At 39.1% G+C, this 559,028-nt stretch overlaps 12 protein-coding genes, 1 long non-coding RNA gene and 1 other non-coding gene across 32 annotated transcripts; 8 read left to right on the plus strand and 6 right to left on the minus strand.

Annotated features, from left to right (window-relative positions):
- Window positions 1–2,374: 2,374 nt before the first annotated feature.
- LOC121507858 lies at window positions 2,375–4,148 on the plus strand. The gene is made up of 3 exons (XR_005991764.1): window positions 2,375–2,494; window positions 3,852–3,916; window positions 4,054–4,148. It is a non-coding gene; the product is annotated as an uncharacterized LOC121507858 (long non-coding RNA).
- Window positions 4,149–6,858: 2,710 nt separating this feature from the next.
- lrpap1 (low density lipoprotein receptor-related protein associated protein 1) lies at window positions 6,859–51,051 on the plus strand. Its single transcript, XM_041785202.1, has 8 exons — window positions 6,859–7,168; window positions 7,724–7,868; window positions 12,402–12,532; window positions 13,941–14,061; window positions 43,644–43,799; window positions 44,896–44,978; window positions 49,519–49,695; window positions 50,815–51,051. Exons 1-8 carry the CDS (start codon window positions 7,007–7,009, stop codon window positions 50,881–50,883), a joined length of 1,044 nt encoding a protein of 347 aa, XP_041641136.1. The 5' UTR covers window positions 6,859–7,006; the 3' UTR covers window positions 50,884–51,051.
- Window positions 51,052–55,565: 4,514 nt separating this feature from the next.
- On the minus strand, window positions 55,566–97,677 carry LOC121509134 (protein Dok-7-like). 2 transcript variants are annotated; one of them, XM_041786369.1, is made up of 13 exons: window positions 97,591–97,677; window positions 97,437–97,482; window positions 96,649–96,737; window positions 95,404–95,554; window positions 82,307–82,507; window positions 70,997–71,116; window positions 69,625–69,735; window positions 68,330–69,213; window positions 66,992–67,063; window positions 66,354–66,399; window positions 62,802–62,948; window positions 62,476–62,664; window positions 55,566–57,446 (listed from the first exon to the last, which is right to left on the minus strand). In XM_041786369.1, the coding sequence occupies exons 1-13, from the start codon at window positions 97,642–97,644 to the stop codon at window positions 57,307–57,309; spliced, it is 2,250 nt and encodes a 749-aa protein (XP_041642303.1). In that variant the 5' UTR covers window positions 97,645–97,677; the 3' UTR covers window positions 55,566–57,306. The 2 variants fall into 2 exon arrangements, with proteins under 2 accessions (XP_041642303.1, XP_041642302.1); XM_041786368.1 differs by having other exon boundaries at window positions 69,625–69,738.
- Window positions 97,678–123,281: 25,604 nt separating this feature from the next.
- On the minus strand, window positions 123,282–255,109 carry rgs12b (regulator of G protein signaling 12b). 5 transcript variants are annotated; one of them, XM_041784925.1, is made up of 19 exons: window positions 254,933–255,109; window positions 252,500–253,816; window positions 251,601–251,840; window positions 249,788–250,771; window positions 244,744–244,863; window positions 182,074–182,095; window positions 153,276–153,445; window positions 151,131–151,223; window positions 150,848–150,991; window positions 145,190–145,372; window positions 144,826–144,976; window positions 140,719–140,813; window positions 140,299–140,508; window positions 130,231–130,304; window positions 129,961–130,087; window positions 129,776–129,872; window positions 129,626–129,693; window positions 125,388–125,559; window positions 123,282–125,017 (listed from the first exon to the last, which is right to left on the minus strand). In XM_041784925.1, exons 2-19 carry the CDS (start codon window positions 253,574–253,576, stop codon window positions 124,419–124,421), a joined length of 4,626 nt encoding a protein of 1,541 aa, XP_041640859.1. In that variant the 5' UTR covers window positions 253,577–253,816; window positions 254,933–255,109; the 3' UTR covers window positions 123,282–124,418. The 5 variants fall into 5 exon arrangements, with proteins under 5 accessions (XP_041640859.1, XP_041640862.1, XP_041640861.1 ...); XM_041784928.1 differs by lacking the exon at window positions 254,933–255,109 and adding an exon at window positions 254,431–254,496; XM_041784927.1 differs by lacking the exon at window positions 254,933–255,109 and adding an exon at window positions 254,409–254,485.
- A 2,166-nt stretch (window positions 255,110–257,275) lies between these two features.
- Window positions 257,276–336,868, minus strand: htt (huntingtin). Of its 4 annotated transcripts, none has more exons than XM_041785193.1 (67): window positions 336,488–336,868; window positions 331,599–331,682; window positions 331,241–331,361; window positions 331,035–331,094; window positions 329,750–329,829; window positions 329,399–329,537; window positions 328,845–328,986; window positions 323,531–323,709; window positions 323,235–323,439; window positions 322,869–322,913; window positions 322,511–322,588; window positions 322,009–322,400; window positions 320,382–320,508; window positions 320,141–320,256; window positions 319,929–320,040; window positions 319,369–319,506; window positions 316,405–316,563; window positions 316,228–316,325; window positions 315,499–315,638; window positions 315,285–315,348; window positions 312,183–312,283; window positions 311,876–312,022; window positions 311,612–311,732; window positions 311,358–311,503; window positions 310,858–311,024; window positions 309,478–309,701; window positions 309,268–309,394; window positions 309,056–309,180; window positions 308,835–308,945; window positions 308,573–308,650; window positions 303,592–303,815; window positions 303,165–303,243; window positions 301,962–302,123; window positions 301,774–301,829; window positions 299,665–299,813; window positions 299,241–299,377; window positions 299,039–299,155; window positions 288,363–288,485; window positions 287,960–288,219; window positions 287,683–287,825; window positions 287,321–287,549; window positions 286,778–286,919; window positions 286,479–286,658; window positions 285,481–285,657; window positions 284,704–284,780; window positions 283,724–283,859; window positions 283,494–283,616; window positions 281,884–282,091; window positions 276,580–276,725; window positions 271,259–271,436; window positions 271,030–271,131; window positions 270,690–270,874; window positions 270,488–270,614; window positions 270,251–270,354; window positions 269,209–269,363; window positions 268,984–269,123; window positions 268,813–268,898; window positions 268,568–268,698; window positions 268,319–268,451; window positions 268,026–268,181; window positions 267,712–267,902; window positions 262,921–263,035; window positions 262,578–262,791; window positions 261,297–261,516; window positions 260,913–261,075; window positions 259,405–259,565; window positions 257,276–259,271 (listed from the first exon to the last, which is right to left on the minus strand). In XM_041785193.1, the coding sequence occupies exons 1-67, from the start codon at window positions 336,583–336,585 to the stop codon at window positions 259,058–259,060; spliced, it is 9,567 nt and encodes a 3,188-aa protein (XP_041641127.1). In that variant the 5' UTR covers window positions 336,586–336,868; the 3' UTR covers window positions 257,276–259,057. The 4 variants fall into 4 exon arrangements, with proteins under 4 accessions (XP_041641127.1, XP_041641130.1, XP_041641126.1 ...); XM_041785196.1 differs by having other exon boundaries at window positions 261,297–261,405; window positions 310,858–311,027; XM_041785192.1 differs by having other exon boundaries at window positions 310,858–311,027.
- Window positions 308,384–308,512, minus strand: LOC121509180. Its single transcript, XR_005991857.1, has one exon.
- A 673-nt stretch (window positions 336,869–337,541) lies between the features above and the next one.
- Window positions 337,542–419,670, minus strand: grk4 (G protein-coupled receptor kinase 4). Of its 2 annotated transcripts, none has more exons than XM_041785959.1 (16): window positions 419,339–419,670; window positions 377,962–378,057; window positions 366,528–366,640; window positions 365,448–365,525; window positions 361,951–362,051; window positions 357,088–357,180; window positions 356,481–356,544; window positions 356,082–356,222; window positions 351,595–351,785; window positions 347,917–347,954; window positions 347,461–347,550; window positions 347,024–347,232; window positions 346,050–346,187; window positions 343,962–344,099; window positions 343,655–343,786; window positions 337,542–341,729 (listed from the first exon to the last, which is right to left on the minus strand). In XM_041785959.1, exons 1-16 carry the CDS (start codon window positions 419,388–419,390, stop codon window positions 341,673–341,675), a joined length of 1,731 nt encoding a protein of 576 aa, XP_041641893.1. In that variant the 5' UTR covers window positions 419,391–419,670; the 3' UTR covers window positions 337,542–341,672. The 2 variants fall into 2 exon arrangements, with proteins under 2 accessions (XP_041641893.1, XP_041641894.1); XM_041785960.1 differs by having other exon boundaries at window positions 343,609–343,786.
- Window positions 419,671–430,141: 10,471 nt separating this feature from the next.
- LOC121508993 (target of Myb protein 1-like) lies at window positions 430,142–440,719 on the plus strand. Of its 4 annotated transcripts, none has more exons than XM_041786152.1 (15): window positions 430,142–430,323; window positions 432,209–432,293; window positions 432,788–432,866; window positions 433,152–433,301; window positions 433,775–433,909; window positions 434,014–434,163; window positions 434,499–434,615; window positions 435,721–435,854; window positions 435,957–435,999; window positions 436,142–436,274; window positions 436,539–436,605; window positions 439,350–439,425; window positions 439,569–439,625; window positions 439,701–439,740; window positions 439,870–440,719. In XM_041786152.1, the coding sequence occupies exons 1-15, from the start codon at window positions 430,251–430,253 to the stop codon at window positions 440,016–440,018; spliced, it is 1,488 nt and encodes a 495-aa protein (XP_041642086.1). In that variant the 5' UTR covers window positions 430,142–430,250; the 3' UTR covers window positions 440,019–440,719. The 4 variants fall into 4 exon arrangements, with proteins under 4 accessions (XP_041642086.1, XP_041642085.1, XP_041642087.1 ...); XM_041786151.1 differs by having other exon boundaries at window positions 436,139–436,274; window positions 439,870–440,717; XM_041786154.1 differs by having other exon boundaries at window positions 430,299–430,323; window positions 432,209–432,310; window positions 436,139–436,274; window positions 439,870–440,718.
- A 138-nt stretch (window positions 440,720–440,857) lies between these two features.
- On the plus strand, window positions 440,858–443,968 carry LOC121508768. Its single transcript, XM_041785846.1, has 3 exons — window positions 440,858–440,869; window positions 440,980–441,394; window positions 443,790–443,968. Exons 1-3 carry the CDS (start codon window positions 440,858–440,860, stop codon window positions 443,966–443,968), a joined length of 606 nt encoding a protein of 201 aa, XP_041641780.1.
- Window positions 443,969–446,827: 2,859 nt separating this feature from the next.
- get3 (guided entry of tail-anchored proteins factor 3, ATPase) lies at window positions 446,828–457,125 on the plus strand. The gene is made up of 7 exons (XM_041785053.1): window positions 446,828–446,989; window positions 449,533–449,680; window positions 450,225–450,373; window positions 450,484–450,634; window positions 451,443–451,550; window positions 454,975–455,172; window positions 455,268–457,125. The coding sequence occupies exons 1-7, from the start codon at window positions 446,847–446,849 to the stop codon at window positions 455,394–455,396; spliced, it is 1,026 nt and encodes a 341-aa protein (XP_041640987.1). The 5' UTR covers window positions 446,828–446,846; the 3' UTR covers window positions 455,397–457,125.
- Window positions 457,126–457,247: 122 nt separating this feature from the next.
- On the plus strand, window positions 457,248–465,041 carry best2 (bestrophin 2). The gene is made up of 10 exons (XM_041785050.1): window positions 457,248–458,155; window positions 458,367–458,554; window positions 458,630–458,724; window positions 459,417–459,650; window positions 460,323–460,477; window positions 460,651–460,728; window positions 461,347–461,499; window positions 461,606–461,686; window positions 463,618–463,772; window positions 463,998–465,041. Exons 2-10 carry the CDS (start codon window positions 458,403–458,405, stop codon window positions 464,785–464,787), a joined length of 1,893 nt encoding a protein of 630 aa, XP_041640984.1. The 5' UTR covers window positions 457,248–458,155; window positions 458,367–458,402; the 3' UTR covers window positions 464,788–465,041.
- A 39,783-nt stretch (window positions 465,042–504,824) lies between these two features.
- Window positions 504,825–506,538, plus strand: LOC121508277 (transcription factor jun-B-like). Of its 3 annotated transcripts, none has more exons than XM_041785018.1 (2): window positions 504,825–505,061; window positions 505,306–506,538. In XM_041785018.1, exon 2 carries the CDS (start codon window positions 505,344–505,346, stop codon window positions 506,229–506,231), a length of 888 nt encoding a protein of 295 aa, XP_041640952.1. In that variant the 5' UTR covers window positions 504,825–505,061; window positions 505,306–505,343; the 3' UTR covers window positions 506,232–506,538. The 3 variants fall into 3 exon arrangements, with proteins under 3 accessions (XP_041640952.1, XP_041640951.1, XP_041640950.1); XM_041785017.1 differs by having other exon boundaries at window positions 504,828–505,043; XM_041785016.1 differs by having other exon boundaries at window positions 504,830–506,538.
- A 996-nt stretch (window positions 506,539–507,534) lies between these two features.
- prdx2 (peroxiredoxin 2) lies at window positions 507,535–511,898 on the minus strand. 2 transcript variants are annotated; one of them, XM_041785019.1, is made up of 6 exons: window positions 511,772–511,898; window positions 510,651–510,771; window positions 510,306–510,459; window positions 509,230–509,352; window positions 508,903–509,033; window positions 507,535–507,938 (listed from the first exon to the last, which is right to left on the minus strand). In XM_041785019.1, exons 2-6 carry the CDS (start codon window positions 510,751–510,753, stop codon window positions 507,856–507,858), a joined length of 594 nt encoding a protein of 197 aa, XP_041640953.1. In that variant the 5' UTR covers window positions 510,754–510,771; window positions 511,772–511,898; the 3' UTR covers window positions 507,535–507,855. The 2 variants fall into 2 exon arrangements, with proteins under 2 accessions (XP_041640953.1, XP_041640954.1); XM_041785020.1 differs by having other exon boundaries at window positions 511,776–511,866.
- A 2,439-nt stretch (window positions 511,899–514,337) lies between these two features.
- LOC121507727 (protein Wiz-like) lies at window positions 514,338–523,686 on the plus strand. Of its 4 annotated transcripts, none has more exons than XM_041784045.1 (9): window positions 514,338–514,426; window positions 514,911–514,972; window positions 516,052–516,486; window positions 516,690–517,472; window positions 517,681–518,031; window positions 520,862–521,076; window positions 521,181–521,370; window positions 521,839–521,998; window positions 523,240–523,686. In XM_041784045.1, exons 2-9 carry the CDS (start codon window positions 514,960–514,962, stop codon window positions 523,394–523,396), a joined length of 2,304 nt encoding a protein of 767 aa, XP_041639979.1. In that variant the 5' UTR covers window positions 514,338–514,426; window positions 514,911–514,959; the 3' UTR covers window positions 523,397–523,686. The 4 variants fall into 4 exon arrangements, with proteins under 4 accessions (XP_041639979.1, XP_041639980.1, XP_041639981.1 ...); XM_041784046.1 differs by having other exon boundaries at window positions 514,347–514,426; window positions 514,914–514,972; XM_041784047.1 differs by lacking the exon at window positions 514,338–514,426 and adding an exon at window positions 514,481–514,654.
- The last annotated feature ends 35,342 nt before the right edge of the window (window positions 523,687–559,028 follow it).

The following is a 559,028-nucleotide window of genomic DNA, read 5'->3' on the forward strand; positions in this document are numbered from 1 at the left end:
TCAGAAATTGCATTCTTTAGTATCTTTTGAAATCGTGTGTTGTAAGGAAGATAATCACAGCGGCATTTGGCTGACAGTCACCAGTCAACATGGTCACTACCCACTGAGTCAAAGACGTCTATTAGACGTCTTGTCTAAATTTAGACCGAAATTCGCCCGTCTATAATCGGTCTATATTTTAGCCTAAATCTACACAATAAAATTTTATCCATTAATAATTAATTATTAAATTAAAAAACAACTGTAAATTGTATGAATGATGGCATTTTTAACAGTCATTGATCAATGTACAGTGTAGTTTAGATTTAGACTCGATTTAGACGTCTAAATCAAGACCTCATATCAACGTCTCTTTTTAAACCAAATCTAGACGATTGAATTAAATACATTAAATAATGAATATTGACCAAAGAAAATAACTGTAAGTTGCACAACTGATTTCTAAATATTGTACTTAAATAATTTGAATGGCCATTGATCAATATACAGTAAAGTTTAGATTTAGCCTTGATTTAGACATTTAATCAACGTCTAGATTTAGACCAGGTTTAAATTTTTAAGTTATTTTTATTTTTAGGCATAAGATTATGCCAACAATGTTAAGAAATAATTTAGATATCACTATTAACCTATAGCTAAATAAAGGCAGTTTGCAATAAAGTTTATTGGGCAATAATGCAAATAATTCCTTTTAAATAAAAAAAATATATATTTGTGAAGAGTAAAATAAAATGGCAGTTGGCACTGATGGCGATCGGGGACAGTAGCCTAAATCTAAATAAACATGGACGAGATATGTACTGTCAGCCATGGATGAAATTTTGATTTCAGAGGTGGGGGGGACACAACTGGTTTGAGTATGGGGGTATGGTCAATAGACCTCATTTACATAAAATTATACCTAATTTTTGAGTAAAAATAAGCTATAATAAGATATAATAAGATATAAAAATAAGATTATCATCACCCTAACATTTGTCACAATGCTCAATCTCATGACTAACATATCTTTATTCTTTCAACCTCACCTGTGAGCCTCCAGCCTCTCCTCCTATATCTCCTCCTCCAGCTCCTCCTCCACCTCCTCCATCTCCCCCAGCCTCTCTTGCTCTACCTCCTCCTGTATCTTCTTCTGGATTTCTATTATCTGTCACCTGACAAAAATATATTGATGGATGACATATGAACAGTGGGACAATTTGGGATGCAGCAATCATTGATTTTGATGGTATAGTCTGAATAAAAAACTCAGTTTCTCAATTATTATGTCTAATTTATTCACAAACAATATGGATGTATAAAATCACATTTGTAACCCAATGTTTTATTTGATTTTTCCCACAAACTTTCATTGTTAGTGTTTTTAAACAGTGGCTGCCTTTCAAAACACAAATAATACATGAAAAAAATTCCAAAAGTGTATCTCTTTGGCTTTAAATATATGCTTTTTTAAAATCTCTGTGTTGTTGAGGCTCTACAGTAATAATAATAATAATAATATTCTATTTGTCAGCTCTTTCAATAAAACTCAGACACTTTACAAGAATAAAACAATAACATAATATGAACATATAAATTGCAATACATAAGTTTATCATAAAGTTAAATAATAGAATATAAAAAAATACAAGTAATACTATTACTACTACTACTACTACTAATAATAATAATAATAATAATAATAGGAGGGAAGAGAGTCTGAGTTTCTGATGAATGAGGGGAAGGAGTTTGTGGTGTAATGTGTTTCTCTGAGTAACTTACACTTTGACTTCTAAAGAAGTCTCTTATATCCAGTTTTCTTTTTTTCGACATCTTGCCACCTGGCTGCGCCTAATTACCAAACACACATACACACGCACGCACAGACACACGTTCAATGTTAATGTAAACGAAACCTCTGATACTAAAATCCGTCTAGCTGACGTGACCCAGGCAGAACAAATGCCCAACATGTTAACAACTTACAGTGGCAGATGAACGTGGACTCATGGCCAACTAGCTAAACACCGGTGTGCTCATGTGCTATAGTCCAGGCACTGTTTACAACCAGATGGAGGAACAGCGGGGACGGCCAATCACACGTTAGCAAGAAACGGCAGAGCCAATCGATGAGCTTGTGGGCCAGTGGGCGGTCTAAAGGGAAACAGTCTTCAGCTTGAGCAGCCGTTTTCCGCTTGGTCCTAGTGCTCAACCTGTCTCCATTTAAAATAGCGTAACATTGTTTTTGGATGTTAAAAACTGCAGGGGGACCAAAATTGCCTTTTAAAATCGTGCGGGGGACATCCCCCCCCCCCCCCCCCCCAAATTACGTCCTAGCTGTCAGCGGAATCCTCCCTTTATAACTCTATGATCCCTCCCCACTAGGAGGTAGCAACACGCTGAAAGTTCGGTCGTCAAAGGCGAACAGAGTCGGTCGGAGCTCTCTGAGAAATTGTTTTTATTTTCAAAGCGTCGACTAGAACTCGACAAAGACATCGAGAAGGGCTGCTTATAGGTGAGTGCTCAAGGGTACGTTGTTGAAATGTTATTTTGTCCTGCAATGTCTGTTCATTTAATCGTTATCAGTCCGTTTGCAGCAAACCGATTGCAAGCTAGCAGGCAAGCTATAGCTTGAAGAAAAGTGCATCTGACATAAACATTAAGGTTATATGTGTTGCATGAATGTGGGTGCGGGGAGAGTGGGGGTTAGCTTCTTTCCATTTCTTTTATCTTTTTAAAGCACTTAGTGTTACATGAAATGTATGAAAGGTGCTGTACAAATGAATAAAGTTTAAGTTTAATATCGATGCATGGTGTACCTAGGCTACATGAACGGTCATTTTCAACGCCGAAATAACATTCTTTGTTTAGTGGTGGCCATTTACTTGAGGGCCATTCCACCGAATGGGTGCCTTTTCCGTCCCCAGGAAATTATATGTATAAAAATGCATGAAAATTAATTGTAAAATACATTTTCTTATACAGGAAAGTGTCCTGCACAATAATCTAATTGCAAATTTAACATATATGATGGGAAGGATTAGTAAAAATGACCCTGAACACTGAAAAACTGCAATTTTGACCTGTCCAAACTCTGTAACATTACAGGGTACTCTGTACACTTTAGAATAAAATATAATTGATAAAATCCAAAATATATGTCAGGTTTTTTGTGTGTATTTCTATATCCCATCTATGCTTCACAATAATTTTTTCAAAACAAATTTATAACTTTTTTGTAAAAATACATATTTTAGTCATGTCCCTGGGTTCTCACTCAGTCCTGTTACCCTAACACATTATCCCATCTGGTTAATTTGGAACATTGCACAAGTCATATACACAACAAGAAGTTGCATCAGTTGGATCTTCTAAAGGCCATGGGAAGACCTAAACTTAGTTCTTTCATTCATTTTTCTGTATATTTGATAATATTTAAACTGTGACAGAGGACGTAAATCTCAACATACTTTCCTGTTACATAAATTATATCTTGGTAATCTTTTGTTTAAAAAAAAAAAAAAAACACACATTTATCAAGAATGCCATGTGGCTAGATTTAATGTATTTGCTAACTTTATGCCAAAAAATCTTAATCCTGTTACTTTCAGTCCTGTTACTTTTTATTACATTATTTCTCAAAGTTTTGGATGTTAGGGTCTCCCCTTTACTCTGACAGCTTACAAATGGAACCACATGGAACTGGTAGGGTCTATTTGGTTTCATTTATATACTATCAGAGTTACAGACATGTAAGGGTCACTTCGCCCTACCTAAAGGAACAAACTGAGTCCCTGAATTCAACTTTGAATAGCACTTCCTTAAGTAATTCCACGCTTTTGACACTGTTAATAATTTGTAATATCATACAGATTGCAAAGCTGTCTCATGCTGGGGGGGAGGATGTGAAGACGTGCACCAATAAGACCATGGACAGGTATGATTACACATAGAAGTTTAATATCTATACTGTAGAACAGACAACACCACAGTGGGTGGTTACAATGTGGTAGTGTAATACAAGTTATATAAGTTTACTGTTGACAATTGTCTTCATTTTTTTTTCTGTTACAGACTCTTCACAAATGACGTAATGGGAAAATTCAATATGCAAGGTGGTGGGCCACATGGAAAGAGGGCCTTCAAGAAGACTCCCTTCTACTCTGTTATCACTGGTAAATAGAAAACTGTCTGCTAGTTCTTTGGCGATTGCTTCTTCATGTTAGAAATGTGTGACTGACATGACATTCATTAACAAACAACAATTTGTCTGGACTGTACTAGGTAATCTCTGTAATACTGACAATTATGAAACTTAATAGGTGTAGTTTCTTGAAAGGGAACCATACTACAGTTCTAGTCAGACTTTATTTATTCATTATTCTTTACAGAGTAACCCCAAAGTCTCAAATGGGTGGTGCCCAGTGTCCACTGAGTCAAGTCCTTTGAAACCATGTACCTTTTCTTATTGGATAATATCTCTGTGACATCACAAATAACAACAGGCAACCACACTTGCAATTTTTCTTCATTTGTTCTATTGCTCTTTTTGCAGAAGCTGTTCGGAAAGAATAACCAACCAATGTTAAAAGAATAACCAAAAGTTTGTTTTATTTTGGTAATATTGTATATTTGAGTTTGAGCTTTTATTTCATTGCAATGTATGTTTACAAATGTGTTAAGAAATTAAAAATATGTATATTGTTTTCACATTCATATGTTTGTGATGGTTGGATAATGTTTGAAAAATGCATTGATTTAGATAACAGTAGGATAGTTTGGTTAATGTTAACATCAAGAGATGTATTTATACCCGGTGGTAAAATGAGATCACAGGCTAAATTTGATTCTAATGGCTGGATTTATTAGAATATCCTTATAATACGTTTAATAGACGTCTTTACGACGACTAGATTCTGTAATGGGGTTTAAATTTGGCATAAAAGTAAAAGTCTGGCAAACGTCTAAATTTAGACATGTATAAATAGACGTTCATTAGCAGTTATTTAAATGTCTACGATAAGACGAGGTGTATACATTTGGTATAAAAATAAACGTCTGGCAAACGTCTAAATTTAGACGTCTATAAATAGACGTATATTAGTGGTTGTTTAAATGTCTAGGATTAGACGAGGCGTATAGACGTAGTCATCTTTTAGACGTCTATTAGACGGTTAGTTTAAACTTAGACGGCTAAAAAACTTTCATTTTTAGACCAGTGGTAGACCGATTTAAGCCCAGACGTCTAAGGACCATTAGGCGTCTATTAGACATCTTTTAGACCAAAAAATGCTCGGTGGGTATTTAAACCATAACACCGGATGCTTTCAATACTTTACCACAGCTTGTTCAGTATAATTCAAAACTCAGCAAGCCCAAAATTCCATAATGATACAAAGTAAGCCCATAAATGTTTCCAAAAGACATCACTGATCCTCTCTTAAAGCTGTTTTTAATGTACCAACCAAAAATGAAAGCAGTCAGCAGATTTAACAAACATTTGTGGTGCAGAAATGATGCCCTGCTCTTATTTATTTTGAATTGATTTGTAATCGCAGTGCCTTTTGTAATCAGGTGATTAAAGCTGTTTTACTGTGAAATATTTAAAACTTAAGGAGCTTTACCTAATTTTCCATCAACATGGGGATGCTCATTTGATTGATTTTTATTTTTTATTCTTCTGAGGCTTAACCTTAATATTGAATGCTCTATGATGACAATTAATGTCTTATGTTTTCTGATTTCTGCCTGACCGAATTCTGACTTTTTTCTCAGAACTCTGACTTTAATCTCAGAATTCTGACTTTAATCTCAGAATTCTGACTTTTTTCCTCAGAATTCTGCCTTTCTTCTCAGAATTCAACCTTTAATCTCACAAGTAAAAAAAGAAAAAAAAAAAAATTCGTCTCAAATATTTTTTTCAGTGGCCCTAATACTCTTCCGTAGATGGGGGGCACGTCCCCCCATCCCCTCAGTTCCTACGCCTATGATGAAAACTTTGTCATTCACCTTATGATAGTTTAATTTCTTCTCATTTCCATTTTATTCAAAAAGTAAACTGATCAGTCAGTATTTTAAACTGTATTTGTTTTGCTATTTTGAAATATTTAAGCAAATGTGATAAGTTTGTAAATCACAACTAATTAAAGCGATAAAGTCGGCATTTTGCCATATTGTGAGTATTATATCTATCATTATAATTACGGAGGGAAGACGCGGATTATAGAGCTTTTCACATAATGAGCTGAAGGGAAGACGGAACCAGAGTAGACTCTGTAATAAAATTAACAGAGACGAGAAAATTAAAGAAAAATTGATAGGAAGGGATTAAAGCATAACAATCAAATACCGTTGTGAAATAAAAGGACTTGAACATTATTCATATAATCGTATTGACTTAGCAGAAGTTCAGATTAAGAGAAAAGTTGCTGCTGTTCTGGACGTTCACAGTCACAGTTCTTCTTACTGAAAAGACTTTGGCATATAAAAATCTAAACGAGCTTATATTTATCACCGAGGTTTTCACGTTTCATTCGCTGCTCATGACAACATAGAGAACGCACCGAGTGGTAGCATTGATGCGAATTTTGTAGTCCATTAACGTTAAATTGTAGTTTTTACACAAAAAATACGTCACGTCCGTAACATCCGCCTAGGAAAAGTGCAGTCGGATTCCTTAATCGCCACAGTTCTCCTTTCCTCTCCTCTTACTCCCACCTTTCCTTAACCCTGTGACGTTTTCGTCGGGGTTAAGGCAAAATTAATAGGAAAGGACTTAGGAGGTAATTTTTTGGACTTTTCGAACGCACCCCAGGGCTGTCATTAAACTACAAATCCAACAAAACTACAACTTCCATGACACAGTGCTTGTTCCTCCCACTTTAGCACATGACCTGCACCAACGCTATATGACCCAAAATTATAGCCTGTAACATAGCAATTGTATTTGTTTCAGCGTATTTCAAGCAATAGTTTGCTAGGACTTATTGTTTATCGCTTTTTACGTTGTGGTAAGTTAATTTGTTAAATGAAGCTACAGTTTTTCTTGGTTACCCTGTGCTTTGGCATTGGTGTAATGGCTGGGAAATATTCTCGTGAACTGAACGAGCAGAAGCCGATTGGTAGTGATGGACAGTCGGTGGAGTTCAGGATAGCTAAACTAAACCAGGTGTGGGAGAAAGCTAAACGGGTAAGTATAACGTCAAACTACAATGTGTGCGTGTGTTCCCGTCAAGCGAAATGAAATAGCGTTAGCTGCACAACCACACTAAGCTAAGAACGCTAACGCTAGTTGTGTGTCTGTGTCAGTTCTCGTTACAGTCTTATTTCCATTAGCTTTCAAGACGGGTTTTATGCAATTGCTAGCTTGCACCGCATCAATAGTATTTCTTCAGTGTAATGGTAATTAAAGAATTACAACCATAAGCTGGGGGGGGGGTCTTGTTTGGGTCATGTGACAACTGAACCACCAAATGCTACATCCGTATCCAGTGCTCCCGAGGAAGCACTGTTAAAGTCCAATATCTGAACTGCGCAACTCTCATACAGTGTATGAGGATTTGTGTTCACAAACATTTTTGCAACTTCATGACAAGCCTGGGGTGGCTCTACTTTTTCTGTCCCAAATGTGTTTGCTCCGTTACTCAGTATTCCTTTCTCCCCAGCGTCCTTGATTACTTAAACTATGTGCTAGAAACTTTAACCATTAATGTCACTGGAAATTGACTCGGTTGTTTTTTAATAGATGCAGTTGTCACCAGTTCGGCAAACAGAGTTGCACAGTGACCTGAAAATCCAGGAAAAAGATGAGCTGCAGTGGAAGAAGCTGAAGGTTGAGGGGCTGGATGAAAATGGAGAGAAAGAAGCACAGCTCAGACGCAGTTTCAATGGTGAGACACTGGTGCAGTCAGTGATGGTATGAACCTGTCCTCACTTTGTTGTGAATTTCTTAGAGGGACATTCTTTATGAAAATGCCATTACTAATCATGATGAACTATGATGTCCTCAAATATTTGAAGATCCTGAATAGCAATTATCTGAAATCAAGAACTTAAATAGTTTCAACCTGATATACCTTTGCTATTTACCAATCACAGCAATTGTTAATCACCTTGAGCTCAGCATTTTGCATGGTTGTGATGGTAAGGAAGACCTTCCCTTTATTGGTCAGTAACCTTGAGCAGTAGGGATGGGAATCACTTGTGGCCCCACGATACTTGGGCCATGATTCGATATTATTTCGATTTTAAATATTTTGGGATACAGTAAGTATTGCGATACCATATATTGCAATATATACCGATTTATAACTGTGTAGCTGATTTAGCATTAGTCTTGCCCTTATTTTTGTCTTATTTATGCATTATTGTATTTCCGTGTAGCACTTCATGCAAACCTTATGTGTCATGTCCATCTCATTCATGCCCTGCTTGCATTTCTAATGTCCTTCCCCTGGTGCTGCCTTGTTTGTTGTACTAACTTTCTCCTGCTCTATGACCGTCACCTCTGCCAACCTCACTGGACAAACAATTGTACAAACCATTGATTTTATTTTTCCATTATCATAGACTTCAGTTCATAATAGCAATTAATTTGAAAAAAATCGATACTTGGTGGATGAAACAATATGATATATCACCAGACAAAATATCGCAATACGATGCTGTATCGATTTTTTTCTCCCACTCCTATTGAGCAGAACAAGGCTCATGTTGAGCTATCTGTGTTGAGGTTGGAAAGGGGTGGGGGTGTAGGTGTAGGGAGAGCTGAAATGACTGTCAAATACTATCTGCTACCATTATGGTGGTACCGGTTATGCCTCGTGTGAGTACTACAACACAACTCATTAATTAAACTGGTGATGACCGTGTTGCAAAAATCCATTCCATAGCAGAAATTGTACCTGTGATGGTAGTGAGGCAAAATTAATTTCATTGCATTGACTGTACATTTTCCTTTTCAATACATGTGACAAATAACAATGAATCATTGATATTGGTTTACTACCCACCACTAGTTGCATTTTTTTTTCAGTATAGTATTTAAATGTAAGGACAGGATAGATTCCATCAATTGTAAAACTCCTAAATCCAGTTTCTGACAGTGACAGTTAATAAAACTGACATTGGAGCCAGCACATACAGTGTATTTCATACAGTGCAGGGCTGTACAGTGCGACATATATGTTGCAAACTCTACGAGAAAATTGGTCCCTGCTAAGAGGTTTTCACTCCTCATCGCACAGGTGCTATGACAAAGTGAGAGAGGTGTGTGCATGCCAGACACACTGATAAGACTTTAGGTTAGACTTGTTGCCCCAAAAACTTCACTCCACTTTGATTTGAGATTTGAATTTCATGCCCAGTTCATTTATTTCTTATTTCTGGTACATTTTAGACTCAAGCGATCGACCACGCTCCGCGATGGTGAGAGGGACCAGCTGCAGCTCTTACAGAAAGGGCAGGCTCAGGGCAGACGGAGTACAGGTGCCATTATGTTGAAGAGGAGCGCTGCTATAATCCCAAGTTTTATTTTAAGGCACGTAGGGTAGACGATGTCAAAAACGTGTATCTACTAGCTTACTTCTCCGTTAGCCTCGTCCTTTACAATTACGCACTGATGGTTGCAGTGAGTTGGCTGTCAGTGAGAGGACAGAGCTCTCAGTCTGCACTAACTTCTGATTAAAGATTAATTCATAAAACAATGCATTTTTTACTCCACTAATATTGTAGCAGCTGCTGTTTGGTTAACAAGTCAATATGCGTCTGAATTTAGCGTACAGGTCCGATATATGAGAGAGAGAGAGACAGACAGAGAGAGATGCACAGAGGAGAAGATCAGTACTGCCCCACACTGCGTAAACTTTGTGTTTATTGTCAGGGTAAAGAGCAATGTAGAGATAGAATTTTTTTAATTACTGTTGAATTCCAATAGTAGTGATGTTATGATTACACTGTTAGAGAGAAAAGAGCATCTGTTCATTGACATTAGCTCTATAAACATCAGACCCCAGTGTGATACTACAATATGGACCAAACTCTAACAGTGTTTAATTAATTTCTACTAATGTTAGGAATATTGTCCTATTACACTGAGTATCAGTAAATATATACGGGGTGTCCAAACTATGGGCTGTGGGCCAACTGTGGCCCTTAATCCTTTTGAATTGGCCTGCAAGAAATCCATTAAAAAAGACCCACATAAGAACATAAAACTTGACTATATTTCTTAGTTTGACTAGGAATGCACAATATTGGGGTTTATATTATATGGGGATATTTAAAAATTAAATTCAGCTGATATCAATACCAATATATAATTGTAGTTTAGACCTAACAGTTTAGTCCTTGAAACACAGTTTAAGGATGAGCAAAGAAACATACTTCTGTCTCTAGAGCTCACTAAAGTTCAAGTAATAAGGATGAACACAGAAAAAGATTTCAGCTGTCTGTTGGTCCTGCCTAAAGTAGAAAAAAAAATTGATGAATACAAACAAAAGGAATCCAGCAGCAAATGGCAGCACAAACTGAGCTCATTTGCTCCTCTGTCTGATCTCAAAGTCTGATTTCCAAATCATACTGTTCTAATCACCTTCAAGCACCAACAGTTCTATAAAGTTAGTCAGCTTCCGGCAGTTTGCTCTTGTTTTGTGTCCGAATGTGGAGATGAACCATCAGCGTCTCTCTTCTCTGTGATTGGCTGTTTGCTTTGGTAGATATTAATGAGAGCTGTATTTTAGGCTGTTTTGGTTTTGTTTTTCAAGTACATTCACTTACTAATCATACATTTTGATTACATGTTGGCTTTAGAGATGTAACGAACATTTTATATATTGTGCTACAGGTTTTTGTTCTGTGCTACAAGATTGTCAACCTCTGTAGCACCAGCGTTATGGGCAAAAAAAGTTAACGTACAGCCCTGCAGTACATAAAGTGAAATTGTTATTAATTGGACCAGATCTGAATCCCAATAGTTGCCCACCCATGGCAAATATGCATAGTAGCTTTATTCATACCACACACTGAAAATATACCAATAATTAATGGTAATCATACATGCTATAGAACTAAAACATCCTTTTATTCTCTGCATCCGTTGATTCCTTGAAGAATATTCATTGCTGTTTCACAATTATTATAATGGGAAATTTTGCACCCAATATTAACATATTTAGATGTGTAAATCCTCAGTCAGAAGCAAAGCTGTGCTGACGTATTTCAAAGTAATCTGGTAGTGCTCAGATTACTTTTTGTTGTAACAAATATGCGTTATTTTATTCATTTCAAGTAATCCATTATTGTTTACTTTTTTACTTTACTAATTGAATCTCTTAGATAAAAAAGGAACAATTCTGCTTTCCCTTGGTTTGCATAAGTAGTAGTGATGGCAAGATGAAGCTTCAATGAAGCATTAAAGCTTTCCATCCAGTTGCTTCACTGGGCTGAAACCATGGCTTTGGTATGTGAAGCTTTGCATTGAATAAATCATAAAAAGATGAATGAATGATGTTTGTAATGCCAATGCAGAAGTTATGAGCTTATCAATATAGTGTTTGTCTTTATAAAACACACAATAAAGACTCAAGTCCACAAAATGTGAGGGGTATCCATTGCGTTTCACTGCCCCTTACATTTTGAATCGCATGTCCGCAAACAAGTTTGTGATGTACTAAACAAATAGCTACACGTGGAGTGACGCTCCTACACAGACAGGAAAACAAAAGCACATCCACACTGTCCTTGCAACCACACAATCAGAGCAAACAACAGCACTAGCCTGAATATTCCCAGATAAAAGTCTCCTGTTTAGGGACCCTTTTGTTTCCCCTTGAAATACAACAGCAGAAAAAAGACAAAGAAAGACGGAACAGTGCAAACATCATTCTGCGGGTGCGCTGCTGCTCTGTTATAATCTTTTTGGTATTAGGGCTGAGTTTGAAAAGCAATGTGGCTGTTTAGCTGAGTAGTTTATATTGCTGACTTTAGTAAAGGAGGTAGGGGGTTCATATCTCTTGGTCAAGGCACAGTCAGTATCCAGTGTGGGCCCTTGGCTAGGTCCTTTATGCCATAAACACCTGTTTATGTTGCTTTGGACAAAATTGTCTGCTAAATGACAACAGATGAGAGTTTTAAAGAATCAATAGTCAGTTTGATGATCTCAGATTCTTCAACTCTACTCTTGTTTATTAGTCTGCCCGGCTTATTTCAACAGCTCATCAATTAAATGTGCAGCTCATTTTGCTCTTCCCTATTGAACAGAGTTGTTTTAAAAGACAGCCCAAAAAATAGAGAAACTTGTAATGTGTATCCGTGTCTTAAAAGCACTTGTCCATCAAATAGATATATTGTATTATGGTCTCAATTGTAACTTTTAACAGCCATATGTGTGAAAAAATAGCTGCATTTGTGTTAATTTATTACAGTGATCTTAACAAAGTATGGAATGGATGGGAAAAGAGACACTAGACCACTGGAAAGTAACCATCTGAAGGACCATGACACAAAGGACGAAGACACATTTGATGATCCTAGGCTGGACAAACTATGGAACAAGGTGTGTATTTGTACAAAATCTTTGAAATAAAAACAAAAACCCACACAACCAATTTTTTCTGTGCCCTTTTAAAACTTTCATGGCTTGTCAGTGTAATTACAGAATGAAGAATTACCTTATAAAATTGAAATATTAGAACTCTTTATTAATTTAGATTAAACTGTGTCTTAGTTTGATACCAAGAAAGATCAGTTGCATCAAATGTTTTATAGGGACATAAAACATTTAAGGGAGCTGGAGAAATAACAAAATGTTTACTTATACTCTCTCACAATTTCCCAATTTTTATGCTTGATATTTGACAATGGACCACAGCATAAGAGATTGTTGTTTTTCCAATAATTCTGCAGTAACTGTTATCATAGCTGTATCAATTTACAATTATAGAACCAAAATAAAGACAAAATGTAGTTACATATGCAAGCTATTAAATGAATTAAAACTGGTCTAATGCTGCCATACCCATTTTTTTTCATCTTCTCTCATCCCAAATGTAATTCTGTGTATGGTGAAGCCCTGGTGTAATTTGCCCTTTGTCTGAAAAATTGGAGGGAATTCAGCTGTTGAGACTGATTATCTTCTTTAGCATTAACTTAGTCATCAGCCATCAGTGACTGGTTGAATAATTTAATTGTGAAAGCAGAGGGAGCAGGGGAGTGACTACATTGCTTCTGCTCCCTTTTTTCAGTTTTACTCAAAGGCTCTAGCCACAGACTGCACACTTTGACCCATATAAAAACACTGTATTATGTGAGGCACACCTTTGTAATTCAGCCCGCAATGTTTTATTGTTCACTATATAACAGGCCAGTGTCCACTGACAATTGTTAACGTTTTAACAAACGTCGTCATAAGACACACATAGACAACACATTTTTTCTCCATTTGGAAATGTTGCTGCTTATGCTGGAACTTAGGCCATTTAAGTTGTAGTGCAGTATGGATTATCAAATTTCTAAGTTAAAAAAGTCTTTAACATGATAGGATGCTCATGAAATGCATTGTAATACTTAAAAAGGAAGTGCCCAGATCTGTTGGGTGGCTTAATCCTGCAATAGAAATGCAGATTAACTTCTTAAAACAGAAAATAGCACCTTCACGTTTAAATTAAAACCAAGCTGTGACCCTGAGTGTACTTATGTCTTTATAATTCTATTGAATGTTTATTTGTGAATGTTTATACTTACTAAAGCTGATGTAAAAGTAAATGTAGCTTCAAGATTTGTATCAAATTTGGTATTTGTTGTATACAAAATATTCCTTAGTCTATGTACACTTGAATCTTTATGAATCTGTTTTAAAATGATATACTGTTTCAAACCATTTGTCAGGGAATCTTACCATTTTTCATTTTCTCTGTCCACAATACATCTTGTTACCTATCTTCTGATGGCCATATTTCCACTAGGCCAAGAGCTCAGGGAAGTTTTCAAATGAAGAGTTGGTGAGCCTGAAGAGGGAATTCCAACATCACAAGGACAAGATACAGGAGTACAACATCCTGATGGACACTGTCAACAGGGCAGAGGGTAGGCTGCATGAATCACTTCCCCATCACCCTGATGAGTCCTCTGAAGCCCATTTCTTTATAGTGCTCACTACAAAATGTTTCTTTATACACTCAAAGTTATGACTATTTTTTTTAAATACAAACCCCTACCCTAAAACTATTAAATTGAAAATGTACTTATTCAAATAACACAGTCTGGAAAATAATTATAGATTTACATAGTTTAGCCATTCCTACAGTCCAAAACTTATAACTAGGCATCGGCAGAGCCAGCAGATGGCTACAGGTGCTTTAGCCACAGATGTTTTCTTAAAAGCCCCAAACATTTTGTCTCAGAGCAACTTGCTCCTCCGTTAAGTTATTGATTGTGCATGAATTGGGGATGAAGTGACACGTGATAGACAGCCAACACACAGCCAATGTCATGTCAAGCCATCTCAATGTAGCCTGACCCAACCGCTGGTTATTGTTGTGTGTCTGCTTGTTACTGTGCCGTTATAGGTCAGGGACTCACCGCTCTGATTAATATCTAAAAACACAGACACGCCCCTTTTAAGAATTAGTTGAATGACTGAGCTTTAGCTGAGAAAATAAGTGTGCATTCCCTATGTTACAGACAACACTTGTTTAAGTATTACTCTGAGTTCTGATCATGTTTGATGAACAGAGATCTGATCCTGTCAGCTGTGAGTCTGCTCAGTGACGCTGCAGACCCTGGGTAAGTTTGTCACACATGCATTGGATCCTCAAAAGTCAGGTCCTTTGGAGGTTAGGCTACAGTCCTCCCTGGCAACTCTTGAACACACAACTGGAAATGGCTAGCGAGTGTGCGTGATTACATCATAGGAAGCACAGAAATCAAAATGGGAGGGATACTAACAACAACTTTCACAAGTTTAACCCAGCACCATCTAATAAGCAATCATATCATTATATAATCATACTATATATAATAATAATATGACTTATGTAATCATATTGATCATTTAATATAATCATATAATGTAATTATATAATCATATTATATGGCGCTACTTTTACCCATTCAGCTTTACTTTGATGATAGGAAATAATGATGACAACATATTTTACGGTCAAAACAGGACATTTAAAAGTATATTGAGCACGCTAGGACCTGGCTAGGTATTATGCCAGATATTATGCAATTTTAGTTTTTAAGAGAAGGAAAACAATGCGCATTGGATTGTGGGTAATTCTTGCGAGCGGAGGATGCACATGTGCATCCTTGGAAATTCTTTGTCTCTGAAGGACTAAGTCCTTGGAAAATTTTTGAGAATCCTCGAGATTGGAACAGTCCTTCGGTGGCAGTTGATGACGTAGTATCCTTCACAAATGGCCGTTTGAGGATCCTTCCTTGGTTTTGAGAAACAGCTAGAGTCTCATTTGTTGTGCCCCTGGGTTGACTCATTAATGTGTTTCTGTTGAAGTGTAAGCTGACTATAGGCTTGAGTGTTTTATGATCTCTTCAACTCTTTTCAGATGGAAAACACAACCTTACTTACTCTTTAAAATATTGGCAATTATGAAAATCTCTAAGAATTTTGCTCTAAGGATGTGGTATTTATACTCTTGAAGATGGTTTGTTTTTGTTTTAGGATGATTTAGCTGGACCTTATTGACTTCAGTCATGTGGAAACAGCTAACTTGAGTTAGTTGTTAGTTTAGCCACTTAATTTTTAGTAAAAACTGTAGTGCAAAATGTATATAACCCCTTTTTTTAAGGATTGGAATGTAGGAAAAGTAATTTGTTTTTATTGTAATGTTTGATTTGTTATGGGCTTTTATTTTTGCCAGCGTCCGGTCTCATACCAGATGCAAACAAAGGCCGGTGTTACAGCTGACAGGTAACAGAGCATGGGGAAATCACCGTCTTCCTTGCTTCTCAACTTAGCATCCTGCTAGTAGGTGACCAAGGTATGAACCTTTATTTTTGATATCTGTATTGTTTTACTGCAGGGGTTGGTACCTTGTGTTGGCTTCAGTTTGAATGTGATGCAGTTGTGTCCTCGATAATTAGTTTCCTCTTTCTTGCTCGTAAACCTAGCGGTAGATTAGCAAGGCTCACTGCTAGTTAAAGCCTTTTATTCTTTGCTTGCAATGGGTTGTTTACTAGTCGATTCATTGCTTGCTTGTTGATAAGGGTTACTTTCCTGCTTTGTGAGGGTTTGTTGTTTTTAATGTCAGTGTGTTTTTGTATGGCTCTGGGTAGCATGTTTTATCAGGATAGCCCAATCTCACTGTGTTTTTTGTTTGTTTCATGGTTTGTTTGTTTTTGAAACTTGTGTTTTGAGTTATTAAGGGTAAATATCTATGTGCTTTTGTTTTGGGGGTTATTTTGCCTTTTATGTAAATGATATGGTTTGTAATGTTTGGTTTCTGTCTGCTTGGCACAGCTCTTGCGGTGCGTTAATGACAAAGGAAATGCATGGATCTAAGAAAATAAAAGGATCCCAAACTATCAGTGACAAAGAGTCATGCTCATTCTAGCTGGGAATGCTACACAAAAACACACCATGATATAGGAAATAAAGCTTTTAAAGTTTAAAGATTTGTGGGTGAGGACCCCCCAAACCCCCCACACATGTCTGAAGTAAATCCTACATGTAAATCCTACATGCCTTGTACCCATGGGTACAAAGTGGTTTGTTTTTTTTTATAGTTTTAAGTTAATGGAAGGATTAAAATAAATAAAGGTGCTAAGTGATGGACAGGTGTGAGAAAAAGATGAGGAAAGGACAGTGAAACCTTTTGTAGCTGGAGAAGAGGATGCTCTACACAAGGAGAGCTGATGAAGAGAGTGAGAAAGGAGATAAACAACATTAGTCAGAAAAAGAAAGGAGGAGGAAATGTGTGATGCGCCAAGAGAGTAGAAGATGAGAATTATTACAGAAAAGGCTTAGGTTGAATTCAGATTTGAGGATTCATTAAACATTTTTCTGGTACTTGAGGGGATTGTGGACAGGCAAGGGGCACATATTTTTCTTAGCAAAGCCTGAAAAAGTGATTTTAGCATAATATGTCCCTTTTAACACAAATTTTGCAAGATTGAAAATGCTGAGCCAGAGCCGGAGCTTGTCATGCTAGGACAACAACAAGCAGCAGATTTGTTGCTTTCTTACCAGTCTACTTCTCAACGGACCGATAGACTGGGACCTTTGATGCTAATGTAGGTTGATTTATCTTTACACCAATAACAATAATTAAAATGATTTAATAATAATAATAATTGTAATGATAATAATAATAGGTCATGGGTTAGGCCTGGGCGATATGGCCTAAAAGTCATATTGCAGCATTTTTCTTGCCTTTGACGATAACGGTATTATATCACGGGATTACAAAATTTAAAAAAAGATAATGCTTTTTGATTCAAGTGTTATTGACCCCCTTCTCCCCTTAAAACAAGCCTTTGATGGCCTGCTTAATTTATCTCTAAGTATAGGAACACAGAAGACATGTTTTTTTTTTTTTTAAGTCTCTCTAGGTTTACTTCTGTCTAACTGCACACTAAGTTTCGCATTTCATCTCTAACCTGATGAGGTGTGTTAAGCTGCTAATGACTTGAACACGTTTGCTAGTGAAGGCGTTCACAATAAAGCTTTTCAGAAAAATAACAGCCGCGGACTTTAATTTTGAAGAGCTTGACGGAAGCATTGTGTTTGGCATTGAGTTAGCTTAGCTTTGGCTGCCGTACCGGAGAATACGGCCAGTTTACCACAGCTTTTCTGACCTCATTTAACATCGCAGCCTGGATCTTTGACTCACTGTGGACTTAGGAAAGAAAGTCATAAGTTAAAATAGACTTATGCTGTTGTAAAAGGAAGAGCTGCAGCGCTGGGCTCTGAGACCAGCCAAAGCAGCACTTAGCTTGTGCTACAGCCCCAGGCAGGCTGACAGATACCCCTTTCCCACTGGCCGAAAAACCCGTTTAAACACGCTAACAATTGGCTCCTGTCGGCAGTGGGAAAGGCTCTAATTGGCATTCAGACCCGCATTGACTGACCCTGCAATGGGCATGGGTTTTTATCGGCTCGCCTCCGATTGACTCCAGTGGGAACATCACACCCGGGTGAACGCGGGACGACTTTGGCGTAACGTGCCCACAACATAATATCACGCCCTTAACTTGGGGCAACAAAAAAGACGCTGGCAGCTGAGGGACGAGCATTGTTGTTTTTCGGACTCAGCGTGTGAGATTTATATTTGCAAGATGGCACAGCACTGGCAAGACAGCGAGATCAGAGAGCTTCTTTTGATCCGTGGAGAAGAGGAGATTCGGCACCAGGGGCCCATTGCACAAAACTGTGATTCAGACATCCAGGATAAATGATTGAGCTTGGTTCAGTGAATCCAAAACAAGAATGTCGAGGCTTAAGTGGTTGCACAAAGACCAAGCCAGGATGAGCAGACACGGATTCATCAAGCCAGGTGAAACCTAACCTGGATTAGTGCGCACATGCGGCTTCCTCAACTAGACCCCGCCATTGATCACAGATTCACTGATTCACCATGACAACAAGAGTGGCATACTTTTCCCCGCCGGAGGCAGAAATCCTCATGGAGGCTTACGAGGAGGTAAAGGACCAAATAAAAAGACGGCAACACCACCACAGTTATAAAACAACAAGAGAAAGCAGCAGTTACAGAAGCAACAACAAAGCACACTGTAAGGCTGACCACAGGAGGTTGTTAAAAAATCAATTGTTTTAAACTAAAAATTCACAATAGCTATTTAAGCTCTATTTTTTCTGAGTTGTTGAACACATTTTAAGTTTTAGGTAAACAGTACTTAGCCATTGTAATTGTTTTTTGTCCCAGAATGTCTTTGAGCATTAGACACATTTGCACCATGAGTGAGGACCCTAACTCAGTGACAGTGGAGATAAGTTCCGCCTGTAGGGGCCAGGTAGGCTGTATGGTGAGTGGTAAACTGAAGGTGATGAAAAGAGAACATCATCATTCAAAGCGTTCTTTTCACTAATTGTGGTTTAAGGTCACACAAGTCAGACTATATTAGGAGGCAGTAATATTCAAGATTAATGTATGTGATAGAAAAAAGGGATGCTTGTAGTTGATGTAGAACACATAGCTTTATGAAAACTACCCAACATAAACCTACGAGAAATTATTACTCAAAAAATTTAATTCTACCACCTAAAAACTTTGAGTACATTTACTCAATTTAATTTGTTAATTCTTAATAAATAATAACTAAATTTATGTAGACATAATTGAAACTATGAGTTAGATTTACTCATTTTTGACAATTTGTGTAAGATATTTGTGATTTTTTTTGTAATATTTTTGCATTGATTTTATTAAGTAAAGACCAGTAATTTTTTAAAGTGTATGTATGAATTTTTTTCAGTGTGCAGACATGTGGGGTGTATTATATACAGACCTTTGAATGTGAATTTATTCTTATGTTCTATAATATGCTTTGAATTCGTTCTTTCTATCTTGTAGAGTCACTGTGACTTGCTTTGATTTATCCTTATTCAATAAAGGAACTTCATGTTACTCTTTGATGTGTATTTATATTCGTATGGCATATATAGTCTGTGGGAAACTGTAAATTATCTAATGATTGCAAAATCATCTAAAATAAGCATTCATCTAAAATTATTGAAATTTAATATCACAGATGTTTAGATAATCACAGTGGGTCTAGTTAAATGTGATAACATTGTGTAGTGGGCAGTGGAATAACTATTGGTTTCCATTTGTGGTGACTGCTGACTGAGATAAGGGATGGGATTAAATAGATCCTGGAACTTAGTCTGGTCTGGAGCAGGCTAGCTCCACAGAATAAATCTCCATGGTAACTTATGCCATAACATATCCTGCTTTCCACTATCCCGCTTTTGTGCAACCAAATCATGGATAAGTTGAGCCAGGATAACCAAGACATCCCGGCTTAATCCCTTATCCTGGTTTTGTGCAATGGGCCCCAAGTCACAGGGACTGTGCGAGACACAACTATATACAACAACATAGCTAAAATGTTGAGTCAGTGTGGCAACGACTCTCACAGTCTCACTTTAAAGAGATTTAAGTTGGAACGCGATAAGTCTGTCTCTTAAAGAGGGAAAGTACTGCAGATTCACTGTTTTATTGTTTTGTTTTTGTTGTCATGATCACGCCTTTATTTCATATGCGGGTGCATGAGAGTGATTAGTCCTCCTTGTCATCAACATCGTACAGCTGTGTAATTTTACGGCACATATGAATACTAAAATGCTTTGCTAGATCAGTCTTGTTATAATGAAGATATCCGCTGAGAAAAATATTTTATTCCTAGGACAGATTTAGTGCAGATGGCCTTTAATTTCTCCTGCCTATCTTATAAAGCTGTCCGTTCACAGCTGGAAAGAGAGGTCCTTTTTAAACGATATTATCTATTAACCTTTCATTTATTTATTTATTGCATTATTTTCCGCTTGGAAATGATCACACCGATCCTCTTTTTTTCTTTTCTTTTTTGTTATTACACAAAAACCAACGTGATGACATCAGCTTGTTGCACAAGGGGGAAAAAAAATACAGCCACACAGCTTGTCTGCTGGTGATCAGACCCGGGTCTGCTGGCAATGGGAAAGGAGTCACTTGCTGATTGTTAGCGGGTTTACCCGTGTTTAACTCTTTACCTACTGCCGGAGTGCCGGCACTGTGTTTAATTTGTCCGTAGTATTATTACCGTAACTCCATCAAATTTTGTCCAATCAAAAAACTTCCAACGGTGTTGGAAAGCTGAGAATTGTGGGCATGCGCACATTTATGGCCCATTATGGTACTTGCAACCATATGACGTGGGCATTCATAGCAAAACACCAGTTTTGTATTGTTCTTCTTTTAAACTGCTGACAATTCTATATTATGTGTAATAATCATTAACCAGATGTTGAAAAGTCAAGTTCAAGTACTCCTGCGACAAAAGGGAACAAAATTTTCAAACTTCCAACCATAATAACAAAATATGTCCAAATTGCCATTTTAAACTCAGTAGGTAAATGGTTTTAAAACCCGCTTTTAAATGCTAATTTTAGTGAGAAAGTGGTTAGAGACAGCCCACTGACTTTGTTGCGGTACAGCCACAGCGGATAGGAATATTTCCTGCTCGTTTGCCAGAAATCCATCCGAACCAGTCAGGAGAACTAGTCGGGTCAAAGTCGGGCTGTAGTATGCCCCTGTACACAGCATGACAAACGATGCCAGATCTTACTGAAAGTTGACCCAACTTTAAAGTGAGTTATGCAACTCAAAATTTGTGGCTGAATCAGGGGGAAATTCCACAGAGTAAAACCGGCTTTAGCGAATATACACTGTAAAATGACTGTGATATATAAATGACAAGCCAGTCTTGTGTATACTATCAAAAATTGTGCCACTTATTTCATACAGTCATGGACAAGTATTGGCATCCCTGGAATTTTTCCAGAAAATACACAATTTCTCCCAAAAATTGTTGCAATTACAAATGTATTTGGTATACACAATTATTTGGTATATACAATTTTACACAAAACTCAAAAAATGGGCCTCCTCAACTTAATATTTAGTTGCACACCCTTGGGGAAAAATAACTAAAATCAGTCGCTTTCTATAATCATCAACAAGCTTCTTACACCTCTCAACTGGAATTTTGGACCACTCTCCTTTTGCACACTGCTCCAGGTCTCTCAGATTTGAAGGGTGCTTTCTTGCAATAGCAATTCTGAAATCTCTCCATAGGTGTTCAATGGGATTTAGATCCAGACTCATTGCTGGCCACTTCCATTCTGTGCTCTTTGTTTTCAAGCCTGTGCCAGATTAAATAGAAAAATTGAATCTTGAAACTGTATTTTTGATCCAGCAAAAAATTCTGTAATCGGTTTATAGCCTTTTGCGCTAACTTCTTCTGCAAGCAGAATTTTTGTTTTTGCTTTTAATAACACGTCCATACGTCATCACTGTGAGCCAATTGTCAAAGTGGTGTCAAGCATCCACGGACATTAATTTGCTATTAATTGGATGAATTAAGAACTGTTTTTGGAACGAGAGACGATTCCCAGAGTCCATGGACAGGGATCCATCTTGCTGTGTGCTTCAGACCACCCTCTGAGCGACCCACCCGGCATCCTTGCAGACTGGCATGTAGCGGCAACCTCAGGCGTTCAAGAACTTGCCAGACAGCTCACCTCCTGCCGTCTTCCCTCTATGGCATTTTTCTTCAACGGCAAACACAAAAACAAAAACGGCAGGATCTTCTTCAACTCTCTGAACTGGTGTGGCGTCTCCAATCATTCCATTCAAAATCAGTCATTAATTCAAATCGATTTTCCTTCCAAACCAGCGAATCGTACTGCAAAGTAGAGCCCTGCACTGGAGCCCTAGGCCCGAGGGGCCTGACAGCCCGACAGCCCGAGGGCCGGACTTCAGGCCAATGATCATATCATTACCTCGGACACGGGCCGGCCTCGGGCTCTTTTGTTTTAAACCTGCCAATTAGAGCAATGTGTCGTGTTTGTGTTTAACCAATTTAAATGGCAACACTTGAACGCAGCAGCCACTCTGCCCCCTCCCTTCCCACTCGACGTGTCCCAGCCAGCGGTAGCAGCAGCGAGTGTGCTTTCAGCGCAGCTGGAAGAGTGATGGAAGAAAGGAGGACTGGACTTGCCCCTGAAACTGTGGATGCTATTCTTTTTCTGCATGATGCCAAGCAAACAGACTGTTCTTCTTGTGGTGTTTAAAGAACAGAGTTTGCCATGTTAAGCAGCTCACTGTTGTTGAATTGGACGTCGCCATGTTCAGAATTGATTAATAGTTCTACTATAGAATAGAATAGAAGTGTTTATTTGTTAATAGGCCTACAATTCCTGCGATATGCAGGTCAGCTGTTGCAGTGCGCTGCTGCATCGCGCGGGGCGCACAAAAAAAAAAAAAAAAAAAACTCGGGCCTGATAATTTTGAAAACCTGTCGGGCCGGGCCAGGCTAGGGCTCCACCTCCTTGGGCCCAGGCCGGACTTGGGATAATAGGCCCTTGCAGGGCACTACTGCAGAGTACAGAGCATTTCCACAGCCAGTGCTCCAAACCAGCAGTGTTGCGTGCCTGGACCAACACTTCGCTCTGCTTCATTCAAGATACGCTGCAGGTCTATTTTCAGTGCCGGCAGCTGCTAAACTGCGTCAATACCCATCGATCAGAAGGCTCCAGAAGAGGAAGTCGTAAGTGTAGAATATCCGGTTCTTTCAAAATACAACACAATGCACGGACTCCTGATCATAAATCATCACTATATCAACATTACGTCTTATCCTGCAGTGAGAGCAAAGGGTCACCGAGAGGTGAGTGGGTCACAGAGCTACAATAGCACCATTGATGTGGAAAAGTTAACTTTTTGGGATATTTAGCCAAAGAATTTTGCATAAAATCTCCTTTAAATATCCTTTAAGCAAACATTAACCTTTTAACTTCCTAATGTACCCACCCAATGGTGGAAGCAATATCATGGACTTATACCAGAAAGGATAATAAATGAATCTCCAAAGGTAAAATAGTCCGCTGTTGACTAGGGCTGCAGTAATAGATTCGTTTTGTAGTCGAGTACTCTATTGATTCTTCTGATGACTAATTGAGAACTCTGATAAGAAATATTGCGTTTTTTAATCAGTCACTTTGGCTTTTTCAAGAGAAGTAGTTCTAGACAAATGAGAAAAGAAACTGGGTCCCTTAAATGAACTACTTCTATATTAAAAATCTGTATTATTCTTTGAAGAAAATACATTTTACAAAGTGCAATGAAGTTCTGATGACAGTTTACATTTCTAAAGTTACAAGGAAAGGAAGTTAAATAATGACATTAGATTATGCCATATTTGGGGTTTTAGGGATCCTTTCCCAGGAAATTTTGGGTGCTAACTCTTTATTTCTTCTATTGTAGTTTATTTTTGTTTTCCAGTTTGTCATTAAATGAAAAGGGACACAATCATTTTAACATCCTCTACTTTATGCATGCGTGTAATATTTCACATTCTAGCAAGAATAGAGTTCCATCATTCACACAGAGGTCTGATGATGTCTGAGAGGTGAATTTTTAGATTACAGGAATATGGTCTATTTTTCAAAGCGTGTTCAACTTTAAATTTTTGCAAATTTTTGATTGTGAATTCATCCACCATAAAAATATGACCTTTAAAGACCATCCACTGAGATGGACAACACATTTTAAGGGATAAAAGCTGCTTCTGTGACCTGTTGAATCCTCTCTGTATGTTGATGAATTTTGACCTATTTAGTCTCAGTCAATGTCTGTGGCAATAGTATGTTTCTATTTAATTGGTGTCAATTATCACTGTAGGTCTTATAAAATTATTTGGGATGCTGACACCTTTTGAAAAATACGCTGAAATCAAGAAGTCAGTGCGCTGAGTTTTAAATAATTTAATAATAAATAAATGTATGATGTGCGCTCACAGAAGAGAGAGAGAGAGAGAGAGAGGGAAAGCCCCAAAACAGGACTTGAATCGTGATGCCTGACGGTGTTCTGTGAAACTGTCGGGCCAATTAACCAGAAGTTTATGAAAAAATTCCTAAAGTCTGCAGACACAAACTAAGGGTTGTCTCACCCCAGCCAGCATGTCCATGTGGGCCCCATATGGGTTATATGTGGGCTCCCATATGGGTTCCATGTGGGTTGGTCCATGGGTTCTGTGTGGGCCCCACCTGTGATTGCCCATGTGAACTGCAAGTGTGGATCAGCCCATATGAGACCCATATAGGCCCCATCTAGAGATTCTTTCAATTGCCCATGTTTACTACAAGTACACTGTAAAATCCAATTAGTTAATCTTACTTAAAAAATCATGCAAACAGATTGCCTTGAAAAAAAACAAGTAACTTGAACCTTATGACCCTAGTAGAGTAAAATAGAGATTTTTGTGTTGTACTTAAAAAGGCTTTTTAAGTAAAGAACAATTGCACTTCAGTTCAAATAACTATGCTGAACTATGAATACAGTCACATACAAACAGCGTGGTCTGCATGCATGAATAATTTTTATAATGTTCATGTTCATTGCAAAGTTGTTATTATGCACGTTTAGTCTGTTAGTTCATGTTTTTAGTGAGAAGTGTTTTTTGAAGTGTGACACAATGAGTGAGGGGGTCAATGTTGCAGACCACGCTGTTTGTATGCGACTGTATCTGTAGTTCAGCATACATAATAGCTGCTCATGCTTCCTGTGCAAGAGCTTGACAAAGTCAATTTGTCTGGGTGCCATTCCTCATCACTGCTTGCCACAATATGAAGCTAGAAAAGCACTCAGAAAACACAGACTTCCACTATTAGCCCTCTCTCCCAATAGTGAAGAGTCCTTTAAAAACATTACTGGATCCAGACGGTGATCTGGAAAAGCTGATTACTCTCTCCCCGGTGGGGTGGAGACACGGTGAGGCAAAGCATTGGCTTTGCCACGTGTGGAAGTTATGATGAAGCGCTGCCTGCCGGTGCCAACAGATGCATTGACAGTCTCACCCATGGTTTTTTGAAAATTTTGAAATAGCCCCTCCCCTTAAAGACCCTGTAAACTGAAATCCAAAGTTTTTGTCTTAACACTCTAGAAATGTTGGAATATGGTTGCTGTAAACATGTGAAAACTCTGAGATCTACATGAGACTGAATTCCGGATTTAGGCCATTTCATCTCTTTCCTGGCTTGGTTTCATATGGGCGGGGCCAATATGTGGGCTCACGATGTCATGAGCCCACAGTAGAGAATGACCCCGCCCCTCTAACACTACAATATTGTGGAAGGAAGCAGTCATCTGGAGCAGGGACTCCTGGTTCATTTTGTACAAAGGAATTCAGTCTTGTACTCTTTTACTGTTCTATAATGTTCATGTTTCATTGCAAAGTTATAGTTATGCATGTTTTGTTTATTGGTTCATGTTTTTAAGGGAAAATATTTTTGACACCATGAGTGAGGGGGTTAATGCTGCAGACTACCTGTGTCCTGAGTGGGCGTGGTTTCAGCTTATTCAACAGACACACCCACACCATCCTGGAGCAGATTTTACTGCCTCATTTTTCATGATTTGAAGCTTCATTTTATAAACTTGGAGATGCTTTATGTGACTGAAATTTGACCTGGAGTTCATCACACGGTGATCTATCATACAAAAAACCTAAATACAGATTTATTTTTACTTTACAGGGTCTTTAAAGAACTAAACATACTAAGTTATCTCAGCTTAACGTGATCATTCCATACCATCTTTCAGCTGAATAGTACAAACGACTAATTTGATTTAGTAATGTCAATGTTTTTAGACAAAACATAAAAGAATAAGTAATGATTGCTAGAAAGTTTAAGTAGAAACAAAATCCAGGTTTATAGTGTAGTCTGTACTAAACCTTCAGCACTAATTTCCTTATCTAAGTACTCTACACAAAGGAATTTTAGTTATATGAACTGAAGTGCAATTGTTCTTTACTTAAAAAGCCTTTTTAAGTACAACACAAAAATCTCTATTTTACTCTACTAGGGTCATAAAGTTCAAGTTGCCTGTTTTTTTTTCAAGGCAATCTGTTTGCATGATTTTTTAAGTAAGATTAACTAATTGGATTTTACAGTGTGCTTGTAGTAAACATGGGCAATTGAAAGAATCTCCAGATGGGGCCTATATGGGTCTCATATGGGCTGATCCACACTTGCAGTTCACATGGGCAATCACAGGTGGGGCCCACACAGAACCCATGGACAAACCCACATGGGACTCATATGGGTGCCCACATATAACCCATATGGGGCCCACATTGGAAATGCTGGCTGGAACTCTAGCGAGTCATGCAGGCAAGAACAACTCGTAGATCTGCATAGGTTAACCGGTGCCGGTGGCATAGTGCCATATCTGCCAGCCGCAGGCAGTGGCTGCGTAAAAACACAGGACGCGTATATGGCGTTAATTCAGTGCCAAAATCCACGCGCATAAAAACCATAATCAGAGTGCATAAAGACCACTCTCTGCGCGCGCGTGGTCTCTGTTTACATGCTCGCTGTCACTCTCCGCGCGCGCGTGGTCTCTTTCTGCGCGCTCGCCGTCACTCTCGTCGCGCGCGTGGTCTCTTTCTACGCGCTCGCCGTCACTTTCTGCACGCGCGTGGTCTCTTTCTACGCGCTCGCCGTCACTCTCTGAGCGTGCGTGGTCTCTGTGTGTAAGCTTGCTGTCCCTCTCTGTGCTTTCTACGCACTCGACTTTGTTGAGTTTTGGCTCTCTGGGGCGGGCATTGAAAAGACGGCCCCCACCAGCGCCCACAACCCCCCTCACTTCTGATTGGTCATTTTAAACGCCTACTGTCTTCAGGTCTGAGCCAGTCCGAGGCAGAGTAGGGCAGGTCATCATGGCGGCGCCCCCTACAAAACACGCTCCCTACAAAACACGCCCACTTGTGCTACGGCGGCCGAGGAAGCAATTTTTCTATGCAAACAATGCACTTCGCCATTAAAAAGTTTAAAATAGAGAAAAAAATAAAAGAAGATACATAAAATAGATAAAAGTGGGCTGAAATAAATGAAGATACCATAAAATAGATAAAACCAGCATAAAATAGAATAATACAGTTATGATTAATAAAACACAATGGCAAATAAAAAGGTCTTTAGTGTTGATCTAAAAATACTTAGAGATAAATCACTGTGACAGCCCTGCCAGAATTTTTTTTTTCTCATTAAGGGTATGTCATGTTGTAGATTTCAAAATTCATTGGAATCCAAAGGGATTTTAGTGCAGACGACAAGAAAAATAGGATTCCCAGTAGGACTATGTGAATCCAGAAAGAACCTAAATCAATCCCTACAGGCATTAAGAAATGTATCGGAATCAATAAGTATTTTATTGAAACCCTTGAATGAAAACTGATTTCCATTAGACCTGTAAAAATCCTAAAAGAATCAAATACATGTCTTGTGGAATCATTAGCATTCCATTTCCACTAAATCAGTCACTTCACAAAATTGCAAGGCCTATAATGGGACTTACACACACTCTGTTAGTGTTTTCTTACTTTCCAGAAAGATGTCAAGACTCAGGATCCTGGTCTTTTTGATTTGTACTTACTTGTGATGTAAACATCCAAATAGAGCGGCTGTGGCTCAGGAGGCAGGGCTTTCAGATTCCGGGCTCCTCCAGTCCACATGTTTAAATGTTCTTGGGCAAGACACTGAACCCCAAGTTCCCCCTGATGCTGTGCATCGTAGTGTGTAGTGTAAAAGCACTTTGAGTGGTTGAAAAGACTAGAAAAGCGCTATACAAGTACAGTCTATTTACCAAATTGAGACTTCAAAACTGAGACAATTTTAGGATCAAGTTGTTGAGATAACAGTCCATATCTATGTACTAATCTCATAAAATCTCTCACAGTGAACCAGATCGTTGAAACTCCCCCTAACTCCATCAAGTGAGGTGCCTAGATACACAATGTGAGATTACTTATAAATATTTTCTCATAAGACAAAAAAGGCATCAACCACAAACAACTATAAACTATACCAAATAAAATTGATAAGACTTGGAGTTAAAGCTTCTTCATATCCATCCTTGTTAATTCCCATGAGAACCCTGCAGTCTATACATTTATGCATGTGTATTTGACAATATATATATTTTTAAATACAACAATAAAACTCAAGTAAACAGTTACAGTTTAAATTTTATTTAAACACCCTGCAAACCCTAGAAACCCCAGAAATCCCAAATCTTAGAAACCCCCAACCCCCATGTACATTGATCATAACATTTTCACAAATGGTGCACAGTCCAGAGCTCTCCTGAAATTGTTCATGTGTCTTTGAAGTCTTTGTTGCCTCCTTGCTCAAAGTCTTTGTCATATGATGAGCCAACAGCTGTTTCTCACTGAGAAATAGAGGTAGAAAATAGCAATTGATAACTTAGGAAATTCACATCGATAGACTATCAAAAATAATGTACAAACATACGTATAGATATGCACATGTACAAATTGTATTTGCATTCTCCTTAGGTTTTTAGCATACCTCAAGTCATTACTGCACTCCACATTTATATATTTCGGTGGCTCTGTTGAGGGATCCCGTGTTGACAGCAGCGAGAGCATGGACTGTTGGCAGTGTCATAAGATGAAGGACATCCTTCATTTAGTCCATCATGTTGCAGGTAACAAGATGCTAACCATGAGTTAATGACTGACAATTATTATAATAATAATAATACAAAATATGTCAAATTTGTTATATGATTATCAAAAAAGTTTCATAATTTACCTCTGGCAGAAGCACATCCATAACAAGTTCCACCTGTTCTGGTAATGTCTGCCACTCAAGCATCTTTGTCAGGAAGCCAAGCACCATTTCTAGCTGCTCATCCTCTTCGAAGAAGATATTGACCATCCTTTGACGCTGCCCAAGGAGAAGAAATATATCCTGTGATGACCGCCTGTAAATATATACATTTTTGGGTTACTGCTCAAAGTAAATGCACAAACACTAGGTGAACAGAAAATGTTTCACTAATCTTCCTAGTCCCATAGTGCATTTTTTGATGTTTTGAGACTGTACTTTTTGTGGATAACTTTGGCTGTGTTGATGCAATTGGCATAAAAACTGCCCCATATGTGTGTTTCGGGCTGAAATTTAAAATTTCATGACTTTTTTTTTTACCCTTTCATTCAGTGCACAAAACTAAATTGTTACACCTGGTCTCAGTCACATTTTTGTGCCATCTACTCCCATATTAAACACATTTTTTTATTGCACTGCATTTGCAACATGAATTTATTTTTTGTTATTTTTTTCATGGATCCATTTTAGAAAGGGACTGGAATTTTTGTTTTTAATATTTTTTCACTAGGTGACGCTATCCATATATGGTAGGTAGCTCTCCAACATGAGCCAGAAAACCATGCATGGTTGCTTATATTTTTAGTCTCACTTTAAAATCAAGTTCTGATCATAAGAACTGGCATTTTAGGGGTTAAATTTCAGATAGACAAGGATTATTTTTTATGTATGGTGAGGACTAAAGTTACTAATGGTATTCTTAAAAAAAAACCATAATAATGATGTGTAATTAGTTAGGGGCTCTGGGCAACGCACAAGCCACTATTGTTCTTCCGTGCGTTTATTTATTTATTTTTTCTTCATCTTGCGGACAAAATTTCGCCATGCTACTCCTCCTAGGGCTTTCAGAAAACCCCTGCAAATTATACATCAAAACGTGTGGTTTGTTCCCGATCGGTGTGCTATGTCTTTTCTAAGCAATTCACCAATTTTTCGCAGTTATTTAGAAAAAACTGCAAAAAAAGTCCCATTTGAAATGAATGGGGAGAGGGACGAAGAAACAACAAAAATAGGGTTTTTCACCACCCCTACTGCTTTGCCATACTTTCACCTACAGAGATCATGCAAACTTTAAAATGCAGGTATTTTTGCCCTGTCTTCAGGAATGTCTTTGGTATGACGATGGGGTTTACGGTTTTCGATAGGCGAGTCTTCAAAACTCCTGTGCATTGAGTGAAAATCATGAAAAATCACCCTGCTAGAGTGGGTGATGTCATCACCCTAAAAGGCTTAGAGAGCTGACACATTGACTGACAATTTTGCAAACAACTCGCCCTCACGGCCAAACTAACATAGGAGGTGAATGATTTTTCTCAGAGAATGTGGTCACAGTTCCTGGGACTCATATGAACTAATTTTTGAAGCCCTACCTCTTTTTAAACTGAAATGGGAGCCAGCTGTTTAGGTGGTGGTCCCTGATTTTGTCCCATAACAGCCAATGTAAACTGTTTTTTTTTCTCCCGTTAAACTGACTGTTTTTACACTCTTAACTCAGTCATTTCTCACAGTATCTTAAAAAACATTACATCTTCACATTCCCCAGAACTGTCCAAAGCTCACGATAATTTTACTTTTCACCTAGTATTTACAGTTTGCCCGTAATTGACATTTGTTCAGGAGCCTCTCTGAGGCAGAAATCAGGTCTTTCAGACCAGTTTGTTGCTGGTGGGGCATATCCCCATGGCAACCTAAGCTATGGTCCTTTGATGATGTCATTGCTGATTAACACACATACAGCCCTCAATGAGCTCTGATCACACACACACACATGAGGCTGTTTCAATAATGCAGCCCATTTAAACAATGCTTTAACAGGATAGAGATAGACAGCCCACATATCTCATTTGAAGTGAAATGGGAGAGACTGTGCGTTTCTGTGTGTGTTGCCATGCTAAGGGCATGTGTGTGTTTGTGTGTTGGCGCGCAAAGAGCGCATGCGTGTGTATGTGTGTGTAACTGTGGTGTCTTTGGTGACGTCAATCAAAATAAGAGCCCACAATCCTTTCTCAATAAAAGTTTTTAATGTGTTCAAATGGAGCTGTTCCAATAAAGCTGTTATTACAACAGCAGCTGTGGTCTTTTGTTGATGTTATTGCTGATTAACACACATACAGCCCTCAATGAGCTCTGATCATGCACACACATGGAGCTGTTCCAATAAAGCAGCCCATTTAAACAATACTTTAATGCAGTGGTACTCAACCTGTGGCTCTGGAGCCACATGTAGGTCTTTTGTGAGTATTTGTAGCTCTTTTATATCTTAATTTAAATGTTATTTCCCCAGAAAACCTTAGAAAAAGGTAAACTTGTTTTTAGGGATGCACGATATTGGATTTTTGCCAATATTTTGAAACAAATTTTGTCCGATACCCATACGATATTTAATTACATTTTTTTCCACTGTTATAAACACCAATTCCATCATGGACTACATTTTTTTTAAAATATTGGTAGTCTATTTTTGTACAAAGTGACAAAACATTTGATTTTTGATTTTTATCAGAACTGAAGGATAAATTGTTTTTTTTCCTTTTCTTTTCAAATACAGCCATACACTAATGACAAACTTTCAGTAATGTCTTTGGGTTACATGTGTATTACATGCTTACATGTATTTTTAACAGTACAGCCAAAGTCATCTGCATTTTTGAGGGCAATAAGCAGGAGCAAAATAACTTGCTTACTCTAAGCTCCACAGTGCAAAAAAGAAATAGCTTATACATTTAGACTGATTCTCCTTATTACTCAGCCAATTTGCAGGATGGCTCCCTGAGATACTCCTGGCAAAGGGCTTTAAAAAACAACAACACAGATTCTTAAATGCAAAAAAAAAAAAAAAAAAAAACTAGCTATAGGTCAGAGCTTAATTATAATTCTAAATTTCTGAGACTGAAGATGAACAGAAATAAAACATCAACTAAAGTAGTTCTCCTGATTCTGCATTAAACAGCACAAACTAACTAAGCAACCAAGTTTAATGGGCATTTCACTGTAAACAGTGCTGTAACAACACAGTGACACCCACATCTCCAATGCTGGACACACCTTCGTGCACCTTCGAGTGTGCACAGGAGTCAGCACTCAGAAGTCCGTCATTGCTTTAGCCATGTTTTGCACATGTCCCGTAGGATGACATACACGTTCTTTTTATCTCTATCTAAACATGTTATCAAAAGCGGCTGCAACTGCGGCTGCTGAGTGAGCACTCCTGTAGGTGTAGGACAGACTTTTTAAGAGTAAAATCCTCATCTATCCACGGAGGCAGTGAGGCTAAACGTGATGATGTCTGTATATCCATGGTGGAGCTAATATGTTTAGCTTTAACAAGGAGCTTCTCTACATGACTGGAAACAAAGTTTTGCAGTTCAGGTAAGGCTATAAGCGCCTGCTAGGTATAACGTAGCGGGGCTTTAAATGCATATGTATACATATGCGTAAGACTGCAGGGTGAGCCTCCACATCTGTCACAAACATCTGCCACATTAGGGAAAATCTGTGCCAGCTTTGTCCTTTAATAGTGACACCTGAATACAACTTTAAACTGTATCAAGATCAGACGAGCACAAATAGAGGCTTTGTGAATAACTTTAAGTGCAGATTCCCACCAATATTCATCAAAAACCAATCCTAATTCACGCTCCCAAGTTTTTTTATGTTGATGGTTAAACAATCATCATATAACTGAATAGAGCCATAGATTTTTGAGATTAAAGACCTTTGTAAAGGATTCAGTTGCAAAAGTTCACTCCATGGTTGTTCAGGTGGGAGGTAAGGAAAGTTGGGGAGTAGGGATTTTGCACAGTTCCTCACCTGGAAATATCTGAATAGATGGGAGGGTGGAAGATTGAATTCAGCAGCCAGGTCTGTGAAAGAGTGAAATACCCCTCCCTTATAGAAATCCTTAAAACATTTCAGTCCCTTACCCTGCCATAAGGAGAAGGTGGGATCGGTAAATGTAGGTGTAAACACAGGATTTTTTTAACAGTGGGGTTAAAGCTGTGGAAACAGTGAATTTAAGCTGCTTCCTAAATTGAAACCATATCTTAAGGGTAGCGACAACCACAGGGTTGCAGGTAAGGCCAGAGGGGTTTGCAGTGACTGGACCAGTTAGTAAAGCAAAGAGAGAGACTGGGGGACACGATTGCACTTCCAGTAGGCACCAGGGTGTATTAATTGACTTAGACCAATATGTAATTTTAGTTATGTTTGTGGCCCAGTAGTAAAATTGAAAATTTGGCAAAGAGAGGCCTCCATAGAACTTACAGTTTTGAAGTACTTTTTGTCTGACTCTGGGTGTTTTACCACTCCACAAGAAATGACAAATAATTGAGTTTACTGTCTTAAAAATACTTTTTGGTGAAAATACAGGCAGACATTGAAACAAAAACAAAAACTTCGACAGTACATTCATCTTGACTGTATTTATTCTCCCAACGAAAGAGAGAGGGAGGAAGCCCCATTTTTGAAAATCTGCCTTAGTCTGCGCTAGAAGGGAGAGGAAATTTCCAAGTAAAGAGACTTAAAAGACCTAACTATGTTAACCCCAAGATACCTAAACCCTGAAGGGCTCAATTTGAAAGGAACGTCAGATTGGGAGAGCCGCATTGCTAGTTTATTGACAGGATAACATTCACTCTTGGCAATGTTAACTTTATACCCTGAGAACAGGCCGAATCTGCGAAAAAAAGAAACAATAGCAGGACGTGCTCTTACTGGATTTGCGACATAAAGCAACAAGTCATCGGCATATAACGATAGTTTGAATTCTGTATGAGTCCTAGTAATGCCATTAAAAGTGGGAGAGGTTCTCAAATAAATAGACAAGGGCTCTATTGCGAGTGCAAACAGGAGGGGAGACAGGGGGCAACCCTGCCTACAACCTCTATTTAAGAAAAAATTGCCGGATTGAATATTATTAGTGGTAATACTGGCACAAGGGGACATATAGAGAAGGCGTATTCATGATATAAAATTTTCTCCAAATCCAAATTTAGCTAAGACCGCAAATAGATAACTCCATTCGACTCGATCAAATGCCTTTTCGGCATCAATCAATATTACTACTTCAGGCGTGGCTGTAGTTTCTTTTGAGTAGATTACATTTAACAAGGTACGAACATTATAATAGAGCTGACGTCCCTTTATAAAGCCGGTCTGTTCCTCAGAAATTATTGTTGGAAGAACCTTTTCAAGTCGGCGAGCCAAGGCCTTTACAAGAATCTTTGTATCTACATTCATTAAAGAGATTGGTCTGTACAAGGAGCACAGATCAGGATCCTTGTCCTTCTTTAAAAGAACACTAATAGAGGCTTGTCTCGATGTAGGAGGGAGAGAACCGAGTGAGAGAGATTCGGCATAAACAGAATAAAGAAGTGGCATAAGTTTAGTATGAAATGCTTTAAAAAATTCAACCGGAAACCCATTGGGTCCCGGGGCTTTATTATTTTGCATGTTTTGTAAAGCTGAATTTAGTTCTAGAATAGTCAGTGCAGAGTCTAATTGATTAAAAAATTCTGGATTTATGGAGGGAAACTGAAGTTCATCTAAAAAGGTGAGCATATCAGCTAGATCTGGTGAGAGTTCAGACTTATACAGCGACTCATAAAAAGATGAAAAGACAGAGTTAATAATATCTGGGTCCTCCTGCAACGCTTCCGATCCGTCCTTAATACGAGGTATTAAACGTGAGGCTGCCTGACGACGCAGCTGGTGAGCTAGTAACCTACCAGACTTGTTGCCGTGTTCATAGTATCTAGAACGAGAGTGAAGTAACAAGCGCTCTGCCTCAGCAGTTGTAATAAGATCCAGCTCAGTTTGTAAGACCACACGACGCATTGAAAGATCATCAGATGGGGCGAACGCAAGCTGTCGGTCCACTGATTCTAAATCAGATGAGATCTTTTGAATATTTGACATCCTTAATTTTCATATGTGTGCAGAATATGAAATTATCTGACCTCGTAAATACGCTTTTAAGGACTCCCAGAGTAGTGCCTTAGAGATAGGTTCGGAATCAGATTGGTTAAAAACAAGAAAATCCTCTATTGCGCTTATAATAAATTTATGGAATTTGTCATCCGATAAGAGTGAGGTGTTAAATCGCCAGTGGGTAGGATAGCGAGGCCCAGGAGAAATCTGAACATCTAGAGACACAGGTGCATGATCTGACACAATAATTGGATGGTATGAAACATCTGTCACCTTTGGCATAATTCTAGCATCTACAAAGAAATAATCTATACGAGAAAAAGTCTGGTGTACATGGGAATAAAAAGAGTATTGCCTACTGCTCGGATTACGAAATCTCCAGGGGTCAACATAGCCATTACTAGACATGAAATTGCAAAGGGCTTTAGTCATTAGTGTTTGAGTTGAGCCAGGTTTTGAACGGTCCAATTGAGGATCAATAGCACAATTCATGTCCCCTCCAAAAATCATAAAACAGTCACTCAGAGAAGGTAGGCTTTCAAACAACTTGTTCATAAAGCAAGGATTATCAAAATTTGGTGCGTATACATTGACTAGTAGGATAGGCACACGAAATAAAGTACCTAAAACTATCAGATATCTGCCGTCTCTGTCAGAAATGGTGTTAGTCAGTGTAAATGAAACAGATTTACCAATCAGGATGGCAACCCCCCTGGCCTTAGAGTTGAAACTAGAATGGAATACTCCAGCGACCCACGGACATTTCAGTCTGACTTGATCTTTGTTCCTCATGTGGGTCTCCTGCAGAAAACAATGTCAGGCTTCAAGCGCTTTAAATGGGAGAGCACCCTACATCGCTTAACAGCACCCCCTAAACCTTTAATAGTCCAACTGATTAATCTTACACTTGAGCTTGTAACATTAGCCATGTAAGGTGTGAACTAAAATAGAAGAGGCAACCAGCTTCCCGACCCCACCTTCCAGGGATAAAGGAAAACAAAACAAAAAAAAAAAAAAAAGAAAAAAAAAGGGAAAAACAGAGAACTAACCTAACTAAATCACCCCAAATCCCACAACCTCCCCCCATAGCACTTACCACTACCCCATCCCCAAACGACAGGAAACCAGTGCTAGCTCCACAAGGAGCCATAAACCAAAAGACTAAACTCAAGGCTTTGGACCAAACAGTCATCTTCACCTCGCTCCAACCTGGCTGGAGCTCCTGCAAACATTAACAATATAACCATATATAGTTAAAGATAGGGCTGAAGTATTGAACAACACAAAACCCCAAAGTAACTAAGAAACTTGTGCAAACATAAGCATGGCTGCCTATTAGAACAGTGGGGGCTATGGTGCCATTTATATCAAAATCAGCAAAACATATCTACAATAATGAAATTATATTCAGATCTACTTTGTAGACAGTGTTGTTAAAAGTCATTTCAGCACAAACGTCTCAAAAAATAACAACTGTAGTGGCACCCACACTCAGATGTGTATTTCCATAACTTTCCTGTAACAAACCCGAGTCTATTTGAGTGTTCTCACAAAAACTGTGGCTTTGTCAGGCGATGTAAACTCCCTTGTGACATCCCCTCTTGTGACCCAGAAGCCAGCTGGATGTAACAGCCCAAACCTTCTGTCCGGAATATCCCTGAGCTGGCGTTGGACGTCACTGAAAGCTGCTTGGGCTTTTGCCGTCCGTGCAGTGAGATCTGGAAAAATGGAGATTGTTGAATTCTTGTTGAATCACTTTGATCCGCTGCTGGGCTCTGGCACGACGTAGAATATCATCACAGTCTGCATAATAATGTAAACGTGCTATTATGGGACGAGGACGTTCGCCGGCTTTCGGCCTGGGCTGCAGGGATCGGTGTGCGCGATCCACAACTGGGACTTTTTCTAAGGTGAAAGCGTCTTTAAGCAGTGTAGAAACTGTGGCCGTGTTGACTGGGCCGTGATCCTTGGGTAGTCCTATTATTCTGACATTATTACGGCGAGATCTCGCTTCCAAATCCTCACGTATATTGTCAAGAGTGACAAGTTGGGCTGAAAGTTTGTCCACTTGACTTTTGAGTGAAACCACATCGTCAGTGCATGTCGACAGCGGGCCCTCCATGTCCTTCACAGTCCCCCTCAGCACATCCACCTCCGATGTGATAGCCGCCATGCTAGCATTTAGCTCAATTTTCACGCTCTGCATTTCAGACTTTATCTGGGTCAAGTTGTTTGTCATTGCCGTCTTTAATTCAGTCTTATAAATGCCAACCATGTCTTCACGAAGAGCAGTGAGCAGTTCAGCCTTAAAGTCCGCAGAAGTCATGCTTGGGATGATGGTAGTTCCAAGTGGAGAAGGCGGTTTAGCACCCGCACTCCGCGGCGGGGTGGTCGCAACACTCTGAGGTGGGGGTGCAGCTGAGGGAGCAGGCCTCGTTAGCGTAGTCGTTGGGTTGCTCATATTTTTTGGCTTTGGAGGCATGTCAACATGTAATGGAGTCACAGCGAGCCCACGGAGTTAAACCGCAACAACAGAAAGTTCGTGAAGACGCCCTGGTGTTTTTTTTTTAAGAGATTTTTGCAGGAGCTCCCGTAGGCACGTCTCACTCCATTAGTCGCTAAGCCGGAAGTCCCCTTTTTTAGATGCAAAATTAAACTGGTGGTGTTAAAGGCATGTTGTCGAGCTCCTCCATGCATCTGATTTACTTTACAAGCAATGCAAACAGCTACTTTGCTGTCTTGTTCCCACACCTCAGACTTCTCCCACACAGCTGACAAGTTGTTTACTGTTGTTGTTTGCGCACGTCCAGCGTCATTGCATGTTTTTTTTTGTGCACTAGCGTACTAGCTGTAACAAATAATAAAGGGTAGTAGGAAGGTTAAATCATTCATTTATCATTTTCTGACCAAAATTAGTTATAGTATATGACTCAAATTTTGTTTGCAAACTCACTCCAAGATATAGCAGTAAGGCCTTTATCCTGGGTGATGAAATCAACAAGCATGTCACTGGTCACTCTTCTTTGGTATTGTGCTTGCTCAGCCCTTTCCTAAAATTTAATTAAACAGCATTTAGATGTTAAACGTAATTAGTTTGGTTAAGAATAGTAAATAAGATTTTTTTTCTTTGATCATTTTCATGTCCTCAGTGACCACAAGGCCTATCAAAAGACACATCTTCATTATCCAGGGTCACAACGTCTGTGTCAGTGGTGACCACATCATCTTGGTCCACAACGGCTACAAGACCTGGGGCCATGCTGACATTTTCCTTAATCAAGACACACAAAGACATGACTGAGTGCACAGCTTTAAACACTGGATATGTTCTGATACAATAAACTTTAATCATACTAACCTTGTCTTTGGGAGGAAAGCTGTAATGTCTCTTGCTGTACATGTGGTCAGGGTCACTGTCCTGTGGAATTTACAGAAAGCCAACCATAACAGTGTCATTTTGTTTTGCATGAGCTATGGGGTGGATTGCTGTTTGCACTCAAAATTATTTGCAAACTAGGCTTATTGACAAAATTCTCAAACGTTCTGCTTTTTGCAATAAACCAATCAAACAAAACTATTCGAAAAGCTCAACACAACTAATGGTAACGGTATTTTTTCTAAATTTGACACAAAATCCCACTTCTAATCACTACTGAAGTCTCAAAATTTTTCATTCCCCTCAATAGAATCCCTCATAAGAGCACACATTTGCAAAACTGGTGCTGCACACCTATGCATTTAATCAAGAGCTCCATTAGTTATATCAGGTGTGCTTCAGATATTACCGAAATACCTGGACTGACTAGAGGTTTATCAACAGTGACCAAGTGCATGTCAGACATGTGGCTAAGTCACACACAAATACATTTATTGAAAAACACATTCTGTAATGCGGGAGCAATAATTTTGAGTGCAACTGTATATTAACACAGTACCACCCTAAACATATTGCCTCATGTGCTATAACGTTTAATTTAACGGGTGTTTGAGTGGTGACCTATTCTTAAACGGGCAGGAGTAATAGATACAGTCTGTCTTCACTGACGTGGTGCTGCTTCTTTTTCGACTAATCCTAAATACAGGTGGGGGACAGTCTCGAAGAGTTGCTCTTCCTTCCTCTGTGAAGTGAGCAAACTTCCTTCCATACCTGCAATTAATGTATATTTTCATGCCCCAAAGCCAAGAGGTAAGTGCTACCATAAAGTCTTCTTAATATTAATAACAACATAAAAAATCAAATTAACTTTCAGGAAGCCCTGCAGCATGCCCTTCCAGCCCAAGGTTTTCCAACAGGACTATGCACCAACATCTTCTCAGGAAAGCCATGTCATCCTGATAAAGAGCAGTTACTTGATAAGGATACAGATTTTATATCATCAAAAAGTGTACTGGTATAATTTTTTTAGATTTTTAGGATAGTTACAATACTAAAGTCAAAGCTAGCTCCCATGGCAAAGTACCAGGCATACTGTAGTGATGATAAAATGTTATCAATCAATATGTGTAAGACATAGTGAACATTCAACAGTTGACAACTTAGTGAAAAAGTAGGCACCCATTTACACTGAAACGTGCAGTGTTGATAAAAAGGACATTGTTGTCTATCATAACAATACATTGTAAATTACAGATGACAATGACACACTGCAAAGATAGAAAACAGAACTGTCCACAATCCATGTATTTACTTTACAGTCACACTGGTTTAATTTTTGGCAAACAAAAAAAGTTACTGTATTGAAAACTGTTACTGAAAAATCATGTGCCACATCACTTTTTATGGAATTAACCTCATTCACCATTATCATGATGACACCACGATCATTTCCATGTGTCTGCTTCGGAACACCCTGTATGACGGACAGTTACAGTTAACATTAGTGATGCACCAATTAGGAAAATAAGGGCCGATGCCGACGTTTGCAATGACTGTTTGGCCGATGCCGATGCCAGTGTTTGTCCATTACTCTGAGGACGGTGTCATCATATATTCAAAGTTAATTAACTTCTGGTCCTGTAAATGTAGGCACGTATTTGTTATTTGCTCTGGAAGCCCCCTAATCTGCCTTTGTAGCTCTTACACAACCAGACTTTCCTGGGTTTTTAAGGGTTAAATCCACACCAGTAGTTCCGATATTGGACGTCTTTTTATCCCTTTAAAATAAATTTTTCGACCGTCACGGCAGTTAGCAGAAAGAGACAGGCTATAATTTGTCTGTCACTGCAAGCAGGAACTGCTTTAAATCATGACTCAAATTCACAACAGAACAGCCAGAAGACTTTTTTTTTATGTGAATATTTTGAGGACATTTTGTCACAGAAGGATTTTTTTTTTTTTTTTTTCACTTTTAAGTCTACAGGAGCTGGGAGAGGTTTATGCTAAGAACTATTTAGTTATTAATGTTTATTGTTTAATACATAAAAATCTTTGAGTTTCAAATCAATAAAGCTCTCCAGAGAACATCATAAATTTAAAGCTCTCACATTCAATTTAACACAGCACCCAGGATGTATGCGTACGTCGTGCTTAAAGTTAGATGAAAAGTTGATTTGAGCAAAAAGATTTCATATCAATCTTTATTACTTCAAAATAAACTAAAAACCCTAACTAAAATGCTAACCAAAAAAAACACAAACTAGTCCACATTCGAGCACTTTAAGTCTTTTTAAGCCCGTGACTCCACGCAAACGCATAAGTCTTTACTCCACAAGGCAATGAAGGAACAAAGCACGAGAACTCCTCTTGACAAAAGAACAAAAAAATGTGATTGCTAAACAACTGGTATACCAGGAAAAATATACAAAAAGAGACAATCTCACCCAAGTCCATGCAGCGTAATCCAAGAGGGAAAGTAATCACTTGTCCTCTCCTCCCGACGCAGGCTCCAACATCCGCATAAGGACACCCAGCCGATATAATGCTTAAAATCTTCACTCATAACTGCTCACCGTTTCATTTTTTCCATCTTTTTTACTTAGTAAACAGGTACAGCTTGTTACTTTTTGGCACTTTCCTGTTTCTTTGTCTCTTCCCCCACAACACATCCCCCTTATATTATCTCGTCTTTTCAGTTTATCCTTTATCCGCATATCAACAGGACAAGCACCTAGATACAATACAAATACAGTGAATGAACATAAAAAAATCTGTTTTCAATTATAAACACATTCTAGTTTATTTTTAGGTAACACTGTCACATAGTCCCTGAACGTTTCAAGAATTCCAGTGACATTACAGCAGGAAACATATTTTTTAAGTTTTCCTGAAGAAAATGTTTAGTTTGTTTGTGCAAGTGTGTTTAGTCCAAGCGAGACATTAAGGTAAAAAAAATAGCTGAGGGCTCAGAGGGTTAACTTTTACTTGTTTGATATTATGGTTGTTAACTTCCTCATCTAAGCTAGAGACCTTTTTTTTTTTTTAAATCACTGAATAATCACACAATCTCTAACCGTTATCAAATACTTTAAAGGGCACAAATTCAACCATACAAATCCACAATACAACTTTTGTTTCAACTCATTTGAAACAGAAAGACTTTTTGTGGAAAAATAACTGCTTCAAATGCCTTTTTGGTCTGAATCAAACTACTACTTAGAGTAGAAAACACTTTTTCAGGAATAACAGCATAACAAGCCTTAAAAACTAAATCTTTGGCAACATTAATCTCACTGCCAAATTGGTGAAAGCATAAATAAAATAAAAATAAACCATAAATAATTACAAACATAAATCCTGTTCTCTTTAGGTCTATTTTTCAACCAAAATACAGACTTTTAAGCCTGATTTAAAAAAAAAAAAAAATTTACAGTAGGCTACATTATCAGGCTGAACAATTGCCTATTTACTTCCAAAAGAATGTCAGCTTACAGCACACAAAATCACATCTAGAATCTTACTCATGGTAGAAATGAAAATTAGCTGGAACATTTAACCCCAAGTTAAACGGTAAAAAGCTGATTCTAAATAATTCCAAACATAAATACACCTACTGTATATACCAATAGTGTTTGTTTTCCGGACCTGCCATACCTCAAAGTCTATTTCTTAGTCAGATTAATGTTTTTCTTTGCAAAGAGTAGCATCTCTGCCTTTTCACAGTTCAGTCTGTTCCTCTTCTCATCCAGGATATTAGAAGCAGAGCTAAATAGACGCCCACTGTCGGTGCTCATGTATGGGGCGCACAGGTATTTTCGTGCCATTTGTGACAGTGCTGGAAAACGAAGCTGATTGTTTTGCCAATAACTGAGCGCCGTCTCACTTCTGGGAATCGTGGCCTCTGCAAAGTAAGCATCCAGTTGCTCTGATGCCCTTGTTCTTGGCCTTTGAGGTCCATTTTCCTCCAGAATCTCCTCAAACATGTCGTACAGAGTGCAATGTGTGTTGTCCATTTGTGCTCTTTTGTTCTCTCTGTGATCGGGTGGTGCAGGGTGTGCCCCACCTTCAGCGCAGGTTGCGGGCATCCCAGTCAGGTGCACGTCAAGCTGCGCTCATGCACTCTGTTTAAAGTCATCATCAAAATAGCGGTCCTTATACCGGGGATCTAATAAAGTGGCGATGAAGAACAGTGGGTCTGACTCCATGTGTTCGAATCTTTTGCTAAGCGCCTCTAATAAAGCAGCCTTTGTTGTTTTAACACCATGGTCAGAGGCTACCTCCTTGCTTAAAAGACGTTACACCCTCTTGACAATGAAAGCGAATAATAAACTGATTAGGGTGTGACACCATGACTTTCCAATAATGAACTTTTTCCACAATATTCTGATTTTCTGAGACACTGAATTTTGGGTTTTCATTATCTGTGAGCCATAATCATCAACATTTCAAGAAATAAAGGCTTGAAATATTTCACTCTATGTGTAATGAGTCTATATAATACATGGGTTTCACTTTCTGAAATGAGTGACAAAAAATACTGAACTTTTTCATGATATTCTAACTTTTTGAGATGCACCTGTAAATACTAAAATGTAGGAACTTTTTACGGACTAAAACTAGAGTAAAAGTGTTTGAGTTTTCCATTGACTAAAACTACACCAAAACTATAAAGGGTAGGAAATGACTTAAATTTGGCTAAAACTAAACAGCATTTAATCTTAAGACTAAGCCTAAGACTAAAATTGAAAACGGATGTCAAAATGATCACTGGCTACAACAAACACACTTAATCAAATTCTGCGGGGGTTTTTTTTGTGGTTTACTTTTCTGCTCTATTTTTCCCTTACGTGTGAACAACTTTCTTACTGTTATGCCATGTCATTTCCTCTCCCCCTCTTCTTTACCTACTTCTGTTTTCCTCATCAGAAGTGCACAAGAATGTGATTTCTCCCATGGAGGGTGATGCCAAAGAGCATGTGCTGCACCAGAAGCACAAAGACCTGAAGCACAAAATGAGAGACCTCAACCAAGGCTTTGAGCGCCTCCGTAGGCTCAGCCATGAGGGGTTCACTGAAGACAGTGGTAAGAGAACACATGTACACAAACACAGATTTCATCTTTTTTTTTTATCTTTGCAGCTATCTATCCATTTTAAATTATTTTTTGTCTCATTATTATTCCCATTTTAAAACACATTTCAATAAAGGTTGGAGGAAACAAGTTAGAAAAACAAGACTGGATAAACAAAACCATAAAATCTGGAAATTCTAAAATAAATCACTCATGGGAATCACTTTTAATAAGTTCAACTCATAGTGGGCTAGTAACATGAATTCATGGAATATGAATTGAAGATGGAAGGGATACACAACTCTCTGAAAGACTATGCCTGAAAATAGTGCAGTGTTTTAAAAAATCCTCAACTTCAAAAGAATCTTGGGATTTCATGACAAACAATACCATACATTTAAAAGATTTCAAAGATGTTGAAAATTCTCTGTACAAGGCAAGAAACAATGTTGGCTGACCAGTATCTTCAGGCCCTCACACATCACTGCATTTAATACAAAAAAACTCAAACACCAATGTATTTGGTGCAAAATGTAAAATAAGACAAAAGAGACAGCACTGTCTGACAACTGAAAGTCTGCATCCTGCAGTTTTTCACTGTTTTAAACTTTTGCTCAGTAATTATGTTTTCAATACTATAGATAATGCATTTATCACTGGGGAAGTACCAGTATCAAAATCTCACAGTACAGTAATACCTTGGTAACAAGTCCACAGTAAGGTATTTATCTTATTTTTAAAAAACGGCAATAAAGACTTGGGGGGCGGGGGGTGACAGGATTGGCATTTATTAAACAACAGTTTCACTTTGAATATTACTGTACTCCTGGTTCCATTGCCAATGGGCCTATATAATATCCTGACTTGTGCATGCTAGCTTAATTTTTTGGTAGTAGAACATCTTGGCCCACATTCTTAAACTTTTAAATGTTGCATTCACCAAGACACTATCGTAGGAAATGAGTTTTAATAGTCAGCCTTTTTTTTTTTTTTTTTTTTTTTTTTGAACCATTCTTGTTCAGTCAAGGAATCTTGTTGTTGTATGTCATATAATATTTGCTGGGGTGATTATCTCTTCATATCTCCCTAAGTAATTCCTCCTCTTTAGAGTTTCAGGAGCCCCGTGTGATTGAACTATGGGAGGCTGCCAGAAGAGCCAACCTCAGTGAAGATGAACTGGACTCTCTCAAGGTAGCACTTATACTATTTTTGACCATTTTTTGACAAAGTAGATTTTGTGCAACCTTATTTTAAGTTAGAGTTTATTTAGCCCTTTTCATTGTGGGATTGCACTGTAACAGTGTTATTGGAAGCCCAGTGTCATTACTCTTTTGTACATTTAGATTGAGTCTGCAATGGTGGGATATTGGTGTAATATCACAGTCTATTACAGCATTGCAAAAGCAGGAATGAGCATGGCATGTAAAAATACAGCAGAACTTTCACATATATGCTCATGAACAGTGCCCCGAAATGAGTCTCAAAGCAGTTTTTTAAGGCAATCTTAACTATAAATACATACAGATTGTATATTCAACTTTGTGACTTTAACCTGCCCAAATAAATATAAAATAAATAATCCCAATAAAATCCCAAATAAGTCATAAATAAGAATACAAAATACAAGTACTACTACAGGCTGGTACAGGGCAACCCTGTGCCCTCAAGACTGAAGTAAAGCATGCATGCATTAGCGTTACTCAGCCGCTCTTACGAAACCATCAAGCTGGCAAGCTAAGTACCTACTTGGTGTGGAAACCCTCCTACTTCCTGAGGATAGAAGCTGATTTGTTAACAATACTGTTTAAATTGTTTCTTATACTCATAACCTGAAAAATACTTTTCATTGTTTTGCATAAAAGGATCAGTGTTAATAAAATAGAGTTAACAATCAAATGAAATAGCGTACTCATTGAATAATTAATACATCATTTTACAACAAAGCATTGTGCCGGTAAAAAGAGTACCATTTTTATGTAATTGTTGGGTGACCACTGAGGTCAGCCCTAACATATGGCTCTGTCTGTATTTGACTGAGTGACTGACTCAGTGAGTAATGCTACTTTAAGCTAACCTGGCATGCAAAATGGATTTGTTTTACACATCCATCTGGTAAACCTATCATAGAAGGCGTTTGGGAAAGGGCAGAGCCTTTGAAAAAAAAAAAAAAAAAACTCAGAGGATGAATGGATGAAAGTTCTGTCCGTCACATCTTTACGGGCCAATCAGAGCAACAAAATGTGACATAGCCCAGAGATTCCACTAGACTTTTTTGTCCCTGGTCAAAATGACCTCAAGAATTCCGTCCATTTAGAACAACTACCAGACATTTGCTTTAACATTATAAATCTGAAATTCATTGATACATACAAGTCTGTGCTAAACAGGACTGAGGACACATTTTTATTTTCAAACCTAACCCAAAACTTAGACAGAAGGAACCAAGCCTAGTTTTTTTTTTTTTTTAATGAAACACAAGATACTTGTGCCCTATAAAGAGGATCAACGCTCAGTGAAGAAATCCATAATCCATTACTATTTGCCTCCACAAGTCAACTGTGCAGACTGATGGGTAGTAAGAAACCTGCACTTCACAGGGGTTGTCAAGTGGGAACCCTCCTTCATCAGTGTTTCGTCCAGTTAGTCCCACGACACCTCCAGAGGGCTGAACAGTGATCTCCAGCGTCCCAGAGCCACCCCCCTCCATGCCGGCTCTCACCACCCACCATGCCAACACGCAGACATCATCTTACCTATCTTACCACATGGCCCCCACAGCCTCAACAGCATGCCACCTTCAACAGACCCAGGCTCCGTACATGCAAGCTCCTGGTAGTGACGATGCTGATACTACCTTCCTTAACACCACTCATGATTACAGTGCAACAATTATTACCAATAACTAAGATTAAAAAAGAGGGGAAAATGAGACAGATTAGGGAGAGAGAGAGAGAGAGAGAGAGAGAGAGAGCAAGCTTCACAATAAGGTGGGGGAGTCATAGTTAAGGGTGTGGTACCCTGTCATGGGTTCTGTTGCAAATTCTGTCCCTGTACTCCAGGCGTTCTAAGTAATGAAACAGCTGACTTTGCTACAAACCCTCTACATCCCACAACTATCTCCTGTGGCACAACAAGTTTCCCTCCTAAATCTACCTGCATCTCCCAGTCCTTAGCATCCTTTAACTTGCCTAACTGGTGCTTACCTAATAACCTACCTCCTTTAACCTTCTCTCCCTCTCTGACAAACTGAACCGTCCTCGCTCCCTGATTACATCTTGCATTCACCTGTCGCCTTCTGTTTTCAATTCCTGCTGCTAGACTTTTCAAAACCCTGTCATGCCTCCATGTATATCTACCTTGTGACAGACTGATCTACATCCTGTCAAATTGTGCCTCAAGGTTGCTGTCTCGGAGCACAAAGGACACGATGGGTCCCCGTCAACCCAGCACTTTAGGTTCTGGGGTGATGGTAGGACGTCATAGGTAGACCCTAGCAGGAATTTGATCCGCCTATCTTACATACTCCATAGGTCTCTCCAACTCAGCTTCCTCTTCTCTACACTCTCCCAGTTCATCCACTGTCCCTGTTTAGCCTGAACCACAGCCTTAGTACACCTTACTACTTCCTCCTGTCTACATACATGTTCCACTACCAGTCTCCTTCTATCTTTAGGACCTGCTTTGTTCCACTCCGGTCTACCTGAGCCAAGCCCCAGGCCTCCCCGACCTATCTGGACATTGCCTACAATCTCGGCATGCCTAAGGGCTGCCTCTGCCTCCTCTACTGCCTGTCTTGGGTTCCATTTCCTTCCCCTGGTTGGATTTGGAACTACACTGCTAACTATTCTATCTTTGCTCCCTGCTAACAGCAACTCTGTTCTAACCTTTGAGCACTTGAACTCTTCGGTTAAGCTAGTGATCGGGAGTTGGAGTATCCCTTTGCCACACTGCTAAGGCACAGATGAACGCCCAACGACTTCCTTACATATGAGTTAATTACTCTCTCCAGCTTCTCTATCTTCGATATTGGGATCTCATAAACTGACATGGGCCACATCAGTCTAGGAAATAGCCCAAACTGCAAGCACCATAACTTCAACCTCCCTTGGAGCCCTGAGTTATCAATCCTCCCTAATCCCTCCACTACATCTTTTCTAAACTGCTTCACCTGTTCACTGTCATTCAGGTCTTCATTATACCACCTCCCTAAGCTTTTTACTGGCTTCTCCCTGATCGACGGTATCTCTTCCTCATCTACAAAAAACTTCCTGTCAACAATCTTCCCTCTGAATACTGAGATGCTCCTGGTCTTACTAGGCTTGATCTTCATGCTAGCCCACTTGAGATTCTTATTTAGTCTCTCCAGTAGCCTTCTCGTGCATGGCACTGTCGTGGTGACCAGCATCATGTCATCCATGTAAGCCCTGATTTGTGGGAAGCGCATCCCATCCTGCCATCTCTCTCCTCCTACCACCCACTTGGAAGCTCTAATAATGACTTCCATCGCCATTGTGAAGGCTAGAGTGGAAATCAGTAAACCTGAGTAATTATTACCCTGTTATCAAAACCTGGTAGACACATACACATTATTAGACCCTGGAAATGACTGCACAAAGACTTTCTCTTAGTTTTCTTTGTGTAAGTGGTTTAGAGTATCAAAATGAAAGCTGCAAGTTTTTTTCTTACACATGCAGTCAGTTACACAATATGCTCCCACATTAAACAACAACAGTTAGCTTAACATTAGCATGATTAGCCTGTTAGCACATTGGCCACTTCCATAACTTAGCAGCGTACAACAGCCAAATACCATCCTTCAGTGACAACAATGAAGCATCCATACATAACTCCCCAGTGCTCTGTTAACTGGACACCACATTAAAACTTTACATTTCTAATGAAAAATGAGTCTTACTGTCAGTTGTCAAATATCAGGCCTCATGATGATATAACTGTGACCTCCGCTAAAACAGTTAATCCAACCATCCTGGTTTATTTGGACTAGACCCGAAAATACAAAAGCTCCACAGCAGATAGTTCGGTCTAGTCATCCTCTCATTGATGGCTTATCCAAGATTGCTTCTGCTAATTAGCCAGGACACCCTGAGCAATAACTACCAGCTACGGGGATGAGAGATGGAGCCCTTGCTATGAGCTCCAAGAGGTCCATGCCATTCTGCACGATGTGATTCTGTGTTGACTATAATCCAACTTTATCTGGAGATTGGTCATAGGTAGATTTATCGAAGTCCACTACAACTTTGCTTGGCCTAGGCCTTTCTCTTTCAGCTTCTGCATCAGTGTTTAAGCTGCTATGCTATACAGTTACCTTTATTTCAGCCTCTTCATTACTTGCAGCAATGACTAACTCAGAATCCTTCCATACCGCTGATGAAACCGCATAGTTTCCCTGCAGCGCTAAGCTCCCTCAGAGATAGGCTTGGTTTGACGTCATTTACGTTATCTTGCATACATACGCAACTTAATTAGCCATGTGATTGCTGTCTGAGGAGATAAACAACCCCCAGCGCCACATGACAGTAGGATTCTCGCAACATCTTCAAAGTTACACAAAATATAATGTGAATGTATTCAGGATGTGATGTGCTAAATTTTACCTACAACTGTTGTAACATTTCCACTCTAATCACTACTTACGATTTTTATCCGCACCCTTGGCAGTTTTGTTTGCAATTACATCCCTAATATCCTCCTTTCCTGTTTCACTTAGGAGGAACTGCATCACTTTGAGACCAAGGTGGAGAAGCACAGCCATTACAAGGAGCAGCTGGAGCTATCCCATCAGAAGTTGCGTCATGTGGAGACTTTAGGAGATAAGGAGCACATCAAGAGAACCCAGGAAAAGTATAACACTCTTGCTGAGAAGACCAGGGAGATTGGCTACAAAGTAAGGGAAGATCCAGTTCATAATCAAATAGCACAAAGCTTCATATAGCAAAATTATGGGGAGAAAAACGTAACAGTAGTTATGGTTGCTTTTCACCTTTTTCCTTTAAGATAGCAATACAAGTTCCATTATATGACTCAATGATAGGGACATAAAGAATGAAAAAGAAAGATTAACTAAAGACTTTCACTAAAAGGTAATCTTAATTCCATGTTTTTCAGCGACTCCAACAACCACAGACCCACCTTGAACTGCAGCTTTACAGCTATAAAATCTAACAGTAAAATGCCAGCAGCAGGACAATCCTTTTACATGAATATGTTTGATTAATGACAGTGAACACAATGGCTTACAGACTCCAAAGCAAAATAAATAACCTTTACTTGGGCAGTTAAGTATTAAATCTAGGTTATGAGTCATAACCTAGATTTTAATTGGAAAGCTGATTTTTTAAATTATCTAGATAGAGCATAAAAACGTAAATGCCAGTGACCATATTCGCAGTGCATGGATAGTTATGAAATGTTACAGGGATTTTTTTTTTTTTTTTTCAAATTTCAGAAAATTTGTGTATTAAACAATAAATGAGAAAATAAGATTTATCATAGAATATGACTGAAAGATGTTGCAACTGTGCTCAGAAATTAAAGAAGAAAGAAATGTAGCAACAAAAAGTTAACAGTTCCTGAATTACCATTGCAACAGAAATAGATCTTTGAGGTCAATAGTTTTGATTAACCTAATACAAGAGAGTGAATGTCATTTAGCAAACACATTTTTTATTTTAAAAGGCCTTGTTTTAAAAGATCAAACAGATGATTATATACAGTATAGTGCTAGAGTAATTTAAGACTATGGTTATATATTTTATATGGGTTCCAGGGGAATGCAAAAATCCCTTTATGTAACTTTAACATTCCAAATGATTGACCAGTCCAGAATCTAATTCAAATCAAAGCTGAAAGAAACTTAATGTTAATTACTAGTTGCATAATTACATGTCCAACATGATGGTACAGTTTATTTTTTGTTTTACTTTTTTGCTACCTTAATCTGACCTGCCAATCTGCCAAAATGTTGTAGGGTTAACAGTAACATGCTTGTCTTGTTTAATTTCAGATGAAGAAGCACTTGCAGGACCTGTCCAACAAGATATCTCGTGCTGGACTCGAGCATAATGAGCTCTGAGATCTCATGGTCAGTTTGAATGGAAACTGATGGCTGAATTGAAATGAAAAAGAAAAAAAAACACCTACATAAACATCACAGCCTTCTTAACTACAGAAAAAAATGTGTTTTTTAATTTATGTAAAATCATTTGTTTTTGGTTTAAAAATAAATTGCCATGAAAATAAATTGAGTAACCTCAGCAAGCAATGCTCATAATGCAAGATGTACAGATAAAATAAATGCAGAAGATGAAATGCAAGATGTTTATCAGCCAAAAAAAATTGCAGCTAATCAGAGTAAATCTGTATACACTTACTGGCCACTTTACTAGGTACACCTTGCTAGTACCAGGTTGACCTCATTTTTTTTAGAACCGTCTTAATTCTTGGTAGCATAGTTTCAACAGGGTGTTGGAAACATTCCTCAGAGATTTTGGTCTATATTGGTATTATAGCATCACGCAGTTGCTGAAGATTTGTTAGCTGCACATCTGTGATGTGAATCTCATGTTCCACCACATCCCAAAGGAGCTCTATTGGATCAAGATCTGGTGACTATGGAGACAATTGGAGTACAGTGAACTCACTGTTATTTTCAAGAAGCCAGTTTGAGATGATTTGAGCATTGTGACATGGTGCTGGAAGTAGCAATCAGAAGATGGGCACACTGTGGTCATAAAGGGATGGGACATGGTCAGCAACAATACTCAGTTACACTGTGGCATTTAAATGATGCTCAATTGGGACCCAAAGTGTTCCAAGTAAATATCCCCACACCACTACACCACCACCAGCCTGAACCGTTGATAGGAGGCAGGATGGATCCATGCTTTCATGTTGTTTACACCATTTTCTGACCCTACCATCTGAATGTTGCAGCTGAAACCAAGACTCATCAAACTAGGCAATGTTTCAAGTCATCTATTGTCCAATTTTGGTGAGCCTGTGTGAATTGTAGCTTCAGTTTTCTGTTCTTAGCTGACAGAAGGGGCACCAGATGAGGTTTTCTGCTGCTGTAGCCATCTGCTTCAATGTGTTGTGCGTTGTGATGGTATTCTGCATATGTGGCGCCCTGGTTATTTGCATCAGTAGGACAATGCCCAGGATTGTTGTTCATCAGTTCTTGTTTTCATATTGCCCCTTCTGTCAGCTAAGAACAGAAAACTGAAGCTAAGTGGGAGAACACAGTCTTGTTGCGTGTTTAATTATTTTACGGAAATATATGTGTCTTTTTCGGACGTCACCGCTTCAAGGAGTGAGTTTATGGAGTCCAAGTCTAAGTTTTAAGTGAAAAATTTCCGTTAAAGAAATATGTAGGTGGCTGGACAAAGACCTGTGCAAAATAACTCAAACAACAGAGCGTCATGTTGAAAACGTATGTTCTCCTAAGTCGATTATTTCCACCCAGTATCACTGTCTTGGAGAATATGCTGCTTTAGTGAGAGCTTTTACTTTCATCTGTTCTCAAACCTGCACATTTAGTCAGCGGTGTGTTCATACAAAAGATTGGTAAGCCATGCTCGCTGTGTTAACTTGTGATGCAGTCGTTAGCATACTTGCTCACCTTCAACCATTGTATGTAAACAATCACGTAAGCGATATAGGCCACTGTATATTTACGTTTGGTCGATATGTCATCACTTCATTTGACGTGCACAAGATGGGAAAGCAATAGTAGCTTTTGGGAATATTTATATGGTGATGACTGTCATGAGAAGTGACAGCATAGCTGTGCCAAACCCATCTTAAGCAATGCAAACTTCAGTAAACTATTAAAACGTTGGCTTTGTTCTTATATCATCTGTCTGTTGTATGTTTGTATATATGCTACATACAGTTTACAAATAAAAACTGTGGGATACGTTGGTGCAGGGCCTTTCTGGGCATAGGTGATATAAGCAGTTCCCTAGGGTGCCACGGTGAGGGGGGGTGAGATCATCAACTCCTGCACTCCTCTAACCTCTGCGCCCCTCGTTCGTGAAACAGTCCAGGCTCACCTCGCCGTTCTCTGTCTCTCTCCCCATGCGCGCCCCTGGCATACGCACACTGGGAGCCTAGCAAGACAAAAAGTTTTCTTTTTCCTTGTTCACACGGCACTGAACGGGCAGGATGTTGAGATAGAGCCCTGCGTCAGACAGTTAACGCCCTACCAGGGGGAATGCCCCCTGATTTCCTGATCATTAATACCTTCCTGCACGCTGTGTGTCCTCTCCCACCTGTACCCGCAGCATGCACGTCCAATTCCTCCTAAAGTCTGACCATCCATGTAAAACACGGAATGACAGAAGCTGCGTTCAGGTTAAGAAATTATAATACTGCGTTCACTTGACAAATAATGTTTTTCACTGTTCTAGTCAAAGTTTGCTTACTGAATGGAGCATGAAAGAAAACACTCACATCCTTGTCAGGCATAATGCTCCAAAAACATCAGCTATAACAGCTGACGGACTGGACTAATTTAACCCTGATTACATTAATAAGAGTTATGTCAGTATCATATTTACAGACTTTACGTAAACATCCTTTGTTTTTTAAGCTGTAGGTGGAATTATATTCCTGATCATCATTCGCGAGTGCCAAAAAGTGCAGCGCACTTCAGTCAGCTTCTACAGGGAGTTTGTTTTTACTGATTGTCCCTTTCTGTCCCTGTCCTTGTCTGTAAATTAAACGCTTTGTGAAAAGAGGCCAATTTTTAAGGACAGAAGGGCTTTCCCCTTAAATAACAGAATGTTGGCTCAGTGTCTCTGTGCCAGTCCCTTCCTGTGCGTCATGAGGCACATCAGAGCAGTGGAGATGGTCATACTTTATGTCTGCAGCGCTATGAAGACTGTTAAAGCCTCTGTGCACTTTTAAGGAATTAGACTGGGCCTTGTTTACGAACTTAAACAGTTTTATTGCAAATAAAAGTTAAATTCAGACCTGATCCCAACGCAGCTCTGTATGGTTCTTTTAGTGGAGCTAACAGGATAATTCTTGTTAAAAACTGCTGCAGGTGCTCTTAAAATATGTCTGTAATTAATTATGTCACAATGTGTTTATAACCCTTTGTTTCTGGCATTATGATATGTAAACCTTGTGTGGTGGATAAGTTCATCAGTCAGAGGTGGAGCCATGGGGGGGCTTGTGGGGTCTATGCCCCTAATATTTTCCTCAAAAGCCCTGAATCTTTACAATGGTGAAAGTACGTTATCTCTGATTATTGGTGAACGTAAAAAGAAATATCTTGTGTTATGATAAACAGATTGACAGCAATGATCACAACATGGAAATTTCATTCTTGTTGCCAAACTGAAAGAAAAAAAAAAAACCAGATGTTTGTTTTGAAAAGCTTAAAAACACATGCTACATAATAAATAAAAACCTTACTATTAATATTTCTGTGGGGGGGGGGGGGTTCATCTTTGATCCGAATGAATTTAATCTGATCACAAAAAAAAGGCTCATGTCATTCAGAAAGCACCAAGTCTCAAGTGTAGAACATCCAGTTCTTTCAAAATAAAACACAATGCACGGACTCCCGATTCTAAATCATCACTATACCAACATTACATCTCATCCTGCAGCGAGAGCAAAGGGTCACTGAGAGGTGAGTGGGTCACAGAGCTATAACAGTGCCATTGACAAGGAAAAGTTAACTTTTGGGGATATTTAGCCAAAGAATTTTGCATAAAACCACAGATCCTTTAAGCAAACATTAACCTTTTAACTTCCTAATGTACTCAATGGCGGAAGCGATAATATCATGGACTTATACCGGAAAGGATGATAGATTAACCCAGAAATGTAAAATTATCTGCTGTTGACATACTATTCCTGCATGAACTCAGCAGCTCTCCCGTGATCTCTTCCTGCCAATCAGGACTGCGGGCTGTGCTCTAGACTCGCTTCTAGTGGGCAGGGTTGCTCTCCTTCAGTTAGAGCAAACCTGCAGCACATCGGTGCGCAGCGTGCACACTGTATATGCAAATTGGAGGTTAGACCGGGGTGTCAAACTCAAGGCCCAGGGGCCAAATCTGGCCCATGGTAGAGCTATACCCAGCCCGCCAGATCCTATCATATTTTTTTACCGGCCCACTGGTTTGAGGTCTGCAGATTTCCCCCAGTTTAAAAATGTAAACTTAACCCTGATGATTTAAAATATGCTGTTTCTGTCATACAAATAGGAAAAGGTAAAAAGTTAAAATAATTAGAATAAAAGTCAGGAATGTGGGAAAATACATTTCCGTTTTCATTTCACATTCTGAATTTTGCATCTCCATTATCATACAAAGTTATGGTTTTGACTTTTTATTTCATATTTTGACCTTTTCAATTCACATTTTTGACCTTAATCTTTACCTTTTTTGATCCTCAATTTTAAAATTTTAAGTTTTATTTTGACCTTTTAAACTCACCATTTTATTTTTTTCTCACATTTTGATTTTTTCAGCTCTAACTCTTATCTCATAATTTGGCCTTTTGTATCCTCAATTTAAAATTTTGAGTAAAACTCCAATTTTTTTTTTTCAGGCTTTGGCATTTTTAACAGGTGATTTTGAAATTTATCTCATATTTTGACCTTTAAAACTCATGATTTCAATTTTTTAAATCATATTTAGACCATTAAAAATCATGATTTAAACTTTTTTTCTTATATATTTGCCCTTCAAAAACATGATTTTGACTTTAAATGCTTGTTGAGCTTATAAGTTTTAATTTTTATCTCAGATTTTGAGCCTTTAAATGTACCATTTTTACTTTTTTAAATTTCAAAATCATTTATCATCAATGCTATGTTTTTGTTTCTCCTCATAATTCATTGCTGGTGAAAATGAGGTTGACATTCCTGCAGTAGACAGTCTGCAAAGAAGCATCAGATGCCAGTTCTCAAACAAGACTGTCTTTCTGTTGTTCGCAGTTACCAAGGCAGTGAATAATGACCACATTTTCTTATGGAACCACATTGCCATTATTCAGTGTGCATGACACATACCTTAGTTGTAGCGAGTGGTTATTTGAGTCCATCATCTCAAACCAGTTTGCCCATTTGCCTCTGACATCAACAAGGCATTTTCATCCACATGGCTGCTACTTATTTTATATTTTTCCTTTTTTGTCTTTAAACTGTAGAGATGGTTGTGTGTGAAAATCCCCTTAGATTAGCAGTTTCTGAAATACTCAGACCAGCTCATCTGGCACCAACAACCAGGTCACATTAAGGCCACTTAAATCTCCTTTTTTACCCCTCCTGTTTGAACTTCATGCCTAAACACGTCACAAACACTGAAAAGGTATATTTAATAAAGTGGCTGGTGAGTCTATAAGGAATTACATGTTAGAAATATCTATATGACATTCATGTACAGCATAACAATAATAAAATAAGCAATAAGTGAAAAAAAAACAAGAAACATGAAAATGTCACAACCTTTAATAATTAGCATGAAGGCAGTACAAACATCATACAGTAAGTACTTTTTAATATTTTCATATGCTAGTGCCAAAAACTAACACTAATGTAAAATTTACTTGACTATCACTGCAATAAATACGGCATGAATAATGGAACTTCATATTTCCAAGTACTCTCTTGTCTTTCAGTGTTTGCTCGTCCAACAACAAAAAATAAACTGGCATTAAACACTGGACAATTTGATATGATGCTACCTAAAAAGAAGTGACAAATGAGCACACATTGTGACATTACCTTTCATCAGCTGTAGCCCTCTTACAAAGTTGAAATGGAGATGACTGTGTTGAATAATGCTAGCTGATAAATTGGTTGTCTCCTGTTTGGACCACATGGGTCTGGATTAGTGTGCATTGGGTGTAATCTACTAGGCTGCTGATTTAAATGAAATACCTTTGTGCAGTAATTTGGAATAATAGCAAGCAGGACTTCAGCTGATTCTATTGTGTAAGTGTAATCAATGAGACTTAATCCCATTTAAGAATCATACCCTCCTTTATCACTTTTGGCCTCTTGGTATGAGAATGACAAAAATGGATCCACACCCAAGGCAAGTAAATCGAGCTGTGTTTTAAGAGAATGGAAACTACTGTTTCAGACTAAGCAAAGCTGATGTCTTTGTCTTCTATATGTAAAGCTGTTCACAATTTAGTACATTTTTCAAAATACTTGAACAATATTTAAAAGAAACAGACTTTAAACTTTTCATATAAATTTAGCAGATATTTGGGCAACTCAGACAACAAATTAACAACTCTAAAAGTCATCACAAATGCAGGAGAGCACCAATTTGATAACAGGCCCGTAAGACATGAAAACAAACTAAACACAAAGCACATGCAGTAAAGGACGTTTAATTTTTCGTTCTCAGTATGAATGGAATGGATGTTGGTGAGATCATCTGTTCACAAAAGCAGGTGCATTTTCGTACCCCAAGTTAAGCTTTTTAAGTGAGAGATAGAGTTAGCACTGGAAACTAGTTTTAGGTGCCAGTCAGGGGTTGCAGAGTTTGGTGGCGTTCACCACCTTCACTCTAGCTGAGTCGGTCTGTCTTTCCTGCCCTGCTCCATCCTTACTCTTCAATCTGTTTCCATGGCAATAATGTTCAAGGGAGCATACTTCTTGGGAGGAAACTGTAAAGGGGGTGGCAGGCAGAGAAAAATGTGTTGATTGTTCTTTACTTTGCTGAACTTCACATTATTTGTTGTTACCTTTAACCTTGATTGAATGAACCAATCTCATCAGATGTGAAAGTGAATAGAAAAACTTACATATGTTCTATACCTTGCAAATTTGTCCATAAGAATTAGTACCACAGAAAATTGCTTAGTATCACTGTAATTCCAGTCAGCTTGAACCCCTCAATTTCAGATGTGAAACTGAATTCATATCAAATGCACATGAATAAATGGCTTCTTTCCACACATATTGTCTACTCAGTTCAATTGCTTGATATTGCACATACAGTCATGGACAAATGTATTGGCACCCCTGCAATTTTTCCAGAAAATACATCATTTCTCACAGAAATTGTTGCAATTACAGAAGTTTTTGGTGTACACGTCTTTATTTAATTTATGTGCATTGGTACAACACAAAAAGACAGAAGAAAAAAAACTGCCTGATGTGAACCATGCCTAGCACAAAAGAGCTCTCAGAAGACCTACAATCACAAATTGTTGACTTGCATGAAGCTGGAAAGGGTTACAGAAGTATCTCTAAAAGCCTTGATGTTAATGTGTCCACAGTAAGACAGACTGCCTACAAATGGAGAAAGTTCAGTAATGTTGCTACTCTCCCTAGGCGTGGTCGTCCTGTAAAGATGACTGCATGAGCACAGCGCAGAATGCTCAATGAGGTGAATGAGAATTGTGTTGACAAATCTACAATAAGTAAAACATTAAACAAGAATGGAGTTCAGGGGAGGACACCACTGCTGTCCAAAAAAAACATTGCTGCATGTTCGAAGTTTGCAAAAGAACACCTGGATGTTCCACAGTACTGCCGGTAAAATATTCTGTGGACAGATGAAACCAAAATTGAGTTGTTTGGAAGGAACACACAACGCTATGTGTGGAGAAAAAAAAGGCACAGCACACCAACATCAAAACCTCATCCCAACTGTGAAATATGGTGGAGGGGCCATCATGGTTTGGGGCTGCTTTGCAACCTCAGGGTCTGGACGGATTGCTGTCAACTTGTCAACTTGTCAATGGAATTTACAAGTTGGGTTAACTTGGAATTCCCAAGTTTATCAAGACATTTTGCAGGAAAACTTAAGACCATTTGTCTGCCAACTGAAGCTCGACAAAGGATGGGTGAGCAACAGGACAACCACCCAAAGCATATAAGTAAAAAAACAACAAAATGGCTTCAACAGAAGAAAATACGCCTTCTGGAGTGGCCCAGTCAGAGTCCTGACCTCAACCCGACTGAGATGCTGTGGCATGACCTCAAGAGAGCGATTCACACCAGACATCCCAAGAATATTGCTGAACCGAAACAGTTTTGTAAAGAGGAACAGTCCAAAATTCCTCCAAAGGTTCAGGGTGCAAAGGTATCAGTTCGGACCACACGACGTCATCTGAATGAGATGAAGTGCTATGGTAGGAGACCGAGGAGAACCCCACTGCTGACAAAGAGACATAAAAAGCCAGACTGGAGTTTGCAAAAATGTACCTGAGTAAGCCTCAATCCTTCTGGAAAACATTTAATGGACAGATGAGCTTTTTGGAAAAGCAAGTCATTCTACTGTTTACAGAAAACAGAATGAGGCCTACAAAGAAAAGAACACAGTACCTACAGTCCAACGTGGTGGATGTTCAAAGATGTTTTGGGGTTGTTTTGCTGCCTCTGGAACTGGGTGCCTTGACTGTGTGCAAGGAATCATGAAGACTATCAAAAAATTTTTGGGCCGCAATGTAGGGCCTAGTGTCAGAAAGCTGGGTCTGCGTCAGAGGTCATGGGTGTTCCAGCAGGACAATGACCCAAAACATACCTCAAACAGCACCAAGAAATGGTTGGAGACAAAGCGCTGGAGAGTTCTGAAGTGGCCAGCAATGAGTCTGGATCTAAATCCCATTGAACACCTATGGAGAGATCTCAAAATTTCTGTTGCAAGAAGGCACCCTTCAAATCTGAGAGACCTGGAGCAGTTTGCAAAAGAAGAGTGGTCCAAAACTTCAGTAAAGAGGTGTACGAAGCTTGTTGGTGGCTATAGAAAGCAATTGGTTTCAGTTACTTTTTCCCAAGGGTGTAGTGCCCTGCACGGGCCTATTATCTGGGCCCGAGTCCGGCCCGGGCCCGAGGGGGTGGAGCCCTAGCCCAGCCTGGCCCGACAGGTTTTCAGAATTATCAGGCCCAAACCCGTATGAAGCCCGACTTTGTTTTTGGGTTTTTTTGTTTTTTGTTTTGCACGCACGCTCAATGCAGCAGCGCACAGTAACAGCTGACCTGCATATCGCAGCAATTGTAGGCCTATTAACAAATAAACACTTCTATTCTATTCTATAGTAGAACTATCAATCAATTCTGAACATGGCGACGTCCAATTCAACAACGGTGAGCTGCTTAACATGGCAAACTGTTCTTTAAACACCACAAGAAGAACAGTCTGTTTACTTGGCATCATGCAGAAAAAGAATAGCATCCACAGTTTCAGGGGCAAGTCCAATCCTCCTTGCTTCCATCACTCTTCCAGCTGTGCTGAAAGCACACTCACTGCTGCTACCGCTGGCTGGGACACGTAGAGCGGGAAGGGAGGGGGCAGAGCGGCTGCTGCGTTCAAGTGCTGCCATTTAAATTGGTTAAACAGAAACACGACACATTGCTCTAATTGGCAGGTGTAAAACAAAAGAGCCCGAGCCCGGCCCGTATCCGAGGTAATGATATGATCATTGGCCCGAAGTCCAGCCCTTAGGCTGTCGGGCTGTCGGGCCCCTTGGGCCTAGGGCTCCAGTGCAGGGCTCTACAAGGGTGTGCAACCAAATATTAAGTTGAGGGTGCCAACAATTTTGTCCAGCCCATTTTTTGAGTTTTGTGAAACATTATGTCAATTTTGGCTTTTCTTATTTGGATTTTTTGTGTTGTTCCAATGCACATAAAGGAAATAAATATGTATACTAAAAACATTTGTAATTGCAACAATTTCTGGGAGAAATAGTGTATTTTCTGAAAAAAATTCCAGGGGTGCCAATACTTTCGTCCATGACTGTATATCCTCAAATATAGAGGCAGAATGAAGTAGAGACTAGTGGGCTGCATAAGGCAGAATGCTCTAAAAACACCCACACATTTGAAAAAGTCCTTTGTCAGCCTGTCTTCCCTTTCCCGTACCTTGCATCTAAGTAAGAAGTGTTAAAAAAAAAAAAAAACTTTAAAACAGTAAATGAAATAAACTTTACATGGTTTGATCATATATACAGTACATTGTTTCATTGAAAGCATACAACCTCATACAACTGCCCTCAAAATGCCTTTCATTCCCAGACAGAATTCTGAAAGGTACACACGTGGACAAAATTGTTGGTACCCCTCTGTTAATGAAAGAAAAACCCACAATGGTCACAGAAATGACTTGAATCTGACAAAAGTTATAATAAATAAAAATTCAATGAAAATTAACCAATGAAAATCAGATATTGCTTTTGAATTGTGGTTCAACAGAATTATTTTTAAAAAACAAACTCATGAAACAGGCCTGGACAAAAATGATGGTACCCCTAGAAAAGATTGAAAATAATCTGACCATAGGGACATGTTCAACCAGGGTGTGTCCTCTATTTAGCATCACAGGTGTCTACAAACTTGTAATCAGTCAGTCGGCCTATTTAAAGGGTGACAAGTAGTCACTGTGCTGTTTGGTGACATGGTGTGTACCACACTAAACAGAGGAAGCGAAGGAGAGAGTTGTCTCAGGAGATTAGAAAGAAAATTATAGACAAGCATGTTAAAGGTAAAGGCTATAAGACCATCTCCAAGCAGCTTGATGTTCCTGTGACTACAGTTGCACATATTATTCAGAAATGTAAGATCCATAGGACTGTAGCCAACCTCCCTGGACGTGGCCGCAGGAGGAAAATTGATGACAAATGGAAGAGACGGATAATACGAATGGTAACAAAATAGCCCAGAACAACCTCCAAAGACATTAAAGGTGAACTCCAAGGTCAAGGTACATCAGTGTCAGTTCGCACCATCCGTCGTTGTTTGAGCCAAAGTGGACTTCATGGGAGACGACCAAGGAGGACACCACTGTTGAAAACAAATCATAAGAAAGCCAGACTGGGAGTTGCCAAACTGCATGTTGACAAGCCACAAAGCTTCTGGGAGAACGTCCTATGGACAGACGAGACAAAACTGGAACTTTTTGGCAAGGCACATCAGCTCTATGTTCACAGATGCAAAAATGAAGCATACCAAGAAAACAACACTGTCCCTACTGTGAAACATGGAGGAGGCTCTGTTATGTTCTGGGGCTGCTTTGCTGCATCTGGCACAGGGTGTCTTGAATCTGTGCAGGGTACAATGAAATCTCAAGACTATTAAGGTATTCTAGAGAGAAATGTGCTGCCCAGCGCAGAAAGCTTGGTCTCAGTCACAGGTCATGGGTCTTGCAACAGGATAATGACCCAAATCACACAGCTAAAAACACCCAAGAATGGCTAAGAGCAAAACATTGGACTATTCTGAAGTGGCCTTCTATGAGCCCTGATCTAAATCCTATTGAACATCTGTGGAAGGAGCTGAAACATGCCATCTGGAGAAGGCCCCGTCAAACCTGAGACAACTGGAGCAGTTTGCTCATGAGGAGTGGGCCAAAATACCTGCTGAGAGGTGCAGAAGTCTCATTGAAAGTTAGAGAAATCGTTTGATTGCAGTGATTGCCTCAAAAGGTTGTGCAACAAGATATTAAGTTAAGGGTACCATCATTTTTGTCCAGGCCTGTTTCATGAGTTTGTTTTTTAAAATAATTCTGTTGAACCACAGTTCAAAAGCAATGTCTGATTTTCATTGGTTAATTTTCATTGAATTTTTATTTATTATCACTTTTGTCGGATTCAAGTTATTTCTGTGACCAATGTGGGTTTTTCTTTCATTAACAGAGGGGTACCAACAATTTTGTCCATGTGTGTATTTTTCTGAAGTCTGAAAAAAACTTACCTCTGACAGCACTGAAGTCTGATGCTGAGCCAAGCCCCTGCAGATCCCACTCTGTGTAGTGGGGCTCTTTGTAAGTTTCAGTGAACAGAGGGCTAACAGGGATGTTAATGTTATTAACTGTGCTGTTGCTTTGAAGCTCAGTGTCCAGAGACACCGATGGAGAAGCCTCACAGGAAGACTGAAGTACACCTATAAGAACAAATTGAAAAGGAAAGCTGTTTACCATTTGATGAAGAACTAGCAGGTAAATTGTTCATACTGTAGGCAGTAAGCCACTCTCAAAGAAAATGATTCATACTTACTGGAAAACCTTAAAAATAACTCACCAAATGCTGTCTTTGGACTATGCATACTGGATGCTAGGGGCATAGGAGGAAGGGAAGAAGGTGGTTGAAAGGGTGGCAACCCATTCAGAACTGTTAACTTATCAACAGCTTCCTCAATATGTTCCTGCCTTTGGTAAAGAGAAGGGTCTGGAAAAAATATTTCACAAATTACTGTGTTGTCAAACTTGCAAGTAAAAAGCAACAGTGACTGTAATATGAATGGTTGTAACATTTGGATAACTTGTTTTCACAAGTCACACAGAAAGTTAAAATACTTACAGTCACGGACTTAAGTATTGGCACCCCTGGAATTTTTCCAGAAAATACACAATTTCTCCTAGAAATTGTTGCAATTACAAATGTTTTTGGTATACATATGTTTATTACCTTTATGTGCATTGGAACAACACAAAAAAATCAGAAGAAAAAAGCCAAAATTGACATAACTTTACACAAAACTCAAAAAATGGGCAGGAAAAAATTATTGGCACCCTCAACTTAATATTTGGTTGCACACCCTTGGAAAAAAATAACTGAAACCAATCACTTCCTATAACCATCAACAAGCTTCTTACACCTCTCAACTAGGAATGTCCCGATTACAGATTTTCTAGGTGTCATTATTGTCAGAGAAATCATTGCTATTTTTACAATTATCACAATTATTTTTGCATTAATTAATTTCACTACCATGAATAAGTAAAATCACATTAACACTCATATGTCTTGTATTTTAATTTATTTCCATCCTAGGATGCTCTCATAACAAAATAATATATCAACAATGTAAAGTAACCAATAATTACAAGAAAAATGATAATAATCCCATTTGGATGGACCAGTTGAGTGGTCTTAGCTGAGTAGTGTTTGAGTTAAAAAGCTATAATTCAGTCAGTCATGTCTATTTCATATTCCTCACATATAAACACATTCTTCATATTCACAATTGTATTTGTTAAAGTTTCTTGTCAAAAATTAAATTTTCCCATTTTTATGTGGTAATTGAACACATCTTAACATATATAATACAGTCGTCTAATTTACTGAGGTTACCTGAATGCACCATATTTTCTGTCTTCAGCTTGTAAAGTTTACTAACTAACTTCAGTTCTGCCAATTCCACTGTAGATTTCTACACTGGATTAATATTGTTAACAAACAGGACTTGTTCAAAGTTTTGGAGCATTTATTAGCATTTAACTGAGCAGCTGAAGAAGAAAACTGTACTGAAGCAGCTGAAGTGAGGGATATGTGAGCCTGCCTGCCTCACAGGTAGCGTATTTTTTCCTCAAGCTGACAGTTTAAGGTACATTATTGTTTTTGTTGTGATGCATGACACTTTTAGTTTATGTTCCCCTTGAAAGAACTGATGTATGTTTTTACACCAGTCTTATCTTAAAATGACGTTACGTCACAGAGCCTGTGAGACTCAATAGCAGTATGGATAAGCTGAAACGTTATTGATTCCGGGTATTTCAAAAACACAGAACCGGGTCCTTTTGGACCAGGTTTTGATCCCCATCCCTAACATTGACATGACTTAACACAGTACTATTTACCTTTGCTTTGGCGTACAACGCCAGGAGGTTATCCCAGAGGTGCTGACGTATTGCCAGATTTCACAGCAACTTTTCTGTGGCATGTTGTACATTTAGGCTGGCCGTCTTCCACAATGACACCCTGGAGATTTTTTTTTTTAATCCAAAAAAATTCCACACGGCTTACTTCAACCATTTATTCGGAGGGAACAGCTCCTCCTCTTCCATGCTGTAGCTTGTTTAGGACTGTGACACGCAACTGCAACTGCAGGAAGCAACAGGAGACGGTGACACGCAGTTGTTGTGTAACTTTGTTTTCGTTCCGGGCGAGTTGTGCCGTCGTACCAATATGGTTCCCGGCATATTGTTTTCTAGGAAGTGGAAATGTCTATTTAGGAAATGTTACAATTAACTAATCGTAAAGTTTAATACCGCAATTAATCGTGAAAACGGGTAATCGTACCATCCCTACTCTCAACTGGATTTTTGGAGCACTCTTCTTTTGCAAACTGCTCCAGGTCGCTCAGATTTGAAGGGTGCCTTCTTGCAACAGAAATTTTGAGATCCCAGTGGGATTTAGATCCGGACTCATTGCTGGCCCCTTCAGAACTCTCCAGCGCTTTGTCTCCAACCATTTCTTGGGGCTTTTTGAGGTATGTTTGGGGTCATTGTCCTGCTGGAACACCCATGACCTCTGACGCAGACCCAGCTTTCTGACAATAGGCCCTACATTGCGGCCCAAAAATGTTTTGATAGTCTCCAGATTTCATGATTCCTTGCACACAGTGAAGGCACCCAGTGCCAGAGGCAACAAATTAACCCCAAAACATCCTTAAACCTCCACCATGTTTGACTGTAGGTACCGTCTTCTTTTCTTTGTAGGCCTCATTCTGTTTTCTGTAAACAGTAGAAAGACATCCTTTTCCATAATGCTCTACCTTAGTCTCATCTGTCCACAAAATGTTCTCCCGGAAGGATTGAGGCTTACTCAGGTACATTTTTGCAAACTCCAGTCTGGCTTTTTCATGTCTCTTTGTCAGCAGTGGGGTTCTCCTCGGTCTCCTGCCATAGCGCTTCATCTCATTCAGATGACTATGTATGGTCAGAGCTGACACTTTTGCACCCTGAGGCTGCAGGACAGCCTGAATTTGTGTGGAAGTTGACTGAGGATGTTTATCCACCATTCCAACTATCCTGCATTGCATTCTTTTGTCAGTTGTTCTCTTCTGTCCATGTCCAGGGAGATTAGCCACAGTTCCATGGGTTATAAACTTCTTGATTATATTATGCAGAGTGGACATAGGAATTTCAAGATCTCTGGAGATGGTCTTGAAACCTTGAGATTATTCATATTTTTCCACAATTTTGCTTCCCAAGTCCTCAGACGATTCTGGGGTCTTCTCTCTCTTCTTCATGCTTGGTGTGACACAGACAGGCACACAACACAAAGGTTGAGTCAACTTTTATACATTCTAACTGGCTTCAGGTGTGATTTCTAGATTGCTAACACCTGTTACTGCCCCAGGTGAGTTTAAATGAGCATCACATGCTTGAAATAAACTGATTTACCCACGGTTTTAAAAGGGTGCCAATAATTTTGTCTGGCCCATTTTTTGAGTTTTGTGTAAAATCATGTCAATTTTGTCTTATTTCTTCAGATTTTTTTGTGTTGTTCCAATGCGCATAAAGGAAATAAGTATGTGGATACCAAAACATTTGTAATTGCAACAGTTTCTGGGAGAAATGGTGTATTTTCTGGAAAAATTCCAGGGGTGCCAATACTTTCATCCATGACTGTAATTTTAAAAATCTTATTTGGGTAAAGGCATTTCTGAAGCTATTAATGGCTCAGAAGTTGAAATAATTCTACATTTTTTAAGTGATTCTCATATTGACTATTAACTCACCATGCAAAGTAGGTTAAAGAGAAATACTCAAGAAGTATAGAGTACTGGATAATGGAAATACTCATCCCTTTAACGTTCATTGGTTGAGGGAATCTTTGTTTACAAACCTTGTGTAACTGCAGAAGGTGACTGGCCTTTTGGTGAGTTGTCAATCTGGAAAATAAATCACATATGACAAAGAAAGTATTCTCAAGCACTCTTATATCAGCTAAAATAGCTAATATGGCACTCGTATATTAGCTTAAATTGTTTTATATTACAAAACTACTTCAATTACCAACTATCAGTGTAATCCATATTCCAGCAGAAATTAATTGCAATTTTGGCACACAAAATTGGTCCTAATCAGCTTGCAAGATTAAGACCACTAATGTGGTAGTTTTGGTATTGACAGTGTAGTGGAAAACTCAATGCAATAACACTCAATTAAGAAAGCCACACAAAGACAGGAAATGACCAAGAAAGCCTGGTGGAAAAATGTAATCAGAACTTGATTTAATGCAACTGAAGCTCTCAGATTTGTATCTACATTTTATGTTGTATTGCCACAGTTGAAATCTTTAAAATAATCATATTTATGTATAAATGAACCATTTTCTGAGATTTTTGAAACATCCAGATGTGCAGAGTTAAATTAAAAAAATATTTGGAACCAGAGGGCAACCAAAATTCCATGTCTCTTTCCAGGCTTCATTGAAAACCTCTACAGAAGACCAAGAAATAAAACAGGCATGTAAAATCTCACCTGAGTCACGCATTTGGTCCTCCCTGATCGCCACTGCTCTGGTGTAATGTAGTTTTCTAAACTATGACTGCACTGAGCGGGGAGAGAAGAATGCTTAATGAGGAAGCAGGGTTATTAGATTTAGCAGTCAAGTTCAATGTAATTACTGACTGACAGGAAAAAAACAACAGGTGTGAGATGAGATGTGGAGAGGGGTAAGGTAAAGAGAAGAATGTGATAGACAATAAGAAATAGCTGACCATTTTGATAATTAGATGAGACAAAGGAAATTGTTCGCACAATGTCTCAGTGTATGATTTTCTTCATCCGACATCAATCATTAACAGCAGGCTTTTATCTTCCTCCCTCTTCAGCTTAAACATGATACAGAATAATCACACACGCCAGAAACCCAGAGGCATGCTTCTACATCTGCTATTGCCATTGAAAAAGGAAAGACTTTTTGAAAAAAGACATTCATAAAAAAAGAGATTTGCAGATTCTAGACTGATTCTAGACTTGGGTATCAAACAAAAAGAAAAGGAGCTCTCTCTCTCTCTCTCTCTCTCTCTCTCTCTCTCTCTCTATATATATATATATATATATATAAAGACTTATATTGCTTCTATTGCTCTTCTGTGCATATGTCACCTTAACACTCTATTTGAATCTTGTCTGTTAATAGATTTTTGGACAGAAGTCTTCCAAAAACCTGTTTGCTTTTCAAGCAAGTATTACAAACAAAAATGTTTTGTTTATTCATTCCTCTTGTGTTTTGGCAATGGTTTTCATGTTAATCATGAGGCACAGAGTAGGAATTAATATTTATACAGATTTTTTTTCCAATCATATTTGTTTTTGCACTATTGCACTTTGTGTTTCAGTTTTTCCATAATCCATAAAACTTTTTGTTAGTTACAATTACAAAGGCAGCAAGTGAGTCACTAATCCCAGTGAAGAGTAACAAGCAGGTGAGATGAGGCAACAATTGTAGCTTAAACTGCTGACTGTGAAAATTACACAAGATCAAAGCTAAAAACCGTTATAAAAAACATCAGCCTCCATACATACCAATCTAGTAATCGGAAAATAATAGAGCCAGATTCTGAATTTTACAATCCTTTTTCCTTATGATTAACTAATGGTAAAGTTAAATACCACTGTATAATACTGTGGGTTTGTGCAGGAGCCAGTCTCAAAATAATATACAGCTCCTCTATAGTTAAATCCCATCCCATTAAGTCAACTGGCAAGACATGTTATGAAAGTGGAAATAATTACAGGAATGATATTTTCTGCAAAGTTTGCATATTGGTTTGCGCAGCTTTAATGATGCTTTAAAGGTGAAATTGCAAGTACCTGCAAATCTCTACAAAACAGGTCTCCGGGAATCAGCTGATGTCTTGGTGTGTGCTTCCCTTCACTGTCCACAGAAGGTGCCCTCTCACTGTCCCAGGAGTATAAGTGCTGAATTGTTGCCTGATGCTGAACCTTGAATCCCTTGGGACTGTTGGTCATCTTTTGTCCCTGTCTACCCCCTCCACCTACACTGCTCCTGCTGTCCCTGCCCAGCTCAAGTTTTTCCTCTTTGGAGGTGTTTCTCAGGGAAGGGGCTTGGAATAGATTCCTGGGAGTATCATACCACAGACCAATCAGGCTGGGGATTTGATTTTCCACAGTGTGCCTACAGGATGTGCATGAGCTAGATCTGGATGCGCATGGGCAGAGGGAGGTAGTTGAACTGTTTTTTGAGGAAAGTTGAGAAGAATGACCTGGTGGAGAGAAGGCAGGCGGGGGAGGTGGAGGTAGAAGAGGAGGAGGAGAAGCTTGTAGGTTTTTCAAGAAACCAAACTCCTCTCCCTCCCCTGGGTAAGCTGTGTCCAGACTTCCTGTAAGCAAAGAGGAGCTTCCTGAATAATAGGACTGGCTGCCTGTTGATATCCCAATCCCACTGTCTAATGAGCTCTGTCTTCCACTGTCATGGAGACCACGAGGATGGAGATGGGCCGAGGATGGATCAGCTCTGGAGCTTTCTATTACAGCAGCATAAAGCTGGTCATCAGAACCAGACAAAGACTTCGCCGTGGAGGAGTTTGATGCTGTCTCTGAGAGGTGTGGTCTAGCTGACAACCCCATCCAAAATGGCAGTCTGCTTCCATAACTTGCATCTGATTGGCTAGAGGAGGAGCTGGATATGCTACTTTGGTCATCAGCAGCAGATGTGCTGCAGCTGTAAGTTGAAGCTGAAAGGGTGAAAGTTGTATCTTACAAAACTATTTATTAACCAACATAAAGTTACACACACAGTTTTTTGCAAGCAATATTATTCATCAATCATCAAGTTTTTTTCCTCCAGTTTTCTTTGAGCTTGAGTGGTTGGCAAAAATGATTAGGATCATTGACCCCATTTAAGTTCACATTCCTGACTTAAAAAGAACCACATAACTGTAACAAAATCCTGCCCTACTAAGATAAAATACTGTAGATGGAGAACAGTGACTTAGCATATGTGATAACAGGGTCACCCATACAAGGTGCATACTACTATTATTCTAATACACAACTACATGCTAATATATGAATGGACACACTGACTTAAGTAGCATCAAATACTATTGTAATACAGCATTTGATTAAAAAAAAAGAACATGTACCTGTGCTGCTTGCTAGGCTGCAGTTAGACAACATGCTGAGTCTTTTCTCCAGCTCTGATGTCTCCTGAAGGATCTGTTTCTCAGCCAACTCTGGGCCATCAGCACTGGGACCTGCTGTCAACAGCACAAACCCATGAAACTATGCAGTAATGATTGGCTTTTTACACAAAGTTGATATTGTTTCAATAATTCCAATACTTTTTACAGTAAGTTTGTCAGAAGAATATGGTCTAAATGAACAGCTCTGTGTGAAGATAGAAGGTTGTTTAAGGTGCTTTATAAATATAAAGCACCTTAAAGTCTGACACCTTTATTTTACGTAACTTGGCTAGGCTGTTTTTCAAAGTTAGCTTTGTTAGCACTAGTTTTCTGAGTGCTACTGTATACATTAGCTTCTTTAAAAGAAGCCATGACACCAGCTGTTAGCCCAACTTGTAAATTTAACATCTCCCAAGGGTGCCCAGACTGTCTGATAGAAAATAATTCAGTGTAAAACCCTGCCAATTACACACTTGATGCTATATATACTTACAGTGTATGTGTTTGCTAAATGCATTCACAGTGTGTCTCTGTGTATAGATATTACTGTCAACAACCTAACCCCAAACATATGGATGCCAAGTTTCTTCACTATGCCATGTGAGGTGTCAGCTAGCATAAACTAGCTTCTATGTTAATTATAGCTGCTTACAGCATTAGATATTGTGGGGTTACAGTTGGCCTCACAGCAGACGATCAGAGGTGTACATAGCCTAAATGTTGCTGGAACTCTTAAGCTTAATTCTGCTGTAGATATTTCCAATTGTACTAATATTTTTTCATCTATTTAATGTAAAGAATTAACAAAATACATAAGACAAAAAAAGAACCCTGGATTATGTGTATGCACACTTGATCACAGTGATTAAAGTACAGCTGTTTAAATTCAAAGTTTCAGGGTTGCTGAATCTTTTCTTTCTGTTGAACACAAATCATCTCCTCCCAATTTTCACTAAACTCCCTCTTTCCATATCTGTGGCCCTCATATATGACTATGGAATAAGCAGAACAAAAGTCACACACAAAGTCATGACTCCCAAGCCACACAGGGGACCTTCTGGGCCCTAAGCATTAACTGGAGCTTGACACATATGCTTAACATGCACTTTCAAGCAGGCAATAAACCTTTATAATATTAAATACCAAAGTCCAGTTACAAACAGTCAAGCAGTGGGTCTCTTTTGTGTCTATTCCATCAAAATAACTACTAAATACAAAATTCATCCTGATGTATGTTTGCCAATTTAGTCTGTAGAGCTACCTTTAAAAATGGTTAAATGTATGCATGTGCCTTTTAGTGTGACAGCTTGTGTGCAAATGCATTTATCTTCACCTTGCAGGACATGTCGCAGGCAATGAAGGCCCTTGCTGGGGGTTATGCCTCTGACAATGCAGTCAAATAAGAAACTTATATGTTCTCCATCTGAACAGGACAGGAAGAAAATGCCAGCCCCTGAAAGATGGAAGGAAATAAAGACAAATGTTACAGTCGTGACTGATAAAAGCATGGAGTTGATGTACAGTGTTGTGAAAAACTCTTTGGCCCCTTTCTGATTCCTGATTTTTTGCATACTTATCACACTTAAATGTTTCAGATCATCAAACCAATTTTAATATCTCAGAAAGACAACCCAGGTAAATACAAAATGCTTTTTCGAAATGATGATTTTATTTATTAAGGGAAAAAGCAATTGCCCCCCACCCCCCATTAAATCATGAGTTAATTGTGAACCACAGTTCTTGGAAAGCTGAATCCAATTTCACTGGCCACACCTAGGCCAGACTACTGCCCGATCTTTATTTTATCAAGAAATCACATTAGTAGAAGCTGTCAGACAAGTGAAGTAGGCTATAAGATCTCAAAAAGAAATGAACCGAGGCGCGCCGGTAGTCGAGTGGTTAAGGCGCATGCCATATACGCAGGTGATCCGGGTTCGAATCCGGCCCATGGCACCATTTCCTGCATGTCTCTCCCCGCTCTCTCCCCTGTTTCCGACTCTATCCCCTGTCCTATACTATCAAATAAAGGCAAAAAGGCCAAAAATAAATCTTAAAAAAAAAAAAAAGAAATGAACCGTGCCACGATCCAACGTAATTCAAGAACATATTAGATACAAAGTGATTGAAATCTATCAGCCTGGAAAAGGTTATCTAGCCATGTCCAAGGCTTTGGGACTCCAGTGAACCATGGTCAGAGCCATTACCCACAAATGGAGAAAACTGGGAACAGTGGTGAACCATCCCAGGAGTGGTTGGCCGACCAAAATTACTCCAATAGTGCAACGACAACTCATCTAACAGGTCACAAAAGAACCCAGAATGACACCCAAAGAACTGTAGGCCTCACTGGCCTACAGTTCAGTGTCAGTGTCAGTGTTGGTCAGTGTTCATGACTTAACTATAAGAAAGACACTGAGCAAAAATAGCATCCATGGGAGAGTTCCAAGGCCAAACCACTGCTGACAAAAACACAAAGACTCATCTCACATTTGCCAAGAAACATCTTGATGACACCAAGACTTATGGAAAATTATTCTGTTGGCTGATGAGACAAAAGTTGAACCTTTTGGAAGGTTTGTGGCCCGTTACATCTGGCGTAAAAATAACAGCATTTGATAAAAAGGAACATCTTGCCAACAGTCAAACATGGTGGTGGCAGTGTGATTGTGGGGCTGCTTTGCTGCTTCAGGATATAAACGACCTGTATGCTTGTACAAGTACTTGTACTTGTATTCTTGTACTCTCATACTGGTATTTTCCAGCCCTTACACTACACCTCTTTATCTTCTACACCTTTCTTTTGCAATTATAATGATGCAGATTAGAAGGGTATTGACTCAAAGGCAGGGGCCTATAGCACAAAGCAGGATTAATGTCTTAGCAAGCTAACTTCAGGGTTAACCCGGGGTTATCGATAGCACAAAGCCGGTTCATTTCTTATCGGGGTAGATCACCATAGTGACTTACTCTGAACGGCTAACCTGCTCCGGAGCAGGGTAAGCTGGAGGTTGAATCTGATCCTTTAAAATGCCCATCCCACTGGCCAATCAACTTCTTCGAAACGATGGCCTGCCCTTTTCTCCTGAACCCGGTAGACAGAGGAGCACAACTAGTGAGGAGAGCATTAAGACGCGAAAGAGTGTTCTGAGACCATTTAAACCCACTGGATCAACCCGATAATCCGCTTTATGAGAGGTACCAGTTCTCGCGGCCCGGACTCATCTATCTGTGCGAAATCTTGGAGCCGTTTATTGCCCGTGCGACCCGCAGGAGAGGTGTGATTGTCCAATATGATATGAAATCATACGTAACCATACAGCTAGAGGTAATATACTAGGAAGGGATAATCAAACTTCATTTATATAGCCCCTTTCACACATTCAAATGCAACACAAAGTGCTTGACAAATAAAAGGGATGTAATGCTAATGTGAAACAGCACATTATTCCATCATGTCATTCCTACACTTCATTCATTGTGTTTGAGGGCTTTCTTTCTATAAAGAGGGAGAGTGTATTTGAGTCCAGCTGCTGATTTGTAATTTGTTAATTTAGGTCAGACATCAACTCGGTATGCATGATTTCAGTGTGGCGACAACTTTAAGCTTAATTGTAGCATGATGTTAAGACATGAAACAGACCAACTTACCAGACGCAATGATGTTTTTATACTTATTTTTAATCTGTCCCCATGTTCTTTTCACTCCAGAAGGATTACATCTGGAGAATGAGATGATAATTGTAATGCACACAGTTCATTTGCAGAGTATATTGTTTCATGAGATTCATGAGTGTGATCAGTGTCAGACTGAGCCATTGATGAGTAACTTACGCATTTACACAGTCCGCTATGCGCTGCCACGCATTTTGCCTGCGATTGGCAGCCGCCACGGTGTTTCCTTTTTCCAGGATTCAGACTTTTTCCTCCTTGTACTTCATCATTATTAATCTTTGCTCCTCACATGTGAAGTAGGGTGCCCTGTCACTTGCTTCCTTGTGATTCTCCATCTGTTTAGCGCTCATGATTGCGATTGGTCAGCTGCCTCTGAGCCCTCCCTTTATACGTGTGCGTTCACGGCTCTTGATGAGACAAACCTGGGTTGAGTTACCGTGTGGATAACCCGCGTCGTGCTATCGATTATCCTGATTGCCATTGTTGGGGTTAGTCAACCCTGGATAGATGTGAGTTACCCAGGGTAAGTTGACCACGCTTCGTGCTATAGGCCCCTGGTGGACAGCCTTCTCTCTTATTTGTTTTGTTTATTTTTTCTTTTTAAGTGTCATACTTGAAATCTTTTGAATTTTAACCTGAGCTCAGTTGTGAATGAAGATGACAAATGGTAAGAAGTTGCTGTAATAGTTGCTGTATATCAAATGGAGGGGACAGGATAGAAGCCTCCATTTTAAGGTTGAACAAGATCCTAGAACCTAGTATATGGCTGACCACAACTATCTCAGATGCCTGTTGAAATGCCTGACTGAAATGTGTGGTCTGGCAGAGTGATTTTGTCATGAATGTTCGTAGTTTATTATTTTTAGCCAAAGCTATTCCCCCCCATCTGTCTCCTTCTGTGTGTGTGATGAAGCCCTGAGCAGCATCATACCCCCTCTCCTCTTGCTTTTCTCACCCGCATCTGATTGGTTAAACACACAGACAGACACACACAGTGACTCAGCTGCAGTTAGAGAACAGAGGGGAAAATACGCTCTCTGTATTCTGCACAAAGGGGTATCATCACCAGAGAAACAGGCAAAAACCTCTCCTCTGCACAAGACAAGCTGTCGGCATGGCTCTCTGCTTAACAAGAACAGCGGTCCAGTTTGGAGTAATCTGCAGTGGCCCTACAGCGACATCCAAGCTAACAGCTAACACCGGACAGACAACGCTTTTAGTGTTGCTGTCTTTGCTTGTTACCTCCGCCAAGGAGGTTATGTGGTGGGTTTGTTTGTTAGTTAGTTAGTTAGTTTGTTTGTTTGTTAGTTTGTTTGTTAGTTTGTTAGCAACATAACTCAAAAACTCATGGACGGATTTTCATGAAACTATCAGGAAATGTCAGAAATGACACAACTGATTCGATTTTGGGACTGGTCCGGATCACTGTCTGGATCCAGGAATTTTTTAAGAGATTCTGTACTTTTGGGAGATAGCACTGTGCTGTTACCACTTTACTCCAGGAGATGGTGATGGAGAGTAACTTATCCAAAGTTTTGGAGTTTATAGAGTTCGAAAGATGCACACCCAGTCAAGGAGACGAGTCAGAGTGTAACAGAGAGAAAGACAGCGAATTGTAGCGAGAATACTCACAATGCTGTGAGGAATTGAGGAATATTCACCCTCTGCCATGACTTTCACATGTAGCGAAGCCAATGCTTTGCTTCACTGTATCTTCACCCCACCGGGGAGAGAGTAATCAGCAAATTAGATTTTGGGAGTGATCCGGATCACCGTCTGAATCCAGGAATGTTTTTTAAAGGATTCTTCACTATTTGGAGATAGGGCTAATGGTGGAGGTCTGCACTCTTTGAGTGCTTTTCTAGTTTTAATGAAGCAATGTCCAGTTTTGACAAAGTATTGTACACAAGCATTCACACAAGAAGTTACCCTTTCCCCCTCAACTATCACATAGTCATGCCAAAGTAGGTTGGCAGAAGAGTGAAAACATCTTTTCCAATATGAAAAGCATATAGCTTATAGGGTTGTTTTTATTTTTCGTCATACAGGAATGTGCCCAGTTCTGGTGAAACAGAGGCTTAAGCTACTATATCTGAGGTATTTAGAGCAGTGGAGACAGCCATTAGAGGGCGTTCAGGCCAACTAAACCCCGCCCATAGTGCATCTTTGTATGTATGGCTCTAGTTACCACAGTGGAGGCAGCCATTGGCGACAGCATTCAGTCCAAGCAAACCCAACTTTGTCATGTTAGGGCCCTCAAAGTAGCATCACTCACTCAGTAAGTCAGTCAATCAGAAAAGGACAGAGCCATCTGTAGGGCTGCCCTCAGCGGTCAGCAAAAAACTAGCAAAATGTGAAAAACAAGAGTTTGAGCTCAACACTGTGCCTACAGTCTCATCTTCTATAGGAACTTACCAAGAAACAATGAATTAAGAGCACACTCACACTAGGTCATCCATACCGTGCTGTATTCTAACAATGCTAATGCCCATTTGACCCCCTCCCCTGTCCCCCCTTTGGCCCACGCTCACACTGCTCACACATCCAGGCTGGAGCATAGATATGGATACGTCACATGCCGACGTCATCACACGAGGCATCCATAGTTGATGAATTTATATGTGGTGTTGATGACTCAGTATACACTCAGTACTGTTTTTGGGCTGTAAAATAGCAACAGATTTAGATGATATCTGATCTCACACCAGGGTTATGTGACCTGACTTGGGATCAAGGTCAGGATCAGGATCCCTAACAGATCAGGATCATTTAACCATACAAGAGAGGAGAGACAGAGAGAGGTTCATTGTGGCGAGTAATCCCTCACAGCATATAATCTTGAGCCTGATCAGAGTTCCAAGCACTTCTCCTGCTGAATGAAACCCTGACTTTTGAAATCATATGAGCCCCTACAACTGATCTTTTGTGTGTCTGTAAGTATACAGACACGCAAACTGGTGCATACTGGCATTCCTGTATGCTCCATGAACTGTGCCATCTTTGCATAATTTTTGATGCCTTGCACCAAACAAGCTGTCATAGGACAGCCTGTGCCAAGAGCAGGATTAAATGTTCAACTAAGGGTGTACTCACACTAAGCCATCCATACTGTGCCTGGGCCCGTTTCAGCCTACAGTCTAGTATGTTTGGCCAGTGTGAGTGCAATCGTTCCATGCTTCGGCGCGGCACGCTTCGTGGCCCCGGCATGGATGGACGAGGTGATGGAGGAGGAGGAGGAGGAGATGGACAAATGAAGGAGCACAAGCGCGGGAATGTGACATAGCGTGAAGTGTGAAGTGAAGTGGGGCTGTGAAGTGAGCCCAAGCACGGAACAATTGCACTGAAGCTGGTCAAACATAGTGGATTTTAGGCTCAAATGGGCCCAGGCATGGTACAGATGGACTAATGTGAGTGCGCCCTTAGTCTTAAAAACAGTCAACTCTCAGAAGCAAAGTTCTTAACTGCAACTGTGATACATTTCCTCAAAATAATTTAACATCAAAGAAACATCACAAGTAAGTGAGATTCTCAAATTGCTTTAAAAAGAACATTTCTTTGATAGTAAAATACACCCCTCTGCCACACTTGGTGCCTTCCAACCAGGAAACAGCCCTACTTGTTGATAAAGTGGAGTGAGTGCAAGATGGAAGTGCAGAAACAGGTGACCAAACAAATGTATTTTTCATATGTTTATCAATGAACAAAAATGTTTGTAAGCTAAAACTCTTCATGCATGTTTCTTTAATTTAATGCAGTTCCTTACCGAGTTTTTCATATTTTTGTTTGTTAGAGGGCTTTTTATCCAAGTAGCTTCATGTAACGCTTCAGATGAAAGGTGCATATTTGTATTCTTATTTTTCTTATTTAATTTGATCTTGTCACAGTCTTAATTTTGTTTCTTTGTGATTTTCTTCCCTGTATGAGAACTCTAGTTTTCTTCCTGCCCATACCTGAGTCTAATCAGTGCTCTATTTATCTTCTCCTTTTTTTCAGTGAGGTTTATTGGCGTGGAGTGTGGATCACTTCCACCTTTGTTTAGTTTCTGTATGACTCTCTGTCTTTGTCTGTTCATCTTCTGCCTCCCTTGTGGTTTTCTCAGTGGACTTTGATTTTTTTATAAAGTAGTTCTGTTTGGACTTTTTAACCTCATGTTTATTTAACTTTTGTGTTTGCTGAATTTGGGTCCTGGTTTGTTTTTAATTGTCTAGCAAACTTTACTGATTTTTTAATTTATATATTTGTGTTCATGAAATGGAGCATGATTCAGAAATTGGTGTTCTTTCTAATGTGTGGCTCATGGAAAGTTAGTCAAAATAACATATTTAACTTTAAGTCATAAAGTAAAATGAACATATTTATTTAAAAAAATCTAATCACTGGTACTGAACTTCAACAATAATTTAAGCTTTGGATCATATTTGGCCTCTCATTCACTTTGGGCCAGATCAAAGGATTGAGGTTGGGTTCAGGAAATAAATATGTAGTTTGGTCTATCAGTCACATGTAGGCTGTATGAGGGCCACAATTAATTACAAAATCTCCCTCATACATCTGAGCCATAAAGACTTTTAATTGGTAGAGGTCTGGCTTTGTTATGGTTCAGGCACTGTTGTCACACACTTGGGCCAGATTAAAGCACGTTTCAGACTGGAATTCTTCTCAACCGTGGCACAGCATGATTTTCAGTTTGTCACCGCCGTGCGTCACACCTGTGAGTATTTATAGAGAATCAAGGTCTTGTCTATTTTTTCTATGTGCAGTTGTGGATAGACAGGAAAATGATAAATGGAAAGCTGTGTTTACCTTGAAGCAAATATGTATGTCCACTTCGGAAGAATATGTTTACAATTGTGACCCTTATGAAGGCCAGGTTTTACAGGTTGTAAAACCTGGGGAAAGCAGAGTTTTAGGCATGTAAATACAAGCACATTTCAGGCATGTCATCTTAAAATTGTATTTTTCTCAAGATAAATACAATTCACAAGGTCTGACAGCCATCTAAATTCTGCAGAGGATTACTGTGTCTGCATGAGTGTTTGTGTGGGCTGTGTGTTCGGGTGTGCATGAGTGCATGAGTGTGTGTACACAGCCTGTATGACCAGATATCTGGTCATCTGGGGCACAGCTGACTTTTAAAATGCAGATGCAAAATCTTTATATAGAATCATTAGATGACCAAGACACCCAATTACTGTTTGGCTTAAGTAACCAGAGGACCAACAGCAATGATCTTGGCCAGACAGTCCATTGTAGTCCAATATTTTGACATCCTACAATAAAGACCTTGTGTTTTTAAAGATATATATTTGTGGTTTTTTCATGTGGATCAAATGTATATCTATACATTAATCACTATGTCTTTTTTTTTTTTTTGAGAAACTACTCTCATGATCAAAACATGATAACTGAGAAACTTACCATTCCCTCTCGGGACAGATGGAGCAGATTATGCCAACAAAATTCCTCATCACAGCTTTGGCTTACTCGCTCCCAACTCATAAAACACTGCACTTCAACATAAGATTCTAGTTTCAAAGGAGCATGGGGTTGGTACATGATGAGCCTGAAACCTTCAAAGCTAATCTGACCTTCTGTGGGGTAACAGATGGAGGATTCGGTTTTTTGTTGTTTTTTTTTTGTTTTGTTTTTTTAACAAAAAACATTAATCTTTATTCTTTCAAAGTGCATACTGTGTCAAATCGTGTTTGATGTAAGCTACACAAAGTTTGAGACAAGTATGAATGAAACCATACAACACTCATCAAATCCAAATAAACATGCAAAAATGTGATCTAATAATCTGCTCTTTATTTCACTCATCCAAGGAATCCCACCAGCCAACTTGTTTCTAAAGTTCTACTCCTTCTTTTGCAGCCATGAAAAGGGGACCTTAAGACAGAAACTGTCATATGAAGTTTGCACACAGGCCTGACTGGATTGGCTGAATGACTATTACAAGGAAGGGCTGGTATTTATAGATGTGGCTCATCAACACTGAAACCAGAGCCTGTAGGCCTCATGGTTATTTCTGTTAGAGCTACAAGACTGTTTAAATATGTATGTGTTAAAACACATACTCACACACAGTCTGACTGTGAGGAGATAGCTCTCTGGCAAAAACCAAAAACACCAACCAAAGTCAAGGTGTCCCAATCAAACATCAAACCAGGGAATAGAAGCTGTTGCAGCGGCAAGATAAACTAATTCCAGTGTTCTAAGTATACATACTTAGGAGTTACAGCAATATAGCTTTTATTTGTTCCAAAATATTTTGGATTTGAACTGTTGTGCCCTTCATTTCCATTTGTTTGCTTTTTTATTAATCATACAAAAACAACAACAACAACAACAAAATTTGAGTTCTTTGAGTACTTAAGACAAAAGCAGCTCTTGGGTTCTTTGGGGTGACATCAAAATGGAATTAGACGATTTCCTCAAGCGGAAATTGCGAGAGGGGCTCGGGGGGCGGTGCCAGTTTCATCACAAGGTTGTTTATGACAGTAGCTCGACTTGTCGTTAGAAAAGGTCATGTGCAAGTCCAGGCTGAAGCAGCATGTAGCTGGACAATGACATGGTGAAATGGTTGAGAAACACTGTACATGATAGGAGACTTTATTTATGTGTAGCCTGATTAACTGATGCTGATCACCTGGCACCTTAGCTTCAGCTGTCTTCTTGATATACCTGGTGGTGTTGGCCCTCCCTGTGAGCTCAGGTAACATTATGACTACAAATGGACGTGGCTGTGATACAAAGAACCAATGAAATCAATCTAATGAAACAGTGTGTCTGTCTCTCTTACTCACGCGGCCTGGTCATTGTAGTTTAATAGCAGTTACTGGAACATGGGGCTGAGAAGTTTGTGTAGCTTCACACATGCATGTAACTTTTGCAAATGGATGCTCAATGAAACAAATGAAGACAATGAATGAGTTGAACTGAAGTCATCAATCATTCAAGTATCAATTAAGAAGTTGAGTCATGATCAAGTGAAATCAAGTCATTAGTAAATAAAAGTTAGACAAGTTTTAAACAGATGGAAAGTAGTTTGGAAAAAGTAAATAAAAATATACCTTTAAAGCAGCTGAAAATATTTTTTAAAGGCCCAGGGCCTTTTTCTCATTTATGACAACAGACCTGACTTGTCATTACAAGGTCATGTCCAAGTCCAGGCTGAAGCAACATGTGACATGACAATGACATAGTGAAATGGTTGAGAAACACTGTACATGACAGGAGACTTCATTCATGTGTTTTAGTCATTGTGTGGCCTGATGAGCTGATGCTGATCACCTGGCACCTGAGCTTCATCTACCTGTGTGGTGTTGGCCCTCCCTATGAAAAGAGTCCTTTGATTGAATTTTATACAGACATGTAGTTCCTGTCAAGAGTCTTGACAAGAGCAGGTGCAGAAGAGATGAATTCTATCGTTTCCAGCTCCATTTGAACACATTAAAAACTTTAATTGAGAAAGGACTGTGGGTTCTTATTTTGATTGACGTCACCAAAGTCAAGAGAACATACAAACACACGAATGCGCGCTTAGCGCACTAACACACATATATGGTATATATGTGTGGCTGTCTTTGGCAACTGACATCGCCAAAGACTGTGTGGGGGACTGTATGTGATTGGGGAGCCAACCACAGTCCCACCATCCTGTTACAGCATTGTTTAAATGTGCTGCTTTATTGGAACAGCTCCATGTGTGTGTGTGATCAGAGCTCATTGAGGGCTGTATGTGTGTCAAGCAGCAATGACATCATCAAAGCACCAGAGCTGCTGTTGCCATGGTTATTAATGCCTGCACGGTTACGCATCACTGATCACAGATCAGTTACACCTGAGGCAGCAGAGAGTAGTTTTGAGTGATTTTGCTTGTGAACACAGTCTCTTTCTCCTCTCCATGTGCGAAAACCGTAAATGGTATCATCAAAAGGATTTCGGCGTGAGCATCTGCAGGCCTTGAACTATCAGTGATGTTATTTTGGTGTTGGTGATTGTGTTTGGATTTGGTGATTGTGCAAGAAATGAGGCCAGGGTGGCGAGCTTAAAACGGGCATCTTTCTGACTTTGAAGACAGATTCATCAGATTCGATACTATTGCAGCAGATGAGAGAGGTGTCAATGTACTTGGGACAGTTGGTCCTCTCATGCCAAAACCATGCATGATATGGCTTTGGTTCTTGGTTTGACAGTAGCGGGACAAGATTTCTTCCGTTTTGATATATTTTTTATGTGTGTGGTGTTAGATTTGTGGCCGTAGTCACTAGTTGTTCGCAAAGGTCTCAGTTGATGTGTCGGCTCTCTCAGCCTCTAGGGTGATTACATCACCCACTCTAGCAGGGTGATTTTTAAGCATTTTCAGTCAAAGCACAGGAGTTTTGAAGACTCACCTGTTGAAAACCGTAAACCCCATTGTTATACCAAAGACATTCCTGAAGACAGGACAAAAATAACTGCGTTTTAAAGTTTGAATGATCTCTGTAGGTGAAAGTATGGTGAAGCAGTAGGGGTGGTGATAAACCGTATTTTTGTGGTTTCTTCATCCCATTCATTTTAAATGGGACTTTTTCGCAGTTTTTTGTGAATAGCTTCGCGAAAAATTGGAAAAGACATAGCACACTGATTGGGAACAAACCACATGTTTTGATGTATAATTTGCAGGGGTTTTCTCAAAGCCCCAGGAGGAGTAGCACGGCGAAATTTTGTCCGCAAGATGAAGAATAAAGAAGAAACGAACGGAAGAACAATAGTGGCTTGTGTCGTTGCCCCGAAATTTGACTGATTTCTAGCTGCCGCTAAAAATCACAGCTGCACTTGTCAAATAAACTCTCACCTCACAATATTTGTTTGGCTAGATACCCAAAAATCAGAAAACAGTACCCTGACTAAAACATTAAATCTAGGGAGGCCAAAGCATCTTAATTCATGAGACTGAAAAAATATTTTCTGCCTAAGAGGTACTTACAGATTCCACAGCGAGTTCCTCCCTCAAACACAAAGCCACTGGGCACAGCCCCATATCGACGTAGTGCTGACAACTTCCAGTGGCCAATGATAGCAGGAGGGATGCCTCTGGTGAGGACCAATAAGTTGTTGCATAGGTGGAGAGAGGCAGGGCCACTTGTAAGTTTGGTACCTGGCTCCACATTGACACTTAACCTGTGGACTGTGTAAGGGAGAGAGAGAGAAGTAGAAAGAAAGGTTCTGAATCAGGAGTGTGTGTTTTCAGTTGCCACACAGACTTAGTTGCAAACTGAAAAATCATAGCACAAATAAGGTGGTGCATAAAATCATCAAACATGGCAAATATCACACACAAGAACAAAGGCATGTCATACCATTTCTCTCTATGTACTGAGGCACTTTTAACAACATAGCTTTCCCTCTTAAACATATGCAGAATGTATACATGTATACATAAAATATGAGTTCATGTAACTGTTTACTTTAAGTAAGTAAATACTAGGGGCATGACGAGATGCTTATCTCACAAGACAAGACCTGATTTGGGTCCCCGAGACAGGAGACAAGACAAGATTTTACACTTTTTCTATTCTTGGAAAAATTGAGTGGAAATATATCCTTTATATGGCTGAAAGTCATAATTGCAAAGCATTCAGGTCTATTAAGAAATGTTTAAACTCCTCTTGTACTAAATAGGCACAGTGCTTACACACAGTTTGTCTTGTCTAACCCGGCCTTAAACTGTACTTTTAAATGCTCTTCAAATCAAACCTTTGATCACATTTTACTACACTATGCACTCATTGCTACAATTATAAAATAATAATAATAAAAGCATTTAGATTATTTTGAAAGTAATTTAAAAACTATTTAAAACAGACTGAAATATAAAGAGTTGCATCAGTAAAATCAAAATATTTCTCATCCTCTTTATGTGCATCCATTTTTAAAACACTCAAAAGAAACACGTTTGTTTTTTATAGTAAACTACAGAAATAGCTTATTTTCTAATTTTGTGGTCTTTTTTCTCATGAGTTTTGAAAGGGTTGGACATGACGCACAGATGAGTGTGTGTCATGTGTTTGCATTGGCGTTGGTGTGTCTCTGCTCTGTCTGCTGTCAGACAATAAAAACAGCGCATTTAACTGGGGCTAGAACTTTGGTTTTTGGAGATAACTGGACTCTATGATACTCAGGCTGAGTTTTTTTTTTTTTTGTTAAGTTTACCACTGCAGTGTACAACAGCCCGTTGTGCTACTCTGCTTCTGATTGATGATATGCACAGCCAAAAGCTAATGGATGTGTGACTGACAGGCGGTGAGACAAGAGGCAGCAACTGAATCAAAGTTACAAAGTCACATATACCGGTTCTATGAGCGAGTCTGCGCACATACACAAACTCCCAGAGCCTGCACAGGTTTCCAGCAGCAACATTTAATCATTTCACACCATTATGATGAACTTATTTTGCATTTGCGGATCATAAGCGGCCCGAGTAGCGCACGCACAGAAGGGGGTGGGGGATGAAGCGGTGACTGAATGGGTCATGGATCAGTTCTGTTTCTTCATTAACTAATGAAGAAATGGAGTTATGCTTGACAACTGTCAAACCAACAATTTTCAAGTGTCCAGGGCATCTTTGTGATCTTTTATAACTTCTAGTTAGGTACTGTTTTTTGTCAATAGAGCTACTGCTCCTGGTGTCTGGGCAATACTGATCTTGCGAGATGATTTTCACCTCGACGAGACATCTCGTGATGTTTTGAAAATACCAAATAGATAACACTTTCACTAAAAGCTAAGCAACTTAATGTTTTTTCTCAAACATGAAAAAAATGAAGATAGCTCTCAGTTGAGAAATGAACTGTTCATCTCTTATTTCAGCAGCCTTCACAGGCTGATTACCCACAATTTATGCCAATTCTCTGATAATTGAAACAGTGAGGAATTTGATTTGACTATTTATCTAGGACAAATTCTATTTTTTATTTTCATGAAACAAGCAATAGGCCAGATCATTTAATTGAATGGCTTTGTAACCCAGGTAGTATTTGAAATATGTGTATGTACATGGGTAATGGGTATCTATTCATATTCATGTATGCATATTCTCCATGTGTTGTATACTGTATAAGATTGTGTACTGGAATATTACAATTAACTGATGTACACTTTAAGTATAGTATTTATATCATCATTTCCCAACCTGAGGTCTGAACTCCCTTGGGCAGGGCACCAGTGGGTCCAAGGGGCTTTGTCTGCACTCAGAGATGTTGAGATTAGATCTGCACAAGTTTACTGAAATCATGGTGGGGAATTTGGTGAAGGGTCAAGACAAAGGTTTTTGGATAATATGTAGACCTGTTTTCATGGTTGTAAAAATGACTGAAATTGGTGTGGATTTTTAATGGCAATGCAGCCCTTTTTAATTTTTTTTTTCCTAGGGGTCTGAGAGCTCAGCTTTCCTTAAATGCTGGAAAGAGCCCCAGCTTGGGAACCAAGGATTTATTTATATATTTATTTGTGGAATATGCTGTAGGAAATTGTATAGCTTGTACAATATATGTTGTTTGTATTTTATATCCATTCCATAAGCCTGTTTTCCTTTTCTTTTATCTAATATATGTACAGTACTTAACAAATTTAACCCAAATGATATTTTTAATGCTAAAATATAACTATTATTGATATCCATGAACTTTCAAATTTACTGATTTACAAAAAAAACGAAAAAATAGTAAAGCAAATTATTATTTCTTGATTAATATGTCAAATTATAGTTATTTACTTGCATTCCTGAACAGAAAAATTAGTTTTAGTGGTTGAATGTTATTCTTGATCAATTTCTGACATCTCAGAGAAGCCCAGTGAGCCAGCTCAAATTTGGGTATAAAAAGGTGGATTCAGTTTGAAATTCCTCATTCCTGTTCAAAATGGTGAAACGTCGAGAGCTCACTGAAAATGAAAGTGTCTGCATTAAAGCACTTCATGATGCTGGATGGTCTCTGAGACAAATAGGGAAAGACGTAAAGTGTTCTCACAGTGTGGTCAAGTATGCTTTGGAGTCAATTGCCGAGACTGGTACTTACAAAATGTGCCAAGGAAGAGGCAGGAAACCAAAGTTAACTGAAGCAGATGTCAGACACCTCAAGATTTGAAGTACTAGAGACAGAAGAAAAACCACTGCTGATCTTCAGGCAGAGATGAATGCTTCTAGATCAGAGTCTGAGAAAGTCTCCAGAATGACCATAAGCAGACGACTGATGGAATAAGGCTGAAAGGGAAGAATAGCTGCTAAGTAGCCATTATTGAGGCCTGCAAATATCCACAAACTCCTCAGATTTGCCAGGGAGCACAAACACTGGACTGTTGATGACTGAAAGAAGGTCCTCTGGACGGACGAGTCAAAGTTTGAACTCTTGGGTCAGCATCGTCGTGTTTATGTCCGCAGAAAAGCTGGAGAATGTTTTGATGCCAGATGCATTGCACCCACAGTGAAACACGGGGGAGATTCCCTTATGGATACGGTGTGGGCAAATTAGTGAAAATCAACAGTATCATGAACAAGAACATCTACCACAACATTTTAGTGCATCATGGAATCCCTTCTGGACTGAATCTAATTGGTCATGGGTTCATATACCAACAAGACAATGAGCCCAAGCATACTTCAAAGCTGTGCAGAGACTATTTGACCAAGAAAAAGGAATCTGGAGTACTGGAACTGAACTGAAGTCAAAGTCCAGATTTGAATCCTATTGACCAAATTTGGGATTTAGTAGATTCAAAGATTGATTGCACAAAAGTTTTCATCTAATGCAAGTCTGTGGGAAAAGCTAGAAACTATTTGGAACTCAATAACAAAAGAGTCTGTGAAAAAGTACATAAAAACAATGCCAGCAAGAATGCAAGCTGTTATAAAGGCCAATGGAGGCCATACAAAATGTTGCATTTTTTGGTTATGTGTGAAAAAGGACTCTTTAGTTGGTAACAAAATGAAAAGTTTGTTATTTGCCAAAAAAATAAAAATAACATTTTTAGTTTTAAAGAAGTTTTTGAAAGATTTCTAAAATATTTATGTTTTCTCGTTTTTATTACAGGTGGTCTAAAAAATTTGTTAAGCACTGTATATGTATGCATGTATATCTATGTGTATATCTATAAGTTATATGTTTATATATGTATATATACTATTCCAACTTTTCCAAGTCCAGTTGAGTCCAATTTTCAGCTTTGCCCAACACCTGGCCGTCTAATGGTTAGACGGAGGCCTGGAGAGGCCTACAAGTCACAGTGTCTCACACCCACTGTGAAATTTGGTGAAGGGTCAGTGATGAATGTCAGCTAGGCTGGAATTAGGCAGACTTGTCTTTGTAAAAGACGCATGAATCAAGCCACATACAAGGTTATCCTGGAAGAAAACTCTGCTCTGACAATGTTTTCCAGTTCTGAGAATTGGTTGTTCCAGCAGGACAATGCTCCATGCCACATAGTTAAGTCAATCAAGGTGTGGATGAAGGACCACCAGATCAAGACCCTGGCATGGCCAGCCCAATCTCCAGATCTGAACCCCATTGAAAACCTCTGGAATGGGATCAAGAGGAAGATGAGTACCGTATGTTCTGGACTATAAGTCACTCCGGAGTATAAGTCACATCAGTCAAAAAATGCGTCATGAAAAGGAAAAACATATATAAGTTGCACTGGACTATAAGTCACATTCATTTAGAAACTAACATGCTCTGATACAGAGGCGGTTGCGTTGTGTGAAGTGGTAACACCAAGAAGGCCAGCCTGCAAAGTCATTTATATTCTTCTCCTTGGTAACTACCAGGGCGTTGAGACGTAACTGCACCATTGACAAGCCTCTCCTGGCAGCACGTTGTTCAAGCACCCATCTGTGTACTCGTTCCTCCAGCTCTGGCCATCTTCCTTACAGCCCACGATTAGCTTTCTTTGTTTTCTTCATTGCAATAAGAGTAACCTCTGCTTTTTGCCAGTCCCTCACAAGTTTCTCACTCACTCTAAACTTTCTTTCTGTGGCTCCATTACCGTTTTCGTTCATTTTTTCAGTGGTACAGGAGCATATAGCATATAGTTGTCACCATGGTTGTCACAAGCCTAGAGCGCCCTCTCGCGGCTGTAGACAGTAATGTTTACTTTGTGCATGTCAGTCAGTATGAATTAACATTTAAAAACATGTTAAATTATGTATATTTTGATATATAAGTCGCACCTGACTATAAGTCACAGGACCAGCCAAACTATGAAAAAAGTGCGACTTATAGTCCGGAAAATACAGTATATATATATCAGGGCTGCATCAACGCAACTGATTAATCATGAAACCTAAACACGTTAAAAAAAAAAAACTATGATGCAATATCATTATCATATAATCACATGACCAAGTTTGACCACAACTTTCTCCCATAGTCCTTCAAGCACAGATGTTTACGCGCCTACAGGTGATAGGGAGGTCAAAAGCAGCCAGCAAGGATGAGTGAGGGGACGGACCCAGGTCTGCTTAAAGGGCAAGTTTCTTTTTAAAAAGCTGGCAAATGGATGTTATCATAAAACCAAAGTTGTGTGTACATATTGTAGTGATGAACTGTCTTTTCACTGAAGCACAGCAGGTCTGAAGTTCCATCTTCAGGCAAAGCCTATCTTTGCTAATGTTAGCATAGACACTAACAACAACACATGATCAAGCCATAATTGTCTACACCAGCGGAGCCCAGCAGACCTGGATTTGTCAACAAAACAACAACATCTAACCTAATGGGTGGCCAAAGACTGCAAACCATCAACCTTGTTGATGACGAGGGCCTTAAAGACATTTTCCAGATCGCCTCAGGTGACCTGTCCTATTGTCACAAGAACCCATAAACTGTATGGAAGCGAAAAAGGCAATGAAAGTGGAGCAGCTGGCCCATGCTACATTTAATGCACTGACAGGACATTGGTCACTGGACATCAGTCAGCAACCATAACTAACTAATCCTTCATTTTGCAGCAGAAGTTATTTTGTGCCTGATGTGTTTGTCTGCTAGTCTTGTTTGCAGATTATAAATATTTTTCCTCACTGAATTTAGACATTCTGTTTTACAAACCATTTCAACTTGAAGCTGAGATGTGAAAAGATGAGATGTAAAAAAAAGAAAAGAAAATTAAAACCACTGTTTATTTATGCTTCTTTATTCAAACACCATACTTGTACTTATTTTATCTCAAAAAAAAAATGCAAGTAAATTGTATTATTTTAAATTCATGGTTGATAAATAATAATGACAATAATAATAATGCCACAGAGACTACTGATTGCTGCCTATAAAGATAGCATGGGGCGGCGCATACAAACACAGCGGCCCCATGGTCCATCACTAGCAGCAAAACAAAGCCCTACACTTACACCAGCACTGACTGCGTGCCAATGGAGCTTACATCTTTCCTGGTGGAGATTATCTGGAGAACGGGGCCCTCGGAGACTGAAAGGAGGAGGAGGAGGAGGAGCAACACGACACCTACAGCTGGTGGGGAGGAGGCATTGTGCAAGAAGGGGGAAGGGGGAAGCAGGGCAAACAAGCCAGGCTGCAGGCTAGGCCAAGAGCGGCCCCACACAAACCTGCCATACCAAGCATCTTTCTCCTGGGTGCCTGTTCCCATGCCAGCAGGATGGACGACATGAGGCTGTGGATTTCTGACCACCGCTTGGACAGCTGTGTTTGCTGCTACAGATAATTTCGTTGTGTTTTTAATAAACGACTATCTATCTATCTATCTATCTATCTATCTATCTATCTATCTAATAATGATAATACATTTTATCTATGAAGTGCTGTCAACCGCTGTACATAGAATTAAAAGAATGTTAAACACTTGACAACAAAATAATCTAGGAACATCTAGAAACATGCAGTGCTTAACAAATTTATTAGACCACCACCCAAAGTAAGGTTTATGCCACTGCTGCCCTAAATTAACAGCATTGGTAATTACCAAAATAATTTTTTATGTTTCTGAAATGGTCGCACCTGACTATAACTTCTACACCAATATGTAGAAGCTCTTTAACCCAAATGATATTTTTAATACTAAAATATAATTATTATTGTTATCCATGAATTTTCAAATTTACTGATTTACAAAAAAAAAACTGAAAAAATAATAAAGTACATTATTATTTCTTGATTAACATGTCAAATTATAGTTATTTACTTGCATTCCTGAACAGAAAATTCAGTTTCAGTGGTTGAAGGTTATGCTTGATTAATTTCTGACTTCTCAGAGAAGCCCAGTGAAATAATTGATGGCTGCGAAAATAAAAAAGCTCATGTTAGGGCACAGCGGCCAAATTTATAATTTAAACATGGTCCTACCTTAATATAGCAATATGTGACACGTTCACATAGTTGAACCGCTGCCTTCTTTCTCTCAGGTCTGTCCCATTAGTCCTACTGTGATTCGGGTACCCAGTGATAGCAGCCTGCTAGCGGATGTTGCTAACTCCTCATCCCAGCCCTCAGATGACTGTACAGGTGACCGGAAACTCAGTGTCTGCAGGTGCATCAGCTGTTGTTTCAGAGTCGTAACTGCTGCTGATGACTTCTGAGTCACAGCTGTTTTTTATCTATTGCCTTCAAAAATGTCCATTTGTCCATTTTGTTAGCTGAAATTAACTATCGCTGTTAATGTTAACTTTGAAAGTAGCGCTTGATTGTCTGTGATTGGTGGGGTGTTTACCGATATGATGCTTTTGCACACAAGTCAGGATGTGATAGGCTACGTGGAAATGACGCTTTTTTGTTTAGCCTGCCTACGAATAGCTGCAAAATACAGTCACAGTCAGTAGCCTATTAATCTACACAGTAGAAAACTATAACACAATTTTACTTTTACACACATTTGCTGGCAGTGTCATGACATTTGTCAGAGTGCAACTCATGAACAGGAAGAGGAGAGATACTGAATTAGACTAGCATCAGCTGTTGTCACACCTGTATTTTCATTAAAAATATGTATATACTGGCTTAAAAATGTACGCACATTAGCACATTAGTATTAATTAGTAGTCCTATAAATGTTAAAGATACACATTTGAACTGCAGCTTTGTTGTGGGCAGCACATTACAAATCTGGAAACAGATAAAATTGTTGGTTAGTGCTCCAAGAATTTATGTGGATACCCGATTTACAATAACCATAGGGGTGCGCGATAAGACAATCTCAGATAGTGAAGAAATACAATGTATGGGCTCTAAATCGAGCAGCAGTTGGTACATCCCTTTTCTATCGAGACATTCCTTTCACAGACAGACAGGCCGGCTATAATTAAAAATTCCGTGCTAGTCTTTGCAAGAGAATCTTGGCAAAGGGCACACCAAATAACAAAATCTGATCCATCATTAACAGTTAGATCCTCCTTATGGTATAATAAAAAGCTCTTAATAGATAAAAAGAGTATTGTTTGGCATAAATGGATCAGAGCTGGCATTCACACTATTAAAGATGTGATGGATGAGGCAGGATTCAGCTCATTTGATGAAATTAAAAACAAATATAAGTTGGATAACTCTGAATTTTGGAATTTTTTACAAATTAGACATTCCATCCTTGCAAATAAAAAATATATGCTCCAAGGTAACACAGGCATTCAGGAGATTTCACTTAAGATAGAACAGAAAACTAAGGGTGCATCAAAATTTTATGAATATGTTAGAAGCACAGAAGTGCCAAAACTGGATGGATTAAAGAAGTGTTGGGAGAGGGACCTGGATCAGGAGATCTCAGATGATAACTGGAAACAAATATTTGCTTCATGGTTTTGCCATTCATGTGGAGCACAGTCACAACTAATTTTTTAAGATTTTAAACAGATCCTGTTGGTCTCCCTCTAAATTAGCATGACTTAAACTCAGGAACAGTGACACATGCTGGAGATGTGAAAAAGAGGTGGGAACCCTGGTGCACATGCTATATCACTGTGATAGGACAGAAACAATGTGGGTTAAAATAATTTCTTTCTTCACTAAGTTGTTTAATATTCATTTGATAAAAAATCCTACTTCATGCCTTTTCGGAATACTACAGATAATGTTGAAATATCAAAACAATAAAAATTGTGGTGCTGTCTAGCCCTGATGACTAGCTGTAGGATTATCTTGCGCCATTGGAAATCATCCAATATGTCTACTTTTAAAGAATGGCTAGAGCTGTTGAGCACAATGGCAAGCTATGATAGGGTAATTCATAGAGTGGCTGGGAAGGAGGACCCCTTTCTTGATGTGTGGGGCCCTTTTCTAATGCATTTGATGGATACTAAGGAATGAAGCTGTTTAATATCCAAATATTGTCTGCTTGTATTTCCTAGGGTTTACTTTTTGTTCATGTTTTTGTTTCTTTCTCCATTCTGGCTTAAGTTGAGTATTATTGCTTGAAAATGCACTTTCTTTTGCATTAGTAAAAAAAAAAAAAGGAAAAGACACATAACTCAGCAAGATGTGAAGTAATGTATATTTCATGAGAAGCTGTAATGTGATAACTGATGTCTTTCTATAAATGTGTTTCCAAAAAAACAATTAAAAAAAAAAAAGAAAAAAAAAAAGAGAATGTATGGCTCTATGCATGAACTGCTTCCGCATTTGGCATTAGACCGCTCCCACACTCCCAGTCAGGAGAAGAGAAAAGCGTTTGATGGCAAATTCGTTGCAGTTTGCTCGCTGTTTGCATGAGTTACCTGAGCTGACTGTCAATGATGAGTTAAATTTAGCTGAAGATGTACATAGCAGCACGCAGCAACGATGTCCAGAGGTGCTTTAACCTGTTTTTAAAACATCATTTTAGCATGTTTGGATGCCAAGCGATGATGATAGAGTACACACAAACAACAATGGGAACAAAAAACAAACAATGAAACTTTCAAATTAAGGCAGTATAGGAGGGTTTAGATTCCATTTTGACTTAGCACGTATCGATGGGCGGAAGTTGTGAAGTGGCCTTATGCTGCGTTCCAGGCAACCCGTAACTCGGAAATTTCCCAGTTGAAATCTCCGAGTTCCAACCTGAAAGCGGCCCAGGCAAATTACGACTTCGGTTTGAGCGCAAGGAATTCTGGTATGTAAACAAACCAACATGGCAGACGTTATAAGATTTATGCTTAATTATTTCAATCACCAAAGGAGCCTGCAACTTGCTCATTTGAGTGAAACGGAGGAGGGGAAATGGCGCATAAGGTAACAGAAGCTTATACTTTGTATTTTATGGTATTTGTCTTTATTTTGAAACGCTGCCATATTGTATAGGCAGTGATGTGACGTCACAAGTCGTAACTCGGAGTACATCGATCTGGTACAAGTTCACGGGTGGGAAGTTATAAATAACGCATTATTTTCCACCGGAAATACGCCACCCTCTGCTGTGCATAGAGCCCATTGGTGATCTGCTTAATGTGTTTTATCGTAGGATTGGCTCTCCTATTTCTTGCTCTTTGCCCCCCCCCCCCCGCTCCCTGACGCAGCAGAGACTCACACTGGAAGTGACAGTTAAACTTAAGATTTAGTTCTCATGACAATTTCTAACTCTTGTACAAAAAAAAAACATTTATTTTCACAATCTGCACAAAGCTTATCAACGTTTCTTTGATGAACTCTAAACACAGCGTCCTCCGGTCTGCCGTGGTTCAAACAGGGAAGAAAGATGAAGCACCGCGGTTCAGCGGAGTAAAGTGTGTCTGAGGCAGAAAGCCTACTGTTGTAACTGTTACAGCCAACATTTTTTTGCTTTCAATTATTATTTTCCAAGTTATTTACAAGCCTTTGCCACCTGGCAAGTAAACATCAGGATAACACAGTCACAGGTGAAATATTATAACATCAGCGTCTTTTTACGGAGGGAGGCAATGATGTCCGCGAGGTTCAGACATGGATCATTATTAGAAAACATTTTAAACAGTAAAATCATTGATTTACATGCATTTCTTTGGCCTACATTCATACTGCTGTAGCACATAATCCTGCCTTTCCTCCTCTTCTCTCCTTTAAGCAGCAGACAGGTGCCAGTGTAACACGTTTATGTCACTGCTTATCACATCCTTATTCAATGTATACACTACCTTTTTAAAATAAAAATCAAAATTGTGGTAAAATAACATATAGTCACTACTTAACTGCATAACCACGTCTCAAAAATTCATCAAATTTATGTCATATTTATATGTTCTTTATTTGGCAGTCTGTAAACAAGGCTGAAGTAAATGTGATGTTACATTGCATACTGTATGAACAGGCTACTTGTTTAAAGCTTCAGCTGCAGGAATTCTTTTTATAGACCATATACTTCAAAATGCAAATCAAAGTGTCAAAATGTGCTTAATAGACAGTAAAGTAGATTTTAAAACACAGACAAAGACACACATAATAATTCTAAAGTGGTGAAAAAAATTTAAGAAATTGGTTCCAGAAGACAGAATATATCAGAATGCAGGAAAACAAATGTTTGGACTTTAAATATATTGTGGGATAAGACCTCTACATATACACAAATATATATATATACATACCCCCCCCCCCCCCACACACACACACATACATAATGCATTGGCAAACAGGATGGTGCAGAAGAAATAGAGAAAAATCAGAGAAAAGGTTGTTTTTTTCTGGTCACTAACTTGCAAATTTGTCTTAGAAATTTAATGGAAAAAAAGGTGATAAAATCGAGATCGTCATCTGGCCATAAAAAAATTGTGATATGATTTTTTTTTTCCATATCGCCCACCCCTAACCAAGCATTTTTACACTGTCTAAATGATGAAATTTTTCTCACTTAGAATCAGAAAGGGATCTGTGAGGTGAGGGATCTGTATATCAATGGGAATTTGGGATCATTTGCGCAATTATGAGTCGTGTATGAAATTACTACATCCATTTTTTTCAGATACCTACAAATCCATGACTTCATCAGAAAACACTGATCCAATTTTGAGACTCTGTATAAGAAAGAATGAATCTTTGGTAGCAATTAATCCATTTGATCCAGTTAACCCAGGAGCAGTTTCCTCTTTTTATCGGATCCTGTACCACACAATTCCAGAGAGAACTTCTCCACTGAAGCAGGCTTGGGCAGATGAACTGAGTATTGAACTTAATGAGAAGACCTGGGAAGAATGTTTGAGGAGTATACATGCTTGTTCAGTAAATGTAAGACATAATCTTATACAGTTAAAACACTTCATAGGATTTACTACTCCAGGGAAAAACTGCATAGATTTTTTGGTGATGTTCCACCTCTTTGTAGTAGATGTAAATCTACAATCAGTAACCTATCACATGCCTTGCAGTAAATTGTCTTCATAGTGGGAAAGTTTTAGCATTGTTTTTCTGAGGCATTTGGGAAATTTTGGAAACCAGATCCTCTTGTAGCCTTAGCTATAGGGTCCCTAATTTCTGCCAATAAGCATGAAAAGAAAGCAGTTTTATTTGGTATGGTAGTTGCAAAGAAACTAATTCTGAGAATATGGAAGATGGACTTTGTACTGACCTATGATTTGTGGATGGGGAAATGGCTAACACCTTGCACTTTGAAAGACTGAGATTTTACAATGAGGACAGAAGAGCTGAGTTTGAGAAGATCTGGGACCTTTGCTGAGGTTTCTTAATTGAGGAAAATAGCATGTGTTGGTTGTAAAACATTTGCTTCTTTTAATGAAGGTATAATTATGTATGTATGTATATGTGTGTAAATATGCATATATTGTTATCATTATTATCATGCTTTTTTGACAAGGAGAATTTGCTGTGTATGTTGCCATTAGATTTGGTTGATATTTTCTGGGGGGGTGGGGGGAGGTAAAGGTACTTTTTTCCATTGGTTAATTTTTTCTTCTGTATCTGTTTATAAAAAAACTATGGAAAAAAAAGGTTCATGGTCAAAAGCTTTTCAATGAGACTTAAGACTCAGACTCAGTAAACCCATGAATGAAAAACAGTAATGACTGGCCAACCCACTGAGCCAAGTTTGTGCTTTTCATACTCTTTTTTTACCCATCACATCCCTAAACAAAGTGTCAAGGGTGTGACACCCACACAAGGCCTACAAACTTACCTTCTCCCAGGCTGAAGCAGACCTGGGAATCCCATGCCAGCAAGGCATCTCGACTGTTGAAGCCCAGGACCACGGTATGTGCCAGGCAGAGGATAGAGAGAGTGTAGGACACTCCATCATAACCAGTCCCTGGTTCCACACCACAGATCCCCTAAAGGGTCAGAGAAATGTTCACTGAGGATTGTATTGTCAATAGTTCGATAGTTTTGATCAAAAATAGCATTATTTAATTAATTTACCATTAAAGAAACAGTTAAAAAGTCTAAATAAATACTTAGATAATACCCAATAATACATTATTTTATGTTCAGGTTCATGGGGGAATGTTGACATTAGACTTCAATTCATGTTTTTCATTACAATCATCCAAAAGAAATTACTTGAATGCACCAGCTCCATTTGTAAATATATAAAGAAACAACATAAACCTACTGAATTAAGCAAAGATTTAGGCAACTGAAATGGAAACAGCAAAAAATCATCTTTATGGACCAAGGCATTTGCCAGGCAGAGGACAAAGAGATTAAAACTATGTAGTAGAGTAGTAGCGTATGGCTGCCCTGCTCTGTTGTGATTCCAGCAGCAAGGTAGCTGTGACAGGAAAGGAAAGGTCTTCATTACCATCCCACCGAAAATCTTTTCTCAGCTCTAGCATTGGCCTCTGGGTGTTTCAATAAGCTGACTGTTGCTTTGGATAACACACGGGAATAGCTAATGCTTAATTGAAAACCTGGGAAAGTGTGTTCAATAAAAAGTACGGTATTTGGATACTGTTGCTTTCTTTATTGCATCTTAATGAGTGTGGCAGTGTTTTTTATTCATTTATCTGATGAAATGCCAAAAAGATCTCCAGCACTTTAGATTTGGGATCATGTCACTCTCATTAGCAGGAGTTAGGGGATAGAGCTGAAATTTAGATACAACTCTGAAATTTTTTTTTTGAAAATGTCCTTGATAGCAAACAATGGTTTCTTTCAAACACTCACGCAGCCCAAGCCTTATTGCTATTTTAAATGAGTTCTTGTTCTCATGTTTGTCTTATTTAAAACTGTTTTTCTGAGTATGTCTTATAGTCTTTCTAACTAATGCTCTAATGATTTGAACACAAGTCCCTGTGACTCCAGCTGTAGATGTGACAAAGCTTGACTGTGACGTCATTTTAAACTGTAAATTGCCTCTAGTGCTTTCACACTGGACTTGAGGTCAGAGGAAAAGGGCCTTTGGTTTTGCTGTAACTGAACTTACCTCCAGTGTCAGACTGAGCCTCTCCTTGTGGCTGCTTCCTTTCTCCTTCCCCCTCTTCTTCTCTTTGTACACCAGAAGATAGAGACAGTCTGATTGCAAAACAGATGAGGAGTTTTCAAAACTGATGTAGACTTAAACATAAATGTATAGGTTGATAGATTTCAGATCGCATGTCATGCTTTGATTACTTCACTTCCTTTGTGCATTCATTGCACAGTTGACGAAACAAAACAAAAATCCACTGATTCACTGGCATAACTGGCACAATGATGATGAAAGTCGACACAAAATTGCAAATAGCTTACATTATTAGCTAGCCTAAAGAGATTATAAAGCAACAATTATTTACACCTCTTCAACCGTTTTTGAAGGAAACGGTAGAGTTCAGTCATATCCTACATTTAGCCATAGGGAACGATAGATTATCATCATCATCATTATTCTTCTTATTATTATTATTAAACACAACATCTAATAATATCAGGCTCTCGATTTAAAAGTGTGATTTTCAAAAATTAGCCACCATCGCCAAACAAATACAAACAGAAAAAAAACATATATCTACTATCCTGGTGTATTTAAAACCCCAAGTCCGACGCGGATATGTCACATACACGCTCTGTGGCACACGGCAGGAAAACGATTCACAAATAAGCCTATGTATCTGCAAATTAAAGATCGCATCGTGGCAGAATGATACCAATGAATGAACCTAAAGTGTTGTCGACGTGAAGTCGGAATAGTTTGGGACCTCTATGTCGAAAAGAAAAAAGTGGTTTGCCACATACCTGCGACTGGAGACGGTTTCCGAAGGACGACCCACCGAGTTTTCCACTGTGGAGAGATTAGCGAATGTCAGTCAGTGACAAAAGAAAATGCATGTTAGCTCTAATTTATGAGAATAAAAATCTCAGAAACAAGAGGAATGTTGAATGCATGAACCTTGTTTCCATCTCGAAACTTAACCTGCCCCTCCGCGACAACTGAATCCGTCATCTTCTGTCATGGTTCCGAGCAGCTGTGTGAAAGAACGCGTGCGTGCGTGTGCGCGTGATTTGAACCTCCTCCCCTTCTCTCTTACACTGAGGGAAAAAGAGAGAGCGAGAGAGAGGGGACGTCACATTTTTCGAAATGGCCTCCTTGGCCTGGCCCTGACCGGCTCTCTGTATTCTCTCCCCGGAGGAGCAAGGCTATTAACCTCTCCATAGTGTCAAGTGAGACGTCTGCAGTTGTCGTTGCGCGTCAAGTCCTTATTGTTTACAATGGAACGAACTAAATTACAACGGCATAGCTCGCGCACCATTCACATTCTTGGCTGGGTGTTAGACAGGGATTAAAGTAGCATTATTGTTAATCAGTGTGTCTGTGGAAAAACTCTTTAATCTATACTAGCTGTCATGTTGAGAATAATAAGAGAAGTTAAACGGACAAAGCCATATCAGTAAATAATTAATCTCAGCCTAAATACAAGTCAGGAATTTTTTAAAAATTATGTGGACATAACCTGGCCAGGTCCACTATTAAGTCGCAAATTCTGAGAGCAAAATTTGCATAGACATCAAGTCCAATTGATATACTGCCACCTACCCTGCAAAAAAGGCAACAAACTTCAACAAAATCCTAAGTTTTGCAAATAAACTTAACCTTTGCTCTTGAGTTGGCTCAACTTTCAGTTATATCTTTTGTTAACTTGATTGTAAGTTGCAGAAATGTATCATTTGAATTTGCAATAACCTTCTTCTATTAACTAACTGAAAGTTGCATTTTTGTTGAAACTGATTATGTCAAAGTTTTTGAATAGTGGAATTTTTTTTTTTTTTTCATCATTTAAGTTAAAGTCACTGCATAAACTTTTCTACACTTTGAGTTTAAATCCAGCTTTGGTTCTTCTTCTTCTTGTATTCTAGGCAGTTTCGACGCAACTCTCTAGTCTGACCTGCCTTCCACTGGTCAGACTAGAAGCCACACTCTCTTCTCATATCCTCACATACAGTCCTGTATCGTGCAGGAACTGTAGAACTACTTTCATGATATGGTGGTTGTCATGAAGGCCAAAAAAAGATTTAACAGAAAATTAAACTAATCTGACAGTGTTTTAAACAAATCTCTCCTTTCAGTGTTGTAGTTACTACATTAAAAAAGAATATGTTTCACTGTTTCAGGGTGGCCACACCCACAGAGCCCCCTGTACTGTTTCCCAATAACATACAAATTATTATTTAATCCACAATGTCCCAGTCTTGATCTGCATATTTTAACAGAATCTTTCTGATTTCCTTGATAATAAATGGATTTTTTAAACTTTTTGGTCAAAAGAGAAATAGTGTCTTCTATCAGGGGCTGTGCAAGACATAATTCATTCTGGACCTTTCACATACATGCCATTCTTCTCTCACATTTATACAGTCTTCCCTCACATACATATATATTCTTCTTTCACACACATACATATATACTTCTCATACATACATATATTCTCCTTGCACATACATATATTCTTCTCTCACATACATATATTCTCCTCTCATGTATATACTCTATACTGCCAAAGTATTCGCTCACCTGCCTTGAATCGCATATGAACTTAAGGGACATCCCATTCTTAATCCATAGGGTTCAATATGACGTGGGTCCACCCTTTGCAGCTGTAACAGCTTCAACTCTTCTGGGAAGGCTTTCCAAAAAGTTTAGGACTGTGTTTAAGGGAATTTTTGACCATTCTTCCAGAAGTGCATTTGTGAGGTCACACACTGATGTTGAACGAGAAGGCCCGACTCTCAGTCTCTGGTCTAGTTCATCCCAAAGGTGTTCTGTCGGGTTGAGATGAGGACTCTGTGCAGGCCAGTCAAGTTCATCCACACCAAACTATATATACAATACTATATATCCATAAAGACTTGGAAGAGAGCATCCATGTCTTTATGGACCTTGCTTTGTGCACTGGTGCACAGTCATGTCAGAACAGGAAGGGGCCATCCCCAAATTCTTCCCACAACTTTGGAATTGTCCAGAATCTTTTGATATGCTGAAGCATTTAGAGTTCCTGTCACTGGTTTACACAACAACATTTTGCTTGATTTTCTGTTTTCGTTTCCAAAAAGTTTCATGTTTACACCACGGCAACGTTTAGAAAACAATGTCCATCTATAGAAGAATGCAGGAAACAGAGAAACAATGTAGTAAGGTGATTTACTGCAAAATAAAACTGTCTCTACAACAAGGACAGTGTTTTTCATTGTGTGTTTTTGAGAATATGTAACATTTTTATCATACACGTGTGCATGAGAGTAATTCATCACTAAATCCTCCTCCTCATCACCATCGTAGCGGCAGCGAAATCTTACAGCACATATAAACCAGCTGGCGAATAGAGGGCGCTAGGACACACCCCCCCTGAGCCAGACACACATTAAACATTAGAGTATGAATTAGAAAATAAAATCCTTTTAAATAAAAAAGATCAATATATGTATGTGTTGAAGACATGATACAGACACAGCAATATGTGATTAAGATGTAATACAAATCATCTACAGAAAGAAATCTGCATTTATTCAGTGTTTTTTTCTCTTTTCTGTATGCTTTTGCTCCTCTGGTGCTATTTTCAAGTAGCCCAGAGGAGGCGGGTTTAAGGTGCGATTTCACCAATGACTGATTTACTATAAAAATGAGCTACATACAGATGAGCCAAATGGCACACACAAACTAAATCCTTTAGGGGCTACTTTCAAGTAGCCCATTGCTCAGTCACTGGTTAAAGTCAAGACTAGTCTCTTATCGCGTAATTTAACAGGAGCTGGATGGTAGTCACTACCGTATTCATTTTCCAGTAGTGGCTGACTGAAACTTCTTCAAGATTGCTGTGAATGGAGACCTGATGGAGAAACTACAGAAAGCAGAGATGGGTCCGGATCAACATTGTTGTCACTGAACAGGAGGCAGGTGGAAAAAGAGAGCGCTATCTGCAGGGCTTCAGTAACAGATTCACCTGCTATGAGGCTTGGTTAGCGGGCTAATGTGGCTAATGCTAATGTTTTCATGTTTGCTGAGTCAATGCAGTCATATTTGCCTGTTAGAAACAGGACTGGGAATACGAAGCACTCCTAAGAAAGTGAAGAAACGGAACACACACAGATAAGTCTGTGAAGCCAGCTGATAAAGAGAAACACCGTGCCTGTCTCCATTGAGCAGCCGTCTGGATAAGGTAAATGAATATTCATCCACATGTTTACAGCATAATGTTTTTTGATAAATGAGCTACGTCAGTTATGACAGTGTCTTAAAGCTTTACTGAGTCCTCAGGAATGTGAGTCGGCTACAGCCCATCCTCCCCGCAGGCCCATGCAGCAGAAGGTTCAGCAACTCTAAGGTCAACCCTGTCTATAAATGGAACCATCGACATCCACCAGGTAAGATCTAGGTGCAACCTCGCCAAGGCAGGTCCCGGCCCTCCAGATACGTGTATTGTCACAAGGCAGGGGTTTCATCCTGACAGTCTTGCCCACCTCCAGTTCTGGCAAGACCTGTGTAGATCTGTCATAGAAGGACTTGGCAAGCTGCCTCCTGTGCCGCAGCTTTTCTGTGATCCCCTTCACCACAGCAGGTTCCAGGAGTTTGTTAGTTACAGGAATGGATGTCTTCAGCCGACGTGACAGGAGCCGCTGTGCTGGGCTGCTGTCCATGTACTCAGTTGGCGTATTCCTCCAGTGCAGTATTGCCTTCCAAGGGTCATTGTGATTATGCATGGCCTTGTGCAGCAGATTTTTTGCAATCTTGACAGCCGACTCTGCCTTACCATTTGCCTTGGGGTGTCTTGGAGAAGAGGTCACATGCTCAAACTCCCATTCAGAGGTGAAACGAGCAAATTGAGATGTGAACTGAGGGAACTGCGGCAAGGTCAGGGAGGAGCTCAATCTCCCAAAAATCAGAGTAATGATCGACAATGAGCAAGTAGTCCTTCCTCCCATGATTGAAAATGTCCATGCTGACAATCTGCCATGGCCTGGTTGGCAGTTCGTGGGAGAGCATGGTCTCTTTCTGCTGGTTATAAGCATACTTGTTGCAGGTTGTGCATCCACTTACATAGTCTTTAATCTCTGCCTGCATGTTTGGCCAGTATAAGGTTTCACGAGCTTGGTGGTAGCATGCCTTACGCCCTATGTGGCTGGAGTGTATGCATGTAAGCATCTCCGGGCGCAGTGTTTTTGGAATGATAACCCTCTGCCCTCAGAACAAAATGCCATTTTGAGTACTAATTTCATCCCAATAGGGCCAGTACCTTCTGATGATAAGAGGCGTCTCCTGTTTGACGTCTGGCCATCCTGTGAAAACAGTGGACCTCAGTGTCTGAAGACTTTCATCCCGGTCAGTGTGCTGCCTTATTTGTTCCAGACGTTGGTCAGATACATTAAGGTAGTCAGCCTGGTTGACATGTTGCATGTCCTCTTGCACTTCTTGTAGCAAGCAGACAGTGTGCTTATGGTAGGTCGTCCCCTTGCCCGTGCATGGTGCTGTTGCCCTGCTGAGCGTGTCGCTGAGAAACATCTCCTGACCAGGTTTGTAGACAAGTCTCAGACTGTAGTTCTGCAGGGTCATGAGCATGCCTTGAAGCCTCTTAGGAGCACTGAGGAGAGGCTTGCTGACGATTGAAATCAAAGGCTTGTGGTCCGTCTCTGCTGTGATAATACCACGGCCGTACAAATAACAGTGGAATCTCTGACAAGCAAAAACAATGCTGAGGCATTTTTTTTCAATTTGTGCATAATTTCTTTCCGTAGCAGTAAGAGCTCTTAAAGCAAATGCGATAGGCTGACCCTCCTGCACGATGCAGCAGCCAAGTCCACTTTGGCTGGCGTCGCTCTGGATTGTAACAGGCTTTGTTACATCGTAATAACGCAGCACTGGCATGGCTGTGGCCAGCGACTTGAGTTCCTGCATGGCGGCATCATGTTTGGGCAGCCAGTGCCAGGGAGTGTCTTTGTCCAGTAAACGTCGTAATGGTTCGCAAACACTTGACAGGCGGGGCATAAATTTGGCAAAGTAGTTGGCAAAGCCAACTAGACATTGCAAATTTTTGGCATCTGTCGGATCTGGCATGTCCACAATGGCTCTCACCTTTTCTGGATCGGGCTTTAGCCCAGCAGATGAGAGGATGTGGCCATGAAACCGGACTTCTGCTACCTTGAACTGCAGCTTTTTTAAACCTAAAATCAGCTTCACCCCCCGGCAGCGCTCTAGCAGTGCCAGAAGCTTGGTGTCATGGTCGCATTCTGCTTCCTCATCGGTATCACCGCAGCCCACCACCAGTATGTTGTCAGCGATGGGCTCAATGCCTCTCAGACCTGCCAGCAGCTCATGCTGCTTTCTTTGATACACCTCAGGTGCTACCGACACTCCAAATGGTAGTTTGAGCCAACGTTTTCTCCCCCAAGGGGTCCAGAATGTGGTCATGAGACTGCTCTCTGTGTCCAGTTTGCATTGCAGAAAGGCATCTCTGGCATCCACCAAGGTAAAAACTCTTGCTTTTGGTAGCTTATAAAGGACATCCTCTAGTGTTGGCATGATGTAGTGAGAGCGCTTCAGTGCTTTGTTCAGAAATTTAGGATCAAGGCAAATTCTCAGCTTCTCTGGCCTGCTCACTATGACCATGTTACTGATCCAGTCTGTCGGTTCTGTGACGGGTGCAAGGTGGCCCTCAGCCTCATACTTGTCTAGCTGAGCCTTAACAGCAGCCCTCATAGCAATGGGGACATTGTGAGGAGCACACTGGGCTGCTGGAACATCAAGATCCAGGTCAAAATGTACCTCGTCTGGCACAGTCTCAACCGGTGACGTGAACACATCTCTGTACTTTCCAACCACCTTTTCCTTGCTCAGTGGTCCTGGCAGCTGTGCCCGACCCACAGTGAGCACTTCATCAGGGATGGTAAAGTGCATGAATCCTAGGCGTTCGCTGGTGTCTCCTGAAAACAGAGGATGCTGTCCTTTTTTCACTATCTCAAATGAGAGCTTGTGTTTGCGTCCTCGTACTGTGCATTCAGTGTCAAAAATGCCTAAGGATTCCACTAACTCTCCAGAATACAGCCTAAGCTGGGCGTGGCTTGGGCGAAGCTTTACATTGGGTGCGAGCTTTTCTTTATCTTTGAGAGTCATTATATCACAAGTGGCCCCTGAGTCCAACTGACATCTCTTTGGCTTATTGTGGAATCGTAATGTGACAAACCATTTCTTTCCTTTAGTCTGTCCGACTGCACTGACTGACTCAATCATGTATATATTCGGCTCTTCATCACTGCTCTGCTCTGAAGCCTCTGCCTCCTCATCCATGCAGTGCACTTTCCTTGTAGTGCTTCTCAGTTTGCTTTTTTGACACACTTTTGCAAAGTGATTATTAGTCCCACACAATTTGCACTTTCTCCCATAGGCTGGGCAGTGTTCTCTACCCCTAGAATGAGAATTGCCACAGTATTTGCACTTATAGGCAGTGTCAGCCGTCTTGGGTGAATGGCTCTGTCTCGATTTGCTATGCCTATCGGGTTGCCTAGCAACAGAGTGGACAGCGTCAGTGTTTGGAGTGTGTGACAACGCGGCGTCCATCACTCGCATTCTAATGTCAGTCTGTTCTGCTGCTCGACACATTTCAATGGCCGTGACCAGAGTGAGCTCTTTTTCTCTCAACAGTCTGCGCCTAGTGCTCTCGTTTGCAATCCCCAGCACCATTTTGTCACGAATCATTTCATCCTTCAACTGTCCGTACTCACATGTTGCTGCTTTCTCCCTCAGCCTGGTCACAAAGGCGTCTATGGCCTCGCCTTCTTCCTGTTTGCAGCATCCGAACAGGTATCTTTCATAAATAATGTTCTTAGCTGGTTTAAAGTACTTTTCCAATGCATCCAGTATCGCTGTCGGGTCTCCCCGCCCCTCCTCCGAGAGGTTCAGGTTGTGACGATATACATGCCTGCACTTATTCCCCATCACACTCCGCAGGGTCGCTGCTTGAATCTTCTTGTCTTTCTCTGCAATTCCGGTAACAAGACTATAGTCTGTGAACTCTGCTTGGAAGATATCCCAGTTCGTGCTCCAGTCACCCATGAAGCACATAGGCGAAGGCGGGGGAATGTTAGCCGCCATGCTAACTCCTTGGGCGATATCAGTGCACTCTAGCTTGAGAAGCCCGACAACTGATGTTAGTCGCGTCCAACCGCCCACTTAGCTTTGTTACACAGACCGAGCCGCCACTTCTGACACCATGTTTGTGGTATAACTCTATAAAGAATGACAGACGCCCGTATTGGGCTTAGGCTCCGTATTCAACTGTGTGCATGAAAAAACTGCAGCCAGGGAACAACAACATCCGGGTCACAGACCAGGTCAAGTCCGCTTAGCCAATAACTGATGACATCGATCTAACTAGACCCCGTAACACTGCTCTCCTGTCACACACCAGCCTCTGCTGCTCTGTCTTCTCCTCCTCCTCATGATGCAGCTGTGCAGTCACCATGCATCAGACAATCTCCTGCAGAGGCTTTGACGGTTTTGCAGCATCTTGATTGACCGTTTTTTAAATTTGGCGTTATTTACAGTTCCAGACGATCTTTTTAGTAAGTTTCGTTTTTTTCCGAATACGTTCACTTTCAAGCAGGAGCTGCGTAGGGATGAGAGCGGACCTTTAGGAGACGTGATCGGACCAGTCAACAGTCAAAAGCACAGTTGTGGTTCCAGTTCATGACAGATATAATAGCCTAAATAAATGAATAAATCATACAGGCCCAAAAGTGCGTCGGCACACCGGGAAATGCCCGGTATGCAGGATAGCAAGTCCATCCCTGCAGTGTTGTCTGAGTGTCTCCATTGTAAACAAATCCAGCATGGCGAGGGGGGCGGCTCTCTGCAGTAGCGGTGTGCATGGCCAGCGAGTGGTGCGGACTATATAAGACTCTACAAACTTCCTGTCACTCCGTTCATGTCGACAGTAGGAGAAAATAACTTCAGTCTTATCTGACATGATCTGAAAGCTGAACCTGTCATTCAAAAGTCTCTGTCCTTTATCCATTTCTGCTCGCTTGTACCACATCACGACGGCGCAATTTCCTGGTCTGGCAAACTATGGGATGGGTCGAGGGCCATACAGAACGCGCATGCGCTAATCGTGCAACAAAAAAATTAGCGGCGTTAAAAGTAATTTGAGTTAACGCGATATTAATGCGTTAACTTTGACAGCCCTAATTGTCACATTAGAATTGAGTAAACCCCAGGAAGAATTGCTGCTATAATGCAAACATTAATGAGGATCTAATCCAACACACAAAAAAATGATTATTTTTGAACAACAGTATGTGTTAATTAAAGCTGCAAGCAGCATTGGTCGGGTCCTCGGTCTGTCGCACGTCCCTCATGCCCGTTAGACCTCCACTTTGAGGGTTTCATCCCTCTTTGACCCTTTGACCTGCTCAAAGTTAGACTGAGGTGTGTACCTGCAGCTCTGTCAGGAGCCTCAGACTTTATAATGGGTGGGTATTAGACATTCCATTTTCCCGCCCTTGGTGAGTCACATGACCAGCTGCACGGTAAGCTTATTGTAATGTTCAAAAAACCTGCATCTGTAAGACACACAAACACACTAATGCGCGCTTCGAGCGCTAACACACACGCAAATGCACCATCTCTCCTATTCACCTCATATGGGATATATGTGTGGCTGTCTTTGGTGACTGACCTCGCCAAAGACTTTATGGGGGACTGTATGTGGATGAGAAGCCACCCTGAGTCCCAGAATCCCATTACAGCATTGCTTAAATGGGCTGCTTTATTGGAACAGCTCCATGTGTGTGCGTGATCAGAACTCATTAAGGGGCTTCCCCTGGTTGCCATGGTAACTAAAATACCTGCATTCCAGGTGCTTTCATCTGTCAATCAGTGGATGACATCATCACTAACTGCCCTCTTGATCAGGAGTGAAATTGACTGAAATCTTTTTGAATCTCACCTCACAGATGCCACAATTTTGACCAAATCTCTCTAAAAAATAAGATATTTTTGTAGTAAATTTTGTCAGGAATCCATCCATGTCATTTTTAAAGCTGTAGGACCTTTGGCTTTTTGTGTAGAGGCCCAACTGCCACAGGTTGTGTGGAGCTTTATTTTATGCCCCCCCATTCATTTGAATGGGAGCAGCAGGGAGGGCTTCTTTGGGGTTGACCAACTTTGAGGGCTTGGTTTTCGGAAACAGTTTGAGAAACAACAAATTCCCGAATAACTTTTGATCAGCAAGGCCTAGTGTCTTCTCTGCGAGTTTCAAGCTGATTCGATTTACGGCCTATGAGCCTTTACATTTTGTTCGGAGCCCTTTTTTCCTGGAAAATTTTATTTTGAAAGGCAAATTGCCGGCTCCTGTTTGAGATAGGTTAGGGGTGTCAGCACATGATTTGTGGGTCTCGATGAGACGAATGTTTCAACGTTGGTTTGATCTCTCTACGACATTCCTACTGGCCGTGAGGGCTGTTTTAGTGTGCCTAGGTGGCGCTAGAGAGCACATTTTGGCATGTTTTTTTTTTTTTTTTTTTTTTTTTTTTCATTTTATCAAATTTTCTCGCCGATTCTGAGGTGTGTGCCTATTTTGGTGAGTTTTTGAGCATGTTTAGGGGGTCAAATTAAGGATTAAAGCGCTTGTGGAATAATAAGAAGAAGAAGAAAGAAACGGACGAAATACAACAGGGTCCTTGCCCTTCCTTCTAGCAGGAGCTAGAAGGGGTCCTTGGACCCTAAATATTAGGGTAAATTTTGGTGCCCATCAGATCCACTTGTGAATAGGGACTAGTTGTTTGCAGGTTATCTGCAGTTTGTTTGCATTCATTTTCACCCAAAATAAAAGGCTAGCTACAATTTAGATTAGTGTAGTTATAAAATCTTTCTTTTAAGTTAAAGATAAATAATAATTCTTATGTCTTTTACAGGCATGTGGTACCATCTTCATCCATACCAAGATGCTGTTCTCCTTCACACATCCCCTCATCAGCACACCTCTGCTGTAGGGAGAAAACATCCTTTCAATACCCCGGATGCTGCAGCTCCTAAAACTCCTGTAGCAGTGCACTCTGTATTATACCATGGCAAACTTTAAGCTGAACCCTTCTTTTATGGACAGTAGCCTTCAGAGCACTCTGACAGAAACGGTGAGTCTTCCTCATCACAATACTGATGAAAACAGCTGAATCTGTGGTCACAGAGACACACAGTTATCTAAACCGTTGAAGACCTGCCATGTCAATTATTTCAGTTTTTCCCCTTGTAATTCTCTTTCTACTAATGCACCACCCCCTTAAAAACAAACTACTGGCTGTTTAGTCACATGAGAGGAAGCCAGGTGTCGCAGGGCATGTAGCCTGCTGGAATTACAAGAGAAGAAGTACTAGTCATGTGACACCATCCCATCCAGTCCACTAAAACTCAAACACGGAGCCGACTATGCAGCAAGTGCATCAAAGTTGTTTTCTACTTTTTATACAACAGTATAAAAACTAGAAAAGCACTCAGAGAGCGCAGACCTCCGCCATTAGCCCTATCTCCCAATAGTACAGAATCCTTTAAAAAAAACACCTTTGATTTCTCGTGGTTTTTCTCAAAAAGTGCAGCGCCTTCTGCTTTTAGCGCAGCAAAAGAATGAGAGCTGATAGTGCGGCTCCGTCTCATTTCTGAAAGGCCCTCTGTGATGACAAACCCGAACATGTAGTTGACGTGTGTTTCCAGAATAAAACGCCACAGTCCGTGATCTTCCTTTTGAGGACTTTATTGGAAGGTTTTGTAGCATAACAAACAAACTTACTGTTCAGTAAATAAAACAAAACCTCAGTTAAACACTGTGTAAACATGGTCAAAAACTACTGTGCTCTCCGGGTTCCATAGCTGTGCAAAGAACAAGTTGACAACGCATGCATGTCACATTACATGTCTCGTCCAATAGGAGAGCTGCAGCGATTATCAGCTACAAATAAACATTTAGAATAACATTATAGGACTGTTTAAAGTCTCCAAATTCTAATCAGGTAAGATCGAACAAAACATTCTGTAGTGCACAAATGGCTCTAACAAGAGCCTTTTCAGAACAATATTCCTACTTCCCCTTTTTCAATTTTACCTGCTTCTTGGAAGTGATTAACTATCTTTTTTAATCTTAACACAGCTTTAATCCTGTCTCCTCCATCAGCTGTGCACTGATATGTAGACATTCTGACTAATCGAAAGTCATTGTTTTTGGAAACTTGGATGGAAAAAGGAATATGGGCCGTTACACTCCTAATGAATGAATCAGGTGAAGCCATAGAGCCATAGAGAATTTTGTAACAAATACAATATTCAGTGTCCTACTAAAGAATATGAAAAGGTGATCAAAGCCATCCCACTTCCTATTAAAACAATGATTTCTCAAATTATAATACATTCAGGTAGTACATTTGAATTGAGACCACTCTCTATTCAAGGTGTTAACTTGTAGTTTGGTAGCAGTTTACAAATAAGTTCACTAGAACTACTCTATTAGCACATTATTATCCAACTCAGCTAAAGAGCAAAAAATGTTCTACAAGAATTCACGGATGAAGAACAAAAGAAAATAAGGAAAATATTTTTATAATTTTCAATTCTACCCAAAGCCAAAGAAGTCATGTTCAAAGTTCTTAAATAACATTTACCCATCTAACCTCTTCCTACATATGAAATTTAATTTCAGAAACAACTCGTAGATTTTTCGAAAGGGATATTGAAACTGTAGAACATCTTTTCTTTAAGTGTGAAATTGTCTATGATTTTTGGCTTGCATTTCAGGAGTTGCTAGGCTCAGAGGATATTATTTTACAACCTTTAACTGTGATGTCAGTTAAAACAGGAGTGTTTATGAAAGAGAAAAATGTAGAGTTTCTAGGAAATAACTTGATGTTGTTGGGAAAGCATTTCATTCACAGATGTAAATATGTAAAGACAAAACCCCATATTAAAGGATGGAAAAATGAACTGAAACAGTTTGCAAAGTCTCTTCAATGCATTAAGGAGAAGAATGCTCAAAGACTCTGTACCTTGTTGGACTTATATTTGTTACTGGAATAAGACTCACAATGTGTTCTGTTTTTGTTTTGTATTTAAATCTGTATCAGCACATGAATGACATTTTCAAAGGAATCCATGCCTCGATGTTTGTAATGAAATATTGTCAATAAAATAATTTAAAAAAAAGTTGTGTCCACATGTGATGACATAAATTCAGTCGACCATGTTGTAGTTCGATAAAGCATGACATTAGCTTTTTACTTTCAATGGTTAGATTAACCAACTGGATACGATTCTTATGTTATCAGTTTATGAAGATTATCTTTATGAACAAAACGTGTAAGCTGTATTAACTTTTATTGGAAAAAGAGCTTATTTTCAGCAATAATACAAAAACCCATTGAAAAATCCCATAGGCTCGACCATAGACATATATATAGAAGAGTAGATACGGCATGCCCCTTTGAGCTGCGTGCCTACGGCAAGGCTAAGCTAATGGGGGCAAAAGTGTTGGGGCATTCCATGGTTGTAGATGGCACGAAAACTAAAACAACAACGGATGTTTGCACATTGTGCTGCATACGGTTGCACACTACACCATACGGTTGAAACAAGGAAACTGGAAATAACCTTTCTGTGATGTAAGGTGGTTGTTTGACCCAGAATGCAGAAACGGATGACAGGTTTAAACACTTTATTGAAGGAGCAGGGGGGCAGGAGGGGAGTCCAAGGTCCAGAGTGCAGCGAGTCTTCGTGGGAGAGAGTGCTAAGCAGGGCGGCAGGTGAGTGAAGAGTGAGGCACTGGAAGGCAAAAAAAAAAAACACAGGTAAGTAAAAGGTCCACAAAAACACTGGAAATATTCACTAGAGGATACTTAGAATCAAAGGAGTCAAGCGCAGGAGTTACCACTGGTGAGTGGTCTGCAAAACTCTGACACTGTGGAGTGGGAGAGGCAGCCTCTTGAAGCAGGCGCTGATTAGAAACTCATTACACTCTCCACAGTGCCGTGGGGGGATGGTGGAACCTCGGGAGAACACAGATAAGTTGACCGCAAACACAAGGGACCAGCGGAAGCCGGACACCGGAAATTACCAAAATCAAATAGAATTTTGACACTTACACCACACTTTTGTAGGTAAAAATAGTTTTTGGCTCTTTTTTCATTATTAAATCTTGTTAAGAGCTTCAGTGACTACCTGGCTACTAGCAAAACACTAACGCGAGCTAGCAGCTTGACAGCCAAATACCAGACGATTAATAGTAGCTGTAGTATAGTTGCACAAGCAGCAGTAGTAGTATAAATAGCCTTTAAAGTCATAAAAGTAGTATCAGCATTTGTAACAGTATTACCAGTTGTAGTAGCAGTGCCAATATCAGCAGTAGTAGTTGGTCCAGCAGCGCCGAGATCTCAAAGTGGCTTTTGGCAGCACAACTATTTCAATGTACCTGTTTCTAACTTGTACAAATGGCAATAAACTCTTTTCTATTCTATCTCCACAGTGTGTTTGTTTCTATAAATATATATATGTATATATATATTTATATATATATGTATATATATATATATATAAAGAGAGAGAGAGAGAGACAAAGAAATTAATATTTATGATTATTTGATTACCTTTACAATTAAATCTTTCGATCTAAAAACATATTTTCTCTATATGTTGTTCTGTATTAATAGCACATATTTTGATGTTGACAATAAAGCAAACCGCATGAAAATCAGTTGAGAAATGAGCAAGTTATGATTTATTTTCAATGTACATGCATTGTGTTTAATGAGAACGTCGCCCCTGCCAAGATGGCCGCCAGGTAGGCACGTCGCTTAGCGGGCTGCTACAGCGCGCTGGCGTATCTAGTGTTTTATAGATATCTATGGGCTCGACATCGAGCTCAACAAACCTCTGATGTAATTAATCTCAATTATCAAAGTATTATAATTAATTTCAATCACCAAAACAAACAATTTGAATTTATCATAAATCTATTTATCGTACTGGGAAAATACCACATTCACAAAAATTGAAATTTACCGATAATAGCCACCCCCTCTTCAAAGTTTTTTTTTTTTTTTTTTTTTTGAATTAAATAACTACATCAAATCAATGAACCACCTGGAACAGAAAATGCGTGACCCAAACCCTGAACCCAAAACCTACAAGAAAGAAACACTTTTCAAAAGCTTTACCATTTTATGAACAAAGTGAGAACGTTGAAAGACATCCGACCATGACTACAATCTGACTGCTCTCCAGGAGGCGTGTGGGGACAGCGACATTGAAGACATTGAGGAAGATAAAAACTCTCCCAAAGACAGCAGGATTATCTGTCCCATACTCCTACAAATAGTCCAAATCCTAAAAAAAAAAAAATGAAAGGAAAGGACGTCAGTAAGGGAGAGGAGAATATCAGCACTGCCATTCTCCACGCAGGTGCTGACTGGGAAAGTGGATGAACAAACTGAATTGCTGAAAAGTTTTGAGAAGCATACTGAAGCAAATGCGGTGGCTACAAGTGAGAACCAGAAATAAATTGGTCTGCTTCAGATAAAAACAGTTAAAGAGCTCCAGGAAATAAATGTCACGCTTAAGAATGCATGTGAAGAACAGGCTCGGAACAAGAGGAGGTGGAACCTACGGCTGACTGGTCTCCCAGAAAAGGATGGCGAAAATACGAGGGAAATTATCATCGGGATACTCACTAGAGTTGTGTGTGTCTTTCTGTGGAACGTCTACGGGACACTGTGGACACAGTCCACCGCCTGGTTAAGAAGAACAACGCTGCTACACCAAACATGCCAAGACCAATCAGCATCCAGTTTGGAATGAGGACCATGCGGGATGCGTTCTTGAAGGAAGTCTATGCTCTGATTGACAATCACTGTGTGGACCCCGAATAAATAACTTTATGGGGCTTACCTTGCTCCATCACAGGTACACTGTCTGACTTACACTGACTTACAATGATAAAAATATTAAGAGGGTTGTTGCAACAAATGTTGAAGATGAATTGTTACATGGATATATTTGTTATTCATTCCTGCACATCATGTTCTTCGTGCATACTTTATATCTAGCGAATGCTATCTTTTATTTCCTTAAATACCAGGGGGTTAAAGAATAATGTGAAGTGTAAGGGAACATTTCTTTTTTGTAAGGAGCAGCAGTGCAGTTTTATTTTCTTATAGGAGACTCATTCAGTGGAGGCTGACACAAATTTTTGGAAACAACAATGGGGAGACACTGCCTTATTTAGTCATTGGAATCACACTCAGCTGGAGTTATGATCCTACTCAACAGGTTCTCTGCGAAGGTAATTAACCACACAAGTGACATTAATGGACACTGGCTAATGGTGGCGATTGAGTTTTAATGGTGTCAATTATATTCTGTTATGTGTACATGGTTATAACAAAAGAGCACAGAACAAAATTTTATTTTCTTCCTTGAGTAAGCTGCTGGAGTAATGGAAAGTTACTTATACTACTGATAAAGTCATAGTGAGGAAATCAGTGTCAATTTTATTTCTAAGGGAAGCTTAATTGACAGTTGGAGAATGAGAAATACCAATACAAGCATTAATCATTTATCTTGTTATCTTAGGACAAGGCTGTTTTTCCTGCTGTGTTTAGTCCTCTATATCACAGGGATTCCCAAACTTTGACCCTCGTGTAGCATTAATAATGGGGACCCATCCTCTTGCAACATTCCTTGTACACTACCATAAAATGGAGTGTACAGCCTTTTGAAATGTCCTTATTTCTTTTTTAGATTGACATGAAATAATTATGTTATTCATGTATTGTTGTAAATAGTAATCAAACAGTATTTATATACAATTTCTATCTCTCTTGATATTTATTCATCATAATAAACATGACACATTACGGTCATTCTTGCTTGCTGCAGTAAGGCAATACTTTATTTGTGCAGGCTTATGTCAGCTTTTGGATGCCCAGATGGTATTCTGTGGTTAAGCCCTTTATACAGCATTTATTCATTTTTCAATCTCTTCTCTCCAAATTTCTGCCACCCTCCCCAGGGGGCCAGTACTCCCTTTTAAAAGAATGTTTTCTAGAGGATAACAAAAATGTACACAACAGAACACAAATTTACACAACATATAACGCAACAGAGTACAATCAAATGTGTTATATAACTATGCACTTTAAAAAACATTGTATTTGTTCTGTATCTTTGTTCCATTTCTATGTTTTGTTGTATTTAAGGTCCTAACTGCAAAATTTTTCATTAAGTAAATCCAAGTGGTTTGACATTTTTGGAAATTTGGGTTGTGATTTCTCTTTAAGGGGGGTGATGGTGGGTCCTATTAAGAACCACTGTTGTATTAGGAGAATTATGCACTTACACAGCTTGAGGACCCAAAGTCTGAAAATGTCCCTTGTTCACATGTTTTTTTTTAACTCCACCTTCAAGACAGAAAGGATTCAAATTCCTAGTTTTGAATCCTAAGACACCCTGCCTATGCAAATGCCATTGTCTAAAAATTCTGGACTCATATCCCACAGGCTGATGAGGTCCTTGGGTTAAGAAGTGAGACCTCCTTAAGAACTTGAAGTCAGGTTGTCTTTGGATTACCAGTACTCTATGTAGTAACCTAACAGGTCAGATGGATGTGTGAAACATCCATTTGGAAAGCCTCTCTTACACAGTATTTGGGAAAAGGCAGAGGCTTTGAAAAAAAAAAAAAAAAAAAAAAACCCGGAGGGTAATTGAATTGGATGGACATTCTGTCTGTCGCATCTTTATGGGGCCGATCAGAGCAACAAACCATGTGACGTAGCCACTACTGAGGTGTGCCACTACCGAGGAGTAAACTTCATAGAGAACTGCATAACTCGAACCATGTTGACTGTAGACATGTCAGTACACGACCTTTGTGTTCAATGCTGTTCTTTGTTCTTCTTTTAAAGAAGAAATGTCATCGAGTTCTGATAAAACTGGTGTTTTAGCAGCATCCATGCTAATGTCTTCCGCCATGATTGCTGCTTGCTTACATCACGAATCCGAAAGTACTGTCCTTGTCACTGATTGGTCCTGTCACTTTCTAACCAAGCCCAAACTGTTCAGACAGGAGCTTTGCAAGATGGATTTGCCAGTTAGAAACATGGAAATGGGCGTATCCATCTGCTTTGCAAGGTTATGTATGTAGTAGACTTCGCTACAGTTTTTTTCTGCAACACCTTAAATTACCCTTTTCTCCTAGTAATGTCATGGAAAATGGCTGAAAGTTCTTTAAAGGGAAACATGCAGCTTCTATAGACCTTCAGCTTACATATGATGTACAGAGTAAATGTTACTGCTTATGGTTGATAAAGATTTAATATATAGTGCAATATGGTTTGTAAGTTAGCAGGACTAGTGTTCTTTTCATTATGTTAAATACTTACAACAGTAATGAAAAATTATAAAGGATGAAAGAGTCAGTAAGATAACATTAACCAAAGCCTCTTTTTCCACTGTGTGGGGTTGATTAAAAGAACAGGCACTTGACTGCACAAAATTTTCCTTGATCTAGGAAAGCAAAGCTTTGGCTTAATTTTTTTCTTTCTTTTTTTTTTTTTTTACATCACAGCTCTTTTTTCTTTGGCTCTGAGGCCCAATAAAGGTTTTAAGCTAAGCGCAGCAGCAGAAATTCCACTAACAACAACGATGGCACAGAGTCATTATAGAGGCAGTACCTTCTAAAAGCAGCCAAAACCAAAATCTGTAATGACTCTATAACAAGTTGAAGGGTAATTATTTTCAGTGGCTGACACTGCACTGCACTTTATTGGTAAACTATAATGAAGGCATTCCCATGCATGAACAGTTTTGTAGCATGCTGCAGCTGGCTCAGCTGGATTTCCATTCCAAATGACAACACACTTATGTTTTGTTTGACTTTTTGTTCAGTAGCAATGAATAATAGATGTTGGACAAGTGTGCAAAATGTGGTTGAGTAGGAGAACAAGTATTAACAGTAAAAGTCAAAGTAAAAGTCCTTGAAATAATCCAGTAAGCTTAAATACACACGTGGACAAAATTGTTGGTACCCCTCTGTTAATGAAAGAAAAACCCACAATGGTCACAGAAATAACTTGAATCTGACAAAAGTGATAATAAATAAAAATTCAGTAAAAAATTAACCAATGAAAATCAGACATTGCTTTTGAACTGTGGTTCAACAGAATTATTTTTAAAAACAAACTCATGAAACAGGCCTGGAAAAAAAAGATGATACCCCAAGAAAAGATTGAAAATAATGGGACCATAGGGACATGTTCAACCAGGGTGTGTCCTCTAATTAGCATCACAGGTGTCTACAAACTTGTAATCAGTCAGTCGGCCTATTTAAAGGGTGACAAGTAGTCACCAGGGCATGTGAGCGGAGTGGAGCGATAAGATTTCCTGCCCCTCGCTCACAGAGCTGTTCCTTGCGCCCGCTTGTCCTCTCAGAGGGGATTCACGCCGCTCATTATCGCTCCACCTTCCACTCAAGTTTCTTCCCGCTCCACTCAAATCACTCACCTCTCACTCAACAAAAACACGGAAGCGCATTACCATTACCATCTTCTTGGTTTCAGACACTGGGAAATACTGATGTTTTTAAAAAATGATGATGGTGTTAATAGTAGTATATCAACACTGTGCAGGCATCTCAAGTCTCTCGGATTATTCCGGCGGAAATCCCAGTCTGACGTGCTGGATGTCGCTGTCTCTCTGCAGGAGCAGTGACACCAACATGGGATGCTTCACGGATACAAATTCTTGCAGATGCATTCTGGGTGAGACATGCTTCAGACGCATGGTGTGAGTGGTACCGGAGTGAAATTGGAGCGGGATGGAGCGCAAGATAAGGTGCCGGTCCAGCTTTTTTGAAAAAACCACACGGTGACATGGTGTGTACCACACTAAACATGGACCAGAGGAAGCGAAGGAGAGAGTTGTCTCAGGAGATTAGAAAGAAAATTATAGACAAGCATGTTAAAGGTAAAGGCTATAAGACCATCTCCAAGCAGCTTGATGTTCCTGTGACTACAGTTGCACATATTATTCAGAAATGTAAGATCCACGGGACTGTAGCCAACCTCCCTGGATGTGGCCGCAGGAGGAAAATTGATCACAAATTGAAGAGACGGATAAGACGAATGGTAACAAAAGAGCCCAGAACAACCTCCAAAGACATTAAAGGTGAACTCCAAGGTCAAGGTTCATCAGTGTCAGATCCCACCATCCGTCGTTGTTAGAGCCAAAGTGAACTTCATGGGAGACGACCAAGGAGGACACCACTGTTGACAACAAATCATAAAAAAGCGAGACTGGAATTTGCCAAACTGCATGTTGACAAGCCACAAAGCTTCTGGGAGAATGTCCTATGGACAGACAAGACAATACTGGAACTTTTTGGCAAGGCACATCAGCTCTATGTTCACAGACGCAAAAATGAAGCATACCAAGAAAACAACACTGTCCCTACTGTGAAACTATTATGTTCTGGGGCTGCTTTGCTGCATCTGGCACAGGGTGTCTTGAATCTGTGCAGGGTGCAATGAAATCTCAAGACTGTCAAGGTATTCTAGAGAGAAATGTGCTGCCCAGTGTCACAAAGCTTGGTCTCAGTTGCAGGTCATGGGTCTTGCAACAGGATAATGACCCAAAACACACAGCTAAAAACACCCAAGAATGGCTAAGAGAAAAACATTGGACTATTCTGAAGTGGCCCTCTATGAGCCCTGGTCTAAATCCTATTGAACATCTGTGGAAGGAGCTGAAACATGGCGTCTGGAGAAGGCACCCTTCAAACCTGAGACAACTGGAGCAGTTTGCTCATGAGGATTGGGCCAAAATACCTGCTGAGAGGTGCAGAAGTCTGGTGGAAAGTTACAGAAATCGTTTGATTGCAGTGATTGCCTCAAAAGATTGTGCAACAAAATATTAAGTTAAGGGTACCATCATTTTTGTCGAGGCCTGTTTCATGAGTTTGTTTTTTAAAATAATTCTGTTGAACCACAGTTCAAAAGCAATGTCTGATTTTCATTGGTTAATTTTCATTGAATTTTTATTTATTATTACTTTTGTCAGATTCAAGTTATTTCTGTGACCATTGTGGGTCTTTGATTGATTAACAGAGGGGTACCAACAATTTTGTCCGTGTGTGTAAAACACCCTCAGAGTTTCCTTCAGTACAGGATTTGAATGAATGTATTTAGTTCCTTCCCATCACTGTATTACAAATACTGAGAATTGCATTTGGAATTAGAACATCGAATTTATTTCATACCCGCCCACCCACTGTCTAATAGCAGTCCTTGATGGAGTCGAGGAGCAGCTGCAGTTATTGACTCTGGCCCTTTCATCTGTATCTGATATGACTCATCAGATACATACATTTTTTAGCAGCTGCAGGGTCACAGAGTCACTGTGACAATGTTAGATTTCAATATGCCAGTTGAACATCAGGCTTGTCAAACAAAAGTTGCCTTCAATTTATTCCGGTCTAACTGCCCTTTGTTATCACTTTGCTCCAGTTGTCTCTTTGTCCTGACCATTGAGGGTATGTCTGAAGTTTGATACACTGTTGACCTCATCCTGCTGCCATAGCCGTGCAGCTCCAGGGCCACACCCTCCCACTTCCTGTCCAGCCCTGAGCCCTGAGAGCTCCTGAGATCCCGAGACCATCTGAAGGTTTGCCTCCTGTCTTCTGGTTCATGAGTGGCAGTGATTTTGTCCAAATCCAAGGCTTGTTTTGGTGTTGAGTGTTTGGTAATGGTTGAAGGTGACTTGGATTTACAACGTGAGAGAAGAGTAGGTTGTGGTGGAGGAGGAAGAGAAGAGGTGAGTTTTGGGTTGGAAGAAATTGTTCTTCTGCTGGGCATTTTTAAGCCTCTCTCCCTCCTTCTGCATCTGTCTTTGTCTTTTCCTAAAGAAGAAGATGCTTTTAAAATGAGATGACAAGTCCAAACAAAGGAAATTCAATTTAAAAAAGCACTCACTAGCACTGCAAACCATCCACATGCCGATCACATACAGAAAGAACAGTGTTCTTTATTTTCTGGTACAATATAAAATGGTGTTTGTGTGTAGCAAATAATATCAAATCAAATAATTTGAACTACTGTTTTTAAAGAAACAAAGTAAGCATGATGGCTTTTTGTAGTGGGTGCATTTAATCTGTATTATTTGTTTTCCTTTTTTTTTCCTTTTTTTTTTTTTTACATTAACTATTGCAGCACAAAAAACCCCTGTAAATTCTACCCAAAACATTATACTGCAAGAAGTGCAATGCATCATTGCTTGTTCTTTTTCCTGAGGCAGTTGTTGGATTAATTGGTGTGACATTCTCCCAGTTCTTCTGCTGGGTCTCTCTAACTAAACCAGAGCTCCACATCTCAAGAAAGATCCCTCCTGTTTTTTTAGACTATGGAGGCATGTTGTTACTTTTTTAATAATCTTATTACTTCTGTCAAGAATGAAAATCAAATGTATGACTAATTGAGACATAAAATAAATACCTTCTTGTTCTTTATGTCAGAAAAAACTCTAATTTATACTGTAAAACCATTGCAACATTTTTTTTACACCAGTTCTTCTAAATTTGCACAGGATTTTGTTTTGTTTGGAAGGGTTGGACAAAATTTTAAACATTTCAAACTGGCCACCCCAAGAACACTACTGAAGTTTAATCAGTTCATCTGCACACTATTTAGCTTGTGTTTATGGGTCAAACAATCTCTAAATAAAATGATACCTTAGAGATATTTTATCTTCTATTTCAAACTGCTATTATAATAAAATAAAGAGTGAAAAACAGTCAAGAGGAACTGATTGAAAGTTTAATTTAGAGAATGGTCTGAAACACATTTTTTTCACAACAGAAGTGACGATTAAGTACTGTATTTACATGTGGCATCTTTGACCTTTTCAGTATCACCTTAAAAACTCCATCCTAGAAAAAAAAGATGACATACTATTTTATTCTCTATTTGCTCTTGAAAAGGTTTCAGATGCTGAGGACATTAACACAAAGGAGATGATGGTTGGTATTGTGATGATGAAAGAAGAAGACATTGATGATGGGTTACAATGTAACTGTAAGAGCTTAAAGGCTCATTACATGCCAGTGCTAGCAGCTGTGAGCTCGGAAGAGCAGATGTTTATGTCTGTCTGCAGTGTTGAAAGGTTTAGGCAGCTAATTCTATGAAAACTGTTGAATTGTAAAAGCAGTCTTATGTGTTCATATGCTGGACTCACTGTTTCCTGTACCTTCAGCTGGTTTAAAAATCAGACTTCAATAATTCTATTTATGTATTTTTTATTTTTTATTGAAATGGCAGATGATGTAAACAAAAGGAAATGACATGTCATTTCAAAATTTGTGATTTTTTTCTGCTTACCCAATTTTTTTCTCCTTTTTTGGGTAAAGATTTGTTAAATTGTCAATCAATAGCATGATTAAACTTTGATACAATCTGTATCCTTCAAAAAATTGCATCCTTATTGGCTCACAAATAAGAAACTGAGATTTTCTCCTTCAATACTAGCATTACAGTGGCTGTATTATTGACATACTACTGAGTCATGCTGTGTTGAAGAAGTAGCTCTCACAGTTTATTTGTGAGCCAATAAGGATAAAGTGTGCTTCTAGCAAAGTCTTTTCATGCTTATGATTGACTATTTAGTACAATTTTACCAAAATTAAAAGATAAATACATTGGCCATCTACATTTGCAACAAATGTGAAATGAAATGTGTATGCACCTCACCAAAGCATTCATCATAATGATGTGTCTAAGACATGTAGTATTCTATTTTTATTTCGGACAGAGTGAGTGGTGACTTAATGTTGGATGCCAACAATTGTCTTGTTTTTTTCCTCCAAACAAACTTAATGCTTGATATTTTGGTTACAGTAATGCATATCTTAAGTTTGTTTTTTAATAAGATTTATATAATTATGGGATGGTACATTGCCAATGTTGTAAAGTTTAGATTTAGATGTGAACTTAAAACACGTAAACTGTAACGTATTCGTAAATTCAAATAAAGTGCTTAGGAACTTAAATACTCTAACTTTCTTTAATGAAGTGACTTGACATTCCTTGTCATTTTGAAACAGATTTCAAGGTTCAAAAAGCTTCATTTGATAGCTCATTTAGGTTTTAAACTTGTGCAAGCTAAACTTAAGATGAGAGTTTTACAACTGATTTTTATTTTACCTTAGCTGAAATAGATTCTCAATTTGAAGCAAACAAACAAACAAACAAACAAACAAAACAAACAAACAAACAAACAAAAAACAATAAGAAAAAAACTGCACTGGATTAAAAAATGGGCATATTTTCCCCAGCATTTCCTTGGGTTCCTTCCTTTTGGTCTAAAAGTTAAAAATACTTTTTAAATGTGCTCTGATGTTTGTTTTGCAGTAATCACTGAAGATTCTTTTGCACATGTTGCTGGTGTTAAGAGTTGCTTTTGTGGTAGACACTTATGCACCATGAGTGAAGTTACCTACACAGTAAGTTAAATTCTGCTTGTGGAAATGGGTATAACTTCCACATGACAGGTGTCCTAAGCTCAATTAAGGAGCCCGTCCTAATTCCCATGTAAGTCGTTTTCTCACAATGAGCTGCTCAGGCTTACCACAATACCATGGCTGCACCTCACTGGAGAGTGAAAGACATACAAATTATTATTGTGTGAAGCTAAAGATTTACAAAAACAGATCCATCACGTTTCAAAAACAAAACAAAACAAAAAAACCCTGTAAATATTACTCATTTTTATTGAGATATAAGTCATAAAATCTGTTTAGAAGTTTTAAGGAGATATTCATATATTATAGCTATCAATCTTAGGTATTATGTGCACCAAATATTGGTTAAAATTTATTCAGTTAAACTGAGTTCCAACTCTTACCTCAATTCTATTGAGTAGATTCAATAAGCTGTTTTTATAGTGTAGAAATTCGTGGTTCCACCAGAAATAAAATCAAAAACAAGAACACATCAACTTTAAGAGGCCCCATAGTGTTTTGAATGTGTTAAATATCCTGCTGCCATCTACTGGCTGAGAGTTAAAAAAAAAAATTTGAGATTTCTTGGTATTGTGTTTGACAAAAACAAAACACACAAAAGAAGGTACAAAAATAAATAAATAGAGGCTTAACCTACTGGTCCCATCTGTGCTATGACACGTTGAAAAGGAATGAATTGAGAAACTAAAGGAATGATGGAAACAGAGGGCAATATCTGTTCTCTTTTCTCTCTCGTCTTCTTAATGTCCAAGTGAACTGAAAGACGGTGCCAGGAGAGTATGGTAGCTTCTAAAAATGATCTCAACAACAAAATAGGTCTTTTGTTGACTCTTATATACTTGAATTAAAAACAGCATGAGAATTGGCTGTCCTAAAGTAAAGAGACCCCTTTCTCTGTACTTGTAACCTATTTTCTAGCCATTGCTACTGACATTTACTTATCAGAGTTTTTAATTTCCTATGCAAGAACTTTTTACTGCACTTTGCCTCAGCATTGATTTGTTTTGCCTATTTATGCAGGACACTGTGAAACATAAAACATAGTTGCTGTTGTGGCTGTCACATGCCATTCCTGAAGGGAAAACAACTGGACAACTGCTAAAACTTATTTAAAAGGAAAATGGCTGAATAAGAAGATAAGTCTGTGTGAAAAAACCCCCAGCACTTTCTTTTTGGCCACTAAAGAGCCCAGATTTACAAAGCCTGCCAAACTAGGCGCTGAGGAGAAGAGAACTCATGCATAGCCGATGGGACAGTCTCCCCCCCAAAAGCCTTTGTAACCCATTAACAAAAGGCCTGGTCTCCAACATTGCACAAGGAAGGAGAGGCAACAAATATAAGACAGGAATACCAAGCAAGATAAAGAGGAGAGGTTTTAGAGGAAATACACTGAAGAAACATAAAACTCTTAGCTACTGTAAAATGATTTTCCAACAGTTTTCTACTTAAGGAGCAGAAACTGTGAGAATAACTTAAGTTTATGCATATTTTTATGGAAGAGTTACTCTAGAATCTTTTATCAGTCTAAATTATTTTGATCCTGTGCCTATAAAGCTGAAATATGACTTATAAAACAAATAATTTAATTTTAGTGAAATGTTTTTGTAAAATGTAGTACAATTAAATCTGCACTGAGTTGAATTAACTGAGTTTTTATTAACAGACTTGTTAGAACTAAAACAAATGACTAACAACTACTGCTGTCTGATAAAATTAATGGAGATAAATGCATGACTTTCCATGTGAAAATCAGTTAGGCTAAGTACACAGTGTGGTTGTCAGTGGAAATGCAGCAGTGACAAAATTTTGTTGAGGATATCATGTCAAACATTTGTGTCTATTTGTGTCTGAGTATGCAAATTGAAACTTAACCTTTGATGACATACTACACTTAAACATAAATCACAATTCAGAACTCCACATATTGAACTTAAGGGCAGTGTGAAACCCTTACTCATAATAAATGAAGTGAGGAGAAATTGATAATACAGATATGGTTGAAATTCTAAAAGAAAAGAGGCCAATCACACAAGGCTTTAAAGAGAGAGTTAAACCTTTTAAACATTTATTTGATCTATTTACAGACAAAATAGTTAACTGAACAAGACAGAGGAGAAATTAGATAAGTAATTTCACAAAGATGGCTATATACACAATACTTTTGACTGACAGATCTTAATGTGGAAAAAGTGTTTAGATAAATTACTGGTAGAGGATGAAGTAAAGGCCTTTAGATAGTACAACCGTTAGACTTGTCCAATTATTCTAGCTTAAATCCAGTATCAAACAATAGCTCAAAACACTGTAGAACTGCTATTCTGTGAATGGGCAAAAAAGAGCAAGGTTGTATATGTGCCACTCAATAAATTCTGTTTTCATGAGATGAGAAAAGCCTGAGATGAAAGAATAGAGCTGGAAACACAGAATATACTCTGTGAGAGTCAACAGTAGAGAATGCGTTTGTCTATGAATTTATGTAAAGGAAGAATGAAATGCAGTGTTTTCAAAAGTCTGTTAGGAGTTGTGAAAAAACATGGCCAACCTAAAGATGTGCAATGTATAAAGCATATTCATATGGGTTTGCAGAAATGATTTTGAGAAAAGTGTGTTATTCTACCTGCTCAAACTTGGAAATGTGAAGTAGAAATTTTGAAATGTTAATTTGGAAAAAGAAAATAAAAAATGTGGATGTTTCTTAGTCGTAATTTTGTTTGAATTTGGCTAAAGTGCATTTTTACATTCTGTACACTGATGAACAGAGGGGGTTTGGTGGTCTTGGCTGATGGCATGTGTCATCAACAATGTATACTATACTCATCCTAAGTTCATGTTTTCAGAAGAAAGTCCACAGCAAGCCACTCAAAAAATCACAGATACATACCATGCAGCTAAATAACTGGAACAAGTTAGACACAGACATGTGTAAAATGCATCAGTCTTTCTTCTCTTCATGTGTTCAAGTTGTTGTTTTTTTCATCTGTTGCTGGCCACAGGCTAGTGCATTCTCCACTCTATCAAATCATGAATTTTTCATCTCATCCCTTTACATCATTTGTAGTAAGTACACTTTTATCTGTAATTAAAATTTCCATACTTTTATTTTAATGGTACTGAAATCAAGAAGAGAAAGCTAGATGCATTCTGGTCTAAAAACCTACGAGAAACTTCAAGGTGACCTTTCTGGGTCAAAAGTTCACACTGGAGAAGTACCTGAGCTTGGATGATCATCTTGTGCTTCTTGGTGGGGTTGGGGTTTGAACTGTATAGCTGAGGGAGCGACATAATTTAGGCTGGGGCAGTTAATGTCCCCCTCTCCAACAAGAGTCAGATCAGACAGAGAGTCATCCTCCAGCATCTGTACGGATTCTCTTCTGACAGAATCTTGGTGGAAACCACACTGGGCACCCTGGGGTGGATGAATGGGAGAGATGCTGTCAGAAAACTGAGGAGGAGGCCTGGTTTTCCTCCCTCCTCCCTCCTTTCCACTGCCCAGTGCAGAGTCCAAACTCTGGGAATGATGGCTTGCATTGAGCAAATGGGTGCTGCCTCCTCTCCTGTCATTGCTGTTTGCCATGGTTCTCTGGCAACTGCTGCTAGGGAACCTGCCATTGTTGGGGTTACGGGAAAATGGAGTGGAGCATCCTGGCTCAAATTCATAAAGAGGACAAGTCTGGCTGGCTGCCGCTGGTGACAGGCGCAGAAAGTCTGGGAGCTGCAGGTCACTTTTGTTTAGCAGGCCTCGTTGGTCGTTTGCTCGGTTGCTTTGAGCTTTGGATATGAGGTCGAAGAACTCTGTAGACCCACACACACAACATACAGAAATAGGTGTACAGACATAGATAACCACATGCACACAGGTGTGTGCAGGTGCACACACAACACACAAGCAAATAAAATATATTATCATCCAAAAAATCTTCAAAAACAGCCAAACACATTCTATGTAGTTAAGAAAACATGCAGAAGACAGGGTGTATTAATCAGTTACACAAGTCATGGCTACATTCAAAGTGTGCAAACAGATTGAGCTTCATGTAGCTAGCTAGCTTTCAAAGCATTTGATGCTGCTTCTGCAACATGGCTGGCAGCCAAAGGGTTAGTATAACTGCAAAAACAAAGCTACAGAAACAAAAGGATAGAGAGCAGGTCATAGTGTCTTTACCTTCAGCTTCATCTATATTAATCTTTTTCTGCTTTCTTTTCTCCATAGCCTTATGGAGAGAGACAGTGTGGTTGGGTAAGAGCTGGTGGCTTGTGTCAGGGCTGGGCACAGTCTTGCCATTTTCCCCATGGGGGCGGGCTGCACCAGCTTTCGCTGACGGCCTGTCCTTCCCCTGAGGGCAGGAGGGAAGGAGAGCGAGTGGGGCATTAAAGCCCTGGTAAGAATTAATGGTTAACTAAGGATACAATTAATAACAGCACATGGGGACTTGTGACAATTTTAAAATAAGAAAAATTTAATGAAGTTAGGGAAAAGTGCTGTAAGACTAAAATGGAAAGTTTTGGTGTTATGCTATTACCAATGACACTGGCTAAAACTAATTACAATTAAACAACTAAAATGCTTATTCAATAAACAGGAAAGTTTATTTGATCAGTGCAGTCCAACAGCGGCAGGATACTACAACATCAAAGAAATCCACTTTCTAACTAACAAACCTCACTACTTCCCTTGCAGTGGGAAAAAGCCTATCTTTTTTTTTTTTTCCAAAGATTTATTTTTGGCCTTTTTGCCTTTATTTGATAGGACAGTGGACAGAGTCGGAAACAGGGGAGAGAGCGGGGAAAGACATGCAGGAAATAGTGCCACGGGCCGGAATCAAACCCGGGTCACCTGCGTACATGGCATGCGCCCCAACCACTTGACTCCTGGTGCGCCGGAAAAAGCCTATCTTAACGCAGGCTCAGACTACATGATTATTTTGGTCATTCACAACAGAACCATGTCAACAACACAATACAACAAAAATCTTGCCCCGTCTTGGCTGACAACCTGGCCACACTACAAGAGTGATCCTGACTGATTGCCGTATGCTGACGTCACCACTGTCTCCCCGACTGTGTGTGCGTTCACAGGTTGATGGGGGGGCGGGTCAAAGAGTGTCTTTCACTCTAGGACAGAAGCGCTCTATGTGATAGTAGCCGTCTTTTGCTCGTTAAAAAGGGAAACAAGAAACAAATATGGATTGGATTATGAGTAATAAGTATGGATGTATCAAGAGAAAGCCAATATGGACTGGCTCTCTTTCAGATAGGACTTAAGGTATGCATGTGATAAAGTAAATAAAATAAAATAAAACTTACACCTTAGTTTTAGGGAATAAAAGGGGGTAAAAAGTAGTTAATCTTGCAAATAATGATGCAGAGATAAGGAGCAAATGTTCTCCTGTTATTAGACGTTAGGATTCACATTGTTGATATCAGGTCAGGGTGTCAAACTAGACGACAATGTAAGAAAAATTCTGACATGCTAGTCTTGGTAAATCGTGGTCATGGGGCATCTTGGACATGTTGGGAATTATGTCACACTACGGGTGCGCCGGTAGTCGAGTAGTTAAGGCGCGCACCATGTACGCGGGCAGCCTGGGTTCGAATCCAGCCTGAGGCCCTTTGCTGCATGTCTCTCCCCCACTCTCGTCCCTGTTTCCAAGTCTATCCACTGTCCTCTTTAAAAAATTAATTAATTATTTAGAAATTATGTCACACTACAAGCAGTGTTAATTTCGTCGACAGCCTTGTCTTCCATGACAAAAACTAGACTAAAACTAACAAAAATAGATCTGTGATGACTAAAACTGACAAAAACTAAGGCTTCTAACTAAGGATGCAATGTATCTACAGTTGAAACCAGAAGTTTACATACACTATATAAAAAGGCACATAAACTTTTTTTTTCTCACCGTCTAACATGAAATCAGATTAAACTTTTCCTGTTTTTGTCAATTAGGATTACCAAAATTATTTCTATTTGCTAAATGCCAGAATAATGAGAGAGATCATTTTTAAGACATTTTTTTTAGTATTTTCTTAAGAGTCAGAAGTTTACATACATTTCATTAGTATTTAGTAGCATTGCCTTTAAACTGTATGACTTGGGGCAAATGTTTTGGATATGCTTCCACAAGCTTCTCACAGTAGTTTGCAGGAATTTTGGCCCCTTCCTCCTGGCAGAGCTGGTGTAACTGAGCCAAGTTTTTAGGCCACCTTGCTCGCACATGCCTTTTCAGCTCTACCCATAAATTTTCAGTGGGATTGAGATCAGGGCTTTGTGATGGCCACTCCAAAACATTGACTTTGTTATCCTTAAGCCACTTTGTAACCAGTTTGGCAGTATGCTTAGGGTCATTGTCCATTTGGAAAACCCATTTGCACCCAAGCTTGAACTTCCTGGCTGATGTCTTGAGATGTTGCTTCAGTATTTCCACATAATGTTCTTTCCTAATGATGCCATCTATTTTGTGAAGTGCACCAGTCCCTCCTGCAGCAAAACAACCCCACAACATGATGCTGCCACCCCCATGTTTCACAGTTGGGATGGTGTTCTCAGGCTTGCAAGCTTCCCCCTTTTTTCTCCGAGTGTAACGATGATCATTATGGCCAAAAAGTTCAATTTTAGTTTCGTCAGACCACAGAACCTGTCTCCAAAAATTAAGGTCTTTGTCCCTGTGTGCATTTGCAAACTGTAATCTGGCTTTTTTATGTTTCTATTGGAGTAATGGCTTCTTCCTGGGAGAGTGGCCTTTCAGCCCATGTCGGTACAGGACTCATTTGACTGTTGATAATGACACACTCTTACCAGCTTCAGCCAGCATCTTCACAAGGTCTTTTGCTTTTGTTCTTGGGTTGAGATGCACTTTTCGGACCAAAGCACGTTCATCTCTGACACAGAACCCGTCTCCTTCCTGAGCGGTATGATGGCTGGACATTCCCATGGTGTTTATACTTGCGTATAATTGTTTGAGCAGATGAACGTGGCACCTTCAGGCATCTGGAAATTGCACCCAAGGATGAACCAGACTTGTGCAAGTCCACAATTCTCTTCCTGATATCTTGGCTGATTTCTTTTGATTTTCCCATGATGTTACACAAAGAAGCAGTGTGTTTCAGGTGTGCCTTAAAATACATCCACAGGTGTGCCTCTAATTAACTCAAATGTTGTCAATAAACCTATCAGAGGCTTCCAATGACATGACATCATCATCTGGGCTTTCCCAAATTGTTTAAAGGCATAGTAATCTTAGTGTATGTAAACTTCTGACTCTCAAGAAAATACTAAAAAAATGTCTTAAAAATTATCTCTCTCATTATTCTGGCATTTAGTAAATAGAAATAATTTTGGTAATCGTAATTGACCAAAAACAGGAAAAGTTTAATCTGATTTCATGTTAGATGGTGAGAAAAAAAAGTTTATGTGCCTTTTTATATAGTGTATGTAAACTTCTGGTTTCAACTGTATAGCTATTTTGCCTCCCAGCTGTACAAAGCAGGGACCCCAGGTTTGGCAGAGTGCAGAGAACACACCACCATGACTTGGTACCAGATTTAGGCAAGAGAATAAATGCTTGGACTAAAATTAAAGACTGAAATGTGAGGACTTTTTATGGACTAAAACTAGACTAAAATGTTTTGAGTTTTTGTTGACTAAAATTAGACTAAAACTTAAAAAAAGGTAGAAATGACTAAAATGTGATTAAAATTAATTTCATTTAAAGACTAAAACTAAAACTGAAATTAAAAATAGCTGCCAAAATTAACACTGACTGCAAGACTGTTTGTTGTTCCTGAAGCTCTATAAATCGGGACTGAGTTTTGACGATGAGCTGAGATGTTGCAGTTGGGCTTAAATCTGGCTGAATTCATGTAGTCTGAGCCGGCCTTCAAAGAAATGGATTTTCTAGAATCCAAAAAAGCCTTTTATGGGGTCATCAATCAGATTCAACACCAATAACAACAGAACATAGGTTGCTTTGGAATCACTAAAATTTAATTTTTTGGGTACACTGGCGAAGTTTTTGAGGTTCAGCAAAAGCTCTGTGAGGCTGGGCTACTTTCTTCTAGTCATTGGGTTTGTTACAGAAGAAAGACAACCAAGAAAATCAGATAGAAAAGTTGATAAAGCACATAGCCACGGACAGACAATAAGTTTGTTGTGGTCCTAGACTCCACATAAACAGTGCACATAAATACAGCCTGAATGCCACTTGAGACACATTTCAGTCAACTGGACATAGTTTGCTTTTCTTTAACATATTGCAAAGTGACACAGACAATTGAAAAAAGGAAAATGATGCACTTAGTAGCGTGATCTCATCAACCAGAAGGTGGAGACAGTCAGTGAGTTATAGAACATTCCAGTGCAAGAAGAAAATGCAAAAAAAACGGAGGTAGAAGAGATCTTACTGATGATGATTGGTTTCTACTTGCTGGGGCTGGAATATGGCTCTTAGATGAAGCTATTTTCTGTTTCTCTAAATGAAAGAAGAGGGAGCACATGTAGAGATGCAGCTGTAAAAATATTAATTGTGGTTACCATGTTTGTGTGCTTCTTACCTTTTTCAAGAGTGCGTTCATCAATATCTAGTACTACTCGCAGCCCATCCAAGTTAGATATAGGAAGACCCAGATCTAATGGCTCCAAGTCCCCGCTCTATATCACATACACATGTGAGTTAGACATAAGCTGATACTGTATGTTTCTCGGTCTATCTGGCAGCCATTTTTAAAATGCTACTTACAATGCGTGCCACCAAGTCATTGAGGTGCAGGCCATACTTGGCTACAACAGGCCTAAGTACCTCCGTCACTGGCTTGGTAGGCTTTGCTTTCAGGCCCACTGAGCGGTTTATGGGAACCAAATCGAGTCTGAAAAAGAGATACAGAGTTAATATCTGTAGGAATCACTAAAACAGAGTAATAAAAACTGTGGTTTAAAGACCTGCTTTTTCCCTCAGTTTCACTTGTGGTACAGGTTTTAAAATTTTGGTGATTATTGCTTGTAACTTTACCTGAAGAGAGTGCGTTTTTCTAGCCGGAGATCGCGAGAGCACAATGTCATACAATCCTGGTCCAGAACAAGGGGCTGAGCGAGTAAGAAAAAAAGAGAATAGCTGTCATGAAAGTTGACCATCCCTAAAGTTCAATGACAGACTGCTTAAGGAAAAAGTGGGAAAAAAAATCTGTCACAAACACTGCTCACTGAACCCCTTACTAGTAAAGCCGGGAATTCACTGTGCAATTTCAAGCCAACCATACAACAGTTGTGGCAGAATGTAAACTCATGCTGTCCGTCTGAATTGTTTATGGCACACGACCCATCATGCATCATGATGTGCTCACACTTTATGGTCTGATAGTCGTGCCCAACACACTGTGCGAGTGAAGTCAGGATGGGCTGCGACAGAAATCCGTGGAGTTTCCTTTTTAAGAAGTCTCACACACTGAGGGTGAAGTGTTTCCAGTCTCTCTCTCACTATTTCTCTCCTTCCAACACACACAAACAGCATCCCCTCCATGTCGGCTGCTGGTCTGTGGGTAGGAATATTTCCTGTTCGTTTCTTTCCTTTATCATAGCATGGCTGTGGGGGCATCAGAAAGTCTTTCCAGCTGTTGTCAATGGTGATTTAGTACGTTGTCTGACAGTTTAAAAGGAAAAAAATCCCCCAACGTTGTTCATTCTGCTCGCGTTTCTGCTCTGACTCTGTGAGTGTCTGAAGTCATACAACCAAAATACTAAACATGTCAGAAATCCATCCAACCAATCGGGAGCATCTCATCGAGCCATAGTCAGGCCGTGGTCGTCCATAGTCGCTGCACACAGCACGTCAATCAAAGCCTGATCCAATTGAAAGCTGTCCCGACTTCAAAGTGAGTAATAGAACTCAAATTCATGGCTGAATCGGAAGAAAATCGCACAGTGTATGCCTGGCTTAAGAATTAGGGATTGGCAAATCCAATCCAAAACCTGGGAATCAGATTGGTTTGAAGTTCAAAAAGTTGGATCAGAGAATCACTAGTTGCAATGGCATCTTGATCTGTGGTTTTAGTCACAATTTAGAAAAACAGCATTTCTATATTTCTAAAATGCAGGCATAACTCCACAGTACAATGTTACTTATTAAGTACCATCTTAATAGCTTTTAACAATCAATCTTTTTTTACTGGTGAGACTGACAAAAACGTTAATTTTAGCTAGCCAAATCAGAAACTTGGTGGTTGTAAACTGCCCCAAAGAACTCACATGACAATAACATATTGTAGGTAACAAATGGGGGGATATACATAAAATAATCTTGTAACTTTTGCAGTTTACTTACATAAAAACTGAGGTGAAAGTAACGGTTCAAAGCACACACATGAAGAAAAACGCACCTAAAAATATTGACAGTGTCTCTTTGCTTGGGCGCTGTTTGCTTTTATTTAAATCTGCTATTATGCATACAATTAGGGTGACGAGCCACCAGTGAAGGACAACAGAGATTTCATCATGACTGCAGCACAGTACTTATAAAGTGTATCATCCTAAGATTTTATTTATTAGGGCCTGAGCACTGACAGTGCAAGAGCCCTAGTGGAATTGTAGGTGTTTTTTTTTTTTTTCATTCCCACTCTCGCCCATTTCTGGGGCATTAGACATGCACCAATATACGTGAAAACTGGAACACACCTAGAACTCTAAAAAAATGAGAGGTTGATACAGGTTTCAACAAGACTAGGTTAAAGCCTATAACACAGCTGACCACAACTATCTGGGATCTGTTGGGGTGTGTAATTGTGCTGTCCCTAATGTCGGTGGGTTGAGAATTGAAGGATCTCAAAATTTAAAATATAAAGCCCTGTCAGCAGGAAATAGCAAACCTAACACGCCAGGCTCCCATAGAAAATGTTTGGGATTTAGAATCTTCAGAGGGTGAACAGAGGAACGTTCTGTCTGTCACACTTATTATGGGCCAATCAGAGTGACAAATTGCATTGTGCCCATGCGCTACTCTTGTGCAGGCCACTGATGCCATAGATTGTTAATGGCGGAGCTTCATCTAAAATTGATGCCAAGGCTGGTCAGGAGACTAGTGGCTGTTTTCAGAGATCCAGTTTATTTGGCTCAGTTCAGCAAGAAGAGCCAGCTCTTTTACCTCACAAACAGCTGTTCATTCAGTACCACTCTGGCTTCTGAATTAAACAAATCAAGCATTTTTGTTGGTCCCATGATTGAATAACTGCACATTTTTTTCCCCCAAAACTGTTGAACTAAATCCTTTAATTTTCAGAATAGCAAAAATTGTACATAATGCTTGATCTAAAACTATATTCTTTAAGACAATCATGCACCAGTTCTATAACTTTTTTAATATGTTGAATACTGTAAGTTTTTTTACATTAAACATAAAACACAGTGTGAGTGGTCTTCTGTGATTGCCATTAAGAATATAAATCATAATAATCATAATAATACAAATAAAATAAATAACACTGTTTTGTCAAAATATATCCCAAATAAATCAAACCCTAAATGGAGCATGGGGAGAATAAATAAAACATGAAACTCAAAGAAGGACTAAGTTTTACATAATGTTTTGTATAAAAGCTATGTTACACAACTAGATACCAGTCATTATTCATAAGGAATTTATTGTTACTGGTTACTTAAATTTATATAGTTAAATTTTCCCATCTCTTTCCCACCTCTCCCTCTCCCCCTCTGTGAATGTAGACTGAATGGAGATGGAACCCTAAGCAATGTCATCCCCCCTGCCCTTCAGCTATTCTTTTATCGCATGTGATCACATGCACCGACACAGACACATCGAGTCAACCACAATGCTAAAGGTGTTCGCTGTGGCAAGACGGTGAGGAGAAAATATCCTTTCTTTATTCTGTGCTCTTTTGTGTGGGGAGGGGACACATCACTATAGAAGACACACAAGAACATTTTCTCTGCCAAGACAAGCTTTGGGTGTTGCTCTTTGCTCTGGTTTTAACTGGAAAAGTGGTCCAGTGCTGATTAAAACACTACAGCAACACCTGAGCTAACAGCTACCGTGACAGCACGCCCTTGATAAACAGACAGGTAGAGCAAAAACATCTCACTTTAAGTGTTGGTCTCTTTGCTTGTCTAATAAAGACATGGCGTCCAGTTAGGACAAAACTGCCACTGCGGCTTAGTCCGAGCTAATTCCTCCACTGGCAGGCCTTGTATGCAACAACTCGCAACAACTAACCCTGTCCCTGTAACTATCACACACCCATGCTGAAGCAGGTCAGCAGAAGAGGGGAAACACCTTTTCTATCACAAAAAGCTTTCAGGACCATCTAAATCAGTGCTCACTGGACACATGGGACCTCAGGTGTAGGCCATTCTCAGGTGGAGCAGCATCATGTTTGGTAGCACTTGCTTTAATGAAAAAATGCCGTCCAGTTCCAACAGAAGTAAAGCTGTGGCTAAGTCTGAGCAAATCACTCTCCTAGCAGCCATTGTATATAAGAACTCACACAACAAGTAACCCTTTCCCCCTTAATTATCACATAATCATGTGGAAACAGGTTGGCAGAGGAGCAAAAACATCTTTCACAACATGAAAAGCTGTAACTAAGTTTTCATTTTTTATTTCATACAGAAACGTGGCCCAGCTGTAGTAAAATGGATGCAATGCTAAAGCTATAACTGAGGTATTTAGAACAGTGGAGGCAGCCATTACTGAGGGCTTTCAGTACAACTAAACCCAGGCCATAGTGCAACTCTGTATGCATGGCTCTATTTACCACAGTGGAGGCAGCCATTAACGATGGCTTTCAGTAGAACCAAACCCAGCTCTGTATGATGGGACTCTGAAAGTAGCATCAAACACCTACTCAGTCAGTCACACACAGACAGAGCCATCTGTAAGGCTGACCTCAGCGGTCAGTCAAAAATAGAACCCAGGAATTGCCTCAATAGCACCACCTTTAGTGCTCTATTGGAACACTGTCAAAAGGCAGTTTTACTAAGATTTATAAATTTTGGTGCTTCTTGGGAGAGCTACAGAAAACCCAGTGGGACAATGTTTTTTTTTTTTAATCTTCAACAGGATATCTGCCATTTTGAATAAATGAGCCAAAATTGGAGTGTTTTGGGCTTGTTCCAGGGGTCATACTTGATCTAACTAGTCAGTAAGATTTTATCCTATTGAGTTGTTCTCTGGCACAGAGCAAGAGGAGACAAGGCTGATAAAAAGTTCCTTGGGACATTTTCATAAGACAAAAGGTGTGGTCAGCTCTCAAACTTGCATATATTTGGACAAACAGGAACTTGTTTAACTCAGCTGTGCATAGTCCAATCAGACTCTAACTACCTGTGTTTATGAAGGGCCCATCCCTGCATACATTTATGTGGTCAGCTTTAGCATACATCATAGCGCCTCCTAGTGGATAGGAAATGTTAGGGTTTACGGTACAAGCTGCTGTTTCAAGACAATCCAAAATATTCACATCAAATTAGAGTCAGGAAAGCCTAAAGAAGTTGATTCATGTCTGCAAAAAATCTGTGACTTTTCATCAGAGGGTGTAGCCTCGGCGGGGCCACAAACATAAATGTTGCCATTTTGTCTTGCCACATATATTTGAACAGTCATTAATCAGGTATACATCATCTCATGTGAGTGACAAATTGTATGTACTTCATAGCTGTCCTTTCAGAACACATTCGTATTTGAAATTTTGATAAATTGCATAGCACCACTCTTTAGCCAAGAGGAAGTCACTCTCCTAAATTTCTTGTTACATGTCCTAAAATGTTGGCCAAGTCATGCTGCAGCTTGCTCAGTCAGTTCCCAAGGAGTTAACCTTATGCATATTCAAAGGTAAAAAGTTTACATAAAAGGGTGTGGCCATTATGTTTTTCTTCCCCATGAAACAGGAAGTAGAATTTTCAGGGGGCAGAATTTTTTTTTTTTAAATCAGCCCCCCACAGGTTCAACCTAGGATTTCAAACATTTGTGGTCAGATGTGTCATGTCAGGATGTACAAAAAAGCCTCTTGGACCCATATTGTGAATCAAACTGGAAGTCTGCCATTTCGATTTTCTGGGTAAAATAGCATATTTCATTGGCCGTATTTGAATTAACTCGTCTGAGAGTGTTGGTGTAAAGGGTGTAAAGCATGGGTCTCAAACTCGTGGCCCGCAGGCCAATTGTTGCCTACGGGAAGATATTTTGTGGCCCCCAACTTGACATCAAAGTGTAGTGTTAGTGCGGCCGCGCCTTTTCCGCACACAGGCTCAGCCTCAGTTACAAAAATCAACCAGTTTCTGCTGCCAGTTATCAACACTGCAGCTTTAAAGCCAACAAAAGGCTTATGTTATATTCACAATATGAATAAGCATTAAGACATAAGAACAAGAATTCAAAATAGGGGCCTTAACCCCCAAATGCGTTTAATTAACACACTGCAGCCGAAAAAACACGCTCCTTTGATGTCTTCATAATAAACAATCTTCCGGTTGTTATGGTTGAAGGTAAAGGCATCAATGATTTTTGCTTGGTCCAGGGCTCAGGTTCTGTCTGAGTTTATTGCCAGCAGTAGGCTACCAGGTTGCTGGTCTGAGAGTCTCCGCTGCTGTTCCTCAACTCATTCTTTAAACGACGCAGACATGAGAAAGTGTGATCACAGATCATTGATGTGACAGGAAGGGTCAGAGATATGGATAGGAGTTTGAATACGTCTATAAAGGCATCCAAAGGTTTTTGGCTAGTGTTACGGATAGGTTTGGGATCTTTCTCTTTCTCACTTTTCTTTTCCCCTGAAACTATAAGCTGGCATTAAACAGAGATGCAGCAGCTGTGTTGTAAATATATTGTCTGGTAAAGCCTGGGAAATAAGGACTACAAATCCCAGCGACACAGGTTAGTGTTGGTAGACATCACTTCCTGTCTATGTGTATGAAGACCTGTTGATTGGGGAATTGGGGACACCTGTACAGAGAGCGGGGATTCACAACAGCTGCAGAGCCATGCCGTAAAGAACTCCTTTTCACTCTTACATCTGATGGACTTCGTCCTTACCAAAATATGAAGTTGTACAATTCGGCCCGCACAGTGCTCACCTAGCTGTATGAGTTTAACCTGCGCACTTTAAACCGACACCACCATTTCCACCATCTCTCCACCACAACACAAACACCTGAATGAAACCAACCAGACGGGGCTGGCAGCTCGTGGAAGCCAATGACTGTGCTCGTCGAGCAACAGAGGAAGGACACTGTGCTCGAGGTCCAGACTTCATGCCAGGTACGCACAGCTGCCATTTATTTGCCTATGGTTTGTTGCTCAGCTCAAAGTTGTGTAGTTTTCTCATGTGTGGGTGCAGTGACCAGAATTTCATTTATTGGGGTTGTCTAAATTGCATTCATAACACTTGTCAAACCAAACTTCCCCTGAGTGGGATTACAACAGCTGCGCTCAGGATGACAAATGTTTTCTCTGCGTAATTGTCCGTCAGCCATAAACACAGACATCATATCTCGCTTTGGTGAGTGACTCAGTTCAATTTCCCAACTGATTTAATCCCTCATTTTTAAAATCTGTAATGCCAAACTAATATCAACTAATTTTATTTACATACAATTTAATTTTATGTCAACAAGAAGTGAAATCGTGGTCTTGATCACTTAAGTTTAAGGGTCTTTACAGGTCTTGTCAAATGGTAAAAATTCCTCTCATAACGACAAAACAATACTTTATAATTGAACATTTAATCCTAATCTGTACACAGCCTGTCCAATGACATGAGAGGTTGGCATGTTTAGTCTTGATGCAGTGCTAAAATACGCACAGAGATGGCCCAGTTCATCACACATGCAGTGATGTCAGAGGGATTCAGATAGAGTGGACCTGCAGAAGAACAGCTGTAGAGCTCATACATGTGTTTAAAGTCAAGTTTTCACTCAGCAGGTGAGGGTTTGCAGCAGTGCGGAGAATCTCCGCAGGATCCTGTCTCACTCTCATTCTCCTCTTTGGACTCTGTGCACTGATTACAGGTCAGGTAAAATAGGGCTTTTGTGTGCAACAATGCAGCACTCATTAAATGCTATCTGCATCTAATTTTGGATTATTTCTCTTTATCAGCATTACAGCAGCCTTTATATCAGTCGTTGGTCATATTGGTATTGCTAAAAAAATGTCCACCCCACAGAATGTCTCGGAGGGAATCCGGCCCCCGACCCTAAATGAGTTTGAGACCCCTGGTGTAAAGCAAGAAGAGATGCCCCAGGTCAAAAGTTACGCTGAAGTTTCTTATTAGTTAGAAAGGCCTGGCCATGGCAGCTCCTTGAAGTTGGCTATCTTTCTAAGGCATAGGATTTTCCTGTCATGGAAACAAACTTTGGCAAAACAGATCTAAATCTATCAATCTTGGTTTAGGTCATAGACTGTAGGAAGAATTATACAAACCCTGTGTGACGTCAGTCGTCTGCTTACAATAGGCGGACTCAAACGGCTCTTGAAGCCAATCCGTGGAGGCTTCCATGTTGAAATTGCGGTCTCAACCGAACTTTGGATCAACCTAACAGCCCGCCCACTAAGCGCGACTTCCTGTCTAGCCTGCTAGCTAGCACTCCAGTTGACAGAAACGGAGCCTCTGCCTGCCGAGCTATCTGTCAGTCAAATGAGACGCGCCAGTCAGCTTTTATCCTAAATATAATCCAAACGATCATAGTACAAAAAAATTCACCCCCCCCCCACAGTAAGACATTAGCTAATGAGACACGTTTGGTGTTTTGAACCAGGCTGTAAATCAGTTTATTTCTAGTGTCAAAACCGACTGTTTAACATGTGTGCAGATGGGACTTCTCGTGTTCCTGCAGCCAGCCTCAAGTGGACACTCGCGGTAAAGCAATTTTTTGCACTTCCACATTGGCTTTATTTTTCAGGACCGAAGGTTGCTGCTTGGTTTAGGTGCATGTTTGAACATATCAACACGCCAGCACTCTAATACCTGTGAAGATTTTATTGAACTGGGGGAAGTGGCATGATGTTAAATTACGATTTTAGCAGTGCTGTCCCACCAGAAACAATTCAAACTCTTAGAACTTACCTGTACATCACTGTAACTGAACTAGATTTTGTGTGCTTATTGGAAATGTGTGCCAGAACAAGTGGCAGCAGCACATTTTTCTCTGAAACATAGCGCCTGCAACTAACAGCATGAAGAAATGTTTTTCCCAAACCACCTATAAATCCTTCAAGAAATGAAAAAAATCACACAACTTTTGAATCAAATTTGTGTTAAAATATTAGGGTAATCATTTCTGCCATATTTAACAATCTGCCTGTGGTATGGTTGCAATGGCGATTTGTTGCCACAGTGAAACAGGAAGTAATATTTTCAGGGCTTAAAAAACACTTGTAGAGTTATAAAACTTAGTAGAAAACATTCCTTTGGTTAAAGGAGAGGACTCATATTGGTTTTGTAACTGGTTGTGGCTTTTGGGCTCAGTGGTGCCCCTACAATATTTTTAAAAATCAGCCTAAGCACTAACCTTGCAGAGCAGATGGATACGCCCGTTTCCGTGTTTCTCACTGGCGAATCCATCTTGCAAAGCTCTCATCTGAACTGTTTAGGCCCAGTTAGAAAGTGACAGGACCAATCAGCAACGAGGGGCAGTACTTTTGGGCGCGTTGGAGTCGTGACGTAAGCAAGCAGCAACAAGAAGCCGGAGCAAGAGCTGGTGCAGTTATGGCAGAAGACATTAGTGTAGATGCTGCTAAAGCACCAGTTTTATCAGAGCTTAACGACATTTCTTCATTAAGAGAAGAACAGAGGACAGCACTGAGTTGTTTTCTATTCAAAAATGACAAAAGTCAGTTACTGACATGTCTATAGTCACCATGGTTTGCGTTACACTGTTCTATATGGGGTTTATTCCTTGGTAGTGGCGCATGCGCACCTCGGTAGTGGCTACAACGTCAAGTGTTTTGTTGCTCTGACTGGCCTGTAAAGATGTGACAGAACATTCACCCAATCACCCTCTGAGTTTTTTTTCAAAGGCTCTGCCCTTTCCCAAATGCTGGCTATCAGAGGTTGTCCAGATGGATGTGTGAAACAAATCCATCTGGCATGTCAGGTTACCCCCGCACCTCTTTAACCTAGGATTTAAGAGTTTGGTAAAGATATTCAGCACAGCTAACCTGACATGCCAGATGGATTTGTTACATACACCCATCTGGGAAAGCTTCAATAGGAAACGTCTGAGAAAAGGCAGAGGCTTTGAAAAACTCAGAGTATGATTGGGTGAACGTTCTGTCTGTCACATCTCTACGGGGCAATCAGAGCGACAAAACACATGACGTAGCTGCTATCGAGCTGCGCGTGTGCAGCTACTGAGAAATAACGCGATACATGGCGACTGTAGACATGTCAGTACTCGACTTTTGTCGTTTTTGAGAAGAAAACAACTCACTGCTGTTCTTTGTTCTTTTTTTAACAAAGAAATGTAGTTAAGTTCTGATAAAACTGGCGCTTTAGCAGAATCCACGCTAATGTCTTTCTCCATAACTGCACCAGCTCTTGCTGCTGCTTGTTTATGTCACGACTCTGCTGCGCCTGAAATTACTGCCCCTCGTCACTGATTAGTCCTGTCACTTTCTAACCGGGCCCAAACAATTCAGATGGGAGCTTTGCAAGATGGATTCACCAGTGAAAAAAACAAGGAAATGGGCGTATTCATCTGCTTTGCAAGATGCCTCTTGGACCAATATGCCAAATCAACAAGACATGCTGCAACTCTCAGGTGCATGAAGGTGTGAGGATACGTTCAGTGCTGCTTGCAGCCCTAGTTCTTTTTTTTTTTTCCAAAAGGACAGAGTACATAAATGAACACAAGCACAAAATACACACATGAACAAAATTGTCGGTACCTTTACATTAAAGACAGAAAACCCCACAATGGTCACTGAAATAACTTGAAACTGACAAAAGTCATAATAAGTAAAAAATTTACCTAAAATTAACTAATGAAAATCAGACATTGTTTTTGAATTGTGATTCAACAGAATCATTTTAAAAAAAACAAACTAATGAAACTGGCTTGAGACATATAGACTTACCTTTTCCCCTCCAACCAGGAAGAGGTCTACAGCTGCAAGGTTGATGCAGAGCTTCTCACAGATTCCCTGCAGTAAGTCTCTGATAGACACACCAGCCCTCAGTGGCACAGAACAGTATGAGCCGTCAGGCAAGCTTATGTTACATTGCCTGGAGGGGGCGATACTTCCTCGCTCTGTTGACATTGATACCCCACCACGGGAAACTTCACCCTGACAAGAAAATAGAGACAGAAAGTAGAAAGGAGATAAGGAGATGATAGAAATCAAGGTTGAAGTCTGACAGTATTTCAGCATTCTCTTTTTGTCAGGGCTGTTTGACACGTTGTTTTTTTACAATGAATAATGAACGATGAAAAAGCAATGACTGCATTACTGCAATATCCTGAATAATTATTTGGGAATGCCTTTTTCCAGACTGACCTCGTTCCTCCCCAACCCTGATGTTGCTAGTTCCAGACTTGCTCCTGATGACAACGATCCCTGGGATTCACGGCGACCATTGCTACCAGAAAAATCTGAAAAATAAAATATGCAGTGCTTTGAAGATAAACTTGTTTTTGTATCCAGCCTACTAAATTAAATTCTCTGTATGCCAATAATAAAAAGTCATGTTATAGTTTACATCCACATCTGTCACCACTTTAATCACAGCGTAAATTAAGAATAATAAAAAAAATAGCGTGACAATGGAAGTTGTTACAACACTGATACAAATTATTCTAGTGACTAATATCTAGTTAACATCACTTTCTTCTTTTTTTTCTATCAAGAAGCCAGCTTTAATGGGAAAAAGATATAGAATGAAAACCTTTCACCCTCAAAATATCAGTTCTACCCCTTGCCTCATGAGGATGTTAAGGAAAACTTGCCATAGTGTTCCTGAGAAACTGCATAAAAAATGGGATGACTGATTTTAAGCTGACTACAGCTATCACCCAAACAGAACCACTGAAATAAACAGTTAATTTGAAAGTGCTCATTTTACATAAAAGGAACCACTCCTGGTGGGAAATATAGACTTTATAGACTCACTGATTGCTGAATGGTGCTACTGAACTATCCCTACAATGGCTTCATTCTCAAGGCATAAACCATGTTGGTTTTGGATCTAAACAACATTAGGTTCAAACCTAGTATATGCCTGACCGCATCTGTCTGGGATGCCTACTGAAATGCCTGACTAAATTGTGTGTTCTGGCAGAGTGACTTTTTGCTGGGGTGTGTAATGGTGCTTTCCCTAATGTCTGTGGATTGAGAATCGAACGATCCAAATTCCTGCTCTCTTCAGAGATCCGGATCATATGGTCATATCAGCAAAAAAAAAAAAAGCCAGCTCTTTTGGCTCCCAAAGGGCTCTTCATTTGGTACCACTTTGGCTTAGACATAGTAAGATTAAGAATTTTTTTGACCCATGATTGATACAGCTGCATGTAATTTGTTTTCAAAAAACTGTTGGACTAAATTCTTTTATTCTCAGAATATCAGTAAAAACAAAAACAACAAAAAAAAAATTACATAATGCTTAATATAAAACTATATTTTTTGGCTGACAATCAAGCTCCATTTTTATAACTTTTAATATGTTGAACTTTTTTTTTTTTTTTTACACAAAAACATAAAAGACAGAGTGAGTAGTCTTCTGTGATTTCCATCCAAATAAAAATAATAATAAAGTAAATAGCCCTTCTTTGTCCAAATTTGTCACAAATAAATCAAACTGTAACTGGAGCATAGGAAATATAAATAAATCATAAAACTGAAAAAATAACTACATTTTACATAATGTTACACAACCAGGTAGGGGAGAGTGGGGGGATCTGTGCCAGGGGGAAGTAGTGCTACCCCAATTTTCTAGAAAAACACAAAAGAAATTGGTCATGTGACCACATATTTTGAAGAGCCATCCATTTTACTCATCCTGCATAAAAGAGAGACACATAGCATGAGAGGTAAGCACATTTTAGCTCAAAAAACTGTTTTTTGCCTTTCAAAGTAAAATTTCTATGATCAAGGTCTTTTGATTCTTGTGTCTGAACAATTACAGACAAGTTTGAAAACATTTCACGCATGTTTTAGTGCTTCAGTAGGCTACACAATAAGTTAGCATTATGTTCGCTCTAAAATGCTGGATCATGCTAGTTTGTCAAAATAGTGGGCCTGGGGTGATTTGTGCCAAAGGGCCTGGGTTAAGTTGTGCCAGTGGCACACCCACAAACCCAGACACCCACACAACCAGACACAAATACCCACAAATCCAGACCCCCACACCCAGAGACAGAAATCACAGACCAACACGACCTAGACCCTAACCCACACAGCCTCTCACCCAGACCCACACACCCAGTCCCACACACCGATACACCCACCCTAACAAATCCACACAACCACACAACGAAACCTACACACCTAGAACCCAACAAAGAAGGGCCAAGAACGGTTCGAGGAGTGAGGAGGTGGGCGTGCCTCATCAGTGTTTGATTTACTTGCCATTTGTTTAATTTAGCTAACACTGATTTCAGTTTTGACTTCGCACTGTTATTAAAGAGCAGTTTTATTCAGTTTTTAAGTGGCCTAAGTCACAATGAGATGTTCAGAAATTGGCCTAAATCACTTTATTCGTATACATTATATAAATGACAGACGGCGTTCTATGTATGTCAATAGGCATCTATTGCCAAAGCCTTTTTGCCTGAAATGATTCACAAATATCATATAATGTGTTTTAAGTTTTTTTGTGTTTTCCCAAAAAATAGATAATATGACTTATGCCATTAGTTTAATAGGGTGGCGATATCTAAATAAACCCTGAATGAGTAATTTGGTATTGAATTTGTCTTGCTTTTATATAGCATTACAGTTTATGAGATTAAAATGTTATGTTATACTTCAATAATCTTCATTAATCACTGGCACAATTTACCCCAACGTATCCTCCCCAAAGGCACAACTTACCCCGCACCAGGGCAAGTTGTACCACGAGACCACTTTTTTTCCGAAAGCTATATTTCTTAAACAGTTTATTTCAGATCCAAAGTTATTGTTCCCAGGGATGCACCACATCCTGAAATATAGGCGCATACTTAAGTTGGAGGCATTACTGTCATGGCCTCACTTTAAAGTCACTTTGAGTAAAAACTGGCACAACTCACCCCACTCTCCCCTACTTTCCTTATTTATGTAGTTATTGTTACTGGCTGCTTAATTGTATATGGCTACATTTTCTTCTTTCTCTCCCTCTCCCTGACTCTCTCTGTGGAGACTGAATGGTACACAGAGCCCTGAGCACCCCACACACACACACAGTGGCAGAACAGTGAGGAGGAAATATCCTCCCTTTATTCTGTTTTGTGCGTTTCCCCTAAACGTCACTACAGGAGATGTGCAAAACATCTTGTCTGCCAAGACAAGCCTTCGGTGTGGCTCTCTGCTCTGGTTTTTAAAAGAGAAGTGGTCAAGGCGATCCTACAGCAACATCCAAGCTAACTGCTATCATGCTAGCAGGCCCTGGATGTGCTGGGCAAGCCCATCATGATAATGGGAAACCCATACCAAAGCAGACTGGGAGAAGAGTGAAAACATCTTTTCTTTAATGGAAAGCTTTCAGTGTTGCTCTCTGCACATGTTTAATAAAGAGATGTTGTCAAGTTTAGACAAAACCGCTGCTGCAGCTAAATCCAAGCTAATTACTCCACTAGCAGGCCTTGTACACATCCACTCGCTACAACAACCCTTTACCCATAACTATTACATACTCATGCCGAAGCAGGTTGGCAGAAGAGCGACATCGTTTTCTGTTACCAAAAGCGTTCTGTGTTACTCTCTGTGCTTGCAGTTCATTTCTGACAAAAATGCCACTGTGGCTAATTTTGACCTAATTGCTCCATTAGCAGGTCTCTTAACTATGACATACTTATGCCGAAGCAGGTCAGCAGAAGAGCGATAACACCTTTTCTATCATGGAAAGCTTTCAGTGTGCCTCTCTGTACTTGCTTTTATCAAGAAACGTCCAGTTTTGATAAAAGTGCAGCTGCTGCTAATTTTGAGCTAATCGCTCCACTAGCAGCCATTGTATAAAAGCATTCACACAACAAGTAACCCTTTCCCCCTAACACATAGTCATGACGAAGCAGGTCAGCAGAAAAGTGAAAACATCTTTCCCAACATGAAAAGCTAATAGGGTTGAAAAACGACGCAATACTGAAGCTATATCTGAGATATTTCCAATAGTGGAGACAGCTGTTTATAGGGCTTTTAGTATAACTAAACCCAGCCCACAGTGCAACTCTGTATGTATGCCTCTATTTACCACAATGGAGGCAGACACTACTGAGGGCTTTCAGTACAAGCAAACCCAACTCTGTATGGTATGACACTGAAAGTAGGATCCGTCAGTCAGCCAGTCAGTCAGTCAGTCAGTCAGTCAGTCAGCCAGTCAGACACAGACAGAGCCATCTGTAGGGCTGACCTCAGTGGTCAGCCAAAAATGTTTATGTAAAAAATTTGATTAAAATGCTCAGAACTAATTACTGTAGTTGAAGTCTGCCAGCTCTCGTTTCTTGGGGCCTTTCCCAAAGCTCCTGTTGCGAGACCAGGAGAAAAACATGCCTTTCTTCCGGTCTCCAGACTCATCCCGACAGTCCTCATTTAAAGATCTGCCTGACTTGCTTTTCTTCTCCTCCTATAAGAAACAAAGTAAATAAAGCAGGGTTTACATAAAGAATAGGACAACCAGGTCTTTCCAAATTATGTAAATATGAATTTTTCAACTGTGACCTAATTGGTTTGACAGTTTCTGAATAATTTCACCACCTACAATAAATTTCTGCATATTAAGACACTAATACTTCGGAAAAATATAGTACAAAGTCAAGTGGTAGCCTTTCAATTTTACCTTCTTGGGTGTTGAAATGTTGGAACGTTCCGAACCAGTGGTGCTGTGTTTGGAGGTTGGGCTGCTTGGGATATGGTAAGGATCAGGCAGGGGCCTCTCCTCCACCTCTGCCAGCATACACTCTTGGTACAGCAGAGATTTGAGAAAACGGGTGTAGCTGTCAAACTTCATCAGGTTGAATATCTAATGAGAAGTCGATGAGAGAAATTAGTCACCATTTTGCAATGTAAACTGTGGAAAAGACTGAAGCAGATATAAGACGAAGATGTAAAAAAGCAAAACAAGAAAGACAAGAGGTGTTCAAGAAAAGAAAAAAGAGCAGAAACACAAGCAGTGGCAAACTGACTGAGCAAGGAGGGAGAAAGAAATAAGAATGACACAGAATGCAAAGAGCAAAAGACAAAGAAAGACAGTGGTAGAGGATGGTACATTTAAATGGTAAATGACTTCAGCTTGTATAGCGCTCTCCTAGTCGTCTTACTACTCAAAGCGCTTTTACATTGCAGGTCACACAAACCCATTCACACCCTTTCACGCCATTCACCCCACATTCACACACTGATGGCAGAGGTTGCTATGGAGAATTGGCCATGAGTATTAGCCAATCCCATTCATATGCATCCATACCTATTTACATGCAACCAACATGGGCGCAAACTGGGGCTAAGTGTCTTGCCCAAGGACATATTGACATGTGACAGTAGGAGCTGGGGATCGAACCCACAAATTTCCAATTGCAGGACAACCCACAAAGTCAAATATCACAAAAGTGATATCATAAAACTCCGTAAACCATTCTTATTTATAGATGGCAACTAGAATCCAAAATATTTTATTTCATGGAAGTCCTAAAATCTAACAAAGTACTCAACTTTAGTACTTGAGTCAAATAATTGAATATGCATTTTAACATTCTATAATTTTTTTACTAAAGGGATATACTATAGATTCAAGGGACAACTAGCTTTGTATTTGTTACATTAGCACGTGAGGAATTCTCTGTTTGCTCTTCCGTAGCCATCATTATGAACTAAAACTACCTCATCAGAGTTGCATGTCATTTGCTCTGCATTTGCTCTAGGCTCTGGCTCTGCTCTGGAAATGTGTGATGAAATACAGGTGCGGCAATTCCATGTAGACAAACCACAACGGCAGAGATTGTATGCTGGCTTTAGAGCCTGCCATCGCATCCCTTATTGTGTCTCCTGAGGAGGCACTGTGGCCAGCGGTCAGGTGCCCTCAACCCCAGTGTCAGGTCACGGATGACCTTCTCACCAGGGCTTATAATGCCGGAGCATGTGCCGGTCATATCGGCAACTCCTTGGCTCATCTCATGTTTGCCCTCTCTGCCTCCCTTCAGGAGGGCAGAGTCGAGACCTCCTCAATTAGTCTCAGTGATGCGTCATTGCAGGCCTTTGCACTGATGTCAAGGGAACTTGGAAGGATGATGTCCTTCCTGGTTCAAACTCGCTGCCAGGTATGGCTTGCACAATCACCCCTGACAGAGGCATGTAGGAGGACCCTCAGGAGCATTCCAGTGACACCAGGGAAGCTGTTTGGCTCAGCGGCACTGAAGCGAACTGTTCAAGCTCGGCAGACTCGGCAGCAGCTGTCAAGTCTCAGCAGAAGCATGCCTCCCCCCAGTAGGCCCAGGGGCCCCTCAACTGGCCCTCGAACCCACCCACCACCACAGACTCACTCCACCGGCTGGCGTGGGCCTCCACATCCCGCCCAGAGGCTGGCCAGGGACTTTCGTGCCGGGGACTTTCGTGGCATTGCCCACTCGTCCTACAGACCACCTTGAGCCCCGGATCCTACCCACTGCCCCTCCAGGGCCCCTAGGGGCGGGGGGCCCAAGACTGAGGTCTCGGGGCCGGCTGTCAGGTACTTTTCACACCAGCAGCTCAAATATTGGGCTGCACACACTTCGGACTCCTGGGTGGTTTCCACCTTAACCCACGGGTACAAGTTACACTTCCGACGCCGGCCCCCTTCCTCTGGCCGGGTCAAAACCGCCATCATCAGTGAACCGGCGAAAGCCCTGGCACTGGACCAGGAGTTATCCGCTTTTCTGGCGAAGAACACAATCCAGGCTGTGGATCCTCTGTCGCACCACAGAGGCTTCTACTCAATCTACTTCAATCGGATTCCGTCCGATTCTGGACTTGAGGGGACTGAACAGGTATATAAAAATGTTACTGTTCCATATGATAACCACTGCAGAGGTCTTATGAACTGTTGCTCAGGGGGAATGATATACGTCCTTAGACCTCAAGGACGCCTACTTTCATATCCCAATTGCACCACAACACAGGCAGTTTCTGTGCTTTGCATTTCGAGTCTGCCATTGGCAGTTCAGGGTGCTTCCATTTGGACTTTCCGAGAGTGTTCACCAGATGCATGATGGCAGCTCTTGCACCTCTGCAGTCTCAAGGCATGAAAATTCTGGCGTATCTGGATGGCTGGTTAATCTGTGCCCCATCCCGGGCTCAGGTGGTCCAGGACACAGCTCACCTTCTCTCCCATGTGGCCCAGCTGGGCCTCAAGGTAAACCTGGAGAAAAGCTGTCTAATCCCCTCCCAGACCACAACCTTCATTGGTGTCACTCTGGACACAGCAATCATGAGGGCAATTCCGTCCTCTCACCGTGTGGACAACATTCTGCGCCTCCTTCTCCTTTTTCAGAGCGGCAGGCTACTGCCCTACGTCATTTTCCTCCGTCTCTTGGGCAAACTAACATCGGTCTCTGCCGTTGTTCTGCTGGGCTTGCTATCGCTGCGCCCTCTGCAGAGATGGCTGAACAGCTTACACTTGGATGCCAAACAGCACAGACACCGGAAGCTCCAAGTGTCACAGCAGTGCATCCTTGCCCTGGTGCCGTGGAGGGACAGGTCTTACATGTCCAGGGGTGTCCCTATGGGCTCAGGCCCATCCCGACGAGAGGTTGTCACCACAGATGCCTGCCCCTCAGATGGGGTGCAGTGTGGCAGAACAGGACAACTCAGGGACAGTGGTCAGGGCGAAATCGCACCGAAAACATGAATGTGCTAGAGCTACGAGCTGTGCATCTTGCTCTCCAGCACTTCCTGCCATATCTGAGAGGAAGGCATGTGCTCATTCGGTCGAACAACACCTCAACCGTCTTCCATTTAAACCATAAGGGTGGCACCAAGTCTGCACAGCTGCTGCAGGTGTCCCAGGACCTCCTGATTTGGGCAGCTCCACGTCTGGCCAGCTTGCGGGCAATGTATTTACCAGGAAGGCAGAGCAGCTTGCCAATTCCCTTTCCCGTCCCAAGCCCCCATCGGGGGAGTGGCGTCTTCACCCAGAGGTGGTGCACATAATCTGGGGCCTCTTCGGCCGAGCAGAGATAGATCTCTTTGCCTCAGAAATGTCGACCCACTGCCCCCTCTGGTTCTTCCTGACAGAGACAACCAGCCCTCTGGGCCAGGACACACCGGCCCACCCTTGGCCAGAAGGTCTTCTGTATGCCTTTCCGCCGCTTCCTCTGATTTGGCCAACACTTCAGAGAGTGCTTCAAAAGGTCACAGGTTGTTACTGGTGGCCCCCTTCTGGCCAGCAAGGTCATGGTTTCCTCTGCTGCACAGACTCTGTCACGGTACGCCATGGCGCCTCCCCGAACGGACAGACCTACTGTCTCAGCTGGGGGGGTCGGATCTGGCATCCCAATCCTCAGCGCCTCAAACTGTGGGTTTGGCCACTGGAGGGCCCGACCCGCTGCTGAGCAGCTGCGCAGACCCTGTCAGGTGGACCATCATGAATGCCAGAGCACCATCCATCCGCCTGCAGTACAACAACAGGTGGAAGCTTTTCTCCAATTGGTGCATTGCCCGGGGGGAAGACCCAGTGCGTTGCACTGTGCCCACTGTCCTGGAGTTCCTACAGTCCCTTTCAGGAAGATGGCAGGTCGCCTTCTACCCTGAGAGTGTATGCGGCGGCAATATCATTTCGACATGCTAGAATTGACAATGGCACGGTAGGGAGTCACAATCTAGTGTCCCTCTTTCTTAAGGGGGCTCAGAGGTTGCATCCCCAAGAGCCCTGAGAACTCCACCATGGGATCTACCTCTGGTGTTGGACGCCCTATGCCAGCCTCCCTTTGAACCCTTGGCACGGGCAGAGCTGAAGTGGGTGTTATGTAAGACCGCATTCCTACTAGCCATTATTTCAGCTAAGTGCGTCAGTGAGCTACACACCCTGTCAGTAAGCGCCTTTTGCCTGAGGTGGAATCCAGACGACTCAGGCGTCACTCTATGGCCAAACACAGCATTCCTCCTGAAAGTGCTGACACGTTCGCACCTCAACCAGCCTTTAAGGCTTGCACAGTTTAACCCCCCACCAGGGGAGGGTGGGGGCAAGCCAGAACTGTTGTGCTCAGTACGGTCCCTGACAGCCTACATTGCAGCTACTGCTGACGTTCAGCGGTCAGAACAGCTCTTTCTCTGCCACAGCGGCCCTAATAAGGGTCACACTCTCTCAAGGCAGCACCTCTCCCACTGGATTGTGGACGCCATCGGGCAGGCATATAGGACTAGTAACCGTGCCCTGCCATCCGGCGTGAACTGTCACTCTACTAGGAGCGTCTCCACGTCATGGGCTGCCCTGAGGGGAGTACCCTTGGAGGACATATGTGCCGCTGCCTCATGGGCATCGCCAAACACATTCGCCAGGTTCTACAGGGTGAATGTGGCCACTCCCCATCCCCTGAGGGTGTCCCTCCTGCTGGAGTCCTCCAATTCTACCCAATAAGGTAGGATGGCAGGATTCCTCGTGACTTTGCTGGTATAAGTCATTCAGTGCTTTAAGCACTGCCTCTGGCGGTCAGCAGGGATGAAATAGAACGAAAGTACTCAGAATCCTTGTGATCCGCAAGAAGATTCTGTAGGAACAGAACCCTGGCTGACGCCGGAAGATATAACCTCTCTCCGCCCATCCAGGGGTCACAAGTGACGTTGTTGGTATACATACTCGAACTACGCATGCACAAAGGGAATATTCAGTGCTTTAAGCACCGCCTCTGGCAGTCATTTGGGATTCATAGAACCGTAGTTACATTCATAACTTTCGTTTTAAAGTCCTTAACAATTTAGAAAGTTACATGAGCAGAAACTTTACACGCTGTATATTTGCATGTATACATGAATACATCACAGGATTACTCATACAACCTTCAAAATGAAAAATTCATCCAAATGAATACAAAACTCAAAAAGTCATGGTGTTTAAAAAGAAGGAAAAAAAAAACTAGAAAATTTTCTTAGTAGGAACAGAATACCCAAAGTTTTCAACAGACCCAGTGTTCTCATGCAGAGAAATTTTCAGACATTTAACAGTTTTTTTCTGGAAAAAAGACATTTGAAAACTGATTGTAAAAATATAAAAGGTGATGATAAGGATCTGTCTTGCCTTGTGACTCCTACCAAATTTGAACATCTGATCATAGCTGCTGAAATCAATACAGATTTTTTGCAATTATCCCCCTATTCATCACAAGCACATCTTTGAAACAATTAATTATTTAATGCTATAATGTAGGAAGAAAAATAATAATTAACCATATGCTTCCTATTTGCATAAGCTGTTGTCAATCACAATAAGTCTTAAATAGAGTAACGAGTTTCTCAGTGTATACACCACCTGCAGTTGCTGTTCCCTGAACATGTCTGGCCGGGGGGCATTCAAAATGTCGTCAGCAAGTTGAGCTTGACTGTCTATGTTCACTGGTGTTGTGGCCTTACTGGACAGGAAGCTGTTGTAGATCTCCCTGGCATGCTGAGAGAGCTGTGACAGGAGAAAAAAGGAACACCCACACACAAAAAAAATTAAAACAAAACAAAACAAACAACAAAACACATCTGGCATCTGAATTTGATTTTCCTTCATTTTTGTAGATCCCTTCAAAATCTTGTATGTCACTTACCTGCTTCTTGTCATTTTCAGGGATGTTGCTGAAAAACTCACAAGCCTGCCAGAACAGGATATTCTCTTCACTGAACTCTTTCTTAAGAAACTCCTGTAAAGTCAGAGGTTAAAATATATTTTACAGTGATAGAGCAGGGTATGGCAGGCTGACATCAATATTCAAAAGCTTTAAAACTAATTTGTAAACACTGAAATATTTTGCCTTGCATGACTAACCTGACAGAATATTGCTTAGCCTATGTACTATAAATTGTTTATACACCCCTGTTGAAATGCCACATTTTGATGGTGCAAAATTGAGGCAAAAATATATAATTTTAGAACTTTTTCCAACTTAAAAAAAAACATACAAAATACATTCGTAAAGTATTAAGCCCCCCTTCTCTTTTTTCAATTATGTTATATTGCAGCCTGATGCTACAATGAAAAAATAGGTTTTATTCTCATTAATCTACACTCAGTACCCCATCATGACAAAGTGAAAACAGAATTCTATAAATTATAGCAAATTTATGAAATAATGAAGTATTACATTTATGTAAGTATTCAGACCCTAAGCAAAAACCCTACTTTGTTAAGGTTCCTCTCATTTCTCTGGATTGTTACTGAGATGCTACACCTGAATTGTTTGGACATGATTTAGAAAGGCACAGACCTCTATAGAAGGCCCCACAGCTGACAGTGCATATCAGAGCAAAAAACAAGCCATAAGCTCAAAGGAACTGCTTGCACAGCTCACAGAGTAAGGATTGTTGCAAGGCACAAATGTGGGGCAAGCTATAAAAAAATTCTGCTGCACTGAAGGTTCCCCAGAGCACCGTGGCCTCTGTGATTCTCAAATGAAAGAAGTTTGGTACAGCCAGGGGTCACTCTTCCGAAAGCTGACCGCCTGCTGGGGCAAGAGAAGAGGAGCTGGGGAGAAGGGCTTTAGTAAGATAAGTGACCAATAACTGATGGTCACTGATTGAAATTTCAAGTGTTTTTGCAAAGGGTCAAAATAAGTATGTCAATGTGATAAATCAGTTTGCAAAAATGTATAAACTTCTGTTCCCACTTGCTCATTATGGGGTACTGAGTGTAGATTAATGAGAATAAAAATGATTTTTTTTCGACTGTAGCATTTGGATGTGACAAAACAAAAAGTTAAAAAAGTGAGGGGGTCTGAAAACTTGAATGCAACCACTGTTTAATATATTTCAGTTTTTTTTATTTTTCGTAAATTTGCTGTGTTTTTTATTCTGTTTTCCCTTTTTCATGACGGGGTTCTAAGTACTGATTAATGAGAATAAAAATGACCCTGAATGCACTGCATTTGGGTGACATTTCAACCTATTTTTTTTTTTAGACATCAAATTTGAGACAAAGCTTCTTTGATTGTGTTGCACTGAATCTTAATTTCCCTGAAACATTTGTAGGATTCCAAATTTTCCTTTTTTTTTTCTTTTAAGTTATTAACTAATTTGTAACTTGAGAGCCCAAAATTGCCATGAGTATTTTACAATTTACAATTCTTATTTGATTAATTTTTGTCAAAATTACTTACCATTCCATTCTTTAAATACAGCATTACTCTGAACGTAGTTTCCTGCATTCAGCACCCCGAACGCTCTCATGATTTAATACTAGCACACCCAACACAGAGCTACATACTGTAGTATGAAAAATCATACTACTTCAATAATAATTAACCATATCATTACTACTTGCCACTATCCATCCACTTGTCGGAGTTTTGGGGATGTTGGTGCACTTTTGGGATAACACAAAGCTCTCTTCCCAAAATTCCAAAATATATGATATTATTTTAGGGGTCACCTTAGGTTTGTCCAGTTACAGTTTATACCGCTTGATATTAAGCAAAAGGTCCATGATTTTATTTGCTGACTCACTAAAGAACAGCTGTCTAGACAGCTATTACGGCCATGTAGACCATCCCTATTTCTATATCTCCTCTTATTTTTCCTTAGGAAGCTTTGTGCAACATTAGAGAAACCACAGACTATCTGCTATGTGAATGTGCTGGCCAATACCAGTCACGTGGTCCTGTCTTGGCCAGGACATTCTTATAAATGAGATTCTTAATCTCAAAGAGGTTTTCCTGGTTAAATAAATCTAAATAAATAAATAATATGCGTTATGGTACCGAGAAGTAGCGGACTCCCACAGGGTCCTGCAGCAGTCTCTCAAAGCACACAGCCCAGCTGGCCACTCTCCTCTCTGTGTGGCGTCGATGGCTCTGAACACTAGGGAGGCTGGCATTGCTGTTCAGACTGTTGTCAGAGCTGCAGCCCTGAAGCTCTACGCTGTTGAGTTCTGTTCAAACACACAAATAACACATCAATTAGTTTTTAGTGGTAGTGTCACTAGAGGGGGTTAAAATCTTTGTGTAAGTCCTTATTTAAATAAATAAAGGATTTAATTATAAAGCTTTTTAGAATGTCAATATTGATTTCTAAATGTTTTGCTCATTGTGAACAGCTCAGCAGTGCAATCAATGTGTGGTTGGTCAACACAAGCCTCATGCATTGCTTTTTCATCACTTTTAAGCAAAATACCTCTATGCATTCTCACTCTTGTATTTTAAATTTCAAAGGGACATTAAAATTTTAACAACCCATCAAATTATACAAATTTTGATCAAGTGGTTCTCAACTTCCAGTGGGTTGCGAAACTGTGCCAGGGAAAGCACCAAGTGAACATACAACCCATCAACACATTTTTAAGGTTTTCCTGTGATGGCAAGCTAATTTTGGTCCTTTTCTCCAGATTGCAACTTATTATTCTCCTTTCCCCCAAATAAAAAAGCTGGGTTTTTTTTTCATTCTGTGGAGCATTTATGAGCTCAGGAACTAATCTAATGTTGGATAAGAGGGCCTGGCTTGCAATCTCTGCTCAAGCACATCCCAAAGGTGCTCGATGGGGTTTAGGTCAGGGCTGTGGGCCAGTCAAGTTCTTCAACACCAAACTCATCAAACCATATCTTTATAGTCCTTGCTTTGTGTACTGGGGCATAATGTGCAATGTTTACAAAATCAGATCTCAGAGACTTAACATATTGCACCCACTTTGCCCAATGTAATCTTATTTTTCTAGTGTTAAACTGACAGAGAGAGACCTTTCCATTTTGTAAAACTCAATTGTCACATACATCCAGTTATTTATTGCAGGTTTAACCAGTGACATCCATCTTTTGCTTACCTGCTGTCAACATTTTTTTATGCAAACACAAAGATACTTGTGCTCAACAGCAACAGGGCAGCAAGCAGTGTTTTGTTCTATTAGTCCCACAACACCTCCAGAGGCCTGAACAGTGATCTCCAGCGCCCCAGAGCCACCTGCCCACCAGGCCAACACAGAGACATTCTCTCTGTAGAGAGATTCAGTAGAAAAAGCTTAGCAAGAGGATGGGGGGAGGGAGAGAGGTATCTAAAGAAATCTTATTCCAGAGAAAAAGTCTCCTCTTATGTCTGAAAACAAATAATTTCTTCTTTCTGTACCATGTTACATAGGGATGTTATCTTATCCAATATAGTATCCATTTTGTTGGGTGTGAAGTCAAAATCTTAAGACCAGCTTGTGATTTTAACGTCTTTGTTACGACCGCGGTCGTAATCTGTTTTGTTGTGGTATATTGTATCTATTTCCTTTAATGTGGTTGTGCCTGGAGTGTGTATGCTGAATGTGTGAGACAACTATCTGGTCAATTAGGTACACCATCGCTGGTTGATGATTGGCTGATCTGGGTCCCGTGCGGACAGCTGGTAGGATGCTGTGGAGCTCGTCTTCGATTTAAGGAGGAGAAGTGATGTCACTGCGGTGCAGGGGGAGCCCCATCTCATTCATCTTTCAACCGGCCACGCCACAGCATCATTGTAGCCAAGCTCCGTAAATTGTTAACTTAAATAGTCTTGATGTAATATGGTAAGGTAGGGGTGAAATTTATTAGTTCATCTTTGTGTAGTAGTTAACCAGGGAAATTGATTTACGTTGTTGGTGGTTTAATTTAAACGTCTCTCCATTCCTTAGTTCTCTCAATTTCACCCTGAGGTATTCAGAGTCCTTTGTTATTGTGAACCTTTTAAGTTTGTGAAAATAAATTATAACTTCGTTAAAGTTGTTGTGGCAACTTGAGAGATGAGTGATTTGGGTCATCTTCATGTTGTGTCCTGGCCACCCCTAAATGGGGCATAACAGTCTTCCTCTTATTTACTTTATTTAAGCATTTCTAACCACAGTAGAAATGCGAAAATAAGTATAAGCTAAGTAGATTTTTCCCACAGATTTTCTAGTCTGTCTATATAACTTGCAGGTTTTTATCAGGTAGTGTCAGAGGTGGAAATGGTACATGACTATTTTACTCAAGTGGTAAAATTTAATTAAGTACAAGTACTGGTCTTTAAAAATACTCAACTAAAAGTAAAAAGCATTTTATTCAAAGTTTACTCTAAGTACTGAGTAGGTACTGAGGAGCTGTACTCAAAAAAGTATGTTAAAAAAACTACTCAATTACAGTAGTACAATTTGTTACTTTCCACCCCTGAGTAGTACTGCCTGTAAATGAATATTAGAAACTAATTTATATTCCTTATTTTTCCACTGTGCATCATAAGAGGGGTTGCACCAACACAGTAGTGCTCTAATCTGATCTGAGATGTAGTAGCGTTTGAGAGATGGTGGGCCCCAATGTCATCTCTCTTTTGGTAATTGCAATGCTCTATATTGTACTCTGGGCCTTTGTCCTAGCCATATGAATCTTAACATAGTTTTATCCAATTCAGTAAAATGATGTTTTACTTAATGTTAGTGGAAGGGATTGAAAAAGATATCAAATTCTTTGCAGAATATTGATTTTGACTTTCAATTCTTGAACTAAAACTTAAAAAAGGGTTGAGGTCAGTGTTAATTTCCTTGACTAATCTATGACTAAAAATGTTTGTTGACAGCCTTTCTTCTATGACAAAAACTAGACTAAGACTAACAAAATAGACCTGTTATGACTAAAACTGACAAAAACTAAGTTTAGTTTTCGTCAAGATGAGTAAAATTAGACTAAAATGTAATGTAGTTTTTGTCGGACATTCTAAATTTGTGATATTTCTCCACTGTGGGTTAATCTAAAAAAAAAAAAAAAAAATGCATCTGTAGCTATTCTGCCTCTCAGCTGTACAAAGCAGGGATCCCAGTTTTGGCAGGGTGCATAGAACACAGTACCATGACTTGGTACCATATTAAGGCAAGAGAATACATGCTTGGACTAAAAGTAAATACTTAAATTTGAGGACGTTTAATGGACTAAAACTAGACTAAAATGTTTTGAGTTTTCATCATCTAAATCTAGATCAAAACTAAAAGAAGTAGAAATGACTAATTGTAGCTAAAACTAAAATGCATTTCATTTAAAGACTAAAACTAAGACTAAAATTAAAAATAGCTGCCAAAATTAACACTGGTTGAGGTATCATCTTGCAAGATTTTTTGATCTTATCATACAGAGAGTTATAGTTTTTGGCTGGCCACTGAGGCCAGCCCTCCACATGGGTCTGCATGTGACTGATTGACTGAGTGAATGCCTCTACTTTCAGAGCCAAATACAGAATTGTGCTATGGGCAGGGTTTAGTTGTACCGAAAGCTGTTGCTAATGGCTGCCTCCAGTGCAGTGATTACCTTGGAAAAAGCTTTAGGCTCTTGGACCGATTTTATAAAACCAACAGGAAGTCCACATATCCAATTTTTGTTATAAAAAAAAGGCTAAAATTAGGCATTTTCAAGACTCTCACTTGGAAAAATTCCTCCTTTTAGTGAATCCATCCCACTTCAAATTTTATGTAGGTGTGAAAAAAGGCCTTATAAAAAAAGACATTTCCATAGCTCTTGTAGAGAACTCAAAAGGCATGGATGTGACTTGTCAAATTTTGATGACTTGCCATTTTGTGGAAGTGTACCATTACCTAAATATACGGGATCCCAGCTGCCTGTACTTGTTTGACTGCAGACCTCAAATAAAGACCAGGGCCTTAATTTACTAAAAGGCAGAAGGTACCTGGCCTTTATATGAAAAAGGTTTGTATTTGGAATCAGGCATTTAACTCTAATTCTCTCAGAGAACTTTTGTTCGTGTCTTTGAGCAAAACAAATGTAGTGTAACATCAATAGTAAAAGCCTACAACAGGGGTGTCAAACTCATTTTGGGACGGGGGCCGGATTTGCTCTAATTTAATGTCCTGCTGGCTGGACTTCTTTATAGGGAAGTCATCAGGCCCAGAGTGGCTAATCTGGACAACCAGGAGAGTTCCCTGTGGGCTGGGTTGCTTTCAGGGCCAGTAGGGCTGCCATACAGCAGCATTAAACAGGCTGCATTAGCAAGGATGGACACAGGCAGGAGCAGTTATTGTTTGAGTTACGTTTCCCCTCACAAAACTCTCTCTCTCTCTCTCTCTCTCTCTCTCTCTCTCCATGTGGTTGGTTGAGGGGAGTGGGCCATCCGTGTCCATCTGACAGGAAACAAAACCATTACATTGGTTCCACGTTTACCATGCCAGTGGTAGATTCCTCCAGCCTAAGACAGTTAAGGTAATAAACAAGCGAGAAAGATGGATAACTAGAAAAGCACTCGGAGAGTGCAGACCTCTGCCATTAGCCCTATCTCCCAATAGAAAAGAATCCTTTAAAAAATGTCTGGATCCAGACGGTGATCTGGATCACCACCAAAATCGAATCAGTTCTTCCTTATGCCATTTCTGACATTTCCTGAAATTTTCATCAAAATCCATCCAGAAATTTTTGAGTTATGTTGCTAACAAACTAACAAACAAACCCTGTCGATCACATAACCTCCTTGGCGGAGGTAATAACTAGAGTGAAGATGGCGAAAGAGTTAGACTAAAAAATGGAGAGCTTTAGAAGCTCACGTGACTAAATATGCACATTTATTTATTTAGTTATTTTTGTAAATGTTATTAATTTTCAGAAACATTAACAGCAGCAGAGGACAACCAAACAACATAGAACCAATACAAAACATGAATAATATAAAAAAAACATGACTAATACACAACCTGACAAAAAAACATGACAAATACAAAACCTGACAATCACAAAACATAACAAATACAGAACAGAACAAGTCTCAAACTTAACAATGACATTATGACAAGACAGCACCAAGATCAAGACTCAGCCATGGAACATCAAATAATGTGTAGTTATCAGAAGTAGTGTAACACGCCCATGCTAAAAAAAGAAATCTGCAGTATTGTAATATACCGCATTAATAAATAAAAATGGAAAATAGGAGCAAGAAAAGTCATTTCAGTCAGTACGCCTCATTCTTTCTCTGTTACATGATAACTTTTAGGAGCTGGGATTCCAACCAAAAGTTAATCCGCCCCACCTCAGTAAATCTGTAATTTCAAACGGTAAGTGAACTAAAACAGGTTGCCAGATTTTGAAAAAATCTTTCAATTTAGCAGAAAAGCTTTCCATTGGTATAACTTTGTATAGCTCTCTGTACCACTGTGTTACTTTTGGGGGTTTCTCTTTTGGTCCACTGAAAAAGAAAACAACGTCTAGCTAGTTGCAACAGTTTCATAAGAAGAGTGTGTTGTGAGGGGTTGATAATAAAACCTTGTGGTGGGAATCCCAGCAGGAACAATGCCGGTTCAGCTTTAATTTTTATATGTAAAATTGTGCTAAGCACTTTTTAAATATTTTTCCAAAAACGTGCAATCATAGGACATTGCCACATTAGGTGAAAATAAGTCCGTACTTCCTTCTGACATTTTTTACATAGGGGAGATATGTTGGAGCTGCATTTATTAAGAAACTCTGGTGTACGTTGTATCCTATGAAGTATTCGATACTGACTTTCCTTAAACCGGTTACATGTAAAGATTTTATTAGATGATGAAAATATCTTTGACCAGGCCCTGGTGATTTTCCTCCTTGTAAATTCCCAATAGCCTCACGTATTTCTGGTTCAGTGATCGGAGCACATAAAGTTGTCCTTGCTGCATCAGACAAAGTTGGTAATGCTATTTTGTTAAAAAAAAAAGACAAAAAAAAAAAAAAACGTCACTTAGGGTGTTTACATTCAGATGAATAGAGGTCCTCATAAAAATCCTTCAAAATTTTAACAATGTTTTAGTCTCATAGTGTCTTATTCCATTTTTGGCTTTAAGTGAAGATATTATGTTGTTTGCCTTTCGGCCGTTAGCTATGGGGTGCTAGTAGCCTTCCTGGTTTGTTGCCATACTCAAAAAAAATGGTGTTTTGTGAAGAAAATAGCTTTTTCTGCCTTTCAGTTAAAAGCTGGTCAAGGAAGGAACGCGCTGTTTCAAGTTTTTCTTGTGTTTTCTTTGTAGGGGAAGATTTAAATTCAACTTCTAGTTTGTTTATTATATCCCCTAGTTCTAACTGTGCCTTTAATCTGTTTTTCCTTTTGGCGATGTGTATGAGATAATTGCTCCTCTCATAAAAGCTTTGGCTGTTTCCCATAATATTGATGCAGATGTGTCTGGAGTGCGGTTTGCAGATAAAAAAATGTTTAACTGATCGTTCATGTATGATATAAAAGAAGAATCACTGAGCAAAACAGGGTTAAAATGCCAATGCCTAAACTGAGGGTCATAATATGGACGATCTAATTCCAGAACAACTGAGGAATGATCCAAAACAACACATGAATTAATCCTACACAGTTGTGTACAATCCAGAACAGCTCTTGACATAAAAACATGTAATCAATGTTTGAAAAACTTTTAAATGGATGTGAGAAGAATGTATAATCCCTTTCTTTTGGGTTTATTATCCTCCAAGCATCAAGCAGTCCTAGTTCAGAGCATAATTCCTTAGTTGCTTTTGACATTTTTGATGATGGTAATTGTTTAGAAGGATTGTAATCCATTACCATATCCAGTCTACAGTTGAAATCACCTCCCATAATTACTTTAGTACTGGAAATTGATGAGACATCTGAAAGAAGTCTAGAATAAAATTCTCTGTCAAATGTGTTTGGGGCATAAATAGAACCAATTAACACATATTCCCCAAAGAGAACACCTGCTATCAAGATATACTTCCATTTTTATCTGAAATAGCTTTATCAATGTGAAGTTAAGTTTTCTTATGAATTATTATTGCTCCTCCCCTACTCCTAGAGTTATACGATGAATACAAGACCTGTCCGGCCCATTCCCTCTTTTTAGATGCTCAATCAGTGAGATGAGTCTCTTGTAGCAGTGCTATTCCAATATTATTTTTCTTAAATTCAGATAGAATCTTTCGCCTTTCAACTACACTGTTGATGCCCTTAATATTTACTGTGGTTATTTTGATAACACTCATTTAGTGCAATCCATAGTATCTGTGTCTGTGCTTTTTGAACTACTGGTAACAATGTGTACCAGACTTTTGATGAAAGAGGTGCTGTCAAAAGAAAAAAAGTGACAATAACTGACTACACATAAATACAAACACTTATCTAAAAAAAGAACTTCCAACCAGTGAGATATAATATGTGCTGTTTTTAATGCCATAACAGTGCATTTGACAAATACTCTGCATGTCAATGCAATACACTATGGAAGCGTGTGCTGCCATAACCTCAATATCCCTCACTATCAGACTTACCCCCCTACACAGCTCATCCAATTGTGAACAAAAATTTTCTCAAAAATGAACCCTTCAAAATTGTATGACACAATTGCCACTTTAGACTATGAACAATGGACTTGCCTGTGCTTCACAAAAAGGGGGATCAAAATAAGAACTGTCATTTTCATGTCAGTTGCATTTCATCATAACTCACATCTAAACAGGGCAAAAACATCATATATTTAATCTATTCTGCGTATTTCATATATTCTGGGTTTATGAAGAAAAAAGAAGAAAAAAGGGTCGCCAACACAAAAAACGTCTCTTCAGGATACAAAATGTCTACCATAGACCACCCGGGAGCCACCCTGGAACTTGAATAAGGTATTTGTTAAAAGTTTGCCCTGTAACATGATTAAACAATAACTAAAACATTGCACACATGGCTACATCCATGGGTTATGTTAGAAATCAGAGGAGTAACATCATAGTATGATTCTTTTAAAACCCACCGTGTTCATCCAAGGGACTGGAGAAATGTCTCTGCTTCTTCTGCTGTTCGGAACCTGCGCTCTGTACCCGTCCTGCAGTGTTTCTTTTCTAACAGCAGCGGAGAGATCTTGTTGTATGAAGAAGGACTGTCCATCATGTTGGAGGTTCTGTTTCGCCTCAACAGCTGCCATAATTTTGACTTTATCTCTGGAATTACGGAGTTTAATTATTACTGGGCGATTCCACTGCTCCCTCGACGCCAGGCTTCTATGGGGTCTGTCGATCTTTATGCAGCTTTTCTCCAACTTCAGTCCAAGGATTCTAGGAAGCCATGTGTTGTGTTCTAAGAGCTAATCCTCCCCAGGCCAGTAGGTGGCACTGTGTTACTGTGTGTTACTCCTGTTACTCAAGTGAAGAAGTGAAGGAGTGTTATGTTTTTGAGAATGTACACAGTAAAGTGAAGATGAGAATGTGGTTCTCTGTCCAGTGGTTCTTTTACATAAGTTAATCCAAATACATAACAAAATTGGGGACGAGGATGGCCGTGGCTACTACTCCTTTGCCTCCTGTGTTCCTACAGTGTCCTGAAGAACCTGCAATGCCCTTTTGAAACATGGCTAAAGATGTTTGAGAAGTACAAGCTTGCAATCGGCGTGGAAGGAGCTAAGTGGCACGACGCCCATAAGCGAGCTGTTCTGCTGCAAAGCAATGGAACCGAGGCCCAGAGGATTTTCTACACCTTAACCAGCACAGGAACTACTTATGACCATGCTGTGGTGGCTCCCCAAGATCACAAGCTGAGAGACAGAGTTGCAAAGAAACAACTACACCTGAAAATATACACGGATGCCATAAGACATGCCAAGATACCTAAACTGCACACAGGAAGCCTAGTGCGTGTGAGAAACCCCTTGCACGCCAAGAAAGGAAAGTCTAAGTTCAGTAAGCCTCTTCAAGTAATAATACAGAAAGGACCTCACAGCTATACACTGACTGATGGGAAGATTTGGGATACTTTGCGGCTGTCTGTGCTACCAGAGACCTTCACTCCTCCAACAGAGGAATCACAACCTACAGAGCCAGAGAAATAGAAAACAACCTGCTTGGATAAAAGATTATGTCACTTAAAAGTAAACTTGCAAAGCAGATGGATATGCCCGTTTCCTTGTTTTTCACTGGCGAATCCATCTTGCAAAGCTCCCATCTGAACCGTTTGGGCCCGGTTAGAAATTGACAGGACCAATCAGTGATGAGGAGCAGTAATTTCAGGCGCAGCAGCGTCGTGACGTAAACAAGCAGCAGCAAGAGCTGGTGCAGTTATGGTGGAAAAGATTAGCGTGGATTTTGCTAAAGCGCCAGTTTTATCAGAATTTGACCACATTTCTTTGTTAAAAGAAGAACAAAGAACAGCAGTTAGTTGTTTACTTTTCAAAAATGACAAAAGTCAAGTACTTAGATGTCTATAGTCACCATGTTTTGCGCTATTCCTCAGTAGCTGCGTATGCGCAGCTTGCTAGCGGCTACGTCATGTGCTTTGTTGCCCTGATTGGCCCATAGAGATGTGACGGACAGAACGTTCACCCAATCATACTCAAGTGAAGAAGTGAAGGAGTGTTATGTTTTTGAGAATGTATACAGTAAAGTGAAGATGAGGATGTGGTGCTCTGTCCGGTGGTTCTTTTGCATAGGTTAATCCAAATACCTAACACCTTGTTTCAAAGAATTGTATGGGTTGTTACGGTGAGTACTTGCACTTGTGTGTTTGAGATTGTTTGAGCTGTTTATCTAAGCTCGCCACTTTGTCCTCCATGGTAGAAACTCTTTCTTCAGCCTCAATGATACGTTTTGCTTGGATATCGAGTTTGTTGTTTATGCTATTCAGAGTAGCATTTAGAGGCACAAGTTTCTTTTCCATGACTTTGCTGATGTTTTTGGTCACTTCACTGATTAGCATAGCCATGTCTAGGTTGTTGGAGTCCATTGTGCTTGGCTCACCGCTGTTTGTTGCTTCATCAGCCTCCACTGAAGTTGTATCTTCTTGAGATTAAGACTTGTCTTGTGAACCGAGGCATCTTCAAATTGTCGACATTCAATTGTGTTTTAGACATGTTAATTTCTTGTTAGCGTGGTAAAGAAGAGTCAGTTGTTAACAATATGGCAGGAGCTCAGCTGACACACGTCTATCTGGCAGCCATCTTCGAAAAAAAAAAAATCTATATATTTTTGTTATGATGAGCTCACAGCTTGATGTAAATGTGCTAAGTGGAGATCACACAGGCAAGCCAGCAGACCCAGGTGTTCAACACATTACTCAGCATAGACCGTGCAAACCAATTTCAAGTTTCTAAATCAAATCAATGAAATGTCCAATTTCATAGCGTATACAACAACGTATAAGTAGCTACACAACACAAATAAGCTCTAAGCAAATAGCAACTGTGTTACAAGAACTCTACCTTTGCAGCTGCTGCCCCTCCCCCAGTATAAGAATGGAAAGATAAGATTCAGTCAATGTTGATGTAGAAAAGAGTACAGTATTGACATGATATGTGAATAATACTAACTTGACTAACAAATGATTGGAAAAAAGGGTTTTATGAAGGAAAAACTTAAAACGACCATAAAACCTGTAACTCAGAAACTGAGTGGCATAGAAGGACATAGTAATGGAAAAAGTCAAAATTCTGAAATAAAAATATTGATTTTTATTCTTTTCTAGTTGTGGGAACAGGAGTAGCAGGCCCCAGTATAGAGCTCAGTATAGTATAGAGCTGATTGTTGCTGTCAGGAACACACAAGGCCCAGGCTAGCTGTTGTCCTACAGTGTGAACATAAATACATGGCTAAACTGGTTCCTGAATATCACAACCTATGCAACAGAGCATTGTATAGAGCTCAGTCTTCTTTTGTTTTCACATTTTTACCTCTTTTGCAAGTTTTTATCATTATTTTTCTTCAGGTCTGCACTGTAAATACCACTGCACATTTTTTCACTGTAAATAAATTCACCTGGACTGCATTTTTTGGAAGCTTTGACTCCATTTTGAGCCTAACCCACTAGGCCATCCTTTCAATAATTAATATATTTAATCTGCAATTTAATAACTTTGGTGAAAGGTTTTGAACTAAAGTGGGTTGGTCTGAGCCATGAAACTCCAGGGCTAAAAATGTATCCTACTCTGGCCCTGGACGACAATATGACCAAATATTGATTAATCGGCTTCTGGAATATTTCTAAATATAAATGATCCAATATTAGATGCATGTGCCCTTTAATGAGTGCTGAATATTTACACAAAAAATGTTAAGTACATATGAGGACAAAATTATTAGCCCCCTAATTAAATTTTCATTGATTTAAACTAGCGCTGTTAATGTTAACGTGTTAACGCTCATGATTAATCTTGAAACCTTAACGCGTTAAAAAAAATAATAATGTAATTTAATCATATGAACAAGTTTGACCACAATTTCCTCCCGTAGTCCTCCAACGCAGATGTTTATGTGCTTGCGGGTGAAGAGGTGAGAGGCGGGTCAGACACAGCCAGCGGTAATGAGTGAGGAGACAGACCCTGGTCTGCTTAAGGGCAATTTTCTTTTTAAAAAGCTGGCAAATGGAAGTTGAGATAAAACCAAAGTTGTACATACTGCAGTGATGAACTGTCTTTACACTGAAGCACAAGTCATAAGTACCATCTTTGGGCAAAGCACATCTTTGCTAATGTTAGCAAAGATGCTAACAACAACACGGGATCAAGCCATGGTCATCAAGCTACACTGGCAGAGTCCAGCAGACCTGGATTTGTCCACACAACTACAACGTCTAACCAACTAATGCAATCGGTAATGGATCGTAAAAGACTGAAAACCATCACCATCACTGATGACAAGGGGCTTAGAGACTACAGATGGAGATCGATACAGGGTTCTGTGTTTTTGAAATACCGGAAAATCAATAACATTTTAGCTTATCAATACTACTATCGAGCCTCACAGGCTCTATGACGTAACGTCATTTTAAGATATAACTGGTTCAAAAAAACACATCAGTTCTTGCAAGGGGAACATAATAGCACATCAATATTGTACATCGCATTAAACCAAAATGCGGTACCTTCAAATCATACCACTCTCTTCGGCTGCTTCAGGACAGTTTTCTTCTTCAGCTACTCAGATATATGATAAAAAATGTTTCAAAACATTGTAACATGTCCTGTTTGATAAAAATAACAATCCAGTGTTGACATATGTGGTGGAATTGGCAAAATTTAAGTTGATTAGCAAACTTTACGACCTGAAAGATGAAAAATATGAGGCATTCAGGTAACCTCAGTAAATTAGACAATTATATTTTATATGGTATGATGCATTCAAATGTAACATAAAAATGGGAAAATTTAGTCGAGAGACCACTGGACATCAGTCTAGACCAGTGGTTCTCAATTGATCCAGACATGGGACCAACCGCCTGCTGTAATGTGTAGTAGGGACCCACATTTTTGGGGGGATTTTTATGGAATTAATTCGACAAAAATGTGGAAATTTGGTACTTGGTAGGGACACAACAAAAGGCTGAACAAAGAGTGGATGAAACTTTGGCAGGACATGCACGCAAACATTTAATTTCACTATGTTTTACCATTATCTCACTTTTTTATTGAAAGGTGACAAGACATTTTGACATTAACATGGGAATACTAACTTTCTTGAAAATATTTCCATCTAAAATAACAGGATACATAAGTGAAAATCTAAAATAAAAAATCTAAATTTACTATCTTTCCTGAAAAATAACGTTTATGGAGAGATGTTTGCCAAGGGATGCAATATCAGAGATACTTTGTCTTTTTGTTTTTTCCTGAAACCAGTTCCCAACCGACTGAAAACAGCCCCCCGACCCACTTTTGGGTCCCAAACCCCCAGTTGAGAACCACTGGTCTAGACTGCCTTGGGGTAACAGCACACCTGATCATTCACTTTACAGCAGAAGTTATTTTGTACCTGATGTGTTTGTCTGCTGTGCTTGTTTGCCGTTTATAAATATTCCTGCTCATAGAATTAAGACATTCTGATTTACAAACCATTGCAACTAAGCTGACATGTTAAAGTTTAAAAACTATAGTTAATATTTCTTTATTTAAATACCATACTTTAACTTATTTTATCTCAAACTAAAATAAAAATAAATGCTAGTATTTTCAATGTATGATTTACAAATAATATTTTTTTCATAAAGCATTTTCAATGTGCTGTACATAGAATTAAAAGAATAAAAATAAAACACTTAATGATAAAAACCTTTAGAAATCTAAAATAACATAAAAATATACTTAAACTATAAGAACAGATATGCTGTGATCTGTAATCATGATTAATCACAGCATATTGCTGTGATTAACTTGATACATTTTTTAATCGAGTAACAGCACTAAAAACAGGTCAAAAATGCCTTAGGCCATTATTTCAAGAAGGTGACGATACTTATGGTCGGGTATTCACGCACAACTGTGGTAAGTTTCCAATAAGTTACATCTTCAGTTCACTGCTATTTAGTGATTATAGTGCACATATTTTTGCTAAGGCGGAAAAAAAATGATTAGCTTAAAAGTTGTGCAATGCATTTACTTGAAATTTTTGGTAAAATTGAACAAAACAGCAGCCAAATCTTTTTGTGCATCAACTAAGGTATATGGGGAATACTGCATGTAACATGGACGTTTTTGTGGAGGCAGAGAGCATGTCAAAGGTGATGAATGTTCTGGGCACTCATGCAAATCTAAAATGTTCAAACTAATTGAAAAAATTATTTGAAATGATCGATGACTCAGTACAAGAATGACGGCAGAAATGGCCTCTACTGATAAAGAAACAGTTCGGCAAATTTGCATAAACATTTGAACATGACAAAAGTATGAACCAAAGTTGTCAAAAACTTCTGACTCCTGATCAAAAGTTAAAAAAAAACAAAACATTTTGAAACAAACTGAAGGTAAACAACGTTTTTCAGAAAGAGTGATTACATGCGATGAAACTTGGATCTTCAAATATGATCCTGAGACAAAACAGCACTCAGTGCATTGAAAACACCATCGCCACCAAGAATGAAGAAAACATAACAAAGCAAATCCAAATTCAAAACCATGTTGATTGTTTTCTTTTTTGGATTAGTGGGTTCCAGAAGGGTCAGTGGATAATCAATTCTATAACATACAGGTTCTAGACAACTGTCTGAAGAAAGAGACCATGGTTGTAGAAAAATGATTTCATTCTTCACCAAGACAATGTGTCAGCTCACACTGAGATCTTGGTAATCAGTTTCTGGCCAAAAAAAAACCCAAAACAAATCACAGTGCTCTCTATTCACCTGACCTACCACCATGTGACTTTTTATGTTTTTCCTAAAACCACTTCTGAGATCAAAGAAACACATTTTGAGTCTAGTGTTAGGATTTAAGAAAAGACCAACAGAGACTCTAGGACAGCCGTCTGAAGAAAACCTACTGCACACTTTTGATCAGTGGAAGACCGGAATACAGCAGTGTGTTGATGCAGAAGGGGAGTATATTGAAGGAGAAAGAAACTGAAAAATGTTTATGTTCCATAAAAATGTATTACAGCATTAGTCATGTTTTATAATAGCCATACCTGGTATCACTTTTTTTGAGTGGGTCATGGGGGCCTAAACTCTTCTTAGATATGATTAGGAGGGGCTCAGTAGAAAAAAGGTTCCACAGAGGGTTTTGGTGGTTTGTTTTTCTTGTTGTTTTTGAGTTATATATAAAATCTAAAAACTTGAGACAAACATGCCAAAAGTTGCCAAAAAAATCCAGTTTTAGTTCAAAAAGGTGGAGTCACGTACTTAATGAAAACAGAACATTTTCTTGCATCATTATTTAGTCAAAATGATATTATACTTTGGTTTTCTACGATCTGTCACTCAAATCTGATAAAATGTACCCATAGTACAAATGCAGTTGACTGAGTTATCGATGGTAATTTTATTGACATTGTAGCCATAAGTCAGTATTATTGGTTGTTTCTGTCCATATCACTACTTCTCATTCTCCTTCTATCCCACTTTCTTGGCCCACCTAGTCACAGATGGTAGCTGACAGTCACCCAGAGCCTTCGTCCAAAACAGCCTATCCATTTCCTTTATCCAGGATCTACTGATATACTGCTTATCCTGGACAGGGTTACAGGGGTCATAAGCCAATAACAGCTGTCATTAGACAGGAGGCAGGGTCTAACCTGACTTGCACAAAACACAGCTCCAACATATAGGGTCACTGACACATCAATCTAATCAAAATAATCAAAAAGATTGGCAGCAACTCACATATCCACAGTGAGAATATGCAAACTCCAAACAGATAGCTGATAAGCTGGGATTTGGAACCTGAAGCTTTCTTCCTGTGATGTGACAGCTTTAACCACTACACAACTATGCTATATGAGTGCAAATTAAGTTTACAAAACACACAGGGGAACTGGATTATTTCAATTCAGTTTCTAACAACTTTTTTAACAAAATGTAATAAGCTAAACAATGATATTAAATCCATGACCTGTGAGGGAAAGGTAAAAAAAAAGTCATTATAGCTAAATCTTGTACAAATATGTGGAACTTGAACATACACATTGCTCTGGAAACCACTGGACTTTGTGGTAAGATCCACTTTGATGATACAAACTTAAATTGGAACAGTATCCATCTACATAAGAAATAGTCAGTTATGTTCCTTAACATCGTTGCATGTTTCCATTAAAAAATCTTTAATTCCTATAAACTACATTTCTGCATTTTATATGTGATGTCTGATATACAGTTAGTCTTGGTGGTTTTTTATACCCATCTATGCGTCTTCTGGGTGTGGTTTTCATATATGACACATATGGCCCTTTTCTACACCCACAAGCATACTTAGTTTTTAGTCTCCATAGAGCACACCCACTTCTAAATAGAGAGGATGCCCAAAAAAGAATATCCTCCAATTGATTCTTCGTGACTCTTAAAGAATCAATGGAAGAAGAATCACATGAATTATTCATGAAGGTACTTGAGGATTTTGGTGCAATATTAATAAAGAATATGTACATTAAGAATGTACCACTTCTGCACACACCACTACACCACTGTGCACATTTAAGGTGGAATCAGCTTAAAAGATAGATAGTTGGACTGAAGGTCCAATTGAGCTCAGTCAGCAAACTTTAACTTCCATATTTGCAGAGCATAAAACACAAGAAAAAAAAACTTGTTATTGTAGAATCAAGAGCAGAAAACCTACCTGTTTCTGTATTCTCATAATAGCCATAATCCCTCTGACTTTTATCCCATAATGGGAGGAAAGAAGTGAAGACCCAGAGCGATTATACTGTTTGGATCAACAGCTACATAGTACAAAAAAATTAAAAAAATAACAGTGTAGTCTTGCAAACTCCCACTGTGATCAATTTTTTTTCCAATGCTTGTAATGAAACTTAAAAGAAAAACATCTTTTGACGAACATAAAGTAAAGGTAATACTCAACATAAAAGCTTTTTTCACACTGTACTGCAGCAACTGTCTTCTCACCTGGGTACAGCTGGTAGGAGCCTGTATGATGCCAGCGGGGCATGTAGCGAATCCTAAGGGGCAACCAACCCCCTCCATCCATATTCACCCTATCAGGGCTCCTGGCTGAGTCACTTACACTGGGTTGCATACATAGTACAAGACAGGGTACAAACAAACACACGTGTGCACACCCATATATACACACACACCAGACAAAATTACTGGAAGGAGGCAAGCAAGAGATTAAAAAAGGAGGACAAGGTGAAAGAGACTGAATCTAAGGGAGACTGTTGGTCATAAGCTACCTGGATGAAAACCTGAGAGACCAAAGAGAGTCAGGTCACAACACACACGCACACACCATTCATACACATACACACACACAAACCTTTTACAGGTTGGTAAGTGATACAAGCACTTGCAGGCCTAGAAAAGATAAATAATTCAATGCCAGGAACACACAGGGAACTAAAAACGCAGACATGCAAATACATGAACTCACACAGTACACACACACACATACACCCAAACATACACTAAGAAAACCTGCAGTATTCAAGCAGCAATAGTGCTACAAACATACCCATGCACACACAAAATAAATGCACAGTATGTAAATACTGCCACCAGGGGGCTCTTGATTGAAACAATAACTATAAACATAGAGAGAGGTTTGAACTATTAAGCTCCCCCCAACCTCTACACCTTACTGTCATGAAGGTAGGATTCCACTCAAGAAATCCATAAGGGGAACTTTCTGTACAGAAAGCCACAATTTTTATTTTGTGGATGTTTTTCACATTTTGTAGAAGAAAAGCTGTTAAAAGTAGCCTTCCTGTGAAAATCACTTAACATTTTAGAGTAGCTTGCAGCATGAACCAGAACCAGAACCAAGAACCTGGCTTACACCTTCTGGTCCATCGGTCAATTCATTGGTCAATGAGCTCTCATCTATCCAAATTCTTGTTGACTGGGGTGGCAGCAGAAGAAGTGAGAAACAGGAAATTTGCAGAACGCAGGGGTAGGCAACCAAGGTAGAAGGGAACAAGCATGGCAGTGATGCAGAATATTATAACTTCTAATTGTTTCAAAGCAGTAAAATCTAAAGAACTCAGAAACAACACACCTTCAGCTCGAGTGAAGATGCAGGACTATGCAGGATTTTGTCACTGCTCTATCCTCCATCTTCTGCCTGTTTATTCTATTTTTACAGTAATGTATCTCTTTTGTTAAGTTGGTCCTGAGGTTGGGCTCAGCTTTTCTGAGATACAGTGGGAGGGGCTCCAAGGAGAAAGGCTGGGAACCACTGCTCTTCACAAAAACACTGTAATTATATATTTGAAGGACCCTCTTGAAATCCTTAAGATTAATATGCTGTTCCAAGTTTTTTGCTACTTTGAAGGCCTTGACATCACCCCACCACCACCATTACCACTCCCTTGCTCTTGTTATGAAGCTGCTTTGCTCCAAGTATAACCTTCCCTTTCTCAAAATCAAGACTGCAATAAATCAACAAGACTAGGTAAAAACCTAGCATATGGCTGACAGCATCTATCTTGGATGCTTGTTGAAATGCCTGACTGAAATGTGTGTTCTGGCAGAGTGATGTTGTCATGATTGTTAGTAGGTTATTATTGCTAGCCAAAGGTATAGTAAGTGGTTACTGAAATGTAAAAAGCTACATGTTGCCCTCTCTCTCTGTCTGTCTCCTTCTGTGTATGAGGAGATGAAACCTCATCCCCCCTCCCCTCCTGCTTTCTTCTACCGCATCTGATTGGTTAAACACAGACATACATCGAGTCAGCTGCAGGGAGAAAACGGAGGGGGGAAATATGGTCTCTGTATTCTCTGCTATTACTGCATGAATGGAAGACAACGCAACAGAAAAAGAGCAAAAAGCTGTCCTCTGCACAAGACAAGCTGTCAGTGTGGCTTTGTGCCCTGATTTCAACAAAAACAGCGCCTAGGTTGGATTAAACAGCAGCGGTCCTACTGCGACATCCAAGCTAACAGCTAACGCTGGAGTAAAACGGGGCAAGCTCACCGCCATGATCAGAAAAACATACCAAAACAGACAGGAAGTGGAGAGAGAACATTTTTTTCTGTCACAGAAAGCTTTCCGTGTTGCTCTCACTGCTAACTGTGTGAAGAAATGTGTTGTTCTGGCTAAGGCCAAGCTAACGTTCGGCTAGTCCACAAGCATTCACACAAGGTTACCCTTTTCCCCTCAGCCATCACATAGTCATGCCAAAGCAGTTCAGCAGAGGAATAAAAACATATTTCCCAACATGAAAAGCTTAAAGGGTTGTTTTATTCTTTGTTATAAAAAAATGTGGCCCAGTTGTGGTGAAACAGAGGTTAAAGCTATATCTGTTTATTAAGAGCAGTGGAGGCAGCCATTACAGGGCTTTCAGCACAAGTAAACCCCGCCTATAGAGCAACTCTGTATGGATGAGCCATACATGATGTTAACTCGAGCCTAGTTAACACAGTGGAGGCAGCCATTACTGACAGCATTCAGTCCAAGCAAACGCAACTCTGTAGTGTATATCTAATACAAAAGCGTCACTCACTCAGGTACCGACAGACAGACATACTCACTCAGACACAGGCATTGCCATGTGTAGGGCTGACCTCAGCGGTCAGCCAAAATAATGTAAATTCATCACAATAGAATTATATGCCACAGACTTAACCTAATTTAAATCTCATTATGTACAACAAAACTACAGATGAAGTATCTGCAACATTGATAAGCCCATATGTCAAGTACAAAGGGCTGACTTAGAGCAGAAATATCTATTTAAGTCCACATGTGTGTAAATAAGGTCAAGAAGAAAATGATCTAAAATAGGAAACCAGGCCAAAAATTTTTTTATCATAATTATGAAAGGTTGCAGATAAAGGCCATATTGGGGCATTAGAGTGATCTGAGGACATAAGAAAATATAAATGTTTGGTTCAGAAAATGTTTGCGGTTTTAAAATTGCAACTCCACAACCAGGGTGATCATAATCAGACAAAAGTTTTTCGACCAAACAATCAACCAACCAAATGGAAGCTGTCAGCCCTAGCAGATACCGAAGTTTAAAATAACAATTTGTCCGATGCTTATGTTTTTTCATTAACAGTTGTTATTTGTTCAATTTTTGTGACTGTTAACTCCTTATCCAGACCAAGGACCAAAATAAACCTTTTTCTGTTGAACACCAGTATCATTGTAGCCCTTTTCCCCTTTAGAGGGGACCAATCCAACAATAAAAAAATCCACAGTAGAACTTCTTATTTGAACCTATGTCACAATGAAAGACAATCTAAAAAATAATAACAACCAGTATAACCTAATTAGCCTGACTTCTTCCTCACTTCTTTCATTCTTCAAATCAACCTTAACATAAACTATAATGTTATAAACAATCATATTTAATCCTATACCTTGTTTAAAAATAAAGTGATATAATCAATTAATATATTACCCAGCCCTACCTTATAGCCTAATTCTTGGTAAAATGCAGATATAGTGCCAAGCCCTACCTCTGAGTCTACTTCTTGGTTAGATGCATGTTTTTTTCATTCTTTCATTCTTTTTTCAAAAGCGCCACATGTGGCTCCAGAGCTGCAGGCCACTGTCCCTGTGCCTAGGTCCTGTCTTGTGATATCACTTTCTGTGTTGGTATCAGTCACGTATCCTTTACTGCATTAAATAGTGCAATTACATTTCATTACATTAATGTGGGAATGTGTACGGTTTTTATCGGCAGTTTTATTGGCAATTAAGTAACAGAAAGTCTCAAGTGACACAGAGTAATCAGAATATAATGTAACTAGTAGTGCAACTAGGTACTTTTTGCTGTGAGTAACCAAGTAATGTAACTAGTAAAATTTTTTAAAAAGTAACTAGTAATATGTAATGGATTACTTTTTTTGAGTAACTAGCCAACACTGCTGAGGGGATTCGTCAGCTGCCTCATTCCCAAGTGCAGATGATGAATCGGATAGGCTGGCTTCTCCTTCAACTAACTACTGTGCAGTTAAAGTAGACAATGGGAGATTTGTCTATTTTCCACTCTTGACAAATATCAGCAGCTGTTCTCAGCGCGTGTCAGATTTTTTGCAGATGTGCTGATGAGGGTTCACAAGGCCAATGATGTAAATCATTAGTAGAAATCAATTGTAGAACTCGTCTTATGACAAGGTTCATGTGTGGTTTATGAAATGCAGATCAGGCCAAAAAAAGTGTGCAGGGGCAGGTGCAGACAAATAAGGTGGCTGAAAACAATCCTCATTTTAATAACATGCCCCGGCCTTGCCTTCAGGGTTTACAACACTGAAGGTACAGAATATGGGAATTTTAACATGCGCCCTTTGTCATGGTTTCAGTCTTGAAATCAGAGAAGTAAAAGAAAATTAAAAATGTGTTTATTCTTTAGCCTGAAAAGTGGAATTAAAGGGAATCAGAGACACCTTGTGTGGAAGGAAATCACTGCTGAGTTTAACAGTGATGTTGCAGACAACCAAGCTGTAGCTGGTATTAGAATATTAATCAATGAGCCATCCTAAAACTGCTCCGGACTGAGAAGAAAGTGGATCTGATAACTCAGGTGTTATTATTACTCTAAATAGAGACTATTTATAAGTGTGGAGGGCAGACAGTGACATATCTGTTCATGGCAGAGATAAATTGCTCTCTTCTGACTGTTGATCAAACTTGAAAAGAGATCTAAGAAAGGTGAAATTGCTTGTAGCCAACAAAACAAATGAAGTGTTTGTTAAAATTAATTTTCCCTCCATGTGAGGTTGAAATTCGCTGCTTTAAGTGTGATGGATCCAGGAATGATCTTTAAGTAATTTAAAACTTGACTGACCATATACGTTATGTGCGTGTGTGATGCATGAGATCCATTGTTATGTGCTTAGCTGCTAAGAACAACAGAGGACTTAACTTCTTCTTCTTGTTTTTTTTTTTTTTTAAAGATTTATTTTTGGCCTTTTTGCCTTTATTAGATAGGACAGTGGATAAAGTTGGAAATAGGGAAGAGAGCGGGGAGAGACATGCAGGAAATAGTGCCACGGGCCGGATTCAAACCCAGGTCGCCTGCGTACATGGCATGCGCCTTAACCACTCGACTACCAATGCGCCAGAAGTTAACTTCAAGACATAGACATTATCTGTCATTGTTTCGGGTTGTTGCCATGAACAAACATTTGCATTATAAAAGCAACCACTCGTGTTGTTAAGGGTATTTAAAGCTTAAGAAATATTCCTGTATATCTAGAAAAGATAAAAATGTCACAATTATTTTTTGATTAATAGCATGTTAACTATGAAAGTTATGAGATTAATCACAATTAAAAATTTTAGTGTCTTGACAGTGCTAGTTTTTACACATAAATGCCCATATTATGCTCCTAATTTATAGGCAATCAGAGGCCATCCATTTTAAGAAATCAGACAACATTTACAACATTTAAAAAAAAGTTACTGTAGCAAAAATGTAGGTTTTTGTTCTTTTTATCAAAAGACATTTTTTCTTATTAAATACAGAGATATGCAAGTAATTCAATTGCAGAAATGCTTTTTTTCTTTAAATGTGTAAATTTGTGCATAAATCACCTGACACAACATAGGCCCCTGTATTGAATCGAATCAAAATCATATCATTGTCCAAAGTATCGGTATTGATATTATATCGTAATGAAACTGTGGATTTACACTCATAGAAATTTGGTACACATCGAGCCTCCCAAGGCACACAAAATAGGCTATTATTGTTATGGTTAAATCCCAGCAGTTCACCATTTTGAAACAAAGTATGTTTTTTGTGTGTCATTTTCAAGGGTCATCTCCTCTTAGGGGGTTAATCTGACCCATCTAAATTTTGGTTTACTGCTAAAAGAGACCTTAATTAGGGCTAAATAATTTAGTTTGGGAAACTAATCTTCTTGTGAGTTGTTTTCTTCCAACATTGCAATTCGGTATTGACATGAGATTATTTTTTAAGTTCCTCATCTTACGTATTTTTCAACAAACACAAGTGACAAATCATTCTATATTGTAACCAACACAATATTAGGTGGATTAAACTCGGCCTGAACAATTTTGAAAAATATTTTACAGTGATTATTTGACTTGTATTGCAAATTCAATATGAATTGTAGGAGAGGGAATAATCATTTTTATGTCATTTTCAATTTGATTCAGAGAAATATACACAAAAATAAGGAACGTGAAAGTTTTTGTAAACCACTCCATGATTGCATGATATGCAGGGCACAACATCTCAGCTGCAAAAAAACTTTGAACTTGTATTTACGAAAAAAATATTGCACCTTCTGTGATTGAAAATTGCAGAAAATTTTGATTAATTGCACAGCCCTAACCTGAATGATTAAAAGTTGTGCAGCTTGTATACGGAAATCAAAGCAAACGGCCATATAGACACTCAAGTTTGCATATGCTTCAACAAATAGGATGTTGTACATATCTCTGCTCCACATTTATATGGTAATATTTTGCACGGATCATAGCGCCTCCTCGTGATGACTGGGAATATCTTGGTTTCCAGCACAAACCACTGTTTCATGTTGATCCATTATAATAATGCCAGTTTTGTCATAAAAGCATAAAAGTCTTTAGTCAGTACTGTGGCAGAACATAAAAACAAACAAAAAAAAACCCATTTTGTTTCACCTCTGAACCTTGAATATTTATAACGCAGTGATACTTCATCATATTAGAGCAAGATTACATGTACTTGATAAGAGTACTGATCCAAATGCATCTGCATTTGACAGTTTCCCTTAAAATGTACAATGCCTTTTTTTTGGCAAGTGAAAGTAACTGCTGCTGAATAATCACTTACGGATCCACTTGTTGACTGAATCACAGTCAAATTTGACGAGGCAGAGCCTTTGGCATTCACTTCACTCCTGTATGAAAAATAAAAGTCTATCAACCAATCTTAAATAATCATTATAGCCATGGGGATTTTTTGCCCCCACCCATTATATTTTGACTCTGCTCCTGCAGCATGATTAACATAGAACTTAATATGTGATAGGAATTTCTATCACGCAAGGACCAACAAAAAGCCTTGTAGACCTATACTGCCAATCAAACAGGAGGTTGGTCCTTTAAAATTTTTGGGGGGAAAAAGGGGGCAGAGTAGTAATTTCCAGAGGCCCTTCTTGGATTAAGTCCTCAAAGGATGTTCATCAGACCAAATCAAAGTTTTACCTCGGGGAAAAAAATAGATTTGACTTGTGCAAAACCTAAAGGCTGTGGCCATGGCAGCTGGTCACACTTTGATGTTTCAAAAGGGCACAGAAATGGACTGAAACAGTCCCGGATTCACTCGTGCACTGATGTCCCTTTCAGGGCGTCAGACGACTGCTTCTCTGGGCTGAGTGGCAAAAAGGCTGTCTGAACAAAGGGGAACGGTTGAAAATGGGAGAAAAAAAGACTATATTTTTTTAAATTAGGGATATTTGGACTTGACAAAGATATGTACTGTTTCCTAAAGACACAATGAACTGCTGACAATAATATGTGGTCATGAATCAAGTTTTTTGACATTGTATGGACTTAATTTTAAGAACAAAAAGCAGAGCCTTAAGGAACACATCAGCCTAGTCCATCAGTGATGGATGTTAAACTGAATTAATGTTGAATAGTAGTGTTATTATGAAGGTATGGATATGCTGTATCTCCATATTTCAGTGTGTTGTTTCCTCCTTCTTACTAAAGTAAGAAGGTAATCTGTAAAAAAACAAAACAAAAAAAACCCTGTTAAATATGTTTACAAAAAACTGCCTACCTACCTATTTTTTTATTTTCAACGAGAGAAAGCCATTCATGATATCATTGCACTGTGTTTATAATGACCTGCAGAGAGAACTGCAGAGACTTGGACTGCCTGTTGCATCACATGCATACCTTAACTGGATGCACTTGAGCACAAAATTAAATTCTCAAGCAAATTTCAAATATCTGGAAATTGTACTTACATACAGTTATTAGAAAATGAACTTAGTTGCAATCTACCTCTTTAAGTGGGTTGAAAAACAGTGAAGTTGTGAGTATCACAAATTGCCATGAAGAGCAAAACCAGAGTTCAATGAAAGGTTGTCAACAAACTGGCACTTACATTTCTGACCTCTTGTCTTCTTGTCCAGCACTCCATTTGGTCAATTTCAGCCAAAAAAATATTTTCAGCAAAGTTAAGATGCATCATAAAGTGGAGTTGGGCTCCATGTTACCCATCTAATAAACTCAAAAATGCAACAGCTTTCTATTCGCACCCTTCTATTGGATACCCATTCAAAACAAGGGCCTCACAAACAGTTATCATTTACCATTTGTGACTGAAGCCAGATAAAGTTCCTGCAAGTCGGCATTCCGATGGTTGAGAAAAATGGATACAAAGTGGTTTTCTTCAAAATCATAATTTTTCGTTTTTTCTCATTTTATGCAAGCCCGACATTTAAAGGTGCAGAGTGTAATATTTAGCCTAGTAGCATTTAGCTGAACAAACTTGGTAAAATAAAGCAAAACATTTCTAAGACGGTCTATCTAAATAAGTGTTTCGTCATCTAAATACAAAAATAGCTATTTTGAAAAGAAACAACTCAGAATAAACCTTTAATTCATACATAGGGAGGGTCCCCTCCATTGATGCCGCCATCTTGGATTTTTACATGTTTCCATGGTAACATAGAGGAAAAAAGGATAAATAAAGTTATTGTATTGTATTGTTTTGTATTGTATTTACATTACAGATACACATTAAATTCAACTGGTTGCCACAGTTTCCAGCAGAGAAATGCAATCTAGAACCCACCTCTAGATGTTGATAATCAGTTTTACACACTGCACCTTTAAACTACTCATTCGATGAAAAAAGTAACACAAATGTGACATTTAAAAGCGTTAATACTGTGTTTTAAAATGCCCTGTTTTCAGAGATGCTGCGGGGAGACTGAGGGGAGGGGAAAGCGAAACTGCGTTGTTTCAGTTTCGCCCACTGAGATGGACAATAACAAACACCACACAGCTCAAATGCCACCCCCCCAAATAAACGTGCATACCAAAAACATTTGAAATTGCAACAATTTTTGTGAGAAATGGTGTATTTTCTGGAAAAATTCCAAGGGTGCCAATACTTTCGTCCATGACTGTATAGTGATGTACCAATGCATCGGTGGAACATCAGCAGTGACAAAAGGTGGTCTTGTGAAACCTCATCAGCCAATCAGCAAAAAATGCTATATTCGATGATGACAGTAGCAGATGGTGTCTGGAAAACACACAAACCTAAAGTGCATGCTGCTGTCAGAGAAAATGCTAAAATATGACAAAAGCAATGACTGACAGTGGTCTGCAAGTTTTCCTTCGCACACCCTCTAGGATCAGTCAAGCTTGCAGCATGAAGTGTTTCAGATGTTGTCGAAATTAGCCAAAAAATAGTGGGACACTTTAAACATTCTTGGGTTGTCTACCCGCACCAGCAGGCTGTTCAGATTCATTTGGGAATCAGGCCATTAAGACTGCAGCAGGACGTCTTGACCCAGTGGAAAAGCACATTTAAAACATGATGCAAAATCTCTTAGAACAAAAACAAACTCGTCACATATGCTGCAGACTTTGATCTCCCTGTAACTTAAACTGCACAGCAGTTGTTTTGAACATTTTATCACATCTTTTCCTCTATTCGAACAACTGACAAGAGTAGGCAGTGTTTGGATTCATCAGCTGCTGATGTGATCCTCTCAGTTAGAGAGAGGAATTTCATTTTACTCATGGAGGTCAACTCTAAAAACAGAGTAAAAATTATACCAAACCATTACTGAAGACAAATTTATTGGAGTTGTTCACAAAAGATTCAAACAAAAAGAAGACAACCCACTTTACTGCATTGCTACCTTATTAGATCCCGGTACATATTTTGATGAGAAAGTTAAACAAAGCACACAAGAGCAGCTTTATGCAACTGATTGGCATCCCAGCCAAAGCTGCTTCTCAAAACCCGGAAAAAAGGAGAAACAGACTGAGCTGCAACAAGGAAGAAAGGATAACCTTTGAAGAGAAAAACATGACTCTTACCAAGATGTAGATTTTGAGTTAGGGCTGGGTAATATATTCATTTTATATTGCTTTAATTTTAAAGGAAATTTAGTATTAATCATGATTGTTTATAACAATAAAGTTTATGTTAAGGTTGATTTTAAAAAAGAAACAAGTGATTTATTTCAGGCTAATGGGGCTATGCTGCAGTTATTTCTTTTAAAGTATCTTTCATGTGAAATAAGTTTAAATAAGAAGTTCTGTGGATTTCTATCAGTGGTCAACTGATAGAAATCCACAGAACTTCCACAGAACCGGTCAGTATGAGGTGCCATGTGAAGATGCTGCTGCACAAAAAGGAAGTTTATTTTTAATGTGAACACTTTGCACAGGCTATAACAATTACTGTGACAACAATGGTACACATGATTGCAGCAACATAATCATGAATTAGAATTAATGTAATTAGGTCTGACAGCCTTTAGGTCTATGCTATGGGGTGGTTTTTGTATCTCTAAAATGTTTATCATTCAGTTTATCTTTGAGTCAGAGCATAGACAGCTCGTTCTGAGCAGGGCTGAAACAGAGGGGTTTTTAGACATGTGAAAACCCAACACTGGAGTGTTTTTTTAACCAACAAACTTCACAGGCATGTTTTGGGGACCTCTGGGACCAATATAAACTTGTCTCAAAGGGGCAAAATATGTGACCTTTAGGCAACCTGACACAGAAACAATTTCTTCCCCCAGGCTGTCACTCTGATGACCACTCAACAGTCACACAGAATGTCAGAAAATAGAACTTGTATTTCACAAGCAACTTAGCTCTGTTTAATGTTAAAATTTGATGATAAATATCCTGCACCATCTCTCTACTATTTCACTTAAATAATGTAAAAAAAACTGTCTGTTGTAAAATGTCTCATCTCATATGCATATTGCACTAATCAAAGTAAATCATGTTAAGTCATTTAATCTACCTCATGTAACTATGCCATATTATTGCATGTTTTCATAATCTTGACCGTTATCTATTCAGCATTTTTGCACCCTTTGCACACCTTGCAACCATACTATCATTGCACATGGGCTTGTATATACTGGTTAAAATATCTAACAAGAGTTTGTACATATCTAAATCTTAATTTTTCACTTTAGATTAATCTTATTTATTTATGTTCAAACACACTTTAATAAACAAGTAAAGTAAATGTATACCAGTTTATACTGGTCCATTTTAAATGGCAACATGCTCTAAATGTTGTGCTGTAAGTACCCTCTTTATGGCAAGTCATTGTGTTTTAAGCTCATGTTCACAAATTAGGGACTATTTAATACATTCTGACATCTTCAGTAGAACAGGTAAAGGTGGGGCAGGAGCTAAGCAGGTCAAACTAGACTGACATGTGTTTAGGTGAATTTAGTGAAAGATGTCAGAAGCTAATGAGGTGTTCACATAACCTTGCAAAGCAGATGGTTATGCCCGTTTCCTCGTTTTTCACTAGCGAATCCATCTTGCAAAGCTCCCATCTGAACCGTTTGGGCCCGATTAGAAAGTGACAGGACCAACCAGTTACGAGGGGCAGTACTTTCAGGCGCAGCAGAGTGGTGACGTAAACAAGCAGCAGCAAGAGCTGGTGCAGTTATGGAGGAAGAGATTAGGGTGGATGCTGCTAAAGCGCCAGTTTTATCAGAACTTAACTACATTTTTTTGTTAAAAGAAGAACAAAGAACAGCAGTGACAAAAGTCGAGTACTTATATGTCTATAGTCACCATGTTCGCATTATTCCTCAGTAGCTGCACACACGCAGCTTGCTAGCGGCTATGTCACATGCTTTGTTGCTCTGATTGGCCCGTAGAGATTTGACGGACAGAACATTCACCCACTAATACTCCGAGGATTTTTCAAAGCCTCTGCCTTTTCTCAAACGTTTCCTATTGAAGCTTTCCCAGATGGATGTGTGAAACAAATCCATCTGGCGTGTCAGGTTAGTGTTCACAGTGAGTAAGACCATAACGCTACACAACAAAACACTACAGAGAAAAAGTGACCCAACACATGGATCACATGATCTCATCCCATTAAAAACTTCTTTAAGTAGATCATAACAACTGAAGCATGAGAAAGGTTGATTCAATAGTTAAGGCTATGTCAAAAGAGCAAGAACATTTGAAATATTTACAAGATAAATATTCTGTTGTGTGTTAAGATGTTGAAAAGCATTCCTACTCACCTCCATCGGAGACTGCAGTAGACTGTAAGGAAACACAGAGAGACATGGATAAGGATATGAAATATACTAACTCACACAGTCCATGAGTGCCAACAGACAGCTGTCCAGGCATGCACTTAAGGCCACATGGAAAACACTGACACAGACTGCCTGAATTTCTCACAGGGCCTGAGCCTTCAACTCTCACGTAACACAGTGAAGTTGGTGCCCACACTTATTGTCTTGTTTGTCATTGGAATCTTCTGTGAACTGGCTGTGCTTGATTTGCAAGAAAAGCTCCTCAGAGAGGTGGAGCTTGCTGTGTGTGAAGATAGGAACAACAGACATCCATTCCACTGATGCCACAGTAGTGTCATGTTTGCCTTTATATGACACAATTATCAACCATAAATGCTATAAACAACACAGAATTTATCTAAATTTCAGCAAAACATTTCTCCTCTACCACAAACATAAATAGTATATAATTTTAATTATAATTTTTTACATAGACAATCACACACGGCATACAATTATTTTTTTCTTCTCAGACATACTGAGTGGGGGATAAGATTAATCTACAGAGACACCAATAATGAAGCTAACTCATAGTTGAAACACTCCTACTCCAAAAGTGTAAAAGCAGGCAAGAAGACAAGCAAGACAAATAAGAGAGGGGAAAAAGTAGGGAAATGGAACAAGCCAATGAAGAATGAGTGTGTGATCTTATGGTCAGACATGAGCTCAGTATGCCATCTCAGGCTCGTGTTAGGGGGAGAAGGGGTCTTCTCACACGTAAATATGCTTTTAAATGTGTTATGGCTTTTTAGTTTTGTAATACCGTGATATGATGCTGTTACCATAAAGTGCAAGAAAATGTCATAGTATGATATTTAGGCCATATCATTGGACTCGAGCGCTGATGACTCGGACTCAAACTTCAACTGCGTCAGGACTCGAGGATGCAGAGGATGACTCGAACCTTTTTCTTAAGACTATTTTTTTCTGTAATATCTGTTGTTTTTGTGTAAGAACACCCCTAATAACCGATCAGTGTTCATGCAGGGACCGTGCGTACACCTGCATACGTGTTCACATGTCTAGCCTGCTGTCTGTTAAAATAACCAGAGGAGAGAGAGCAGGAGGAGCTGGCAAAGTTTAGACATTTCTATGATGTGTTCAGATGTCCCATGGAGAAAACTGGAATTTTAGTTTTTAGTGAGAAATCAGAATAGATCCAGTCGTTTTGAAGGAGGAATATTTAGTATAACATAGATGTAAAGTATGAGTTCAGTCAAAGGCATTTCTCATTTTTCCATCCTAAATACACAAATAATCCTGACAATATTATTGATGAAGAGTGTGATCATTAAGGAATATTAATAAGAGTATCAATATCAATGAAAAATCAATGACCCTCATCCTGGACTGGGAAGTTTTTCAGTTTTCACTGACTAAAACTAGACTAAAACTATGAAGGGTGATCAGGACAAAAATGTTACTAAAACTAAATGTAATTTTTTCTAAAGACTAAAAAATAAAAACGGTTGCCAAAATTGACACCAAGCTGGAATGGCTTGAAAATGATTAATAATTTAATTTCATTTAATTTGGCTCTAAGTTTTAGGTACTGGGGATTCGTCTAGGCCCATAGCATGGGTATTTTGCACCTCTGTAAAGGCACCATTGATGTGGAGAGGTACACACAGGTTTTTGAGCAATATATGTTTCCGTCCAGATCTCTTTTTCAGAAACATCAATGTTATTTTAGCAATACAACCCTAATGGACATTCACAAATTACAACAACGTGGCTTTAAAGTAAGGAATTATGTCTCCCACTGAAAATGTGTGGCACATTATCAAGTGCAAAATACTACACTGGAAGCCACACTGTTGAGCAACAAGATGTACACAATGTACAGATTGTAAAGAATTCCACTGCCAGTACTATGCCAACAATACCGTCAGTCACCAGATGCTTGTGAAGTGGTGTGACAAAAAAAAAGTGAAAAAAACAACAACAACAACAAAAAAAACATGCTTCTGTCCCAATTTTTTGGAATGTGTTACATCCAGAAATTTCCAAATGTGTTTGTATTATTATTATTTTTCACAACTTTTTACATCAAATATCTTGATTTTTGTAAATCCTTTTACTCTGTTTTTAAATTTATATTTTACACAATTTCTTAACCTATTTGGAGTCGAGGTTTGTCCATGGGTGGGTTCAACTAATCAGAGTGTCAGCTCCCATTCCTTTTATAGTCCAGGGGCACCTCCAAGCTGGCATGTAACAGGAGATTTCAGTCTTTACTCTTAGCAAGACATCTCTTCATTTAAGTTGTCCTGAAATCATCATCAGAAGCCAGAAAACTGATCACTGTGCATAAGAGTCTGTGTGTCTTCTTCTGCATGGATGTCAGGCTACAGGTGACACTGCTGCCATCACTCCACCAGTATGACGCTTCAGGCAGACACTCAGTTATGCAAGGCTCATCCTTGGTAAGTGTATTCCTGCTATAAATGACACTTCGTTCCAGTGCTCACTAATAAACCATTCATGCCAATTGTTTGTTTTACAGCTTCATTGTGTAGCTGCAGAGTGACAGCCACAGCAACTCAACCCTGTAAGCATTTGTTTAATCATCCTTTCCTCTCATGGGCCTGGTCTGCTAAACGCAACTTTGCATGTCATTAGAAATGGTCGATGACATTTAAGGAACACAGTGGCCAGTTTATATTTAAAGTTCACGAAGAAACAAGTCACTCAGTCTACCTGCTCTGTCTCTTCTTTTCTCTCCTCTGTGTGTATGCGTACGTGTGCCAGAGCCACAGTCAGAGGGCAGCACAGTGTGATACCTAAAATCCGCAAATGACATAAAGACCAAGTAAGAAAAAAAATGTGTAATTGTTGATTTAAATTGAATAAATATACATAAGAGGCACTTAATTTATCTGATTCAACTTCCTTTCTTTTGAACAAAAAATCACAATATCCCAGAGAGAAAAACTATCACAATGTCTATTTCTCTCTTACACTTCAGCCCTAATGCGTGCTGAATGTCATTTCTTCTCATCATGCATAACCCTCCGCATGTGAAGCCTGACCAGTCACGCTCCTCAGATGGCATCAAGCTTGAGCATGCTATCTGCAGCTGCTTATAGACAGGTCTGGCTCAAGGCACACTATACAGATAATCCCCTGGTGTGCTCAAGAAAAGCACTGCCTAAAACCCTGAATGTTTTGTAGAAGCTCCTTATGTAAAGTTACATACAGAATACCATTAACCATTTCCCATTTCCCTTCATTTCACTGCTCCCTCTCCTCCACATATTACATATGGCCAGTCACAGATTACAGCAGGTAAAATGACACAGAAAGAAATGGAACTCTGATTATTTTGAAAGGTAGAGTAATAACTCAGCATCTATAGTAAGTTCCCAAAAAGCAGGGATGTATTATAATATCAGCATATTCACATAGGCAGATATAAGCTTTAAAAGTTCATTATAAGCATTGACAAATATACACATTTCTGCTGTTCACAACCAAATTTTTGGCTGCAAAATTCTTCCTTTGTAAGCTGTAAATATCAGCTGTACCAATTTTGGTACTGATTAAAATCTCTTTGTAAATATTGGCATATCAAATATTGGCAAAAATCCAATATCATGATCCCTACAAAAAGTTTGATTTATTGTATAATGCATACGCTTCTTCATTGATATTGTAGGCTCTGTCATGAACAACAAGCAAATATGCAGGACATAGGCACCTGGTATGATACAGACAAAAGTTTATTATGGAGAATGGAAGGGGTGTGGAAGTGTCTAATTTGACTGACAGACATGATGAGACACAAACAGTCATTGCAGCTGGTGTGATATCACTGGAAGGATGGGTGGCTGGGCAAGACTACACCCGCAAAGATGATCAGAAACAAATAAACAGTATTTACTGCACTGTGTTTGTCTATCAAAATATCATGATAACTTACAGGTTAGCTTGATGCTAATGCTCACAGCAGTTACACACCTGGTTTCTGGAGTGTGTCAGTTTTTTGTTCCCAAAATTTCTCTTTTTCAGTCAGCTGTAAGCCTAGAACCCCCTGACAATGCATCATAAAAGCAGGGATATTGATGTCAGAGTGTGGAAAGCATTTCTTCTTTCTCATATGTCCATGTCACAGCACTAACCCTAACCCTCTTCTTTTACTTGCCTCTTGTTTTGTTTACATCTGTGACTACTGCATGTGCAGAGCACTTTGTGCTCAAATCAAAACAAATTGAGGAACAGAATGATTTGGGCTTGGTGTGAGCTGAAACTGATCAGTTCAGACAGCTGCATCTGTTTCCATCAACATTTTAAAATTGTGGTGTTGTGTTGCAAATATTTGGTCTGAACAGGGATTATTAAAATTGCCATCAGAGCTTGGGACCAAGATAAATAAATACATGGCATGTGTATATATGTATGAGTATCTTATTAGTCCTGAGCAGATAGTGGGTCAACAATAAATGCTTACTTAAATGCTCAAACCAATCAATCAATCAATAAATAAAAAAGTACAGCCATCTATAAATTCAGAAAATGTTGATAGATGGTAATCTAAATTATTTCAGGGTTTGTTTGTTTATTTGGATCCACCATTAGATAGAGCAAATATGCAGTAGCTATTCTTCCTGGGGCTGTCGTATTACATTTTCAAGCAATATTTTCATCTTAAATATATACTTACAGACAATACACTTCCATAACATTCATACTAACAATCCTTTCATACAGCAGCTCTATTATTTACTTCTTGATTGCAGATAAATAAACCAATAAATAAATAAAAATACAGAAAGAAAAGTGGGGAGACTAAAGACAGAACCCTCCTTACCTTTTGGTAAGGAGATAACTCAAATCCCCAGTGAGAGGCACTTAACAATATTGTCTTCAAGGTATCCCATATGTAAACAAATACATTTTACATTTTTTGTTAAAGCAACTTCTGTTACTATTTGAAATTTTAAAGCTTGGTAATAAATTCCATGCTACCATTGCTCTGTAGTGAACTGTTCCTTTTATCACATTTGCACAGAGGCAGCCGAAATCTACCCTCTGATGCCTGCCGAGTACAGTACTAATGTTCATCAGAAAATAATGTTAATCTATTATAGAGAACTTCTGGGATTTTATTTATAACAATATTTTTTATGAAAGATACAAGTGAGTAATGTTGATTATGATTATGCACTGATGTGCCACTCTTTCTATATGGACAATTCAGAGCTATACGAGCTGCTTTATTTTGGGCTACTTGTAGCTTGTGCAAATTACTTTGTGTTGTATTTGACTAGATGACTGCACCGTAATCTAAATGTTATAGAACTTGTGCCTGAATTAGTTGTTTGATCAGGAACATTGGCATAAATTTCTTATGTCTTACTACTGCCATGCCTCTGCCCATCTTTATCACCCTCTGATCAATGTAACTATTCCACCACATTCTGTCATCAGTAATTAATCCTAATAACTCTGCCTCTGTCTTTTGTTCTATATGTTTTTCTCCTATACTTAGGTTCAAGGTTGGTGCAGATTTCAGCCTGTATTTTGAGCCTAAAACCATTGATTTCGTTTTTTCAATATTAAGAGCTAATCTATTTCCTGTAACCCACTCCTTAATGAGCTTTAGTTCTTTATTTAACACCTCATCCAGCTCTTCTACTGTGCTTGCTGAAGCATATACCGTGGAGTCGTCAGTGTACATAACTATTGTGGCAGAATTCAACACCAAAGGCAAGTTGTTTGTGAAAATAGAAAACAAAAGTGGCCCCAGACAGCTTCCCTGCAGCACCCCACAACCCACCGCTCTCATTTCAGATTAACTATCATTAAAGTAAACTAAAAAAAAATTCCTGTTTGTTAGATAACTCTTAATCCATTTATTTGCAGAATCTTTAAATCCATAACAACTTACCTTATTCAATAAGAGGGAATAATCCAGTATGTCAAAGGCTGAACTAAAACCTAATAATATAGTGCCAATTATTTTCTGCAATTATTTTTTATATGCATGTTGAAATACAGTGTTTAAGTTGTTATTACAAAAGTACCCTTGGATTTGTTCATATACGATTCTCTCCACGATTTTACTCAATGCGGGCAGTAAGCTAATTGTCTACTGTTTTTTTCCAGAGAATATTTCTTTACTAGCTTTGGGTAATGGGATAATCTTGGCAATTTTCCACTCTGAGGGACAAATACATCTTTTAAAACTTAAATTAATAATAAAACCAATAGGCAGGCAATCAGATCTGCTACAGGTTTAAGTAACTTTACATCCAGGTTATCAATACCTGAGGGCAGTGTTGGGAAAGTTAATTTTCTACATGAACTAGTTCAAAGTTCAGTTCACAGATTTTAAAATGAATTAAAGCTGCAAGCAGCGATGACAGGCCCTTGCAACCTGTTGCACGTCGGGATGTGCTGTGATCACGGGTGTATGGCAACCGTTGAGTGCCAGCAACAGAGCGTGCTGCCCCATGGGGTATGAGGGTTTACAACACTCATAGTTTAACAGAAACAGAAGGTGATCCCCCTCATTAATTTCCAGAGCTTGCCATCACTTTGGCAGTAAAACCAAACGAGCATGAGGCATGAGCCCTGAAAGTTTGGAAAGCAGCTCCAAAAAATTAACAAATCACTGGATTGTCAGCTCACAGCTCCTCTTTCTGCTCTGCTTGGCTCAGTTACTCTCTCTCTTTCTCTTTTGCATGCTTGCAGCCTCGCTCTCTTTTCCTCTTGTTCACGCTCACTCCACAGGAGAAAAATGACTGAGTGGCTGAAAGCATTAACTGTTCTCAGATTGTTGCAATCATCAGTGTGGAAGACAGAGGAGAAAATACAAAGATACAGATGTGTACAAGTTTGTTTCATTATTATCTTCAGTGCTTTGATATCTCCTCTCAGATTTTTTTACCATGTATTTATGGATAAACAGACAGATACAAACAGTACTTTACTGCAAATCAAGCACCCTCAGTATTCTATATTTCATGCCTGCAACATAAGCTGAGACTCCTCAGATTCCAACAGTATCCTTCTTGTCACTCTATGATCAAAACTCAAGGAGTATACAGCAGACAACCAGACCAAGCAAAAATCCCATCTGATAATCCGAACAATAAATTTCATCCTAAGTATAAAGTTTTTTTTAAGTAAAGGTTGTCCCAGTCAAAGAAAATCCACCTGTAGCTGAAACCCCAATGTCTTCCCATCACTTTGACCCTTCAGAGCCTCACAGCTACAAAAACATGGTCTTTGCTGCCATCTGGTGTGTCAGTGAAGGTTTTGACCTTTATATTATACAGTCCTGTAGCTGTAAAAAGAGGGTTTGGATTGACATGATGACACGATTGAAACGCAGGATTCAGAATTGTCTATGCATACATGGAACTATTGATCACAGTCTAAAAGATCTTGATTACAGACACTTTATAATAAACCTAATTCTTTTATATCCAGACTGTTGCTCTTTCTAAATTCTTCTAAAATCTTCTCATTTCCTTATTTGGTATTTTTCTGCCAAGTCTCATGGCTTCATAAGTTTTGTAAGCCTAGGATAATTCTACTTCCTTTTCATGGGGAAGATTCTCCATGGCCACTCCCCTTTGAGTAATGAAAAATTTCTAATGAAATTTTCAACTTTGACATGTCTTCTTACAATATCCCTAACATGATGGTGTTTGGATGAATTCCTCATGAGGAATTTTGAAAATTGTGAAGTCTACAAAGTGCTGCTTTTTGACCACAAAAATCAAAATGGCGGACTTCCTGTTTGTTTTGTGGCATGGGTCCAAGAGCCTTTTTTGTAGAACTTTAAATGATGTTTAAGCTCAAGAATTTTCAAAATCCTAGGTTAAACCTGCCGCAGGGGCTGAATTTTCAAAAAATTGTAGGGGGTGCCACTGAGCCAAAAAGCCACGCCCACCAACAATTATATTATCAATCATCTTGTGTTGCTACTGAGTTTTTTCCTGTCAAGTTTCATGGCTTTACAAGTTTTGTAAGCACTAGACAATTCTACTTCCTGTTACATGGCGAATGAAAAATTGTCACCGCCACACCATTTTAGGTAAGGACTCTTGATCTTCAAATTTCAATAATAACAACCTTGAGGGATGTCCCTGGGCTAATTTCAGCAGGATTTGACCAGTCTTGTAATAAATGGAAATTTTTTAGTGAGCACTAGCCACTTTTATCACATGATGAGGCATTTCAATTTAAGGGGCTGCCATGGCCATGCCTTTTGACTAATGAGAAAACCCCAAATAACTTTTGACCTAAGACGTCTCTTCTTGCTCTCCACCAAAGATGAAGTAGTTTGGATGAACGCCCTAGGATGAGTTCATTCAACTACGACTCCTAAAATATGGCTAGTTTTACCAAAAAATTCAAAATGGCTGACTTCCTGTTTGTCTTATGATATGGGTCCAAGAGGTTTTTTTGTGCATCCTGACATGACACATCTACCCACACGTTTCAAAATCCTAGGTCAAACCTGATGGGGGGCTGAATTTTTGAAATGTTCTAGGGGGCGCTTTGAGCCAATAGGCCACACCCATCTAAAAATATCACATAAATTATCTCAGCATGCTAATGAGAATGTTTTTGCCAAATTTTGTTGCTCTACACATATCACAAGCCCCTGAAAATTCTACTTCCTCTTTCATCCAGTGAAGCTAGTAGACTTCCTGTTGAGATTTCGGCATGGGTCCAACTAGCTTTTTTGTAGGTCTGATGATGGCCTGATATGAACACCAAAATTCATAAGCCTGGGTTAAACCTGCTGGGGGGGGAGGCAAATTTTTGAAATGTTCTAGGGGGCGCCATTGAGCCAATAGGCCACGCCCACCTACAAAATGAATATCAATCATCTCAAAATGCCAATGAGATTTTTTTTTGTCAAGTTTCATTGCTCTAGGTGTCTTATAACCATTTGAAAAATCTACTTCCTCTTTCATGGCGAACAAAAAATCGCCATGGCCCCACCCTTTAACGTAACTCTTTGACCATTGTATATGTGTAAGGCCAATGCCTTGGGAACAGCCTGAGTGAATTTTCAGAATGATCTGCCCAACCATGTAGGTTCTGCAATGTGAAATTCAGGAGTAGTGACTTTCTGTTGCCAGAGGGTGGCGCTGTACAATTTTTCAAAATTTCAAGTATGGATGTGTTCTGGCCTGGACTGTTATCAAGCACATGAAATCTGTCTCAAATATGATCATGTATACTAGAGTTATGACTGTTTAAATATTTTTGATGAGACAAAATGGCGACTCTTGATTTTGTTGCCCTATAGAGGCCACGCCCTCTCAAAAAAAGTCAATTTTATTTTCACAAAGCTAAATGCACTTCTTTAGTCCTTCCTGACACACATTCGAAGTGGATATCTTGGATAGTTTTTTAACTGTAGCTTGCACCATAAACCTTGACATTTCCTGTCACCACTAGGTGGTGCATTGATCTGTATAAAATCTGACCATATGAATGGGTGCAGGCTATGACCGTCAATATACCTGAGCAATATGAGTCCAATCGGGCAATGCACGGCTGAGTAATAAACTACTTCCTGTTTACCAGAATCTTATGTAAATTTGAGGGCTTACCATGGCCACACCTTTCGACTAATGAAAAAACCTCGAATAGCTTTTCATCAGCCATGTCTCATGTAGCTCTGTGCCAAAGTACAAGTCGATCTGATGAAATCCCTTGAACGAGTTCGTTCAGTTATGACCCCTGGAAGAGGCCAAAAATAGCCCCTTTTTTGCTTATTTATTCAAAATGGCAGATTTCCTGTTGGAGATAGAGTGTCGGCCCAAGAGGCTTTTTTGTAGATCTCCCCAAGCCACACCTGTGCACAAAATTTGATGAATCTACGACAAAGTCAAAGGAGGGGGCTTTAACTTTGAAAACTGTTAGGGGGCGCTTTTTTGCAATTCTGAATTTTCATGTTGGAGACCCAAAAAATATCAAAATTTTCGCAAGAACAGATGTACATGCAAAGTTTCCTGCGAATTCATAAATGTTAAGGGCCTCAAAATGCCATGCAATGAAGGCAAATGATATGTTGAATAATCCTAGCAGATAAAATTAGGTCCTTGCACCACTTGGGGCTCGGGCCCTAACTAGTTCAGTTCATAGTTCATAATTCAAAATTTTGAACTTAGTTCACAGTTCCAAAAATGAACTAGTTCATAGTTTTGTTTTGTTTTTTTCAATATGTTGCTGAGAGCTATTACTCTTAGAATACTGGCATTTCCCCATTGTAGCCACCCATTCAGTCACTTGCACACACAGACATACACATACAGAGTCTGATCAAATTGCAATTTAGCCTGAGTTAGTTAAATATAAAAGAGGCCATTCTTAGTTGTAAGTGAGTCATCACCAAGGAAATCATACCAAAAACTACCACGGACCTGTGTCTTTCGGCAAAACTAACTTTTATCTAAAAAAAGATCATTGCTTTGATCATTGCATTTAATGATCATATTCCTTGTTGCAATAATAAAGATAATATTTGTAATGTTTATCTGATTTTTTTTAAGAGTTATTTTCATAACATTAATCCCACATTTTTTAGCTCTGTTTTATTGGGGTTTTCCCCTCAGAATTAAACTAGCATAAACCAGTGATCTTGCCCCCCTCACCCCCCTCAAACACACCCCTGCACCCCTCCCCTTCCCTCACACAGCAGCTCATCCGTTTTTCTTATGTTTCTATTTCTGTGCCATTATCAGTAGGCTTTATTTTATTATATCGCCTTGAAATATACGTTTTCTTTATTTGTTTTCACCCGCGATCTGATTTTAAAACAGCTGATCAGCGCGAGGAACTTCTATGACGTCACTTAGAACCAGCACGGGAGCTTTACGGAGTTTTACCATAAATTCACAAACTAAAGGATAGTAGGAGCTGACTTTTGACAAGAGAGGTTGCAGAATAACAGGTGTATATACAGGCCACACGTGATTAGTTTCTGTGCCGCAAGCTCAGGAGAGCGAGCACACATGGCGCGCACCTCACTGATCAAAGGATGGCACTGATTTCCAAAAATAGATAGGGTGAGGGCTGATTTACTAACGTAACGACCAGGTAAAGTTTTTGTTTGATCAACATTGTATATACATTACCTCGATCGTATTTATCATACAAACACCGGACTGACGTGCAGAGAGAGAGAGAAGATGACGCAAGCGGTGGCGCGACTCTGTGGTGGCTGGTGTTTCCAGATTTGGTGTTTACCCCCTACTTATTAAAGCCCGTTTACTGTGTGTTTTAGCCAGGTTTTCGCCTGAAAGGCTCTATGGAATCTGGCACTCTCTTGAACAAAGTTAAACTGTGAGAGAGCGCCGTTCACAAACGCCAGAATGAACGCGCTCACAATGACGTTGATCAGGCAGAAATACAGTACGTTCAGTTCACGTTCGCCCAAAATATAAACTAGTTAATGAACGTTCCTTCACTGAACTCGCTCAGGAACAACATTGCCTAAGGGGGTTTCTCTTGCTGCTCGCAGAAGTTTCTCCACTGTATCTGCCGTAATGTTCTCAAATTGAAAGCTACACAATTTATCATTCATTACTTTGTCTTTTATTCATTTACTTGAGATGCAATCTTTCTCTTTTCTAGTATCCCTACCGTCCCGCAGTTTCAGAATTTTGTCATTAAAAAAATAACTTAAATAGTTAGCTATTTCTACTGGTTTAGTGAGAATATTTTCATCAGCTTCCAAAAAGGATGGAGTTGGTCTATTTCTTTTCCCCATTAATCCATTTAGTATATTCCAAATTTTCTTACTGTCCATTCTCGCATTATTGTATTTTGATAGTACATCTTTTTAAAATTTTATTCAATTTTGTTACATTTTTCCTTAATTTTCTACAAACATTCCATTGTGACACATCAGCCGATTTGATTGTTTCTGCCTTTGCTTAATTCCTCTGCTCCATAAGCTCTTTAAGTTCTTGGTCTAACCATGGAGACCTTACATTCCTTACAGTTTTTTTTTTTTTTTTTTTTACAGGTGCATGTTTGTCTATAATTGGTCCAAACAAGTCATTAAAAGCATGCAATACCAAATGTGGCTCTTCCTTGCTTAGAACTGTTGACAGTTAATATTTCTTACACCCTCATAATAGTAAGTTTCATTAAAATTTGTAAACATTCTTTTTAATACTATTTTCTGACCAGTTTTTGGAACTTTGGTTTTCCTCCCAGTTGCCACTGGGTTATGGTGCAGCCCACTGGAACTCATATCATTTTTGAGCACAGCTCAGCAGCATTTGTAAAAATTAAGTCTTTGCAAGTAGATCATTTTAGACCATCCACTCTGCAACATATCCTAGTTGCCTTTGTAATACAAATCGATACAGTACACTTTATTGTCCCCTTAGGGAAATTTGTCTTGGACTCCAAGAGCTGCACAGATGAAGCTGCCAATTAGTAACACAATCAATAGACTAGAACAAAGATACAACTGCATAACCCACACATATTGCAGATACTCATATTGCACAAGACTCTCATATAAATAGTTAAAAAGAGCACCATGACATTATTGCACAATCCGGCTACATCCTCATGAAACATTATTCAGAACCCTAATTGAGGTGGGCACAAATGAGTTTTTAAAACCATTCAGTTTACATCTAGGGACTCTGTGTCTCCTACCAGACGGAAGGAGTTCATACTCAGGGTGAAGGATGTGAGAAGGATCAGATAAAGCTTGCTGCGCTTGCCTGAGAACAGACTATTCATATAAGGACTGCAGGGAAGAGTATTCAGTCCTCCCTACAACCTTCATGGTGGTCTGCACCAGACGAGCAAGTTTAGATTTTAACTGGACAGAGAGATTACCGTACCAGACTGACATCCCATACGGAATATTGCTCTCTAAAACAGCCTGATAAAACAAAAACATGATCCTCTGATCAACACCAAACACCCTGAGTCGGCGCAAAAAATAAAGCCTTTGCTGTAAATGAGAACACAAACCGGTAACCTGTATTTTCCAGCTAAATTGGTTATCTAAGTAAATGCCTAGATACCTGTAAGAGCTGACCTGGTTGATATTTTCATCATGGATTAGCAGTGGGGTTTGATCACCAATTGAACGAGGGTCGAGTACCATCTCCTCTGTTTTATTTACATTTATGGTGAGATAGTTAGCATTACACCAGCGGACAAAAGACTGCACCTCATTAAAGTACAGTGAGAGATCTGAATCTTTGAACAGGAGGCTGAGGATGGCAGTATCATCCAAGAACTTAAAAACATGGTTTCCATGGAAGCTGCTGGTGCAATCATTGGTGTAGATGGTAAAAAGGACAGGTGAGCTCACACAGCCCTGAGGTACACCTGTGCTAATGCTTTTTGAGTCAGAGATGGTGTCAGTAACTCTGACGTTTTGAGTTCTATTAGTTAAAAATAGAATAGCGACCAATAATGACTTGTTGTAGATTACGTGTCTGCAAAAGAGAGCAGCTTACTTCTGAGAGCACATTTTTTGGAATTCCAGTCAATATTCAGATCTTGAAGAAAGTGTATTTCATTATTAGAATCACAAACCTTGTCTAACATTTCACACACTTGATCTAAATACATTGATGTAGCCTTCGGGGGTCTATAACAGCATCCCATGAGTACTGGCTTGAGATAGGGGAGTTGAACTTGTAGCCAGATTACCTCTATCTCTTTGCTTCCTAGGTCCTCCCTCACTTTCACTAGTATATGACTCTGTATAAAAAATGCTACTCCACCATCCCATGCATTCCTATCTTTTCTGTAGATGCTGTACACCTCAACAAGGCGCTATCTGTAACTGGATCCAAATGTGTTTCAGAGATAGCTAATACACCGCTTTCCACAACCTTTAAAATCTTTTATAAAACTCTGTTTTGCATAATAATGTGGAATGGTGTATTTTGAGGTTTTTAAAAAGTAATGGTTATCATTATGAAGTTTGTTCAAAAAAATTTCATTTACGCTCTAACGGCTGATGACTTGAAAAATATTCTGTTATTTGCATTAATATTTAGGAAAATAAGAGAAAAATGTCATTTGCATAATAATGTGAAAAACAGTGTATATGTAATCTTTGCTCCATAAGAATATCTGAAATGTCATGTATCTTATTCCTCAAACTACAGATGTTTAAATGAGCTATCCTTAATCCCTTCTTCAGTAGTGTAACTTTGTCATCACTTTTATTTAATTCTTTCATTACTCAACATCCGATTTGTATTCAAAGCTACAACACACACACACGCACACACACACACAGTGCAATACTGCACTCTGACTTGGTACAAACACCATCTCCTGTTATATTTACTATTTATCATGTGGTTTCTAATAGCATAACTTCCACAATGACTATCATCATTGTCATTATTAATTCATAACTTTTTTCCCCTGATAGTCATTATTATAGTCATACAACATGCACATAGTTTTAGTTCTATCATCCTTTGTCTTTACTTCATACCTGCTGGTGGTCTTCTTTTATCAAGGTTCAGTCAGGTTTGGGGAACCACATTCCTGGTTTGATCACCGACTCCCAACAGCCCTCTGCTTCCCACTGATCCGTGAACTTCTTTGAATGTCCAGCCTTGACAGTTATGATTAATGTAGCTGGGTGAATAATTCCATGCCTCACGCCCGCTCTCCTCAGGTTTTCCCTCTCTGCTTAGCCAATTCCGAGGTCAGGTCAGGGAAGATTTGAAGTTTCATTTCTCCATGCTTCAGCATGTGCTCCTTCTTCGCTACTTTCAGGATCTCCTCTCTCACCATGTAGCGCTGCATCCTCACGATCACTGGCCTGTTTCTATTCTTGACCTGGGGTCCAACTCGGCGCGCAACTTCTACAACAGGCTCTGTCTGGAGTTTGACTTCAAACAGCTCCTTAAAGACAGTGTTCATGTCGCTTGTAGGATTATCTTTCTCGGCATCCTTTGACAGGCCAAACACACACAGGTTATATTTACCTCCGACAAGAAGGTATGTGATCGGGTGGGTTTGTTCGTTTGTTTGTTAGTTAGTTTGTTAGCAAGATAACTCAAAAAATCATGGATGGATTTTGATGAAATTTTCAGGAAATGTCATGGCGTAAGGAAGAACTGATTAGATTTTGGGAGTGATCCGGATCACCGTCTGGATCAAGGATTTTTTTTAAAGGATTCTGTACTATTGGGAGATAGATCTGCGCTGTTACCACTTTACTCCAGGAGATGGCGGACATGAGTAACTTATTCAAAGTTTTGGAGTGTATAGACTTTGTAAGACACATGTCCGGTCGAGGAGACGTGTCGGAGCGTAACACAGAGAAAGACAGTGAATTGTAGTGATGGGAGGAATAGAGGAATATTCACCCTCTGCCATGACTTCCAGTCGTCCGGTGAGACCATGGGTGCTTCTGCTATGACAGTCCACATGTAGCGAAGCCAATGCTTTTGTCTCTACCCCACCAGGGAGGGAGTAATCGGCAAATTAGATTTTGGGATTCATCTGGATCACCGTCTGAATCCAGGGATGTTTTTAAAGGTTTCTTCACTATTGGGAGATAGGGCTGTGGCTTTCCAGGCACTCTGCCTTCTCTTTCAGTTTGCTGTTCACTTTGCGAAGCAGCTCATTAGCTGCCTCCAGCGCTGTCACACAGCCGTCCAAGTCAGACAGTACTTCTTCTATATTTCTGGCTTTGCGACTGCACTCGGAGATATCCTTTTTGAGACCATCCAACTGTGGTTGCAGTTTGTTTAACACCACACCAATTTCTTCTCTCATTATCGTGTGAATCAAATCAGATTGTTGTTGATTTGCAGCACCTGTCATGTTTGAAGCCGCTCCTGTTTCCTCCTCCACAATTTCACTCGTAGTTTCTGACCTTGTTTTTCCGTCTTTGTCTTTCCTCCTCGGAGGCATAACACCTTGCCTTAAGTTTCAGCACAACTTCTACTCTTAATAGCTTTTAAAGTCCGCTTTTTATCTTTTTATCCACATTTCAGGTACTCTTTTCAGGAGCTTGGCGTCCCTTGTGCTCACACCCCGCGCATGCCCATTCTATATGTGTACCAACTCTACCCTCACCACAACACCTCAACATAAGACAGTTTTCATACTTTAACACTTTACAGGTGATATGTCTCCTCAAAACCTTTCACATTTTTAAAGATGAAGTTGAAAATGTGTGACAGTGGCAGCATGGATGCATCATGATTCTGAAGATTAGCCGTAGCCACTTAATTACATGTTTGAAAACAGGATATTGGTAAATACTGGTAAAATGTAAATGGACTTGAGTTTGTCTAGAGCTTTTCTAGTTGTCTGACAACTAAGGGTGCTTTTATACCTATCCATTCATACCCTTTCACATCATTCACTCCTCATTCACACACTGATGACAGAGGTTGCTATGGAGGTAGGCCATCAGTATCAGCTAATCCCATTTGAACACATCCATACTCAGTTATTGCCTGTCTTCAATGAGTTTTACTGAGACCACATGTTTCTATACTCCCTTACCTTTAGCTCCCAAATTAAATGCAACCTTTAAGCCAAATGCCAGTCTAGTTTATTCAAGGTTTATATGTATGTCTATGTGTGGTGGTCACTGTGTATAGTGTGCTTTATTAGCTGTTAACAGTTTGAGAGGGGTGGTTTACATAATCTGTTACCAGGCCTGGTTAAGTTTCCAGAAATGTCCCCTGTCTGTGTATGTGTGCAAATGGGTAAAGGATGGCTCCAAAAGACTTTCTTTAAGATTATGAAACATAGAGAAGCCATTGATTGCAAACAGGCTAAAAATAATGCCTATCTGTGGTAGATTCTGTCAGCAATAAAGTATGCATTCACACACCTACACACACACACCCACACACACACACACACACAAAGAAAATGCCGTTTTCTACTACAGGAACCTTATTCTTCCATCACTGGAGCAATAACTGCCAGCTTTAGTAAGGTGAGATTGAGCTCTAATACATTTAAAGAAAAGATGACTGAACAGGCTTAGATATGTAGAAAACAGTGAACAAGTCTTGCAAGTCTGCTTCTGTGCCTGTAAACACAAGCTTAACTGGAGAAGACCACACCTATAACTGAACAACTGACTCACACAGGGGTGACTTTTAATGCACAACACAAATTTTTTGACTGCACACATGCACACAAATTCACAACAACACACAGTTTCAGTTGAGGAGGAAGCTGCTGGGCCAACAGCCTCAATGTGTGCATGCCAGGGTGTTTACTTTTGAATATGAGGTGAATAGTAGCTGCCATTGAGAAGACCAGCCACCCTGCCAGAATTTGGTTACCATAACAACGTTCGGCTTTAGTTTAATTCAAAGTGCATGTGATGAGGGGAGTTAGTTGATTAAATTCAGTGATCCAAATGCAGGCCAAATGAGGCTCCATTTCAGTTTAAACACTGATAGCAATGCACAAAATGTAATCCTGAAATGAAGACAGGTTTGGATGCAGTTCATCACTTCCGAGAAAGATATAAAGTAAAGTTGTACTTCATTCATCCCTGCAGGGAAATTCATAGTTTACACTGTTTTGTTGCTTTTTACATATTACACACATATACAGTGATAACCTTGCTGCTCATTGCTAAGCGCTGCCATGAGCTGTGGGGGGTTCAGTGCCTTGCTAAAGGGCACTTCGGAAGTGCTCAGGATGTGATGGCACCTCTCCAGTTACCAGACCAAGGTCAGGCTCTGCTCCCACCGGGACTCGAACTAGCGACCTCCTGCTCTCCAGCCCAATTCCTTCCAGCCAAACTCATATATCTTTGGGAAATGTTTAAAAAAATGTCACTAAGTTATTGGCCAAACTTCCATTTAGTGACCAGAAAAATCAGTGTATTTGGACTCTGCAAACATATTTACAAATTATAAACATCCAAAAAAAATGTGTCAGGAGATGCCAAGAAGCCAACAGGTTTATGAAAGGGACCTCACCTTTCTACGACAGAAAAGATGCTGTTTCTAATGATCATTTTTTTTATTAAAGGAAAAAAAAAACTCCAAACCTATATGGCCCTATGAGGAAGAAGTAAATGCCCCCTGAACCTAATAACTGGTTGTGCCACCCTTGGCAGCAATAACTGAACTCAAGTGTTTGCGATTACTGGTGATGAGTCTTTTGCATTGCTATTGAGGAATTTTGGCCCACTCTTCTTCATAGAATTGTTTAAACTGAGCCATACTGGGGGGTTTTCAAGCATGAACTGTCCGTTTAAGGTCACACCAAAGCATCTCATCTCTCATGGATTTAAGTTTGGACTTGGCCATTCCAAAATCCTAATTTTTTTTTGTTTTTTAGCCATTCAGAGGTGGACTTGCTTGTATGTTTCAGGTTGTTGTCCTGCTGCAAAACCAAATAGTGCTTGAGCTTGAGGGCACATACTGATGGACAGACATCTGGCTTCAGGATTTTCTGGTAGACAGCAGAATTCATTGTTCCATTACTTACAGCAAGTCATCCAGGTCCTGAAGCAGCAAAGCAGCCCCAGGCCATCACACTGCCACCACCGTATTTGACTGTTGGCATGATGTTCTTTTTATCAAATGCTGTGTTATTTATCAGAGGTGGGAGAAAGTCATTGTTTTGCAAGTCTCAAGTCTTTAATCCCAAGTCTCGAGTCCAGCCTCAATTAAAGACGTGCAAGTCCAAGTCAAGTCTCAAGTAAAGACAAGTTGAGTCCAGTCCAAAGTCATAGGCTTGAAATTTTCGAGTCCTTACAAGTCATAAGCACTGTTTACCAAATAAAATGCCATTTTAACAATGTAACAATCTATTAAATTTTACAAATACAAAGAATGCATTTTGAATTGTTTTATTTTTTTTTTATAAAATAAGACTGGTGTGACAGAACTTAATCATATAGAAAAAGAGTGCTAACATAGCATTCAGGATATAATCAGTGCTAAGCGCTGCAACAACAAACGAACTTCTGAAGACGTAGTCATTTTAACCCAACTAATGTGAGTGTGTGTGTCTGTGTGGTGAGTGTGTATATATAGATGTGTGAGTGGATATATAGGGTTTGTGTGTGTTTGTAAGTGAACATGTTTGACTGGTCATCATTAGGTTTAAGGTGTTATAATCAGTTCTTAACCTCAACTTATGTGTTATGTGTTAAGCTATAAGACCTCGAGTTATGTGAACACAATGACTGCCTCCTAGTGATGAAAAACAAACAAAAAAAAGAGCTGATGAATCATGGGTGTCTGTTTGGGTATTTATATTTAATATTTTGACAATTACTGTAGTTATGGGGCTCTGTTAACTTAAAGTTATGCTTTCTATTTTTTTCCTCTGATTATTATTGCTTTTAGCTAAAGGGGGAGGGTCCTCATATTGGTCTTTGCCCTGGGACTCCAAATGGCTAAAACCGGCCCTGCCTCACACCTGCAGCTCCCCTCACAAATCGTTCTGTCCTGCCAGTTTGTTGCTTTAATTTTTCTGTTTCTGCCATTTTGACAGTATCATTACCACATTTAAGATCAAATAAAACACCAACGTTTGGACAAGTTTACTCAATTTTACATTATTTCAAAATGTGATCCATGTGTGTTTGGCTCGTTGATGATGATGATGCACATCGTATAAGTCATCATCAAATATGAGTGTGGGAGAGCATCAGCAGGGAGAGACTGAAGAAATGTGTCAAACGAGGGCATTAGAAGCTTATCTTGGAACAAAAGACAGCACACCTCTATGAATTAACTTAATGAAGACACGCGCCACCAGCGGACTTCCTCTGCTCTCTTTTACGCACGTTCCTCCATCCAACAGTAATAATACACAAGTTTTCATTTGAATTTGGGAGTTAAAGTCTGTCTTCTTTGTGTTGACTTATATTTATGGAGGATTTGGGGAGGATTTTTTTAAAAGTGAGCCTTAAAAGTGTGGCAACTAGTCATGAAAGAGTCACATGCGCTCGAGAGCCACGGGTTGAGTATCACTGCGTTAGTTGAATACTTTGAATGGGGGCATATTTTACTCAACACACTCACTGAAGATCTCAAGTATTTTCTAGTCATTGGACTAAAGTCCGAGTCAAGTCATTGATGTCAAAATCCAAGTTGAGTTGCAAGTCTTTGATGATATTGTCAAGTCGAGTCCAAAGTCATCAAAATTGTGACTCGAGTCCAAGTCGTGTGACTTGAGTCCACACCTCTGTTATTTATACTCCAGATGTAACAGGCTGCACACCTTCCAAAAAGTTCAACTTTTGTCTTGTCATTCCACAGAATAATTCTCCTAAAGTCTTGGGGATCATCAAGATGTATCTTGGCAAATGTGAGACGAGCCTTTGTGTTCTTTTTTGTCAGCAGCGGTTTTAGCCTTGGAACTCTCCCATGAATGCCATTTTTGCCCAGTGTCTTTCTTATGGTTGAGCCATGAACACTGACCTTAACTGCGGCCAGTGAGGCCTGCAGTTCTTTGGATGTCGTTCTGGGTACTTTTCTGCCCTCCTGGATGAGTAGTCTTTGCACTCTTTGAGTAATATTGGTGTGCCGACCACTCCTGGGAAGGTTCACCACTGTTCCCAGTTTTCTCCATCCATGGATAGTGGCTCTGACCGTGGTTCGCTGGAGTCCCAAAGCCTTGGAAATGGCTTTGTAGACTGGCAGATTTCAGTCACTTTGTTTCTCAGTTGTTCTTGAATTTCGTCGGATCGTGGCATGGTTCATTTGTTTTTTTGTAGCCTCTTTCACTTTGTGAGGGTTCTATTTAAGCGATTTCTTGATTAAACCAATCTAACGGTTATCAGGCATGGGTGTGGCCAGTAAAACTAAACTCAGCTTTTAAAGAACTGTGGTTAATCACGGGTTACTCATGATTTAACAAGGGGGGCAATTACTTTTTCACTCGGGGCCAGATAGGTTTGGATTTACTTTTTCCTCTTAATAAAAACATCATCATTTAGCAACTGCATTTTATATTTACTTGGGTTGTCATTAAAGTGTGATAAATATGCAAAAAAAAAATCAGGAATCAGAAAGGGGGAAAATACTTAACTTCATGGCACTGTATATATGTTCACCTGTACACATACACGTGCATATATAGAACTACACAGAATTCTTGAAACTATGAAAGAAACAAAAAAAAATTAAATCATAAAAAATCAAGTTTCATTAACTAAATGTGATGACTGTTTTCTTTAAGTTTGTCAAGATGACAAGCTCGCAGCTACATGTATTGTAGCATTCCATATTTGTTCACCATAGTATCTAATAGAAAAAAGACAATGTTGAGTTTTGTAGAAAGGAAGATGAAGATGATCAACCTGTCTGGTATTATATGGATGAATCTGTGTATTTAATTGAAAGAAGTTTCAAAATGATCATGGTAAAGGTAAAGGTAAAGGTAAAGGTAAGAACATCTATTCATCCAATCATTTTCTTCTGCTCATCTGAGGTCGGGTCATGGAGGCAGCAGACTAACCAAGTCAACCCAGACATCTCTCTCCCCAGCAACATTTTCCAACTCCTCCTGGGAAATTCCAAGGCGTTCCCAGGCCAGATGAGATATATAATCCTTCCAGTGAGTTCTGGATCTACCCCAAGGTCTTCCTCCAGTTGGACATGCCTGGAAGACCTCAACAGGGAGGAGACCAGGAGGCATCCTAATCAGATGCCCAAACCACCTCAACTGGCTCCTTGCGATGCGAAGGAGTAGTGGCCATACTTCGAGATCTTTCCGGATGTCTGAGCTCCTCATCCTATCTCTAAGGCTGAGCCCAGCCACCCTTCTGAGGAATCTCATTTCGATCGCTTGAACCTACAATCTTGTTCTTTTGGCCACTACCCAGAGATCATGACCAGAGGTGAGGGATGGGACAAAGATTAACCAGTAAATTGATAGTTTTGCCCCCTTACTCAGCTCCCTCTTCACCATGATGATGCAGTACGTCTGCTATACCGCAGATGCTGCATCAATCCGCCTGTTGATCTCACAGCCCCTTCTACCCCCACTGGTGAACAAGACCCCGAGGTACCTGAACTCCTTCACTTGGGGCAAAGACACCTTCCCCACCCAGAGGGAGCAACCCACCGTTTGGAGGGCTCCAGCTGAAGAGTCCAACAGGAACCACATCATCTGCAAAAAGCAGAGATGGAATTCTGAGGTCACACAACCGAAAACCCTCCTGTCTCTTGCTGCGCTTTGAGATCCTGTCCATGAAAATAACAAACAGAATCGGAGACAAGGGGTAGCAGTGGCAGAGGCCAACACGCACTGGGAATTTGTCCAACTGTGTGCCTAGGATATGGACTAGAGCGCGACCGATGTGGGATTTTGGGGCCGATGCCGATATCGATATTGGGGGCTAAAAAAAAGCTGATATCCAATATTGGCCGATATCCGATATACTGGCCAAAACCGATATTTTGGCCGATATATAAAACAAGAACATTGATATACACAACATTTATCTTTGTTTAGTTCACAAAGATGCAACTTACACAACATTAAAACACTGTGTAATAGTCTTATAGTGGGGCTGGTGACCATATTAGACAGGAAAATGATAAATGGAGAGCCATATTTATATCTTTGTGGCAAATATTCACATACAATATGTTTACAATATGTTTCTTGATAGCCCTGAGGAAGGCCACAAGCTTAAATGTGCCTGTTTTATAAAGCTGTTCTCTAAAGATCTACTATTAGTGAAACTGTCTGTCTCCACACTGTTAGAATATGTCAAAGGAAAGATAAACACCGTATGAATGCTTTTCTGGTTTGTGCTTTTCAAAGTAAAAGCCCGGTTTAGCATTTCTATAGAGAAACTCCGTTCACTTGTACAGAATGCTTTTATTTTGAATAGTTCCCGACACATTTTCTCTATACACTGGATCAAGTAGCTTTGAGGACAGGGGTTTGAGAGCACGGCTTTGAGAGCAGGGAGATGCGGCTGACACGCAGAAAAGTCATGCCCTGTGTGAAAGCCGCACTGGCAGGAACCGGAGCTGACATGTGCAGCATACACAAACATTAAAACACGATCCCAGTCTGAAACGAGCGTTAGTCCTATACTCTGCTGCAGTCGAACTGCAGAGGACGGGGCTGCTTGTGAGTGCTTATAATAGTAATAATAATATCTTGAATTTATATAGCGCCTTTCAAGAAACCCAAGGACGCTTTACAGGAACACATATACATGGACAAACTATGTGAGGGGTAGGATGAGTGTAAGGGGTGGTTTAGTGAAGACTGTAGGCTGTGGTGAACAGGTGGTGCTTGAGACGTTTTTTGAAAATGTCCAGAGATGGAGCGCTACGAATGTCGGCAGGAAGAGTGTTCCAGAGGGTGGGAGCTGCAGCACTGAAGGCTCTGTCTCCATAGGTTCAGAGTTTGGTTTTGGGCATGGAAAGTAGGCCGGTGTCTGAAGATCGAAGGTTGCGGGATGGTGTGTATGGATGGAGGAGATCAGAACGGTACTGGGGAGCCAGAGCATGGAGAGATTTGTATGTGAGGAGAAGGACTTTGTAGTTGATATGGGACTTGATAGGGAGCCAGTGGAGGTGGATGAGGGTTGGAGTGATGTGTTGCCAGGGTCTAGTGCGGGTGAGAACTCTAGCCGCAGCCTGTCCAGGGTTTTGCTGGGAACTCCAGACAGGACTCCATTACAGTAGTCCAGGCGGGAGGTTATGAAAGCATGAATGAGTGTTTCAGCCACAGAATCAGGGAGTGATGGTTGGAGTCTGGAGATGTTCTTGAGATGACAGAAGGCAGATTTGGTGATAGACTTTATGTGGGACTGGAAGGAGAGGGTAGAGTCCAGGATGACGCCCAGGTTTCGGACCTCGGAGGACGGACAGATGGAGGTCCCGTCCACACTGAGCATGAGATCTCCAACCTTCTGCAGCAGCGCTTTGGGGGCCACAACCATGAGCTCTGTTTTATTGCTGTTGAGTTTGAGTTGGTTAGAGGTCATCCAGGCTTTGATGTCATGGAGGCAGTTTACCAGGGAGTGGGGAGGGAGCTGGGTGGATGGTTTGGTGCTGAGATAGAGTTGGGTGTCGTCTGCATAAGAGTGGAAGCTGAGACCGCGTTTGTGAATAATCTGTCCAAGGGGAAGCATGTAGATGGTGAAAAGGAGAGGTCCAAGAACAGAGCCTTGAGGCACGCCCTGGTTAACTGGGGCGGGGGATGAGTGAGAGATGCCGATAGTAACAAACTGTTTTCTTTGTGAGAGATGTGAGTGAAACCAGGAGAGAGCTGTACCAGTGATGCCAAGATGGTGAGACAGGCGGTCAAGGAGGATGGTGTGGGATATTGTGTCGAAGGCAGCGGTTAGGTCAAGGAGAATGAGGAGGCTGATGTGTCCAGAATCTGCAGCTGTGAGGAGGTCATTGGTTATGTTGATAAGGGCGGTCTCAATGCTGTGGTAAGTGCGAAATCCTGATTGAAGAGGTTCATGGAGCTCATGGTTGGACATGTGTTGCTGGAGTTGGGTAGCGACTGCTTTTTCGAGAATTTTGCTGATGAAGGGAAGGTTGGAGATCGGTCGATAGTTGGAGAGGTCCTCCGGGTCTGACCCAGGCTTCTTGATGATGGGGGTTACTGAGGCAGTTTTGAAGGATGAGGGGACAATTCCAGATGATAATGAGGTATTGATGATGTCTACCATGATGGGGCACAGAACAGACAGAGATGCTTTTACCAGTGGTGTGGGCATGGGGTCGAGGGAGCAGGTGGATGCCTTGGCCTTCTTGACCCATTCGGCCACTTGGAGAGTGTCCACGGGTGTGAAGCAGGAAAGACGGCAATGAGGCAGAGGAGCAGTGTCCTGATGTGAAGTGAAATCCTGAGTTGGAGGTCCAGATGAATGTTGCTGCTGGATGGAGGCAACTTTATCCTGGAAAAATTGCAGGTGCCTAGTGCAGTGGTCGAAGTTGGCTGGGGGATGAAGGTTGTCAATGGGGCGGAGAAGGCGATTTATTGTGGAGAAGAGCATCCGGGGATGATTTTGCTGGTCACCGATGAGGGATGAATAGTAGCTGGACTTTGCTCTGGAGAGAGCTTCTTTGTAGGAGCGCACATGCTCTTTATAGGCCTCCAGATGGATGGTGAGGCCAGATTTTTTAGAAAGTCTCTCCAGCTGTTGGCCAGAAGCAAAAAAGTTAACATATCGGCTACATATTGGCCAATGTTGATTAATCTATGAAACTCTATAATCGGCCCAATTAATCGGCCGCCAATAAATACATCAGGATCTAATACAGAGACAACTCTCACTTTGGTTACACAGAGACCTGATGGCTCGCAGCAGCAGCCCCATATTCCTGCAGTACCTCCTACATTTGTCCCCATGGGACAGTCGTAAGCCTTCTCCAAATCCACATAACACATGTAGACTGGATGAGCGAACTCCCATGCCCTGTAGCACCCTATAATGTAATAATTTCCTGATAATGTAATAACGCCTGATAATGTAATAAAAATCTGCACTTAACTCAATCGAAAATGTAATAAAACCCAATAATGTAATAACTTTACCAATAATGTAATAAAATATCCTGACTGATAGTGTAATAACATTTTTACTGATAATGTAATACCTTTTTTCCAAACCTGATAATGTAATACTTGACAGATAATGTAATAAATATGTTCATTACAAAACAACTTTCAGTAACACTTTATTTAAAGAGGGTATACATAAGCATAGTCAGCTCTTTCGTTCAGCTTCTATGTGGTCAACGCTGTAACAACTGTTTATTATGATACTACATACTGGTAAACAACATTATGATGAGTAGCTTACAAAATGAAAGAGAACTGCTCATGAACATTAAAAGGGTATTAAGTGAGCTTAAATATGAAGACTAGTAGTATAAATGTTTGTGGAAGCATCAGACTAGTTAACAATGGTTTATTTAACTTATTGTAAACCAAATATAAATTCTAGAGGTTGGACATCTCACCAATAACAATTAATAACATAACCAGTTAGTCCAACAGTTTCAAAAGTAACATATGCAAGGTAGCAGATAGCTTTTCAGAAATGATGTCACGTCAATAAAACAGGATTTAAATGGGCATAAGACCTTAAGATAATTACTTTCAACACTAAAAAATTATATACTTTCATAGAGACAAATACAACTTCAGAAACCCTGTATAAACCCCAAAAAAGGAGTTTGAAAAATGACCATGTCAGTTGTCATCAAGTTCTGTCATTTTGATGCTGACATTTTTATTTAACCTTTATTTATACAGGTAAACCTCAAAATATACTATGTAGAATGACAGTATGTCAGCTGACCACTGTGTCACTTGACATAGAGTATGATGTCAATTTGACATTGAAAGTGATATAATAAGCATTTATGAGTGGATATATAGGCCTATGTTAATGTCAGGTGTCATGTAATGTGTATGTAGGTGCTATGAACGCTTATGTATACCCTCTTTAAATGAAGTGTTACTGAAAGTTGTTTTGTTGGTTTGTGGTTGTTTCATGAGGTAGTGATTTGTTGGAAATCTGTGAAGTGAAGTGAAGAGGTACGTTTAGGGAAGCATTATCTGGGGTCTCCAGTGCTGCTCAGAAGTTTATCTGAGCTGGAATTCTGGTCTCCCAAGGAAGTAAGTCCATCACCCACTCAGTAAGACCAGGATGTAGTTGCATGTCCCTGATTATTTGCATATGTGCAGATGGCTGGATGGTATTCATGGTCTGCAATTTAACCCAATAGTCATTCTATTGTTTCAAATCCAGTATATATAACATTCTTAGATTCTTAAACCACAAAATTTAGAACTCTGGACTGAAAATGAACATATTTATTACATTATCTGTCAAGTATTACATTATCGGGTTTGAAAAAAAAAGGTATTACATTATCAGTAAAAATGTTATTACACTATCAGTCAGGATATTTTATTACATTATTGGTGAAGTTATTACATTATTAGGTTTTATTACATTTTCGACTGAGTTAAGGGCAAATTTTATTACATTATCAGTCGTTATTACATTATCAGGAAATTATTACATTATAGGGTGCTACATGCCCTCTCATCTCATCACTCCAGAGAACGCATCTCCACTGCTCTAGAGTCCAGTGGGCATGCTTTACACCACTGCATCCAACGCTGAGCATTGCACTTGGTGATGTACGGCTTGGATGCAGCTGCTCGACCATGGAAACCCATTCCATGATGCTCTCTATGCACTGTTCTTGAGCTAATCTGAAGGCCACATTAAGTTTGGAGGTCTGTAGCGATTGACTCTGCAGAAAGTTGGCAACCTCTGCGCACTATGTGCCTCAGCATCCGCTGACCCCTCCCTGTCATTTTACGTGGCCTACCACTTCGTGGCTGAGTTGCTGTGGTTCCCAATCGCTTCCACTTTGTTATAATACCACTGACAGTTGACTTTGGAATACTTAGGAGCGAGGAAATTTCACGACTGGACTTGTTGCACAGGTGGCATCCTATCACAGTACCACGCTGGAATTCACTGAGCTCCTGAGAGCGACCCATTCTTTCACAAATGTTTCTAGAATCAGTCTGGTCACCTAGGTGCTTGATTTTATACACCTGTGTCCATGGAAGTGATTGGAACACCTGAATTCAATTATTTGGACAGGTGAGTGAATACTTTTGGCAATATAGTTTATCATAAACTGAAAGGATGTTCAGTTTCTTGAAATCTGCTATGGGTTGCACCAGCTGTGCATAAGCGCAAACGTAGCCTCATTTGAATGCAAGTTATTACTTATGACGGAGTTTATGCTCTCCTAACATTTAAGGTGTCGCACCAGCTGTGATAGTTTCAATGTAGGCTTAAGTTCTAACTTTAGCCTTACATCTAACCCCTACAAGGTGTAAAGTCCTCCGTAGAATATGGCTGTCATAGTGGTATAGCAATAGCTCTAAAAGACTTTAGGATTTTACTGGAAATATGAAGTCAGCACTGCGTTCTCCATGTTTTTTTCTATGAATGGAGATCATTTTTGCCATCCGCTGTTATATTATCTCATGTTATTAGCAATTTCACCACTCAATATTAGTATTGTTATTTTATACTGGCTCTTGGTTTAGGCTGTAGCCTTCACAATCACATAGGCAAAATGCCTTGTCATATTTTTCATTCACACTGATGCTGTTTGATGATTAACAGCAGTTAGCAAACGTTATTTTTAGCCATTAGCATCTGTTGCAAACACAGGGTTAAAAAAAGCTTTTCAGTGATTGGTTAAAGAAAGAGAATACATCATATCTGTGACAATATTATGGCTAGTTTGGACATAAATCTCTATTAATTTAGTTAAGATCAGCCTTACGTCTCTGTGGTGCAACTGAACAATGATACAACTTAAGTTACAACTTAACTAGTTTCTACGTAGGGTTTAGTGTGGACTTCACACCATAACTTAAGGCAGAACTTCTGCATAGCTGGTACAACACACTGCTGAGCACTACTACAAATATTTTAAAACTTAATTTTTATGCAAAAGTTAAATTCTGGGTGATAACATCCCAATGCTCTGCAATGCATTCAGGAATTGATCTCCATTGTCTTTGACAGGAAGAGTGCAGATAATGTTTGTTTCCCTACAATAGGGCCACACGGGAGATGTGACTCACAGGCTAAGCTGGTGATAAGTGTTTGACTTGGCTTCTTGCCTATAACACACAGACAGTAGAGGGAACATGATGCATACACAATTAAATCTGATCAAATACCTTTGTCATAACAGATTCACAGTTGCCAATGGACACTGATTTAAGTTACATTTCTGGAAATTTTTAAACGCATGGCAACACATTAGTGTGAATGAATTTCATTCTGAATAAACTGTTCTGGTACACTTCAATCAGACCAGACTAGACTAGGCATTCTGCACATGCAGCACAGTCAGAGGGCTAACCCAGAAGTAAATAAACACAAATGTTATGCATAGTATAAGTCCTGTTGTTGTCTGCTTTTGTATATTACCATGAGCCAGAGGGATAGCATCCCATTTGTACCAAAAGTAAAGTATAGAGCAGTGGTACTCAACCTTATAATAATGATAAATTTTATTTATAACACACTTGAGTGACTTTGCATAGACTTTTTGATGATCCTGAAAAGCTATTCTATGAACAAGGAGACCAGATGTTTTAGCACACCACTCCAGGGCACGGTCCGCAGTCTTGAGTTTCCGCAGCTCACAGATGTACCAGGGTGCTGAGCGTGAGAAAGACACAGTTCTGGTTTTAAGAGGGGCATAAAGATCCAGGAGATTACTGACAGATTTGTTGTAGTAGTCCACTGACTCAGTGATTGAGGAGAAGCTGGCAGAGGCTAGATGCAGGAGATGTGAGGACAGGACATCAGGGTTGATGTTTTTAATGTTGCGAAAATGGATTTGGCATTTTACTCGGAGATAGGAGACAGAAGTGGAACCTTGAAAGAAATGACTTTATGGTCTGAGACACCAAGGTCATACACCTGAAGGTTTTTTTTTTATGGAGGTAGGATCTGAGATAACCAGGTCAAGGATGTGTCTCTTAGTGTGGGTAGGGGAGTTAACATGCTGATTTAGATTTAGGCAGTCCAGTACTTGTAGAAATTCAGCAGCTTGACGGCAGGAGGGGATGTCGATGTGGACGTTCAGATCACCAAGACTGATAGTATTTGCAGATGTTGAACAAAAGTTGAGAGGAGGTCTTGTATCTCTGGGATAAAAGCTGAGTTCAGTTTAGGTGGTCGGTAGATAAGCAGTATTGTTGTAGGGAAGGGGGGCTGACATTTGAAAGCAAGACATTCAAATGAGGAAAATGCAGGAAGGGCCAGAGGAGACAGTTTAAGTTCATTCCAGTGGATTACCAACAGGCCTCCACCACGGCCAGTGCTGCGTGCTTTCTGCAGGTAACTGTAGCCAGGAGGACAGGCTTCATTCAGGGTAGAATACACATAAGGCTGGTGCCAAGTTTCAGTAATGCAAATCAAGTCAAGCCCCTTGTTCAGGATGTGGTCATTGTTGAGGCATGATTTATTCGTCAGTGATTGTGCATTAAACAGTTCCATTTTGATATGTGAGATGCTGGCGGATCTTTGTAAAGGTCTTAGCAGACTGGAATCCACTCCACGTTTTCCGACCCACTTAGGGCTCGCGCTGCTTCCAGGTCCACTAGTTCCAAAAGTGGCAGCTCTGATGACGTTTTGGAGGTGCGACAGTGCAACCGGCAGACCAGATGGACAGGATGGAGTTTTGGCTCCCGTGCTGCAGGTAAACAAACTTGCGGTGGGAGCTTCTGTGGGCATATTGTGGTCCGTGAGTCCAAGCTGCTTGATATTCTCAATACACTCTGGGATGGAGCAGTTGTTGCATTTCATCAGCTGTGTGGTGGAATATGTCAGCATGGTGGCAGCCACAGAGAATGTTATCCTGGTGCTAGCCTCTAGCCCCAAACAAGATGACCAGAGATAGAGAGCCGAGCAGAAAGGGAGGATCCGCAGCATGGCAGAAGGGGACGACACTGGAAGGGAGGATTGAAGCACAGTTGGTGGACTGACCAAGGGTTGTTGAGTAGCATTGTTACCGCCATGCTGTTCTACTGGCGCCCAGAATGGAGGACCATGAGAGTACCACACAGGTCGGCAAAAATCAGGTAAGATCAGTTAAAAACGTTGTCGAGTGTCCAGAGTATGGCAGCGCTGGTGAATATCTTGCTGGCAAACAAAAATATCACAAGAAGAAATCACTTTAAGGGATACTTCAACATTTTGGCAAATTCACCCATTGCCATAATTCCTATAGTCTTAGTGATAGGTTTGTTTCCTTTAGTTGTTGGTACAAGCTGTTTTTAGATCTGGGGGGACCGATAAACCAGCTGCACAGCTAACGCTATGGAAGAAGACGGTATTTTCTGCTTTCCCTCATCAAACTCATCAAATACACAATCCAACAACTCCAAAACGCTCTCGTGGACAAGTTGTGACCTGCACATTCACCACGCTATGAAATAATAACGCATAATTATGTAACATTACGACACATGAAGCAAATACTCTGAACTATTTCTTGAGTAAACCACTGGGCAGAGTGACACAGTGCAGCAGCCATGTCTAGAGTGTAGTTCTGGCTTTGCATTTAACTTTAAAACATCTCTGTCTCGTAATGTTCCATGATTATTTCATAGATCTGAAAACACATTGTTTCACCCTGCCTTGTTTTGGAGCTTTGGTTTTATATTTCTGCTCCTTTTACCATATTTATGATCATTCGTGCCTTAAAGATCAAATAAAACACCCATGTTTGGACAACTTTCACTAGATATTAAATATTACATTATCTCCACATGTGATCGATGTGTTATGCTCGTTGATGATGACGCGCATTGGCATGATTGTCATAAGATAAGAGTGTGAGAGAGCATCGGCAGGATGGGGCTGAAGAAAAAGTTAAAACGAGGAAATGGGAAGCTTCAATTTGAACATAACACAGCACACGTCAATGAATGAGCTTACTGAAGAGGCGCACCACCGGCGGACTTCCTCTGCTCTCTCCCCTTACACACGCTCCTCCGTCGAGCGCATCCGACGGTAATAACATACAGATTTAAAATAGGCCTAATAAACGTTTAAATTTGAAAGTTGATGTGACCTACCTTGAATCTTTACTGATGACAGTGTTTACCTTCATAAAAGTTTTAGGTGTTTTTTTTTTTTTTTTTTTTTTCCAAGTAAGCCTTCAAAGAGCCGCAACTGGTCACTAAAGAGCCACATGCAGCTCAAGAGCTGCAGGTTGAGTATCACTGGTATAGAGTGTACAAAATGTGGCAATGACAACAGCAAGAAGGTCTAATAGTACCTAGCTGAAAGGGGCATATTGCCACTAGCTTTGCAGAATCAAATATTCTCTGGTCAATAAATCTATTCTCTGTGCACGTACAGGGACAAGGATAGTAGCCCAGTTAAACTGCCTTAATGAGCTACAACTGTAGCATGACTTTTTTGCAAGTGTACTGAATGTCTTTAGAAGACAGGACAAAAACTTAAATTGCACAAACCCTACGACTCACAAAGGCAGTTTGAGTAAACATCTCTATTCCTTCTCTCTGAACCTCTGATTTTTCCTCCTTTCTTTTTGTTTCCATCTCTAGCTTTGATTAAGAACATATCTAAACAGACCAAAGCCCCCAACATGTCCCACTTCAGCTTGGTGTGCATTTTCAATCAGCAACCCCTCTCCCCTTGATTTGATCAGGCTATGATGTATTCATTTCAACTTTTGTACAGTGTCTTTTCCAAGAGCCCTAGTCCTCTTACTTATTTTGTCTCACACACATACGCAAACACCTACACACATGTCTGGGTTTTTTTTTTTTTGTTGCTTTTCTCTGGCCTGAATATAATGGATTCCTTCTGTAGGCAACAGTTCCCTGTTTTCTCAAAATAAACCTGACCAACTTAGTGCGGAACACAACAATACCAGTATGCACTGTTGCTCTACCGAATGACAGTCAGTTATTTCTCACTAGGTTTGTTTCTCTTTCTTCCCCATTCCATTCTACACTGACATAGATCCATAACTAAAACCAGGTTCTGAAATGTATGAGCAAACTTTATAAAATGTACTTCTCATCTGGAGGTAACTTTCATACAAACTAAAGTTGTTTAAACGAAAAACTACTCTCCAAAGTGTGCATTTTCTCTATGGGCTTCTTGGAAATCTGTTAAAGTATATGTTTGCATACTACTTACTGTATTGAAGTTCCAGACCCGCTTGAAAGAGAGCCTCTTCCTTAGGCTCATCCTGTTCTCCTCTCTCATAAGAGGAAACCTACTGTTTGCTTAATCTACATATTTAAACCACACAAGCATACTTCAAAACTGTCACACATTCATACAGTAGTGCTGATGCTGGCAGAGTAACTTCAGGAGCAGTCTACAGCAGGACACTCATACAGATGGCTGGCTTGCATTATGCATTGCCTCAGCATGCCATAAAAAATACACTCCAAGAAAACACACATCACATACACACAAACTTGCACTTAAAATCAAGCATAAAATGCATTGTGTAAATATACCCAATGCCACTTTTTAACTCTATTTCTAACTTAATGCAACTCTCTCTCAGTCTCACACACTCCTTCACAGTTAGCTGACTAGGAAGTTCAATTCTCTGGCAGACACACACAGAGCTCAGTTTCCATAGTGACACGCCCCCATCAGGCAGTGGTTATGAAGAAGGGGTGGGAACAAAGGTAAGTCTGCCAGTCAGACTGGAGCAAAAATCTTACTCCTTCCCACAGTTCAGAATTATTCTGTTTTCTAAATACATAAACACATTTTTTTATTTTTAATGTATTTAAGTCTATCAATAAAAATGTGTTTTCCATTTACAAACTAAAACAATTTTAAAGACTTAAAATATGCATAGCCATCATGATCTCAAGATGTACTGAATCTTAATGTTTTTTCAGAATACATTTAAACAGCTCACTTATTGAAAATGCCCATGCACAGAAAAACCTTACCATCTAACTCTAGGACAGGAAAATACCCATTGGAAACAATAACAACCACACACACTAAACAATATTTAAAACCTCAATGGATATTTTCAATGTGAAAGATCCCACACATGGCAACAGTTGTATAATTAGTTGTTTTGTTTCCATGAATCAATGAGTTGCTCCTCCATTTCTGACATCCATCAGAGTCACATTTACTGTCATTGCTATTGCAGTGTTTGCTGTGCTTCCTCCTTTGGTTAGCTTGCTTCCTGATCGGCTATTGATTGTACACAACAATTCTGCTAGTGCTTGCTCTGCTGTCCTCTGTGTCCTCCCTACACAACAGTATTTCTGAATGTAAATTATGTGGAATATGTCTAATATTTATGACCTAGATTCGGAGTGGCTAAGACCACTTCTGAGCAGATCGGAGAGGGAAAAAATCCCTCTTAATACACCACAGGAACATCTGGTAAGAAAATCTTTAGAATCATCTGATAATAGAGCCTTTGCTAACTTTTGTAGAAAGGGTGGAATCAGGCCGACAAACTACAGTTATCTTGTAGTTTGTGCACAGATTTTTGAATGGACAGGACATTTTAACTTACCCTTTACCACAACATGCAAAATGCTGGGTCTTCAAACAAGGGTCCTTTATGCTAAAGCTAGTGTTAACTTTGCACAGTCACATGCAAAATTTTGATCAGGGATAATTGTTACCAAATACAGAAACAGCTGGGTTGATGTCATGGCCAAAAGCCTATTGGTAGAGGTCTTAATGCTTTAGAGGCCCCTCAGTGGACTCAATTTTTTGAACATTTAACTGGGCTTTCTTGATTGATGTGTTTTGGTTCAGGCAAAATATAGCTGTCAACTAAAGGCAAGATACAAATATTTATTACCAAAAGAGGTATGCAACAAAGTTGAAACAATAATAACCCACTTCTGGATGAAGGGAGTTTTTAGAGAAAGAAAAAATTAAGATGATATTAAGTGAACAATTTTAACAAATCCAATATTGTGAAAAAAAAAGACCACTGAGGGCTGAAAGTAGAAGGCTATTTTAAATGCATGCTCAGTTTGATGGAAATAACCATGTCCTCTTTTTCCAATATGATATATCAATCTGTTGATTAACATCATTTCAGTTTCAACACAATTCACACCAAAACAATGTCCCATGTCATCCACATGCAAAATGATAAAAATAAAATGTTCACTTCATTTAGTTTAATCATAGGCCCGAAAACAATATGTTTATATCCATACGTGGAGCCTTGGGTTTATTTACAAGAGTCATGGCTCCCCCTAGTGATCATTCATGAAATAAAAATACATACAAGTAATAAAAACAAATAATCTTGGCTACAAAAGAAAATATTTTTTAACGTTTTCTCCTCTTAAAGCTAATTTCTGTTGTACAGCCAAACACCTCTTTTTCATTGTGCACTCTTAGAAAAAAGGGTTGCAAAGAGTTCTTCCTAAGGGGCTTAAATATGAATTCTGTCAAGGAAACCCCTTTAATTGTTCATGAACCTGTATGTAAAGTAGAATTTTGATGCAGAATTGTCTAGAATATTAAACTTACTCATTCATTTCTCATTTAGCCATAGCCAATATCAATACTATCATTTCAAGTTAAATAAGTGGGCAGAGCTGATAGAGACACTGTTTGTGTTTATTCTTCTTTATTACTGTAATTCTAACCATTTGTGCGGTAGCTAATGGTCTGAAAATGCTCTAAAAAGACCAACTGTGCTTCCCTTACATTTCTTGGGGGAAGGAGGGCCAAATTTGGAGGAATAAAACACGGGGAAAAGGGCTTTATTATGGTAATTATCCCTTTTATTGCAGGTCTCTCTTCTTGACAACACTGACTTTATACGAGGATTGATCTTTCTTATACCAGCTATTGGTTATGCACTACTTTATGGAATATGATAACAAGTCATAAGCACTTTTGCTAAGAAATAGACCCTTTTTGCCAATCTGCTCAGTGTAAGAATACTATCAGGTCTCATCTTGGACTGATCCAGTGGGACTTCACACCAATATGGGCATGAGATTGCTTTAACAGCTAGTGCTGAGAGCTGTATTACCCTTTGTTAGACAGGCAGGTTTGGACACTTTACATTTTATGGAACTATATAATAAACAAACAAGATGAAAGATGACAACATATTTATATGTTAAAAACATTTTCCTTGTAAATGATTGGCTGAATTGGTATAATAATCCACCTAGAAAAAATACTGCATTTATTTAGTGTGAGAAATCTCATACAATAACCAATATCTGGCTGAAAGATTTATACATATCAGTTAATTATTTTCTATAGAAATCCTGTTTATTGAAGTTAAAATGTTAGTCATAATAAAAAGGGTCCTGGAACAAAGGTATAAATGAAGAACAATTAGGGATGCACGATGGCAGGTTTTTGCCTATGTCCCATACACCGATGTTTACAAGTTAATTATAACTTGTAACCTATCCTTACAGGTATTCAAATGTAGCTTAGACCTAAAATGTTGACCCTTATAACACACAATATAAAGTTTAAGGATAAAAAATAACAAATTTTAGTCCTCAAAACATACTTTAAAGTGTAAGGAATGATTATGAACAAGGAAAGAAATTTCAGCTGATGCAAATTTGCTAGTCCATCCTTAAATTCCACTAACTTACTGTTTTCACAGCCAATATTTACTGCCATTGACAGCAATTTTCATATTTGCTTGTATGATATTCAACTTCTTTAGCACTTATCATGACGATAATAATGTCTATAATATTGTGCATCTGCAGCAGCAATGCTGGAAGAATTAACAAGCAGTTCTCTATCATGAATCATGTGTGAATTCACTTTCAAACTCTCCTTTAAAGAAAAAAACAAACAGATTAAATCAACCATTTTTCTTTTTCATTGCAAGCACACAGAACTCAAGAGGCATAGAGGCAAAGCTCTCTAGCAGGAAAATTATTTTCTTTCACAGCTACTTTACCTCTATTCAATGTAAGTGCCAGTGAAGGGTTACTTTGTTGATTAGTCTCTCACACTGATCTAAAGTGTTTGTTGGCATACTAGTCAAGTTGGGGTACACTGGCCTCAGCTTACAGCAGATGATGCTGGCACTTTTAATTTGCTGGACAACATAAGAACACATCATACCAAATCACAGTCTTTGTTCTTAGTGTAGGATCAAAGCGGTCAGTTTATCTGGCCACTTGTGGTTGTTTGTTTTACAAACCTGTTGAAATAATAACTCCCAACCACTGATTATTAGAACTTCAAAAAGGATGACCCATACATGGTATGATGCTACTTGGTATTCATTCAAGGCCATTACATGGGTTAGTAGTGCCTTTTAAACTTTGCCGTTCAAAAGCAGCTGCTGATTTAAATTCAAGATGACTCAAAGCAGATACACTCCAACAGAGGGAAAAGTGGTTGCAAGAAGACTTACACACATTAAGAAATAAAATTAAAGGCTGTTTTTAAATAAAGTGCAGCTTTTTTTCCTGGAAGTCTTTATCTGGTTTGTCTTCACTTTTTAAGTGAGTAAAAACCCTCATTTTAAAGATCACACTAAAGTGTTTGTTCTGAGGCATATGTGGTGAATTGCACCCAGTTGGCAATGGATTAAAATAAAAAGAGGCTTTTATTTTAAACTGCTGCTAAATCTGATGTGACTCCTCTCCTGAGGTATTTCATGTTCGGGGGCGTGTTGATCCTGTGTTATCATCTGATTTTCCTTTCCTAACACACTCTGCCCCAAGGGGATATCACGAGGATCACACACCACTCATACACAAACACAAAAGAAAAAGATTTCTGTGGATTTTATCTTTAAGTATGTGAATGTTTTTCTTCCTCTTAGCCTGTGTGCATGTGTGTGTTTGTGTGTCCTGGGGTCAGAGGGCTGGGGGGCTTGCAGGCCTTTCTTTTCTCACTACTATGTTTAGTGGAATATTGTCCTATGCTGCTTTCCACCAAAGTGTCAAACCCCCTTGTCACTTCTTTAAATAAATTGTATTAAAATCTGGTGTTTCAGACATCAACAATGATAATAGACATAGTTCAACTACTGAACAAATGACGTGATGATAAAAGATCACATGAATACATTAGACAAACATCGTGTCCTCATCATGTTTTTAAAGACCTATGCAGCAAAACCAACAGAATCAACAGGTTAGCTTGTAATCCAGTAGCACCATTAAGTCCCAGATGATTGGTTTGTGCAGGTCACATGATTTATAATATTTAAGATAGGCCCTAGGCAAATAAAGTTTTACATTTTTCTTCATAAAATAATACAAATGAGAAAAGACTGCACTGACATTAAAAAGATTTAGAATTTAAATCAAGAAGAAACAGGAGCCTTTTTTTTTTTTAATTTTCAATTAATCTGTAGTGCTCAATTTATGTTATGTCTAATCTGGTGATGTTTCAAAAGCAGACCTATTTTGTAAAATAGCCTGCTTGCTGTATTCTACAGAGGACAGGAAATCTTTGAGGGATTTCATAGATGAAAATACTCTGAAACAAACAGAATATAACACAATAATGATCACATAACAAACTAATCAAACACCAATCCTCAGCTCATTGACTCACTGGATCAGTAGATGTTTGAGAATCCACGATCAAAGTTTGCTGCTCCATGAAGAGACAAGTAATCCTCAGAACTGCATGAGAGACCTTCCACCAGTGCACATTGCCATCAGCTACTGAATGTGTATGTGTGGGTGTCCTCACAGTGCCTCAAAGGAGCAAAACTTGAAGGCTTTCAAATGTCCAAAGAGCCCCTGTGTCACTGCTGGTGGATTCCTCTTCCCTCTCTGTCATCCCCCATCCTCCTACCCCTGCATCATTTCCCTTGCCCTGCCTCTCTGCTCTCCCCCTCCTCTTTCTCTTCTCTTAAACCCACCCTCCTGTGATTTCTATTCCACCCACACCTCTGTGGGCTGAGAGACACTATAAAAACACTCAGACAAATGCGTATGTACTGCCTCTGAGGGAGACCCCTTGCCGTTAAGGAACACATATTCACACATGAAATCTGCACTGGGTTGAATTTGTTACCCCTGAGTTCTCCTCAGTCATCTGTTTAGTATGCCCCATGCATGTCTCCATCAAGGAGAGTAAAGTGACATTCCTGATGAGGGGGAGGAGGTAGAGCTGAAAAAACAGAGTGAAACTGAAAAACAGATGAAGAAAACAAAGTGATCTTACAGCCGACAGAAGTGATTGATAGACAGGGATGATTAGGCTGTGTTCAGCTCAGCTTAGTAGAAGCTGCATTTTTAATATGTCTTTAAACTAGGGGTGTAAAGGTACGTGTATTCGTACACAACCAAATCGGTATGGGCCTCTCGGTACGGTACAGACGTGTACACACGAATACATGTGGAGCCAAGCTCATACACAGAGGGAAAACCAGAAAACAACTCACTGTCACACTGTCCTGACAACCACACAACCACAGCAAACAACAGCAACAGCCTTAAAAAGTACCAGATAAAAGTGTCCTGTTTAGGAGCACTTTGTTTCCCAGGACCATACAACAGTGGACAAAGACAACAACAATAGCGCTTATATTATTCTGCAGCTGTGTCACTAAAAGCACATCATCCAGGTAGTATGATGATGCATTCAAGTTGGCTGGGAAATTATTCCGTTTAAAGAATGGGTATAAATATGTCAATATATCAATGAAAATAACCTAGTACTCAAAAATATATTTTTTAGTAATATTTTTAATCATTGAAGAACTTTTGGAAGGAGGTTACAGCATTATTAATAATATAAATGTAATTTATTCAGCCTATTTATTTTAACACAATTTAATTTAAAAATTAAAATTACATTTTTTCTATTTGCTTCAATTACCGTATCGAAAACGTACCAAACCATGACTTCAAAACCAAGGTACGTACCAAACTGAAATTTTTCTGTACCGTCACACCCCTACTTTACACACACTGGAGGTGTAATTATACATAGCTAGGAGATGTTGATTTTTTTAAACTGAAAAATGTTAAGTTATTCAATGTCAGCTAAGGTACTCAGGTTCAGGACCAGGGTTACACTGACTAGAGCCCCAATTAATCATAGTTAGAAGCTGTGTGCAAACATAAAACTTTGTTGAAAGAATTTGATCTAATATAATTATCAATTCATGTCAAGAATAAAGTTACCCTGTCTGCTAAAACAACTGTAGAGTTCTCCTTGGTGGCCAGAAAGATAAGCCAAAATGTAATGCCTTTTTGATGTGACACATACATTTCTCTTTATGTTTTTGAGGATCAAAAACACAACACAAAAACATAACACAAACATAAACTGTGAACCCATGCCTACAAACGTAGAGCTACTATTGTCACGAATAGGACTTCACAACACTCCATTAGGGCATTTCTGATTGAGGATAGTGGCTCACAGTTGCCTATAGTCTGCATCCCTCTTCATCCAGAGTTCCCTGCCTTTCTGAACACCTTGTTTTACAGACCTTCTTTAACTTTCCAGAGATAAAGTGGTAAAACCATCCCCAACCAGAAGAGCTGAATGAAATGTTGTCATACAAATAAGTTTATGGCTGTTGCATTATTCTTCTAATGGCTAATGACTAGACAAGCTACAGCTGTCGCAATATATAATAAGTATAAGTATATAATAAGTATTGATACTCATGGTCAAATCTTACTCAAGTACAAGTAAAAATTGCTTGGTGAAATTTTACTCAAGTTAAAGTACTAAAGTACTTACTTTTAAAAGTACTTAAGTATTCAAAAGTACATTCATTTAAAAATACTTAAGTATTCAAAAGTACAAAGTACATTTTCTAATATCAGTACATTGCTGTATTGTTTTCTCAGTGCTTTTACAGAACCTTGTAACTCTCTGAAACCACCTAATGATGTAGGCTACTGACTTAAATGTAGAACCACTCTGCTACAAAAAGTCTATGAAAACACCTGTAAAAACTTCACCATAAAAATGCAATCAAAAACAACAATGACAACTACTGTCATTTAATTTTTGATGAATCATTCCTCATTTCTGAAATCTCAAACATCGAGCTGAGATTTGGCCATGAGTGCACTGGTTTTTCAGCTTGAGTTTCTCCTGCCATTTCCATTGCCGAGTTTTGTTTGAATGAAGGCGGGAGAGCTTACTACACAGAGCTAGGATGACGTAGCCTATTTCCAAAATCCATTCCAGGATTGGTTCACTTGAGTGAGGAGCACAGAGTGTGGCCAATTGCATTTTAGAAAAGAAAAACACAAACATCTGACTACAAAGCTATGCTGGACCTAAAAGGAATGAGTAACGACAAGCTTTCTAGATATGTAGTGGAGTCGAAAGTACAATATTTGTCTTCAAAATGTAGTGGAGTGAAAGTCATAAGTTTTCAAAAAACAAATACTCAAGTAAAGTACAAATACTGAAAAAATGTACTTAACTACAGTACTCAAGTAAATGTACTCTGTTACTGTCTACCACTGGTGCTCAGTGTCCACTTGCTCTTTCTCCCTCTCTCTCTCCTGACGCTTGCAGCACAGAAACTCCCATCACGTCTGTCCTGTATATCTACCTGTTATTCTGCAGAGATTTCTCTAGATTCTCTCATTGTTTTGATAATATTGTGACCTGCAAATTGTCAAGTTTCTGAATCTTGCCATTGCACATTAAGATTGTTTAAAAACTGTTGGACTATTTTCTGATACAGTCTTTCACAAAGTGGAGAACCTTGTGCTATTGTGAATTGTGAATGACAGAGTCTTTCAGGAGTGCTCTTTTGGTACCCAGCCATAGTTCCATCACACACTACCAATTAGCCTATTTACCTGTGGAATGTTCCAGGTAGTTTTTGAGCATTCAATGACTATCTCAGTCTCTTTTTTTCCTCTGTTCCAACTTTTTTGGAATGTGCTGCATGCATCAAGTTCAGATTGTGCATATTTATATAAAAAAAAACAATTGCTTATCATTTTGAACATTAAAAATATTTTCTTTGTGTTGCACTTTTGAATTAAATGATCCCAAATCACTGTATTCTGTTGTATTCGTGTATTACACAATGTCCTGAATTGTGGGGTGCAGATGGAGTAGCATTTAGGTTGCACCCCATGTACATGGGCAAACCAGTTTCAAGTCCTTTCCTGCATACTATTCCCCACTGTCTTATCCCTGTTTCCAATTCTATCCACTGTCCTCCTTTAAAGAGGCATAAACCCCAAAATAAATCTAAAAAAACGTCAACTATTGCTTAAGTTCAACGAAACCTGCGCCTTTAAAGTACATGTAAACATGTTAGTCTGACTGAAATTTCACTAAATAGAATTTCTCAGTCTGACTAACACACCAACAGTGGTTGGAGATTGTTTTTCACTTGCATATGTAATTGCTGAAAGGGGTCATACTGAGACATAGTATAGAAAAGGAGGACATGTTCACATCACCAGGGTGTTCACAGACCTACTCATCAGAACTTGTTGCATTTAACATTGTGATAATTTAGCTGTATTCCCAGAAAATCATCTTCTATCAGATCATTCTTTAAGTACTTTTGACATCATCTTATGAAAGTTAAACACATGTAACAAAATTACAGCTGATTTAAATTTGGTACCACATCATGACCCATTTGAGATCACTTATGTTAACATGAGTCCTTCTAAGCTTGATCAGTTTGCAGATTCATTAAGAATTAATGAGAATTCCGCCCCCCCCCCCCCCCCCCAAAACCGAGAAGAGATGAGAAACTTGTTCTAAAGCACAATAACATCAATGTACAACAAGGCCCTGCAACATTTTCAAGCTGCCTACTATTCCACACTAATGAAAACATTAAAACAGTCCAAGATATCTTTTCAGGACTGTAGACTGACAGAGTATCACAACTTTAGTGAGCCCTTCATTTCTTGAATCTTAGATGCAATGATTTCATGAGCTCCCTAATGATAAAATTATCAAAATAAGGCACAAAATTAGTAACGTACTGTCAGTTCCAGATGCTGATTCATCATTGATCAACGATACAGTAAGCACAGCTTTAAAACTTAATATTAATCTTTACTGTTTCTCTAAGATAAACTAAATTTAATTATCTCTTCTCCTAAATCATTGACCAGTCTTTTAGATCCAGTTCAAACCAAGCTACTTAAGGAAATCTTTGAAAGTGGCTTCAATTAAACCTCTCCTTAGAAAGCTCATAACCAATTCATGCACCTACATTCAATCATCCCTTTGTAGTAAACTACAAAGGTACAATGGTACAGTGAATATAGTTTTGGTACAGTGAACATAGCCATTGTAGCATCGTAGTACAGTGTGCTACAAAAGGATAGTTATGGTATGGATGGGATCCTCTAAATAACAGGCTAATTTGAGTATTTTCAGTCAGGAATTAAAGTTGACCACAAGACTACAGTGGTTAAAATGAAATTATCTACCATTAACTTAAGACAGCAAGCTTCTCTTTCCACTTATCTTAACAGATTGTAATCCTGTGTTTGATACAATAGACCATAATATCCTGTTGCAGAGACCAGAGCAGTTATTCTGTATACAGGAACAGCTTTAGATGGTTATATCTATCTGATACAGCTCAGTTTGTACATGTTAATGATAAGTAACACATACACTACAAAGCTGGTTACAGAATTTCACAGGGCTCTGTGCTTGAGACATTTTTACACCTTAAATATGCTTTATCTAAGTAACATTATGAGAAACCACTCCATTGATTTAAATTGCAATTCATATGATACACATTTATGTATCAATGAAGCATGATGTCAGAAATCAGTTATGTAAACTAGAAGCACATTGGTACCAATGCTTGGTCCCAAACACCTCAGAAGAACATTTTCTAATGGTATAACTTTTCCAGATGGCATCAGCCTGGCATCTTGCGCCAGCTGTGACATTGCACCCCCATTTTCTCTCTTTCTACATTTCTCTCTATCCTAATAGAACCTCAACATGACTTTGGTGGATGGCTTTTTAACATGACTGGTTCTACTCAAGGTTTTTGCCCCATAAAGAGAAGTTATGAACTGAATTCATGGTGGATTAATATCTGGATTAATCTATATTGATAAAAGAGAACATGGTCTAGACCTGACCTCTTTGTTAAGTGTCTTGAGGTAATTTTAGTTATGAATTGGCGCTACAAAAACAAAGACTGATTGATTAGTACATTGATAAATGATTCACTCTGTGCATGTATACTGGACAAAGACACTAGTACAGTTAAATATCCCAACTGAGCTAAAAATACATCTCTACCTAAATGTGCATGCAAATTATGATAACCAGTCAACAATTTGATTCATTACAAAGATGCATTGTGATAGGTTGCATCCTAAATTATTTTTATAAGCACATGGCTGCTTTTTCATCAATGAATACAAGCAGTCAAATAAATCTAAATTGAATCTAAATATAAAATTTCTTTTTGTTCTGTCACTGCATCAACGCTTAACCATTTGTATCCACTTAGGGGGTATATTTAGAAATGGTTTATTTTAACACCCCTAGTGAACAGTAAACTTGGTTATCAAGTGCCGATTCCAATGTGGAATTTTATTCTAAGATTCACGCATTGAATTAGGCATGTGAATTTTGGTTCTGCTTTTCAGTTCCTAGCAGGATCATAAATCATTTAGGATTAAAAACCCAGTTAGAAGTTTTTTCCTTCCACACAAGTTGTACGGCCATCAATATGAGCTAATTCCATATGCATTCATCTGCCACTAATGCAGCAGTGGGAGAGTGGTAGAAAATTGGGGTTAAGTGTCTTGCCCATGGACACATCAACAAATCAGTTTAGGAGTGACTGTGGGATTGAACCCACAACTGTAGTTGACAAAATCAAAACAGTATTAACCCTTCTGAATAAGTGTGACATATGGTGTAAAAAGCGCCTTGGGTTTTTAGAAGACTATATAAATGTGCTAAAAGCTGAAGCTGATTTACGTTCCTTCAAGGACCATATGATAACTGTTTGTATCCTTTGAGATGATTAAGTCAATGAGCCATTTTAGGCTTAAAAAAATCTTTTTTATTGATGGTTGCCCTTATAAAAAGCCCTTTTTGAATTTTAAACATTAGTACTTAAAAACAGATACACAAGTATCTTTACATAAGTACTACAAAATACAAAAGAAAAAAATGACAGAAGAAAACTTTATCAGATAATTAATAAACACACACATACTCTGGTAGCAGAGCTGATGTACACATTACATATATCAAAAAAAGGTTATAGTTCACAGCATATCCTCTGTTGAATGCATAAACACACCACTACTGAATAAAGTCATAAACTGCTGGAGAGGCTTGGCTCTCAAATGCCACTGCAGGCCAAGCAGTGTGTGTCCAATTATACTGCAAATGCAATGGGTATTCGTGCTGTGTAATATACTGTATGTGCTTTTGTGTTGAGTCCCACTAACGAGGGGAATGTCAGCTCGTTGCTCATTAGAACTCATTAGAAGTGCAGGCACTTCAATCCCTGCCCCCATCCTCACCATCATCTCCACGCGCACACCCACACACCAATCTCTGTCCTTCCCCCTGCTACCACACAAAGACCTCTCTGTTTGTGGACATTATTGAATGTGCAGTGAGAGAAAAAGGCCTAACAACCGGAAGAAAAATGTTGAAGAGAGGGTGGCGGAAGGTTTTGAGTAATAAGGAGGAGTCAAGAGAGAAATCCGATCATGGGATAGCATGGCAGAGACTAAGTATGTTTACATGCTTTTAGAAAAAGTACAAATATTCTGTTAGTCCAAGTGAAGTGGCGCTAAACTGAATTCCTCAAAGTCTGACTAACACACCTATATGATGTTTTTTAGATCACTTTTCTATTGTGTGTATAGTAGGGATGTAACAATAGAGTTTGCCCACGGTCCAATCAGTACCACAGTTTTTTTGGTCATGTTTTTTCATGTGGTTCTGATGGCCCGGGAGGTTTTCGTTTTCTGTTTTTTTTTTTTGTTTGTTTGTTTGTTTGTTTTTTTGTCTTTCCATTCTTTGCAATTTAGGTAATTTAAGGAGCACCAAGGTATTGACGTGAAAATGAATTAACTTACTGTGGGGTATGTCTGTCGTATACATTTTCTGTGAGCGTGTCACTGGCTGATCTTGCATCATCTGCTGTGTTATGAAATTAACTTTACATATATGCACTTACTGTTACTTTTATTAAATTGACATCTGCACAGGGATTATTGGTAGTAAATTTATTTAACACCCCCATGATACATTGGTGTATGGTTTGGTTGGTTTCACCTCAAGAGTAGTGTTTGAGAGATTATAGGTCTCCACACTTGTGTGAACAGAGGGCAAAGAGCAGAGACGGAGCTGCATTAAGCATGATTTAAACTCAATGTAGTATTTTTATATGTGACTAATTGGTACACACATTAACCAGTAATGTGGCACATAGTCCTCTGAAATTTACTCACCAAACACATAATCTAACTTCACATGGCTCTTTGCTGATTTAAACTTCCGACTTTTGATATAAGTGCAGGGTCCAACATTAAGGTTTTTGCCTACTTGCCCTTCGGGGCAAGTGCTTCCCAAATCTACTTGCCCCATCTAAATTCCTACTTGCCCTGTCTAGGAGGTACTTTTCTGGCTGTCAAGTGCATACATTTTGCTCACACCATACTTGGAGCTAAAATCCATTGCCTGTCAACTGTGGAAAGCAATACACAACACTTCTTCCTTAAGAAAACTGTATTTATTAGCTATGTGTTAGCCCACTGAAAATTATATTAACTTTGTACAGATCAGTGCAATGTGAAAGCTGCACCAGTCTGTAACATCTATTGCATTATCGAGCTACAGTCATGGACGAAAGTATTGGCACCCCTGGAATTTTTCCACAAAATACACCATTTCTCCCAGAAATTGTTGCAATTACAAATGATTTGGTATACACATGATTATTTCCTTTATGTGCATTGGAAAAACACAAAAAAGCAAAAGGAAAAAAGCTAAAATTGACATCATTTTACACAAAACTCAAAAAATGGTCCGGAAAAAGTTATTGGCACCCTCAACTTAATATTTGGTTGCCCCCCTTGGGAAAAAATAACTGAAACCAATCACTTCCTATAACCATCAACAAGCTTTTTACACTTCTCAACTGGAATTTTGGACCACTCTTGTTTTGCAAACTTCTCCAGGTCTCTCAGATTTGAAGGGTGCTTCTTGCAACAGCAGTTTTAAGATCTCTTCATAGGTGTTCAGTGGGATTTAGATCCGGACTCATTGCTGGCCACGTCAGAACTCTCCAGCACTTTGTCTCCAACCATTTCTTGGTGCTTTTTGAGGTATGTTTCGGGTCACTGTCTTGCTGGAACACCCATGACCTCTGACGCAGACCCAGCTTTCTGACACTAGGCCCTACATTGCGGCCCAAAATCTTTTGATAGTCTCCAGATTTCATGATTCCTTGCACATAGTCAAGGCACCCAGTGCCAGAGGCAGCAAAACAAGCCCAAAACATCTTTGAACCTCCACCATGTTTGACTGTAAGTATTGTGTTCTTTTCTTTGTAGGCCTCATTCCGTTTTCTGTAAACAGTAGAACGACGTGTTTTTCCAAAAAGCTCCACCTTAGTCTCATCTGTCCACAAAATGTTCTACCAGAAGGATTGAGGTTTACTCAGGTATATTTTTGCAAACTCCAGTCTGACTTTTTTATGTCTCTTTGTCAGCAGTAGAGTTCTCCTCGGTCTCCTGCTATAGCACTTCATCTCATTCACATGACGATGTATGGTCTAAGCTGACACTTTTGCTCCCTGAGTCTGCAGGAAAGCCTGAATATGTGTGGAAGTTGACTGAAGACGTTTATCCACTATTTCAACTATCCTGCGTTTTATTCTTTTGTCAGTTTTTCTCTTCCATCCACGTCCAGGGAGATTAGCCACAGTTCCGTGGGTTATTAACTTCTTGATTATATTACGTACAGTGGACAAAGGAATTTCAAGATCTCTGGAGATGGTCTTGTAACCTTGAGATTGTTCATATTTTTCCACAATTTTGCTTCTTAAATCCTCAGACAGTTCTGGGCTCTTCATTCTCTTCTACATGTTTGGTGTGACACACACAGGCACACAACACAAAGGCTGAGTCAACTTTTAAACATTCTAACTGACTTCAGGTGTGATTTCCATACTGTCAACACCTGTTACTGCCACAGGTGAGTTTAAATGAGCATCACATAATTGAAATAAAATGATTTACAGGGGTGCCAATACTTTCGTCCATGACTGTATTATTGTTGCAAAAGTATTTGCAAATGCGTCCAAAGATCTATGCACAAATCTGCAAATGCGTGCACAAATCCACAAATGCATGTACAGATCTGCAAATCTGTGCAAAGTTTTGCAAATTTGTACAAAGATCGACAAATGCGTGCACTAATCTGCATACATGTATACCATCTTGTAATTGCAGACTTCGTTAATTTTGGTTCAGAATCTGCCTCTCAATTGGCTGTCATACACACGTGACTTTTGCAACACTTGTACCGCGCACGATTTGTACTCAGATCCATAAGCGTTTACTTAGATCTGTAAGCATGAAGGCTGGGTCTGTTGCCCTCAGCACAGGCTCACAGGCAAGGCTGCATTTCTCATCACATCAGCATCACACAGGAGGCAGCAGTTAAGACTTAGTAACGGCTCTATATAACGTCAATGTGAAAGGAGAAACGTTATTATATTACACAGTTATTGTTATTATTATTTATATTTTCATTGAAAGAGTGAAGAAAATAATGACTTCCTTATCTCCTAAATTGTATCACAGTAGTGGGTGAATTGCCATCTCTACAAGACAGGGGTTCATTGTGTTGTATTTAACAGAAATCCCCATTATGACGCTGTATGAGCCAGGTGATGTTAGCAATAAGATCGATAGAGTGGTCTGTAACATTTGTATTTATATAAATAACAGGGGAAGGGAAAGATTGTCGTTTTCGCACGGATATGCGAAATGGCACTGACCACTGTTGACATTTAAATCATATTACGACGTTTTTAGTGGTTGTGTTTTTGTGGTGGCTGAGTGGCAGTGTCGTGGTCTTCCAATCATGGAGTTCAGGGTTTGAATCTTACAATGTCCTGAAAATGTATTTCTTATTACCTGTTTGTTTTTTGCTGGTAACTCTTATGCACTGCTTATAAATTTAATCACTCAGGCCAGGAGATATTTAGGACTTGAAAAACGAAACTACTGGCGTGATGTCAGAGCAAATAATCAAAATATTAAAACGACTGTTTAGTGCGAACTGTAATGGACTGAAAATGAAAATTTCGTCAGGCCGGTCGTTTTGATCACACATTGAAGCAAATTTTCGAGTCCTATTTAAGCTGAAATGTTATTGATTTTCAGGTATTTCATCCCCATCCCTACTCCGTACTAACAGAAACAGAGGAAAATAAAATAAAATAAATTAAATTAAAGAATAGAAAAGCTCAGAGTCATGCTTGCCCAATCGGGCGTGTTCTTAAAAGTTTTGCTTGCCCGTCGGCTTTTAGCAGTTGCCCCGGGCATTCGGGCAACCATTAATGTTGGACCCTGAAGTGTTTTCACGCTGATAGGTTTCCTCATCCCAGCGTGTGGACTCACAAGCACACAAAAACAGAGCCAACTCAAAGAAAATTTCTTTACATTCAATGTATAGTATGTTGAAAGAAGTTCTATGACAGTAATCTCTACACCTCCGACCGTCAACCCAGCCAATCAGAAATAGACTCCTTTTTAAATGAACTTGACCTCCTAATGTTACCAACAGAACTAGCCTTTTTAGATGAACCACTGACCTTAGAAAAATTACATAGCACCTTCAATGAAATGCCAAACAATAAATCACCCGGACCTGACAGATTCTCCACTTAATTTTACAAACACTTCTGGACCATATTTATCACCATTATTCCATAGAGCAACTACAGAAATCAAAACCACCGTACCCACACACATGAACACAGTTGTAATGATACTTTGCTTCACACATCCTTATGGAAAAACTCCCATAGACCAAGGGCAAGGGTAGAGACTTTGAAAAAAAAAAAAAAAAAACTCGGAGGGTGATTGGATGAATGTTCTGTCTGTCGGGCCAATTAGAGGATCCACCAATGAGAAACAAAGAAACGGGCGAATCCATCTGCTTTGCAAGGTTAAACTTCATCATGGAAATTATTTCAGTTATTCCAAAGGATGGCAGAAACAAATAACATTGTGAGTTATAGAATCCTATCTAAGTTCTAAATATTGACTAAAAATATTTACTTCATTTAATGCTAGGAGGTGGAAAACTACATATCAAATTTAGAGTCCCTGTAACTTGAAAACAAATCTGTATTTTAGGTTTGTTTTATGACAGGCCACTGTGTTATGAACCACCAGGCTGAATTTTAGTCATGAAAGACGTCTCTAAGTTTTCAAAATTAACCTTGAAAATAATGAAAGATTAGGCAGTAAAATCTGTTCTAGGATGGAGTGGGTATGTCGGTTGAATGAGCTGAGGCCGCACCCACCCTTGAGAAATTAATAAGAGCAACCCATCCAGAAACTGTTTCCCAACGATGCCAGCCCCTCCCCTTTTTGATTGATAACGTTTCATAAAAATGAATAGCTGTAAATGGAAAAGATTGGGCCATTATGTAACCTTGCAAAGCAGATGGATATGCCTGTTTCCTTGTTTCTCACTGGTGAATCCATCTTGCAAAGCTCCCATCTGAACCGTTTGTGCCCGGTTAGAAAGTGACAGGACCAATCAGCAATGAGGGGCAGTACTTTCAGGCGTGGCAGAGTCGTGATGTAAACAAGCAGCAGCAAGATGCCTGTGCATCTATGGCGGAAGAGCTTTGCGTGGATCCTGCTAAAGCACCAGTTTTATCAGAACTTGACGATATTTCTTCATTAAAAGAAGAACAAAGAACAGCAGCGAGTTGTTTTCTATTCAAAAACAACAAAAGTCGAGTACTTACATGTCTATAGTCACCATGTTTCGCATTATTCCTCGGTAGCTGTGCACATGCAGCTCGATAGCGGCTACGTCACGTGTTTTGTTGGTCTGATTGGCCCGTAGAGATGTGACAGACAGAACGTTCATCCAATCACCCTCAGAGTTGTTTTTCAAAGGCTCTGTCCTTTCCCAAACATTTCCTGTTGAAGCTTTCCCAGATGGATGTGTGAAACACATCCATCTGGCATGTCAGGTTATCTGTGCTGAATATCTGTACCAAACTCTAAAATCCTAGGTTAAAGAGGTGCGGGGGTAACCTGACATGCCAGATAGATTTGTTCAGGTTAGTCATTAGGGATTTAAAGCTTACAATGGGAAAATCAAATGGTTAAATCATTATTATAACAGCCAAAATCCAAGGGCCATTGAGATAAACATATAACGTAGGACATTTATGGAAAAAATATTTGCATTGTAACATGAAATAAATTACATTATAGATGTACAAGAGTGTCTGTTCAGACTCTCAGCCGAACTGGACAAACAGTCCCATCTTTTGATTGGAAATGTCATAAATAACATTTGTGCTGGACCTTAACACTTTAATGTGTTAGTGAATGTGTGAAAAAGCTGTTAATTAGTGGTGGGAGTATTGATACTAAAGGACTGATATATCGATATTTACCAAGTACTCTTTTGGTATCGATCCCTTTAGCAAAGTATCGATACCAAATGAGTGCTATAAAATATGTCTCACCACCGCTTCTCTGCCGAGTGCCTCCCAAGCGGCAACCTCTGGTCCTGAAAAATGACGCCAATGCGGAAGTGCAAAATATTGTTATACTGCGAGTGCCCACTTGAGGCTGGCTGCAGGAACCCCAGAAGTCTCATCTGGACACGTTAAACAGCCGGTTTTAACACTAGAAATAAACTGGTTTACAGCCTGGTTCAAAACACCAAATGCGTCTCATTAGCTAGTGTCTTATTGTGCTCCCACTGTACTGGGAATGAATTATTTTGTACCTCAATCGTTTGGATTATATTTAGGATAAAAGCTGATTGGCGCGTCTCATTTGATTGACAGATAGCTCGGCAGGCAGGGGTTCCGTTTCTGTCAACTGGAATGCTAGCTAGCAGGCTGACAGGAAGTCGCGCTTAGTGGGCAGGCTGTTAGGTCGATCCAATGTTCGGTTGAGACCGTGATTTCAATATGGAAGCCTCCACGGATTGGCTTCAAAAGCTGTTTGAGTCCGCCTATTGTTAGCAGACATCTGACGTCACACGGGGTTTGTCCAATTCTTTCTACAGTCTATGGTGCCTCCCTGCCTCTATCTATTCCAGACTGTTTTGGCTGTACTGCCAGTCCATGGCACGTGAATTTAGAGACCAATCAAACATGCCTTACCTGCTTGTCCATGTCACATGGCTTTAAGGACCAGTCCGACATGTCAATCCTGCCGTACCATGTGACTTTGAGGACCAATCATTAATGAGTAACAGATTTCAGCAACTCCACTTGCTCGCATATGAAGTCATTTTATAGTCTGTGATGTGAACCTGGCTGTCTTTCTCACTCAGTGTAGTCCCTAAGTAAATTCAAAATTGTAAGAAAACATAAAAAAAATACTGAGACCACATGCCAATACCATAAAATGTATAAAGACCAAATTGTAGAAACATAACAAGATAAATATTTCTATGAAAATCTTTGATGACTTGTATTTCTTACATTTTGGTTCAAATTAGTGGGTATAGATGGCTAACCCTTCAATCTGAATTTAAAAAAAGAAAAGAAATTGGTTATGTTGTGGATATTTTAATTCTATATACAAGTTTGTGCTATGATTATAGTTTATTTATTTTATTTTTTACCTGCTTAAACATTGTAATTTAATTGAACTTTCTCCCTAAATGAATTTCTCAATGACCTGCATATGCCTTTTTAACTGCCTGAAATGTGTAACTTTTGAAAGTTTGCAAAAGCCCAATATTTTATTCTTTCTTCAAAAGTATCGGTATCAGTATCAGTATCAGTATTGATAAAATTACATCAAAAAGTATCGGTATCGTATCAATTAAAAAACATTGGTATCACCCAAATCTACTGTTAACAGGCAGACAGAGTACAGCCCTTGCTGTCACAGAGTGATCGATAGTTCAAAGTCATTAAACATACAACACCTGGACTTTGAACTAGCGATCACTCTGTGACAGCAAGGGCTGTACTCTGTCTGCCTGTTAACAGTAGCAATACCAATGTTTTTTAATTGAACGATACTGATACTTTTTGATGTAATTTTATCGGTGCTGATACTGATACCGATACTTTTGAAGAAATAATAAGCTAAGTTAATAGGATGGTAGAGGTATTATTCTTTGACTCCTTAGCCTCCTTAAACACTGGGCCCTCTCTTAGTGAGAGGTTTTGCCCCCGACTTCCCAACGTGGTTACAGGTGAGGAGGAACGAGAGCATCCTTCTCTTGTAGAGGTCTGTTCAGTTTGGTGTTTAGTTTTTCCTACTCTTGTTCTTTTATTGTTTTGAGGAGCTACTATCTCTGTTAGCAACTTTACTGTCTTTAATGGGGTCACATAATTTGAAAATTGTTTCTTTAAATCTGAATGGCCTTAAAAATCCAGTTAAGAGGAGTAAGGTGTTATCAAAAATGAAAAAAGAAAAGAAACAGGTCATATTTTTACAAGGGACGTGTATGTCTAAACAGGAACATGACAAATTAATTAACTTCTTTTACAGCTCGTGCAAAAATAGTCAAAAAAGAGGAGTGGCAACACTAATTTCCAACTCCATTTCATTTGATCTTATCAAAGAAAACAGAGCCAAAGGTGTAGGGCTGGGTGATACGGCTTAAAATTTACATTGCGATATATTTTTTCTATATCCCGATACACGATATATATCGCAATATTTAGAAATGACCTCTAAGTAGCTGTATAATGTTTATTTCAGCCCTAAATGACACCATTTTGGTGATTAAAACAGACTGTTCTATTGGATTTTTAATAAAAATGTATGCAGAAAGGTTAAAAATCTAACTTGACACCTTCGATAGACAGCATTTGGTAAAGGGCAGGGCCTTTGCAAAACAACTCGGAGGGTGACTGGATGAGTGTTCCCTCTGTAACATCTTTACGGGCCAATCAGCGCAACAAAACACGTGACATCGTAGCTGCTACCCAGGTGCACATGCGTCGCATAACCTGAACAGAACAGAATTGCAATATCTAGAACTTAGAACTGCACAACGTGAAACATGGTGACTATAGACATGTCAGTACACGACTTATGTCATTTTTGATAAGAAAACAACTCAATGCTGTTCTTTGTTCTTCTTTTAACAAAGAAATTTCGCCAAGTTCTGATAAAACTGGCGCTTTAGCAGCATCAATGCTAATCTCTTCCACCATAGATGCACTGGCCTCTTGTTGCTGCTTGCTTACGTCATGACTCTGCCAGGCCCAAAAGTACTGCCCCTCAACGCCGATTGGTTCTGTCACTTTCTAACTGGGCACAAATGGTTCAGATGGGAGATTAGCAAGATGGATTCACCATTTAAACACACAGAAACAGGTGGATCTATCTGCCTTGCAAGGTTATCAAAAATCAATATCAAGTCAAATTAAGCAGTTTTATTTTGAAAAGGACTTCAATCAATCTTTTACCAATAAATCAAACATACATAAATAGTGAACTACTCTGTCTTTTATAGTGTATGGAAAGTTCTGACATGTTTTCTGTATTATGTTTACTATTGCTGATTATAAAATAATTATTTTCCTCATTAAGGGTGAAACAAACTGACACAAAAGTCACCAATCCTGCATGAAGGCCAAAACCCTGCAGTCTAGTCCACCATTCAGGCCAAAACCCTGCAGTCTAGTCCTCCATTCAGGCTTAAACCCTGCAGTCTAGTCCGCCATCCAGGCCAAAACCCTGCACTGTAGTCCACCATTCAGGCCAAAATCCTGCAGGCTCACAGCTGTGATTACATTATCTAGTTATCTGTGCTGATGAACCAATTTCTGACAAGTTCATGACATGAGAGCATCTTTAGACCTTATACAAGAAACTCATGGGGGATAAAAGCTCATTTTGAGGCACAAAAATTTTAACTCCAAGTTGTCTGTGTGTTGAACTTTTAGGCTGAGATAAGGCTCCATAGTTGTGGAGAAGTGGATCACATCTGTCCGCTGCTGGGTCATCTTCTCACTGACATGTATGACTCTGGCAGGGAGTCTTCAGCAAAATGTTGGCTCCCAGGCAAATCACGTATTCTAGGTCGAGTGTCTTTTTGAGCTTTTTCAATTCTGTTTTTTCAAAAACTCTGGGCTCATGTCTTTAGCGATGTGTTATGTTACTGCTGCCATTATCTCAGCATCATATTGCAGCATATTTTAACGAATATCCGCGTTTAGTTAGACCTCTTCCTTTCTAAATCTGAACTACTGCCAGATGACAGCTCCAGCGCGGTTTCTCGTTGTCCATCTCCAAACTAAGCTAACTCACTGCTAACTCGCCTAGCCACTAGGTTTACTTTTCCTTCACTCTCCTATGCTTCTCTCACACCCGCTGATACAAAAACGCACATGCGTGGAGGAGAGTTCTCTGGATGGGTGGGAGAATGAGCACTTTGCTGTGAGAGATGCAATTATGGACAATGGGAGAAGACAAACTCCAGCGAGAAATGCATGGTGATGGCTAATAACTTCCACACAATTTATACTCGATGTTCGCTATATATATTCATTTTACACATCGTGCGTGGCATCAGCCGCGATACATTGAGTATGCTCGATATATCACCCAGCCCTACAAAGATGGTCAGTATATAATTACTAAAGGAAGAATAGATAACACTCTGCTCACATTTGTTAATGTATACATACCTCCAGAGAGCAACAGGAAATTTCTTAGGAACCTCTTTGACATAGTATCTAAAAGAGGAGGAATTTTAGTCTGTGACTGGAAAATAGTTTTAAATTCTTCTGTTGACACAAGTATCAAAAGGCAGAAATCTCTCAAAACTAAAGATCTCGACATGTTGATTAAAGAGGCAGGGATGTGTGATGTCTGGAGGAGCCTCCATCCATTTGAAAAAGATTTCACCCAATATTCTGTTACCCATCAAGTGTACTCCAGAATAGATTACTTTTTCATGAACAACATAGATCGGCATAAAGTAGAGGAATGCTCAATTGGAACTTCTGACATGTCAGACCATAATGCCATATACTTGACAGTTAATTTGAGTAACAGACCAAAACAGATGCTGTGGAGACTAAACATTGGTGTTCTGGATAATAAAACTATTGCAAAAGAGATCAAGAAAGAAATTCAAAAATGTGTTAAAGATAACAATGTTGGCTAAGTAGACCCAACCATAGTATGGGACACTATCAAAGCAATAAAGAGAGGGAAACTAATTTCAAGAACATCATATTTAAAAATGATGAAGAGGGAAAAATATGTAAAGTTGGAGGAAACACTGAGAGAATTAGAGAAATTCAATCAACAAAACAGGGATAAAAGATTGATTAACCAGATAAAAGAACTAAAGAGAGAAATAGGACCACTTCTCAGTGATGAGCTAAAAAGAAATTGTTGTTTGCAAAACAAAATTTCTGAGTCAGGCTCGAAAGCTACAAAAATCTTAGCAAGATGTCTCAAATCACAACAAATGAAACAGTGCACAAAGTTAGAGACCCTGTAACCAATAAAATAACCTATGATCCAGAAGAAAATTAATGAAATCTTTAGAAATCACTACAAAACTCTGTATTCACAGTCAGAGATTGTGGAAGAGGAGAAGATTAGACAATATTTGTACTCTTTAGAGCTTCTCTCAATAGGAAAAATACAAAATGATAATTTAACTGCTCCCATAACAAAAAAGGAATTGGACATAACAATAAGTAAACTGAAAAAAAGTTAGTGTCCTGGGAGTGACGGCTTCCCTAATGAGTGGTACAAAATTTTCAAAGAGGACCTTGCTTCCGTGATGCTCGATTCTTTTCACTGGACACTTGAAAAAGCAGTGTTACCACCCTCATGGAAACGGGCTGTGATATCTGTCATCCCAAAAGAAGGTAAAAATAAAGAATGCCATGGATCTTATTGCCCAATCTCCATACTAAATGTAGATTACAAACTATTCACATCTATAATATCTAGACGAATTGAACAATTTTAACCAGAATTAACAAATGAGGACCAGACTGGGTTTATAAAAGGAAGACAAACACAGGATGATATATTAGACGAACCCTTCACATTATTGAACAGGCAAACAAGATGCGAAGGCTTTTGATAGGGTCAGTTGGCCTTCTCTTTACCGTGTACTTGTAAAGTTAGGATTTAATAACAAATTCGTTAGATGTAGTCAATCTTTGTACAAAAATCCAACAGCTAGAATAAAAATTAAGGGCCATCTGACCAACAGGTTTCAGTTATTTAGGGGTACACGCCAGGGCTGTTGCCTTAGCCCCTCCGTATTTGCAATGTTCATATTGCATTTGGCCCTATCTATTAGACAGAAGAAAGAACTAAAAGGACTAGATATCGCAAACGAGGAGCATGTAATTTGACTTTTTGTGGATGATATCTACCTCCAAAACCTAAATACCTATCCCCAACACCTAAATACAACTCTTCCAATACTTATGACAGTTCTGGATGACTATGCTAAGATTTGTTTTTTTTTTTTTTTTTTTTAAAGATTTATTTTTGGCCTTTATTAGATAGGACAGTGGATAGAGTCGGAAACAGGAAAGAGAGCGGGGAGAGACATGCAGGAAATAGTGTCACGGGCCGGATTCAAACCCGGGTCGCCTGCGTACATGGCTCGCGCCTTGACCACTTGACTACCGGCGCGCCCCTATGCTAAGATTTTAGGCTACAAAGTGAACATCATGAAAACACAGGTACTCTGTTTGAACTATAAACCAAACAAGGAAATCAGGCAGAAATATAAACTGAAATGGGAAGCAAAAACAGTGAAATAGATAGGTGTACTATTAACTCAGTTTCTGAATAATTTGTATGAATCAAATTACAACATAATAAACGATAAATTACAGAAAGACAAGTCAAAATGGTCAACTGTTTTTCAGTTCGAGAATTGAAATTGTGAAAATGATTGTTGTATCTCTTCTTGTCTCTACCAGCCAGAATACCAGAATCTCAATTTACAGCATGGGATAAACAAATATCCCAACTGCTCTGGGCAGGAGCAAGACCTAGAATAAAGTACAAGACACTCCAAATTGACAAAGAAAACGGAGGACTCGCTCTTCCAAATCTTATACAGTACTACTTTGCTGCACAGATAAGAAATATTGTCTACTGGTGCCCCCCAGAGTACCAAGCCAGGTGGGCACATGTTGAACATGTTGAACATGTTTGCCACAACTTCAACCTCAGACCAGACTGGGAGGAAAAGAAACTATACAAGATTCACTCAGGACATGGTACGAAGTTGTTAAAAAATATAGACTAGAAGGAGACAGTAAACTTCTTATTTCGCCTTCACAAACTACCAGATTCAAACCTGGGAAGATGGATTTTGCATTTACCAGATGGAGCAAAAAAGGGATAACAGCTATGTGTACACTCATAGAGAAAATACATTTAAACCCTTTGATAAATTCAAAGAAGAATTTGATCTAAATAATAAGGATTTACTGAGATACTTACAGTTTAGACATTTCTATGATACAGAAATCAAAGAAGGTATCTCAGCAGAAGGTAATAAGGTAATTGGGGTTCTGGTTGGTGCATACAACCATACTCCTTCAAAGATAGTCTCAAAACGGTACAAAGATTTACAAAAATTAAATGGTTGTAATACGTTGTATGTAAAAGTCAAATGGGAACAAGAAATGAATATTACTGTGTCAGAGAGAGACTGGCATTCTATGTGTACAACACACCAACATCCACTAGCTCTAGAGGATGGAGGGAATTTGGGTGGAAACACCTGATGAGATTCTTTGTTACACCTCAAATCAAAAATAAATAAATAAATAAAAATAAATAAATACACACCAGTATTGTTGGAGACATTGTGGACAGGTGAATGCCAGCCACTCACATATATTTTGGTTCTGTGTAAAATTAAAAGTATACTGGGATGCTGTGACTCAGACTCTTATGATATTCAGCGCTAAAATACAAAATAAAGATATTTATCTCTTCAAAATCTTAATACTTGCCTGTAAAAAGGCCATTACAACAAATTGGTGTAGAAGGGACCCCCCAATGGCTTTTTCTAATATGATGCTTTAAATGACCTATAGTCATGACTGACTAAGGAACAGTCTGCATTGGAGAAAGTGTGTGACCTTTTGTACAATCATTCTGAAAATAAAAAAAAAACAAAAACAGCTTTGGTACTCTCCATACCAAAATATCCCTCATTTTTAGTTTTACAGGCTGATTGCCTTACCTTCACAGAGGTGGTTTCAATTATACAGGTTATAGGCACCCACTTTTTATGAAAAGATCTACTTTACACTAAAATTGACATGTACAGGAGGAGAACCTATGTTGCATGAATATAAACAATAGAGAACAAGAAGGAGATGACATATGAATTATATCTCTCATAATGTGATGTTTTTCAATCATTGAAATAAAGTAGAGGAGTAGTGAATATAAAGCATAGATGCAGAAGAAAACCAAAGCAACTTTGCAAGTTACTGCAATGACCAAATAACTATCATGGACAATTTTCAGAATAAACCATCACATGAAAATGAGGGTGGTCTAACCACAGAAACAAAGCAATCAGACTTTTATTTTGAAAAACAAACCAGAAGAGTACCATACCGGCCATGTCAACCTGAAATGAACTGACAGAGGACACAAAGTTGTGCAGAGAGACATAATTGCAGTGCAGGCAACTTAATGCATCTCTTCTGGTTTTGAATGGACGTTCATCAGCTTCAGACTGAGCTTTTGTTCATCTTTTAAGGTTGAAACAAGTAACCAGCCTGTTCTGACAATGTAAGGAGTACAAAGCACAGATAATTGTGTTCAAATGAAAGTAGTAAAAGTAAAAAGAGATCAGAAAAATAAATACATGGGTAAATTACAGATACCTAAAAAATCGACTTAAGTATAGTAACAAAGTGTTTGTACTGCACTACTTCCCACACTGGATGTTGGTCAGCCTTGAAGTAAATGTACCTGACTTGTATAGAGCTTTGCTGGTCATCTGAGAACTCAAAGTGCTTTTACAATACAAGTCACGCTTACCAATTCATACCCATTCACTCCACATTCATACACTGATGCCATCACTGATGGCATAGACTACTATGTAGATTGGCCATCAAACCCAGTACCTTCTGTATGCAGAGCCACAAATGACCACAACCCATTTCTTAAATCATAATAATGAGTTTGTTACCAAGAAAGTTGTTCTCATTTCTAGGGATGTGTAATATTATTGGCATGATATCAGTTTTGGCAGATACTTGTTTCACAAGTGAGTTATGGTGCTGGCAAATTTGAAAATTTCTGCCAGTATTTACAACCGATATTTTGGCCATAAAAATCACCCTGAATGAGCTGTAAAGATTGTAGTAAGAACAAATATTTGAGAGGAGTTTTAGGCTGGGCCAACAGGCCTACTTCAGCTGAAGCCTTTTTCTTTGTTCATCTCATTTATCACACATTAAAATGTGCTTTAAGGAATGAAATTTAGGAAATTTGTTATTTGTTCCTCAAACTTTAAATTGTGTGATTTAAGGACTGAAATCTTAGCTCTAAGCTACATTTAAATACCCATATCAATATCTATATTGGTATAAACTAACATTCTTTTGTAAATAAAAGCATATTGGATATCGGCAAAAATCCAATATCATGCATCCCAAATTCTTTCAATATATTCCACATGTTATCCCAGAATTTCAAGTTAGATCCTGGGACAGATAAATATCCAGATTTGTTTTGGTCTTTATGAGACCGTGGGTTAACTATAAAACACTTGTATTAATACAGAAGGTGGAATCTCTCTCTACTTACCTACTCTCTATCTACAGTAACTTAAGGCAATATTTTTATGCAGAGCAAGTGTGATTCCTTGTTTGTGGATGCTTGCCCTTTCAAAGCCAGACAAGATAGAAAGACATAAAAACTGATATTGAAACTTTCCAAACGTAACTATTTTGGGGACACAACTTGAGCAAGCTAAACCAAACAACAAAAATTGAAATCAACAAAATCCCACAACATCTAGGGCAAAATCATAAAGAATATAACAAAAAGGAAGACCTCAAAATACTAACTTGGGGGACCAGTGTTTCTGGTTATAAACAGTGGTGGGAGAAAGGTATCATTAAGTACTTTTACTCAGGGAAGAGTTCAAAATGATGGCAAAGTGCAGAAGTAATTCAAATTCAGACTTAAAAGTAGTGATTTCTTCAGAAATTACTATGAACGATAGATACAACCAGAAATACCTGAGAAGGGTAATGCAGTGATAAAACTGTTGATTACAGCATACACTACAGGCTAAAAGTTCTGAGGAAAGATCAGATTTGTACAAAAAAGATCATAGTTACATTGGTATACTTTGCAACAAAGTAAACACGATAAATATAATTATCAGGCCATTAGGTTTTTATTGCTTAGACATTGCTTTCTTCAAAGTAACCTTTGGTTTTAACAACAACATGGCATATATGGGGGATTTGTTCCACAAGTGTTGTTAAGTATGCACAAGGAATTGCAGTCCAATCTCTCAAGTTCTTCAATGAGAGACTGTGGATTCATGGAATGCACTTTTCTGACTGACTGACATTTATGCAAGCTCTCAAAAGCTAAAGAGCTAAAGTGAAAAATGCAAACTGTGACTTGTTTTTTTACTTTTCAAGAAGTTGTGACTCTTGCAAATCTTCTCAACCCTAAAACTCTTTTCTTTTTTTAAAAACGTGTACTCAGCAATAGTCTGGTAACATCAATCAACCAACCTTAAGTTAAATTGTTGAAAATGATGCATATCAATGAAAGCAGTCTGATCATGCAGTAAACACACCCCAAAATCCATAGAATTCATACTAGTTTGAAAGAAAGGCATTGTAAACAGGAACTTAAAGTTGCTTCCAAATGTTTGGCTTGCACTGGCCTTGCTTCCAGTGTACAAAAACAACAATATAAACAATTATTTTAAAATTTTGGCTTGGTTTCCAGATGCTCAAAAAACAATAATGAATAAAAGAATCACATTAAGTAAAAGACTTTAGAAACATCACTGGAGGATTGGTTTTTACTGTAAAGCATACGACACTCATCCACAAGCTCTAAGAACTTCAGACCTAAAACTTTAGTCCTTAAATCCCACTTCTAAGACCAAGGATTAACAAAAGAAAAAACCCTCTGTCCTTAAAATACACTTTAAAGTTTACGAAATGAATGTGAACAAGAAAAAAACTTAAAATGATGTTGGTCCTACCTAAAAATCCACAAATGCATATACATACAACTGATATTTACATCTAATTGAGCTTGTATACAGGTTGTAAATATTGGCACAAATTTTCATATCTGCACATACAGATATTAAACTTTTGTGGCTAATATCTGCCAATATTGATATCATGCTGATATCTCGCATCCTTTTTAAGAATAACAGCAGCTGATTGTGTTGTCCTTGCCTGAGTACAACAACAGTGGCAGCAAACAGGAAAATTTGTGGAGTAGCACTAAATAGGCATGTTGTTAGAAAAACCTTATGCTTCTCAAATGACTCGATTTGAAGTATTATTTTGGCATCTAAAATGAGTGGGGAGAAAAACTTGAAACACTGTAGGCAATCTGACTGGGTTTCAAGATGAACACATCTTATATGTCTGCATAAGTAGATCAGAAAATCAGCTAAAATGACATAATTCCATACCTTCAAAAAGTTTTGTTTGTGTCACGTGAGGATGTGTGATGCCAATGAAGTGCAATAATTAGAGAAGGGTGATACACATGCAGGTTCTATGTGACAATAAAACAGGGGTAAAACTGACCTTAAGCACTGCAATGACACCATAGTTGTTAGTTAACGGGTTCTGTTACTGTGCACACAAGACAAATATTTTGTGTCTGTATGTCTGTCTGTGTTCATATGTACATTCCTACCTCCAGGTCATCCAGAGATCGAGCCAGGCTAAGACGTTTGGAGCGTCCAAAAGAACGTCTGGCTGATGAGCGCTGGGGGAGAGGAGGGAAGCCCATGGTCAGACCACGGAACCGACCACCCTGAGGAGAGAAAAATATCAATGTTTAGACCACATGTCAGGATAAGGATGATTCGGATAAGGCTGGCTGGTTGTTAGGTTGGATTTATAATCCCAAGAATGAAAAACGTTGAAGGCATAGTCAAGGTCTTCCCTTAACTTTCGGCATCTTCTACAGAGTCTCACTTTAACAGAGGACTTCATTCCAAATGCTGCCACCAACAACAAAAACCCATCCCACTCTACCACGTATGACATGTGAAACTTTTTAAACAGTAAGCAATACTTTGAAATGAAATATGCCAATAAAAGAGAGGATGTATAATGGTTACAAAAACTTTAGTGTTAATCTATAAAAGATTGGCTATTATTTTCATCATTGATTTTCACTAACATGCATTCACTACCATGTGTTTTTATTTGCTCTCTCTATTGAGATTTGAAGGCAAAATCAATAATATATTATTATTTTAAATAAAAGCAAACTGTTTACTGGCACCATACATGAAAATTATACCCCTATTTTTGCTCACTGTGTTGTGGTGGATAGGTGTTGTAGAAATGTCTAATAGTCAAGTTTGATAAAACCATAACATTAAAAAAATGAAAATACAAAAAGACACTATGAAATTCTGACATTCTTAGATGACAGCTAAAATGAGGAGATTAGTGAAGGTCTGCCTGAAGCATGTGCATGTCTGTTGAAGATAGGTTTTGCTCTTCCACTTTAACGTTAAATTCCACATGTCAGACATGGGTATGTACAGTCCTGTGATTGTGCCTGCAGTAGGCCTGGGCGGTATGGCTTCAACATCATATCACAGTATTTTTCTTGCCCTTGACGACAACAGTATTATATCACAGTATTACAAAATTAAAAAGAGATAATGCTTTTTAATCCAAATTCAAGTTTTGTTAACCCCCTTCTCCTCTTAAAACAAGCATACTCAATTTGATGGCATACTCAATTTATCTCTAAGTATAGGAACACAGAAAACATGTTTTATTTTTTTTTTAAAGTCTCTCTATGTTTAGCCTACTTCTATCTTCACTCCCTGATGAGGTGTGTTAAGCTGCTAATGACTTGAACACGTTTCCTAGTGAAGGTGTTCACAATAAAAGCGTTTCAGAAAAATAACAGCCGTGGACATTTATTTTAAAGAGCTTGACGGAAGAATTGTGTTTAGCATTGAGTTAGCTTAGCTTACCGGAGAATATGGCTAGTTTAAAGGAGCTTTTCTGACCTCCTTTAACATCGCAGCCTGGATCTTTGACTTACTGTGGACTAAGAAAATAAAGTTAAAAGTTAAAATAGGCCTTTAAACGGTTGTTTAAGCCGTTGTAAGTTAAAGAGCTGCAGCGCTGAGCTCTCAAAAAGCTGAGACCAGCCAAAGCAGCACTTAGCTTGTGTTAAAACCCCAGGCAGGCTCACAGAGATGGCAGGTGACTTTGTTGCGGACAGCCGTTAAACTTTGAGAGGATAAAAACAAGTGTTTTTGCCTGCTAACTGTGCCTAATTACAGCGGCATGAGTCTTTCACATTCGGTTAGTTACCTTAATACACGTAATGCTAGAGCTAAACGTGCTATTGACTAGAATCAGCCTGTGCTGTGTCACAAATCACTCTCTCCGCCAGCTGTAGGAGCGCATATGACTGGCGCATACATCACAGCACAATGTAGGCTTTTAAACCGGTGATGACGGTGTTGCAGAAATCCATTCCGTCGCAAAAAATTTACCGGTTACGGTATTAATACCGGTTAACCGCCCACCTCTAGCCTGCAGTGCTAGGTAGACTTTAGTCAACCCCACTGTCACACATACATACACAGAGACGCACTCTGAACCACTGACAGAGTATACATTGTAACATCAAAACTTTATTAATTGATTCCACATTATGATAATTTAATAAAAGAACAATATGAACACTGTCATAAAGCAGCAGATCCTCACGCTAGAATACCCTGACATTTGCCAAGCAGTTAGAAACTACAGAGCGTAAGAAAATGAGTAATCGTGCAGTACCATAGACTAGAGGTGTACTGCAAAAGGAGAATAATTTAAAAAATGTACAATTTAACAAAGAATTCCCCAAGTGGTATGAATAATTTCAGAGAAGAGCAGAAATATTTTAATTCTTTCACTTCCCTCGCAAATTTCATTTGCAAATCTCCTTATACAATAGGAGAGAAGAAAAATAAGTAGACCCAAGGAGACAAATGACTGATTTATCAATGCAGTCAGGCTCTAGAGGACTAACTGTAGCATGTGTTGAATGACTGACTAATTAGGAGCAGGTCATGTCGGCATTTCATCAGGAGATGACCAGCTGAGTTGCCTGTATACAGAATTCACCCTCTATCTGTATGTTGTGGGTTTGTGATTATGTGTATGCGTATGTATGTGATTGCTGGATCTTGATCACTTTATTGCATATGTAAAACATTCTCATACGATCACATATCTAAGTCCTTCCTATTGGCAATGAAGCAGGAGTGAAACCAAGGGTTTAGTGAATGAAGATGAGATTTGGATTAAAACGGAAAAGATATGTGTTGATCAGACTCTGTGGTGCCAGGATGGTATTGAGTGTGGCTGAAGAAGAACTCTTTATAAATGAATATCTGAGACATCATTAAAGTGGAGAAGTGGAACATAAAGACAGCATATTAGTGGAAAACCCTCAACTTTAACACTCTCAATCTCTCATCTCCCTCTCCCTGCCTCTCACACACACATATGCAAACACACCCACACACTTGGATGTCACAATGCCACAAAGAGGCATCCTTCCTGTTTACAACAACACAGATGCTGATATAGAAACCAAGCATGCATACCACTTGAGCCTTGTATAATTAATACAGAACAATAAAACAAGATATTTAGTTGACAAATACTTACAGATACAGTTCCCAAAAGGAAACTGTAATGTCATTGATTCTATAATACTAATACACTAAAAATGATAGTGACAACTTAATCAGATTTCAAAATTCAGAAAATGGGAATTACCTGATGGGTTTCCATTAAGTAATACCAAGACTCTCATTTCACAATTAGTTTTGAAATCATAAATTCAGGTTTCAGGCAATTAATGACATAGATTCTGTGCACATATGAACTTTAAGTATAATTCGTTTCCAAATTAACGGAGTGGAAGTTGCAGGATAACGTGAAAGTCTACAATTTAGACAGTGAAACAGGGCCACCATGTGGCAAATACTCTAATTCAAATCAAAAATACTGTAGTACATGGCATATTGATAGGTAGCAAAATAACGGTTCTACTTTTTTAATATCTGTTCAAGTTTACCATATAAATTTAGCAAATGTATACAAAAGATATAGAAAACAACAAAATTAAAGTGCAGCAAAGCTATGTTCAACATCCAAAACAATCACTGTATTTAAACTCTGGTCATCCTGTCATTACCATTACCATAACAGCTACAACCTTCAAAGCTGTATGTCACCAATTGGCAAACATTGTTTGGAGATATTAACCTCCAACTTCCAAACATCAGTGTCTATCCTGGTTATTGCCGAGTGAATCCTTTATTTCCTCTTCTCTAAGCCCATGTCCACCACAAGTTTTACTGAGGGAAGCAAAAGCCTAAACAACAACAACAAAAAAACAACGTATATTCCAAGTATGAACTATAGAGAAGATTGTAGGCAGTATGCAGTCTTGATTTAACTATTGCTCCCTGTATCTTGCCATTTTATTCTCTGAAACTAATGAAGAGACAAGTCAGTGCACGGTATCTGAATTAAATAAAGGAAATACACAGTATGCAGTCATGAGTATAAGGTTTAGGCATGAACTAAGGATTCATGATGGGGCTTGATGGGGTAACAGTGCAGGGCTGGGGAAGGGGGAGAGGGCAGCTAGAGTTAAGCTCGACACATCGACACCTAGGTGTTGCTCGGCAGCCAAGGTCAAGCTTGACGGTGTCTCTTTTGTCTGTGCCTTTCCCCCCCTTGTAGTTACACCAGGAGACCACCAGCACTTTTGCCCTTGGGGCATCCACAGCATGACCAGAGGCTCGTGGCTACCCTCTATCCTGCCCGGATGGTACCCTAGGCTGTGCTTCCTCGCCATATTGTACCCTTACTTACTACACTCTAAAGATGTAGGATTTGTTGTATTTTCAAAAGATTAGTTTCCCCATGCCCCTGGATAAATATGCAAGGACATCCAGAACACAACCTGGCTTGTGTCAATCCTCCCGAGGGTGTCCTCAGGTGGGCTTATTCACTATTATATGCCTTACTTTAGCCTCAATATTTCTAAAAGTTGGGCACAGTACTATATATATAGGTGTCAAAATAATCCACTCACAGTTATAAAGTGTAGTACTGCAATGAATCTCATTGTAGTGGCAAACAGGTGGTTTTCATGGGAAAGCAGATGCCTGGCTGCTGCATAATACATGATCTGATATTGGAGTAGTAGGGATAAATAACCTACCCAACCTTGCACTGAGTCTGGGGAGAAAGCCAGCTAGGGTGTTATCATTCAGTGTAGTAAAGGGATGTTTGGTGGGGTGAGCAAGGTCCACTGCATCTTTCAAAGCCACTAAAAAAATTTAACATCTATGTGACAGAAGTTTAATGCTAGGCACTGAACAGAAGAGGTTGAGAGTCTGATGGGGAGCACTGGGATGAACACAGAGGGATTTATAGCCTCAATAAACTGTCAGAGTAAATTTCCATGGCAGGGGTGCTGTCCAGGCTTCTCATCTCATGGTCACTTTTAACACAATCCTTCCAAAAGTCCACTGCCCACAAACTTGGATGGTATAACACATTACTTAATGCAGTATAACAGAAATAAAACATACCATCTCACAGGATACAATTACGACATAAAAGTACTACAATTCAGACTGATAGTAAAATGCAAATTATATCTAATAAACATAAAATGTCAAACTAACCTTTTTCTCTCCCTCCTTTGTATTCCCGCGTTTCTTCTCTCTGTTGTTTTTTTCTGTACCAGGTCTCTCTTTGTCCCCAGCACTAAATAGCTTTTTAGCCCACACATCTTTCTGAACAGTCAGCCGATGACTGTGAGAGTGAGGATGTGAGGGAGGAGGAAGAGGCTGACTCCCTCCTGGTGGTGGCAGGTGTTCTCCAGGTGCCAGTGGGGCCCTGTAGCGGTCTGCAGGGATCTTGTTCATGGGTGGGGGTAGTGTGCTGCAGTTAGCTGAAGACCATCCATCCGTGGATTCTGCGTAGGACTCCTGATCACTGCTCACACCCTGGAGGTGGCTGTGGTGGTGCTGCTGATGCCAGTCCCTCAGCACATGGACTGGCAGCCACCGCTGCTGCTCAAACCCTACTCCTACCCCTCTTTTCTCCCCACCCACTACAGCCCCTCCCCGCTTTCCTTGTGAGTAGTGTTGTGGGTGGATCCCTCGAGAAAGCCTGCCAGGAGCATCGGGGTGAGCCAATGGGAGAGGGTGAGGGAGGTCAGCCAGGTGTGATTCGTGACGGAAGTGGCCATTCCTGAGAACAGGCTGAGCAGGAGGAGGTGATTGAGGAGCTGCAGCTCCTACAGTGGAACTCCAGGCCTGCTGAGATGAAGATGGGCTGTCTAAGTAGCGCAGCCCAGGGATGTGGTTGTGGTTAGGAGGACCTCCAAGGTCTACTAAGAGCATCCTGTTGTTCCTCTCTTCTGGTAAAAAGTTGCAGATACCACTATCACTGTTGCTGCTGGTGCTGTGGTTCTGGTGAGCATCGTTGTCTGGATCATGGAATGCACGAGCCCTCACACCCTCAATATTGTCTCCCATGTCCCGGTAAAGGACAGATACAAACTGAAGGAGAGGCTGAGAGCTAGTTGGGAATTCCAAGCAGCCTCCAGTGTCAGGGTCAGGGGTGCACTCAAAGCCAAACCTCCTTGCTATTCCTAAATGGACCTGGGCAACAAAAACAAAACAAAACAAAACAAAACAAAACAAAACAAAACAAAACAAAACAAAACAAAACAAAAAACAGTCACTGGTAGAGTTACAGTTGATGGAAGAGTTTGCAATGTGTAGTTTGATCAATAATAGGCCGCTAATTTATTTGTTGCTAGCATCTGTTTTTAATTGAATTCATATACAAATTGCGGCCATTTGGAAGCAATATTTCTCAAGCTTATTAACATTATTGAAACTGACTTCAGATTTTTTGTAAAACATCCAGATTATGTAAAAAATGTGTTTAGCCTTTCTTTAATTTTTATTTTGCTCTTTATTCTAACATATATGACTTAGCTTAATTCTTAATTTCAGAGCATGGTATTTTAAAAAAACGGCTTCCTAGATGACATGCTAAAGAAAAACACAAGATGATTTCCAATGATAGTTAAATGAAAGTCTAATTCCCTATTCAGATATAATTATGCATGACAAAGGCAAGGTTTTATATTGGCACTACTTCTGAAAAATAAAAGATTTTTTTTGCCCTGGTTGAAATCAGTTATTAGAATGTAAAAATCCATTAGCCTGGATAAATCAAGGCTTTTGTATACCATTTTTTTACCCTCACAAGAAAAACATCTGTTATCTATAAATTAACCTTACATCTTGAAAAGCACATGGCAGAGAAATGTATGTACTAGACTCATGTGTTTTGTTAGGACCTGAGCCAGCACTAAACTATTTCAGGAAATAAAATTACCCCATAACTACTTTTATGGAATATCCAAGTTTATACTAAGCTATATGATTTATTTTGCATTCACTGTTTCCATAATTATACCTGGTGGTGACAGAGGTCTGGGTCCACGATGAACACGTGACAGGAAGTCCTCAAACTGCTCTCTTCATCTCGTCCATTGATACAGTAACAATCTTCCTGGTCATCAGTAGCCTGCATTGTGACCAGTCCAAAGAGTCGGCGGTCATCTGGGCAACAAGCACTGAAGGCAAGTTTTTCTGCGGGGTATGTGGCCAGAGCTTGGCCCCTGTCACTGCACAGACGCACACTGTCATGCATGACCTGGTGGGAGACAATGTATAGACATAACACACAATACTAGGCAAAAGATTGCAACACTCACAAACTGGTATGGGAAGAATATCTGCTAGTAACTTTTAAGAGTAGGCTAAAGCTTTCCTTATTTATAAAGTATTTAGATAGGGCTGCCTCTGGCTTGCTTTTGAGTCTGTGGATAATTCTTTATAGAACCCTGTTGCTGTAAACAATTACGGCATTTTACAATGCATATTGGTCTTCCTTTTCATCAATTTACTTATCTTCTTTCTTCCAGTTTCTTTTAGCTCCACTGGTGATGACAGAATATTAGCTATCCAGAGCAAGCCTCTAATTTTGGTTTATGATTGAAAAATTAACATTTTTTCTTGCTATTCTCATCACATGCTTGCTCACATTTAATATCCAAGTCTCTTTATAAGCATGAGGCTTTTCTTTTTTCATTTATCAAGTCAAGTAGGTTTTATGTAGCGCAGAACCATGACAAGGTCATCTGGCATTTCATTTATTAAAGCACTACTGAAATGATATTATCAGTGATCAAAAATAAAATGTATTGATGCTTTCAATGCAATTGCACTGCATGTGTATAGTACTAGTCATTCAAGCAAACTCTTTAGTAATAACAAGAATTTCTGTTTAGACGGATAAACAATTTACCACACCTTCATCAGAACCAATGAGTGGATCTTTTGCTCTGCCCGAAGACGCCTCATGCTGCATCTTATTGCTTGCAGGTTGTCATTCTCTAAACTCATACCTGTGGATGCCAGCTCAATGGAGCCCAAATAGCCAACAATCATGCCCACATTTAGGATGCCCTCACTGGGCTCAAGGACCAAGTCACCCCCATCTCCTACATCCAAGTCTTGCTCTTCATGATGAAGGTGAAGCTGACAAAAGTCAGAGTCCAGAAAGACTGAGTCATCATTCAGAACTTGGGCCATTTCCTCTTCAGAGAGAAGGTTGGGATTGCTTTGGAAACAACAGGAGTTCTGATACAGAGGACACTCCGTGTCAGATAGCGGATGTGGCTTTGATGATGAGCTAACCCTTGGTCTGTCCTTGTCTGAACTGCTAGAAGAATGGCTGGAATTTTCAAATATCATGTTAAAAATCCCACCCGACTGCAGCTCTGCCACAACCTTCTCTGCTCTGTTGATGCCCAACTGTTTAGAATCCAGTTTGGGTTTATACCAGCCCCCTCGTACTCCGCAGCTTGACCTACTGTTATTGTTGTTGTTAACACTTTTGTCACAGAAACCATCTAACTCATCCTCACTTGAGCAGGAGTCTAGATAAGGTGCTGCCATTGCATTGCTGCTATTGTGATGACCTCCAGTAGAGTGTTGGTGATGATGATGCCGCCTGCGTCGTTCTGCCTCTGCAATAACAAGTCTCAAGACACCAGAACACCGTCCAATAAGTTTGACCACATCTTCATGGGATGCCTTGGAGACATTAATATCATTGACGGAGAGAATGCAGTCTCCCGAGCGCATACCTACATACTCTGCAGGGCTCCCTTTTAAAATGCTGCTGAGGACACATGGACTTTGGCCTGACAGTGTAAAGCCATACCCTGTTCTTCCTCTTGCCACCTCAACAGCCCGGATACGACCTTGCTGGATAGAGGAGGAGGGTGGTAGAGACTGGTTGAGCCCACTTCCACCACAGGGGCGTCTTTTTGATGTTGCATCCCCTTGCCTTAACATTGTGCCAGGGGACTTCCTCTTGTCCATTGATTAATTAAGTTTTAATCAGTCATCATTTGTCTCTTGGCTCTGCCTAAGCACAAAACGCAAAACCGTTACAATTTCTATTGCGTTGTCAAGCTTATATTTAGCCAAGCTGTTTGATAAAAGGTGCCTGTTGAAATGCAGCAGAGGGGTGAAAGTTTGGCCTTAGTTCTGCCTCAATCTTCTTACTGTAGCACTTCCATCAGTGTACCACTCTCTTTCCCAATTTTTGAGATATTTTACCTGCAGAACAGAACACAGCAAAGTTAGTGAAAACAGCAATTATACTTTACCATACTTTGGCTGTGTCTACATTGACTAGGAGACCTGTGATACATTGTTATATTCATAGAGCAAGTCTGTCGAATCCCTGTTTTGCAAATGTAATAACTCACTGTAGATCAAACTTGGCCCAAAACCTCAAAAAAGGCAAACATTGAGCTATTTTCGATACCGATAATAAGCCCACGTTAAAGACAAAGACTTCGAAACGGCCACAAAGTGAGAATAGGTTTCCAAGGTGTAGAATTTATCACACCTGACAATCATGTAGGTTAAACAGCACCCACAAACAACAAATAGCATGGATTTTTTAATCTTTAACCTTTCATTAACCTATAATTATTGACACCACACTGTATTGCTTCCGTTTGTGATGATGGCTGCAGAAGGAGAATACAGGCAACGTTGACGTTAGCTGAGATTAGCTGACCCGTTATAGTTAGCTTGAGTGGCTAAACATACAGCAACCTTACAGGTTAGTCCCGATTGCAATGGTCGACGAACGAAAAACACGACTACGTGTTTCGCACTTAAATGAAAGGGTATGCCTTACTTTCTGACAGTTTTTAAGTTACCAAAAGTTTCTTGCTGTAAATTGCTGTTTAAAAGTGCATTCATCCTTGCTTTAACAGTTGTCCCGCCCCCACGATTTCCAGGTCCTTGGAATGTCGGTCGGTAACTATGGCAATGTCAGTGTACACAGACTTTTACATCCCGTTATTGGTGTCCTGAGTTGTCAGTCAGACAGGGGACAGTTATGCTGATAATCGGCAAAAGTTAGTATGAGAAATCACAAATAAAAACTTTACCAGTAACATTTCTCCGGTGTCAAAACTTAGTATCACTACGATGGCAGCCAGCTGTTTAAAATAGTCTTAAGAACTACTGAAAATAATGTACACGTATCGTAAGATCTTACATCGACACTAAAAGGACAGTAAACGACAAAAGTTGGTTACAATAAATCATGGTTGTAAAGAAGTGAAAGATCAGTTAAAGGTAGACGTATGTCTTCGTTTAATGTTGTTACAACACAATTTGGTCAAACAGTTTCATTTCGATCTCTGAATAACTTACTCTTCGCTGTCTGGCGGTGGTGTTGCATGTGCAGCGTCCATACTTAAGTATCCAGGGTAAATTAGAGAAACGCAGGGACTTTGGTAAACAAAAGAAAAGACTGCACCATCTGGCGAAGTAGCTTTAAGAGGCGGAGGACTTGAAGAGAGGGAGGTGTGGTAGAACAGACAACGGGGGTGGAAATATAGGGTTAAAAGTTCAAGCCTTTGCTGTTGCTATTTAACATCTCACACTTGTTTAGCGGTCGATACAAAACATTATAGTACTTATAAAGACCTCAGAGGTAAAGGCCCGTCAACTTAACGCTACCACAACTACAAGCTCAAAGGAGAGCCGTCCAAACGGGTAGCCTAACTTCAAACTGGAATTATTTTAGCCCAGCGCTGCTGACCATCTAAAAGAATAAGACATCTTTTTGACTGTCGTAATATGTGTAGTGCAGGAGTAGTTATAATTCCGTACCCAAAACTATGTGACAGTTCCGAGAAATACTGATTTCAGCATTGTACATGCATGTATACTTGTTCTTTGTTTGCTTGTTTTTTTGTTTTTTTTTTTTAGAATCTAAGAGATAGGGAACATGCTTTATAGAAGTAACTTAATTGATTTGGGAGTGACTTCGCTGTCTTCTCAGTGTTCTGCAACCTGCTCTGCCTAATTCAGATTTTTTCTATGGTGGCATCAAAGTTAAACATGTTAGGTGTTTTGTTAAGTGTAAATCATTTGAATGGCAATGTTGACCCGCTGTAAAATTCTGCCATATCATTTCCGAGTGGTTTATATGGTCCATCACGATTTAAGACTGTTTCATGAACCATATGCCAGTAGTCTACAAAGCCTCTTAATACCTTTAAATCATGAACCACCCACCCTAATAGATGCTGTAACACACGAACAAACAGTGTCACAAAGAGGGAAATACAGCCTAGAAGAGAAAACTAAATTAGATACAATTTTCATGACCTTAATGTGTTGGGGGTCAACATGAGTTAGAGGTCCATTGACATGATTTGAATTCTTTACTAGAACTTTATTTAATGTAAATATAAATTTTGACAAATTGTGCATTTTTTCTCAGTTTGATTACCTAAGCAGTGAAGAGAGGGCAACCATTAAAATGTTCTGCTACACTTTGGTTTGTTTTCTCAGTAGAATTTGTTTGTGTAGAGTGATTTTGTTTGTTGGTCTTCTCAACAAACTATTAATTCAAAGGCTCAGCAGTTTCACTGGATTTACTATTTAAAAGTCAAAGATGAAACATCACAATAATTTTAACATCTTTAGATAATTTATTCATTTCTACTACAAACCATATGCAGGTTGTAATCTCAAATTATTTAAATTAAGTGAAATACACAACTAATATTATTATTGGACAATAAAGGTTGTAAAAAAAAAAAAAAGAGGCTCTACAGTCCTGCTGCCAATCCTGTAAATTATTCCCTGTCTATGCTTCTATTGTCTTCAGAGAATTCTTGGGTAAATAATTGAAAACATGCTCATTGCAAAGAGAAGTGTTTGACCCATCTAAAAACTGACAAAAATGGAACTGGTTCTTCTTAGCCTTAAAGCAGGGAGAACAGAGACTTCATGGTTTTCTGAGCAGCCAGACCTTCAGATGAAAGGAAATAAAAGTCTTAGAAGAAAGCATGTCAATTAGTTGAATCGGTCCTTTGTCAATAACCTAAAAGCTCATCTCCACACACACACACAAAGTTTCCAGTTGACTGCATTTACCTCTTCAAGGGGGTCCCATCCACTCATTCCTGGCTCTTCCTATGCTTTAAATAAAAAGAACAAATATTTGCCCTTTTAGAAAAAAAAAACCTTGACAGCCAATACATTTCAGCTTCTTTCTTCTTTTCTTTGATTCACTGTCTCAACATACAAATCTAATCTATAGACAGTTTATTTAAGACAACCATGACTCTTTTAGTCTTTTTAAATCTGCTGTAGGGAATTTCAACAAAATCTCATCAGGACTTGAACAAAAATGCATTTATACATTTTCATCATGATCAAAATGGGGCCTTTTGGGGCGCAGGTGGCCTAGTGGTTTAAGGCATGCCCCATGTACACGGTCGGTCCAGCTTTGAATCCAGCTTGTGCCACTTTCCCGCATGTCTCTCTCCATCACTCTCATCCCTGTTTTTGATTCTGTCCACTGTCCTCCTCTGTCAAAAAAGGCATAAAAAAAGCCTAAAAATAAATCTTAAAAAAGGAGCCTGTTGTTCAGTTTTGAAATTGCTAACATATTTTGCATACAATTCAACATTTTTTTTTACTTATGAGCCACAGGACTCGCTGCATATCAAGAAAGCCTCTTTGAGTAGACACGAGACAAAAGTTTTTAAGTGCTGGGGTGTATTTAGAAATTCTGCACAATGACAATGAGTGATGAAATATTAAAAATCTATTATAGAGAAAAAAAAACTAAAGCTACAAATAAAAAAAATCTCCATTAGTTGACATGCAGTCCCCATGCTACACTTCTTTATCTGTTGATTTGTCAAAGCTGCTGTTGGTTGCTAAGGTCACAAGGCTCCCTTTGGATTGTGTTGCATCTCCTCTGCACAATGGTCATAGCAACCATGCCCACAGAAATACTTACAATATTAAAGACTATGCAATTGCAGTGATACATAGCATGCTTGCAAGGTTTTAGTGTACAGGACATACATATATTCAGTCTTTATCTAAGGCAAGTAAATATGTACAGGGTAACAACACCTGGCACACTCCCAGGCAACTCAAGGTCAAGTCTTCCTTAAAATGCTATAAGCCTGTCCATTTCAGCATTCTGCTTATTTACTGTTTTGTTCATTTATCATTATGTGTTGTTTTTGTGTTAAGACAGAAAATGAAACACCACATTATATACCATCTATTTTAAGATCTTTCTTCTTTACACAGTTCTTATTTTATCATGCACAATGGCTTTTATATTACTATACAATTACTTTTTACAAAATATGAAGATAACTTCATTTTAAAGATTGACTGCAAATTACTTACAGCTTTGTTACAGCAACTAAATCACTTCTTACATCCTGAGAATTAAAAAGTACAAGAAACTGGTGGAATAGTCCAGGTACACTGGATGGCTTACAAGACTTGAATATGATTAAAATAAAATGACTTGGCATATAAGTAATGTGATAAAGTCACAAAGAGAAATGCTCTCTCCCCCGTTACTGGATTAATAAAGTGAAGACGAACCCTCTAAAGTGTTGGTATATGGGAGCTTAAACAGTTGTAACCAAATGTAAAATACAAGACTTATCTGTATAGTTCCAAGTAAGTGTCCATCCTGGTCTCTGCCTCTCAAAACAACATTCATAGCTGGCTACAGAACAAACAGAAATTGTAGCCATTCATTGAAATGGATGTATACAAATAAGTTTGTGCTGTGACAAGTAAAATTTCATCATCCATCCCCTGCTTCTTGGAAAGAAAAAAATAATAATATGACTGTAACTGATTGTTCTGAAACAATATTTACTATTAATTTTTTTGTGTCTGACCAAACCATCTTAAGCAGACATTTGTGGTTCTCATGTCAGCCTACTGTCAAAATTAACTTTCTTAGATAACAGTGAAAACAGCAGCACTTTGGTAACTATAATATGGTGAATAATTTTTATTTTCTGATTTGTTTCCTCTGTCTTACCTACATGAAATCACAATACTGAAGCCATTACTAAAAATAAATTCAGTTTTGTGTGTATTTTTAGTTTTTGATGTCAATCAAATTGCTGTGTAAGAAAAGTGGGTTGTCATTCAAGGAATGGTCAGTGGGGGTATGTAGGAAGGACCGCTGTTTAGAGCCTGTGTCCTTCACATAAAAAACTGACCCTGATTCAGGAATCACCTTTTGTGTTTCCTTATGGTCACTCCACCAAACTCATTTTGGTGACTACCATAGTTCAACTCATTCACGTCTTTGTTATAGTAGGGAAAGGGGTGAGAGTACCAGATTTTTCTTAAATAAAAAAAAATCTTTGCTTTGACCATAACTCACAATGGGAACTTCCTTTTCCTTTCTACCTCATATAACTCTGAATCCTCTTTTCAACCCATTTCTACCACTCTCTGTGCTTTTAACACCATCTCAATCTGTTGCACTCAGAGCGTTGTGTCATGGTGGATTGACTCCAGGCAGCCCAGCAGCTGATAATATGGACTGCCTGGTGATGCCACAGTCTCAAAGACAGAGTGGAAAGCCCTGCGGTCAAGCTCCTCATCAATCTGGTGCCGGTAGAAATCCATTGCTACCAGACAAAACAGGTTGACATCGACCACCTCACTGGAACCCATTCTACTGATCACATGTGGCAATCTGGTTGAGAGCAGGAGGATTAAGGACAATATAGTTCATGTACTGGTCAACTATGTAGCTATACTTTGCTGTTATGTACAAAGGCATTATATTGTATGGTCCCATGTATGCATATTCTGTCAGGGAAGGATACAGAGCTGAAATCCACTGGGAGGTAGAAGCAGAGACAAAGAAACAAGAAAGACTCCACATGGCCATGGCCACTGGTGTCCTCTGAGTGAAGTTGGACAAGGACAGCAGCACCCAGTCTCGTACCATAGAAGACTGGCCAGTGGCATGAAGAGTCTGGAAAACCTGGAGGTGGGAGCAGAGCAGGGCGAGAAGCAGAAAAAAAAATAAAATTACACAGACAAGTGGACTGACCACTTTACATAAAAAACATGAGTTAGTCAAATCTATCAAGTCAAATATGCTGATGCTTTAATTTTCAAATGATTTAAAAATCTATTCTTACTTCAAGAAGTAAAGTTTTAGTAGAATAAAATATTTTTTATGGCAGTATGTTTTTAACTTGTCATCATAAATAAATACCCTAATAAATAAATAATTAATAATCACTTCTTATTTAGTTTGATCTAATACATGAACACTTAGCAAGGGTCACTTATTTTCAGCACAATGTGCTGTTTCTCAGTAAATTCATACAATACAGCTTTATTTTAAGTTTGTTTTGTATTCAAAATGTAAGCATTTTTTTTCCCTTAAAAATGTTTTTCAGTTTCCTTTGTATTTGAGCTGTCAGCTGTTTTAAGTAGCTGTGCATTTTTTAAGACATCATGACAAAGGCCAACAATTCCCATTAAGCCTAATGCTTGAATACGTTTCAGACATATTCATTATCCAAATGGTAACCTTTTTAAGTGTGTTGTCATTCATCTGTTGTGTTTGTAGGTTCAAATGAGTTGGATCTTACTTTTTGAATACAGCAAAATATAAAGTTGTTTCTACCTCCACAAGTACAGATATATACACAGACCTATGCTGCACTGTCCAAGCAGAGCTCTTTAAATCTAACTGTGGCTGTATTTTTCTTTTGTGCTTATCAGCTTTGTGTTGAATTTCATTAAAGGTTGGACAACAAAAAACTTAAAATTCAAAAAAGATGTCTTTTCCAAATATTACTTACTTTTTAAATCTCATTTTTCCTTAATTTCTTTTCTAAACCTTCCCTAAACGAGAAGAGTTAACTAATATTACTAGATTTCCATTTAATTTCACTGTAAAAAGCAAACAATAAGGAAACAAAGCATTTAGCCTAGACTTATAGTTGTGCTTAAATAATCCGGTTTTCCATTGCATACAATTAAATAACAAAGATTCAGATCTATACTTACCTTGTGAGCCCAGTGCGAAGATTATTGTAGAAAAAAGTGCCTAATATTTAAATGAGTTTTTCCCTTCATTTGCAAATGTTTCAGTCTTACTGGTCACTAAAGTTATAATAGTTAACTTAAACTAACTTATATAACTAAAACTAAAATTTAAAAAATAATTTAAGTTAAATGAAACTACATAAAAACTAAGCTTTGTCTAAAAAAAACTGAAACAAACAAACTGTGTAGTGCGCTTACAAAACTAATTAAAATAAGAATAATAAATTAAAATAAAAAAATCCAAAACTATTAGAACCTTACTGCTCACCTTGTAGACAACAGTGGCCATGAACTGTGGGTAAGGTTGTTGATTGGATAAGAACTCTCCAATGACCTTGTTCATGACATCCTGTGGTGGGAAGAAGTCATCCAAAAACTGAGGCAAAATCCTTGACACCACCCGAGCCTCACTTGGTAATCCTTTCCGGATCCTACAAACAGAAACCCCAGAAGTGCACATTGTGATAGACCATAACATTTAAAAATTACCATCAGCTGTCCCTAAAAATATTTTGGACATTGCAAACACACAGCTTAATTTTTTTTTAGGATATCTGCCATTTTAATTGTTATTAGGTGTCAGGATGCCCTTTGGTAATTCTAAAAATGTGTGCATTTTTGTATTGTGGACTTTATTTGAATGTTTTTGTACCTGTCAAAGAGCACTGAGACCCTCTCCATGGCAACGATGATGGATTCGTTGTCTGGGGCCTGAGGGTCAGAGTGGGTGGGGCGACTGGCAGGGCTCGCTTTTTCCTTTCCTAAGGAGAAACCAACATGACCCGACGTGATGCCCATCGCCTCTGCTACGGCAGAGCCAGAGTCACCCTGACCTCTAACCCCTGTCACGTCTGAACCTGACGCAAGCACCGCTAAGAGAACAGGGGGGGGGGGGGGGGGGTACGGGTTAAACCAGTGGGAGAAAGGTAAGAGTGGGTAGTAGGGACATCGATTATACAAGAATCAGATCAGAATTTGGTTACTTTCAATTAATTCACATTTTTTAGATGTAAGAGACTGGTGCTTAAATAGTTACAGAGATTTACAATGCCATGTTTCGTTTTTTTACAAGATTGTTCCCTTGAGAGACCTGATTGAGCATCAGCTAGTTTTAGTTTAAAGCAGAAGGAGAAGTACACAGAGGGCTAGAAGTTGGTTAACATTTGAAAAAGGGAGTTTACTTTGAAGAATTTGTGGTCTACCTCTTGGCAAGAGGTGTTATATACCTGGTCACCAAATGGACTACAGCTTGCCAGAAGTTGGAAGCATTAGTAGAGGGTGACGTAGGGGTTTGAGGTAGGGGATATATCATAGGTGTGTACAAAATATACATATCACATGCAAGAAGCAAGCAGGGGTTTTGTTTTTTGATAAATGCTATGACAGGCTTCATTACAAGGTTGGTTGAAACTTGAACATCTCTTGAATGTTAACCAGTGTAGTAATAATATAAAAAGTAGGAAGGGTTACTATACTTAATTTGAAGACCACTCTGCACTTTCATTATATTAATAGAATACCTTGCTATGAACATTTATAAAAGGTGTATCTACACACAGGCTTAAAATTACTACATGAAAAAAAAGAAACTATCCACATGCAGTGACATATGAAGATATGTAAGAGCAATCAAGGCTGCCACACAGTCAGGCATACATGCAGGTAAGGGGCTTTGGGCCTTATTAAGGAGCCCTCTGCAGTCCCCACACTGTACTGACAATACCTTTCTATTCTTAGGCTAACTCACCCCAAACTAAGCTATAGCAGAGGATTCAGTTTGACTCTCAGCTGTACAACAGTTAACTTGAGAATGTGGAAAGTTAAGGACAGGGATAATAGTTGCAAAAAAGCACATCTTTGATGTACAGTACATGCTGGGGATTTAACAGGAATGCAGAATACTATGTAGCAGCCCCTTTAGCACCTGCCTTACCAGTGTACATGCAGGTAAGCATGAGGCCCAGCGCAGCCATGGCTCTGTGTGGTGAAGGCATGTTGACTCGGTCCACACTTAGTTTGACCAGTGCTTCTCCATCCACACGTGATAGTTGCTCTGATAGCAGAAGTCGCTCCAGACCACGAAGCACACAGTGATAGATAACTGAGGGAGTGGAGTCTTCGCTAGCTGACACCATCACACTACACAACTAGAAGTAAATGGGTAACAATTAGTACTAAACCAACTTTTATCAAATCATAAAACAAATAAAATACAACCTTAAATTGTTTTTTGTTAAACACATCACATCAGCACACAATAGCATGATGCAAAATACCTGTATAACTCCAGCCATAAACTCAGCTCCAACATCCAGAGGGTAGTTCTCCATCATGTAAAAAGCCACTGCGCACATTACCAGCACATGCTGCTGGTTGTGTAGGTTCACACAGCTGCAAAATACAAACAAGAGACAAGTAAAAGTCAGATTCAGATCATCTTTATTGTCCCACGAAGGGAAATTAGTTTTGCAGCAGGATCACACAAAAAGACAATACACACAAAGACGTCAGCAGTGAGATAAGACGCAGTTAAAAAGCACACAAGTTAGACATAATAAAAAACAGCAGAATATAAAAAATATACACAAAAGTAGTAATAAAATTTTGTGTATGATGTTCTTATATTGTGTTAATTTTTATAACATCTGAATTTTAGGCTTAATAACTGGGTCTTGGCTGACTGCTGATGTCTTTGTGTGCATTGTCTTTTTGTGTAAGGTCAGTTAATCTTGCAAAGCAGATGGATATGCCCATTTCCTTGTTTCTCACTGGTGAATACATCTTGCAAAGCTCCCATCTGAACCGTTAGAAAGTGACAGGACCAATAAGCGATGAGGGGCAGTATTTTCAGGCACGTCAGAGTTGTGACGTACACAAGCAGCAACAAGGGGCCGGTGCTATTATGGAAGAAGAGCTTAGCGTGGATGCTGCTAAAGTGCCAGTTTTATCAGAACTTGACAACATTTCTTCATTAAAAGAAGAAAAAAGAACAGTAATGAGTTGTTTTCTTTTCAAAAACGACAAAAGTCGTGTACTGACATGTCTACATGTCTGACATGTCTTGTTCACGTTATTGCTTGGTAGCTGTACACACGTACCTCCGTCGTGGCTACGTCACGTTTTGTTGCTCTGATTGGCTGGTAAAGATGTGACAGAACGTTCATCCAATCACACTCTGAGTTTTTTTCAAAGCCTCTGCCCTTTCCCAAATGCTTAGTATTGAAGGTTTCTCAGATGGATGTGTGAAATACATCCATCTGATGTGTCAGGTTAAAGATCAGTAGTAATTAGGGGTGTAACGGTACAGACCTTGGTTTTGAAGTCACAGTTCGGTACGTTTTCGGTACGGTAATTGAAGTGAATAAATAAAATATATTTATTTATTAATTTTTTAAAATTAAATTGTATGAAAATAAATAGGCTGAATAAATAACACTTAAATTATAAATAATGCTTCAAAAAGTTCTTCAATGATTAAAAATATTAATAAATAAGTGTATTTTTAAATTACAAGGTTTTTTTAATTGATATATTGAGATAGTTATACCCATTCTTTAAACAGAAAAAATTCCCAGCCAACTTGAACACATCATCATACAACCTTGCGTTAGCTTGTTAAGTATGCAAATTAACATCTTTCCTGCCGATTTTAACATGGACTTCAGCACTGGATTACTTTTTTAATCAATGGGACCTACTACAAAGTTTGGGAGGACTTTTCTCCGCCCATCTAGGTGGATAAAGAGGTTAGAGCTGTGTGAAATCTAAAAAGATAACTTTACCTATATTGCTGCTGCAGACATGAAGGAGTCCTCTCTCCCCCCTCCTCCGACACTGATAGTTGAAGGTAAAATTAATTTGTTTTACAGAGCCAGAGCACCATTGTTATAATAAAAATGATCTTAAAGAATAGGAAATTCATAACTGGCTGGTGAGACTGTGTTGTTCCTCTTTGTTACAGTGATGTTCTTGTTCGAGTGGAGCTTTTTCAAATGCTTTAAATGATCCGCTGGACGATGTGTTGTCAGCGACATAGCTGCTGAATAATGTCAGCGATATTTTTGTTGTCTTTGTCCACTGTTGTATTTTACTGAGAAACAAAGTGTTCCTGAACAGGACACTTCTAGGTGGGCTGGGAATATTCAGGCTGTTGCTGTCATTTGCTGTGGTTGTGTGGTTGCCAGGACAGTGTGACAGCGAGTTGTGCTCTGGTTTTTTGTCTGTATGTGAGCTTCATTCCACATGTATTCGTTCGGTACACATCTGTACCGTACTGAGAGGCCTGTACCGAATCGGTACGGTACGAATACACGTACCTTTACACCCCTAGTAGTATTGGTCTAAAATATTAAGGGTGTCACTTTGTGGCCAATAGTTGCATTGAAGTTTCAGTGTGCTTCATGGCACCTAAGGCCCAGTTCAGACCAAAGATTCACAATGAGACCAAACCATTGTAGAACATTGCCAGCAACAGTAGCAGCTGTCTGAATCGAGCTGTCATAGCTCAAATCAAGCTGTCTGATGATGCCTATGATTCAGTTTGTCAAGTCAACAACAGCTGGCTAAAGGACACTGCCTTTCCTGTTTTGAAAGGCTATAAACGGCAAAAAATACTTGTTCAAAGTAGAATATTTTTTTAGATAAAACTGTGCTGTGAATCTAGCAAATTATAATATCTTTTTTTTAGTGCTGTTAATCACATCATTATGCTGTGATTAATCATGACTAATCAGCATTTTTAAAAATAGTTTGAGTTTGTTTTTTTGTTTGTAGATCTTCAAAGGTTGTTATTGTCAAGTGTTTAACTTTTATTCTTTTAATTCTATGTACAGCACATTTAAGTGCTGATCTGAGTCCTTATTGATACCACTATCGATACTTTCTATAGTATGGTGAAAAGAAAAAATATGGGCAAATATTTAAACTACAAGTGGTCTTAGTGGTCTCATCTATTGTATATCCCTCAAATTTAAACACATAGTCACATTGTATTGAAGTTGCTCGTCAAAAACTAAATGTTACCATTTTTATGTGATATTTGAACACATCATAACATATAATACATTTGTCTAATTTACTGAGGTTACCTGTATGCATGATATTTTCCTCTTCAGCTCGTACAGTTTGCTAAATAACTTAAATTTCACCAATTCCACCATGGATTTCTAGACTGGATTAATATTGTTAACAAACAGGACTTGCTCAAAGTTCTGGAGCACTTTTCAGCATTTATCTAAGCAGCTGAAGAAGAAAACTGTCCTGAAGCAGCTGAAGAAGGTGGTATGACCATGGCTTGACCCCGTGTTGTTGTTAGGTTCTTTGCTAATATTAGCAAAGATGTGCTTTGCCTGAAGGTAGTACTTAAGACTCGTTGTGCTTCGGTGTAAAGACAGTAAAGACATCACTGCAGTATGTACCCACAATTTTGGTTTTATCTTAACTAACATTCGCCAGCTCTAAAAAAGAAAAATTGCCATTTAGCAGACCTGGGTCTGTCTCCTCACTCATCACTGCTGGCTGTGTCCCACCCGCCTCTCACCTCTTCACCCCCAAGCATGTAAAAATCTGCGCTTGAGGACTACAGGAGCAAGTTGTGGTCAAACTTAGTCATATGATTAAATTGCGTTATTTTTTTCAATGGGTTAAGGGTTTAAGATTAGTCACAAGCGTTAATGCATTAATGTTAACAGCCCTACTTTTTTAAAATTTTCATGTGGAAAAGTTAGCCTGATAATCATTCCCGTCCCCTCCAGAAGCTGTGCATGTAAGCAGGAAATGCAACACTTTACGCATACATGAGAAATTCAAGGTTGTGGTAGCTAAATTTGCTGGTGGAAATTAATTACTTTCATCTTAGTTACAACAAGACTTAAGCCAGCAAAGCATTTGTGTTTAAATGTGCTGTGAAATTTCACTGCCATCCTACAATGGTCAGGTCAGATCAGGTATGGGAGCATCAACTTTGGTCCCTTACTGCTCTGGGCTCCTGATAGCCATCCTCCAAGCCTGCACCAGGCCCATGCCCAATCTCTCCAGGTATCCTCCCAACTGCCCTCTCCGCGATGCACACTGTCACCCCTGGCATCTGGACCAGACCACTGGGTCCTGGGCATCCAGTATGCAGTGAGCTTAATCAGGCCGGGGACAGCACACGAGGTGCTCATAAAAGCACAGGTGCTGTTCCTGTATCAGGCAGCTGGCCCTTCCCATCCTTGCTCTACTCGTTATGTCAGAAGTAACAAACTTTTGTGTATGTTATTCTTTATACTGTTCTATACTGTTTTTTGATTATGTCTGACTTTTAGTCTTTTTAACTAGAAAAAAAAGGCTGCTGTTCCCTTATCAGGCACCTGGCCCTTCCCATCCTCACTCTCCTGAGTGTGTCAGCATTAGAAGTACACTTCAGGGCTGGGTTGCCATTTCTAACATCCAGTTTTTTTGGTTTGTAGTCCAACAAGATGTCTACTAAATCCTTACAAATGTTAAACATCAATGAAGCCATTTAAATGTGAATTTAGCAAATGTTCATTTTGTTTAATAGCAAAACACTTAGAACCTAGGCAGCTATCTTGGTTGTTCTCAACAGAATAAGGTAGGCAATCCTGCCCCATATCAAATAAAGAGATTTGAAAAGCCAGAGAGAAACACCAGAAAAGATATACTAGAGCTAGTAAAATGCATTGCTCAAAAAAAAAAAAAAATTAACAGAACTCTCAAATCACATATCAGATTTGATAACTGAATTATCTGAGTGGAAAATCTTTACTGATGTACATGAATAACTGATTCAGAACACAATCAACAACAGTCAACATAAACCAAAACCAACTACCCATTGAAGGCTGGATTCCAAAATACAGTGTAAGTCAAAGCAAAACTATAAAAGCACGGGTAGATCCATTGTGTAACACACTGAGTGTGCGGTTACTTTCACTGGCACCACAGCTGATGCAGCTGATCCATAACTACTTGTGTTTCCCAAATGGACAGACTGATAACCCTGAGGTTTACGTGGCTTGGTGTTATACTGTGAAAATTATAAGACTGAGGATGAGAATGATACTCACTGTGCAATAGCCCTGAGATTTGACAGCAGATAATCAGAGACAGCTGGGATAAGCTGTTTGGCTGTGTCATCCAACAAGTCACACTCCAACACATACAGCACTCCATGCAGTGCCCCCATACGGCTTGGCAGGTGGGTGCTACGCAAGGTTAATTCCAACAGTCGGCACACAGGCTCAGCTATTGCTTTGTCCTGTGAATATATTTACAGTTAGCACAGATTTTCAAGTCCTTCACTTTATTGGTAAATTGCTGCAAAAATTTGTAACCAATTTTACGATCAAAAATGTGATAACCAACACAAAGCCATACTCACCATGCCCAGTACAGCAGCAGCCTTACAGATGGCAGGCACCAGGTACTGATTAAGAATCTCATCTTCTGGAGGATGGAGCTTGTGCAGTTCCATCAGGGTAGAAAACATCATGTCAAACTGGTTCCTCTCAGTGAAGAGGTCTGACACTGCCAGCAGCTACAGGGACAGAGAGAAAAGACAATGAAGAGGTTGAGCAGATATGGAATTTGTTCATGTCCAATTCCTACAGGATAAAATGTTTTTTTCCCTTTTAGATACAGGTATTGATTATAGATGTGTGTATAGACACTCACCGATCGGACCACTTCACTGATGAGTATGGTTGGGGTCCTCCTGTTACTTGGGGAACCAGGGATAAGCCACTGGCTGTAGAGCTCCAGGAGAAATTGGGAACATGAATGAATGTCCACACCTGCACGATGCTTCCTGAAAGCAAAGAAAGATGGATGCTGATAACTTTTCTAATGCTCTCTTATTTCAGGGCAATCTGTGTTAAAAGTAAGGTACCATTTATGAGCTATGTGTCTGTATTTATACCACACCTAGAGTTGATGGGAGAAACTGGGGGAGAGGTGGGGGCTGGTGTGTCTGTTTCATCTTCTTCATCCTCACCCCATTCTTCCTCTCTCAGTGGAGTGATGTTGTTCCCTAGCCACACTGAATGTATAGAAACCTAGGAGGAAAGGAAATAATTAAATATGTGATACAGATAGTTAGTTAACCTAAAATGACATACAGTTGTTCAACATGTTAGCCACTATGTTCTCTATTTTCATGCCTCTCTTACTTGTCCCAGTTTGTAGTCCATGTTGCCCATCTCCCTCTCAGTATTAATCTGCAGCAGCAACTTCTCATGGCTGATCAATGTGCCAGCTGACACACAAAAAATTAAATCTTAATAAATGGGCGACAAGTAGCAGAAGAGGAAAAAGACGACAAGTTTGGAATTTGTATTTACCAGCTGAGGCTGACGACAGTGAGGGTACAGGGTCCCAGGCGTGGTATGGGTGGTGTGTATGGACATTGTCTCTCTTTGATACAAGGGCCTGAATCTCTCTTTCCACCTCACCCCTGATTACTGCAAGTTTCCTTCCAAACCTGAGGGCATATGGATGCAAAGAACATCTGAAAAGGTGCCAAAAATAAAATTCAGCTATACTAAGAGCAAATTCAAAATAGCTACCTTGTCTCTAGGGCTTTCAGGCTTTTGTTGCGGGGCTGCTGTTCCAGACAGCTGACCGCAGGGTTACCAGCTGTAGGCAGGGTCATGGCACTCAGTACCAGGCCGGTGATGGCCTGCACTGCTAACACATTTAACTGGGTACGCTCGAAGTCCTCCTTTGGAATACAAAAACAAAGCAAAAGTTAAAAGGAAACTTCATCTGATTGACAGAGGGTTAAAGAACAGCTTCCCCAAATTTACTGCAATGTGTTAAGATTTTTTATAATACAGGGATTTTGTATTTCTTCAGCACTCACTTTGAATAAGCAGTCATTTAGTATGTTTACCCTTCAAGTAGACAATGACAGAGGTGCTCATGTGGGCATATTTGGGTTGCTATCAAGGGGTTTGGGAAGGGCAGGATTTTTTTTAAATTTCAGATGATTAGATGAACATTCTGTCCGTGACAAATAATGTGACACAGTAGCATGCATGCGCAGCTCTGATGTGGATTAAACACAGTGGCCAGTCGGAAAAAGAGCAAAAATGTCTTCTTGGCCAAGAGGAGCTTTCAGTGTAGCTCTTTGCCCTTGTTTTAAGAAAGAAATGTGGTCCAGTATTGATTAAACTTCCGCTGTACCAATGCTTCAGCTTAGCTAACCTTTCTATTAGCTCCCATTGTATATAGAGACCCACACCACAACCCCCCAAGGTCAGTAGAAGGGCACAAATATCGTTCCAACACAAAAAGCTTTCAATGCCTTTTTTTGCTCTTTACTGTATAAAGAAATGTAGTCCAGCTGTGATAAAACTGCCGCTATAATCCTCAGAGCTAACCACGAGTAACACGGAAGTTGCTGTCGGCTCACAGGACAACTAAACCCTGCCCACAGCCACTGCCTCAAATGATGCTGATTTGAACAGTGTCTGGTTCACCACAAACACTGCGGACAAGAGCTTTGCAAGATAGCTCTGCCTGATAACTGACACGGAGTCTGGCCAATCCATCAGCTTTGCAAGGTTAGCATGTTTCAGAATGTGAGAAATAGTCTTTTGTACATACTTCATGCTGTGTCTCCTCCTCCTGGTCCATAGTAATAGGTTGGGTGACCAGCACCCCCAACAGAGTGGCCCACGTTTCTTCAAACTGAGTCCTGCTGCTCCAGCCTGAGCATACAGCAGTAAAATATATCAGATGACATCCAAGACAGCATCATCAGTATATTTGAGTATGGTATTCACCAATGAATCCAGATCTTGATTTTCAATTTGCATTTCATGACTGAGTGTATTTCAGTACCCAATGTGTTGATGCGGTAAAGGAACTCTCTGAAGACATCCTTTTCCTGCAGGAAGTCCACAGGTATCTCAGGCAGCATTGTGCCAAACTCACCTCCTGGCTGAGGGGACCAGCCTAGTTTCCAGACCTAAACAAATGTAGCATTATAGACCAGAAAATGTAGGCACACAAAAATGAGGCATAATGTCTTAGTCAGGCTGACCAGTGGAGGTACTCGGGTGTAGCTGTTGACCAGAGGAAGTCGGGAAAGACTGATGACAATACTGCGCAATGTTGGTGTGAGAAAGGCAGGGAATGCAGCATTTCTATTGTGACATAGAGCAAGGATGCTCTGCAGACCTTCCACCAACTCTGCCATGACTTCACATGCTTGCCACTGTAACATGTCTGCAACATACAGGGGAAATTTGACATTATATATAACTAGCAGTTCTTACTAAGTTTAGACTCAAAGGGAAAAACACTTTAGACATCAAACAGAAGGCAAAACAAAGCAAGACATAAAACATCCCAACAGTTTTACTGAATCTCTGAGTGCTCACTGTCAGCATTTGCAGAGTCCACTTGGTCATCTTCAGCATCTTTCTCTGCCTTCACCTTTTTCTTCTCTGGATAAAGAAGCTGATCACCAGGACTCACAGCCACTGGGATGGAAAGACAAAGAGGGGGGCCAGCATTGCCATGGAAATGGCATGTATAAATTTTAGTCTAAGGACAATCATGGCACCTGATCATAGTGACTACACAATTATACCTTGGTTGTCTACTCACCTGCAACAATGATAAGACGTAGACAGTAGATAAGAGAGCAGGTGTGTGTTCTGTACTCAAGGGAGGAGAGTTTGTTCCAGACGCATGGCTGCTGAAGAGCCAGACAAAGGCAGGACAGAGCCCACTGAAGGTCCACACTGAGGGGCAGCTGATCTCGGAGGAGTTGCCATACAATAACCTGGACAAAAGGGGAAAACAGTGGTGAGACATGAATATGGTAAGCAGTGGTTGTTTAGACTATCAGTCTAAAATAGAGTCTATAGACATGTAAAAACATTAAATAAAAAATCGTGATCCAGAGGATCTGGATTCCTGTGCCTGTCATGAATTGTATTTGATAATGACATACAACCAGAGTGAATTCTTTTTACATTAGCATTAATGCATCAATACACATTTGTAACACACCCATACATGAGAACATTCCCCATGCATCCTCAGAGTATTTGGTCCCCTTTTATTTTGTCAATTTTGTTACATTGCAGCCTGATGCTACAAGCATTTAATTTAGTTTTTTTCCTCATTAATATACAGCTCCCCATAATGCCAAAGTAAAAGCAGAATTTTACAATTGTTTGCAAATTTATGAAAAATAAAAAACCCTGAAATATCACATTTACACCAGTCCTCTAGTGGCAAATTTAATTGATTGGACATAATTTTGAAAGGCACACACCTCTACATAGAAGGCCAGTTGATAATGCATTTAAGAGCAATGACCAAGACATGAGGTCAAAGAAATTGCCTGCAAAGCTCAGAGACTGGATTATTGCAAGGCACAGAAGGCTACAAAATCACAGTGACCTCCATAATTCTGAAATGAACGAAATTAGGCACAGCCACAACTCTTCCAAGAGCTAGTCGTCCAGACAAACTAAGCAATCAGGGGTGAAGGGCCTTAGTAAGAGAGGTGACCAGAATTCCCATTGTCACTCTGACTGAGCTTCAGAGATCCTGTGTGGAGATGGGACAAAGTTCCAGAAGGACAGCCATCAATGCAGCTTCTGCCAATCTGAGGTTATGGCAGAGTGGCGAGATGAAATAGATCAATTTTTATTTGTACAGCACTTTTCATACAAAACAATGTAGCAAAAAGTGCTTTACACACAATCAGAGAAGAAGAAAGAAAAATACATGTCTTAAAATTTTGCATGTTTATATGGTACCATAGAAGGAACAAAATAACAGAAACTGTACACATTTTTTTTGAAAATTCCACTGGTTGCCACAGTTATCAACAGAGAAATGAGCATCAAATTCCAGAATTGACTATTAGATGGTGATAACCCCAATTCTACACACTACACCTTTAAGTAAGACATATTCTGATTAATGTTTTGAGCTTATTGTGTATTAATATGTTTTTGGGAACTATGAACCAGTTAGTACTTATAACACAGTAAACACTGTTTCATTACCTATGCACAACGTAAAACATGTTTCCACAGGGTTTTTCCTTCACTGGGGTTGCCCTATGCCAGAGATTCTGGTCCTGATTTTCAAGGGCAGTTTCTTCAGGTACAGCCATAGAGGAAAGAGTACTGTTTACATGTTTTTTGTTTTTTTTGGCTACATCAAACAAAGTAAAGCCCCCCAAAGAGAACCAATAATCCCCTGAGAGATAATAAACATTATCTGATCTAGGAACATCATTGGATGACCAAGGAGGCACTGGAAAACGTTGTTTAGTAGGGTACATCAGGGCCACAGATGAGCATAATAAAAAAAGATGAATGGACATCGAGGTTCTTTCACCATCAAGCAAACATACCTAATTTCTTCTGGATAGTTAGCTTTTATAATGGGTTTGGATTGAGAAAATTACTGACCAGGTTCTACAAGGATTTAGTTCTGTGCTGCTGAAACAAAGTACATTACAGAGGCTCAGTAGGTAGACTTGGTTCATTTCACAACCTAAGAGTAGTGCGTTTGCCTGTATGAAGCAGGTTATTGCTTGCTTATTGCTTAAGTATGACTGGGATTAGGTAACACTGATAGCCAATCTCCATTGCAAACTCTGCAAATCCATATCATCCCCATGGAATACTATTCTGGAGTAAAAGCTATCTCATGTCCCTTGACACATCTGTGTTGGCAGAAGAGTATCCATGTGGCCAGGATCGAATAAGAAGTTTAATCCCTCATTTTGTCTTTTAAAGTATGATTCATAAACCACCAATTAATTCACATTAGCTTTAGCTGTTTGCAACAAGTTTCTCATGGGTTTAAAATAAATCTAAGATTTTTATCACTATATTCACTACAGTAACTCTGAGTAGCTGCTGGCTAACTCAAGACACTAGTTTGAATCTCATCTGGCTGAACGATAATGCTGTGAGATTGTGAAAAATATGTAAACAAGCCAAGAGAAAGCAGTGCTTGTTGGCATAAAATATATATTTAGGGCCCGAGCACCGACCTCAGTCGGCAAGGACCCTGCTGAAACTGTAGGCATCCGTTATTATTTTTCTCTCAAAACAAATGCCATTTTGTAGGCCTTAACATGCTCAAAAACTCAACAATTTTGAAGGCCTGTTAGATCCTGGTGAAAAAAATTCTTATTCTGGTGGTTGCATTCATCTCACTCAAAAAATGGCCCCTCAGGGGCCCCGAAACCTGCTATTTAGGAGCCCCGCCCACAAGTTTGTGCCACATGCATGAAAATAGGTACACATGTGTATCATGACTAGATGAGCAAAAAATCCTCTTAGGACCATCCTCTAAAATGCACAGGAAGTGACATCATCAAAGAAAAGTGTCCAATTTTGGCCCATTTTCAGTCCATTTACAGTCCTCACATTTGAACGAACTCGTCCGAGGGGAATTATCCGAATCACTCCAGTGTGGTTTCTCCTGAAACTAGACAAGATGGACTTCTTAAGTTATCAAAATCTTGAGTTTTCACCAGGGGGGAGGGTCGCTATGTGGCCCCAAACTTTGACGAGCAACAATTATTGTCCATATCTTTTCAGTGCTTACACCAATTACCTCAAACTTCTCACAGATGATCACACATGGACCCTCCATCAAATCAAGCACTTACATCAGAAATCAATAACTCTGCCCCTTCTGACAAAACAAATTTATTTATTTTGCCAATTTTCCCACTTTTGTCAATTTAAAACTTCAGCCCCCGACACCGTAGAACTTAGGCAGATGATCTTTGGGCAGGACATGAAACATGACCACACCTACAAAAAAGCCTCTTGGACCCATGCCAAAATCCCAACAGGAAGTCCACCTTCTCCGCCCTAATTCCAATATACCTTAATTTTTTGGACAATTATACACTGAAAACTGATGTAACCGGTGGAGATCATTCTATGGTCTTCAAAATGTTATGACAACACATCAGTATCACACTGAACACGCCCACATGAAAACGGCTCATCATGGCGCCCCCTACTGCCAACAGAAAGTGATGCAAATGGGTCATTTCTGCATTTGTCCTAGTGTGTTTAACCTATTACGCTCTGATTTTGAACTGAAGTCCTCAATATCTGTCCCTACATTGACATGTTTCATTAACAGACACCCCGGTAGTCATGTCAGCTATTTTGATCCTTCACCACTGGACAGGAAGTGGGTCATTTTTGTGTTGTTCTTACTGTGTTCAACCTATAATGCTCTTATTTTGACCTGAATTCCTCAATATCTGTCCCAACAATGACATGTTTCATTAACAGACACCCCAGTGGCCATTTTTGGTCCTTGCCATTTGACAGGAAGTGGGTGTAACTCTCAAATGAAGGACCCGATTGCCTTCAAATTTCACATGTATGATCAGGGTCTGCCTCTCTACGAATTCCAATGTTAATTTCATGGATTTGCTATAGCGCCCCCTACTGTGAGATGCCATTAGCACCTCCATTAGTCCTCAGAGGAAACATTTCTCCTGGACTCCAGAGTGATATTTCCTGAAACTAGACAAGATGGAGATCTCAGCTTGTGCTCTGCAGGAGACACCCCAGTGGCCATGGCTGCCATTTTGATCCTTAGCCATTGGACAGGAAGTAGGTGTAACTCTCAAATGAAACACCCAATTGCCTTTAAATTTCACATGTATGATCAGGGTCTGCCTCTCTACAAATTCCAATGTTAATTTCAGGGTTTAGCTGTAGCACCCCCTACTGTGAGATGCAATTACACTTCAACAATAACAATTCCAATCTTTTTTCAATTTTACAAGATAAATAGTCCGTCCCTCATCACTTCTACATATCAACATTAGAAATCTATGTTGCCATGTCGGCCATTTTGATCCTTCACCTACTCACAGGAAGTGGGTGTAACTCTCAAATGAAACATCAGATTGCCTTCAAATTTCACATGTATGATCAGGGTCTGTCTCTCTATAAAGTTCAGTGTTAATATCATGGTTTCGCTCAAGCGCCCTTTACTGTAAGATGCCATTACCACCTCCTAAATAAACATTCCGATATTTTTAGGATTTTACATGATAAATAGTCCTTCCCTCATCATCTCTACATATCAACATCTACCTCTGACATACTGCCAACTACTGTTGAGGGGCAGTACTACCTCATAAACAAAGTGCAACGTGCTCTTTTTTTTTTTTTTTTTTTTTAACATAATTACGCTCAAAGAAGGATTGCCCTGGTCTCCTTGCCGTGCAGCAGCACACTGCAGGGGTTTGCATACACCCCGCTGTTGCAACAGACTGGCAGTTGCGTGACGCCCCAACATGCGCCAGGGTGCAAGGGCCCTTCAGTGCTGCTTGCAGCCCTAATTTTTATTTATTGTGATAAATTGTGACTTTTGAGACATGTGTATTCTTAAAGATCTTCTTGATTGCATCATTAGCAATCTTGCCATTTATTGTGCAGCCCCAGTTCGAATAGATACTACCCTTTGAAAATGTTGCTCCACTTATTCAACTACCTTGCTGGGATAAGTTTTCACATGTTTACACCACAAAAAGGTTCACTTAACATCCTTTATCCGACTTAAAACCTTAGTCATATTTGTATATTTTTCACAAAGAGTGTAACTAATATTTGAACAAATTAACAGAGTAGTGTGTAGTATCAACTCTAATTTTAAAAAGCTAACAGAAAGGTCCATACACTCTGAAATGTTAATATCTTTATCTTCTTTTGCTATAAAATTACTACAAGACTGATTGGTACCAGTGAGATTAGATACAATATGAAATACTCTTTCTCATTATCTCACAATTAAAAACAGAAGACTACTAGTCTTTGAAATTGCATCGATTAATGAAAATTGTTTTATCCAAAAAAAATCTAAGCAAGAATTTTAAAAAGGACAAAAAATCATGTTTGATCATGAATTGTTACCTCAGTAGCAGTGCAGGTGAAAGTGGTGATAAGGTGCTCCTTTTCAGAAGGGATTTGTAGTGAGGAAGGCAGCTGGCTTACACTCAGTAGGTATTGGGACAGAGCTCGGCAGAGGGACAAAACCCTTGTGTAGAAACCTGGCTCACCTGAAAAACGAGTAGGAAGGTTTAATTACCTCCGCCAAGGAGGTTATGTAATCGGCAGGGTTTGTTAGTTAGTTAGTCAGTTTGTTTGTTAGCAACATAACTCAAAAATTTCTGGACGGATTTTGATTACATTCTCAGGAAATGTCAGAAATGGCATAAGGAAGAACCATTTAGATTTTGGGAGTGATCCGGATCACTGTCTGGATCCAGGAGTTTTTTGAAGGATTCTTTACTATTGGTAGATAGGGCTAATGGCGGAGGTCTGCGCTCTCCGACTGCTTTTTTAGCCGTAACTTTTAACGGTGAATTCATATATTTTCCTGCTCATCACACACAGTCCATTCTAAGGTACTGACCAATTTTTTATATTAAAAATTCATTGTTTCAGGAAAACCTAGTTTGCAAGTAATTTCAGCTTTCACTATTCAACATAAATGAAATATCATATGCTTTAAGACAGGGTCAGAAACCTTTTAGGTTGAAATAGCAATTTTTGGTCACACCCCCTTCCAGAAAATTTTTGAAGAGCTGCAAAACACATTTGAACCTTCCAATGAAGGAAGTCAGTTAGCCTAAGTCTTTGGCTATCGACAAAGCTGACTGAGCAAAGGTATGTGGCCATCCATAGACATGATTGATCTCACTGATAGCTTTCCACTTAATTATTTTATTCTTACTTGGCATTTTAATCATAATTTTCATTTTGATGCATTTAGATTTAGAACTACAATGGAAACAACTGTGCACATTTCTATTTGTATCTGTAAGTGCTATTATCAGCAAGTGATTATTTTTATCCTTAATGATACTGATACTAATCATTATCATTACTTCTTTATTCATCTGCACACTCATTAAACCTGCTGTCAGACAGAGGTAATGCAGGATATTGTAGTAGCCTACTGCTCACCTACAGATGAAACCTCCACTTCATCTCCTCTCTCTATGCTGCTGTCTTTTTGTCTACGTCACATACAGGAATGCAGTAGGAAATACTGTTTTGGCCTGATCAATAAACAATACCATCCATGATCACTGGGTCACAGACTTCATCAGTCAGAAGGACAGACCAGAGCATTCATGATAATCACTCCAAATATCCATGAGAGAGTAGAATCAGCTGTTTACAGCCTTTCTCCCTCTCTGTGAGCAACACATGTCAGCACTTTGGACAGTGCTACATTAACGCATGTGACATTTTCAGCTCAAACATCAACAATCTTATCTTTTACAGCACAAATGCACACTTGTACACTGAAGCCTACATTTATTACAGGCCAAAAATATTTAAATCAAATGTATCAATCTTCTGAATGATAATATCGACGTCACAGCAGCAGAGTAGAGAATGACAATAAAATGTGAGCTTACGTGTTTATTTTGCTCAAGCAGCCCTCTATTGATCCCTTAGTCTCCTTTCTCTTTTTCTTCACCTGACTGATGCTGCTAAGTGTGAACTTGTATTAGTTTTTTATGCTGTTTTTCACGTTATCACCGTTCAAATTCTCTGCTGACACTACTTAAGTCCAACGGATGCACCGGCTTAGTGTGAAACGTATCAAAATTGATCGTCATTGTCACATGACGACCTTCCCTCTAGCTGTGCTAAACCAGATTTCAGATATTCAAAACTTAACTTGTGGGATGAGCACAAAACTCCTGCTTCAGGAGTCATTTGTGACAAGACTGCATCCAGACCTTTGTTTCCAAGACAGGAAAGTGGCAGTATATGCTGCACTATAGAGGCATGATATGACGCATATTTAAGTTGATAAAATAGGCCTATTTGTAAAAATAAAGTTAGAATTGAATGAAAGAGCTACACGTTTTATGGATAAAATATATAAAACTATCTCAATATAGCATTACAAAAAATTATTTGTTTAGTGTTAAAAAAGTTTCCTTTATTTCAAATTTGGCACAGCTGCTGAGAACCACTTGGGAGGGGCAAAAAAGACATATGTGGCTCTGGAGCCGCGGGTTCCCGACCCCTGCTTTAAGAGAAAAACCTGGAAAATTAAAAAGATTTCATGCTTTTCACTGCAAACTATCAGAAAGCCAAACTGAACTGCTTTAAAGGCCCTGTAAAGTGAAAATGAATCTTTATTTAGGTTTGTTGTATTACAGGTGACTGTGTTATGAACCCCTAAATCAAGTTCAGTCAAATAAAACATTTCTGAGTTTATAAAATTAAGCTTCAAAATCATAAAAAATTAGGCAGTAAAATCTGCTCCAGGATGGTGTGGTGTCTGTTGAATAAGCTGAAGCCATGCCCACTCAGGAGAAATACGATCTTCTCAGATTTAAAAACTGTTGCAATCTGAATGTTAACATTATGATCAGAATGCAGCTGCCTGGCTCTGAGCCAGAGAAGAGACAAAGCCCATTTTCTGGCATAAATCTCTGTTATGATGCTTCCATAGGCCACTGTGGCTGATAGATTTGGCAATTTTATCCTTAACAATGAACAAAAACAGCATTAAAGTGTAAGTGAACCCCCGTGTCAGAGCTAACTCTGCCCACCTCCGTAATTAAAAAAATGCACAGAAAGTGAGCAGTTTGGTACTGAGAGGAGGGAGGGGGAAAGGACGGGGTTTTCCAGATGAGGCGGGAGTGATAGTGACGTCCCCTTGTCAGAGAGAGAGACAGATAGAGTCCCACAGCCCTGCTGCCTCATAGCGATCTTTTGAGGTGGAGGAGTTTTTCTCTCCAGAGTCCCCTGAAGCAGGCTGTGGAGTGGTGGCGAACCGTGGTGGTTCTGAGCAGGATCTGTTCAGTCCACTGGCTCCAGCAGCGGAATTACTATTGCCAGAACTTTCAGAGCCGAAGCAGTGCAGGTGCAGGCAGGAGAGGATGAGAGTGGTCTCTGAATGGGAAAGTCAGTTAGAGTGGTAACATTCTACCTTTTATATAGAGTTTGTGACATAGGAACCTACTGATGGTAGGTTTCTACGTCACATAAGCCCCGCCTTTTCAGAAAAGATTTTTCAAGGCAGATGTCCATTTAAACTAATTAAAAGCCATAAAATCCAGATTTTTATCAGTTTGGTGCAAATTTCAGCTATAACACCAACACTGATGTGTTTAATCATAGTTCAGTCAGATACCTCAGTGTACAGATGAAAAAAAATGTTAGAGTGTTCACTACCTCTTTAAACTAACTGTTAACTTTCAATTAAGGCAGTGACATCAGCTAACAACAGACTGTACTGAGATGAACTGCTCTGTGATTTTATATTGTAGTGTTAGAGGGGCAGAGTCATTCCCTTCTGCGGGCTAATGACATCACCAGTCCACATATTTGCCCTGTCCAAAATGAACCAAGCCAGGAAAAGAGGTGAAAAAATTTCTAAAAATCTAAATCCAAAATTCAGTCACATGTAGATCTTAGTGTTTTCAGAAGTTTACAGCAACCATATTCCAACATATCTAGTGTGTTAAAGACACAAAATTTTGGATTTCACTTTACAGGGTCTTTAATTAAAGAAGCCACTAGTAATTCATCTGGGACATTGTCAAATCTCAAGTTGACATGGGTTACCTAAAATATGGTGAAATTTAAATTAATTACTGCAATGCTGCAAAACACGGTAACATGAAATGTCACATTGGCCGAGTTAGGAGTTAAAATCTTTATACAGTAATGCTGAGAAAGCACTTCTGAAAGTTACAGAGCAAAATGCATTTCTGATACATATAATTTGAGAGTGAATTCTCACAGCAAAGAGGTATTTCAAAGCATTTCTAGAAATGAATATAAGTGAAGTAAACTGCAAGAAAAATTCTAAAGCCCAAAAGTACCTTACTACTTAACAGTAAATACTAACAGCTGAAGATATAGTTGGGTTTGAATCACTAGCAGAGTGTTTATTTAGTGTGTGTGCAGTCCAGTAATTTCCAGTCATGTAAATGATGTGAAAATTGCTTTCACACCACTAATTGGTCGTTTCCACCGAGCGGTCCGGCTCAGTTCGGTGCGGTACAGCACGCTTTTTTGGCGTTTCCATAGAGAAAGGATCCCAAAAAACGACCTGTACCGTCCCACTTTTCAGCACCCTTCCATAGGAGTGCCAATCTTACCTAACTGTACCAAAAGGTGGAGCTATACACAACAACAGGGGCTGCACTGACGTCACATCAGCACGCGACTCAGCTGCTTGCCTCCGGGCTTCAAACATGGAAGTCTGCACTGTGAGAAGTGGGTGAAAACGGAAGAAAAATGGACCAATATCTGCCTAAATGGGAAATATTTTGACTCGACGGAGATCCAAACTGTTTCCTAGTCTGTGGATATTGGTATCTGGCCACAAATCAAGTTTCCTGACGGTTATCTGGATGATTTTAAGAACACAAAGCAGATCCCAAAGGCTCACATCAGCCTGATTCATCCGCAATGGATGAGAAACTAAATTAATGCAGAAGTTTTGTGAATACGAAGCCTTTGAATAGTTCATTCTTATCTGTAACTAGTTATTAATCTACTTCTTACATTACGTAACCTGCGAAAACATCGCTCTGTGGTTGTTGAACAGGCTCATAAAACTTTAGGCTGCAGACTATTTTAAAACGAGATCAGCACACCCCGGATTTCCGACTTAATCTAGCTTGATTTTAACACCAGCTGAACTTTTACTTTATTTTTAATGCGGCAAATTCTCACAAAACAGCTCTAAACTTTCATATTTCTTCATATAAACTGTTCTAGACTAGATATATTTACATATTAACGTAGCGTTACAACTCAAACCGTATCTGTACACGTATTCTATCAGCTGAGGATCTTTACTGACAGCGGTTAACATCATTAAAATGTAGTTGTTTTTTTTTTTAAACGCACTTTCAGCTGAAATAAAGCTGTTTACTGCTTATTCTCGTCTGATTTCTGTCACTCATCCCTTCTATAACTCTGCAGCTGGAACAGCTGACTCTCGCTTGTCTGTGACTTCACATGCATGCTTTTACAGCCCCGCCCACCCAAGCGAGAGCACGGGTGTCTGTGGAAACACAAACTATTTTTGGGTTTAGCGTACCAAACCATACCAAACCGAACTGAATCAAACCGGATCCCCTGATGGAAACACGGCTTATATGTCATTAATAACCAATAAACGTGTGGTTTAAAACTGTTTTGACTTTTTTTTTACAGATTCACTCTTACCATACACATCAGCTAGTTGCTCCCAGTAGGGCTGTGGCTTGGAGGGTGGCAGTAAGGGCTGGTGTGGGGCAGGAACTGATCCAGTGACTGCTGTAAGATGCTCCAGGGTGGACTGCAAGGCGGTCTCAAACAAGAGTGACCCCTGACCCCTGGCTAACCGCTGCAACCCAATACTCAGACTTGGACACAGCAGGCTTAGGTTGAACTCCTTAGGAAATAGAGCAGGTTCAGATGCAATAAATTTCTGTTTGTCTCATTTAATCTATTCAAGAATAATTCATTTTCATATCTGTTATCTTAGTAATCTGTAGTAATGGTCCAGGACTCTGACTCAAGTCTGACTCCAGTCCTGATTTGGAGGACTTGTGACTCGACTTAGACTTGAGCGCTGATGACTTGGACTCAAGCTTTAACTGCAGGACTAGAGGATGAAGAGGAGGACTCAAACCTTTTTTTCTTAAGACTATTTTTTGATGTAATATTTGTTGATTTTGTGTGAGAAAACCCCTCATAACTGATCAGTGCCTGGCATGCATTCACCTGTATGTGCGTTCACGTGTCTAGCCTGCTGTCTGTTAAAATAACCAGAGGAGCTAAAGCAGGAGAAGCGGCATGCCTGGGTGTGTGAAGCAGCGTGACAGAGAGGAGCTGATAGGTTCATAGGTAGCTAAAACCTGTGGGTCTTCTCTGTATTCTAACCGTAATCTTGACAAGAAATTAAACTGAAATGCAGTTGGCCTATCTTTGAATTGCTAAAAATCTCCATCAGCTGCTCATTAGCTTAGGCTGATCATAGCTTAGCTGCTGTTGCTGCTGTAGGAGTAATCCTCCTTAGTCTTTAACAAAGTAATAAAAACTTTTAAACATTGTAGTCAGTCCCATTAGTATAAATACCAATCCAATGTTGAAATCTGCGTTAACATTGGCAAAATAATGCTGATTAGGGATCTACACAGGGTTGGCAAAAATGGGGGGGGGGTGTAAAGTTAAGACCTTTTTATGATGTGTTTAAATGTCACATGGAAAAAATTGGAATTTTAGTTTTTAGGCAGAAATGTGAATAAATCGAGTCCTTTTGAAGGAGAATCATTTAATTAATTAGCAGTAAAGGATAGATGTAAAGCATGAGTTCAGTTAAAAACATGTAGTCTTATTTTTACACCCTAAATACACATATAGTCCTATTAATATAACTAATATCATAGATGAAGAGTGAGATCATTAGAGTATTAATAAGAGCATCAATATATATATATAAAAAATTAATGACCCTCATCCTGGACTGGAATATTTTTCTGTTCTCATTGACTAAAACTATGAAGGGTACACAATACTAAAATGTAACTAAAACTAAAGAAATTTTTGTCTAAAGACTGAAACTGCAAGTCATTGCCAAGATTAACACTGTCTCTAAGGCTATTTCAGTCGTAGATGTCTGGCTTTGTTCATGCACAACTGCTGTAAACAGCTCCTCTAGTCCTTAAAAAAAACTCGGACTCAGGTAATGGGGACTCGGCTCGGGCTTGAACACTAGGGACTTGGGATGCAACTAGGACTCGAGGTTTGGTGACTCGACCACAACACTGCTTAGCACCACAAGTTTGTCTCACCTTACAGCTCATGATGCTTAAGAGATCTGTGGGAGGTAGTTTGGTAAGGAGTTCTGTCGTCTCCAATAGGGCAACATCTCCACGAAGGCAACACTGAGACCTCACGAGAGCAACATACCACTCCTAAAAGTGAAATTTAAATTAACGAAATATATTTCCTCTGTTTGTAAGATGAAAAAACTGTGAAAATATGTTATAAAGACTAAGAGCCATTTTTCCTAATTCCTAACCTTATCTGCAATGATCAGTTCAGGGGCAGGTGGTGGATCTCCATCCAGCGGATGTGATGTGACAGGAGGTGTTGGGCTTCTGGTGTCTGTAACAGTGGCTCTGAACCTGTCCAGCAGGGAGTAGAACCTCTGATGCCTGAGACAACAAAAAGTAGAGGATAAAACAAGTTTTATTTATTTGAGAAAAAGTTGTCCTGCTAGTGCCTAACTTCAAAAACCCCCATTTATTCTGAGTGGACTAACTGCCAGAGGTAACAGAGGAGATCAAGGGAAAACACCCTATTAATTAATTGTATATTTTTAAAATGTTTTTAGTACAAAGTCATAAATAGTTAACCTGACACACCAGATGGATGTGTTTCACACATCCATCTGGGAAAGCTTCAATAGGAAACGTTTGAGAAAAGGCAGAGGATTTGAAAAAAACTTGGAGTGTGATTGGATGAACAGTCTGTCTGTCACATCTCTACGGGCCAATAAGAACAACAAACCACGTGATGTAGCTGCTATTGAGCTCCACGTACGCAGCTAGTGAGGAATAACGCAAAACATGGCGACTGAAGACATGTAAGTACTCGACTTATGTTGTTTTTGAAAAGTAAACAACTCACTGCTGTTCTTTGTTCTTCTTTTTATGAAGACATGTCATCAAGTTCTGATAAAACTGGCACTTAAGCAGCATCCTCGCTAATCTCTTCCTCCATAACTGCACCAGCTCCTGCTGCTGTTTGTTTACATAACGACACTGCCGTGCCTGAAAGTACTGCCCCTCGTCGCTGATTGGTCCTATCACTGTCTAACCGGGCCCAAACAGTTCAGACTGGAGCTTTGCAAGATGGATTTGCCAGTGAAAAACAAGGAAACGGGCGTATCCATCTGCTTTGCAAGGTTAATAAATAATAGAACTAACAGCATACTAGCAATAATAATAATAATAATAACAGTAATAACAAACTTGTAGTTGAACACAAGAGGGTCACCTTTGAGCCAATCCACTGGTCTGGAGGTATTCCTGGATTCTGTCCAGTTCTTCCACAGGGAGCTGAGCTATACTGTTCTACAAGCAAGATGAAAAAAAAACCACAAGATCAACCTGAGAGAGACACAGTGGACTGATCAACATGAAAAACCCACCCATGCATCCATTCTTCAACCATCTTCTGCTTATCTAGGATCCACTTGCCAAGCAACATATTCTAGATGCCCTTTTCCCCAGCTACCTTTTTCAGCTTCCCAGTTTCCTCCTCCCTGTTAAAATTTTTAGGCAAATTTCCTGTAGTAATCTTTAATAAATTGGCCAACTTGACCTAACTCTGGTACAATACATTATTTGTGTCTGATATTGTACATGATCCCTTTCCAAATAAATTTTTAAAAAATTAAACCATTTCTCACAAGCTAACCCTGCCACTGAACAAAGTATGTATGCCCAGTTCATACCTCTGAATTGGAACATTATTAACAAAGAATGTTGGCTGGGAAAACAGCTTCCAAGGCAACAGAAACAAGTAAATACCTTTGGCACTTCAAAGTATTAATCTTGGGGGTTAACATTTTCTAAAAACAGAAATTTACAGCTTGTCTGTAGCTTTGAAAAGAAAAGCTTGCATCCGAGCATCATGCTCATTCATCTATCAATTTATCTTACAGGCCTGTGAAAGGTTCCTTCATATATTCCTCTAACTAAAACTAATGATATACTATCTTCTAGCATCAAACCTGTGGTTAAAAATGTTTACCTATACATCAAGTTGTACCTGCAAGGTCTCAGCCAGCAGCATCTCCACTCTGCGACATGCCAATGTATCCACCATTCTAGCCAGAACCCTGAATGGTGTACTTAGCAGCTTGTCAACATACAACATCAGCAGAGAGCCAGACTGACTCAGGTGGATGCCTTCCAAACACTGCAGCGTCTTTTTTAACATGGTGGGCTGTAAAGGAGAATATTAAGCTAGTGAGGCAGGCAAGAGTTTGCAGAAAGTAAGGCAATGACAAAGGGAAGGAAAGAAGTTTGAGCTAAATTTAGACCCATGGTGAAAAACTTGTTGACCAAAACCAAAACCAAAAGTATAGACTAGGAATGGGCAATAATAAGGTAATACTGTATACAGGGGTATTTAAAAAGTAGCCACACTATTGCTTTAACCCTTAGAGGTCCATGTCTATTTTGCCATTCGTCAACACTTTCCTTTTTTAGAATATAAACCACTCAGAAAATGTATACTATGCTCATGTTTGGTATCATTTTTTTCTGCACTACCTCAACTTTATGAACAAAAAACTTTTTTTAAGTTTAATTCATTTTATTAGATATAGAACCTCCAAAAAACACAACTCAAAATATTTTTTAAGGAACTGCTGAAAAGGATTGTGCTGTGCTTGATTGTGCTGTGCTTGTGCATGCACGTCATCAGAGCTTGGTCTAGCCTGCTCCGTGTACAATGTGGTTTTCAAACACCTGGCAGTATTACTGTATACTGCAGGAGAATTCTGGGAAGGTATCACAGTATCAAAAAGTGAACACTGTCCAGTCCTAGTAAAGACTGAAAAGAAAGGCTAAATATTCAATAATGAGGGATACTGGACCTCGAGCACAGAATGGATAAGAAGGGTAAAGCCGAACAGCTTGAGGTCAGAGGGGAAAAGTAATCTATAAAGCATTTTGTTTTCATAATTCCTCATAATTTAAGTCACTTAATAAAAGAGTAAAGTAAAAACATCCCTAAACAAGCAGAAAACAATGTTATCTCACAGTGGTGAGGTTGTCACAGCGGGACTGGATTGCCTGAATAAAAAGGCCACTGGCAGCTGAGTTGCGGTGCACAGCACTGATGAAATCCTGCACTGGAGGCTCATGAGAAAGGTTGATGAGGTCACGCACGTGGTTAACAATCAGCCAGGTCAGATGTTCTGAATCATGGAGATTCTGACACTGTTGAAGTTAAATTTAAAAAATGATTAATGTCTTCATATTCGTACCAACTACTCATGATTTCTTTTTCAGCTTGTTTTTATTGATATATGTTTTTCATAAATTCTTGAGAGTCTCACCACATAGTCACAGAAGAGGATGAGGGCTCCCCTGCAGACAATCTCTCTGTTGACCATGGCTGAACGAGTCTCAGGCTTGTTCTCTTCACCTTCCCCTGAGGAGTGAGGGCTTAGCAGCTTTGTACGTGACAGGCTATGTCTCCTGATTACAAAAGGAGATAGATATAGGGTAGTATGTCATATCATTCAATGCAATGCAAAAGTGAACAGGAACTTTAATTTAAAATTCAAATAAAGCTCTTTGCAATGCATTGACTTCATGTTACACTGTTCTTAGTAGTGTTTTTTGGCAAAAAGGGCTCATTTTCACTATTCCCCAAGCAACTTACAAGACTTTGTATTACACCTAAAAATAATGCATATTGTGTGAAGGGTTGAACGGATCCATTTGATGTTGTGTTATGTTTCTGTTTGACTTTCAACATTGCTGTGACATGGATTTTACTGTCTGCTCCTAAGTTTGTGCCTTTAAGAAGAACTGGCCAGTCCAATGTTGGCTGAATGATTTAGATTGACACAAATAGATTTCAAATCTGATGGTACCTCGGTGTCTGGTGCACCTCTGCCCACCAAGAGTAGTTAGTGTAGTTGATGATGAGGAGGACCTGGCACCACAGCAGAACCAGGGAGGGGTGGGTGGTGATCAAGCACTGCACCATACTGTTGAGACCCTCTAAAGGATAAAAAAGGCTGCCCTCAGTGCTAGGCTGTCCACCTCCACTCTCACCTTTTAGGAGACGGCTGGCTGCAGCTGTGATTCTGCGAAACATTCCTGGAATAACGAGGCAGGGAACAATAAAGGAAAAGGACTTTTACATTTGACAGAAGAGATGGCAAAAGCTCTTTACACAACTAGGTCACACATTTACAACAATATTAAAACAAAAAAAGACTGATAAGCTCACCACTTTTGAAGACATGTATGAGACACATAAGTAGTGTACCCAGCTGCTGGCAATAAAAGGTGTGCTGCTGCTCTGTGATGTCCACTTTAACTTGTCTGGAGGCAATATCATCCAGCAACACTCCTACCAGCTGGAGAAGGAATCTTGAAGGAGGGCGATAGGGGATATTTTCATTCAAGCAAGAAACAGACACATGGAGGCAAAAGACTGGCTGCATAGAAACCAGGTAAAGCCCCTTGGTGAATTCAAACATAAGAAAGGAAGGACTCACACTAACCTGGCAAATGTTTCTTCGGGTGGGGCTTTTTGTGCCTCACCATTAGGCTCCTGGTTACAGAGCATATCAGTAGCGGGTTGTTCGTTTGGGCATGGACTCTGCTGATGGAGCAGACGGATAGTGTGGCAAGAGAGGAGATGTGGTGAGAGGGAAAGTTCATGGATCCGGGACAGGACAATGTCCTCAGTGGACTGGGAGATGAGTACTCTGAGCACTGCCAGGATACCGGACACCCATAGTTGGACTGTAGCTACTGATGACTGGAGGAGTAAAGATTTGATTTCAAGTCAGACTGCCATATTTTGTAATCATTTAACAGCTAATCTGCTTTCTAAGAACGTGCATCAAATAGGGAAGTCACAAATTGCTTGTCCACATTGTGGCACCAAAGAAGATGTCTCACCATGTTGGCTGGGGTAGTGAACATACTCTTGAGCAGCATGTCCACAGGTCTCAGAGAGGAGGGGGCCACTGTCTCAAACAGAGTGTTTAACACTCCCAATGCCTCTGGAGAGTCCAGGTGCATCTAAAGAAAAACATAAAATTTAGGGTTCTACCTAGTTAATCCCATGATATTTGTTGGGAGTCCATACCATCTTCTGTCATTGACTGAAAATCTGGAGCCTGATACAAAAAATGTGAATGAATGAGAGTGAGAGGAATAATGGGGTTAGGTTGCTGAGATGGCAATTTTATGTGATATTTGTGAGGCAAAGAGGTTCATGTAGGGTACAATAAGATGTGACAAAGGAAACAGGATTGGTCACAAAGCAGGCAAATCCCTATCAAGGTCGTCACAATAACAAAATTTAAACTTCATAAAAATACGAGTAAAAATTTCCTATTCAATAGCTGCTTCAATACCGCAGCAAAAAATAAGTAATACCAGAAGGGTCATTCTGTCCTTTTTTAATTAAAAACCTGAAGTCCTGATACAGGAAAGGTAACAGAACATAGACAAACCCTTTTTTAAGGAAAAAGTACTTGTAGCTATTCTTTTAATCTTCCTTGTATTGTAATCCAACACGTTCTTTGTTGTTATTATTATTGTTGTGAATGGCTAGATTTGTTTAAAAGTTGGTGATTATCCCACACAAAAACATGGTAACAATTCACTCTGATAGTTGGAAAACTTGGTGCACATGTGATGGCTACTCAAAGCTGTTGGCTATTTCTAATCAGCTGGTCTGGGAGGCTATAGATCAGAGCAGTACACACTTTCCAACACGACTGTGCCCCAATTTGGGGGAAACAAGCCCGCAGATTGAATGGCGGTAGGTTAGAAAACGTTGTTAACAATGCAGTTTAAAGCAATGTTGTTGTGGTTTGTGCCTTCATCAAGCAAAAAAGCCATAATTTACAGCAGGCTTTGTTATGCTTTAAATTATGGTTGTTGTCTCAAATGACGAAAGAGTGTCAAAGAAGAGTTCTGTGTCTTTTTGCTGAAACTAGAGAAGAAGAAAGCAGGCTAATGTTGGACCAGTGATGTGTTTTTAATGACTTTAAGCTAGCGTTCGCTCTGTGACAGCAGGAGTTGTAGTCCGTCTGCCTGTAAACAGCTTTTTCACACATTAACTAACTTACTAACCACATTCAAGTGTTAAGATCCAACACATGTAAGGTATGTGATGTTGGATTATGACATCTCCAGCCACAAGATGGGACTGGTTGTCCAGTTTGATGAAGGGAGCCTGAACAGACCCTCATGTACATCAATAATTTTGTTTATTAGGGCCCGAGCCCCGAGTGGTACGAGGACCTAATTGTAATCGCTAGGATTATTAGGGCCCAAGCACGGAGTGGTGCGAGGACCTAATTGTTTTTGCTCGAGACGTGAAATTTCCGTCATTGCATGGACTTCTGAGGCCCTTAACATAGTCAAAAACGCAAGAAACTTGGCAGGTGCATCCGGTCTTGCAAAAATTTTGATATTTTTTGGATCTCCAACATGAAAATTCAGAATTGCAAAAATAGCGCCCCCTAACAGTTTATAAAGTTGAAACTCCCTCCTTTGACTTTGTTGTAGATTCATGAAATTTTGTGTGCAGGTACAGCTTGGGGAGATCTACACTCTATCTCCAACAGGAAATCTGCCATTTTAAATAAATGAATGAAAACTGGGGTACTTTTGCCCCTATTCTGAATTAACTCCTCTGAGGGATTTGAGCTGATCAACTTGTACTTCGGCACAGAGGTAGATGAGACATGGATGATGAAAAGTTATTCGGGGTTTTCTCATTAATGGCCATGGTAAACCCTCAAATTTGCATATTTTTTGAAAAACAGGAAGTTGTTTATAACTCAGCCATGCATTGTCCTATCTGACTCAACCTTCCTGGATTTATGGACCATCCATGTCAGCACGTGTTTATATGGTTATATTTTTTTTCTGTCTTAGCGCCACCAAGTGGTGATAGGGAGTATCAAGGCTAATTGCAGAAGCCGCTTTTTAAAGTCCTTTGAAGATATTTACATGAAATTTGTGTCAGAACAGCCTAGAGAAGAGGATTTATGTCTGTACAAAAATCTGTGACTTTTCGTCAGAGGCCGTGGCCTCTACGGGGCGAGTTGCTTTTTTGTCTCGCCATCAATTTTTAAATAGCCATAACTATGGCATACATCCTCACCTAGTCTCACCTAGAACAAATTCATATTTGAAATTTAAAAAAATTGTGCAGCGCCACCCTCTGGCAACAGAAAGTCACTATGCCTGAATTCTGCTTTACGATACCAACATGGTTGGTCAAGTCATGCTGAAATTTGCTCAGGCACTATCCAAGGTGTTGACCTTACACATAATTGAAGGTCAAAGATCTATGTCAAAAAGTGTGGCCATGCCCATTTTTTGTTTGCCATGCAACAGGAAGTAGAATTTTCAAGTTCTTATGACACTTTTAGAGCAATGAAACTTGCCAAAAGAAAAAAATCTCATTAACACGCTGAGATGATTGATATTCATTTTGTAGGTGGGCGTGGCCTATTGGCTCAATGGCACCCCCTACAACATTTCAAAAATTTAGCCCCCCCAGCAGGTTTGACCTAGGATTTCAAACATGTGTGGGCAGATGCGTCATGTCAGGATGCAAAAAAAAATCCTCTTGGACCTATATCGTAAGTCAAACAGGAAGTCGGCCATTTTGAATTTTTTGGTAAAACAAGGCATATTTTAGGGGTCGTATTTGAACTAACTCATCCTAGGGCGTTCATCCAAACTACTTGATCTTTGGTGTAGAGCAAGAAGAGATGTCTTAGGTCAAAAGTTATTCAGGAATTTTTCATTAGGTGAAAGGCGTGGCCATGGCGGCCCCTTAAATTGAAATGCTTCATCATGCGATAAAAGTTGCTGATGCTCATAAAAAAATTTCTATTTATTACAAGATTGGCCAAATCCTGCTGAAATTAGCCCAGGCACATCCCTCAAGGTTGGTAATACTCACATTTGAAGATCAAGAGTCCTTACCTAAAATGGTGTGGTCGTGACAATTTTTCATTCGTCATGTAACAGGAAGTAGAATTATCTAGTGCTTACAAAACTTGTAAAGCCATGAAACTTGGCAGAAAAATACTCAGTAGCAAAACCAGATGATTGATAGGATGAGTGTTGGATGGGCGTGGCTTTTTGACTCAGTGGCATCCCCTTCATTTTTTTGAAAAATTCAGCCCCTGCAGCAGGTTTAACCTAGGATTTTGAAAATTCTTGAGCTTTTACACCATTTTAAGTTCTACAAAAAAGCCTCTTAGACCCATGCCGTAAAACAAACAGGAAATCTGCCATTTTGATTTTTTTGGTCAAAAAGCAGCACATTTTCAATTTTCAAAATTCCTCTTGGGCAATTCATCAAAACACCTTCATGCTAAGGATATTGTAAGAAGACATCCCATGGTTGAAAATTTCATTAGAAATTTTTCATTAATAAAAGGAGCACTACACGCCATAACGGCAACGGCCTCTTGTTGCTGCTTACTCTGCCATGCCCGAAAGTACTGCCCCTCATCACTGATTGGTCCTGTCACTTTCTAACCGATTTTTGAGGCTATGACGCGATTTGGAGCAGTAAAACAATCGTGTTGACACCACACACAGGGATTATTCAGGCAAACAGTCGTTTGTGACGAGGCTCCTCTCAGGATACACCCCCGGGATCGTCTGGAGAGGAAAATCTTGCCCCAAATCGGGCTTAAAATCCTGCGGTGTGTAGCCGGCTTTAGTTTGCAGTTGGGTTGTGTGTGCCAGAGATTCAACACCATCAGTTGGCTCTCTTTCAGGTGGGGTTGAAAATAATATTAGTTTTTGAGTACATGTTTCTGAATGTGTGGGGGGTATCAAAACTAGTGACTCCCACCTGTTTTTATTTTAGTTAGTTGATTTTTAGTTAAGTTGATCTATATTTTTGATAGAATTAGTGGGTGGCAGCATGGAACTATAATCCCTTCCAAACTTTTAGAAATAAATGACACATTGTGTCTTTAACTCCATTTGGTCTTTGTGTAGATTTGTTAGTTTTCTTTTGTTATAGGTTTGTGTTTCGGGGGGAAACATAACATTATATACTTGTAATGCTTGACAATAGTTTATTTTTTCACTTGTGTATTTGGTAAACACAGTATAGTAGAGCACATGCAATGCTTTTTAGAGTGATAAGGATTGAATTTATTCACATGATAGAATGACTTGATAAGACTGTCAGTTGATCAGTTATATAGAGTGACATTTTTAAAATGTAGCTAAACCACACAAGTGCTACACTCCTTAAATATAATCCTGTGCTGGTAAGTGGGTTCACGTTAGCAACACAAAACCACCACAGATCATGTGGAAGAAGACAGTGCCCACCCTCAAAATCATTCACTTCCTGGTCAGCTTCAGGTGTTAATTTCAAACCAGGCCTCATTTGCACAGCAGCATTAGTGAACTGATAAGTGGCCTGCACTCCTACTTCTGAATTCATCCAGGCCTGAGCATGGATATGTCACATCATCACACAGACCATCCACTGATGATGAATTTATAAGTCTTGATGACTCACCATAAGTGTACATTAAGTATTTCTATTTAAGGGCTGTAAAAAAGCAATCCATTTATACAATATCTGGTCTAACACTGGGGTATTTCACCTGACCTGGGATCAGTGCAATTACTATACAGTCCACTGAGGAGAGGAAGAAATGGATATGCAGAGATTTATCCCTCACCAGAGCGCCTAATCTGGAGCTCTGCAGTTCATAGTTAAAAGCCCTTCCCCTGCTGAATGTGACCCTGACTTTTGAACTCGTATGAATCCTACAGTTCTTCTTGGGAATGTCTATGTACTTTGAATCCTACTGACATCTCCCTGCATGCGCCATGAACTGGGCCATGAACTGGGCCATCTCTCTGTGTGTTATTTCGGAGCCCTTTGGGGCTGATCTCCGACCAAACAAGCCTCTCATGACATAGGACAGCCTGTGTCTGGATTAAGTTTTATTTTTAAAAGTGACATATTTTACCCTTTTAAGACAAGTTTATATTGGTCTCAGAGGTCCCCAAAACATGCCTGTGAAGTTTAGTCAAGAGAATCAGTAGAGGGGGGCAAAACTTTCCTCCAAGTGGGGGAGGGCCAACCAAACATGGGGGCGGCTGCTTAGGCCCCTGGTGAGGTCACTAAATGTAAAATCTGAGAATGGCTTGTTTCAGCACACATTTTCTGAAAGGTGGAGAAAGAGAGGGGGAGAGGGAATGGATTTTTTTGGTACTGAGGGGGTTGTGGACAGGCCAGGGACACATATTTGTGTTAGAAAAGCCTGAAAAAGTTATTTTTGCATAATATGTCCCCTTTAAGTTCTACATAAATTTTGATGATGGCGAGAGCAATAATAACCATCTGATAAGAGCTGGAGGTAAATACACCAAAGGATTTATAAATGTCCTGTTTAAACACAAGCAATCAAGCCAACATTCTCGCTTCTTGTTGCCATGAAATGAAACCATATACAATTAAAATAATTTCATATTAGTTTGGCATCACAATTTGGTAACAATGAGGGGTTAAATCAATCAGGACATTAGCAAACACTTGACTGCATACATGGCAGACTTTCTGGTGTGCATGAAGGATGAGTGTGTTTTTATCCAGAGAGCAGCTGTTTGTGGCTGACTCAGGTGAAGAAGCTTTTTTACAAGGCAAAAATCTTTCCAATTCATTAAGACATGACCATGACAGAAACAGGCTGAAATACGGATAGAATTGGGCTCCATCAGGATAAGAGGTGGTAGTGGAGCTGTGTGCAGATAAAGTTCTTCTATGCTAAAATCTTTGTAACTTGTCAAAATCAAATAAAAAAAAAAAACACAGTTCTCTCTCCATCTGTCAAGAAAAATTCCTGCCACCTCTATCAGCCTTTCTCTATAGGACAGTGTGTGCTGAGATGGCAGCTGCTGTTTGGTGTTTGTGCCTTCGTAGAACGTCCTTTTAACTGCATTACTCTTTGCCATAAAAACTGTTGAATATGGCTCATTTACTGCATCATATTAACTTTCTCCTTTTTGCTTTAATTACAAATAGTGAATAAAAGATGAGTGAAAATGTGTATTATAGATTTTTTGATTTGTAAATATTGCAAAACAGTATTTTAAAAAATTATCTCTAGTGTATGTCATATACACTGTATTGCCAAAAGTATTTGCTCACCTGCCTTGACTAGCATGTGAACTTAGGGTTTAATATGATGACGGTCCACCCATTGCAGCTATAACGGCTTCAACTCTTCTGGGAAGGCTTTCCACAAGGTTTAGGAGTGTGTTTATGGGAACTTTTCACCATTCTTCCAGAAGCGCATTTGTGAGAGCACACACTGATGTTGGACAAGAAGGCCTGGCTCTCAGTCTCCACTCTAATTCATCCCAAAGGTGTTCTTTCAGGTTGAGGTCAGGACTCTTTGTAGACCAGCCAAGTTAATCCACACCAAACTCTCTCATCCATGTCTTTATGGACCTTGCTTCGTGCACTGGTGCACAGTCATGTTGGAACAGGAAGAGGCCATCCCCAAGCTGTTCCCACAAAGTTGGGAGCATGAAATTGTCCAAAATCTCTTAGTATGCTGAAGCACTCAGAGTTCCTTTCACTGAAACTAAGGGGGCCAAGCCCAGCCCTGAAAAACAACTCTACACCATAATCCCCCCTCCACCAAACATTACACTTGGCACAATGCAGTCAGACAAGTACCGTTCTCCTGGCAACCGCCAAACCCAGACTTGTCCATCAGACTGCCAGATAGAGAAGCATGATTCGTCACTTCAGAGAACGCATCTTCACTGCTTAGAGTCCAGTGGTGCTGTGCTTTACACCACTGCATCCAAAGCTTTGCATTGCACTTGGTGATGTATGGCTTGGATGCAGATGGTCGGCCATGGAAATCCATTCCATTAAGCTCTCTACACACTGTTCTTGAGCTAATCTGAAGGCAACATGAAGTTCAAAGGTCTGTAGCGATTGACTCTGCAGAAAGTTGGCGACCTCTGTGCACTACGCACCTCAGCATCCACTGACCACGCTCCGTCTTTTTACGTGGTCTACCACTTAATGGCTGAGTAGCTGTGGTTCCCAATCACTTCCACTTTGTTATAACACCACTGACAGTTAACTGTGGAATATTTAGGAGCGAGGAAATTTCACTACTGGACTTGTTGCACAGATGGCAACATATCCTAAGAGAGTGACCCATTCTTTCACAAATATTTGTAGAAGCTGTCTGCATGCCTAGGTGCTTGATTTTATACACCTGTGGTCATGGAAGTGATTGGAACAACTGATTTTAATTCATTGGACAGGTGAGTGAATACTTTTGGCAATATAGTTTATATACACATACAGTCATGGACAAAAGTATTGGCACCCCTGCAATTTTTCAAGAACATACACCATTTCTCCCAGAAATTGGTGCAATTACAAATGTGTTTGGTATACACATGTTTATTTCCTTTATGTGCACTGCAACAACACAAAAAATCAGAAGAATAAGCCAAAATTGACATAATTTTTAACAAAACTCAAAAATGGGCTTGACAAAATTGTTGGCACCCTTTTAAAACGGTGGGTTAATAATTTTATTTCAAGCATGTGATGCTCATTTGAAATCACCTGTGGCAGTAACAGGTGCTGGCAATCTAGAAATCACACCTGAAGCCAGTTAGAATGTATAAAAGTTGACTCAACCTTTGTGTTGTGTGCCTGTGTGTGTCACACAAAGCATGGAGAAGAGAAAGAAGAGCCGAGAATTGTCTGTGGACTGAAGAAGCAAACTTGTGGAAAATTTATGAACAATCTCAAGGTTACAAGACCATCTCCAGAGATCTTGAAATTCCTATGTCCACTGTGCATAATATAATCCAATAGTTTATAACCCATGCAACTGTGGCTAATCTCCCTGGATGTGGACGGAAGAGAAATATTGAAAAAAGAATGCAACACAGGATAGTTGGAATGGTGGATAGACATCCTCAGTCAACTTCCACACAAATTCAGGCTGTCCTGCAGACTCAGGGTGCAAAAGTGTCGGCTCGGACGATACATTGTCATCTAAATGAGATGAAGCACTATGGCGGGAGACCAAGGAGAACCCCACTGCTGACAAAGAGACATAAAAAAGCCAGACTGGAGTTTGCAAAATTGTATCTGAGTAAGCCTTAATCCTTCTGGGAGAACATTCTGTGGACAGATGAGAATAAGGTAGAGCTTTTTGGAAAAGCACGTCATTCTACTGTTTACAGAAAATGGAATGAGGCCTACAAAGAAAAGAACACAGTACCTACAGTCAAACATGGTGGAGGCTCAAAGATGTTTGGGGTTGTTTTGCTGCCTCTGGCACTGGGTGCCTTGAGTGTGTGCAAGGAATCATGAAATCTGGAGACTATCAAAAGATTTTGGGCCGCAATGTAGCACCTAGTGTCGAAAGCTGGGTCTGCGTCAGAGGTCATGGGTGTTCCAGCAGGACAATGACCTGGAAAATACCTCAAAAAGCACCAAGAAATGGTTGGAGACAAAGCGCTGCAGAGTTTTGAAGTGGCCAGCATTGAGTCTGGATCTAAATCCCATTGAACACCTATGGAGAGACCTCAAAATTTCCGTTATAAGAAGGCACCCTTCAAATCTGAGAGACCTGGAGCAGTTTACAAAGGAAGAGTGGTCCAAAATTCCAGTTGAGAGGTTTAAGAAGCTTGTTAATGGTTATAGGAAGCAATTTGTTTCAGTCATTTTTATCTCCAAGGGTGTGCAACCAAATATTAAGTTGAGGGTGCTAACAATTTTGTCCAGCTCAGTTTTAAATTTTGAGTGAAATTATATCAATTTTGGCTTTTTTCTTCTTTTTTGTGTTGTTCCAATGTTCATAATTGCAACAATTTCTGGGAGAAATGGTTTATTAAAAAATTCCAGGGGTGCCAATACTTTCGTCCATGACTGTATCTTATTCAAATGCATCCATACCCATTTACACACCACCAACAAAGCAGAGGGAGCCAACTGGGATTAAGTGACGTGCCCAAGGACACATCAACATGTGACTGCAGGAGCTGGGGACTGAAACCAAAACCTTCTGATGTGAGACGATCGACTCTACGTACTGAGCCACAGTCGCCCTTTTCCAGATTTTGACTGCAAACAAACATCTAAAGCAGGGGTCACAAACTGGCGGACAGCGGTCCGGGTCCGGACCTAGACACCATCCGACCCGGACCTACAATCATTAGAAAGACAAAGAGAGTAGACGAAAAGACAAGTGAGCTGAGACAAGGAGTCTAGGGCCCTATGATTTCCTCATTAACGGAATTGTGGAATTGGCCAATAAAAACGGGATCTACTATTTAACGCAATATCGCGAAAATTTGAATTAATTTGACTGAAATGCTGTGTCTTTTAGAGAGAGGAACGTATATCTAAGAAATGTGTTCTGGGGAACACTAAAGCGTTTTACAACTTGTGCCTCACTTCACAAACATTCAGCCCGCCCTCTCCTAAACAATACAAAGCTGCATGAACACTGCCAACATCAGGTAGCTCAACACGGGGCAGTACCATGTGACATAATGTTGCACCTTCAAGAAACTAATCCATGCTAGGAGTTATTTTACCTCACCACACCAGAAGGTCACGGAGAGAGAGAGAGGTGTGTGAAGTCACAATTTAAAGACCTGCTCACCCCTCGGAGGCTTCAAACTCAGGTTGGATGGACCCGAAGTCCCGCGTATAAAAGATGTTGCATTAAGTTATTAAGTTAGCTTAATAATTCCTCCTGTAGATACTGTAGTTCCCTTTGGTTGCTTAACGAGCCAATACATGTCTGCATTAACGTAGTGGACAGACAGCAATATATGGCGAGAGATGAGTAGAGACCGTTACAGTCAGGAGTAAAAACACAATGCAGCATCAAACTGCATGGACTGTTATATACTGTGAGAGTAAAGAAAAGTTTAGGAAACAGGTTAACTTTTAACCATTTAACTTTAATGTGACCTTCTTTTTAAGTAACTAACACTCTGTGTTTGAGTTAACAGAAGGATTTCTTCATTTACATTATAAACATCAATAAGGATGCGATTATACATGTGAATGTGTCTTAAAATGTTGGAATTTTCTGACTGTTACACTGGTTATAATCATTTTATATCAAAATTATCCAAACTGTGGCTCTTGGGCCAGCTGTGGCCCTTTTTCAATAAGTTTAAGGTTATTTCTTTTTAATTAGTGAACATTTTATTCATTTACATAAACAGGACACTCTCTTATATGGTAAAATTAGTGGAAAGGTTAAAAACCAAAATTCCAAATTCCAAAAAAATTCAAAGGGAATTTAGCAAAACAGAAAATGGATTTCATAGGGCCCTGAAGGAGAGACTCACATACTGAGAAACAGGTGAGCTGTAGACAAAGAAAATTTTCATATTTTATCAGCGCAACAAGTCCCTGAAATCACACCCTGATCCACATATCACACTAACTCAAGTTAGACATTATGATGTTCCGGACCTTTGGTTTAATACATTTTCTCTGACTGGACCTCTTTGAATTTTAGTTGATTACCCCTGATTTAAATGCATGTTCCTACCTGCTGCTTAGCAATCATTGGAAGTATCACATCAGCAATCTGCCTGGACAATCGCTTCCACTTGTCTTCATTCTCTTTGTGACACTGCTGCAGCACAAGGATAAACATCTCCAACACCTGTAACACACACCAAGGAAAATGTCAGGAAGAGAGAACAATGGTGGGATTTGCATGCTGTATCTGTCTAAATCTGCAACCTTACCTGATGGTATTGTACAAGCCTAAGCAGCATGGAGACCACCACTTCTTTCTGTGTTTCAAGCTCTTTGCCTGCATCTGCTTTGTTTGAGCCCCTCAAAACAAACAGGTCGTGCACAATTGGCTGCAAAGCCGGGATGGCTGGGGGTTAGAAGAAAGGAAAATATAAAAAGATGTATGTATTTTTTTTGTACGTTAGTTTCAGCATCCCTGACTGAAAAACAAAACAAAGAAACAAGCATTCTGGTCCAGTAGAAACTTCAGACACCCTTTTGGACTAATGTGTTAGTTTGAAACCATGTTTAGGATTGTAATGAAGAGTTGAGTAGATTTAAGGAGGGTTACAGATACAGGATGTTACTGTATTATTATTCTTATCATCATCATTATTATTACTGTTATGTGAATGTTATTTGTGTCCCACTCACCATGTGTAACAGCCTTCCTGCCACTCGCCATAATGCCATCACATAGCTGGATAATCTTGGGGATGCTGATAATCTGCTTAGAATGGTAACGCTCATAAGACAGCAGCACCAGGAAGAAAAATATGTTGGGAATGATGGCCTCCGAATCCCTGCCACAAGTACCAAAGAGTTCAATTTGTAGATAAAAGAAAATTTTAATATTTAAATATATCTACAGTTGATCAAGGAATAATTATTGTATTAACAGGCCTCAAACAGGTTTAAAACAGTAAATGGTTAATTGACTTGAGCTTGTATAGGGCTTTTCTGATAATATGAATACTCTTAAGTGCTTTCACACCACAGGGCACAATCATGCATTCACACCACATTTAAACACAGACGAAGGCTGCTATGAAAAGTGTCCAACAGTATTAAGTTATCTCATTCTTACACATTCATAGACAACTGAATATGTAGAAGCTGAGCCCCAAATAGGTGCTATTTGGGACTCAGTGTCTTGCCTAAAGACTAGGGATACACGATGTTGGATTTTTGCCATCATGTCAATATTGTAAGTTATTGAAGCTGATAACAGCACTCATTGCAAAACCTATCTATACTTCTTTCAAAAGAAAAAAAAAAGTTTCTCTTGTACAAGAGGTAACTGGTAAATTTTCATTTTGCATTAAAGATGCATTTTGGGAGGTGCAGATGATCAAGTAGGCAGGCTGTGCCCCAGTTACAGTAGCTATGGGCTTCTCCTTTGCATGGCACGACTCCGTTTGACTTGGTTTGACTCAGCGGGGGATTTGTTTTTCCACCACAGCCATTTGAGGGCTGATGACAGTGTTTTGAGCCCTCCTGGATCTATCTACACTGTCTGATCTGACTTACTTTCCATTGTTGTAAAGCAAAAATCAAACTGTAGACTGCATGCCGCTCTTTTCACATTCACTCCCTCCAGGATCAATAAACAAACAATTTATGCGTTTCATCAAAAGGAGAGAATTTTCTGCATACAAGTTAAAGAACAGTTTTCTGATGATTGATTTGTGGGTCTCTAGAGAGCAGGAAATAAACACATTCATATTTTTGGATTGGGCAGTGAGAGCGGCATGCTTTACTAGAGCCACTTAATAAATTAAAAACTGACTCTGCTGGTAGGGGAAACACTGAGGTTAAAGTGTAAGTGAACCCCCAGCTCAGAGCTAACTCCGCCCACTTCAATATTTCAAAAAATGCACAGAAAATTAGCAGTTTGGTACTGAGAAGAGGGAGGGGAACAGGACTTTTTTTTTTTTTTTAATGGACAGGGTTTTCCAGATGAGGCGGGAGAGACGGTGGCATCCCCTTCCCAGAAAGCGACACAGAGTCCCACAGCACTGCTGCCTCAGAGTGATCTTTTGAGGTGGAGGATTTTACCCCTCCAGAGTCCCCTGAAGAGAGCTCTCGGAGCTGAAGCAGTGCAGGTGCAGGCAGGAGAGGATGGAAGTGGTCTCTGAAGGATAAAGTCAGTTGGAGGCAGTAACGTTTTACCTTTGATTTAGAGTTTGTGATGTAGAAACCTTCCAATAGTTTCTATGTCACATAAGCCACGCCTTTTCAGAAAAGATTTTTTCAAAGCAGATGTCCATTTGAGCTAATTAAAAGTCGGAAAATGTAGATTTTCATCAGTCTGGTGCAAATGTCAGAAATAACACCAGCATTAATGTGTTTTATCATAGTTCAGACAGATACTTCACTGTACAGCTGAAAAAAAAATGTTGAAGTGTTCACTAGTTCTTTAATAAATGAGGGTAAAACTAAAAAGAAAATCAGCTGAGGTAGGTCCAAGTGGTTCTGCTTTGAACTCCACAAAACTTTTAGCAGATATAATGGCTGTAAATATAAGCAGAAATTTTCATATCTGCTGATACTCATAATTTACTCTGAGCTTTTATCTTCCAATACCAATGATCATGCAAGTAATATCGCACATCCCTACCAAAGACACTTTAACACAGCCGACTATACCATCACAGCTATGAGCTGACCACTGCCTGAAAGATTCATGGGATCCTGAAGAACCCACAATACACACAATTTTTACTGTAGTACAAGAAAAAGTACAGGAAAAGGAAAACCTACCTGAACTGCCCTACTTCAATGTACTCAAACTGCTTCAGAACAAACCCTATGAACACCTGAAACACACAAAACACATACTTTAAGTGAGCTAAATCATACAGGTAAAAAATAAGCACAGGCAAAATTAACAGAATTTGCTTTTGTTTGTTTTTTGGGATTGTTGGCATATTTAAGTTTGTTCATTTTACCTGATCTGAGTCCAGCAGGCAGTAGTTAACTCTGAGCTGCACAAGCTGGGCAAGCAGGTCCAGTACCTGTCTCTGCAGGGTCACAGAGGTGCTAGTGGTGTACTGCTTCAAAGCTTTGATCACCAGTGGCTCAAACAGGCGAATGTGATTGTGGATGGCATTCTGGAGAAACAAACACTAGCTTTCACAATAACAGCACCATAAACAAATGAGTAACCAAATTATGATTCAAAAAATAATGGAAGTCTTGCTCTACAATCACCTTGAACTTAAGACCAAATCCCAGTGTAAAATCTAAAAGTAGTCCGATGCCCACCCATTTATTATCTTGCATAACTCTGATCAATATTTGAGGCAGAGATTCAGTATTTCATTGTAGATTTCAGAAACCAAACAGAGTATGCTAAGGACAATTAAATGAAAAGGAATTCTCCATCCACAAACAGATAGCAATACTATCAGACACAAAACTCATGTAAATAGTACTTTGTATATCTCAAAAATAAAATAAATGTAGTAGGAATGGGGGGTAATACGGTAGTACCATATGCTGGGGTATTAAATAGCCAAGGTATTGCTACAATTACCAACATGAATATGATGTTGTGTAATGAGTCCACTTTTATAACAACTGCCTTTAAAGTATGTGTCCATTTTCACTTACAGCACCTCTGCCTGTATGTGAAGATGCTTTAAAAGTGATTAAAGAACTTTTGATAATGATGCGGGGCTAATTTAGCAAATGACAACTCATGACAACACTCGCACCCCATGGCTGTCATGGGGTTGGCACCATGGTATGGTCTTCTCTGTCAAACTGTTAAAAGTCAAACTGTTAAAAATGCACCAGTGGCTTTAATGTGATCCATAAGTGAGTTTAAAAACACTTAAATTCTTCTGTCTGGGTATAGATAGGTGATGAGGAATGATCAGGTTTATTAATAGCCACAGGTACTTAAAGCATCAAGGATTAAATAGGCGTGCACACCAACACATGCCTGCATAGAGTAATTTTGTGACTGCATAATGTGAACACTGTGAATACTGTATACCCCGGTAAAATCCTTGGAGGGTATGACGGTATTAAAAATTGAATACTGCCTAATCCTAAAATGTAGTATTGTAATGAGCATCTTAACTTTGGGAATCATAGATCTACAACAATAACTTATCTTGGGAAGAAGCAGAAAAATCCAAGTTTACCTTGTCTCCTCTGTGGCGTGTTGCATTTGCAATATTGGACCGAAGCTGGTTTGAAGCTTTTTGCATTACATCAAACCATCTAGAAGTGAGAAAGGAAGTCAGGGTTAGATATACTCGACTGCTTCTATGTTTTTGAGCATTGATTTGGAAGCAAATTAGCATTATCATCTGACTCAGTTCTGTTAGTTAGAAACACATACATGGGGGAACAAGTTGATAAACTGTTGGGTTGGATAAATAGTTGGATAAATAAGTGACCACAAGTACAAATTTCTTGATCACACTGTCAAATTAGACCACAAAAACTGCTTCTAATTCAGATCAGTCGAACTCTACGTTTACCTGTTCCATGGGTAGTTAACACCCACTTGTCTTATCTGTCTGCAGACTGCAGTACTTATTAAACCTGCGAGTTGCTATTACTCACCCAGAGGTGTCTTGCTCCTGTTCAGCCTGCACCATGTTGCGCAGACTTGCATCAGCAAGAGCCTGAGTGAAGTGAGTGTAAGGTGCCATGAAGCAGTAGTGGTAGAGGCCTGGTCGCAGGCTGGATGAACCTAGACGGAGAGCCTTGCCCTGGGATCGGTTTGGTCCACTTAGGACACCCTCATACTGGGAAGCCAAGTTGGTGCCAAACAGAGTCTTCAACAGCTAAAGAAAGAGGTCATTAATTGTTGAAAAATAAGAATAGTTTAGACTGCATGCTTGGACTCATGCATTATATTCTAATATATTAAACTTTCTTTGACTACATTTAAACAGGAAGAAGAAACCACTGTTCAAGAAATGTTGGGGCAAATATTGATACTGCTTAAATGTTTTCAAGTTGTTCCTGGGGGGGTGCTCTCATGTCTTAAAACAAGCTTTTACATGATCCATGATTAAAAGAAAACGGAATGGACAAACAGAATGCAGATTACATGAACACTGGGGTGGGGTTTATATCTGATCAATATTAAGAGCAGCAGCAAGCTATTGAACATCTAACAGCCTTGATGCTGTTAGAGGAAGTCTCAAATCCTGATGGACTATGGTTCAATAAATATTTGGTTTAAACAATGTAAAAAACTACAGGATAGAAATGAATGGTTGTAGATAGGGTGGCATACAATAGAGACTTGAACCGTGCTCAGCTTGATTTCTTGCTTTAAACAGTGGAGTTGGCAAGCCATTTCATGAAGTTGCTTAATTTGAACTCATACAGGTTCAAAACACCTCAAACATTTTAACATCTATAGTCTCAAACAAGACTAAGTTAAAACCTAGAATATAGCTGACTGCTACTATCTGGGATGCCTGTTGAAATTCCTGACTGAATTGTGTGTTCTGGCAGAGTGATTGGTTTTTTGGGTGTGTAACTGTGCTGTCCCTTATGTCTGTGGGTTGAGAGTTGAAGGATCCCAAAAGTTTAAAACATAAAGCCCTGTCAGCAATGAACAACTGACCCGACACACAAGATAGGCCATTTCATATATGCACTGCATAAATGTATTTCACATTCATCTGGGAAAGCTCCCATGGAAAGCATTTGGGAAGGGCAGGACTTTTAAAAAATTCTCCAAAGGTAATTGGAGGAATGTTCCATCTGTCACATTCATGATGTGCCAAACAGAGCAACAAGTGACAGTATCTATAGAGTGACAGACCAGGGTGGCGGTTCCTATTTTTAAAAAGGGGGACCGGCTCAAGTTATCATGGTATCACACTACTCAGCCTCCCTGGTAAAGTCTACTCTAGGGTGCTGAAAAAGAGGCTCCGGCCGACTGTCGAACCTTAGACACAGGAGGAACAACGAGGATTCTGTCCTGGCCAGGGGACATTGGACCAGCTCTTTAGTCTTGCCAGGCTCTTTGAGGGAGCATGGGAGTTTGCACATCCAGTCTACAAGAAATCTGATTAGGTTCATTAGGTCTTCTGATTAGATTATACTGAAGTTTCATATGAACAGACCTCTATTGTTTTCGTACCTTGACAGTTTTGGCTGTACTCTGCTGCCTTCCTCAGAAGTGTGACGTGATGTTGCAGTGACATGTCTGGTCAGCTGATTTATACAGGTTTTCTTGGTGCTGTTGTAGTGGAATCAAAGGCCTGAGTCCACTGCTGCCCCACAAAGCTATCTTGTAACCTGCATCTGGGGATCGCTTCAGGAATGTTACAGAAAGGGAGGGGATTCTCTCCCCCATGCCTGTCAATCATCCATCGTCTTTTTAGGAACCATGTCCCTGCCAAAAGAGTTCCTCAGAATTTAAGACACTGGACCTGACACTGCTGATGACACAATGATATGTTTTATGGCTTTCTCGAACTCTGGGTGGTTCCAGGAATTAATTTTGATGTTTTTCCATAGCTGATATCCACAGACTGAAAGTATATGGAACCACAGTGACATCTCCTGGTCGTTTCGGTTATTACAGCTTTGTCCAACACAAGCGCCTGTAAAGATGAAATGTTCGGTTTTAATATTGTACACGATCTCTCACCATGTCGTGTCATGTTTACTTTGTGGCAGTTTACTGGTGCCGTTATGCTAGAAATGTTATAACCATTGATGTTATACATGTTCTTATGGAATTAATAACTTGAAGAAGAGTAGCATGTGTTTGATTCCTAGGAGGGAATTTAGAGAAAGAGACTCCTCCCTCTCGGTTAGAACTGACGTCAGGATCGGAGTCAGGCTAGTTCAGTGCAGCAGTTCACTTCTGCTTCTGCCATTCTGTGCTCTATGTTTTCAAGCCTATGCCAGATTCAATAGAGAAATTGAATCCTGAAACTGAATTTTTGATCCAGCACAAAATTCTTGAATTGGTTTATAGCCTTTTACACTATCTTCTTCTGCAAGCAGATTTTTTTTCCTTTATCTAACACGTCCATAGGTCATTACTGTGAGCCAATTGTCAAAGTGGTGTTGACCATCCACGGACATTAATTCGATATTAATTGTATAATTTAAGAACTGTTTTTGGAACGAGAGACGATTCCCAGGGACCGTGGACAGGGATCCATCTTGCCATGTGCTTCAGACCATCCTCTGAGTGACCCACCTGGCACTGTTGCTAACCAGCCGAACCCAACTGGGTCGAAACCTCGACCAAGCTAACACTTAACGGTAAGCCCTGGTGCTCCAGAACCTGCTCAGATGGCTCATCTCCAGCCATCCTCCCTCCATGGCATCTTTTTTCAATGGCAAACACAGTAGGATCTTCTTCAACTCTCTGAACTGGTGTGGCATCTCCAAAAGTTCCAATAAAAATTAGTGACTAATTCAGATCTATTTCCCTTCCAAATTTACAACTGTAACTGAAAAAATACGAGCCATGAACAAACATAACATCAGTACTCCGGTCAAACCAGACACAAAACTACAATAGCTGCTAGTGCACCCCAAGGACAAAATAGACCAAGACCACAAATGCAATGTAATATATGAAATTCCTTGTTTGTCCTGCAACATGACATACATAGGCGAAACAGGCAGAGCTTTCAACACACAGAAAAAGTAACACAAAACTGAATGTGAAAAAGAAACAGCAAAAACATGCAACCGAGCTACGAAGAGACAATCCCAACAGGAACTGCTTAAGTCCGCAATCTCAGACCACTGCAAGAGGGAGAACCATCTCATGGATTGGGACAAGGCAAAGGTCATAGGCACAGAAAGCAACAAATACCATCGTTGGATCAGGGAGGCCATCAAGATCCGGAAACGCGCCCACCAGACTATAAATCGGAATGAGGGGACGTACCAACTTTCTCACACCTGGGATACAGTTCTGAAGAAGTCGGACTGCAGATGGCGCTGTCATCCTACTGCTCCAAGTAGGAAGACAGCACCAAGAAAACCTGTATAAATCAGCTGACCAGACATGTCACTGCAACATCACGTGACACTTCTGAGGAATGCAGCACAGCGCAGCCGAAACTGTCAAGGTACAAAAATAATAGAGGTCTGTTCATATGAAACTTCAGTATAATCCAGTCTACAAGTGTTTTGTGGGTTTGGAGAAGGCTTCTGACCATGTCCCACGGGGGGCCATGTGCTGGCCTCCGCCAGGACTGCTCCTTGTCTCTGATTCTGTTTGTGATATTCATGGATGGGATCTTGAGGCAAAGCCAAGGGGAGGAAGGTTTTCATTTGGATGACGTCAGAATTCCATCTCTGCTTTTTGCAGATGATGTGGTTCTGTTGGCATCTTCAGCCGAGGACCTCCAGCAAGCACTGGGATGGTTTGTGGCAGAGTGCAAAGCAGTCAAGATGAGGGTCAGCACCTCCAATTCCAAGGCCATGGTCCTCTGCTGGAAAACAGTGGATTGCTCCCTCCAGGTGTCCTTGGCCCAAGTGAAGGAGTTCAAGTATCTCAGGATCTTATTCACGAGTGAAGTTAGAATGCAACCATGAGATCAACAGGTGGATTGGTGCAGCATCTGCGGTATTGCAGACATTGTACTGCACCGCTGTGATGTAGAGGAAGCCGAGCCGGAAGGCAAAACTCTCAATCTACCAGTCCATCTTCATCCCAATCCTCACCTATGGTCATGAACTCTGGGTAATGACCGAAAGAATAAGATCAGTGGTTCAAGCAGTCTAAATGAGATACCTCAGGATGAGGATAGGGCTGTCCTTGGTGAACTTGCTTAGCCTGCTGCCACCTCTACCAGACCACAGATATGCAGAAGAAAATGAATGGCTTGTTGGAATATAATCAAGTTTTTCATTACCGTCAAAAGAAAATATTTACAAAAGAGCAGACCAGAATCTGTTCACTGCTGGACCTGATGGCTGATCACTGTCACACTGGAACTGTCAAGTAACTCCGCTGTATTGGTGAGAAATAATAACTAGGAATAATTAGGAAATATAGTGCACACACCTCATGCCAGAGATAAATACCTTTTTACAGTACTACTGCTGGCTAGAAAAAAAATATCAAGCAGCTCAACAAGGAACCACCTACAAAGGGGTAATGGATAGCCATGGTGAAAGAATTATGACATGGAAAAAACTGACCTTTGCCTTAAAAATCTGTTATGATAAATTCTGTAGTTGTTGGTCTTAAAGGATAACATACATGAACAAAGAAGGAAAATACAAATAATGTAAACTACACTTGTACAAAAAGAAAAACATCTATTTCGATTTATCTTACCAGAATTAAGTTTAGTTTCTTTCTACCATCAGAGATAAAAAAATACATGCACGTGTTTCTGTGCTTGTGTATAGAGATGTATGGAACCATCGCACAGGAAACCAATGCCTTTACAGGCCCTGTCGGCAGGAACCAGCCTCAATCTGTGTGGAGCTGAACTGGTCGCAACACACTTCTCAGTGCTGGAACCTTAAAGACTACCACACAATAAATATGACATTGTAAAACACAAATCTAGATTAATTGCAAACATTAATAACTGACCTGTTGTACACAAACTGTCGCCATTGTTGGTTCTCTTGAGAAACAGGACTTGAGGTAGCCCAAGATTTCCTCAACACACTGTAAAAACATAGTAATTGCATTCATAAATTTGTCTTGTTATCTGATTATGGGACGGAAAAAAAAAGAGTGCTCTATACCAATCATCAAGTAACTCCCATTCCTCTCTCAGCCTTAAGCAGTGTCTGATTTAACAAAGTTTTACATTTTTCTAATTTTGAAATATAGATATTGTCACACTGACCTTGCTGATGTCATGTAATGTAGCCAGCTCAAGGAGCTGAGATAAAACATCTAAAGCAGAACGCAAGAAACTCCCAAACTTCTCCTGGGTATTGTGGAGGTCCAGTGTTACCTGGATGATACACAAACAGTTATAAGTTAACAGATGGCATGTAGACAGACACACAGATATGACCCTATTGTCTCTAAAAGGAATTATTTAATACTTTTGCATGCACTGACCTTGAAATTGGCATGAGTAGCTTTGAGGACATCATACAGCTTGAGGTAGGGTGGCAGGTGGTAGAAGTTACCAAGAGTGGTTGATTTGTTTACAGCGGTTGATCCAGTGTTGTCTGCTGGTCTGCCTGCTCACAATAAGCACAGTTGCATGTTTTAAGCATTTAAGACACATCCGTTTTAATCTTTACCTTCACTTGGGCTTGGTCAAATACCTGTGTTGACTTCATTGCTTTTCTTTGGGCTCATGGGGGCAGCGCTAGGCTCAGCAGTCTCCTTCTCCTTGCCCTTTCTCCGAATGGGACTGAGGGAGGGAGTGTTGCTCAGGGAGGGAAGGGTGGCCTTAGAGACGGTCACAAAAAGTAAAACTAAAAACAGAGGTCAACTTGTGCCAGTCAAACCAAATAATGACTTTGAACTGTTACCTTGACAGCTGGTCCAGGTGGTGTGTCATCCAGCACATGGGCACAGATGTTGAGGACCTTCAGTAGGTGGGAAAAGAGCTGTTCCACCATGACTACCAAGGAGCGCTCTGACAGCCCTGCCCAGGGTTCCTCCATCTTATTTGGGCCCCCACTGGCATTCGTGCCACCACTGCTGCCTTCGTCCTCTCCAGCCCAGGGGTTGCGCATGCATTTAAGAGCCACAGCTAGGAACAAAATCAAATAACTGGTTAATCTATAACAGTGTACCAACTTTATTTAAATATAAATTCAAGCGACATGAAGAGTAAGGTCATATAAAATTACTATGCATAGATCTGCTATGACTGCAAATAAGATTCCGCTGCACAGTCCTCTTGCAACACATCCACTATACAAAACAATATCTACCTTCAAAGGTACTAAAGGACTAGTTTCTAGAATTTATAGTGTTCTTTCTCAGCATGCTTATAGGTCCCTGATATGAATCCCACTCTCGATTGGGACAAAGTTTGGCTAGATCTTGCCTCTAGGAACCCCAACCACCAACATATTCACTACAACTTTATACAGAGGCTGTATTTAACACCCAGAAAATTGCACAAAATGAAAATAGTTACTGACCCTTGGTGCTTTTTCTGCTCTTTAAAAGCAGTTGGATCGTTTATACATGTTTTGGGAATGTCCCCCTGTGGCAGCGTTCTGGAAGTCAATTGCATGTAACCTCTCCACAATATTTGGTTTGGTGCTGCCTTGTTCACCTGCAGCTCTGATATTAAATGACCTCCCACTGGCTGGTATTACGGTTTGCAAAAAATGGGCTTTACTGGCCGGGCTTACGGCAGCAAAAAAGTTGGTGGATACACGCTGGAAACCCTCTCACTCTCTTTCTGTTCGGACTTGGCTTCTTATTTATTTTGACATGGCTTATTTAAAGATATTTATAGCCCGCATTCATGGAGTGAAAGATTGTTATTGAGATGTGGTCTATGGTAATGAATGGCCTCCAAAAGTGCTTTAATAAATAGATATTCCAAGGGTTTTTTTATTTGGCTAGGGGCCTGGGTTGGGGTGGGTTTTTGTTTTTGTTAATTTTATTTCTTCATTATTATTGTTTTTCTCTTTGTTTGTTTGTTTTCCATATGGATGTATGATTCAACATGTTTGCGTATGGGTAAGGGACTACAGACAGTGCTTGTCCGATAAATTTATGCACTAGTATCCAAAACAATTCTGTGGTGGACTTATGCATACGTATGTTGGTACACAGACTTTTATGTCCCCCAAACTCTGCAATATTCAATGTGTGCACATTTGTTAAATTGTTACAATGGAAATAAAAAGCTGATCACAACAAAAAAAAATTACATGCATAATGCCCACCAGCAAGCAGATTGCCGGAAAGAATAAGTGCATCCTGGTGTGCAGAGAGATCTAATGGAAACCAGGCAGAAGACAGTAGGGAGAGGGCCATGTTGGCCATTCCAACTGTTAGAGTTCTTCGCTCAGTGTCTGCAGCAGATGGAACTGTGGTTGACAAGGCTGGCACACTGCTGAGTTCAGAAGGAAAGACAATAATTTAGTAATGGCAAATGGATTTAAGCTTGTTTTTCTAGTCATCTGACAACTCAACATGCTTTACATACTGTAGGTAATACTTAGCTATTAACACCTATTCACACTAGATTAACATACTGATGGTGGAGGCTGTATGTATGTGTCCATCAGTATTAGCTCATCCAATTCATTCATTCACAATTTAAATGGATTTAAATGGATAGTAGGAGAAGTCTTTTTTTCTGGCACAAAATATTTGTGGCAGGTTATGTAAGTAAGATACCACTAATGGTAAAAAAGAGAAAAAACTCCGAGAGTTAGCACACCTGAGAGCTCTTCCTCTGCTGCGCGTGAGACTAGAGCGAGATGAAAAACTGCTACTGGAGTTAACATAGCCACAGTGCCAGCCTGTGCTCCAGCTGCAGACTGGAAAGTTTAAAGTCAAGAGGCTCAGTGCCTCACAGCAGCCAAACTGCAGGGAAACAGACAAAACATTTTCAACAAATTCTGAAGAAAATGCATAAACAGACAGTCAACATTCTTTTAAGTGTGTAAAAAAATGTTTTGAAAGCAAGCTCACAGTAAGAGCTCTTGAGGTTGAGGAGGTAAAAGCATGGGAGACGGCAGTAACAACTCTGGACAAGTTGTTCTCCAATGTGACATCAGCCACACTGTTGGACAAATTGAAGCCTCTGTATGTCCTGCAAATCAAAGAACAGAGCAGCACTGAGTACCTCAAAGATATTTTTTTGATTTTGTCTTTTAAATAAAATCTTTAAAAACAAAAATCCAAACATAAACAGTTTCTGTAAGTGGTGATATCAAGTGACAATGTGAACAGTACCTTGTGATTGTGCTAACTGTCAACTGGGAAGGGGGTTGAGTCTCATGCATAAGCAGTTGCAGGTAGACTGAACTTTGGTCCCGTGCAATAGCCACCACTGGATCTACTTGACCCTGGTCACAGTCAAAGAACAACCTTGGAACCAGCCTGGTGAGAGGCACAGACACATGTGGGGTGGTGGGTAGGAAGGGGGGCTTACAAGTACAACTAAAACTGCTTTAATACACCACAGAAATATAAACCATACTATCTGTATACATGATGCATGTCTTACATAAATTAGTATGAATAAAGGATTTAAGTGTACCTGCTGACAGCAGAGGCTGCCACGTGCCGGACTCTTGGGTCATCATCTCCCAACAAATGGATGACCACATCATTTAAGACTCGTTCCTGAAGCCTCAACCGCTAGATGAAGAGAAAAAAAAACTCAAATAAGTGACCTGAAAGCTTTGCCTTCTAACTTAGCTCCTTCTTCACACAACAGCTCCTGACTATGTATGCTGACTCCATACTAAGCCTAATGTCAGAGTCAATGCAATTTAACCCTGACTTGTTTGTAAGACACCAAAAAAAAAAAAAAAAACTTCTTCTACACTAACAGCATTGATTCACAGCATTTTAATGAAACCAACAGAAACACATCAACAAAAGCAGCTGCAGCAACTTGTGTTTATTGGCATGCAAAAACTGGACATCCCAAAAAAGGTAGTTTAGGACAGGATAGACTAAAGATCTTAGAATTATTGTTGGCCCAAATGGAAACAAAAAAAAAGACTAGTCAGCACACCAAGAAGCTATACCATCAATAGATGAAAGTGAGTGGGTTTCAAGATCATGTCCAATGAATACCCAACAAAACACTAAAGCCGCATTTCCATCAGATGGTCCAGTTTGACTGAGTACATTCGGTATGGTTCAGTATACTAAACCCCAAAATAGTCTGTGCTTCCACAGACACTGTAACCTCACTTGGTGAGTGGACTGTCACAGCTATGCATGTGATGCAGTGCAAGTCTGCTGTTCCAGCTGCTGAGTTGAAGAAAGGATGAGTGACAGAAATAAGCAGAAAACAGCTTTTTATCGGTGCATTAATAAACACACAAGAAGCTGGGCTGTACAGTAGAAACCACAAGCATTTACTTTGTGATGAATAAAATCTGAACCGAACTCTATACCCCTTCCTCTTATCTTGAAGGAAATTAAGACCTTAAATTAAAGCAGATGAACCATACAGTAAAATAATATCTAAGCTGACAAGGCATCTAATGACAACAGATCATGTTTTATACCTGTATAATCCTGTGATGACTGATTTAACAGGGATGATTTTATTGGGGTAAGTTGAAAAAGTCCATCTATATTTATCACAGATAAAATAAAGCAGCTTTTTTAAATTTACGTGATTTATATGTGGTTAAATACTCAAGTTATTTCCGTGAATACTTCATAAAGTGAGCGTATCGAACGCTTATATATCTAAACATCTATACATAATATAGATGTTGCAAGCTGTACCATGAGAATTTGTGTGCTCTCACGCTAGGCAAACTGTACTTGTACTGTGCTAAAGTCATCTGAGAGAGAGAGAGAGAGAGAGAGAGAGATAGATTTCACTTCTTGATGACATGAAATACAATCATAGGTAAATTAATTAAGTGTATAATAATTTGGCATTATTATTTCATAAAAATGGGAGGTTAAATCAGACGTGAGATTAACCCCGACACACACTTGCCTTGAGTATTTGGTAGACTCCTTTGGTCACAGAGGATGAAAGGTATTTGTTTTCGTCTTTGAGGCTCAATCGAGGGATGAGGCTTTATTTCACAAAGCAAAAAATCTCACATTCATTAAGGCCTGACTTTGCAAGAAACTGGTCAGAAATAGGGACTGGACTGGGATCCATTAGGAGGAGAGGTTGTAGTGGAGCTGTACAAGTTGGTTAAATTCTTCAGCTCTGATAAAATCTTTGTAACTTGTTTAAATTCAATGAGACAAAATAAAGTCCTCGCTCCATCGCTCTAGAAAAATCCTGCAATCTCTATCAGCCTCTCTCTTTAGGAAAGTGTGTCTATTGAGCATGCAGCTGCCGCTTGGTACGCACTGTGCGGGTCCTTTAAAAGTTGTTACCTCATGTTAGGTCACATTCTTGTGCTAGGGCTCCTTCATTTGTATTTGCACTGTACCTAGGCCCACCTCATCCTTCTGTGCCGGGGCCATGAAGTGTGCTGCGCCCAACCAGAACGAACGTATACACACACACTGGTCAAACATACTGGACTTTAGGTTCCGAACCCAGGCATGGTTTGGATGGCTAAGTGTGAGTGCACCCTCAGTCATATTTAAAAACTAGAAAAGCACTCAGAGAGCGCAGACCTCCGCCATTAGCCCTATCTCCCAATAGTGAAGAATCCTCTAAAAACATTCCTGGATCCAGATGGTGATCTGGATCACTCCCAAAATCTAATTCGCCAATTACTCCCTTCCCGGTGGGGTGGAGACATGGTGAGGCAAAGCATTGGCTTTGCTACATGTCAAAGTCATGGCAGAGGGTGAATATTCCCCTATTCCTTCCAGCATTGTGAGTATTCTCGCTACAATTCGCTGTCTTTCTCTCTGTTACGCTCAGACTCGTCTCCACGACTGGGCGTGCATCTTTCAAACTCTATAAACTCCAAAACTTTGGATAAGTTCATGTCCTGGTGTAAAGTGGTAACAGCGCAGCCCTATCTCCCAATAGTACAGAATCCTTTTAAAAAATCCTGGATCCAGACGGTGAGCCAGATCAGTCCCAAAATCTAATCAGTTCTTCCTTATGCCATTTCTGACATTTCCTGAAAATTTCATCAAAATCCGTCCATGACTTTTTGAGTTATGTTGCTAATAAACTAACAAACAAAGAAACTAACAAACGAACAAACAAACAAACCCACCCGATCACATAATCTCCTTGGCGGAGGTAATAAACTAAAGGTTTAACTGGTGTTAGAACTGAACTAGATTAAGTAACAAATCCTTGGTATGGATTTCTGCCGAGCCCACATATCCCTAATTACAGGTGGTATTAGTCTGTTTTTCTCTTGTTTTCACCCACTCCTCACAGAGCAGACAGTGTTTTATTTTGCTGAGCAGTAGTCTGAAAGGGACATCAGTGCAAACCCCTATTGTTGTGTGTAGCTCCACCTTTTTGAGACGGATAGGCAAGCTTTGGGCCCCTATGGAAGGGTCCCAAAAAATATGTGACAGTACAGGTTGTTTTCTTTCAGGACTCCTTTTGATATATGGAAATGCAAAAAAATGCATGTCGTGCCATACTGAACTGAACCGGACCGCTTGGTAGAAACAACCTATAAAAGGGCCCCCATTTCCACTGCAGTACTACAAGAAAGGAACAATGACAAATTACCCCAGTGAAGTGATGATCCCCTTTGTGTAAAGTATCCGTTTTCCTTTCCAAGAAATTTAGCAACCTTGAAGAGAAAAAGTCAATATGTTTATATGGCATCACTGTTTTTACAGACATTCATGGACAGAAAATTTGTTGAAAGAAAGTACAGTCATCTTTGGTGAATATAAGGAAAAGCGTATAACTAGAGTAACACACACAAAAAATTGTGTACCGAAAGTCCATCTCAGCCAGGGTCTCCAAGAGCTCAGTGCGGACAAGCCAATATGCAGAGTCCCTCAGAGCAAGTAGGTCTATCACCAACTGCAGACCAAGCTCACTCAGAGTACTGCTACACATTGTCATGATACATTGCTGAAACACAAAAAGACAAATTAAAAATAAGGCTGTTAGCGTTCATGCATTAACTGCTGTGAAAATTAGGTCCATAATTGGTGTGTTAATTTATTGTTATAGTATTAATGGTATGCTTACTGTCCCCCTTTAGCACACTTTGGTTAAGCCACTGCAACATCTTCTACATGTCTATGTAGACGACTCAGTGGAAAAGTCAAAAGCCATCTACACTTTGTAATATCAAACATTTCATTTTTACTGTTCCCTTGTTTTCAATTCAATCCATAGCAAATTTCTTTTCCATTGTTAAGTTAATGTCATAATGTTTGATCTATAATTGCCACTTATTTTCTTTGAAAATAAAAACAGTTCTGTATCCAAAGAGGAACTTAAAAATCCTCTGTTCACAACAGTACAAAAATCTAAAAGGAAACCAAAAAAGGTCTTGAATGCAAAATAGTGGAATTTAAAAATGAAGCAAAAAAAGATTAATAGCAATTGACAACAGAAATTCAGAGATTGTGGTTGAACATTTAATTGTTTCACAGCCCTTAATCGAACAAAAATGAGTACAGACCACTGACACACTTATGCAGATCTGTCTTACCCTGACTGCAGAGCAGGCCATCTTGCAGGTGACGGAGGATTCATCTTTAAGGGTTTTCTGGAGCAAAGGCACCAAGTCCATCAAAGACAAAGGGTTTCCTGAAAAGCAATGGGACAAAAAGGTTAAAAAAAAAAAAAAGCATTAAAACTTTCCCAGCCATGTTTTACACAAACCTACCTGTTGCTCTATGCACACTGGCCAGCCAGGAGTGTATATTGAAACGAGTTTTGGTGAGAGCTGCCTGAACTATGGCTGCACAGAGGATAGCTGTAGCCCCTCTGATCTGGGGGTCCCCATGGTCAATGAAGCCCAGAATGTCACTGACAAACTGTTGCTCTGCAAGGTAACAAAAAATGAAAACAATGTCAGAGAAAGAACTCAAGCCAAATGGGAAGTCAGTGATGAATGCATTTTATGAATTCAAATATCTAAGGCCTTTTTTTTTCCAAATACAAGGTAATTTGGCATGTCATAATGGGAAGGCACAGGTGTAAATTAAAAATTCTGCCTGCCTTCCATAAAGTCTGGATACTTTCAGCATCCTTGTATTGTGCATTGTGCAATTGTCATATCCTAATGAGAAACTTTATAGCAGAGCACTCGTAAAAGCATCACTAATTTCTAATAGCAATACAATTCAGCAGGGGACACACTACACAACTTTCAGTCATCACAGATTTTGAAAAGGTTAGTAGTACACACTAACAGACTAGTTTCAGCAGATTTTTGTAGGACAATTGAAAGTCTGGGGACCACACACTTAACTGCGCCTGATGAGGATCACAGACTATATGATGTGTCAAACCAACTTAAGCACACTGAACACATCAATCTCTCCTGTTGTCATACACTGCACTTTCAAGCCAATTCACCTGATGATTTTTGAGTCATGCAAATAGTTTGCAGTGCATAGTTTGTGGGGAAAACACAGACAACCTTGGCTAAATTAGCTACTCTTCACATGGATGGATTTCTGTATGTTTTGGGTTATGTTTGGTTATCCATCTTCACTGTAAGTACCAGCCTACCAGTTTATAGTCTTTGGACTTAATGTGAGCAAAGTAAATAGCCCTATATAATTCAAAATTCATCTTGCTTCTTCTGTCAGGAGTCACATCATCCATAAACAGCAGTGAGCTTCTTCCATTGGCACCCATACATGCCCGTGCCATAACGATGACTTAAACATGTTTGACAGATGATGTGATAAGCTTTGGATCAAGAACGGTTCCTTTATCTTGTCTAAACTTGTCTCTTTCTGATCTTAAAAGTTACAAGTAGTTTTCACCTTGCTACAAAGCCTCTGTATTCACATTCATGAGGGTGTCTATTGATTGTAGACTTTGACAATAATACACTGGTTGCTTCAAGAGTATTCTTAACTTGTCTAGAATATTTTAAGGGATTTTTCTTCACCAAGAAAATAATTCTGTGACCATCCACTTGAGCCGTCATCTGTGATATTCCAGGCCTTTTGATGTTGCTGGGCATGCCAGTGCATGTTTCAGGGTATATGCAGGAATCTTGAAGTTAATTTTAATACCTTTTTAAGACTTTTTCAAGACTTTCTCAATATTTTTTAATACCTCACCGCTACTTCAAGCTGTAACCATTTACATCAGTGATATACCTTGCTCTGGCGCTCTCAGAGACAATTTACGAACGCACCCACAATAGCCTAGTTTTTTATGTACCTGTTCATCTTTGTTTTTTAATAAAAATGAATAAATTCACACACTTTTACAATGTTTTTGGGACTCAAACTCTTGGACAGCTAATTCAGAAAAAATACTTTCAAAATTTAAGACTTTATAAAGTCATGATAAGACTTTTTAATACTTTTTAAGGGTCTTAATTTTTCCAAAATTGATTTATCACCTTTTAATACTTTTCAAGACCCCGCGGATACCCTGATGTTTTCTTTTTCAAGACTGTATGTCATGCCACTTGAAAATGTGTTTTCTACTTTGTTTCAGCAGTTCAGTGTGGTTTGTTTATCTTTGTAACCATGGTAATGCAGTACCAGTGCATGTTGGGAAACAGGAAGTAAAAATTGCCATGCGGTAATCAGCTACAGGCATGTGTGAGCTCCACCAGTCGTCAGTCAGTCTGTAAGTATCTCATCATATAATGTTAAGTTATTACTTATCTCGAATTTTACAAGATTACTGAGAGAGCTAAGACGTTAATTTAGTTTGTGCTATGCTAGGTTAGCTTAATGGTTATTGCTGCTGGTTGATTTTCATGGCTTGTTTGTGTTTTATCATATATGCTATAGAGATAAGGTAGCTGAGCTGTATTATTTTTTCAGATGCTGTGTGTTTGGTTTGATTAATGATACAGACATCTCACTGTACTATATTGCAGTTTCACAAAATTCCCAGTAAACTTCATGGAAGTGAATCAGCTGTGTCCTGGAGTTTCTTGGGAGTGCTTAAGCTGAATGGAACATAGCCCATGACAATGTACCAAATTGTTTATTTAGCCATTTGTAAAATGTTTGTCATCTCTCTGATAGTTTTATTTATTTTCAGCATAACTAAAACCTCCTTGGACTAAATATTGATAGTTCTGCTCAAACAGCTACAAAATACCAAATTAACACTTGAAATCATCTGACCTCTTATCTGCTTTGTATTTAAGTAACAAGGGAACTGGGTCATGAAACAGCTTGTCGGTTAACTTTTCAAATACTTTTAAGTCCCTGATAATGGAGGTAATGTGAACAAAATGGTCATAATAAATGCCATATTTTTGTAAAAACACCTGAATAAAACTAAAAGTTTACATTCTGTTACATTATGAGTGTTTTATTTCAGATCCATGGTGGTAACCAGAAACAAAATGATGAAAAAAATATGTAGTTGTCCAAATACTTATGGACCTAACTGTAAAGCTGCTTCAAAGGATATAGAGAATCAGAGTTCAACCAAAAATCAAGCACTACTTGAAATAAGATATTCACATTCATAATCAGCATTGTGGTTAAAAAGGGCCTTGAAATTGGCATACATGCTCCAGTAACCTAGGTATGAATTTCTTCACTTATATATTGATTTCATAAGCTCAGCTTCAAATAAAGGCAATTTAAAGGACCATTACTCATCTTAATGGGGTTGTTTTAATTTCTTATACATTTACCTTCCTCTGGAATGCCGTCCAGCGGCTCCAGATATAGGGAATTAAAGAAGGCTTCTGGATGCAGTGCCACTGCTGCCCCAACACAGCTGACAGCCAGAGCCTTTACGCTCACACGCACCTCCTTGTCAGGAGTCAGACCTGGAAAAATAAAGAACAGCATTTATTGATCAACTCACAACCAGGTACACTCAAAGATGTTAAATAAAAGTCTATTTAGGTTTATTTTGGGCATTTCTGTGCCTTTATTTGATAGAGGAGGATAGTGGACAGAGTCAGAAACAGGGATGAGAGCGGGGGAGAGACATGCGGTCAAGGGCCTCAGGCCGGATTCGAACCCGGGCTGTCCACGTACATGGGGGATGCCTTAACCACTCGGCCACCTGCGACCCAATAATAACCTATTTAGCAAGGTAAATTGTTAACACTGTTCAGTGGTCCTAGTTTGGTTTGACTTTGAGCACAGAAACAGCTTGGTTAGGTCATAGCAATAAGAAACAGTTGCTTCAGCTTGATCATGAAAATGCCACTGTTATCTATTGAGAAATTCTGATAGCACTTGCCATTTTTTTGTCCTGTCAGCAAGAAGGAAGCAGCAAGAAGTCGTACACAGTGCACCAATGGCTCCACTCTCAGGTCTGTATAATGCCCAATTGGACCCTTTATACGTGAAGGCTATGATGAAGACAGATGAGTTAGAGACAGACACACAGAAAACATATTTAGCTTCTTTTACCTTTAGGTGGCACAGACTTTTCTTGTGTGGGCATGTTACCTTGTTGTCAGGTTCAGGTTCTGCAGGTTCATCCTTTAATATGAGGCGATCCACACTGCTGTCTGAACCCTGTCTGTTGTGCCCTCTGCCTTCAAAGAGATGAGGCTTGCTGAGAGCTGGATATAAACACACGTGGAGACAACAAGCATAATAAAAGTTTTAAATTAATAAACAGAACATATCTTAAGTGCAAACTAGTTTCTCTGTTGATGTCAGTTCACATGTGACTATACAAACACACCCAGTGCTGACTGCAGGAATGGTTCTGATGGTTCTTCTTGGGAGGAAGGTGCTACTCCTTCATCTTCTTCATCCTGTAGTGTTCCAATCTGCATTCCAGAGTACTGGCTTTCACTGCCATCCAATACCTTTATACAGACACATGGAAAAATCATCCCCAGAGGGCTCTTGAAACTTATTTAATCAAAACAACTAATACAACAATTTTGAAATACAACTGCATGCAAAGAATATCTAAAAAGTACTGTCTCATTAATCACTGAGTTAGACTTGCTGGATCAAGGGGGCAAGACAATTCATACCAAACAATGGGTAAATTCCAGGTTAACCAAAGTCAAACAAACAGTTAACTCAACGGTTTACACAGTTAACTCAATTTATCGCAAATCAACTTCAAACAGTAAGCACAGCAAGAACAGTGCAATTGTGACTGCCTGTATCCACCAGAGGAACATCAGCTTTCAAACCAAAATTTAGTCAAAAATCACTCTTTGATCAACCAAACTTGTAGGGGGTACATAAATGCTGTTTTGCAGGGAAATTGTTGTTCCAAGCTACATGTATCATGAATGGAGATAACAGTTAGGTCTATCATCCAAGGTCTTTCAACTTTCGAAAGGAACTCGCAAGAGAAACAAAAGAGAAAGTGGAATGGTCTATCACAAATGACAAGAAGAGAGGAAAAGTAACACTCAGCAGGGCAAATTCAGTATGGGTATGAGTATGGGCCATCATGAACAAGTGAAGGAAAGAAGAAATGAAGTAAGAAGAAGAAATGAAGAAAGCAAAGTTCAAGCAAGCCACTCCAGCTAAGTTCAAAATGTCTGACTGTCTGACCTTGTCACCAGTGCTAGAAGAGGAAGTGGCATAGAAGGAGGAAGAGGAGGAGATAGAGAAAGATGATGATGAAGATGAAGCTGTGTTGGCAGAAGAGTCACTGTCTGTGGCATCAGGACCATCAGTGGAGGGTGGCGAGGGAGGGAATGGCTCAATCACCCGAGGCAAAAGAGTTTGTGACTATGACAAGGTCAGAGAGCCACAAAGCAAAGGGTCAGGCCCATTGAGGCAGAACTGTTATAATGGCACTAAGGAACTTAAGGGCCTCTGATTGGGAGCATGTTAACATTAACTGATTTAGTGTTTCTGGGTACCAACAAACAACACCCAGAGACATACCAAGTCCACTGAACAGGGGATTTAATTCTATGATCAATTATCCTTTAACCTTAATTTTAGAACCTGATATAAACTATGCAATTCAGTACTCAATCTGGAATTTTTGTGCAACATTCATAATTTTATATCATAAAGCATTAACCAACAAGTGCCTATAAGGAAGGATGTTGACTACACAGGTGTAGAATGATTTGGGCAACGTTTACAGTAAGTTTAAGCAATGCAATTTGAAGGTAAAGAACTTCCATGAAATTCACCATTAGGGTTATTAGGGTTCATAAAACAATAATATTTAATGAAAAGTTATCTCTTAGTTTTTTCAGTTTTAAGGCAGGTATACTGTCCCCAAAATTTTATGAACACACATAAAAACACCAGTAACAACTGTTCATTCAAACTCTATTCTCCAGCTTTATTTATTCTAATGTGCATAGCCACACAGTCACACTGACCAGTTCTGCAACATCTGAAGGAGTGACAGCTGAATCTGGTCCCTCTGTGGTGGTCTGGGAGGAGTCACTTGGTGGAAGTGATCGGTCGTTAGTACCCAGCAAAGTGCCGCCAGCTCCTAAGGGCCCTCCCTCAGGGGTAGCATTTTCTGGTGTTGTATAGTCAGCTGTCTCTGGAGTGATGTTGGCCCCACCACTGGAGCTCCGACTCAGTATTTCCTCCTCATTGTCATTGGGTGATTCAGGAGTGTCTGATGCAGATGTCCCACCTCCCTGCTCAGAGGATGCACTGAGGTCCACTGAGTCGCCAGGCTGCAGGGTATGCTGGGAGCGTGGCTGCTCAGTGATAATGTCAACCTGCACTGCAGAAGAGCTGTCGGCACCAACAACTGATGCTGGAGAAAAACATAAAGAGCAAGTTTTTACTCCTTCATAATTGAATAATGGTAGGTAAAAATGTCAGATAACAAATCAATATTATTCATCAGAAGTGGATGCTTCTTACCTGTGAAGGCACCAGTAGTGACCTCTGTTTTCTCTGTATCATCTTCCAATCCATCCTCTTCTCCAGAAAGCATTTTACCTGGACATACAGGGTTTAATGTGAATAGAACATCAAAAGTAACAAAACCTGGATGGCACAAATTCATCTTTGACTGACTGCACTGAAGAAAAAGCATACATTTCCTTAGAATGCCCTTACTATAAAATTAGAAAGACAATTTTGTGAATCCTCAGCAAATTATTGTAAACCTGAACAAAATAAAGGGTCTTCAGTTAATCAGTCAGAGGAACATTTGCCCAAACCCTGTACATCAGGATTCTAAACTGCGGTGACCAGAAAGGATGAATAGACAAGTCACCTCTCTGTTTCCTGAGTAGGAGTGGACTGCAGGAGGACCCTCCCGCTGGCAATGACAGGAAACAGGAAGTAGAAACAGGAGGTGAGCAAGTGAAAAGCCGCAAAAGCTTGAATCAACTTATAGTAAAGAGTGCAGTTATTTGGAGAGAAGAGGAAAGTACTAGGCAAGCAAAAAAGAAAGCAAACAACAGAAATCGAAGCAGAAACAGTAGCACAATGATGCAAATTAAATGTAGTTAGTCAGTTTGGGTTCATTAATAAATAGTTAGCTACAACAGTTACACTGGAAGATGAGTACCAGGTGACTGCACAGCCCACATAATGGTGTAAAAGAAGACACATTCTGTAAAGATTTTTTTTAATTTACCAATGAGCTCAAGGATGCTGCCAGAGCGTGCACGACTCTCAATGTCCTGGCGAAAAACAGTGGCATGTGAAATGCTGCCTGGGGTAATGAGCATGTGCAAAAGCTCTGGTGAGGGAGTCCTGAACATCTGCTGCAAGAGCTCCAGAGCTGCTGTGACCACATTGTGATCCCAATGCTGTGTGTAGTGCAGGGTCAGTTCGTAAACCTTAAAGAACACACAGAAAATGACTTTAACACTGTGATTACCGTATACTCTGTGATCACAGAAAATATCACAAACTTTTACTTCTTTTCACCTGAAGAAGTTGTTCAGGTGTTGGCTGCACATCAGCTTCCTTCCTCATGACTCCAAAGCTTCCTTTGAGGCTGGCTGTATTGACTTGTTGCTGCAGCAAAGGCATCAGATAACGCAGGGTTAACAACACCCCCAGAATTAGATGGCTGGGGCGCTCCTCATCCACTGGAACAAGCAGACCTGGAATAGAGGAGAAGGTCAAAGCCAGTCTTTGTTTTAAGCAGGCCACACACTACTACATGATAAATGTGTCAACTGTTGGGTTTAGTTCTTCCTTCTGCCCAAAGTCAGCAAAGGCCGATTATTAAATGGTTTTTAAGATTATCCTGCCTGATTATCCTGTGGTGTTGGTGCCTTTTCCCTTTCTGACTTGATTAGAGGCACTCTAACTCGAGATCGTAAATATCAAAAATGTTCAATATTTAGAACCAGAATTCCTGTATGTGGTGAGCACCGAGGACAGCCACACAGACCAATCAGATTTACGATGTGATGCTGGCTGAAGGAGGAAGTAAAATGAAATCACATGACAACAATAGTAAACAGGAGGCATAAAGTTTAGATGAACATTTAAAATGAAGGAGCAAATTGTTGATTTTTAGAACAAAACAAGTGTTCAACAATGTGTACAGTAAAACACATCACAGACAAACTGACAAAGGAGAGGAGCTGGAGTGAAATTGCAACCACAATAGACTAGGCAGGTAGCTAACAGCTAACCACAGTAGATTCTTCACTCTGAACACCTGTTAGACAGTGCAAGATTTGTTGTTTCGAGAGACATGACCAAGCCAAGACTCTTGTAGTCGGTGAACAGAATCTTTTAGTTTGTGGTGTGCTGAGTTGATCTTCTCATTCTATACCACACTCTAGAGAGGGTATGCATGTGACGTCACAGGCAGCACAAGTCAGTGCAAGTCCAGTTGCTGAGTGGCAGAAAGCATGAACTGGTGACAGAAATCAGTAGTTAGTGAAGGGTAAGCAGTGTTACTCCAACTGAAGAGTGCTGTCTTTTTAATAGTTACACCTGATGGTGTTCACTGTGTCCAGTACAGATCCTCAGCTGATGGTGTATATTAACAGAAATGTTTCAAGCCGTGACGGTACGTTAATAAAAATACAAGATGAAGCTGGGCTAGAACAGTAGGTACAACAAGCATTCAGTGATGAACATAAGCTTAACCTCACTCCATTCTCCTTCCCCTTACATTAAAGGAAAATTAAGACCTTAAATTTCAGCAATGACCACACAGATAAATATCTAAGATTACAAGGCATCTAATGACAACAGATTATGTTTAATAGCTTAAAAAATAGTCCCGCTCTGTCTGATTAAAACAGCTGGTTTTATAGGGGAAAGACCTACATTAGTTTACATAGCTGTTGTAAACTAAAGTTTTGAAATTGGTTAAATACTGACATTATTTCCATGACTGTTCATGAAGTGAACATATAACTGTAACAGTTCCGACATAATACGAAAGGTGTACAGTGTGATTTTATCACATTAAAAGTAAAATCAAGGTTTAACTGGGGATAATTTTGAACTAGATTAAGAACAACACACATCGTAGGCTCAGTGATCTCACTCTAAGTAGGCTATATCCCAAGTTTTAGCAAACAGATACAACAACCACAAAGTGATCTTTTTGAAGATTAGCTAAGTAGGACGAAGCAAGCAAAGCACTGAATAGGACTGCTGAGACACAACTGATTCAAAGCCTCATATTAACAAAACTGTTCCATGTTGATTCAGTTCACATCCATCACTGATGGACCAGGCTGATGTGTGCCTGAAGACTCTGCTTTGTTTACTTAAAATGAAGTCCATTATAAATGTCAGGAAAGTTGATATATGACCCCTTATGAATGACAACGATCCGTAGTGTCTTTAGGAAACAGTATGTATCTCTCCAGTCCAAATATCCCTAATTTAAACAGATATTAGTCTGTTTTCTCCCATTTTCATCTGTTCCCCATAGACAGCTGTTTTGCCACTCAGCCCCCTGAGCAGTTGTCACAAGCTGAATGTGACGCAATGCATACTCTCTATGAGAACAAAATGATCAAATCAGTGATTTATTGCTATGTGTGGTCGCTTACATTGAAAAAAATCAGTTACGATTTTTAAAATTATGTGTGTGGCAGGCTTTAGATGCTCCAGTTTAAAGCAGTTTTAGTGTGATCTAGCCTGCAAACTGTAGTTAGGCAAAGTGTATTATCTAAGAAAACCTTAGGGCCAATCCCATTTCTACCTCTTAACCCTTCCCTTTTGTCTACCCCCTTCTTCCTCTTCCTCATCACACATTGCCAATAAACAGTGCGTCATCGGAGATGACAATAAAACTTTGACTATCTCGTTCATCTCTGTGTTGATCTTCTCTATATATTTATAAATAGCCCTCGTTTGCACGTGTACATATTGAAATTAGTGCTGTCAAACATTTAAAATTTTTAATCAGATTAATCACAGGATTGCTGTGGATTAATTTCGATCAATCATGATTAGATATCATTCATTTTTAATCTATATTTATCATGTTTCATTTTGCATAAGCAAGCAGACTCAAGAAAGAAGGTAATATACTAATGCATCTCAAAAAATTATAATATCATGAAAAAGTTCAACATTGTTTGTCACTCTTTTCTGAAAGTGAAACCCATATATTTAATGCTGATTTCATTTTCCAGCGGGACTTGGCACCCACCCACACTGCAAAAAGTATTAAAAGCTGCTTCAATGACCATGGTGTTACTGTGCTTCATTGGCCAGCGAACTGGCCTGACCTAAACCTCATAGAGGATCTATGGGGTATTGTCAAGAGGAAGATGAGAGACACCAGACCCAACAATGCAGATGACCTGAAGGCCGCTATCAAAGCAACCTGGTATTTTAAGCTGGAAGTGCTTCAGTGTAGGGCTGAAATGATTACTCGAATTATTCGGGTGATTCGAATCAAAAAATTCCTCGAGGCAAATTATCTGCCTCGAGGCTTCACTTAAATCGGTCATGTATCCATATACGCCCGTACTGTAGCCTGGACATCGTGCCGCGTGTTGCACAGCAAGCTGTATTTCACACGGATGGCTATTTGTGCAGCACAATGTACTTGTTTTTGCTGTTACTGTAACGCAACATGCATGATACTAGCCGTGAAAATCACAAAGGAAGAGAAGTTGATGCAGTGATGCTTACAGGCATGTGTCCTGCGTTTTTACGCAGCCACTGCCTATGGCTGGCAAATACGGCACTATGCTGGCACTGGTGAACCTATGCAGACCTCCGAGTTGATCTTGCCTGCATGACTCGCTGGAGTGAGACAGCGCTTTCTTTCTCATAAACTTCTGGTTTATTGGCCCGACGGTTTCAGAGAACACTGTCAGGCGTCACGATTCAAGTCCTGTTTTGGGTCTCTCTCTCTCTCTCTCTCTCTCTCTCTCTCCCGCGAGCGCATGTCATACATTTAACTATAAATTATTTAAAACTCAGCACACTGACATCTTGATTTCAGCGTATATTTCAAAAAGTGTCAGCATCCCAAATAATTTTACAAGACTTGCATTGATAATAAATTGACACCAATTAAATAGAAACACGCTATTGCCACAGATATTGACTGAGACTAAATAGGTCAAAGTTCATCATCATACAGTCAGGATTCAACAGGTCACAGAAGCAGCTTTATCCCTTAAAATGTGTTCTCCATGTCAGTGGATGGTCTTAAACGGTCATATTATTATGGTGGATGAATTCACAAACAAAAATGTGCAAAAATTACAAGTGAACACGCTTTGAAAAATCGTCCATATTCCTGTAATCTAAAGGTTCTATTTTCAGACATCATCAGACCACTGTGTGAATAATGGAGCTTTATTCTTGCTTTAATGTGAAATATTACATGCATGTATAAAGTAAAGGATGTTAAAATGATTGTGTCCCTTCAATTTAATAACAAACTGGAAAATAAAAATAAACTACAATAGAAGAAATAAAGAGTTAGCACCCAAAATTTCCTGAGAGAGGATCCCTAAAACCCCAAATATGACATAATCTAATGTCATTATTTAACTTCCTTTCCTTGTAACGTTAAGAAATGTAAACTGTCATCAGAACTTCATTGCACTTTGTAAAATATATTCTCTTTAAAGAATAATACCAATTTTTAATATAGAAGTAGTTCATTTATGGCGCGCCGGTAGTCGAGTGGTTAAGGCGCATGCCATATACGCAGGCGACCCGGGTTTGAATCCGGCCCGTGGCCGCTACTTCCTGCATGTCTCTACCCGCTCTCTCCCCTGTTTCCAACTCTATCCACTGTCCTATCAAATAAAGGCAAAAAGGCCAAAAATAAATCTTAAAAAAAAAAAAAAAAAAAAAAAAAAAAGAAGTAGTTCATTTAAGGGACCCAGCTTCTTTTCTCATTTCTCTAGTACTACTTCTCTTGAAAAAAAGCCAAAGTAACTGATTAAAGAATGCAATATTTCTTATTAGAGTACCCGATTAATCGTCAGAGGAATCGATAGAGTACTCAACTACGAAAAGAATCTATTGCTATAGCCCTACTTCGGTGAAAAGAAAATTCCTTCCTGAAAAATGTGCATAATACTTTATGTCGGTCAACTGTTCCGTCTTGGGTTTTTTTGTACTCAAATTTCCCATCGAGAGGAGCAATGTGCTGTTTAGCATCTTCCATATCAAGTTGGTTGGTCACTACCTGAACAACGGCCCATTTGCGCATGCTCGACGATAACCCTACTTGGACAAACTGCCTGAAATGCATTGCCAGAGACCTTACAGGGATTTTGAGTCATTCTGCGCTGTAGATGGGTTAATTGCATTAAAATTTTTAATCAGATTAATCATGATGATGGATCAATCTGCATGAATGCATCAATTTTGACAGCCCTAATTGAAATACAATTTACTCCCATCCCTAGTAGCTAATAATTGAATATATGAGAAAACACAAAAGTTGTATTTTCTATAATCAATGCTGAGAATATTTACATTTATGCGCCTCCTTCGCAGTCTATTGTGCCATTTTCAAGTGAATGCAGTGCATGGTGGGAAGTTCATCATACCTCTCGGGTTAAGTGTGGTCCTGAAAAATCTTCGTTTCAAGGGCTATGTAGCCTTTGGCCTTTAGCCCTAGCCCTCGATTCAAAAGAAAATTGGGATACCCCTTCACCTGGCGTGAACACGCAAAACCAAGGGGACAGGTTAAGATAAGGGCTAAGGGGTTGAAATGGGATCGACCCTTATATCAGTGAATGTAAAAAGTTTGTGTGTATGTTCCAGCTTTTGTGTGTCCTACCCAGAAGCACATTAAGAAGCCAGGTGTAGAAGTAGCTTGCACGTCTGGAGTGTTGGCACACACTGACTGCTGAGCTAGCAGCTGTCCGTCTGATGGTGGGGGAACTGGATTTCAGGTTAGCAACAAATGACTTCAGCAGCACCTGAGACAAAAAAGGGTGAGCTTCAAAGAAGGGAAGCTATTAAAAATCAAAGTTAAAATAATCAGTTGAGTGTTTTCCATTTTTTGTTACTTTTGACCAGATTTTTAGGGACATCGTTTGATTAAAAAAAATTGCAAGAAATTAAAATGTCAATATTTGGATAATGATAACTGGTGTGATTCTTAGAAGTAGCTAAAAAAGAGAAAGCTTTGAAAGTGTAATGATTATGAAACAGGGTTTGGAAATGTATTTTGAATACAAGGGATCTCTCTTTTGTTTGACAGTTGAACAGCAGTAAGTAAAGCAATTTTTGACTCACAGAAGTGAAAAAAACTTTAAAAAAACACTCAACTTGATGAGACAAAAGCCTACATCTCTGTTTCCATCCTACTTGTGTGTTTTCTTTATATACCTTGACCTCGCCATCATTGGCAAAGTGTCCCAGGGCTGACATGATCTTTGGTATTGCAGCGGCCAGTGTCTCCTGTACTGTCTCCTCCTGCCTCTTTGTAATTCTACTGAGGCATGGCAACAGGTTGACCAGGTAAGGTCTGGCCCATGAGAAGTAGAGGGAGGAAAAACAGAAAAAAGTGTAAGACATTTTTTGTTTTTTTTTACAATAGACAGTCAGCATATCTTATCAGAGGCATGTGAACATAGAATCTTGTAGAAAGGATTTTCCCCATTCAGTCTGCTATTCTACAACATTAATATTTTTGTCTTGTTAACTAGTTAAACAAATCTAAGGCATCTATGTATGTACCTGCATTTTTGTGGTCTGATGAGATGGGCAAGTTCAGCAAACCTCCACAAAGCCGCCCTAAGACTCCGGGAGGCACCATTCTGGGAAGATACATTAACATTCATAAACATCTATGCTTTCACGGCAGACGAGTTTCTATAAAGACATCTAGCAATTTTACTTTTGACACCGTGACACTCGGAAAGCAGTTATTAAGGCTGAGTTTGAGAAACAACAGTGGTGCTTCCCCTACCATTCATCTGGGGAGGTAGCTGCCACAACACAAGTCCCTGCTGCTCCAAATGACAGGTGCAGAATATTTAACATTTAATGTGTTTTATTTAAACAGAATGAATGTCTTTAACTTGCATAGCTGTCCCAAAAACAATCTCTCCTCCCCGCTGCTCTGCACGTCTGTTCAGAGGGTGAGCTTCTGCATTCAATTTAATCATTCTCACTGACACTTAACCTTTATAGTTTGTATCTGACACAGCATCAGGATATGGAGTTTGACTCACTCTTGCCCTCTAGTCATAGCCTGAAGTGAAAATGCTGGCATTTTGGGTATTACACTAAAGGAAGTATTGTAAAAAAAAAAATGCCATCAGTATCAGCCAAACTGGTATTCTAAACACTGGGATCAGCATCACTCCTGATTTTCACATTTGGTGCATCTAGTATGTATTTATAGTGGCAGGATAAAGAATCATTAATAAGAGATCTACTTTTTAATGAGAGACGGAATGACACTGCACTGTCTCAATTAGCTTTTCTCATCGATGAAGGAAAATTGGTTTTAATCCTTGAGAAGTTTTTTGAGTCCCTGACTTCCTTCTTTCTACACCTTACTACCATCAACAGTCATTTGCCTTCTGCTAGTGAAAGTAACACAACATGCCTGCCAACATGTTAGTTTAACAAACAGGGTCAGATCCAGACTTTTTGACAGGGATGCCCAACTAGGGTCCTGACTTATGCAGGGGTGGCATGTGGTTTGTGTGCACACATATCAAGGGTCATCATTTATTTATGCCTGGGCTACTGTCTCCCCTAATTATATCACCATTAAACCAAAGTATCTAAAGAATGTTAGGATTTAGCTTAATTTTAAATTTTGTAGCCTAAATTTTCTTACAAAACTGAAACACTGAAAATAAAAGTCTTCATTTTGTTAAAGTTAAGCAAATGTAAAGTGCCTCCCACCCGACAGTAACAGGCCTCCACCCATAACAGACACACCTAGGGGAAACACTGAGTAGTCTTGAAAGATGAGCAGGACTTGTGACATAAGCACATCTCCCATTACCTTTTTAATTTCTTTGTATAGCTCTAGCTGCAGTCTAGGAAGGTTAGAGTCCATCAGTGCCTGGAGATAAAAATCAGAGTCATAATTCTGCACAGTCCGTTTCACCTGATTTAAAATTAATTTAATGGAGTTATACTTTATGTATACCATACTGATTAATTGAAAAAAAATTGTTTTTTAAAATTAAAATAGAGGGTCTTGCTCACTTTGATTATCTTGTTTAGGCACTCATCAGCTACCATCCGAACATCAGATTCACTGTCATCACTACAGAGCAGGAACATTTCCATGGCAATGCCCAGCAGTTTCTGGAATTCCGGGGAGGTTCTGTTCCCAGGACCATAAAGAAGTGAATCAAGGGAAATTTTATTATTCATATGCAATCCAAATAATATATTGAAAGAAACAGCAGACCTAACATGACTGTACTAGACTAAATGAGACAGTTGTAAATCTGTAAGTAGTCAATCATCCTTTCCTCTGGGAATCATTAGTCTTAGATTACTGTTTTTATACCCACAGTAAGATGACAGTAAGATGTCTTTATTTAACCAGCAGGCCTACCTCAAAGACTGAGCCACGATGTTTTCACATATTGTCAAGCAGTGGGTGACTCTGTCCTTCTTTGTGGCAGCCTGTTCCTTTTTCCTAGAAAAGAGGAAAGATGGACTTGGTTAGACTAAGAAGAGATGAAAGACAAAAGCCATTAAAAACTGAGGTGGTCTGGAGTAGCAGTTTTTAATGTTGCTATGGACAATAGAAAATACTACAGCTTGTGCATACACCCTGTACATTGCCTCTGTGAGGTACATGTCAGTTCCAAGGTGTTTTTTTCATCCTGTCTCTTTGCTTGTGTTGTATGTACTCTCAAAAATATGTCTCTTTGGACAAAAGCATCTGCCAAACAAAACACTAAAATTGAAACATCTTGCTAATTGTCAATCCACATTATGATTAACCATAAATACTGAGAGTCAGAAAAACCCCATTAATACCTGATGTGCAGGTTACATTGTGACATCGCTGAGAAGAACAGTGGTAACAACATTGGGGTAACCTTTATACTACAAATTATGTCTACTTAAAATATGTAATCCATTTAATAACGTTTTTATATGCATATGTTTATGTATATATTATGTATGTATGCATGTATGTGAGATATGTATATATGTACAGTCCTGCTCACCATTATTGGCACCACTTCACTTTTTGCATAACCTCTACAATATCTTCAGAAATAAATGGAAATGTACCAAATTTATATCATCAGGATCTTTTAATTGGAGTTCCAATGTACTTTAACAAAGAAAATTGTTTTGTTTTCAACGTACATACTTTTCAACCTTCTGTTTCAAAGGAGAAACAGAAAAAAAGCATGTGCAGCAATAATGGCACCCCTCTTTAATATTTGGTTGCACACCCTTTGGCAGTGATGACAGCCTCCAAATGTTTCTTGTAGCCATCTATAAGCTGCTTGCTCTTCTCAGCTGGTATTTTCTCCCACTCTCTCATTGCAAATTATTCAAGCTCTTGAATGTTTCAAGTTTATTTTCCCATATGGCAGATTTCAGCTCATACCAAAGATTTTCAATCGGATTGAGATCAGGACTCAATCCTGGCCATTTTAAAACAGTCAATTTTTTCCTTTTCAACCATTCCTGTGTGCTTTTGGATGTGTGCTTTGGGTCATTGTCTTTGAGGACCCATGATCTTCGACTCAAACCAAGTTTTCTTACACTGGGTATGACATTTCACTCTAAAATCTCTTGATAATTCTCTGATTTCATGATTGCTGTGGTACACTCAGGGCCTCCAGTACCGAATGTAGCAAAGCAGCCCCACAGCTTATGGATCCTCCACCATGCTTAACTGTTGGTAGGGTGTTCTTTTCCTTGTAGGCTTCATTGCGCCGTCTGTAAACAAACTGTTGGTGTGCATTGCCAAAAAGTTCTATTTTTGTTTCATCTGTCCACAAAACGTTTTCACAGAAGGATTGTGGTTTGTCCAGGTACTCTTTGGCAAAGATAAGTCATTCCTTTTTATGTCTTTTCCTCAGCAATGGTGTCTTCCTTGGCCTTCGCCCATAAAGCCCTGTTTGGTTTAGTGTGCGGCGTATGGTACTTGTTGAAACCATGACCCCAGACTGTTCCAGATTGGCCTTCAGTTCTTTGGATGTTTGACGTGGTGTTTTTTCCACTGTTCGCACCAACCTTTGAAAACTTCTCTCATCAATTTTTCTCTTCTCCCCACGTCCAGGGAGGTTCTTGACAGTTCCACGCTTGGCAAATTTCTTAATAACATTACGGCACTGTTAAAACGGGGAAACCAAGGTCGTTGAAGATGGCCTTATACCCTTTGGAGGTCTTGTGTTTGCTAATTATAGCACTTCCAATGTCCTCAGGTAGCTCCTTTTTCTTCACCAGGACAAAGGAACAGGGGACAAAAGATGGCTTTTAAAACACGAAAGTCATCATTCATTGGCTAATTCAAGTCACATCGGCACAGAAAAATTGTCACAGGTGATTCTCATTTGTGATTTACCACAGGTGAGTCACAATGTGTTTCCATACTGATTTGCAGCAAAGGTGCCAATACCAGTGACACAGCAAGCTTGAAGTTTTTCTATTTCTTTCCTCCCATTGTTTATTGTTTTAAATTGTTGTTTATCATTTGCTCTTTTGTATCAAACACAAGTTCTCTATAGAAAAAAAATGTTTCACTTGATTCATTTTTTTTTCCAGAAGATATTCCACATTATGTACTTAAACTTCATGGGTGCCAATAATGGTGAGCAGGACTATACATATTTTATAAGGAACGCTAAAAGATCAGTCCTTATGCAAAATCAAAGATTTTGCTAATTGGCATGAATTCATGCGCAAATACAAGTGAGTAGCTCCGTTTCTTTGGCAAATTGACCAAAGATGTTGATGTCCAAGTACAAACCTCATTTTTTGGAACAAAGCAGTACAGTTCAAGCCCATGCATCACTTTAATCCATTGAGAGAAATCAAAAGAGCACTTTGGCTATTTTTGGTTGGTCTTACTAACTTTACAAGTTTTATTCTACAGTACTGTGGCTTCTGTTACGTCCTTCTCAAGAACCATTGTAATGTTTGCAGTAGGACTGGCCTGCTCCATAGCTGTGTGTCACATAATGTTGAACCGGCAGAAAAAGACAGCAGTGACAGGTGTACTTCTGAGACAGAGTCACATCTTCATAAATATCTACCCACCTGATTTGTCTGGAAAATACCTTTTTAAGACACTAAACCCTATGCTGTGTCAGTGGCATACTTCAGTACCCCTATTAGAGTAAAGAGACCCAGGAGCTTCTTGATTCCTGAAGGAATGGGGCACTTGGGAAAGCCCCTGACAGACACAGGACTTATATCACCATGGCAAGTGCAATCTACTAAATTATTTGAAGCACCTTCAGTAAAGAGACACAGAACAACTGTTAGAGCCAGAGCTGCTGTACTCTAGCAGTAAAGCTGCCATATAACATTTAATTTGCCTGAGCAGCCATTTAGAGTCCCAATAGGTTGGGACAAAATTTTTACCAGGTTACTGAAAGAGAAAAATAATGTTCATTTGGAAATTGTAGAGAAAATTACTGATGTGGTTGCTAGTCCTCTGGGCATTTAGGCCTACAACATTTATTTCACAAACCTGTGTGCTTGACACATCTGTTAAATTACAGTCTTACAGATTCAACATTTCCCATAAAGCTACGAAGCAATATGCTCTCAAGCAAGTTCTCAAGCAACAAAACCTGACTCAGTACCCTCCAAGTGAACTCAGTCTCTGGGACTGGCAAGCTTCAGGTTTAAATAGGAAATACCGAAAGTGTGTGTAAGTGTGAAATCTTGTTTATAGGAACCAAGGGCCTTCAAAGTTGGGCGCTTATAGTGTAAGTGAACCGCCCGGGTCAGAGCTAACGCCGCCCACCTCGGTAATTCAAAAAATGCCCAGAAAATGAGCAGTTTGGTACTGAGAAGAGGGAGGGGTAAAGGATGGGGTTTTCCAGATGAGGCGAGAGTGACAGTGACGTCCCCTTGTCAGAGAGAGACACAGAGTCCCACAGCACTGCTGCCTCACAGCGATCTTTTAAAGTGGAGGAGTGTTTCCCTCCAGAGTCCCTTGAGGCTATAGTGGCTATAGTGTGGTGGCGGACCGTGGTGGTTCTGAGCACTACCTGTTCGGGTCGTTTGTCACCAGCAGCGGCGTTACTATAGCTGGAGCTCTCAGAGCCAAAGCAGTGCAGGAGAGGATAGGAGTGGTCTCTGAATGGTAAAGTCAGTTAGAGAAGGTAATGCTCTACCGTTTATATAGAGTTTGTGACATACAAACCAACCATCTCACATAAGCCCCACCTTTACAGAAAAAGATTTTTCAAGGCAGATGTCCATTTGAGCTAATTAAAAGCCGTAAAATCCAGATTTTTTTCAGTTTGGTGCAAATTTCAGCTATAACACCAACATTGATGTGTTTTATTATAGTTCGGTAAATTACCTCAGTGTACAGATGAAAAAAAATGTAAAAGTGTTCACTATCTCTTTAAGGATACCTACTTCCAAGTGAGTCATACAACTCAAAATGTGTTTGAATAGTCAGAAAATCGCAGTGTTCATGGTTCAAGGTTCAAGGTTCATGACCCCCTGTGCTCTCGTCGTTACCTGTAAAATTCATCTGTAAATCACCTTGGTAATGTTTAACATCTGCTAGACAGACGATATGGAGCTTTTCCTATCCTTTCCACCAGATGAAAATTGTCTCAGCTCGGATTTCATCCTGCTTTGCCGATATTTCTGAATGGAGAACATTATGCACTGAGCTAGACTATTCTCCAGTGTTGTCCCCAGTGGTAGAATGAGTCTCCTAACTACAGCTGGCTCGCACCATCCTGCTCTACTTCTGGGATTTTTTTGCCCAGCTCCTTGCGAGTGACCCAGCACTTGGTACTTTGGTCATTAGTTTTTGAGAAGAAAAATTAATGGTAGTTGATGGTGAGGGATCTCACAGTTTGGTTTTTTCGTTGTTGATGTTTATTAAAAAAAAACAACAACAAAAAAACTTGTATACATTGTGTGCTTTGCCTTTAACACAGCATGGCAGCACCTGCGTCCACCATCATGTCTTCCTCATAACATACAAATTATACATTCTGACTAAATTTTTTCCAACCTCCTAATCTAAATAATGCTAGTATTGGGCGAAGAAGCAACATCGATCAGCAGTTAATTGTTGGACACAAAACAGGTTAAATAGTTGATAAGTTTAAGCAAAAGATTTGGACCATTTTGACTTAAGAAATTGCTAGCTTAACGTTAGCTTGGCGAGCTTCAAACCAGCTACCAAACCTTGGTCTTCCGCGGGCACTAAGGTGGAAAGGGAGCCAAATAAACGTCTAACCCCGAGCCGATTCCGTATGGCAATGATTCACTTACTGTCTCTGAACAAGCTCCTCTGCGGTTGGTGGCCCCTGCTGCTGCTGAAATGACTTTAGAGACTCAAAGGCCTTCATCAGTTTCTCCATGGTGGCCATTTTATCAATCAACAGTGAACAGGGTAGCTTTGCTAGCTAATATTTACTCTGTGAGCTAACTAGCTAGCACAGTGGAAACCAGCAGAGAGCAAGTGGTGCGTAGTGCGACGAGAGTGGTAACACTACTCGTGACTGCTACCCCGCCTCTCCGCCGTTTGTTCGTGCAAGATAGCTCTTATAATTTCCAAATGGTATTCCGAGATGGAAAAAATATTGCTTGATAATAAGCCATATTTCTTGCAGTGTTACGGTCCACGGACAAATCCTACCAGGAAGTCGAACATCCAAGAGGTTGGCAGATAGGAAAGGATGCAAACTCTGCGGCCAATAAGACTGGACTTTGGAGTTGAATGACGTGAGAAAGAACCAATGAGTGAGATTTTTTTTCTCTGTTATTGTTTTCTGTCACGGGACCCTAGATTGCAAGAATATGCTTGGCCAATGCATCCGTGTCTCAGGAAATATGCAATGAAAGATTAAACTTGGATGAATGAGAATTTACTGACACTGACATAATTGAGGAACATACACCCGTCTTATTTGTCTCTCAGTTAAACATGGGCCATTACTGTAAATTGGAGCTTTCTTTACACATCGCCTGAAACTGTAGGAGGGGCCGAGAATGAATGTGTATAGGACAACCCAGTAGAAAACATGAAACTTCATGTTTCTACTGGATTTCAATACTTTGTGTGGAGGAAGCAGGAGTTTGAATGAGGATTGACCAGCAGTAAATACTCTTGTCATGCAAACAGTGTGGATGTATTAAAAAATCTTCGGTCAAATGTGCAGTTTGAACGTTTAGACCCCTCCTAAAGTATCCATGGCTTTCCATGCGGGAGAACTTCTCATTTTCAGCCCAGTTTTCAACACACCAAGACCCCTACCAGCCATTTATAAATGAACAATATTTGACACAAATGAGTCAAGACACGAGTATTTTATACAAATGGCAGTGTATTATTTTATAATTACAAATGTCAGATATGTTACAACAACCAGTGATACAACTTGTACAAGAATTAACAATGACTGCAGTGGTTGAACAAAATGACTGTACATCTACTAAAAAAAGAGAAAAAAATCAAGAAGTCCAGTGCCCCGTCTAAATACAAACAAACGCATCTGTCATCCCTTGCTTCCTTTAAAAAGAAAATTATCTGACATCCAGGCAGAGCTGTGTCAAACCCTAGAGAAGCTTCTGGCATTTAGCTATAGTTTGGAAGCTAAACTCAAATGACGTAAAAACGTGGGGCTTTTGCGTCTCTCAATGTTGCTGCTGAGTCTGATTCCATTTTTATTGGAATCAGACTCTTATCATTGTACTGATGGAAAGCAGGGGATAAGAAATGCTTGTGAAGTATTCAAATAGGGCCAACTCAGCCGGTATTCTTTCCATTTATAAAGCTGTCTTAAGATACCAGTGAGATATGTTGGCACTAGAAGGTCATCATTTACACATACAAGGAGCCTGAAGTATTACAAACCAATACATGCTTGAGTAATAAAACATATGTATTATATGTATTAAAACAGGCATTACAATGCACTTAGTGCTGACATTCAAAAACCGTTGAGCTATTATGAATTCCTTTATGTGTGGGAATTTATTTCTGTATGGACTGAATGATAAATAGACTAAAAAGGTAGGATGTCAAAACTTAAGTTTGTAATTGGCACGCACAATACGGTAAAGGCTGTCAGTCTATCTTAAGTTTATTTTCACTAAAACAAGTAGGATTTACTCAATTTAGCTTTTGGTATCACTGGCAAAATAAAGTTAAAGACACTTCCTTTAGTCATTGTTGAAACACACAATAGTGCAATGAAACTAAACAGAATTTCTCTACTGCAACATGGATGTAGAGAGTAATGTTTAAACAATGACTGAGGCATGATTGGCAAACACAGTTTAGTTTCCCTGTGAGAGTGACTACGTTGGAGTTTAGTTACATGATAGCAATACATCATATACAAGGTTTTTGAGGCTAAAGAGCTATAAGGCTAAAATCTACAGAGGCAAAAGCAACTGCTTCAAAATGTGCCTGAGAGCAACGAAAAAGAACAAAGGCTCAAACTCAAGTGAAGACAGGCAAGCAACAGCTTAATGCACGCATTCAATTTCTGACTTTTGACAAGGAAATGTGCAACTAGGGACAACATTTCTAGAAAATAACAAATTCTTTAAATTTAGTCCACAAGATGGGATATATATGCGTACCATCTGAAATGTGAGCACTCTTTAAAGCCAACTCTGTGACATTCAGGTCCTGTCATAATTTTTAACTATTGTATTTCTGTACTTCAATGCACTACATTGAATGAAAACTGTATTTGCATACAGTCCAATACATACAAACACACACACACACAAACTCACAGGCAACGCTAACAAGTCCAGATTGGGTATTCACAGCATTAAAACAGCTGGTTGGATTTAAACAGCAACTGCCTCAAAAATAAAACTCCACAATGCCAATGATAACAAATGTGAAAATATAAGAACATTTATCCTTTTGTGTGGAAAAACAGAATGTTATTTGTTGGTGACATCTTAACTTAAAGAGAAAAAGGTTCTTCTAAAATAAAATAAAAGTGCACATCGAGTGGGGTTCTGCAATTGGTTCACCACTAATGGTAACTGTCAGGAAAGCGCTCTAACAGATTCCCCGATGTCTATAAATACATTAGCCAATGTCATAAGTCATACCTATGAGTGTAAAACAGGGTTTCGTTGGAATAGTTAAGATTGCAGAAATGTTATACTAATCTAGAACAAACATATTTTATGTAATCAGTTCAAAGTCAAGATTTTGTTGAGTGATATGTCTGTTGGGTTTTATGCTATCTATGATAAACAGACACAGAGGCCGAAGCAGGTTGCATCTCAACTTAGCCTGAAGGTTACTAGCTGCTGAGTCTTGGAAGTTAGTTTCATGCAATTGAAATCAATTTAGATGAAACCCCCGAAAGCTGCAGATCCATGCAGTGTCTTGATTAACATCTCCCTCTTTAGCCCTTTTCACTCATGCAACCCTGGAATTAGAAAAAAAACACAGAAAATTTCAGGGTAACCATAACCAGAAAATCTTATGTCTTTTTAGATGCTTCTTTTCCCCCACAGCAGGAAGTTTTCCTATAGTAGCATGTAAGCCTAAATTATACTTCTGTGTTGAATCTGTGCCATAGCATATGTCATAGCTCTGCATAAGCCTGAAACCTAAGCAGAGGTCTACAAGCTTCCTTTAAAATGTAGCTGCGCATCGACTTGTGATTGGTCCATTGGATAGCACCAGGTGGCTGCCAGTCTCTGAATAATGTCTGCAGGCATGTTATGTGAACTCTGGTGTGAGCTAAATGGCTGCAGACAACAATACCATTAGTCAAACTGCATTTTCTCCTCCATGTTTCTCTCTGTGGCAAAACTAGTGCAGAAAAAAATCCCCATCTTTTGCCTCAGCTGCTTCAAGCAGCTGTACTTCCCATATCCTTCAGTGTCCTCTCTTTAGTTCTTTGAAATAACTGCAGTAATTCAGCTGCTGCTCAATATTTATCTGTTCCAACTTTAACATGATGTAACTGGTTTCAGTTACCGTGGTTTCCACAAACAAGCAGGAAAATTGTCAACATTACTAGAAACTGGCATGAAAACCCCACTGCCAAGAAGCTTTTGGGTGAAGTATATCAGAGCAACACAAACACATAAGTATGTCATGCTGACAGAGGTGTAGGCCACTACACATAGGCCACCATGCGTAGCTACAGCATAGATTTGACTCAGAAGCACTCAGGCTTGAGACAGTGGAGGTGTGGGGGGAGGTAAAAAAAAATAGTCGGGGGCCAGCAGGATTTACAGGGTAAAGTCTGGATAAAAATTGATCTGTTGTATGTTGTATGTACATGCAGCCCATCCATATTAACTCAGAAATTTCCAGGAGTTTTGTGCAAGTGTGAATAGGGCTTCTGTTCTACTTCATTCTGTTCCAGGGCTTCTAATGCTACTTCATGGGTAGCCAATTAAAAGGATTGTTAGGTAAAGGACTCTTTCTGTCTTGCAAGGATAAACTGAACATTTCATTAAAAAGCCTCCAATTAAAGGAAGCAATAAATGATAAGGGATACCAATAAATGACCAAAAACTTTTGGCGTGAGCAAATTTATAATAGACTTTAATTTAACAGCTTTACTCCTGTCAGACATCAGCTGATGGCAGATATTTGGGCTGTTCAGGAATAACAATTACCAAGCCCTCTAAAACAGAAAGAAGCATCTGTAATATTTCTTTTGTATCTTAAAAGATTATTTTTGCACATGCTGGCTAGAAAATCGATAGAAATAAATCCACTTAAACTCTGCAAGAATTGAATTTCTACAGGCATAAAGAGAACTGTTTACCACACATGCACTCAGGGCCAGTGCAATGGGTTCAGAAATCCAAGGGAAGAATGTGGAAAATCATTTCCAAAATGACTTAAATAAAAAAGAAGGGGTAAGATCTTGAAAACATTTTTCAAAGCATAAATTAAGCAATGTCGGAATGAATTTATTTCCCCTATACCTTTTATTTCTGTGAGCGCCATTTAGATCCACCTGAGCTATAAGGAGTTTGGAGGCAAAAGGTTAGTTTGGAACCGGGTGGATCCAATTATTAACATTAACATATAATGTTGACAAAATTAATGAAAAAAACAAATGGCACAGATAAAACAAAAAAGGCCGTATGCTACATTGACAAACTAAAAAAAACATATGGTTCTGTGCTTCTTAAAAAAACCCAAGATACAATTCCAAATTCATTCAGAGAAAATAAAATAAAATAAAATAAAAATGTAATGTATGCATTCAAGTGGTACTTTATGGCTTTTTGTACAATACAACCTTTAGTGAAAATATACATCTAGACATAAATTCAAGTACAAATGTACAAAATCTTTAAACTCATACTTTTTTCTTTAATTATAATACACTTTAAATACAGCTCATAAATACAGATCAACATTCACTGAGTTCCTAAGATTCCCGCTTGGTTGGAGTTTGTAGTTAAGTTCAGCGGCAAGGGAGAGATGGAGGCCGGTGAAGGGAGTGGTTTAAAGTCGAGAGGGCTCTTCAGTCTCATCATCACTGTAACTGCTCCTAAAACATACCTGGTAAGAATCAAATGTGAGGATATATCATTACCATCAGCAATTTTCTTTACTACACCATCTCCTATGTGCAATATACAAGATTCACATGGTACCCCTGCTTGCTTTGAATGTCCCATTGATACAAGGCGTAGCATTCAAGCTTGACACCTGCACCCAATAGACACAACTGTGAGTGAAAGGATGGCATCAGCCATGCCACTGAGAGAAGGCCAGAGATGTTTTACATAATAATGGCATTTAGACAAAAAGATGACAACTACTGTGTTCAATTCACTTAAGTGCTACCCTTTCTTTGTAATATAACATTTGGCTCCATTGAAAGACCTGACAATGTTGGTATTCTGGTGTGGTTAAATTACGGTTATCTTGAAGTCTTTCTTCAAAGACTATCTTTATGTTTCATAGTTGAGTAATATGCTTCACTGTTACAGTGTGTCTCAATTCATTATGGTTCAAGTTTTTCACATGGTACATGCACATTTTGAGACATATTTACTGCATATGTGGGGAGGGAGGAAAAATGCAGTGTATAAAAAATGACCAACGTTGTCTGTACAGGGAATTGCCTACATCACGTAATAAAAAAACAAATCTTTCATCAGATTTCCCTATTTCTGCTTCGTCCTCTTCTCCTTTCCTGCTTCTCCTCTACCCCTCACTGACCTTTATTAATAAGAAAGTTTTTAAAACATATTTTATCCTCTATATGCAAATACATGAGAATTGCAGAAAAACAACTAGCCTCTTAAATTGATTCAGTTCACTTTTAATCTGACTATAAATTCAAACCTCATCAATCAAGTTAAACCTAAATTAAAAACAAGGGATACTGTTTGCTAATTCTTAGTGGCAATTCTTCACAAATTGCTATCATCATTGTTGACGAAATAGCCATATCCTACAAAATGGAATATAAGTTTATGGCCATAACAGCCTCTGTCTTCCATTTACTGTTTCGTTATTGTTTTTTGGTCCCTCTTTCTGCTTCCCCCTCTAACCCTTGCCAACCCCAGTGTGGCTTTGGCAAATGGTTGCCAACATGAGTTTGGTTCGGCTTGAGGTCCTTGCTAGTTAAAGGGAATGGTTTTCCTTGCCACTCAAAGGATGCTAAATATTGCTTGTGCTAAGGTCATGGTGAGCGTTGGTTCTATACAACAATATGTCAGAGAGTATGGCTAGACCTGCCCTCTGTGAGAAGCATTATGAGATAACTTTGGTTATGAATTGGTACTACACAAATAAACACTGATTAATTGATTAATTGATTGACTGATTGCTGACAGACATTTAACTTCTTGCTCATCTAATCTGGGGGGTCCGTATGCTAAAGATTTCTATTTAGAAATATTTAAATGTGATTGAAAATAGAATTTAAAAAAATGACAAAATTCGGGTAGGAATGATCCTCTGTGTGCCCTGAAACAGTTCAATCAAGCAATCAGTCTTTTTTTGAATTTTGCCAATTCACAACCAAAGTTATCTCAAGATGCTTTACACAGCTTCAAAGTCAAATTTAAGAAAGTTCAGACAAGTACATAACAGGTGAAAGATGGTTAAAATAAGCTAGTTTAATAAGTTAGTTTAGTGGCATTGCAACCAATATGATGTGAGGACCAATTTACCTTGAGAAACATTTTGTTGTATACTGTATCTCAAAAGCAAAGCTTAATACCAAAACCAAGAAAAGTTGCCCAACGTTAGACAAAAGTATGAGTTAAGAAAATAGAAAATAATAAAGGTTATGCAAAGAAATAGTTTTTAACAATGCTGAAAAAAGTGCAAAGTGAGAGGCCTTATCCTATTCAGGGTTTTAACACACTGACTTTGGACAAGGCCTGGAAAGCTGAAGAAAGGAAAGAAGGAAAAGAGGAAGTACCTTAGCCCCCACCCCCTCGGACAGTTGGCGGAGCGCTAGCACTTGCCTCTCTTCTAAACAGACGGTAGAAGAAGCCTCTCTTTGGTGGAGGATTGGGCCGATTCACATCCAGGTCTGAGCAAAGTGTCCCATCAGTCTCATAGACGTTAATTTCTTTGAAGCACTCCATCTCAATCATCTACAGAAGATGAACATGTCATGATAACTTTCTTTTATTCCTCTTTTACTTAGAAAGAATGGCATTTTAAATGCATTGTGCATGCATTCATTTGTCACCCATGCTGCATTGCATTGCAAATGTTTGCTTTAGGACTGGAAGATGACATCATCTTTGATATATGAGTCTGCAGTACCTCATTTTGCCACGGGATGGAGACACTGCCCGTGACAAACTTGTGGTAGAAGTCGTCGTCTGTGGGGTCAAGGTTCACACCTTTGACAGTGGAGAACTGTTCAATGTCCAGGACATCTTTACAGTACACAGCTCGAGGCTAAGAAAGAGAGACACAGGAATGAGACAACTGTGAACCCAAAGTCAATTTTTTTTGGAGATCATGGAAATCTTAAGAAAAAAAAGAAAAGAAAAGAAGACAAGACAAGACAAGACAAGACAAGACAAGACAAGACAAGGCAAGACAAGGTAAGACAAGGTAAGGTAAGGTAAGGTAAGGTAAGGTAAGGTAAGGTAAGACAAGACAAGACAAGACAAGACAAGACAAGACAAGACATTCCTTCATTAGTCCCACAAGGGGAAATTCCAAATTTACAGCAATAAGCGTAGTGTAAACCACAGGTGTCAAACTCAAGGCCCCGGGGCCAAATCCGACCCATGGAACGATTATATCCGGCCCGCAATATCATATCATATTTGTATTATAACTGGCCCACCAGTATGAGGTCTGCAGATTTCCTCCAGTATAAAAATGTAAACTTCAACTTCATTATTTAAAATATCCTTGTTAAGCCATAAAAATCTGAAAAAGTAAAGAGAATTCATAAAAACTCAAAATGTGGGGAAAGAAATTAATATGTGTTTTATTTCATATTCTCAATTTTGCATCTCAAGATTACAACTCAAACTTATGATTTGACTTTTCATTTCATACTTTGACCTTTTCAATTCAGAATTTGGACTTTATATGTAACATTTTTATCTTTTAGATTCCCAATTTTATATTTTAAGTCATATTTTAAACCTTTTCAACTCCTTAATTAAATTTTTTAATCCCATATTTTGACTTTTAAAAACATGATTTCATTTTTTTTCTCATATTTTGACATTCTGAATGAATAATTTGTACTTTTTATATCAGATTTAGACCTTTTACACTCCCAATTTTGAATGTAAGTCATAACTTTAACTTTTTAAGTTATCATTTTGAATACTAGCCCATATTTTGACATTTTCAGATCCTAACTTTTGGCTTTTTAATCCCATATTTTCACCTATCAGACTCACAATTTAAAATTTTAAGTCATATTTTGACTTTTAAACTCATGATTTCAAATGTGATCTCATATTTTGACCTTTCAAACTTATGATTTCAACTTTCTCCTGGTGTATTTGCTCTTTAAAAACATTATTTTTCTATTTTTAATATCGTGTTCTGATCTTTCAAACTATCAAATTGGAAATTTTATGTCATATTTTAGCCTTTAAATGTATCATTTTTACTTTTTAAATTTCCAAATGATTTATCATCAGTGCTGTTTTTTTTCATGTTTTATAACTGGTGAAAATGAGGCTGACAGTTTATGGTTAAATGGTGACCCTGTTAGGCCCTTAGGTTAGACCTAAATCCAGAATCTGGCCCCTGCTGTGATTGAGTTTGACACCCCTGGTGTAAACAAAGCACGCAAGAGAGTAAAAAGAGAACTAAATTAGTACAATGAATAATATAAAATAGGAAATATAAATGCAAACATGGCTGGAGTCATTTGGAGCTTTGTTTTCCTTAGCAAGGCCCCAACGATTTGAATAACTCAAAATGAAAATGCATCTCTCTCCTTTACCATCTTCCTCTCAACTATTAATTTGGCCCATTGTTCATCCCTTTCCCTCACTTAGCCTATTTATAATTGTAAAAATATATAGTTTCTCTTGAAATCCTGCATTACTCTGACAAAAATCTGTGAAAAAAGGAAAAAAAACATGTCTGAAGTGGTCTGTATTACACTCATTGTTGCACATATTATTACAGTTTTTAAGTACAATCACCACTATCCAACACTACTTATTACTACAGAATGCATATTTCCCTTTTGTCAACAAATTTGTGATTTTAAGTAGTGATACTGAAATCAAATCCATTTCTTGTAAAATAGCCAGCACTAGCTATAGCGATAACTAGGACTCTTGAGCACTCTCAAATTTTTTTATGTTTTGTTTTGTTTTTGTACAAGACACTCATTAGTTCTGTCTACTGTGTGTGTTTTCTTACATCAGGACTAAAGGGAGGGTCCAAAATATTAGCCTCCAGCCGCTTGAAGTTGATGTTTCTGAAGATTGGATGCTGTTTAACCTCTATGGCTCCTCGACCCTGACAACCAAGTCGCTCCTTGGGGTCCTTTGCCAAAAGCTTACACACAGGAGACGGAAAAACAAAAGAAAAGGAATTCACTTTAGATAAATGTCTGACCTAAACCAGCTGAAACAGACAAATCACTACTAAATATATTTAATACTTCCAATAAATAAGTCATCTATTTAACCACACATATGCCATAATAAATCAAACACATAAGCAACTGGGTTCCTGTAACAGGAAATGACAGATGATAAAAGATAGATAAGATAGATAACAACCTACATTTTGTGTACACAAAGCAAATACTTGAAGATAAGTTGTATGTCAACTGTGATGGGTATGCACATGACTGACAGAGTGAGTAACCCATAATAGCCCCCCATCCCTCATGATGTGATGTCACATCACGTCATGTCACCCCACCCCCCACCCCCATCCCCCAACTGCTCAGGGGCAAAGCATAAAAAGAAAAGTAAAATTAAAAAAAATAGTTTTTAACATTGTTGTTTCTTAATATCACTACAATTTCTGTGTTTTGTGATCATATATTTGTGTTTGTGTTTGCCAAGTGGATGGTACAAAATAAAAGATGGTGCACTATTAATGTGAAGCTTCTCAAATTACCAATAGCATTAACTATATTAATATGGAGTTAATCATGTACTATATAAAGAGAAAAACTTGAAGTTTCATGCCTTCCTAAATCCATTTATCAAGTGGTTTAACAGCATTTTTTTTTGATATTCATCTAACTTTACATGATCCTATCCTCATTTACCACAAGTCTTAATAAACTTCATTCATATGCTCTGAAACCTTTGTCATTTTCCTCCTGCTTAAGCCTAATTCTATTCAGAAAGCTGACAGCTTCTTTGCCTCACTCTCACCTGTCTGCAGATGTGTTTGGCCTCTTCTGAGAATTTGTCAGAGTACTCCTCCTGGTCTTCGCGCACCCTTCTATCAACTTCCTCCCGCTTGACACGCTCTTTGCGCTTGCGGAATGGGGACTGCCCCTGTATCATTTCAAAGATAAGGCAGCCCAGTCCCCACCAGTCTGGGCTAAAGGTGTAGCTCTCGTTCTGGATCACCTCAGGAGCTGAGGCAGGGGATTAGAAACGAGGAAAAAGAGATCAACAGTTGGGTTTAAAATCTGAATCAAGTGACACCAAGGCAATTCAAGTATGAAAGAAGAGTAAGGAAGATGAAATTCTGTAAAACGATGGTTAAAAATTAGTAAGTGTTTAATTACTTCAGTAAAGAAGGATTTAAGACATCAGCCATATTGATAAAAAAAAAGTTGATCTGAAAGAGGCCTAAACTTTACCCATGTATCCAACAGTGCCCACTCTCCCTCGTATCGTTTCTCCGTCTGGAATTTGAACAGCAAGGCCCAGGTCTGAGATTCGAATATGTCCTAAACAGAAATCACAGATTGATGAGATCACACTCTACATAATAGTACATATTGACTAAAAGATGATTTTTTTAGTGACAAGCAGTGAAATTAAATTCCCAGAAAATTTTGAAGTCCAAATTAAAAATGAATGCAAAGCCATATTTCTGTAAAAATAATCTTTAGAGGTAAAAGAGGTTTAAAAAAAAAACTACAGAGGAGATAGTTTTAGATACAACCATATTACACAGAATAGATTAGATTGAAGTGCAGTATGACTTGATGAAATTGTAATGCAAAAATTTCAGCGGACAAATAAGTAGTTAACATTGTAACCAAATCAAAAGAACTGTTAACAATGAAAGAGGAAAACCATGTTGATCATACCACGGTCATCCAGAAGGATGTTTTCAGGTTTCAAATCCCTGTAAGAAAAAAAAAAAAATAAAGGTATAGCATTCTGTCAACTTTGGTCTTCATTTCATTTCAAAACACATTTACATGTTAGTACAAGGATTTAACAATACGACACTTAAATGATCTAACAAACTTGTCACAGTTAGTTTACTATATTTAAATTCAAAGGCCACTTTATTGGTTGATAACAAACTGAAATTCACAATAAAAAAATAAAAAATATATATTTTTAAACTGACAAACTATAGTCCCAACATTACACAAAACTCTGCCAGAACTACACCGCTTTCCACATTATTACGCAAGTGACATTTTTACTTAAATCAAAAGCTATTTCAATCAAAAACATCTTAACAGGCAAAGTTACATGTTTACATTGAAGACATCTGTGACTGATTCAGAGTACAGATAAAGGCATAATGAGGAAGGTTTCTGACGGACAAGTACATCGGATTAACAGAGCAGCTGCTAAAATGTCATTGCAAAGCAGCAAACAGGTATTTGAAGCTGCTGGTGCCTCTGGAATCCCACCAACCTCAAGGTGTAGGTTCCTCAGGTTCAGTAGGTTCAGTAAATATAACCTCCTAATGCTGCAAATTCAATGAATGACCATTTCCAGTTCTTTACAACCTATAAAATCTTTTAAAACTCTGTTTTGCATAATAATGTGGAACAGTGCATTTTGAGGTTTTTATTTTCTAAAAATAATGGTTACTAGGGCTGGGACGATTCACTTTTCTCCCGATTCAATTTTTTACGATTTTTTTAGGTGCCGATTCGATTTAAATTGCGATTCTACGATATTGCCGATTTTTGCAATCTTTAGTTAGCTTTTTAAACACTAGTGAAAAAAATGAATGATAATGATGCCTACAGACTATATCAGGAAAAATACACATCACATGTGTATAACGATACATCACAAAATATGTCTAACTAGAGAATACAAAATAGTTATAAAATGGTCAAGTGCAGGATTTCTCAGTTTATTCACAACAATTTAGTATCAATTTCACAGAATTTGACACAGACTGAGCTAAATACTGAATATGAAGTGCATAAAGTCTATACATGTGTGTAGTATATATGTATAACTTATTATGTAATTTTAGGCTAATATCGAATTTGACAATGTAGAATTAAGCTATTTAAAAAATATATAGTCCTGCATCATCTCGCATTTTACCTATCTTTGTTCAATCTGAAGATGAGGATTTTCCCCATTTGTTGCACTGAATTAAAATGCTACCGTGATATTTTTTTTAAGAAAAGGGGAGTAAATTATTATAGAGTGAATGTACTCCAATCCTTTATATTTTATATTTTATCAGTTTTTTATGTCATTTCATAATGTGTTTGCGGAGGGAGATTATGGGAGACGAGCTGATCGTCACGTCCAGCTTTAAGACTGATGGACTGTGTTTTGCGGAGGGCATGACGTGACAGGCCAGTATTTCTTTCTTGTGTTACCGAAGCCGTCATTCTTAACGATACTACACTGGACAGGTCCTTACAAATAATACGACTGTGATTATGGTTGCATGAGTAGAGACCAGCGGTAGCTTCAACGGGCTTGTTTGTTGACGTTAGCTGTTAGCTGTAGCGCTAACGCGATGATGCCTAACCAGTAGATTCGTTGTGTTGTCTCAGTATTTTACTCTAGCGTGGCATATCTTGCAAACGACTGTCTAACTCCTGTCTAAGTTTGTGCTGTCTTTAATGTTTTGGAAGCCAAAATAAGTCTACACATCCACTATGAATGCGGCAGAAGTCGCTCTGCTGGGTAGGTACAAGCAACCGGCTCACGCAGACCGGAAGTCTCGTGTGATCTTGTTGTCTCAAGAGAGAAGAGGCAAGAGTCAACTGCCAGCTAGCGATGCCTGCCGCCAACTAGCGGCCAGGGGGTGAAATTACACCACAAACTACCGCACCAACAAAGTGAATAATTAGCTAATTAATTAAATATCGATACTGCATTTTAAAATATCGATACAATATCACGCCAGGAAGTATCGCGATATTTCAGTGTATCGATTTTTTGTCCCACCCCTAATGGTTATCAGTATGAAGTTTGTTCAAAAGTATTTGAACTATGCTCTAACGACTGTTGACTTGACAAATATTCTGACTGTCATCTGCATTAATATTTAGGAAAATACGAGAAAATGTCATTTGAATAATAATGTGGAAAGAGGTGTAGTATATTATTTGCAGTAAGACATACAGTTTGTGTATAGTTTGTTTCATTCTTCTTGTATTGGTAAGGGAAACCCCTTAACAAAAGAAACTAAGTTATCTTGACTTTTCCTCTTTGTATGGGTAGTGTTTGCCTTTTAAGATTCAGATCTGATGAGGAAATGTAGATTCAGACTCTACATATCCTATCATTTAATAGCAAAGTTTCTGTAATTGGTCTCTCCCTTCCTAGTATAAGCTCACTTTCAAAGGCCCCATCCCCTGTTTGTTTTATTTTTTATCTCAAAAAGGTATAATGTTAAGCCTAGATAATGAAACCCAGTTCTGATCTGGGCAACTTTCTTTAACACAATCCAAATAAGAACCCTTCAGAGCCACTGAAGTTGTCAAACAGCCATTCTTAAAGGCTAATATAGCTCTGAATGAAAAATTCAGTGCACATTAAACAAAGCAGAGCCCAAAGGCTCACATCGGCCTGATCCATCAATGGATGAGAAACTAAATTAATGCATAAGTTTTGTGAATATGAAGCCTTAGAACAGTTCATTCTCATCTGTAACTAGTTATTAATCTACTTCTTGTGTCAGGTAACCTGTGAAAACATCGCTCTGTGGTTGTTGAACGGGCTTGTAAAACTTCAGGCTACAGACTATTTTAAAACGAGATCAGTGCACCCCAGATTTCTGACTTAATCTAGCTTGATTTTAACACCAGCTGAACTTTTACTTTATTTTTATTGTGGTGAATTCTCACAGTACAGCTCTAAACTTTCATATTTTGTCATATAAATTGTTCTAGACTAGATATATTCATATATTCATATATTAACGTAGTGTTACGACTCAAACAGCGTCTGTACATGTTTTCCATCAGATGAGAATCTTTACTGACAGTGGTTAAGTTAATTGAAATGTAGTTATTTTTTAAAAAAGCACTTTCAGCTGAAATAAAGCTGTTTACTGCTTATTCCCGACTAATTTCTGTCACTCATCCTTTCTATAACTCTGTGGCTGGAACAGCAGACTGGCGCTGTCTGTGACTTCACATGCATGCTTTTACAGCCCTGCCCACCCAAGTAAGAGCACAGGTGTCTGTGGAAACGTGAACTATTTTGGGGTTTAGCGTACCAAACCGAACTGAATCAAACCGGACCCCCTGATGGAAACACGGCTTTAGTTGTTAACTTGGTAGGCTTTTCTTTAAGATTCAGGCCATTGAGTCAGTTTCAAGCTATTTCACGTATAATCTCTCTGAATTTGCTTCTGGTGCTGTAAACCTAATGATATTAGTTATTCCAGACAGAACACATTGTAAAAATCAAAAAATCATCTTAAATTTTGAAGAACAGAATGGACCACCTATACTATTGATCATACAAGCCAGTAAATTCTAAAATCTTTTTTCCCCATGAACACCTGCACAAAACTAATTTTGATCCCCCATTGACCTAACCTGTAGACTATCCTCTCACGGTGCAGGTCCTCAAGGCCACAGCAGATTTCAGCAGCATAGAAGATGGCCCTCTGCTCATCAAATCCCGAATTGCCCATGTTATAGATGTGAAACTTAAGGTCACCGCCATTCATTATGGTCAACACCAGGCACAGCGCATCCTTGGTCTCATAGGCATAAGCTAGACTAACCTGAAGAGGGAGGAAAATTTGGGAAACAAGGGGGTGAGGGACAAGTTCAAAAGAGGGAGGGGGAAGAGAAAGGGGAGCAGTAGTAAGAGACAAGGTAGCAAGATGAGCATGATTTATTTGGTTTAATTCCCCAAATTATCATCAGTTAAACCACATGGAATGTCTGGAATGTATATAAAGAGAAACAAAGATGCATCACAGATAGGGAAAACCAGAAGTTTCTTTTCCCCTTTGTGCTTCACCGCTTGCCATCCCCAACAATCACATCATCTATCTTTACACTAGTGTTGTGTTCAAGCTGTTCTGTAATGCATACAGCTCTCTTAAAAAGACTTCCAGTGTTTTCCACAAAGCACTATAGTAAGGCAGCCACATTAACAAAATGCATCCTCATGGCTTGAGCATGTCTGCCCCTAACTAAGACAGTGCCCTTAAAAAAATGTTTTTTTTGCACAAACCCTAGCCCAAAATCATATATGTTTAATGAAATATGAATGTCAGATCCGTTGACATGTGATCTGGGTCAGGCAAAGCCCACTTCTCAGTCCTGCCTCCTACTAGTGAGCATGCATGCTTGCATGCTTCTGTAGGTGAGAGCAGGAGAAAAGATGTCAAAAGAAAAAACAATTCTATCATGTCTAATGTTTCTTTCTCAGTTGGAAGTTTAAAACTAAAGTAACTTATCTAAAAATGGCTTTTAATAAGAGAATGCATGTTCTCTTTGAGATGGTAGAGCTATTGTTTAATTAGCCCACTATGTGCTTCTATTGTGTAATTGCATTACAAGTGCTCCATTCAGACAGACGGACAGCTGCAGATTATGAACAGAGAGATAGAAAGAGAAATCAGTGGATGATAAAAGAAAAAGAAGAAAGAAAGCAAGAGGAATACACAGCTGATTAGAGGTTGGATAAACAGTCAATCTGTAGGCTATCTAAATTATTGAGTGATCCGAAGTCCTTCCCTTCATAAGCCCCACAAAATCTTGATATCTAAGCATACCGTGGGGTTAGCTAGATCAGATGAATTAAGAGTACATGGAAGATACATAGGGATAGGGAGAGAGAGAGAGAAAGTTGATAAACACATTTTAACTCATTTTTACATAAAAATGCTGAACAGTTTCAAAAAGATTTTCCAGATTCGTATCTATTTTATAGGAAACGTCAACCTATTATTACCATTATTTTTCACTGGTATATGGTTTTCATTGTTGGCTGTTACTTACTTTCATTCACTGTGTTGAGGTAGGAAAAGGAAAGCCTATACATAAAATTGAATCATGTGTTATCAGTTTTGGCCAATCAACCAAAAGAAATGTAGGCTTTCTGAAGACTTACAACAGGGGAGGAATAGTTAGGGAGTCCCACCAACTGGAGACAAGGTGACACTGCACTGTGTCTCACACGCATAACACACCCACACACTGTATATGTGGATGAGTTATAAGTTAAACATACACTAAGACAGCAGTATGTCTGAAATAATAGTGTGATGCACTCATCAAAAATGGTAGAGAAGAAAGGCGAGAAAGAGAAAAATGAGGGGTATAAGAGAGCACTTGACTCTTCTCCTTACTACTGCTGTTTGGTCAGAGTTGCTAGGCAACAGAGCTGCTCTCATAGGTAGAGAGGCACATGAAGAGTCATCAGTTCTGCCTGCAGCACAGACTACCCCCGACACACACACACACACACACACACACACACACACCCCCACACACACATACACACACACACCCGACCCATCATGTGTCAATCCCAGGTGACAGAAACTGCAGGTCTGTGGTTCTGAAACAAGCAACTCCAGCCTCCAGCCTCTGTGTGTGTTTGTGTGTGTGTGTGTGCATGCGTATGTATGCGAGTTTGAACACCCACAGATATCATTACACATGCTTTGTTTTTTTGGGAAACAAAACACACATCCAGAGCTAGCTTTTGTTTCACACTTTAACACCTCAGCTTTTTCTGTGTGCACTCTTAGGTGAAATAAAAGTATCGGCCCTCAAAACTACTTTTCCAGTTGCACTGGATTTCAACATGCACAGTCAAGCAGTATTTAAATGCAGACATTTTCATTATAATATAAAACTAGTGAGAATAGCAGAATAATCAAAACAGAATAAAGACAAAACCATGAACATGTACAGTATGTGACATTTTCAGAATGGGAGCACAGAAAATTCTTTGCTTTTAATCTTTTATCTCTTTTTTTCATCAGTTGAAAGTTTGATTTGAAGTAGTGTTTTAATGTCATTTTGTTCTTTAAGGTGAATTTCACACTGGCATTAAAAACAAAAATAAAGGTTACACATTAAAGCAGTGTTGAGTGTAACACATGACAAAGTGGTCCATTAGCGTAGTAAGATTACTTTTTTGATGTAATGAGTACCCTAAATAGGTTAGGTTAATTGGTGACTCTAAATTGGCCTAGGTGTGAATCTGAGTGTTCCCGGTTGTCTGTCTCCACAAGTAAGCCCTGTGATTGACTGGTGACCAGTTCAGGGTGTACCCTGCCTCTCGCCCAATGACAGCTGGGAAAGGCTCCAGCTCCCCAGGGACCCCCAGCAGGATAAGTGGTGGAGAAAATGGATAGATGGATGGATGGATGGAGTGCCCAAATGAACACATTAGCTTTACAGTTCCAGCTATTCATTATATAGTAACTTTTTTCATATAAAGATTCCATTTGTGAGAAAAAGGTATACTATCCTTTCCTTTTTATGTTGCACAAAAAAGGAAAAAGAAAATCCCAGATAAATTCATATGGTTACTCTTTGACTTATTTTTCTGTCAGTGGCTGCATGCCAGCAGAAGGTAAATATACAGCTGTTTGCTGTCTGCATGTGCTGCTAGCTAATTCAATTGCAAGATGGCAGAGGGGAAAGCCTTTAACTGGACGAAAAAGACAAGAGTAATATCATGGCGAAACGTCAGTTTAAAAGCCTGTGTTGTATCGTGATCACTGACACAGCCTGTCACATACTGTTTTCCTCCTTTCAGTTTATAGTCGAACTGTTAGCACAATAAAAGCTATAAGGTTAAATCATGACCGTTGTTCCTGTTATTAGGATGCAGAGTGATCTAACTTATTACTTTTCTCAGTTTGAAGCAAAGTTCCTGAGTTACTTATGAGTTACTTTTAAATGGTAGTAATCTTGAAATGTTACTTTTAGAGGAATGCTACACAAGACGGTATTTAAGGTTATTTAGACAGCTATTTCTGATGTTTAATATATGACCACAGACATCCCTGGTATTTCCACTCTACATCAACTTCCTGTAAACTTCAGTCGTACTTTTTAAAGGTCTGTCAACCATAAATTCAGTTAAGTAATTTGGCAGCACAAAAGAAATGAAAAAAAGGAAATGAAAAGTATACAGTCTGGCATTACAGCTTTAAATAAAAACTTACTATCTCTCTGAGACTCCATCTATCTATCTACATACCATATAGTCAAAGTAACTAAGAGTCTCCAGTTTAATTGTTTTAAAAAAATAATATTTGAATATTTACACACTTTGTTAAATATTAAGGCCAAATCTAAAATTTCACAGTTCATCCAATACTTTATAAAATGCTTGGTGTAGATTTTTGCTTGCTGGATGTAGGGAGGATTATAGGTAAGACACCCATCACTGCATTTAGGCATGAGCAAAAGGACAGCTAAAATCAGACAGAATCAGTGATCAAAGCAGGTGTGAAGGTGTTTGATTTACACACAGTCTATGAACCTAACCTTTCTGACAGCACACAAACATTTGATTGGATTTCTATAAATTCATATCAAAGCATTTGGACTATATCAAACATAATAAAAATCATATGGCAGCCAAAGAACAAATTCAAGAACACATTCACAGATTATGATTGGATGAAATCTATTTCACATGTTTGATATGGCAAAATAGCAGAGGTTTTACCTAAATGAATTCAGATTTGGCTCTGATTGCTGATGGATAGCTGAGTTGCCAATAGCAAAGATAACAAGGTTACTACCCAACTTGTTTCCATTTAGTCTGTCCATACTATTAACTTCTTTCCACTGTCACTCAAAAGCTTGTCAACCTGGTGAAGCCATCATGAAACGAGCACATCTCAGGTCATAGCAACTTTCCTAAACAGCTGATCAACAGCCTTCAAAAACACACACTTTTGAAATCATTTGTAAGATTGAGAAGCTTTGACAAAAAATGCTCATACATACAGTACACATGCACTCTTACACATGCATACGTACAGACAAAACAGGTAAAATTTCTTTGAAAGGTTGAATAAGAAAAGGGTAGTACTTACTACAAAACTACTGTTAACTTTTTCTAAAATGCGTTTTTCGTTTAGTGCCATTGCTTCACCTTTTCTTTTCTTCACTCGTTTCTTTTCCAGCTTTTTACAGGCGTACATCTTACCGGTGGCACGTACTTGGCAGGCACAAACCTAGGAAGGAGAACCAAGAAAACATGATCACAGGCAAGCACATTAAAAACATAATTAAATTGTATAACTATTTGAATAAATTGTGTCAACTCACAGATATCTACACTCATCAACTTTTTAATGGGGACATGAAATCTTTGCATTGACTTCAAATGTCTATTTATTTGAATTTTCACTACTAACCTGAATACGTCATTGATATACACATACTGCATTTATCTATTACTCAACTTTCTTCTTCATTCCAGTGACACTCACCTCACCAAATCCACCTTTTCCTAGTACTCTATAATGTCTGAAGGTATTTTTGGTTACTGGTTGCCTGCAGGGATTGAAGATGTCAGAGAAAAAGAAAAAAAGAGAAAAAAGACAGACAGGAATCACTAAATAGCTTATACTTCATGCAATTTCCTAAGACTGCAATGTTGCAAAAACAGCAATACTGTAATATGTTATGAATCCAGTCGGATGACTGCTTTTCCATCCTGCCTCAGTTACACAATAACCAAATCATCAATTACGCACACAGATTGGTAGAACTCTCTACTACAATTTTGTACAGACTCAACAGTTTGTCTGGCCATTTCTTCTTTTTTGTTTTGGTAGAAGCATTTATTTGGTTGTTTCTTAACTAAAAATATCATTAATATCCTTATTGTATTAATACATGAAATACTTAACTGTCTTAAGCATGTGTTGAGAGTTTAAAAGACATAATTTGATGTTTAAATCAGACAAAGAAGTGGAATAAATTATGTAACCTTATAAAGTCAATCTGTAGAGGGTCAAGATATTTTCATATAAAAAATTAGTGGTTTACATTTCTCTTTACCAAGTGTTAACATAATGTGCAGTGTCTACCCACCTCTCCAACCATTTCCACTGCAGGAAGCGAGAGAAGTACATGGACTCCTGGTAGGAGGTAAATGGAGTTCCGCTCAGATAATCACGAACTATCCTGTAAAGAGGTAGGGAAAAATAGAAGGAGGGAGTAAGAAAGAGGGTTGCTGATCATTTAATACTAAAGAAATGAGGATAACAGTTTACGTCCCAAGAAATAAAGAACAAGTTTCCAAATCATACAGAAAGACAAACAAATATCTAGCTTGCACTTTCCAAAAAGGTCTTTTAATCTTCAGAAAAACTAAAAACACACATCTTCTTTAACTGAGATGCTCTATGTGTGCTCTGTGTATATTTATGTCCCGTGTGCATGTCTGTTTAGGCATTGCCAGCTGTGTTATGGTTCAAAGCAGCTCTAAGTGGAAAGATGGGGAAAAAATGAGTACAAGTACTCCACCTTGAAAGTTTTGAAACGCCTTTGAACAGAAACATTTCCTACCAACTTCAACAGGAAACAGGGAACACGAGGGAAACTGCTGTGCAGTAAGCTGACCGGAAAAATTCAATCTCACCTCACCACACATGTGAATGCTAATATGAGTCTTCTAAATACATTTGATAACATCATATACACTAAATGGACAAAAGTATTTGATCTCACCTGTTGATTATTGAATTCAGGTGTTTCAATCAGACCCATTGCCACAGGTGTATAAAATCAAGCACCTAGCCATGTAGTCTCCATTTGCAATCATTTGTGATACAAAATAGATCATTCTGAAGAGCTCAGTGACTTAGGGAGTGGTATTGTAATAGGATGTCACCTTTGCAATAAAACTTGTCAGCCTTGTTGGTTATTTCATAGTCCATTGAAAGTGATATTATTAGAGAGTGAAAGTGTTTAGGAACAACAGAAAAATATCGCATGAAGCAGAGGATCATGTAAAATCAGAGCAAATAGGTTTGGGGCACAGGTAGCCTACTGGTTTAAAGCCCAGTGTACCCAGTCAACAACTGCTAAGGTGGTTGGCTAAATCTAAGGTGCGTAAAAGTCATCAACGCTTGGCTGATCCAAGACCTCCCACTGGCACTAATGTAAGCACAAAAACTGTGGCAAGAGCTTCATGGAATGGGTTTCCATGGCTGAGCAGCTGCCTGCAAGCCTCACATACCAAGTCCACTGCCAAGTTTCAGATGGAGTGGTGTAAAGCACACCAACACTGGACTATGTAGCAGTGAAAACTTTTTTATTTTTATTTAACTTCTATTTAACCTGGTTAGTGCCATTAAGATCAAAGATCTCTTTTTCGAGGGAGACCTGACCAAGAATGGCAGCAATACAGTTTCAAATATCAAACGCACTGAAACTCGCACAGTTCACAATAAACAATAGGCCCAGCAATAATAAAACACCAGCTAAAATGGTGGCATAAATAAAGTTCAGTTTCAAGAGTTGTCACAAAAGATTTTAAAATATTCAAAGACACCAGGTTTTGCAGTTTAAAATCCACTCTGCAGATTATTCCAAGCAAATGGTGCAGAAAACCTAAGAGCCAAACTCAGTTCGGATTTTGGGAACAACAAATTGCACAAAGTCAAACGAATGCAGGTTGTGTGATCCATCCTTCAAGATCAAAAGAGAGGAAAGGTAGTCCGGAACTGGTTACTGCTGGCCCTGACTGAAACCCCACCACACGCTCCTGGTTGTAGACAGATAAAATTCAGCTTTTTAATCTTGGATTAGAGATGTACATTTGTTCCTGAGCTGTCTGAAATGCAGCCAGTCAGACTCTTCCCATCTTTCTCACTCTGACCCAGACCAAGATATGCTCATGCATCAGATTAGACATCTCACTGGTAAACCAAGGATTGTTACATCCTTTGATTCTACATTTATGAAAAGGGGCTTGTCTATTTACAATTTTAATGAAGGATTCAAGGAAATAATTTCAGGCAAGTTTGACATAATCAAAAAGTGTGATTCTACCCCACTTAAAGTGATACATGTGTAAGAAAGCCTGTTCAACAAACCTTTTCATGTTTATTTTTCAATAAAACAAGGCATACCTTTAAATATCCTTGTGTCATGCACAACAGCTACAACACAGTGATCAGTGATATCATTAGGAAAGACACCAGGGGAAACACATTTACAAGGCATGTTTGTTAGAGCTAAATCAATGAGTGCTGGTTTATTTAAAGAATTTAAGTTTGGACTTGTCTCAGTGAATTAATTAGCTGTGTGAGGTTTAAGGTGTCACACTGTGCCTAAATGCATCAGAAGCTGGTGAAAGCCAGTCACAGTTAAGGTCACCAACCAACACAAGCTTTTGCAGTTCAGTCAAGAGATTCACAAGAGTGGCCAGAGAATTACGGTATTAAAATAAATTAGTAATTAAGTCAGAGATGTGCCAATACATTTCACTCTTTGTTTTAAAACATGTTTTATGACACAAATATAAAGCTCTCTGGTGACAGAAGGGGTAATTTTAGTTCACATCCTTATCATTTCCTGATCATACATCAACGTAAGTCACTTTAATGAGCAGGACTCTTCGACATGACCCTGCCAGGCTTTCTTTGTCTCTTATTTCACTGCTTTTACAATAGTTTTCTCTGTGTTGATGTAGTTGTACAACACAGAGATGTTTTAAACCAAGTCAGGTTCATAATAAGAAAACAATGTGCATAACCAACAGTTACATGTGCATAGCAAATTGTGATGAAGGCAAAGCTTTAAAGAGTTTAACTGATCTTCTGTACCATAGCTGAGATAATGCTTACACTAGTGTGATGAATGTTTCTTTTTCATGCTAACAACAGTGAAGAGTATAAGGAAAGCTGTTTTTCATTGCAAGCAGCTCTGGGTTGACTGATCCAGGCAGTACGCTTGAAAGATGAGCATTTCCACACTCTGCTGTGTAAAATAAAACTGAATTACAACATCATTAGACCAAACTGCTGTGAACTGGAGATGAATGTCAACAGATTCTTCACAATAGCAGCTCAGATCCTACCTGGTCTATCAATATCCTCGGTGTCCCTGAGCTCACACTGGCTCTAAATGCATGTACAAAAAGTTTAATTCAAACTATTGAAAGCACTGTTACACATGTTTCCATATTTAATACAACACCATGTTATGACTCAAGTGTACTCAGGGTACACTATTTTTTCCATACTAATATCTGTTACATATCTGTAACCTAACCATAGCCTCAATGACTACATTTCTCCGCTCAGTTTCATATCCATGTCTACTGTTCAGGCCAATTATGTTCATTTATTCTAAAAAGACAAAACTGCTAACTTCTAGAAAAGGGCTTCTAAAAGGAAGGAGCCTAGCTTGGAGGCCAGCCTCAGACAGACACCACTGGGAGCAGAAATAAACACAGCTATAATATGGCTTTTGTTACATGGAAGGAGCCCAGGAGGCAGAGGAAAGGTAAAGAAGAGCAAAATCAAAACATTGACCTTTGTCAAAACTAGCTATACACACAAAAAACATGACCCTTGTTTTAATGCCATGCTTTTGTCTTGTTATGTTATAACTCCATGTTCTACTGCAGCAGAGGTAGCCAGTAAATTTCTTTAATTACGTATGTGTGGCTATGCCAGAAGTCACATTTCACTACAGCACCGTGGCTCCTTTTCCAAAAGCTTTCATTATGACAAAAAAAAGAAAGATCGTTAAGTCAGAATTGCACATTAGAGTAATGTAATCACAAAAATGCCAGCTCCACAACATAATATAAGTAGCTATTATAGCGGAAAGATGACTAAAATAAAACAGGAGAACAGCATTCTGCTGCTACAACTCTTCTGTAACACAAACACGTGCCCTTGTAATTGTGTGTGTGTACTCTGTTGTTCTTTCCATCTCTTATTCATTTCTTCTCAGATTTCCTGATTCCTAGGTTTAATTCTTTTTTCATGACACTATATGTTTTCTAACTTAATCCTCATGCTGTGCTTCCTATAGATCTCGCACTTCTTTGATGAACTTAAGAAGAAAAAGAAGTCTTACTTTATTAACCCCTGAAGGGAAATTTTCTGTTTACACTCTATTGTTGAACATGCTACACACACATAAACTGAATTACATGCAAATACACATGCACAAACAGGATCCCCATGGACATGCACTAATGGAGAGATATCAGAGTGATGGCCTTGCTGCTTTCATTGAAACCCTGCCAGGAGCTGCTTTTTTATTGGATAACTTAAGATCGTACCATTGTATTGTAGGAAATGACTGATGTGTACTTTTACAACATTGCTACCATAAGTCACTTGGCTAATATAAAAGTTACATGGAGGTGTGAGCATGTGTTGGAGTGTCTGTGCATTAAGAAGTACATTCAGACTAATAAACCCCAGTCTGTTTGCTTCTCCTGGCTCTCAGTGCAGGAAGAAGGAATACCTGCAGGGGTTTGTTTGTGTGTGTGTTTGTGTGTATATCAGTGTTTTTAAGAGAGTGTGTTTTTGTGTGTGTACATTGAACACTGAGCTGGCTCTTGTTTCATGCCAGCTATCCGGATGCTCTCTTTGCCCAGTGCTTTCATTCCCTCCACCATCCATGTTTTTGCAAGTCTGTGTGTGTGTACACTGTGTGTGTGCACGTGTGTGAACTGTGTTGCAGATGCCAGCTGCCTCATCATCACTAGTGACAGGGTGGACTAGTCCAAACACTAAAAACACACACACACACACACACACACACACACACACACACACACTGTCTGAAGGTCTGACTGAGACACAAAACACAAAATCTTTTATTTATTTCAAAGACTGGCATTGTTATAAAGCTGCAGCTCAGATCATAGTCAGTAAAGTGAAAAAGCTCAAGCATATCAGATGTGTGTAGAAGACAGTAACTTACTTTGTGCAGTCATTGAAGAGTTCCTTGCATGGACTCTGTTCCAGCCTCTCCCGACACCCTGCCACCACATCCTGGGGTATGTCTGGCAGATGGGCTGCCGACTTTGGGGTTGCAGAGAGAGATAGAGGATGACAGTGAGAGTGACACAGGAAAGCAGACAGAGGGACTCAGAAACAGATTGATGATGGTGTAGTATAGCTATAGATTGTCAGGGCTTAGAAAGATTACAAGGTTATCAGTACACTTGGCCTTTTCTGCTTGCAGACCATCCCAAGTCTGCTTAGCTGGGCATGTCAGGTGCCCCCGCCACCTGTTTGGTCAGGTTCAAAGCAAACATTAGAGGGAGCTGTAAGCACTGTCAACTCTTACAAGGTCCAGTAAAAAATAAAAACAACGAATGTACCCTTTATGTATACTTCACTTTTGTTTTTTACTTTTAGGAAAAACATTACTTTGACTCTTATGTACTTTAAACTTTTTTTCCAATTGAACACATTTCACTAAAAGGTACAGTGGATGTTCAGCAGCCATGTCTTTCTCCAATGTTTTCTTGGGGAATCTACTATAGCCACGAATAACCATGTAGTAACAATAATAGCAAAAACACGTTTCTCCTAATGACTTACCAAAGTGACTTAGCACCAGCAGTGGTTGTTTCTCTGTTCACAGTACTAATAATCAGACAAAGGTGAATTTGTGTCCAGGCCCCCTGCAACCGGGGGGGCTGAAGCCTATCCCAGCTGTCACTGGGCAAGAGGTACACCCTGGACTGGTCACCAGCCTGCATCAGGGGTGGGATTTTTTTAAAGTCTAGTAGTTCTTGATATTAGTCATTCTTGATTCTTGAATTTGAGATGAATGGAACTGAAGAGAGGACCATGAACATTAATATTATTCAGACATTTAAAGAGGAACTGGCTGGTGAAATAAAAATATCAGAAAAACCCACAAACTAAAGAGAGAAATGTTATCATTCTGACTTGGTTCAAATTTGAAGTACATAAAGTCGTGTCCCAACTCCTTAAACAAAATGTGATTGTCCAATTACTATGCATACTGATATGAAATGAATCAAGTTGGCAAAATATACCAGTCTACTTTATTGGGTAGGGATGGGAATCGAGAACCGTTCTATTTGGTTCAATCCATTTACATCATTAACATTTAATTTCAGAGATTGCCTTATCAATGCCTTACTTTCACATGTCTTGACAAACACAGTCTTGCAAGAGACAGTCAGCAAAGCAAACAGGAACAGAGAAGTCGGGAAGTAAATGTGGCCTGCAGTCACAAAAACAGGCTAAAGCGATTGAAAGCATGGCTTCATTTTAAAAAAATTACATGAACAGCACAACGTGCAACGTGTCGAGCATTGCTTTCATGCAAGGCATACATCTATTTGCATAAGAACTGTAAATTTTGTACAAGACTTGAATTTTTTTTTTATATGTCCATTGATTTAGGATAAACAGACTTGAAGGTTTTCTCTTTTAAGAAAATGAGCAGTAGTATTTACCTCGCAAAGCAGATTGATTCACCCATTTCCATGTTTCTTACTGGCAAATCCATCTTGCAAAGCTCCCATCTGAACTGTTTGGGCTCAGTTAGCAAGTGACAGGACCAATCAGTAATGAGGGGCAGTTCTTTTGGGCGCAGCAGAGTCGTGACGAATGCAAGCAGTGGGAAGAAGCTGGTGTAATTATAGCAGAAGACATTAGCATGGATGCTGCTAAAGCGCCAGTTTTATCAGAAGTTGACGACATTTCTTTGTTAAAAGAAGAACCAAGAACAGCAGTGAATTGTTGTCTTTTCAAAAACAACAAAAGTCGTATACTGACATGTCTACAGTCGCCATGGTTTGCGTTATGCAGCTATCTATAGAGTTCACTCTTCGGTAGCGGCGCACCTCGGCTTGGGGCTTTGACGTCACGTGTTTTGTTGTTCTGATGGGCCCATAAAGATGGGACAGACGGAACGTTCATCCAATCACCCTCAAAGTTTTTTATTCAAAGGCTCTGCCCTTTCCCAAACACCGTATGGAAGGTTTCCAGGTGGATGTGTGAAACAAATCCATCTGACGTGTCAGGTTACAGTGGTATTGTATTCTAATTGCTAATCTGCTAAATGACATTGTAACATTGTAATTCAAGGAGAGAGACTGAAGATCCAGAGAGCATTTTGTGTTTATTGAGACATTTCCAACAAAAAGGAGAATTTTTGTATAATTGAGCATGTTGTCCCAAACATTGGATTTTAAAAATCTTAGTTATCAAAACTGTTTATTTTAACCAGTAATTGAAGTGTGCTTGTCAATGACTCTCACTAAAGGTGGCATAAATATTGTTCTGTGTTAAGATAGAAAGAGACTCAATACAATTTGAGTTGTTACAGTAAATACCTATATAGTCTACTTTTTCCAAAATAAAATTTTAAAGGAAGTAATCGATAAGGGAATCAATAAAGGATTGAATCAACAAGAAGAATCGATAATGACATCAATATCAATAAAATCTAATAAATTCCCATCCGATTATCAGGGCAATTTCTTCATTTTGTCTTCTCTTAAAGTAGGTGGAGGAATAATAATAATATCCCATTTGGGGTATAACAGATGACATTTACATACTTTATTTCAAAACTGCTCTAATAATCAGGATTAACATATTGTTACCAAGCCAAGTCCTGATCTGACATAAGGGAACGAAAGCTATGCCCACATTTCACATAAATATGCTAAATGGATAAATTGCTGATTTATTCCTGATTATATTGAAAAACTGGAGAAGAAGTGCATTAAAATTGCAATTTCAAAATGCATTATTATGGCGTTTGGAGAATTGAAGAGAGAACACTTTCACTTATCTTCAGTTTTGACTGGTTATCCCAACCAAGATAAAGACAAACAGAATTTCGTGGGGGAAAAAAAGGGCTATACTACAGTTTTCAAAAAGGGACAATGACAAAACTGCATTATATAGGCAAATAATGTACTACTAATTTACTCTAACAACCCTCCCAAGGTCAGTGTTCGTTTAGCCATATTCTTTTGGTTTATTCCTTTTTTTTTTTTTAAGATTTATTTTTGGGCTTTTCGTGCCTTTATTAGAGAAAGGACAGTGGATAGAGTCGGAAACAGGGAAGAAAGCGGGGAGAGACATGCAGGAAATAGTGCCAAGGGCCGGATTCAAACCCAGGTTGCCTGCATACATGGTGCGCGCCTTAACCACTTGACTACCGGCGCGCCCCTGGTTTATAAAATTTTAATTAAACCTTGCACTTAGACAGTCCACTGCATCCTGTACGTGAAATATTATTAGCAAACAGAGTATGTAGATTTGAAATAAATAAATTAAAAAAAACGGAGGTTGTTTAAATGTACTTGATAATATTACTTATTTCAGTGATGCAAAAAAAGGAAGATTTAAAATGATTTCAGAGTATTATCTGGTGTCTATATCTTCCGGCACTGTTACACATTAAGCTTGAGTGTGTCATACCCCATTATTAAAGTATGTGTCTAATACATTCAGTCCACAGTCCCTCCTCTTCTCATCAGGGGCTAGCTGGTACATGGCCTGTTAGAGAAGAACAGAAGTGTGAACAACTGCACCAGTACTTTTTCAGCCATCTTCAATATAAGGTCAGAGAGAGACTGGCTCCAGAAGAAGGAGACAGATTCAGACACAGTGAAGAGACAGAGATATGAGTAGAGGGGTAAATGAATAACAACAAAGACAAAGAAATTTAATTAGTGCAGGACCACAGAAAAATACAGAGATTTTACTGGTGATAAAACCTTAAAGCTATTAAAGGGAACAAAGTGGCAAAAAATGTCCATCTCTGTGCTTGGGCTATTACCATCTATTAACTCTTATGATGAGTCCTCAGTTTTTACCCCAGATTGTTTTTAGTCAAATATGCGTGCAGGGTTGAGATGGTCTGAGTGCTACCCGTTGTGTGTTTGTTTAAAATAGCTCGGCAGGTAGGAATGGGACTAAATAAGCAAAAACACATCTCCATCAATGCAGGATACAGTATCTTCACTAAGATGGCACATATTCAGCACTGAACTATTGCTCATTCTTACTTTCTGACAATCAGTGTAAATATAAGTCACTCAGATTATGCTCATCCACATGCTTGCTGTCTTAGCTGAGAAAACACTAAGTTCTTAACAAGCATGTACAAGCATATGCGTGTTATGCATATCTACTGAGGTCTATCTGGGACTTGTGTACAGACTAAGCTTGAGCGGCCAGTTGTACCTGCTCATACTGGTGACAAGCCGCTGTTGTGGACTTGACCCCACAGGAGTGCAAAGAAGAAATAGAGGGGTTACCTGCAGCCTGTCTAAGTTGCTAATCACCCTTTACCACCAAACCAACCTCCACCCCATGCAGCTTCCAAGAGCAGGCAAAGCACCAAGCATTCCAAGTATTTTTGTGATCCTTGCACTAAAATGTCAGATTCAGGCCAGAATAAAAAATCAGAGGAATAGATCAGAAGAGAGAGATTGGGGCAATGAAAAGAGTAAAAGCAAGGCAGAGTGAAAGCTAAAGGACCATTTGAAGTCTTACCACAGCATCCATAAACTCGATGCAGCGTTTCAGCTCTGGCCTGGTGTCACAGTACTGACGGAATAACAGCCGTCCTATCGGCTGCTTCTCGCATAGGCTGGTGTAGTCCCTCTCTGATAGCAGGAAGAGAGAGGGAGACAGGCAGAGGAATGCATTAAACTACCAAAAGTTATTTTAACAGTGCTGTCTGTTACATGGTTTTAAAGTGTGAGTAGGAAAAAAACAAGATTGAAATATTTCTGATGATAAAACTCAAACTTTCTAAATGGTAAATGGACTTGAGCTTTAATATTACTTTTCCAGTCATCTGACTACTCAAAGTTCTTCTGCTGGTTACATCTACCCATTCACTCCATTCATTCCATGCTGTGATGGCAGAGGATGGCCATCAGTATTAGCTAATCCCATTTAAATGCGTCCACACCACTGACGAAGCAGTGGGAGCAAATTCTGGTTAAGTGTCTTGCCCAAGGACACATTAACATGTGACTGCAGGAGCTGGGGATTTAACCCACAACTTTCTGATTACAAGGCAACCGACTACCTGTTGAGTCACAAAGCCCAATACAATGTAGTGCAGTGTTTTTTGGTGATACTAACATTTTAGAGATTCTCTGTCTTCTTGTACTATTTTTAAAGATAATTTTGGGGCTTTTTGTCCTTATTTAGATAGGAAAGCTGAAGAGAGAGGGATTATGAGGAGAGAGGGGAAGACAAGGGAAGACATGAAACAAACAGCGCCAAGACCTGGAATTGATGTGACCCCTGCGCTTGTAGAACGACAGCCTCAGCCTTCTTACATAGGGTGTGGAACAACACATATTTGACCTCTTAATGTAACATATCTTATTGTGTTTACAACAGGTCGCTGCATTATTCAGAGCCATTTAAGATTCCCTGTAAACATCAAAATAACTTGTACCTGGAACTTTAGTAAGGTTTCACAATGAATTGCATTTTGATCATAATTATCACTTCAAAAAAAATGTGCACATCTCATGCCTGCTGGCACCACTATGGCAGTGATTTTCAGAAGTTAATTATTAGTATCTGCAGATATGAACATTTCTGCTGATATTTACAACCAAGATTTTGGCGAAGCTGGACTTAAGTTTTAGGTCCAAACTTTATTTAAATATCTATCTATATTGGAGTTGATTAATATAATGTTGGATATATCGGCATATCAAGTATCAACAAAAATCCAACATCATGCATACCTACAGACAATATATTTTGTTTCTTGATTTTTACAGAAAAAGCTGCCAACCCTAAGAGCAACAAAGAACGAAATTGTTACTTAAAGATGACATGCCATTCCTCTTTTCCACCTTTGAGCACAGTCCCGTGTGGTCTAAATTAATCGTCTGGGCAGTGCTTTGGTCAAAATATAAAATGGATCAAGTTAAGAGTTATCATGATTCTAGAGCCCACTAAAATACATATGTGCCTTCTGAATAATTGGTACTAAACCAAAAGAAGCATCTGCAGTGATCTGTTCTGTCTGTAATTTCTAGTTTCACACACAGTTGCAAGAAAAAGTATGTAAACCCTTTAGCATTTCTTGGATTTCTGCATAAATTGGTCATAAAATGTGTTCTGATGATCATCTAAGTCACAACAATAGACAAACACAGTCTGCTTAAACTAGTACCGCACAAAAAATGATATGTTTTCATGTTTTTATTGAACAAACCATACAAACATTCACAGTGCAGGGTGGAAAAAGTATGTGAACCTTTGGATTTAATAACTGGTTGACCCTCTTCTGGCAGCAATAACCTCAACCAAACATTTCTGTAGTTGCAGATCAGCCCTGCACAACGGTCAGGAGGAAGTTTGGACCATTCCGCTTTACAAAACTGTTTCAGTTCAGCAATATTCTTGGGATGGCTTGTGTGAATCGCTCTCTTGAGGTCATGCCACAGCATCTCAATCGGATTGAGGTCAGGACTCTGACTGGGCCACTCCAGAAGGTGTATTTTCTTCTGTTGAAGCCATTCTGTTGCTGATTTACTTCTATGCATTGGATGGTTTTCTTGTTGCATCACCCATCCTCTGTTGAGCTTCAGTTGGCGGACGGATGGTCTTAAGTTTTCCTGCAAAATGTCTTGATAAACTTGGGAATTCATTTTTCTGTCAATGACAGCAATCCGTCCAGGCCCTGAGGCAGCAAAGGAGCCCCAAACCATGATGGCCCCTCCTCCATATTTCACAGCTGGGATGAGGTTTTGATGTTGGTGTGCTGTGCCTTTTTTCTCCATACATAGCGTTGTGTGTTCCTTCCAAACAACTCAATTTTGGTTTCATCTGTCCACAGAATAGTTTGCCAGTAGTGCTGTGGAACATCCAGGTGCTCTTTTGCAAACTTCAAACGTGCAGCAATGTTTTGTTTGGACATCAGTGGCTTCCTCCGTGGTGTCCTCCCATGAACTCCATTCTTGTTTAACGTTTTACTAATTGTAGATTTGTCAACACAAATGTTAGTATGTGCCAGAGATTTCTGTAAGATTTTAGCTGACACTCTAGGATCGGTCCTCACCTCATTGAGCATTCTGCGCTGTGCTCATGCAGTTATCTTTACAGGACGACCACGCCTAGGGAGAGTAGCAACAGTGCTGAACTTTCTCCATTTGTAGACAGTCTGTCTTACCGTGGACACATGAACATCAAGACTTTCAGAGATACTTTTGGAACCCTTTCCAGCTTATGCAAGTCAACAGTTCTTGATCGTAGGTCTTCTGAGAGCTCTTTTGTGCGAGGCATGGTTCACATCAGGCAATGCTTGTTGAGAACAGCAAACTTAAAACTTGTGTGTGCTTTTTATAGGGCAGGGCAGCTTTAACCAACACATCCAATCTCATCACATTGATTGGACTCCAGGTTGGTTGACTCCTGGCTCCAATTAGCTTTTGGAGAAGCCATTAGCCTAGGGGTTCACATACTTTTTCCACCCTGCACTGTGAATGTTTACATGGCTTGTTCAATAAAAACACGAGAGCATATCATTTTTTGTGCGGTATTAATTAAAGCAGACTGTGTTTGTCTATTGTTGTGACTTAGATGAAGATCACAACACATTTTATGACCAATTTATGAGAAATCCAAGAAATCCTAAAGGGTTCACATACTTTTTCTTGCACCTGTATTTAAGTCATTTTCAGTCAAAGAAAGCAGGAGACATTGCTGTCTCTCTCCTCGGCTCTCCATCTGCAAAAGACAGTAATGTTGACACATGCATCTTTAGCAGACGCCTAGGAGACTTTAAAAAAAAAAAAATTTTTGCCAATGCAAGGATAGAGGCTGTGACAGAGGGCCGAAAAGAGTCTCACGGCAGGCAGAAAGAGGCACTTCTGCATCAATCTAACTAAATTCTGAATTTTCCTTCATGTCTGTGAGAGGTGTTGGTGTGTTTTCTATTTCTCGAGAGCCTAAATGCTGTGAAACAATTAGAAAATTAGATGTTATCTCTCTGTATCATCGCATGTTTTAGCAACAGGATGCCAACACTTACGCTTATTTGATGGCTGTTGCTGCATGCTGTCTCTGCACTGACAGCGTTTTCAGGTTGATGTATAAATGTATATATGCTTTTTCTTCAAAACTTGGCACTTTACTTTGCTTCCAAATGTAAGAAATAACTGATTTCAGATATCGTATTGTTGTTGTTGTTAGAGTCCATGGCATCTAAAAGTATCAACGTTTTTTACAACCTAGATTGAGCACTCTGCATATACCAGCTCTAAACCGCTCATCTCAGAACACTTGGTTTTGTTGTGTCTCTGTAAATGGAAATACACTCCTTTATACCCCTCCTCTCCCTCTGTGCACACACAAGTACAGTTACATATTTCCATGGCTGTGAGTGGAGATGAGGGGCAGGTACTATTCTATTATGGTCATTGTAATGTCATACAGAAAACAGACTTAAAACATATTCAGATTTTATGTTTTCAGTAGTGCTGTCAAATGATTAAAATTTTGAATCAGATTATCACAGGGTTGCTGTGGATTAATTTCGATTGATCATGATTAAATAACATTCATTTTTAATCTATATTAATCGCGTTTCATTTTGCAAGCTTGGCGACGCGTTAGTCAAAGTGCTAGCAGAAACCCAGATGAACGTATGCTTCTCATTAATGTGGTATTTTAAGCTGGAAGTGCTCCGGTGAAAAGAAAACTCCTTCCTGCAGAATGTGCATAATACTTTATGTTGGTTGACTGTTCCGTCTTGGGGTTTTTTTGTACTCAAATTTCCCATCAAGAGGGCCAAAGTACTGTTTAGCGTCTTCCATATCGAGTTGGTTGGTCACTACCGGATCAACAGCCCATTTGAGCATGCGCGGTGGCATGCTTGACGGTAACCCTACTTGGACAAACTGCCTGAAATACGTTGCCAGAGACGTTTCAGGGATTTTGAGTCAATCTGCGCTGTAGATGGGTAAATTGCGTTAAAATTTTTAATCAGATTAATCATGATGATGGATTAATCCGCATTAACACATTAACTTTGACAGCCCTAGTTTGTAGACATAGGAGGACAGCTGACTAAGGACTAGCTTGGCTTATTTCATATTCTGAGGGATGGTAGATACTAAATACTCATGTTTATATGGCTAAGACAGAGGGTAACACATCATTTCCAAAACGTATGAATGACAAAATTAGCACTTGGAAAAAACATACAGAATGACCCATCAAGCATTTCTAGAATTATTTTCTAGTATTTCATTAGGGTAACAAAGACATGTGTCTCTACTTTAAAAGGAGCTATTGTATCATGCATATCCAGTAGGGGTGTAACGGTACAGAAAAATTTTGGTTCGTTATGTACCTCGGTTTTGAAGTCACCGTTCGGTACGTTTTCAATACGGTATTGAAGCAAATAAAAAAATGTAATTTTAATTTTTATATTAAATTGTACTAAAATAAGATTAGAATAAATTAAATTTATATTATTAATAATGCTGTAACCTCATTCCAAAAGCTCTACAATGATTAAAAATATTACTAAATAAATACATTTTTGGGTTACTAGGTTATATTCATTGATATATTGACATATTTATACCCATTCTTTAAACGGAAAAATTTCCCAGCCAACTTGAACGCGTCATCATACTACCGTGTGTTAGCTTAAGCATGCTAATTAGCATCTTTCCTGCCGATTTCAACACGGACTTCAGCGCTGGATTACTTTTTTAATCAATGGGACCTACCACAAAGTTTGGGAGAACTTTTCACAGCCCATCTTGGCGGATAAAGAGGTTAGAGCCATGTGAAATCTGAGGATATCTCTACCTAGGACGCAGCTGCAGAGGAGTCTCTCCCTCCTTCGAGGTTGATATATGAAGGTAAAATTAGTTTGATTCACAGAGCTAGAGCACCAATGTTATAATAAAAACGATCTTAAAGAATAAGAATTTTATAACCGCTAGTAAGACTTTGCTGTTCCTCCTCTTTACAGTGACGTTCTTGTTTGAGTGAAGCATTTTCAATTGTTTTGATTGGTCCGCTGGCTGACGTGCCTTTAGCGACACAGCTGCAGAACAGTGTCAGCGCTATTGTTGTTGTCTTTGTCCACTGTTGTATTTTACTGAGAAACAAAGTGCTCCTAAACAGGACACTTTTATCTGGGAATATTTAGGCTGTTGCTGTCGTTTGCTGTGGTTGTGTGGTTGTCAGGACAGTGTGACAGTGAGTTGTTTTCTGGTTTTCCTTCTGTGTATAAGCTTGGCTCCACACGTATTCGTTCGGTACATGTCTGTACCTTACCGAGAGGCCCTTACAGAATCGGTTCGGTACGAATACACGTACCTTTACACCCCTAATGTCCAGTAATTTTATTTGCTGGTCCCATTTATGAACCCACTTTGAAACTGCAGATCATAAATGTAAAAAAACCAGGCTAAAATCCCCCACCAAAAAAAAAAAAAAAAATCAAACAGACACTTCATTTTGCATATTTGCTTAAGTAAACTGTATGTCTGTCTGTTTCTCTCCATTGTTTGTTTGCATGTGTGTTTCTGTGTCACTGTGTACCCTGCACATCACAATCCAACTTATTAGGACTAATGGCGTCCATTTGAGTCATATTTCCTCTGCTACCAAATGAGGAAGAAGGCCCAGGACATTTTCCATCACAGGCTGACAGTACAAATACATACAAACAAGATAAACATACAAACAAAAACAGGCCACACGCATTTATGTACACACATGTGCTTGTGAACAGAGGAGGAATGATGCATAAGATGAACCTAGTTCTGAGTGGTGACAGCTACAGGACAACCAACATTAAATCAATTTTCCACATCAGTCCTCCAAGCAGCATGGCTTATTATACAGCATGCCCTTCTTCTATGCAGCTCTGTGCTTCTCATTCGCACTCTCCATTTACATCTACAACCACAAACAAAAAGTTAGAACACTGGTGAGCTAACACCGGGATGTAGACATACAATATTTTGCACTGTTTTACTTTTCTCTGCAGTTTAACAAAAGCACTTTTGGAAAATCTCAGCTGCCTTTAATAGTGCCTTTAATCTTTTAATCACTACATTTTTGTGGCCAGCTTTGGTTACCATGTCAGCTTTACCCAATTCATTTGGAAATGCACCTCACAGTGATAGCTCATACAGCAAACATGTCCGAAGTAGTTTAGAGTGTTTATTCTACTATCTCTTTTGATTTTTATCAGGTCAGAAGCGGGCTGTTTTAGGATGTGTAAAATAAAAAATCTGTCATAATACCTAGAATTGTCAACAATATAGATCAACATAAACAATTAGCTATTGAGATTTCCATCTACTTTTTTTCTGCCTGACAGGACAGGTTGTCAACTATCTGCCACATAAAGAAACTGCTTATGAGTACATGTGACTATGGTTTTTGAGCTGGTTTGTTTGTAAATTGAGCAGTGTGAACATAAACAAACCAAATCCAACATAGCTACATTTTCCACTTGTTGGAAGAAAAAAAATGGACCTCAGCCTTGTTTAGATGGATTTAGCTTCTGAGAAACCAAAGGGTTACATTTTCCTAGTACTTTATTTCACATAATAGTTTCTCAATTAATTTATCTCCCACAAACAGATTAGAAGATATTTGGGCTAAAATTCACTGAAATCTGAAATCCTCCAGACTTCGGTGTCTTTGTCATCAAAAGGCTACGTTTTGAAGATTTAAAAGAGGTTCTGCCAGTAGCCAGCAGAGGTGGAAAGTAACTAATCACATATACTCAAATCACTGGAATTGAGTAGCTTTTTTGTGTACTTATTCTTTCTAAAGTCGTTTTTAAAACCATTACTTTTACCTCTAATTAAGTATATTTTGAGTGAAGTATTGTACTTTATATCAAGTACTTAAAAAAACAAACAAACAAAAAAAAAAAACACTAAAAGCCACAACAAGAATGTCCATGCTTTCTGCCAACAACATGAAAATCACCAGTTGTTTGGCTTTCACAACACATGACGGTCAGTACATGCACAAAGGAAGAGAATGTTTTCACATTTCTTTCCAAAACAGCTGTTGCATTGTACTTAAGGTTAGGTCAAACCTTATAATAAATAACCTGGTTAGAGGTCCAATTTTTCTTGTTGTTATTGGACATTAAGGACAGAAATTTCACTGTGAAAGCACCTTTGGTGTCAAAAGTATCTACTCAGTACTTTAAATGCATTTTAAATGACTTACCTTTTACTTTTACTTGGGTAGATCTATAGACCAGTACTTTTACTTCTACTCAAGTAAATTTTAACCAGAGTTACTGTACTTTTACTTAAGTGCAATGGTCTGATACTTTTTCCACTAGCTACTGGCCAGTGTTGCATTCACTTTTACTGCAGTGCCAGATCCCCTGACCTGAATCACAGCACAGCTGGTTACTATTTGAAGTGACACACTTAAACATGTTTAACAAAAAACATTGAAACTGTTGTGTAATATTCCTGAAAGAAATTCTCTTAACTAACTGGCCCATTAAACAAGGCATCCAATACCCAAATCATCCATGGATCTCTGGGTCAAACTCAGCAAAAAAACAAATGACAGTAGTAGTTTCATGGTGAAATGTTTAATTTATGTTTGATAAAAGCATTTTATGTTATTCCAGATTTTTAAAAAGGGTGATGTCAACTCAGCAATTCTGTCTTTACTAATTTTTCTGACACTGTCAGAATTTGTTTACATTTTAATGAAAGGCAGGAAACAAAAATACAGTGGTAAGAAAAAAGTATATGAACCCTCTGAAATTATCCAGTTTACTGCATTAATTAATCATCTGATCTGCATCTAAGTCACAAGTATAGACAAACACAATGTGCTTAACCTAATACCACACAAAAAATTACAATATTTCATGTCTTTATTGAACACAGCCATTAAAAAATTCACAGTGCTGCTGAAAAAAAGAAGAGCAAACTCAAACAGTTTGGGTGTTTTTATAAGTCACAGTAGCTCTACACCTTGCTCAAATCTCATTCAATTGATTGGACTTCAGGTGTGCCAACTCCTGACTCCAATTAGCTTTTTTTGGGTCATTAGCCCAAGGGTTCACTTTCTTTTTCCAGCAGCACTGTGAATGTTTAATGGCTGTGTTCAATAAAGACTTGAAATACTTTAATTACTTTAATACTTTAATTATTCTAATTACAAATACTGCAAAGTCCTTCATGTCCTTTCTGTTAATCAATTACTACCAAAATAGTCAAAATGAAGATGAGCATATAGTTTTGAGAATAAAACATGAGGATATGAAGGCAGCTAGAATTCTTCAGTCTCTGCCTGAGTCAGTGTTTGTCAAAATAAATGACTGAATCATTCCTACCTTTAGACTTATTCGACTTTAGTCAGCCTATTTTATTGATCAATTTTACAGCTGAGGTTTAGGCCATAGTCTTAGTCTTGTAGTAGAATTTTTAGCTTTACAGGCCTAAAAGGAAACCACTGTTAACTTGATAAGTGCTGGGTAAAAGAGTGAGAGCACAAATGTTTTAAGTCAAAACTGATTTGAAGCTCTATATCATTTGAATACATGAGCCTGGTCAGCTTTCCACCACTGTATTTGCAAAAAGAAGACCCCCTCTTATGCCCTGAAATATAACAGCCATGAAAAGCAATAACAGGGAAGTGATAAAGAAAATCCAAGACAGCAAGGTGTAAAAAAAATGGGGGACAAGAATGTGTGTTTGTGACAGCAAACAGAGCTACTATTACAATTTGATCAACTCCACTTAAGCCAAACACTGAGCAAGTTAAACAGGGAAAGGCAGCAAGGTGCTCACACACACGAGTCAATACAGTGATTGTAAATGCATATTTCCTTTATAGATTAAATACGAAGTTGACAAGCTGCCATTACTGGGATGGCAATTTCACTGTAACATTCATTCATTTTGTTGGAGGCTGACTAAAAAATAGGGTTTTAGTGATCCTTCGATTTATATTGATTCATTCATTGGTTGATTAATAATCCAATCAGATCGATAAAAAGTCAAAACATCAATCAACATCAGTACTTCAAACATCGTTTTTATTTTGAAATTTCCCCGCATGCCTGTTGACAGTATCTGCCCCAGCCATGTCCTATACAAGCTAGCGGTGGCCCGATTGCGGCTGAGGGAAAGAGAATATACACTTCTCTCTCGGCTTTGTGAACATATTTCAGAGATGGACTACACCAGGGCCGGTCTCTTGCTTTATTTTTCCAACTACATCTGCATTTTTATCTATCTACAACTGCCGTATGTAATCATTCATGGCAAAAAAAAACACTGATATTGTTATGGCTGAAGTAAAGGAAAAAGTCCTCAGCTGTCCTCTCCTTTAATAGACTAGTTTTATTTCGCTGTCGCATGTTGGATTCATAATTAAAGTATAAGCTGACCAAACTCAACATGATTCAAGCATGACAGCTGCTCTCTTTAATACCCCCAGCCCCTCACTCTTGTTATGAGGCTGCTCAACACAAGAGTGTCCTTCAAAATAAATTTTGCTCTTAGTTTAACCTCTCCATTTATTAAAATAAAGATTGCAATAAATAAAAAGATAATGTATATTTTCACTATAATATCATATCCCACAGATTTAACCTCATTTGAATCTCATTATAATCTCATAAAAAAAACTACAAATGAACAATCTACCATTTTAAAAGTTGCATATGTAAAGTCTGAAGGGTTGATATAGAAAAGAAATATCTATTCAAGTCTACATGTGCATAAATAAGTTCAAGAAAAAAAAAAATCTAAAAATGAGAATACAGGTTAAAAATTTTTATGATAAAGGGTTGCAGAAAAAGTAGGCTATATATTGTTGCTTTAGAGTGATCTGAGGAAATGAGGATATAAAAATGTTTGGTACTGAAAATGTTTGCCATTTTAAAATCAACATGTTTTAATAAAAACTTCATATTGTGTTCCTAATTTAAAGTTAATCATGGGCCTCAATTTTAAGCAATTAGACAACATGTACAATGTCAAAAAATTACTGTTGTGAAATGCAGGTTTTTGTTCTTTTTGTTAGAAGGGATTTTCTACTAAATACAGTCAGTAATTAAATTGCAGAAACTGCTTTTTACTGTAACTATGTGAAATCTGTGCATAAAACATCTGATATCGATTGTATGTCCCTATATGAGATTCAAATTATATTGTGGCAGGTTTTGTGATATCAGAAAATATCATATCTGTGTCTAGAATATTGATATCATATCATATATCAAACATGACTTTCTTTGTACTGGAGACCTCTCTCTTTTTTGTTTCTATTTTTCACTAACTCTCTCAATAACTCTCCTGTTCAGCCACTGCTGTGTTGCTCTCAAGTGGTGGAAGGAGGGGGGGGGGGAGAAACACACACAGATAGTGGGAGAGGGAGGCATGCAGATAGAAAAAGGGAGGGAGAGTATGTGGGCGAGTGTAGCTCTGCAATCTCTGGCAGAGATAGCTGTGACGCACTATTGCACACACACATGCACACACATATAGACTTCAAGTGGTGTGGCATTCAGAGGACCAGAGTGGGTGAGGGGGGCAGGGAAAAAATGTAGCCAGGGAGTACAGTTCATGTTTAGGCCACATTAAGAAAGTCCTACTATTATTTCTTGTTCTCTATATTCACACACCAATGTTGGTAAAAGAAAGAATGCAAGAGGACATAAAGATTTGGAGTTTGAATCAATGAGACACTCATGTAATGTTACGAGGGATTTTGAGGTTAAGAAAAAAGCTGTGTAAATGCATTCCCTTTGTCGCTCTCACACATACACTGATACAAAAACTGTTTCCTGTCCCCTGCCTGAAACTGTGGGTGGAGACGGGTAGAAACAGGAAGGAAGTCCGATATGTACTTCCTCCTGCAGTTGGACCCACCCCAACGCACCATGGCTCGTTATCCATCCCCCACCCCCACCCCCTCCGTTTCTTACCAATAGTGCGACGTAGCTCCTCACACTGGCTGATGTGGGGCAGTTTCAGCATCTCTTTCCATTTCTTACTGCGACCATTCCTTTTCCCTCCCCCACCTGAGACACAGAAAACAATACATTTAAACCATGTTTAACAGTCATTTTCAACATGAGAACAAAGGAGCATCCAGCCTTCTGTGTGTGTGTGTGTGTGTGTGTGTGTGTGTGTGGCATAATCACATTGACCTCTCAGTGACCAGAGGCAGGGACAGCTGGTTCATCTTAACAGTTGCCTCACAACACAACACAGTATGTGTAGAAGAATGTTGACGACTTCGAAGATCATGAAGCACTTTTGTCTCACTCACACACAGATCTCAGTTGGTGCTGGAATGAGCAGTTCATAAAATCTATGGAGTGCTTCAATGCATGGAGGTTGCTCACCCCCGACATGAGGGTTATCTGAACTGCTTCAAGGAATGGCTGGCAGCACTTGGGGCTTTTGCATTGTAAGGGGTGGCTCGGCTAGACTTGGTTTGACTCGGCACGGCATCCCAGTGCGATAGGGTTTTGCCACCACAACCAAGCTACCTGTTTGAGGATCCACAGTGTGATCTCTACACTGTATGATTTCATTGACCTTTCATCACTTCAAAGCAGAAATAAAGCTGTAGACTGACAGCGCTGCACGTTGCTCTTTCCCCATTCCCTCACTCTCTCTGCGATCAATAAACAAACAATAATTCACGCTTATTATCAAAAAGAGAGAAGTTAAAGAAAGGTTAAAGAAAAGTCTTCTGATGATTTATTACTACTACTTATTAATACTGTAAATCTCTAGATAGCAGAAAATGAACACAATCATATTTTTGGATTGGGCAACAAGAACAGCATGCTTTAATAGTGCCAATTAATATATTTAAGACTGTCTCTATCTTGGGCTAGAACTTATTCAGTTGTAAGAAGGGGAAGGGTCAAACTTTTGTTTTTTAGTTGGTACAGAAAAAGTTGTAATCCTGGTCCGTCCTGATTTATATAGCATTATTGCTAGTTGGAAAACCATTCACAAGGGTCTACCCACTGTCACACTTGCACTTCATGCACATCCAAGGCACAGCAAAAGCACTCAGTCTAACGTCTTCATAGGCAAATGTTTATTACACCACGTTGGCATCTCATCTGTACAACCAAGTTCTATTTTTGTGCAGACTTCAGAAAGACAGGGAGTAAAGTGAAGGGATGCAGATAGTGATGTATCTGTCCAAGTCCTGACCTGTGGACTGTTTGCTCAGGGCACCACATCGCTGCCTTAAAAGGTGCAGCTTGTAATATTTAGCCTATAGTAGCATTAAGTGGAACAAACTTTATAAAAATCAAACATAATGTTTATAAATGGTCGATTTAAATTAGTGTTTTATCACTTTAACACATAAAATTGCTTAATTTTTTTTTAACTTAAAGGGATACTTCAACATTTTGGCAAATCTGCCCATTGCCATAATTCCTATAGTCTTAGTAATAGGTTCGTTTCCATAAGTTGTCGATGCAAGCTGTTTCTAGATCTGGGGGGACCGAAATAACAGATACTCATTTGTAGAAATCCTCTGGTCAGCACAGTTACCATCACAAGTGACCATCACCATCTAGAATCCTACTCTTAGATGTTGCTAATATCCCCCTGTTTTACACACTGTACCTTTAAGTGTGAGCAGCACAAAGACAATATTAAAAGAGAGCAATATTTCTGCAGATGCTGACTCCCTGGCACGCTGCTACAAGGTCTTAAGCAATGCAGGAGGTAATACATCCCAAAGCAACCTGTTACGGTAATTAGATCACAATGATCTGAAACGCAGTAATGTAATACGATAGTGTTGCAATAGTAGTAATCTCACCACTGTTACTAATCAAATAATTATCTCATTATTTTCAAAACTTTAGGTTCTTATCTATCTACATAATCAGAGGTCATAGACAAATCAATTAATTGTTTGAATGTTCAGACAAGTTTTGCATGACACTACTCATGTGATATTGGCTGGAGGAGAGAAAACTAAACGCAAGGGTGGTTCAAATCAAGACATATTTTGGGGCCTGAAGATATGCAATACTGCTTCGTATTTGTAGCATGGAAGGACAACAAATGTGACAATACAGTGTGAACTACACCCAGGCCCTACTGCTGTGATACTGACAAGAAATGTCAATTTCACAGCAGCACCTGCAAAGGCAACATGCTAGCACAAAGCAGCAGCTTTGCTTTAGTAAGCAAAGACCCATGGACCCTGAGTAACATTCAAGAGCATGATTGATGCTGAAAAACAAATATCCATAATAAGCAGAGGTAAACAGTAATAAAGAGCATAAAAAGTTCCTGTGTATGTCCTCCTTACATCAATAAGGGTTTTATGCTGATGCACGTATATACAGAAGTGTAACTTGTATATCTTAAAATGACACACAAGATCCAAACACATACAAGTACTACAAGGACCATTAACATATTCAAACACACAAACAGAAAAAATAAACAGAAAAAACCCAATCATGGTCATTACTCTTAGTGGATTCCATTTTCTTTCATATTCACCTATTGTTCCCTTTCTATTTGAAATAATGCACTCTAAGAGAAATATTGTTTCAAAAATTTGGATTGTGAAAAAACATTTCTCCTTTGACTCAAAAACAAAGCTATTACCCAATAAAATAACTGTACTTAAAACATTTAAACAACCACTTTTTAATTCAACAAGTATTACAGCTTGAGGGCTCATTGTTAATGATAGGGAATAAAAGGCTAGCCATTCTTTTAAAGACAAAGCAGCAATACTGAGCCTTTTCCAAACCCCCATGAAAAGCATTTTTTTGTTGGCAAAAATGTATAAAAATTTTTTATTTGAAAGCACTGGCATCTGGTATCAATAACAGAACTAAAGGTTAATTTATATACCTGTCTCTATGGTAAAAGGGTATCAAAAATCCACAAAAGGTTTCATATGAATAGATATTATCATTCAAATCAGTCAAATCATTTATAAAAAAAATAATGCCCTCTTCAATAAAATGCCCACAAAAGAAAAAATATTGAAAATGTAACTATGCCCATATCATGTCTTCAAAAAAGGGGAAACATTTGTAAAAATCTTTGGAAGATATTGAAATTTATTATTTTTCTCAATCTGTTAGAATGGAAATGATTTGTACTTAAAAACTGGATGAGTATTAGGTGATGGTACAGAGTAATCCAAAAGTAATGTAACTACAAGTGTAATTACTTACTTTTGACATTGAGTAAACAAGTAATGTAATGTATTATGTAAAGAATTACTAGAAATATGAAATGCATTACTTTTTAGAAACTTCCCAAACACTAGTCACAAGTGAACTGAAAGGGAATTTTCCAAGTATGATTCAGCGTTGTTCTGACAAATGTATTAGCATGTATTTAGGTTCTTTCCCGGCAAAAGCATTGTGTGTATGTTGTAAATGAAAATTTCCAGTTTTGTTTCAGTGTTTTTTCTTTATAAAGTAACATCACCAACATCAACCCAAGAAGTTGAGGTTCTAGTCTCAAGTTAAACCAAAAGTAAACGCTGCCTTTGTATTCCCCCCCCCCAAATTATGATCTTTTCTACACCAAACAACACAGTGTTAGTAGATAAAACCTAACTAAACATGTTGTCTACATTGTGAAACAGTTAGGTTAAGGCACAAACTGGTTTGGTTTTATGCGATTAAAAAGTAAATCATGGTTTTGTATCAAATTTATAACAGACTTATATTCGGTCTTCTATATATACTCCTGAGTTAAATATCTTAAGCCTGTTTCAGACTGGGAGTGTGTTTTGCTGCTTGCGTGTGCCGCGCATGTCTGCTCTGGCTCCTGCCGGTGGGGGTTTTACACAGGGAGCGAGTTTGCTGCGTGTCAGCCGCATCTCCCTGCTCTCTTCTTCTTCTTGTTTAATGGCGGGTGGCATCCAACGTTAAAGGTGACATTACCGCCACCTACTATGCGGGAGTGTGGGCCAGAGGTCCCTATTCCGTTAGGAAAATAAATACATAATATTTACTGTGAACCAAATTCTGTTCATTAAATCTGTTTGTTTTAGGAATTCAAAACCTGCTTTATATTCTCCGGTTCCCAGACATAAATAAACCCTGCTCTCAAAGCCCTGTCAGACTTAAAAAATGTTATTTAAATAAAGGCTGCAAATGATGATTCCCGAAGTCATATGTCAAGTATCATCCACTGGAGAGGGCGAAATGCATTTTTTGCAGCAGCAAATGTGGTTATGGATAATTCATGGAAAAACCATGTCACCACTGGGCTGTGCACTATCAGCTGGGTTGTTTTGGGGTACCTGCCTAACAGGTGATGGGGTTGGACTCATCAGAAACGATCTAATTTACATCGGGGCATCGATTTGATTTACATATGGCACGAAAAACAACTATAAAAGGAGCAGTTCTGCGTGTGGCAAAGTAGTTCCAGAAGTGCCCTGCGTGCTTCCAGTTAACTGTGCTGCAATTTCAATTTCCCTCACTTCAATGGGTGAGTAAAATGTTGCCTAATCTACCAATTACAATATTATTTCTGACATAGGCTAATGATCAGAAGGACAAATTCCTGTAAATAACGACTGAGTCTATGCTTCAGTATTGTGTATTTGTTTGTGTGCAAGGGTGTTTGCTTGTGCGTGTGATGTGTGCGCACTTGTGTAGTCGCAGGTTTCAGGATAGGAAAACTTCTAAGCTCAGGTCCTCAGTTAACTAATACAAGTTCAACTAAACCGCCACTTTATAACTGCCTTTTAGGATGAGTTGTGGACCGTAGAAAGGCCATAGCGCTATAGGTGGGTTCACCCTCTCAACCGGAGGCGGAGAGAGGTGGGAGCCTTTTTGGGAGCCTTTTACCACCTGACAAATGCATCCCGCAGTGTCTTTCATCTTTTCTTGCATTCATCAACTGTTGGGAGTAAAAATAAATATTACTTTTACTGATTAATTTGTCTTTTGTCTCCTATACAGGTTCCTAGGATCAGGTGAAAGCTTCGTGAGCCTGGCTTTTCAGTATCGCCTAGGTGTGAGCACTGTTTCTGAGTTGGTGCACATGACCTGCAGGGCCATAGAAAAAAGAATGATGGCAGCTAATTTCCCAAAACCAGATGAGGAAATGTGGAAGGGCATTGCATCAAAGTTCTGAACCAGATGGAATTTCCCAAACTGTCTGGGTGCCATTGATGGTAAGTACATCACCACTGTAGCACCCAAACAGTCAGGGTCAGCCTCTTCTTTAATTACAAGAAGACTTTCTCCGTCGTTCTCCTTGCCCTGGTCAACGCAGACTACCGCTTCATCTACGTCCAAGTGGGGGACTATGGCCGAACATCTGATGGATGAATCTATGCCAATTCTGCTCTTTGAAAAGGTTTGGAAGCCAAAATCCTCGATGTTCCAGAATGCAGGCCTCTACCAGGACCAGGAGCCCAGGGTCCAATGCCCTTCACCATGGTGGGAGATGCAGCGTTCCCCCTGAAAACTTACTTGATGCATACATTTCCAGGTAGCAAAGAATGAGGAAGATCTTCAACTATAGGCTCTCTCATGCCAGGATGGTTGTAGAGTGTGCCTTCGGAATTTTGTCAGCCAGATGGAGGGTCCTTCAGACTCGGATAAATCTCAAGCCAGAAAAGGTCAAGTCGATTGTCATGGCAACATGCATACTCCACAACTTCCTGGCCACCCCATCCCAAAATCAGAGATGACTTGACAAGGCAGAAGAACAAGAAGTCAGAATCCAGCCCATAGGGAACATGGGTGGAAACGGGTAAACAGAGATGCCTACCAAGTGCAAGAGAAGTAGGCAGCATTTTTCACCTCCCCTGAAGGCCAGGTGTCCTGTTAGGACAGAATGATATGAATGCTATGGCTGTCATTAATACTGCATCAATGTAAATAAAAGTTAAGGTTGTACCATGTTTCTCTGTGTATGTTTTAACTGTTGAGCATAGTGAAACCAAAAGCTATTTACAGTTGTCTTGTTTTAAATGTGTTAAATGAGTTTTTTAATTGGTCTGCATCTATAATATCTAGCACACAATTCAGCTTTTTATGTAGATTATGTGACATGAATCAAAACGATGGTCAAAGTGCAAAACTTCTTGTCTACAGGATTTTCTGATTTGCAGATTTCTCTTTGGATGATGAGAATAAGGAAGGCTGCTCATAGTTTTAACACATTATAGTAATCTCGTCCAAAAACTGTTTTATGTGAAGGGTATTCTGAAAAATAAGCATTATGCAACTTTTTTTCTGGAAGTGCAATTTTCAGAGAAGAGTTTTTGCATTTTCAGCTATTGATATGTGCTAAATTACCTATTAAAAAGACATCTTCAGAGTAGTGCCTATCACCTTTTGGTGTACAGTAGATGGTGCTGAAAAGCTTTAACAAGCAAGGAGGGATGACATTGGTCCTCAAAGTAGTCAGGTAGGAGTAACTTTCACAGATGAAGTAGGCTAAATGAAAACCTGTTTCCAAAACGTTACATTTAGAAGGGCAGAGATATTTTTCCCGTTTATCTTATCAGCAGAGGGGAGGCAAAATGCACTTACCATCCGTAAATACAGCTGATGCAACTTCAGCCCAGGCTTCTTCCTTCCTCCTGACATCTTTGTAAAACTGGTTTTGCTGGTCAAATAGCTTCGGGTTTTTTTCCACCTCGACAATCAACTTCGTATCGTCCATGTTAATCAGTGTAATTTAAGGAAGCTGGGTAGAAAGCAGTCATGTGACTTGTATTTGGAAGAGTGAAGGAAGGGGGATCACAACGGTTGCCATTTACCCAATGATGAGCACTTGATGAATATATTCAGTTAGTTTTCATGGTATAATATTTCAATAGAAAATTGAGGAAGAACCAACATTTCCCTTTGATCGATTTGTTGCATGGTTGTCACATAGGATTTTGGATAGCTTTCTGAAGCACTGATTTACTTTGAATAGCACAACCCGGAAGGAAAACCACCTTGCTTATATTTTCTTTGCTATATTCTAGCGATGTGGACATGCATATGTGCTGCAGAAAGGTTTCTATTTATCACTTCCTATCAGCTCTGCCTTAAAGTTGCACGTGGCGTTTGGAAAAAATAGGCGAGACCTCAAATCTCTCAATTCTCGGCGACACTCATGCAGGCAGTCTGAAAGCCCTGGCTTGTTAACATGCAATCAACCTAAAAAATCCACGCGTGTCGTGGTCGAGACGCGCACATCATGTTCCCAGGCTTTACTGGCAGAAGGTCTTGACAGCAAACTTTAAAGCAACCAGTAAATGTCAATGACCGAAAAGTGGGGTTGGGCAAAAATCTATTGGGTAAAAATTATGTAGCTGGTAAAGGTTGTAGAAGTTAACAGGCATGTTGAAAGACCTGTTATGGGGCTGCAGGGTAGACACAGTCAGAGTAAATGCTTAAAGTTAATGTGCCTAAACAAAGGAACAGAAAAAAGGAAAAAGCAACAAAGACTACTGCTGAAGTTTTATGTTGTATTTGCTGATTTAAGCCAGTTGCACTTGACTTATTAGTTTCCAAAAAAAATCCTAGCACACACTCTGCCAAAAACTCTTGATGATTAATGAAGTCAAACCAGCCACACAAACATGCATGGCTGCACACAAAAATTTTCATTGATCAACTACTTCCCTGTCTAAGACCGTTAAAATGTAAGAAATGTTGGTGTTTTGATGTGTATTTCCTCCCCTAAAACTGTTGAAAATGACAGCTCTGCATTGTACAAAAGACAAAAGAATGATAAATGGGAAAGAAAAAATAAAAAGTAACAAAACAGAAAAGACATTGAGAAAAGAAGAAAGACAGGAATTCCGATAGCATGCATTGAATGTGTGTGCATGTGTGTGCCTCTGAGTATAAGTTTATGCATAAAGTATGTGTGCACGTGCCTGTCGAAGCTGGCTGAGACACTCCACCCTGTTTAATGTCACTCTGACGTCAAAGCCATGTGTGCTGGCCCTTAATGCAGACAGGATGGAGCAAGTATTTATTTTACTTTGGTTCTCCCCTCTGAGAGAACAGGGCCCTCCATAAACACCAACTTCAGAACAGCTCTGCTCAGTCAGTGCTGAGATCATAGCAGGATGTCAGGGCAAGTCTGCGCATGTGCATCAGGGAACAGATCCCAAAGTTGGAAAATGTTCAGAAAGGTTGATATCAAATCATGAAACACACTGCCTCACTAAAAGGATGCACATTCTTTTTTACCTTTAAGATATATTAACAGAAGGTTATCATGACCACACAGCAGTCCAACATGTGTAACATGTTTAAAGCAACTGTCAAACTTTACTCCACTGTCGGCAATCCAACAAAAATTGCAGCAAAGAAAACAAAATCTGCTTTGCAAGTTTCTGTTAATGATGAATAGATAACTGAACATCGCACTCAATTGGTTTTAAACAACAGGGTTAGAGGCTCTTTCCTTGTATGTTTATAATAGCCATAAAATTTGTTCCTAAGTAAAGGGAATGAAAAGACAAGTGTGAGTGCCGGTTTACTGGTCCCAGAATCAAATCCAAATCCTGGTGTTGTTTGGTGCATGTCTTCTCCCAGACAATTCCTGTTTCTCTTCAGCTGTCCTATCAAAATAAAGAAAAAAGCCCTAAAAAGCATCTTAAAAGCAAATGTGCAATGGTATCAGTGAAAAGCACATAATTGTTTGCACCTCACTAACAAAGTAAAGTCATTGTCCATCTGTTTGAGCAAGTTGCATCACTCCTAATGAATACATCTCAAGCAGTGTCAATTGTTCTATACGAGATGTTTTTTTTTGCAGTGTTCTCTCCATTTTCAAGTCTGACCGGTTTTGACATATGTGGGATTACAAAAAGCAGAGAGAAAATACACAAGGACACACAAGGATGGAGAACAAGAGGGGGAGTAGCCTGAGAGTGTTTACATGAAGCATGTGTTTGTATGCCTCTGTCCAGTGAGCTATGGGTGGATTAATGAATGTACACTCATGGGGCAGTTTGTGCTCTCTCCTTGCTTATTTCACTTACTTAGTCCAACACTATCCAAAACATACTCCTCTCACTCCTCCATTTCCACACTCCTTTATCTGAGAAAAGGCAGTTAAGTCTCACCAAAAGGTGACATGAAGTTTGAAATGTTTTTTTTTATGCTGGTTAAGTTGTGTGTACGTTACAAAGAAAACACTACTCATAGGGCTGAATGATTTAAAGCAATTCATCATTGAGATATGGAGATGCACGCTGACACACGGGAGGCGATTAATTAAAAAAATAGGTGTTTTATATACATGTGTGATGCACTCTGTCAGCATGCAACACTGATTGAATATTTGACTGATCAGATGAAGCCCTGAAAAAACAGGCCAATCAGATTAATCTCCATTGAGCAAACATGCTCCCTGAGTAACCAAGTACAACCTAGTGACAGAAGCTGTGTTTCCATTACAGTTTTTTGCAAAATAGAAGCATTGTTTTCTTGAATTTCAACTAAATACAATTGCGCTTTGAATGTGTTTCCACTGAAGGTAGTTTTGGGTATGAGCTGTGCAATTCTCAAAAAAATCTCATCTTGCGAGACTCCACTGCAAGGAAGCTGGACACTCAAAACCTGCTGTGTGTTGGTACAGTTATGATTACATCTACAGCGGTTGCCTTGATGATTTTGAACAAAAGACAAAGCCAATGGGTGATAGTTCAGAGGCAAAATCCGTATGTATGGCAAAAGCCATGTATAAGGGTATAAGTATGATGTTTTTGCACTTTTGCAATTTTGCAAATGCCATTTGTGCACACAGTTTACAAATTCAGGGACCTAGACCAGTTAAAAGAAACAATACTTTGGACCAAATAAGGTAGGGTGCAGAAGGAGCTAAAGAGGTAATATGCACACTTCAAACACACTTGTTTAGGTTTGACAAGTAAACTGAACAATGTTATCACACATTGCATACAGTATATTCTTCACATCATACAGGTCTTAAATCAAGTGTTTGTAGGAAGCACAATTAAAAAAAAACATTTGAATACGGTATGATATCATCATGTTGAATTTTCTGTTGCATGATTTTATGTAGCTGGGATTTATTTAGTATTCATGTTTGAAGTGCTGGTCTGACAAAAAACAATCAAGGCTGTTGCTACCACTGAGGCCACTGAGGTTGGGACCACTGCATTTTTTCCAAGGTATACCCCTTAAAATAACATGACTTTTCAAATACAAAGATATTACTACTCCAAGAGGATGGCTTGCGCCTCTCATAACGGCGATTGACTGTGTTTTTGTGTTGACGTGACCTTGCGTGTATGTGATGGGAGTGAATGATCTAGTTGTCAATATACAATGTTTGCTAGACACTGAGGTGGGTTACAGCTTAACCAAAGATTGAAGGACAAATTCAGCAATTCATGGATGAATTTCTGCAATGCAGGTACAGTTTCTAATGTGTAATTGAGTGGAAAGTATATATACAAGCAGGCAAATTTGCCGTGAGTACAGATCTTGTTAACAACATGCATCTGCCTTTGTCTTTGTTGCTTTGAGTCACAGACTCACTGCTCTGATGGAGAAACTGAGCTACAAACACAGATACATACATCACATCAGTGAATCAACTGCATTACTGAGCTGTGTAAGCTGAGTAAATGAGTCTGTGTCCTGCACATTAGACAGCACTCGTTTCTCAAAGTTTTCTTAGGGTTTCTGAGCATTTTGGATTCAATAAACAGTGATCTGCTCATGTAAACTGTGAGTCTGCACATTGAAGATGCAGGCCTGGTGTCAATCTCTCAGATTACGTTGGCCTGGGCAATATGGCCTAAAAATCATATCACGGTGTTTTTCTTGCCTTTGACGATAACGGTATTATATCACGGTATTTTAATCCAAATTCAAGTGTTATTAAGCCCCTTCTCCCCTTAAAAACAAACCTTTGATGGCATACTCAATTTTATCTCTGAGTATAAGAACACAGAAAAAATGTCTTATTTTTTTTTAAGTCTCTCTAGGTTTACTTCTGTCTATCTGCACTCCAAGTTTCGCATTTAATCTCTAACCTGATGAGGTGTGTTCAGCTGCTATTGACTTGAACCCGTTTCCTAGTGAAGGCGTTCACAATAAAAGCATTTCAGAAAAAAAACAGCCACGGACTTTTATTTTGAAGAGCTTGACGGAAGCATTGTGTTTAGCATTGAGTTAGCTTTAGCTTTGGCTGCCGTACCTGGGAATACGGTTAGTTTACAGCAGCTTTTCTGACCTCATTTAACATCGCAGCCTGGATCTTTGAATCACTGTGGACTTAGAAAAGAAAGTCATAAGTTAAAATAGACTTTTAAATGGTTGTTTATGCCGTTGTAAGAGGAAGCGCTGCAGTGCTGGGCTCTGAGACCAGCCAAAGCAGCACTTAGCTTGTGTTACAGCCCCAGGCAGGCTGGCAGAGACAGCACACTGACTTAGTTGCGGTACAGCCATCAGACTTTAAGAGGAAAAAACACGTGTTTCTGCCTGCTAACTCACACTGAGGCAGATACGATGATGTCATTAACAAGCGTTACCGCGATTGGTAGATAAGAGTCCAAATCTCTTAACCTGTCATGCCAGATGGATTTGTTTCACACACCCATCTGGGAAAGCTTCAATAGGAAATTTCTGAGAAAAGGCAGAGGCTTTGAAAAAACATGGAGTATGACTGGGTGAACGTTCTGTCTGTCACATCTCTATGGGCCAATCAGAGCAACAAAACACGTGACGTAACCGCTATCGAGCTGCGCATGCACAGATACTGAGGAATAATGTAAAACATGGCGACTATAGCCATGTAAGTACTCGACTTTTGTCATTTTTGAAAAGAAAACAACTCACTGCTGTTCTCTGTTCTTTTAACGCTAATCTCTTCCTCCATAACTGCACCAGCTCTTGCTGCTGCTTGCATTCGTCACGACTGCTGCACCTGAAAGTCCTGCCCCTCGTCACTGATTGGTCCTGTCACTGTCTAACCGGGCCCAAACGGTTCAGATGGGAGCTTTGCAAGATGGATTCGCCAGTGAAAAACAAGGAAACGGGCATATCCATCTGCTTTGCAAGGTTACAAATCTCTACCACAGGCCAAATTTATATCATTTATACCGTCTACCGCATATACCGCACACCCCTATGCACATGTGCACTGTGCATTGCAGAGATGGAAGTTACAGTTTCAGTCACTTTGAAAAAATGTGTTGGAAAAAAAAAAAACACTTTTTTCAGACATGAATTATGCACAATAAAAGGTATCTTAAAGAGAGGAGATTAAACTTATATGGAAGATTATATGGATCAGTTCCCTTTTATAAACACTGCACAAAAAGTAAGGACATTTGTAATTATTTCTTTGTTGCAAAATCTTAAACTGTTGGAAAGCCTGTTTATTTCCCTGGTGGTTCCCTGGTTTGAGGACCATGCATATGTGGGATGAGCAGCAGAGCCAAGTGAGTGAGATGTGCCCATGAAAAATCAATCAAATCTTCTCTGCCAATGCCAAATAGCTTATTCTGCCTTTGATTCTTGTTTGCTGTTGTTTGGTGGATTGGATGGTTGAAGTCTTAAGAAACAAGACAGAGACTGGCAATTTAACAATTTATTCATTTAAGAAACAGGATGCTCAGTTGCATATGGAAGAACTACACTGCTTTCCACATTATTATGCATTTTTTCTTTTATTTTCCTAAATATTAATGCAAATGACAGAATATTTTTTCAAGTCATCAACCGTTAGAGCACAATTCAAATGTTTTTGAACAAAATTCATAATGATAACAATTGTTGTTTTTTTTTTAAATAAAAACCTCAAAATGCACTGTTCCACATTATTAAGCAAGACACAGGTTTCAACCAATATGGGAAAGAAAAAGGATCTCTGCTGCTGAAAAGTGTCAAATAGTGTAATGCCTTGGACAAGGTATTAAAACATTAGATATTTCTTGAGAAATTAAGCGTGATCATCGTACTGTGAAGAAATTTGTAGCTGATTCAGAGCACAGAAGGGTTCATGCAGATAAAGGCATAAGGCAGAAAAAAAGGCATTTCTGATGGGCAAATTCATCAGATTAAGAGAGCAGCAGCTAAAATGCCATTACAAAGCAGCAAACAAGTATTTGAAGCTGCTGGTGCCTCTGGATTTCCACCAACCTCAAGGTGTAGGATCTTCTAGAGGCTTGCAGTCATGCATAAACCTACTATTCAGCCTTTAACCAATGCTCACAAGCAGAAACGGTTGCAGTGGGCCCAGAAATACATGAAGACTCATTTTCAAACTGTCTTGTTGACTGATGAGTGCCGTGCAACCCTGGATGGTCCAGATGGAGGAGTAGTGGATGGTTGGTGGATGGCCACCATGTCTCAACAAGGCTGTGATGTCAGCAAGGATATGGCGGAGTCGTGTTCTGGGCTGGATTCAAGAGGAAAGAGCTGGTAGACCCCATTAGGGTCCCTAAAGGTGTGAAAATGACCTCAGCAAAGTATATAGAGTTTCTGACTGACCACTTTCTTCCATGGTACAAAAAGAAGAGCAGTGCCTTCTGTAGCAAAATTTTCTTCATGCATGACAATGCACCATCTGATGCTGCTAAGAATACCTCTGTGTCATTGGCTGCTATGGGCATAAAAGGAGAGAAACTCATGGTGTGGCCCCCATCCTCCCCTGACCTCAACCCTACTGAAAACCTTTGGAGCATCCTCAAGCAAAAGATCTATGAAGGTGGGAGGCAGTTCACATCAAAACAGCAGCTCTGGGAGGATATTCTGACATCTTGCAAAGAAATTCCAGCAGAAACTCTCCAAAAACTCACAAGTTCAATGGATGCAAGAATTGTGAAGGTGATATCAAAGGGCTCCTATGTTAACATGTAACTTGGCCTGTTAAGATGTTTTTGATTGAAATAGCTTTTGATTTCAGTAAATATGACCTCCTAATGCTGCAAATTCAACAAATGACCATTTTCGGTTCTTTGCAAACTATAAAATCTTTTAAAACTCTGTTGAAAATTCCTCCACAGTGATGAGAAACACTCATCAGCTGTTATCGCAAACACTGATTTCAGTTGTTGCTGCCAGGGTGGCACAACAAGTTAACAGGTTCAGGGGGCGATTACTTTTTCACACAGGGCCAGAGAGGTTTGGATTTTTTTCCCTCCTTAAAAAATAAGATAATCATTCAAACACTGCATTTTCCACTTACTTGGGTTGTCTTTGTGAAATGTAAAAATTGATTTGATGATCCGAAACATTTAAGTGTGACAAATGTGCAAAAAACTCAGGAATCAAAGGGGGTAAATACTTTTTCACACCACTGTAGTTTGTGTGTCCCTGTGAGTGTGGGTCAGTCTGACAACAAGCATGAACGAACTAACGCTAGCTTGTTGAATAAGTGAGTGACAAAGTGTTAATAAGTTATCGTAATATCAATAAATTTAAGAGGCTAAGGCTCACCTTTGGCTCCTCTGGGATACAATAATTGCAGGACGTAATAAAAGCAGGATCCCACTATAAGAGTCTGTCATTCAAACCATATCCCCAGGCAGTTGTCATCAGTATGATCTAAAAGTGTTCATGTATGTTTGTATCGAGGGAGGCAAAGTAAAAACATAAAAAACACCATTTCATTTTTTAAGTGAGTTATTTTTTGTGTTTATTCTTTGACATGTTCAACTTATTTAATTTAACAGAACAAAAAATATGTAGTTTTCTTTTAGTCATAAGAATATAGACATTTAAACTCGAACATTTTTTTGACATGAATATTCATGTTCAATTTTAAATTAAGGGATCTGATTAAGCATCTGATTCACTGAGAAAATAATCATCCGATGAACTGATGATTGAAATCATCGTTTGTTGCAGCCCTAGTCTTCTCCTCACTTACGACCAATACATGTTTGCAAAATGTTGTTTTCTCAAGCTGAAATGCTTAGGAGTGAGCCATTTGCCATTCATACTATCTCTGTCAAGAGTTGCGCATGCTCGACAGTGATCGACAGGAAAAGAAAAACTGAGAGAAATGGCAGTGCCTGATGCAACATCTGCATGTCCTAAAACTTTAAATTTTTGAGAATATTTGACCCTTGATGGTTCGAAAAGAAAGATTGCTTGTAAAATACGTAAAGCAGACCTTAAATCTCACAGGAGCACCACGCCAATACACAAGAATTTGAAGAGACGACACATGGAACTCATGAACGATGCAGCAAGCTCAGCCAGCCAGTAGCGTTTTTACTTTCTATGCAAGCGAACATTGGTCATCCTGGCTTTTAACATTAATGTAACAGTACAGTACATTAGACAAAACTCGACACCTTTCCCTTTTTACTTCTAACTCAATAGTATATCTTTACGGTGGCATTTTTTTCCTCATCCCATTTTCTACCTCTGATTTAAAATTAAAAATTGAGGTGTCAAAGCCATCAAGGGCTTTGGCTGAAATAGTTGATGATCTCCAGGCATCAACTTGTATTGATTTATTGGGCCAATATTGATAATTATTATTTGTATTTCATGTGACTGGTACAGGATAATTTGTTTCCTATTAAATTTACAGTAAAGTGAGCAATAACTAAGTTTCAGTAATTGCAATGTTATATTCTACAACACATGCAGGGGGTTCATACAGTTTCTTTCAACTAGGCTATTCTATTACAAATTTACTAAGGATGAACTTGACTACTACTCACACTGAAGCCACAGTCACATACTTTTTAATTAATTGAATTGGTGATTGTTAAAATAAAACACCACTACAGATAATCAAATGTGAATATCTTCTCTGATTAGTCTGACAGGTTTATAATTGGTTGACCCCTAATTTCTTCATTACTTTTTAAAAATAGTGGTTATTATAAAAGTCACTGGATTTTTTTCCTAAATTAAACCAAAGAAGACGGTCTTCTTTTATTTAAGGGTCATTTAGTCCCCACTGTAAAGCCCAATTATTTATTTGAATTAAAAATTTTAGAGCAAACTGATTATCTGAAAAATGTTAAGTATGACTCATTGAAAAAAGTATTTGTTAAGTATCATTTACTCAGCCATTTGAAGTTAAATCCAGTGTATTGTATCAGAACAACTACTGTATGTTAGCTTAATGATAGAAAAATACTGAGCTTTTGACTCTTAGTTTAAGTAAATAATTATACTGACCTTGTACTCATGTAATAAATAGATTCTTTGAAGCCTAAAGGTCAATGAGATAGGCAGGTGGCCTTGAAGAAAGGGGGGTGAAGTTTCAACTGAGAGTCTCTCCAATGCTATAAAAAAAGTAACCTATCTGTATCCAGGCAAGCATGATTTACGCAAAGAGTGATCTGTATTGTGCTTAAATGCTGATGCATCTCTCCGTTCAGTGCTCCACTCCCACAATCCTGTGTTGTGAGATATTCTGTGCACAGCTTAAATAAAGAGACCCTGACTTCAAGATCCTCTTTGTGAGAATGTTCATGCTTTTAGTCACCCATACTTAACTTTTTTAAGTTAAACTAAGCTGAGGAAACATTCCTACACTTTAAAATTCAGTTTAAATCCAACTTATTATTACAGTATGCTAAAGGAGTTTTTTGTAGCTACATGTATCTCATCCAGTGCAATTTTTCACTTCTTTCTTTCACACACACTAATTTTGACACCAAAATGACAACAAGTCATAAAGACTCAACGGTGCACACTGAACCAGGAAATGTTTTTCAATCGTGTCCAGTACACTACCCATGCTATTTGAAGTTGCTCTCCAATGGGAGCGGAACTTACACTACATTGCCAAAAGTATTCGGTCACCTGCCTTGACTCGCATATGAACTTAAGTGACATCCCACTCTTAAACCATTGCAGCTATAACAGCTTCAACTATTCTGGGAAGGCTTTCAACAAGGTTTAGGAGTGTGTTTATGGAAATTTTTTACCATTCTCCAGAAGCGCATTTGTGAGGTCACACACTCATGTTGGACGAGAAGGCCTGGCTCACAATCTCTGCTCTAATTCATCTCAAATGTGTTCTATCGGGTTGAGGCCAGGACTCCATGCAGGCCAGTCAAGTTCATCCACACCAAACTCTCTCATCCATGTCTTTATGGACCTTGCTTTGTGCACTGGTGCACAGTCATGTTGGAACAAGAAGGGGCCATCCCCAAACTGTTCCCACAAATAGTCAGGAATCCACAGGCTCAAAAGCTCAATAAAATGGGTTGAACCTGACATGGTCTGCCATACTTTTTGTTCGTGCTTTTTCTGTTTTTTGGACTCTAAGATCGAATAATTGAAGAGTCTGTTCTGCCGGAAACATCACAAAAAAATGTGGCCATTTCAGTGTATAGACCCTTAATTTTTTGACAGAAAAATGTGAAAAATGAAAATTTTCTTCAAATCCACAGTGGGTTGGGTAGGCTGCCAATAAATGCATTCCAGATACACAGAACACATATGGTGACAATATCCACAGAAAAAATAACTCATAAAACTCATTTCTACATGATTTGGAATCAATTTAATGCAAAAAAAAAATGTAGTTCTTTTCTCACTTTTTTCCAATATATTCATCTTTCCTTCATTGGCAATCAACTATGGCCCCAAGTTATGACATCAGTCAATATGCTTTTCTTTTAACCAAACAGTATACTTATTCCACAGAAAAATTATAGAAATCCAACCAAAATAACTGGTTCTGTAATGATTTCACTACTAGTTTAGGATCAACTTATATATATTTATATAAATATATATATTTAGTGGAAAAGAGAGAAGTGGAAAGAGGAGTGAATTGAACAGGAGAGGATAAGAGTGAAAAGGAGAGAACAGGAATGACGTAAATTGGAGAAGAATGAAGGATGGACCCTGATTTCTCAACCAAGCAAGCTGAAGAGAAAGCGGCCCAGTACCAACTATACTGCTTGCTTAATATGTCAGAAAGCAGACAGTAACACCTCCTGGAGCTGATGAACATCTTAACAGGCCACAAAGCTGCATCTGCAGACTTGGTTAGTGCTCATTAAAAAGGACTGGAGGCACTGGCTGCAGCAAGGAAAACAGACAGTGAGAAAGTAGACCAAATAAAACTTACCACCTTTGCAGCAAAGCCAAAAAAGTCACTCTCAATGGCATTCAAAGCCAAGAAGGTCTATGAGGAAGAGAGTGCAGTTGTCCGGAACCTGTACTTTGTGCAGGACTTAGATGAAGACAGGAAAGTTGAAGTCTTTGGACATGAACGGACAAGTTGCCCTGCCTCCCTGATTGAGCCAGATCTGTCCCTTGAACAGGGTTATGATATATGTAAAGGAATAAAGGCAGACTACCTGGCTGCAATCAAGACAGCCCTTGGCAGCTCATGGGGGGAAGTAGACAAACCACCGCTGTCCGACGAGCCACATTTTTTTTGCAATGTTTCTGGCAGAGCAGACCCTTCAATTATTCGATCTTAAAGTCCAAGTAAACAAAAAAAACACAAACAAAAAAGTATGGCAGACCATGTCAGGTTCAACCCATTTTTGAGCCTGTGGATCCCCAACTAAAAGTTGGGAGCATGGAATTGTCCAAAATCTCTTAGTATGCTGAAGCACTCAAGAATTCCTTTCACTGGAACTAAGGGGCCAAGCCCAGCTCCTGTAAAACAACTCCACACCATACTCCCCCCTCCACCAAACTTTACGCTTGGTACAATGCAGTCAGACAAGTACTGTTCCCCTGGCAACCGCCAAACCCAGACTCATCCATCAGATTGCCTGATGGAGAAGTGTGATTCGCCACTCCACAGAATGCGTCTCCACTGCTCTGGAGTCCAGTGACGGCGTGCTTTACACCACTGCATCCGATGCTTTGCATTGCACTTGGTGATGCATGGCTTGGATGCAGCTGCTCGGCCATGGAAACCCATTCTATGAAGCTCTCTGTGCACTGTTCTTGAGCTAATCTGAAGGTCACATGAAGTTTGGAGGTCTGTAGTGATTGACTCTGCAAAAAGTTGGCAACCTCTGCACACTATGCGCCTAACCATCTGCTGACCCCGCTCCGTCATTTTATGTGGCTGAGTTGCTGTCAATCCCAATCACTTCAACTTAGTTATAATATCACTGACAGTTGACTGTGGAATATTTAGGAACGAGTAAATTTTACGGTTGGACTTGTTGCACAGGTAGCATCCTATCACAGTACCACGCTGGAATTCAAGGAACTCCTGAGAGTGACCCATTCTTTCACAAATGTTTGTAGAAACAGTCTGCATGCCTAGGTGCTTGATTTTATACACCTGTGGCCATGGAAGTGATTGGAACACCTGATTTCAATTATTTGGATGAGTGAGTGAATACTTTTGGCAATACAGTGTATCTAACTGAGGGTAACCCTCATTGTGCAATGTGTCTAATGCCCAAAGGGATTCTGGAAAAACTCAGCAGATAAAGCGAAGATTGTCAAATAATTGGAGTAAAATGACAAAAATGCTTAAAAGGGATTGAGGCCTGTTAAATCAAAACTAAAAATGTCAATCAACTTAGTAAAATAGAGCTGAAATAGCTGTTTTGAATCTTGAAGATAATAGAACAAAAAAAATTAACAGCCTTTTACTTCTAATTAACTTACTTCATTTTAGTTGAAATTAGTACAAAAATACACTGAAACACAGCAGAAAGATTCTGCTGAAGCAAAACCTACACCTGTGTCGTAAACAGTTGGTAAATGTTAAATTACCTACTTTACTTCAGAATCTTATGTTTTGTAATCTTTATACGCAATAAAGTCTTGCCTTTGCATTTTATAAAGGCAAAAATTTACCTAAATTTGAAAAATAAATAAATAAATGTTAAAAAATGGGAGTATCACCCTTTCAAGCGGAGTTTCTCCCTAGAAGGCTCAGTTTTTGGACTTGAGTATTTCCAAAACCTTGCAGCCCTGAAGACATCGTGTAATAATTGCCCATGAGCTGTGGGAACTTGTGGTTAATTTTTTATTTGCTGACATTTGAGGGACTGATGCTTAACAACATATAAAATTATCAAGGGGCATTACATTAAGGTTAAAATCCTTAAGGTGCATTATAATTTATTATTAAGTTATTGATTAAGATAAACCAACAAAATCTGTTTCGCATTAACTAAGAAAACTTGTGTTTAAATGTTAAGTTGTTATGTTTAACTTAAATGATTAAACGAAGGGTTTATCTGAACACATGATCAGAAAAATTCTGGTCTCTGTGTATCAGGTTTAAGAAAAAGATAGTCAGAAAAGAATACTTGGAGGTGGTTAACAGCAACACTGGCAACTTCTTGTGCTGTGATTCTCAGTTTTCTCAGATGTTAAACTGCCATGTGGCACTGCTGTCTTCACAACCCATCTTCATTCTGCATGGCCATATGGGAAAAGCCACTCATCCATCTGATAAACACGTCACATGCTGACACTCAGTATATCAGCTGCAAGGCCAAAAAAATCTAGGGACATATCAGCCTCAGCAGCTAGCAGACAGTGTTTACGTCTTTACACAATATGTCACTTGCTACAGCTAGAAACATCAAGAACATTTTTATTATTTATTAAATCATTGACAACAAAAGCATGGAGGTATAACAAACAACACAAATAATAATAAATGGCACAAAGGACAATAGAAAAGAAGAAAACAAAGAGGGGGAAAAACTTAAAGGCAGATCCTTCGTACACATATACATACATATATGTATGGATTTTTTTACTGCTTCATTCGTCATACACGTACTTGACAAACATGATCATACATACATAATACAAGACAAACAAAACATCCATAAACATGTTTACATACTAGAGCCCGACCAATATGAGATTTTTGGGGCCGATGCTGATACCGATACTGGGGGTTAAAAAAAAAAAAACAGATATCTAATATATCGGCCGATATCCGATATATTGGCCAATAATTGATATATCGGCCGATATATGAAATAAGAACATTGATATACTCAGGATATATACTGTATATGAACACAAATGTGGACATGTGAATAACCAGTTGCATTTATCTTTGTTTATTTCACAAAGATGCAACTTAGACTACGTTAAAATGCTGTATAATAATCTTATATTTTGGCTGTGGACCATATTAGACAGGAAAATAATAAATGGAGAGCCATATTTACATTGTTGTGGCAAATATGCACATAGAGTATGTTTAGAATGTGTTTCTTGATAACCCTGAGGAAGGCCACAAGCTTAAATGCGCCTGTTTTATCAAGTTGTTCTCTTAAGATCTACTATTAGTGAAACTTTCTGTCTCCACACTGTTAGAATATGTCACAGGAAAGATAAACATCGTATGAATGCTTTTCTGGTTTGTGCTTTTCAAAGTAAAAGCCCAGTTTAGCATTTCTATAGAGAAACTCCGTTCACTTATACAGAATGCTTTTATTTTGAAAAACTTTTTGAAACCAGGTCCTAGAGTGAACAAATCTATAAAAGCTTACTGTTTCATCTCCATGTGGACAGCTAAACACATCTTTCTTAAAACAAATACATGATACATAGCATAGCCCACTTAAGCCGCATGTGTGGGTCCAGCCGAAACAACAATGGTGGATTACAGGACTGTGTTCGTGCTGCAGAAGTTACTGAGTATTTTACGGCTTTTACAGCACAATCTGATGCTCCTTTACCACCACCGCGAAAAACAAATGTTCTTGGAGAACAGCATACACCAGATGTTCTTAGATCTTCTTTTTCTTGTGTCTATGTACATCACAAAAGCATGCTCCGTAATCTTCTTCTCTCTTTTTGGTGCATTTCCGTGACAACGTTACAGCACCACTTACAGGCTTGGCATATACTACAGCGTTTTCAGTGAATCTGTGCTTACTCAGAAATTTCCTGAAATGATACTGTGTTTACAGAAAACGTTTCCAACAAAACAGAAATATTTTTTTTTGGTCTCCATGTGGACAAGGCCGTTATTTCAATCACAGTTTGGATTCCCACCATCATGAAAACAAGATAATCAGGAGAATACTATAACAAATGCCAAGTTATACACCTTCTGTCCTAAGTTTTTGTTGTCTGGTTAATGTTTCATTGTTTGTTGTGATATATTGTCAAAAAAAAAATTTTTCACTCATAAATATAAATGCATGGATTGCAGGTGTAGTATAATCATAAACATAGTGTTGATCTCAATACCAATTAGAATTAAAGCTGCAAGCAGCAATGATGGGCCCTCACAACCCGTTGCAGGTCGGGATGCGTCCCAACCGCGGGTATGTGACAACTGTTGGGTGCCAGCAACAAGGGGCGCTGCTCCCATGGGGTTTGTGGGTTTTGCAACACCCACAGTTTAACAGACACAGAGGGGGATCCCCCTCATTAATTTCCAGAGCTTGCTGTTACTTTCGCAGTAAAACCACATGAGCATGAAGTATGATCCATAAAAATTTGGAACTCCAAAAAATGAACCAATCACTGAATGTCTGCTTCACAGCTCCTCTTTCTGCTCTGCTTGGCTCAGTTGCTCTCTCTCTTTTTCTCTTTTGCATGCTTGCAGCCTCACTCCCACTTCCTCTTGTTCAAGCTCACTCAACAGGAGAAAAATGACTGAGTGGCTAAAGCATTAACTGTTTTCAGACTGTTGCAATCATTAATGTGAAAGACAGAGGAGATAATACAGAGATACAGATGTGTACAAGTTTGTTTCATTATTTTCCTCAATTCTTTGATATCTCCTCTCAGTTTATTTTATATTATATTCATGGATGAACAGACAGATACAAACAGTACTTTCCTGCAAACCAAGCACCCTCAGTAACTTATATTTCATGCCCCTCAAATGAAAGCAGACACTCCTCAGATTCCAGCAGTATCACTTTTGTCATTCTAGGTCCAAAACTCACTGAGAAAACAGCAGACAGACAGACTAAGCAAAAATCCCATTTTTCAATCAAAACAATATATTTCATCCTAACATTGATGTTTTTTTTTTAATTGACGGTAGTCCCAGTCAAATAAATCCACTTGTAAGTGATACTCCAATGTCTTCCCAACATTTTGACCCTGTCCAAGTCCCTGTGCCTGCACATTCACAGTATCAGGCACAGGAAGAATAACTTGGTCTTTGCTCCCATCTAGTGGTTCTCTGAATGTATAGACCTGTATCTGAAGCAGCCTAAAGCTGTCAAGTGGTTAGATGAATATGACGACATAAATAAGACATGGGATGCAGAATTGTCTCTGCATACATGGAACTCTTGATCACAATCTAAAGATCATGAGTACAAATACTTTGTAATAAACCTAATTGTTTTACATCCAGACTGTTTCTCTCTCTAAATCATTTATTTTTGATGACATTTTTTCCATTCCTTTAGTTACCCCTACCTTCTTTCTTTTTCATGACCTTCAATATTTTGTCATGGCAACCGATGTGTAAAATAAACAGATAAAGATGCATAAAATACAGAGATACAGATGTGTACAAGTTTGTTTCAATATTTTCTGCAGTGCTTTTAAATCTCTTCTTAATTTGTTGATTTAGCTTATATTCATGGATAAATAGACAGATATAAACTTTGTAATGTGTTGTTTGCTGTTTGGACCCTGTTCTTAATTGTGTTGCAATACTGTGTATCATCAAAATACAAACCCCACCCAAAATACAAAGGGCAGTCATCTGAGCTTCCAACTTCCCACACGTTTGAAAATCCTAGTTCAAACCCGCTGAGGGGGCCGATCTTTTGAAATGTTGTAGGGGGCACCATTGAGCCAATAGGCCACACCCACCTAAAAACATCAAATCAATCATCTCAGCATGCTCATGAGAATGTTTTTGCCAAGTTTTATTGTTCTACACATATCACAAGCCCCTGAGAATTCTATTTCCTGTTTCATCCAATGAGGCTAGTGAACTTCCTGTTGAGATTTCGGCATGGGACCAAATAGCTTTTTTGTAGGTCTCAGGATGACCTATATGCACACCGAAATTCATAAGCCTGGGTTAAACCTGCTGGGGGGCCGAATTTTTAAAAATTTGTAGGGGGCACCATTGAGCCAGTAGCCCACCTACAAAATGAATATCAATCATCTCAGCATGCCAATGAGATTTTGTTGGCAAGTTTCATCGCTCTACATTTCTTATAACCATTTGAAAAATCTACTTCCTGTTTCATGGTGAACAAAAAATCGCCATGGCCATGCCTTTTGACATAGATGTTTGACCATTGTATATTTGTAAGGCCAACTCCTTGGGAACTGCCTGAGTGAATTTTCAGAATGATCTGCCCAACCATGTAGGTTCTGCGATGTGAAATTCAGGAGTAGTGACTTTCTGTTGCCACAGGGTGGCGCTGTACAATTTTTCAAAATTTCCGGCATGGATGTGTTCTGGCCTGGACTGTTATCAAGCACATGAAATCTGTCTCAGATATGACCATGTATACTAGAGTTATGACTGTTTAAACATCTTTGGCGAAACAAAATGGCAACTCTTGACTTTGTCACCCTGCCGAGGTCATGCCCTCTGACAAAATGTCAATTTTATTTTTCACAAAGCTAAATCCACTTCTTTAGTCCATCCTGACACAAATTTGAAGTGGATATCTTGGATACTTTTTAAACTGTAGCTTGCACCATAGACCTTCCTGTGACCACTAGGTAGTGCTTTGATCTGCTTTGAAAATCTGACCATATGAATGGGTGCAGGCCATCACTGCCAATATACCTGAGCAATGAGTCCAATCGGACAATGCAAGGCTGAGTTATAAACTACTTCCTGTTTACCAGAGACATATGCAAATTTGAGGGCTTGCCACGACCACACCTTTCGACTAATGAGAAAACCCCGAATAACTTTTCATCAGCCATGTCTCCTCTAGCTCTGTGCCGAAGTACAAGTCAATCGGATGAAATCCCTCGGACAAGTTTGTTCAGTTATGACCCTTGGAAAAGCCAAAAACAGCCCCTTTTTTACATATTTATTCAAAATGGCGGATTTCCTGTTGTAGATAGAGTGTAGGCCCAAGAGGCTTTTTTGTAGATCTCCCCAAGCTGCACCTGCACACAAAATTTGATGAATCTACGACAAAGTCAAAGGAGGGGGCTTTAACTTTGAAAACTGTTAGGGGGCGCTATTTTTGCAATTCTGAATTTTCATGTTAGAGACCCAAAAAATATCAAAATTTTCGCGAGACCAGATGTACGTGCAAAGTTTCCTGCGAATTCAGAAATGTTAAGGGCCTCAAAAGTCCATGCAATGACGGCAAATGCTAATAAAAATAATCCGAGCAATTACAATTAGGTCCTCGCACCACTCGGTGCTCTGGTCCTAACTAGAAAAGCACTCGGAGAGTGCAGACCTCCACCATTAGCCCTATCTTCCAATAGTACAGAATCCTTCAAAAAAATTCCTGGATCCAAATGGTGATCCAGATCACTCCCAAAATCTAATCAGTTCTTCCTTATGCCATTTCTGACATTTCCTGAAAATTTCATGAAAATCCATCCATAATTTTTTGAGTTATGTTGCTAACAAACAAACAAACTAACAACTAACTAACAAACAAATCCTGCCGATCACATAACCTCCTTGGCGGAGGTAATAATTGTGATTAGGATTTTTGCCAAAATCGTGCAGCTGTAGTTGTAGGGTGTATCCAGTTAGGCTGCTATCTTGCTCTGTGAACTCACGTGACTCCTTTCGTTAAATCAGACTTTAAAAAAAACAAACATTATAGAGGGGCAATGCAGTAGTACAACATTATTCTCATGAAAATGGGAGAAAAATGACAGCATCATCAAGAAGTAAACTATAATGGTAGCAATTCAAGTAAGCTATAAGGTAACTCCACTACATTTGTTTGAAAAGATTGGCATTTTTTTCTAACTTTCAAAATACTGATAACACTCACGAAGTATTTTTGACCAGAGTTATCTTACACTGAAAATGTGCCCGTCAGATCATGACCCCACCCCTAGCAGAGACATAAGTGGAGGCTCAGACCAGACGCAGAATGGCTTAAATAAAGGGTCATCCATAGTTTAGGCCCACTGTAGTATGAGCATTGGCAAAAAAAAAGGAGCCTGCCTGTGATAATGAATGGACTGTTGGTTTCCCAGTCACTCTTCCTTACGGTGTGTGATTGGCTCGAGTAGCCCCTGATAAGGAAAACATTAGCTGCCAGTATTTGTGTTGCCTATTCAAAGCAAAGGTCCAGTGTTTGCACAAGGTAATCAGTCTGTATACTCACTCTGAAAGACACACATCAGCTGAGAGAGAGAGGAAAAGAGAAACATGTGAATATCAGGCAGCACTGCTCTCCTATAATCCTCACCTCTCACATGTTCTCCCTGCCCCTCTCTCTGAATTCAGCCTCTTATTCCCCTCCCCCATCCAAACAGTTTTCTTCTCCTGTTATGGGCTTGTTAATTATTTATGGCCAGACTATTTTCTCTTTCAGTCTCTTTCGGAGAAAAAATGTCGTTCACTTGTAAAAATGTGAACATAACACCTGAGTAAATTCAGGACATGAAAACAAATGAACACGGTAGAACAAAGGGTAGATGGGTTCCTCACAAGAAGGGACATGCAGTTTTTCACATGAGCAGAAGAGGCACATACACAACACATACAGATACAATCTCGCCCATTCCAGCAGCATGCTGTGGTGTTTTGCAAGACCTTCTCTGCTCTGCCCCATCTCTTAAAGATATTCCATTGAAGCTTGCCAAGAAGTGCTTGAAAACTGACCCTTGTTTTCACAACGTCTTGAGGGAGAAGGGGGAGGGAGAGGCAGCAAGAGAACATGGTGAGACTAAGCTTGAGATTTACGCAAAGCTGGAGTGTGTAAAAGGACAAACAGAGAGGTTTATCTTTTTTGTATTATCTACAGCTGTCTCTCTGAAGACATATGCACTGGTTAATTCTACAAAGCAGAACACACAGTGCCTCGCAAACATGCAGCCCTTGGGTGTGGAACAGATAGCCCTTCCTACACCTAGAAGATTTTTGCAGTTAACACAACATCTTGATGTCATATCAGGGGTGGAAAGAAGTACTCAAACAAAATTGAAAAGTTATATAAAATGTACTTAAAGTACTGAGTAGCTACTTTATACCTTAGTGGGTGTACAGTAAATAGAATCTTTTCTTAGTGTGATGTAACTACAACAGAATATGAGCTCTATAACCAGGTTGTGGTTTTTTTTACATGGTAAGACTTAACCTCAAGTCAAATCCAAAAGCTGATGAAATGTGGAATCACTCTCAAGCTTCTGATTGTCATGTGTTGTAAAGTGAAACTTTTGGTCATTTTCTTGTTGGCAACAAGCTAGAAAATTCTTATTTTGTCTATTAGTGTTATGTTTTTTTTTTACTCAGTACTTGATGGTTTTCAAAATGTAGTGAAGTACAACACTTCCCTCAAAATGTACTTAAGTAAAAGTAAAATTACTTAAAAAATAACAAATACACCAAAAATGACTCAATTACAGTAACTTGAGTAAATGTGCGTCATTAGTTACTTTCCACCCATATTTAAAGGTCAGAAGGCAGATAGCAAAATTGTGACTACTAAGGTGTTCTGTCAACATTCAAACACTTATTCTAGACTTTGACAGACTTAAAAGGAAGCCTGCATGACCAGACAAGCTCATCTTGTTGGATGGATATTTGTATCTCTATTATGTATATTAAACTACAAACACTTATTAGATATCGTAGATGTCTGCATTTTGTGTAAATTTGAGCTGATAAACTCACCAGGAGGCTGCCATGTTTTGGTCAGCACTGGTAGTGTGAGGTCATTTAGCTATAGCGCTCCATGCCATTCCTATGCAGTAACTGGTTTTCCAGTTGGTCTGGTCCGGTTCATCAAGAAACAGATTTCAAACATATTCTCCTGGTGCGCGGATGGCCTAGCAGTCTAGTGAGCTACCCAAGTATGCGGGCAGCCAGATTTTGAATCTGGCCTGTGGTCCTTTGCTTCATGTCTCTCCCCACTCCCATCCCATTTCCGACTCTATCCACTGTCCTCCTCTGTCCAATAAAGGCACTAACAAGCCCAAAAATATATATTAAAAAAACTATATTCTCCTGATGTGGATGTACATATTTGCTACAACAAGGTAAATATGGCTCTGTATTTCTCATTTTCCTGTCAATTTTGGCTGATAACTGCTTATGTTGAAAGGAAAAATAGGAGAGACCTCAAATCTTAAAATTCTCCAGTCTGAAACAGCAGTTACTGCATAAGGAACAGTAAGAAGTGCTGCAGCTGAGTGACATCACAGTGCCAGTGCAGACCAAAATATGGTGGCCTCCTTGTAAGTTTATAACCTGAAATGACTCAAAATGCAGATATCTAGTGAGCTTATTAGTTCAATATACATATGAGATATACAAATCTGTCCAACAAGATGAACTTGTCTGATCATGCAGGGTTCCTTCTAAAAACTTTCAAAGAAACTGTTTTTTTTTTTTTTTTTTTTTCAATTAACTCATTTTTACAAACCTTGTAAATACGCACTTTACCATGGAGCTAAGAACAGGCATACAGCTGGAATCTCATAGGATGAGAGTCTCTTTTTTATGACACAATTCAGCTGAAATTATGTCCTTGTGATGTTTACCAATGTCCCTTTGTGCTTAGTCAGCTTGCCCAGAAACTGAGCTAATGACCATCCCAGTAGCCACCAACTAAGTGTCACTGGTAGTGCCATGCAGCAGAGCTGCATATGCAACACACTGCATCTCCTTCGCACAGCCCATTTGCGGCTGTAATAACTGTAAAATGCTTCCCACTTCAAGGGAAAGTCACAAAGCAATGTGTTTTATGAGCCTCAGCTGGAGGAAACACCCCAGAGTGATGACAACAACTGTTAGCCCAGCCATGACCACAAAACTAATAAAGCTATGCTGGCTTGCGTCATAAGATAACCCTCACAAGTGGTCTGAGAGGACCTGCAAGCCCACAGTTTGCAGGCTGCTGGGGAGAAATCTGGAATCAGAGAGACATTTGTGACAATAATAGTGCAGGTGTACTCACCTAGAACATAAAACATAACAGACTTGTCTCCTATGTTGTATGGAAAAAAATCAACACATTTAACTTGTGAAGTGGGAATGATTTAGGAAGATTAAGTTTCTAGTTAGTCAAGAAGAATGTGAGCACTATACTGTCCTTATTTCATCCTTTGTGTGGGGACAGAACGAACAATGAAAGAAACATGGCAGAAACAGATCTCAGGAAATTTGATTCCAGAAAAAGAGGTGAGATGAGGTGAAGGCTCATATGTCCAATCACTCGTCACGCTAAAAATATTACATGTGCAATTTTAAAGATGTGGTAAACATATGTCCATGGTCTGGCTGCAAAAAAAAAATAATTTGTTGTGAATGTATATTATTAGATTCCTTGGGTTACTGACAATCTGTATGTTAAAGCAAAATTCTTAAGAAGTAAAATTTGACCATTTATTACAACAAATAGCAAGTCATTTCAATCAGCTCCAGTGTTTAAAAACTTAAGCCAGGGTTTTTTCAAACCCTTTTCAGCCCATGAGCTATGGGGCTGGGCGATTATGGCAAAAATCAAAATTACGATTAGCTGAACTTTTCACCTGGATTATGATTAATTAATGATTATTTCACCCTCAACCTCCTATTCTGTTTGTTCTGAAAATACTTGTATAATTTTGAAACAAATAACTGAAAGGAACAGGCACAGATGAACAATTTATGGTTAATTATTGAAACAATTTAAATCAAAACAGAAATCGGCTGAAATTAAAATATTTTTTGTAAAAAGTCAAATTTCTCAAGAAAAGTAGAAAATAAACAACTTACGTTTCTTGCCAACAAAAGAAATAACTTTTATACCGTTGTATCAAAAGTAGAAAATAACTTTGCTGCTCACACTGCACAGTCAGCTCCATGTTTGAATTTTAGTAGACTGGATGGGAATGAGTGCAAGACTAGTACTTCCTCTCTTGGGTTACAACAGACTACATGCCATGAAATACCTGGCTACCTATCATGTGACTACACAGCGAGTAGGTTGTTTTTAAAGGGATGGTACATTAGTAGAGAGAGAATTACAAGGGAAAAAAATTAATAATTGACAGCATTTAAATAAATAAATCTCTCACTCTCTTTTTAGATGTATACAGGCTTACTGTTTGCCCACCACTTTCCTGTCAAAGAAACAAAGATTTTGAAACACTCCAAATAGCAGGTGCACCACGTACCTCTGTACCAGAAAATACTTTTCAAAGCAGATGTCCGTTTAAGCGAATTAAAAAGCTACAAAATGCAGATTTTTATCTGTTTGGGTGAAATGTCAGAAATAACATAAGCACTGATGTGTTTTATCATAGCTCAGATAAAATACGTCAGTGTACAGCAGAAAAAAAAATGTTAGTGATCACTACTTCTTTAACGTGCATCTTGCTGATGTACACATATGAGCCACTAGCTGATGTAATAAGCTTGCTTTAGCTAAGGCACTTTTTCATGGGCATACAGGCTAATTTACTGTACTTAAGGAGAGGAGGAGAAAACAGGTTAATCTAAAAATATTTTTAAAAATGCTGCATTGATATGCTAATTATGCAATATTTAATTAAAGTGCACTAATTTGCATTAGAGCTGTTCCAATTTTCGATACCAGTATCGGAAATACGTCGAAAACGTACGAAAACTAATACTGCTGAAAATGCAGGTACTGGTATCGGTGAGTACACGAGTTTATGCACCGAACCGAAACCATTTGGTTTAGCTTTATATTTTGCTTCGTTTAGCCATGCTAAATGTTAGTGCTATAAACCATAAATAAATTCTTCTCCACTGCCAGAAAGCACCACAAGCATGGGCTATTTAGAGCAGCAAAGAAGAAGCAAAAGAAAGGACCCACTGCGGCAGCAGAGAATGGTGGCTGCATGACAGTTTTTCTCTGGATGTGATCATTAAAATGCCTTCCAGACACTTGCTGTCATACACGACAAGAAGTGACACAGTTTATTAAAAGATAAATAACTTGTACCAAAAATCGTTTGTTTTTCCTTTTGAAGCTAGCCATTGTGACTCCCCATTGATGCCACTGATGCCTTAGAATCCCTTGCAGCAGCATTTTCAGCAAGCCTGGAACTTGTGTGACTTTTTGGGACTTCAATGATTAAATCCACCAGTAAATCCAAAACTGAACGTCTTTTTATCCACTTTAAATCAAATCACAATCAATTGTTACTGCTAGCTCGAATGGTAACCGCCATATTGTTCCATATTGGGTCTTTCAGCCAATGGCCAGCTGTGCTGTAATCACATGATGCTACCCAAATAGAGCATAATTGAGTAAGATAGAGAAAGCATGTGATGCAGCCCCCTGTATTATTCTTATTTTAATATTAAGCAGTAAAATTCAATAATAAAAACACTTTTAGGGTCACAGAGATGCTGTATTAGAGCCCAACTGATTGATCAGCGGGACGATTAATCAGGACGATTATAGGGTATCACAGATTAATCAACATCGGCCAATATGTAGCCAATATATTAACCCTTAGAGCTCACGCGGCATTTATACGTGCGGCAGGTACATCCCTTTAAAAATCACTTGGTAGCATTTGAACCATAGGTGGTGGGCACTAACATTTTCTAGTGAGCCCGGAACTTGGCTGACTTTCCGGAGTCTCTGACAACAGTGTTGTCCTTTACAACAATACATGACACAGTTTATAAAAATGTTGATAACTTTTGAACTGTAAATCATAGAAACTTACTCTTTTTTTTCTTCTGAAAGCTGACCAGTTTGCCGTTCGTTAGCTACCATCGATGTCTCCGTAGCTCTAAAGGATGCTGTTGTAGCAAGCCCAGAACTTTGGTGACTTTTCAGGGTCGTTGGAGATTAAATCCACAGCGTAACATGCAATAATAAGTGTCTCTTTAATCAATTTTTAATCCATTTTCGATCATGTACTTTGACTTTCTTCAGTGGGCAGCCATATTTGTTTTGACATGCAAAGCATTGTGGGAGTTGTAGTCGACCAGTTGCGTCTCTACTGCTTAGAGAGTAGAGACGCAGGAGTAGAGAATAAACAATGATAAATGTAACTGTTAATTCACATGTCCACCATTATCTAATTTAAGACTTTTATACAGTGATTTAACGTCGTCAAGTTGCATCTTTGTGAAATAAATAAAGATAAATACAACTGTTAATTAACATCTACCATTATCTAATAAAAGACTATTATAAAGCGTTTTAATTTCATCTAAGTTGCATCTTTGTGAATTAAACAAAGATAATGTAAATATAAAAATGTGTGTTCATGTACAGTATATATCCTGTGTATATCAATGTTCTTATTTATCCAATATATCGGTTATCGGCCAATATCATATTGGCCGATATATCTGATATCGGCCTTTTTTTAGCCCCCAGTATCAGCATCGGCATTAGCCCCAAAAATCCCATATCGGTCGGGCTATATGCTGTATATTATGATTCCATTTGTTGAGTCATGTTCTGAGTCAAATATAGGTCTGAAATAATTTACTAGTCTGCATAGTCAGTCAAGAAAGTTCACACCGGTATCGGATCAGTACTCGGTATCGGCCATGACCCGCCACCTTAGTGTCGGAATCGTATCGGGAAGGAAAAAATGGTATACGAACATCCCTAGTTTGCATATATTTGACAAAGCATTGCAGGTGAATAGGGTAAAAAATAACTAAGAACTAAGAATAACTATGAACTAAGGCCCTGCCATACAGAGACAAATTCAGGAGTATACGCAAAAGTTTTTTGTCGTATCGGCGTTTCATCCACACGGCAACAGCGTTTTGGGGGGCTGTAAATACTTATTTTTGAAACTAATAATAATAACAATAATAGTAATTATAATAATAATAATAGTAATAATAATAGTAATGATAGTAATAAAACAGGTTGTTTTTCAGTGATAACTGAGGATTCCCTCGAGTTTTTAACTAAGAAAAGTGTTAATTTCGGGTCTGTTTGTGCTACATTTGGTATTAGCATCTTTGTTCAACTTTTAGCTCCGCCGTCTCAACAGGTGAGATTTACGAACTGCCATAGTTCTTAATCGTTTTACTAAAGTTATCCTTCCTTCATATTGGGTCTACATGACTTGATTTCTGAGGTGCAGAACTGTAACTGAAAGACATTTTGGCAGTAATCGGTAAAACACATCCAGTTACGGAAATCTTGTTTAAAGGTAAAAGGTGAATTTTAAACCTCAGGAGAACGGCACTTGTCTGACTGCATTGTGCCAAGTGTAAAGTTTGGTGGAGGGGGGGATTATGGTGGGGGGTTGTTTTTCAGGAGCTGGGCTTGGCCCCTTAGTTCCAGTGAAAGGAACTCTGAATGCTTCAGCATACCAAGAGATTTTGGACAATTCCATGCTACCAACTTTGTGGGAACAGTTTGGGGATGGCCCCTTCCTATTCCAACATGACTGTGCACCAGTGCACAAAGCAAGGTGTCCATAAAGACATGGATGAGAAGCTTTGGTGTGGATGAACTTGACTGGCCTACACAGAGTCCTGGCCTCAACCTGATAGATTATCTTTGAGATGAATTAGAGCAGAGACTGAGAGTCAGGCCTTCTCATCCAACATCAGTGTGTGACCTCACAAATGCGCTTCTGGAGAATGGTGAAAAATTCTCCTAAACCTTGTGGAAAGCCTTCCCAGAAGAGTTGAAGCTGTTATAGCTGCAATGGGTGGACAGAAGTCATATTAAAGCCTATGGATTAAGAATGGGATGTTACTTAAGTTCATAAGGCAGGTGCTAGAATATGCTTTTTTGGCAATATGGTGTATGTGTGCCATGACCTGGCCGAGTGCTGGGTCGACTCTGAAGTCAAATTGTTGAATGTGTACCACTGGTTGTAATGTGATCCATGGCAACGTGACTTTTAAACCTCAAACACAAATTTAAAATCTTAAAACCTAGCAGTTCGTTGATCAACAGTCGTTTAAACTTATCTTAAACCCATTTTATGTCAAATGTAGAATAGATGAAGTTTATCTGTGCTTGTTGTATATTTTAGGCCCTAAAGTTGTCTGTAACTTTTTATAAGCTTCCTAAAGTAAACTCACGGCTGGACAGGCATTGCATTTTTTGTGTAATGCAATAGAAATATTTAAGACTGATCTTAATCTGTTGAAACACAACTTCACATTCCCAGATAGCTGTCGATTTTTTTTTAATGTTTCCTCTTATTGGTGGTGGTGGTGATGGTGATGGTGGTGGTGGGGGGGGTTGATATGAGCTATTACATGTCCTGATTTAACTCCGTTTACCTGTGAAGAGTGTACACATTGCTTCAACTATAAATCACTTCTCTTTTTTAAGATTTATTTTTGGGCTTTTTAGTGAATTTATTCAACAGAAGAGGACAATGGATAGATTTGGAAAGAATGGGGAGAGACATGAGGCAAAGGGCCACAGGCTGGATTCGAAACCTGGCCGCCCGCATACATGGGTCGCGCCTTAGACCACTAGGCCATCATATCACAACTAAAGTGACCTGAACTATCACTTTTATCAGTATTATCACAGTTTCATAATTTGCTGAAAATTACTGATACATCCTTTGAAATAATTTAATCAAGTTTGATATACAATGACACTATAAATACAAATAAGCAGCACAGAACCCTGTAACCTTTTTGTTTCTATGCACATTTCGTATTTATCCATTGTGCAGTAATGAAGATAATTGGTCACAAAAGTTGTCAAAATTTTTGGATACTTTGATTATTTTTTTGAAACTGTGTGCTTTAGATGACATATTATCCCATTTTTTAAAAAAGTTTTTAGAGTACAGTACAGAAAAGTACCAAAGTTACCAAAGAAAACAGATATGCAAGTTGTATTTTCAATCCTAAGCTCCTTATTACTAGTCCATATCAGTACTACTAACAATACTTTTTTCCTTTGTGGAAAGACAATACATTTTTAACAGAAATGATTTAAGCCGAAGAGAGCTTGAGTTTAAAGGTTACAAAGGTTGTGATTCCATCTATTGTATCTATTTTATATTGAGGAAAAAAATTTACATATATTGACCTTGCAACTATTTATTCTGATTTCTCACATTTAAACACAACATGATAATTTAATTTCTTTTTTCTTTTTTTTTTTTTTTAGCTAAGCCAACCTTGTACACATCATAATATAACCACTGGCCACCTGGTTTAGTGAGCTAACTAACATCCATCCTGCCAATCTCAACATGGATTTCAACACAGGATTTTTTTATTTTTATTTTTTTAGCTAACTAGACTTGCTCCAAAGTGTGCAAGGGCATTTCACAATGATCTGAGCAGATAAGGAGCAGCTCATGCCATAAAGTGCACACTAGTCCCAGTCTTATTTCCTCTTAAGCCAACAGTTGAAGGTACCACATTTGGCTGAATGTGGTTCAAAATGCTGATGTGCTTTGAGCTAATAAATTGATTAGCCAACTACTAAAGAGCTCTTAGGCCTACTTGCCTGTCTGTTTCTCTGCTCAGACAGTGACAGTGAGTGGTGCAGAAATGAGAGACAGCAATTAGGTCATTTCCACTGAGCAGTCCGGTTCAGTTTGGTACGGCAGAAAAACGCTTATTACATGAACACAGAAAAAGGAACTTGTGGATCTTAAAGGAAATCAGGGAACAGTAACAAGTAAACTGTTTGATAATACAATTTACAGATGACTTTTGACTTGTCCACTAAGCTGTCTGTGATTTTTTCAAGTGAAAAAAGACAAGAAGCCATATTGGACTTATTTTACAGGACTATGGCTGTAAGGAGACACTGCAGTGGCTTCAAAATCAGTTGATGGTGACAGCATGCGATTAATCCTGATACTTATAAGATTATGCACTTATGATTTATCTTAGTTAATCATGTTTAATGCAATTAATCTTGACAGTTCTAATTGGTATCAACTAACATTATTTCGTAAATATCGGCATATCAGGTATCAGCAAAAATACAATACTATGCATCCCTAGTTAAATGTCTTGTCCAAGTACAAACTGACTTGTGACTGCATTAACTGGGGATCGAACCCTTAACCTCCTTGTTAAAAGACAACCAACTCTTTCTACGAAGCCATAGTCACCCTCCTTTACAACAAAGCTGAATGAAACCAGTTAACACTGACTCTAAAGTGGCATCCTGGGAAATGTAGTTTTTAGGGACACACCAATCTACTTTTTTTCAGTTCCGATCCGATAAATATGTGCCGATACAGATACTGATTCCGATATATATATATTTTAACAATTATTATTGTTGTTGGTATAATGTGTGAGGTTACATGAAGCTGTAGTAAACCACCCAGCTCCTCTTATTAAAAAGCAAAAAAAATACAAAAATGAATTGAATTTAAATGTATTCCAAACAACTTTATTTGAACTACTACTAAACATTGATTTACAAGTCGGTTAAACTAATTACCTATCATTTTTTATGAACACGTGCTTGAAATCCCTGTCTATAATGCTCTTTAAACTGTAACGGACCTCCTGCCAGTAGAGACCGCTGTAGCTTCAGTTAATGGCCGCAGCCTTCCTCTCTGACCCTTCACCCGACGTCAACAATCAGTAGCTTGTTGGTGGCTAACGGCTAACGGCAGTTAGCGACAGTTTTCCAAGAGAGTAAATGGAAATAAAGTGGTATGTGGGCTGTCGAGGGTTAAGCTTACGTATGACTACTCATCCGAAGTGAAAGAGGCCAAATATCAAAGCACGATATTAATCTGCAAAGAGGAACGAAGGCGGGCCTGTTATCAGGCTAACGTCACACCCACTCTTCATTGTGTTCTCTCATCTTTAGACTATTTTGACTGTTCTAAATGTCGATTTACGTTTGATCTAATAGGTAATTATACCGCTTAGAACATCCTAACTAATACTAGCTCAGTTACACACAGACTGTCTCGTGTTAGACTGCGGTGCATTCATGGTCTACCGCAAACTGTAGGATGGATTTGGATTGGTCACTTGGATCGGCGCCATCAGTCAGATATTCGATCTATTAATTACGTCCATATCGGACCTGATACCGATATTGGATCAGATCGGTCCCATCCCTAGTAGTTTTCCCAACAAAGCAGTCTTTGATGACAAACTAGAATGCAGGGTCCGAAGTTCAGGTTTTCGCCTACATGCTCTTCAGGGCAAGTGCTTCCCAAATCTACTTGCCCCATCAAAATTCCTAAATCCCTACTTGTCCTGTCTAGGAAGTACTTTTTCTGGATGTCAAGTGCATACATTTTGCTCACAACATACTCAGAACTAAAATCCATTGTCTGTCAATGGTGGAAAGCAATACAAAACACTTCTTTCTAAAGAAAACTGTATTTATTAGCTATGTGTTAGCCAACTGAAAATTATATTCAACTTTGTACAGATAAGTGCAATGTGAAACCACACCAAGTTGTTTTCTGAAGAAATTCAAAGTCAGGAATTTCATATTTACAATTCTAATAAGGTAATAATACAAACTCAGAAAAGTTTTTTTTTTTTGTAACTGATGAAACCAACTATTCTCAGAAGAAAATGGGGTCAGCAAAACACTGACACAAGAGAGGTGGCGGGGTCTGCTACATATGCACCAAGTATAAAATGGTGCTTTTCTTCTGTTTTTATTTGGTTTATTCATCATGAAACTAAAGAAATTTTGCAGATACATGAAAACCGACCAATTAAGATTTTTCTTGTTTGATAAAAAATGTCTTCCTCAAAACTACATAGTGCCCCTTTAAAATGCTATTTCACAGTTCCACCCTGTAACTGTAACAGTTAGACCAGTGGTACTCTACTTTATTCTACCAAAGAGCCACATTGTCTAAAAAATACTTAAGCGAGAGCCACAGTACAAACCGGGAATGTAAGGTAGATAATAGATCAGTTATTCTGTAGTTGAAATGAAATTAAACAGTGGATTGGTGGTTAATTATGAGGTTAATGGGATACAAATGTCTGTATAGAGTCAGAAGAACCAATATGTCACTGATAATGAGCATATATTTATTTCATTTATCACTGACATCAGGCTAAAACGTTGTATCTCAATTTTTCACGATTTTAATTTATTTTTATAAATCATATTTATATCATTTTTAGAAATTATAAACTTTTCATTCCCTGAAAAGTGGTCATTTTGGAGATACCAGTCTTTGGCCCAACACCAGCATTGTGAAAGTTCCACCTGGCCTAAAGATTTTTTAAGATATTAGAATGTGCTCAGTTTGAGCTCTGAGATGCTTTTCAAAGAAAATGATGAATTATGGTTGGCTATTTTATTTATATCTCACATTGGGGCATTTACTGGAGTTCTGTGACTTTATTTACATAAAAGGGATGCTTTCAAATTTTTTTCCCACTCATTATTAATCCTGTAGTAAAAGGGGCTGGGGCCTCATATTGGTCTTTGCCCTGGGCCTCCAAATGACTAAAACCAGGCCTGTCTCACACCTGCAGCTCTCCAGACACATCGTTTCACTCTGCCTCATTTTGGAGATTTGGTTTTATATTTCTGCTCTTTTGACAATATTTATGATCATTAGTGCATTAAAGATCAAATAAAACAATGGGAAGCTTCAAATTAAACACGACAGCACACCTCAGTGAATGAGCTCACTGAAGAGACACAACACCTGCGGACTTCCTCTGCTCTCTTCTCTCACACACGCTCCTCTATCAAGCGCATCTGACGGTAATAACATACGGATTTAAAATAATAAACGTTTCAATTTGGAAGTTAAAGCCTGTTTTCTTTATGTGGGTAACAGATTTATTGATGTGACCTACCATGAATCTTTACTGATGACAGTGTTACCTTCATAAAAGTTTTTAGTTAAAGTTTGTGCAGCTGTCTGCACATCAGCAGACACGCTAAGTCAACAGAGGCAGTGACACACTGCATCTGGCTACTTGGGGGCTCCGTAGTAACAGAAACAAGAGAGGAAATAATAAAATTAATGAAAAGAAAAGCTCAGAGTCGTGCTTGCCCGATTGGGCAAGTCCTTACAAGTTTTGCTTGCCTGTCAGGCAACCGTTCATGTCGGACCCTGAAATGTATAGGTAAATACTCAATATCACTGTCTCTTAATATCAAAATGGTTTGGAGTTACAAAAGCACTTTTGGCAAGATACTACAGATTTTATGGTTAAGTGTGAGACAATGTGGATCCATGCTGCTATGTTGATTATGATTCTCTGATGGTTTGCTAAGGTTTCATATCTGCATATCAGCATTTCTTATCAACTTTGGTCATATTCTAAGCTGATGTGCATAGGACTGAAAACTAATGCAACTGTCACCTTTTGCAGTCTGAGCTGCTTTAAAGCAGAGAAAGCATCCTTAGATTGTATTTGTAACCCTTCTTTCCTCATTTTAACAAATGTTAAAACACTGCAGACGCAGTGGTGGGGAATAGTGGGAGCAGTGGCATCTCTACAATACTAAACCACTTCCCTGATGTGTCATTTCAATTGTGGCAGGCTGGACACACCCTGTCATAACACTTCTCAGTATGGCCACCCAGTTTTAAATCAACAGTTGTGTAAAAGCTGACTGAAAAGCCAGTAGTTATGGTCATCATCAAACAACATTCAAATATTTCTAAGACACTGTCAGGCAGTGTGATTTCCTTATTAATGTGAGTCAAATGGATGGAGAATGCAGCAAAACAGCCAACAAATAATGGTTGTGGTTTATTTCATGCTTCTGCAAACTTACTACTAATTTGGAAATTGACCTCCACTTCATTATTCCCATGGACACATCTCTAGGATAAACTTTTTTTAGTCAATGGCAGCAGCTCATACAGTTGCTTAAAGTTTATACGCTATTAGTATGGAGGTAGTCAATGATAGACCAGGGGAAAGACCTGAGTATTTGTAATCATTGGCAATAAATGTTAATGCCAAGGTGGGCAAAATTAATTCTTGGTTGGTTAAATGTAAACTCATTAGAAATACTAATTGACCGACAAGAGAAGATGAGGAAAAGTAACAGGGGAGCAGCTTAGGTTACTGTACAATGTGCTTTTTTTTCTCTTTCATGGTCAAAGCAGCTCATGGGCTGAAGAATTAACTTCAGCACATGCTTACATGAAGAAATCAAGATATTTGTAGAACTGCAATTCTTTTTATTTATATGCATTTCATACAATAAAACAAAACCATTTATATCCAATGTACAGTCTTCCACTTAAAATGAAAAGGAGCAGAAAGAAGAAGAATAATCTTACAATATCTGTCCCGTTTTCACAAAACATCATGAAATGAGGAAATAATGGACATACACAACATTAAAACATTGAACTGAACGCAAAACAAGAGCAAGGAGGGTTCTTGCAAATGCATGCAGAAGAACTTCTAATGATTCAACCTGCAGAACTTCCTCAAATGATAAAGGGCCAAAATGATCATAAGGATGAGGGTGATGGATATCTGTGGAGTGGCAACTCATTTCTTTAGCCTTCTCTGGCATCTGATAAAGTGTTGTGCACCCACCCTGCCCCTACCCACTAGCCTTTGGACTCCACATCTGCTTGTTCCAGATGTAAACTGGTCTTTTCACCTCCAGGTGAACTGCTGTGGAATCAGCGGCCCACTGAGCGGCGTGATTACTGGGGGCTGCATTGCTTGGCCGCCGGGGTTACTGTATGGTGGTCCTTTTTCCGTTCTCCCACTGCAGCTAAAACAATCCTTACAACATTACTCCGCTCTCCTATTAGCTCACAACCAGTGGCCAAACAGCACTGCGGTGAAAAAAAATCTTAATCGGATAGCCTAGCGCCAGTTTCCTTCACATTCCTCATTGGCCTTTACACACTGAAGCCTACACTGACAGGTAAGAAGAGGCTCTAACACACACACACACACGCAAACACACACTCACAGCCACACTGCGCAGAGAGGCCTGTATTTTGGTCTACACTCAGTATCATGTAATTAGAATACCTTATATCTCCTATGTTAACGCAAATTGTCAATAAGATTGTTCACAAAATTATGAAGCTGGTTCAAAAAAATACACGACAGCCAACATGCAACACTGCATTCACGGTGCGATGTTGCAAACACTCTGCGTTGTTCTTCCCCAGCCTACGGGGCCTTATGTTAACCTGCCAGGTAAATATGTGAATAGCCAATAAAGACGCAGGTTAAGGATGATTCCAAATGTATATATTTGATGTTTCCCCAAGACAAAGCCCCGTGTTGTGATAATAGACGGTGGAAGCATATATCACGGGGAGGACAACCAAAAGCTCAAGCTCGTTCATGGCCATGTCGTTGAGGTTGGGAGGGGGTGAGGAGAGGGGAGGGTGTACATTTACATTTTTCTTTATATCATTCAGCTGTGCTTACCTTCTCTCGCCTTCAGGAGAACCGTGTTGGCCACGATATTTTCAATCTCCATTGTCACAATGTGAATCCCAAGCAGTCGCGATACATTTCACTCAGCAGAAAGACGGTTTTTCTGATCGAACGTGCCGACGACGGAGAGGCTGTTGCACGCGCACAGGGTGAACGCGGCACTGGCGCATAGTAGGTGTTTAAAAGTGGTCGTCGTTGGTCTCCATTGCAAGACGTTTAATCAAACCCTACCTACGGAGCTCTGTGATTACGACGGGGTTTGTTAGCATTCACAGCCTGCCTCTCCTCGTTCTCTGCCTGCCTTCCTTCCTGCTTTGGCTTCCTCCTCCTCCTCCTCCGCTTCGCCCCTCCTCTGCACAACTTCCCAAGGAGAGTAGGAGGGATCAATTTACAACCAGTGCAACCACACACACTTTCACTCACAAGTAACAAGAGCTTTTTAATAGGCACAGCTTCTTAATGTCATCAAAAAGGTTGTTATTCAGACTATTGTGTGGTATTTTTGGATTAAATCTTGTTGGATGGCTTCTCCAAGTGTTTATTAGGGAAGATATTCCTCAACAACCTGAGTTTATGTGAACCGAATTAACTGGAGGGACGTCTTTTCTTTATAATCTCACCTAAAAATATAAAATTATTTATTCCAGACATGAGTAAAAGTAGGCTATTATATGAGTCACGGTAAGTTTAATTTTTTAATTCTTTGCTGGATTTCTCAGTTGCTTTGGGCTAATGTATGAGAAAAATTAAAATAAGCAATTGGACACAGCCTCCTGATCAATACTGTGTTAACAGTGGTCCAGTGGATTTTTGAATTGTCACATTATGCTAATCATGAAAAAAAAAAGATAACGCTGACAGGATTCAAGATGAATGAATGCAAGATTAACAGGTGCTTACTTCTCTCAGTGGTGTTATACTGCCCATGTTTTTTCAGAACATGGCATCTTGGGTCTTTTTACAAGTGGCTGAAAGAATAAACATACTACTATTACAAAGGATCCATGTACTGTGTATTAGATGCTGCCATCAAGTGGTGATGACGAATACCTACAAAATGGCTTAATGTACAGCAGCGCTGAATTGAGCCTCCATCAGTATACTAAACACTATTTAAACAAGGACCTGTGTTATTTTTAAATGTTTTTCAATCCATACTCCATCAACCAGGCACTTAAACTGAGATTTTCTTTGGTGCTTTGAGTGGCCTGAATGCATGTAATTTGTATAATGTGGGCTGACTGAATGTTTTATTGGCAGTGTCATTACTGACTTCTGCTTTACTGAAAGTGCTTACTGGATAAGAGCATCTCTGGGTTTTTTGTTTGTGTAGATTTATGATCCAGCAGGCCAAGGGCTCTTTGCTTCCTTACCAGTTGGGAGGTTCTAGTCAAAGTTGGTTGTTTCTGACATTTTTTGGTCCATCTTTGATAGTCTCCTCCATATGTTTTGCAGGTTCTCTGCTGTGTGCTAAATGTAAAGGTATCAACTGCCCCAGCACAAATGCTAACATGTCACATATCTTTCCTTTGAAACACAGTATCAGTGCTCTAAATTCAGTGACACCTGTAAGTTCAGGCAGATAATTGAGCTGCAGTAATTCCACACCTGACTTTGGCATCATTATCCAATAACCTGGCAGACATCCTTAAAACTGTCCATATTTAAACTGAAATATTTTTGTTCTCTCCTTCTGCTCTGCCATTGACAGCTTTTTTGTCCTGAATTAGAACTGTGCTTTTGCTTTCAACACAACCAGCATCGACCTGTAGACTCTAAGTGTCTTAAGGTGCAATCACATCACTCCTCAAATTCTGCAGGTAAAGTTAATATGCGAGGAGTGTTGAGCCTATATGTCAAATACAAATTATGTTTTGCTGCAATAAATGTTAATAGCAAACATAAATTGACTGAATGAATTACATAAATAACGATAATCAATGAGAAAAGTGTATTTTCTTAAGTTGGTTAACAGGCCTAATTCTCGTTTCTATTTTCAGTTTGCTGATTACCTGAAATATTCCCACTGGAGAACTTGGGAAGCAGTTCTGCTTTTCAAGCACCCACTGAATCCATCTGTTTTATCACCATGCATTCTTATACCAAAGTCAATAATAGTTATTTAATAAAAATCAAATATATCTGTGTATATGTTCTATATGTTGAGTCACATTTGAGGTGTTTTCTGCTTTTATTGTTATAATTCTCAGGCATCTTTTGAAAACAGTTTTTTATGAAATCTTTCAGCTTCCCTTCTGTATCAATAGGCAAAACACTGCAACTTGCTGTTGCCTCACAATGTTTTCTTTGAAGACCATTGCTTACAATGTCATTTTTGCCCTTGCCATGGCTAACCGACCAACCAAACGACCGACTCACTCACTAACTCACTAACTGACTGGCTAACTAACCAACTAACTAACTCACTAACTAAGGGTGTACTCACACTAGGCCATCCGTACTGTGCTGTATTCTAACTGTGCTGAAGCCCATTTGTCCCTCCTTTGGCCCACACTCACGCTGCTCAACGCATCCAGGCCTCGGCATGGATATGTCACACGCTGACATCATTACACGAAGCATCCACCATTGATGACTCAGTATGCACAAGTGTTGTTTTTTAGGCTGTAAAATAGTTACAGATTTATACAATATCTGATCTGACACCAGTATTATTTCCCCTGACCTGGAATCAGCTACATTAACTATACAGAGCCCAGTGAGGAGAGAGAGAGAAAAAGCGGTTCATAGCGGAGAGCTATTGCTCACAGCATATACCTGGAGCCTGCTCAGAGTTCCAAGCACTTCTGCTGAATGAAACCCGGACTTTTTAACTCGTATGAGCCCCCACAGTCATTCCCTTGCATGTCCTTATACTATCTGAATCCCCTTGGCATGCCTGTATGCGCCACGAACTGTGCCTTTTCTCAGCGTAATCCTGGATACCAAACAAGCTCTCATGTGTCCAGAGCAGGATTAAATGTTCAGTTAAAAGTTTCTTTGTACTGTGACGAGAGCAATTTTAACTATTTGATGAGAGCTGGAGGTGAAAACGCCTCAGGATTAATAAATGATGCTCCGTTCAAACGTCAGCAATCAAGATCCCACTTTCACTTCTTGGTGACATGAAATAAACTTAAAACAAAAAATAAGGCAATTTGTATTTGGTACATTATTTCTTTGTTGTAACAATGTTTCTTGGCAATAAATTTTATACCAGTGGAAAGCCTGTTTATTACCCTTTTAAATGATGCCACATTTTTAAGGATGTCCAAAGGTGTCCAAAGGATCATGCATTTGTGGGATGAGCAGCAGAGCTGAGTATGTGGGTTGTGCCCATGAAAAATGTGCCAAATCTTCTCTACCAATGCCAAACAGCTGATTCTGCCATTGACTCTTGTTTGGTGTTTGGTGGATTGGATGGTTGAAGTTTGAAGAAACAAGACATATTGACAATTTAACAATATTTATTTAATAAACAGAAGCCTCAGTAGTGTGTGGAAGAACCATACACAGCCACAACAGCCTGGAACCTCCTCCTCATGCTGGTCACCAGCCTGGTCACACACTGCTGTGGGTTGGCATCCCATTCTTCAGCCAGCATTTGTCACAAGTCAGCCAACGTGGTTGTATTGGTCACTCTGGCACGAACAGCACACCCAAGCTGACCCCACAAGTGTTCAATGGGGTTGAGGTCAGGACTGCTGGCAGGCCATTCCATCCTCTCCACTCCTAATTTTTGGAGGTAGTCTCTGATTAACCCTGCTCTGTGGGGGTGAGCGTTGTCCTCTTGGAGGTTAGAGTTCTTGCTGACAGGGTGAGACAACAGTATTTTTGGGGTGTTGTCTTCTTGGGACGCCCACTTTGCGGCCTATTTCTGACATTCCCCGTTATATGGAACTTGGCCTTCAGTTTGGAGATGGTACTAGGGTTCATTTCAAACAATGCTGCAACTTGGTTTAGCGGAACACCAGCTTGAAGTTGCCCAAGCAACGGGCCCTATGCAGATCAGTCAAATGTGGCATGCCGATTCTTGAAGCAGACATCTACTGACTACTGAAGCAGGGCCCATGCTCACAGGTGCTGCCAATCAGGCACCTGATTGGCAGCACCTGTGGGTACCAGAAGCTCAAAACAAGAGTCAGCAGCAACAGCAAAATAAGTTGTTTGGCACTGGCAGAGAAGATCTGGCGCATTTTTCATGGGCGCAACCCACATACTCAGCTCTGCTGCTCATCCCACAAATGCATGATCCTTACAAATGTGGCATCATTTAAAAGGGTAATAAACAGGCTTTCCAACGATATGATTTATTACCAAGAAGCATTGTTACAACAAAGAAATAATGTACCAAACACAAATTGCCTTACTTTTTGTTTTGAGTTTAGAATTAGAGGTTATTTATTTCATTGGATAATAGTTTGGCATTATAATTTTTTAATAAGAGAGGTTAAATCGGCTGTGTGATTAACCCTGGCACACACTTGTCTGTGTATTTGGCACTCTCCTGTATGCACGGAGGATGAAAGGTGTTTGTTATCCTGTGAACTGCTGTTTGTGACTAAAACAAGGGAAGAAACTTTATTTTACAAACCAAAAATCCTCTTACAGTCATTGAAGCCTGACTTTGCCAGAAACTGGTCAGAAATGTGGACTGGACTGGGATCCTGCTGTCTCTAGCATGCAGCTGCTGCCTGGTGGGCTCTCTGAGGCAGGTCCTCTTGTTGTTACTTCACGCTATGTCACATTCCCGTGCTTGTGCTCCTTCATTTGCATCAGTGCCATGCCTAGGCCCCCTTCGTCCATCTGTGCCGGGTTATCATGCCACGCCGAAGCACGGAATGATTGCACTCACACTGGCCAAACGTACCAGACTTTAGGCTGAAATGGGCCCAGGCATGGTACGGATGGCCTAGTGTGAGTACACCCTAACTAACCGACCGACCAACTAACTTACTGACTAACTAACTAACTTACTAACTAATGAAGTGAATAACAGAGACTGCATCATTGCATTACTGTATTACTCTAAACTTTATATAACTCTATTGGTAGAGTATCAAAACTTTGAAATACTTAAAGATCAAAGATTTTGGGCAACAAATTATTTTTCAGAAGGTAACATTTTTGTCAGATACCACGGATAAGACTGATGTTTCTCAGTATGCAGGAGAACCACAAGATAAGATAAGATAAGATAAGATAAGATAAGATAAGATATGATTTCAATTCTGTGGCCAACAGGAAAACAGAAAAAATGTTTTATAAATTCAATAGAATAGCTATTGTCTGAAGAGCAACAAAAAATGTTTTTCTTGTCTCTATATTTTGACTTTTAAACACTCAGATAACTCACACAGATCTCACACGTAAGATAGTTAAACATTTGTGTCATCAAGTACATGTGCACAAGGGCCAGATTTAGTCTTGACAGCAACTCTGGGGGCCAGACCTTTAAGTACACAAAAATTAAATAAATATTTTGGTCTGGCTAACAAATTATTATAGTAGTATTTGTATTTTCTCTTAAAAACGCAGGACATTTTAGGCATTACCAGTGAGATCTAGCCCCAGAGGTGTCAAGTAACTAAGTACAAATACTTCGTTACCTTACTTAAGTAGAAATTTTGGGTGTCTATAGCCTACTTTACTGGAGTAATTATTTTTCAGCCTACTTTTTACGTCTACTCCTTACATTTTCAAGGAATTATCTGTACTTTCTACTCCTTACACTTTAAAAATAGCGTCTTTACTCCTATTTCCTTTCAGCTTGTTTCGGCTTGTCATCGTTCATAAAAACAAAAATAAAAACCCAAAATCCTATCCAGATAAATCGCGCCATCCGGATAGAGTGAATTTGATTGTGGTTGGACGAGAAGTATAAACATAATACCATTCCGACACCCTATTGGTTTGTACGCGATCCATCGCACCTACGCACATGATACGAATCACTCCAGCAAGGAAATAGCAGACGTATGTAGCTTAGTACGAAGATGTCTGTGGCAGAGACTCAAGAGAACTGGAGAGAATTGTCCCAACTAAGCACCAGCGAGGAGGTTGGTAGAACACATATATGGTTCTTGAATGTATTTGCATTGTACTAAAAAGCGTTCGTTTTCAATGGGCATAAATGCGGCTTAAACATGTGCATCCCACATTTTTCAACATTAACATTTTAATATAACATTAAAGTCATTATGGCCTTTAGAAAAAATGTTTTTGGGGAGGTGGGGTAGTGCACTATACGCATCTGTGGCACGGCCTAAGCTTTTGTCCTTAATGGCATTTTTTCCCCCTTACATTACTTTTACTTTTATACTTTAAGTAGTTTTGAAACCAGTACCTTTACACTTTTAATTGAGTAAAAAGCTTGAGTTGATACTTAAACTTCTACAGAAGTCTTTTTAAACTCTAGTATCTAGGCTATACTTCTACCTGAGTAATGAATGTAAATACTTTTGACACCTCTGTCTATCCCTATTATCTATTATGCAGCAGGCCACAAGGAGACAGACCTGACAACAGAATTGGCTGGGCCCCTGAAAATCCAAGAGAATGGGCCCTCCACAATTGTGATTTAATACCAGTATTAACTCATTTTAACCCCATTTTGCCTCTTTAACCCAATTTTATCCATTCTTTAACCCTTTTAAACCACTTTTCCTGCATGTTTTATACACTTTGTGCCACTCTTATCCCTTTTTGACACTTTTCTTCTATTTTTGACACTTTTTCATTACAATTTTAACAATAGTTGCAACTTTTAACCAATTTTTGCCACTTTTCACCCATTTTTTGCTACTCTTTATCCCCTTTTGCAACTTTCCTGCCAACTATTTCCCTTGAATGCCACTCTTTAACCCCTTTTCACTAAATTGCCAGACTATTTTTGCCATATTTTTGCTACTTTTAACCAATTTTGGATAGTTTTTGCCCCTTTTTGCTTCCTCAGCCCATTTTTTGCCATTCTTTAACCCATTCAAACCACTTTTCCCACATGTTGTATCCCTTTTGTGCTACTATTTTATCAATTTTTGCCACTTTTCTTATATTTTTTCCACTTTTAAATCCAGTTTCATTGCTTTTTTGAACTATTTTTGTAATTTGCAAACAATTTATGGCACTTTTTGCCAATTTTTCCCTCTTTAACCAATTTTTGCCACATTTGAACCTCTTTTCACCAATTTACCTGGGGAATTTTGCAGCATTTCTGCAAACCTTAACCCTAATTTTGAATATCTACTTATTATGACAGTAATTTTCTGTAAAACAAATCAAATGTTAAGTCATTCTCAAACTATTTCAATATTTATTGTTTGTGGGATGGATAGAACAGCTGCAGACATTTAAAGCCAAAGGATACTCTTAAAACCATTACATCTCTTCTGAATTAAATTATCTTTTGGAGGGCCTGATATGGCCCCTGGGCCACTGGTTGATGATCAGTATTATAGAGGGTATAATCCTAATGACTTGGGGCGAGAGCTCCAGTAGGAAGTTTATTCTAGATGTCTTGATTTGATGAAAATGTTCAACAAAAGAAAGATAGGTAACAAGAAATCAGTGTTTTCTGTAGACATTGTGTTTTATGTCACTGATAAAAAACACTGAGGTACTGAATCATTATAGAAAGAAATTCAATGAAAAACAAAAATCCTAAAACAACCTAATAATTAATAATCTCAGAGTGAATAGGTTCTGAGTCTCTGTCTGGTGTGGTAGTAAAGGGAGTTGGATGCAAGTTAGAAGGAGTGTCCCAAATGATGCTCATACATGCATGAGTTAAAATGATAACAGTCAAATAACAGTATATAAATGATTTTAAACAGAAAAGGATGATATATTAGGCCTCTGCATCAGTTATTCAATTTTCAGTATAGTACCTGAATAACATAAACAAAGTCATTTTAACTGTGAACCATTGATTTTAAGATTTATCCAAAGTGAAACTGGTGAGATTTGAAAAAATAAAATAAAAAATCAAATTCAGGTGATAACAGACAACATGTACAAGATTAACCTCTAGAGGGCACTGTGTCCTAATTAAATCAGAAGTGGATAGCGAGAAAAGATACATGTTGGATTATTACCACACCAGTAAGAAATAATAACATAATAACTACAGTTTTAAACCAGCCTTGCAAGTTATGATTTCTATTTTCAGGTTACTTGTGTCTCCTTCTCCCAGATTTGCACTTTTAGTCTTCCTCTTTACAGAAAGAATCAATGTTTAGGACACAAAGTGATGCTGCAGATACAAAGGAGTACAACTGGACCAGAAGTTACACCTACCAATCACTTAATCTCATTGGTTTTAGACTTCAACAATTATAATAATTAATAATAATTATTAATATATTATTTTATATAATATATTATTATAATTATCATTTATCTTCCCTTTTATCTGCATAGTATTTGTATGAACACTTATATCTAATTGCACAGGGATTGTTTTGGTGCAAATGTTCTTCAAGACTCAGGTCTGTCTTAGCAAAGATGAGGTAGAAATGTTAGTTATCATGAATCTTCCATTTAAAGACTGGAGAGGAGCACAAGACAAGGTTGTCCCCTCTCCCCACTTCTCTCTGCTTCAGCAGTCGAACCTCTGGTAGAGGTAGAGAGAACTTGACAAGATCATCAAATAGCAGGAGTCATATGTGAAGAGCAATAAACACCACGTTCCACATTATTATGCAGATGACATTTTTTCTCTTATTTTCCTAAATAATAATGCAAATGACAAAATATTTTTCAAGTCATCAGGTGTTAGAGCATAATTCAAATGTTTTTGAACAAACAAATGATAATAACCATTATTTTTTTTTTAAATAAAAACCTTAAAAATGCACTGTTCCACATTATAAAGCAGGCCAAAGGTTTCAGCAATATGGGAAAGAAAAGGATCTCTCTGCTGCGAAAAAGTGTCAAATAGTGCAATGCCTTGGACAAGGAATGAAACGTTAGATATTTCATGAAAAATTAATCGTGATCATCACTGTGAAGAAATTTGTGGCTGATTCAGAGCACAGATGGGTTCATGCAGATAAAGACATAATGAGGAAGGTTTCTGCCAGACAAATGCACCAGATTAAGAGAGCAGCTGCGTAAATGCCATTACAAAGCAGCAAGCAGGTATTTGAAGCTGCTGGTGCCTCTGGAGTCCGACCAACCTCAAGGTGTAGGATCCTCCAGAGGCTTGCGGTCGTGAATAATCCTACTACTCGGCTGCCCTATCCAATGCTCACAAGCAGAAACGGTTGCAGTGGGCCCAGAAATATGTGAAGACTCATTTTCAGTCTTGTTGACTGATGAGTGCCGTGCAACCCTGGATGGTCCAGATGGAGGAGTAGTGGATGGTTGGTGGATGGCCACCATGTCCCAACAAGGCTGTGACGTCAGCAAGGATATGGCGGAGTCATGTTCTGGGCTGGATTCATGAGGAGAGATGTGGAAGGCCCCTTTAGGGTCCCTGAAGATGTGAAAATGACCTCTGCAAAGTATATATAGTTTCTGACTGACCACTTTCTTCCATGGTACAAAAAGAAGAGCAGTGCCTTCTGTAGCAAAATTTTCTTCATACATGACAATGCACCATCTCATGCTGCAAAGAATACCTCAGTGTCATTGGCTGCTATGGGCATAAAAGGAGATTAACCATGGTGTGGCCCCCATCCTAAAGATCTAAAGATCTATGAGGGTTGGAGGCAGTTCATATCAAAACAGGAGCTCTGGGAGGCTAGTATGACATCCTGCAAAGAAATTCAAGCAGAAGTGAGAAGTGGCAAAAAGTGCAGAAAGTGGCAAAAATGGGTGGGAAGTGACCAAAAAATGAGCTAAAAGTGGCAAAAATGATCCCAAAGTGGCAATAACATGGCAAAAATGAGTGAAAAGTGACTTAAATGGGCAAAAAGCATCAAAGAATGGCAAAATGGGAAATAAGTGGCATTAACTGCACAAGGCAGCTTAAATGGGGATCAGGACCACTGCTTTAGTCACTTTTGATTTAATAATGTCAATAATTACTAAGAAAAAATAAATCAGAATATAATACTGTGGGCCCACATAACCAGTACCCCTTTCCCCCCTGTGCTACACCCCTGATACTACTACAGTAAGAAAATGATTATTTCTGGAGTACATAACTAGCTGGAGACAGCTTTCTAAAAGGCCCGTGTGCTTCCTTCAGATATGTAAATAACATTTTTCAACCAGCCAGGACTTGAAAAAAATAAAATTATGTCACAAATAAACTTCATCTCATATATCAGTGTCTCTAAGACATGAATGTAAGGAAGAGTATTAGGGCCACTGAAAAAAAAATTTTGAGACAAATTTTTTTTTTTCAATTGTGAGAAAAAAGTCAGAATTCTGAGTTTAAAGTCAGAATTCTGACTTTAATCTCAGAATTCTGAGAAAAAAAACATTTTTGACTCTTTTTTCATTTGAAGAATAAAGTCAGAATTCTGACTTTTTTTTCTCAGAATTCTGACTTTAATCTCAGAATTCTGACTTTAAACTCAGAATTCTGACTTTAAACTCAGAATTCTGACTTTTTTCTCACAATTGAAAAAAAAAATTTGTCTCAAATTTTTTTTTTCAGTGGCCCTAATACTCTTCCGTGTGAACGACCAAGTCAAACGAGCATGTTTCTTTTTTTCCCGTCTGATTATTATTATAAAAGTTTGTGAAAGTTTTGTTGAGAAAGTGATAGCCCACGACTCTGATGCAGGCTATACCTCTGTGTTGATGTGTGCTATTTCCTGACTGCGTGAGTTTTCACGTGACCACTAAAGGAAAGCCCGTGCACTTCTTGGGTAGCGGCAGACACTGAAAGCAAAAGGAAACACCGCTGTTTCAAACTCAGCCGTGGTTATTTGTTGTTAATTTATTTTCAAGAATGTTTTCACTCGGGGAGAAAATGGAATTTCTCATTGCAAATCCCTATTCAACGCCTGTCGGCCAGAGAATCGGTAAGACTGCTTTAAAACCAACGTTAGATGCTCGGTATTTTTCTCTGTTAGATTATTTTTTTTACATAATTTTTGCTGATAATTTAGCTAAATAAGCCGTAAAAGTTAATTATCTTCAAACACACTGCCGGTGATTTTACACAGCTTAATGGAAAGTTCCCTTTTTGTTTTCCATTTTTCGACAAGGTCGATAATAAACTCGAAATTTTACTTTACTCAACAAGAAGTCTTCGAAGCCAGTGACGCGACAGAGGCGGGTCTTAACCCCTACTACTGACGTATGATATGTTGCTTTTAGTTAACCGACAAGTGATTTGGCGAATTAAGGAAATACTGGATGTTTCCTTTTTACTTCCTCAATTACTAGTGAGTTCTTTTTTACGAGCCACAATTCCACATCTTATGCAGAAATGTTACCGAATCCCAAGAACCATGGGTCAAGCAAAGGACTTTTCAGGCGTGTTATCTCTGATAGTAGCAGGTTGCTTTTAAACTAGGAATTAAGAATTATGAAAAGCTTGTAGGCCCACTGTTGGTGTCTCAAATGATGTGCAATCAGTCATTCATGATGTGTGGAATAAACGTTACCCACCCTGCTCAAGCTTTCCTTTCCTTTATCTATCCACTGACTTTCTCACATTCTCGACAGAAGCTTCAGCTACCTATGAGAACAGAAGCAGCTGACAGTCACATGAAGTGGAGGGAGCTGGGGAAGGAGGGAGTGGATGTGAGGAGGGTAGAGAATCAAACGGGATTGTGAAAGGCAGGGATAAGAGGTCGAATAAGTGTGTGGGGGTTTGGTGGAAAGGAATGAGGGAGATTTAGAGAAGTATTAAAATGAACCAGTTAGGGGAGTGAGTGAAAAGAAAGCTGGCTTTGATTGCTAAATAGCTTAGAGGTAAATACATTTTTGAGCTGAACTCCACTGCTAAATTAGCTTATATTACCATAAACACCCAGAGTTCCAATAAAAACACCTTTACCATAGCCTTATAATCTCCTCACTTGAAAAATCAGAGCATTTTGCCTTCACATTTTCAGTGGTTTAATATAGATTGTACCAGTGTGATTGAAGTGATGGTGGGTGTTTCCTGCAGCAAGTCAGAATCCTTTAGCCTATATGGTGACAAAGGTTGGGTCAGTACTATTTATTTATTTTTTTGGTCCATTCTAGTCAAACCACATCCAACTAATCTTTAGCATATATGAACATCAAAATGCCTACGATTTGCTGTAAGCCTGAAGATAGGCCAAATGATCAAATGACTGGAACATAAAACCCACCTCTGTGCCCTTTGGTTCTACCTAGCAATTTAGCATTTTTAACTCACTGTTTTGGCTTTCTTGCTCCCTTCTTTTGATACTGATTCACCCTCACTGTTTTCACAGCATTGATTTCAGCCCTAGGGTACGTCTTTTATCAATAAAAATAATAAAAATGTTAGTGGAGACCAAACAAGGGCAAAAAGGAGGAATAGTGTTACACTTAAATTTACATCAGGTTCAAATGCTAACCATTCTCTGTATGCATCAGCTGGCAAATTATCCACACTAACAGCCATATCAATAATTAACATGTATTGATAATGTTGTGTTTATGGCATTTTTTCTGTCTACCAAATGTCCCAAATATCTGAAAATGATGCTTTTGTTTAGATTGTTCAAAAAGCAAATTTAATGTCTGACATCTTTTTTGATTGTAAAATATGTTTTAAATTTTGCCCCCCCAATAACCTTTGAAATATATATCAAAAGCACAACCTCAAATGACCCATGTGACTTCCAGTTGTCTTGCAGACATCATAATGCTGGAAGCAGGTTTTCTCATTGTTGCAGTATTTATGTATCCCCATATCAATATGACTGCTATCTTCTCTGTTGACAGAACGAGCAACCAGCGGCCTTTTGCAGTCAGATGACTGGGGACTGAATATGGAGATTTGTGATATCATCAACGAGACAGATGAGGGGTACAGTATTTGCAAAAGTAAAATGTTTTTTCATCAAGAACCACAAACTGTACCTATCTGGTGCACTATAGCTAGCCTCTGGCATTTTGATATTTAATTCTAGTTGATTATTGTAATGTAAATGTCTTGATGGTTAATTACCTCCGCCAAGGAGGTTATGTGATCAGCAGGGTTTGTTAGTTTGTTTGTTTGTTTGTTTGTTTGTTAGTTTTTTAGCAACATAACTTAAAAAGCTATGGATGGATTTTGATGAAATTTTCGGGAAATATCAGAAATGGCATAAGGAAGAACTGATTAGATTTCAGGAGTGATACGGATCACTGTCTGGTGGATTCTTAACTATTGGGAGATAGGGCTAATGGCAGAGGTCTGTGTTCTCCAAGTGTTTTTCTAGTTTCTTAATAATTTTGATTATTTTCTTTAAAGTAGTCCCCGAATATCAAGATGGAAAATCAAACTGCTCAGCTAATGCAATTTTGCTGTTTTTTCCTCAGGCCAAGAGATGCGGTCAAAGCTATTAAGAAAAGAATTGTGGGAAACAAGAACTTCAGAGAAATCATGCTGGCTTTAACTGTGAGTAGTCATCTGTAGTTGTAAGTAAGGGTCTTATTCATTCCTTCCATGATTTAGGATTGCAGACTGAGAGAGTTATATGAAGGCCAGATTGGCCTTTGTCCTGACTGACTGGTCACTTAGTGGATGGGTCCAGCAGATTACTTACAGAAGTACAGCAGTTAAAGCTGCCCTAAAATGTTATTGTACAGTACATATTGAGAAATTGTAAGAAAAAGGGCCAAATATCCAAACAACTTGAATTCGACTGGTGGTTTATTTTTTATATGTTTGTTTCACTGTCAGGTTCTTGAGGCCTGTGTAAAAAACTGTGGTCATCGATTTCAAGTTCTGGTGGCTTCACAGGAGTTTGTTGAAGGAGTTTTGGTCCGTTCCATTCTGCCTAAATATAATCCCCCCACTGCTCTACATGACAGGGTGCTCAGCCTCATACAAGTATGTATAATACCTTATTTGAACAGCTCCAGAATCTTGCTAAACTTTATTTTATGGTGTAAATGTTAAATTACGTAATATTTAAAAACGTAACAGAAAAATTAACTTGTGTTTAAAATTAATGTAATTTCATTGTTTGTCGTTCTTTTTTACTATTGGAAATCCTGCTAATATAATTGGGTTTTAATCTATATTTCAGAGATTTTCGGAGTTGTTTAACATCACATATTTTTAAGGTGTACTTGGACTTTATTGTTTGAGAAGATGTGAAAAAATGTTGTTATCTTTTCATTTTTCTTGCATTACTTTTAGGGACAGTTGTGTATGATTACACACAGTGGTGTGATTAAATGGTTTACAAGCATGTTTTTTTTTCCCCTGAAATCTTTCTTTAGGCTAATATACCCTGAACTTTCAAGTCATACTTTGTAACTATTTTTAGATTTGTTCATATTTTTCCCTCTCACCTGCAGTCGTGGGCTGATGCATTTCGTAGTTCTCCCTCCCTGGCAGGAGTGGTGCATGTATATGATGACTTGAGGAGACGAGGCCTGGAGTTTCCCATGACTGATCTAGATGCTCTGTCTCCCATCCACACACCAAACAGGGTAAAACTGTCTACAATGTGAAAATAACATGTCAACTGCATGTGTAGATCTCTATCTATATACTAACCTTGACACATTTCAAAGTCTTTGACTTAATTTTGCAGAGTATTCCAGAAAACGGCACTGTTGAGACACCCCCGGATGCTGCACCCACAAATCAGCTACAAACACAAGAACCTCCCAGTGTTATCCTTCAGAATATTTCACCTTCAGTCCATCCCAGTGATGGACCAGTCAGCCTCTCTGATGAGCAGGTATATAACTTAAAAACAACCAGTGTTAACAGCGCCTTTTGCATATACTATCCAAATCAAGTAATATTACATGCATAAAATTTATTACACTGCAAGCTGATCCTTTTCCTAAGCTTTCTGAGATAACAGCTTAAGGCATGTAAGCTACAAATCAGTAAGGGTTTGATTTGATGTTCCAAGGCAGTAGTGTAAAGTTTGATGGTGAATTTATTCTCTAAGTGGCTGTTCATAATTTCTGTCACATTTCCTGTCATATTCATTCAGAACTAAACCCAGTGAGTCTTGCTCTCCAGGTTACAAGATTGTGATGAAACATACTTTATATGTATATCCAGGAACAGAAGCTGCGCAGTGAGCTGGCACTCATTAAGGGGAATCTCTCTGTGATGTCAGAAATGCTGAATGAGCTGATACCTGGACAGATCCAGCAAGATGATTCAGAACTGCTACAGGTTACTGAGTGTGTGTGTTTGTGTTTGTTGTATGTGTATGCATCTGTTGATGCATGCAATTTATTAATCTTGATATTTTGACTGGTGCTACAAAGTGCCGGGCATATTTAGAAATTAGGCTTTATTTGAGCTTAAGGTGTCTTATATGTATTGGTTCAATATGGTAAGTGGGTTTTACACTGCTTTTATGTGCTGTTTATCACAGTCTTAATTTGTGAATTTTTTAGTTTTATTTCACTCTGTTAAGGCTGACATTTCTAAGATTATGTATTGTTAAGACTTATTTCTGCATTATTCATCCTGCATGCATTGTATACTTTAATACATACTTTCAAATTTAGATCAAGTGTCACATTTAATCTGGGGCATGTCAGAAACCAGAGATTGATATGAGTAAAAGGAGCACCAAAGGGAATTTTTAAATATGCTCTGTTTGTAAATGACTTTTAACTAGTGCTGTCAAACGATTAAAATTTTTAATCAGATTAATCACAGGGTTGCTGTGGATTAATTTTGATTGATCATGATTAAATATTCATTTTAATCTATATTAATTGCGTTTCATTTTGCATAAGCAAACAGACTCAATCTCCGATGAACGTATGCATCACGTTAATGTGGTATTTTAAGCTGGAAGTGCTTCGGTGGAAAGAAAACTCCTTCCCGCAGAATGTGCATAATACTTTATGTCGGTTGACTGTTTCGTCTTGTTTTTTTTTTTTTTTTGTACTCAAATTTCCCATCGACAGGGCCAATGTGCTGTTTAGCATCTTCCATATCGAGTTGGTTGGTCACTCCTGGATCAACGGCCCATTTGCGTATGCGCAGCGGCATGCTCGACGGTAACCCTACTTGGACAAGCTGCCCAAAATGTGTTGTCAGAGACGTTTCAGGGATTTTGAGTCATTCTGCATTGTAGATGGGTTAATTGTGTTAAAATTTTTGATCAGATTAATCATGATGATGGATTAATCCACATTAATGTGTCAATTTTGACAGCCCTACTTTTAACACAAAACATCAAAGATTACAGTTGACTTTTATCTACATTGTGCCATGGGCTAAGAGTGAATTATTCAATATTTCTGTTCCTTTGCCCAAGCAGCAGCTGTACTTGGTGTGCAAGAACATGCAGGCTCGAGTGGTGGAGCTTATCCCCCAGCTGCTGGATGAAGGGTTTATTGAAGAGCTTCTTATGATAAATGACGACCTCAACAACGCTTTCATCCGCTATGAGAGGTGCTGCAGTTTTGGACTATGTCTATAGGTCATTGATATGCCTAAGAGGGCTGTTTGCATTGTGGCTAATTCAATACTTATTGAACTGTGATTGCATTCCAGGTTTGACAGACTGAACAAGGCACAAATGACAAATACTCAGCAAGTAAGAAAGGCATCGAATGTCTTTTTTATTGAAATAATCAATGCCATCAGTATCCATCAGAAAACTGGAAAAGGTCCCTTTCTGCTGTGCAAATGTATGTATGGATCAGATGATCTTTTTTGTATTGTGTTCACTCTAGCAGAGAGCTGCCACGAGCCAGAGTCTTATTGACCTCGGCCCTGAGCCTGCAACACTCAACCAACCCGCTGTCATCACAGAAACCAGCCAGCCAGCCATCAGCACCTGGGCCACTCAACAACAATCATCTAACCACAGTGAGTGTAATTTTGTGTAACTTTGGCTGCATGTGGGCACTCATACCAAACACATATAATTGAAACCAATTTTTTTCCTTTATCAATTTTAGTTTTAATCTATCTGTTTACATAACATGCCCAAAGAATGTAAAAATTGAAGTTCTAGCACAATTAAAAAGCTATTTTTAAAAAAAAATATGTGTCACTATACTGTAGATACTAACATAATAAGGTGGATGTTTTTATTTAGTTGTAAATGAATAAGTTAAATATGTCTTGCAGAAGAGGAAGAAGAGTTTGACATGTTTGCCCAGACAAGAGGAAGCTCCCTTGCTGAGCAGAGGAAAAGGTAATTAGTGCTGTTTACAAACATCATGGTCAAAAATAAATCTACTTAAGTTTATATGGTGCTTTTTGCTTTTCTGAATGGGTACGTCACACCTATCCATTTGTACCCTTTTCACTTCATTCACTCCACATTCACACACTGATGCCATTGGTTGCTATGGAGATTTTGGCCATCAGTAGTAGCTTATTCCAATGCGTATGCATCCATACCCATTTACACACCACTGATGAAGCAAAATGGGGTCAAGTGTCTTGCCCAGGGACACATTAAACATGTGACTGCAGGAGCTGGGGATTGAACCCACAACCTTCCATTTGCTGGACAACGGACTCTACCTACTAAGCCTCTGTCGCCCTATCATATCATCATGACATGAAGCAATAACATGCACTCTGATCCTCATCATTAAGAAAAGCTGTATCATAAATCATGTGCAACATATCTGCAGTCTTTGAATTGAAATGGGCGTGTAAAATCTAATACATTTCTGTTCACTAACATAGTAAATAAAATTACAGTCTGACTTCTCAGTCTTAGCTTGGTGCAGCTGTAGGTCAGAGGTAAAGTAGGTTTTCTGACTGGAAGGTCTGTGGTTTTGACCCCCACCTCATGAAGGAACTTGTGAAAGTGTTCTTGGGAAAGACTCTAGCTGTTTTTCAAAGCCAAGGAAGTATCCTGGAATGGCAGTTTTTTGAAGAATACTACAGTACATTGACTGCCGTTGGAAGACTATTCTAATGTTGAGGATCCTCAAAATTCTTCCAAGGACTGAGTCCTTCAAACATTGAATTTTTAAGGATGCACATATGTATCCTCTGTTCACAAGAATTACCCACAATCCAAAGTGCACCATTCCATCTCCTCATAAAGAAAAAAGAAAAAAGGTGCAATATCAGGACAAAAAAAAAAAAAAAAGTGTGAAAAAGTATTTGCCCCCTTTCTGATTCCTGTTTTTTCACATATTTATCACACTTAAATGTTTCAGATCATCAAAAAATGTAAATATCCCACAAAGACAACCCAAGAAAATTCAAAATGTAGTTTCTAAATGATTATTTTATTTACTAAGTGGATAAAAATTACAAACCTATCTGGCCCTATGTGAAAAAGTGGACCACTTCCTGTGATTGATGGAACAATAAACTCTGCTGTCTACCAGAAAATCCTAAAGCCCAACATCCAGCCATCAGTACGTACCCTCAAGCTCTTGGGTTGTGCAGCAGGACAATGACCCAAAAGCAAGTCCACCTTTGAATGGCTAAAAACAAAAAAAAACAATAATAAAAAGATTTTGGAGTGGCCGTATCAAAGCCCTGACTTAAATCCAGTTGAGATGCCATGGTGTGACCTAAAATGGGCAGTTCATGCTTGAAAACCCTCCAATATGGCTGAGTTATTTTATCATCATCATTTTTATGGCATCAAAATGAAGTTGGACATGCAGTGCCATAGGAAACTTTGTCATTTTATGATAATAATATATGTTGAATTACCTCCGCCTAGGAGGTTGTGTGATTGGCAGGGTTTGTTATTAGTTAGTTTGTTATTTAGTTTGTTTGTTTGTTAGTTTGTTTGTTAGTTTGTTAGCAACATAACTCAAAAAGTTATGGATTTTTATGAAATTTTCAGGAAATGTCAGAAATGGCATAAGGAAGAACTGTTTAGTTTTTGGGAGTAATCTGGATCATTGTCTGGATCCAGGAATTTTTTGAAGGATTCATTAATATTGGTGGATAGGGCTAATGGTGGAGGTCTGCGCTCCCTAAGTGCTTTTCCAGTTAGATTACTTAAAACAAAAATTAAGGAAATTTGTGTTTGGTACATTATTTCTTTGTTGTAACAATGCCTCTTGGTAATAAATCTTATACCGTTGGAAAGCCTGTTTATTTCCCCTTTGAAATGATGCCACATTTGTAAGGATCATGCATTTGTGGGATGAGCAGCAGAGCTGAGTATGTGGGTTGTGTCCATGAAAAATGTGCCAAATCTTCTTTACCCTTTTAAATGGGTAATCTTATTATCCATTTAAAAGGGTAATAAACAGGCCTTCCAACGGTATAAGATTTATTACCAAGAAGCATTGTTACAACGAAGAAATAATGTACCAAACACAAATTTCCTTACTTTTTGTGCTAAGTTTATATTACATGTAGTATGGTTATATGATGATACGATAGCATTTAAGATGGTCAGTACTGCCTCTATTTTGCTTTTTGCTGCTGATGGGTTTATGGGTGTGACCATTCCAATGATTTGACCATGCACACTCGCTAGCCTGTTCCAAATGTGTGTTTAACTGTTGCCAGGGAACTTTTGCCTTGACTCCATGGTATCCAATTAGAAGGATCCTTCCTACAGGATCCTGGACTTTGAGAAACAGCAATTGTTCTCCAAATTTTCCCCACTGCTGGTCCAGTGGCATGTAAATGTTAATTCTAAAGGACACCTACGTCACATCCTCTGCTATCTGTGTGAGAACATGGTACGAATAGATTCAATTTACCTGCAGTGTAAGAATGCCTTTGAGATTTTGGACAAGAAAAGTTACACATGCTCAAGTTCCGTTTGAACATCAGCCATGCTAAATGTTTAAAAGTTACCCTTTGTCCTAATGCAGATGACACTGTGATGTCACACAAGGACTTATAAATAAAAGTGTTGTCTTTATAATGTAAAATGCATTTTTTTTTTGATGTGGCTTATATTTGAAAACATATCTAAATTTAAATAAATACTATCTGCAGTGTCAGGTATGAAGACCCAGGAGCTGTAGAGGGTCTTGCCGGAGCACTGGATACAAGGTTGCATGTCACAGGAGGGGTAGGTATACAACCATAATACAGAACTTGAACACTTTTTCAATGCATCTTTTCCTTTGCACTCAAACTATAAAGGCCAGTGCTAATTGTATATATGGCAATAAAATGTCATTTTCTCAGTAACCTAAAAAAATGTTGTTTTAGATGCCACCAGCCAAAAATTCCCCGAAGAGTGATATTGACAAATGGTTATCTGATATGGTAAGAGAAAGCCTTTCTTTATGAACATGGTGTCAATAAATTTTTTTTTTTAATAACTTGTATTTAAATATGCAGGCAGATCAGTCTTCAGTGAGTGAGGGAGTGTCCAGTGCAGGTGAGTTCTTCACTCCACTAGTACCTTGTGTTTATTTTTTAATGTTAAATTTATTTGTGTGTAATTTTGCCTAACTTATGTGTTCGTGGGTGCACAAGGGAATCAGTGCCTTTAATGTTTTCCTTTCAGAGTTTGATAAGTTTCTGGAAGATCGGGCGAAGGCAGCAGACAACAGCAGTCAGGCAATTTGCAGTGTGTCACCTTCCTCATCCAGACCACCACCTCCACAGTCTTCCTTGCAACAAGAGAGATCACATGACCAACTATTTTCACTTTGATTTTATGGACAGAAAAGTTCAATATGCACAAAGTGTAAATGAAACATACCAGGAATGAAAAAGTGCTCTAGCAAATCAGGTTTTCACAGAAGCACATACAGCTGTCTACAACTACACCTGACACTGACTGCTGCCTGATCAACTCGCTGCAATAATAATGTATGCTTTTTCTTGTTAATTCCACTCTTTATCTCTGTGAAAGTACAAGCAACTTCATACGACTGTATTTATGAAATGTATTAGTATAATGTTAATGCAGTCAAAATGTATAATTACAAGTGGTTACTGAAAATATATTTGATGTTATATCATTATTTACGTTTGACCAAAGCAGTTGATTTTTTTGAATATTAGAATAAATGGGGCATTGTCCTGCAAAAACGCTGCTTCTATTTTTTTTTTTTAATTTCTGCTATCCAATACCCTAGCTTCTAGAAAGGGATTAAATTCAGCAGCTTGATATCTTGTTGATCTTTATGAAGTAATTCTATAAGACAGCAGTTACTTTGAAATTATTTCATCTGACATTACAGACTACCCCTCAAATACTAATTCAAAAATCATGTTAAGCTTTTAATGATGGATTTTAGACTAGCATAATCTAAGTTTTAAGGTCATTAAAGAATGTAAGTAATTTTAAATGAAAGCCCAATTGTTGTCTTTACTTGAATTCAGCACACAGACTAAAAGTAATTTAGAATGTTTTCATTCTTGTTATTAAGCATGTTAAACAAAGACTTCTTGAATTTGTCCTGCATGTTTTTACTGAAGTGAGACAAAACATCAGAACCTTGGATGAGAAGTAGGAGTTAAGATATGCTCTGGACCTAGTCAACAATATGTCACTGTTTGTATGAGAAGCCCTTAATTTCTTTATGTTACTGATTAAAAGTTCAAGGATGTCTAGTGTTGGGTACATTGTGTCCTTGGAGCACCCAGAGAGCAACCTATTACTGAATAGGAAGCCAAGAGGAATGATTTCTCATTCTCCCTTGTCATATCAAGACCTAAGACAAAGGCAAGACTGTCTAATGACGGTGCCTGTCTCTGCTGGTTAACTGTGTCTCTTCTTTGTGGATCAGCAGTATTTTCTTATGATATTTCAGGTCAGAAGCAGCTTCCAAATGTTCCCCTGGATCAAGACAAGGATGACCAAGACAGGGATTCATCATTTCATCAACTGAGAGCTAACATACCATCCTACTTGCAGCCAATCTGCCCATACAGCCTGCTGATGAACACTGAAGACTACAATAACATGCCTAAACCAAGACATCGTCAGCTGTCTCACCTCCTACATCTCATGGGTTCATCCCTTGACCTGTTCTGGATGTCTATAGAGCAGCCATCTGAAGCTCCTTGGGATGATGATGGAGGTAAACCTTTGTTGCATCGTTACTCACTGCCTGCTAAATTGAGCAACAAAACTGTTTAACTTGAAAGCTTCTCCAGAGCTGAGAAAGGTTGCAGCAAATCAACACCAGATTGTTGGTGAAAGATTGTTGGTCCTAGTGTTGGCTGTATTTCTTTGTTACACTGTCACTGAGTGTGTATAAACTGCTTACACAATAATTGTTTTGACTAATCAACTAATCTTTGTCTTATACTTCTGTTTACTCAGTTGAGATATTGTTGTGGCTCCATGGAGCAAAACTAAAAGATTGCAGCAAGGTTAGGTGTTTATGCATTGATCAAGAAATATAATGGCAACTGTTTCATAACTTAACAGTCATAATTGAGCTCAGGAGGTCACAACAAAAAGGGAGACAGTACCATGTTAGATGTTAACCTAGTTCTTCAATCAAATGAGCCCAAATTTAAGAACCAATCAGTTATTTAAAAAGAAAAACAATAACGAATCTTTCTCAGACAAAATCAATGCCAGATGAAATATCAAAACATGAGGCATGGAAGTCAATCAAGTCAGTGATGTGTGATCGACATGAGTGAAGGGTGTGCGTGTGTGTGCAGTTGTCGTTAGATGTAACAAAACACATATTTAGGCTTGCATAACCTGACCGAGATACAGTTTATCAATGGAGATGATCAGAGCAGAGAGACTGCAGGACTTAAAGTAACTCCAGCACACTGGGCCCTAGCATGCTGAGTCACTGATGTTGCAAAGGAAAGTCACAGCTGAAAAACATACTGCCAAGAAGACAACAGTGACACGCTACATAGTAATACAACATTGTAAATGGTAAATGGATCTGAGCTTGTATAGCTCTTTTCTAGTCCTCTGACTTCTCAAAGTGCTTTTACAACCGGGGTCACACCTACCCATTCACACACACTGATGGCCAGTGGTGGGTAGAGTACACAGTTACAGTACTCAAGTACAAGTACTTTTACTTAACAATAATTACTCAAGTAGAAGTAGAAGTACTCATAAAAATAAGTACTTGAGTAAGAGTAAAACAGTACCTTATTAAAAGACTACTCAAGAGGTGAGTAACTTTATTTTGGGCAATTTACATTTCATTTCAAACCTTTATTCTGGAAAGGACATTGAGGTTTCCCTCATTTCCAATGTTGTCGAGATTACAAGTACAATAGAACAAGCAAGAAAAAAACAACAGTCAAATACAATCAGTTAAACCAGCTGAAATGAATTAAAACAACAGCAACTGGAAACATAATGACTGGAAACGAAGGTCTTAAACTCTGCAAGAGAGGGGAGGACTTCAATCTTTAGAGTTTGTTCCATGAGCCTTGGACATCAAAGGAAAATGCAGTTTTACGAAGTTCAGTGCTTAAACTCCACTCCAACAAATCTAAGATGTAAGGTGGTAGTTTTCCAATGAAAGCCTTAAAAAAGTATAAAAACCAATGTTTGTTGTGCCTATTTTTAAGGGAAGGCCAACCAACCTTCTCATATAGGACACAATAATGAGTTCTGTATACATCACCAGTTATTAATCTAACTGGTGGTTGGAAACATGACGTCATTTACCACTGACACAACAGTGCCTCTGCAGTCTGCAAGTTAAAACAGAGATTTGAACTTATACGTTTAGCTAACTAGCAGTGCAGTTATTGGCTTGTTTAGCTTACTTACCATAATGTGCTTTCTTAGATTTAACGGCCGTCAGTGATGTCTGAGTTAAACAGGGGCATAATAAGACTTAAATGTTTTCATCTGGTGGTTAAAGATTTAAAACTTCTGGTTTCACAATTGACTCAAGACAAATAAATGTCAGATATTAAGACCTTAGTATCTGGTGTAGCTTTCTAATCCCATATTTCATGCGAGCTGTGTTATGTTATGTCCATATTATGGGAAATTCATGTGACAGTGCCTTCAGTCTGTTTTCAGCAGTAGATTCAGTAGACACCAATCTTGCCACCACTACTAACACAGAAAATGGTTTAGGGGTCTATTTAGTAAGAGATTTGTGTGGTGTGCCATATAGTGTATGGAAGCCTGATGCTGAATAAAGAAGACGGTTCACGGCAGCTACAGAGTGTTATTAATATTCATGTAAAAACCAGAGGGCAAATACAACAGCATCTACTTATGTTATAGTACCTATGTGGTAAATTATGAACAAAGAAACATCAAAGCGGTTGTAATTGTAGCATTCATATGCTAAGAAAAACATGTGGGATCAAGATTGTCCTCCTTGTTGGAATCCCACAAATGTTTGCATTTTGGCATTGTCTCCATTCTAATACTAACTTGTTTTCTTGTTTGTGCCTATGGTTTGTGCCAGTGTTGTGGGACAGCCCCAGATCTCACAGTGTATACCATGCTTTTGTTGTTGCTCCCAGAAGAACAGCCCGCTCCACTGCTGGACACCACCCCGATATTAATCAGCTGCCGTATTCCGCTGCCAACAGACCTCCTACCATCAACTCCTTTGCAGCCTACACAGACCCTGACTTTGAATGTGTGTTGTCACGACACAGCCAGCAACACCAGTGGAAGGAATGTGATGGATGAAGCTTGAGGTGAAAACACCCCCCTCTGTAGGTAGAGTTGGGTAGAGTTTCCTGCATTTATAAGGCCAGGTGTGGGCAATTTGTCTGAATCCTGGTAGCAGAGTGGTAGGACTGCTAGGTGTGTGCAGGAAAGGGAAAACTAGGGAGAAACACTTGTTAATAGGACTTTAGTAAGAAGTCTGATGAGGTTTCTTGTGAATTCAGATGAGGTGAAACTTTTCCCTGACTGATGTGGACTGTGTTGCTTTATAGTGAAAAGGTAGACTCTGATCAAGAGTTTTATGTGTTTAATTTTATGCCTATCACAATGATTTCATGTTCTCTAGGAAATTTTGCCCTTGTCTCCTCCCTGTTTGAGCCAGAGAAGCCAGCCTGCTGACCCCCCAGGTGTCTGCTTTAATCAGGGCCCCAGACTGAGCAAGGTAACATAGACTGGCACTGGAAATGTAGAACGGCTATCTGATCAGGAAGCCTCCTGGTTGCCTCCTCATGGAGGTATTCCAGGCATGTCCGGCTGGGAGGAGACCTCGGGGACGACCCAGAATGCGCTTGAGGGATTACATATCCTGTCTGGTCTGGGAGTGCCTCAGGATCCCCCAGCAGGAGTTGGAAAGTGTCAATGGAGAAAGGGATGTCTGGGTGGACTTACTCAGCCTGCTATCAATGCGACCTGGTCCCGGATAAGTGGATGAAGATGGATGTATATAGTCAGTCCAGCATAGGCCTACTGTTTAACCCAGTTTGTATATGTTAAAGGAGGTAATTCATTCATATTTTTGTTACAGTTTGTCTATGATGAAGGGGATTCACCTATAATTCTGTGTAAACTTTTCAACCAGCATCAGTCCTTCACATTTTACTATCTTCCTGTACACACTTATTGGATTCAGCAATGTCTGTTACCTTTTTGTGAAACTGAACCAACTGAAATTCACAATCGTCTCTTATTCTGTTTTCTTTACAGACAGAGGCACAAGCTGTGGGGAGTAGGCTGACACGTAGGGTTTGCATGCTGTGGTAGAGCTGATGGTGGTGGTTGCTCGAGAGTGCCTGTTAGACCTGCTTCTCTATGCAGTGCAGTGTTCAAGTGTGAGACTGCAGGGAAGGTTGCAGTGTTGGAGATCATGTTGTGTTCACTTGGTGGTATCTATTGGGTTTTGCCATAGAATCCCCTTGCAGTAAATACCCTGTCTAGTTATTGCCACCTTTTACATTCCCAGGGTAATATATTTTAGCTATGTGTAGCAGTTAAATATTTTTAGCAGTTTATGCATTGGGAAATGAAAATGCTAACGTTGTCTCTTTCAGATTTTAACAAACAAAATTCCTATATTCAAATAAAACCCTTTTTGAATCAAATGCATGTCTCCTGCTTTCCTTGAACCTTTGAATTTGTTTGGTGTCACCAAATTTAAAGTAAGGGTCTTTAGCTGACCCAAAGGTTTATATAGACCTCATATTTGCTTTTATACTGTCTGGCCATATTGGAATACCTTCATAATGCAGGTTTTTAGGCCTCTGCTTTCATACAGCCATTAGTGCAGCATTCATTCAGCAAATGGGAGCACTGCATTCATAGAGCCAATAGGACAACAGAGAAGCACTGCTTTCATACATTCTAATGGTGGGCTTCAATCATACAGCTAATAGATGCACTGCTTTCATACAACCAATAGGAGTGTAGCATCAATACAGCCAATGTGTGTTGTTAATTAAGCCAATGGGATAACTGCTTCCATACAGAAAGCAGGAGCGCAGCTTTCATAAATTCTGTTGGAGCACTGGTATCATACAGCCTATGCACTGCAGGCCATAGGTGTACTTTTTTTGATGCAGCCAATAAAAGGGCAGCATCCATACATCTAACTGATCTTGACATCTGGCCATATCATGCTAACTCCTTGGTGTGACATGCACCTTAAATCTCCAATATCCACCAAAACATATGAGGCCTCTAAATGACTTTTTAACTAGACTTGATGCAGTATGTCAAAAACCAACCTTTGAATATAATAGCCTTAAAGCCAGGCCCATAGAATCGATGATCCAACATGATTGTCAACATTTACCCTGTCTAATGGCCATTACATGTTTCTATTAGAGATATAAGGTTTCTGTGGCTGATGAGTGGGATTCTGAAGACAGTTGTACCTGGGTGATGGTTATTTTTAAATCAGGAGGGGGAAATTGATCAAAATTACTAAAACGGAGTAACCCAAAACCTCTAAACTTTCTTGTCAAATATTTAGTTAGTTCTTATTTAGTTAATGAGCTGTTGTCTTTTTCTCTTGCTTCACTTTTTTTTTTTATTTGTACATTATTTATTTTGTGAATTGTACACCGTATTGGGTTTTCCTAACTCAAATATAATAAGTTCATTAAAATTTCTCATTAAAATGAGAAAATAAATGATTGAGTGAAGTCTAAGTGTTTTGGCACTGTGAACAGCACTATCGTGCACAGAATTCATTTCATTAGGTCTGAATAGGTGATAGAATAAAAGAAATTATCATATTCCAACAAATGAAAATGGTAACAAATTAACTAACGTTAACAAGACAATTAAGAAATATTTTTTGAAATGTACAAGAGAGCAGCATACTAGAGCGTGTATGTTTTCCTCTGGATCCTCCTAGAGGGTCTTAGCTCAGCCCCAAGCCAGAGATACGCTCTTTTTAGTCGCAGTGGTAGAAAACTACTGGAGTTTCCCAGGAGAAACAGCAAAACGGGAGAAGGCCTAAAATACAGAAAAATTTAAGTGACTACGAGCTCATTGGCGAGCCATATCCACGGGCCTACTGTCCTTACTTTGTCCGAGGAGCCCTGAAGGCAGCACTGATGGTACATCCCCAGTCGTACATTGACGTTGCACTGTACACAGACAAGATGGCAGCCTCATTGGAAGACGAATTTGAAGATGCGCCTGATGTGGAGCCGTTAGAGCCAACACTGAAGAATATTATTGAGCAGAAATCTTTGAAGTGGATATTTGTGGGTGGAAAGGGTGGTGTTGGTAAAACTACGTGTAGGTGAGTTGTAGGGAAATGCTTATTCGCCTCCTGATATTTACTCAAGCTACGTGACTAGCTAAGGTAGCTAGTTAGCTGTTGCTGCACGGCAACCGGATGTGTGCGGTGTGTACAGCCTAAAAGGGGCGATAAAGCCCTGGCAGGACTTTGGGTCGTGGTAGATACGTTAAGCCAAACTCAGAGCAATTTTAACTAGAAACATATCCAGTTCTCCAAGCTAACCACTTGTTTTTGGTGCCTTCCTAACATAACTGCGAGCGTCCCTCATCATTTCTACAAGTCTTGGTTACGTTACGAGTCTAGCGGTTTAACTAGGTTCAGCTAACATTGCTGGCTAACATCAAGACTTGAACACTACATTGGTCAGAACAAAATGTCAGCATTGATACAGAAAGAGCGAGTGTGCTTAAACGATCACGCTTTCTACCATTGCACGACTTAGACTAGAGCCAGAGATCCGCCTGCTAAACACGGCGACATTGAATAATTCTTTTGAACTTAACTACACATTATGTCTATCATAAGCATCTAATAAGAACAAGACTATCGAATTGATTTAACTGAACTGATAATGGTAGTAATGATTTTAATTGTGGCACTCATAAATGAATTGATTAGTCAAATTTTAACTATATTTGGGAAATTGTAATTATTCAAATAGAAATGTTGTACTTATTATTATCATGATTAATTTATTACCCAGTTCTTGGCCTTCCAGAATTGCAGAAAATCTGGTATTTAGCACACAGCACAATTTAACCCATATGATCAGTGCACAGGCTACTCAATTCACATTCCTACATTAACAATCATACTGTTCAATACTGTGTCCTAAAACATGCAAGAATGATAGGAAAGAGGCCAATAATGACTTCCTTATCACTGTTGCTACTGGTTAAGGTAATAAAAATCAATACTGAGATACTTTTTAACACAGTTTGCTTTATAACTAAGTCTCAGTTATTTTAATAATCTATAGTAGGGATGGGAACAATTAATCAATGATCGATTAATTGGTCGTTAAGAATTTGGTCGATCACAGGGAATTTAGTTGATCTGATGTTGGCTTTTAATAAAGAGACTAAACACGTCTTACTCTGCCCTGCACAACAATATCTACCGTCATGACATCGTGAGTGGGTTTTGTTTTTGTTGTTTTTTTTATGAAGCCCGTTCTCTGTTATATGATGGGCTATTGACTTTGGATTCCTTCTAACTTTATTTTGTGAAAAAAATGGCAGCCAACTAAGGCTACTGTTTGTTGTGGTTGTTTTGGGGTATGGATAGTTTTTTGAGATGCTTGCATATTTTTTTTGCACATCCCCGCAATAGGTAATACAAGAGACCATGCCTTGTTTATGTTTAAGAGCCTAGGCTTTCGAAGGGTGAAAATAAATAAATCATTGAGAAACACACTCATTAGTTACCTGTTTTTGTTATATAGGGAAATGTTATATATATACCCATGTATGTATGTTTTTATACATACATAATGATTAATCAATTAATTGATCATTAACATTATAGATGCTCGAGTTGGCAGGTTTCTTCCAAACGCCCATCCCTAATCTATAGCTAAGGAAAAGTACAGAGTTGTAAAAAAATCTTAAGGTATTCAGTAGGGCTGAACAATTTGAGAAATAATCTAATTCCGTTTTTTTTTTTTTTTTTTTTTTTTTTTAACTCAGTATTGCAATTGCGATTCGAAATGCGATTATTCCTTAAGTTCCTCATCTTCTGTATTTTCCAACAAACAAGCAATAAATCATTCAATATTACAACCAGCACAATATTAGACTAAACAATGTCTGAACAATTTTGAAAAAATACCCAATTGTGATGATTTTGACTTGTATTGCAAACTAGATATGAATTATTGTATTGTCATTCTCATATGTAATAAGAAAAAAGTATAAAAATGAAGAAAATAGGATTTCTTTGGAGACTATACTAAAAAATGGCACTTCAGTGACTGCATAGCCTAGTTGTGTTATGCATAACCTCTCGGCTGCAAAAAAGTTTTAAGCTGGTATTTTGACATTAAATTTCAGGTTAAAGAAATATTGCACCTTGTTGAAAATTGCAGCAGGCCATATTGCAATTTAATCTAATTTTTGATTAGTTGCCCAGCCCTAGTATTCAGTCATATTCGTCACATTCCACATTTTAACATGAAAATTGTTACAAGAAAAAGAGAGAGCAAACTTTCTGAATTGCACAAAAAAACTTATGTTTTAGTGCTAAAATATTTATAAAATTGGGCGTCTAGGACTTCTTTTGTTAGTACTGCAGTATTGAAAGAGGTCGACCCCAGTCCCCTCCTAGTAAAGGTGACTAGGCATCTCTATATGGTTCAGAAGGGCATAATCATGTCCCCCACTGCTATTGAGAATGTGGCAATGTTCAAGCCAAACCACCTCACCATGAGGTATTAGAAATTGCATTTAAATGCATCTGTGTGCAGTCACTTTGTAAACAGGGCCTCATGTACTTTTTATTGCCAGCCTCCTGCTGTACAAACTTTTCATGTGCCATTTTTTCAGCTGTAGTTTAGCTGTCCAGCTGGCTGCTGTGAGGGAAAGTGTCCTCATCATCTCCACTGATCCTGCTCACAACATCTCTGATGCCTTTGACCAGAAGTTCTCAAAGGTGCCTACCAAGGTCAAGGGCTATGACAACCTCTTTGCAATGGTAAGTTAGACCACACAGAGACAACCACTAGTACTTCTCCAGAAATGGAAATAAACATAGAGATGCCATGCCTTGTATTAATGGACAAAAAACACATAAATCCACAGCCAGTTTTGCAGAAACAACAGTGAACCATCTTGCACAATAACATTACCCTGACAGGTTAAGCAGTTAAATAATATTAATAATAATAATAATAATAATAGACCATTAAGATTGTCATGAACACATGGGCTTTTCCTGTTTTCATATCAATATGCCGTTTATTATGTGTATTTTACTTTTACAGCAGTTCAAAAGTATTCCAAAAGTTTTTTGACAAGTAAATATAAAAAGAGCTACATGTATTTTCAATAAAGAGGCTTGTTCTAGGTTCTTGAATCTTTTAACGAATCAGATCACTATCACTAAAGTGTCATGAGGTAAGTGACTTTCCACATCAGGGTTCTTATCACAGACCAAACTGAATAGCTTTAGGCCCAAAACTGCAAATCAGTTGCACTTAATGAGGCCTCTCTTGTGTAATGTGTTTTTGGGAATGAAGGAGATTGACCCAAGTTTAGGTGTAGCAGAGTTGCCTGATGAATTCTTTGAGGAGGACAACATGCTAAGCATGGGGAAGAAGATGATGCAGGAGGCCATGAGTGCCTTCCCTGGTATTGATGAAGCCATGAGCTATGCGGAGGTCATGAGGTGAGAAAGACAATTATTAATGACACAAAGTTTATTCTTTTACACAACAGAATGAGTCAGTGGTTCCTGTTGTTAAACTAAGCCAAGACTTTTATCTATCTTTACCCCAGGTTAGTGAAGGGAATGAACTTCTCTGTTGTGGTCTTTGACACTGCCCCCACCGGTCACACGCTGCGGCTGCTTAACTTTCCCACCATTGTGGAGCGCGGTCTAGGTCGGCTCATGCAGATAAAGAACCAGATCAGCCCTTTTATCTCCCAGGTGAGGAGAGGCATACCAATCCATGGGGATGCATGGTTTTATTGGCACAATATCAGTAACAGATAATGGCTCAAAGAAAGAGAATTACTGGTAATGTTTATGAAAGCGTCTGTTCAATTTCTAGTAGTTTTTGCAGTAGCATGTCTTTTCAAGTTCTTTTTCTGGACTGTCACAGGGAACCACCCTGCAAGTCATTTGTTTATTTAGAATCAGTTTAATTGGAAAGTACAAGCTCCTTAAAAACTGATACATATTATTTTCTTTATAATACTTTCTAGAGCTCATTGTCATCAGGATGTTACAGTGCTGTTTGTAGGTCTTTGAACAGCATATGAAGCTTTTTTAACTTTTCAAATACATTTTGCACATATTGGACGTATGATCCAAATAGGTACGCATGATATTGGATTTTTGCCAGTATCCAATATGCTGCTATTTACAAAATAATTTAAGCTTATATTGATACTAATAGTTAATGTAGAAAGACCTTAAACTGCAGTCCTTAAAACACATAATTTAAAGTTTGAGGACGAACAAATGAACAAATGTCAGTCCTTAAAACAAACTTTAAAGTGTAAGGAATGATGTTGAATCAAGAAAAGGATTTCAGCTCATGTAGATGTTTTGGTCCAGCCTAAAACTTCACAAACTTATCTGTTCATAAGGCAAGTATTTACAGCTGATATAGGCAGTCCTTGACCAATTTTTATGTGAGTTTAAGTGCTTTAAAATGCATTACAAATCAAGTGTTTTACACCACAAATTTCATACATATGTCCTGTATTTTTTCCTCTATGACTGTCCATAGATGTGTAACATGCTTGGTCTGGGTGACATGAATGCTGACCAATTGGCCTCGAAGCTAGAGGAAACCCTACCAGTCATCCGCTCAGTCAGTGAGCAGTTCAAAGATCCTGTAAGTGACAGTTTAAACACAAGCACATAAGTGATCATTTGTGATAACTGGTGGTTGCCAGAGTGCTGTTATGTTTGAGTTAAATACTTTGTGAAAAATGAGATGCTGAACCACCCTTAGATTACTCTGTAACTATCTTTTTTACTTTTTGAAAAAAATCACAGAGCCCAGTTGACACTACAGGATCTATGATTTTTTTATTTCTATTTTTCATTGTTGAAAGTGAAAATAACGTGATTGGAAAAGAGAGAAAGGGCATTTATGTAATGTCGATCTAGCGCACGTGTACAAATGTGTGCTGTTGAGTGGCAGCCTCACAACTCCTCCCCATACTCATGTCTACAGTAAAAAAAGAGAAACAGCAGTATTTTCACCAGGAGAACATCCATAATACATTTTTTAAATCAATGTTAAAATACGTATTTGTTCTTTAAACACATAACCCCCCAAACCACCCAAAAAATAACTTGACTGCATTAGTGGCCTGATTAACGTTTTTCTGTTTTTGTTTCCTTGTGTTTCACAATTAAAAGTGTATTTTATTTAATAATGAAGTCAGTTATCCTAAACCATATTTTCTGTACACCAAAAAGCTTATCTAGCCGAGGTATAACGATTCAGCCCATTTTTAGAACTGCACACCCAGAGAAAGTGGTGAAACCTTACTGTCATTATAGATCATGCAAACGGACTTGAAATGAATTTCCAAATGCCTGTATAGCATTCCATTCAAACTGTGCTGAAGTATGCCTTGCAGTTGGTACTGGTTTAGCTCAGTTGGTAGAGCAAACACCCATATCCAGAGGCTACAGTCTTGACAAATCCAGATCCTGACGTGGTTTGGTGCTATCTTCCTCCACTTTCTCTCCCCGTATTTCCTGACACTAAATTCAACAGGAACTCCAATGCTTTTGTTTGAAGTTGAAATTATGTGTATTTTCCCCATTCAAGGGGTCTTACATAGATAAACTCTACCTGTCAGGGAAATACCTGATCAAGCAACAGCTAGAGGAGACCTGGTTTATGCTATGAAAAGCAGTGTTGTAGTCGTCACCAAACCTTGAGTTCGAGTCCAGTCCAAAATCCCCTGTGCTCAAGTCCCCTTTACCTGAGTCCGAGTCCAAGTCGAGGCCCCATGTTCGAGTCCCAGACAAGTCCCCAGTATCTAAAACCTGAAGCCAAATTAAATTAAATTATTAATGATTTTTAAGCCATTCTAGCTTTTCAGTTGGGTTATGTTGATGTGTTTTATTAATGTATGCATTTTATCAACTTTTATTTTAAAGGACTAGAGGAGCTGTTTACAGCAATTCTGCACAAACAAAACCAAACAGCTTAGACCCAGTGGTTGAGTAGCCTTAGGGGCAGATTCAATTTTTGACTGTTTTTAGTTTTAGTCTTTAGACAAAAACATGTTTGTTTTTAGTTACATTTTTGTCCTGATCCGTGATCACCCTCCATAGTTTTAGTCTAGTTTTAGTTGATGAAAATTAAAAAAAAACTCCAGTCCAGTTTGAGTACATAAAAAGTCATTACATTTTAGCTTTCTCTTTTGGTCACAACAGTTTTTCTCTCTCAAAAAATCTGAATCAGCGAAACTGTAAAAGTTAAATGACCACTAATTGTGGACTTTCCATAGCCTACTTTTAATAATCTGAAATAAACTGATATAAATACTAACATACATTGGATATTGGACTTTTGGGATGAAGGTCATTGGTTTTTATTGATATTGATACTGTCATTAATACTCCTTAATGGTCACACTCTTCATTGATTATATTAGTTCCATCCTCAAGACACAAAAAACAGAATTATTTGTGAATTGAAGATCGAGAAATAAGACCCACCCTCACCTATGGTCATGAGCGGTGGGTAGTGACCGAAAGAATGAGATCACGGATACAGGCAGCTGAAATGAGTTTGTCTGGGCTATCCCTTAGAGATAGGATGAGAAGCTTGGCCATCCAGGAGAGACTCGGAGTACAGCTGCTGCTCCTCCGTGTTGAGAGGAGCCAGATGAGGTGGCTCGGGCATCTGGTCTGGATGCCTCCTGGACGCCTCACTGGTGAGGTGTTCCAGGCAGGAGAGACTATGTCGCTCGGCTGGCCTGGGAACACCTCGGGATCCCCTCTTAACTGAACTCGTAATTTTCATCTATCTTATACTGTTAACTGGTTAAATAATTCTCCTCTAAAAGGACTGGATTCATTCAGATTTCTCACTAAGAACTAAAATTTCAATTTTCTCCGTGTGACATTTGAACACATGACAAAAAGGTTTTAACCATCCCCCTTTAATGCTCTACAGTCTGAGCTGTAATTAAACACATCATAGTTAACGTATGCCACCTTGTTTAGCTCACAAATCAGTGCTGTCTTGCTGATGTTAATGCAGATTTCAATGTTTGATATTTTTAACTAATTGGACTGACTACAAGGTTTAAGAGTTTTTATCTCTCTGTCCAAGACTGAGGAGGATTACTGTACAGCAGCAAATATGACTAGCCTAAGCTATTCAGCGATTCCAGGGTAGGCCAACAGCCTTTTACTTTAATTTCTGTAAAGATTACCGTGGGAATACAAAAAAGAGCCACAGGTTTAAGCTACCTATCAACCTATCAGCTCCTCTCTCTTCACATATGCTGCTCTTTCTCCTCTGGTTGTTTTAACAGACAGCAGGTTACACGCATGTGAGCGCACACACAGGTGAATATACGCACCGGGTGCTGTGTGAAAACTGATCAGTTATTTAGGGTTTTCTCACACAAAAACAATAAACAAATAGAAGAGTAAATCAGTCTTTAATTTAAAAAAAGGCTTGAGTCCTCCTCTTCATCCTCGAGTCCTAATGCAGTTAAAGCTTGAGTCCGAGTCCAAGTCATCAGCGCTGGAGTTCAAGTCGAGTCACCAGTCCTCCAAATCAGGACTTGAGTCAGACTCGAGTCCAAGTCCTCGACTGAAGTACTAAAAGTAATCAAAAACTTTCTCAATTTTTGAAGGATGGAGATGTGATGAGACCACAAATTTGCATATTGTGCCATGAAGGCAGGAGTGGTTTATAATCAGCTGTAGATGCCGCAATCTGTCCAGAACTTCCCTTGTATAGTGAGTTCTTGAGCCTGGCCACAATCATGACAGTATTCTGTTGTTATTATTGTAACACCTCCTACTAGAAATGCTACAAGCTACTACTTCAGGCTGGTGAAACATATTCATGTCAGAAAGGCCTCATTGTTGAAAAATAAAAGTAATAACTCTGCTCCACATTTGTTACATCTGTACTAGATTTCATGTGCTTGTCAAAGGTCCCATTCAGAACACATCTATACTTTAAAAAATGTGTCCAGGTCAGGCAAAATGTTTTTACATTAACATTGTTATGTGCTCTGTCTCTCACCTGCGCTTCTCTTTGCTTCCATCAGGAACAGACCACCTTCATCTGTGTATGTATTGCTGAGTTCCTCTCCCTGTATGAGACGGAACGCCTGATACAGGAGCTGGCCAAGTGTCACATTGACACACACAATATTATTGTGAACCAACTTGTTTTTCCCGACTCAGAGAGGCCCTGTAAAATGTGTGAAGCCCGCCATAAAATTCAGTCCAAGTATCTAGACCAGGTGAGTAACTGTTTTTTTTTGTGTTGTCCCAGTCCAATTGTGTTTACATCCAAAGGCCAATGTCTTTCTCATAATCATGTTGCCTCTTCATACAGATGGAAGACCTTTATGAAGATTTCCACATAGTCAAGTTACCACTGCTTCCCCATGAAGTGCGAGGTACTGACAAGGTCAACACGTTCTCTAAACAACTCCTGGAACCCTACAAACCCCCAAATAAATGATCTCCTTCCACTGAGGATCACCTTTTCTGCCTACAGACCACACCAGTACTATCAATATTCTTCTGAGCCCCTCAAACCAACCACAAACCCTGCAGTAACCCTTCAAGTTTATCCACTCGGTCCTCAGCATGTCATACAAAGCAGATCACTGCTACTGCAAGACACATGTTGTTATTTTAGGGGAGCTGATGAAATTACACATAAACATAACCTACTGTACTAATAGGGAGAAGAGACGGTACAGATTGTGCTATTTTACTGTATTTTACCTTCTTTGTCCTTCATATCCTCTGTGTGGCAAATGTATTATTTCTAATCAAAGCATTTAACTTTTTCTCTACAAATAATCTCCTCTTCTTCCCCTTTTGCCATCCTGCTCAGTGCCGAGCCTCAGTTGTGAAAACAGTGTGTTGCCAGTGAAGCCAGGATTAAATAGCTTTCAGATGGCTGATGTAAATGTCTTTTTATTCAGAGGCTGTCTTTTCTATTATTTGGTTTTGTGTTTCAAAAAGAACAATTGACTCTGATATAAAAAAATCAAATCCATTTACTGCTCATTTGAAATTGACAAAGTTGTTTTAGACTTAGCTGGTTAGAGCTCAAACAGGAATTAATTTTAAAATGGGCCAAAAACACAATCTGGTCTTAAAGGTACAGTGTGCAAAATTGGGAATATTAGCAACATTAAAGAGTCAGATTCTAGTTTGGGATGCTTGCTTCTGGTGGTAACAGTGGCAACAAGTAGAAATGAAGAAAATTCCTTTCTGTCATTTTACTTAGTGTCTTCAGTGGTACTGTAGTAACATGCAAGATGAAAATCCAAGATAGCGGAGTCTGTGGAGGGGACCCTCCCTATGTATGAATAAAGACTTATTCTAGTTTAATAAAAATAAAACAATTTTAGATATTCAGGTGATTAACAACTCACTTAGATTGACCTAGTATGTGTGTGTGTGTTTTTTTACACTTTTTTTTACATTTCCTTTGTTACACTAAATTCTAGTGGGTGAAACATTACACACTGTACCTTAAAGACCTTGTCCCAATCATCACCCTCATTATTTTTGCAATACAGATAGAACCAGAACAGTTGTGTTCTTAATATTAATCAAATCAATTGTCCTTAACTTGCCGTTTGTTCCTGGTGTAATGCAGCTACCCGTCATCAATTTTATCTTGTAGAAATAAAATTTGGATGTTAATTATCATATATGGCATGAACGAAGTCCCTACTGGGCCAACATTTCTGCTTTAGGTAGTACATAACTGAAAACAGCCGTAGTTAAAATTTTTAAGAGGCAAATGTCTGAAATGATTGTTAAAGTTTAAATGGCTAAAAGTTTTGTTGGTAACTAATCTGTGCCTACCAGGTTACCATAGGCACTTAACTAACGTTTGCTGTCCATCCTGTCAATACAAACTATTGCAAACATTTATACCCTTATGTAGGAAATTATAATTAAAGAATATATTGAATGTTTATCAATCATATTTTGAACTAGTGAATGATGAATTCAAGTAAAAGAAGTCATAGTTCGGAGTTGACTGAATTCTGGCCAGTGGTTAGCTTGCCACATGTCATTGTGCTTGAACAGAATAATTTAAATGGCAGATTCAGGCACAGGGAAGACACATATATATCCCCTCTTATTGTGAATGCTTTTAAGATAAGTTTTTGACGAGTTAATTTCAGATGTTTTGCAAGGATGAATTAAAAAGACTTGCTTTAGAGGAGGGTCTTTTGTGGTCATTTATTTTGTGTACATGATGCAAACTCACTTCTCTAAAATTTGGCAAATAATTCCTGAGTTTATGCAGTTACCAAACTGAGCAGAAGGCAGGTTGCCTCTGACGGGGGATAACTCCTCACTATTATCAACAATAATACTTTTGGAATAACGTTTTTTTCCCAAGAGTTATTTAAACATTTACTCAATGCAAAATAAAGGAACAAAGATACCCTAGGGCAAAACAACTTGGCCATATATTCTTCCAGGATTTCTTTGACTTCTTGGTTATCAGATACAGCAAGTGTGTCTACTTAGTTACTTGTTCTGTTGACACGTAAAAGGGAATTTCTTTGGACAAACTGTTCTGGTGGGACAGTGCATTTGTGAGCAAGTGGGGTTTTGGTGATCAACTTAGAGATTTGCTTCTCCTGGGAGGAATAAAACCTGTTGAAAGGGACCAAGTGAAAAGGCATTCCCTGTCCATTGTTTTAAGGTGTATAGTTTTGTAGTTCTTTAGGATGCAACATGTGGCCTATTATTGTACACTTGTAACCGGGAACTTGGTTGTTGTTTTCATATCACTTAACACGAAAGTTTGCTATGCTCCACTTGCTCCAGTTTCATAATTCCCTACTGTACTATACGGTCCTGTGCTCTCCTTGTGCCCCGGCACTGCGGCCTGTCGCTTGTGGTCCATCACCAAGCAGCGCTGTCCCGGTCGGGGGCCGCGCTAACGAGCTCCTCCTCCTCGTTTTGGGGATTTACCCCGGGGCGCACTGACCACTGGACACACCGAGAAGGCTCCGAGGATTACTGACATGCAACCAACCGAGCCTCAAGTTAACCGAGCTGACGCCAGGGGATATCAGAGTTGTGAGCTCTTACTAGACACGCCGCTGGTGAGCTCAGACAGTGGCACTGAGAGCACTACAGTGATGAGTGAAAATATGAATCCACTTCTCCAGTGGTGCCAATTACAGTGATACTGTGAGCCATTGGCACGTCTATCAAGAAAGAAAACTACTAACGGTAAGGCAAAATTCCATTACAACAATATATCATCAACAATTTGATATTATGTTGGTATAACTTTGTGATGCTATAAAATGCACTCTATTCATGTCGCAAATTATAGGTAAAGGTGTTTAAGTTAAAAGTGTTGGATCGTTTAACAATTCATGGCCCCTTTTAACACGAGCACCTACTTCTAGTGTCTTCAGAGAAATCTTTTTATCTACAGCTGTTATATTGACGTTCCAACACCTGGTTGTTACCAATGACTGTGACATACACAGCCAGAGTGGCAAACGCCCGTTTTTGTGGTTTCTCCAAGCTGCTTTTGGCCTGGAAAGGAAGTATTTACAAGGTGTTGTACAAAGAGTTCCTTGCTTTCTTCGCTATGTACACGGCCATCAGCATCACTTACAGGTAAGACTGAGAGAGCAGTTATAGTACACGTGTGCTGTCTACACATCATAGCAAATAACTGTGTATCACTCGTAGATGCTTCCTGTATGAGGACCAGAAGAGATATTTCGAAAAGCTGGCAATTTATTGCAACCACTACGCCAGTCTCATCCCTATGTCGTTTGTACTGGGTAAGCACTCCTGACCTTATCATTTTTTTGCATTACAGAAACAGAATTTGAGTCAAAGATGTTTTTCTTCTGGGATGCTTGTAATTTTGATTCTGGGACTCTACATGGGTATGATTTGTTACATTACATTAACTTTCCATGAGAGGGACCTTTAGCTCACAATCAGTATTACATAATAGGCAAATATCTTTAATGTGCAAAATGAACATAAACATAATCTCAGATGGTTGCACCATGACCTGGTCTGGGTAGGCTACATGTAAATAATTTTATTGGAAAGCAAGATAAACAAACAATCAAATGAAACACAATTTCTACACATTTTTATTTTGGCATGACACCAACTTATTTAATATAAGTTCTGTAAGAATACTTTGCAGTGAGGTTATACACTATTGCACATATATTCCTTTCTTTTTTCTATATATACAGGGTAATTTCCTAAATTATTTTCTTCACATGCACTTTGAGGTTGAAAAATAACAGATAACAGTGGCTCACTTAAATCGTCTACACCAAATAACAGAAGTTGTGCAACTGTAACACTTAAATCTTATTTGCTTTGGAATAAGAACGACCCTCCAAAGAAACAAAGACAATACTTGGTACTTTGACAAAAACGAAGCACATTTTGCACTCAAACCTGAGTCGAGCTCTAAAGTAACTGGACTACCCTGTGCTGCTGTTTGCAGGTTTCTACGTCACCCTGGTGGTGAACAGGTGGTGGAACCAGTACACCAGCATCCCGCTCCCTGACAGGCTCATGTGTGTCCTATCAGGGGGCCTCCAGGGGACTGACGAGCGAGGCCGCCTGCTGAGACGAACCATGATGCGTTATGCCAGTCTGTCTGCTTTGCTCATCCTCCGCTCTGTCAGCACGGCTGTTTTCAAACGTTTCCCCACCATGGATCATGTGGTTGAGGCTGGTGAGTGGGCATGAAGACAGGGTGGTGTGGTCAATTCTCAGCCAGTTAGTGAATCAAGCCAATTTTCATAAACAATTGTGCAAAGAAGCTTTTGAATGAATACAATTTATGATTAATAACTTTAAAAACTCAATTTGCTTTCTTGCGATTACAGCCTCTAAAATTAAAGTTAAATATTGAATCCTTAAATTTTAAACTTAAATGTTTCAAATAAGACACTGTCTTTTTCTGATGTGGCATCAGTCATACATTCACGTCATAAGTGTGTGCTGTTTCCTCTCCTGTACATTCTACACTAGGGACATTAGGCGAAACCCCAAGGACAGGAACATTGTGAAATTGACTGGTGATAAAAGTTTAGGCTGCTGTTGCAGGACTGTAGAGTTCAGTCCTCTTCATACTCTTCTATATCTGAACTATGTTGCGACTGTTGAAAGTTTTGATAGATTGATCATATTAATTGTAAATTTAAACAAACTCTTTTGTGACTGGTTGAGCTTTTGTGTCTTGAAATGTATTTTTATTATTTTGCACATAATCTGAGAGCAGTCAGCTGGTCAATACACTTCAAGAAAAGCTCAGGCAAAAGCCCAGTTGATCTAGTGTTCCCTCCTTCCTCTGGGTTACACTGACCATAAATGTACCTGATGTACTAATGTGCTGTTTGAGCAGGATTCATGTCAAGAGAGGAGAGAAAGAAGTTTGAGGGTCTTCACTCTCCTTATAACAAATACTGGATCCCCTGTGTTTGGTTCACCAACCTGGCAGCTGTGGCCCGCTGCGAGGGGAGGATCAAAGATGATCACACACTCAAACTACTTTTGGAGGTGCAGCATTTTATACAAACGCACACACACAATTTCAGACGCTCAATAATTAAGAAAAAAAACAATTTTATAGTTCTGATAAAAATTCAGTTTGAGATTTATTGAACTAGGCTGAAAGAGAAGAAGAAATGCCGTCAAGTGACCTCTGAAAGTCTCTATTTGTGTACCAACAGGAGCTCAATGCATTCAGAGGGAAGTGTAGCATGTTATTTCATTACGACATGATCAGTGTTCCCCTAGTCTACACTCAGGTAAGTACCTGACTGCTTTGAGTAATACTTCATTATTAGAATAATTTAAACATATATTTGATCATATTGTCATCTTCAGTTTTTAGCTTTTACCTTTCTTGATGCTTCATGTAACAAATAAACGTGAAAACCTGGGCCCTAAGACCTGATGCTTTGTAGATTGTTCCTTATTCATATAGCTTAATGGTTACAGATTACAACTCTTGATTTTTGTCTGTTTTGTTGACATCTTGTGTGTTTCAGAAGGTTTGCAACTTGTTGAGATTTTTTTTATTGTAGTTTTTATAAGCTTGGTTGACAATTGCTCTTGAGAAGAAATAAGCCCAAAGCACAATACTAATCAGAGTCCCTAAGTTAATTTTACATCATACTGTCATTCTGTTACAAGTATTGCAGCATCAGAAATCATGCCACGACACATGTTAACCTTGTTGCAGTGAGGAAAAAAGAAATGAAAACATTATTGTTAGTATTGGATGAATATCATATTGCCGCTTCAGTTTCGCCATCTTAGCAATGCACATTTGATTCACCGTTATTACAGGCACACTGACATAGACCTGAAGGAACAGAGAAAAAACTCATCACTTAACCATCCAATTCAATCTCTCCCCATAGGTGGTGACATTGGCAGTTTACAGTTTTTTCCTGGTGTGTCTAATTGGTCGCCAATTCCTGGACCCTAATCAAGGCTACCCAGGTCATGATCTGGACCTTTACATTCCCATCTTCACCCTGCTGCAGTTCTTCTTTTATGCTGGGTGGCTAAAGGTCAGAAAGAGGGACACAAATTGTGTGTTTGAAATGAGACTGCAACATAAAGGCATATCAATGATGAATACAAATAAGCTTTCATTCTCTCTGTTTTGCCTGGAAGGTTGCAGAGCAGCTGATTAACCCTTTCGGAGAAGATGATGATGACTTTGAGACCAACTGGCTGATAGACAGAAATTTCCAGGTCTTTAAGTGTTAATGCTTCATTTTTAATATTCATAGACTCTGATTGTAAGTTATTGTAACATTTCTTCTTCAATTCATTGTTTAAAATGTTCCTAGAATCTTAGCAGAAACAAAATTGAAATCCACGATCCAAGATGTTCTGAATAGGGATGAGTATCAAAATCTGGTACCACCAATACTAACTACCCCGAATGGGAGTGGTCTGGCTGCAGAGCACAGATCTCAGACTTGGAGACCACGACTGTGAGACGCCGCCTCTGTCAGGATGGAAGTGATGTCATTTGCCAGAACAACATACTTCATGTTTTAGATTTTTTTTTTTTTAGCAGTTCAACTGTGTTCATGAACGAAGTCCGGCAGTTACATTCATGAAAAAACACATTGCAAACATCACAGAATAAGCAAAATTTCAGACAGTTAAAGAGGTCAGAGGTGTGATCCGGGATTAAATAGTGTTGAGACCCATTTTAGAAGTAGTTATGCGAATGGTGGCTTGTTTTAGCTTTGTTAGTTTCAGGTAAAGCTAATGTAGCTATGCTAGCTGCATAGTAAACATTACTGGATAAGTCAATTTAGCTTTGTTAGCATTAGCTTTGGCAATGTGACCTTTAGCAACCTGAGCATGAGCAAACATAGCTGTTCGGAGTATAAGTTAATACTAAGCTAATATGCTAACATTTTAATGCTAGTCGATCTAACATTGCTGTGCTATGTCACGGATGCTGGAGATCAGATCCCACTGCTAGCATGATTTTAGAATGCTAATGCTAACTTGCTAACGCTAACAAATTCATGCCATTATATTTAGTGGGCAAGTAAGTGTTTATTCAGGTTCAATGCTTGTGCACTGACTCCTTGTTTGTGTTGTGTTGTTTAATTAGAGACCATCTGACTGTTCATTCACAAATCATTAAAGGTCAGCAGAAAATTATCCCTGTGCTGTGTTACTCTGGCCAGAGTCCACAGCTGATGAAGAGCCAGCCTATGATTTCGGAGTAGCTAGTCCGATCATATCTCACTTACTTCAACAGTAGCTAAAGTCAAAGCAGCTATGTAAGCTACATAGGTAAAGTAGCTTAATAGTTATGTTAGCTTTAGTAAATGCAGCATAAGCTAATGTAGCTAACATAGCTTTGGTAGTTTCAGCTTTAGCTATGTTTGCTACATAGCTGCATTACCAATGTAGCTCACCTAGTTAATGTAGCTTCATTAACTTTAGCTGGAATATCTAGCTGCAACAAGGTGTTTTCATGGAGGATGAGTTTTTGTTTTTGGCTTCATTAAACATTTTGTATTAAGTTTTGCAGGTCAGGTTTTTGACTTTTAACTTTTGGTATCCTAACTCTAAACCTTAGCCCCTATTCTAACTGAAAGTTTTATTAGATTTTGTTTTGAAAATTTTATTCTGTTTCTATCCTGACAGAGGCTATGTTTCACAGTAATTGTCTGCAAAAGGAGATCAATGTAAAAGCTTGCTAAGGACAACATGGTCACTCACCCTTACAGGCATTTTCTGCCTCCTAATTGGAACTAACTAATTTCACTGATTCAGCAGTCAAAAAAATAATTAAAGGAAGTTCCTAAACTAGGTTAAATGTCTCATGTTTCTATATTCCCTTACCAAATCATGGTCTATTTAAACCATCGCTACTAAGCCCCTGTAGGTTCGAGGCTGCCTGCTCCATCATTATTAGTTCATCAACCAGTTATTCAAAAACATTAAATTAAGGAACTTTCCTCTTCATTAGCTTTTCACAGGGCCTTTCTGGACAAATTAGTATATCTTGATTCGATATTAAACCCAACCCTAATTCTGAACCTATCTTGGAAACTCAAAGACTTCCTTTACCGTCATGCCTATTTTAGTACAGTATAATTACATTGACACCTACCCAATCGCGTTTAACATGGATACTTAAATCACTACAGGTGTCTATGATGGCAGTGGATGAGATGTATGGAGATTTGCCAGTGATGGAGAGAGATCGTTACTGGAATGACTCCAACCCAAGACCCCCCTACACAGCTGCCACTCTGTTTGTCCTCCGTAAACCTTCTTTTCAGGGGTCCACCTTTGACATGGCGTGAGTCTTTGGGTTTGACCTCAACATGTTCTTATTTTATGACTATGGCATATTCAGTTTGAATTCCTTTACTCGGGGCAAAAATCTGGATGATGAAAATGAGAGCAATTGGCTGTTAGACTATAAGTGATTTGAATTAGTTGTGCCTTTGAAAGACTAAACTTTCAAAACACAAAATCTGTCAAGGTAACATTGAAAGTTAAACTGCATGACATCTTTTCATAGGATCCCTAAAGAGGAGATGCACTTCCAGCCTTTGGAGGACATCGCTGAGAACCTGGAAGAGTCGGGCAGTCGTCACCCCAATATGGCCCTCTTCAACCGCTTGCTCAATGTAGCTCCTTCCCCCACTGGCCTCATGGGAGGGGCTCTTCGTCGCACCTCAGCACAACTGCAGAGACTACGCCACTCCCCCAGCATTGACCAGTGCACCAGCGATGATGATGATGACAATGAAAGTGTTAAAATAGGTAAAGGTGGCTCTCTGCCCTCTGGGCTTGGGCAGGACACTCAGAGCACTGTCTGTAGTTTCAGAGAGGAAAAGAATGCCACAACGCCTCTGCTGGAGATTCAATTTGGCGCAGTGCAGGAGAGGCAAGAAGGGCTCCCTGTTGTCAATGAGAAGAAGGAGGTGACTGAAGTGGAGGAGAGGATTAATAAAGAGTGGGAGATGACAGGGAACCAAGAAAAACAAGAGAATTCAAGGGAGCGTAACCAAAGTGTATCGTTGCTTCTTCCTCCCCCTCAGTTCTCCAGAGAGAAGACCATGCGACCTACCTCTGCCATCTCTCCCTTTACCTCCCGTCATCCCTCTGCTTTTCTGTTTCACCCGTCTGTCCACTCCAGTCTAGAGCACTGCAGCTCCCAGCCGGCTATCAACCAAAACAGGGCTGTGCCCACTATTCCCAAGCCCCCCTTTGGTGGGAGCAAAATGTCCTTCCTCACTGTACCATCGTATGATGAACCTCAGCGTTTCCGGAGTGTGAGCATGGGATCAGAGCTGACTGGGTCTTAAGGCTGTTCAATTTGTTGGTATTTAATGTCCTGGGGAGAAAAAAAAGTTGAACTTTTGACTATTTCAAACTCTAAACTTGATTCAAAACAAGCTTTCATGTGTGAAATAAGTCATAGATCTGTAACTGTGCTCAAGATTAATCAATATGTGTAGCACTTTTGGAGCAGAAGGTTGTCACCTCTTGATACTTAGAGTACATATATTCACAGCTTTTGTTAACATTATATCAGATAAGTAAAAGTTTTTAAGTTTTTCAAAATATCCCCTGACTGATGATAAAAAAAATGTAAACTGTACTGAATATCTGCTATAGGTGAGTAAAGTTTTGCTAAGTTTTGCAATCTGCTCATGGAATCTCAATACATGTTATAATTCTATTGATAATTTATATACAGTGCATTTAGAAAGTATTCAGATCCCCTTCACTTTTTTCTATTTTGTTATGTAGTCATTTAAATTGTTTTTTTTTTCTCAGAGACTAATCTCAGTCCCCCATAATTACAAAGTGAAAACATATTTTTAGAAATATACACCTTGATTGGAGTCTACCTGTGGTGAATTAAATTGATAGGACAGGAAGGCCTCACCGCTGACGGTGCATAACAGAAAGCCATGAGGTCAAAGGAACCGCCTGCAGAGCTTAGAGACAGGATTGTTGCAATGCACAGATCTGGGAACAGCTACAAAAAAACATTCTGCTGCACTGAAGGTTCTTCTGAAAACAGTGACTTCCATAATTCTTAAAAGGAAGAAGTTTGACACAGCCAGGACTCTTGCTTGGCCACACTGAGCATTTAGGGGAGAAGGGTTTTAGTAAGAGAGGTGACCAAGAACCTGATGGTCATTCAGACTGGGCTCCAGAGATCCTGTGTGGAGATGGAACAAAATTCCAGAAGGACAGCTATCACTATAGCCCTCTGTGGATCTGGGCGTATTGCAGAGTGGCTGGGGGAAGCCTCATTTCCATAGAGAGGTGTGTGCCTTTCCAAATCATGTCCAGTCAGTTTGATTCATCACAGATGGACTCCGATCTACAGTGCTTAACAAACTTATTAGACCACCACCCAAAGTAAAGTTTATGCCACAGCTGCCCTAAATTAACAGCATTGGTAATTACCAAAATCATTTTTTATGTTTCTGCAATGGTTAATACACCAATATGTAGAAGCTCTTTAACCCAAATCATAATTTTAATGCTAGAATATAATTATTATTGTTATCCATGAGTTTTCAAATTTACTGATTTACAAAAAAACTGAAAAAATAGTAAAGCAGATTAATATTTCTTGATTAATATGTCAAATTATTGTTATTTACTTGCATTCCTGAACAGAAAATTAGTTTTAGTGGTTGAATGTTATGCTTGATTAATTTCTGACTTCTCAGAGAAGCCCAGTGAGTCGGCTCACTTGGGGTATAAAAAGGTGAATTCAGTTTGAAATTCCTCATTCCTGTTCAAAATGGTAAAACGTGGAGAGCAATGAAAATGAAAGAGTCCGCATTAAAGCATTTCATGATGCTGGATGGTCTCTGAGACAAATAGGGACAGACATAAAGTGTTCCCACAGTGTGGTCAAGGATGCTTTGGAGTCAACTGCTGAGACTGGTACTTACAAAATGCGCCAAGTAAGAGGCAGGAAACCAAAGTTAACTGAAGCAGATGTCAGACACCTAAAGATTTTAAGTACTAGACACAGAAGGAAGACCACTGCTGATCTTCAGGCAGAGATGAATGCTTCTAGATCAGAGTCTGATAAAGTCTCCAGAATGACCATAAACAGACGACTGATGGAACAAGGCTTAAAGGGAAGAATAGCTGCTAAGAAGCCATTATTGAGACTTGCAAACATCCAGAAACACCTCAGATTTGCCAAGGATCGCAAACACTGGACTGTTGATGACTGGAAGAAGGTATGTAGCGCCACATTATGTAATAATGTAATACATTTTCCATCCATCATGTAATAACACCGCATTTTCTAAGCCACTAAGTGGTTAGGGTTAGGGCAAGGTAGCAGGGTAGGTGTTTAGTCTAGAGCCCTGAAGAGGGCTTAGGTTTAGGCATAAGTCACTAAGCGGTTAGAGTTAGGACAAGGTAGTTGAGTAGGACATACCTTGGAGCCCACACTAAGTCCTATGGTTAGGGTTATTACATAATGCGGCTTTATCACATAACGTGGCTTTACAAGGTACTCTGGATGGACAAGTCCAAGTTTGAACTCTTTGGTCAGCATCGTCGTGTTAATGTCCGCAGAAAAGCTGGAAAATGTTTTGATGCCAGGTACATTGTACCCACAGTGAAACACGGTGGAGATTCCATTATGGTATGGGGTTCCATTTGTGGATACGCCGTGGGCAAATGAGTGAAAATCTACGGTATCATGAACAAGAACTTCTACCACAACATCTTAGTGCATCATGGAATCCCTTCTGGACTGAATCTGATTGGTTGTGGGTTCATATACCAACAAGACAATGATCCAAAGCATACTTCAAAGCTGTGCAGAGACTATTTGACTAAAAGAAAGGAATCTGGAGTACTGGAACTGATGGACTGGCCCAGTCAAAAGTGGCTTTCACACTAGGGGCCTGGGCCCAGATCCAAGTGCACTTGAACCCAAAGTCCGGTTCATTTGGATAGAGTGAATGCCAACGAACCGCACCCGGGCACCGGACCCATCCATGGCTGCAGGATGGACTTTTTTGCCGGGTCAAAACAAAAATAATCTTCGCTCAGGTCATGACCCCAATGGTTGCCATGGTAGCTTCTTCTTCTTTCTCCTCCTTTGCAGGGTTGTAAACCAGCTACCTGCATACCGCCACCTGCTGTTTCAGACCAAGTAAATACGCAAGTGTACCCTGGCATGGTCTGATGTTGCTAGAGTGAAAGCAAGCGGGGGGGGGGGGGGGCAACTGGGCTTAATATGAAAGCACCCAAAGTCCACATTTGAATCCAATTGAACAAATTTGGGATGTGTTTGGGATGTGAGACTGTGGAAAAGTACATAAAAACAATGCCAGCAAGAATGCAAGCTATTATCAAGGCCAAAGGAGGCCATACAAAATATTTAGTTTTTTGGTTATTATGTGTGAAAAAGGACTATTTAGTTGTTTCAGTTTGTTATTTGCCAAATAAATAACAATAACATTTTTAGTTTTAAACAAGTTTTTGAAAGATTTCTAAAATATTTATGTTTTCTCGTTTTTATGACAGGTGGTCTAATAAATTTGTTAAGCACTGTAGGTGTAAGACGATCTCAGCAATGGTTGAGAGAAATGGGAGGTTCAAGTGTTGCTACAAATGATCTGAATATTTATATCAATATGATATTTCAGGGTTTTAAATCGTTCATACATTTTCAAAAATTCAAAAATTCTGCTTTTACTTTGCCATGATGGGGTACTGAGTGTAGCTTAATGAGAAAAAAGAATTTAAACAACTGTAGCATCAGGCTGCAACATTACATACACATGAGGAAGTTATTAACCCCCTATGAAAATTTCATTGATTTAAATGTATGTCTCAAGTGCTGTTAAACAAAGCAAAGAATTTTTAACACAGTGTATTCAAACATCCAAGATTTATTTTGGATGCTGAAATTATTTTATTTTGCACATAGAAATGAAAATATTCCACAAAAACCAAAAACTACCATGGTCAAAATTGTTAGTCTGCCTGGCACTTATAGTAAATAGTGTCTCCTTTTGCTGGATAACAGCCTGCAGTTGTTTGTTGAAGTTTTCAACAAGTCTCTGACACGTCTTCTGAGGAATCCCAGCCCATTCTTCTTTGGTGAAGCATTCAAGCTTCTCCAGATATGACGATCCTCTGGCATGGACCTTCGTCTTCAGTTCACCCTACAGATTTTCAGTGGGATTTAAGTTAGGGCTTTTTGCAGGCCACTCAATAATGCTCACTTTGGTCTTCTGGAGGTAGTTCTTCACCAAGAACGATGTATGTTTAGGGTCATTGTCATGTTTGGAGAAAAAGCGACGACCCAGACCCAGTTTTGTTGCTGACTGCCTCAGGTTTTCTTTCAAAATCTCCACATATCCTTATTTTTTCATGGGTTCTTCCACCTTGACAAGGTTTCTAGTTCCAGATGCACCAAAGCACCCCTACAGCATAATCCTCTCACCACAATGTTTCACTGTAGGGACAATGTTCTTTGGTTGATGTGCCTCTCCCTTCTTTCTCCAATCATCAACAACTTCTCTATGGTCAAAGAGCTCTAGTTCAGTTTTGTTTGACCAAAGGACATGCTCCCAGTATTCATAATCCTTCTCCAGGTTGTCCTTAGTAAACTTTAATCTGGCTTGAAGGAGTCTCTTCTGCTAAAGGGAAGTTTTTCTTGATCTGTAACCTCACAGTTCATTCCTGTGAAGGGCTCTAGTGATGGTCGTCTTTGAGACTACAGTTCCTGACTTGGCAAAGTAAGTCATACACGAGTGTCTTGGCAATTGTTATGCAGTCTTAAGACACATCTCTCACTAGTTTTTTTTTCAAGAGTCTTTGAAATCTTTCTCCTCCTACCCCTTGTCAGGCTTGATCTGGACTGTGTGGCTCTCATTGAATTTCTTGATTATACTTCTCACTCCAGTTCTTGACTCTTGGAAACGCCGTGGTAACTTTGTATATCATTCCCCTGCTTTGTGAGCATCAACAAATCTTTTTCTCAAGTCTAAACTGATTTATTTTGGTTTTGGCATGGTGCCTTCTTAACTGACAGCTGATACCCTTTCTGAGGCTTTAATACTGTGTGTAAACTGGAAAATAAGCCTTGGTTTTAATTTGATTTTACAAGCTTTGCAAAGTTAAGGCACATCATTGACCAACAGTGGTTTTTGCTATGGCCTGACTAAAAGGTCAGTTCTAAAGGGGGCTAATAATTTTGACCCTTGCAGTTTTGGTTTTAGTGAAATAATTTTGTTTCTGTGTGTAAAGTAAAATTATGTAAGCAACTAAAATAAAACTAGGATGTTTGGAAAAGCTGTTAAAAACTCTTACTCTGTTTACCAGCACTTAGGAAATACTTGAGAAAACTGAAATTATCACTGGGGCGTTAATGATTTTGTCCTCAACTTGAAGTGAAGGAGATCTGAATATTTTTTTTAAATGCACTGTAAAACAAAAGAGATGGCTTGAATTGTAGCAAGTATTTTGGCAGATTAAGGTTGCTTTCCCTACCTCTAGTCTCTGTGTCAATCTATTCTAAACCATTCTAAAGTACATGAAACATTAATTCTCTTGTTTCTTTATTTCTTTTAAAAATGTTTTCAGTTTTTTAATATAGATAGACAGATAGATAGATAGATAGATAGATAGATAGACAGAAAGCTGATGCTTATTAAGATAAAATGTGTGCTTTTTCTCTGATAGGTAAAATATTCACAAGAATGATTTATAATTGAATGTCATTCACATTTTATTAATTAAAATACTTTAAATAGTTAATATTTTAACTGATATTACTGTTACAACACATCAGTTTAAATCATTAATCATACATTCAATAGTCAACATTTCTGTAATTATGACAAAATGTTATAGTTGCAGAAATAAATCCACACATTATAGATTTAGTGATGCAGCATGAAAGCATATGATTCTTGACAAACATATTCAGTTTTGATACATAAGCTGTTAATTGACACTCTTTCTTTCTTTCTTTCTTTCTTTCTTTCTTTCTTTCTTTCTTTCTTTCTTTCTTTCTTATTAATTTAGTACAAGCAATTTCCAGCAGGGGGAGACAGCAGCAAACCAAATAAAACACTCAGTAAAGACTTTCAAGAAAGAAACTGAGTCAGAAAATTCATACTTTCTCTCCATCCTACCCACGTGTAGGCTGCAATTCTCCATTTTTCCCTGCAGATGGAGGCTCCTACCTGGGCTGCAGCCAATAGGATAGTGCCCTCCTGGCCAGAGTGGACTGTCTCTGCTTGGACAGGAAGGATTGAGCTGGGCCCAGAACTCTGGAGGGCATATAAAAACTGTGCTGCTGCAAAGCTGAAGACTGCGAGAGGGGGAAATAACTCTCAGTCGTGGACTGATAAATGCTTTTTCTCATAATCACCAGATGTGAATTATAGAGTTTGCATCTGTCTGAACTTTTGATGGACTCTGATTTATTACATGCATATTGTTGACAGGTACAATGCAAAGTGTTATTACACTACTTCCAATCTTTTTAACTTTCATTTGCCCCTGGAAAAAATATGTAATCTAAATTGATAAAGGTTTTAGAAAACAAATATGAAAAGGCTGTCTTTCCTGATGTTCTTACCATACTCTGCCAGGCTGAAAGGATACGGTTCTCCTCTTTGTTCTGTCTGAACCTTGTATTATCCTTCAAGTCCTGGAGCTATTGAATTTGAAAAAGTAGTCTTTCACCATATTACTTAAACACATTGCAAGAGACATAAAAAAGTACCCTTAAGTATAACGCAGTCTGGACAGACAATATTTTACCTCTGGGTCAGCTGTCATCTTGGTTTCAAATAATCTGCCCTTCTTGTTACTGGTCATTATTTCACAGACGAATGTAACCCAAACATAAGCACAGAAATGTTAGCGTGACCGTTCAAGTTTTACACCACAACCCCCTGACCTGCCCCATCTGTGTGTGGCTCAGTGCTGCTCCTGGCTGTGTTTTGCAGTGCAGGCCTGGTTTTGTTGTGTTGGACAGAACAACATGCAGAGGTACTGCAGGCTTATGTGCTCTGGCTACTCATCACAGTGAAAGATGCCATCCTGCTGACTGGGGCACATTCAGTGTCAGGCTGTCATCCACTTGGCTGCGGATTTGTAGTTAAACATTGAACACAACCCACTAAAAATATCAATAGACATATGTCTAAATCAAGTACATATAGGTGTCACAGAATAATGTAGAATCATAATCCGTTTAGAGGTAATGTATGTTACAAGAGAATACAAAGAATTGTTGCCAATATTTTCTTGAGTTTTATGATATTACACTGATGTTTTCACTAGACTTCATGAGTTTTTGTTCGTGTTTGTTTGCCTGTTAAATTGAGTCATTGCCACTTTCAGTCCTCCAGAAATACTGTATTTCCCCTAAACATTACTTGACCAACATCAAAGGACAAAAGCATCAGCATATCATCTAACATCAAAAAACAGAGAAACGTCAGGCCACTGGTGGGTAGAATTTTTTTTTTCTTTTTAACTAGTATTCTCTATTTCCTGTCTCCAAAACTCAGTTTGTATAAAGTTCAGCCCATTCCAGTCTTAGTGCTGGCTTCAGGGGAAATGTGGTTTATGTTTCTGTCATTAAGTGTGAAAACACAAGTGTGGGGGAGGATTTCAGAGAAGTATGTATGTATTCATGTTTCTCTGGAACCAGGAGCTCTGAGGTCAGCAGGAAGGCTTGTTGAAACTACTAACTGAAAGATAAATCTGGACTATAACTCCTCACAAAGGATCCAACCCTGCAAATCAAGTTTTGGGGGCATGTTTGTCTTGCAGGTGTGTGCATGTGTTTGCACATTACACTTATCAAAATATTTCTACATATTTGGCAAGGTGTGCTTTCCTTTTTTTAGAAAGGAAACATGAGGGAAAACTTTACACAACCCTGCAACAAAAAAGGTTGGAAGAAAAGAAATGTCCAAGCCAACTTTCTAAGAATCTGTCTATGAAGCCCTGTGAATGTTTACTCTGTTATGAAAGAGATGCAGATCACAAGGCCACAACAGACACATGAAGCGACACGGATTCCTGTTAGCTGGCCGTGCCTGAACATCTGTTGTGACAGCTTCCTCCTACTGCTGAAGTTTTCTGAACTGAAGTCACACAAACTGAGCTTTCTGCTTCTTTACAGTTGATTTCTTCTCTTCAGCTTATTGCATAAACCAAACTAACTTCTTAAAGCCATGCTAGTTTTGAGCACACACACACTGTTAGATTGTCTATTAATACTAGCCTAGTGATGGCAGTTGATATTATCTATCCATCTATCTACTAGGCCTGTTAATATGAACGTGTTAATGCTCGTGATTATTCTGGAAACTTAATGTGTTAAAAGAAAAATAATGCAATTTAAATATATGACTATGTTTGACCACAGTTTCCTTCCGTAGTCCTCTTGTGCAGATGTTTACGTTCCTGGGGTGAAAAGGTTAAAGGCGGGTCAAACGCAGCCAGCAGTGTTGAGTGAGGAGACAGACCCAGGTCTGCTTCATGGCAAATTTTTTATTTAAAAAGCTGCCTAATGGAAGTATGGATAAAACAAAAGTTGTGTGTACATACTGTGGTGATGAACTGTCTTTACGCTACGTTCAGGCAAATTGCATTTTTGGTCATGTTAGCAAAGATGCTAACAACAACACTGGCTCAAGCCATGATAGCTAATGCTGCTAATGCTAGCAAAGATGCTAACAACAACACAGGATCAAGCCATGAGAGCTAATGCTGCTAATGTTACTAAAAACGCTAACAAAAACACGGGACTATGCCATAACACCAGGCTACACTCGCACAGTCCAGCAGACATGGATCTGTCCCCAAAATGACATCTACACTGATTAATGCAATGGGTAATGGGTTGCCAGAGACTGCAGACCATCAACATCGTTGACGACAAGGGGCTCAACCGGGTCGCCTCGGGTGACCCGTACCACAGAACACCTACAACAACTTCTATCACAAGAGTACATGAACTGTATGACAGCTAAAAAGGCTACATTTATTACACTGACGAGAGACCACTGGACATCGGTCAGTAACTTCAGCTACCTCTGGGTAACAGCACACCTGATCATTCACTTTACAGCAGAAGTTATGTTGTACCTGATGTGTTTGTCCTCTGGCTGGTTTACAGTTTATAAATATTATTGCTCAGTGGATTAAGACACTCTGATTTACAAACCACAAATAAGTTTACAAACTCTAGTCTATTTAATATTTCTTCATGTAAACACCATACCTGTACTAATTTATCTCAAACAAAAATGCAAGCAAATAGTAGTATTTTAAATGTTAATTTATACATAATATTATAATAATAATAATGAATTATTATTAATAATATTCTTTTAATCAATTATTAGCACACACACACACACCCCCACACACACACACCCACACACACACACACACACATATATATATATATATATATATATATATATATATATATAAAGTATATACAGTTGCAAGAAAAAGTATGTGAACCCTTTGGGATTTCTTGGATTTCTGCATAAATTGGTCACAAAATGCGTTCTAATCTTCATCTAAGTCACAACAATAGACAAACACAGTCTGCTTAAACTAATACTGCACAAAAAATTATATGTTTTCATGTTTTAATGAACAAACCAGTAAACATTCTAAGTGCAGGGTGGAAAAAGTATGTGAACTTTTTGATTTAATAATTGGTTGATCCTCCTCTGGCAGCAATAACCTTAAACAAACGTTTCCTGCATTTGCAGATCAGACCTGCACAATGGTAAGGAGGAATTTTGAACCATTCCTCTTTACAAACTGTTTCAGTGCAGCAATATTCTTTGGATGTCTGGTGTGAATCGCTCTCTTGAGGTCATGCCTCGGCATCTCAGTCGGGTTGAGGTCTGGACTCTGACTGGGCCACTCCAGAAGGCGTATTTTCTTCTGTTGAAACCATTCTGTTGTTTATTTACTTCTATGCTTTGGGTGGTTGTCCTGTTCCATCACCCATCCTCTGTTGAGCTTCAGTTGGTGGACAGATGGTCTTAAGTTTTCCTGCAAAATGTCTTGATAAACTTGGGAATTCATTTTTCCGTCAATGACAGCAATCCATCCAGGCCCTGAGGCAGCAAAGCAGACCCAAACCATGATGGCCCCTCCACCATATTGCTCAGTTGGGATGAGGTTTTGATGTTGGTGTGCTGTGCCTTTTTTCTCCACACATAGCGTTGTGTGTTCCTTCCAAACAACTCAATTTTGGTTTCATCTGTCTACAGAATAGTTTGCCAGTAGTGCTGTGGAACATCTAGGTGCTCTTTTGCAAACTTCAAGCATTCAGCAATGTTTTTTTTTTTGGACAGCAGTGGCTTCCTCCGTGGTGTCCTCCCGTGAACTCCATTCTTGTTTAATGTTTGACTTATTGTAGATTTGTCAACACAAATGTTAGCATGTGCCAGAGATTTCTGTGAGTCTTTAGCTGACACTTTAGGATTCTTATTCACCTCATTGAGCATTCTGCGCTGTGCTCTTGCAGTCACCTTTACAGGACAACCACACCTAGGGAGAGTAGCAACAGTGCTGAACTTTCTCCATTTGTAGACAGTCTGTCTTACCGTGGACACGTGAACATCAAGACTTTTAGAGATACTTTTGGAACCCTTTCCAGCTTCATGCAAGTCAACAATTCTTGATCGTAGGTCTTCTGAGAGCTCTTTTCTGTTAGGCATGGTTCACATCAGGCAATGCTTCTTGAGAACAGCAAATTCAAAACTGGTGTGTGTTTTTTACAGTGCAGGGCAGCTTTAACCAACACATCCAATCTCATCACATTGATAAGACTCCAGGTTGGCTGACTCTTGGCTCTAATTAGCTCCTGGAGAAGTCATTAGCCTAGGGGTTTACATACTTTTTCCACCCTACACTTTGAGTGTTTAGTTACGTGGTTTGTTCAATAAATACATGACAACATTTCATTTTTTGTGTGGTATTAGTTAAAGCAGACTGTGTATGTCTGTTGGTGTGACTTAGATGAAGATCACAACAAATTTTATGACCAATTTATGCAGAAATCCAAGAAATCCAATTGGTTCACATACTTTGTCTTGCAACTGTATATATATAGACATACATTGCTTAACAAATTTATTAGACCACCTGTCATAAAAATGAGAAAACATAAATATTTTAGAACTTTTTAAAAAACTTGTTTAAAACTAAAAATGTTATTGTTATTTTTTTGGCAAATAACACACTAAAACAACTAAATAAGTCCTTTTTCACACCAAAAAACTAAATATTTTGTATGGCCTCCTTTGGCCTTGATAACAGCTTGCATTCTTGCTGGCATTGTTTTTATGTACTTTTCCACAGTCTCTTTTGTTATTGAGTTCCAAATAGTTTCTAGCTGTTCCCACAGACTTGCTTTAGATGAAACTTTTGAAATGCATTTTTCTGTTCAGGAAAAAAACAATGTGCTTTACTATTTTTTCTTTTTTTTTGTAAATCAGTAAATTTGAAAATTCATGGATAACAATAATGATTATATTTTAGCATTAAAAATATGATTTGGGTTAAAGAGCTTCTACATATTTGTGTATTAACCATTGCAGAAACATAAAAAATGATTTTGGTAATTACCAATGCTGTTAACATAGGGCAGCTGTGGCATAAACCTTACTTTTGGGAATTGGTCTAATAAATTTGTTAAGCACTGTATATATATATATATACAGTGGTGGCCAAAATTGTTAGAACACTTGGCATATTTAAGAGGTTTCAGTTGTATTGGCCATTAAAATACCCATAAAACAAGTGAATCTCTACAAAGTCATCATTATGCTCTATACCTGCAGCAGAAGGTTTTTGCTGGAATTTTTTTTTTTTCGGCCCCCTCAAAGTCTAGACCTCAACCCCATTAAGCAAATTTGGGGTGATTTGTAAAATAAACTGGACAGATCTATTGTACCTTCAAAGGAAAGCCTTTGGCTTGAGTTGCAAAAGACACGGGATAACATTGGTGTTGAAGTTCTCAGAAGATATAGAGAGACGTGCTGCTGTAATTGCTGCAAAAGGTGGCCATACCAAATATGAAAATTAAAAGTGGATAAAAACAATAGGTCTCACTTCATCTGATATTTGCTGTGCTCAGAGCAACCATCTGCATGTTTCATGAACATTATGAAATGAAATCATGTTTTGCAAGAATAGGTCAATATTTTCAGATCTGTCAGATGTTCTAACAATTTTGGCCACCACTGTATATATATATATATATGTGTGTGTGTGTGTGGGGGGGGGGTGTGGGTGTGGGTGTGTGTGTGTTTGTGTGTATATGTATAAACAAAAAAGTACTAAAACAACACACATGGCCAAACTACTTCAAATAGCTCAAAGAACAAGTTCCTACTTTGACTGCAACAGTATTTGCTTTGAACTATGAAAATATGACTCCTCTCAATGGTTATTACAAAGTCTTTCCCCTCAGTGTAAATGCGCATTTACATGTGTGTGTTTTTTGTTTGTGTTTCAGGCACTCCCTGTCCTAGCTTTGGAAAAAGTACTCTGTGCACAAGGACCTGTCTGTCTGGTTCTCAGCTGTTGTGTCTGTGTGAATATTTAACTGTCTGTCTATCAGGCTGTCTCTGTCTCACACTCACATATAGTTTCTTTTGCTTGTCTGCTGCACTTACTTTGTTAACTAACACCTTTACCTTGTACTGTCTGACCCAGTGAGCATTTACTGTTTGATAATGATTGGTCAAATGATAAAGTAGTATTATCAAGCTAGATGTCAGTGTAGGACCTGTTTCTCAGGGTTAGATGGGTGTGAGTATTCGTTCATGTCTTGAATGTTCTAAAATTTGTATTTAAACTGATGACATATTTTCTTATTGTCACATCTCATTGAAATTATAAAATCATATTGCTGAAAACTTTGGTTGAGAAAATCAGCAATATCATATATCTGTACATAAATCAAATTTTCAACCAATACAAACTTTACCCAGGCTGTGAAGAAGATAGTTACTTTCAAACAGGGCCTGATGTCACTGGACAAGAAGTAAATAAGTGCAATAGCCATATCTATCCAATTATTATCCACACACCCTTGTCCTGTTCAGGGTTGCGGGGGGCTGGTGCCAATCCCTGGTGTCACTGGGAGAGCGGTGGGGTATGCCCTGGACTGGTCAACAGACAAACAAAAAAGTCACATTTACAGTCACACCTATGGCCAATTTAAATTCAACAATTAACTGAACAACCATTTTTTACATTGTGGGAGGAAGCTGGGTTACACAGAGAAAACATGCACAAGGAGAATGTGCAAACTTCAGACAGACAGACAGACAGACCCTCTGACCAGGATTCAAACCAGGAACCTTTGCTGTGAGGCCACAGTGCTACTACCATATGACATACTCAAGTATGTGTCCCTTTTTTGTATCCTCATCTCCTTTCTGAAAAGGGGTAAAAAAACCTAAAACAACATCTAAGTACAGGGCACAGAAGGCCTAGTGGTTGAGGTGTGCCCCATGTACACAGGCCGCCTGGGTTCAATTGCAGCCTGTGGCTCCTTTCCTGCATCTCTCTCCTCCACTCTCATCTCTGTTTCAGACAGCAGATACACTGTCCTATTCTATGAATGAAGACCAAAAATGCTCCAGAAAATGTATAAGTATCATCATTTTGTCTTTTTTCTACCAGCCACTGTAGTTGCCTAAGTGGACTCCAGTATCTCTCAGAGTTGTACATCAGGTATTTAAACTAGAGGTTGCTAGCTTTTCCCTGCACTCTGATTCTCTGTGTCTCTCATTAACTCTCAATTATATAAAATACATATATAAAAATAATACAAGGCTGAACCAATTTATATTTAACCAAGCTGGTATTCTCAGATGTGGTTCCAAAGGATAAAGTGTTCAAATCTCATTTAACGGGCTCCATGGTCTAATGCGTACATTTTGTGTTTTGGCAGGGGTGATCTGGGGGTGGAGGTGAACAGACTTTGATTTACAAAAGCAAGAATCCTCTTTCACACTGTGTACTCATCTAAGAATTACTCTTTAAGTTCTGGCTTATCAATGCTGGATCCCTGACAGGTGTTTTAAACATCTGAGTGTCACAGAACAGCAGACATGTTGGCCTTCTGCCTCTTCCAACTCCAGCCCTGCAGCTTCCTTTGCCCAGCAACATCATATTTATGTCTGGGCCAAAGTCCTCAGGAGTGACTGGTGGCTGCAAAACATGTTTTTCTTCTAGGAGCTGAAAATTGGCCAGACAACATGGCCACAGCCAGACTGCAGGTCATTATCTCATTCTACCTGAGGATGTTATTATTTCTGAGGTGAGGTGAAGCAGACTTCACGATGGGAGGGATTTACCACTCTGTGAGCACACCTGACTTAAAAAGGATCATTCCCTTAAGACATTAAGATGAGTTCTCACAGTTAGGTACTATTGTAGTATTAACCCCAAATTGTAGTGACAGCATAACAGCAAACTGTTTTCCTCACTTCAGGAATTTAAGCTAATTTTCAGAAATTATAGCCTAAGAAAATTTAAGTTTGAAGCAGAAACAAGCAAAAAGTTTAAAAGATTTTGATACACCTACAAACTTAAAAAAGGAGACAAGTTAAATGTTTTCTCGGAAATTCTTAGTGTTTTTTGGTGTTTATCACCTATATATTTACTTTGCAAATGTGAAACATGTAATTTTCTAATCTTTTCATTCATTGTTAAGAGACCTTAAATGAATTGCCTACTGGATTTGTTTGTTATGTCCCACCACTCACTTATTTAAGCCTTCCCACAGATGTCTTACTACCTGTGTGGATTTAATTATGCAAATGGAAAACGGGGATGCCCATAACTTGCAGTTAAAGATGGAAAAACAACTGGCATTACCATGTTGAGATGAACAAGAGGAGAAATCCAGCAGCTGCATGCTAACACATCTGCACTAAGAACAGATGGAGAGGGGAGAGGAGGAGGTGGTGTGGAGAGTTGGACATGGAACGTGTACTCCCGGGCTGAGGAGTGACTAGTTAAGGGCCTTCTCTCCATCATGACCTCTACCCCTCCTCCCTTAATTCCCTCCATCTTGCCTGCACCCATGTCACCCCTGGGCTCCTTGATGGTTGCTGACAGTAACGACTGTCCCCCAACCTCTCACCCCCACCCATGCATACCCCTCCTCCTCATTCTTTAGATCTGCCCTCATGCTCTTGCCTGTTTTGTGCTGACCACAGTGACCCCGCTTTGGAAGTTGCTGTCCTACAGCTGAGTTCTGAGCTTCTTATGGGGCAAAATGTCTGAGTCTGGCTGTCAAAAGCACAAACAGGATGTGGTCTGCCACCAATCCATGGCTATTAATCTATGGCGAGCAGTTGTGCTCCTCAATGCTACAGGCAATTCAATGCATGACTGTGGAAAAGTCCAAATGGAGTTTTACTGCATGAATCAATACTTATGAGTAGTCAGTTCAACATCTTTGTCAGCACAAAGTTACGCAACATTTCACAGAAAAAAAAAATAAAAATCACCATCACATCTCAATCACTTCTTTTAAACTAGGGAGTGGCCTGTCTATGAACAAACACAGACACACACCCACCCAGCCACCCCCACACACATACTCCTTATACTCCGTCCCTCTTCCTATTGTGCAAGTTCATAAACTACCAAGGTGAAGGCTGAACTTGTTGAACTGGATGAAAGATGGCAGGTAATCAGCACAGATGTCCACATCAAAACAAAACTGGGACAAGTCACACACACAAACACACACAGTCTGCACAGACATGGGTCAGTAATGATGAAGTAAACTTTATAAAACAGCAGATTAGGACGGAGAAAGTGGAGGATGTCATCTTTCATGTATTATTCATGCTGACAGAGGAGACGTTGGTGAAGTCACAGCAGTGTAAGTAATAGTGTGTGTCACATAAATCAACAGCAATGATGACCTCATTTTACCACATAACTCCCTCCACCCACACACTCTTTAAGGAGCTCCAGATGCATGAGGGTTTACACACAAACAGCCACATACAAACATACACACACCTTAGAAATGTGTTTATGCTTGTCTTCTGCTCTTACCTCTTTATTTAAACAAAACAGATTAAATAATGATACAAATACAATTGTTTGTGAGGCATGGTAGTGTTGTAGTCAAGACCACACTATCTGAAACCAAGACATGCCTGCACCAAGACCAAGACAAGACTAAGACTTTAGGGGGTCAAGGCCAAGACAAGCTTACACTGAGACAAGACCAAGACTATAAAAATCAATTAAAAAACAAACAAACAAACAAAAAAAAAAAAAACAGCATGAGATTGAACAGTAAAAGAGTGCTATCTCTTTACTTTTAGTTTGCTTTTGAATACATTTGACAGCAAAAAACAAGCTGCCTACTTTAATTTCAAAGCACCACAATGCAAATTTGTTCAACTTAGATGTTTATCTAGATGTGTTGGGTGAATGAGGCCTGAAATAAGTGTTAAGAGGTATTTCTGACTAGACTGGTTTGTTAAGATCTGAATTTCTGCAGATGTCTGACACATAAGGTACTTGAAAAGATTTCCAAAGAGGCATAACAATAACTAACCTAACAGCATCAGTTTTTTTTTTTGGCCTTTTCATGACTTTATTTGATAGAGGAAGGACAGTGGACAGACTTGGAAACAGGGAAGAGAGTGGGGAGAGACATGCAGTAAAGGGCCACAGGCCAGATTCGAACCCGGGCCTCCCACATACATGTGTAGCGCCTTAAACCACTCGACCATCTGCGCTCCCAAACAGCATCTGTTTTAAGTCAAAATACCAAATTAATTTGTCAGGAACAGTGCAATTGAAAATGACATCATATACCCCGTCTGAACAGATTCAGTGACAAAATACTCAAAATTCTGAGCTCACCACTATGAGTAAACAAACAGAGGTGTGGTTGCTCATCTTGAACCAGTCTGCCCATTGTCCTGTGACCTCTGACATCAACAAGGCATTTTTGTCCACACAACTGCCCCTCAAAGGATAATTTCCCTTTTTCTGACTATTCTTTGTAAACCCTAGAGATGATTGTGTATGAAAATCCCAATAGGTCAGCAGTTTCTGAAATACCCAGACCAGCCCATCTGGCACCAACAACGTCACTTAAAGTCACTTAAAGTCACTTAAATCCACTTTTTTCCCCATTCTGATGCTCAGTTTGAGCTTAGGCAAGTCTTGACCAAGTCTACATGCCTAAATGCATATAATTGCTGCCATGTAATTGACTGACCAGCAATTTTTATTTTCCAGTGAGCTTTAGAGACGCTTGTACATAAGGGGTTTATATGCTTATCCAAACTCTTGAACTACTGCAAAGTAGTACAATCAACTTAACTAAGTTTTACCAGTGAAAACATGTTTGCTGAAAAAATTCCTTTCCCAAATCATCATCATATTAAATGGATGAATGCATTCATGTGCATATTGTACTCCAATGTTGAAGTCATTCTAATTTCCATTTTTTTTTAATCTCTGTTGTCCTTAATAACATATCAAATAAGATATCATCATATTGTCCCTATTAATGTTAACATATGCATTCTCAATCCAAAAAGTAACTAGTAACTATAGAGCTATAAAAATATAAAATTTCATCTGATTGGCCATGAAATTTGATGACTGAGCAACATCCCCCCAAAACAACCAAACAAACAAACAAACAAATGTAAAATGCATGCAGTTTGTGGGTAAATAGGATAATCTATATTTGACCATTGCACATGATCAAATTGCATACTTTTCTCAGCTGTTGTTGTGTAATAGCTCATGCAGATGTTGTACCTGGCACTTCAGCCGTACTCCTGTCAATGCACCACCACACCTGGCTGGAACTGCAGACAACCACAATAAAATCTCTTTCTCTATCACACACATATACAGAGCGAGCGAGAGAGAGAGTGTGTAAATGGCAATATATCCCTACACGCCCATGCACTCTTACCCACCAATCATGATAACAGTGGCATGACTCATTCCCATGGTCAAAACTCAGACAAAACAGATAGGCAGTGAGCTGCGAGGGACAGACATTCTCAACTGGCCAACATGAAACTTAATGTAGTATGACCCTGCTTAAAACAATTAACTCTAAGGTCAAACCCCTGGCCTTCAGCCACACACTACCAACACTAATCATTGAATACAACACCGTTGTGTTTGCCCTGTGGGAAACCCATGTTTCATTCTTTCTGGTGCACAAAGCTTGTTTTAGGACCCAAACAATTTCCTCCGTGTTGTTTCCAAATCTTTCTGCCCATGTTTTTGATAAATGGTGAGACAAGCTGTTTCTCGATTATAATGCCTCAGGCTGACCTGAACCCAGGACAAGATGCCAATAATTTCCCAAGCTTTTCTTTTGTGCTTCTGCTCATAGCAGTTCTCGTCTTGTCTTGCTGTCTGTTGTTTCTCAGCTCAGGAGCCTTGAGAGGTGATCTCATCTGCACCTCGCTCCTCAACCCCCGCTCCCAAAACAACATTGTTTTTATATGACCAAAATAGTCACTTAAGGCTGGAAAAACCCTAGTCAAGACAAACATAAATAGGCCAAGAGTTTCCAAGGAAGCCAGTCTGGGCTGAAGGTGAAGTTTTTGACTGACAAGAGCCGTGGGGCAACAAAACAAGAGGCTGCATTTACGGCTGAAGTTAAAATTAGAAGTGAGCAGACACACAGGTTCATGTAATTCCTGAACTCTGGAAAAAAACACAGAAATTTAGGGCGTTAACATGCGCTGCAGCACCTGTACTGAATTATACAAGAGAGAAAACAGTGCATTTCAGGATTCAGAAAAGTAGTTATGAAGGGATGATGCATTTAAAAGACACGATTCTGCAGATTATGTCTGTTTTTATGTGCATCCACTGTATTGCGATCTTCAGTGGAAATGTTAGATAGTTTGTGATACTGATCAAAAGCTGCTGGTTCAAAAGTAAAACTTATCATTAAAAATGCTTCCAAAATAATGACAAGGACTGGAGAGGGAATAAATATAGTCAACTATATTTGTTTGTACTCTTCAAATAGTTCATTTCATCCTTCCAAAACGAATATTAAAATTAAATTGTATTTCTTACTATCCATCTCTAAAAACACATTTTGTGGCCTAGAAAACCCTTCCCAGGTAGACTTATGTCTCTGAAGACACAAAAAAAAATTTAAAGTTGGGAAGCAAATGGTGTAGTAGAATGTTTAACAGAGTTTCACCAGTTAATCCCCTAGTTACTACATGACAATACCTGTATACAGCAGACAACATAAATGATAAAACGGTGACAGGAGTCGAAACCTCTGGCTGTGTTTTGCTACTTATGAGTGCTAAAACAACTAGCCTGCTTGAATAAATTGTTTTATCATCATTTAAAACATCATTTAATAATTATCATTATTTTAATTTCTATGATATTTAGTTGTCATAAATGGTGTCTAGCGGCCCACCTACAAGCCCACATTTTGGCAAGGACTACCTGCCTTTGTTAAGTGGCATTTGTATGGATTAATTGTTACAGATAAGTACTTCATTAACTTGACTGGTCCTGAGGACAGATTTTCCCACTTTAAAAATGTACCAGCTCTTTGCCCTGGTTTCTGTCTGTATGTTAAGCTAAACTAACTTGCTGTTGGCTGTAACCTTTTTTTGAACAGACAGAGCTATTGATCTCCTCATCCCACTCTGTAAGGAAGCAGAATTTCAAACACTGCTTGACACAACTCTATTCCAACTTTTAATCTTATATTAATGTAGCTAATTCTAGTGCAAAGTTATCTGTGTTGAGATAGAGAATAACCAGTGTGATCTGATCATTGCTCGGTATCAATGATGACTGAACAAACAGGTGCTACATGTTAATTTAGAGAAGCTCTGCTAACTCCCTCCAGACACCAGTGAGATCATTTGGGCTTTCTGCCCTCAAGTATAGACCTGAGACACACATACATGTACATACAGACACAAACATGAACAAACACACACCACAACATTGACGCAGACAGACAAACACTGACCCTCCCCTGCTCAGCCAAGGGGAAGAAGGAGGGAAGAAAAAACTGAAGAATTAAAAACACATTCCACTTCCCGTAAAGCCGGGAAAAGGAGCAGTGAGTCACCGGAGCAGTTTTTTAGTTTCAGACACGTCGTCTTTGAACTGCACATGGAGCTTTTAACTCCCATTGGCCGTCTCAGTCAAATGTGGTTTATGGTGCTGCTCTAACTACTCCAAACCTCCCTTGTTTGTTCAGTCATTAATAAAACAACTCATTCCATGACTGCTGAAAATGATGGCTTGTGTGAAAGATCGCTTCACTTTATTCTCAGTTCAACAGCAGGTCACAATGGTATTGCCTTTTCAGGATAACACTAATCATGCTTTTGATAAGTCTTTTTACCATCTAACATCTAACACACACACATAAAACCACAAAATTACACACACAATGACTGTCAAGGAAACTGCCTTCAAGAAGCCACATATTTAATCACAGCAAAGTGTTTGTTTAGTACCTTTATCATGTTTTTCCACCACAATGATTCCAGGAAAAGATTTTTACAGTAAAGAGAAATTGCAAAACACAATCATCCTGGGAACTAACCCTTCTTCTCCCTTTCTTTTTATCTTTTTTCTCTCTTCCTATCCATCCAGACAGAGGCCCCCAAAAATCTGACTGAAACCCTGAAATGAGGCTACTTTTCCATTCAGTTCTGAGACAGTATCCTGACTCACAGGATGGCAGGACTTGCTCCAGTTCCACACACCCTACTGATTAACTGACTTCACAGAGGAGGAGTCCATGCTATCTGTTCTCCATGATCTCCCCTGCTGGTGGGACTGACTCACACACCAAAGCTCAGGTGAACAGCTATCAGTCGAGTCTGTTCTCACACAACAGGCGGCCTGATTAGGCAGATCTCATGATTAAGACCAGCTGGTACAAGAATATTTGTTGTTTTTGTTGTTCTAAAGCAGCCAGTCCTACTTTTCTCAACCTCTTGTTAAAGCTTTTATCTTTATGCCTCTAAATCTGTTTCTAACTATTTCTAAATCATTTGGGATGCAAGAGTTTGTTGTCCAGTTTCACAAATGCAATGGATTTGGTTGGTCTCTAATCCCCCCCATACTAGTGTGTATGCACATTTCCAACCTGCCACACCAGATACTCTGTTTTATATATCCACTGCAACTTTTCAACATCAGTACTTCAAAAAAAATTCTCAGAGGGTGATTGGACAAATGCCCTGTCCGTCACAATCATCATGGACCAATCAGAGTGACTGGACAAAATTGGGTAGTAGGCATGCAAAGCTCTAGTAGCAGCCCGAGCTCAGCAAGCAGATGCTCTTGTAGTTTACGAAAGGTGGAGCTTGTTGATGGAAAAATCTCATGCCAAGGCCAGTTGGGAGAAGTTCAAAAACATCTTCTACACCAAGAAAACTTCTGGTGTGGCTCTCTGCTCTTTTTTTAATGGAGACATGCGGCCCAGTTCTGATAAAGCTGCTGCTACACCAGCGGCAGTCATCTGGCTCTAAAGAATGTTACCGACGCAGTAGTTCACTGGCTAAGAAAAATGAGCACATCAGAGGAGATCCATTCAATAATTCAATAGTTTAACTAGTTTTCTGGCAAAAAAAATGAGAAAGAATGGCAAAAGTTTATTTTCAACATCATTTCTTAACCATAAATCATATTTAACAAAAGAACATCATCATAAAACATTAAACAGTCAAAAGGATATAAACTGATTAGAATTGCCACTAAATGAATGCAGAAATCAATCCATAAACAATTAAGGGCTGGCAACATCATTCGAATACTCAGTTCAAACTATTGAGGTGAGGAGACATCCACATGCTGCAGATAGCGCCATTGTTCTCAGAAAGGAATGGCACAGGTCTTTCTTGCTCTCTTTGACTGTGTGGGTGTTCAATCTGAGGCAGTATGACCTGGAATCATAAACATGTTTCATATCTATGATTCCACATCTGCTCCACCTCAATCAAAAGCAGTGAAATAACTGTGCTGACAGTTGACACCATTCATTTAGAGATTACCTGGACAAATATTAGCCAAAAATCAGGCCATGCCCAACTGATCACTGGGCTAGCCTAAGTTAGGCTCAAATCATCTAGTGTGTGGCTCTAATCTGACACCTGCCCTGCAGATTTTCAGATATTGAAATTACTTTATAAATAATATATCATGAAAGTAATTGCCTTGTTTTTTTTAAGTAATATTCAAGCTTCAGAATTAATTCATCTCTTTTTTACACATTGTTAATTTTGGCAGCTATTTTAAATTTGGTCTTACACTTTAGATCAAAATGCTATTTAGTTTTAGTCACATCTGAGTCATTTTTAATCTTAACAGTTTTAGTCTAGTTTTAGTTGACAAAACTAAAAAACAGTTAAGTCAAGTGTTAGCTCTTAAAAAGTCATTGTTAGTCTTTTACTTTTTGTCAAGGAAATAATTTCTTTAAGCTAATTTAGTCAGCCTAACTGTACAATAGCACATATGTAAAACACTCATATTAATGCACTACCAATACTTAAACTGATTTAAAATACACAAAATATTGACACGCCTTATTTGCACATTGGAGAGCTGTACCCAATCTTGAAAACCCAACTGTCCAGCACTAACATTTTAGTCTCCTTCGTGAAGTTTGAACTTACTTTTTGTCAGAGTTTTCATCAACAAAGATCTATTTTTTAGCTAGTCTTAGTCTAGTCTTGTTGCTATTTCTGTAGCTGTGAAACTCTCCTTATCTGTTAGTCTTATCTTGCTTGCTTGCCTCTTTTTTTACTTACTTCCATCCCACTTTCACTTATTTGCAGCCCATGACTGTTTACAGAGTCTTGTGGTTCTGCTTGATGCCTCTGCCTGTGAAAAAAAAGATGTTTTTCCTCGACTCTATTGCTAATGGTTGATTAAGATTGGGTTCCCCTAATTATCGGCTTGAATCCAGAACTGTTATTGCTATGTGGATAAAAAAAATATCCAAATGGTTAATACATGATTCTCTAGATTTGTGCAAGTCCAGAAGTAAATTTGATTGAGGACAGAGTTCATTTAAAAGGAGGCAACCATGCAGTGTATCTCTGACCCCACTGATGGCCTAATTTTATAAAGTTAAGAATATGCCTTGCCAATGAGCCAAACAAAGCTGCAGTACAAGTCAGAAGTGTGGCGTTAAGAGATACAATTGTTGATTTTTATCTTTACCAAAAAATGTTAGCAAACATAAATCTGAAGTGTTGATAAAGTTGCTGTCCTTTCGGATTCATAAACATTGCAGAATAATATGTACAAGATGACTGATTTACAAACAATTTCAAAGAGAGCAACTTTGGGACTCGATCCATTTTTTGATAGCTACATTCACAGATAAATAAACTAAATCTGATTTGTTTGTTTTAGAATTCATTAATTGTTCATTTTTGAAATTTAGGACAATGAAATTGAGAACATGACCTGGTATGGCCTTTCAACAAATGGATTTTTGAGCATGGATGCTCATCAGGTTTGGTTTTTGAAAATAATCTTTTGGACAACAAAATAGAATTTGAATAGATGAACATTTCTGTGAGACATAGATGATTTTGGATGCAGTCAAAGTCTTGAGTCATCGAGGAAGGGTGTTTCAGTCTGGGCAGCTCCACGGGGCAAATAAACACACACACACAAACACACACACAAATATGGATGTTAAAATTCACACACACATGGTTAAAGACTTCTACACATGCACTCTGTACTTGTTCTCAAACACACACTCACAAATTAACCTTTTTTCTTTGCCCTGGCTGTTCACCCAGGGGGACAGCAGTGATTCAGAACGAGTCATACGCACACAAATACACAAAACAAACTCTCACATACACGCAAACACTTGCCAAAATGCCAAACTATGGAGAACTTTATTGATTGCAGTCCTCTGAGCTCCTGTAGAGGGAAGTTGTTTTCTGTGAATAGTTCATACTTAGGGTTAAATAAGCTTCACTTGAACCGGAAGAAAAAACATGTTTTTGACCTCACTTCAGAAAGCTGAGCGATATGTGACATATGATGTTCACATGTCATATACCAGCCTTTTTTATCAACAGTAAGAATACTTTTCCCCTTGTTTTTGCTTAATGAGGCCATTGCATGTGAATTGTACAATGAGCTGACCTAAGATGAGATTTTGGGAATGGTTGTCCAGAGAACATTAATGAAATCCATTCAAAATATTGAGAGGCAGGAGTAGTTCCGCTCACTTCACAAAATGAGCTGAATTTAAAATAAAAGTTTGCCACCAGAGCTGGTTTACAATATAAATGTAGGTTGTTGATGCCTTGAAGGGCTGGAGAAGAAGAGGATTTGGCTGAATTTTCCATCCAGCCCCCATCCTCATGTAGAACCGTTAATCAGACGAAATGAAGTCATCACTCCCTCATGGGATTTTACTGCCGGTAAAAATAAACCTTTCATGGCTCATAAGCCCGTTGATATCATGAACTCTTCAGCTTTGGCAGCCTGTGGTACATTCTTCTTTTTGTGGCAAAATCTTATTTAAAGTGAACTTTATAATCAAATCAGCACAGAAGAATTGATTATGATACTACTGCTGTTTAAAGAAGAAAATAATAAAATTGACAGCATGGATTGGAAACAACAGGAATAAATCATAGGTTTAAGCTTCATATTTTCCATGAATAGGGAGAAAAGAAGGTTCTTTAACTCCCTGAATATGTGCTCTGACAGGAGGAGGAAGGGGAGGAAAGAAGTGGAGGAGAAAGGAGAAAGAGAGACGAATAACAAAGAAAGTCTCCAAGAAGTGCAAAAAAAAAAGTAGGGGTAAAAGAGAGGACCAGGTAGAAGACAAGAGTAGAGGACAGTTAAAGAAAGGAGAAGAGGAGAGGGAAAATATGAAAAGAGGAGAGAAGAAAAGATGAGAGGACAGATGGATGGATGTTGTAACAGAGAATGGGGAGGTGAAAGAGGGCGGTTAGCTGGCATGGTGTTTGTGAGCAAATGTATGCGTCACTGAAGCTATTCCAAGATGCACAAATGCTCCTTCACACACACACATACACACACACACACACACACACCCACCCCCCACACACACAAACACACACACACAGCAACACACACTTTTAGATTGGCTTTGGCTGTTTCCTTGACAACAGAATAGTATTTTCAAAGATCAGGGGTGTCAGTTGTGTATGTGTGTACATGTTTGTACATGTGTTTTATCACACACACACTCTCTCTCTCTCTCTCTGTTTTTGACGCCACTATGAAAAGCTTGTTAGTCAAGAGGGATATGGCCATAATTGCAAAACAAGGCCCTCTATTCTTTGGGATTTGACAGTTTTGCATCATTAGCACTGGGACTATGTCTACAATACTTTTAAAGAAGTCCTTTAAACAACTGAAAATTAAATGAGAGACAGGAGTGTGAATGATGGCCCAGGGGATGATTCAATGGCCTCTGATGGCAAGAAAGCTTTGAATTTGCTGTGCAAAAAAGGTCCCTAATAATGTTTATTCATCAGACTTAGTTTCACATCCTCTTACCGCTTAGACGTCATTTAGAACAAAATGAAGACACAAGTAAATACATTTGGCAATGTCATGCACACTTCCTTCAGTGTTTTTTATGTGTTTTTTTGCAGATAAGAAGGAACTTAACACTTCTGTGGAATTTCAATTTGCGTAAGACCTCACTGTATCTTTTTGCAAGGGTTTGAATACATATGCCAGTGGGATATTTCAGCCTTTTACTTTTAATTAATTTGCAAAATGTTTTAAAACTCCTTTTTTACTTTTTAAATGATGGGTTACCAGGTGTAGATTAATGTTGATTAAAAAAATGTTTTTCCACTGTAGCACTTAGAAATATTTGAGAATGCTGTGCTCTGGGGGAATTTTCAGTGTAGCAGATCCATAACTCTCAAATGGAAGAAGTTTGGCACAACAAGGACTCCTCCTCAAGCTGGTCGAACTGAGCGATTTGGAGAGAAGGGCCTTAGTAAGAGAGGTGACAAAGAACCCGATGGTCACTCTAGCTGAGCTCCAGAGATCTTGTGTGGAGTGGGACAAAGATCTAGAAGGACAAACATCACTGCAGCCCTTCACTAATATGGGCTTATGGAAGAGTGGCTAGATGGAAGTTTTTGATTTTCATTAATTTGCAAAATGTTTAAAATTCTTTATTCACCTTGTCATGATGGGCTACTGAGTGTAGATTAGTAAGAATAACAATGCTTTTTTTTTCTTTTTTACTGTAGGTTGAAACACAAGACAATTTAAAAAAGTGAAGGGTGTCTGAATACTTTCTGAATGCACTGTGTGTATATAAAAATGTATATGCATGCAGAAGAATAACACACACATACCGTCCTGGCTGCCACCCCACCCCTTAAATGTGTTACACAAACCCACAGACACAAATACGAACAACACACAAATGCACGATAGCCACCACACTCCTCACTACAGGAAATCAAACATTTCCTGTTACATTTGGCACAGGATGTGCAGTTTGTAACTCAGTGTATTATGAATGAGAGTTACTCTCACTGTGGACCTCATACTCACTCACAGCACTTTTGTAGTTTTAGAAACAGTGCGTCTGTAAAATATTAACAACAGGCCAATATGAGTAAAAAAATATTACATATTCACTGGTATATGAAAGTATAATGATAAAAAAAAATGACTGGCAACTAAAGCAAAACATATCATAGTTAACATTAGAAATGTTTAATCAAACCCTCAGTGTGTGCTCTTGGCTGGAAGGAAAGGACGAACTGAATTGGAAAAAGTTCTATTTTATTTCTCAATGAATTTCTCAATTTTATCTTAGAACATAAAGTGATTAATCCTAATAGATAGAACACGCTTTTCAGTAATGTCTTCTAACATTAACACTGTGGGCAGCTGAAACCAAGCCCAGATATATTTAAACAAAGTGTCTACCTGTTGTCAATCATGTAAGCCATGCACATTAGGACATTCAGCTGCCAAAAATGGAAGAACAGCAGAACCTAACAGCGGTCACCTGGGTTTCAACTAAACAACAGTGGCTGCTTGTAATGGGTTTGATCAAGCCCTGAGAAACTTTACCTCATCATTATGTGAGCACCTATGTGTTCATGCAGTGAAATCAAGGGTCAAGTGTTGCCTCTGGGTAGAATTTTAAATAAACAGCTTGTGCCAAGAATGTCTACATGAAAAACACCTCAAGGGCAAACACCATGCTTATCAGAGCACACATAATGCACAAATGTACACAGGGAGCAGACTAACGGACAGCAAGATGGACAGATAGATAAAGAGAGAAAATGAGATCCAAAGAACCACACACGGCTGTTTCCAGAGAAAATTCAAAGCCAAGCTGCGATTATTTCCCATATCGCCTGATGGTAAATATCACACTCTGATTGAGCAATAATGCCCTTTATCTTATTTCTGGGCATAAGAATCCACCAGTAATACCAGACAGCTGGGAAGCAGAAAAAGCAAAAGTGCAGTTTAACCGTTTCACTGCCGGGCAGAATTGAGTTGCTTGTGGTTGTCTGACTAAAAGCTGTCTCTCTCAGTCTCTCTATATTAGTGGTTTCACGCCAGTGAGTATTGACTAGGCCTCTCCCAGTCACACCCGTCTCTACCGCTACCTGACAGACGACTAAACAAGGAGGCAACCCCAAGTATAGCCTCTGATTATTAATACCTAAAGTGTATCTGAATGATCTAAGATGAAACAAGATGCTCTGGTTAAATTTCTGCATCCACAAGATGAGCCCATCGGGTTCACCTTATTTGATCAAAAGGCTTAGAATTCAGCACTCATCACTTTAAGATTTTAAGGGCTTGTGTAGAGGGGATATTATTCTTAAAACTTGTGACTAAAAACGACATTTAATTTACCCCCAAGCTGTGCTCATCTTTCCCCTTAGCTCTCATGGGAATACAAAGGGAGTGAATATGAGTGGTTCAAAGCTTAAAGAAGAAGAAGAGGAAGATAAGATAGCTTGTGGAGAACAGTCAAGAGAATGCCAGGTGTTTGTAAGGATTTTAAGCAGGGTCAGGACCAGTTGAACCTGAATCAGATGGCCTCCATTGCCCCTTCATAATCAGGATGGCGGTGGGTATTAACAGTTAACAAATGAAGAAGAATGTGGGACTGGTTGAGTGTTTTTCTGCTCTTATACATGCATTCATTTAATGGGCTGAGTGTATGATTCCTACTCTTATAGAGAGAAGGGCAGACAGACAAAGATACAATTTGATTTTAGAATCAAATTTATACTTCAATAATCTTTATCTTGTTTTATAATAAGCCATAACAACTTATCATGGACATGTACAGTGCTTCACAAATTTATTAGACCACCACCCAAAGTAAGGTTTATGCAACAGCTGCCCTAAATTAACAGCATTGGTAATTACCAAAATCATTTTAATGTTTCTGCAATGGTTAATACACCAATATGTAGAAGCTCTTTAACCAAAATGATATTTTTAATGCTAAAATATAATTATTATTGTTATCCATGAATTTTCAAATTTACTGATTTACAAAAAAACTGAAAAAATAGTAAAGCACATTAATATTTCTTGATAACATGTCAAATTATAGTTATTTACTTGCATTCCTGAACAGAAAAAATAGTTTTAGTGGTTGACTGTTATGTTTGATTAATTTCTGACTTCTCAGAGAAGCCCAGTGAGCCGGCTCAAATCTGGGTATAAAAAGGTGAATTTAGTTTGAAATTCCTCATTCCTGTTCAAAATGGTAAAACACCTGACTGAAAATGAAAGAGTCTGCATTAAAGCACTTCATGATGCTGGATGGTCTCTGAGACAAATATGACAGGTGGTCTAATAAATTTGTTAAGCACTGTACATTGGCAGTGAAGTTTGTGGCTTGCTTTAGTGTCAGACCTTGAAAAAGTCATCCATGCCCTCATCTTCTCCAGACTTGATGACTGTAACTCTCCTCTCTCCAGTATCACTCAAAAATCCCTCTGTTGTAGTAGTTCAGAATGCAGCAGCTAAGCTTCAAACTGGTTTAACAGACGACATCCATCCCATTACCCTAATTTTAGCATCCTTACACTGGCTCCCTGTAAGTTTTGGAATTGATTTTTAAGATTTTTCTCATCACTTTTAAAGCACTAAAGGGCCTGGCTCCAACTTACCTAACAGAACTTTTAACCCCCTATGAGCCAGGCTTTATTCTTAGATCCTCTGTAGGGGGTCTCCTCATTGCTCAAAAGTTAAGGGGTGACAGGGCCTTCTCCATCAGAACGCCTCGACTTTGGAACAACCTGCCTAAGGAAATAAGGCATGCAGAAACAGTGACATCTTTTAAATCACTTCTTAAAACTCATTTTTATAGACTTAATTTTATGTGATGCCGTATTCTGTCTTTTACTGTCTTCCCTCTTTTTGCCAGTTTTCTCTTTGCAATCTTTTACTCCTCCGTCAATTTTGACCTTAAAGCCTCTATGTCTGCCCTTCTCTGCTTTGTATTTTATGCTTGGTTTGATCCTTATTGTGATATCTCCACTTGTCCTGTTTGGTTTTTAGAGATTTTACCCCCCGCCCCCTTTTGTATTGTGTCTTCCTCTTTTTGCTGCTATATCCGTTTTGCCTGTCTATTATTATTAGTATGATTATGATTATTATTACTCATCTGTGTTTTTTATGATGTCTTCCTAACTACATGTTTTTCATGTTCATAATGTTCTGTTGGGTTTTTATGATGTTGGAGTTACAATGTTGGCTGAGTTTTGTCTTTCTTGTTGTGTTTTGCCTTTGTGTTATGATGCTTTGTCATAATTGTGATTCTGCTTGTTGTCAAAGCACTTTGTAAACCTCTTTTTTTTAGGTGCTACACAAATATAGTTTATTATTATTATTATTATTGAATAAAGTAATCACTTAGTGTTGGTCTTTGTTCATAGATTTGTAATGCTGTTGAAATAAATCAGTACTAACAGGTCAGGTCAGGTATGGGCATATGCTGGTTCGGCACTTTGCTGCATCAACTGTGGCTCCGTACTGCTCCGGCCTCCTGATGGCCACCATCCAGGCCTGCACCAGGTCAATGCCCTATCTCTCCTGGCATCCTCCCAGCTGACCCCTACATGTGGCCGCCCTTAGGGGGAACTGACAGAACCTACTCACCACTTGTGGAAAACATTTCAAATACAATGAATACCTAGAGAGTCTATGTGCTTATTAGTGCTAAACGCATTCCTTATTTACAGCAAGTATACCATAAAAATATGATTACAAAAAGTTGCATGTAACTGAATAAAAATACAACTAATTGATCATATATCTTAGTAATCTAGTTGGAATAAGGCTTTATCAATAAAGCCAGAATATGTTGTTGATTAAAATAAATTGTGCCCACTTATTTTTGCCCAAAGTGAACACTATGGCATCAAACAGACTCCTCTGGGATATAGATTAAATGTAAATGTTTTGTAAGAGTAGATTATAAATCAACGGAGTCAGCTTCAAAACAGAATCTACCTAGTTTCGCTATAATAACTCCTCATAACCTCTGAGTTTTATATGAGGGGTCACAATTATTTTATGTATAATCTAGATGTGTAATCATTCCTTTCTAAAATTCTGAAAACAATGTTAAATTCAGTCAAATTTTCAAAAATCCAAAACTAAAAAAGGTGTTTATCTTTTCATCCAAAGTCAACAGTTTAATTATTTAAGGTCATTGTTAGTCATTAAGATAAGTTTTTTCTGAGTGGTGATCACAAGACCTCTGTGGAATCTACAAAACTGACACATGCAAAGACAAAATGTCCCATGGTCCAAATGTAAATGTACACAGATGTGTCACTGGGGAATCTAAAGGGAAAGGTTACACATGTGTCTCATTTTTAAGTGTTTGTGGTTGTAGTTTTCACATGATGCAGTGTTTAATGTTGTGGGCTGAAAACCCACAACATTAAACACCGTGTGTAATTTGTATAATTAGCATATCAAGTCTGCAACGCCATGTTGACTGATTAATCAGCACATGCTCAGAGCAACATAAACCATCAGATAAAATACATACACGCAAAAATAGCATATGCCAGTAAAAGGACTGAAAAAGCAAACACAGCAAATGTTACTGTTCGTTTGAACTGTTTCACATATCTTCACTGTTTGATATTCCTCAACACACAAATCACCCAGGGCTGCTGAAAGAGGAGGCATTCATACATACATTAAGACATCACCTCTGACAGCCTGTGTGGCACTTGCTTGTGTTTCTTTGTGTGAGAGCAACAACCTTTAAACAGGAAAGTTCCTGTGTGTGATGGTGTGTGTGTGTGTGTGTGTGAGAGAGAGAGAGAGAGAGAGAAAGAGAGAGGGAGGGAGAACTATATGAGCCACTTCTGGTAAATAAAACAGAGGTAGGCTTTGCTTGATGGTGTCATCTTTCTTTGCAGTGACACAGACAACAAATGGTGAGGTCAAGTGAAATGCCTGAGGTCACTGAATTCAGGTGAAAGTTTGAGGGGCTTGAATGAGTTAGTATGCATTATGACTGTACAGGGAGGTTAATTATAAGACCAATATAATAGCTTTGTGCAGTATTTTTCACATTGCAAATGGCCATGCCGAATAGTAAAAAGGATGATTGTAAACCTCACAAGTACACACATTTTAATCAACTAGCAAGTTAGACATCAGGAGTTGTTTCAGTGTTAAAAAACAATCTTTGAGAACGCTTTAAAATGATTTAACCGGGACCTTCAAGGCATCACAAATGTAATAACTCATCAGCCATACTCTTTTAAAAGTCATTGTGTGTCTACTGTTTTAATGCATGAGAGAGTGGGTGAGAAACTGACCATGCACAATTTTTCTTAATCAACTAAGAAAACACCTCCACACTTCTCCATCAATAAAAAGTGCTCTTCGGTCTCTCCAGCTTACTGTCACAATATTAGTTATTGTCTTGATCACAAGAAATTTGGAGGGCAGCAAATTCTTGGCATCTATTCCAGCTCACATCTTTCTTTTTAACTTCCTGGAAGCACGGTAGCAAAGAAATGCTGAGTCTCGATCATCATCAGCGACAGTGAGAGGATCAGAATGCGCTTCAAGCGCCTACACAGTTTCAACCCAACTCGCACCGCTGATCTCACCAGTAACCACACATTGTAAACACTGTCCTTTCCCCTTTATTCTTTGATAAACATTTCTTATAATGCAGGTGCTGTCACTTACAGGCAGGGATGCAGTTAGCAAACATGCAGAGAATAAATAAAGGCAGCGGGATTCAACACAAGAGGCACACAAACTGGCGTGCTGTATGGTATTTGTTTTTTTATGATAAAGAGATAGAAAGCAAGAGATAGAGACATCGGATAGAGACCAAAAAAAGGGTAAAGTTTTTAAAAATGTGTTTTCCCCCTTACGTTGCAGGAGTTTAAACTCCTACTAGAGAGACCAAACGCACCCACTTTACATTTTTTCCTCTTACAGCTAATAATCTTGCTTTTACTGCACTGTTTTAGTGCTCTAAGATAAATATAGCTGTTATCTGTTATTTAAATTACCTACCGGGAAATTGTGTAGGCTTAAATGAGGCTATAATCTCAAACTAATTCCACAGCTTCTCATTTTACATTGCGAGTAAATAAGCCAAATTGTCTAGCAGCTAAATTCATTACAGTATTAACCCATCTTTCATACAGGTTAGTATTTTTTTATCCTCTCTATCTTATCTGAGTTTAGAATTCAGAAATACCATCCACATACTGTACGTTCATGTCATGGGCTGGCCATCTTTGTACTCAACTCGACAGCAATTGACTTCTTATCAGAGGTTTGGGCTGATTGTGCTTGTAGCAGCTAATGCAGTTACTGTATGTGGAGCAGACTGCAGAGGTCTGAAGGATCACTTTTGTTTTACTCCACAGCCACCCTTTATCCTTATGGTCTAACTCGACAGCTCTAACCAATGCTGCCTTAAATGACTTCACTACCCTGATAGCAAAACTTCTTTGACTTGGACATTGGCCAAATGAACAGCAAAGTTGTAGCCCATATTTGGAAGTAAGTGGCTGAACCAAATCTGGGCCAATGTGTGACAGCCACGTCTGAACCATAACAAAGCCAGACCTCCACAACTATACCAAAAAATATTTTAAATTACCCATAGCTGGGCCTCATTTTGAAAATCTGAATGTGAGAGTTCGGGTAAGGCTTTCTGGCCCTTGTACGGCCCGTGTGATTGAAAGATTAAACTCTACACCATTCCCAGAACCTAATCTCATCCACACCAAACTTTTGATCTGGCCCACATGTGGAAGTGAATGATGGGCCAAATCTGACCCAAAGCTTAAATTAACATTTGAGTTCAGTATCAGTGATATTTTTTAATAATACATTTACTGCAAAAAATCAAACAATTTCTTCAAACCTTTTATTTTCACCTTAACATTCAATAAAGTTACATTACATAGAACATTAATTTCTGAAACATGCTCCAAATTATAGACGTTAATCTGTGCGTGACTCGATCCAAAGTGTGGGTCAGCTTATGCAGCTTTTTGGGTTTCTTTTCTCCACCATCTCTGTCACATGCCAGGTGAAGCCACTTCATCATTACTTCCACCTCTTTATCCAAAACTGTTAGATCTGTGGGTTTCATCTAATGTACAGCACCTTGACAAGCTGGATTTCTCTGCCACAGCACTAACACAAAAGATGACCCAAAATGCAGTATACAAAAAGTTTATAAAAACAAAAGCAAAACTCCAAACAAACCTACCATCAAAAACCAAAACAAACACAATAACAACAACAAACAAACAAACAGCAATGACTGAAAAAAACTACAAACACGTAAAAGCTCACCAAGAAACTTCAAACTAATCCATAATGGGAGAAACAAGGGGACACAAGAGGCAGAAGACATGTGACAAGCTAAAACAGACTGAGCCTCAGACAGAAACCTAACAGACTAGAATAGACACAGGTGTAACAAACAGGACACAGGTGGAACTAGAGAGTACGATCAAAGTGGAGGGAAAAACAAAATGACAGGAGGAAGCCATGAATCAAACACATGTACTGGCACATAAACCACATTTGACCAAAATATCAAATACTATCTGGGATAATTGCATGGTAACCAATATTAAAGGTATGGCGAAACATGTGGTTATGACTTGGCACTATGCTCTGCCATCTCATGTCTACTAATTACCACACATGGCCCAAAAATCAAAACTAATTTTTTGGCCAAGTTCCTAAATTACAGCCTTCCAAGTTAAAGGGCATGGTAGATAGTCATCAGTTGTGATTTGACCAGTTGTGATTTACATTTTGCCATGCCAAATCTAAGCTGAAGGTGCCAGATAAATGCCATAGTCGGCCCAAAGGTTGATGCTGTCAGGCTTCTGTCATTTGCCAAGAGGCTAAAGGCTTACCTCATCTCCACCTCCTTGCACAGGGGACCACCATCAGTGGGCAAAGTGATGTCAGAACACATCCATGTACGGATTTGTTCAGTTTTTAATAAATGTGGCCCCTTAAAGGATGTGGGCTGAAAAATAAATATGTAAATAAATGGAGAGAGAAAGAGAGAGAAATTCTGTTTATCTATTATGGAGATAACTACTTCATGATGCATTCATTTTACCCACCCTGCACCTCAGTCATCCACAGCCTGTATGTCAAGCTGTATTTCTGTTGAAAGTATGGCACAATGAATGTATAAAACCTCTCAGGACTTGACCCCTTTGAATTTCTTTGCATATTTGCCCCTGATACTGGTTGATCTATTGTATCTGTAAAAGAGATTTTTAAAGAAAATTTCTTCTTGCCTGCCACATTACCACTGCAGCTGGCCCTTTATCACAACTTATTCAGGAAATGAAAATGTGGTGTACCAAAATCCTGCACAGGTGAGGCTCGCCAGCATCACACACCTTTGCTCCTCTATCTGGTTTACTTGCTAGGAACAAATCTGAATCCAGTGGAATCCATCTTCTGTGGAGGTTTGAGGGGTAAAACAAATACAGACAGGATAAAATGGTGCCACATTACCCAAATAAAGGCTTTTAGACTTTATTTATCTATAGTGGCAAACTTCAAAAAATGTTTAGTTTCTTACAGTCTTGCATCCGTCAGAGTTTTACAGTGAATGTATGTTGTGTCCTGAATGGGTGTGTTTACAGGAAAAGGATTGTTTGGCATCTAACTCATCTCTGAGTGATTACTATTGTTTTCATTTAAAATCATTTTTATTTTCTTCTAGTTTAGAGAGTTGTGTGTTATTTGTAATTCAAGCTCATATTTATTTCAGAAATCCCAAAGTCTTATATGAGAAAGAATTGTCCTCTCAATGATATGTTGTAACTTTGTTCTTACCAAAAAAGATGCATGACAGTTGGATTGACATTAGCTGTTTACCTATTGCCTATTACCTTGGTTTACTCGAAAATATCTCAATGATGAATTTCTACTATATATTAAGAATAAAAAATGCTGCACTTAAATAATAATCTTTTTACACATTTTACCTGTTATTATTTTTGCCATTGTGAGAATATTTCCATGTCGTTGCTAGCATTTAACAATATGACGTCTCTGTGAGTCTTTTTCTATGTAATTCAGAGAAAATTAAAAAGTATCTGCAAAATATCTGACTGAAATATATTATATACAACACTCTCCTATTCAATGTTTATTTTCCATACCCAGATTCACCAGACATTTTTGTCCTTTTCAGACAAGAAGCCAACAAATGAGCCAGCTCAATTAATGAACCAAATGGGCATGTAAAATCAGATTAGACCTAATTAAACCCCCCACATCCTGCTGTTTGCCTTTTAAAGACTGGCAGAGTGACAGGGAGTTTAAGCATCCGTGTAGATGGAGGGGAAGTGGGAAGGACAGCTCCATATGCGTTACGTCAGCCTGGGGGGACAGCTGGGTCCGACTGTCTTTTCCTGCCACACTCATTTGGCCTCAGCAATCATCCTGTCTTGTGCTAAAGGTCTCTTGTCCCTACAAGGCTCCTTGGCACAATCTGGAAGCTACAGATGAAGAATATGCTGATTAAACACGCCTTCATTAAAGCGATTACATGAAAAAGGCGGTTCATTTCCCATGGGCAGCCAAATAACGATGAGGGGGAAGAAGGAGTAAAGGCTTTTGGTGAAGGGATGGGGTTTTCATGCCTTGAGAGGGGAGTGTGGAAGAGGAATTGCTTGATCGCATTGATTTAAGTGACCTACACAGTCTTTAAGGGGTGACAAACAGTCTTTTGACTTAATATGCTGTGGGAGTGAGCTGTTCTGTGCTTGAAGGGACAGCCTACTTTTACCCTTAACCAACACCCCTACCTGACTCACTACACCTACAGGCCACTTCCAGGTCATTGAGCTTCCTGCATGGAAGACCTTGCCAAAGATGCAGGAGAGATTTTACTTCTGGTTCATTTAGTAAAGCTGGCTATGTGTTTTATTGCCTGTATGGCTGTAAACCACGTGGAAGAGAGAAGTTTTGATGAAGTCAGCGTCTTGAAGGCATTCTTCAGTTTTGCCCTTTGCAAATAAAAGTTTTGTCAAAAGGAATTGTTTCTCCAATTCATTCATGTTCATGCAAGAGGAGTGAATTTAAAGACAACAGACTCAATACCCTGTTTGGCTAAACTATCTTTCTTAATGTAAGAAATAATAAAAATACTAATCAAATTAAATCAATCATTATTATGTTATTCATTTAATTAATCACTGGGTAAAGTTAATTACTTATCATTGCAATTTACTATTACTTACTACATAAAAAAAACATTAAATTCTTAGATTTTGGCATTCAACTCATAATATCAGACTATCTTCACAAGTGGTGCTAATTCAAGATAAAGATAGATCTCTTAACAAATGAATGATGCATGAATAAAAATCAACTTACTTTCCTCTCATGCTTGCTATCACAGACTTTTTCCCCCACACTTTAAACCGGTCTTACTCCAGAGCATTGTAAGCAGTAAGTTCCTAGTTTACACCTGTGCTCCTCTGTTGCTTTCAAGCTTCTTGAATTATTACCTCCACCAAGGAGGTTATGTGATCGGGTGGGTTTCGTTTGTTTGTTAGTTTGTTAGCAACGTAACTCAAAAAGTCATGGACGGATTTTCATGAAATTTTCAGGAAATGTCAGAAATGGCATAAGGAAGAACTGATTCGATTTTGGGAGTGATCCAGATCACCGTCTGGATCCAGGAATTTTTTAAAGGATTCTTTACTATTGGGAGATAGGGCTAATGGTGGAGGTCTGCACTGTTACCACTTTACACCAGGAGATAGCGGACATGAGTAACTTCAATCCCAGCAGCATGTTTATGGTGTGTTTCTATTCAAAGTTTTGGAGTTTATAGAATTTGAAAGACACACGCCCAGTCGAGGAGACAAGTCTGAGCGTAACAGAGAGAAAGACAGTGAATTGTAGCGAGATAACTCACAATGCTGGGAGGAATAGAGGAATATTCACCTTCTGCCATGACTTCCAGTCGTCCGGTGAGACCATGGGTGCTTCCGCCATGAAAGTCCACACGTAGCGAAACCAGTGCTTTGCCTCACCATGTCTCCACCCCACCGGGGAGGGATTAATAGGCGATTAGATTTTGGGAGTGATCCAGATCACCATCTGGATCCAGGAATGTTTTTAAAGGATTCTTCACTATTGGGAGATAGGGCTAATGGTGTAGGTCTGCGCTCTCTGAGTGCTTTTCTAGTTTTCTACTGTTTTTTGGTCTTATCCATCATCCTGAATCTCCCGGCATAAAAGGACTGATAAAACCACATGTTTGAGGCATTGACTTGGGTGTCTGTGATATCTGGGGAAAACGGCACATAATGATGTGTAGAGCCTTAGAGCCAGTTAAGGTTCTCTAAACAAAGAAGCAAAAAATATTCTGGTTCTTCCACATTTTCTTAAAGTAAGCCACAGAAACCTCATTCAGACAGGTTAAAGGCAGTTACATAATTGAATCAAAGGGAAGAAAATCAGCACACAAATAAAACTAAGTCAACAATTATTCAGAAACAGATATTTCCTTATCTAACTATGTGCATAGGAAGTCATTTTTCATACTTCTCAGCAGTAGTGATGTATATAACTGTGTGAGGTCACTTTGAAACGAACTGATCATGAAATGATAGTTCAGTGTATTTCCCTAAAACTACTTCCGTTTTTCAGTTTACCTCACAAACCGGGGAGCTTCAGGGAATATCAGACATTTTAGAAGGAGGAGCTCGGCCCTAGCTGACCATTGAGTAAAAGCTTTCTGCAACCTTTGACGTATACTGAGAAAATGCATGAGATGAAAAACTTCCTAAAAGGTTACTCAAAGCCTAAAATGAATGCTAATAAATAGAAACATTCAAGGGTAACCTGGTCCTTCTTTAAGAGGAAAAAAATCACTTTTTAGGGTTTAAAGCATTAATAACACAGTTAAAAGTCTGTGATCAACATGAAACGTGCATTGCATGGATTTCATTTTCAAACTGCACTATGAGAACTGAAGCCAGCCATTCTTAAGCTTGACCTTTAGATGGGATTATAAGTCTGATTATTATTTCTGCTAATGAAACTGCATTTGTGACCTCTATTTTTCCAAACTTTTCTTTAAGATTACGCCTAATTCATAAACAAGCAATACAAATTTGAAGAATGCCTCCTTGAATCCTAAAAGATAGACAATTACAAGGGTGTACTTTTAGAGCTTTGAATAAAAGAAAATGTCCCTGAGGAATCGTCCATGTTGACGGGCTGAAATAAGTGCCACCACCCCACCCCCCCAAAAAAATGACTACACTTAACTAAGTGGGTGCTACAAAAACAAGATTAAAACATGCACGTGACTTGATGATAAGTCTAAGCATAGGGTTGGAAAGTCAAACTCATCAACATAAACATGCGTGGGCATATGGCCCTCTCAGTAATGACTCAGAGGTCATTACCATACAGAGAAGACAAAGACGTCTTTCTATCAAACAGGTGTTGTGTTCAGTGGGGATGTATCCTTCCTCTGACATACCTTACAGGCTCAGTCATTTCTTTAGGAGCATTACTTCAGTGCACTTAACAAAACACTGAGCAGCGCTGAGCTTGTTTGCTGATTACTATCTCCTTCTTTACAGGTGGGATATAATAAAGCTTGTTATCTCAGGTAATACAAATTAATGGTAATTTTACTTTGCTTCGATATTTCTATTTAAAGACAATATAGTATTTTGAGAGGTGAATAATTCATTTTGACTCTGCAACATATAGCTAAATGACAGTGTTATTGTTCCATTTTTGGCTCTGTTGTTTGATCAAATTGAGAAAATTAGGTATGTTGCTGTTTAAGAAATAGCTCAAGAATTGTATTACATTTAAATCAAGCATGAAATAATAGGCCTACACTTTAATCTCTTACCCCCACATCACTTTCTCTATGCTCCATGCCTGCTTGTGTCTTGTCTTGTTTTTAAGTTATACTATTCATTGATTCAGTACAGTATGACATCATCAGTGTTGCCTTAATTACTTACTACTTAAGTTTTTCAGTCATGTGAGCTATTTTGGCTCCACTTAAATATTTGGATACTTTAGCCTAAACTATCACTTATCCTAATTAGTAATACGTCTAATTAATATCTAAATAAAAATTTAAGAGTGATTTTTAGTCAAATGAATAAATAGTGGGTCTCATATATCCTAGTACTGATACCTACTGTATTTTCTCTAGACACCACTTATGCTTCATGCATTTTTAAAGACGACACCTACCCGTCCTCTCCCTGCCTGCAGGGTGAGGGAGCGCAACACTGAGTCTCCTCCGCCTTCCACATCCCAGAGAGCTGGAAGTGCGCCAGGATGGGATTGGCTTCCCGCTCCTGCCAGGGAGGAAATGGTTTGCCAGGACACCCAAATATGGACTGACCGATATCTGATGGGTACGCATGACTCAGCACCAGACTATATATCCTCATGGACAGGACTGAACATGAGAAGAAAACTAGTTACTGGAGTTCAAAGTACCCTGCTCAGGTTGGAAGAGGCTCATGTTGCTTTAGGTTGACCTGGGAGAGACATCCAGACAGATCTGTTGGCTTACTTCATAATTAGTGTATGAATGAGGCCCTTGGGTGGCCTGTTTAATGTAGGCTACTTACCTGGGTTAAGTTTTCCTTAAGCCGAGTGGGCCAGGTCTTGTTTACAATCCTTGTTCCTGGCACAAAAAAAAAAAAAAAAAAAAAAAGGAAAGAAAAAAAAGAAAACGTCATCAACAGTCTGACATCCCGGAGGCGGGGACGTGAGGGGACAACCAATCAGCAGGCTGGATGGAGCGCTCAGAGAGCCCAAATATTTAAATACGGCAGAGCACTGCGACCGCCTGACACTTTACAGGAAACCGGAGTGGAACACATCTTAACGCAGAAAGAAACACGGGTGAAATGAACACATCTGAATTAGTCTCTGGACTCCGCTTTGAATCCAACTAAAGGTACAACCCGACGACTTGGTACAGTACAGTTCCAGTATTTTGGAAGTTTTGCTGTTTTTCATAGATTTGGTCTTCAGTATAATAATAGGCTACAGCGGGACTTTGTGCCGGAGTTTGAATCATTTGGGACACTGACGCCTCGGTGTCCAAGCAACATCTTTACAACGCACTATAATATTTGACTGTTTGATTTGAAATATGTCCACAATAATGGAACAGCCTTTTTATGACGACTCGTTTCTCTCTGCTTATGGCCATCCAGGCGCAGCACTGCCAGACTACAAGCTGCTAAAGCAGAATATGAACTTGAACTTCTCCGATTCATATCGGAACTCAAACTTCAAGCCGCAGCACCTGCACACGGACAGTGACTTCTATTCAAGTGGGACGGCGGATGTTGGCTCCCTGAAACTCGCGTCCCCTGAACTTGAACGACTCATCATCCAGAACAGCAACGGTGTCATAACCACAACACCGACACCTGCCCATTACCTCTACAACCGCGGGATCACAGAGGAGCAGGAGGGCTTTGCCGACGGTTTTGTGAAAGCGCTGGACGACCTACACAAGATGAACCAGATTGCGCCTCCCAACGTGGCCATTGGTACTGGTCCCTGCACGGCTCCTACCTCGGTGTTCGGTTCATCCATGCAACCAGAACACTTAGAGTACACAACGCTCAACAGTTGCACATCTAACCCCAGCCTTTCCTCAGCAGGAAGCTATCCCTCTACAACATTAAGTTACCTGCCACACCACCAGTACCACCAGCACCCACAGGCTGTTGCGCACGGAACTCACCATTTTCAGCACTCTCTAGCAGGTGCAGGCATCCATGCGCAGCGGTACGGTGGGTTGAAAGAGGAGCCCCAGACAGTCCCTGACATGCACAGCAGCGACAGCGGGTCTCCGCCGATGTCCCCCATCGATATGGAGAACCAGGAGCGGATCAAAGCAGAGCGCAAGCGTCTGAGAAACCGGCTCGCTGCCTCCAAATGCCGGAGGCGCAAGCTCGAGCGCATCGCTCGCCTGGAGGACAAGGTTAAGGTTTTGAAAACGGACAACGCCGGGCTGTCGAGCACAGCCTCTGTACTAAGAGAGCAGGTGGCCCAACTCAAACAGAAAGTCATGACACATGTGAGCAGCGGCTGCCAGCTCATGTTGGCGCCCAAAGTTAAGTCTTACTGAACAAAAGAGCACTTTAAAACACTGGACTAGAACTGCACTGACAGAATGAACAACGTCTTTTCAAAAACTGGATCCTAACGGTTTCTTTGAGTGAAAATACTGTAGCCAACAAAGAAACCACAACAGACTTTCGGCTTACACTTAGGGCATTTTGAATTCGTTTTTAAAAAGGGTCCCTTTGCCTGTTTACATTTTACTTTATTTGTGATGTATTCTTGTGTAAGTTATTTGCGTTTGTCAGGTTGAGCCTGCCTTTTTTTTTTTACCTGTACAGTATATATTTAAGTAAATGATACTATGAAACAAAGATTTATGTGTTGGTGCTTCTTATTGAGGTTTGTGTGTTGAAAATGTCATCTCTTTGGGATTTCTAAACCAAGTATCGTTAGCATAACCACTCTTGTGAGCAGTCTTAGACTTACAGCGGTAGTAGTTTGACGTTAGAGACGTGCCAGCGTGGGACTGTTTCGTTATTGACGTACATACGTCTGCCCATATATGGTCAATTTTGCTGGTAAACGTCACAACACGAAAAGGTTTCCGGTAACTCCCTCCCACACTGCCCGTCCGTGAAGCTGCGCTCTCCCCTTCACCCCGCAGTGCGTGTGTTGAATGTGTGATTTGTCAATGAGTGGTTGATTCGAATATGGGGAATTTCCCCGTTCTGCTTTCAATTTCCCAAAACAAGTCGTGAGAACACGTATTCAGAAAAAAGTGGCTGAGATAAGTGTTAGATACTGAAAATAGACTTTAGATGTCAGTTTGAAATAACAGGGGCTGCTAGAAGAAACAGATTAGGGGGTCACATCATGGTCCACATACATCAAAATTTAACATTATTATTCACAGGCTTGAACAGAAAATGAGGATTATTGACTTAAGAAAAAAATGGTCCAATAAGATTTTGAATTATTGCTGATATGAGCATGATACAAATAATTGAAAGAGTAAAACTAAGTATTAGCAGTGGGGACAGTGATTCAGGTCTGCATTAATAATGAACAATATATTGTTTCTACATGAACTTCAGTACCAAGGGAAGTTACTATGCTGATTCCACCTGCGAAATAAATCCAAGTTCAATCAACACCTCAAAGCTGTTCAAATTTTTATGTGCTAGGCACACAGCAATGAATGATAACCTTTAGGTTTAAAAATGTATACTGGCTCAATACTTTCATGCTGAAAGGTTACTTACTTTTCAGGTACCCTAACAATTTAAAGAAGTTTTATGGCACCACCATGAGGTTAAAAATGGAATTACGTCAAAATTGACATTATTAGTTCAGAGAAAAATACAGAGTCACAATTTTCCCCACTCTTTTAATAAAGATGATAGCAAATGATTGACAGCAAAGGGGGGGAAACAATACTTTTTCTGAAAAACAAAACAAAAAAGGAATAAAACTAAACTTTCAGTGCTCGAGACTATAAGGTTGTCCCATCAATTGTACACTGGACATACAAAAAGAAGAAACCCAATCAAAGGATTTATTGAACAATGTCCGACATTTCTGGGGGTTTTAACACATTAGATGGACGCCATGAGATACTGCTTCACAGGGACACCTCTTATCTGAAGGCAAGTGCTACTGTTAGGAAGTCAGACAGAAGATCTTTATGTTTACTGCTTGGAAAAGAACTCTCTGCTCTTCTCAACATCAGGAATGATGGTGTCACTCCCTGGTTTCCAGCCAGCAGGGCAGACTGTAAAGAAGGAAAAGGACAAAGTTTACTCTTAGATGCTGCGTGACAGACGCTGAACTTTGCATACTCTGAGGGCCAAGTGCATGTGTAAATACCTGGGAGGCTAAACTAACAGTACAAGTCTGTCCGCAAACTAATCCTTCCAAGGTAAATGCACAGTGACAAGAAATAATTGTTATTTAACCTTGGAGGGGAGGGGGGTACTCTATATTTAGTTTACATTTTTAATAGTACAACTATTCAAAACTTAACATGTGAAACAGCCCATAATTGACTAACTTCATGGTATATGGAAAAAAGAAAATGCGTACATCTCCCAAATTGTGAATATTTTAGCAATAGTTACTGATTGAATTTGAAGTAGGAAGTGCTGATGGCTACTAAAATGATAAATTAATCAAATTTGTGAGGCATCGTTTGAGTTAAATTTGGATTTAAAACTGAATTTTAAAAAAAGAGGAGAAACAAAATTGGCTTTGGGTATTTTCTATTACTGTTAGTTGATTTCAGAAAATAATCATAGGCTTTGTAATTAATTAATTACAATCAATTGCACATGTCGATAATTTGAGAAAGATTGTATTGCTAGTACATTTAATAATAATAATGACAAATCAAAAAGAAAGGGCATGTTTCTTATAGCATCAACTCATTTTATTGGATTTTGAAACTGAACAAAAGGTGACTGAGGGCAGATTGTCCACTTACAAGTCAATCTGGGATGGTGTTAATCTGTAGAATATGGATTTATCCATAAAATTATAGTAATTAAGAGGAAAGAGGATTTTTACAAGTGTTCCAATCGAAGTTACAAAGCTACTTTAGCCAGCTGTGTGATAACATCAGAGTGCAATCAATAAGCATACATTGTATAATCACATTTTCCACCATTAATTTATTAAAATTAGTTGAACATTTTGACAGCACTAGTATTTTCCTGGCATATTTAAAAGAATTTCCTCACCCTCTCCATGCTTATCAGTGTGCTGGAAGGCCTGGACCAGACGGAGGGTTTCATCCACAGAGCGACCCACAGGCAAGTCATTGATGGTGATCTGCCTCAAGATACCCTTGTCGTCTATCACAAACAGCCCCCTGAGGGAAGCCAAATTCAGATTAAAAGGAAGCCATTATATCTGTTAAATACTACAATGTCACTCTTTTCCATGCCATCTTAATCAACACAGCTGTAACCAAAGGGGGTATTACATTCTACCAACTTCTCAGCAGACTGTCAACAGACCTTTTCGAGGACAACTTTTGTTACAACCACGTAGGTGGTCAGGCTGACCTGTATGCAATGCCTTCATCCTCCTTCAGGACACCATAGTCTGCAGCGATAGTCTTTGTAAGGTCAGCTACCAGGGGGATTTTCATGTTACCCAGACCTCCCTGCTTCCTTGGTGTGTTGATCCTGTAGAATTACAACAGGAAAAATGAATAGCCTTTTAAGTGCAGAAAAAGCACCAACTTCACAGGATGTTATACATCTGATGTGTACTGTATTAAAGGCTTGAATTTTAAAAATTGACATAAATCCTGCATAGTTTTATTAACTTGGATAAAATATATAACACACGTAACATAGCCAACAAAATCATACAGAAGAAAATATGGTACAAAGGACAATGTTAACTGACCTATGCTCCAAATTGAGAAACTCTTCCTAGAAAGTAAGATCTGACTCTTTAAACAAAACTTATGAATACAACTAGGATTTTACTTGTAAGCAGCAAACACTATAATAAGATCCAGCTTATCTCCTACCTGCAATTGCATTAAATATTCAGATAATATGAATGACAAACTACAATTCAAAATCTGCAGTTATTTCTTTCAAATTAGAATTTCTCTCACATTTTTAGTTTCTTCTAGAAAGCTTAGCATGATCAAGCAGCCATTAGCTCCCAGCATACTCTGTCTTATCAAGATTTTGCAGAAGCACTGGGGATGAGATAAACTGACAGAACATGGGTGTTTTGCTTCATATCTACAAAAACCCTCATTAACTGTATAAAAGCTTCCAGCAGGTTACATTCTGAGCAAAGTTAATTAAAGGAGCAAAGGGTAACACACATCTGAGTATGGGCATCTGCATTTCAAAATCCTGTTGCCCAGTAAATGCTAAGTTCAAAGTGAAAAATAATTTACCTCAAAAAGAAAAAAGAACCAAAAGAGCAGTTGAAAAAGCATAAAAAGGCTGAAAAGGAGGCAAATAAAATTTGTGTAAGCACCTCTGTATACTAACCTCACGCCTGCAGTATTAATACTATTCCTTACCCTAGTTTTTAAATTCTTAATGCATAAAATAATAGAGGTTACATTATATTTGAAGTCAGAATTTCCTTGAAGTGAAGGAGTTCCTACCATGCCAAGTGGCTGAAGTGGGAGTCGACAGAGCAGCCAATCACTTCACAACCAATACTGCGGAACTCTTCTACCCTGTCACTGAAAGCCACGATCTCAGTGGGGCACACAAACGTAAAGTCCAGGGGGTAGAAGAAGAAGACCACATATTTTCCTAGAAGACACAGAAGGGGGGTAATGAGGCAAGCACCGTCTGTATAGTGACAAAACAAAGTCAACCCAGGCTTTCTACATTGGAAGATAAATTAATTGGACCCTGAAAATAAAAAATATTTATAATTTATTTTGGTGGCACCGTTTTAAATTACTGCTGAAAAAAGCCTATGAACCAAAACACTACTTTACCTCTATAGTTGGACAGCTTGATATCCTTGAACTGACTATCCACTACAGCTGTGGCTGTGAAGTCTGGGGCAGGCTTGCCAATCTTAGCGTTTCCAGAGGACATGGTGTTTGTGGAAGAGGCCTGTGGGAGACACAATGAGTATAACTGACAGGCAGAAAATTCCTGATGCTCACGCATAATCGTAGATAAGTTCAGCTGGGTGGAGCCCAAGGCACTGGCTATGATAACAGAAATGTAGCCTACTGAGGAAACATGTCAATAATTACACAGCCATTAAGACTGTAAAGAGAAAGTGCTGATCACTTATCATTTATCCTGGTTTGTACCACTTCGGTAATTAATGCACTGTTTCAAAGTCTGTTCAGTTAGGCAAACCACAGAAAGTCACATGCAAGTCATGTTGAGCCAGCAGGGAACAATAGCGTATTAGGCAGCTTACATAACCTGGATAATCTCATACAAATAAGGGGTACTTGTTTGATCGAACTATGTTTTATAAGAGGGGTTTTTCCACATTATTTAAGTTATAAGGGAAGCAGTTTAGCAATTAAAATATGGATGATGTATTGTTTTACGCATTAAACATACTTTGCTCCAATCAGACCTTTACTGCAGTCGTGCTGCGTTTACCACTTTAAAAACACCGAGGGTTTAGTGGTACAACATGGTGCGCATGAAAAGCATACTGCCATTCGTCTCAGTTATAATTCAGAAATAAGAGATAAGGGAGCCCTCACTCTTAAAGTCTCCATGTTTGCTTTAAAGAGGTGCCACACGAGCAGCAGACATTGCATGGCCAAAATTCGGCGGTGCTGCAAAAAGCTTTATACTTTGAAAGCATTTGATAACACAGTTAAATCAGCAAAGGATGCAGTAACCAGTCTCTTCCTAGAGCTGCAACAAGGGACAAAGAAAGAGCCAGAGACAGGCCCCACTGCTAAGAAAGGAGGGGGCGACTAACCCCTGCACCGACAGGCTAGCTTAACGTTAGCTTAATGTTAACTGAGTAAACCAATACTTTTGATTCTTTAAGTGTCTTAGATATTGTTTTTAACTTGCCGAGCCATGCAGAGAAAATGAGCTTTTTGAAAGGACATAATCAGGCGAACATATTACTCACCTGCCTTTACGTACAGCTGACGAGAACTTAGCAGGGCTGAAGTCTGATGCTGGCAGGAGAAATGAACTCTCGAAGAAGGGACGGTGGCGTGCAAGAAGTAGGCGGGACCATCAGTGACATCCGGAAGTGGAATACTTGCCTTCAAAGTAAAGGTAAAATAATCTTCCGGTAACCGCTCGAAAGTCCGAGAACGGTTGTTTAGTCGATGTTGTCTATACCTTGCATGGCCATGCTTCCCAGCTAATTTGATAAAGTGTAAAATGGTAAATGGTTCTAAGCTTGTATAGCACATTCCTGACTACTCAAAGAGGCTTTACACCACAGGTCATTCATACTACATTCACACTCTGAGATCAAAGGTTGCTATGTAGCAAGGCCATATGCAGCCTATCACATGCCACCAATGTAAAGGGAGCAAATTGGAGTTTAGTGTCTTGCCCAAGGGCACATTATCATGTAACTGGGGCAGCAAGGGATTGAGCCCAGGAAGACCGACTCTGCCTACTGACATAGAAGCTGAAAGCACTCTGTATTGGTACAGGCATTTATACTTTGCATTAACAATGTTTCTCAATTGTGTGCAAGCAGAACCTGCCTCCTTCACATTATGTCAATAACTGCCTGCCTAAACAGTTAGACAAGACTGTTTCAAAAACCAGATTCTTTCAAACCATTCATAAGAATGGCGTCAGATTTTGTAGAGTTCCGAACTCATAGTATTCAATATTGTAAGAAGTCGCTGTATGTAAGTCAGAATTTTAAAGTAGCCCATAACAGAAGAGCTCAGTCGTCATACTCAACTCCCCTGTAATGCAATTCAGCTCCTCAACTTTCCAGTCTACCTATTGTAAAAATAAAAATACAACTGCAATACATTTTAAATTTGTTCAAGTAAAATTAGGTAACTACAGACTAAAGACTAAATTAAGGTATATTTTTGTTCAATTCAATGGCCTGACAGTCAAGCTAGCATTGTTGCTAGCTTATGTATCTAGGGCCAGAAATACTGGTGAAAGATAGAAGTATTTCAGATCTATTTAAATATATTGTAGAGGATACAAAAGTAGGCCTTTGTCGTTTCAGACATAGAGTGCGTAAGTTTTAAATTCACAAAGGCACTACTGTTGTCATAGTTGAGGAGTGGTCATTAATGCCTCCCAGGATGCATGGGCGAGCTATGCAAGATATGAAAAAAGCTTCATACTGTGGCAAACGTTACAGAGAGCTCTTGTCACTCCTGAGCAGGATGTTTTCAAGGATAAGGATAAACTTTTTTGTCCCCCTGAAGGAAATTTGTCATGGACAAAATCACAGCTGAGCTGCTCACAGTCAGTGCGTTCATCTGAAAAAACAAATAGACAATACACAGAGACAGACAACGGTCCACATTGTCACAAGTTAAAGAGGAGTTACAGGTAGAAGTTTATATTGCACTTACCCTGTAATATTGCTTCAACTTCACTAAAATAAGCAGATTGAAATATATTACACATACCTATTATATCAAAGTAGCATGACTGTAGGGGGAAAAACTCAGAACATCATTGTGCTTTAACATTGTCCATGAAAAATAAAGCATCAAAGGCACAGACTTGGGCCCAGTTCCAATCTTCATACCCCAGCCTGAGAACTGATAGTGGGCTTGTAATGTTGGTGTGTGTGAGTCCATGGGTGAATCTGAAATGCCAGACTCACAAACATACAAACTTTGAGGTGTGTGCACATTAAGTGTGAGTGCTGTCCCAGAGTTTGTCAGGTGTGTGATGACTGTTTTGGAATATACAGGAAAATAGCACTAAATAGTACTATCAGCAAGTCTGCACATACCTGTGAAATGTTCAAAGTCCATTGAACATTTTGTGACATGGAGGCCATTAATTGTCCAGCTCCAAAATATTCAAGTGTTTGTATTTTGAAGCACTACTCACTGTCTGAAAAATCATATAGGCCAGTGTTATCTTAGTAAGTATGGATGTGATGGGAAAATGTGTTTTTAAAAAAGAGTTACAAAAGAGTTACACTATGCAGCCTAGTTTATTACTTGGTTGTTTATGGTAGCTTTCTCAGGACAGTTAGTTATGGATTTTGTCTCCAAAGCAAATTTGGCCCTCCTAACCAAGTCCCTGTCTTCTGTGGGGGGTTTTCCCTACACAAGTAGGCTACTGCTACATGATTTCATGGCTTTGGACAGATATCATTATAATGACTCTTTGTGATGTCACTAAGGGTGCAATTATGAGTAGAGATGTCCTGTTTTCAGACACAGAAGGACCAAGAACAAAGGACCTGTGTTATTGTTGCTGTCGATGCTTTTTTTAACATTTTATAAGTTGGTACATGCTCTGCCAGCCCAAATACATGTAATAGCCAATATATATTAAAAATACTTACAAGTATTATATTTTTTCATAACATATCCTTTAGATGCTTTCAAAATGGGGACACTGTTCTGGAGCCAGCCCCAAGGGGCCAGTTGAGGAACAGCACTTTTTTGGTTTTTCTGGATTTTTCCCCCAACCTAGATGCTGCCTCGGATGAAGCTCAAATGTTTTATTTTGAAAGAAATACGGGACCGGTATAATGTACAGAACTACTTCCGCTAAGCTTGTCAGTCCTGTGAAACAGCTTTTAAACAGTTCTTTCAGGGGGTTTTAGGTGAATTACTTACTATCCATACCGTATAAATTTACTTCAGGTCTCTGGTTCGGAGTGTGGGGTGCGAAGCTTGACGTTTTTCTGCTAGAATGAAATGTTTTTCCGGGATAGCGTGTTGCTAACGTTAGCATTTCACTATAACATACCAAAACAAAGGACCGAACATTCTATCGCAAGTAGTTTTTAATAGCTTCATTTGTTCTAAAAATGTAAACTTTGAAAGCACAGGTATATTGCTCCAAAGTGCTCACATTTATTATACGAATGTAGAGTTAGATCTTGCGATCTTTTGTTTTAGTAAGGTTCACAATTTGCAATGCAAAATTAACCTGTATAGCGGTGATGCTTTTACTTAAATGGTGCTTTATCAAATGTTACAATCCTGCGAGGTTTATGTTATATAATATAATAATTATTCGTTGTTAAGAGGACATTTATTTGACTTATGTCACTGTCTTTCATTCTGATCCATAAAATCTGCCAGAAGTCTGCCTCCTCAACGCTAAGGATCAACCACATCATTTCAGTCAGCTATGGACTCCCAAGGTAAAAGACTGTATTAATTTGTTCCCAGCATAACGTTATTTCTGATGTTAGTCATCAGTTATTTCTCTTCCCTCTTGTTATTAGTCATAATATTAAATAGTACAGATGATAGCGTGATCTAGTGGCATCTAATCTAGAGCCTAGGGTTTACCCGAATTAATTAATTTTGCTTCTTGTTAATTATTTTGATAAAAGCCCACTTTGTCATACCCATGAAATTGTACCACTTCTCTAGATTTATGTCAGGGTACATAAAATGACGCCTCATGAGTTGAACCCTGTTTGATCCAGATGTGCAGCAGATTTTATGTGTTGTGGGATAAAAAGACCTAGAATCGAATCTAGAATTAGAATTTTATCAACATATATCATGAACTTAGAGCTGAATTTGCAACAGGTGTGAACAGGTTGGGATTGATGCTACATCCTTCTTTTTTATATAGGTCTATAGCCCTGTATTTGGTTATCATATATTCATAAATAATGTTTGTAGGGGTGCACAATATTATCAGCATGATATCAGTATTGGCAGATATTAGCTTTAAAAGTTAATTTTTAGTATTGGCAGTTATAAAAATTTCAGCTGATATTTACAGCTATTATATTGGTTGTACATATTGTCAAATCATATGTCTGTCTTAAATATCTGCAAAACTCATAAATGCACCATCAGGTTTAGGTGGTTGCCTAGGCCACCATACACTCAAGGAGGCCCAGAACTGCCCTGCCCTGAACTTTTTGAATTAACAAACATGAATTAAAACAAATCAAAACAAAATAAAAACAGACTGTCCACTTTTCTGCTCCTCTCTTGTCTCTGCTCAACTTAGCTTATTTGCACTGGAGAAACTTGGTGTTTTTTTACAGTAAAAAGATGTGAATATATCAGTGTCATTATCGGCAAAATTCCCAGTGTTTGTCAAGTTTTTAATCAGAAAGGCCTTTTACTGTTATTTTAGTTAGCTCTGTAGAAAATGGCTATATGTGTTTTTTTGTTGTTGATTTGTTTGTTTTTTGACTCAACACAAAGGATGCCCTTTATATTACAATGTGAATATCCTATCTGGACTTCCCTACAGCAAACCCTCAGCCAGTGATGTGTGAGGTGTGTGGAACATACTTTGAGACACGCCGAGGGCTCTCCAGTCATGCTCGTCTCCACCTCAGACAACTTGGTGTAACATGGTCAGAAAGTAGTGGGGCTCCGATTGATCTTCTCTACCAGCTCATCCGGGAAAGAGATGGCTCCCTCCCTGATTTCAAATCTGATACATCCATTCCTGGGCCATCCCTCCTCAAAAAATCCATGATACTTCCAGTACAGGAGGACAGTTGTGCTTCCTTCAAAGCAGGAAGTACAGCCACAATATCATCTCCCCCCCCTTCATCCCCTTCTGGTCGTGGATTTGGTGAGTCAAAAAACAGTGAAGGCAGCCGTTCAGCCTCCTCAGAGCTCCAAACTTCAACCAAGCCACTGTGGGCACCACTGGAAACTGATGCTCCAATCACTTTAGGTATGTATGAATTCTGAATAGATTATTTAAAAAAATGTGGGAGATGTGTTCTCAAGGAAGAGCTTTAACCCCAAGGGACCTTATGATGATGACCTTTCATGTCAGGTGTTAATTGAAATAACATTTTTGTTTAATGTGCTACATAGACATTAAAGAATTTTGTTCATTTCCTTGACCACTTTTTAACCCATCATTTTTCTCAGACACCAATGATGAAGTCCATGTGTGCCAACTCTGTGGATGCTGGTATGAGACCCGCAAAGGGCTCTCAAGTCATGCTCGGGCCCATCTGCGCCAAATAGGAATCCCTGACAGTGATATTAAGGGCAGCCCTATTGATCTCCTCTACCAGATCATGGAGGAAGATGACCTCAAGCCCATCAGCATAGAGCAAGGAAAGGAAGATCCTACAAACAGCCCCCCTAGATCCTCCAAACGTTCTCCTAATCCATCCTCCCCAGCTGCAACCCCCCCCAGTAAACGGTCTAAAGTGCCAGAGGAGTTTTCCTGTATTCTGTGTGGGGAGGAGTTTGAGAATCGTAAAGGCCTGGCCTGCCACGCTCGCTCTCATCTGAAGCAGATGGGAATAGCTGACCTATTGGGGAAAAGCTCTGCAATTGCCACTGTCCAAGAACTGGTTAACAGTGGCATGCTGAAAGCCTTTCAACCAGCCAAACCAAACAGCACATCCAGCCCATCTGCAGGCCCTGCTCCAGCCCTGTCTCCAGCACCAGGCGGATCCCAGACCTCGTTTACCTTCTCTTCCTCATCTCCAAGCCTCACCAGGATTACTCCTCATTCTTCTGTTAACAAGGCTCCAAAAGCCAAGAAGGGCTTTCGACTGGCAGTGGATCCCCTTCATAGGAAGCCAAAACCTGAGCCTGTGGAGATTGAGGTATCTTTTCAAACCCAAGGGTCTAGCAATGGCAGCAACTCTTCCTTACAGAAATCACCTGCAGTTGACTCCTTGAAGCCTCTCAATGCAGGTAGAGAAGCATTTGCTTGAATAATTTGTTGCTAAATGTTGCCAAATAGTTTTACATGATATACTGTACTACAAGCACCAATGTCTGATTCATATTCTCATCTTTTTGGCAAAACTCTTCTTCTGTATTTATTGTTTGTTTTTATATCAACAAAAAAATTACATGATAATCTTTATTTAACTTGCACTGTTTGCTGTGGCTACTGCAGATGAACAGTCTCCACCTACAGTCCTCTGTGATTACTGTGGCCAGCTGTTTGAGACCCGCAAAGCGCTGTCATGTCATGCCCGTGCTCACTTGCGCCAGCTCGGCCTCAACTGGTCAATCAAATCATCACCAATTGATCTTCTCAAAGAGTTCATGGTGCATGGTGAGGGCAGGGGGAAAGGGTCTATGCCAGGTGGGTCATCAAGCAAAGCCACATGGTTCCCTCAAGGCTCCAAAAGATCTCTGGACCGCATCCAGCCAGGGGAAGCAGCCAGCAAACCCTGTATGTCACCTCTTGATTTTTCCATGAAAGAGAGATCTCCATCGAGCAAGAGTGGCTCTTCACACACTGGTAAGACATCGAAACTGTTCTAAAGGAAAAGGAAGACTGTTAACAATAGAAAAGCAATCATATTTTTTTCTTATGCCAAGCTTTATTTGTGTGATCTGTCACATGGTTTTACTAAAACAAATATTCACTACACACCACACAGAGTGCCAAATATGTGGTAATTGACAGTAAAATATTACAAAACGAGATTAGGGCCAATGAAAACATTTTTTGAGACACAACTTAAAAAAAAATCAAATCCTGAGAAAAAAATCAGAGCTTAGAGGACAAGACTAGGTTAAAATCTAGTATATCGTTGACCATAATTATCTGTGATAGTTGCATGTTGGAATTGCATGTTTTGGCAGAGTGATTGGTTTTTGGGGTGTGTAATTGTTCTGTCCCTAATGTCTGTGGGTTGAGAATTGAAGGACCCAAAAGTTTAAAACATAAAGCCCTGTCAGAAGGAAACAACTAACCTGACACACTAGATAGACTGTTTTGTTTATCCACTGAAGGAATATATTTCACATTCATCTGGGAAAGCTCCTAAAGAAAGTGTTTGGGAAGCAGGACTATGCAAATAAATTCTCAAAAAGGTAATAGGAGGAATGTTCTGTCTGTCACATTCATGATGGCCAATCAAAGTGACAAGACAAAATGATGTTCTGCGCTTACGATTCTCTTGAGCTGACAGGCTACCGCTGCCTTACATTGTTAATGGCAGATCTTCTCATTGAATACAATACATGCTAAGGCTGGCTGGTGGATGTGCAAAAGTATCTACTCTGCCAAGACAAACTCTCAGTGTGGCTGTATGCTCTTGTTTTAATAAGAAATGCGGCCCAGCCCTGATTAAACTGCCACTTTCCTCCAGCTACATCTGAGCTAACAGCTATTGTGGCAGCAGCCATTGGATACACCAGCAAACCCCAAGTGTAACCATTGCAAGCCTATGATGAAGCAGGCCAGAAGAAGAGCAAAAGCATATTTTTTTGCCACGAAAAGCTTTCAGTGTTGCTCTCTGCCCTTGTTTCAGTAAAGACACATTGTCCAGTTCTGACAAAACTGCCGCCGTGGCTTTGTCCGAACTAATCATTCCACTAACAGCCGTTGTATACAACCACTCACACAACAGCTAACCCTTTCCCCCGTAACCATAACATTCTCATGCCAAAGCAGGTTGGCAGAAGAACAAATAACATCTTTCGAATCATGACAAGCTTTTAGTGCTGTCTTTATTCTTTATTTCGTACAGATATGTCGTCCAGTTCTAGTAAAACTGGCACTATGATAAAGCCAGATCCAAGATAATCAGCACAGTGGAGGCAACCATTACTGACAGCTTTGACTACAACTAAACCCCACCCATAGCGCAACTCTGTACACGCTGAAAGTATAGTCAGTCAGGCAGGCAGTCACATACAGACCTATGCATAGGCCTGGCAGTCAGCCAGAAATATCAGAACCAGAATCAAAATTCTGACTGAAAAAAAGTCAGAATATATTGCTTTACAAATTTGCTTTTTCTGAAGGCTGAACACCTAACAATACAATAAGCCATTGGAGCTGAACTTTTTGGTGTCATACACTTTCCCTTTTTCTTCCTCCTTTCTTTCCATGCAAAACTGGTTGACATATTAGAGGATATATGAATACTTAATTAATCATGAAACATTGCATACACACCTTACTAAGAAAAAAATATTTGGGAATGGGGAAAAAAACTCCATAGCACCCTGCTGAAATGTACAATAATTTAGAACTCAGGCCATGCAGTACATCGCACATTATGCACAAAATTTGTAACAAAAGTTATTATACCAAGGGGAAAACCCTTATTATGGAGCGAGCAATAGTTTGTTCAAATTGTTGTGCTGAGCGTGTGGCCTGATAAATGTCATATGCCAGTCTATTGGAAAATATTGTTGAATTTCTTGAATTTCCCTCGGGATTAATTTTGAATTTCCCTATCCACTTACCTACCTACCTACCTAACTACCTACGTAACCACTTGTCTAATAGAAATCCACTAGGGCTGCTTGAGCATGGCAGAAGTCATTATCACTCACTACTCATTTTTTTGCACATCTGCATCTGTGAGTGAATTTCAATTGATTCAGTACATTCAATGTAATATCCTACAGTACTACTTTTAGAATTTCTCCTTGTGGGACTAATAAAGGAATATCTTATCTTACACTGGGAATCTACAGCACATTCAGCCTGTTTTTTTTTTTTTTTAATATTTTCAGTTCTCAAACCATATTGTCCCATATTACTGAGGTTGTTTTACATTAGAAAGTGTAACTTGATTAATGTCTCAGCACTAATTTCTACATGTTAATATTTGTCCAGAGCCATACAGGAAATAATGGATAGCCTGACTTCTTCAGGTACATCTCAAAAAATTGGAATATCATGAAAAGGTTCAATATTTTTTGTCACTCTTTTCTGAAAGTGAAACCCATATATTATATAGACTCATTACACATAGAGTGACATATTTCAAGCCTTTATTTCTTGAAATGTTAACAATTATGGCTTACAGATAAGAAAACCAAAAATTCAGTTCCCCAAAAAATTAGAATATTACATAGGATCAATAAAAAAGGATGTTTAAACAGAAATATCAGGCTGTAGTCTGTCAAAGTAAAAATTTCTTTTTTTTATCTTTGCCACTGGGGCCAGGTGTACTTAAACTTATGTAGCATTGTTTGGTCTTTGTAAATGAAAGAGTACTGTTTGATATACATTACCAACATTGTTGGTGTGATTTGTAGCAATAGTTGTAGGTTTGTGATGAAACCTGTCATGGTTTTAAAATCTTTTAATCTTCTTTTTGTGTCAGATACCTCCTGTGAGCTATGTGGGTTCGATTTTGAAAACCGCAAGGCCCTGGCCAGTCATGCAAGGGCCCACCTCCGACAGTTAGGAATTATAGAATGGAAGGCAGATGGAGCAAGATCACCAATTGAACTTCTCAACGAGATGATCCGAAGGGACCCAGCCAAGGTATCAGCAATAACCCGACGCTATAAATCAGGAGACTTTTACATAAAGAAGGTGGGCTGTCCTCTAAAATATGCAACTTGTAATTTCTATTTAGATTCAGATACAAACAATAAATCTCCCAACTTTTAACTTACTGTTCAACCATTCTTTTAAAGACGGGAAAAGCCGGGGCTTCACCTTCCTTGTCTACAGACTCAGACTCTGTGCCAGGCAGCAGTCCAAAGGACACAATGCATCGCCATCAGCACAAGAAAGGAAGGGAAGGCTTAAGCTTAGCAAGACAACCACAAGGCCAGGCACGAACTTTTGGAGCCCATAGTGACCCTAGTGTGCGATCCAGAAGTGGTAAGACCAGGGCTACAATGTCAAGTATACTAACTTAATACACTCAGGTACTTTTGTTCCTGTTTGATAAAAAGGCAAATTGGCATGTACTCAATGATTTTCATGAGTAATGTACAAATGAGTTTGTCTGATTCTACATTAATCGGCACCCTTTCACCAGTACACATAGTGAACTGATCACTGTGCATGCAATGTCTGCATTTTAATTGATTTAAACATTCACACATCACTTCTGCCACAGAAAATAAATGTTTTGTGATATGAATATAACTTTATTTTGACTTTTTTTCTCTTTTTTCATGACTTTTCATGACAATTTGTTCAGCTCTAAAGTTATGTTTAGAGCTGAACAAATTGTTACATATAAACTGTGATTTCAGCTTTTCCTTATACTATGCAGGATTAATACTGTAATTGTGCAGCACTTCATCGTATTTTGTTCTTCAATATCTTTTTGTTTGCAATCAGGGACCCATCCACTCAAACACATGGCACCAGCACAGGAGGAGAATCGGGTCATCAACTCCCAGCAGCCGTCACGGTCAGGTAGCATTCCTGCTATGCTACCAAAGCCCCCTCTCACACCTCTCGTCAAACAAGTGGGCAAAATGTACTCCCTCAAGTGCAGGTCAGTTTATAAATTTTAAAATATGAAATATTACACTTCTAGTGTATTTACGGAGTAACAGGGTATTAGCAGAGGATATCTATGATGTAATAAAGAAAGAAAAAAATGATCCTATAAATAATGTGAGTGAAAACTCTGTTCACATACTAACTACAAGTAACTCTTGAAAAGCATAAGAAAAATAAGAAAATTGAAGTGATTAATGGTAAACAGGCCCCCATTTTAGCGGCACATAAAATAGTACGTGACACAATGTGATTTGCTATCTTGAGGGCACACAGTCTCAGAGAAAACCCAGGCACAGAGTACTTATAGGACAGATTATGTGATTTGATCATATTGTATGTAGATGTGTTCTGTTTGTACCAATAATCAGGATCCAGGTATTTGTTGGCATTTATATGGGGTATTTTAGTTTTTAGTCTTTAATACATCAAGCATTGGACATCTTCTTGAACTTATCTCTTTTTGTTTTGCCAATTAGCACACAGAACACATAAAGTAAACTTTATAAAACGTTCTATTGGTGGATTGAAGTTAAATTTCACAGTCCAAAATCAGAAATGATCAAAAACATGTTTTAAATTTCAGCATGAAAGGAGAAAAGGCCTGTCCTCCTTACTTATCTCTAGACACACTGACACAATAAGACCAGGTCTTCTGTGACCTCAGCATCAAATAAAAACTAACATAAACATTTATCAGCTTTTTCCCCTGCTGGAATCGCTGACTTTACTATATTCACTGGCACATGTGTAACAGGCATGTGTAATTTAATAGTACATGGACAGCCCAGTATCCATTCCAATTGTTTGTGCCATCATATTTATGTATAAGATTCAATAAAAATTCAGCTCCTATTGCATGACAGCATATGTGCTTTTTCATGTATTTCTGCATGCTTCGGCATGTGTGACACAATGCACACAGGAGCAAGTGTGCCAGCTTTGTGCCTGACCACACCTCATCTTAAGAGGAACACACCCATGGGCACCAACAGGAACTCAAACTCATTTGATATCTCACCATCATATGAGTGTAAAAATGACAACTGTGTATAGTGGGAAATATGATAGAAACCTGTGCTGCACACCAAGACACTTTGAACTGGGCATAAGATGGGGCCATAAGTCTTTGGAAATTGTGTACAAGTCACCCTCTATTGATTAATCACATTGTTAAGAAATTGTTGTTCCTCCTTTAAAGCAGTGCTTAACGTTGCTCTTCTTGCTGCTGATTAGGTTTTGTGAAAAGGTGTTTCATGGACCTCTGACTGTTCAAGAGCAGTGGATCACACACCTGCAGGAGCACATTCTGTCTCTTGGCTACAAAGGCAAAGCATCTCCTCCTGCTCCACCAGTGGCAGCTCCAGCGCTTGTCCGCCCAATTGCTGTCTAGTCAGGAAAGTATTGTCTTGCAGAGATAACAATTGTCAGAAAATTGCAAACTACATGTTTTCCTTTTCTCCTGAAGAGGGCAAACATGAGCTATGCAATAAAAGCAGCAGGCTGTAAACTACTCAGGTAAAATCCACCAGCAATATCAGATTACAATCCTGTTCACTTGATGATTTTAAAAACTGTTCATCCCTCATTTGATGGTCTGTTTTTCACCTTCTGTTATTATTCTTCATGTTTGTAAAGATGTATTGTGTTTAAACAGATTAAATGTTACACTGCAAGAGACAATTATTGATCCATATTTTTTTTCCATTGGATTTGGTCCTACTGAACAGGACTGGTATGCTTGCCATACTTAGTCTCCTTTTTACATGGCTTTCATTTTAAATTTGTTGTATGAATTTATCTTTTTTAGTATTTGACTATAATTCAGGAAACATTGAAAATTTTCTAGTGGATTTTTTCTTTAATAACATCAAACTGATGCCAGCAAGTGTGATGCAGATTGTCCACTACTGTGGAGAAATGAGTGTTCTAGAATAAATACAAATGTATTTATTGATTTTCTCAACCTTAGACACACTGTTTTGCAGTTCTTGATGTCATCTTGTAGGTAGTGCTAATCATGTGCTGTTTTCCTGCAATTTTTACAGATACCTATTTAATTAAAATTCTGTCTTGCTTATAGGAAATGGAATGTCACTGTTTGTTATTTCAGATTAGTGCCATTTGAATGCCAATGGGTTACTGTAAATTCTAAGAACCTTCTTATCGTGAGCTCACCGTTATACAGTCATGGACAAAAGTATTGGCACCCCTGGAATTTTTTTTCAGAAAATACACCATTTCTCCCAGATATTGTTGCAATTTCAAATGTTTTTGGTATACATGTGTTTATTTCCTTTATGTGCATTGGAACAACACACACAAAAAACAGAAGAAAAAAAGCAGAAATTGAAATAATTTTACACTAAACTGGACTGGACAAAATTTTTGGCCCCCTTTTAAAACTGTGGGTAAATAATTTTATTTTAAGCATGTGATGCTAATTTAAACTCAACTGTGACTCAACCTTTGTGTTGTGTGCCTTTGTGTGTCACATTAAGCATGGAGAAGAGAAATAAGAGCTGAGAATTGTCTGAAGACTTAAGCAAAACTGTGGAAAAATATGAACAATCTCAAAGGTTACAAGACCGTCTCCAGAGATCTTGAAATTCCTATGTCCACTGTGCATAATATAATCAAGAAGTTTATAACCCATAGAACTGTGGCTAATCTCCCTGGATGTGGACGGAAGAAAAAAATTGACAAAAGAATGCAACACAGGATAGTTGGAATGGTGGATAAACATCCTCAGCCAATTTCAACATGAATTCAGGTTGTCCTGCAGACTCAGGGTGCAAAAGTGCCAGCTCAGACCATATGTTGACATCTGAATGAGATGAAGCGCTATGGTAGGAGACTGAGGAGAACCCCACTGCTGACAAAGAGACATAAAGAAGCCAGACTGGAGTTTGCAAAAATTCCAGTTAACTTTTTTTTGCCTATAGCACTGGTGCTAAAGAGGTCGACAATCTTGTAGCACAGAACAAAAACCTGTAGCACAATATATAAAATGTTACATCTCTAAAACCAACATGTAACCAAAATATATGCTCAGTAAGTGTAAGTACTTTAAAACAAAACCAAAACAGCCTAAATTAAAGCTCTCAATAATGTCTACCAAAGCAAACAGCCAATCACAGAGAAGAGAGACGCTGATGGTTCATCTCCACATTCAGACACAAAACGAGAGCAACCTGCTGGAAGCTGACTAACTTTACAGAAGTGTGGTGCTTGAAGATGAGTAGAACAATATGATTTGGAAATCAGACCTTGAGATCAGACAGTAGCAAATGAGCACAGTTTGTGCTGCTATTTGCTGCTGCAATCCTTTTGTTTGTATTAATCTTTTTTTTTTTTTTTTTTTTAACTTTTGGCAGGACTGACAGACAGCTGAAGTCTTTTTCTGTGTTCATCCTTAACTTAAACCATATTGTATAAACCCCAATATTGTGTACTCCTAGTAAAACTAAGAAATATAGTCAAGTTTTATGTTCTTTTATGGGTCTTTTAAATGAATTTCTTGCAGGCCAGTTCAAAAGGACCAACGGCCATAGTTGGCCTACAGCCCATAGTTTGGACACTCCTTCTATATTTACTGATACTAAGTGTAATAGGAAAATATTCCTAACATTAGTAGTAATTAATTAAACACTGTTAGAGTTTGGTCCATATAATACTATCACACTGGGGTCTGATGTTTACAGAGCTAATGTAAATGAACAGATGCTCTTTTCTCTCTAACAGTGTAATCATAACATCAGTACTATTGGAGTTAAATGGTAATTTAAAAAGATTATCTCCAAATCACGTCTTTACCCTAACAATACACAAAGTTTCTACAGTGTGGGGCTGTATTATCTACTCCGTGCTCCTCTCTCTCTGTCTCCCTTGTACACTGCTGTTTGTCCGTGTCATATCGGACCTGTATGCTAAATTCAGATGCATATTTTCTTCTTAACCAACAGCAGCAGCTACGATATTAGTGGAGAAAAAAAAATGCATCGTTTTATACATTAATCTTTAATCAGAAGTTAGTGCAGACTGAGAGCTCTGTCCTCTCACTGACAGCCAACTCACTGCAACCGTCAGTGTGTAATTGGAGAGGATGAGGCTAATGAAGAAGTAAGCTAGCAGATGCACGTTTTTAACATTGTCTAACCTTCGTGCCTTAAAATAAAATTTGGGATTTAGCAGCGCTCCTCTTCAACACAATGACACCTGTACTGCGTCTGCCCTGAGCCTGTCCCGTCTGTTAGAGCTGCAACAGGTCAGCCTCTCACCATTGCAGAGCATAACCGCGTGCGCTCCAGACGCACAGGATTGCACGTGACAAGAGGAAAAAAAAAAATCAATTCTTATTTCAAAGTAGAGTGAAGTTTTTTGGGCAACAAGTCAAACCTAAAGTCTTATCTGCGCATCTGGCATGCACTCACTTTGTCATAGCACCTGTGCGATGAGGAGTGAAAACTTCTTAGCACAGAGCAATTTTCTGGTAGCATTTGCGACATATATGTCGCACTGTACAGCCCTGGTTTACAGAAAACAGAATGAGGCCTACAAAAAAAAAAAGAAAACAGTACCTACAGCCAAACATGGTGGAGGTTCAAAGATGTTATGGGGTTGTTTTACTGCCTCTGGCGCTGGGTGCCTTGACTGTATGCAAGGAATCATGAAATCTGGAGACTATCAAAAGATTTTTGGCCACAATGTAGGGCCTAGTGTCAGAAAGCTGGGTCTGAGTCAGAGGTAATGGGTGTGCCAGCAGGACAATGACCCGAAACGTACCTCAAAAAGCACCAAGAAATGGTTGGAGACAAAGTGCTGGAGAGTTCATAGTGGCCAGCAATGAGTCTGGATCTAAATCCCATTGAACACCTATGGAGAGATCTCAAAATTGCTGTTGCAAGAAGGCACCCTTTAAATCTGAGAGACCTGGAGCAGTTTGCAGAAGAAGAGTGGTCCAAAATTCCAGTTGAGAGGTGTAAGAAGCTTGTTGATGGTTGTAGGAACAACTGGATTCAGTTTTTTTTTTTTTTTTTCCCAAGGTGTGCAACCAAATATTAAGTTGAGGGTGGCAACAATTTTGTCCAGCCCCTTTTTTGAGTTTTGTGTAAAATTGTGTCAATTTTGGCTTTTTTTGTGTTGTTCCAATGCGCATAAAGGAAATAAATGTATATACCACAAACATTTGGAACTGAAACAATTTCTGGGAGAAATGGTGTATTTTCTGGAAAAATTCCAGGGGTACCAATACTTTTGTCCATGACTGTAATTAGATGGTAAGATTAGTTACATTGCTAATGGATGGTTAATTGGCTTTTTAAATTGAATTGTGCGATTTTCCATACAGGTGCATCCAAAAAATTAGAATATCATCAAAAAGTTAATTTTTCCTATAATTTAATTCAAAAAGTGGAACATCCACATACTCTAGATTCATCACAAAGTGGAATGTTTCAAGGCTTTCTTTGTTTCAGTCTTGATGATCACATCTTATAACTGACAAAAAAATAACAAATCCCCTATTTCAGAATTTTTGAATATTTCATAACATCAATCAAGAAAGGGATTTATGTTACAGAAATGTTGGCCTTCTGAAAAATTATGCCTATTCATGCACTATTTGGTTTGGGCTCCTTTTGCATAAACCACTGCATTAATATGTCGTGGCATGGAGCAAATAAGTCTGTGGCACCGCTGGGTTGTTATGATGTGTACCAACACCAAGAGATAACATGGCACCACAAACCATCACTGACTGAGGATTTCAAGCATCTTGTGGCTTTCTGATCATCCTCCAAATCCTGAGACCTTGATTTATGAATGATATCTAAATTTACTTTTATCTAAAAACAGGACTTTGGACCACTGAGCGATGGCCCAGTTCTTTTTCTCCTTTGCCCAGGTGAGACTCTGATGATATCTGTGTTTCAGGGGTAGCTTAACACCAGGAACACAACATGTGTTGCTCATTTCCTGGACACATCTGTGTATGGTGGCTCTCGATGCAGTTACTGAAGACTCCTTGTGATGCTCCCCTCAGTTCTTGAATCTGCTTTGTTTGACAGTCTTCTGAAGGCTGAGCCCATCCCTGCTGCTTGCGCACCTTTTCTTAACACACTTTTCCTTTCTGTCATGAAGTGGTTCAAAGTAAGTGGCAAAGAAGGGAGTCACGTATGAAACAAGCCTTTAAGTTAATTCAACACAAACTTAAGTTAAAATAATTATAGTATAGTAGCATTTTATGTACGTTTAAGATCAGTTATGAATGCAGTGTATGGATGAGTGAAGTGTTGTAAAGTGCAAACAAAACCAAACCAATTGTAGTAGATGTTTCTTTTACCTTTAGATGTTTCGACCATCATCTGCAGTCTTCCTCAGAGGCAGGCATGGTCAACAGCATGGGAAGAACAGCATAGAAGAACACATCACAGCGGTCAGCTTACGCTTCTGAGGATGACTGCAGATGACAGTCGAAACATCTAAAGGTAAAAGAAACATCTCCTACAATTGTCTGAAAAAAGAAACCTAAGAATAATATTCAGAATAAGACAAAATGAACTTGCTGGATTTAAAACCAAACCAGCTGGTGGAGGCCTTGGAGGCAGAGAAATGTTAGAGTGGAAGCTACTCAAATAAGCTGAGATCCAACCCTATGGGAAAAAGTAATACACATCCTACCTCTGAAAGCAGATCTGACACTTGACATTGGGTAAATCATGATCCATGAGCTGTTTTGTCTAACATTCATGGCTCCTGGATCAACCTCTGATGAATACTGACTAAAAACACATCTTACCATCACTATACAGATAGCCATTCATGTCCTCACACTAAGTTTCCACATAGTCACTCTAAACTTTTACATTGCTCAAATAATACCCATCCCATTTCATTGACTACCAATTATGCTTTGTTGCACATACCCATGTAGCCTACTGCTTTATCCTTGTTATTTGAAACATCAAAGTAAACACCTTTGAAACACTGTTCAACCCCTTAGCAACCCCTGTTGTGTTTTCACTTTTCATGTTACCGGTGTGTACAATCATTTTACTCTTATTACTTCCTGTAACAATATCTGCCACATATCTGCTGCACATCCTTGGCTGGAAACACCTCTAGTTCTTAGTAATGTAGGACCAAAGGGAGATAGCAGTGTTTCAAACTGCTCTTAGTCACTGATGGATAAATCTGATGCCCACTCTTCTGTGGAATGTGAAATCCCACCTGGCCTGGGTCAGGTGTAGTGGGCTCTGTTGCTATTGTCAACTTCTCATTTTAATCAAAGGCAAAATACATGTAGTGGCTGCTTTGAAGTGCCCACATAAGAGCACAACATGTTTTCTTAAAGAGTATCTTAAATAGTGAATTAGAAAGTCTGATCACCTGGTACTTGGCACTTGGAATCTCAATGAAAGAAGTCAGGCTCTGTTATTGGGCATTAATAAAAGTTCCCAGAGTCATCAGCAAAATTTAGTATCACATTTTAAAACTTCAGTATAGCCTTCTGTGAATGGAAGCTGAAATAGTAGTTTAAAGAATGTACACTTTTTTTTTAAATCTTTTTTTGAAATTTTAATTTTATTTTTTTTAGCAAAATTTCCCCAATTATACTACAGGTGATGGATTATTATATTTCTCATGTTTTTACTGAAATTAATCATTCATCGTCATTCATTTGGGGTCTGAATTGGGATTTTTTTCTATTTAAATTTTCAGTTTTATTATTCTGATTTGATTCCATTTTAGTAAGCCAGCCGACTGTCTAAATCCAAATAATAATATGATGTGTAACACTATTAAACTGTGCCTGTTTCACCAGTTGTAACAAAACTGGCAAATTTTAAGTCACCAGAACTAATTAATTGTTTTTTTAAATAAAATCACATTCAGGAAATAATGGATATAAAATACTGTATGTTAAAGTCACTGAACATGTCCCTCTAATGATAGTCTGTGTTACTGTTTAGTGATTATTGCAGCGGCAGCCCTGTTGCGGTTGTCCTGCTATTGCTTTAACAGTTTTGTGAACCTCCGGTATTTCACTCACCGTTAGGACACAACAGAGAGTTGATGTGAAGCTCTTCTGTTAATTATTCCTGGAAAAGAAGGTTATAGATTACAAATGCTGAATATTGGAAAGAAGCAGGAGAAGGGATCAATAAAGCTCTCTGTCCGTCTTCGAGTGAGACTCAGAGTATGGAAGTAAATTCCTCCATCATCAGCGATATGATTTATAGTATGTTTTCCTGGTCTTGGCAGATGCTGTCGTTTTGTCGCACAACATGTGGCTTCACAGCTTCACATTCATGCCTTAAAAAGAACAGATCCTGTGCAATTATGGATGAGTTTCTTTATTTTTCTGTTTCTGCATTTTAGTTGCTTTTGGTTTTCATTTCTATATTACTTTCTTTTAAATGTTTTAGAAATTTCAAGCAGATGCAATGAGTTAACATACAGTTGATTTGTTGAGGAACAAATATATATGGAAGCATTATTGTATGAGAGAGAGAGAGAGAGAGAGAGAGCTATCAGGGCCCTGGATAACAGGGTTTGAATCAGCATTTTTCTCTGCAATGATTTTCAGACAATGATGATCAGGTCAGCTGGCTTTTTCTTGGCTGCTGATATTGCCAGTTTTGCAGGGATCTGTTTGCCAGTGTTCAGACTTTACTGACACCTGATACCAGAGGTCAACTGGGGACTGTGCTGCTGCTGGTCTCATCACGCCAGTGTCCTTCATACTGCTCCAGAGACCCCGTTTAACTGTTGTGTCAGGATCACAACAGATGATTGATAAGTCCCACAGAATCACAAAACTGATTTGCCATGAACACTGTCTACTTCCAAATTGGACATTTTATTTGACTTGCTACCAAGAATGCATTTTTGAAATCCAGCCCAGACTCATATTTTTGTTTTTACTCAGCCAAACAAGAAGTTAACAGAAAGGCTTTGAGCCAACCCCTTTCAGCCAAACCTCTCTCAATCCAATCATTCTGCAGCTGTTATATTTTAAAGTCTGTTCTCTCTCCTCTGCAGTCAATTGTTTTAGTGCGACTGCTCAAACTGCAAACTCATACACTATATTGCCAAAAGTATTCACTCACCCATCCAAACAATCGAAATCAGGTGTTCCAATCTCTTCCATGACCACAGGTGGATAAAATCAAGCACCTAGGCATGCAGACTGTTTCTGCAAACATTTGTGAAAGAATGGGTCGCTCTCAGGAGCTCAGTGAATTCCAACGTGGAACTGTGATAGGATGCCACCTGTGCAACAAGTCCAGTCGTGGAATTTCCTTGCTCCCAAATATTCCACAATCAACTGTCAGTGATATTCTAACAAAGTGGAAGCGATTGGGAATGACAGAAACTCAGCCACGAAGTGGTAGGCCAGGAGAGGTCGCCAACTTTCTGCAGAGTCAATCGCTACAGACCTCCAAACTTCATTTGGCCTTCAGATAAACACAAGAACAGTGCGTAGAGAGCTCCATGGAATGGGTTTCCATGGCCGAGCAGCTGCATCCAAGCCATACATCACCATTGCAATGCAAAGCGTCAGATGCAGTGGTGTAAAGCACACCACCACTGGACTCTAGAGCAGTGGAGACGGGTTCTCCAATCGCGCTTCTCCATCTGGCAATCTGATGGACAAGTCTGGGTTTGGAAGTTGCCAGGAGAACAGTACTTGGACAATTCCATGCTAACTTTGTGGGAACAGTTTGGGTATGACCCCTTCCTGTTCCAACATGACTGTGCACCAGTGCACAAAGCAAGGTCCATAAAGACATGGATGAGAGAGTTTGGTGTGAATGAACTTGACTGGCCTGCACAGAGTCCTTGCCTCAACCCGAAGGATCACCTTTGAGATGAATTAGAGCGGAGACTGAGAGCCAGGCCTTCTTGTCCAACATCAGTGTGTGACCTCACAAATATGCTTCTGGAAGAATGGTCAAAAATTCCCATAAACACACTCCTAAACCTTGTGGAAAGCCTTCCCAGAAGAGTTGAAGCTGTTATAGCTGCAAAGGGTGGACCGTCATCATATTAAACCCTATGGATTAAGAATGGGATGTCACTTAAGTTCATATGTGAGTCAAGGCAGGTGAGCAAATACTCTTGGCAATATAGTGTATTAAGTCTTTCCTGGTTGAAATACCCTTAACAACACTACTCAAGGTGATTGAATCTGAACTGTGTTTGAGCCATGCAAATGTGGAACACGATCTTAAATTCAAAATTCTTTTAACTTCATCTCTCAGCATTTCCTTAGTTTGTGAATGCAATTTACCCAAAGTGTCTCCAAAATAACAGTATATATATAAAAAGCATATTTGGTTGCCATTTTGTACACAGTCCTTTTTGTTTAGCAAATTATGGTAAATTGTCAAAAAGTGTCTGACACTTTGCTAATCTCTCTGCATCAGTAAAAGGCTCTGAACAAAACTGAATACATATGCTATCAGAATTTACTCCCTATGGCAACCTCTGAAAAACACAAATCCAGCCATGATTCCTGAATACACAGCACAGTGGGAAAATGTATAGCTTGCAAACTTGCAAAATGGAAAAAAAAATGCTGCTTCAACTAATCCTTGCATGAAATGCACAAGCAAGTTGAGAGGCAAAGGAGTTGTGTGGTTAAAAAAAAAAACTGGAGAATTCTTGTCTTGCTAATCAGAGCAATGTAGAAGTTCTGAGGGACTGATTTCTGACTGATGCGTTTTTGTTTATATTTCCTTGGGATACATGAAAGCCATTGTCATAATCTTGGTGTGCTCTATTGCCTCTGATTTCTCTCACAAATTGATTTGAACTTCAGTTACAATATTTGTTCTGTAATAGTGTCAAGGCAGACACTTGCTCTTATTCTGAAGCTAATGTGCCCTTGGCAAATCACATGTTCTTTCCAACTTTAGTTTCCATTCAACTTGATCCCGCAGTGGACATATTCACTTCTGAGTTATTTCTAAGATCTTAAAAACAGTTCCAAAACTGCTAAGATGAGTTTTCTGGCCTTCTCTGCCTATTCAAAGAGCAAGGTAGCAGTCGTAGCAGAGCAGAGATAAGAACATTTTCCTGTGAACTAACTCACCACCTTATTGCAATTCTGCACTCGTCTGAAATGGCAAAACCCCTGTCTCTCTTGCTTTGCAGCAAGTAAAGCAATAAAACTGATTCATGTTTTAAATTGACTCACATTTTAGGATTCCTCTCAAGCTGTAAAAGCACGAATGACTCATGGACCCAGGGACGTAATTTTGGGGGGGGGGGGGCATGTCCCCTGCACTTCTTAAAAAGGCAGTTTTGGTCCCCTGCAGTTTTTACCATCCAAAAACAATATTACGCTATATTAAATGGAGACAGGTTGAGCACTAGGACCAAGCGGAAAACGGCTGCTCAAGCTGAAGCATGTTTCTCTTTAGACCGCCCACTGGCCCACAAGCTCATCGATTGGCTTTGCCGTTTCTTGCTAAAGTGTGATTGGCCGTCCCTGCTGTCACTCCATCTGGTTGTAAACAGCGCCTGGACTATAGCACATGAGCACACCGGTGTTAAGCTAGTTGGCAATGAGTCCACGTTCATCTGCCACTGTAAGTTGTTAACATGTTGGGCATTTGTTCTGCCTGGGTCACGTCAGCTAGACGGATTTTAATATCAGAGGTTTCGTTTACATTAACATTGAATGTGTGTCTGTGTGTGTGAGTACATGTGAATGTGTGTTTGCTAATTAGGCGCAGCCAGGTGGCAAGATGTCGAAAAAAGAAAACTGGATATAAGAGGCTTCTTTAGAAGTGAAAGTGTAAGTTACTCAGAGAAACACATTACACCACAAACTCCTTCCCCTCATCCATCAGAAACTCAGGCTCTCTCCCCTCCTATTACTATTATTATTATTATTAATAGTAGTAGTAGTAGTAGTAATAGTATTACTTGATTTCTTTTTTAATATTCTATTATTTAACTTTATGATAAACTTATGTATTGCAATTTATATGTTCATATTATGTAATTGTTTTATTCTTGTAAAGTGTCTTTGAGTTTTATTGAAAGAGCTGACAAATAAAATATTATAATAATAATAATAATAATAATAATTATTATTATTATTATTACTGTAGAGCCTCAACAACACAGAGATTTTAAAAAAGCGTATATTTAAAGCCAAAGAGATACACGTTTTGATTTTTTTTTTTCATGTATTATTTGTGTTTCGAAAGGCAGCAACTGTTTAAAAACACTAACAATGAAATTTTGTGGGAAAAATAAAATAAAACCTTGGATTATAAATGTGATTTTATACATCCATATTGTTTGTGAATAAATTAGACATAATAATTGAGAAACTGAGTTTTTTCTTCAGACTATACCATCAAAATCAATGATTGTTGCATCCAAAATTGTCCCACTGTTCATATGTCATCCATCCAAATTTTTTTTGTCAGGTGACAGATAATAGAAATCCAGAAGAAGATACAGGAGGAGGTAGAGCAAGAGAGGCTGGAGGAGATGGAGGAGGTAGAGGAGGAGATACAGGAGGAGGTAGAGGAGGAGAGACTGGAGGAGGTAGAGGAGGAGAGGCTGGAGGCTCACAGGTGAGGTTGAAAGAATAAAGATATGTTAGTCATGAGACTGATTATTGTGACAAATGTTAGAGTGATGATAATCTTATTTTTATATCTTATTATAGCTTATTTTTACTCAAAAATTAGGTATAATTTTATGTAAATGAGGTCTATTGACCATACCCCCCGTACTCAAACCAGTTGTGTCCCCCCCACCTCTGAAATCAAAATTTCGTCCATGCATGGACCTTATCTGGTCCATGGCCTACTGCTCTATCCACACATCTTTTTGTTAAGTTGAATCCTACTTCTGTGGAAGTGGTAAATGGACTAGGGTTTTATAGCAACTTAGTTGTCTTAAATGCTAAATTATACTGATCATGATCGGTTTGTGAAATTAATGAAAGGCACTGCAAGTCTAAAATTATTTTAGTAAAGGAATTTAGAGTTAGAGCGTGATATGAACCTTCCCCAAGGGTTTTTAACTGATTGAAGATGCATAATACGTATATATGATGTACAATTTAAATGGATACTTGTTCTGCAAAGGTTTTAAGAATACTAGAATTAAAAACTTTGATTAGGTCTATATAAAAAATCAAACCATACAAAAACCTGTTTGATACCACAGCAACAAAAAGTCCTGGACACAAATAATGGGGCAATTTTTGTTTGTAAATTTCAAAAAATGTAGGCTAATTTCTTCACACTATCTAAATTGTACAAAAATATTTTCAACAATTTCATATATTGAGCTGAGAGTGCTCAGAAACATTTTTCCTCTCTCTGGGACAGAAGAAAAATCTCAAATCTCAGCTGCTCTGCATTGGTTGTGTTTCTGCTTTGGTGATTAAATATTTACCCTGTAAAAACAGCATTTAAACATGCATGTTACATTATTTGCCAACTGAACAGAGTAAATTGATGTCAACATTTTTAGGGTATACAGCAAAGCAAAGCCATTCCTGGTCTCACAACACTGCATAATCTTACATAAACCAACCTGAGGCTGCTGTGTTACTCTGACAGGCAAACAATGAAATTTGACAAGCACCTTGGCCAAATGACACCAGAAATGTGGGTCACAAGTGGAAACATTATGTGAGCATTATAAGTAGTAGAATTCTATACAGTCCAAAAAACTGAAACTTCAAAGTCATTTGTGTGTAGGTGTGTGTAGGTGTGTGTTAGTGTGTGTAGCTGTGCAGGCATAGTGAAGTTATGTTTTTATCACTAGCCTCATGTTCACTCCTGAAAATTTCACTAGAAAATCTCAGACTGCCTATGTCAGCTCACCCTAACTTTATTCAGACCGTTTACAAGGGGGCAGGCAGCAAAAATTCTGGGAAAAGTTTTGGTGAAAACTTTTTCTGTTTGTATGTACACATCCAGCTAACCCTGAAATTTTCAGGAAGGAGGTTTTTGCATATGTGTATGGGGCCACTGTCTTTTTTGAAGCTGAAGGACAAGAGAACCCACCTGCAGACCAAGATGAGTTAACAGGGCTGAAAAAAGCATGTTTAAGAGCCACAGACTCACAGGCAGAGGGCATTGCAGATGATACCTGAGGGGCAACTACCCCACTTGCTCTCTATCTGCCTCATCATCTTGCACTGGAACAGACCTCCGCCGCTCAAATCAACAAAGTTGAATATAGGAAGGAGGAGTACAGAATTTAAAGACAAGGACCCCCGGCAGGGATCCCTAAGCCTCTAGAGTATTATAAACTGCAAATAAGGGCCTTGGGACCGCATGTCTATAGGCACTAGAGAGCATCAAAAGGTCATTAAACATTTGCAGAGGTGAAGGAGCTGCAGAAGGCGACTTCGGAGTGCTCCAGTTTTGATTGGTGGATCCAGAAAGAGAGGCTCAGAATTTTAGGTGTAGCCTACTGCGTAGGGCTGACATAGCTTTACTAAGACAGTATAAGATGCATGTGCAGCAGTCAGATTTGATTATACCATCATTGTAGTTTTTATTCTATTTTCTGAAAACAGTAGAGGGGTTTATTTTGTTGTGATTTTTTTCTTTCAGATGGATGCTTAATATGCATAAGGGCCATAAAGTGAGATTTCTATGGAACTCCATTTCATATTCTTTTGATATTATTGGATTTTCTCTAAGAAGAACACACATTGAAGTGACGGCCACAACGAAGGCTCAGCAGTGGAAAACTTAAGGATGACTGTCACAGAATTCCTCCCTTTTCCTTCCTCTTTTAAACAGTTGGTGAAGGAGCCTTAACCCTGACAATGACTTTAAAGAACAGCGTGATTGTCTTCCTGTTCACCAAAGCACACATAGATGTACCCCCATATACAGTACAGCTGGCCGTTGTTGCATAAACCAGAATGTTTTTTCCTAACTGACTCATCAGCACTTCAGTGTGTTTCATCCTAGAGTCAGCAGTGGGACATTCAGCCGGTACATAGGGTCCATACTCAGTCAACAAACAGTGATTCAGGCAGTGAACATAAAAATAGTGCAGTTTAGGTCAACTTTGGGTTAAAGTTACAATAGTCAACATTTTATTCTATAACTCAGATTGTTAAAATGCAACAACTACATGGAAATCCCATTGCCTATACAGGCCTAAAACAACACAGAACATATAAAACTCTTAAATACATCAGATAACAGACATTATAAACTGGTCTTCCTTCAAAAATAGACATGTTTTACTTTGTTTTAAAAATCCCACATTATTTGTAGAACAGAGCAGATAAAGTATACATGAGGAGATTATAAATTCAGAGAGAGTCCCCACTCCTCCACAGTGCTCTGATATTTAACAGGCAGCACTAACTCCAATTATGGAACCAGAAATGTATCGGGGGGGGGGGGGGGGGCAAACATTTCTGAAAGCCTGCTGCATGATTTTACATCTTTGGTGTTACTCCTTATTCCACAGCAAGAACAGACTAATGTCCCGGTCTGCTCTCTTGATCCCTGAATACATCGAGTTTGGTTTCTGCACACTGGTTGACTCATGTTCTTTTGAAAACAGATCATCCAGTTGGCCTGAACTTCCATCACATTATATTAAAGGCAAGAATCATGTTTAAACACCCATATAATCCAAGAGTATGAATTAGTTTTATGTACCATGTATAAGAGCTTTATTTCACTTACCATAAGCAAACAAACTGTGCACAATTGATAATTCCCAATTAAGAAGAAGCCAACATGGACATGCTAATTCATACCAAAGATATTGCACTGCTACCACACTTAAAGACAGATGGTGTTTTGTATCCCTCTGTGGTTGCAGACAAGCACTTCTGACCTTTCCGTGATGAATCTTGTTTACTTGCTGATGTCAGATCTATATCAGCAGACCCGTTGTGTGAAAGCAATACAGGATATCACTTAGTCGTGTCTGCTGAGAATTGGATCAATCTGATGGGATTCAAACCTTTAATTAACTATGTTAAAGGAAAAACAAACTGGAGTGTATTCACACTAAAGTGAGATGGCTAACTGGTTCATTAGTTGTCTTTTGACATTGTCACTGCTGCCACACACAATCCTCCATCTCACTGTGATTCATCTTTAGCTGCTACCCATCAAATCTCTCAAGAGTTGTTTATAGAAAGTGAAGGAAGTCAGCCAAGAGACTCCCTTTGTGACTTGATAACACCACAGCAATAATCCAGTGTCCCCTGCACCCACAGTACATAGAGCTCTGACTACATGTCAGGAAAGACTTGTTTTGATATCAAAAACTCAAGCTGAAAAGTTCAACCCAACAAACTGCTCTTCTGGTTTGTCCTGAACTTGCTTGTGAAATTTCATATAAATATTCATAAAGAACACTTTGGGACATGCTGCACCTCCCAACCTGCAGAGACTAAAATACTGATGCATTGTGGCTTATAAAACCAATTTTTCTAGTTCCACAAAAAAAAACCAAGATAGTGCTTGGTTTGGTCACTTGAGCTGCAAGTGTAAGGTCAAGCTAAACAGAATTGTGAAAATGGCTGGTAAAATTGTGGGAAAACTCCAGAAGCCTCTGGCCCACATTTACACTGACAGGATGAGGAGGAAAGCTTGGAGAATCCTGGCAGACAGCTCTCATCCTCTGTCCTGTCAGTTTGAGCTTCTGAAGTCTGGGAGGCGCTACAGAGCTCCTCTGGCCAAAGGTCCTCTCAAAAAATCTTTTGTACCAAAGGCCATCACCATCTTGATGGCCTTTGGTACACATATGACCTGAACTCCTCTACCTCTATGTTTTATTTATTTCACTAGACCCATTTTACCTCTAAACCCTGTTTTTATTGTGTCTATTATATGTTTTTATTTATGACGATGTTTGTATTTTTAGTGCTGTCTGTCTCCTGTGCTGGTGAGCCAAAGACAATTTTCCACCTCGGTGGACAATAAAGAATTATTCAATTCTATTCTGTTCTATTCTACAACCTCCCATAAACTTGTGATAAAAAAAAATCACACCCACTGGACACCCTAACCATTTAGTTTTGTGTTTAAAACCTCCCTTTTATGTCATCTCCTTCTCTTCTCTGGGATGACTTATTTGTTTGTTGAATAATTTTAGAATGCTATGGAGATCCAATGTTGGAGTGGAAGTCATCCATGTAACCGAGATGCTGCTGCTTCTGAGATGAAAAACAATTCTTTTGACTGCAGTGACCTTAAAATCATGAGAAAGACTGAGCAAAGGGAGGAAAAATTGGACACATGATCCCCACTGCATCTTTGTGTTGTGCTCTTAAGAGTCTGTTTCCACATTAGACGCTTTTCCCAAAGCAAATATTAAGTAATAAAATTAATAGTCGACCATTAAGGTATTGATTCGTGTTAAAGGAAGACAAACACAAGCAGATTCATACTGGGTATCATTTCCTCTATTTGGCACCATTAAACAGTAAAATAATGCACGAGGTTAGCCTTGTTATGATTTGATCCAATGGCCATTTTACCACGTTAAAGATATTGAGCTATTGGATTCTGAATAAAAATAAAAAAATAATAAAAATTAAAAAATAATAAAAATTAAAAAGACTATACTATACTATGCTACTCTACTCTATACTATACTTACAATACTATAGTATACTATACTATGCTATGCTGTGCTGTACTATACTACACTATACCATACTATACTAAACTAAACTGTACTATACTATACTATAATAAACAACTCTATTCTATACTACTCTATACTTTGCTTTACAATACTATAGTATACTATGCTATACTGTATTATACCATTCTATACTACACTATACTATACTATACTATACTATACTATACTATACCACTCTATACTATACTAAACTATATTATACTTTACTATACTAGTCTGTACTATACTATACTTTACTATACTATACTAATTTATGCTATGCTATACTATAATATACTATATTATACTATACTACATCATACTATCCTATACTATACTGCTCTATACTATACCATACTACTCTATACTTTGCAATACTATACTATATCAATCAATCAATCAATCAATCAATCAATCAATCAATCAATCTTTATTTATATAGCACTTTTCATACAATGCAATGTAGCACAAGGTGCTTTACAAACAACATCCAATTTAAAGAAAATACATTATTTCTCTTCGCCCCACCCACCCCAGCCCACAACCCCCACCCGACTATACTATACTATACTATACCATACTGTGCTATACTATACAATACTATACTATACTGTACTAATCTGTACTATACTATACTATACTATACTATACTATACTACACTATACTTTACTACTCTATACTATACTATACTATACTATACTATACTATACTATTATAATATACTATACTTTACTACTCTATACTATACTATACTATACTATACCACTCTATACTATACTACACTATATTATACTTTACTATACTAGTCTGTACTATACTATACTTTACTATACTATACTATACTATACTATACTATACTTTACTACTCTATACTACACTATACTATACTATACTATACTATACTATACTATACTATACTTTACTACTCTATACTATACTATACTATACTATACTATACTATGCTTTACTATACTATACTTCAGTCATGGATTAAAGTATTGGCACCCCTGGTACATTTAGAGAAAATGCACCATTTCTCCCAGAAATTGTATTAATTACAAACGTTTTTGGTATACATGTTTATTTCCTTTATGTGCACTGGAACAACATACCAACAAAAGAAAAAAAAAACAGAAAAAAAGCCAATATTATGTCAATATTGGCTTTTTTTTTCTTGGGGACTTGGGGAGGTGGTCTCAGGGGCGATTCAAGTGGACTCTGGCACGGTTCGGATGAGATGTGAATGCAACCGCGCTCAGATATGGGACAGAGCATTGTATCAGCTTTATGACATCATCGTAAAAACTAAACTTCTTTCCCAAGCCCGGCAGTTTGTTCACATTTTTCTCCGATAAAGGGTGGAAATCATCAGAATCCAGCCAATAAACGGTCTGTTGTGCCTCACCTTACATATGAACACATGTTGGAGTTAGTGAGAGGAGGTGCAAAGGCAATTAAAGTCTCCTGTCACCTCAAAAACCACTGTATCTACATTTGGTGTGTGCAGGGGTAGAAAAATTATTAAATTAACTCTTTTTGTGTGCTTATACTTTTAGAGTACTTTTTGAAATAAATACTTTTGCTTTTTATATACTTTTGGGGAAGTATTGTACTTCACTACATTTTAGAAATCATCAAGAACTGAGCAAAAAAAAACAAAAACACTACAAGCCAAAATATACAAAGACAGTTTGAACCAAAGCAATGACAGTTAAAACACAACCCTAGTTAAATACATGAAATGACGGAATGCAAGCTATGTTCCTCAAACCATTTTCATCTATGTATGCTTTACTTGAACAGATGCCATCAGTCAATATGAGCTTAGACTGCAGGGAGGCTATGGAAACAAGGCTCAGAACTTGGCCCTTGATCCTTTCATGAAGTCTCATCATGTTCCAGAGAGCACACTGGTTGTATATCTGTCATTAGTTGTTTCATCATTGAAACATCAGCATCATTTGTGGGTGGATGAGAAACCAAACAGCATCCCCCAGGTTGACAAGAAAATAATCATTAGTCTGATGATAAAGACCTGATAAGAGTTAAAAATCCCTTTGAATTCTAGGCAAATTTTGTCAAAGTGCCTATCCAGGAATGCTGTGTTTGAACCATTTGGAGTACAAGCACATCCAACATGTTAAGAAAGATAACACTGATGTTTCTTCCCAAACTGTCAGACTCACTGTAGCTACTACTGGTATTGGGTATGCAACAAAATAAATAAATAAATATTATTTTCCCATCTGAATTTGTATTGTGAAACAGAGGCCTGTAGAGGACTGTAGCTGTGAAGTATTGGCCGGAAAACTCAACTGGACCAAAGCATGAAGCCTTAGCTAGTTATGGTTTAAAGCTGATAACACTAGAATAGGAAATGTGTATTTTACACCTGTTTTTATGGGCGTTTTCAAACTGGCAACTCCAACAAGGATTGAGGTTGACAGATAATTATCAACATAGAATTGCTAATAATTGCCTTTTATTTAAGATGTGAAATTATACAAAACCAGTCCATGGAGCTTTGTGGATGTAATTATGTTTACGGATTACATATTTAACTGGCTTTAGACTGTGGGGACTCTTTCTGATGCAGCATGACTGTTTTTGATTGAACATTATGATCAGGGGAGTACAGGAGAGCTTCTTATCGTGAGTGGTTACTTTTACTGTTTGTTTGTTGCCTGACAAATGCAGTTATTGTGGCTGCTGTGGTGGTTTTATCCAGAAAGGTTAACGTGGTAAAAGTCCCGAGAATCAGAGCTTTCTGGTGGTGTATAACATGTGCTATACTTAAGAACAGTCATTTTGTAAATAACTGGATAGTTTAAAAAAATCTGCCAGCCCACTGATGGGCCCTCTGATTTTTTTAAGTGGATAAATTACTATTAAAGAATCTGTAACTTGAAATACTTTGAATTAAAACTACAATTATTCATTTGTCATGTTCTCAACAGTGAAGCAGTTTTGGTTTCATTTGGCAGCAATGCTCTTTTTTGACAAAAAGAAAAAATAAAAACTAAATAAAAATGAAAATAAGAAAACAAGATAATGTAAATTACAGAAAAAAGCAATGAATTAAATGAATTTTTGCATGAATTAAGCTGGCCCCCTCTGAGAATCGCCACCTTATCTTGGTGGAGGTGTTTGTGTGTCTCTGAGAACCCGGGAGCTATGTTGTTGGGGGCACTAGCTCCTGGTAGGGTCACCCAAGGCAAATTGGTCCTGGGGAGGGACCAGACATAGGGTGTATTCACACCTGGCTCGTTTGGGGCAGTTGTTCCGAAAGAGTGAGCGCCCCCCTTCTAAAGTCCGGTTCGTTTGGACCTATGTGAACACAGCAATCGCACTTGGATGAGGGACAAAACAAGTGGGTCGAGATCGCCAAAATAGGGTGGTCTCGGCTCGCTTCCATTCGAGCCTTGTAGCGGTTCCTTTGCAGTGAGAACACAATCACCTCAGAAACTGGCACAACTGACTCATAACTGTAGTAGACACTGTAGTCGTGGGGGCAGTGATGTGCCCGTTTGCCAACCATTCAGTTAAAACGGGACACTCTCCTGGGACACTCCCCTGGAGCTAGACCTGGACAGTGAGCGTCTGGTGGCCAGGCTTTATTTCTATGGAGCTCAGTCAGGCTCAGCCCAAATAGGAGACATGGAGCCACCAGCCCCGTGGGCCCATCACCTGCAGTGCTGATAGGGGTAGGGTGCTTTGTAGGCTTGGCAGTCAGCAAAGGTGGGGACCCAGGTACTCTGACCCTCAGCATCAGAGACTAACCCTGGGTACATGGAGCGTCATCTCTGAGCTGGTGCGGGAGGTTGAGCATTACCAGCTAGATATAGTAAGACTCACCTCCATGCACAGCTCTGGTTCTGGAGCCATACTCCAGGAGAGGGGCCGTACGCTCCTGCACTATGAAGTTGCCTAGGGTAAGAGGTGCCAGTCTGGTGGGGGATACTCACGAACCCTTGGCCAGCAACCTCTGTGCTTGAGTTTTCCCCATGGTGAACGAGAGGGTTGCCTCTCTGTGACTTCAGGTTGCAGAGAGAAAAAACCTGACTATTGTCTGTGCATATGCACCGAATAGCAGTTCGGAGTACCTGGCCTTCTTGGAGTGTCTGGGCAGTGTCCTGGAAGGGGTTCCACCTGGGGCTCCATTGTCCTACTGGGGGACTTCAACACCCATGTTGGCAATGATGGAGACACCTAGAGAGGGGTGACTGGGAGGAAGAGCCAGCCTGATCCAAACCTGAGTGGTGCTTTGTTTTGGACTTCTGTGCTAGTCATGGATGGGTCATAACGAACAGCATGTTCGAACAAAGGGATGCTCATAAGTGTTTTAGGTGACAGAGCACCTTAGGCCAAAGGCTGATGATCAATGTTGTTGTCCCTTCATCAGATCTTTGGCCATATGTTCTGGTCACTTGGGTGAAGAGAGGAGTGGAGCTGTCAACTGATCAGCACCTGGTGGTAAGTTGTATCCAGTGTTAATTTTGGCAGCTATTTTTAATTTTAGTCTTAGTGTTTGGAAGAGGTGTCGAAAGTATTCACATTCATTACTTAAGTATAAGTATAGATACTAGGTTTTAAAATACTTTTATAGAAGTTGAAGTATCAACTCAAGCTTTTACTCAAGTAAAAGTATAAAAGTACTGGTTTCAAAACCACTCAAAGTATAAAAGTAAAAGTAATGTAAGGGGAAAAAATGCCATTAAGGACAAAAGTTTACGCCGCACCACAGGGGCCTATAGTGCCCTACCCCACCTCCCCAAAAAACATTTTTCTAAAGGCCATAATGACTATAATGTTATATTAAAATGTTAATGTTGAAAAATTTGGGATGCACCTGTTTCAGCCATATTTATGCCCATTGAAAATGAACGCATTTTAGTACAATGCAAATACATTCAAGAACCACATATGTGTACTACCAACCTCCTTGCTGGTGCTTAGTTGGGACATTTCGCTTGAGTTCTCTTGAGTCTCTGCCACAGACATCTTTGTACTATGCTGCATACATCTGCTATTTCCTTGCTGGAGTGTGACGTGATTTGTGTTGTGCGCAGGTGCGGTGGTTCGTGTACAAACCAATAGGGTGTCGGAATGGTATTATGTTCAGACTTCTCATCCAACCACAATCAAATTCACTCTATCCGGATGATGGGCTTTATCTGGATAGGTTTTTGGGTTCTTTATTTGTGTTTTTTTGAACGATGACAAGCCAGAATGAAAACAAGCTGAAAAGAAATAGGAGTGACAAGGCTATTTTTAAAAATGTAGGGAGTAGAAAGTACAGATAATTGCTTGAAAATGCAAGGAGTCGAAGTAAAAAGTAGGCTGGATCAACAATAATTACTCCAGTGAATTATAGATACACAAAATTTCTACTTAAGTAAGGTAATGAAGTATTTGTACTTAGTTACTTGACACCTCTGGTCTTTAGATCAAATGTCTTTTAGTTTTAGTCACATTTTAGTCATTTCTACCCTTTTTAGTTTTAGTCTAGTTGTAGTCGATGAAAACTCTGTACACTTTAGTCTAGTTTTAGTCCATTAAAAATTCCTCATATTTTAGTCTTTACTTTTAGACTAAGAATTTATTTTCTTGCATAAATTTGGTACCAAATCATGGTTGTGTTTTCTCTGCCCTCTGCCAAACCTGGGATCCCTGCCTTCTACTGCTGAGAGGCAGAATAGATACAGCTGCAATGTTTTTTGACAGATTTACCCACGGTGGAGAAATATTGCAGATTTTAAATGTATGATGAAAACTACATTGTATTTTATTCTAGTTTTAGTCATCTTGATGAAAACTAAACTTACAATTTGTCAGTTTTAGCCATCACAGATCTATTTTTGTTTGTCTTAGTCTAGTTTTTTGCCATGGAAAAAAAAAGCTGTCGACAAACTTTTTTAGTCATAGTTTTATTTGACTAAATTAACACTGGTTGGATCAGATGGCGGGGGAAGCTGCTGGACAGACCTGGTAAGCCTAAACGAGTCCTGAGGGTGAACTGGGAACAACTGGTAGGGACCCCTGTCTGTGAGGTATTCAACTCCCACTTCCAGAGGAACTTCCTGTGCACCCTGGGGGAGGTTGGGGACATGCTGAAGAAGCTGCTAGAAGTTGTGGCCAGAAGACCATCGGTGCCTGTTGTGGTGACAACCCTAGGACCCACTGGTGGACACTGAGGGTAAAGGAAGCCGTCAAGCTGAAGAAGGAGGCCTTTTGGGTCTGGTTTGCCCAAGGGTCTCTGGAAGCAGCTGACAGGTATTGGGCGGCTCGGAGGGCTGAAGCGTCAGCAGATGCGAAGCGAAAACTTGGGTGTGGGAGAAGTTTGGGGAGGCTATGGAGAAGGACTCGGTTGGCCCCAAGGTTGTTCTGGCAAAGGTTTCGGTTGGCCCCAAGGTTGTTCTGGCAAAGGTTGACTGACAACTCGGGGGGGGGCTTAGCTCAGCCTGTGATTAGCAGGAGTGGAGAACTGCTGACCAGGACTGGGTCACTGGTAGATGGAAAGAATACTTTGAGGAACTTCTGAACCTGTCTGTCACGTCCCCCTCCCAGGAGACAGCATCTGATGATCCGGGGGAAGACTCATCTATATCCTTGTCCAAGGTCACTGAGGTGGTTAAAAAGCTCCTCAATGGCAGGGCACCAGGTGTAGATGAGATTCTCCCTGAGATGCTGAAGGCTATGGATGTTGTTGGGCTGTCGTGGCTGGCATGCCTCTTCAGTGTCGCTTGTAAGACTGGGACAGTACCTGTGGAGTGGCAGACTGGGGTAGTGGTTCCCATTTTCAAATAGGGGGACCAGAGGGTGTGCTCCAATTAGCGGGGTATCACACTACTCGGCCTCCCTGGGAAAGTTTACTCCAAGGTGCTTGAAAGGAGGCTCCGGCTGATTGTCAAACCTCGGATACAGGAGGAACAATGTGGATTCCCCCTGGCCGTGGGACAGTGGACCAACTCTTTACCCTTGCAGGTCTGCTTGACAGCACATGGGAGTTTACACAGCCAGTCTACATGTGTTTTGTGGATTTGGAGAAGGCTTATGACCATGTCCCAAGGGATGTAATGTGGGAGGAACTGCAAAAATATGGGACCCCGGGGCTGCTGCGTCAAACCATCCTGTATAACCAAAGTGAGAGTTATGTCCACATCCCAGGCACAAAGGCGGACACGTTCCCAGTGTGTGTTGGACTCCACCAGGGCTGTTTGTGATTTTCATGGATGGGACCTCAAGGTGCAGCCAGGGACAGGAGGGTTTTCCGTTGAGTGACCTCAGAATTCCATCTCTGCTTTTTGCAGATGTGGTTCTGTTGGCCTCTTCAGCCGGGGACCTCCAGCAGGCACTGGGATGGTTTGTGGCTGAGTGTGAAGTGGTCAGGATGAGTGTCAGCACCTCCAATTCCAAGGCCATGGCTCTCTGTTGGAAAATGGTGAGTTGCTCCCTCCAGCTGAAGAAGGTGTCTTTGCCCCATGTGGAGGAGTTGAACTACCTCAGGGTATAGCATCTGCGATATTGCAAGCGTTGTACTGTCATGGTGAAGACGGAGCTGAGCTGTAAGGCAAAACTCTCAATGTACCGGTAGATCTTTGTCCAAACCCTCACCTATGGTCATGCACTCAGGGTAATGACCGAAAGAACAAGATCAGGGGTTCAAGCAATCGAAATAAGATTCCTCAGGAGGGTGGCTCTGCTCAGCCTTAGAGATAGGATGAGGAGCTTGGATCTGGAAAAACCTTGAAGTAGAGTCGCTACTCCTTTGCGTCAAAAGGAGCCAGTTGAGGTGGTTCGGGCATCTAATCAGGATGCTCCCTGGTTGCCTCCCTGTGGAGCTCTTCTGGGCACATCCAACTCGAAGGAGATCCTGGAGTAGACCCAGAACTCGCTGGAGGGATTATACATCTCATCGGCCTTGGAAAACCTTCGAATCCCCCAGGAGGAGTTGGACAATGTTACTGAGGAGAGAGATGTCTAGGTTGACTTCCTTTGTCTGCTGCCACCATGACCCGACCCCAGATAAGCAGAGGAAAATGGATGGATGGATGATGATAATCAGTTTGCTGTTTTCTAGAGAGGCCAAGATCTCCTGTTGACTAAGCAAGATGCGTCTACATGTTATGTGGATTTCTTAATCAGTATGTCTGCCACTGAGGACTCCAGAAGCACCAGGATCACTTAGGGTGCACTCACACTAATCTGTCCTGGTATAACGAGCTAAAGAACATTTGACCCCCTCCCCTGGACCCCCACAATGCTCAATACATCCTAGTCTATGCATGCTAGTTAGGGTCTGAATTTAAATTGGAGAAATATTATGGGATCAAATTGCAGACCCTCTTTATATCTGCTTTGGGTTTTTTTTTCCAGTTTTAAAATGTTTTACCTTGATTTATTCAAATTTACTCTCTAGCTAATTTTAAGCCAGGCATTGATAAAAAAAAAATTCAGATGCACTTTCATCATATAGTAAAACAGTATCTTATCATCATGTTGTTAAAAAACCCACACAAATATGCCAAGTCATTATGAATGCTGGCCCCTCTAGAAAACTAACAAAATTTCATTCTGTAAACCAATAAGGGATGGTCAGAGAGTTGACAAAACATCATAATTATCAGTAGTATTACCAAAATCAGAGAGCTGGCAAGTTCCGTTTGTGTGTCACCAATGTACAGTCTGTTCCTCAGGGAGAACTGTGCTGAGCACGGACACTTTCACAGACACAGCAGAAGTTGTCATGCAATGAGTGTGAGTTATCTATCCGTCTGCTGTTTGCAGCATTACACAGCTGTGTGGCCTGCACCTCATCTGTCAGTACTGCACAGTCATTCCTGTGTAAACGCTTAGGCTGACGTCAAGTGTAGGGGTATTGTTCAGCTTCTCATGCAAACCTTCTTTTCATCTGGCAACCTCCTGAGCCTGATTAGAGATATTAAACATTTGAAGACTTTATTGCTAATATTTGAGTTCAGCAGTCCTTTCTGCATGCAAGCACATTTTAATCTATTTTTTTAAATGTTTGAATATAGAAAAAATCTTTTGATTTGAGCACTCATGACACGTTATGTTAATTCACTTACTATTACAGCAATAAATGATAACTTGAACACGAGATAGAGTAAAAACATTTCTTTACTGTTCAAGTGCCCATTCAATCACACAGATATCACTCCGCTGAGACACATTTACACTTTCCTTAATGTATACTCACGCTTGCATCATTAACAAAAAGTAGTGCCACTTGCCTATTCAAAATATGGCTAGTACTGATAAATATGAACTTAGAGTATTTTATTTTCTAAATACATAACAACACCAAAAACACATGGTTGTGAAATTCGTGTATTACCAGTGATTGGGGGCATGCAAGAAAGATATTATTGGTTTGAAAATTGTTATTTTGACTGTACATTTCTCTGTAGGAAAGAAATTAAAGACATAAAAAATAGCAATAGACTACAGCACATTTTTTTCTTCATGTCTTCTATACTGCTTTTGTTTAGTTTGGGCTGCAGATTGTTGATCTTCCAGTAGTTTTTTTTTTTTTTCTTTTTTTTTTTTTTGTGAGGCAGTTTAGAGGAAGATACAGAGTTGTACAGCTCCCTGCCTGGCTGGCAGGTTATCTTCCCATTTTGTTTCTTTACTTTTTTCATCAATAGCATATTTTATTTTAAAAATATAGGGTTTTTTTGTTCATCTTCAGCGTTGTGGCATCCCTTTCAAATGTTCTTGGTCTCTTTATGTTTGAGCCTTAGTTATTTTGATAAGTTTAAAGAGGCTGCAACAGTCTTAATAGCTTGTCCTTGTCTATGATTGAAAATCTATGAACCTGCATTTACAACCAGAGGATAAAAGGGATTCAATAGTGTGAAGAGTTTATTTCTCCTCCATCTGCACATGAAATGCTTCCAGAGTTTAAAATCCTCCACTGTCTACACTAAAGAGGAATCAGCCAAGATAATCTGACATGAACTCCGTGATTGTGCAACAAACAAGCAAACAGGGTCTCTGATCCACTTTTCCTTGACCTTATGCCTCTGGTTTTCTGCGTTCCCCCTGTGCAATTTACCTTTCGTTGGACTTTGTTTAAAGTAAGTTTTGTTTAGTAGATTTTTCCCTTGTGGTTCCTTAGTTAAGTTTTTCCTTGTGTTGGGCTTTAATCATTTTTTGGTTTTACCTTCTTTTGTTTGAATTAAATCACTTTTTGAGTTTTGCATTTGGGTCCTCCTTTTGAGTTTTTGCAAAACCTGACAGAACCATAACAAAGCTAGACCTCTATCAGGACTATATAAAATGTTTCATATGGCTCATAACTGGGCCTCATGTGGATCGTTTATGGGAGAGATTTGTTCAGGTATTTTGGCCCTCATATTGCACACATGTGACTGTCAGACCCAACTCCATACCATTACCAGAACCCAACTTCATTTAAACTTAAAACAAAAAGTAAGGCAATTTGTGTTTGGTACATTGTTTTTTTGTTGTAACAATGCTTCTTGGAAATAAATTTTATACTGTTGGAAAGCCTGTTTATTACCCTTTTAAATGATGCCACATTTGTAAGGATCATGCATTTGTGGGATGAGCAGCAGAGCTGAGTATGTGGGTTGCGCCCATGAAAAATGTGCCAAATCTTCTCTGCCAATGCCAAACAGCTGATTCTGCCATTGACTCTTCTTTGTTGTTTGGTGGATTGGATGATTGAAGTTTGAAGAAACAAGACATATTGACAATTTAACAATTTATTCATTTAACAAACAGGAGCCTCAGTAGCGTGTGGAAGCACCATACACAGCCACAACAGCCTGGCACTTCCTCCTCATGCTGGTCACCAGCCTGGTCACACACTGCTGTGGGATGGCATCCCATTCTTCAACCAGCATTTGTCGCAAGTCAGCCAACGTGGTTGTGTTGGTCAGTCTGGCACAAACAGCACACCCAAGCTGATCCCACAAGCGTTCAGTGGGGTTGAGGTCAGGACTGCTGGCAGGCCATTCCATCCTCTCCACTCCCAAGTTCTGGAGGTAGTCTCTGATTAACCCCGCTCTGTGGGGCAAGTGTTGTCATCTTGGAGGATAGAGTTCTTGCTGACAGGGTGAGAAAACAGTATTCTTAGGGTGTTGTCTTCTTGGGATGCCCACTTTGCAGCCTGTCTCTGACATTCCCCGTTATATGGAACTTAGCCTTCAGTTTGGAGATGGTACTAGGGTTCACTCCAAACAATGCTGCAACTTGGTTTTTTGGAACACCAGCTAGAAGTTGCCTAAGCAACGGGCCCTATCCATATCTGTCAAACGTGGCATGCCGATTCTTGAAGCAGACATCTACTGATCACTGTAGCAGGGCCCATGCTCACAGGTGCTGCCAATCAGGCACCTGACTGGCAGCACCTGTGGGTACCAGAAGCGCAAAACAAGAGTCAATAGCAACAGCAAAATAAGCTGTTTGGCATTGGCAGAGAAGATTTGGCACATTTTTCATGGGCGCAACCCACATACTCAGCTCTGCTGCTCATCCCACAAATGCATGATCCTTACAAATGTGGCATCATTTAAAAGGGTAATAAACAGGCTTTCCAACCGTATAAGATTTATTACTAAGAAGCATTGTTACAACAAAGAAATAATGTACCAAACACAAATTGCCTTACTTTTTGTTTTAAGTTTAGTTTCTTTGCAGCTCTTGAGGACAGGGTAACGCTTCTGGAATGCAGTGGCTCCACACCGCTGCATCCAAAACTTTATTCTCTGTACTTTATTGTGTTTTTGCATTGTATATATTTGATGTTAGCTGCCTCTGTCCTAATTCTATGTTTTTATAATGATATACTTCATTGCAGTTAAGAGAAGAACGCAATTTCTCCATATGTCCTGAACATATTGCAGAATTGACAATCAAGACTTTGAAACTTGAGTCTTTGAATCTCTGCTCTTGCTAGCCAGCCCCCTGTAGCCAGGAACAGCCAAACTACTCTGAGACCCACTTGGATTGCCACCAGCTGCTTCAGGTTTCAAACAGATTTCCCCACTCTGCGACACACCCGCTGAGAATAAAGCTGATGGATGGATGGATGGATGGTTTGCCCAGGAATAAGAAAGGCATTCAGTAGCTGCTTACAAACATAAAACGTCTCCTACATTTAAGCAACCCCCCAAAACAACACCATAATATACACAGACTATTACACAGAAGTCACTCAATTTACCAAATGACAAATTACACTTCCATCAGGAAGTACAAATTATACTACAACACAAAATAAAATATACATTTAAAGACAACACAAATACAAACCTTTACAGATGAACAAAAATGAGCCTGTACACAATTTCCCCTTTAAATCTGAGAACCACTTTTTTGTAGTTCATCAAATCTCCTTAATGTCCTTTTTGTCTGCAGGAACATGTTCTTATACATACCTGTGTAAAAATAAAATGTCAAACAACCCAACATGAAGTATTTCCTGAATGAGATCCCTGTAAATTCTCCTTCCAGCTATATTTCCTTATTTTTACACCGTAAACAATAGCATGTCCTCATATGATCACCTGTGATGTAGGTGGTCACTGTTGATAAACCGTTTCAAATTGTCAGCCATATCAAACTTTAAACGTTACCAAGCATAAACAAACATGTTTCAATCGTACTATTTGAAGAGCTTTTTGTTTCTTAAAGACCCTTTAAAGTGAAAATAAATCTGTATTTAGACAGGTCACTGTGTTATGGACCCCTAGTTCAAATTTCGGTCAAATTAAACATCTCTAAGTTCATAAAATTAAGCTTCAAAATCATGAAAAATGAGGCAGTAAAATCTGCTCCAGGATGGCGTGGGTGTGTCTGTTGAATGAGCTGAAGCCACGCCCACTCAGGAGAAATACGATCCTCTCAGATTTAAAAATGTTACAATCTGAATGTTGACCTTATGATCAGAGCAGAGCTGCCTGGCTCAAATCTCTGTTCTGATCAAGCGGCAACCTCCAGTCCTAAAAATGAAGCCAATGCTGAAGTGCAAAAAATTCCTATACCATGAGTGTCCACTTGAGGCTAGCTGCAGGAACCCTGGAAGTCCCATCTGGACACATATTAAAACAGCCAGTTTTGACACTAGAAAATGGATTATATTTAGGATGAAAGCTGATTGGCACGTCTCATTTGATTGACAGATAGCCCAGCAGGCAGAGGCTCCGTTTCTGTCGACCAGAATGCTGGCTAGCAGGCTGACAGGAAGTCACGCTTAGTGGGCGGGCAGTTAGTTTGATCCAAAGTTCGGTTGAGACTGCGATTTCAATATGGAAGCCTCCACGGATTGGCTTCAAGAGCAGACGACTGATGTCACAGGGGTTTGGCCAATTCTTTCTACAGTCTATGGTTCTGATGCTTTAAATGATCCATAGACCACTGTGGCTGATAGATTTGGTAAAGTTACCTCACAATGAACAAAAAAATTGCATTTAACTGACTGTTTACTTTCAATAAAGGGAGTGACATCAGCTAACAACAGACTGGACTGAGATACACTGCTCTGCGGTTTTATATTGTAGTGCTAACGGTTCAAATCCAGATTTCAGTCACATGCAGATCTCAGTGTTTTCACATGTTTACAGCAACCATATACCAACATATCTAGAGAGTTAAGAAAAAAACTTTGATTTCACTTTACAGGGTCTTTAAACAGTTTTGTGCTTCTTGGTTAGAATGCCCATCCTGAACGGACACTGGTAGTTGTAATACACTTTTGTGATCACAAGATGGCAGACAAACTGTCCACAAATGATGCCAACAGGTCTAATTTTGGCAAAACTAAGAATAATGGTACAGAGAACCCAAAATGTAATGTCCTCACGCGAGGACGCTAGGATGTAGGAGGTTAAACATTAGCCAATAACTTGCTGACTGCAGAAAAAAATACATATTATACAAATTATCAAAATTTTAAAATAAGTCTCCCTCACCTTCATGAGGGGAACCATAAACTGTATGTGTCCATGGAACTTGTAAAGTGTATAAAGATTTCCTCTTTAAACTCTGCTTTGTTCATTGTGGGCTATAAAGCAAAGCAGCATGGACAACTCCATGGTGGCAAAGCCCTGCTTAGTTATAAAGGGCTAGTTATAAAAAGTAATGCAGCTGTTATTATCAGGTGATTAAATGAAAATCCAGTTCTATTTCTGTTTCTAACTCTGTAAAATGCTCCTCCAGATAAGGAAAGATCAACAGATCTACCTTAATTACCATTTCCCATCTTTTTTCAGCCTGACAGGACCTCCCATTAATCTCTACTCAGAGGCGAGTAGTTCAATTTTATTTCCATGAGCATCAGCTAAGGCCCATGATTCATTAGTATGATGGTGGGCGCTATGGATCCCATCCATGTGTGTGTGTGTGAGAGAGTTTGCTTGGCCTTTATTATAAAATTGCTGTTCCCTCGAAGCATTCCCTGAGTAGCTGCAGTGCAATTATATAGTGCATTCAGACAGTATTCAGACCCCCACTCATTTTTTCCCTATTTTTCTTATGTTTCAGCCTGAAACTGATGTTGAAACAAAAACATTTTTATTCTCATTAACCTACACTCAGAACCCCCATCATGACAAAGTGAAAACAGAATTTTAGAATTTTTTTGCAAAATCATTAAAAACTAAAATATCAAATTTACATAACTATTCAGACCCTTTGCAAAAACACTTGAAATTTAGTTCAGGTTCCCTCGATTTCTCCATGTCTTTGCTGAGATGTTTGTACACCTTGATTGGAGACGTAAATTAATTTGGTTGAACATATATTGCTCAGGACTGTCCTTTCTTCAAGAGCTGCAGACAAATAAAGCTGTATTGCAAAGAACAGATAAAAGCTGCAACCTGAATTTAAGAGGATCTTTTGCACAAACTAAGCCCATACAAGTAATGAAATGAGCCAGACTAAAAGTAGTAACCTTTTATGTTTATGACCAGAGGTGTCAAAAGTATTCACATTCATTACTCAGGTAGAAGTATAGATACTAGTGTTTAAAAAGACTTCTGTAGAAGTTGAAATATCAACTCAAGCTTTTTACTCAATTAAATGTATAAAAGTACTGGTTTCAAAACTACTCAAAGTATAAAAGTAAAAGTCATGTAAAGGGGAAAAAAATTCCATGAAGGACAAAAGCTTAGGTCGTGCCGTAGGGGCCAATTCCATTCTACCATTCAAATCCATTAAACTTTCCATTCCATTCCACTATTCCATTCCATTCTACCATTCCATTCCACCATTCCATTCCATTAAACTTTCCATTCCATTCTACCATTCCATTCTACCATTCCATTCCATTCTACCATTTCAATCCATTAAACTTTCCATTCCATTCCACCATTCCATCCCATTCTACCATTTCAATCCATTAAACTTTCCATTCCATTCAGCCATTCCATTCTACCATTCCATTCCACCATTCCATTCCATTAAACTTTCCATTCCATTCTACCACTCCATTCCATTCCATTCTACCATTCCATTCCACCATTCCATTCCATAAAACTTTCCATTCCATTCTACCATTCCATTCCATTCTACCATTCCATTCCATTCTACCATTCCATTCCACCATTCCATTCCATAAAACTTTCCATTCCATTCTACCATTCCATTCCATTCTACCATTCCATTCCATTGCATTCCAGTCTACCATAGTGCACTACCCCACCTCCCAAAAAACATTTTTCTAAAGGCCATAATGACTATATTCTTATATTAAAATGTTAATGTTGAAAAATATGGGATGCACCTGTTTCAGCCGTATTTATGCCCATTGAAAATGAACACGTTAGTACAATGCAAATACATTCAAGAACCACATATGTGTTCTACCAACCTCCTTGCTGGTGCTTGGCTGGGGCATTTTGTTCCAGTTCTCTTGAGTCTCTGCCACGGACATCTTTGTACTAGGCTACATACGTCTGTTGTTACCTTGCTGGAGTGTGACGTGATTTGTCATGTCCGAAGGTGCAATGGCTCGCATACAAACCAATGGGTGTCAGAATGGTATTATGTTTGTACTTCTCATCCAACCACAATCAAATTCACTCAATCCGGATGGCACAATTTATCTGGATAGGTTTTGGGTTTTTTTAATTTGTGTTTTTTTTTTTGAAGGGGCCAAGAATGAGAACAAGCTGAAATGAAATAGGGGTAACGAGGCTATTTTTATAATGTAAGGTGTAGAAAGTACAGATAATGCTTGAAAATGTAAGGAGTAGACGTAAAAAGTAGGCTGAAAAATATAAAGTATAAATACCCCAAATTTCTACTTAAGTAAAGTAATGAAATATTTGTACTTTATTACTTTACACCTCTGTTTATGGCATTATTAAATGTTGACAAGTTTGTCAACTTACTGACTTTATTTAAGCTCTGATGCTTTTACATGCTAAAGATTTGGAATTTGCCTGTTGTGTCACTTTTTATTGCTTCCTCTTTAAGTTTAAATGTGGGATGCTGCTTTTTTAGTCTGTTCTTAAACACTGACAATTTATTTCTTTATGTTACAGGTTTAAGTTTTAAGGAAATGCTTATTATATGAGCAAATAATGTGTCAAGGAGTTTTAAATTTATATAGATGTATAGCCATCTATTTAAAAAAAATATTAAGGGGAAAGGGGGCAAAAAATATTTAAAATTTTTAGACAGATAAACTGTGGGAACCACTGGCCCTGTCACACTAAAAAGTACAAGCACATGTCACCACCTCCACTAATAAATTTGTATGATTTAGAATATCTCTTTTAGAAATTGGGGTACTCTACCAGTGTGCTTATGCAATGGTCTTCTTTTGTGCCTTTCTTCTTGAAAACTCCTCCACCACATCATTGAAATTAAGTTTATCTTACTAAAAGTTATAAACTTATCCATAATGATTTTTATCATTTTTAACCTATTCACCAATAATGTCTAGCTTTTATCTTGGCTTTGTCACTGTGAGAAAGTGTCATGTGACATTTACATTTTAGAAAGCTTACAAAAGTTTTTATAAATAGTGAAAAAAATTAAGAATTTTTTAAAAATAGGATTAATACTTTAAAACATCAAAACTGTTGGTATCTTTAAAGTGCCTTTAATAACAGTTGATTCAGAGAATCAATGTGATTGATTATTACAAGTCTGCAGGATGTTTAGGATATTTTCCTCTCACTATGAGATCAATAATTGCATACAAACACTGTTAAATACACTATGAGAGTAACTTTTTAAGTGTCACCAGTCAGTTAGACCTCCTATTCTATCCTCTTTATCCACTGATCAGACTGGAACAGTCTCTCTGGCCAGCCTAATGTCATCTTTTTGTCCACTAATTCATTCCACTATCTGATGTCAGATTGACATGCATCTCAATATTATGGGCAGATCCACTAAGATGATTTGCGCAGACTTTAGCACAAGAATTGCGCCCACAAATTACCCCCCTTTATGAAACCAATTCACTAAAGAATTAGCTCTGATTATATGAAGACGCAAAACCGTTTATTGACGCTGACGCACGGATATTACGGTCAATTCCGAACATCACAGCATATGACTGCACCAGTCTTTTATAAGAGACTATAGTGACTTTTAAACTCTTTAACAGGTAAAACAAATCATTTTCAGACTGATGTTGTGTTTATTTTCAACAAATCTCCTGGCGCGCAATAGCAATCCCTCCATCATCCGTATGCGCTCGTTCTCTAACCTTGCAAAGCAGATAGATATGCCCATTTCTTTGTTTTTCAATGGCAAATCCATCTTGCAAAGCTCCCATCTGAACCACTGGGCCACTAGAAAGTGACAGGACCAATCAGCGACGAGGGGCAGTACTTTCAGGTGCAGCAGAGTCATGACGTAAACAAGCAGCAGCAAGAGCTGGTGCAGTTATGGAGGAAGAGAGTAGCGTGGATGCTGCTAAAGCGCCAGTTTTATCAGAACTTGACAACATTTCTCAGTTAAAAGAAGAACACAGAACAGCAGTGAGTTGTCTTCTTTTCAAAAACGACAAAAGTCAAGTACTTACATGTCTATAGTTGCCATGTCTCGCGTTATTCCTCAGTAGCTGCACACGCGCAGCTTGATAGCGGCTACGTCACATGTTTTGTTGCTCTGATTTGCCCGTAGAGATGTGACAGACAGAACGTTCATCCAATCACACTTTTTTCAAATCCTCTGCCTTTTCTCAAATGTTTCCTATGGAAGCTTTCTCAGATGGATGTGTGAAACACATCCATCTGGTGTTTCAGATTACTCGTTCTCTCCCCTTCAAAAGAATAATCCAAGAAAACAATGAAATTAGTGGAGAAACACCAGTCTGTGCTGATCCTATTCTGTCTGACAGCAGGATGAAATATCTTAGACTGATTTTGTGCTAGAAATCACAACGTCTCAGTGCTGGACATGCAGTGCGCACGCTGCGGCGGAGTCTTTTCATTGTACCAATCATAATAATAATAATAATAATATCTTGAATTTATATAGCGCCTTTCAAGAAACCCAAGGACACTTTACAGGAACACATATACATGGACAAACTATGTGAGGGGTAGGATGAGTGTAAGGGGTGGTTTAGTGAAGACTGTAGGCTGTGGTGAACAGGTGGTGCTTGAGACGTTTTTTGAAAATGTCCAGAGATGGAGCGCTACGAATGTCTGCAGGAAGAGTGTTCCAGAGGGTGGGAGCTGCAGCACTGAAGGCTCTGTCTCCATAGGTTCGGAGTTTGGTTTTGGGCATGGAAAGTAGGCCGGTGTCTGAAGATCAAAGATTGTGGGATGGTGTGTATAGATGGAGGAGATCAGAAAGGTACCGGGGAGCCAGAGCATGGAGAGATTTGTATGTGAGGAGGAGGACTTTGTAGTTGATATGGGACTTGATAGGGAGCCAGTGGAGGTGGATGAGGGTTGGAGTGATGTGTTGCCAGGGTCTAGTGCGGGTGAGAACTCTAGCCGCAGCCTGTCCAGGGTTTTGCTGGGAACTCCAGACAGGACTCCATTACAGTAGTCCAGGCGGGAGGTTATGAAAGCATGAATGAGTGTTTCAGCCACAGAATCAGGGAGTGATGGTTGGAGTCTGGAGATGTTCTTGAGATGATAGAAGGCAGATTTGGAGACAGACTTTATGTGGGACTGGAAGGAGAGGGTGGAGTCCAGGATGACGCCCAGGTTTCAGACCTCGGAGGACGGACAGATGGAGGTCCCGTCTGCATCGAGCATGAGATCTCCAACCTTCTGCAGCAGCGCTTTGGTGGCCACACCCATGAGCTCTGTTTTATTGCTGTTGAGTTTGAGTTGGTTAGAGGTCATCCAGGCTTTGATGTCATGGAGGCAGTTTACCAGGGAGTGGGGAGGGAGCTGAG

Source organism: Cheilinus undulatus, linkage group 4, assembly GCF_018320785.1.
Source record: "Cheilinus undulatus linkage group 4, ASM1832078v1, whole genome shotgun sequence".
Lineage (NCBI taxonomy): Eukaryota > Metazoa > Chordata > Actinopteri > Labriformes > Labridae > Cheilinus > Cheilinus undulatus.

Bases quoted from the DNA above. Each gene is read 5' to 3' on its own strand.
- best2 (XM_041785050.1), top strand. From the start codon at position 458,403: ATGACTGTGACATACACAGCCAGAGTGGCAAACGCCCGTTTTTGTGGT. The intron at 460,729-461,346 runs GTAAGTACCTGA...CTCTCCCCATAG, and splicing joins TTCCCCTAGTCTACACTCAG to GTGGTGACATTGGCAGTTTA. The intron at 461,687-463,617 runs GTCTTTAAGTGT...AAATCACTACAG, and splicing joins TGATAGACAGAAATTTCCAG to GTGTCTATGATGGCAGTGGA.
- LOC121508277 (XM_041785016.1), top strand. From the start codon at position 505,242: ATGTCCACAATAATGGAACAGCCTTTTTATGACGACTCGTTTCTCTCT.
- LOC121509134 (XM_041786368.1), bottom strand. From the start codon at position 97,644: ATGACGGATTCAGTTGTCGCGGAGGGGCAGGTTAAGTTTCGAGATGGA. The intron at 82,508-95,403 runs GTAAGTTTGTAG...TCCCTTACACAG, and splicing joins CTGCTTCAGCCTGGGAGAAG to TCCACAGGTTAAGTGTCAAT. The intron at 69,739-70,996 runs GTGAAGATAAAT...TGCTGTTGACAG, and splicing joins CCTGCGACATGTCCTGCAAG to CAGGTCCCAGTGCTGATGGC.
- prdx2 (XM_041785019.1), bottom strand. From the start codon at position 510,753: ATGTCCTCTGGAAACGCTAAGATTGGCAAGCCTGCCCCAGACTTCACA. The intron at 510,460-510,650 runs GTAAAGTAGTGT...TGTGTCTTCTAG, and splicing joins CAAGCTGTCCAACTATAGAG to GAAAATATGTGGTCTTCTTC. The intron at 509,353-510,305 runs GTAGGAACTCCT...GTAATTCTACAG, and splicing joins CACTTCAGCCACTTGGCATG to GATCAACACACCAAGGAAGC.
- LOC121507727 (XM_041784045.1), top strand. The intron at 517,473-517,680 runs GTAGAGAAGCAT...TGGCTACTGCAG, and splicing joins CTTGAAGCCTCTCAATGCAG to ATGAACAGTCTCCACCTACA. The intron at 518,032-520,861 runs GTAAGACATCGA...TTTTTGTGTCAG, and splicing joins GAGTGGCTCTTCACACACTG to ATACCTCCTGTGAGCTATGT.
- lrpap1 (XM_041785202.1), top strand. From the start codon at position 7,007: ATGAAGCTACAGTTTTTCTTGGTTACCCTGTGCTTTGGCATTGGTGTA. The intron at 43,800-44,895 runs GTAAGAGAACAC...CCTCCTCTTTAG, and splicing joins GGGGTTCACTGAAGACAGTG to AGTTTCAGGAGCCCCGTGTG. The intron at 49,696-50,814 runs GTAAGGGAAGAT...GTTTAATTTCAG, and splicing joins CCAGGGAGATTGGCTACAAA to ATGAAGAAGCACTTGCAGGA.
- grk4 (XM_041785959.1), bottom strand. From the start codon at position 419,390: ATGGAGATTGAAAATATCGTGGCCAACACGGTTCTCCTGAAGGCGAGA. The intron at 357,181-361,950 runs GTAAGTTACTGT...ACCTCTTTACAG, and splicing joins CTCTTCAATGACTGCACAAA to GATAGTTCGTGATTATCTGA. The intron at 356,223-356,480 runs GTGAGTGTCACT...TCTCCTTCCTAG, and splicing joins GAAAAGGTGGATTTGGTGAG to GTTTGTGCCTGCCAAGTACG.
- LOC121508993 (XM_041786151.1), top strand. From the start codon at position 430,251: ATGTTTTCACTCGGGGAGAAAATGGAATTTCTCATTGCAAATCCCTAT. The intron at 432,867-433,151 runs GTGAGTAGTCAT...TTTCACTGTCAG, and splicing joins AAATCATGCTGGCTTTAACT to GTTCTTGAGGCCTGTGTAAA. The intron at 435,855-435,956 runs GTGCTGCAGTTT...ATTGCATTCCAG, and splicing joins GCTTTCATCCGCTATGAGAG to GTTTGACAGACTGAACAAGG.
- htt (XM_041785192.1), bottom strand. From the start codon at position 336,585: ATGGCCACCATGGAGAAACTGATGAAGGCCTTTGAGTCTCTAAAGTCA. The intron at 320,257-320,381 runs GTGTGTTTGTAT...GTTTATATCCAG, and splicing joins ATTCCTGCAGTCAGCACTGG to CTCTCAGCAAGCCTCATCTC. The intron at 267,903-268,025 runs GTGAGTATGGCT...ATATATTCACAG, and splicing joins CTGCTGCTGTACTGGGCATG to GACAAAGCAATAGCTGAGCC.
- rgs12b (XM_041784925.1), bottom strand. From the start codon at position 253,576: ATGGACAAGAGGAAGTCCCCTGGCACAATGTTAAGGCAAGGGGATGCA. The intron at 150,992-151,130 runs GTAAGTGACATA...CTCCTGTCACAG, and splicing joins CTGAAAATGACAAGAAGCAG to CTCTCTCAGCATGCCAGGGA. The intron at 125,560-129,625 runs GTAAGATCTCTT...TCCTGCCCTCAG, and splicing joins GTAGAAACCAATCATCATCA to GGGAAGGACAGGCCGTCAGC.
- get3 (XM_041785053.1), top strand. From the start codon at position 446,847: ATGGCAGCCTCATTGGAAGACGAATTTGAAGATGCGCCTGATGTGGAG. The intron at 450,374-450,483 runs GTGAGAAAGACA...TCTTTACCCCAG, and splicing joins AGCTATGCGGAGGTCATGAG to GTTAGTGAAGGGAATGAACT. The intron at 451,551-454,974 runs GTAAGTGACAGT...TGCTTCCATCAG, and splicing joins GTGAGCAGTTCAAAGATCCT to GAACAGACCACCTTCATCTG.
- LOC121508768 (XM_041785846.1), top strand. The intron at 441,395-443,789 runs GTAAACCTTTGT...TGTTGCTCCCAG, and splicing joins TCCTTGGGATGATGATGGAG to AAGAACAGCCCGCTCCACTG.